This window comes from Bos mutus, chromosome 16 (genome assembly GCF_027580195.1).
Source record: "Bos mutus isolate GX-2022 chromosome 16, NWIPB_WYAK_1.1, whole genome shotgun sequence".
Taxonomy (NCBI): Eukaryota; Metazoa; Chordata; class Mammalia; order Artiodactyla; family Bovidae; genus Bos; species Bos mutus.
The window spans coordinates 39,123,773-39,691,147 of NC_091632.1; the positions used below are offsets into that span (position 1 = coordinate 39,123,773).

Below are 567,375 nucleotides of genomic sequence, written 5' to 3' on the forward strand. Positions count from 1 at the left end.
TGAGTCTGTCCAGCGCCCCTGGTCCCACGCAGTCAGCAAGGTCCGTAGAACGGCCCTGGGGGCTACCAGGGCCTCCAGAGACCCGAGTTCCGGGGAGGTTCGGGTGGTGAGGGCGAGGGGGCGGGCTGCGGGGAGGGCGCTGGCGGGCCGCAAGGGTCCCCAGAGCGCCCGCCGTCGGAGGTGGCACTGGCCGCCCTCCGGCGCAGGTGTTCCAGCAGGCGAGCGCTCACCGCAGGCTCCAGAACGCGGCAGGTGGGTAGCACGCGAGCCAGGCGCGCCAGGCAGGCTCGGTAGCCCTCGCGGTAGCTGTCGGAGGGTGCTGCGGACGGAGAGCGGCGTCAGGCGAGGGCTGGAGCGCTGGCCGCGGGGCCGGGCAGGGGCGGGGTGGGGTCACTCACTGGGCGCCGCCGTCGGGCCGGAGGACGCAGGCAACTCCTGCAGGAAGCGCACGGTCATTTCCAGGATGTCCGCTTTCTCCAGCTTAGAATAGCGGGAGCTCTGCGCCGGGCCACGAAGGAAAGGGACAGAGAAACGTACAAACAAGACAGACCTCCCGCAGGCTGCCGTGAGCACCGCGCTACCAGGAGCTGGGTGCTCCGCGCGCCGTGGCCCGCGGTGGGTGGCCTCCCCGAGCCTTGGGCGCCGCACGTTGGCCCCTTATCGGCTCCTGGGGCAAGAGGATCTCTGCCCGCCTGGCCTCCTCGCCCCGCGCCCAGGGACCCCTACCCCCAGCCCCAGTGCGCCCGGCGGAGCCCCGAGGCCCCAGCACTCACCTCCCTGCCCAGCAGCGGCAGAATAAGCCCCTTGAGCTGGCTCAGGCTCTCGTTGATGCGTGCGCGGCGCCGCTTCTCCAGCAGCGGCTTCAGGCTCTGCAGGCGGGCGTGTAGGCCGAGGTTACATCCAGGCCCCAGCCCTCGCCGCTCTGCCCCCAGACGCCAGTCCCCTGGCTCCTACCTTGCGCAGCTCCGCCGGGTCCCCTGCCCTCCGAGGCAGCCCCATTCTCGGCGGGAAAGCGGCGCCGCTGTGGGGCCGGCCGGTGGAGACCTGCGCGCGAGCGCGCGGACACCGAAAGAAGACCGAGGCCCGCAGGGAGGTCCGGTGCACGACCAGAGCGGGAGCCAGTGGTGCGCGCGCCACGCCTGCAGCCCGGCTTTAAGGAGGCAGCCGGCCCGCCCCGCCCCGCCCCGCGGAGTCAGGCCGCCTGTGGGTCCCACCTCCGCCTTTGTTCCTGCTCGGGGTGGGGGCGGGAGGGGGGACGGCGGGGCCCCCGGGATCCCGCTCCAGGCCTTGGCGTCCCATCTGCGGCGGGGTCGCGGGCCTGGGGCGCCTTCCTCCCAGAGAACCTGCGGGGGTGTGTGTGGGCTGGAGGGAAGAGGTTGGGGCCAGGCCCTTGCCCTTCCTTGTCCAGCGACGCCTTTCTTCTCTCGTTCGAGATCAGCGGCTCCTCTGAGCCCCGCCCTGGGCCTGGGCAGGGGACCCAGGGGCGGCGGGACCCCCAAGTCCCCGGCGTCAGGGAGTTACTACTCAGCTCAGGTTTCTACTACGGGGAGGGACTCCTCGCCCCATCAGTTGGCTTGCGGGGCTGGAAGGGGAGACTGAGGCCCGGAAAGAGATCTCAACTTGCCCCGGCTCCAACGGCTGGAAATTGGCCAGGCAGGACTAAGCCCCCTGCGGCTCCATAGAGTCCTCCAGCCTTCACCGACTTAGGGACCACCTGCCCCCACACCCTCGTCCTCGGTTTTGCACAGGGAAACTGAGGCCCAAAGAAGACGAGGCAACCCAGGAGCACTCGGAGCTCATTTTCATTTCACTGGCTCCACCTCCGGGCTCCCACCCGCGGGACAGTCGGAGCTCACGTGACGGGCGGGGCGGGGCGGGGCGGTCCTGGGCGCAGTCTCTCCCTGCCCGCCCGGGCCCCAGCGGCCCCCGGGCCCGCCTCCGCGCCGCGTGGCCGTTGCTGCCGCAAACTGGCTGGGCGTCCCCCGCCCATCTGCTCGAGCCTGCCCGCCCTCAACCGGCTGGCCGCGCAACGGCCAGCACGGCGGACCGCCAGGCCGACCCACGGGAGGAGGGCGGGCTGGACCCACGGACCCCGGCCGGCCGAGAGGAGGAACCACAGGGTGGATCCGACCGGCGCTGTCCCGAGTGCTGGAGGGGGCCCATCCCCTCCACCAACCCATCTCCGAGCCCCACCTTCGACGTTTGGCCGAAGTCCCCAGGCCGCGTGCTCCCCCCGCAGGGCTTGAGAGGGCAGCGCGCCATGCAGGAAAAGGACGAGCAACCTGGCGAGTCGGGGAGTTCGTGCTGCCCAGACCTGACTGACTACCTTGTGTGGAATACATGCTGTACCCTAAGGGCCGTTTGGCTCTCACCCCTTTTACACTCCATGACTGTGCTGCTGTTGCTGCTGCTTCTAAGTCGCTTCAATAGTGTCCGACTCTCTGCGACCCCATAGACGGCAGCCCATCAGGCTCCACCGCCCCTGGGATTCTCCAGGCAAGAACACTGGAGCGGGTTGCCGTTTCCTTCTCCAATGCATGAAAGTGAAAGGTGAGAGTGAAGTCGCTCAGTCGTGTCTGACTCTTAGCGACCCCATGGACTCCAGCCTACCAGGTTCTTCAGTCCATGGGATTTTCCAGGCAAGAGTACTGGAGTGGAGTGCCATTGCCTTCTCCGATGACTGTGCTAGCTATTAGAATAAATCGGCATATTTAGCGGAGTAGGGCCTGGGGATGCCTAAGCCACTGTCTCCTCCAGTCGTTGAGCTCAGAGCTCCTATGAGCTGGTCTCCTCGGAGGTCATTAATGATTCTTTAGGGGCTCAAAGAAAAGGACCTCATGGATCCCTCACTGATCCCCACCTACCACACCTGGGCCACATACACTGGCTCATTTGTCTTTGTACCAACAGCCCCCCTCCCTGCACCAACATCTGCATCCTGGCTGAGAGACCCTGAACCTGACTCCTGGGGAAGAAGGTTCTTCCTAGAACAGCCCTGTCCATGTCTGTGGACCACCATTTTGAAGCCTAAAGGGTGGGGGAGAAAACTCCCTTTTCAGTTACCCCAAATTTTATTTATTTGGGCTTCCCTTTGGCTCAGCTGGTGAAGAATCCACCTGCAATGCTGGAGACCTGGTTTCAATCCCTGGGTTGAGACGATCCCTTGGAGAAGGGAAAGGCTACCCACTCCAGTATTCTGGCCTGGAGAATTCCATGGACTGTATAGTCCATGGGATCATAAACAGTCGTACACGACTGAGTGACTTTCACTTTAACTATTTATTTATGTCCTGCAGCATATGCGGAATCTTAGATTCCCAACCTAGGATCGAATCAATGCTTCCTGAAGTGGAAGCACAGAGCCCTAATCACTGGACTGCGAGGAAATTCCAGTTACCCTAGTTCTGTTTTGTTTGTTTTTTAACCTTTCCTTTTTAATTGTGTTTATTTACTTTTGGCTGCACTGGATCTTCATAGCTGTGTGGGCTTTCTCTGGTTGTGGCAAGTGGAGGCTACTCTGTAGGTGGGGTACATGGGCTTCTCATTACCATGGCTTCTGTAAGAGCGGAGCACAGGCTCTAGACTCTGCAGGCTTCGGTATTGTGGTGCGTGGGCTCTGCCGTTTCAACTCCTGGGCTCTAGACCACAGGCTCAGTAATTGTGGCACATGGCTTCGTTGCTCTGCAGCATGTGGGATCTTACCGGACTAGGGATCAAACCTGTGCCCCTACATTGGCAGGGAGATTCTTAACCACTGGACCACCAGGGGAATCCCTACCCCAGATTTTAAAGTCCCTCCTCTAGTCCGCCATGGCTGTTGCCTTCGTCAGAAGAGTTCTGGGGGTTTTGCTGGTTTATCTGGAGAAAGGAGTCATTTATAAGCAAGGGAACTTAGGTAAGACAACCCAGTGGACAGAATTCAGGGATCCAGGCTTTAAGGAAGCTGAGACCACTTAGGGTTCAGCGGGGACACATTTCACCTGGCTCCTTGCCCTTGAGTGGGGAGATGGGTCTGAACAGCTGTTTTCCACGTAACTGGGATGGGCAGATGCCTGACCCCAGCAGAAGAATCTCCAGGTGGAGGAGGGAGCCCCTAAACTGATATCTGGAGGGCGGGGGACACTGGAGGTGCTCTGGGCAGAGGGAACTTCAGGGGCAGAGGGAAGAAGGAAAGGCACAGGAGCATCTGCCTCTGAGCTTTGCCCCTTACTATTTGTGTCATCTCGGGCAAGATAAAATAAAAAGCAAAACCAGGACTTCCCTGGTGGTCCAGTGGAAAGAATCCATCCGCCAACACAGGGGATATGGGTTCAGTCCCTGGTCCTGGAAGATCCTGCATGCCATGGAGCAGGTAAGCCCGTGTGTCACATCTACTGAAGCCCATGCTCCTAGTGCCTGTGTTCTGCAACAAGAGAAGCCATGGCAATGAGAAGTCAGTGCACCACAACTGGAGAAAGTCTGTGTGCCACAACAAAGACCCACTGCAGCCAAATATAAATTAAAAAATTACAATTAAGTTAAAAACCAAAGCAATAAGCAAAACAAAAAGAACCTCCATGTGCCTGCTTTCTCAGCTGTGAAATGGGGGTAGTGTTGTGCCTCTCTCATAGCATCCCTGTGGGATTAAATATGCAGATGAAGCTTGGCATGATGCCTGGTAAGTGTTAGGTCTTCCAAAACTGTGTTCTTGCTGGTTATGGGCTCTCTAGAGATGCTTGGGAGGATCCAGTGGACACAGTGCAGCCCAAAAAGGACAGAGAAGGCCTGTATCTCAGCCTGACTTTGAGTGGCATCCTCAGAAAGGAGTCTGAGAAGACGGTCAGCAAGGATGGGTGCTCACAGGTGACTCCTATGGAGGTGTCCTTATGGGCAGTGGGAGGGACAGCTCTTCTGCCTTGATCAGTGTCATAACAGGAGCACATCACTGTGATCTGATCCCCAGAATGATAAAACCATGTGATACATGAGAGTGTCCAGGAATGAGGGGCCCCTTGGAAGAAAGGATAAGAATTGCAGGGATTTTTTTTTTAATGGAGAAAGCACAGGGAGGGGCCTTCAAGATAAGCTATTTTACAGGCTTCACTGGTGATCTAGTGGTTAATACTCTGTGTTCTCAATGCAGGGGGCATGAGTTCGTTCCCTGGTTGGGGAAGATCCTACATGCCGTGTGGTGTACCACCCCCCAGAAAAGAGAAGCCACTTTAGTTCTTTGTCCTCAAAGTACCCCTAACACTCAGGGTACACTTGCCACTATGTAGGCTGTAGGAGGGCTGCTCTAGCAGGCACCAAGTGTCAGCTGAATCGCTGACGCTGCCAGGCTAAGACTCTTCCCTCCCCTGGTCTGAAAACCACTGGGTAAGGGTCCTAGACCCCAGCAGTCACAGGTCCCATGGGGGAGTGAGATGGGTTGGTGTGGTGGTAGTGGCTAGAAACCCATATAGCCACTGAGGCCCAGAAGATCCAGTTTAGGAGGGTACCTTGTGGCTCAGATGGAAAAGAATCCTCCTGCAAGGCAGGAGACCTGGGTTTGATCCCTGGGTTGGGAATATGCCCCGGAAGAGGGCATGGAAACCCACTCCAGTATTCTTGCCTGGAGAATCCCCACGGACAGAGGAGCCTGCTGGGCTACAGTCCATAGGATTGCGAAGAGTTGGACAGGACTGAGCGACTAATCTCATGACACTCCAAGTCCACTGCATGTGGCGCCACTTAGTGGTGGCCCCAGGTAATTGGACACCCACTGTTCTATTAAAAAGCAGACTTGACTTTGTCCACAAAGGTCTGTCTAGTCAAAGCTATGGCTTTTCCAGTAGTCATGTACAGATGTGAGAGTTGGACCATAAAGAAAACTGAGCACCGAAGAACTGATGCTTTTGAACTGTGGTATTGGAGAAGACTCTTGAGAATCCCTTGGACTGCAAAGAGATCCAACCAGTCCATTCTGAAGGAAATCAGTCCTGAATATTCATTAGGACTGATGCTGAAGCTGAAGCTCCAATACTTTGGCCACCTGATGAGAAGAACTGACTCACTGGAAAAGACCCTGATGCTGGGAAAGATTGAAGGCAGTAGGAGAAAGGGACGACAGAGGATGAGATGGTTGGATGGCATCATCAACGCAATGGACATGAGCTTGAGCAAGCTTTGGGGGTTGGTGATAGACAGGGAAGCCTGGCGTGGTGCAGTCCATGGGGTCACAAAGAGTTGGACACAATTGAGCAACTAAAACACACACATACACACACACTTCACTCTAGGCATTTCCAGAACCATCCTGTGCCTGTCCCACTAGCCATTGGGTAAAGCAGCCCCTGGCAGAGCACTCGCAGGGCTCCAGTGGGGAGGTGGTGAGGAAGAGCCACTCCCATCGGGAGGAAGGACACCGGATGTTTCAAGGTCACTGGGTGTGCTGACTGAGTTCTTACAGCTACACAGCCCGTCTTCCAGCAGTTCTTTCTCCTGTCCAGCCCACGGGGCCTCCCTCCAGCTCCCACGAAGGGCTTCTGGCCAGGCAGTCAGGCAGATTGGTGCAAGTGTGCTCTTCTGGCCCACTGCCCTCCCAGGGCCATCCTGCACCCTTGCGGAGGGGTCCCAGGCCTGCTCCCCAGATGACTGCTCTGGAGTGCCTCCCCTGTGCCCGCCCCCTCCCGCTCCCCAGCCCTTGCAGCCTGCTTCTCTGTCTCTCTTTATTTGGCAGCCTCAGGGCCCCAAGCTCACAGTTGACTCCCCCACCCCGGAGGGTACCTCTGGGCGCTCTCTGAGCCCAGGGTCTCTAGGACCAGAAACCAGAGTACACCAGGCCTTCCTGTCTTTTTCCCCTTCTTTCTCACCCTTCCTCGGGAAATATGAAATCTGAGGACAGTTATTGGGGTCTAGGGGACCCAGAAAGGCTGAGGGCCCAGCACCCGTCCCACCCTCCAAGGCATAGACCCAGAACCCCTTAAGGACTTGTTAGGCCGGTTCCTGGTGCGTGGCCCTTGCTCCCCAAGTCTCTCAGGCCTGGGGCTTTCTTCTGTGCGCCTTCGAATAAAGCCCAGCCCACCGCCCTTCCCAGAGGGCCCTTCCCCGGCTGCCCACGTAGCCTCCACAACTCACTCCCTAGCTCCCCGTTTTCCTGTTCTGATCACACGGTCACTGTTTGCTGGCTTGCGTCCCCAGCGCCTCCAACTGGCACGGGATTGATGAATGGGTTCGTCTGGACGCTCTGGACTGCTCTCGAATTCGAACCCAGTCTGATCACCCTCTGGGGTCTCCGTTCTGACCGGAGTATAATAAATTAGGAGAGAAGTCCCTGGGCGCACCGCCCCTGTGGCTGCAGTCCAGCGCTCGGAGCGGAGGCGGAGTCGGGGGCGGGGCGGGGGCGGGGCGGGGGAGGGGGCAGGCCCGAGCCTTAAGCCGGGCGCCGCGGGTGCCCCCTGCCCCAGAGCGCGGCGGAGGCCGAGCTGAGCCGGCTGGGCAACGCGGGACAGAGGCCGGGCCGGCAGCCGCTCCGCCTCCCGACTCGCAGGCCCCGACGGCCCGGCCGCCGGCTCTCCCTGTGCCCGAGGAAGGGCGTATGGCGCCTCGGGGGACGCGCTGAGCCCGGGTCGCGGCGCCGCAGGCGGCACCATGGCCCTGGAGCAGGCGATGCAGGCGGCGCGCCAGGGCGACCTGGACGTGCTGAGGTCCCTGCACGCCGCCCGCCTGCTGGGGCCCTCGCTGCGCGACCCGCTGGACGCGCTGCCAGTGCACCACGCTGCCCGCGCCGGCAAGTTGCACTGTCTGCGCTTCCTGGTGGAGGAGGCCGGTCTGCCCGCTGCGGCCCGCGCGCGCAACGGCGCCACGCCGGCCCACGACGCCGCCGCCACCGGCCACCTCGCCTGCCTGCAGTTGCTGCTCTCACAGGGAGGCTGCGGAGTGCATGTGAGTTTGCGCCGCTCACTGGGCCCCCGAGGGGGCTTCCTCCCCAGGAAGGAGTTCTGGCCTGGAGCCCTCGTGGCTCAAGGGTGGATGGTTTGGGGCACCGCGGAGCCAAGCCTGATTTGGAGTTCCCTCCAAAGGACTCGGGACAGGGTGGGCTCCTGGGTTGAGAGTACCCGAGCAGATGCTCTGGCAAGCCCTCGCCACCACCTAGATTACCAGGTGAGAAACCGGAATGGAGTTGGGCTCGACCAGGATAGCATTTAAGGTGAGGGTGTGGGAAACTCACTGATCCAGGGAGAGAGTGGGCGGGGGGAACGGAGGGCCTGGAGTCAGAAGCCCATGTCCTTCAGGATCAGGTCTGGGAAGGGTGGTGCACAAAATCTTGCAGCCCACCCCAGGCTGAGTTGCATGTGTCCCTAAGGAGGGGGGGAGTTGGTAAATGGGGTCCTTCCCAGGATTTGAGCTGATCCCAGGACATCAGCACCTTCCCACCTCCCAGCTTCTTCAGCTTAGCCTGAGTCTTCCTGCCTGAGACCCCACCTGGTCTCACTCAGCGGCCACCGGGCTGGTATCAGCCAGTCTGGCCTCTCCTGAGTGGGATGAAAAGAGGCAGCTCAGGTCTGGTGCGTAGCTTTCCTGCTCAGTCCTGCCAGAAACAGAGCATCCAGCAGGGTCTAGACCTGGGGTCCAGGTGTGCTCCGGATCCCCTGGAACTGCCAGTCCATCAGGACACTGAACAGCAAACACACAGGCCAGAGAGTAAGCCAGGTACCACCAGGTACTGCTAGGCCATATGGGGGGAGCATCAGGCAGCTGCTTGGGCAAGGTGGCCAGAGAAGGCCCCCCCGAGGAGTGACCTCTGAAGGAAGTTTTGGCTGATGGGTAAGAAGTGGCCAGGTGATGACCAGAGAATTCTGAGCACAAGGAGCAGGAAGTACGAAGCCCTGAGGGGGACACATTCTGTCCTGTGACGGGGACAGCAAAGAGGTGAGCATGTCTGAAGTGGGATGAGGCAGGGAGAAGCCAGCAGGGCCAGGTCCTGTAGGATCGTAGGCTGGGTTCAGAACTTGCAGGATCCTATGGTTGTAGGAGAAAGCCAAGGATGGAGGGACAGAACTCATTTTCCTCTTAGCAAGAGACCACTGTATTAACTGGATGTAGTAGAGGAGGCAGGGGCAACTCTGAGCTAACTGGCTGGGCCGTAGGGATAGCCAGGTCCCATTCCCCCCGCCTTTTAGCCTCAGGATGGCAAGGCCCCCCATCCCACCCTTCCTGGAAGATGGCCAGGTCCCTTATCTCTGGGCCAGCTCCGTTATCAGGAGTTCCTGGCATGTGGTGCCTCCCCATCCTTTTGGGAGGTGGCATGCCTCCCCGATTTGGGTGTCCAGCTTTGACCGGAAGCCTCCCCAGCCGCTAGAGAGGAGGTAGAGGAGCAGGTGGCCTTGTGCCCAGCTTATCAAGTCCCCCGCCCTCTAGCCCCAGCCAGCTTGGGTGCTGGGGGCGGAAGTGTGTATGTAGGGGAGGATGACCTCGATCCCAGGCCCTGCTCAGCCTGGGGAGATAAGCAGCTTTAGGGTGCAGGCCACAGCACGTGAGGCTTCTGGGGCCTCTGGAGCTGTTGAGACCTTGGGGACAGGTCACAGGCCTGTGATCCTCTCCTTCCTGGGGCCTCCCTCTCCACCCCCACCCAGGGGCCCAGAGCCATCAGGATCCCCTGGAGCCTCAGGCCCACTGTCCCCAGGCCCAATGGGAAGGAGGGTTTTTCTCAAGAGCTGGAGTGCAGGGCATATTTCACTGTGGGCCTGTCCAGGTCACTTCTAGCCAGTTTTGTCAGCTGGGCTCAGGAAGTATGTTAGTCATTCAGTTGTGTATGACTCTTTGCAATCCCATGGTCGCATGCACTGTAGCCTCCAGGCTCCTCTGTCCAGGGGATTCTCCAGACAAGAATACTTGAGTGGGTTGCTATTTCCTTCTCGAGGGGATCTTCCACTCCCAGGGATCAAACCCGGGTCTCCTGCATTGCAGGCAGAGTCTTAGTACTATTTGAGCCATGAGGGAAGCTGCTGGGCTCAGGAGGACAGACTAAACCAGTCTTCTGGTCCTCCGCGGGCATTCCGCACACAGAGGCCTCTCAGCATCATCCTCTGCCTCCTGTGGGCTGTTTCTCTGCCTCCCCTTCCTCTCTGCCTGTGTTCTAGCCCATCAGCCAGTCTGTTTGTCCTCCACCCCAGTCTGACTGTGACCTCCCCACCGTGCCCCTGGGCCCTGTTCCCTTGCCCCCTCACTTCCCACATTTCTTAGAGGCTTCCCTGGTGGCTCAGATAGTAAAAAATTCTGCCTGCAGTACAGGAGACCTGGGTTCGATCCCTGGTTCAGGAAGATCCCCTGGAGACAGGACTAACAACCCACTCCAGTATTCTTGCCTGGAGAATCCCATGAACAGAGAGACCTGGCGGGCTACAGTCCATGGGATTGCAAAGAGTTGGACACGACTGAAGCAACCAACACTTCTTCACTTAGAGGAGCCTCAGCAGTTCTCCTGTGACTGAGATGCACCTTCTTTAAGCTCAGGGTCTCTCCAGTTCCCGCAGCCTCAGCCACACCTGTTCCCACAGTGCCCGCCTCCACCACTGCCCCACCCCCCTCCCCATGACCCTGCCAGGCTCCCTGCCTACCTCTCCCGCATCCCACGTGCTTGGTGCTGGGAGCTCGTTCTGTTCCAGATCCGATGCCCACTGTCCCAAACTCCGAGCCTCTGAGTCCAGACATCTGGGTTCTCAGTGTCTCCCCACCTTGGCCTGCAGGTCACATACCCTCTCCCATGACAGACACACACACCTGGATGTTCACAGAAGATGCTATCGGCACTCCAGGGCCCAAAGCATTGGCCTGTCTCCTTTGGAGTGCCTGAGAGGGGATCTTGCTCAAGCCCTTCCCCGGGGCTGCCTCTAGCCCACACCTACCACCACTGGCTAACTGCCTGGGTCCTGCCCACCAGTAGCCAGAGGCTTCCTCCTCCACAGGGACACAGCCTGTTCCCTGGGGGCTGGGAGCAGGGAGTCTGCTGGGGTGGGCGGCTCTCTGCACTGAGGTTGGGGTGTTGGAGGTACATCAACCTGGAGGCCTCTTTTTATGGGATACTTGGGGAGGGGGAGGGGGGGCGAGGGAGGGGGCAGGGTTAGGTGCAGGGAGTACCTCCTCACCCTGAGAGCAGGCCCAGTAGCCACCCTTCCTGACCCAGTGACTCCTTTGGGTATTCCCTGAGCATCTGGGTGACAGACAGGCACTCCTGCTGGGACAATGACAGGCGCCATGTCCTGAGAGCCCAGCATGCAAGGCATGGTGCTGCACTGAGGACTGAGATTCAGAGGGGGCCAGTCAGGCGCCGGAGGACAGAGTGGCCCTGGTGGCTGGTGGGGTGCAGGAAGTGGTCTGAGCGAGGCAGGACCAGGCTCAGGACTAACAAGGTCTCCTCCCACAGGACAGAGACAATTCTGGTGCCACAGTCCTGCATCTGGCTGCCCGCTTTGGCCACCCCGAGGTGGTGAACTGGCTGCTGCGTCACGGCGGTGGGAACCCCACCATGGCCACAGACACAGGCGCCCTGCCTGTTCACTATGCCGCCGCCAAAGGAGACTTCCCCTCCCTGAGGCTTCTCGTCAGGTCCCACCCTGAGTAAGGACCCTCTTCTCCAGGGGGCTCTGGGTGGGCTGGCGGGGGCTCTGGGGGATACCTGAGGTTGTCTCCCTCTCCAGCATGCCAGGGGAATGACTGCTTCTGGGCCATCCCATGGCCAGGGGCCTGGCCAGAGACCGTGCCTATACAAGCTGACAATTCTCCCCTCCTGGTGGGCTGCCCACAGCCACAAGCCTCGAGCCCTGCAGGCAGATCTTCCCCAGCCCACCCCAGCTCTGGAGATGGCCACACAGACCACTTCCCCTCCCCAGGATCCTTACCAGCCTGCAGCAGGCAGCCCTCTAGCTCTGGCCTGGGTTAATTTGCAAGACGGATCTAAATGGGGCATAGAGATGACGCCTAGCAGCTCCTAGACTCTAGTCAATAAGGAGGAGCCACGGCTGCTATCCAGAGTGAAGGGAAGTAGCCCCTTGCCCAGACCCTCGCCCTGTCTCCTGGCCTGTCACAGAGCAGCTTGTCCTCCCCTGTGGCCAGCAGCTCATTCCCACTAACCGGGGGGTAGGGCTCCCAAACCCCCTGGGGCCCTGGGCAAGTGGCTGGTCGGAGAAAGCAGCTGAGCCATAGGCTGGGTGCACCCCAGGGTGGGGTGGGGGTGCAGAAGAATGGGGTTCAGTGTAGATCCTGGGAGTCATGGAGTTCCTGGGGAGGAGGGAGCCAGGTCTTAGATGTACCTGGAGGGAAACAGGGGTTCCAGGGAGGATACCACCCAGACCCAGAGGGAGTGGGACACCAGTGACCCTGGGACCTGAGGTGGGAACTCTGACTGGTGACCTTAGTCAGTTCAAGGGGACACCTGGGAAATAAGTGGAGACAAAGAACCCAGCCTCAGGTTGAGAGCTATAAGGTGGGACGGCCTGTCCTCACCCCTGAATGAGAGGGGGTGGGGTGGCCACTGGCCGCTAGGGAGCAGGCAGGAGGCCAGGCTGGCCCCACAGCCGGGTGGCAGGATGGCTCCAATGGGCAGCCCCTCGGGCAGAGGCACATGGTGTGCAGGTGGAGCAGCTGAAAGCCCCCAGGCTCGGCCCAGAATGGCTGGGCCTGGCTTGTTCTTGCTAAGCAAGGGCCCCTGGTTTGGTTAATGGGAGACCAGCAAGTGCACCTTGCGGGGCAAAGGTCTCACAGCCGTCCCCACCAGAAGCCACTGGGTACCACTTTGGAGTGAACCCTCCGCCTCCAGACAAGCCAGGGTCTGGGCCACATCAAAATCAGTGGGATTTCAAGGAGGAGTGCCCCAGGCACCCTTGGGTGTCGGCTCCCACCCTGCAACCGTCAGCACCCGTGGGGGCTGGTCCCAGACTCCCTGATAGACTCCCAGGTAAGGACTGGGGCACTGCGCCTGTGTGTGTCCCCACCTCGGTGGTTCTCACCCCACCCCCTCACCCAACACGGAGGTCCCGAGAGGGGAGAGACAGGCTGTGCTCATCCTCTCACACCTGCCAGCCTCCCCCATCGCACACGGTGGGTCCCAGGAAGCCAGTTTGATGGCAATGCCAACTTAGCTCCAGTGGTGTGAACTGAGGACCTCTGGCCCCCACCCCGGAAGTGCTGATGGGGGTGGGGGTGAAGCCCTAGGCTGGCCCCCAGGCCCATCCTCATGGAGAAGTCTGGGGCTTAGGACAAGCCTCCACGGGCTGGGGTTGCAGCCTTAGGAAGGCTCAGGCTGTGCTGGGGGAACCCTGGCACTCAGGGCCTGGGGGACCCTGAGCCCTCCCAGGCCATGCAGTGGGGCTGGCTGTGATTGGGCCCTGGCACCCTCTCTCTGGCCAGATGGCCTGCACCGATGAGCCACCAGCCCCCCATGAATCTCAGGGAAGTGGACAGAGGCCTGGGGCTCTGTTCCCACAGAGATGTGTGGCTTGGCTGATAAGGAGGTACTTTTGTGTGACTGTCAGGCTGGGCTCAGGTAGGGGGAGGGGGCTGGGAATTGAGGTGGGGCCTGCTGGCTGGAGGACTTGGGGCCTGGCGCCCACTCCCTACCTCAGAGGTAGAGACTCCTGCTCCCCAAGGCCGGGGACCCCAGGGTGGGAGTGAGAGGCTGGGGAGGGGCAGAGGCCCAGGCTGCGGCAGGCTGCAGGGTGCAGTCAGGGGACCCAGGGAGCCTGGCTCTGGGGGAGGCCACCTGGGCTCTGCTCTCATAAGCCTGCTGTGAAACTCTATGAATTATTCACAAGGGCTCAGCTCTCCTTGGCGGCAGGTGAGGGAGGAAGAGCTGCTACTGAGTGGGAAACTTGATCCTGTGCAGGAGGCTGTGGGCAGCCATGAGCCATGGCTGCTCTGACAAGCTGCAGAGGAGCAAGAGGGCTGGCAGGCCTCAGGGGAGGGCCTGGCCAAAGATGGGCTGCACCTGGGGGCACTGGGAAAGACTGGAGAGTGCAGGAACGGCCCATACCCACCACCCCTCCTCCAATCTATCCCGGTCCACTGGGCAAGTCCTCCCAGAGGCAGAGGAATTGCCACCGCGACCTCAGCGGCTGCTGCCCCGTGGGACCTTCCCTCTGAGCCCCCTGGGGAAAGAGTTCTTAAGCTGCTGGCATGGGGGCTGGCTGGAACTGGGCCGGAGCTGTCCCAGGCCCTGGGTCTGAGGGAGATGGAGTCAGGAGGGTCAGCCCTCCTGGCCAAGGGCACTAGTGTCTGATGGAGGGGGACCACAGAGGGGATGGGGAGCAGGTAGCCCTCAGAGCTCTTGACCATCCTGGCGGCAGCATCTTGGGGCCCAGGAACTGTCTCATGCTCCCTCTGCCTCAGCCGTGTGCTTGCCAGGGGCTTGAGTAACAAGAAGAGAGCCCTGGGCTCTGCTGGGATGCTTAGGCCTGAGAATCGAAGCTGGGGAGAGTGGCGGGGGTTAGGTAGGGCTCCAGGCCTTGTCTTCCCCCCTGGGGCCCTGCCCTGGTCTACCAGTCATGGAGAGCCAGAAAACCAGTCTGCCCAAAGATTTCTGACCAGCTCCCTCCTGCTGAGTGCCTGCAGGGGTCTGACACCAAGCAGCCGTCTGAGCCTCACCCTGGGCAGTAACTCTATAATCAGCCCATTTTACAGACAGACTTGTGTAACTAGTGGCTTATATTTTTTATTTAATTTTAATTTTTTTAAACACCAAAAACATTTTGTACTGGAGTATAGCCGATTAACAATGTTGTGGTAGCTTCAGGTGAACAGCGAAAGGAGTCAGCCATGCATATACATGTATCCATTCTCCCCCAAACCCCACTGCTCCTATCCAGGCTGGCACGTAACATTGAGCAGAGTTCCATGTGCTGTACAATAGGTCTTTGCTGGTTATCCATTTTAAATATAGCAGTGTGTACATGACCTTCCCGAAGTCCTTAAGTATTCCCTTTAAAAAATATTTATTTATTTTTACTTATGTGTGTATTTGGCTGCGCCGGGTCTTAGTTGCCGTACACACAATGTTTTAGTTGTGGCTTGTGAACCCTTAGTTGTGGCACGTGGGATCTAGTTCCCCTATCAGGGCTCGAACCCAGCCCACCTGCATTAGGACTGCGTTCAGTCCTAGCTACTGAACCACCAAGGGAGTCCCCTCATCCAACTCATATTTATTGAGCATCTGCTCTGGGCCAAGTACCCAGGGCACATCAGTGAACCAAACAAACAAATGCCCTTGCCTCATGGGGCTGTAGAATCAGAAATGGTGTCTCCGAGGGGCTAGCTGACTGGCCGGGGTCCCGTTGGCTCCCTGTGTGGCCTTGACCAAGCTGCACCTCCTCTCGGTCTGTCTCCCACTCCTGTTGTTCAGTCGTTCAGTCATGTCTGACTCTTTGCAACCCCATGAACTGCAGCATGCCAGGCTTCCTTGTCCTTCACTATCTCCTTGCTCAAACTCATGTCCGCTGAGTTGGTGATGCCATCCAACTAGCTCATCCTCTGCCACCCCCTTCTCCTTTTGCTTTCAATCTTTCCCAGCATCAGGGAAATGAGTCGGCTCTTCACATAAGGTGGCCAGAGTATTGGAGCTTGAGTTTCCCACTCCTGGCCCGGGCGTTAATCTCTCAGGGCCTTTCATGTTCATCTGGGATGCCTGTTTTCCTTCCATAGTGCTGAGTTTCGTGGAAGCTGGCTGCTCCTGGAGCCCTGTCCAGCTGGAAGGTTCAGGCAGCCCTGGCCTCAAGCAAGAAGCCTCAGCTGCTCACATACTAGGGAGCCCCAGACCTATGGCTCAGCTCCCCCTTAGAAGGCTGAGCGCCTTTGCCTGGGACTGGGGCTGCTGTTCCCTGACAGGCTTCTGTTTCTACCACAGGCAGTGGGGTGCGTTCACTCTCAATTACCACTCCCTGGTCTGCCCTTGTGTTTGCTGAGATTCCCTGGGCAACGGAGCCTGGGGGAGCCCACACTGGCACACTGGGGACACTGACCCAGGTGGGGAGGCTCTGAGAAAAGAGGGACCTGATGGAATCATGGCCCATAGGCAACTCCTGATCTAAGCCTGTCATGGCACCCAGGCGCAAGTTGGCCTCTCTGCCCTCTTCCTGTCTACCTGTACCCACCTTTGAGACCACAGATCAGATCCCTGGTCAGGCCACAGGCTTCTCCATCACTGATAGAGAAAGCCACTTCCTGTAGCAGCCCAGAAGCCCTCCTCACTCTGGACCCCCCCACACCTCACCTGCAGCTGCTCCCTAATCACCAACTCTGCTCTGTTTCTCGGGTTTCCTTACTGCTTCTGCAGCAGGCCTGTGCCCTCTGACCTCTGGCCTTTGCTCAGGTCAACCCACTTCAAGAATACTGAAGTGGTTGCCATTTCTTTCTCCAGTGGATCACATTTTGCTCAATGGACACAAATTTGAGCAGACTCCGGGAGATAGTGAAGGACAGAGGAGCCTGGTGGGCTATAGTCCATGGGGACACAAAGAGTCGGACATGACTTAGTGACTGAACAACAGCAATGGGTCATTCCCCTTCTCTTCCCCAGAGAGCCCAGGGTTGCTCCCTTCCCCCTCCAAGTCTTTGCTCCCTGCGCCTTCCTCAGACTGTCGTGCCCCCAGGACATAGACATACACCCTCCCTACCAGTCTTCCTCACTCTCCCCACTACTTGGCATTACTCTCTGTGTACCTTAGCGCGTCCTCTTATCATCTGGCTCCCCCTGTAATGAGAGCATCTCTTCCTCTCCATCCTGCATCCCAAGGGCCTGACACTTCATTAATACTCACCGAAGGAGGGAGGAGTCTGGAATCCACCAGGTCTTGTCCGGCCCTGCCTGCAGCTCACTGCCTGTGACCTCAGACGAAACTCCCTCCAGGCCTCCCGGGGTCCATGGGCAAATGGACCAGCTGAGGCCACACACGAGGAGGCATCACAGAATTCCAGACCCGGCTGCTCATCTCACTCACCCCCATGTCTACTCACTCAACAACTAGCACCCAAATGTAGCCTAAGTGCCTACCCTGCTAATGCTGGGGATGTAGTGAGTCCTCATGGCTTCATGGAGCCGACTTGGGGCACTCCCAGGGTCAAAGAAGGGGCCAGACCAAGAGCATGTGTACACACAGAGATGCTCCTGCTCGTGCACCAGTGCGTTGGGTGCCCTGGTGGCCCTGGTGGACCCAGGTTTAAGAGGGCAGAGCTCTGCTGTCTTCACTGTTTGCCCCGTCCTGGCCTGTGGAAGCCTCCTAATGGGTGTCCCTGAGATGAATGAAAAATGTGCCAAGACAATTCAAGAGTCACAAGTGCTGTGAAGTGGACCATGGTAGTTTGAAGGCACTGGTTGAGAGATTTCTTTAAAATGAGGGAGTCCAGGAAGGCTTTTCTCTCTTTCTTTTTTAAATTATTTATTTGGCTGTGTTGGGTCTTAAGTCACAACACACAAGATCTTTAGTTGCAGCAGGCAAACTCTTAGTTGTAGCATGCGGGATCCAGAGTCTTAGCTACTGGACTTCCAGGGGAGTCCCAGGAAGGCCTCTGTGGGGAGGTGAGAGCTGAGTGGGAGAGGGCCTGCCCTGCCAAGACCTGGCGTGGGAGCATAGCAGGTAGAACTGGCCAGGGCAGTGGCCCTGGGGGGTCACACTTGTCCTCATGGTGAGCCAGGAGGGCCTGGAAGTCTGGGAGAATTACAGACCAGTGAAGGCTTATTCCAGGCTTGCTGATGGGTTGGGTGTAAAGATGTTTGTTCTAGAATCTTCCTTAAATCAGGGCTGCGTTTCTTCCCCAGGCCAGTCCTGATTGTGGATCATTTCAAATAAGTGCAGAGGTGTGATCAGAGAATAAGAGACCTAGCCCCGCCAAAGGCTCCAAGACTTTCCGTTCCAGTGACCTTACCCCACACCCAGATCTAAAACGGGTGGAGATCAGCCCCTGCCAGACCTCCCTGGGGGCAGAAATTATTGCCAGTGGGGAGGATACTGAAGACACTGTTCTGTGACTGGGGTCTGCCTCCATGGGCAGCTCGGTCCTTGTTCCTCATGGCAACAGTTGCAGGAAGCTGCCACCAGTCCTGGATGGAGATTTTCAGCAAACCCTTCCAAGCATCCCATGATTCATTTGTGTCATCCAGGATGACTTAATAGTTACAGTCTGTCCATATCATCTTTGTTCCCAAGAGGAAGAAAAGTATACCTCTTGATTTATGTGATGGTTGCTAGGGAAACTCAGACTTATAAAAGAAGTCAAGGGTTTCCAAAGACTCCTAGAGCTTGGACTAAAGGGAGGGTGGCCTGGTGTCCTTTACCGAAATGGGGACCAAAAGGGTGGGGTGAGGGAGTCTGGAGAGATTTGCTCCATGGGAGAGCATGTAAAGGGTGAATTCCCAGTGGTCAGGACTCTGTGCTTTCATGGCCAAGGGGGTGGGTTTGATCCCTTCTTGGAGAACTAAGATCCCACAATACATGGGGAATGGCCAAAAAAAATTTTTTTAATTAAAAAGAAGAAAAAAGCATGTGAATTTCAAGAAACTGCTCAGTGCCCGGATGGTTGAATGGACTGAGGTGGGTGCCGCATGTACTCCAGGTCCAAGCTGGAGAGATGAGTGGCACTAGGTACAGGTGGCCTTTGACCCCAGGAAATAGATGACCTCACCAGGAGCAGAGTGTGTTTAGAAAGGAGGTTTTGGAGCACCCCAACATTTGGAGGTCAGGTGGCCATCCAGGGCCTACCCAGCCAAGGAGGCTGAGAAGACCTGGCCTGGTACCAAGAGGAGCAGGTGTTCAGGAGCGGGAGGGGACAGCAGATGAGGCTGGTAGTGTGGAGGTGATGGTGTTGAAGCCTCGGGGGGCCTGAGGGGGTTGTTAGGTCAGACTGGGGCAGCGGTACCAGGAAGCCAAGACCTGCCTCCCTGGGAGAAAACTTGCTATTTTCCAAGGCTTTCCCCTTTGTCTCTCACAAGAGGCATGAAGAGACCACAACTGTGATACCGATTTGTCCTATGTGGAAACTGAGGCCCGGGAAGGTAAAGAACACGTCCGGCCCTGCAAACTGCAAAGTCAGGGTGGAAGCCAGGGCAAAGGGCAGGGGCTTGGACTGGACCGGTCACCCATGGCGCCATTATGGCCAGAACTCGATGGGCTGGAGCCACGTGGGGTCCCCCGAGGCCCCACCCCTATGCTCCAGTGACTCCCCACGGTCAAAATACTGCCTGGCCTGACCCATGCTTGGTGGAGCCTGGATACCCCAGGCCCACAGTGCCCCCCCACCAGAGGCAAAGGGAAGAGGGATCCTAAAACACATGGAAGGTGCTAGGCCTTGCTGAGGGCTTTCCAAGAATGTCTCAGTGTCGATTATTATCCTTACTTCATGGACGGCTTTGTGAACGGAGAGCGCGTGCAAGACGCTGCTTGAGAGCAGCCCGCAGGCCAGGCCCTTCTTGCACTGAGGCCCCCTCTGCCTCTTGAGTGAGCCTCTCTCTTAGTCTCCTCTGTAAAAGGGAAGCAATACCAACACTTCCCCTATAAGGGCATTAGGCGGACTAGATGGGGGACACGTGTACTGTGCTCCCTTCCACGCTTAGCACAGAGCAATTGTTCAGTGGATGGTACTTGCTATCCCTGTTATGTGTTAATCCTTATACATAACTTATACTACATAACATAAACTAGTTATGTATATGTATACTACCATATACATACACATAAGCTTATATGTATACTACTAGATAAATTCACTTCTCTCTCCATCTAAACTCATTATTTCATTCCTTGTGCTCATCCATATTTTAAAAAGTATTTATTTATATATTTATTTGGGTGCTCTGGGTCTTAGTGGTGGCATGCCGGCTCTAGTTTCCTGACCAGGGTGACCAGGGATCGAACCTGAGCCCCCTGCATTGGGAGCTTGGAGTCTCAGCCCCAGGACCACCAAGGAAGTCTTTCATCCATATTTTTGTAGTTTTCTTCAGTGAGAGTGAGGGTGCCCATTCTTCTTGCCTCCAAGCTGATGTAGAAGAGGGGAATAAGGCTGGGACCCCCTTTCCCACCCCAGCCCCATGTTCTGGGGTCTCCCAGGCTGGGGGCTGTGACTCTAGAATGGGTTACTGAGCATTTACTTTGTAGCAGAGCCTCCAGATGGGTGTCAACCAGTGGCCGGGTGGGAGGCTATGGGCTGGACTGTCCCTTCTTGCTCAAGTCCTGCTCTGTGCCAGCTTCTGAGACCTTCTGAGATCTCAGGCTGGCTGGACACCTGTGGGTCATGAGTTACCTGCTGAGCAGGAAGGACTGGGAGAACAAGGCTCCAGGCAGATCTAGTGCCCTGAGCTGTGTGCGTTGTCTCAGCCCTCCCTCGAGAGCCCAGTGGGCCCTGGGCAGTGGCCCCTCCAGTCCCCAGTCCCCAGGACCCCAACACTTGCTGTGCCTTGGTGGTTGTTGTTGTTCAGTCCCTACTAAGTCATTTCTGACTCTTTGCAATCCCATGGACTGTAGGATCACCAGGCTCTTCTATCCTTCACTATCTCCCGGAGTTTGCTCAGACTCATGTCCATCAAGTCAGTGATGCCATCCAGCCATCTCATCCTCTGTCATCCCCTTCTTCTCCTGCCTTCAATCTTTCCCAGCATCAGGGTCTTTTCTAGTGAGTCAAGTCTGCACATCAGGTGGCCAAAGGATTGGAACTTCAGCTTCAGCATCAGTCCTTCTAATGAATATACAGGGTTGATTTCTTTTAGGATTGACTGATTTGATCTCCTTGCAGTCCACGGGACTCTCAAGAGTCTTCTCCAGCACCACAATTCGTGCCTTGGTTACACAGTGAATAATTCAGGCCATGCAGTGTTAGTCATGAAATATTAAACAGGCTCCTCCTGAAGCACCAGCATGTGAATGGCAAGGGGGAGGGGTGGGGGACGCTGGCACCAGGGTGTGGAGGCTGGTGGCCGAGAGCCAGCATCTTCTCCAGGTACGGTGTATGGGTGGGACTCATGACCTCACTCCACCGTGACACGGGTTGGGTAATGGAGGGCAGCCAGGCAGGGTCCCAGGCTGAGTGTCAGCCCTGGCCAGTGGCAGTTCTGTGTCTGAGGAGGAGGTTCCCACATTAGGAAGATGGAGAGATCTGGGGCTGGGTGCCCAGTGGGGGCTGCGGGCAGCCTGGGCAGCGGGCAGAGGTCAGGAAGGTGGACGGAGATGGGGTCTTAGGGACAGGAGAAGTCAGCTGAGGGTCCGAGGGGTATGTGAGAGGGAGGGGCCAAGTCATGGGTGGGTGACAAGAGTGTGGATGATGGAGGAGGGGCCCAGGTTGAGGAGGACTGGGTGGCCTGGTGCCCTCACTAATGGACACATGGCTGGCAGTTGGATGAGGGAGGCAGGGCGTAGATGGTGGGGGTGGAGTGTGTGATTGTCGTGAACAAATAGATGGGGGAGGCATATGGGTGGGAAGGTATGATGTCCGATGAAAATTGCAGTTCCTGGGGCCCAGAGTCCTGATCCAGCCCAGAGGGACTTAGCTCCTACTCTCCCCTACCCTCCGTCCTGGACCCACTGGGAGCTCCTGGGTCTGGGCCTAGACTGTGGCTCCACCTTGTGCTCATATCTGGTAACTGTACCCTGGTGTCCACACCCATTGTGAAGTCAGAAAAACTGAGGCTCAGCCAGCAGCCAGCCCAGTGTCCCTATTCCCCAGCAGCACTCCATTTCTTGAGAGTGGCTCTCCAGTTAAGACCCTTCTGTGGGAGTTGGGAGCAGGGATGAGGGGCAGTGACAGCTGCAAGCTAGGCCCCAAGGAAGCCTGAGGGATGAAGACAGGAAACGGCCCCTCCTCCACTCCCTTGGTTCTTGCTGTGCACCTGGCCCTCCATCACACAGATGTGTGCTCACCACTTACCAGCTGTGTGACTTTTGGCAAGTCACAGCCCCTGGGCTTCAGGTGCCCCTCTGCAAAATGGGAATGACAGTAAGACTTAAGGAGGGTGTTCACTGAGAATCTGCCTGCTAGCGTCACGGCACATGGGACATGCTCAGTGGATGGCATTCACCTGCAGGGTAGCCAGACTGACAACAATCACAGGACAATTTTAATTTTGGATAAACAACAATTAACAGTTTAGAATATGTACGTCCACATGCCCAGTGGGCATATACTTATACTAGAAAATTATTTGTTGTCTCTGGTGGCTCAGTGGTAAAGAATCCACCTGCCGATGCAGGAGACACAGGTTCAATCCCTGGGTCAGAAAGATCCCCTGGAGAAGGAAATAGTGACCCACTCCAGTATTATGGCCTGGAAAATTCCATGGACAGAGGAGCCCGGCAAGATACAGTTCATGGTGTAGCAAAGCATTGCACACAACTGAGCGACTAAGCACATCCAAAGTTCAGATTTTTTGTGTGTTTTACCTGGTGACATTACCACTCTGCCCTCTGGGAGTTCAGTCTTCTGGGGGCTGTTGCTGCTGCTGCTGCTGCTAAGTCGCTTCAGTCGTGTCTGACTCTGTGCAACCCCATAGACGGTAGCCCATCTGGCTCCACCGTCCCTGGGATTCTCCAGGCAAGAACACTGGAATGGGTTGCCATTTCCTTCTCCAATGCATGAAAGTGAAAAGTGAAAGTGAAGTCGCTCAGTCGGGGATGGCAGAGGCCAAAACAAGTTTTGATCCACTGGGCATGACAGGTGGCCCATGGAGTGAACCCAGGGCAGTATGGGGCACAGAGGCTGGAAAAGCCTGTTCTTGTAGTGGAACAAGCCTCGTGAAGGAGGGATCTGTACTGAGTCTTTTTAAAAATATTTATTTATTTATTTATTTGGCTGCACCAGGTCTTAGCTGCAGTATAAGGGAACTAGTTCCCTGACCAAGGATGGAACCCCGGGCCCCCTGCCTTGGGAGTGTGTAGTCTTAGTCACTGGACTACCAGGGAAGTCCCTGTACTTAGTCTTCAAGAGAGATGGGAAGAGCATCCCCAGTCAGAGGGGGGACGTAATCAAAGACACAGAGGTCAGACAGCGAGGACTCACAGTGACAATGGATCCATGGCTGAAAAGGTAGGGGGAGGCCAGATCACAGCATCCTTGTAGACCTCGGTAAAAAGGTGAGATGTTTACTGAGGGCAGAGACTAGCTCAGTCACTAGACGTGCACTGTAGAAAGGAGGCTGCGAGGGGTAGGTGGGGAGCAAGCCAGAGGGCCCCCACCCAGGAAGGCTGGCACAGGACTGTGTCCAGAGGGAGCTGGGGGGCCGGGCCCAGCGACTAGGTCTTCTCCAGTTACCCTCCAGGGCTCCCTGGAAGCGGTCAAGGGGCGAAGGAGGCTTTGGAGGGGGGTGGGTGCTAAGAGCCCACGGTGGGTGCTGCGTCTTCCGCAGGGGAGTGAATGCCCAAACCAAGAACGGTGCCACGCCCCTGTACCTGGCGTGCCAGGAGGGCCACCTAGAGGTGACGCAGTATCTGGTTCAGGAGTGCGACGCGGACCCACACCTGAGCGCCCACGATGGCATGACCCCGCTGCACGCCGCAGCGCAGATGGGCCACATCTCGGTCATCGTGTGGCTGGTGAGCTCGGGGACACGTCGGGGTGGGGCCCTGGGGGCGGGGCCTGTACGGGACGGGGGCGGGGATAGGAGGGGGGCTGGAGCCCAGTCCCCGCCCCTCTCCGCCCCGCCCCCTCTCTCCCAGGTGAGCTGCACCGACGTGAGTCTGTCGGAGAAGGACAAGGACGGCGCCACGGCCATGCATTTCGCGGCCAGCCGCGGCCATGCCAAAGTGCTCAGCTGGCTCCTGTTGCACGGCGGCGAGATCGTGGCCGACCTGTGGGGCGGGACCCCGCTGCATGACGCCGCCGAGAACGGGGAGCTGGAGGTGAGGGCGGGGCGCGGGCGTGCCCGGAGGCCAGGCGAGAGCGGGAGGGGCGGGCGCCCTCTGCTGGCGCCACGCTCGCAGCACAGCTCTGCCCCCGTGCCGAGGTCCCGGCTACCGGCCAGGGGTCCTCACTGCGCGCCCCTGCAGTGCTGCCAGATCCTGGTAGTGAACGGCGCGGAGTTGGACGTCCGCGACCGCGACGGGTACACGGCCGCCGACCTCGCGGACTACAACGGCCACAGCCACTGCACCCGTTACCTGCGCACCGTGGAGAACCTGGTACGCCCAGGGCGCTGCTCCCCACTCACCGTGTCATTGCACCCCTCCTACCCTGCCCCCACCTTCCCTAAGGGGTACGTGTTGTTACCCCTTTTGCCACAGAAGAAGCTGAGGTTCAGGAAAGTGAAGCCCCTTGCCCGAGGTCACAGGAATAAGTGCCCTGGACCACTACCCCACATGACCTCTCAGCCCAGGACCACTGACCACTGGGGAGTGAGGGGATGCAGGCAAAAATATCGAGGGAAAGAGGACCAGCCTCATCCTGATGAGACCCAAGGCTCGGATAAACGACGCTTACACACAGTGGGAATAGTAAAGTGCATTCACCTGCCCCCAGGTATTAATTAGCTCATTTAACTCTCAGGCTTTCCGGGTGATGCTAGTCGTAAAGAACCCGTCTGCCAATGCAGAAGTAATAGTTGCGGGTTCGATCCCGGGGTCAGGAAGATCCCCTGGAGAAGGGCATGGCAACCCACTCCAATATTCTTTCCTGGAGAATCCTACGGACAGAGGAGCCTGGGGGGCTACAGCCCATGGGGTCGCAGAATCAGACATGACTGAAGCGACGTAGCATGCACATACATCCATTTAACTCTCACCACCCCACCCCCCAGGGACTTCCCTGGTGGCTCAGAGGTAAAGAATCCACCTGCCAATTGCAGGAGGCATGGGTTTGATCCCTGAGTGGCGAAGATCCCTTGGAGAAGGAAATGGCAACCCACTCCAGTATCCTTGCCTGGGAAATCTCATGAACAGAGGAGCCTGGTGGGCTACAGTCCACCGGGGGTTGCAGTGGACTCTTTGCAGTCCATGGGATTGCAAAGAGTTGGACACAACTGAGTGTGTACACACATACGTACCATCCTCTGAGGTAGGAAGTGCTAATGTCCCCATTTCACAGATGGGTAAATTGAGTTTTGGGGAGACCCAGTGGCCTAACCTGGAGATCCCGCTCTTCATCACTACTCCCATGTTTTCTCACTACATGGCTACTTCATAATTGCAAAGTTGTGTTACTCTTTCTAAATTATTTTATTATGATTAAAAAGCCATTAAGTAACCCACTGGGCTTTGAGCTCAGGTGTGGGTGGCTCCCAGTCCAGGGCTCTGCCTCATCTGGTGCAGGAGGGGAGGAAAGAGGGCTGATTTCTCAGGCATCTTCAGAAGGGGCAGCTTGGCCATGAGAGGAGTTGTGAAATGAGGCTGGGGGAAAGAGGGTCGATGGCCTCTTGCCCAGAGCATTGCATGCCCTGTCTTTGAGCACATGGGGACACCCTGGTTCTGGGGACCTCAGAGCACAGCAAGGCCCAGGGGTCAGAGACTGCTCTGGCCCCGAGGAAGAACTCACCCCACACCAAGAAAGGGCCACCCAGAGAAAGTAGTATGCTTCAGGTAGTGAGCAGCCTGTCACTGGGGTATACAAGCAGAAGTGGACATTGTGAAGGGCATTTCTGCACTGGGGTGGGCTCCTTTCCACTGAGAACATCTGAAATTGTTTGGGGGTGGGGGGAACAGTGCCTCCTAATGGAAGCTGTGGCTGCAGGCAATGAGCAAACAAGAACCACTCCTTGAATTCTGACTGCAGTAGGTACCCTGCCTAGTGCTTTACAGGGTCATCGCAGTTAATATGCACTGTATATTAATATTGTCAGCTGACACATATGGTATTTACTGGCTACCATGCACTGGCACTTCACTAACTTTTAAAATATTTGTTGCAATATAATGAGGCAGGAAGTACTGTTATTCCCACTTACAGATGAAGAGTTTTAGGTGCAGACAGAAAGGACAAGGGACAGAAAGGTCATGCATGGAGCTAGTAAGTGGGGGAGATGAAATTTGAAACCATCACCCCCAGGCTGCAAAACCTTTGCCCCTAACCGCTGTTATCTGCAGGTCAGGGCTGGGCACCCCTGGTGAGCACTGCTGCCAGCCAAGGAAGGCTTGGCAGCTTTAGGCTGCTGCCCCAGCCCAGCTCCTATGGTTCCCCATGGCTCATGGCTTAGGCAACAGGGCCTGGCCTCGCTGAACTGGGTGGGGTGGGGAGGCGCTGGTCCCCTCACTAGGCGGGACCAGCTGCAGTGTGACAGATCCAAGCCATGGAGGATACTGGCCCAGAAAAGGCAAACACTCCTGCAGAGCCCCTAATTACGGGGCCAATGAGCGTGGCCGCTGAGCTGTTACCTGGTGCCAGGCCTGCCTACCATTCCCGGGGGGCCTGTGACACTTCTCAGGCAGGGAGGGGGCTCAGGGCAGGGAGGAGCAGGCCTGTGCAGGAGGCAGCATCGAACAAGCAGCAGTCTTGCCGGCAGCAGGGCCAGCATGGGCAACGTAAGCAGAGCCCCCACCCTAGCCTGCTCCCAGGTGGGAGGGTCAGGCCATGGGCAGGGGCAGAGGCAGTGGTGGGGGATGGCTGAGCTCAGGCTGATCTCCCCCACCTCAGCTGGGCCACCCCAGGCCCCACCCTTTCCCCAAAGTCTCCATGAGGAGACTGGGGCTGGGCTGGTGATAGAGTTTGCTCCAGGCCAGCAGGGAGAGATGGGGGTTGCTGGCCCATCCTGGAGGATCAGTCTTTCCTGCAAGTTGTGGGTGCTGTGCACCTATCCCCTATCCCCAGCTGCTCAGATGTTCTTACCCACTCAGTGCCTATGCCCCCTTGCTGCACTGGAGCCTGGGTCCTCTGCCGCTGATGAGAAAGGGGAAGGCTGGTGCCATGGGTGCCCTCGCTTGGGGTCCAGCCCAGCACCCTCTCTTCTGGCAGTCCCCAACCCCTGAGCTGAGACCAACCAGGGCTGGGATTTTCTCAGGAACCCATGGTCCTGCTGTTGGGGGGCTGGGTTTGAATCTCAGCCTGGGAAGAACCTGAGAAGCGACCTTCTCATGACGGGGAAGGGAGCCAAGAAAGGCAAGTGGCTTGACCGAAGTCACACGGCAGGACCCTGGCCCAGAGTGTGCTGGTCTTTGGGGCGGGATTGCTCTTACGGCCTCCTCTCCCACTCAGAGTGTGGAGCACCGCGTGCTGTCCCGGGATCCATCCACTGACCTGGAGACCAAGCAGCCTGACTCGGGCATGTCCTCGCCCAATACCACCATGTCAGTCCAGCGGCCGAACTTTGACCTCAGCTCGCCCACCAGTACCCTCTCCAACTACGACTCCTGCTCCTCTGGCCACTCCAGTGTCAAGGGCCAGCGCTCTGTGCGTGGTGAGTGGGCCTGGAGGAGGTGGGAGGGGAGCAGATGAGAGCCAGCCCAGTGGGCCCTCAGGGCCATCCCTGGACCTACTGTGCCTGTGGCTGACACTGGAGACTGCCCAGGTCACCAGGAGGGGACGCTGCTTCTGGTGAGGACAGGGGACACTCATGCTTGTGTGTGTCCATCACAAACATGCCTGTACATCCACAGGTACCCTCCCACCCACAGAAGCTACATGCACCCCACTTATAATTCATCCTTGTTCACCCAAGTTCCCCAGACATTACACACGCCTACCCACACTCGAGTGCACACTTACACAGGTGTACACACAATCTATAAATATGAATACACAGACATGTGCACACACCTATAATACCTGCACACACTCATAGACCCCACGTCTAATGCAAACATATTCATAAGTACAAAGAAGCATGCACACACTTTCATGAACACACATGAATGCACACTCAGGCAGAAGCCAGCCATGTGTGTCCACACATGCTGACCAAGCCCTAGCTTAGGTGTGATGCCGGATTCAGGCCACCAGGTGGTAGCCTGCAGAGCTGACAGGCACCCTGCAAAGCTGGGGTGTGGCCATCCAGACTCCTGCCACCTGCCCTGACAGATCTGCCCTGAGGAGCCACCCCTCTGCCCTCCAGGTAGCTCTGCCCTGTAAGCCCATCCTGGAGCCCAGACCCTCTGCCAGCTCCCCTCCAACCTGAGCACAGTGCAGGGCTATGGGTGGGCAGGGCCAGGGTGATGGTGGACCCACAGTGGAGCCATGCATGCCAAGCTCCACTGAAGCCAGCCTCCCCCAGTGGCAGGTCATTTCCAGGCAGAAGAGGGGTCTCCAGCCGGGGGTCAGCCTTTCTGAAAACTCCCCAACCCATCTTTCCCTCCCTCTCAGGGGTTCCCAGCCCAAGAGCAGCAGACATACAGAGCTACATGGACATGCTGAGCCCAGAGCCGGACCTGCCCCGTGGCAAGATGGAGAAAACCAAAGCACCACCGCCACCACCCGACTTCCCTCCACCACCCCCGCCCCCAGGCACCCAGCTGCCCCCACCCCCACCAGGCTTCCCAGCTCCCAAGCCCCCTGAAGGGCTACAAGCAGCTGACATCTACCTGCAGACGAAGAACAAACTCCGACATGTGGAGACCGAGGCCTTCAAGAAGGAGGTAGTGAAATTCCCCCACACACAGCCTGCCTCCCTCCAGATCCGGGAGTGGGCTGATGGGGGATGGTGGAGGCCAACGGCTAGCCCGGCTCGTGGGTACAGGGCGAGGGATGGGGGTCCCCGGTCCAATGGCCTGTTCAGGAGTCAAAACTTCTGCTCAGTTCCATGGTGACCCAGGGCTGGATGCTGGAGACAGGGAGACAAGGAAGACATAGCTACCACCCTTTGGGGAGATGGGGAGCAGGAGAGGCATGAAGGAACATATACCCTGATAGCCATGCCTCTCAGGAGCTGGATCCTCACCCCATCTTGCCCAGAGGAGCAGGGTGTCTTGGAGATGGCAGAGAATACGTGTAAACTGCCTCCCCACAGACTTACATGTACCCAGCTCTGGGCACAGGGGGAGAATGGCTCCCAAGGGAGTGTCTTCCAGGTGGGAGATGCAGGCAGTAGTGAAAGTGAGGGTCAGAGGAGGGTGGAAGGGAGCACCAGAGGGAGCACTAGTAGGGCTCAGCACTCTCAGCAGTGGGGGCTGGAGGCAGGGGGTAATAAGGAGGCTGGGTCCCCAGTTTGGGGCTTCAGCTCCCAGGTGAATAGACAAGCCGGTCCTAAGATGGGGTCTCTCCCTGGGGAGAAGCAAGCTAGTGAGAAGGTCCTGAGTTCAGGGGGCACTCTGAGTGTGAGGGACCCATGATGCAGGGCCTGGAGGATCGTGGCCGAGGCTTTGGAGCAGGGACGATACAGAGGGCTGGCGTGCACAGCTCTGAGAGTCCTGGGTGGCACGGAGGCCCGGAGGGAGCCCTGGAGTTCTGGCCAAGAGGAGAAAACCAGGCTGGTCTGAGAAGGGAGGGCCCCTGAGACCCCAGGTGACTGAGTCTGGGGTAAAGAATGCTGCTGCTGCTGCTGCTAAGTCGCTTCATTCGTGTCTGACTCTGCGACCCCATAGACAGCAGCCTACCAGGCTCCACCGTCCCTGGGATTCTCCAGGCAAGAACACTGGAGTGGGTTGCCATTTCCTCCTCCAATGCATGAAAGTGAAAAGTGAAAGTGAAGTCGCTTTAGTCATGTCCGACTCTTAACGACCCCATGGACTGCAGCCCAACAGGCTCCTCCGTCCATGGGATTTTCCAGGCAAGAGTACTGGAGTGGGGTGCCATTGCCTTCTCCAGGGGTAAAGAATAGAGCTCCTCTAAGGTCCTGTGGGAGCCTTGACCTTGTAGTTCTCTCTCAAGCCCAAGGCAAGCTCTCCAGAGCCAAGCTCAGTGACCAGTTCCCACAGGTGACCCAGGTCACACAACCACCGGGTGGGGGAAGGGAAGGATACAGTCCCTGCAAGGCCACCCGTCTACCCCCTTCTTGCCACCTCAGACCAGGCCTTCAGTGCCTTCCCTTTTCATTTCCGGAAGGTGGAGGGGGCCCAGGAGAGGCCTGCAGGGTGCCTTGGGCCAGTGGACTTTCTCGGCCGAGCTGGTGGGCTCTGCTCTCAGCCTCCAGCCGCAGGACTGGTGGCCCGGCCTGCGCTCCCTCCCCTCCGCTCCCCTGAGCCAGAGCATCAGGACTGCGCGGTTCCGTGCCCCTCCCGGGTGTGTGCGTGCTCAGAGGCAGGCTCTGGGGCCGCTCCACAAAGGGCTCTTTGTGTGCTCCGCGCCCCCCGCCACGGCTTTTTCCCGACCGAGGGCAGGAGCAGGGTCGCGGCGTCCGCGCCTCGGGGCTGCAGGGGGCGCCTAGGGGGCAGGCCGGCCCAGAAAACGAATCCTGCGGTGTCGCGTTTCCTTGCAACGTGAGCCCGGCCGGCTGGGGCTCGGAGGGTCCGGGGCCACCAGAGGGACGCTCGGACTGAGGGTGGGGCAGAGGACAGCCCCTGCTAGGTGACTTGGCCTTTGGCCCCTCCGCCTCTTGTCTTTCTTCCCGGGCTAGGCTTTGTGGGGGTCGGCTGCGACGGGGCGGGCCGCCCGCGCTGTCACCCGAACCCGCCCTGCCGCCCCTGAAATCCGAGTCTTGGGCGCGAGTGTCGGTGTCCCTTACGCAGACCGCGATGGGTTCCAGATGCGGGAGGGGAAGAGCGGGGGCGTGACCCGGAACTCCGGGGGGCCAAACATGGAAGTGCCCACAGTGAGGTCCGAGTTGTCTCTGGCGGATGGAGGCTGGGGTGCTCAGCGCGGAGCGGAGGGAGAGAGACGCAGCCGGGGCGAGACCACATCTGGCCCGCGGGGTAGGCGCGGCGGCCAGGTTTGGCCCAGCAGTTGGCCACCCCCCTTCCCCGTGATATTACCGGCTGTTTGGGGGGTTCGGCCAGGGATTGGTAGGCTCTGGGTGATGTCAGGCCGACAGAGCTGTTCGGCGCTCGAGGGCGCGGTCGGGCGGGCTGGGTTGTAACCTGAGAGCAGAGATCAGGTAGCGCAGGTGTCGGGTCCACGCTGCCCCCGCCGCCAGGTGCACAGCGGGGGGCCACCGGCGCGGTCGCAGGTAGGAGCAGACGCGGCCGCGGGCCGGCCCGCCGAGGGCCCTGGGCAAACAGGAGCACACAGGACGCGGGCTCTCGAGTGGGCTTCCTCGGCGTGGGATCCCCGCAAGAGAGGCGCGCGGGGCCGTCTGGGGGCCGCTGTGCTGCGGAGGCCGGGAGCTACCCCTGCTTCGGCCCCCGCTGGCGTTCGGGCTGGGTCACCCCGCCCCAGGGCCCGCCCCTTCTAGCCTCGGTAGGGGCTCCTGCGCCCCTTGGCCCGCGCCCAGAACCCCTCCCAGTCTGGCCAACCAGGCCTGCCCTTTCACCGAGGCCCCCCCCTCCCCGTACCTTCGCCCCAATCCTCGCTCTGAGAACAGAAGGGTCGGGGACCGTGAGCCCCCAGAAGGTGAAGCGCCGGGAGGCGTAAGGGACAAGTGCCCAGGGCTCACTCCGCCCGCTGTCTTCCCGCAGCCCAGCTCCCGCGACGGTCGCAACGGGCTGCGGAGGCAGGACTCCGGCCGCAAGCCCCGCGCCTTCAGCAAGCAGCCCAGCACGGGGGACTACTACCGCCAGCTGGGCCGCCATCCCGGGGAGCCGCTGGTCGCACGCCCGGGCATGGCGCACAGCGAGGAGGTGCGTGCCCGCCAGCCCGCGCCCGCCGGCCGCCCGGGACCCGGCTGGGCCGCCCGCATCTCACTCGCTGGCCCCTCGGCTCCCCCGCAGGCGGTGCTGCTCCCGGGAAACCACGTGCACAACGGCTGTGGCGCCGACCCCAAGGCGTCCAGGGAGCTGCCCCCACCGCCCCCGCCGCCTCCCCTGCCCGAGGCCCTGAGCTCGCCCCCGCCTGCTCCGCCTCTGCCCTTCGAGGGCTCGGGCCCCGGCGGGCAGCGTCGCTCCTCTTCCTCCACTGGCAGTGAGTAGGGGCTGGTTGAGGGGTGGAGGGCGGCGCTGGTCCTGAACGGGGAGGGAAACCTAGACCACCCCCTCCCCCAGCTGCCACTGTCCTGGTGCTTCCTCTTTACCTACTTGATCTTTCTGCAGCCCCTACCCCAATGAGGACTTGACCCTAAGGGAAGGCTTGGAATTGCTTTAGGTCTTGTCAGAGCAGGACTGCTGTGTGATCCGGGGCAAGTCCCCTGCCCTCTTTGGTCCCTCCTGCTGCCTCTGGCCCAGTAGGGAAGGCCTCCCAGCTCCAGTGGCAGGCTGGTGCTAGAGGGAAGCTCAGAGAAGTAGAATTAGCTTCACGGAGGCAGGGTTGCTGGACAGACTTCTTCCTGCCCCATATTTCTCCGGAGTGTTTCTTCCATTCCTGGCCACTTTCTCTTGTTCTCCCAAGCTAGCCATTATACATCCCAGGCCTAGCTATGGGGGACAAGGCCAGCTGTCCATCATACCCTGCCCTCCCCCTCCTGGTGACACCCCCGAGCATCATACTTTTTAAAGAGTTAGACCAATGACCAGGATTCCCGGGCTTCTTTTCTGAAATGTGGGGCTCCCTGCATGTCAGGGCCCCCAGCAGGCCCAGGAGGTGGTATCTGGGTGCTGATGCTTCCATTCCAGCCTCAGTGGGTGGCGGAGATGCCTTCCTCACCCAGCCACTCGGCACCAGGATCATGGTTAAAACCACCATCCAAAGCTTCATCTCCCTGACTAGGGCATGAGGCTGCAGCAGGATTCCAGGTAGGGCCACCCTTGGGTACCTGTGGAGCCACAGCCCCTTCAGACTGGAGCCATGGTAGCATGTTCACCATCAGTTGCACCTCCAGCTTTGGGGTCAGTGTCTTCCCTTGGCAGTGTGGAGCAAGGCTGAAGCTAAGAACAGAAGAAAAATGGACTCTGGGCTTCTCCACACACCCCTTCGCAGCAGAGCCTGGGCTGGGTGCCCTATCCCAACCAATGCCAAGATTGAGGCCCTGGTGAGGGGGGCCAGGGCCCATGGCAGCCCAGCCCAGCTCTCAGGGCACCAACAAAGCTGAGAACTGAGCAGACCACCTTGTGGAGCCCCAGCGCAGCCTGAGCCAGGGGCAGATGGACCGCAAAGTTCCTCCTCTCCCTGGCTTCTCTGGGCATCTCCTTCCCTCCCCTCCTCCCGCTTTCCCTGCTGTCCTGGCTTCACCCCAGCCCCCTCCCTCCCCTAACTTCGCTGTCGCTTCTCTCCTCTCCGTCCCTAGAAGTGAGAGTCCTGAGACACAGGAAGAGTGAGTAGCTGCGTGCGCGGCTCCTGGCTGAGGCGCGGGGGCGGGGCACAGGGCAGGCTCAGAAAAAGTCCGGCTGGTGGGGCTGGGGGCTTGAGGAAAGGACAGGAGGAGGGGCCGGCAGGTGAGGGGTGCCGGACACCACCGGCTGGACCGCCACTACTCCCACCTGCGCATGCGCATTCTGTGCCCGGCTGACAGTGTAGCCTAAAGAAATGAGCCGGCAGCGGGCACCCATCAGCACTTTTGTCTTTTTTCCTCCTCCCACTACTGTGCTCGGGGATCCCCAGCCCCGGGGACCTAGAAGCTGTTGGTTCCCGCTTTTTTCCCCTCACCGAGTCCTGACCCCTCCTCCGGCTCGAAAGACAACCCTCTTCAAACCCCGGTCGCCACCGCCGGCCTCGTCGGAAAATGCAAACTCCGCGCCACGCATTTGCATGTCATCCGCTTGGCCCTTCTTCCTAAGTGCCCCCATCCCATATCCTTAGTTAGGGCTCGGCTCTCCTGGAGCCGCCAGAAGTGAGCTGCGCTTTGCCATAACTGTGCTCCGGGCTTGCAACCAGTGTGTCTGTCTGCGCGGGTGTCTGTCTGTGGGCGTGTGTGGGGAAGGTGGGAGGGGACCGGCCAGGTTGTGGGATCCAGGGTCCGGTGTCTAGAGCCAGGGAAGCCCCAGGTGACTCAGTCCAAGGGTCACTGGGCTTTGCTGATGCAGAGAGGGTCAGATGGGAGACTCCACCCTGGTAGGGCTGCGCCAGGGAACCTGGGACAAAGGTCAGGTGGCTGGCCCCAGGTAGTGTTTTGGAGCTGGGCAGTCAGTACGCTGGGCGGAGACATTCACTAGAGTCCCCAGGGCCGGCCCAGGAGCCATCATGAACTCCCAGGGGCCTCCAGGTGGGGCCCCACACCCCGTGAGTAGGGCCGGGAGGATGGTGGGGCCGCACAGGCTGCCAGCCAAGGAGGACCCGCCTCTGGGGTCCCTGAGAGCTGCTGGGGTGGAGGGGCAGGACCTGGAGAGCTGCCCTCTGAGCCCAAGGGAAGGCCGGGGCCCGAGCTGACTTGGGGAGGCGGCAGCAGAGGGCAGGTAGGGGGCGGTGGGAGTGCGGGCCCCACACCGGGCCAGCGTCTCCTCTCCTGCCTCCGCCCAGGCACCAAGTCTTTCAACATGATGTCTCCGACGGGCGACAATTCGGAGCTGCTGGCTGAGATCAAGGCGGGCAAGAGTCTGAAGCCCACGCCGCAGAGCAAAGGGCTGACCACGGTGTTCTCCGGCAGTGGGCAGCCGGCCTCCCAGGTAGGAGACGCGACAGGCGGCCCCGCCCCGGTCCCCTTCACTCCTGTTTGCCCAGCACTCAGCCCCGCCGCTTCTCCCCGCAGCCGGAATCGCCGCTGCCGCCGGTGTCGCCGGCACCATCACGGGCCCGGAGCCCCACCCCGCCGGCCGTGGGGTCCCAGCCATTGCTCAATGGCAGCGTGGCGCCGGCGCCCCCCGCCACCCCTGCGCCGGGCGTGCAGCTGGACGTGGAGGCGCTCATCCCCACGTACGACGAGCAGGGCCGGCCCATCCCCGAGTGGAAGCGCCAGGTGATGGTGCGCAAGCTGCAGCTGAAGATGCAGGAGGAGGAGGAGCAGAGGCGGAAGGTGGGTGGGGAAGGGCTTCCCAGAGCACCCTGGGGTCTGTACCTGGGCCCGTCGCCCCTCCCCCACGCCATCCCCCAACCTGCTCGGGCCCTTTCAGCCTCAGACGGTTCCCACGACCTTTGGGAAAAAGCAGGGTTGGACCACCACCACCCCTCTTCTGGGAGTGTTCCCAGTCTCCACCGCCAGCACTACCCCCACCAGCTCCCAACTGCCTGTCCCTTGACAAGAAGGCAATGTTCATCAAGCTCTAAAGTGCCCTCAAATCGCTTGTGATCCTGTTACCATGACTATTGTGGTTCAGGTGCTCTGGGTGGGGCTGGGCTTATTCACTTCCGACAAGCTCTCAGGTGAGGCTGACTCATCCTAGGGATGGTAGGAGCAGCCAATAGGCTTTTGGTCATAGTCAGACTGCCCTGGGCTCCTTTCCTGAACTGCCTCATCCAGCCTCAGGCTTCTCATCTGTCACCATCACTGGCTGGCAGGATAGTTTGCCCTTCATCTGCTGAACAAATATCCCCTGGGCGCTGTCTTGTTTTTCGCACACTGTTGTATCCACTGGGGATTCACAGTGAATATGTCAGGGCCTGCTCTCAAGGTGGCTGTGGGGGTGGGGGTGGGGTGTCAACCAATAACCAAACACAGCACCTTAGTAGTGTAATAAATGCCCCCAGGGAGACAAAACAGGTCAAATGAGGAGGTGCTCTGATGGGGAGGGCAGAGGACTGGGCAACCTGAGACCCACCAGCCTATTAATATTTGGGTTTGGGGTGGGCTTAGGAGAAAGTGATGTCTAAGGTAGATGTGGAAGATTAGGAAGAAGGGGACAGAGAAAAGAGTGGAGCAAAGAGCAAGTAGGAAGGACAAGGGAGGTCTGGGAATCAGAGCGGGTGTGGTGGCTCCAAGGGGTGGAGCTGGAGATGTCAGTCCTGGTCAGGTCACCGAGGCCTGGCTTTGAAGAAAATGGACTTTCTCCTAGAGCAGTGGGGAGCCTGGGAGTGGGACTGAGTGGTCAAGTGGCATCATCATTTTTTTTTAAACTTCTATTCAATAAGTATCTATTGAGTGCCAAGCGAAAGCCAAGTAGTGGAGCGCACATGTACAAGTCACAGTATCTACCTTTAAAGCACTCACCTTCTGGCAAGCGAAGCAGGTATATAGAATTCAGGGAAATAAACTTAATAATAGAAACCAGCCAAAACACAGATTTATGTATAGATGCTTCTTTGAAAGTTGAGGCATCATCATACTTGTATGTGGGAAACATGTTCCTAAGTGGGACTGTACTGGCCAGGATGGATTGGTACGCCTGTGAAGTGATGGCAGCCCCTCCCTCCACCCCGCTGGAAAAGTGTAGAATGAGGAACAGATGAGACTCTAAGAAAGTGCCTGGCGAGCCTAGCTCTATCAGTTGCGTTATTCTAGGAGTCAGAGTGGGTGGGAATAGGAGTGGAAGCCACAGGTTCTTTAGCAGCCTCTCATTCAGCACTAAAACCGATGGCATAGACAGGGAGGGCTTGGCTGCAGGGGACTTTGATTAGGGGGGGTCATCTGTCTGGAGTGAGGAGCGGCCTCGCTGGGATCTGGCCTCAAATCGCAGACCTTGGATGGGGAGGGAGAGGACTGCCGTCTGTCGCAGCTTCAACGCCTTTTGCATGTTCCTTCGGTGGTGTAATGAGCGACCAAACCAGGTGTGGAGACCCCATCCGCCGGCCCTGCCTCTGCAACAGCGCCCAACGCCCGGCTGTGTGTCTCTGCCAGCGACCAAAGCGGACACTGCCCAGCGCCTGGAGCGGCGGCCTGGGCCGAAGCTTCGCCCCAGCGTAATCTTCCGCCGGCCAGGCGCGGCCCGCCCCTGCAAACCCAGCCCCGCGGAGCCATTACACCACCCAGGACATGCAAATAGCGCCCCCCGGCGACCGTCGCGGGAGCCGGGCCGGAGGGAGACGCGCCCCCCTCCCCTCTCTTGTCTTCCCCGCCTTAGCTGACGGCCACCAGCTCCTGCTGCTACCCCCGCGAGGGCTGGAGGTACTCCCGCGAGCACAACGCCATCCTCGGGCCCTTCGGGGAACTCATGACCGAGGCCGACATCCTTCGCATCGAGCAGCAAATTGAGAACCTGCAGGTGCTGCACAAGGCGCAGAAGCTGGAGGCGCGCCTGGAGCAGCTGGAGCTGGAGCTGGAGCAACTGCTGCCCATCTCGGCCGCCCTGTCGGCGCCGCGCTTCACCGTCGACCCACGCCGCATGCACGGCCGCGCCGCCAGCCTGCCCGCCTGGTGCAGCAAGATCTCCGTGCTGCTCAAGAGCATGGCCTCGCTGCTGGCCGCGCTGGGCGGACGGCCAGCACACCCGGCCGAGCTCCTGGCTGCCGACACGGGCCAGCCGCTGCCGCCGCTGATTGACGCCCCCTGGCGGCCAGGCCCGCTCTGCCTGGGCCGCTCGCATTCGCTCAGCTGGTGCCGCGAGGCCGTGGCGCGCGAGATCCTCGAGTGCGGCGTCTCCGTGCGGCACCTCCGCACCATGTACGAGCGACGCGCCCTGGGCTCGGAGCCCCCGCGAGGCCCGCGCCGGAAGCTCTCGCTGCCTGCCAGCGCGCCGGACCGCGAGCCCATCCTCGAGGAGGACTACGCGGTGGCCAGCCCCAGCGAGCCGAGCGCCGCCGTCGCCGCCACCACCAACGGCCTGCCGGCCGCTGGCGAGTACGTGGGCGTCCTGGATGCGCCCGTGGCGCCGGGCCGCCAGGCGGCGCTGCCAGGGCCCGAGCAGCTGGCGCGCAGGCCGCCGTCCTCCACCGAGCTGCGCGGCGTCCAGGACTACATTGACATGCGCAAGGAGCGCATTGTCTACCTCTTCCTAGAGCACTGGCGCAAGTCGACCTTCCGCGGCCCCGGGCACCACGCCCAGGTGCGCCTGCGCAGACTCCTGCCGCGCGTGGTGGCTGCGGGCGCCGGTGCCGACCCCGGCCCAGAGGCCGCTGCTGTCTCCCGGCCGCCGGCAGGCGATGGCCCGGACGAGCGGCTGCTGCGCCTGCTGAAGCAGCGGCAGGTGGTGGGCAAGCTGCTGGGCCACTGGCGGAGCCTGCTGCGGCAGGTGCCGGCCCGCCAGCCCCCCGGCCGGGCCCTGGCGCACGGCTTGTACTGGCCAGAGCACTTCTTGCCGCCCCTCGACGGCGGCGCGCCCCGGCGCTACGACAGCCTCACGCTGGACCTCTTCATGCTCGGCTACTTCCAGCTGCTCGAAATGGGCCTGAGCCGCGAGGAGCGCAAGTTCCGCCACCTGCTGTGCTACGAGATGTTCGACCGGCTGGGCAGCCACCCGTGGGAACTCATCCGTCTCTTCCACCGCGTGGTGATCGAGGAGGTGGAGGCCGGCCGGCGCAGCTGGAGCGACGGCTTCGAGGACCTCAGACGACAGTTCTTCGAAGACAGCCCGGAGGCTGAACCGGCTCGGGGAGAAGAGACAGAGAAGGAGCAAAAGGAAGGGACAGATAAGGATGAGAGGGAACCAATGGAAGAGGCCAGTACAGCTCAGGCAGGGAACTGGCCAGAGGGGCAGCCCCAGGCGCCTACCCCTGCGCGGCTGCCCCCGCCTTCACCCCCGCCCGCGCCTCCCCCGACGTCGGTCCCTCCTAGTTCCGAAGACCCTCTGGAGCTGGTGTCTGAGATGGGCGAGTTCAGCAATGAGGACATCTGCCGGTACATCGACCGGAGCTTCTCCTTCTGGAAGGAGAAGGAGGCAGAACTCTTTGATATCTGAGCCAGAGGATCCGGAATTTACCCTCAAGTGTCTTAACCTGGGCCTGGATGCTTGTCTAATCCCCTCCAGAAGGGCAGGAAGAAACCAGGACAGGACGAATGGCCTTGGAAAAGCCAGAGTGTCCAGGACCAGGCTGTCTCAGCCTTTAGTGGCCGATTGTGGGGTGTTGGCAGGAATCGGCAGGGCAGAGCACAGGGTCAACCTGGTGTCCCCCTTTGGCTCTGCAGCAATGCCTGGCTCCGTGTGGAGCCAGGTGGAAACAGCAGCCCCTGTGAGTGGGGGACTGTGGGTCCCCCTTGGGGCCCTGTGGCTTTCATTTTTCACTGGAGTTCAGAGCGACCTCTTTGGCTGAGGTCAGGGGAGCCACATGTGCAGTTTTCATTTGATGTGTCCAGACTCTTTCTCCTCTGTAACATGCAAGTAATAAAAGTCTTTGCTGTAAGCTGCCTGTGTGGATCCTCCCCGCATGGTGTCACTGCAGCCGCACAATTGTTGAGCTGGTGTCTCCCACCTTTCAGAATAGGATAGGCATGGGCCAGAAGTTCCTTCTCAGTGGCACCAGGGACCAGTCTGAGCCTCTCTGAGCTGGCAGGAACTATGGGGGCCCAAGTATGAGTCTTCCCAGAGATTCTGGGTCATGGGCCTGGAGCCATCTATCCATCCAACCCTGTGGGGAATCTCCTCTGAGGCTCTTCTACTTCTGCACTCAGCTCTTGACTCTCTGGCGCCCCCTCTAGGACACTGGGGCCTGAGTCTTCATCCATTTGCCCTACAGAAAGGTCTCTTCCTGCAACTCCTTGTCCCTGACTCAAAAAGGTTCCCTGGGTGGGGGTGCTGGCCCCCATCTCCCAGCCCATGCTATGCTGTGTTGCAGGAGGAGCAGGAGGAGGCCTGGCTGGCCAGCATGCCTGCCTGGAGGCGGGACATCCTGCGGAAGAAGCTAGAAGATGAGAGGTGAGCTCGGGTAGACTTGGGGTTCAGCAAGGTGTCTTGATTGTGTCCCTGAGGTGGTGGTACCAACCAACACTATCTCTTTTTTCTTCCAGGGAGCAGAAGCGGTGAGTGTGGGGCTGGGCCCAACCTGTGTCCCTTCCCCCCACCCAGTCCCAGTCCTTTGGCCTCTTCATCTAGGACCATCGTGAGCATTTCCCCTTGTCACTCAGCCCTGTTTGCACAGCATCTTTGCTCCCAATAATGCTACCAGACACTAGTAACGTATCCACTGCCCCCCAAAGTCTAGCTCTTATCCTGTAATAACCTGTACTCCCAATTACCCAGCCCTCTCCCATTAACCTAGCCTCTCTGCCCTGCAGTTAACCCAGCCTCGGTATCAATAACCTAGAGAATCTGTCCCTCAAATTTTTAACAAAATGTATGTCCCTTAATTCTTTAGTTTTTACCCCTAGTCATCTAGCCAAGTGCTGTGTGATAGAGGTATCATTTGAGCCACAAATTTTCTAGCAGCCACAGTGAAAAAAATAAAGATATGAGTGAACTTAATAGTATATTTTATGTAACCCAGTGATAGTAATTATAAAAATTGAGATGTCTTACACTCTTTTTAAAAACTAAGTCTGGAAGATGGAATGAACATTTTGAGCCCACAGTGCATCTCAGTCCCAGCATTTCAAATGCTCAACAGCCACACGTGCTTAGTCTTAACGGGAACAAAGATGCTGATGAAGCTTAGCCTCATCACCTGTGCAGATCTAGCCATGTTCTAATAACCTGTTCCCAGTTACCCAGCACCTGTCTCCCAAAAATGTGGTCCTTCTGCCCAGCAGCCCTACCCCAGTCCCAGGAACTCAGGTCCTAGCCCCAATAATTTCATGCCCTTCCCCCACACCACCCCCTCCTCATCCTCTGCCACACTGTGTCTCAGCACTTTCTAGAAACACCCGGTCAGCAATAACCCAGCCACAGTCTCACTCACCCAACTCCTATGTATTCAACATCCCCCCGCGGTGACCCCAGTCTGCCCCTAGTCAAGCCCCTCTGTCCCCAGCAATCCCACCCACATGCCTCCTAACCCAACCCCTGTCCCCAATCCCCTTCTGCCCCTACAACCCATGAAACGAGTGCCTCTGTCCTCAGCAACCCAGCCCCTGCCCTTAGTAACCCACTCCTTGACACCGCTGACCCCGCGCGGGGCCTGGCCCACCCTCTCACCTTTGCCCGGGCTTCTGCCCCCACGCCATGCCTAGGAAACAGGAGGAGAGACAGAAGCAAGAGGAGATGCAGCGGGAGAAAGAGCAGTCGGAGAAGCTGCGGACGCTGGGCTACGACGAGAGCAAGCTGGCGCCCTGGCAGCGACAGATCATTTTGAAGAAGGGGGACATCGCTAAGTACTAGACGCAGCCTCGCGAGCTCGGGGGTGCCCCCAGACCCGCCCCGGCCTGCCGGGCCCAGGCGGAAGGGCTGGGAGCCGCGCCGCCCTCCCCTCCCGCGCTGAAACCCTTCCTTGACCCCGACCCCGCCCCCGCATCCCCAGTCCTGGGCGATGCTGGAGCGCGGCCGCTGCCGCCGCCGCCGCCGCCCAGAAAAAGTGCCCAAGCTGTTGACGCAAAAAAAGATGCTGCTTATTTGCATGCCTACTTACATATATTTGCATGTTCGTTGAATGTCAAAGTGTGCAGAGCTCTTCCCGAGCTCCGTGGGTGATGACTTTGTTTTCCTGCGGGGCGCGCGCCCGGCTGCCGCCCCCTCCCCCGCACCCCGGAACCCACGTCGCTGGCGCATCCTGGGCGGAGGCAGGCCCAGCGCTCGGGGAAGGGGTTTTCCTCCCTTCCTGACCCAGATCGACGCCCGGCCCAGCCCCGGCCGCATTTCCCATCCCCGCCGAGGGTTTCCTCTCAGTCATGTTTACCAGAAACGGTGAAAACTGCAAACTGCCCGTCGTAGGAACGGAGTTGCCGCTCCGGGCGCCCCACCACCCTCAAGTCTGCGCGCCGTCCCCAGCCAGGCCCCGCACCTCCCCGGACCCTTTCACTGCCCTGGTGGAGTGAGCAGAGGACGAGGGACCCTAAAGCTGTGTCTCCCAACTGCTGCCTCCCCGATCCCCGCTATCTCGCACCCCCATTAAAGCTCTCTCAGCCGCCCGGGGCCTATGCTCACTCTCACTCGCCGACACCGCGACTTCCTCTCCTCGGGGTAACTGGGCCAACGGCTGAGCGGGAGGGGGAGGCTTGGGATGAGGGTCACACTGGCCTTCGCCATGAATGGCAAGACTTCTGGCCCTTCGGAAACCAAGTCTGGGCCATTTAACACCCCTAGCCCCGCGGAAACACCAAGCTGTAGCTTTTCTTCATAGATTTAATACCGAGGCCTCAACCAAATACAAGCCGAGAAACAGCTGAGCAGCCTCGACGCCCGCCTGATCCTCGTTGGCGCTGCCTCGCCTTAACTGGACCCCTGGGGGCGCTCAAGTGTGAGGCTGGCTGGCGCTGCTACGCAGAGCCGTGCCAGGGGCTTAATAAGTGACATTAAATGTCTACACGCATTAAGTAACCGTACTTAGGGCTTCTGCAAGGGCCACCAAGAGCCCCGAAGTGGTGGGTGGACCCCGGCGTCACGGGCCGCGCTGTAGGCGGCTCCGCAGGTCCTCTGCGCAGCCGTCCAGCCCCATGCGCTCCAGGGCCGCGTAGACGGCGCCCAAGCCCGCGTGCTGCTGCTGGCGCCAGCGCTTGAGCATCTCGTACTGCTGGTCGCGGAAGCGGCCGACCTCCACCTCCACCGCCTCGATCTCCGCCTCGCGCAACCCTAGCGTGCGCATGAACTCCTTCCAACGCCGCGCGGGCACGGCGTCCATCACATCGTAGAGCTGCGGGCCAGGCTGGAGCGTGGCGGCAGCCGAGCCTGCAGGGGGCGCTGGCGAGGGCGGGGGCGGCAGGCCTGCGGGCAGGCCAGAGAAAGTCAATGGAGGGTGCTGGTAGGGGCAAGGGACAGGGGCCAAACAGGGCAGGAAGGTCCACCTGGCCCATTAGGGGATGTGGGCAAGTGTCCACAGGAAATCACAGCTTATCACCCCAGATTCAGGAGAAGGGGTCAATCTCTCAGGTCACTGAAATCCCTTACCAGGAGCTCTGCTGGGCAGCTGGTCCCAGGACCATGTGGCCTCCAGGCAGGGTGCCTCCTGGGTCTGGGGAGAGCCAGAAGTACAGCTGTGGCCTACCAAATGGACAGGGCACACCTTCTCACTGCTGCTGGGTGTCACCAGAAGGGCAGGGCCGCTGTCCGGGGGTGAGAGATGGGTGGTCTGGAAGCCAAGAGAGACCCCCCCGGCTCAGCCTTGCTTGCTTAGCAAGGCTCTTGCCCGTGCCGGGGTCTCTCAGCAGGAGTGGGCACCCCGACTCAGTCAGTAGACACATCTCCCATTCCACCTCCTCTGTGCAACTGTACCCTCTTCACTGTGACCCAGGAGAGGAGCCCTGTCCTCTGTCCGGAATGCCCTGCCCCTGCTGCCCTCTCCTTATTCCCCCAACCCTGGCATAGGCCTCCTGTTCATCCTACTGAACTGAGCACTCCTGTTTACCTATCTGGACCCTGTAGGCTCAGAGCTTCTCAGAGATGCCTTCATTCACTGATAACTTGGCATATGTGTTTGTTAGGTCTCTTCAGTGCCTGGGATCTGAGTTATAATAAGGCCCAACCTCTCAGCTCCAGGAGACTTGCTCACGGCTCCTCCCAGAATACTAGCTACTGAGAATCTCACCTGTAGGGGGGTCCAGACCTCCACACCAGTGTCATCTGCTGAGAGACACAGAGAGTCTAATGAACAATCAGGCAAGGCACTTGAACCTGGGTGCTAGCCCAGCTCCTTCTTGGGTTCCTCTGTACCCCACTCCCATCACTCTCTGCCTCAGTTTACCCACCAAAGCCAGGCCCAATGGGCTGTGGGCTACCCATCCTGACCCCAGGCCTCTCAGAGTGTGTGTGTGTTCGTACGTGCACTTACCAGGACCTATGGCCTTGCAAGGATGGCAGCGGTGGTATGTGTAGGTCAGGGTGGCACCAAGCAGGAGTGGGACCACCAGGCCTGCCACGAGCATCTGCACCCAGAACACTGAAAGAGCAGCTGGTGGGTGGCGGGTGGTAGCCATCCCCCGGCCTCCCTGTGGCCCATCCCAGCTCTCCCACTGGCATTTCCAGTTCACCACATACTCTGCCTCCAGCCACAGACAGCCACGCAGGGCTCAGGACAGCTCCCAAGGGTGCTCCTGCAAGGGGAGGGGGAAATGTGTGGAGGGTGAGGTACACACCAGGAAGACTGCTCATGACCACCCAACATCTTCTCCACCCTGGAGGCCCTACCCTCCTGAGAGTCTCCCTCTACCCAAGAATGTTCCCAAAGTACTGCTGAAATGTCACCAGTGTTCATACAATAGCAACAAATACCACTTACTGAGCATCTAGACTAGACAGAGGGGCACTAAAATGTCAACTCTGGGATTTGCCTGTTTTGTTCCCTGCTGTTTCCCTAGTACCTGGAACAGTGTCTGGAAATAGTAGATACTCAAGAAACTTGGTGAGCAAATGAGTGACTAATCACCCCTTAACCATAGCCCTGGGGGAGCCTACTAACACCCCCCTGTTCAGATGGGGAGCCAACAGATTGAAGTAACTTGCTCAAGATGCCTCAAGGAAACAGGGGCAGATCTTGAGCCTCAGGCCAAGTTTTGAAACTACATTAACGTGACTCTCTAAGTGACACATCCTATCCTTAATATAGGGCCGGAAGGACTACTAGAGGAAAGTATGACATAAAGTAGAGACATGCCCCCTTACTTATCTGACGTAAGGTAAATTCAGATTTCTCTTTACCATTCAAAGTTTGTCTGAAGTGGGGCCCATCTACCATAGAACTGAGTTCCCTCTTCCCTGCCCCTCGACCCCCACTCTGCTCCCAGCCTCCCTTCCCCCGGCCCCGGGCAGCCAGGAAGTTACGTGGGACAGGACACGCAGCTCTTGTCATATTCATAGAAGCCAGGCAGGCAGGTCCCACAGTGGGTGTCTCTGCTAGAACCTATGGTCCAGGAGATGCTATGGGTCAGGATGGGAGAGGAGGAGGTGGGATGGGGTGGGGTGTGGGAGCCCAGAATGAGGGTACTCACAAGGTGTCTGCGTGTGCCGGTGCAGGGCCCCACAATCTGTGCATGGGCGGCAGCGAAAGGGGGAACCATGCCGGCACTGGCTGACCATGCAGTCCATGAACCAGCCTGGCCTGCAGCCACAGTGGGTGTCTGCCACTGCTGAGCAGTTCCTCAGGGCCATCTGGGGGGCTGGTGGGAACAGGGGATTGGGGAGACCAGGGAGAGCAGAGGCTGTCAGAGCCAGAGACCCCCATAGAGAGGTGGGACAGGTCCCCTGGAGAATGGAGATGCAGAGACCAGAGACAGGACTGCCCCCAAAGTGAGAGAAGTGTGGGGATCATCACAGACCAGAGGATGGGGCACAGAGACAGGAAGGTCACAGGATGAGAGGGCAGAAAGACATCCTGAGGCAGGACCAGGGTGGAGGCCTCAGCATGGCGTGGCATGTGGTGGCATGGGGTGGGCACGGGGGCTTCCTACCCAAAGGCTGGGCTTGAGCCAGCCGCTTCCTTCAGAAAGACCCTGGCCAGACGAGTCCTCAAGCACCCCCCACCCCCAGCACTAGGCAGCCCCTCACCCAGCTCATCACAGGCCTGGCAGCGGGCACAGCGGGTTTCGTAGTGGTTTTCCCGGGCCAGAAAGGTGCCCTGCGGACAGGGGAGGCAGGTGGCCGCGCCACAAGGCTTTGTGCAGGGGGCCTTCAGGTAGTGCCCTGTGGAACCCAGTGCGGTCAGTCAAAGGGGGCTTCCACCTGCCCCTCCCCCCATCTCTGGCTCCACTTTCAGCCTCCCCTCCCTTCATCCCTAGCCTGCCTACCTCCACTCCCCAGCCCCACCTAACCCTCACCTGTCTGTGGTCAGCCCTCACTTCCTCCCATGTCCCTCCCACCCCTTCAGCCCCTCACCTGCTGGACAGCCCTTGCAGCAGCCCAGAACACTCCGCTTTGGGAAGCTGTGGCCGCAGTCACACCGGGGGCTGGGGGTGCTGGCCCGGGCACCCAGCAGCAGCAGGAAGAGGAGGGCCTGGGGACAGGGGCTGCTGACTCCCAGCCTGGCTGCCCAGGCGGGGGCCTCTCTCTGCCCGGTCTCTCCCACCCTAGCGCTTGCCCTCAGAGCAGCCCATTTCCCAGGTTCTTGAGCAGAGGAGGTGCCCATGGGTGGGGGGTGAGACTGACTTCCTTCCCCTGGGTACAGATGGGGCTTGGGAGGAGCAGATTACAGGCTTCCTGCCAGCCCCGCATGTTGCCCTCCACCGGGCAGGAACCAGGCAGCCCCACCCCGACCCGTGCTTGCGGTAAGGTGGGGGATCCTGATTTTTCTCTGCCGGGGTCCCCAGAAGCCTCTGGCCCCTGACATGGTGCTTCCTCTCGGGGGAAGGGCCCCGTCCCCGCTGAACCTCTAACTCGGTGGGAAGAGGGACCCAGTCCCCAGGGAAGCCCGATCGAAGACATGCATTCCCCTACCCTCCCATCCTCTGTCCCCTTCCTCTGCCGACCCGCTCTCCCCTCCCCGCCGCGTCCCCTTCCCAGGCAGGCCCCGGCACGGCTCGAGGTCATGCCCCTGCGACCCTACTCACCACCGCCGCCGCCGCCGCACAGGTCCCGGGCCGCGGGCGCGGCTCCATGGCCCTGGGCGCCACGCTGGGCCCTCGACCAGACCGGGCTTCCCCCGCTCCGCCCGCAGCGGGTGGGGCCCAGCGCGGCGCCCTCAGGACCGCCCCGCCTGAAGAGCCCGCCTCGGGGGTGGGGGCTAGGGCGGGGCTGCCGGGAAAGGAGCCCCCAGCCCTCACCTGAGCTCACCTGAGGCACCTGGTGGGCAACGTGCCCATAACGAGGGGCCGCATCAGGGTCCCAAGCCTGGGTTCTAGCTCAACCCAGAGACTACCTCTTCCTAGAGAGGCAATCTCTCCTCTCCGGGTCTCAGAGGCACCCTCAGCCATGAGGGCTTGGGCCAGAAGAACCCAGGTGGGAGGCCCACCCTCCCCACACAGGGCATGACCCTGCCCTGGAAGGCAGTCCAAGGGGGCCTGCTCAGTAGCCTGAGCCCGTGGCCCACCCTGGTGCCAGCTCAGAGGGGTGGCTTGGGGTAGGGCCCTCCAGGGCCCCATGTGGGGAGGGCACCTGGTGGGGGGCCCTAGTGGTGGACTTCATGGCTGTGGCGGGGGACAGGGCTGACCTTGGGAGTACTGGTCAGGCGATTTCTGCCCCCACGAAGTCCCTTGTGCTCCCAGTCTTGCCCAGCGGTGGCCCACCACAGATGGAGGGGACAGGAGCCCAGAGGAGCACTGAGTGTACCTGAGTCCAGAAAGGGGGCATTCCAAAGCAAAGGACTCTTTCCAGTGAAGTATATACAAGTCTTTATAAAAGAATCAAAAGCTCAATAAATATGCAACTTTACACAGAGCCCATCCCAAGGACTAGGAAGAGGGGGAGGGGGCTAAAGGCAGGGGAACCGTCGTCCCATTTGGCGCCAGATGGTGGAGGAGGGAAGGGCTGCCTGGGACCCCAGCCCTGGAGTCCAGCCCAGAGGACTGGAGGTCCTGAATTCAGAGAGCATTGGGCAAAAGACTCTGCCTAGGCTGGGGGTTGGGGGGTGGGGAAACAGGCAGGTTAGTGACAGTGGTGACTGTCGGGGGGTCCTGCAGCCTGGGCCTCTGCTGAGCCCTCCTCCACTTCCATCCGGTCTGGCAAAGTGCAAATTGGGCCCTTGGGGGCGGTGGTGGTGTCCGGCTGGGCACTCAGGCCCGTGTGCACATTAAGGCAGCAGCTGGAGCAGGGGCTGGCACACCCCAGGAGGCATGTTGTCTGCTGTCCCTTGGTCAGTGGCACCCTTGGGGGCCTCCCTCTGCTCAGACCTCCCTGCAGTGGAGAGGAGGGGAGAGACAGTTCTTCCTTGGCTGACGGTATTCGGAGGGGCTCTGGCCACCCTCTCAGGCTTCTTCACCGCTGCCCACTGTGCACATCCTCGCCAGATGCTGGGGCAGGTCCCAGGCTCCCTCTCCCATCCCTGTGCCCAAGTGCCATCTGTTCCCAGCCATGACAATGCCCCCAGCACACTGGGCCACCTGTCCTCCACCCCAGGCCAGGCCACTCACGAGGCAGTGAGGGTGGAGTTAAGCAGCAGGGTAGTCCTGATTCGGTAGAGCTGGGCCAGCGTCAGCTTCCTGTGCTGGGCCGAGATCCCCGGGGGAGGCTCAGGCTGGACCCTGGTCGAGGCCCCCGAGGACAGCTCTCTGCTCCTCCTAGTGGGTCCTTCGGGCTCCCCACCTGGGCAGTGGGCTCTACCCTCTAGCTCTGCCAGCTGGGGGCCAGGGCCAGGTGCCCCCTGGCAATACCAGCTGGGCCCAGCTTCCTGACAGGAGCCCCGAGTCCTTGTGCCAGGGACAGTAGCAGCCAAGCAGACTTCCGACAGGCTGCGGCTCGGGGCTGGGGGCACTCTGCGGGTAGTGGCCCCTGACAGCAGCTGGAGGAGGCTGGCCTCGGATTTGGACTTAAGCAGGTGGGGCAGGCAGGGCAGCAGCTGGACAGGAGTGCGGCGGCGAAGGCGGGGTGAGGGTGGGGGTGACGGGGCTGGTGGTAACTCTGGGGGTCGGGGTGCTGACTCCACCGTGGGGGCTGGGGCCATAAAGTCTTGCAGGGATGTGGGGGAAAGGGTGCCGTAGGCGGAGTCCATGGAGCAGGAGCGGCCATCCACAGGGCCCAGGGGCAGAAGCTCGCTGGTAGGAGTGACAGATGAGGCGGTGGTGCTGAGAGAGGTCTCGTCTGACTGGGAGCTGAAGGGGTTGCCCCTGAATTCAGGAGAGGACAGCAACTCCCCAGGCTCTACCACCACCATGGCCAGGGTTTCCGTAGAGCCGTCCGAGGCACTGTGGGGGCCGAGAGGGGAGTCAGTCCAGCTAAAGGAAGCCTAGACGGCTGGACACAGAAGTTGAGAGCCTCTGCCCTCCTGAGTCTGAGGCTCAAAGACTGCAAGCAGGCAGCACGTGAGCCCGAAACACAGGTATCAGGAATGGCGTCTGTCATCACCACAGTATCTGCTGTCAGATATAGTCTAAGAATCTTCAGCTCAGCTCTGGGCAGCTACCACTAATAGATCAGAGTGGGCACTCAAGTTGAAATCCATTTGCCATCCCCGCTAGTGGGGGGCAGAGCCCCCCTCCCCATGCCCACTGGGTTCATATCATAAAGCCACGCACAGGGAAAGGGGTCCCACTCAGTGTCGGTCGCCTTGGGGTCAGGAGTCCTGGGGCAGAGCACCTGCTCTGCTCCAGCTTGCTGGGTGCTCCTGGGCAAACATACCAGTGCTGGGAGTCAAGGCTGTGGCTGCTTTTGCGCAGAATGGTAGGGGAGCTGGCAGCCGAAGTGCTACTCCCCCCACCTTCCTCCTCCTCCTCCTCCTCCTCCCGCTCATCCTCCTCCTCTTCCAGGCTCTGCAGGTGCTGCTGGTCGCCTGGGTGCTCCTGCACACGCAGCTGCTGCAGCTGGTTCTGGAGATGGGCATGCACAGGGGCCCCACAGCTGGTGAGCAGCAGACCCCACCAGGCTGCCCTGCCAGGCTGCCCACCACTCTGCTCTCACCTGGGCATTGTAGATGGCATCCACCCAGCCACGGCATAAAGCCTGGCCACTGGCCTGGAACGTGTAGGCCCCCACAGCACTGTGGAACTCGTTCAGGTAGATGAGGAGGAAGGAGCCTGGTTAGGAAGGGCTCGAATCAGTGCTAGCTGGGACCAAGACCCCAGCCCACTGTAGGTCCTGCCCATCACAGCACCCCTCGCCCCCATCATAGGTCCCACCCAGGAGCTGGGAGCCGGCCAACTCACCTGGGTCCCGAAGCTCCCGGCACACGATCTTGTCCACCAGCAGCGGTGGCCTGATGACCTTGGTCCTCTCAGCCTTCTTCACTGGCTTGGTCACCAAGAGCAGGTCAGTGAAGAGAAAGCAGTACACGTCCATCTGGAGATGGCGGGGGGTGGAGGGTAATGCAGGAAGAGCAGGAGAGGCCAGAGGTCAGGGCCAAGGCAGGCACCCTCCCCTGGGAGCACTGGTGTCAAGTACCTGTCTCCTTCCACCCCCACTGAACTGAGAGTAACATTCAAATGAAGAACAAGATGACTTTCTCTCATCCAGCTACTTACTTGTGACTTATGCCAGTTAAAAGTTTACATTAAAGAGGGAAAGGAAGGTGGTTTTAAAATCATGATTGGCAGGACTTCCTTGATTAAGAATCCGTCTTACAATGCAGAGGACACTGGTACAATCCCTGGTCGGGGAAGATCCCACATGCCACAGAGCAACTAAGCTTGTTCGACTAGGGCCTGTGCTCTGCAACTAAGAGAAGCCACCACAAAGAGAAGCCTATGCACCAAAACTAGAGAGTCATCCTGGCTCGCTGCAACTAGAGAAAGCTCTCATGCAGCAACGAAGACCCAGTGCAGCCAAATATAAATAAATTTTTAAAAAAATCATGATTTGCAGACTCTGGGTTACACAGTGCTTGAAAAATTCATAGCTTTGTAGCAAGACTCTAGGCTATTCCCAGCCTGCTCACAGAATGGGCCCCTCCCTCCCAACAGGAACACACTGTGGCATTGACAGGTGGGCTAGAATGGCACCTGATGGCCGGGATCCAGCTGCTGTATTTGTAAAAAGTAAACTGCAGGCAGAAAGTCATCCCTCAACACAATATTGTTAAGCGATTATCCTTCAATTACAAATAATTTTAAAACAAGAAAAAAAAACCAGTCATTCCTCACATAAAGGCACTAGTTTTGAATTGCCACCCAAGGGACAGAGCAGCTAAGAATCACTGACTAGGGCCCGGGAGGTCCCGAGGAAGGGGTGGTTCAAACCCCACAGGGTAAGGGGGAGGCAAGGGCCCTGAGTGTGGAGAGGTTCCTGGAGTCACCTTGCTGTCCTTCCCCTCCTTCATCCTCAGGCTCCCTTCCAGCAGCAGCTGACGTGTCTCCTCAGGGGAGGCACCAGGGATGGGAGCTGTCAGGTCCAGATGTAGAAATTCCTTCAGGAGCTGGGGGGTGGGGTTGGGGGGGGGCAAGAGAGATCAAGGTCTGACCCCTCATCTCAGCTGGGAGACCTCAGATGAGATTCCCAGTATAGCTCCCATCTGCCAGTGTGGCCCTTCCCCGCCCCCAGCAGGGCCAAGGACCCCCACACAGACGGAGGCACCCACCTTGTCCACCTCGTCGTTGCTGCCCTCCACCACCTCGTAGGCGTCGATGCGACTCACCACGGCCGCCAGCCGCTGCCGCTCCTGGCGCTGCCGCATGCACGCGTTCACGTGGTGGATGAAGCGCTCCACCGAGCCGATCTAGGGCGGGCGGGCCAGGGCAGCTCAAGGACCGGGTGAGGAGGGGCCGCCAGCCAGAGGGAGGGACCCTGCCCGCGACCCAGTTACCCTGCCCGCGACCCAGTTACCATAGTGACAACGGCCTCCTTGGCGCGCGGTTCGTCGGTCTTTCTTAGCACCGACTTGAGCAGCAGCGGGTACTTGGTGAGTCGCTGATGGGGCTTGGCCAGCATGTCGCTCAGCTTGAGCCGCTGGCACTGCTGGTGCTTCTCGGCCCACTGCAGCGGGGAGGCGGAGCGGGACTCAGGGTGGGCCCCGCCCCGGGCCCCCAGGCCCCGCCCACCGCCATGCCCTCCGGCACCTGCCGCCCGAGGGAGCCCTTTGCGCAGTGCCCTGGCCCCCCGGCGAGCCCCACCCGCCCTCACCGTGATGTAAGTTCGGAAGAGGTCATTGTCGCGCAGCAGGCCGCGCATGTACTCCATGCAGCCCTCCTCCTCCATGCAGTATCGGACGTAGGGCTTGAAGAGGGAGCCGAACTGGCGCGGGGCGGAACAGGCACAGCACCGGTTACCGCGCGCCCGCACCGCGGGAGGGGGCCCCCGCTCTCGCTCCTCCCTTATTGCCTCTCCCCGACCACCAGGGGGCAAGCTTATTATCCCCGTTTTCCACACGAGGAAACAAACGGAGCCTCAGCGAAAGCGATCGGCCTCGGCCAGGTGGTAGCAAGGGCACACGGTCAGGTGGAGTTTCACACCACTGCGACCGACTCTGAATTCTACGCCTCTTGACCACCAGGGGTCATTCGGGCCACCAGTTGGGAGGGCGCTGGGGTGTTGGGCAGACGGGATTGGCGCCCCAGCCCTGCCTCTGTGTCCCTGAGTGTGTCCGATCTGATCCGTACCATCTTAAAGCCTTTGAGGAAATCCCCGGGCTGCAGAAGCGCCCGCGTGCGCCGCGCCTTCTCCAGCACCGGCGCCATCACGCTGCCCCACAGCCCGCGGTGCAGCCGCGCGATCTCAGGGATGTTGCTGAACAGGCGGTCCGCCTCCACCTGGGGGCGGGATTGGTGGTGGAGGTGCGCTCGGCCCCGCCCCAACCCATCTCTCTCCCGCCCTGTCAGCCCGGACCCCAGCCTTCTTCAGCACCATCCCATGCCGTTAGGGGGGTCCATCCCGTTTGGGGCCGGGCCCCGCCCCTGCCCATCCTCTTCCCCGCCTCTCACTCTACCCATTAGCCCCGCCCGGAGCTTTCTTCATCATCATCCCACGTCCACAATTAGATGCCAGGCCCGGTCCCTTACCCACTCCACCAGTCAGCCCCGCCCCTGTCCCGCCCCTCCCTGGCTTTAGCCCCTCCCCATTCCCCGTTACTTCCTGGGACCGCCCCCGCCCCGGCCCCGCGCGGCACCTCACACAGCAGTCCCGACTCTTGCAGGTTCAGGAGGCAGCACAGGAACAGCTGTGGGGGCAAGGAGCACTGCGTCTGGAGTCGGGGTGGGGGGCTCCCTGTCCCGATGCCCCACCCAGACTCTAAGGCTCCCTTCGCCCCTTCCCCATCCTGGAGGCCGGAGGCAGCCTGAGACAGAAAGGGTTCACCCTTTGAGAAAAGACCCAGTTCCATGGCCCAGCTGGGGGTCCCCCTACCCAGGCCCCACCTGGAGGGCCGCTCTGGCACACTGCCCTGGCGGCCACATCTGGAACTCTCTCCTCCAGCTCTGCCCTGGCTCTCTCTGGTTTCTGCCCAGAGGGTGTCTTCTTTGAGCCCACAAGCCCAGGACAGATGCTTCCCAGATCAAAGTCCCTATACCACCCCCCCCACTCCCAATGCCTACCCATCCTGTCTCCACATCTAGGGTGTGGGCTGCTGGACACCTGGCATACAGCAGGTGTTTGGAAACAGCTGTTGAGTGGATGAGTAAAAGGATGAGGTCTGTGTTACTCAGCTCAAGCCAGCAGACTTGCCCCAAGCCCCCTCCCAATTCCCAGGGGCCCAGGGGAATCACCTCCACTCTGGGGTGTGGCCTGCCCCTACTCTCCTCCCACTTTGTTGCTTGGCACCTGCTCCTTCTGCAAAGGTCCAAACTCTGCTCAGGGACACCCAGAGGAGGCCACGGTGGGGGTGGGGGTGGGCAGGGAGGCAGGGTGGCTCTGGGCCCCACACTCACGTTGGTGATCACCCGCAGCTTCTTAATGTATGAGGCCTCCGTGTGCAGGAGCTCCCAGACCGCCTCCTGCTGGTGGCACTGCCGCCGGGTCAGCTTCTGTGGGGAGGGCAGGGTGTCTCCAGGAGCCCCCGGGTGGCCAGATCAGGGGAGCAGGTGGAGTGGTCCTGCACGCAACCTTTTTTCCCATTTGAGACACAGAGGCCCCCCAAGTTCTGGGCCAGCCAAGTGGTACACCACACTTTCACCTTGCCTGAGTTCCTCCAAAGCTGGTTAATGATGACAGCAGCCTGGCAGGGCTGTCCATGGACCATCCTGCCACCCTAGGAAGGGCCCCGTGGAGTGGGGCAGGGGCGATAATGCCCCCCTTTCCCTGAGAAGGGGGGAGCTGTAGGGCAGGCGGGCGGCACCCACCTCGTGCCCATCAATGAGCTCCCGCCAGCTGTCCTCCAGCCGAAGTCCGGCGTCATCCTCATCCTCCTCTTCGTCACCTTCTTCCTCCCAGGAGTCATGGTCAAAGCGCAGCCTCCGGGGCAGCCTGGGCAGCCCGAAGAGGCCATAGGCGTGCAGCTTGCCCTCCAGCTGCTCCATCTTGTCTATCTCCTGAGAAGAGACGTGGTCAGGGTCAGGGGTCAGGGGTCAGCCAGCCGCCCTGCCCCAGGGCACCCGGACCCACATACCCGGCCATAGGTGCTGGTGCTGGGGCCTGAGCTGAAGAAGCCGCTGAAGCGACTGGCCGCCCGGTTCTTCCAGCTGTCACTGCCACTGCTGCTGCTGCTGCTGCCACTGCTGCTACTGCTGGGCAGAGAGCAGCTGGAGGGTGTGGGGGGCTCCTGCCCAGGGATGCTTGCCTCCCCTAGGAACTCTGACATGTTCTTGCGTCGGCGACCAGGGGCCTGGCCAGGGAGCAACAGTCAAGAGGCGGGTCCACTCTGACCCCCATGGCCCCACCCCATCACGCATTTCCAGGACCTCAAACCTGCCTGGGATGCAGGAGGGTCTCTGCATTCCCCCACCCTGTGAGGCCACCTCTCCTGAGACCTAAACATGCCCTGGGGGCTGGAAGGTCCAGAGAGGCGCCCCTGGGCCACGCCTCCCACCACCGCCAACCCCAACCAGGAGCATAAAGCACTTGGGAGAACACAGAGTCACACACACTCGGGTGCACTGAGAAGCCCACGTCCAAGTGGATCCCTGATGAATGCTCACGGACACAGCCAGTGACATACAGCTTCGCTCCCCACACAGTGTCTGCTTGGACACACATGCTCAGACTCCTCGTGCACGAACACTCAGAATTCCCAGGCCCATCCCCCTGCAGTGGGTTAGATCCACCCGGTACGCCCGGAGCCAGCCCCATTTCACAGAAGGGGTAGGAAAGCCCCCAGCAGGAGCAGCAAGGGGCCCAGGTGACCTCCCCTCTGGCCCCTCCCCACCCCTAGCCCTGACACAGCCCCTCCTCACCAGGATATCCAGGCTCTCCCGGCGGCTCTGGAGGTCCACGCGCTCTTGGGCCGGGGGCCCAGCCCCGGCTTGCCGCAGGATCGGCAGACTCAGGGACTTGGAGTCCTTCACCCCCTGCTCCACCTTCCCCTCGTCCCCTGGCTTGGCTGGGGAGGCATGTGGGGACAAGTAGAGGTCCTCAAAATCCAGGCCAGTGGAGGACGAGACCCCGGTCCTCTCTCTCCCTGGAGGAGCCAAACCAAGGCCTGGCTGCCCTCCCTCAAAGCCCCACCTGCCAGCACCCTGGTTACCCTCCCCCAAACCACCCCCCTGCCAGCACCCAGCACTGCTGCCCAGCAGAGACACCTGTATGGTAATGAGCCTGCTCAAGGCCATGGCCAACGGGAACCTGAGCTGGGAAACAACACCCTCCCCAGAGGACCCAGTTGCGCCCCAGCTCCCCTGCTCACCTTTGACCCGCAGGTAGTGTCCCCCAAACCTGTAGGCCTCAAAGGTGAGGGACAGGGGCGTGTTGGACTGGTCCAGATAGATGTCCACTTTGCCCAGTGCAATGCCCTTCCTTTCAAATACTGGCAGCAGCACCTCCCTGCCCCAGGACAGGAGGTGTGTGTGTTGGGGGCCATCATATGAACCCCTCACCCTGCCCAGAGACATCACATGAACCCCTACCCCATCCCCCCAAAAGAAAAGGGAGACCCCAGGGGGATCACACCCAGGTTCATACATGCACACATGAATAGGAGGTTCACACGTGTATACACAATGCCCTCGCCCTCACACGTTCGTGTTGACACACCAGGGCAGACCCTGTCACATGCCAGTCCATGCCCCAGGGGTGGGTCACGTCCACTCAAGCATGGCTCCCAGGCCCTCACTGCACATGAGTGGGGTGCCCATGAGGGAGGACACACTTGTTTACGGGCCACGACACAGACACACAGTCATACCTGCTGAGGCCACAACTGCCCCCAGCTCCCTTCTCCCCTCAGCCCCATCAAGCCCTACCCCAGAGACTTCTTTTTCATGGCTGGTACAATCTCCGTCTCAATGTCCACGTTCAGGTCAAATTTCAGGGTGAAGCACTCCTTGCTTGGGTCCTGAGCGGACATGCATCTCAGCGTCTGCACCCCTAGGGCCCTCCCCTCCCCACCCCAGGGTCCAAGTGAGCACAGGGATCTCCCTGTCCTTTTCTATCCCAGGGAGGGCCCCGGCAGCCCTCCTGCCAGAGGCAGGAGCTCCTGGAGCATCCCCCACCTGGGCTAAGGTGAGCAGGGCTGGGCTGCAGGGCTGGGCAGTGACAGAGAGACATGCTCACTCCACGCCCCATCCCCGGGTTCTTGGAATTCAGAGCAGAGAGGCCCAGCCTCGGGAATGGAAAGGGCCCAGGAGGGGCAGAGGCTGGTGGGGAGGGGCCTGCTCTGCCAGCCTGGGGGCTTCTCACATCTGTATGTCTTCTCCTGGCTTTCTTCTTGGAGAGTTTCAGGCCTGTGCTCTTTCGGTCCCTGCAAGGAAGCCAGTCAGGGCAGAGGTTGGAGGCGTGGGTGGGCTCTCATCAGGGTGGGATGTGGGTAGGCCCCAGTTGGTGACCCACCCCTTTCTGACTGTAGGTGGCCAGGTAACTCAGGTTGGCTCAGGCAAGCAGGGGTGGAGGTGGGGAGTGGCTCACAAGGAGCTGTGCGCCCCCCTGTGGCCAATCCAGGAGTCATACCCAGGGTCCCTAGACAGGTGGAAGTCTGCCCGCAGAAGCCCTAGAGGCTCACCCTCCAGGAATCTGGGTGGCAGCAGGGGCTAGGAGGGGTCTCTGGTCCCTAGATCTGTGACCTGACACCCAGCCTTGGGAGCTCCCAGGTGTCTTCTCTGCCCACCAACCCCTCACCTACCCCTTGCCATCCATACAACTCTCCTCCTCCTCCTCCAAGTCCACAGCAGGGCTGGTGCGCGGGGGGCATGACCGGGTGGACACGTTCCGAGCCAGGACAGAGCCTGTGGAGTAGAGCGGGAGCGGGGTTGTGCCTGTCTCCCTGTCCCTGGTCCCTTCCTTAGTCTTCCAACATGGCAGTCTCCAGAGGAACCAAAGCCATCTATGGACCCTGGGACCCCGCCTCCCTAACAAGCCAGGGCCCCTCAGTTCTGTGAGGAGGGGTCAGTCACTGCTTATCATTTACCCATCCCCAGACTCAAAAAGATGCAAGGGCCCTGGAATGACATCCTGGGTGATGCCCTGCGCCCAGTACAAATCCACCTCAGTTTACCCATCTATGAAACAGGCATAAAGAAGCGCTGCCTCTAGGACTGTTGCAGGGAGGGAACAAAGTCCATGGCTCTTTCTTGCAGGTGTCCCCCTCTCCCCTCCCCTTTCTTGCAGGTCACCACTGTGACCACACCCAAAGTCCCAGGGGGCCCTGGGGAACAGTCCTTTTGTCCCTCTGACCAGCTGGGGAAGGAGACAAAGCCACCTCAGCACAGTCAGCTGGCAGTGGGACTGGGCCAGGTGCCTGTTCAGCAGGAGGGGTTTCTTGTTTCCTGCTGCAAGTTCCTTCTGACCTGCCCATCCCACCTCCCACTGCCTCTGCCCGTTGGCTGCCTGGCTAGAGGATCTGCCCAGAAATCCCCTGCCTGGAGGAGAAGACAGAAGGGCTTTCTCCACGCTGGCCTGGGCAGGGGCAGAGGCAGGTCCATTGAGAAGGACCCGGCCCCTAGAGAAGACAGGCTGGCCCTCGAGCAGGGCCGGTCCCCAACTTTTCCTCTTATTAAAAAACTGGCAGGGCAGAGGATGGCAGGAAGGGATAGTTAGGGAGTTTGGGGTGGACATGTACACATGGCTGTATTTAAAATGCATAACCAACAAGGATCTACTATATAGCACATGGAACTCTGCTCAGTGTTACGTAGCAGCCTGGAAGGGAGGAGGGTTTGGGGGAGAATGGATACATGTATATGTATGACTGAGTCCCTTCCCTCTTCATCTGAAACTATCCCAACATTGTTAATGGGCTATGCATGCATGCTAAGTTGCTTCAGTCATGTCCGACTCTTTGCAACCCCATGGACTGTAGCCTGCCAGGCTCCTCTGTCCATGGGATTCTCCAGGCAAGAATACTGAAGTGGGTTGCCATGGCCTCCTCCAGGGGATCTTCCTGACCCAGGAATTGAATCTGTGTCTGTCTCCACCTGGGAATCCCTGTTAATCAGTTATACCTCAATACAAAATAAATGTTAAAAAAAAGAAAAACATTTGTGGAACAAAAGGGGCAGCAGATTTGGGTTTCATTGTTCACAGTTGACTTGTGTCCTTTCTCACGGCCTTGTCATGATGCCTACAGTTACCAGGATCCTGTGCCCCCAGGCAAGGGCTCTAGGGACTGGTCCCTCCCTGTGCTCACCTTGGGGGGGCAGGTCGAAGCGGACGTGCCCATCATAATGCATGGCGCTGTGGAACTTGCTGTCACAGGCCTCACAGAGGTTGAGGGGGCCCCGGTGGTGTAGCTGCTGGCAGTCGGCGTGGTGGCATACCTGTGTGGGAAAGGATGGGGGCAGGGTGGACCCAGACCCCTGTGGTACACGGGGCCCCTGGCCCTACAGGGGCTGCTCTTCATGTCCAAACATCCACGTTCCACAGGGGCCCGTGCTTATTAATTTATCCATCAAGTGTTTCCCAAGCACCTACAAGGTGTCCATTCTGGGGGATGCAGAGAAAGCAAAGCCCTGCCCACAAGAAACACAGTGCAGAGTAAGTAACCACGAAGCAGGTGCTCCCAGGGCCTCTTCTGGAACACAGGCAGAAAGGGCCCCCAAAAGTGAGGCTGGGGCTGCCCGTCAGTTTGCCCAACTCAGTGTCGTCAAACAGAATGCCTCCCCGTCCTCCGTGCCCAGGGCCTCTGCCCTCAATTCTATGACCTGTGCAGCCCCCGAACAGCTGACCACCCTGGATTTCTAAGTCAAGGTATGGAGGGGCTTATGGAGGAGTCAGGGAATGATGCTGGCATCTGGGTGCCTACGTGGGACCCATGGGCCGTTGCTTAGTGACGTGATCTCAGATTTACCCATTCGCTCCAGTCTGCTCTCATCCCCACCCCCATGGATGACCTTCCTATCTCCTCCATCCCCTAAGCATCCCAAACTCACGCCCCACTGACCCACTGCCTACTTTTCCAGGGAAACAAGCCACCAGAAGGCACTCCGTGAGCCCCAACCACCACAGCCACCCACCCATCCTGGGCTGTGGAGGCTTCACCTTGCCCCAATCCCAGACCAGCCTTCCACCGAGACCCACCTCTCACCAGATCATTCCCATGGGCAAACCAACCTGATTCTCCAGCTCCAGCTCCCCCTCCACTTATAACTAAACTCTGTAAAACCAGGCATCCATAACCACCAGTTCCTGTTCTCTCCTCCCATTACCCTTTATTTTCTTTTCCCTCAACTTTTTGTTTTAAAATAATTCAAACCTTCAGAAAGTGGTAAGAATAGTACAATGACATCTTCACACCATTCTAGCTCCGCCAGTCATTCACATTCGCCACACTGCTCATGACACCCCTCCCCTGGTGAGGAAATCGACACCACCTGGGAGCACAGATGTTCTCGTGCAAAACCCCACACAGCTCTATGTGTGTCACACTCGCGGAAACTCAGTGATGATACTTTGTCCAACTTTAGTCTCCCTTGGCATTTCCACAAGTGTCTAAATAACGTCCTTCACAGATTTTTTTCCCCACATGGTATTCAATCAAGGTTCATATGTATGTACGTTTGGCTGTGTTTGTTTATCCCTTTAAGAATAAATGCCCTGGGACTTCCCTAGTGGTTCAGTGGCTAAGACTCCAAGCTCCCAATGCAGGGGGCCTGGGTTTGATCCCTGGTCAGGAAAGTAGATACCACATGCCGCAACTAAGAGTTCACATGCCAAAACTAAAGAGTCTGCATGCCTCAGTGAAGATTAGAGATCCTGAGGGATGCAAATAAGAGCCAGTACAGCTAAATCAACAAATAAAATATACATATATATACTTAAAAAAAAAAAAAAAGATTGAATGAATATCCCACATTTTCCACCCTGTCTTTCAGGACATTGAAGCAGCCAGGCCAGCAGTTTTGCAGAAAGCCCCTCCTTCTGGATTTGTCTGGGGGTCTCGCACAGTTTGCTGTCGTTCAGTTGCTCAGTTGTGTCTGACTGTAGCACAGACACCACGGACTGTAGCACACCAGGCTTCCCTGTCCTTCACCATCTTCCGGGGCTTGCTCAAACTCATGTCCTTTGAGTTAGTGATGCCATCCAACCATCTCATACTCTGTCATCCCCTTCTCTTCCTGCCTTCAATCTTTCCGAGCTTCAGGGTCTTTTCCAATGAGTCAGCTCTTCGCATCAAGCAGCCAAAATATTGGAGCTTCAGCTTTAGCATCAGTCCTTCTAAAGAATATTCGGGATTGATTTTCTTTAGGATTGACTGGTTGGATCTCCTTGCAGTCCAAGGGACTCTCAAGAGTCTTCTCCAACACCATAGCTCAAAAGCATCAATTCTTCCTGCATAGTTTAAAGATGAGCATATGTGCAGGGACAACAGAGAGTGGACCGTGTCTTCCTCAGTGTGCCCGAGTGACAGATCATCTGGGGATCTCACTGTATCGTGTTTGTTTGCTTTAATATATACTTATTTGGCTGTGCCAGGTCTTAGTTGCAGTTGACAGGCTTAGTTGCCCTGCTACATGTGGGGTCTTAGTTCCCTGTCCCCTGTATTGGAAAGTGGATTCTTAACCACTGGACTACCAAGGAAGTCCCCTCGCTGTACTCTGTAAAGGCGTGTTCTCTCTCTGTAATGAGTGGATACAGGGCTTCCCTGGTGGCTCAGTGGTAAAGAATCCGCCTGCAATGCAGGTGACCCAGGTTCAATTCCTGGGTCAGGAGATCCCCTGGAGAAGGAAATGGCAAACCACTCCAGTATTCTTGCCTGGCAAAGCCCATGCATGGACTGGGGAGCCTGGCAGGCTATGGTCCATGGGGTCGCAAAGAGTTGGACACGACTTAGCCACTAAACCACCAATGAGTAGGTAGTCCTGGGGTGACACTTTGAGATAGCCTGCTCCCCAGTGATTGCACACTCCAGGACTTTAGTCCTCACTGACGGCTTTTGCCTAAATCAAACTATTACTACGATGGTTGCAACCGGAGATTTTCTAATTCTTCCATTTTCTCTCAGACCCTCTCCCATCAATTCTGCTCCCTCCCCAGTTTGCTCTTCTAAGGTCTCTGCTGACATCCACACTTCGAAGTCCTCTTGCTTGTTCGCCCAGGACCCAGCATTTGACATGGTCTCTTGGAAACCGTTTCTGCCTCGGCCCCCAGGACCCATGCCTTGCCTATTCCCTCCCCTCTCAGGCCCCTTGCCTGCTTCCTGCTCTCTCCCCATCTGTGGACCCCTCCTCATTTTACCCACACCCACTGTCCTAGAGAGGGCTCCCAGGTGATCTGTCCAGTGGGGACCAGGCCCAAGACTCTGGACCCACCTTCTCCATCCTCCTCCTGTATCCCAACAAGCATCTCAAACTTAAAAGGTCCTCACATGAGCTCCTGAAATTTTCCACATGGCTCAACCCATCTCGATTACTGGCAACACCTTCTGGCTATGCTGATGTTATGTGCTGAATTATATCCCTCAAAAAGATAGGTTCAGGGTATTCCCTGGTGGTCCAGTGGTTAGGACTTGGTGCTTTCACAGCCATGGGCCTGGATTCAATCCCTGGTTGGGGAAGTGCTGTTGTTGTTTACTTGCTAAGTCATGTCTGACTCTTTGTGACCCCATGGACTGTATGTAGCCCATCAGGCTCCTCTGTCCATGGGATTCTCCAGGCAAGAATATGGAGTGGGCTGCCAATTCCTTCTCCAGGGGATCTTCCTGGCCCAGGAATCGAACTTGCATCTCCTAAACTGGCAGGCAGATTCTTTACCACTGAGCTACCTGGGAAGGCCTGGTTGGGGATCTAGAATCTCACAAGCCAGGTGGCACAGCAAACAGTTTTTTTTTTTTTTTTTTTTTTAAAAGATAGGTTCATTCCTAACCCCCAGCACGATAGAATGTGCCCTTGATGGAAAGAGGATCATTACAGATGGCATTAGTTAAGCTGAGGTCATAATGGTGTCTGTAATCACACAGGATAGAGTATGGACTAACCATATGACCGGTATCCTTATAAGAAGAGAAGAGACATAGAGAGGGGACACATAGTGAGAAGCCATGTAGCAACAGAGGTGGCGACTGGAGTCAGGCATCTACAAGCCAAGGGATACTGAGGAACAGCAGGAGGCGCCAGAAGCTGGAGGAAGCGAGGGAGAGTCCTCCCCTGCTAACTTCCAAGGGAGAACGATCTGACCACATCTTAATTTCAGATTTTTGGCCTCAGAACCGAGAGAATAAACTTCTGTTGTTCTAAAGCCACCCTGACTTGTTATGACAGCCCCAAGAAAATATAATAGGCCAAAAACCTTGGGGTCACCTGTGATCCTTCTGTTACCCATCATCCAGGCAGTCTAACACATCTTCAGGCGCCATCCTTAATATCCATAGTTTCAAACCGGCCACACTCTCCAGGCCAGCTTAGCTCCCATAGCCTCTTAGCAGGATGACAGGGCCCCAGAGCTGGTCACCCTACACCCATCCTTGACCCCAGTCTGTTCTCCATGTGCAGCCGCAGTGGACCCAGTTCAAAGAGGAGTCACACTGCTGTTGCTGCTGCTAAGTCGCTTCAGTCGTGTCCGACTCTGTGCAACCCCATAGACAGCAGCCCACCAGGCTCCTCTGTCCCTGGGATTCTCCAGGCAAGAATACTGGAGTGGGCTGCCATTGCCTTCTCCAATGCATGAAAGTGAAAAGTGAAAGTGAAGTCGCTCAGTCGTGTCCGACTCTTAGCGACCCCATGGACTGGAGCCTACCAGGCTCCTCCGTCCATGGGATTTTCCAGGCAAGAGTACTGGAGTGGGGTGCCACTGCCTTCTCCGAGGAGTCACACGGACCTCCTCAAAACCCTGCAAGGGCTTCCCATCTCCCGCCAAGGCAGGTGACCTCAGGGCCTCTTGTCCTTTTCTCCTAGCTCCTTACACTGCCCCCACCCACCGGCCTCCTGCCTTCCCTTTTACTGGGCTTCCCAGGTGGCGCTAGTGGTAAAGAACTGACCTGCCAACGCAGGAGACGCAAGAAACACAGGTTTGATCCCTGGGTCGGGATGATCTCCTAGAATACGAAGTGGCAACCCACTCCAGTACTCTTGCCTGGAAAATCCCACAGATAGGGGAGCCTGGCAGACTACAGTCCATGGGGCCAGAAAGAGTCGGACACGACTGAGCCACTGAGCATGCATATATTTATTTATTTGGCTGTGCTGGGTCTTTAGTCGCAGCACTCAGGGTCTTTAGTTGTGGCACGCAGGATCTTAGTTCCCTGACTAGGGATTGAACCCATGTCCCCTGCATTGGGAGAGCAGAGTCTTGGCCACTGGACCACCAGGGAAGTCCCTCCTCCTGCCTTCTTGGACACGCTTCTTCAGATGTGCCCCACCTCTGAGCCTTGGCATCTGCTAATCCCTCAGCCTGAAACACTTTCCCAGACACTGAAATAACCAGCTACCTCCCTTCCTGCACACCTTCACTCAAAAGTCACCATCTTCCCCTTCTAAGGTTTCATTCCTCCACATCCACTCCCTGCCCCCGCCTTCTCTCCTTAACACCTCCCACTGGCAGGCAGTCTGCGTGTCTCACTTTGTTGCCTCCACACCCTATCAGCTCTACAAGGACAGCAGTTTCGGTCTTTCAGGTTCACTGACTGATCTCATCCTAGCCGTTCAATAAGTACTGGTTTGATTATTAAGTAGCATGATAGAGGACCACTGGAGATTTGGGCTGGAGAGAGCCTGATCAGGCATCTTCTTTAGTCTTTATTGAATTGGTTACAATATTGCTTCTGTTCTGTGTTTTGGTTTTTCAGCCCAAAGCATGTAGGATCTTAGCTCCCCGACCAGGGATCAAACCCACACCCCTGGGATGGAAGGCGAAGTCTTAACCACTGAACCACCAGGGAAGTCCCAGGGATTTTCCTTTTAATATTTGTTTATTTCTTTGGTTGTGCCAGGTCTTGGTTGCCACACATGGGATCTTTAGCTGTGGTATGCAAACTCCTAGTTGTAGCATGTGGGCTCTAATTCCCTGACCAGGAATTGAACCTGGACCCCCTGCGTTGGGAGCGCAGAGTCTCAGCTACCAGACCACCAGGGAAGTGCCCCAATTAGGAATTTTGAAGATGACAGACAGGGTAAGGATGGCCTAGACAGCAGAGAAAATGGCCAAAGATAGGAAAGAAGAGGAAGCTGAAAATGTCTGATCATTTATAACGTGATTGTCATGTGCCCGGGGCTGCACTGAGGGTTCCTCATCCCATGAGGTAGGGGCTAGGATTGTCTGTATTTTACAGAAGAGGAAAGTGAGGCTCAGAGAGGTTAAGCAACTTGTTTAAAGTCACACAGCTAGTGGAGTCAGGACTTGAACCTAGGGTATGTAGCTCCAGAGCCCACATTTTCACCACATTCACACCATTTCTTGGTAGCAGAGAAGGGAGAGAGGAGTGGGGCCCTCCTGACAGAGGGCCGGGCTTCACGGATACAGGAATCCCTGCAGTGAGCATCTTTTCCTGACAACAAATCCGAGGAAGCACTTGTCCTTTCTCCCCGGGAGGCTCACAGCCAGCCAGCTCAGCAGCCCTCTCGCCCTCTGTGTCCAGCCTGGCAGTCAGTCTGGCACAGGTGCCCCATGCCGACCCCTTCCAGGCCTCTAGCGATTTCCCTGACAGCTTCATTTTCCTGGCGCCAGGCTTGGCATTGGGCAGTGGGGCTGTGGACTGTCCAGCTGCCCAGGCCCTAGCTTCACAGTGGGTGGGGGGGTGACATGGAAGGAGCCATGCTAGGTTGTGGGTGTTCTGGGTTGAGGGGGGGGTGGTTCTCTGGGACTCTTCCAGTCCAAGTCCTTGGTTCTGTGCCACAATCTTGTTTTAAAACCTAACCAGTAAATGTGCTCCCACCAGGCTTCTCCATCCATGGAATTCTGCAGGCAAGAATACTGGAGTGAGTTGCCATTTCCTACTTATAATACCTATAATACCACTGCATAGCATACAGATTGCCACTAAGTAAATATTAACTGAATGTACTAACCAATAGGTGGGCTTCCCAGGTGGCACAGTGGTAAAGAATCCACCTGCCAATGCCGGAGACAAGAGTTCAATTCCTGGGTTGGGAGGATCCCTGGAGGAGGAACTTACTACTGATACTAATGCTAATTTTTTTTTTTTATGGTTTAGTTCTTTCTTTTTATTTATTTATTATTATTATTTTACTTTACAATATTGTATTGGTTTTGCCATACATCAACATGCATCCGCCACGGGTGTACACGTGTTCCCCATCCTGAACCCCCCCTCCCACCTCCCTCCCCATACCATCCCTCTGGGTCATCCCAGTGCACCAGCCCCAAGCTTCCTGTATCCTGCATTGAACCTGGACTGGCGATTCGTTTCTTATATGATATTATACATGTTTTAATGCCATTCTCCCAAATCATCCCCTCCTCCCTCTCCCAGAGTCCAAAAGAGTGTTCTATACATCTGTGTCTCTTTTGCTGTCTCACATACAGGGTTGTCACTAATGCTAATTTTAACAAGAGTCCAGCTGGTGGCTGACCTCCTTCCATCCTCCCAGCAGCCCCCAGGCTCAGGGACACCAGGATGATGTGAGAGTCAGGCTAGGATCTGAAGCAGGTGAGTATTCAGCGGGTTGAGGATGAAGTTCTGAGAACCCCCAGGGAGGGAGGCTGAGGCTGAGGTGGGCACAGCCCACACTGTCTGTTCTTACACCTCCATCTCCAAACCCCAGGGTCTCCGCAACTCCCTCCAGGATTGGGGGTCTCCCCATCACTAAAGCAGGGTAGCCCTTTCCCAAAGCCAGACTCTTGAGCCTCTTCTCTCAGACCCAGGGTCTACTCCCCACCTCCTTGCTGCCCCCTCACGCCCCGCTACAACCACTCTCTAAGGGCAGCAGCGATCCTGCCAGCCAGGGAGAGACAGCAGGGTCCGAGGCCAAAAGTTCTCAGGACTCAAGCCAAAGAGGCGAGAGCGGAGGCGTCACTGCATGTCCAAAGGCAGAGAATGAGCGGTAACTTTACAAATAATAGAGGGGCCTGGGCCTCTTGGGGAGCACGATCAAGGCCAACTCCCCCAGGGATAGGGCGTGGAGAAATCAGTCTTCCCAGTCCCACCAGGGTGGCCTCAGAAGCAGGAGTAGGAGGGGTGTGGGTAGGGCCTGGGCAAAGGAAGGAAAGGGGAGGGTGGCCAATGCAGGCCCTGGGACCCACAGGTGTGTCCGGAGTCAGCCCCAGACACAAAAGGCCAGGGTCTGGCTGTCCCCTCCGCTGCTTGGTCCCCTTGGTGCCAGGGTGGGGGATACATCTCAAGCCCCCAGCCCTTCATCGCCTCCCCAGCCCCTCCTCCCCCCTGCACCCCCGCGGTGCGCACCCCGGGGCAGGGGGCTGGGTCGCCGAGTACCGGATCCGCTTAGAGACGCGCGCGGAGGAGCGACAGAGCACCCGCCCCGGCCTCCCCGCCCGGCCCCCCGCGCCCGTACCTGGCCTTCCCCGTTGCGGCCACGACCCCCTGCCCAGCCGGGCTCGGAGTCTCGGGAGGGCAGCCCGGGGCTCGGCCTGGAGGCCGCGCGGCGCCCGGAGACGCCGGGTCCCGTCCCCATGGCGGCCGGAGGAAGCGGCGGTCTGCGCCGCCCGCCGGACAAAGCGCGGAGCCCCGCTTCCTGCCATTGTGCGGCCGCGCCCGCCCGCCGAGCGCGCCGGGGACCCCGGGGGGGGAAACACCCTCCCGCCGGCAGCCCCGCCCTGACCCCACCCCCGCTACACACAAAGGTCCCAGGCTCAGAGGGTTCCCCCCTCCCCGGGGACCTCCTTGGATGCTGGGGGCAGGGGGGCCCGCCGGTGACAACCCCCCTCACCTTGACTGCGGAACCCCGGCCCCGCCCAGTCCCGCGGGCGCCTCAATTTGCTGTGACCGCCACCCCCCCCCCCCTCCACAAAGCGAACTACTGGGCATAGGAGCTCCCCCTGGCCAAAGGGCATCTTATCCCCCTCCCTCCAGTCCTAGGGACCCCCGCACCAGAGCCTGAGCCCGCAGGACTTCTCCCTCCCGTGAGGGAGCTTCCTTAATGCTGGTGGCAGAAGAGGGGGGACCGGACCAAGGACACATCACATCTCCCTAGGGGTCCTCGGACCCCGCTCCCCGTCCAGACCCGAGGATATCTGACTCCACTTCCCAGTCCTAGCCACACAGCCGGCGCTCAGAGGCCTTCTTGAGGGTCATCTTAGTATAGGCCCGCAATCCAAGAGACCCCCGCTTCAGAGCCTGAGTCCGGGGGACCCCCGCTCCCACTGCCCATGCCAGGCAGAGAAGCAGATTGGGGCTGGTGACCACAGGTGGAGGCGGCGGGCAGAAGGCAGGTGCGCGGGGCGGAGAGGGTGGTCTCTGGGGTGCGCCCAGGAGTAGAGTGAGAGGAGGCGTCGGGACAACCCCGCAGCCCAACTCAGCTTTCCACGAAGCCCCTGCTGCTCCAGGCTGGCACCCACCGCCCCGCACCCCTCCCCGGCTCAAGGCCACGTGGGAGCTTCCGGTGCCCTACCGCCAGAGGGCGTTCATCAGAGCCCAAGACGCAGACCAGGAATGGGGTGTGGTGCCAGGATCCCCACTGTAGGTCGTCAAAGCCTTTCACACTCACTCCCAGGAGGTGGAGGCGGGCACTGTTATCCTCGCTCATCGAGTGGGGGGTAAAGTGACGAAGAAGTCCACAGGCAGGACTGACACCCAGGCTTCTGACTCTGGGGTTCTGGAATGGCCTCCCTGGGGCACTCCTCAGTACTCATGGGGGAGGGGACACGCTGTCATCAGCCCCATCCCCTAGACAGCTCCCCCCTCAGTCTGGTTCTGTGGGGGGAAGACGGTCTCTGCAGGTTTTGCAAGGAGCAGCAATTTATCCATCTATCCCGGCCAGGAGGTTTCCACGGCTGTGTCCCCTCCCACATCCTGAGTGGCCCTCTTTCCACACCACAGGCAAATCCTTTAAAACTGAAACCTGACCATGTCACTCCCCCACCCCCCACCCAACCCTCCTGTGACTTCCCATCTTGCTTAAAATAAAATCCCAATTGTGGCCTGGTTCCTACCTTGCCCCCCTGGCCGGTTACACACGGTGGGCCGCCATGCTGGCTTCCTTCATCCCCACAACTCACTGAGCTCAGAACCTGCTCCTCTGTGTTCTGGAACACCATGTGCCCTTTATCTTCCCAACAGCTGGCACTGAGCCCCAATTTAAATCCTACCTCTCCAAGGAGGCCATTACTCTTCTCTCCAAATAAACACCCCCTTACCCCGGAACTCTCAGTCCCCTTAAATTGAATCATTTCCTCCAAAGCATCTATTTATATTATGACCTGAAATTATTTCCTTTGTTCACTTCTTGATTATCACTTTTCCCTGCTAGAATATTCTCTCCAGAGGCTAGCAGTCTTGGCTGTCTGGCCCATGCTTCATCTTTGGCACTTAGAACAGTCCTAGCCACCACAGGTACTCAGTGTAGACTAAGATGATGAATGGACGAATGAAGACAGGAGGAGGGGCTTCATGCCAGAGAAGGCCATTAGGGCCAGGAAGGTCTTGGCCAGGATGCCCCCTCCTGTGGCCAACGGTTAACAAAGCTTTCTCTATTGCCTGTCCACGGCTTCTCTCCATCCCTTCCAGCATCCATGACCTTGGCTTGCTGGCCCCAGGCAGGTCAGTTTCTACCTCAAAACCTGGTGGTGTTGTCCAAGCCCCCTGCCCCTGCTGCTGCCCCCCAGGCCAACCTCTGAGCACACCTAAGTGCCAGGCCTATGCCAAATCCTGTTCACTCTTCTCAGAGACCATAAGGAGAAGATACTGTTACTATCTCAATTCAACAGACAAAGACACTGAGGTTTGGAAAGGTAAAAAAACTTGTTCTAACAGCGGATGCCCACTGGACCACCCCCTGTGAGCCTCAAGCACAGAGAAGGGTGACATGAAGACCAGCCAAGTGGTGGTTTGGGCAGCAGGGGACTTGAGGTCCACCCCCTTGAGGACAGGGCAGATCCCCAAGCCCACCAGTCTGGGGTAGCCAGACCATCAGGACTGGGCCAGGACAGGTCACCAGAGGTCACTGGAGTGACCAGGTTCTGGCCACCTTGAGTCACGCTCCTGCTTGGGTTCTCCATCCAGGGCTGGGGCTGCTCCTTGGAGGGCCAGGGCCCTGCTGTCCCAGGGCCAAGAGTGCAGGGTCAAGGAACCTGTGGAGCAGGGGAGGAAAGGAGCCCTGCACAGGGAAGGGAGGAGGCCTCGGCAGGCTTCGAGGTTCCCACCTCCTCGCTAAATAGGGAGCTGAAATAGCCCATGAGCAGGCCCAAAAGGTCCCAGCCCCTGAATCCCTGAGGAGGGGGCCCCTCCCTAGCCCAGCCCCAGCTCCAGGCTCATGAGTCAGGACTGGCTTGTTGAAACTGATACCCAGAAACCAGATGCCACGGCTGATGAATAATGGAGTCTCCAAGGCAGGAGCCCCCTGCCACTCCCGCCCTGCACCACCTCCCCAGCCCCAGAAAAGCAGAGGCCTGTGGGCTTCCCCTTCCCCACAGTGGGTTGGGGCCCCAGCCTGGTCTGCAGTGGGAGAGGGGAGGTCACAGGTCTGGGGCCAGCTCTGTGTTCTGTCCACAGGAGACTGGCCCGGAACCAGGAGTTGGGGCTCTCTGGCCAGGGGGACACCCCTGCCCAGGGGCTCCCTACCCAAGCTAAGCTCCCCTAAGAGGCTCCCAGCCCCGAGGCTCCATCTGGCACCTCAGAAATCTAGGGGTGGAGGCTGCATGTATGGGCACGTTAGCCAGGGAGGAGCCGGCTCTGCCAGGCTGCTCTCCTCTCCAAACGCCCCATCTGGCTCCTCCCTTCCCCTAGGCCTGGGCCTCACCGCTTGTTCTCAGGTTCTGGGGTCCCCCTGGAGGCAGAGCCTGCTCTAAGGACCTGCCCCGTGCTGGGCAGATGGTAAGGGTGTAGAGAACCTCTCCACAGGCCAGCTCCACGCCACCAAGTCCAGAAGCCAGTGAGCCCTCTTCCTCCCCAGGGAGCCAACCAGCTGGGACCAGTGGGTACTAGGCGGAAAAGGAGAGGCTGTGTGGTCCATGAATTTTGCCCTCTGCCCAGGTCCTGCAGAAATGTGGCCTGGAGCCCCAGACCCCAGCCTGGAAGCCTGCAACTTCTCCAGGCACCTCTTGTTTCAGAGCCACACAAAAGGCTCTTTGGGAGGGAATTGGGGAGAGGGCACAGGCCTGGGCTGCACACCTGGGCCCACCTACCCACCTCCTGCCCTTCCCTACTGTGCAAAGAGGGCACTGGCCAGTTTTCTAGAATTCTCTACCTAGGGATGGCTGCTGGGTTCAAATGTGTGTCTGGGCTCTGGCAAAGGAGCAGAAGAATAGTGAAACAAATCCTCCCAGAGCCCTCCAAGCCTGGGGAAGGAACTGGAGGAATCGGTAGGGTCCGAAGCCGCTGGGCCTCCACTTCCTCAGTCTTTCATCAGAGCGGCCCAGGGTCTCTCCTGGCCTCTGGGTCTCCAGGAGATCCATGGGTCCTCTGGCTCTCTCTCTACCCAGGCCAGACCCAGGCGGCCCGAGGTGCAGACTCTCGCGCCCCCTGCCGGCATCGAGAGGACTTTCCGCTCGGACCGTCAAGGACGCCCAGATGCGGCGAGGCAGCCGAAACGACGGAACCAAGCCCCGCCAAATCCCCTTTGGAACCCCTCGCCCCACCAGCAGCCCTCACACCAGGGCTGAGGCCCTACAGACTCCTCACGGCTATTTATCCCAGCCGACCCCACCCTAGAGTCATTGTGGGGGCGGGCGCTGGAGCCCATTCCACCCTCAAGTAAGTGGAAGCAGAGCCGGTGGCGCCCATCGACGGCCACCTGCAGGCCCAGGGCTGTGTGGGACCCTCGCCCTCCCCTACCCCCAATATCCCCCCTGCTCCCCCCGCCCCAGGCTTCTGTCTATTAATTCAGGGGGAGTCTTGGCTCCCGCCCCCCCCCCCACCTCTGAACTTCCCCGTGAGACTCACCTAGGGACATGGGTCTCCTCCCCAGTGGCTAGGGCTCGGGTCAAGACTGCCAAAGCTCCGAGGGGCCTGTAGGGCGAGGGCCACAGGAACCGCGGGGCGGGCTCGGTCCGCTCTGCGCCGGCGGGGGCGCGGGTCGTAGGGGAATTACGGTAGGCCGCGCGGGCGCTACCACCTGGGCGGGCCGGGACGTACCATCGGCGCGCCCGGTTGGGCCGGGGAGGGGCTGCGCTCCCGGGAAGCTCCGGGCGCCCCACCCCGCGGCCCAGGGGGTGGCTGGAGGGCCGGCCGGCGTTTGGGGGTAACCTAGGGTCCGGGCTGCGGACAGAGGTAAGGAGGCCGTTGTCACTGTCCCCAAGGGGGCTGCCCTTACAGACCTGCAGAAAGTTCAAAACCTGCAATCTTTGACCTGGGCTTAAAGAAAAGAGCTCGCCCTCCCGCCCCCGGCCACGGCCAGCGGCAGGACGCTGCCCCCCGGGGTCCAGAAGGAGGCACCCGCAGGCCCTGCCCGCCCCGGGAATCGCCCCAAGCCAGGCTGGCTTCCGCTGGATTCTGAACTGCGCCCTCCGCGGCGCCTGAGAAACGGGCCCGCCTAGCTCCGTGCCTCCCTCTTTTTTCCTGGCCCACGCCTAGTAGGTCCTTAAAGAGGGGCCCATCCCGCCCTTCGGTGGTTCCTGGCAGACTGAGTTCAGAATAACTCAGCGTTCAGGACTTGAGGTAGGGGTAGTGTCGGGATTCCCCGCCCCAAGCACACCTACCCCCTTCCCTAGGGAGTCTGACATGATGGGGCTGCCACCCCGCACTCCCAGCCTCCTGGTTCAGACCTACTTGCATTTTCCCAACTCTAGATCATCTCCATCAGGCCCCCTCCAGACTACAAGAGCCCCCTCCTAATGGGAGTCACCGTCCTTGACAGCGATGACCTCCCTGGGGCTGGCCCACACCAGGGCAGCTCATCTTGGCCAGGTCGCATGTGGTGGGTCCCGGCCTCTGGGGCACCCTAGACCTTCACTTTCCCCCCTCCAAATTACTTAGCCAAAGCCCCAAAGTTCCACTTGCACTGCTTCCCTGGTCCTGCCCCATTCTCCAGTCACACACTGGACTGCCCCGGATCTACAGCTGACCAGCATCTCTAAGAGCCAGCTACCTCCAGAGATCCCAGAATCTGGCCATTCTCAAGGGCGCCTGGCCTTTACCTCTCACCCCCAAAGCATTCACTGCCCAGGAGAATAAGTGACTCCTTCTTCCATTATTCACCACATCCTGCCCACTCTTTCTCCACAAGGACCTCAAACCCACCCCTTCCTCTGCCCTGTGTCCACTGGTCTTCATCTGACAAGCCTTCCCCTAGACATAGACACCACCCCTACCGACTCATCCCTGCCACCTCACAGCCCAGTGTTAAGCTGGAAGGGAAGTCTGAGGTCATCAAATCCAGACTTCACTCTCTGCTTAAATTGCCTCTAGCAATGGGGTGCTCACTACCTATGTATCAGAGAACAGCTTCAGCTGTTGGAGACTCTTACCTATACTGAACCAAAGTCCACCTCCCTGCCAGGGCCCTTGGGAGCCCTGCAGAAAAACTCACCGGGTGCTCCTTTCCTCCTGACAGTTCGTTAGAAATGGTAGGCTCTGAGGACAGACAGATCTGGTTAAGACAGACCCAGGCAAATTATTTTCCCCTCTCTTTTTCTCAGTGTCCTGTCTCTGATGGAGATGGCGTGTCTTTGCTGCACAGGGTGGGGGTGAGGACTAGATGAGGTCCCCATGGAGAAGCACTGAGGCAAGGCCTGGCACGCAGTAGGTGCTAAGAACACAGTGGCTGCTAGAACTGATACCTTTAAGGATGATGCCCTGAGGGTTCCATCTCCAGGACAAACACCCCAAGTCTTCCATCCCCTCAAATGTGATTCCCTAGGCCAATGTCAGCCCTTCTCTGTGTCCCCTTGTGACCTGAGGTGCCCTGTACAGACTTCCATCAGAATGCCCAGATCAAGGGACTCTGCCCTGTGGTTAACTTGCAGGAGGGTGGGGACACCCACCAGGTCATCACCTGGCCCTTTGGGAGGGAGGGAGCAAACACTTCCTCTGGGCCCCCAACAGGACACCTGCCCTGGGGACAGGATAGCTGTGCAGTAAACATCCATCTGGCTGGGTGGGGTTGGTCAGGTCTAGGAGGGAACCTAAGGTGGTCTCAGATCTCAGGGAAAGAAAGGAGGGCATGCTGGGAGCCTAGGGGTTTCTGTCCCCCTGCGCACACGATTCACACATGATCACAGCTAGCATCTTCTTGAACACCACAGCAACCCAGGCTCTCTGCTAAGCACTCCACAGGTAAGCCCTCTTAATTCTTGTCACAATTCTAGAAGCCTCAGCTTCCAGATGAGGAAACTGAGGCTCAGAGGTAGACTGATTTTCCCAGGGTCCTGCAGTTGGAAAGGGGTAGGCTGCGACCCTGAAGTTCCCAGGTGTGGGTTACTCCATACATCTTTTACAAATATATTCATTTATTTATTTGGCTGTGACAGGTCTTGGTTGCGACACACAGGATCTTCAATCTTCACTGCAGTACATGGGGTCTTTAGCTGTGGCAAGCAAACTCTTAGTTACGGCATGTGGGATCCAGTTCCCTGACCAAGGATGGAACTCGGGATCCCTGCATTGGGAGCGCAGAATCTTAGCCACTGGACCACCAGGAAGGCCCCCTACTCTATACAGCTTCCTCTTGGGGAAGTGTAGGGACACCACCTCCCTCTGTGGTCCCCAAGACAGGTAGTTCAGACACCTCACCTGGACCTCAGGATGCTCCCTGTTCAGTTTTGCCTACCTTTCCCCATCCCCTGAGCCCTGTTCACTTTATCCATTCCCAATATCCGTCCCCATTCCCACTCAGCTTTCTTCCATCTTAATAAGCCCTCGTTTCTCTGGACACCTGCAGCCACCTCCAGGAAGCCCATCCTGGTTATCTCCATTCCCTCAGAGTGAACTCCAGAACAGGAGGGAGGCGTGGAGTGGCTGATGCATTTCAAGAGCCCAGCACCCAGGAGAGGCTCAAATAAAACCTCAGGGGTGGAGACGTCCGTGGCAGTCCAGTGGTTAAGGCTCCATGCTGCCAATGCAGGGTGAACCAGTTTAATCCCTGGTTGGGGAACTAAGATCCTGCGTGCCACACCCAAAAATAAATAAAAACAAAGATGTAACCAAACCAACCAAACAAACAAAAATCCTCAGACTTTCTGGTGGCGCATTGGCTAAGAATCCACCTGCCAATGTAGGGGACACGAGTTCAATCCCTGCTCTGGGACAAGTCCACATGTGGAGGAGCAACTAAGCCTGTGCAAATAACTACTGAGCCGGTGTGCCAGAACTACTGAAGCCCGTGAGCCCTAGAGCCTATGCTCTGCCACGAGAGAAGCCACTGCAATGAGAAGCCCATGCACCGCAACAAAGAGTAGCCCTCTGCTCTCTGCAACTAGAGAGAGCCTGTACAAAGCAATGAAGACCCAGTGCAGCCAAAGAACAAACACACACCAAAAAAACCCTTGAGGGTGGGCCCGGAAGCAGAAGGGTCCAGCCCAGTTGAAAGATGGCCCTTCCCCAGGGCAGCCTGGGGGGTGCCAGTCTGACAAACCCAAGTCCTCACTTCTCTCCTCCTCCCTGGGAGGCTGGGGTCAGCTCCAGGAGGGCAGGACCTTTGTTCCCCGGAGATCTCCAGGCCTAGAACAGGGCCTGGCATGCCAGGTGCTTCAGGCTGATTTGGTGAATGAATGAATGATGTCATCTCCTTCAAAACGCTAGTCACATCCTGCTAGCGGTTCCTAGAATGGCTGGGGAGGACAGTAAGAACGAGGCTCTCCATCTCATTCCAGGCTATGCTTGGCCAGTCATGCTGTGTGACGTGGGCTAGTTCTTCTTTCATCTCTCTGAGTCTCAGTTTCCTTATGTTTCACATAGGAATGATAATAACACTTTTCTTCTAAGGTTCTCACAAAAGTTCAGTGAAACAAGCATGAGGGCCTGACAACCTGCCTGGCACGTAAACATGTTTGGTCACTGGTGGTTCTTATTATCATCAACAATAGGATATTCTTTGCTCCTCTCTCTCACCAGCCTGGGTGTCATTCACCTCCTTTGACCCTCTGCTCCAGCCTGCTCCTACCCTTGCCAAGACCTGCCTCTTGCCCCTTGTTTTCTGCCTCTGCACTTCTGCCTGTGGCAGTTCCCCCTTCCTGGACTGCCCCTGGCTTCTGCTCTGCCTGTCCACGTTTTCGGACTTAGTGATAAAGAACTCGCCTGTCAGTGCTGGAGACATAACAGACATGGGTTTGATCCCTGGGTCAGGAAGATTCTCTGAGAGAGGAAATGGCAACCCACTCCAGTATTCTTGCCGGGAGAATCCCCATGGACTCCTGGGGACCAGGAGCCTGGCGGGCTACAGTCCATGGGGTCACAAAGAGTCAGACACGACTGAAGCAACTTAGCATGTATGCATGTCCACGTTTTCACTCCCATCAGAGGTCCCCTCCTCCAAGATGTCTTCCCTGACTAGACCTTCTGCCTCTGATCGCTCAGGCATCCTTGTGGCCCAAGTGTGTATCACCTGTCCCAAAGCGGGTGCCACCAGCGACAGAACTAGGGCTCTCCCCCTGCAGGCTGGGTGACGGTCTGCTGCTGATGCCAACGTCAGCCATGTTGAGTTGCAGGCAGCCCATGGCTGGGCTGGAGTTGAGACCTGGAGGCTGCAGAAAGCCTCAGGCACTCTGACACCAGCTCTCATCTCACAGGCCTCACCCTTGCCCCTTCCCATGGCAGCTTGTGGGCCTGCCTGAGGAGCGGCTGTCCACAGAAGAGGCTGGGTCATTGTGGCCTGCCTCCTTTGCCATCCCTCTGGGTCAGGCAGAGGCCCCAAGGCTTCACAGGCCCCTGGCAGGATGTAACTGAGGGTAACTGGGGCCAATTTGTTGCCAGGAGCCCCCATATGGGGGAGAGGCAGCCAGCCAACACCAGAGCCCTGATGCCAGGCACCATCCGTGCCAGCAGATTGCATCTGACATCACAGCCGCCCCCTTGCCGGTGACCACGGCAACTGGAAGCCTCCCCCACCTCTCCCCACCCCCAGAACAGCCCTCCATGTTCCTTCCAGCCATGGTCTTCCTGTACAGAATGTAAGCGGCTGTGTCCGGGTGGAAGGGTATAACGGGGTGGCATCTTTAATCTCCTGCAACTGCAGAGCTGAGCTGCACAGTGGCTAGGAACAGGGCTCTGGCACCACACAGATCAGGGTTCTGGGTTCAAATCTCAGCTCTCCCTTATCCTAGAGATGCGTTTTCAGGTGAGCCGCTACCTCTCTACTGTGAATGAGAATCATGACGGGACAGGTGTCAGAAGGCCAGAGGGAGGAGATAAAGAGTCCTCGGGGCTTGGGGTGACATGGTGAGTTGCGGCAGTTACCACTGCTGTCCCTCAAATGCATGTGGGGAGGGGCCCAACCTGGGTTCCAACCCTGGCTCAGTCTCTCCTGAGCTGTGGGGCCTCGGCCAGGTCACAGGATCTCTCTGAACCTTGGTATCTTCATCTGGAAAACAGGGCAACGACCCACACCTTCCCAGCAGAGCTACCACAAACAGCACACGAGGCACAGGGCCCAGCACAGGCCAGGCAGAAGGCCCCCATCATTTTTATCTGTATCCCTCTTGTTTTGTCCACTCCTAGCTCCCAAATCCTGACACTCCAGGACCAGTGGGCCCCCTCTTCCCTTCCTCATCCCCAGGCCTGCGGTCACTGTCACAAGGTCCCATAGTGTCCCTGACCCATGCCCAGACCTGAAGAGTGGCCTGGTGGCCCAGGAAGAGTGCCCATGGGGCACTGGAACGGAACCTTGGGGGGTGTCTCTGCTTGCTGATTCTCAGCTTCCTCATCAGTGATATTAAGCAGCAGTGCCTGTCACCTCAGGCCTCTAAGGACCGTAGGGCAAGAAAGGGCTTTGAGGCACCCCTGCTCTTGCTGCCCTCATAGAAGTCCCCCCCAACTCTGCTCTTTCTGAACCAAGGTCAGCCCCTCTGCCTCCTAAACCAGCCATCCTGCAGCTCTGCCCACCCCTGAACTCAGGCCACACTGTGGCCAGGCCAGCGCACCCTTGCCAGGGCCCCATGGATTCCCGGGCCTGGATAGAGGGGGTGGTTAGCACCCTGCCCCCTCTGCCCCAGCAGTCCCCAGGCCCGCCAGCCTCCCTACCTTAGCAGCCCGGCCCTTGTCCATGCAGTCAGGGTTCTGACAACGCAGTCCCTTCTCTTCTTCCAGGCTCCGGTCTTCTGCAAAGGAGAGGAAAGGAGGGTTACTAGTTGGGCGGGGCCCAGGGAGGGTGCGCCCCAGGCAGGAGGACCCTGGCTCCCCGGGGCCCAGGAGCCTCCTGACCAGAGGACGGGGTGGGGCGGTCTCCTCAATGCACCCTTCAAAGGAGGGCAGTGTCCCTTTCTCTTTTAAATGCCAACTTATCTGCACAGGAATCTGTGCAGAGCCCTTTTCTTGTTGCAGCTCCCTAGGGAAATTATCCAGATTCCAAGGGGAGAAAACATCTTTGGAAATGAACTGCTCCCTCTCTCTGTCCCACTGGTGGGGGGTGGGGAGGGGAAGGGGGGTGGCTCAGTGACCTTGGGGCCCCAGGGTTCCTGGGGGATTCCTATAAGACAGTGAGGGAAAGGGGGACTCCAGGGGTCCAAGATCCCTTCCTACTCCTGCCCTGCACATCGCAGCCTCTATGGATGGTCTCCCCCGCAAGAACCTAGGGTGGTCCCTTCACCCGCTGTCCATCTTTGACCCAGAACCTGGCCCCCTCCAAGCTGCCCCTCTTCCTGGGGTGCAGCAGCAGAGGGGACAGGGAAGTGGGGCAAAGAGGCTGCCCACCCCGGCCAGCTTGCAGGGCCAGGGGAAGGGGTGAAGAAGAGCGCCCCGACATGGGGACAGAGTTTGGACCCCCACAGCCCTGATTCTGAGACCGGCGTCTACCTCCCATCTCAAGCAGGCCTTCCCCAGAGGAGGGAGAGGGCTGAGCCCCCGCCTGCTGAGGGGAAGGAGCCGGTCCTGCCCTGCCCTTGATCTCCCCCCTACCCCCACCAACTCCCCGGCCGGCCCGCGATGCCCCTCGCCAACGCCCCTCCCCGAGCCGGCGCGGAGGCGGCCAGGCCAGTCGGCCTGCATGGCGGGGCCGGGCCGGGCCGGGGGCCCCGCACTCACCCATAGAGGAGGCGTGGGGCGGCCGGGAACGCGGGAGGGGCTGGGGGCGCTGCGGGTCGGCGCGGGGGGCGACCGCGATGGAGGCGGAGGGGCGGGCGCCGGCCGGGTGCCTGGGCAGAGGCCGGAGCGCTGCGCCCGAGGGACCCTCGGCGGTGAGAGGCGGGGCGGGGCAGGTGGGCGGTGGGAGGAGTGGAGTGGGGCCCCGCCTATGGGGTGGGACTCTGGGCCCCGCCCCCCGCGCCCCTCCTCCCGGCGCCCCGCTGGGCAGAGCCTGCACCCTGCAGCGCGGGGCATCAGCAGGGAGGACGCGGCGCACCCTCCCCCTCTCTCTGAAAAGTCGTGGGTGTGACTAAACGCCATCCCTCCGCACCCCGCCCCCCACTTGCTCAAGCCTCCCAGCCACCTCAAAAGAAAACACCTCTGTTTTTGGTGTGATTGGGAGACATTTTCTCAATCTCCTGGAAAGTGGGAATGAAGGCATTTTAGACAGCTCTGCTATTTCTCCTCGTCCGAAAGGTACCATCTCAGTGGAAATGATGCCTTCTTGTAGATAGGCACGCAGGTCAGGACAGCTCCCGGTTTCCTTTGCCACCCACCCCCAGCAGAGGCCTCTCTTCTCATTTAGAGATGCTATCAGGGATGGGGGTAAGGGTTCCATAAGTGGAGGGGACCTGGAGACTAATGTTTTATTACTATGATCTTGGTGCTGTTTAGCATTTTTAAAACTTTATGAAAGTGTAAAATAAATAGGTATAGAAAAGTGCAGCTCTCATGAGTACACAGCTTAGTAAAATTTTCACAAAAACGTATTCGTGCAAAATAACTAGCACCCAGGTTAAGAAGTAGAGCATCACCAGCCTCGATGTGGAGGTCTCCCTCATGGGGGCTGTCAGCTTCTCCCCTCTGAGGGGATGGTCCTGAACTCTCTTTTGATTAGTTTTGCCTGATCAGTTTTGCCTGATCTTGTAGTTTATGTAAATAGCATCATGAGATACTTGGACAGCATCTTAATGGTTACAAAACACTTTTAACTACAGAAATGGAGCCCTGGGGAGGTGGCAAAGACTCTCCCAAGGGACTCAGTGTGCTTCTAAGCCTGCCCAGACCCCATCGCACCTGGAGGTGGGTGCTGGGGGGCCCTGGGTAGATGAGCCCCAGGTATGGAAGTTTCCCCTGGGGCCCGGGTCTCTCTCCCAAAGGCTACCCTGGTCCCTTCCCCAACCAGAGTAGGGTACCTGCCCCCTTTCATGGACTGGCCCTTAGGGACTCACGGGTGACCAGGACCCTGTCCCTTCCCTCGAAGACTCTTGGTGGAGGGAACAGTGATGGGTCCCAGGTCTCCTGGGTTCTCTGGATTCACTCAGCAAACACACAGTAAGTCCTTGGAGGGCCTACCTTGTGTCTAGGCCTGAGCTGGGCCCTGGGAACTCATTGGTGACCCTGACAAGCCTTGAGGAGCTCATGTGGGGCCCAGTGGGCAGCAAGGCCCTTTGGAAAGCAGCACAGGGGGCTCTCGAGAGGAGGAGGCTGTGTGCAAGAACAGCTGCACAAGGGTCTCCATTAGTGTCCTGAAGCTTCCAGGGTGAGAGGGAAGCGACGGCACAGTCCCCCAGTCTGCTTTTGGTGAGTGTGAGCCTGGGGTTCTGAGAAGGGACCCCGCTAACTCTCAGAATTCTCAGGCCAGCCCCGCCTCACTCGGTTCACAGAATCACACAGTTCTGATATCCCTCTCGGAATCTCTGCTTCCTCAGCTGTCTGAAGGGTCAAGGACACCTGTCCTGACTCTAGCTTGGGGGCAAAGGTAGCTGAGGTGGGAGACAGCCCTAGGAGGACCCTGATGGCCCTGCCCCAGCCTGCCTGCCAGGACGCAGCTGGCTTGAGGGTGGGGTGGAAAGCATGGCCCTTCTCTACCACCCAGCAGCATCCCCTTTGTCACCTGGGCTTCCAGAGACCTGGAGACCTCAGCCAGCTCTGGGGGAGTTTCCCATGCACCCTCCTCAGTCTGGGGAACTCAGCCAGATGAGATCTGCTTGTGTATCTGAGTCCCTGGGTTGTCACAGCTCAGGGCTGGGGTTGGGTTCTAACATCCTTTGCCCCAAGACTTCTGGATTCTGGCCCTAAGCTCTGCAGGCTCTGGGCTACTTCCTCCCCCACAGGGACCTGGAGCTGCCTTGCCAGCTCTCTGGGTCCTGCCATGACGGCTCCAGGCACTATAGGGCCAGATTGCTCTCAACTGCCATGTGGGGCTTGTGGTTCTAGAGTTCTTTGTCCCGGTTCTTCCAGACACTGGGGTTCTACCTGGCTGACTTCTCTGGCCTACAATACCCGCCATCTGTTTTAAGCCCCCTCAAGGTACTCAATCTGCTTTCTAGACCCCCCCACCCCGCCGTGAACTGCTTGGTCCCAACCTTCTGGAATCTAATTTCCCTGAGCTTTGCATTAAAGCTACAACCTCCTAGGGTCCATGCATGCTTCTCTCCCCAGAAACTCCAACCACAGGAAAACCGCTGAGGACCCTGATAGCTCTCAAGGCCCAGATAGGGGCCCCTGGGAGCTGGGGAGGAATCAGGCACTGGGACAGGCTGTCCCCCACCTCCAGGACTGCCATGGGCTCCCCCTCAAGCACATTGCCTCAGTTACAACCCTGCAGAAAGAGAGCCCAGTAAGGGGGAGATGTTGTCCCACGTGGCACTTATCCTGGACATAGTTGACTGGGACAGAGAAGCCACCTGGTCCACCCTGTTCAATTCAATCTGTTCTCTTGAGAATTTGAATTGAGACGGGCAACTGCTAGTGGGCCTGGAGCTCTGAGATCATGGAGAGTCTGAGTGGGCAGACAGCCCCATAGTCAATGGGGAGTAAGACCAAGGGGACCCATAGGAGCAGCTAGTCAGTGGAGACAGCCCTGGAGGTGAGAGGCAGGGAGAAAGTGGTTCTGTGACCGTGGGGCAGCTCCTGGGGGCTGCCTCCACCTCCTGCTCTCGATCCCCTCAGGGTCCCCAGCTGGGAATACCACTCTGACTTGAGTCAGCCTGTGCAGGTGTCTGGCTGCGGGCCCTTAGCCATCTCCAGGCAGACCTGGAACTTAGAACTTGCCACCCATCCCAAGATGCCAGAATCTGTCTTTCTCAGTCTGAAACAGCCCAGCTGCCTTCTGGCCTCCATGGGCTCTGTGGCTCCCCAGCCTCCTCGGGAAAGTCAGGGCCCCTCGGCCAGGCAGACCAACCCACACGCCAGCATCCCCCACCCTCTATCTTAGTCACACGATGCCGTTCTCCCTTCTCCTCCAGCACGGGCTCCACCACAACTGGCCGACAAGGCGCCTGGGCAGAAGCCGGCCGGCAGACATGTTTTGTTTGGCTGAGCACAGTGCTTCAAAAGAATTTGACTTGGTTGCCAACTTTAAAAAGTCAGATTTCACATAAAAATCCAGATTTCTGGCTTCCATGGACAAACCAGAGGAGCCTGGCAGCTCCGGACCCATATTCCTGACGGCTCCAGTGCCCCGGTCGTGTCTGCCTGAGACGGGCACACACCCTTCCACCCTCCACAGTCCCCACCACTCCCTATCGCCTCACCTCAACCCCCTCCCTCTGTTACTCACTGGGGTTCCTGGGACGGAAATGAGCTTCTGACCCTGGCCCAGCCCTTCCTGGCTCTGTTCCTCTGCCCCTGCCATATCCTTCTCATCGCCGTCTGCTGTCTACTGACACCCTGCCCACTCTCGAAGGCCCAAGTCGAATACAGAGAACATCGGAAGGCCTCTGGATCTCAGAACATCCAAATTCCAAATGAATCACTCCCTCTTCAATCCCATTGTCCTGGGATGGGCCTTTGAATTGACTTTGGACCTGTCTTCCCCACTGGACCACTCCAGAAACACCTGCCGATAGCAATAGTTCTAACCTTCCGGGCACCCACAGGGCACTGTGTGCTTATCCCACACGGTCTTATTTCAGAGTCAAACCCTCTGCAGCATGGTCTAACTCTAAAAATCAGCCACTGGCCATTGCAGCTACTAAGCATGTGCAAAGGGGCTCGTCCACACAGATGTGCTGTGCATGTGAAATACACCGCAGAAACTGAAGCCTTAGTGCAAAAAAAAAGAATGTAAAATCTCATTGATGATTTTTTTATACTGATTATATGTTGAAATGGTAATGTTTTTGGAATTTATTAGGTTAAATAAAATGTATTATTAGAATTCATTTCACTTGCTTGTTTTTGTTTTGCCTTTTTATTTATATGTTTTATTTTATTTGTTTTTAGCTGTGCTGCACTGCTTGTGGGAACCCCAGCCCTCGGCAGTGAAAGTGTGGAGTCCTAACCGCTGGACCGCCAGGGAATTCCCTGTTTTATTTTTTTTAATATGACTAGAAAAAAAAATGTAAATGAAAGCAACTTCCCTGGTGGTTCGGTGGTTAAGAATCTGCCTGCCAATTCAGGAAATGGGTTCAATCCCTGGTCCAGGAAGATCTCACATGCCACGGGGCAGCTAAGCCCGTGCGCCATAACTACTGGCCCAGTGCTCTGCAGCTAGAGAAGCTAGCACACTGAAGCGAAGTGCACATGTGGCCCAAAAAGAGTAAATAAGGAAAGTTCTAGGGGCTAGCACTTTTCCAAACAGTTGAGAGAGGGAGGTTTGATGGTCATGCCCATTTTACAGGTGAGGAAACTGAAGCTCAGAGGGTTAGGCAACTTGCCCAAGGTCATGCAGCTTGTGAGATATGAGTCTGGGACTTGAGCCTAGAACCATAAGACTCCAAGTTTGTACTCCTAACTATTAGGCCACACAACCCCTATGGTGCCCCCATGGTTCCTGGCACACATATGTGCTTAGCACATGTGAAATGATCTCTTCATTGTCACATGAGTGCTCCCTTTCCCTGGGCTTTCCCTTTCCCTTTCTCTGGGCTGAGACAAGTATACAAGAAACCACCCTTGTCATTCCTCAGAGGAGCCCCTTACCTGTAAGTCTCCCTTGACACCATGAACTCTTCTGTCTCAAGGAGACAGAGCTTTCTTACCCACTAGCTCCCAATCCCAAGCCTGGCCATGCAAAGGCTGCCCCTCCCAGGAAGCAGCTGTGGCCTTGAATGCCCCCTCCCACGCAAACCCAACCCTCCTGGGAGCCTGTCTCTGGTTGGGCAGCTGCTGCGGGCTCAGCTAGAACTGAACCCCATCATCAGGGCAGCTTGCAGAAGGGCAAGATTTGACCCAAAGCTGCCCAAGAGCCAGAGGGGTGTGTCCTGAGCAAATGCGTGCTGATCTCAGGAACCACCCGCCTCTCCCAACTGAAGATACTGATCAGAGCATCATAGCGGCCTGGGAAAGAAATGTCCCCCTTCTAAAGCCCCATGTAGCATCGTGGGGTAGGGCAGTCAAGTAGGGAACAGCTGGAGGAAGGAACCTGGACCATGGCCTCTGATTCTGTTCCTCACTATAGCCCAGAACAAACAGTGGCATCGCCTCCTGAAAATAGAGACCCCCATTCTCTGCCCTGCCCACCTGCATGCCTGGACTCAGTAAGAAGACATGAGAGGACACACCAGAATTCCTTTCTGGGGCCACAGAAACTGTCCACACAGTTCCTGCACACCAGCCTGGGGCTGGCCAGCCACTTCCTATGGCCGAGGCTGCTGTGGGCACTTGCACATTTGTCCACCACCGCAGACTTCCTCCCCAAGGTCCTTGGAGGAACTGAGAGTGGCCGAGGGAGGAACAGGAGCAGGACTGCAGAAACTGGTGTGAGATTCCAGTTCAGGACAGTCACGCTCCGCACATAAGCTCCCTACCCCCACCCCCATTGCGGGGCTGAGCCAGAGCTGAGGCCCACCGCCCACCCCTGATGGGCCCAGGCCAGGCGCTGGCTGGATGCAGAGGACAGAGCCCACACAGACAGCTGTGTGCCCGGCTCTCCCACTCGCCTGCCTCAGCTCACCCGTGAGGCCTGCTCACACGCTGTGACCCACCCACCATGTGCTGGGGCCACAAGGCAGGGGGTTGTGACAGTGAACAGGGCCTGGTCCTGCAGCTCCAAGGCAGAGGACGGGAGTTGTGGCATTGTGGATCTGGACACCACCACTCAGCACGCCGCTGAGCGCTGACTACCCTTTCAGAGCAAAGGGGACTGCAGGAATCATCCCTGCCTCAAAGAGGGGGCATGGAGATGCTGGGAGCCAAGGGAAGCCTTGGCAGAGGACATGTCCCCTCTAAATGCTAGTCGTGGGACCGGGAGACGGCCCTGGGGCTGGGGGAAGGGGAGGAGGTTCACAGAAGTTGCTCCAGAGCCCTGGGGAGGGGTGAGGGCCCAACAGCAGCAAAGCTTGGTTGGCACTCCGCAGTGACTGGACCCAGAGACCCAGTAAGAAGCAGGGGATCTGGCCCCTGCTGGGCCTCCCCGGCTGGTGTCTGGGACTGGCTGTGTGGTCTCTAGCCAGACCTTGGCCACCTTGCCTGCCTCTGTGGATAGGAACCTGCCAGTTGAAGCAGGACAAGGGGACAGGACTCAGACTGCACCCCGTGCCACTGCCCTCAACCCACACTCTGGTTCCAGAACGGTGCCCGGCTGGGCTGGAAGAGACAGGGAACGGTGCCCAGCTGGCCCGAGCATTCCCCTGCAGTTCTCCCACCTCCCCCTGCTTCCCTCCCAGCCTCCTGCATAGGTGCCTATGGTAGGCACTCTGGCCACCCCACCCCTCCCAGCAGCCACATCCCCCTATCCATTTTGGCCAATGGGACAGCTGGCCGAACAGGGCTCCTCACAGACAGGACACCTGTCATTTACGCTCACCAGGCATCCAGTCTCCCCTCTGGGAGCAGCACCACCCTGCCTGCTGAACCCGCACCCTACATGATCTCTGTCCGTGGCGGATCCCAGGCCCACCCATCACATTCTGAGCCTTCTGGCTGCAGGGATGGGTCAGAGAAGGACCACCCCAGGCTGGGGAGTTGCTCCTAGGAAAGGTTCCCGCTCCTCTGGGTCTGCAACCTGGAGAGGGGGGAAGAGCCTGGGGCCTGAGACGAAGCCAACAGAGAAAAGGACCGAGGCCTGAGACGCCATGCCCTGCTGGCTTCTGCAGGCCAGACCTGGACTCCCTTTGTCCTGGGCACTGAATTGTCCCGACAGAATCGGAGGTGCCAGCCTGAGGCTGAATGCTCTGCCAGGCTGCAGTTAAATGACCATGATAACAGCTGTACAGGACCATGCCCTTGCTTTGCGGTGGGTAGCGTTTGAAGGGCTCCATGTGTCACTCCAGGTAGTCCCCTCAGCAACCCCACGATGCCACAGGTATCATTATCCCCATCAATTTGGCACCAAACAGGCTGTTGGGCTCAGCATCCCCCACCACCTGTGCTGCCTTTATCTTTTTTTCATGTGAAATCTTTCAGTTCCCTGACCAGGGATCGAACCCACGCCCCCTGCAGTGGAAGTGTGGAGTCTTAACCACTGGACTGCCAGGAAGGTCCCACTTGCTGCCTCTTGAGGGGCTTAATCTCTCTGTGCTTCTGTTTCCTCACCTACAGTGAGGAAAATAGGAGAAATGGCACATGTCCTGGCGTCTTGAACATGAATGTTCCAGAAAGACTCGTCCCACCACCCGGCCTGGATTGTGGAGGCAGAGTCTAGCCTGAAGCTCAGCACCAGCCATTGCTGCCCCTAGCCCCAGCCGCCCTGCTTCCAGCCTAGCTGTAGGGCCCACGATGCCCGCCCTGGCCTATTGTCTCTGCCCTGAAGCCCCCCTGGATCCTCCAGCTCAGGCACCTCTCCTCCATCAGCAGTGGCTCTCAGGAGGGGCCTGGTCCCCATACTGTTGCTCAGTAAGTGACTGGCAGCAGCACATATATGGTGAGTGTGCCATAGGCTCTGGCCAGAAGGAGGCGGCCAGGTAGACCAGGTGTCCAAGCCTCATGAGCACCCTCCCGGAAAATTGGGCCTGCACCTACCCCCAAGGTCCTCGATGATGTCCAGGGTGGAGCTCCAGGAGAAGCGCTCCACAGCCCCCAGCTCCAGCTCGGCCAGGGCCCTAGGCAGGGCCTCCAGCTCGTAGGCGCCCCGCTTCTTCCAGTAGAGAAACATCCTGAGGTCTGGGCAGGCCTCCCTGCCAGGCCTGTGCCCTCAGAGGCTGGGTAATCCCAGGGCCCCAGGTCCCCAAGGCCTGGACACAGTGGGTGTAGGGACTGCAGAGTGCCTGCAGAGACCCTAGGGCTGGCCTCAGGGCCAGCGAGTGCGGCCCTCCCCGGGGAGGGGAGCATGCTGGGAGTGGCCGGGGGCCTCAGAGCTGACCAATGGCCAGGGCCCCAGCCCCACACAAAGCGCCTTTCTTCCCCTCCTACAGACATTTTACAAATTTCAACTTCCCGGCCCCCTCGGAGCCCCCACCAAAGGGATGGGCTGGCCGTCTGTGGACCGCAGAGGCCCGGAAAAGAATCCGATTGTTCCGTGATCTCTTTGCTAAGATAAGTTTTCAGAAGAGAAAAATGTGCTGCCCCAGGAGCAATTCCAGCCCCCCACCCCTGACCTCTGACCCCAGCCCCCAGCCCCAGCTGGACCCCACAGGATTTCTTAATGAGGAGTGGAAGCACCCATGGGGTGCTATGGAATGAGCCCAAAGTTGTTTTCAGCAGCCTGACTGGGCCCCCTCCCCAGGAAGCACAAGGCGTTTCCCAGCTTCCCTGAGCAAAGACTGGGGGAGGCCTTCAAGGGTCAGAAGGCACGAGCTGTGGGCCAGGCCGAGGCCCAGAATCAGCCCTTCCGGCTCTCACCAAGGGCCCTTCCCTCGCTGGGCTGGCCAAGCTTCTCCAGCCTGCCCACCTGCCCCTGCCTGCCTTCTCAGACCGTGTCACCTACACTGATGGTAGCGCCATGCATGGAGCCTGGGCAGGCTGAATGGGTGCTTCAGGTATCACCACGGGGCTTCACAGCCCTCTGTCCAGTGGGCACAAGTTGTGGGGGGCAGGGAGGATGGAAGGGCTGGGGTGGAGGAGCTGGGTGGGGCAGAGCACAGATGAGGAAACTGGGACTCAGCTAGCAAGGAGCGGAACTTGAATTTGAACCTAGGACTATCTGGCTTCAAAGTCAACTCAAGGGGGACTTCCCTGGTGGCCCAGTGGCTAAGACTCCCCGCTCCCAATGCAGGAGCCCAGGTTCATTCCTGGTCAGGGAACTACATCCCACAGGCGGCAACTAAAAGTTCACATGCTGCAGCTAGGACCTGGTGCAGCCAAGTAAATATTTTATAAAAGCCAACTTGGGGGCCCAGACAGCCACCTGGGGGAGAAGCTCAGTGGTCAGAGAGCAAAGGAGTGGCACCATGGGGATCCAGGCTGGATGAGGAAAGAGCGCCGTGCTCAGCTGCCCAGCCAGCCTCCTCCACGTTGCTGAGCCCACTCTGTGTGACCCTGCCGTGGCTCCCCAACTTTCCAGGGTGCCAAAGAAGCTAGCCTGAGTGGGGGCAGAGATGTCTGCCCCTTGCCCAACCAGATACCTGGCAACGGAGAGGCACAAGGCCTAGGCATGGGGAGTTGACAGCAAAAGGCTCTACTTTCTGGGTGGTGGGGGGGTCACCTCAGGGCTGTGGCGGGTGGGAGGGTGGTGGGGTAGCCGTCCAGGAAGCCTGCATACCCCCAGCTGAGGGATAAGGTGCCAAGAGGCAGCTCAAGTAATTCAAACCATATGCCTGCCTGCCTGCCTGCCTGCCCACCCGCCTCCTCCTCCGGCCCAGGGCCAGGGCCAGACAAATGCAGCCGGGCCCTTTGGTCTGTAATCACTGGCTCCCACGAAGCCTGGGCCCACACGAGGTGGGGGGCACCCTGGCTCGTGTTTACAGGCAAGTGGCCAGCATGGGGGTGCCAGACCGAGCTCGGGGGAGTCAGATGATTCTTTCCTGGCAGCTGTGGCTGATCTCAGGGCCCACCCGGCAGAGGCCAGGGTTGCAGAGTGCAGAGTGGTCCCTGAGCTGTCACCCAGTCTAGACCTCCCTGCATCTAGGCCCAGAGGTGCTACTACACTTGGCTGTGTTTTCAAAACAGTGAGCTCCAAGGACATCACACCCAGGGGACTGGGGGAGATGTCTTCTGATCCTCAGCTTTGGGGTGAATCCAAGGAGCCCCCCATACATGCACCCACCTGTGGAGGCCTAGCTTGGGGGCTGCTGGTGCTCAGGCCCTGGGGCTGCAGAGATGAGGCCTGGTTGTGCCCCTCCCACTCCCTGGGGCACCTACAGCCTCCTCCCAGAGGTTCTCTCTGTCCTCAAATGTGCCTCCTGCTTCCCACCTCCCTGCCTTGGCTGTACAGTCCTGCTGCCTGATATCCGCCCCCGGTTCCCACGAGCATCACCCACACTCCTCTTGTCCAGGCTGGAGGCCCCTATCCCTGGCTTGGCCTCCATCCTCCTTGTGCAGGAGAGCAGGAGGCACCCAGGGACTCTGGAAAGACGTACCCAGGGGCTCTGGGAAGACCCACCCAGGCTGATAAATGGGCCCCCAGAGTGTCCCAGGGGGGCCCACCAGCCCCCACCACCACCATGAGGCAGGTGTCAAAGGCAAGCAGACACACCTGGGTCTTTTACTGGGTCTGGGGGAACTAGGAAGCTAGACAGCTAGTAACCCTGCTTACAAACGTGGGGAGGGGGCTCTTTACCACCTCTTAGAGAGCTGAGGTGTGCATGCCTGTCTGTTTTTTTTTTCCTTTCCTTTTCTTTTTGGCTGCGCTGGGTCTTCGTTGCTTCATTCTCTAGTTGTGGCGAGCGGGGGTTATTCCTTGTTGTGATACTTGGGCTTCTCATTGTGGTGGCTTCTCTTGTTATGGAGCACAGGCTCTAAGGGCACACGGGCTTCAGTAGTTGTGGCTCCCAGGCTCTAGAGTGCAGGTTCAGTAACTGTGGTTCACAGGCTTAGTGGCCCCGCACAAAGCATGCGGAATCTTCCTGGACCAGGGATCAAACCCATGTCCACTGCATTGCAAGGTGGATTCTTTTTTGGCTTGTTTATATATGTATGTGTGTGTATTGGCTGTATATATACATGTATATATGTGTATATATATATATATGCGTGTATTGGCTGTGTTGGGTCTTGGTTGCTATTCTGGCTTTTCTGTAGCTGTAGCAAGCAGGGCTACTCTCCAGTTGCAGTGCGAATGCTTCTCACAGTGGTTGCTTCTCTTATTTCCGAGTTCAGGCTGTAGGGTGCACGAGATTCCATAGTTGCAGCACGTGGGCTCAGTTAGTGCAGCTCCCAGGCTCCAGAGCACCGGCTCTATAGTTGTTATGCAAGGGATTATTTGCTCCACGAATTGTGGGATCTTCCTGGACCAGGGATCGAACCCGTGTCTCCTGCATTGGCATGCAGATTCTTTACCCCAGGGAAGCCCATGTCTGTCTTGTACTCTGCTCTGTCCCCAGATGGGCAGAGTGATGAGAGTTACCATGGGCCTGATGCCATGCTGAGCACAGTTCACACATTATCTCCTTTAATCCTCATGTCAGCCCCATGAGGCCTGTACTATTAGTCCATGTCAGAGGTCATGGTTGAGGCCAGGGGCCATCCAGAGCTGGCAGGGGACAAATGGGGGTGAACTCTAGAGCTGTGCTCTCACCACGAAGCTGCAGTGCCAGGCCCTCAATGATGCAGTCATAGGGTATAGAAGGGGCACCCTGTGGCCAGAGGGAGGCAAGATGGCCCTGAGCTGGAAGCCCACCATCCCACAGTCCCAGGTCCTCCTCTCTGCCTAGCTCTTCCTGGAAGCTCATGATCTCTGGACAAATGGCTCATACCCTCTACTTGGCTTGCCCCTTGGAGTGGGGAGTCTTGGTCCCAAGCAGGGAGACCCCAGAGATTTCTCCCTATTGCAAAGAGCTCTCACCAGCCAGGGACCAGGGCTGTGACAGGCAGAGGGTGGGGAGTTGGAAACCCGAGGCTGCTTCACCCAGTTCCTGGCAATGGCCTTGGACATGGGGAGGGGGGTCAAGGCCCTGGCAAACCGCAGCTGTTTCCTTGAGAGCGGAAGTGCCACGTGAGGGCCTGAGCAGGGGGCCTGGGAGGCCCGCTGAGTAAGGGGCTGAAAGAGGAAGAGGAGCAGGTGGCTCAAGCTGGCCGTCAACCCCCACACCCGCCACCTCCCAGCCAGCCACAGTCGACAGAGACCTTGGTCGGGGGTGGGCACCTTCCCTTCCTGAATTCACAGAGCAGGGGGTCCCTGGGTCCTCTAAATGCCCCTTCCTCTTCAGCCCTGGCTGGCCCCATCCCACCAGGATAGCTAAGGGCAACTCCCTGAGGAGTGGACAGGTCCAGGGGTCCTGCCTCTGCCTCACTGGCTGGGAAGCCCCAGGCATGACATTTGCTTAAGCCTCAGTTTCCACATCTGTGAAAAGGAGTGAGGTGACAAGCCACTCCCACACACTATTGTCTCTAAAAGATCCCGATCACGTGGGGCCAAGCAGAGAACAAGAGCTCGCCCCCTGGGGATGAAGACCTGGGGGGTGGTCCCTGCATCCTGCCATGAGGCCCTGCCCCTCCCCTCACCAGGCAAGGTCCTCCCTGACCCTCTGCCGTCCCTTGAGCCCCCCAGGAGCAAGTGACCACATCTTTCTTCCACCTTCCAGTGTGTGGCGAGGCCTGTCTGGACCCCCAGCGCAGTCTGGGAGCAGTAGTTGAGGGGGTGGGGTGGGGTTGGCCGCTAACAGAGCTGACATTGCCGGATGGTGCCCAGTGCCAGCTGTGCGGCTTGCGTGAGAAGTGGCCTCACGGACTGTGCTGTGCTTAAGTGCTCCCAGGTCGGACTGCAGAGCCTGTTAGGAATTATGTCTGGCCGGCCAGCCAGAGGCCTGTTATATAACACAGCACGGGGCTGGCACTAGTCACCCCCAGCACCCCCACCCCCCTCTCCCCAGCCTGAGAAGAGGTGTGTCCCCTCCCCCCACGTAACACAGCAGACCTTCAGCTCCAGGTGAAGAGAAGGGTCTGCTCCCATCTACCAGAGGCCCCTGCCAAGGACCCTCCAGGGCCAGAGCGGCCGGGTGGGTGGCTCCTCATGGGGCCGGGAGTGCATGGAGACCATCCCCCCAGGCAGCAGGCATGCACCTGCTGGAGGGATGAACAATAGGGGGTTGGCATGGGTGGCACAGACAAACAGTAAACCAATCTGAAGCCTGGATACATGGGCCTGAAGCCTCAGCCACCTCTGAGTCCCTCAGTTTGGAAGGTGCCGAGCCCCGGGGCACTTGGCTGAGGCCCAGCCTGACCCTTCAGCCCCCGCCAGGCCGGCCCAGGGCTGTCTCCCCAGACACCTCTTCACAGGGTAAGACTACTGTGTCCCACCCCCAGCAGAGCAGGCTGCGCACACCATACCAGGAGGAGTCTGGCCCAGTGTGGGTCCCTACTCCTGCTGGGCCCACACAGCCCTTTCTCAAACTCTCGGGGGCCCCAGGGGCTGGGACAGAGACTTGTGAGCCGTCAGGGCATGCTGGGTCCCAGGACGGGGTTTGCAGAGGGGACTGAGGCAGGAAGGACCCTGTGGTGGGCTTCTGCTCCATTCCCAGGCTGGGCACCGTGGGAATGGGCACCAGGCCAGCCCCCCCGGCAGCATACCCCATAGACGGGCTGTCCCAGCACTCAGTGCGTGGATGGTCAGCACTGCTGGGGGAGAGTCAGCAGGAAGCCCTGGGCCAGGCAGGGAAGAGGGCCCTGTGGCCCCGGCTGGTAGCCTGTGCATCTTTCTCCCAGGCACTCTGACACAAACCCCCAGAAGCAGAGGCTCCCACTCGGTCAGGGACCTTGGCTCAGTCCTTGTTCTCCAGCCAGCAGCTGGGCAGACAGCAGGGACACTGACACCAGCCAAACCCCTCTGTGCGCCAAGCCCTGGACCCAGAGCCCTGGAGATGGATCTCCTTTAAGCCGCTTAGCAATGCTGTCTTTGCGTTACTATCTCCCCATCATCCAGAGCCGGAAGGGAGGTTCAAGGGGGCCTAGAGACCTGCCCGGGTCAGCCGGGAAGTGGGCGGGGGCTGCTACCAGAGTCTCCTTGCCACCACCTCCACCCTGTGTCACTGCTTCCTTCAGGGTCAGAATAGTCAAGCTCCACGTGCTACCAGGGTGCAGTCAATTCATGCCGTCCCCACCCATCGCTGCCAGCACCCTGGACTGAGACACGGGGACTCTGGGGCCCCTTTCCAGGGTCCTTCCTCTCCCCAGATGCACCGTGCTTTGGGACTCTGGGACCCACTGATCACAGCCCTCCAAGAAAATGGGTCCCTTCCTGGGCTCTCTTGAGTGTGTGGGGGAGGGTGACAGCCAGACAACAGGCCCCTCAGACCCAGGCAACTCCCCAGAGGGAAGGAGTGGGAGGTCTAGCCACTGTCCAGCATCTGGCCTGACTGTCCTCATCCACCCGTCTGCTCACCACAGCCTGGGGACAAGCACACCCTCAGGCTAGCTGGCCATGGACCAGCTGCCCACATCATTCTCAGCTCTGCCTCTAGAATGCCCTGGCCCCCACTCAGGCCATCACCACTGTGTCTAGGCCCCCTGTCTCATTCTTGCCCCTCCAAGTTGGCCTCCAGAATGCAGCCTGGCACCTGGCTGAGATCCCAGCTCCTGCTGGCTGTGTGACCTTGGGCAACTTACTTAGCCTCTCTGGGCTTCCGTTCCCTCATCTATCCAGTGAAGATACTCACAGGGCAGCTGTGGGGATTAAAATGACTTAGTCCAGAAGAGCATCCTCCACAGTCGGTGGACAATGACCAAAAATCACAGCAAGAATACAAAGCAAATCTGAAAATGTCCCTGTTTTGATTAAAAATTCACTGCCTATCATCTGTGGGACAAGGTCACCCTCCCTGGCATGGCCACTCACACCTTGCTGGACCTGTCCCCACCCACTTCTCTCTGGTGGAGCCATCCCCCAACCTCAGCCAGGCAACTCTGATCCAACCTCTACTGCAGGTGACCATACAGAAAGGTACAGGCTGGATCCTTCTGCACTGAGAGCCCCTTGAAGCAGCTGTGTGTGTGTGTGTGAGTCCCTTAGTCATGTCTGACTCTTTGTGACCCCATGGGCTGTAGCCCACCAGGCTCCTCTGTCCATGGACTTCTCCAGGCAAGAATACTGGAGTGGATTGCCATTCCCTTCTCCAAGGGATCTTCCCAACCCAGGGATTGAACGTGGGTCTCCTGCACTGCAGGCGGATTCTTTTCTGTTTGAGCCACCTCCCCTGAACACAGGACTGAGGCCAGCCTGGAAAACAGCAGGTGCCAGGGATTGCTCACTGACTGAATGAGTTCATAACCAACCATTGCTCACAGGGTCAACTTCCGAATACCTCAAAACTTCGTCCAGTGAAGGTGGCCAGGAGGATCCCTGTGCAGTGGGCAGCCCACAGGCCTGAACACCCAGCCTGAGGTCAGACCTGGCCACCTCGTGGGAGGAGTAGAGACCCCAGCTAGACCCAGGCCCTGTCAGCTGGTGCGCCAGGGTTTTCCCAGCTGGGAGCGGGCGGGGGGGAAAGGAGGAAATGGAGGCCTGCCTGTATCCCCAGGGCTGTCTGTGGCTATGGCAGGGTGGCCACATTCCACTCTTGCTGCCAGCTGCTGGCCACTGCAGGCTTTCAAACCTGGCCAGACAGTCTGAAAGGCTGGGCCCTCTGGAGGGCCAAGTCTGTCCAAGGAACAAAGGCGTTTGAGCCAGGCTCCCAACCACAGAAAAGACTGGCCAGACTTCCAGGACAGCTGGGATTTCAAAATATCTATCCCATTGTTGGAACGCTGATCCCAATGGTTGGAAAGTATTGTTGCCATCCCCTTGGACATCCCTGCAGAGACCCAGGTTGCCTGGGATGGGCTTTGTTTCCTTCTTGGTCCATGGAGGCCAGAGACCTCTCCTTCCCCCCAAGGCAAGGATGCAGGCCCAGCCTACAAGACACAGTTTCTGGGCAGGGCAACTGCTGGCTGTAATAGCTTACAGTGAATGCTGGTGCTCGAAGAGCCTCCTATTGGGCCTGGAGAGGGGCTGCCTCGGTCCCGTTCATTTGTAGCGCAAGAAAAATATCTGCTAATGGACAGAGAGTGACCATGAGTGTGCAAGTGCATCTGTGTGTGTGAGTGCATATGCACACTATTGAAGATACTCCTCTCTGAGGAAGGTGAGTTGGAACAGAGACTGGAGTGATGTGAAGCAGCTAGTCGTGCAGACTAGCTGTAAAGGAGCTAGATGTGAAGGAGCAAGTGCAAGGGCCCTGGGGAAAGGACATATAATGTGCTGAAGTTAAGGTGACCAAGGTCTACTTCACCTTGCCCAGACTAAGAGGAGTCCCAGGACATAAGACTTTCAGGGGTTTTCTTTTTTAGTAATTTTTATTTATTTATTTGGCTGTGCTGGGTCTTAGTTGCAGCATGTGGGATCTAGTTCTCTGACCAGGGATGGAACCTGGGCCCCTTATATTGGGAGCACAGAACCTTAGCCACTGGACCGCCAGGCACGGAGGTCCCGGGGCTTCTAGTTTTGAAATCAGGATATGTTGGTCACCCAAAGTGAAAACAGAGGCAGGTTTTATTTTCTGCGGATCCAAAATCACTGTGGATTGTGACTGCAGCCATGAAATTAAAAGACACTTTCTCCTTGAAAGAAAAGCTATGACAAACCTAGACAGTGTATTAAAAAGCAGAGATATCACTTTGCCAACAAAGATCCAGATAGTCAAAGCTTTGGTTTTTCCAGTGGTCATGAATGGATGTGAGAATTAGACCATAAAGAAGGCTGAATGCCAAAGAACTGATGCTTTCAAACTGTGGTACTGGAGAAGACTTTGAGTCCCTTGGACAGCAAGGAGGTCAAACCAGTCCATCCTAAAGGAAATCAACCCTGTATATTCATTGGAAGGACTGATGCTGAAGCTGAACCTCCAATACTTTGGCTGCCTGATGCCAAGAGCCGACTCATTGGAAAAGACCTTGATGCTGGGAAAGATTGAAGGCAGGAGGAAAAGGTGGTGACAGAAGAGGAGATGGTTGGATGGCATCACTGACTCAATGGACATGAGTTTGAACAAACTCCGGGAGATAGTGAAGGACAGGGAAGCCTGGTATGCTGCAGTCCATGAGGTTCACGAACTCAACTTAGTGGCTAAACCACAGGAGGATCGTGGAGTGCCCTTGATGCCCCCCACCTGTGGAAGTTTCAGAGGCATGATGTCAGAGCCTGCAGCTGTCCTTGTCCCTCAGCCAAGAGCCACAGCATTTCAGTAATGGGAGTGGACAAAGAAGAGAAGTGCCTGAGGCCGTGTAAGGGGACCCCATCCAGCCACCCACACTCATGTGCCAGGGATAGGCTCCGGACAGATGATGACCAGACATAGAAAGCACACGAAGAGCTGAAATACTCTGCTCCTGGGGGACAAATGGCTTTCTGTAGCCCCTGACAACCTGGAGCTAGCCATTAAAAAGCAAAATGTCCAGCACGGCCAATAAATGAAACTATTTTTCAAAAATGTAAAATGCTAATCCTCTTCCACCCAGTAATTCCACATCCAGAAATGTATTCTATAGATACTCTTTTCACAAGTCCACAGGTATAAGGATGCTCACTACATCACCACTTACAGGAGTGAAAAACTGGAAATAACTCCAAATGTCCACTCACAGAGGGTCAGTTTAAAAATTAAGTATATCAATACATATCAATATCATGAAGCCGTTAAAAAGAACAAGGTGGACTTTTATATACTACAGTTTTTAATGTCCAAAATACAGTATTAATTGGAAAAAGCAACTGCATATTTCCCTCAATTTCATGTCAACACTTTTACATATATGTGCATATTTAGGTATGTGCGCTGTGTATATATTCAGAGAAAAAATCTGAAATACAATTGGAAATAACAGAAAATCAGAACTTATAGCTTCATTATTTATGTGCTGTTTGAGAATTTTATAATGAAAATATATTACTTGTATAAGCAGAACAGGGTTTCCCTGTTATACTCCCTTTACCATCTGGTGGCTCAGATGGTAAAGAGTCTGCCTGCAGTGCAGGAGAGCTGGGTTCAATCCCTGAGTCAGGAAGATCCCCTGGAGAAGGGAATGGCAACCCACTCCAGTATTCTCGCCTGGAGAAGTCCATGGACAGAGGAGCCTGGTGGGCTACACCCCGTGGAGTTGCAGAGAAATGGACACGACTGAGAGACTAACACACATGCCAGCAGAACAAAGTATATACACATACATATGCATGTGCATACGTGCATGTATATACTTTTTAAATTTATATGCTAACTTAAACGGTTTAAATGACCACCTTTCACTTGCATTATGGCAAAAGTGTTAGTTGCTCAGTTGTGTCCAACCCTTCATGACCTCGTGGACTGTATAGCCTGCCAGGCTCCTCTGTCCATGGAATTCTCCAGGCAAGACTACTGGAGTGGGTAACCATTTCCTTCTCCAGGGGATCTTCCCAACCTAGGGATCGAACCTGGGTCTCCTGCAGTGCAGGCAGATTCTTTACCATCTGAGCCACCATGAAGTTTCCTGATTCTTTGTCATATTCTCCTCCTCATACTCCTCCAAATCCACTCTCCAAACTGCTATCAAAAAGGATTTTCTAAAATGCAAGTCAGAAAATGCTACCTACTCTATTATAAAAATGCTTAAATGCTCATCGCCCCAAGGATGAAATCTGAATTCTGTAAGATGCTCGGCCATCCTCTCTCTGGATCAAGCACAATTTCTTTATACTCCCCCCTTCCCACAGCACCCACAAGAACCCACCCACCTCTCAGTCTTTCCAAAGTGTGTCCCAATCATGCTGCACAAAATGCCATTTCTAGCTCTTGCTTTTCTCTCTTCCTGAAATCAAACCTTTCTACCCATAGTCTTTACCTAACTGATATCACTGTATCCTTTTGGTGATGTGATTCCTTAAAAAGAATCCCCCAGATGGGTGTTATAAGAGGAACCTCTCTTATGTATGAACCCATTACCCTACAGTCGCATCGCTCTGTTTAATACACATCAAACTGCTTTTCAATTTCCTGTTTTCCTGTCCTTGGCACACAGTGGTAGGATTCTAAAAGGACGGGCATTTATCTTGCTCATCACCACCAGCCCAGCCCCTGGCACAATGCCCGACAATTAATATGACCTCAGTAAATATTCTGCCAAAGCTTGTTTAAAACTTGGAAACATGGCAAAAGCATAACTAGCGGTCCTGTGTTCTTTTCCCCCTTCTTTGGCCACACCACATGGCCTAGCAGGATCTTACTTCCCCAACCAGGGGTCAAACCCACACCCCCGGCAGTGAAAGTGAAGAATCTTAGTCACCGGACTGCCAGGGAATTTACACCACTTGTCCTTCAATATCAAAAACAAATCAGTAAAGGGCTTAAAGACATAATCAGGGACTTCCCTGGAGGTCCAGTGGTTATGACTCCAAGCTTCCACTGCTGGGGATCTGGTTCAACCCCTGGTTCGATCAGGAAACTAAGATCCCACTAACCTCATGGTGTGGCCAAAAAAATGATTAATTAATTTAAAAGACACAAACAAACTGAAGCAGCAGGGGTGGGCTCTTCTCTGATGTCCATGTGGCAGCCATGATTTGGGGCTGTAGCCCACATCTCACACAAGCCTGGAAACAATCTCCCCTGCAGTGAGTGAGCCGTGATGGACCTTGAGTGAACTGGACATGGGTCACTGGAGGCTCATATATTAGCGTGAGAGGCACCTGTCCATTTAACTCTCTGGCCACTCCCAGCAGAGACCCCAGCATGGTAGGTAAGTTTTGCATGGGGGTATGAGCTAGAGGAAGACTACATCAGCAGTGCAGACCCTTCCCGGGGAGGGGATGGCTCTGCAGGGAGGCCGAGTGAGTGCTCAGAGTCCTGTGTGATTCACTGTCTGCTTCCTAAATCTGTCTTGGTCCAGCCACGGGGGTGGAGGAGGGGGTGGTGGGCCGACAAAGGTCGGAATGAGGGCTCTTCTGTGAGTGCTGAGAGGTCAGCAGCTAACACACCTTCAAGCCATTTTCTCTTTGGCCAGGAACAGGGTGTTTCCCAGGCCAGGGTTCTGACGGTGGAGTGCTGGAAGCCTATTTGAGTCCACACACACCTTTCCTGATCCCCCATTGCCAAAATGCGTCACGGCGTGCATCAGAAGTGAACCTACAAATATCTATGGTTTCAGAGGAATGTCGTGGCCCTACAAAGCTACAGTTGGGAGCCTGCTCCTGGCCATCCTGCCAGTGGGGACCCAGCTTTAATGCACAAAACTGGTTTGCAAGTATGGGGGCTGCTTTCCCACCTACCTTCTAAATCCCAGAAGAGGAAGCTGGACAGCCTCCCCCACCGCAGGCCCTCCCAGCCCCATCCTCAGCAGCCGCCAGTGGAGCAGCTCTTCATATGGGACCCTGTTCTTTCTTCTTTCAGGGGTCGGATGGCTGAAACCGAAAGCCTCCTTTCCCTGCACCTAAGTCAGAGCTGATGGCCAACCCTGCATTCCAGGCTCTCAGTTCATTAAATCACCCCTTAGGACGGAATGTGCGCCCAGCCTGCAGGAAATGTTCTCAAATGGCCCAGGCGAATTCTGCAAGTGAGGGGTCATAACCAAGCCCCTCCAAGACCCACCAAATCCCCTTTTCTCCCTCCTCTTCAACCCTCTTTTCTGAACCAGAGGAAGAAAATATACTCACCGGTTCCTGAATGGAGGCTGAGCCAGCTGTGCGGTGGAGACCCGTGTTTTGTCAGGACAGAATTCATGTTTGACCTCAGGTGGTGGCACCTTGCCTGGCCCTTGAGCCACGTGCTAGACCCGCAGTCTCCGTCCCTCTCTGCCCGGCTGCAGTCCCAACCCTGGAGGGCTTCTCCTCAACTCAGCCCCGATCTTGATTTCTCCAGCTGAGTCGTCTGCACAGAAAACCACTGAACTCTCGGCCCTGCCAATCTGCCTCTCCTCCAACTCAGGCCCCCTGGGCGCTGTATGTTTTAACGTATGGACTCAGTGGCTGGGGTTTGCACCGTGTTTTCTTGCTGCCGGTTTCCTCTCCTTGGATTTTCCATCCCCAAGTACCCATGTGCTCCCTGGAACGCACTTCTCACACTGCTGGCTCCCTCGGCAGGGGCCTTCCCTTCTTTTCAGGAAAGCAGCACCACGAAGACCCTTCCCGGCTGGACTCCTCAGCGGGGAGGAAGGCCTGAAAGTTCGTGGCTTGTCCCTGCCGGGCTGACATTCACAGCCCGGAGACCAGCTCCGAAGCATTAGAAATATCCCAGGCACAGTCTGCTGAGCGCCACAGCAGCATCGGGGCCAGTCGCCATGGCAACCCTTGGCTTCCCAGCCCAACACATTGTCTGCCCAGCTCGACTCTGTTAGCTGATTCCCAAGACTGCTTACTCAGCTCCCGGGATCTCCAGATTGGACCCGCTGCCCCTCAACTCCAAGTGTGGCTCCTTTCAGACTGCTCCCTCACCCCGCGGCCCACCCTCTGTCCTCTTCTTTTCCTGGCAAAGCCTTGGAACTCTTTCACTCGGCCAAACCTTTCTGGAGGCCCTGCATCACGTGGCTCCTCTACTGCACAGATGGGCCCCATATTTATCTTAGCCACTGTTCAGGCTCAGCCTGGCAGCCAAGTCTCGTTGCCTCTGCCAGGTCCCACCCTGGGGCAGAGGGGCCAAGCGCTCGCTCAGGAAGAGGCAGTTACAGGCACAGACCCCCGGCCTGCTGGCTGGCTTCCTTTCTATTTGTACTCTTCTGGGAACAAAATTCTTTTTCCTACTAATAGAGTCTCAAAGATAGTCCAGGAGAGACATAACATACATCCTTGAGCCTGGTGGTTCAGATGGTAAAGAATTTGCCTGCAATGCGGGAGATCGGGTTTGATCCTGGGTTGGGATCCCCTGGAGAAAGGAATGGCAGAGGCATAACTGAGTGGCTAACACTTGGAGCCCAAAAAGAGAAACGAAGCTAACTCCCCTTGGAGCTTACTCCACTTGCTAGTGAAACAGGAAAAAGGTGCGGGCGCTTGCAGGGCCCTCCCCTCTTCCCTGCCATGACACCGGTTTCACTACCCCCTTCCAATGTTTCTGCCATTTCTTCTAAGCATTCAAACCATTTCCTGGAATAAAATGGTCTATCTATATATGGAACAAAATGACACAAATTTACATTCTCAAAAATATTTATTGATACAGAAGTTCACATGTAAGTGAAAAAAGCTGGATAGAAACCATACATACAATTGGACAAACAGGACAAACAGGTAAAACACACAAACGCACATGTGCAGTTTAGAAAAATACTGGGTGAGACAAGTCACGGCGTCAACAGTGATAACACGGCGGTGGACTTCAGGATCGTTTCCTACACAGGTGAGCTGACTGTAGGATTTTAAAAGCAATAGTGGGGCTTATGAAAAACTCCCAGGGGCAGGTGACGACGGGTGGGAGCCTGAGCAGGACCCACAGCAGGAAGAACGGTGCCACTGCCTGGGGGCTGTGGCAAGATGTTTTCAGATGTGAACACTGAGTTTCCGCTCCGACCCAAGGTGACTCTGAGGAACACAGTCTTCCTCCTGTCTGCTAGGATTTACAACCCAGCCAGAGACAGGCCACAGGCCAGGAGTTACAGCTAGGCCTGCTGTGGATGCGTTTCACGCCTTCCTCATGCGGGGACCCGAGAGAAGCGCCACCCACCCATCTTAAAGAAGGTCACAGGCTCAAGTGAAACACCCCTCAAAGCTACACTGCCAGCTGGTGGCCCAGTCAGGACATGGACTTGGAGCTTCAACATCACAGCCTGCCATGATAACAGCCACATGGCCTCACCCAAATCTAAGGGAAAGAATGAGCAGACAATCTAAAAATCACCATCCCGTGTCACTTGGTCCTCTTCATGCCATCTTCCAGGCAGAGACCTGAGTATCCGCGAGGGTGGGGACCTGCCCATCACAGGGGTCCTGATATCGGCAAGGGGGGCCCCTTGGCTCAGCTGGGGCCTCACCACGTCCTCTCCACCCCCGTATCCTCTCCAGGTGGCCAGTCTCAAGAGTTTGTTTTCTCAAAAGTCATAATCCCAAGGCCAGCTCACCTACTCCTCTCCCCTTTCTCAAACTTCAGTTCTACACTGGGGTCTCCAAGGACAACTGGTTCCTGTCCCCAAGACCTCCCTGGGGACCGATGGGAACAACAGAACTACCTTTCTTCACAAAATTAAATCAACCCTAAGATTGGAGGATTTTTTTCCATTTTTCATGTTTACCTGTCCTAAAAACAGGTCTGAAGAACTGATTTTAACAAACCACAAAATCAGTGATTGAGGGCTCCCATGTTCTAAGTCAGATATTAATTTGATTTTCTTAAAATAAGTTATGTACCGCTTTGACAATCACACAGAAATGACTAAGAGTTGTTTGGTTTTTCACATCCCACTCGGCATGCAGGATCTTAGTTCCTCGACCAGGGATTGAACCCTTGCCCCCTGCCATGGAAGCGCAGCGCTCTAACCAATGGACCACTAGGGAGGTCCCAGGAGTATTTGCCAAGCGTATCTCCAACACAGAGCCCTCACTGGCCATCCTGAAGCAACACATGCTGTGGAAGTGACAGAAGCCTGCACCATCAACACTGATTATCCAACGGGCCAACACCCAGGGTGTGTGCACCGCTGCCCGTCTGAACGGCACACCCAGGTGCTGACCACAGGGCCGTCTCCAGCATCTCTAGACGCTGAGAAAGGTCTCCAGGGGCTCCTCTGCCATCTCCAGCCCAGCATGGCCAGCTGACCAATGGCTGACAGCTCCCTCTAGTGGCAACGCTGTTTTCCTTACCAATGGGGACTGGGGGGGGGGCAACCTTAAAGGCCCGCAGGAAACAGCCTACCAGAACTTAATGAGTCAGGATTCAATGAAAATGCAAATGACAGATCACCACTTTCATTCTTCCCAAGACTTACTGCTAAAGACCTTAAGCATCACTGTAATGATACAGGAACTTGTGAAGAAGGCAAAAAAAGTTGATGGTGGACTGACTGCAAAAGTCACCGCAAGGCCAAGACAGAACATGTATGTACAAGTTAAACTTAAGATATAAATAAGATGCAACTAAGAAACTAGACTTTAAATGGTCTCTGAATATCAAAGCCGATCCTGGAGGGTGACAAGAGCTCTATGACATGAGGGATCGGCCCCCAGAACACTGAGGACAATGATGATCAACGCCTCAAATGGACGTAAGCCGTAACAACCCTCATCCTAACAGTGGTCCTTCGAGGCGTCCTGCTCGGAAGCCGGAATGCAGAGCACCAGGACGAAATGCTGCTTCTGCAGGCATCTCAGGGTCCTAAACGCAGACACGATGTGATGTGAACCGGCCCGCCTGTTTACCAAACCATTTCCAACCCTGGAGGTTAAAGAAGGCTGACTCCGGAGAGAAGATGAAGGGCCACCATTTCCTCCGAAGCCCCTGGGTCCAGCACCACCACTGGCATTTGTGTCCAGCCACCGAGACCAACAGCAGGAGCCGCTCCGCTGGGCCTTGGTCCAAACAGCCTGGTTTCCGGCCCTGCTCACTGTGCGTTTCCATCTCAGATGAGAAGTCAATCAGGACAAACTGAGTTTTAAAGAGGCTCCAGGACAAGCTTCCTGGGTTTGAGAGTATTTTTTCAGGGTAAAATTTTTCAGCATCAGATTTTTAAAAGATGAAGGGTTCTTGAGGCAAACTTTTATCTATGAAACCTTGAATAAATTTAACACCAAATATAAGCATAATCCTCAACCCATGTGTATGGCAGAGGCCAGGGAGCATCCAGTGAGCAGGGCTGGGAGCACCCCCCAAGCGAGGACCACAGGGTAACTCTGTACCTTTCTATGCTCTCCATTCCACCAGATGTCCTGCTTTCCCCTTTGAGACATTTCTGTGGTCTGGTTTCTCTATTTTTATCCAGATACCAGCAACCAGGTCCTTGAAAAACTTCATGAGGAATCGACCACGTTCTGTTTCAATGGTGCACGAACTCGTCCCTGCTTCTTGATTCCTTTAGAAAACCAAACAGAAGACTAGGGAAAACCTCTGTCATGTCAATTGAAGAGTGTACGTACGCTAAATGCATCCATGAGCTACGCAGGAAACTGCACTGTTTGCTACGTAAGCATGCTGTTCTGTTCACGGTCACAGACCCCATCGTCCAGTGATGCCAGGCTGGAGATGGTCAAGCTTTCTGGGAGGAAGGTCCTTCCTGTATTAAGAACATCAGTACGTTTTTCGATAGAACTTAGGTTTGGGATGTCCTTTCTCTTTATACGTTGCCCCACTTTCTCTTGCTCCAATTTTCTCTGATGCTCCAGGAAGCTTAAAATTATAATCTGTTGTGACATAAGGTATGGTCCCTTCGAGCCCACCCTGAAATGGAAACACAGAGAAAACATGTGGGAACACTTAGAATCTGGCCAAGATGGAAGAGAGTATTAGATCGCTCCTAAGATCCTCAGCTCCCCTTCCTTGGAAGGGCCCACTTACATTTCAACCCCCCAAACATGTCCAACAGCAAGAGATGGGGCTCTCTCTTGAATCAGCAGGTGACAAGGGGGATACCGGCTGCCTCCTCAGCTGCCTACAGGTCCTGCCGTTTGGTTTGGGGTTGGTTTGGGGCCACACGGATGCCCTTGGCCAACGTGACCTTCCGTGACCTTCCCACAGGAGCCTCTGAAGACTGTCTTCAGGAAGGGTCACCCTGGGGTCACCTCCTCTGCCCTTTTTCTCCCACACCCATGCCTGAGATGACGGCTCCACCCAGGGCTCCTGCCCAAGGTGATGGGGACTCACACTCCAGACCTTCAGGCCATGCGGACATGTCACCCGGCCTTGTCCATCTCTACAAAGGAGTGTAAGCTTCCCAAACAAGAACCTGCTCTGTGACTCCCGGCCCAACTTCAGGTCCGCACTTTGCCATGCGACCTGGAGGCCAGCGAGCTCCAGGGCTGCACACACCTGGCTCTTGAGAACACACTGTGGGATGTTCACAGCCCCAACCAGCAGACAGTTCACGTGTCTCAGCTCCTCTGGGGGCACGGGAGTGAGGATGTGGTAAAGCTTCTTCTCCATGTCGATCCCCCTGCAAATCCCTTGAAGACACACAACACACAAGATCATCCTCCCCACCACTCAGAACTGCAGAACGGCTTATGAGTTTTCTAACATCCTTGGTGCTACAGTGGAGAGGAATCCATCAGCCAATGCAGGGGACATGGGTTCCATCCCTGGTCCAGGAGGATTCCATGTGCCGCGGAGCAACTAAACCTGTGCCCCACAACTACCGAGCCCCTGAGCATGGTGAGAACAGATGAGATTGAGGAGTCTGACACTCTGAAACGAGAAGGCATCAGGCTGGTGTGTGGACTGTGATAAACGAAACGAAGGGGTGCCAAGCAGGACCCAGGGGCCTGACCCAAACACAGAGTGAATCTTTCAAGGATCATTCATGGCCAGTGCAGGGTAGGAGGAGGAGTTGCGGGCGGAATGTCAGGGAACGGCTGATGGATCTATCAGGACCTCAGTGTTGGAGTGAAGTCTTAGATGCCAGGGAGACAACTAAGCAGAACAGTGACTGGTAACACTGGCTTGGAGCTCTGATGCTGTGCCGGAGAGCGTGTACAGAGGTCAGCCTACAATGGACTGAGAGCCACAGAAAACATGTCAGATGAGAGGGAGGCCTGGCCAGGCCTTGAGGACTCCTGCGTTTAGAGGAGCTGGCAGGGCAAGCAAAGAAGAACCGCTTCCTTCCTGCCCCCTACCTCCCAGGGCCCACTTCACAGAGGACAGACAAGCTCTCTGACCACTCCAGGCAAGTGACAGCAACAAGGTCAAGCCCCGCCAATCTACAGCTGCTCAGGTGGGTCAATTTCAGTAGGTTTACACTCAGATTTTCCTCTCAGACTCACCAAACCCCACACAATCGCAGATGGGACTCTGGGCAAGCAGGATGGGCCCGCTGGCGTATCCCCTGACGTCATCCAGGATCTTGCAGAGCCCGACCCAGCTGGCATTCACGGCGTACAGGATGTGGGTGGGGGCCACATCAGCGTGGATGATCCGGAGCGCGACGGCATTGAAAGGGACCTGGAGGACACACACGCACCCCCTTCAGTGATCTGACTCCAAAGACTGCTTATGTCAGTAGTTTCTACAAGCTGACGAGTCAGCCATCTGAAGTTTTATCTGCCAAACTGCCCACCAAAACATATCTAGACGGAATGGAAATTGTTTAGTGTTTCACTGCTTTAGACTGAGAACTGAGGAAAATTACACAAAGCTCATGCACACCAACAACACTTGCTAGAAATCTAAATTGAATGCCTGCAACTCTGCCTAAAGAGACACATGAGATGCGAATTCGGAGATGTGGGCATGAGCTGAAGGTAGGAGGGAGACTGAAAACTCATCAGCAACAGGTCTCTGGGCGGAAGAAAGTAAACACCCACAGAGTGAGGAGAAGCCCCTAAGGGAATTACTGAATTAAGAAAATGGACCACCTTCCTGAGCACACAGTAAAGGACTACCTTTAACATGTAGCTCTCTGGGTAACTACACACTTTTAAAATAGCCAGATAAGTTTCAAGTCCAGTTACAGAGCATTGCCAGTGAGTATAAACAAGAGCAAATCACCCAAAAAAACTGCCTTGGGTTCTTCAGTGGAGGGGGCTTGGAAGCCTGGGGCCAATCTCTCCACTGGGCTTGGGCAACATGATGCTGCCCCCCTACCCCACACTCCCTGGTCACCGTCCCTGCCTGTGTGACCTCTGCCCAGCATCTCCACCTGCCTGCCTGCCCAGTCTTCTAGCTGTAAGTGGGGTGTGTACCAGCACCTTCCCCACAGGCTCAGCAGAGCACCTGGCCCACTGTGTGCTCAGCACTGCGCAGGCCATACAGTGGAGTGAGGGCTCTGGTCCAGAGTCAGGCCACCTGGGCGCCAGCCAGTCCCAGCCCAGACTTTTCCTATGTCCTGTGGGCAAGCTGAGTCTGCCCCTGGCCTCAGTTCCATCATCTGTAAAGTGGGGGTAATAACAGGGCCTCGGTGAGTAGAGGACAGCACAGCATAGGGTGAGCACTTAGAAATGATACCTGTCGCTATTTGATTCTTCCATCATCTGGGACCCTAATACTATGGTGGTTTCTTCCCAAAACAGTCCTTCAGAGATTGGAATCCAAGATGCACATACTTTAGAGCTAGAATCAACCTGTGACAACATCTGAAACGCATTACACGTGCTCTCTGGGCACACAAGCATCTACGAGGCCTGTCACCACCACTCACAGCCCGAGTCGCACACGGCCAGTCGGCAGAAGGGTGGAGCTGGGCTGCAGGGTGTGGTCCCAGGGCCACCTCTGGTATTAGGCAGAACATTCCTGGTCAGGATGGAAACCAGGGTCAGACCCTCTGGAGGTGGATCCACTCCCACCGGATCCTTCAGCTCCCGACTGTAAAATGGGCACAGTGGGCACATCAACACCTCAAGGCTGAGGATGACACTAGTGAAGGGGTATAAAGAGGTGAGACGGGCACACAGGAAGCCGGACAGTCCCCCTGAGAGCTCAGGTTACCTGGTAGGGGGTCAGACCGTGTAAGGCACGCAGTGGCTTCGGCACTGGGGGTTGCAACTGGCTCAGGTAACCCAGCACTGCCAGCTCACGGAGGATTCTGTTATGTGATTCTCTGAAAAGTAAATCAGAAGGTGAGAGGCCCACCTCCCGCTCCGAGACAGGGCCCACCTGTCCTGACACAGCCCACGTTCCAGCCGCGGGACCGTAGACCTTGCCTCTCCATAAACCCACTGGAGATCCTTCAGGTCAAAGCTCCGAGAGGGGCAAGCAGATCTGGAGGCCAATTCTGGGCATTTCCACTGGCAAAGGAACCGTTCGGAACAGACCTGACTCTTCTCTGTAAACAGGTAGCTCTGACAGAGATCTGAAAGATTTTAAGGGACTGACCCCTTTGAAGGAATCGAGGACAGAAGACCTTGTCAGACTGAAGAAAATGGAATTCTCCAGCCATGGTGGTTTGCTTACCTATTCCTGGACGTTTTCCCAGTCACAAACTCTGACTTCACGAACATCAGCTTGTATCCCGTAGACATAACTGGACCCTCTTTTTCTTCATCAGCAAACTCCAAACTCTCAGCAAATTCGGGCAGGTGGAACCCTCTGTTTCTGACTCTGGACCTGCGTCTTGTGTACAAGCCGTCCATGTCGTCCACGAAATCGGGGGTGAGGTCCGGCATGTATTTACTCCGGTCCGAGCTAAACTGGACGACGTGGCTGGGTGACAGCAGGCGGATCAGGTCAATGAGAAGCAAGAGACCCTGGTCTGCGAGGAAGTAAACGACAGAGCCCAGTCAGTGCACCTGGGTGGTGATGTGTGCCCATGAGAGGCTGAGACGAGGAGCCTCCTAAGGACCGGGCTTCAGCGCTAACGTCTAAAAGCCACGCACGCACCCGTTCCCATCACCCAACCCTTTCTGCCAGATGCGCCACCATGGACTTACCTGCCACCCAGCCCATGGTGTTGATGATAAGAGGGGACTCTCGCTTGTAGGAGCTGAAAACATACTTTATTACCTCAATATAGTTTTCAAAGTTGTTTTTACAAGAAGTTTTCCCATAATAGACCATTTTCTGGGGTGTCCTCTGGTGGGTGAAAGGTGGTCCTAAGAAGATAAAGGTGAGAGTCATTAATCCATGAGAACCTAAGAGGTGGCAAGGGTTATGGTCTAGCCATGATCCCTGACAAAGCTGCTCAGGAAATCTGAGCCCATCGGACCACTAGGAACAGCTGTGCTCTCACTTTTGGAAATCTAAGCTTTCAACTTCAAACACAGACACGCCTGCATTTATACACGGTTAATCCAAACTATGTCCTAATATGGCCATTCATTCAACAAACATCTACCGGACGCCTGCTGCATGCTGGGCATTGTTCTAGATACTTAGGACACATCTGTGAACAGAAAAAACACCCCCACAGGGCGTACACACAATAATTAATACAACAGTAATCACTTGCTGGAATACAGTACTTACCATGTCCTACATGTGCTACACAGAGTCTCTAGTTTTCATAAACCCCTATGACACAGGTAGTATTTACTTTCTCAATTTTTACAGACCTTGAGCAAGGTCACACAGCTAGTAGGGATCAGTGGGACTGGAACTCAAGCAGTCCAGCTTGAGAGGACACACCCTCATCACAACAGCAGTCTGTCCCATCCCCTCTGGTCAGGGCTGCGGCCAGGGCCAGTGCACATGGCAGGCAGGTGACCAGGACCACGGCACAACATAGTCACAAGGGCCTCGGTCAGTGCGGCTGGTGCGAGGCCACCTAGGGAAGAGCTGGCGAGGCGCCCCTCAAGCTTGGAGTCAGGAGACCTGGGGCAGCCCACAACTAAGAGAGGCCTGCGTGGTCTAGGGAATGAACAAATATGTAAGTACATTGAGAGTAAGTGCAGCCAGGGTTTGCACCACTGGAAAAGGGGCTGATAAATGTGGAAGGGGGAAGGTTAACTAGGAGGCACCCTGGGTGTGAGATTAGGATCTGAATGATCACAATTCCTTGCTGGTCCAGGGGACTGGGTTGGATCCCTGGTCAGGGAACAAGATCCCAAAAGCCATGGAGATTGGCCAAAAAAAGAAAAAGAAAAGAATGATCAGTGCAAATTCATGGTTCTTAATAAACAGAAACCTATACAAAGACATAAAAATATGTATTTACATATATGTGTACAGGTATGCACACATATTATGTATGTACATATATGACATGCATGGGTTTAAGTATATGTATATTCCCTAACTGTCATGTATGGATGTGAGAGTTGGGCTGTGAAGAAAGCTGAGAGCTGAAGAATTAATGCTTTTGAACTGTGGTGTTGGAGAAGACTCTTGAGAGTCCCTTGGACTGCAAGGAGATCCAACCAGTCCATTCTGAAGGAGATCAGCCCTGGGATTTCTTTGGAAGGAATGAGGCTGAAGCTGAAACTCCAGTACTTTGGCCACCTCATGCAAAGAGTTGACTCACTGGAAAAGAATCTGATGCTGGGAGGGATTGGGGGCAGGAGGAGAAGGGGACGACAGAGAATGAGATGGCTGGATGGCATCACTGACTCGATGGATATGAGTCTGAGTGAACTCCGGGAGTTGGTGCTGGACAGGGAGGCCTGGCGTGCTGCGATTCATAGGGTCGAAAAGAGTCGGACACGACTGAGCGACTGAACTGAACTAACTGTCCACCGAGGGGCTTTGGAAGCAATGACATCCAGAAGAAAATGAAAACACCACACCTAGTTAGATCAGAAAACGCTACCTTAAGCAACTGATCAAAGCTAACGTCTCTGGTAACAGGACAAACTGACAGTGTGTTGATACGACACAGAGAACACAGCGTCACTTCTAGATCTAAATATGGGAAAACCCATAAATGTACTCTTCAAACTGTCAAGGTCATAGAAGATTAGAAAAGCCAGGTAACAGTCTCCATATTAAAGAAGACTAAAGATTTTTAAGTACGCACTGGGCCTACACAGATGACTGAGACAAAAGGGACAAAACCGAGTTAACTACACTATAGCAATGTCACCATCCTGATTTTGGTGGTTGTATTTATGATGATGTATCAGTGTCCTTGTTTTTAAAAATATGGTAAAAGGGGGGAAAAATTAAATAGGACAGAGAAAATGTAAAAAGAGGAACAATGAAATCAGCTAAAAGGGAGGAATCCCCTGGCGGTGCAACAGTTAGGACTCTGTGCTTCCACTGCTGGCAGCCTGAGTTTGATCCCTGACTGGGGACTCTAAGATCCCACAAGCTGCACTGCATGGCCAAAAACAACAACAACAACAAATTGTTAAAAAAAAAAACCACATACACACTCAAAAAAACTTTTTAAATAAGAAAAAACAAACAACAAAATCCCACAAAAATCAGTATGTTCCTACAGACCAGCAATTAACAATCTGAAAAGGGAATTAGAATAGCAATTGCATTTACAATAACTAAAGAATTAAGTCCTTAGAAGTGAATCTAACCAAGGAGGTAAAATATTGCTTAAAGAAATTAAAGAAGACATAAAAAATCAGAAAGACATCCTGTGTTCATGGATAGGAAAATGTTAATACTATGTCATCTACAGATTGAATGCAATCCTTGGGCCTTCCCTGGTGGCCCAGTGATGAAGACTCTGCTTCCACTGCAGGGGTGTGGGTTCAATCCAAGGTCGGGGAACTAAGATCCCACATGCCTTGCCACCCAGCCAAGTGAAAAACAAGACTGAATACAATCCCAATCAAAATTCTAACAGCCCTTTCCCCAGAAATGAAAAAGCCTATTCTAATATTCATAAGAAATTGCAAAGGGTCTCAAAATGACCAGTCTTGAGAAAGAATAAAGCTGGAGGACTCACATTTCCCAATTTTGAACTTCTTACAAAGGTACGGTAATTAAAAGTGTGGTACTGGCCTAGGGGCTATGTGTAAACCAATGGAGTAAAGAGCACGAGAAAAAAATCCTTGCATGCACGTGCTTCCCAGGTGGCGCTAGTGGTAAAGCACCCACCTGCCAATGCAGGAGACACAGAACTGTAGGGTCCATCCCTGGGTTGGGAAGATCCCCTGGAGGAGGGCCTGGCAACCCACTCCAGTATTGTTGCCTGGAGAATCCCATGGACAGAGAAGCCTGGCAGGCTACAGACCATGGGGTCGCAAAGAGTCGGGCATGACTGAAGCAACTCAGCACGCACTGATGTATGGATGTGTGGTCAGATGATTTTCAACATGGGTGTCAAGACCATTCATTGTGGAAAGAACAAATAGATAGTGAAAACTGGACATCTGTGTACATAAGGACGAAGTGAGACCCTTCTCTTGTGTCAAACACAAAATGTAACTCAAAATCATCAAAGACCTAAGTGCTAGAGGTAAAACTAGCAGAATTCCTAGAAGAAAACATTACGGAAAATCTTTATGAGACTAGATTTAGTAACAACTTCATGGGTGATCCAAAAAGCATAGGCAGCAAAAACATAAAAATTACGAACTTTTGTGCATTTAAGGATATTGTCAAAAACAAATAAAATGACAAAGTATCTGCAAATTGCATATCTAGCAAAGAATTAACATCCAGAATATATACAGAACTCCTAAAACTCAACAAAAACAAAGAACCCAATTCAACAATGGGCAAAGGACTAAAACAGCCATTTCTCCAAAGCAGACGTACAAATGGCCAATAAACATATGGAAAGAGGCTTAACACCGTTAGTCATTAGGGAAATGCAAACCAAGACCAAAAAGAGATTACTTCCATCCACATGAAAGGCCCTGATCAAAATAACAAGTGTTGTTGAAGATGTAGAGAAATCAGAACCCTTGTGAATTACTGATGGGAACGTAAAACAGTGCAGATGCTGTAGAACAGTCTGGCAGTTTCTCAAAAAGTTACACATGACCACCCGTGGGTGTGCATGTATGTGTGTATATATATCCAAAGGAATTGAAAGCGGTGACTTGAAAAGATAGTTGTAACCAATATTCACGGCACCATTAGTCACAACAGGCAGAAAACCAGAACCAATACAGGGGCTTCCCTGGTAGTCCGCTGGTGGAATCTGCCTGCCAGTGCAGGGGACAGAGTTTGATCCGTGGTGATTCCACATGTCGTGGAGCAACTAAGCCCTGGCGCCCTAGAGCCCGTGTGCTGCAGCAAGGGAAGCCACCACAATAAGAAGCCTGCCCACCACAACAAAGAGTAGCCCCCACTTGCTGCAACTCGAGAAAGCCCATGTGTAGCAATGAAGACCCAGCACCATCAAAAATAAATAAATAAAAACACAGTTAAAAAGATAGACAAAATGTGATATACATACATTGGTATGATTTTCAACCACAAGAAGGAGTTAATTTTGATATATGCTACAACTCTATGGACATGAGTCTGAGCAAGTTCCGGGAGATGGTGAAGGACAGGGAAGCCAGGCGTGCTGCAGTCCATGGGGTTGCAAAGAGTTGGACATGACTGAAGTACCAAACAATATGAACAGACCTTGAACCCTTATACTTAGTGAAAACAGCCTGACTCTGGAGCACAAGTACTGCATGATTTCACTTGGATGAGGTGCCCAGAAGAGGCAGATTCACAGGGAGGGACAGGCAGCACACCAGAGGTCCTCAGAGGCTGGAAGGGGATGCACTGTTATTTAATGGACACAGCATTTCAGCCCAGGACAAGGAAAATGTTTTGGAGGTAGACAGTGATAATGATTATACAGCGCTTCGAATGTGTTTGATGGCATGGTACTGTACATGTATCAATAGTCAAAATGATAAATAACATGTTATGTACATTTTTGTATTAAAAAAAGCAGCATGGGACTCTGATTTGGATTCTGAAACATAAAAAGGGTATTAGTAGGGTAACTAATGGATTTTGAAAAAATCTATAGATTAGTTTATTAACTATATAATATATATAGTTATATATATAATATATAATATATATAATATATAATACTATTGTATTATATCAATGTCAATTTCTTGGTTGAAATCATTGTGTAGCATTATGTAAGATGCTCTTATTAGAGGAAAGTGTTTCTAATTTACATAAAATAAAATGGATGGTAGTTCCATTTATTAAAATAGAACTCTAGAAAGGTATCATTGGGTTTTTAGGGGTTTTTTTTTGAGACCAGAGGAATTCTTATGGGAAGACCATAAGTTTCATGGGGAGATGTGTTCATCTTTTTATATTTTATACTTTTGTACTCTTTGACTTTCTTGTATCATTACTTTTGTACTGTGTAAAACCAAGACATTTAAGAAATGTAGAATACATACCTAGAACTGGTTCTGTAATATTAAGCAAAGAAATGCAACCCGGAGGAGTAAATTCTGTCTGCCCCAGATCACATTCCAAATAATCAACGCAGGATACACTGAAAATTTAAAAGAAAGAAATCTTAACTCGTTTTATTTACCATGTCCAAGGTAAATCAGAACATAAAGATTTTATGTGACACACAGGCATACCCCACCCCGCACAGCCTTGCAGGCAGAATGCTCCGAAGATGACACCAGCATAGAGAAAATATCAGTGAAGAGAAAACGGGATGCAAGCCTGGCTACAGTGTCTATTCGCTATATGGATACAACTCTGCCTTTCCTCAAACTTTATTTTTTAAATACCACAGACTTTATCCCTGCTCCGACTCTCTGGGTTTGGACAAAAACAGATTCTGAGATCAACTGATGGCTCTCGTGAGCTCCCCGACCGGCAAGGTGGGCACACCTGAGAGGGCCATAGCTGCACCCCCAAACGGCACAACCAGGAGGCCTCCTCGGCTGAGCGGCTCTGTACAGACTTGTATGTCATCTCTATGGAGGAGCTGAGATGCAATCCCGTCTAGCTTCTCAAATCAAAAATCCTACTTCCTGCTGAAAGTCTGGCAATATGTCACAACAGGATTAAAACACTCTTACCTATTTAACAGCTGGTTAATGAGGTATCTATTAAACGTTGACTTTCCAATGTCCTGGCAGCCACAGACCAGAATGACGGGGCAGCTGTCTGCTTCTTCTGGAGGGGAAACAAACATTGACCCCTGACACGAGCTGTCGTCTTTAGGACTCTGATCATGAACAGTAATCCTCTGAGGCTCTGGCGGACGAACTCTAGACTACATCAGTTTGTATCACTCACCGCTAGAAATGCTCACTAACTCTTCCATAACTGCAAAGGCGCTCTCCGTTAAACGCAAGCCAGTTTTTTTTTTCTCTCTTCTAATACCCACAGATCTCAAGGCAAAATACTCAGAGTTAATCTGGAAAGTCCGGACCTGAAAATGATAACATAATGTGCTTCTTTTACTTTGGTTCGAAATTAATAAGCCTCAAATAGTTGTGAGCTACAAAAGATAACTTTGGGGACTTCCTTGGTGGTCCCATTGGCTAAGACTCCACACCCCTAATGCAGAGGGCCCGGGTTTGATGCCTGGTTAGGGAACTAGATCCCACAAGCCGCAAATGGGACTTCGCATGCCATAACTAAACATCCTGAGAGGTGCAACTAAGACCTGTTGAGGCTAGATAAATAAACATTAAAAAGGAGAAAAAAGATAACTCTGATCCCTCCTTTCGTCTCACCTCTCAGTTGATTCTCAACTATCAATCACTGAGGGCAAAATAAGAACATCTTATAAAATGAGATAATCTAAAGGTTACTCTCTGCCTTATATGAAAATACAATTCCAGAAGGTACTAACACATAGGCATGGGGGGAGGAGGAAGTTATCCAAGAAAGATCATAAGGAATCTAAATAGTGGTGCTTGAGTAGTTGCAGGAAAAAAAACGAACAAACCTGAAAGTAAGTGAAAAAGGAACAAGTTTGATCACAGCACCTGAAACACTCACTGCCAGGTGGGGTCTCCATGTCCACCGCTGTGGCCCTCCCAGGCTGCTAGATTCTGCACTGACTAAATTAACGTGACCGCAGAAGCCCGTGCATCATCCTGCCTGCATTTCTTAGCTTCTCCTTCCATGTCAAACCCCCAACCCCTGCCTACTCCCTATGCCTCCGCTCAGTGATCCCCCGAACCATTTCACAGAGTAAGAGGAAACAATCAGAAGAGAGCTTCGCTCCTCCATCCCTGTCCTGGGCATTTCCTCCAGCCACTCTCAAGGAAGCGCCTCTGCTCCCAAGGCCAACAGACCACACAGACACTGGAACCCCTCCCTCCATCCTCTCCCCACGGCACCATCAGCGTGCTCTTCTGTGGCTTTTTCCTACAAGCTGTGTTCAAGCATGCGGTTCTTTCCATCCATCTTAACAAAACCCAGAACTCTCTCGACCAGGCTTACTCTTCCAACCTGTTTCATCTCTTTCTTTCCTTTATAGCTAAACTCTCTAAAAGCAAAATCCCTAACCACTGAACCCTTGAGCTCCTCCTTCCCCAGCCCTTGATTCCATTCCAATCAGGCTGGTCTGCTCAGCAATGCCATAAAACCACCCTGTCCAGAAGGTGAGCCTGCACGCAATTCCTTTCTCAGGCTTCATCTCACCATCAGCAACGTCAGGCACCCCCACTTCCTTCAGAGGCTCCCTGATTACACTCACCTGCTCTCCTTTAACATGAGCACTACCACTCCTCAGTCTCTCTGTTGCTCCTCAGGCTCTAGACCTTGAACTTATCATTTCTACCTGCATCAACTTCTCAGTGTCATTATCCCATCTCATGGGCTTTGGAACCCTATTCTGATAAGAATAGATACTACACTTGATCTTAGTCCAAAGGCCAAGAAGCGATGGAACCCTATTCTACTGAAAGCACCCAAATTTACATTTGAAACCTCTTCTCTGGGCTTCCTGGGTGGCTCAGTAGTAAAAAACCCTCCTGCCAATGCAGGAGACATAAGAGACACAGGTTTGATCCCTGGGTCAGGAAGATCCCTTGGAGGAGGGCATGGCAACCCACTCCAGTATTCCTGCCTGGAGAATCCCATGGACACAGAAGCCTGGCTACAGTCCCTAGGGCCACAAAGACTCAGACACAACTGAAGCGACTCAACACACACCCATGCACACAACCTCTTCTCTGAATTTGACTCACACATTCAACTGCCCAGCAGGCATCTCCAATTGGATGTCTAAGAGGCATCTTTCAGCTACAGATCTAAGTCTCCTCCTACAGCCCCATGTCTTGGCGCACTCAGACAGTCCGGCCAAAAAACCTGCTGCTGCTCCCTGATTCCTCCTCACACCTCACATGAAGTCTGATGTTCCTATAGATTTGGCTCAATTTACTGGCTCATGGGAGACAATTTTAGGAACCAATCTGACTTCAGGAAATTAATAGTAAGGACAGCAAAAATTTGGAAATGAGCAAAGGAAGAGATGGGAGAAAGTGTAAGTACGCTGAAATTACTCAGAATTTATAAAGAATTCATACTGTCTCAAGTTGGAGAATCAAAATATAAAGATAACCATTTTAAAAATATCAAAAGGCATTTAATCAACTATAACAGAAAATGGTGACTTTATCTGGGGAATGAAGCTAAGTGGCGTAGAAGAGACAATTTTTCTGATATATCCTTCTATTGACTTTTTTACTGTACACGTGTGTTACATTCTGTATGACTTATAGCACAACATGACAGACAGATAAGACTAGGGGCATCCTACATAGTCATCTGACTGTTTTGGTGAAAGTAACGAACAAAACCCTGAATGAAAACTGGTTCTACCTCTTGTACGAAAATGTAAGATAAACCTGGATGGCTGATTATAAAGTTCACGGTGGAGGTTTTCAGACGTTCCAGCAACACGATGGAACACAGTGGAGAAAAACTGCTCATCAAACAATATCTGTCATCTGTAAAGAGAGACATAAGCTGCCTTAGAAACAGCACTCCATCAAACGCTATGCCCCGCGGGACTTTCCTCTCCTCTGCTAAAGTCCACACCTTTTGAGACTAGGAATTATGTATGACAGCCTTTTTCAGGAGGCCATACTGCATGACAGAAACACACCTGGATGGAGAAATCAATCCAGGTTTGCTACCTGAACACTGTGTGGCCTTGGTGACTTTCCTCATCTGTGAAATGGTAAAAAGAGCTTCACTCTCCAGACCTTGAGGGTTTAAATACATATAGTAAAGAGTGCAAGTTTGAGGCCACAGTAAACAACTAAAAATTATTCGCCTTGGGTCTTCCCTGGTGCTCCAGTGGTTAAGACTCCAAGCTTCCACTGTAGGGGACATGGGTTCTATCAAGGGAACTAAGACCCCACATGCTGCAGGGTGTGGACAAAAAAAAAAAAAAATGTTTTTGCCTTATTATGATACATCCTCAGTAAGTCACTCAGTTCTCTTCATTACCTTGGTTCAGATAAGGTCTGAGCAGAACTCGGGCTTCTCTCTTCATCTCCTTCTTGCTTTTCTCATGCACTGAATAATGAACAGCATTGATGGTCAGACGAGAGTGGGTGTAGGTGGAGAAGACATTTTGGGCAGGCTGGCCCTGGCTGATGGTAAAACCAAACACCTGCACCTGGCCGTAGAGGCAGGTCACACGACAGATCCCACTAAAAGTAAAGCCCTGGAGGGGACGAAAAAAGAAAGGAAAAATAAGCTTACAGATTCTGCTACCAATGACAGAAAACTTCTAAGATTTTAACTGGCTCTTCAGGTTATCAAAAGGAGATGAATTAAAAAAAAAGAGAGATTTATCGCTAAGTAACAGAATAACTTGTAGGTAATGATGTATTTTAAACTAATAGATTAAAATGTGAATACTTTTAATCTAAGATCATATCCGGAGCAGCCAAAGGGACAGTCTGACGCACACTGACCTAAGGGGGCCCCCTGAACTTAGTTCTGCTGTTCTCACGGCTCCCCGTCCTTACAAAGCTATAGTGCGGGGGACCTCCCAGACCAACGCCCAGGTGAAGGGTTTGACTGCTGGCTCTGCCTCCACTTATATCTTTCCGGCAGGTTACTTAAGCTATGTTCTGTTTTTCTTTAAACATTCTTAGTGGTAATGACTCCATAGAGCATGTAGCACTAAATGAGTTCAGATACCCATAACACTTAGAGCCTGACATTTCTGAGCACTCGATAAATGCAACCTATTATTACTATTAAAGTCCTTTCAGCCCCAAAGACGGAGAAAGCAATGGCACCCCACTCCAGTACTCTTGCCTGGAGAATGCCAGGGACGGGGGAGCCTGGTGGGCTGCAGTCCATGGGGTCGCTAAGAGACGGACACGACTGAGCGACTTCACTTTCACTTTTCACGTTCATGCATTGGAGAAGGAAATGGCAACCCACTCCAGTGTTCTTGCCTGGAAAATCCCAGGGACGGGGGAGCCTGGTGGGCTGCTGTCTATGGGGTCGCACAGAGTCGAACACGACTGAAGCGACTTAGCAGCAGCAGTAGCAGCAGCAGCCCCAAAGACCTAGAATTCCCTCAGGAGGATCCTTGTTACCCTCTGTCCAGCACCACAGCCCGAGGAATGCGACTGACCCGCGGACAGATACCCGCAGGGGGAAAAGGGCCTCTCCCAGCCTGCAGCTCCCGGGGCTGTATCCCCACCCTCCCGCGCTGCCCGCCCGGCTACCCCGGCGCGACCCACCTGCCCCAGCGGCAGCAGCAGGACAGCGCGGCCCGAGCCAGCCGGCCGCACCGGCGGGATGGGGAGGATCGCGGGACCACTCGGGACCGGATCTTCGGCCGGCTCGGGGCTGGAGGCCCGCCTGCGAGCCGAGGTCTTCAGCCTCTGGAGCGCCGCGTCGCCGGACACCAGACAGCCGCCCTGCAGCCAGTCCGCGCCGGCTGCCTGGGCCTGCAGCAGCCGTCGCCGAAGCCGCCTTCGGCTGCGCCAGCGCAGGTTCCGGAGCCGGCGGCGGGGCCGGCGGCTGAGGATGAGCTGGGGCCGGGCCTTGCGGGCCCGCAGCCACGTGTGGCGGGAGGGAACCCGCTTGAGCAGCAGTAAGGAGTCCGCCATGCTGGCTGCCAGGGCCGGTCGCTCGAGAATCTCGCGAGATCCCAACGCTCCGCCCTGCGGCCCGTCAAGGGTCTGGAAGGTGCGGGCGCCCTCTGCCGGCAGTCTAGGCGGCGCACCCTGGCCTCCGCAGGCGCAAGTGTGACTCTGGCCCGTTGGAGGTGGTGAAACCTAGGGAACGAGAGCCCCATTTACATTATGCAAAAGCCTCACCCCGGCTGCGTGGAGAGGGAAAGTCAGATACCCCAAGTCCAGGGCCACCTCTCCGGAAATCCAGCTAGGATTTTCCCGACCCCTCCCCGCTCCGCTCCCCGCGACTGAAAAAGCTCCAGGATTGACGTTTTAAACAAAACCTGTCTATTTGCATACCCTCTGTTTGCATGCATTTGTCTTTGAGCTGAAGGGACCGACTGTGTTTAAGGAGGCGAAATGGGGACGATTTACTCAGAATTTCAATTTCAGGAGACTGAGGATTGGGGTGGGTCACAAGTATAACTCAAAGCCTTGTCTCGTTCGGTAAACTGAGGCCCAGGTAAACGGTTCTAAAACCTGCAGCTCGCTGAGAGCAACCTTTCACACTCAGTTCCTCAAGCCCCTCCCCAAAGAAGCTGACCCCCCTCAAATCCCGTTCTGAACCAGGTGATGCCACAGGCACCAGAGCAAGGACAGAACCCACAACCGTCCAGAGGAAGGGTCAGTGGGTGCCACCTGCTTTGCACCTGTGCCTTTACCCTGCCCAGTTCCTGAGGAGGACCTCAGGCCCGGAAGGCAGAGGCAAAGAGCCCTACAACTGGGCTCTAAGCCCGCCCCCTTTCATAGGCATGAGACTGGGAAGCATCTGGGCAACTGCTGACCATTCTGTTTAAACGGCCCAACCTGGTCACAGGGCGTGGCGTGGCCATGCCAGGCGCGGGGCTGTCTGGCCAGCATGTCACTCTGGGGGGTGCGCCTGGTCGGCCTGCAGCTCTCCCTCTCCTGCTGTTGGGCTTTCAGCTGCCACAACACCCCGTCCTCCCCCGACTTCAGCCTCCCTGGGGATTACCTGCTTGCAGGCATGTTCCCTCTCCACAGTGCCCTTCCAGAGGCGAGAGGAAGACCCACGGTGACTTTCTGTGACAGGTGAGTGGGGGGGAGGTCAGTAGAACTGTCACGTGGGGGGAGCCTGTGCCTACAGGTCCTCTGCCAGCCTGCCTCTGCAAGACCTTGTGGGTTCTATCTCTGGAGTGACCATCTGGACTGCCTCCAATCCCTACCCAACCCACAGCCAAGCCACCACCTTTAAGGGCTGGCTAGCCTTTCCCTGGCACTTTTAACACATTCTTTTGTCCTGGCTGTTAAGCGTCCTTTGTATTATAATTCCAGGTCAGTTGTTTCCTGGCTTTGTAATGTAACTAGAGAGCAAAGGTTAAGCAAGGGCACCTTTCCCTCTTCCATCTCCTATCCTACCCCAATCCTCCCCAGTTCACACTCCTTAGTCTCTCAGATGGCAAGTATGGTTCTCCAGAGGGAGAGAAGTGGGGACATATAGCAGAAGATGCTTCAGTAGCCTGAATGACTTTGGTTGGTGCCTTCCTGAAGTGGACAGTCTAGGTAGAAAAAAAAAAAAAGCAACTGCTCTTCTTATAAAGGGAATAGTATTAGATTCGGTCAGCTCGAGGATGTCTCATGGCTCAGTGGCCCAAAATGTAGCATACCTGACAGCCAGCCTGGGAGGAAGATTCTAGAAAGCCTAGCGTGGGAGGACTGGCCCAAAGAGCTACAGTTGGGAGCCTGGGAAGAGGAAATTTGAGGGAGGAGGAGATACATGAAAAACCAGGTTCAGGTGACTGAAGGGCTGTCGCGGGCAGGAGGTACTACGCTTCCTTCCAGTGACTCAAGGACAGAAGTGGTAGGAATGATGGGGGAGCCTCCCAAGAGGCAGGGAGGCTGGGAAATGGAGCAGGCTGGCACACTGCTCAAGCAGAGCTGAGTCACGGCCCTAGTGTGCCCATGTCTGTGTTTCCCAGAGAGGCCATGAGGAACACAGGCCCCCACCACAATCACGAGTGTTCCAGTGAAAGGTACTAGTTAACCGGGTATAAGCGTGTACTGTGGTTAATTTCATGTGTTAACTTGGCTAGGCCCTGCGGTCCAGGTGCTGATTAAACACCAGTCTAGATGTTGCTGTGATGTGGTTAACGTTTTAGCCGTGGTTAACATTTAAATCAATAAAGCAGATGCTCTCCATAGTGTAGTGGGGCCTCACCTAATCAGTTGAAGGTCTTAAGAGAAAAGATGGAGATCCCGAGGAAAAGATAGTCCTCTCTTTTGTTTGCGCTCCCTCTCTCTCTGTGTATATATAGCTGGCTAGCTAGCTAACTAGATGTATACATATGTGTCTCATCTTGGTTCTGTTTCTTTGGAGAACCCTAATATAGCAGATATCTCTGCTACAGGACTTGGGAGCCCTTTGATCCTAATATGCTTTGGGGGGGGCATGGTATGTATACTTTGCCAGTTTGCCCCCTACCTCTCCCAAGGCCTGTCAGCAGAACTGTGTGTGTGGTCCAGGACCCATGTTGAGGTCATGGTTGTAGGGGCTGCACAGATGACCTCAGAGGTTCCTTTCTACCCCCAAGCCTAGGGTTCCAGGAGACCAGAGGTTCTTAGCTCTCAGCCTGGCTTTCCCTACAGGTCCAACAGCTTCAACGGCCATGGCTATCACCTCTTCCAGGCCATGCGGTTCAGCATCGAGGAGATAAACAACTCCACTGCCCTGCTACCCAATGTCACCCTGGGTTACGAGCTGTACGATGTGTGCTCAGACTCAGCGAACATGTACGCCACGCTAAGCATACTGAGCACATTGGGGAGGCACTATGTGGAGATCCAGGGAGACCCTGCCCACTTTTCCCCTGCGATGGTGGCGGTGATCGGGCCTGACATCACCAAGCACGCTCTTACCACTGCAGCCCTGCTGAGCCCCTTCCTGGTGCCCCTGGTAAGCTGGAGCCCTAACAGTTCACTCATCTCCCCTCCTGGTGAGTCCAGCGTGGGCTGGGGTGGGTGTGCAGGAGCTGCTGTGCCCAAGGTGAGTCTGGACTTCAGGACCTCCTGGGCAGTCACTGCTCTTGAGTCACTCATCTGGAGTTCCTTCTTCTCCAAGTGCTGCTTCCGAGATCTCCCTGCTTCTGTGCTCACCGGAAAGTCCTTTCTCCTTGGAAACCTCTGCTCGTCTCTCTCCTCCTGCTGTCCCATCACCCCACAGGCTTCACATCTACCCCATCCTCCTCCTCCCGTCCGTTCCTCCAGGCTCAGGCTCAGCTGTGTGGTGCCCTCCCCTCCTCTGCTCATCAGCCTCTCCAGGGCCTCCTCCTCTGCTGACACACTTGCCCTGTCCCCCTCCATCCTCCGGGCACTTCTCCTCAGCCTGGCTGACCTCCCCTTCCAAGGAGACTTCTCTGCAGCCTCTCCATTCCTGCTTGCTTCTCTCTTTGCATTTACTCCTTCCTCCATGGCCTTGGGCTCTGTCCTTTGAGCAGTGCTTGAAGGTGATGACTGCGGGTTGGGTAGGGGTTGGAGATGGGTCAAGTGACCACCCCAAGGCAGAACCAGCAAGGTCTTGCTGAGAAGGACTGGTGGAGGGCCACTAGGTCTCCAACCCATCTGACCATTTTGACACTTTCCCCCAGCATTTATGACCTCCCCCTTTTCCCTTGTGCCACTTCCTTCTTGGTTTCCTTTAGGGAATTCTGTGCCCCCCTCCATCCCCCCCAAGAAGGAGGTGACTGTCTAGGACACACCCCTCCCCTTCTCAGGAAAGCAAAAGGCCCTGGCTGAATTCCCATCTCCACCTTCCATCTCCACTCCTGAGAACCAGCTTTGTCTCCAGAGCCTCACCCAGTGCCTCCACTTAATGGAGCCACCAGGGCCCCAAATGAACTTACCTACCTCATAACAAAAGCCTCTTGTCTTCCTACATCCCCTCCCCAGCCTGTCTGGCAGAGTGACTGTCTCCAAGGAAGCCAGTACCCGCTGCATTCCCTTCTCTGCTTCCACGTCTAGCCCATCACCACGGCTTCTGCCATGCGGCCCTCTAACCACTGCCAGGTCCATCCCTTCCCTATGGCCACTGCCCCAGCTTTAACTGACTGCAATCCTCTCCCATCTAGATGATTCCATCAGTTCCTTGGGGTTCTGACTCTGGCCTTGAGCCTTTTCTAAACAGGTTCTTCATTGATCAGAGATACACTCCTACAAGTTTGATGTCACTTCGCTGCCTAAACCCCGAGGGGCTCCCTGTGGCCTTGGGGTAAAGCCCTAGCACCTCAGCTAGGCCGAGTAGGGGCTAAGTAGGGGCTAAGGCTTCCTGCCCTGACAGAATACACAGGCTCATGCTCTCCTTCCTGGATCTGCCCTCCAGCTTTCCAGCTGAGTGGAAGTCCCTGGAGGGCCCCACACATATACTATTTCACTCCCTGCTTGCAGGTTGCATTCACTTTGTCCACAGGCCAGAGTCTCCTTCCTCTCCCAGAATTCTCTCTGGGGACCTGCCCCCTTATCCATGGGTAACTTAGCAGTGCTCTGCTTGAGACCCCAGGCCAGGACCTCATCTCCATTCCCCCTTCTCCCTCCCTTCCCGCTCCTATGTCCCTGCACCAATAACAGGGCTGGCCCTGGGGGGCCCTCAGTCGAGGCTGATGCCACTGAACTTGAACTCCACAGGTCAGCTACGGAGCCAGCAGCATGGTGCTCAACGCAAGGCGGCTCTACCCCTCTTTTCTGCGCACCATCTCTAGTGATAAGCACCAGGTGGACATCTTGGTGCTGCTGCTGCAGAGGTTCGGGTGGGTCTGGATCTCCATCGTGGGTGGCGAAGGTGACTACGGGGAAGTAGGGATACAGGAGCTGGAGTACCAGGTCACCCGGCAGGGCATCTGTATTGCCTTTAGGGACATTGTGCCTTTTTCTGCCCGACCGGGCGATGAGCGGATGCAGAGCATGATACGCTGCCTGGTCCAAGCCAGGACCACCGTTGTAGTGGTTTACTCCGGCAAACAGCTGGCCAGGGTGTTCTTTGAATCCGTGGTGCTGGCCAAACTGACTGCCAAGGTGTGGATCGCCACAGAAGACTGGGCCATCTCTAGTCACATCAACAGTGTGCCTGGGATCCAGGGCATCGGCACAGTGCTGGGCGTGGCCATCCCGCACAGGCATGTCCCTGGCCTGAAGGAGTTTGAAGAGGCCTATGTCCAGGCCGACAAAGGAGTTCTTAGGCCTTGCCCCCAGGGCTCCTGGTGCAACAGCAACCAGCTGTGTACAGAATGCTGGGCTTTCACGGCACAGGCAATGCCCACGCTAGCAGAGTTCTCCATGAGCTCTGCCTACAACGCATACCAGGCTGTCTACGCTGTGGCCCATGGCCTCCACCAGCTCCTGGGCTGCTCCTCTGGAGCTTGTTTGAGGGGCCGGGTCTATCCCTGGCAGGTAAGGCACTTACCGGCCACTGGCACCCACTGTCTGCCTTCCTAAGGCAGGCAGTGTGGTTACTCTTCAGCCACCCTAAATGCTGGGGGTGGGGGGCAAAGGGTAACCGCTAGAGGCTGATCCCTTCTCTGAGGCTCCCCTTGGTCTTCTCTGAGCTGTGGCTCTACCCACCCACCAGGCCTGGGATCCAGGGCTTGAAAGCTCTGGAAAGGGCTGCCTTCTTAGAGACTTCTCTCACTCAGGAGGCTGGTTAGGAGGGTCAAGGGGCCTTCTAGGAGGGGAGGTGGGCTGAGGAAGGGACCAGAACTTCCAGGCAGGCTGAAATGCCCCAGGTAGAAGCTCAGCAAGGCCCCATGCACTTGCTTCCTGGGCCATCTGGGTCTGGAAGGACGCAGGAGGAGCAGCCAGTGTCATTGGCACCAGCTCCGTTATCCCCGTTTGTTTCAGCTTCTGGAGCAGATCCGCAAGGTGAAGTTCCTTTTACACAAAGACGCTGTGACATTTAATGACGATGGCAATACCCTCAGCAACTATGACATAATCGCCTGGGACTGGAGCGGCCCCAACTGGACCTTCAGGGTCATCGGCTCCTCCTCTCCATTTTCAGTGTTGCTGGACATAAATACGACCAAAATCCGGTGGCATGGAAACGACAACCAGGTAATAGGGACGTGGTCACTCACCAAGTGACTGCCTGATGGGCAGCCTGGGGGCAGTGCTGACAGCTCACACAGAACATGAGGTTGGATCCCAGGTACCAGGCTGCCCTGCCAGGGAAGCTCCCAGGGCTCAGAAAGACAGATGCCCAGTAGCTGCTGGTTCACATGACCAAGCCGTCTGCTCTGGGAGTGAGCTGTGAGGGCAGATGCCCAGAGACCCCGTTTTCCATCCCATGTGTGACGGTCCCTTGACATGAGCATCTCCACGTGGCTGCAGAACACCATGGCTTCTTGCAGGTGCCTACGTCTGTGTGTTCCAGGGACTGTCCTGAAGGCCACCAGAGAGTGATCACAGGTTTCCACCATTGCTGCTTTGAGTGTGTGCCCTGTGAGGCCGGGACTTTCCTCAATAAGAGTGGTGAGTGACCAGTGATGAGTGGGTGAACCACCAGCACTCCTAGGGTCTGTAGAACAAATGGAAGTGCCTCCCTTGGGCCACATGTGTGCAGAGCCAGGGTCCTGGTCACTTTCCTGCCAGTTAGGGACAGTTTGGAGGACACCTTCCACCAGACGTAAGTTCTCATCAAGCAGAAAGAAACAAGCAGTTGAAGGCCTCATATCTAGCTGTGTTCTTTTTAAGAGAGCTCCAAACCAGCACCTAGAGAGACAACTTTATCCTAAACTCAGCATCTTTATCCAAACAGATGTGAGTTTCATTCCCTTTGTACCCTCCCATATTGTCCTTTTTTTTCTTTTTTCTTCCCATTTTATCTGTATGAAATCCCATTTATTGACCATATCAGTGACACCCACTGCCTTGAACAGCTTGGCTTGAATGCAGACACTAGCATGTGTGTGGCAGGACAAAAAGTTCTTCCATCCTGCGATGCAAGGTCAAGGGCAGAGGGCAGACAGAGGTAGCTAAGGGGCTCAGCCCAGAGCTGGACTCCAGGGGCCACATGCCTTCTTTTTACCATCTTGGTGGCAGTGGGAATGCATCTCTTCCATACTGAGGGAATCAACTCAACTCAGAGAAACCACAGAGTGCAGCTCAAGAAGGTGGATTTGGCTAGGGAGAGAGCCCTGGGAGAGATGAAAATGCCCTTCCTTTGGGGCTGGCTGCTTGCCCTGGATCACAGCCTCAGGGTGGTGCGGGCGGAGCTATAGGGTAAGGCCCTCTCTATGACCTCTTGGCTTGCCAACTTCTTCTGGGATCAGGAGTCACAGAACTGACCCAAATGTCTCCATGATCTGTAGTTCACACAGGCATATTAAGGAAACACATGGCCTGGGGGCTCTCACTCAGGGCTACCCTCATCTTGCTGGGCCTGGCAGAGCCCAGCTGCTGTGCTACAGCCCCACCAGCACCTTGCAGGGTTGTTGTTGTTGTTGTGCAGTCACTAAGTTGTGTCTGACTCTTCATGACCCTGTGGACTGTAGCACGCCAAGCTTCCCTGTCCTTACCTTCCTCTGTCTTTCGGAGTTGGTCAAACTCATGGATTCGAGGAGCCTGGCAGGCTGCAGTCCAAGAGGTTGCAACAGCTGGACGTGACTTAGCAACTAATCCACCACCACCATGTCCATTGAGTCGACGATGCCATCCAATATCTCACCTTCTGTTGCCCCCTTTTCCTCCTGACCTCAATCCTTCCCAGCATCAGGGGCTTTTCCAATACAAGGGTTGTACAGCCTCCCTTTCCTGCTGTCCTCACCTGGCTCTCAGGAATCCTCTCCACCTTCTCTTCCAGATCCCTATAGATGCCGGCCTTGTGGGAAAGAAGAGTGGGCACCTGAGAGAAGCCAGACTTGTTTCCCACGCACTGTGGTGTTTTTGACGTGGCACGAGCCAGTCTCTTTGGTACTGCTGGCAGCTAATACGCTGCTGCTGCTGGTGGTGGCTGGGACTGCTGGCCTGTTTGCCTGGCACCTAGACACCCCCGTGGTGAGGTCAGCTGGAGGCCGACTGTGCTTCTTCATGCTGGGCTCCTTGGCAGGGGGGACTTGGGGCCTCTATGGCTTCTTTGGGGAGCCCACACTGCCCACGTGCTTACTGCGCCAAGGCCTCTTTTCCCTCGGTTTTGCCATCTTCCTGTCCTGCCTGACGGTCCGCTCCTTCCAACTTGTCTTCATCTTCAAGTTTTCTGCCAGGTTACCCACCTTCTTCCGTGCATGGGTCCAAAACCGTGGTGCTGGCCTGTTTGTGATGATCAGCTCAACAATCCAGCTGCTTATCTGCCTAATTTGGCTTGCAGTGTGGACCCCACTGCCGACCAGGGAATACAAGCACTTCCCTCAACTGGTGGTGCTTGGCTGCACAGAGGCTAACTCACTGGGCTTCATGCTGGCTGTTACCTACAATGGCCTCCTCTCGATCAGCGCCTTTGCCTGCAGCTACCTGGGCAAGGACCTGCCAGAGAACTACAATGAGGCCAAATGTGTCACCTTCAGCCTGCTCCTCAACTTCGTGTCCTGGATCGCCTTCTTCACCATGGCCATTGTCTATCAGGGCAAGTATCTGCCCGCGGTCAACGCGCTGGCCATGCTGAGCAGCTTGAGTGGAGGCTTCAGCGGTTATTTCCTTCCCAAGTGCTACGTGATTCTGTACCGCCCGGACCTCAACAGCACCGAGCACTTCCAGGCCTCCATCCAGGACTACACCAGGCGCTGTGGTTCCACCTGACCACTGGATCGGGCGTGGTCAAGCCTGGCGGGGCGGACTCAGGGGCGAAGGTGGAACGGGGGCGTCCAGGACCTGGGTGTCTGGGGAGGCTCCTCAGCCTTGGCGTGCGAAGTGTAAGCCACGGGAGGGCTCAGTCCGGGCTGCGCCGGCTGCCAATAAAAAGATGAAATGTGTGTCTTCGTTGCGCTTCCTCTCTAGGGCGACGGTAGAGCGCTGCCTCTTCAAGCCTCAGGGCGCTGTGCGGCCCGGCTAACCGCAGGCGAAACCTCGGGACTCCCAGCAGGGCAAGACCGAATGGCCCGCTTGGCGTTGCTAGGCAACCCAGGGAGGCGGTCCCAATGCCGGGGGGCGGGGGGAACTGGACTGGTTCCGCCTCTCTCTCCATCCCATTGGCTGCTATCTATGTGGTACCGCCTCCAGGGGCCGGATTCGGAGGTAAAGGCCTGCGCCCCCGAGGCGTCCCGCCCAGGCCGGCGCGCCCTGACGTCACGTCCGGCGGCGGCGACGGCGGCGTCTCTGCACTTTCGCCGGGCACGTACGGCCGGGGGAGTTGGTCAGTGGGGTTGTGGGGGCTATCTGGCTCGGGGCTGGAGGGGTAGGCGTAGGGAGCATGGGCCAGGGTGAGGAGGTCGAGGGGCAAGGGACGAGGGAGGGGGCTCTGTGGGCCGCCGTGACTGCTGATGGAGTGTGACCGCAGCCGCCTTCCGCCAGGCTGCTCGAGACGTGTGGGCGCGGCGTGGGTTCCTCTCACCTGTCTGCAGCCGCTGTCCTCCCCTGCCTCCGGTCCTCTCGCTGTGCCAGGCTGATAGGTTCGCGCTGATTTAGCGCCTCTTTTCCCAAACTTTTGATTTCCTCCCACCAGCACCCTTTCCCGACTGTGTCCCCACCTAGTCCTCCCGCACCCCCGTCACCCACACTCTCTGCCCACCCCCGATATGGCCTGTTTGCTTGGACCCCGCCCCCAGGGAGGCTCTCAGTCTCTTCCCGCCTCAGCTTGCACCTTCTAACCTTGAACTAAGTCCTGGTTGTAATAAACGTGAAAGAATAGAGTCTGTCTCCCTCTACCCTGGTCTCAGCTCCAGGGGCTTTCTCTTGCTGCCTCTGGGTTGGACTGGTCAGTGTCACTGCCGTGTTTCTTCCCTTCAGAGGGACCATGGACGGCTCCTTCGTCCAGCACAGCGTGAGGGTTCTGCAGGAACTCAACAAGCAGCGGGAGAGGGGCCAGTACTGCGATGCCACCCTGGATGTGGGGGGCCTGGTGTTCAAGGCACACTGGAGTGTTCTTGCCTGCTGCAGCCACTTCTTCCAGAGCCTCTACGGGGATGGCTCAGGCGGCAGTGTTGTCCTCCCTGCGGGCTTTGCCGAGATCTTTGGCCTCCTGCTGGATTTTTTCTACACCGGCCACCTCGCCCTCACCTCCGGGAACCGGGATCAGGTGCTCCTGGCAGCCAGGGAGTTGCGAGTGCCAGAGGCTGTGGAGTTGTGCCAGAGCTTCAAGCCCAAAGCCTCGGTGGGACAGCCACCAAGTGGCCAGAGTGGGCTTGGGAAATCTGCCCCCCGGGATGTGAACAGCCACCTCAAGGAGTCTGCGGGTGTGGAGAAGGAGGAAGTTTCAAGGACTCTGGGTCAAATCCCCAGGGATCCGGAGCTAAGCGGTAGTCTCAGCCCCCAGAGGCCCCGGCTTGGCCTCCCTGCTCAGAGTGAGAGCCCGTCCTTTCTCCGTGGGAAACTCAAGCAGGCCCTGAAGCTCTGTCCCCCTGGGGACAAGGAGCCTGAGGATTGCAAAGTGCCCCCAAGGCCCTTCGAAGCTGAAGGTGTCCAGCTGCAGGGCGGGACTAATGAGGTACTGGGCTCAGGGTGTTGGAGAAGGGGAGATGGGGAGAAGGGACTGATACTTTTCAGGGGTAATCTGGACCCAAAGGTACAGTCTGTTTTGTGGGTTTAGAACAGGGTTTTTCCAAATATAGGGCTTCCCAGGTGGCGCAGTGGTAAAGAATCTGCCTGTCAAGGCAGGAGATGCGGGTTCAATCCCTGGATCAGAAAGATCCCCTGGAGAAGGAAATGGTAACCCACTCCAGTATTCTTGCCTGGGAAATCCCATGAACAGAGGAGCCTGACGAGGTACAGTCCATGGGGTTGCAGAGTCGGACGTGATGTCTCCTAATGCAGGAAGCCAGCTCCATCCCACAGCCTCAGGCTGACCTTCCTGCCAGTTGTGTCTGTGGTTGGCAGCTTCTTGGGGCCGACGTGGGCGGCATTAGGTGTTTCCCCAGGGAAGTGAAATCCAGGTGGACCTCCAGTTACCCACATACAGAGCTCCTGCTCTCAAACCTGGGATTGGGATGTTGCTGCTGCCCTGGGACTTTGAAGGGAACAGGCACTGATGAAGGAACGGATGCTTCCGGTGGCAGGCCTGGGTTGGGACTTGAGATGAAACCAGATGGAGCTAGCCACCCTGTAGACCCATCCCCAGAACCACTGCTGATTCAGTTTGGTGACCTTGCCCCCTCCTGCTGCCTCTTCTGCTCTAGTGGGAGGTGGTGGTTCAAGTTGAGGACGACGGGGATGGCGATTATGATTCTGAAACTGAGACTGTGCCAACCAAGAGGAAAGCAAACGTAATCAGAAAGCCTTGTGCTGCTGAGCCGGCCCGGAGCGTAGGTTCCCTGGCAGCCGAGCCTGCTGAGAACAGAAAAGGTACAGCGGTGCCAGTTGAATGCCCCACATGTCATAAAAAGTTCCTCAGCAAATATTACCTAAAAGTCCACAACAGGTAAACGTTCTGTTTTTCTACTTTGTTTTCCCATCTGCTGTTCCTGTGTTGGGGGAGGGGGCCCGCGCTCCCCACTTGCGGCCCACGTAGGGGGGCTGGGGTGCCATCTCAGACCCACACGGTGCCTGGCATTGATATCCTCTGACCATTGGGGAGTGAGACTCTGACATTGGATGGCTTCCTTCTTCCTCCCCCTCCTGTGAGCTCTCTGCTGGGAGCGGGTTTGGGGACACCCAGGTGGCGTTAGTGGTAAAGAACCCGCCTGCCAATGTAGGAGACATAAGAGACAGAAGATTGCCTGGAGAAGGGCATGGCAACCCACTCCAGTATTATTGCCTGGAGAATTCCATGGACAGAGGAACCTGGCTGGCCACAGTCCATGGGGTCGCAGAGTCTAGCAGGATTGAAGCGGCCTGAAGCAGCTGTTACATCAGGCTCCACCCACTGTGGACCTTGACCTCCAGCAGGCTTCTCCCAAGGAGGTGAGAGCAGCCTGAGGGCCCATGCTGTGGCTGAGGCCTGACCGCAGGTATTACTGAAGCCTGGCAGCGTGGGCCTGGGGCCAGGATGTCCATCTGTAGGGTGGGTGCTACCTGCGTTTCTGCAGACAGGTTAAGTCTCAGGTGTCAGCGGAGCACTAGGGACCCTTTGTCGAAAGCTGCTGTGTCCGGTAAGGTGTTGACTTAAAAAATAATCACAACCTAAAAGTTGAGAGTTATGTTTTATTCAGTGGGAATTTTTAGGACTTCAAGCCCAGGAGGCAGCAGCATCTCAAGTAACCCTGAGAGAACTGCTCTGAGGAAGCGAAGGGAGGAGACAGGTTATATAGAAATTTTTGCAACCAAGGGTATATAGTCTGAACATCAAAAGATTATTGTTAAAGAAAACCAGATATCCCAAGTTAAGGAATTTTGCACTTTTCTGTGTATGGGAAGATGTAAGCTTCTGGGCTCACTGAACTCCTTGGATATGCACCTCAGCTATCTGGGACAAGTATCCTGTGTTTTTCCACATCTTGAGTGTCCTTGGGGCTCACCTCAGGAAGTGGCTGCATTTTGGTGGCCGCAGGTAACAGGTATCCTTCTCCTGAGTTCCCTTAGGGCTCACTGGCTCTCCTTGGAGGGCTACAATGACTGGTGCCTGTGACATCCAGATTCCACAGGAAGCTATTTTAACTTAAAAGTAATTAAAATTAAATAAGTTTAGTTCCTAAGTCATGCTAGCTTCATTTCAAGTGCTCAGTAGCTACTTGCAGCCCTAGCAGCTGAACGAAGGCCACAGCATGGACGTGGAGTATTGGAGTATTTCTGTCATCCCTACATCCTTGTGGAAGGCACTGCTCCCGAGGCCTTGCTTTTCCTAGGGCTTGCAGGGAGGGCAGCTAGGTGATGCGCCTTCCCTCCCTGCCCCTCTTCAGCCCCAGACAGCACTTGGTGCAATGTCTTGCCAAGCCAGGCGGGGCCATGCACGTTTTCTCACTACGACACTCTCAGAGGCCCTTGTGACTGAATGGAGTTGGAACTGAGGACAGAGGCCCCTTGCTCTCCCTGCTTTGGGGGCAGCTGCTGCCAGTGGAGCCTTTGGGCCAGTCACCCTGGGGTGACCTGTATATGCCTGCACACTCCCTAGTGTGAAACTTGGGTGCAGGTACCAGCCCTGTCCTCCTCTTATGCTGCAGGCCACTAGACTGACCGAAGTAGTTCTTAGGGGTGCCAGCTGAGGTGCCAACTGAGGCCTTGTGGGTGCGGGACAGTCAGTGTATCAGCAGGGATGAGAGAAGAGTGCCTGTGGCAGGCTGTCAGTGCTCTTCCCACACTATTCCGGGCTCTGAGGTCAGGGTTCACTTAGTTCATTCAGTGAGTTGTCTGCCAGGTGGCTGGGCGCTTCAGATACCTTCATGAAGAGAACAAAGGGACCTTGTGGAGCTTGCCTTCCAGCAGGGCGGTGAGACCCTGAACGACCAGATAAGAGACTCTGCAGTGTGCTGAAGGGCTAGAAGTGCCATGGGAAAAAAGAAAAGGGTAGGAGGGCTGGGGAGGGGGACCTGGGGAGTTCAGGGTCGGGTCAGGTTGCAATTGTAGACAGGAAACTACCCAGCAGGTTCAGAAGAAGTGAGGAAGCTTGCAGATGGCTGGGGAGCAGCTCTGGGCTGGAGGGGAGCTGGAACAGAGGCTCAGGTGGGAGGGAGGCAGCAAGGTAAGGGGCAGCAACAGGCCTTTCTCGGGGCCAGATGCCAAGTGTTAGAGGGTTGAGTAAGGTGATGAGATCTGGTTATCCTCGAGGGTCCATCCGACTCCTAAAGTGAAAACTTGTTGGGAGGCCTGCATGGAGCACAGGACCAGGTAGGAGGCCCAGCAGTGGCCTGGAGGTGGCGCGGCTGCACTGGGTGGTAGCCCGGAGGCCAGGCCGAGGTGGTCAGATTGTGGCCATGGTTTTGAAGGCCAAGCTCACAGAAGCCCCAGGCAGGCTGAGAGGTTTCTCCAGGGAGTTGGGGCCCAGAGGTTATTTCTGCCTTGGGAGAGACACTGCAGCTGGCCCTCCCAGTGGCCTGTGGTTCGGGGGTGTCCCCTACAGCGGGAAGCTGTCCCCTCCTTTGCGGAGTCTCCTGGAGGGAGGAGGGTTTCTGGACGCACCCCACAGCTTCACCAGCCATGTGGAGAGCCTCAGGCGTCAGCGCGGGCAGCTCAGCACTGTCAGCAGAGGTGCCAGAGCGGGCCCTGTGTGAGGGAGGGCGGCGAGTCTACTCAGTCTCCACACCCCTTGGCTTCTCCCAGCAGGAAACACACTGGGGAGAAACCCTTTGAGTGTCCCAAATGTGGGAAGTGTTACTTCCGGAAGGAGAACCTCCTGGAGCATGAAGCCCGGAACTGCATGAACCGCTCAGAACAGGTACCTGAGGGCCAGCCAGGGTCCTGCTGGGCAGGCACATGCTGGCTTCTGTCTCTCTTCCACCTGGGAGGGGCCCCCAGGGGACTGGCCTGACAGGACTGTAGACTCGAGAGCCGCAGGGTCCTTGGATGTCATCGGGTCCCCTCCCTGGTATGACAGTGGGGACATAGGCCCCAAGGGCAGAAGGGACAAGCCCAGGAGGGACACTGCAGGAGGTATCTTGGGTTTGCCTGCCTGGGTTCCTGGCTTTGGAGAAGGGGGCTAACTGCTGAGAAAGGCCACCTGGCCACCTCCCCCACCCCCCGGTGGCCTAAACCCCGCTTCCTAGAGGCTGGTCACCAGTCAGGGTGGGGGTCACAGGTGAGGCCATTCGGCCTTTGTCCCTGGTCTGACTCTCAGCCTGGCGTGGTGGGCTTGCAACACTCCGCGATGTCACAGTCAGGGCAAGCAGATTATGTGTTGCCCTCTCCCACCCTAGCGCCCCCACCCCTTTGGGCAGACTCTTGCCAGCTGTGAGTGGAAGCCCGAGCAGAGGCCCTCCCCACACTGATGCCAGCCCCGCCTGCCCCTCATGCTGCCAGGTCTTCACGTGCTCTGTGTGCCAGGAGACGTTCCGCCGGAGGATGGAGCTGCGGGTGCACATGGTGTCCCACACGGGGGAGATGCCCTACAAGGTCAGGCTCGGCCTGTCCCCGAGGCTGGAGGCCGAGGGGCGGCCCCAGGATCTCCACCCCACCCGCCTCGCCCAGCCCTTCACGTGGGAATGGTGTCCGGGCCTCCCCTCCCTACCCGCCCAGTGCTCTGTGTCTCTGGGCGGGATTCCATCACTGGAGGACAACCTCAGCCTCTGCCTGGGTGTTACCGTCACACTTGGTCAAGGAGCCTCTGAGCATCTCAGGCTGGGCCCTGCCTCCGATTCCCCCCCAATAGCCCTGGGGTGACCCGGCTTCCAGTGGTGTTGGCGGCTTCAGGGGTGACCGTGACCTGTCTTGCAGTGCTCCTCCTGCTCCCAGCAGTTCATGCAGAAGAAGGACCTGCAGAGCCACATGATCAAGCTGCACGGAGCCCCCAAGCCCCATGCGGTAAGTGCCAGGCCACGCCAAGGGTGGGGGCTGGGCCCGCTGCGATGCCGGGAGCCAGCCCAGGGAGGCGGTGTGGCTGGTCTAGAGCGGGCAGGCTGTGCGGTTTCCCAGGGCAGGGACTCCAAGGCGGCCCTGCTCCTCACTCTGGCCCTGCCTGCCTCTGTCCCCTAGTGTCCCACCTGTGCCAAGTGCTTCCTGTCCCGGACGGAGCTGCAGCTGCACGAGGCGTTCAAGCACCGTGGGGAGAAGCTGTTTGTGTGCGAGGAGTGCGGGCACCGGGCATCGAGCCGGAATGGCTTGCAGATGCACATCAAGGCCAAGCACAGGTGGGACTGTCCTCCCTGGACTGCCCTCCCCAGGCCCGGCCCTGCTGCCACTCACAGGGGCCAGAATGCCCCCACCTGTGTCCAAAGCCTGCAGCCTTTCTGGAGGGGAGGACCTGAGGGATCAGGCAGCTTGCCAAGCAGGGAGGCTGTGGGTGGGGATTCATGCAGGATGAGGCTCTGGGCCTCCCTGGGCAGAGTCCTGGTGTCCCGTGGCTCCTGGGATGGAGCTCATGCCCTCTTTTCCCCAGGCAGCCAGAGTCTGTTCTCACAGCTCAGGCAGGCTGGCCTCAGCCTAGCCTGTTTCCTTGGCTCTGGGATCAGGCGTGTTCCCAGCTGCAGGGGCACTAAGGGGACTGCTTCTTTTGGTGACGCCTGTGTCCCTGCCTGGACAGGAACGAGCGGCCATACGTCTGTGAGTTCTGCAGCCACGCCTTCACCCAGAAGGCCAATCTCAACATGCACCTGCGCACGCACACGGGCGAGAAGCCCTTCCAGTGCCACCTTTGTGGCAAGACCTTCCGCACCCAAGGTGAGGCAGGCCAGCCCCTCCCTGGCTCAGGGCTGAGGCCCGGCGGCTGAGCCCCCCTCCTTGTCCCCACAGCCAGCCTGGACAAGCACAACCGCACCCACACCGGCGAGAGGCCCTTCAGCTGTGAGTTCTGTGAGCAGCGCTTCACAGAGAAGGGGCCCCTGCTCAGGCATGTGGCCAGCCGCCACCAGGAGGGCCGGCCCCACTTCTGCCAGATCTGCGGGAAGACCTTCAAAGGTACCTGGGCCTGTGGAAGGCCATCGCCCTGCCCTACCCTGGGCGGAGGGAGGGCCAGGACCTTTCCCCTTTCCCCGGGAGAGGCTGGGCGCAACAGTGGCTGTCACACGCTCCTTGGCAGCAGAACCCTCTTGCCAGCAGGGAGTGGGTGGAGGCTCCTGAGGGCCCCAGGCAGTAGAGACTTCAGGGTGCCACCCAAGAACCTGGCAGGGCCGAGCCTGCCCACTTCCTGCGTCCCCTAACCCCGGCCCTTCCCTCCTGCAGCTGTGGAGCAGCTGCGCGTGCACGTGAGGAGACACAAGGGGGTCAGGAAGTTCGAGTGCACTGAATGTGGCTACAAGTTCACCCGGCAGGTAGGTCTGGCTGCCTTGCCTCCTCCCGCCCCTTCGGGCCCCTGAACCCTCCTCCCTCTGCACCCAGCCTGAGACCCCCTAACCCCTAGGCCCACCTGCGGAGGCACATGGAGATCCATGACCGGGTGGAGAACTACAACCCCAGGCAGCGCAAGCTCCGGAACTTGGTCATCGAGGACGAGAAGATGGTGGTGGTGGCACTCCAGCCGCCCCCCGACTTGGAGGTGGGCTCAGCCGAGGTCATCGTGGAGTCACTGGCCCATGGCAGCCTGGCCTCCCAGCTCCCTGGCCAGAGACTGTGTGCGGAGGAGAGCTTCACGGGTGCGGGCGTCATGGAGCCCTCGCTCATCATCACGGCCGCCATCCCCGAAGACTGTGACACATAGCCCCTGACCCGTGCACGGTCCCCTTGGTCCCAGCCCCCAATAAACCACAGGGCTTTGGACTTGACCATTCCAGCCCATCCAGTGGTCTGTTCCCATGGAACCTGGGCTCCGGGAGGAGCTGCTTTCCTGCCATGTCCTCTAAAAGAAATGGGGCACTGCCTGATCTGTGCACCCCAGATCTTGGCCAGCAGCTTCCCCAGGTTGTTGGGAAACCTCAAGGGTGAAACATGGGTTGTTAGCTTTGGGGGCCATGCCTCTGGCTCGGGGCACTTTAATTTTTCTCCCGTCTGGGTTTTAGAACTGCACCAGGTGGAGCAGTAGTGTTCCTATAGCACAGCTTCAGCGATGCCAGCTAGAGAGGGCGGAATTCATCACTCAGCCTCTGGAGTCAAAACAGGGTGGCTGGGGTCCTGATGATGGTGGCTGGCCAAGACGGGGGCCCAGTGAGCGTGGAGCCGAGTGGATCTGGGGCTGGAGGACGGGCTTGCGGCTAAGCATACTCTGGATCCTAGCTGGTGGAGAGACTACGGGCAGGTCCCTGGGGAGAACCTTGTCCAGGAGGCTGGCTTGAGGAACAGGCAAGGCCAGGCCTAGAAGGCCAGAGGCCCGGGTAGCACCCAGGTTCCGCAGCCGTGGGAAGAAGTGCGTGGGCTCAGGAGGCCACTTGCCTGCACCTATTCCTCCCCAGCTCCTTCGTGATGTCTGTGACCTGGGGCAAGTGACTAAGCGTTTCATTTCCTTATTTTTAATGGAATTAGTGATAGTGCATGCTTCGTGAAGTGAAGTCGCTCAGTCGTGTCCAACTCTTTGCTTCATAGAGAAGGATTAAATGAGGGAGCCTGCTCTTCCAGTCCCAGGACTCGATAACAGACCACCCAGAACTGCCCACGGGCTGGGGGGCAGGTCTGCTCTCAAGATGGCTCACTTGTGTGTTCCTGAGAAGGTGGCCCTGGCTGTGGGCCGGGTGCCCCTCCAGGGCTTGCCTGGGCTCCACCAGAGCATGGTAGCTGAGTGCCGAGAGCACACGTCCCAACAGGCCAAAGCTGCCTGTCTGTGATCCAGCCCTGCAAGTCCACAGTGTCACCCCGCCACATTGCGTCGGTCCAGGCAGTCACCACACATCATTCCTCAGGTTCAAGGCTAGGGAACGTGGACCCCACCACTCACTGGGGGTGTTGGAACCTACACACTTCACAGCTGCCTCACCCGGAGTGTGCCCTTCTGCTCACTGCTTAGCTTGGCAGTGTGCGCACAGTCAGCGGCAGTGACAATCACGACCCACCACTCACCTCCTCACTGGAGGATTCCCGAGGCACCTGCCCCATCCTGTGCTGAACACCTCGGACTTGAGGAAGGAAACTCCGTTTTAGAAGCAGAACCCATCCAGCAGTCTTTCCTGTTACTCCTTGACCACCAGGTAAAGAGGTAAAGATAATATTCAAGTGCAGTGACTGCCAGCCAGGTCATGAGCCACTGGAGATGGCCTGGGGACTGAGGCGGACCTGGCCTCAAGATTCCCCCTTCCTGGCTGGGCAATGACTGCTTCCTTGGGTTCAGTGGGCTCTGCAGACACGAGGAATGTTCCAAGCTTCTCAGCCTCTTCTAGGGGGATCTTCTATTTTAAGGGCCCGCAGTTTACCTGCTGCAGAGATGGGGATCTCACCACCACTTGGGACCCCGCTTTCAGGAAGGGGGCGCAAGGCAGTGGGCAGAGTGCCCTGAAGTGGAGTCAGGAGGCTGAAACAGCTCTTGGCCTCCACCACCCACCTTCTTCCCACCTCCAGGGCTCAGCCTCCTCTTTCCACTACTTCCTGCCTTGTAATGACAGAGATGAGAAAGGGCTTGAAAGGCTATGCCCCCAAAACTACCAGCACAAGTCCTGGGCGCTTCAACCTCGCCCCCATTGCCTGTGGGTACAGGGGCAGCTGCATTAATGAGTATTACACACGCTCCTCAAGTGCGCCTTTGTTCCCCTGCCCCATGTGCCTGGCCTCAGCCCGTAAGGTGCCAAGACCCGGCAGCAGCAGGATGGAGGCGATGACACCAGACATAGGAAACGTTTTTATTTCAAAAAGTTAATGTATTGAAGGCATCCTAAAACCTTAACAAGATCCCAGACACAGAAGCCTAACGAACAGACAAATAAATATGCAAACCTGCCCCACGCTCGGGGGGCTGGCACTGGGTGTCGGACCCTGGAGGGAGGGTGTGCTAGTCCAGAAGAGTCTCTGAAGTATAAATATAGAATACTTTATAACAGTAGGTCAGCATTAAATACTAGTCACCAAACTCTCATATAACTTAACTTGCCTCACAGACTCAAAGTCATGTACATCTAACACATAGAGACAGTCCCTCGCGGGGTGGCCCCGCCTGTCAGTGTGCAGTGATGCAGCGGAGCACGGAGGGCAGGCAGGGAGGGGACACTTCTCAAGGGTCGGCCCTGCTCCTGCACCCCCAGCAGGAGCCTGCTGTTGCTGAGGCTGGTGCCTCCCCTTCCCAAGGTGGGGTCTGGGGGTGGGGACCTGGGGAGTTTCTAGGAAGTGAACATCACTGCCCCCCCCCCCAAACCATCATCTGAGTCACCACCGGCGAGTGGGGTGGCTGGTCACACAGTAAAGTACCAAAAACACAGCAAAGACCAGACCAAGGCCCAGGCTCCGGCCCTCAGCACTGACCAGAACGCCGTGGCAGGTGACAAACGCTGATTTAGGAGGAAATCATGTGTCTGCAGCCCCAGCGAAAGGCCTCCCCATAAGCCACTGCCTGTGGAGATTCCTGCCCTTGACACAGAGGAACAGCCCTGCCTGCCTGGGGGGTGGTAGGAGGAGTTCCAGTGACCATGGCACACGCTGCCTTCCACCCCCATCCTGCCTTCATGGGCTGCCCAGGCCCTCCACAGAGACAGCCCTGGAAAGGGTGTCTGGAATCTTTCCCATGAAACTGAGTCCCTGCTCCACCCCCATGACCTGTCACGTGTCACCACATCTCTCTGCGTGACGCCACACCCCCTGGGAGGGCACAGACTGGCACTGAACTGGTGACTGGGACAGAATCAGGGCTCCATGGATCCCAAGCACTCCGGCCTTGCTGTCCCCCTGCCACGCACAGGAGACGAGCCATCACATTGGGCAGCCTTGTCTGCCTGGGAACCCACGTTGGCCACTCCATGGAGCCAGACCACCTCTGGGTGGGCTTGGCCCACCAGGCAGGCACCTGGGCTGGAAGAAAGGTCACAATAAGCCCTGGGGAGTGAAGTGAGGGCAGTGGGGGGGGAGCGTCTAGGGCTGTATCCACCCTGGGGGGAGTGGGGCAAGCCAGCCCCAATTCACAAGGGAGGACACTCAGACCAGGAGGGGTGATCTGGCGGGGGAGGTCCCCAAGGAAGCAGAGGGAAAGCACTTATCTTGGCCAAGGCCCAAGGCAGGAAACGCCGACTACCTCCCCCCTGTCCCCCCACCGCCTTCTCACTGTGCCAGCTACACCGGGTGGGTGGGGGCTGGGAGTGGTCCCTGAGCCAGGGCCCAAGGGGACCTGAAGGGCCGGCTCTGGGCTGTGGCTGCTCCAGTGGGGTTTCCAGAGCAAGACGGTCGACCTGACAGCTATGGCTCCCCAAGGGCTCCTCATAGCGGGGAGGCAGGGCCCCCCCCCCCCACAGCTTCTGCCCAATAAAAGGATTGTTAAGAGCCACTTGGGAAGTGATGAGAAAACTTTTCTTGGTGAGAACATGGATGAATATCCACCCAACGAGGAAAACAAACACCCTCCCCTTTGGAAGGGAAGGAGGACAAATTCAAGCAAAGGGTACTTTGGGGACCTGGAGGGGCCAGGACCAGCATCCACTGAACACTCACACTCCTCAGAACCAGCGACACCAGCTCCGGGGTTCCCAGGGGCTCTTCCAGGCACCCACCTAGAGAAGCCCTGGCTTCTGCAGGGCTCAAAGCACATGCCAGCCCCCTAACCTCCCTGCGGAAAACTTCAGCAGTGGCCCTGGAAGAGTAAAGATCAAACCACCTGGACCTTGCTTCTAGCTGCCCTGTCTTCGTTTAAGGAAAGGCCAACTGCGTTTGAAACCTTGTGACCAACCACCGAATCCGCCCCGCCCCGGGTTCCTTGAGAAACAACCCGTTCCTCTGCTCAGGCTGCCAGGGCAAGGGCATCCACAGCTGTTTGCCTGGCGGGGCTTCAGCGACAAAGTCCCAGGGCCTCCTGGAGAGAAGCTACGACCTTGCACTTGCAGCCTTTAGTCCTCTCCTGCACTAGCCTGGGACGAAGGTCCTAGAGGCCCCCAAGTCATATGGGGCCACATTGGCAGGTGGGCTGGACAGGAACTCCAGCCCCTGCCCCGGCCCAGGTCCACTGGAGACAGACAACCCCTAGCAGGTCCCGCTGGGCCCTCTTCAAGGCCATGCTCTTGTCCACTCCCTGCCCTGTGTCGCCAGGTCTGAGCTTACTTCCAGGAGGCCCACCCATAGCAGATATCTCGGTGCGAGGCCCCAGCAGGGTTGAGGAGCTGAGCAGGCGGACCCCTTTACTGTGGAGCTGGCCTGCCGGCTGTCCAGCCCTGACCATGGAGTGTGGAACCTCCCTGGGGCCATCGTCGGCCTGATTCTCCATGTTCTGGATAGCAGGATCTGCGAAGAGGCTGTTCTCAGACTCCTGTCTGCTTGCACCCAGAAGTGCTGGCGTTCTGCTCTCCTGGGGCAGGGGCAGGCAGGGGGGCAAGGAGGCACAGGTGGTGACTGCAGGAGGGGTGTGCCTGCATCTGTGAGGTGGGGGCCTGGGGCAGGGGGGATTCACTGGAGCCTGAGACGTGCTGACAGGGAGGCAGCTCTTCCTGGACGAAGGAGCGGGGGCACGCACACCAGCCTTGGTCCCAGCAAGCCTGCTGACAGGGAGGCAGCTCTTTCTGGACCAAGGAGCAGGAGCGTGCACATTAGCCTGGCCCCAGGAGGCCCTGAACGCACAGCAGCTCCCCAGGTATCACATCCTGAGCCTTGCTCGCTCAGCTGCCCCCGAGCCCACGCTCTGCCCGGTGGGCCCCACCTGTCCTGTGCACAAGGAAGGGGGTGCTACCCCCTGAGGTGCCAGGTTACCTGCACTGAGGCCCTCCCCGGGCCGGGCCGGGGCTAGTGCAGCTCAGCGGGGTTCTGTGGCGGCCGGGGCTGGCCCACATCCATGTCACTGCTGCCACCGTCTAGCTCAAAGCCACGCCCGCCCAGGGGTGTCTGGGGCATGAACTGGCGGAAGATGCTGACGCTGCCGTGCCAGAAGGTGGGCTCTGGGAGCCGACCCACCACGCTCCACGCCCGAGTCTCTGGGTCGTAGGCCTCCACCACGTCGGAGAGTTCGAAGGTGTTATCGTAGCCCCCAGAGACGTAGAGCTTACCTCCGAGGACGGCCAGGCTGCCCCCAACGTGCACCTGTGGGCCAAGGTGGGCAGTGAGGGGAGGCTGGCAGCCAGGACAGGGGAGAGCCCCCACAGCTCCCCCTCTGCGGGGAAGGTGCCCGGGGCCCCTGGCAGGGGTGGCCTTGGCTCTTCCTATACCCCGGCTAGGAAACAGGGGCTCCGTGCCCAGGGGTCACATGCCATGGCTGGTCCCAATGGTGGTCAAGGGCCTCCAAGCAGCATCACCCCTGTAAGACAGGCACAATCGTTCTCCCCATCTTACAGATGGGAAAACTGAGCCACACTTGGCTGACAGTGGCAGAGCTGGGCCTTGATCCAGAGTCTGGGCTCTGAACCACAAGACTGGACTATCCCACCTTTCCCAAAATCGCTATAATGAGTACGTGTAGCTCATTATGGGCTTCCCAGGTGGCGCAATGGTAAAGAACCCGCCTGGTAGTGCAGGAGATACAAGAGATGTGAGTTCAATCCCTGGGTCAGGAAGATTCCCCTGGAGAAGGAAATGGCAACACACTTCAGTATTCTTGCCTGAAGAATCCCATGGACAAGGAGCCTGGTGGCCTATAGTCCACAGAGTTGCAAAGAGTTGGACACAATTGAGCACGCATGTGCGGCAGCTCATTATGGGGACAACCAAAGTTAGATCTGGCAACAGTAAAGATGTCAAATAAACTCTGACATTGTAAATTATGACACTGGCCACACAGCGTTATCAAGAGAGAAGGTTTGGAAAATTCTTCTTTTGCTGTGGGGAGGTTGTGCCATGCAGCATGTGGGATCTTAGTTCCCCGACCAGGAATTGAACTCGTGCCCCTCGCAGTGGAAGCACAGAGTTCTAACCACTGGACCACCAGGGAAGTCCCAGGTTGAGAAGTATTAAGAAAGACAGAAAATAGAGATAGAGGTGGGTATAGATGTGTGTCTGGGAATAAGGAAAGTGTCCATGTGGCCAAATGCTACCAAACCTTCTTGGTTCCATCTTATTGTGAAACTCAACAAGCAGAGTCACACCCCATTAGGCAGAAGTGTGGGTACACAGCAGGTGCTCAATAAATGTACTCCCAAGGTCAATCCCCAGAGACCTCCTTGTCTGACCTCATCCCTCTGTTGCCCCTGTGTTCACTCTGCTCCAGCCATGCCAGGCTGAGGGCTTGTTCCATGAATGTATCAGGCATGGCCTGCCCCAGGCCCTTTGCACTTGCAGGCCCTCTGTGGAACACATTTCAAGCCTGCTCTCTGGCTCACAGCAGGCACTCGGTGAACTCTGGTCTGAACGGATGAACTAAGCTGTGTGACTCTAGCATCTTATTTAAGGTCTCTGTTTCGGTGACCCCCAAACACAAGTTGAAGATAGCAGCAGCCCACTGAGCAGTGAGACAACACTGGGGAAGTGCCCAGGACAGACCCCTGCCAGCTGGGACTGAACCCCCAAACACCTATGCTGACACTGGTTGGAAACCAGGACCAGCCAGAGCTCCCAATGCTGGCGAGTCTGCAAACTCACCTGATTCATTGACGGGATCTTATCCCATTCGTTCTTGGTGGGGTTATACACATCCACTTCGGCTGAGTCGTCCCTGGGGAGGGGGTGAGGAGGAAGAGCAGGTCAGAGTGAGTAGGAAGCCCCTGGGTGTGAGTGCTGGAGAGAGGGTCCTCCAGGCCCACCTGCTTTGGGGACCTCTGTGATGCTGTTTGGCTGCCCACTGGCCAGTGGGACCCCGCCCCTGGCTCAGGGGGCAGACTTCAGGTCCCCACACCTTGGGCTCTGAGCCTGGAACCCACCCTTGTTCCACACACCCAACAATCACACTTAAACCCTTTCCTGCAGCCCAGCACCAATGCAGCCGACCCTGACCCCCTACCATGGTCACATGGTAGCCTCAGCTCCAAAACTGACCATGGCCCTTCCGTCCAATCTCCACTTATTCTTCTGATTTGGACTTCTGCCTCCTCTTCAGGACAGCCTTTCAGGGCTGACCAGGCTAGGCCAGGCCTCCCGCCCACTGCCCACCCCCCTGTGCCCTGGACTGCTCCTCGGCCACTGCCCTCCCACCGCCGCCAGCCCCCATCACACCCTGTTCACTGCTACATCCTAGGTGCCCAGCAGGGTGACCAGAATCGCAGGAGCAAGGACACCAGCACTGCCCCCCACTCTGGGCTCAGGCTCCTTCAATCCTGTTTGACTCACTCGTGATGACTTCACTCAAATGTGAAGGCACAGCCTCAAAAAACACTATCTCCCAAATAGTAGCGCTGATGATGATGATGGTCACAGGTCAGGGGTTAGCAGAAGGGCCAGAGAGTAAACACTTCAGGCCTTGTGGAACAGACGGCCTCTGCGGCAGGTCCCCAGCGCTGCCGCCGAGAACAAATGCAGCCATAGACGTATAAACAAAGGGGCTGGTTGCCTTCCCATAAAACCTTATTTACGGACGCAGCTTTGAATTTCACATAACTTTCTGCACGTCAGGAAGTATGACTCTCGCTTTGATTTTTTTTTTTTCCCTCCAACCACTTCAGAATGTAAAAACCAACCTTAGGTTGTGGCCCATGAGATGACGATAATTGATATGGGAACCCACTGGGCTGCCCGCCCCAGCTGCAGGAACACAGAAGCTGCAGTCAGAAGGTGCCAGGCTGGACAAGGCTCTTGCCTCCTGCCTCTGTGGGGTTGGGACACCCCAGCCCAGGAGCCATGTGAAACTGGGACCAAAGTGGAGCATGGCTAAGGGGAGGGGGCTGCTGGTTGCTGCTCACAGCCAATGGCAGCTGCAGCGGACAGTGTGGGACACCTTGTCACAGCCTCTTCTAGACGGGAGCTACCCCCACAGGGGGCCTTGTGAGCAGGGGTGATGTGGCCGAGGTGCCCAATGGAGTGGACAGGGTGCATGAACGCTCACGTGCATGAGACCCAGGCCCCTGGGCTCACCCACATGCTCAGGTGAGGCCAGGTCCCCACTCTTCACTTACAGGACAAACAGGCTGCCTTTCCAGACTGCTCACACTCTTGCCAGGTTTGGTGGGAACTCTGGTGGGGGGGTGGGTGTGATGAGTAAAGTCAAGCCCGCCTACCCGGCCCTCCATAGGCTAGGTGACCATGTATGAAGGCTAACAGTGGGTCTGGGGGGGCATCCTAAGGTTCGCATGTGGGGCGGTTTAGCAGCTGACCAGCAACCCCAACCAGGAGGACCAAGGTGCTGGGGCCTTCCGCCCACACGCTGGTCCTTGGGCATATCTTGTTCTAGGACCGTGGGGTGGGGGTAGGAGGGCGTTCTCAAAGGCACACAGCCTGGAACTGCCATGAGGGGCTGAGGTCAAGTTCCTGGCACTCTGAGGAAGGTTCTGGCACACTCGTAAGGTATATTTATAGCCATCCCCACCCCCACTTTGAAGAGGTTTTCACGACTCGGGGAGGAGAGCTGGACGAAGGATCAGACGATGTGATGTTTTACAAGAGGGCCGGGAGCCGGCTGGGTCTCTGGGGCTTCCTCGGAGCCGACCTGACCTTTCTGGGAATCAGGGAGGCCTGGCCACCAGGAGACAAGCAACACCACTGGGTTCTAGCTGTGTTCTCCCAGGAAGCCTGGGAACGAGCCTCAGGTCTGGGGGAGGGCAGGCTCAGCCAGTGAGAGGTGAGTGGCCCAAGAAGCACACAGTCCCTGTCCTCGGCTCCCTATTCAAAGTCCCAGATGGAATGGGGAGGGAGGGATGATCATTCACACCTTCCCCTCCCCTCTGGGTCTGAAGCTTCAGGCAGGCTCTAGGCCAGGGTGGGGAGAGGCAGATACACAGGCCTAGGAGCACGTAGGGCTCCCTGATGGCTCAGATGGCAAAGAACCTGCCTCCCAATGCAGGAGAACCAGGTTTGGTCCCTGGGTTGGGAAGATCCCCTAGAGGAGGGCATGGCTACCTACTCCAGTATTCTTGCTTCAAGAATCTCAGGGACAGAGAAGCCTGGCGGGCTATAGTCCATAAGGTCACAAAGAGTCAGATACAACTGAGCGACTAACACACACAAGCACGTATGTGTGTGCATACGTGACACACACGCAGAAGCTGTGAGCTGCAGGTGTGGAGCTCCCAGCTCCTCGGATGTCCACTGGCCGATGAGGAAGGGGCATTTGGCTGTGACAAATCGTCAAGACCCACGGATGCATGCTGACCCACTGGGTGCCCAGCTCCACGGCTCCGCAGCTGGGCCCAGGGAGGCTGGGATGTGGTGACAGCACATGGGACCTGGGTTGGAAGTTCTTGGTTCTAACCCAGTGCCACCATTTAAAGCCTGAGGGGGCCTTTCCTGGTGCTCCAGTGGCTAAGATGCCGTGCTTCTAATGCAGGGGGCCCAGGTTCGGTCCCTGGTCAGGGAACTAGATCCCACATGCCTGCATGCCACAACTGAAGATCTGAGTGCAGCAACTAAGACCTGATGCATTCGCATAAATATACATAAAAGCCTGCAGTTGTGAGCAAGTTCCTTGTTTTTTTTGCCACCTGTGAAAGGGGGACAACAGTGGTGTCATCTTATTAGACAGCCACGGGGGACTAGCCTTGAAAATGCCCATAAAGCAGGTAACCCAGAGCTCGACCCAACTGGGGATTCCAACGGGCAAACTATGGTCATTGTTCCTGCAGGCAGCTCCAGGTCGGCTTCATACCAGGCCCCTCCCTGGTCCAGGGTGGTGGCAGGATCCTGGGAGAACCGCATTCTTTCAGCAAGACTCATGAGCCCTCCTGGGCCAGGCCGGGCAGGAAGGGAAGAGACAGAACCTGCAGAGACGCACTGAACCCGGAAGTTCTGCTTTCTGCAGAGGGGGCAAGGTCAATCCATCCACCTGGTCCCTCACACCTGGCACCAGTCGGCTGATGAGCAAACTGTCTGTCAAGGCCATGCTCCCCCTCTCAAAGACTCAAGTGTCCAGAAAGCTCTCCTCTTATTAAGATTCAAAGTTCCTCTAAGGTAGGATAGGTGGCTCCTTTTGGTAAAGGTCACATGAGACCAACTTGGGTTTTTAGAGGGACCCAGCTTCCCAGGTTGAGAAGGCAATGGCAACCCACTCCAGTACTCTTGCCTGGAAAATCCCATGGACGGAGGAGCCTGGTAGGCTGCAGTCCATGGGGTCGCTAGGAGTTGGGCATGACTGAGCGAATTCACTTTAACTTCTCACTTTCATGCACTGGAGAAGGAAATGGCAACCCACTCCAGTGTTCTTGCCTGGAGAATCCCAGGGATGGGGGAGCCTGGTGGGCTGCCGTCTATGGGGTCGCACAGAGTCGGACACGACTGAAGCGACTTAGCAGCAGCAGCTTCCCAGGTGGCACTAATGGTAAAGAACCCGCCTGCCAATGCAGGAGACAAGGGTCTGATCCCTGGGTCAGGAAGATCCCCTGGAGGATGAAATGGCAACCTATTCGAGTATTTTTGCCTGGAGAATCCCACAGACAGAGAAGCCTGGTGGGCTATAGCCCACAGGGTCGCAAAAAGTCAGACACAACTGAAGCAACTTAGCGTGCATACACAGGCGAAGTCTAGCCAAAAGACATAGTTAATTTAGCATCTTTGAATCTCAAAAAGTTCTCTGCAAAGACCTAGCTCCATCCATCACACTTGGGTCTCAAGAGGCCACAGAAACCACTCTAAGGAATGAGGGGCAGAACCATGGCTCCATGTCAGAAAGATCCAACCTCAGGGCCCAGTGTGGCCTCAGTCTCCTCATCTGTGAAATGGGAGAACACTGAAGCTGTGCTTAGCTAGTAAAAAAGAGCACCCAGTGGCCTTGGCCCCTGGGGACTCACCTGATGAAGTACATGAGTCCGTTCAGAGTCACTGTCTTGGGGGCAAAGGACCAGGGTGGAAGCTGGCCACAGTCCACCAGTGACCACAGGTCCATGTCTGGGTGGTAGCACTGCATGACCATGGTCTCCTTGCCGGCCAGGGAGCCGATGGCATAGAGCCGGCCCCGGCAGGCCGTGGTAGAACAGTTGTCCATGGGATAGGTCATGGGCTGCAAGGCCTCCCAGGAGTCGGTGGTGTGGTCGTAGCGCTCCGTGCTGTCTGCAGCCACCACGTACAGCAGCCCGTCCAGCACGGAGGAGCTGTGGTACTCCCGGGCCTTCAGCATGGGCGCCACCTCTGTCCACTCATTCACGCTTGAGTTGTACCTCCACACGCAGTCGTAGAGCCGGGAGCCATCAGATCCGCCTGCCAGGGAGGACAATGGGCAGATAGATGATTAGCCCACACCAACTCAGGGTGAGTCACCCACCTGTGACTCCCTGAACTTCCTAGAGAGTAAGGATGAAACACACATCCTCTCTTACCAAGGCCCGAGCCAGGGGCTCAAGCCAGGTATAGGCTGACCATTGCCCAGGAGGATGGTCCAGCTTCATGCCATAAAAACACCACCGCACCTCTGTGGGCCAACCGGAGGCCCAGAGGCCACAATTCTGAGTACACAGTAACCTCAGTTTGGATCCCTGCACTCAGAGTCAGACACCTCAACTGGACGGGAGCACCAGGTCTTGGAGTTCATTTTCCCAGGGAGCCACAAGTCATGTGGGTAGGAGGGACTTCCCTGGTGGTCCAGTGGCTAAGACTCTGAGCTCACAATGCAGGGGGCACAGGTTCGATCCCTTGTTGGGGAACTAAGATCCTGCATGCTGTGCTTGGCCAAAAAAAAAAAAGAAAAAACAAAGACAGCATATGTGGGTGGGGTGCCTGGGGACTTGTTCATTAAATTCTAGGCATCCCCTAACCAAGGCTGGGCCAGGATGAGTTAAGAGGAAACCTAAGCGCTCAGCCAGGAAGAAACCTAACACAGAAGGTGATGCTATGAGTGAACTTCTGGGGTTGTATTTCTTGATTTACGTGCAAGCTACTGACTTGTTTTGTTTGGAAAAAGTCATCAAGCTGCAAGTATGATGTCTACTTTTCCATCTATATGTCCAAAAAAAGGGCTAAAAAGCAAACAAACAAAGCCCAGTGGTACTGGCTATTGCCAAAAATTAAACCAGGCTCACCTAGGACATTAGGATTCTCACAGGGTGAAGGGACCCTAAGAACCCTGGGGGTTGGATTCCCCTCCTTGCCCGAGCCTGGGGGCACAGGGCAGAGCAGAGCCGCCATGACATTCTATCCGGCTCACAGCCCAGAGCTTTTAGAGGGAGAAGACAGCCTCCTTGTAAAGTCCTCCCAGCCTCCCTTCTTTCTTCTAAAGAAGAACTGTGTCAAAGGCAGCTGAAGCCACCTCCTTGCCCCTGTGAGATTCCCTAGAGGCAGCTGTAGGGAATGACCCAGCCACCTGTCTAAACCCAAAGGATTAGCTGAGACATTTATGGAAGGGTGTGCAAATTGGGGCGAGTCTGACCAGTTGTGGGAGTTCACTGACCAGACTTCAGTGGTGGGGGGAGGGGTGGGGTTGAAGGGGGTTGGTTCCCCAACAACACAGGGCCAACCTCAGACTGGGAACTGGCCCATTCTGGCAGATTCCCGTGGAGGCAGGACCTGGAATGGCAGCCATCCTCAGGCAGGACCTGGAGTGGCAGCCTGTCCTCAGGCTGGGTTGAGCCCAACTTCTCAGCTCAGAGCCCCCAGGACACTGGAGGGAGGCGAGGGTACCTCAGAGCTGGCTTTCTCCCGAACTAACGTGCCAGGTTGGACACAGCGCTGCGCTGGCCCAGCTGAGGCCTCCCTGCCTGATCCAGCCCCCTGCAGGCCCTGAGCGTATGCTTGGTCGGGTTCTTTCCTTATATAGCCCTCGCACAGACCGCCCCTCCTTAACCTACGCATGGAGGGAGCCTCATGTTTGAACTGGGATTCATCTTTAATAAAAAATGTGGGAGATGCCCAGGACTGGGGCGGGCTGGGACCCGCCCAGCATGACTCGGCAGTGTTTTGGGGTTTGGGCCAAGTAATTGGAAGAAAACCTCTTAGCATGTGACTCTGTTTACAGTTGCTGGGCTGGGAGCAGCCTAAACACCACGTGACCCACAGCACAGGGCCTAGGTACAAGCCTCAGGGAATGCTGTCACTGGTGACCAAGTGAGTGAGTCAGGGGACTGTGCTGCTCAGCTGGGAGGGAGAAATACCCCCTACTGGGGTAGAAAGGATGTACCACAGGGTGTCAGTCCTTGGGCTGTCCCCAGATTCCTTAGGGAGAAAAGGGAAGCACTCATAGTGCAGGGTTGGAGAAGGAAATGGCAATCCACTCCAGTGTTCTTGCCTGGGGAATCCCAGGGACGGGGGAGTCTGGTGGGCTGCCGTCTATGGGGTCGCACAGAGCCGGACACGATTGAAGCGACTTAGCAGCAGCATGCAGGGAGGCTACCCCAGTGTCTTGCCACCAAATGGGGATACCACCTGGGCAAGGAGGGGGCTGCTCAGACAGGCCCTGTGAGAGCCACAGACGGCTACTTGTCCCACTAACACAAAGGGGTTCTTCTAGATCTTAAGTATCAACCCTAGAAACTTCTGTGCCTGCAAGTCGGGGGTAGGGGGCGTGTCCACCTGCACCCAGGTGCCGCCTGCGTCTCCAGGCACTTCGGGTTCTCTTGCAGGTGAAAGTGCCTGCTTCCCCTTGGGGTCTGGGCGGGCCAGGGTCCTCCTGACCAGCCCTCATGCCCACTCACCCGTCACGTAGATGTCGTTGCCCAGCGCCACGATGCTGTAGCCTCCGCCCAGGTGGTCGGGGAACTCGGCCAGGTAGCGCCACTGGCCCGTCTGCGGGTTGTAGCAGTCGACGGTGACCAGTTCGTCGCAGTCCTGGTCGCATCCGCCCACGAGCACGAGGATCTCGGCGAGGCCGGTGGAGGGGCGCGGCCGCATCCGAGGGCAGGGCCCGCGGTCGTGGCGGTCGTAGCGCGCCGCCTGGAAGTCGCGCGCCTCGCGCAGCAGGCGCAGGCAGGGCGGGCAGCGGGCCACCAGCGGCTCGGCCTCGACGTGCGCCAGCAGGTAGAAGCGGCGCACGAAGGGCAGGCGCACGGCCTCCAGCAGCTGCGGCCAGTGCGCCGCGCGGCGCGGCGGGTCGGCGCGTACCCAGCGCAGTGCCAGCTGGTAGGCGGCCTCCTCCTTGGGCACGCAGAGCCCGTCGTCACGCAGGTAGCGCAGCAGCCGCGCCAGGGGCAGACGCTCCAGCTGCTCGGCGCCCAGCTCGCCCACGTGGCGCAGGATGAAGCGCTGAGCCGCGCTCGCCAGCCCCGCGCAGCTGAAGGCCTCGGCGAAGTCCTGCATGTCCAGGCAGTTGGTCAGGTCGAGCTGCTGCTGCAGGAAGGCGCCGCACGCCTCCTTCACCGCCGGGAACTGCAGCAGGTCGGCGGCGCGCAGCAGCGGCTCGGCGTTGTCGCCGCTCACCGCCACGCGGCCCGTGTAGCTGAAGTCGAGAAGCAGCTGCAGCATGTCGGGCGGCACGCCGTGCAGGCGCACCCGCTCGGCGCGGCTCTCGCGCAACTGCCCAGCGAACATGGCGCGGAAGTAGGGGCTGGCAGCCGCCAGCACGGCGCGGTGCGCCGGGAAGTCGCGTCCGCCCGCCGCCTCCAGGGTCACGTCCAGGAACTTGCGCTCGGCGCGGAGCTGGCTCAGGCCACGCAGCAGGCTCAGCGCGTGCGCGGGGTCCGAGAAGGGCAGTACGGCCAGGGGCGCCGGCCGCTCCATGGCGCCTTGACTGGGGGCGCGGGGCCGCTGCTCGCGGTACTCAGGAAAGCCGCGGCCGGGGCCAGCGGAGAGACACTCGGCGCTGGGAGCCGCCGCAATAAATACGACCGGGCGCGGCGGCCTCAGGGGGGCCGGGCCGGGGGGGCGGGCGTCACCGACACCGCCTACTTAACTCCTTTGGGTTCGGCGCCGCCGCCAGGCTGAGCGCGCCGACTCGCCTCCTCTCGCGCGCTCCCGCCCCCGCGCTCCAGGCTGAGTCACCGCCGCCTGCGCCCGTTCCCTCTCCCCGCCCTTCCGGAGCTTTCTGCGGCCTCCCGCCGACGCCGGAGCCTGGGACACCGGGTGACAAGTGTCCTTTCAGAGGGGGCGGCCCTGCCGTGCGCTGGAATCAGGCCTCCAGAGCCTGCCCATCACCCACTCGGCCCGGCTGCCGAACAAAACCCGGTGGGGGCGAACGAAGCCATCTCTTTCGCGCCAGACTTCCCAAACTGCTCCAGGGCGACTCGGTACAATGGCTTTTTTTTTTTTTTTGGAATTCCACTAGTTCCAAGGGTTGCTTGTTAACCCTATCTCGGGACAGATTTCTAACGACGAAATATGTTTTTACAATTCAGGATTAAAGCAAGAACAAGTATAAAGTCTTTAGGTGACGTTTTCTTCTTGGCGCATCCGTGAGGGACACGGGGCCAGATGCCAGCAATCTGCTCCGCTGCGTTCCTGCAGGAGTTTCTAACTTGACTAACTCGGTCAGTAACTTTCGTCAGCACACAAGGCGCAGTTTTAGTTTCTGAGTCATGGAGACCCTTTCAGGCTCCGAGCTCGCCTCTGAAGGGGAGGGGCCTGCCCTGGCTGTGTTTGGTCACCCTGGCCCTCTAGCCCCTCCTCTCCTGGTAATAGAAATAGGAAAGGCAGAAATCAGGGTAGGAAAGATCCATGAGAATTCGTTAGAATATACTATTAAACTGAACAAAACGCTGAAGCACCAGAATATAATTCCTAGGAAAAACAGCAGTTTTTCCTCTTCCATTTGAGGGGCGCCAGGTACCCAGAGGGAACCGGGCTCTCAGCTCAAGATCAGACGGGACTGCCTTAAAAACCAGAGATGTGCCTCTTCAATGTCACCACCACATGTGGGGTGACCACGAAGAAAGAAATCTTCCTTACTTTGGTTCCAGTAGATACAATACCAGGACTTTGCTTTCAAAGAAACCAGACGAAAAAATTCCCTCACTTGGAAGCCATTTTTTTCTTCAGTTTAATGGACGCATTTGCTCATTTTTAGAAAAGACCCTTATTGGGCTTCTTGTGTTGCAGATGAAACCTGGGTTTCTGTTACTGGGTAGCCCCCATCCCGCCCTGAAAGCTTGGCAAACACACCGGATGGAAGCCTCACTCCACTCGCGTGTGTCCTGGGGCAGGCGGGCCACACCAGGAGCTACTGTCATTTCTTGGTTCCAGCTCACTCGACTCAGCCTTTGGAGAAGACATCTTGATTTTATTCCATCTCGGAGAAGTGAACTGTAGGCCCTCTTTTCTCTTCGGGAATCTCTCACCATCTTGCCGTGAGAAGGTATCTGATCTGAATGCCAGCATGGGAAGCACAGCCCTAAGTCAGAAAACATTCAGGTACCCAGGCCGGCTGCCTGTTGCCCATAGATGGACTGTTCACACAGCTATTAACGGCAGCATTCCTGGGTCCAGGAGCCGGGCCAATAAGCTTACTTGCTCAGGCTTTGTGACAAGAAAGTCTGAGTAGCCAGGAAGTGGGATGTTTTCAGGGAAAAGTACTATAGTCCCTCTAGGTCAAAACCCACCCACCTGGTATAAATCAAATCTTTACATCAATAATGTTTCTGTAGTTAAGAACTGAGCCTACTTTTGTGTATCCCCAACAACAGGGATTAACTGTTTCAGGTTTACTTTGAAGAATAGATGTTGCTATCTATTAAAATAGAGCGATGTTCATGTAATAATGTCAAGCAAACAATCTGATTACCTGTGTGTCCCCCAATTGTTATATGTGTTTATATGCCTACCAAGAAACTGTGAAGGTAATATTTTTCTCGAGGTGGCTAGGTTTATTTTGTTTTTTGCTTACCTGCATTTTTTGTTTTCCTATATTAAACATATGTAACCTGGATATTCAAGGAATATTGAAAGTTCAAAATAAAAAGTTCAGTTCTTGAGGAAAAAAAGTATATTATTAATATCCTAGACCTAACAGGAGAGCACTTGAAGCACTTGAAGATGTGTATAAATCTAAGGCAATGAAGGAATGTAGTTAGAAAAGAAAGGAACAGATTTAGACTTATCAGCTGTGTTTGGAATTTTGAATAACCTGCTAACCCAAGCATGCTACTTGGTTCCTTTTTTTTGCTCATTAATCTCATGAGTTCAAAACGGGAATGTGAAAAATTCATTCACTGCAGTATGATAGTGTGATGCATACAGTCAGCAAACTGTATTAATATAGGGGTTTAAAAGTCTCAAATATCATCCAACACCCTGCTGCTGCTGCTAAGTCGCTTCAGTCGTGTCCGGCTCTGTGCGACCCCATAGACGGCAGCCCACCAGGCTCCCTCGTCCCTGGGATTCTCCAGGCAAGAACACTGGAGTGGGTTGCCATTTCTTTCTCCAATGCATGAAAGTGAAAAGTGAAACTGAAGTCCTTCACCCGACTCCTAGCGACCCCATGGACTGCAGCCTACCAGGCTCCTCCATCCATGGGATTTTCCAGGCAAGAGTACTGGAGTGGGGTGCCATTGCCTTCTCCAACACCCTAGGTGTGGTGCAAACACCACTTTCTGGTGAGGAGGGTGTTAACTGTAACCAACAAGCAATAGTTTGTGGGAAAATATATTTAAAGACTAAACTTCAGTCATGAATGTTTTAAAATTGTACCTCTTCTAAAATCATGAAACTGGTCTAAGTAAATTTATGATCATGTAATTCAAAGTGATTTAACAAATAATGGTACATATTTCATTAAATACCAAATTAAATAAAAACAAATTTCATTTAAAAAATGAAAACTACTTGATATTTGAATTCTGATTTTAGGCAGTCAGGACAACAGGTAACTGAGATAATTTTAAAAGCTGCTGTGACCTCCTTTTTATTTTCTTTGAGAACATACAGGAAGGCTCATAGCCTCATTGAGTTACACAAGCCTGTTTGCCATGACAAGGCTGTGATCCATGAAGGGGACAGGAACAGTATAAATACTGTAGCATTTATAAAGTCAGAAAGAGATTGTACCTTTTCCCAATTAGACATTCTGAATTTTTTCTGATTCTGGGCTGCCTAAGGTGTGGTTTGTAATGTACTTATTACATATAATTTTTTCCTTTAAGGAATATTACAGTATTCTGTTAATTATTAAGTGTAGTATTATATGAAAATGACATGCTACAAATAAAAACATTTACATTGTTTGGGACATAGTGTTACCTATTAATCTTTATATTTTACCTGTATAAACCAAAACATGAGAAATCCATTTGATTCATCTATGCACATCTAATTTTCATCATTATATGAAAAGTTGACAAGACCAGTTTAGAAATTATTAACAATTTAAAATTATTCACACTGAGACTTCCTTGGTGGTTAGGGGCTGAACCTCTGTGCTCCTAATGCTGGAGGCCTGGGTTCCATCCCTGGTTGGGAAACTAGGGTCCACATGCTGCAACAGAAGATCCTGCATGCGACAACTAAGATCTGGTAGAACAGCTATGACGAACCTAGACAGCGTATTAAAAAGCAGAGATGTTACTTTGCCAACAAAGGTCCATCTAGTCAAAGTTATGGTTTTTCCTGTAGTCATGTATGGATGTGAGAGTTGAATCATAAAGAAGGCTGAATGCTGAAGACTTGATGCTTTTGAGCTGTGGTGTTGGAGAAGACTCCTGAGAGTCCCTTGAACTGCAAGATCAAACCAGTTAATCCTAAAGGAAATCAATCCTGAATATTCATTAGAAGGACTGATGCAGAAGCTCTCCAGTACTTTGGACACCTGATGGAAGAACCGACTCATTAGAAAAGGCCCTGATGCTGGGAAAGATTGACAGCAGGAGAAGGGGACAACAGATGATGAGATGGGTGGATGGCATCACTGACTCAATGGATAAGAGTTTGAGCAAGCTCCAGGAGATGGTGAAGGACAAGGAAGCCTGGTGTGCTACGGTCTATAGGGTCGAAAAGTGGGACACAACTGAGTGACTGAGTAACTGAACAACAACAAAAGCCAAATAAATAAAAATAAGTATGAAAAAATTATTTACACATTCATACAGTAGGCAAGGTACTAAAAGTTCAAAATACAATTTTGAGGAATTTTCACTTATTTTCCTCTCCTGGAATTGGAAGTGAGAAAGGCAGAAAACTATGGGTAGGAAAACCCATTAAGAACCCATAAGAATATCCTATTAAACTGTGAAAAGATGAAACACCAAAAAATAATTCCTGGAAAAATATATCTTTTGTGTATAACCACATTCAGGCTGAGTTAAAACAGAAGCAGAAAAGCATTCCTGAGTTTCCCCCAAGTGAATGCAGTGTAGAGTGAGATTTAGGAAGGTGAAGCTATATTTGGTAACTCAATTAAAATAACTACATTCTCAAGTTACTTACTGGGAAACCATGGTATTCTTAGTATTTTAAAACTTGTCACAACCTGTGCTAATGTTGGCTTTTTTCTTCCTCTTCCCTGAGTAACTATAATCATCTGAGAATTAGTATTCAGTAGCAGTTTTTTTTTTTTTTTAAGCAGAAAACAAAGATATGGCTACTGTGGCTAATGCTCTTGCATGAATCATGGAATTCTAGATTTGCTCCCTGGAACCCAAGAATAGTAGAGAATACCTGAGAAATAAACTGAGTATGTTGAAGAAACCTAAGCCTGTCATACAGAGGAAACCACCTTTATTATCCCTGCAGCTACATGTATTATGCTATTGAATTGGGTCAGTTATTGGTGTTATAGTCCTTTTTTGAGGCAAGGGATGGTAGGTATTAACATCTATATCTTCTTCAAAAGCTAAGTTTCTAACAGGAATCAAAGGAAGGAGGGATAAAGAATGTCTTCCTCCATTAAGTTTTCTATTTCACTGGAGTGACAGGTAGGGAGAGAATCAGAGTACACCAGGTGTACTGGTCACCTTTATGGTGGTATTGTTGCTTAGCTGCTAAATCGTGTCCAGCTCTTTTTCCACCTCATGGACTATATAGCCTGCTAGGCACCTCTGTCCATGGGATTTCCCAGGCAAGAATAGTGGAGTGGATTGCCATTTCCTCTTCAGGGGATCTTCCCGGACCAGGGATGGATACATCTTCTGAGTTGGCAGGTGGATTCATTAGTGCTGAGCCACCAGGGAAAGCCCATCTTTGTATACTAAGAACTTAGTCACAAAATAACTATTGGATACCTACTCTAAGCAAGTTATCACTGTCACATGATATTTTCTGGGATTTTCTTAGTGTGACTGAGTGGTCCAGTATAGATCCCTGAATTCTAGGTACTTCAAGTACGTTATTATTGTAAGTTCTTTATATCAGTTTCTTAATGGGGGGGGGGGTTAATGTTTATTATGTGAAAAGTTATACTATTAGGGAATAATGATCTTTTAAAAAAAATTCCTCTATTCATTTGGACTTTGCCTCTCATAATTATTCTTTTCTTGGTATTTACACCTTTAAACTAGCAGTAGGATAATGTTCTTCTTGGCCCTTTCATATTTAGGCAAAACAAGTTGCTCTGGTGAATATGACCCTTGGCGAAACTGGCAAATCTCAGGACATTTGCTCTGGCAACAGAGATCAGATAACATCCAAATCTGGCTAAGTCACCTAAACGTGAGGACTCTGTGAGGTGTTAATGTTTTCACAGGCTAAATCTGATGTCTGTTTTTATCTTACTAGCTTTGTAAAGCACCTCAATTTACTATCACTTCTGGGGAGCTCTCCAATCTTTGAAGATCTTGCTGAAATATTTTTAAAAGTAGCAACAATGATAAAAGTAAACTACTATTTATTGAGGCAAGTAAAACATTTTATAGCTAAGGTATTAAAGGCTTAGAGAAGTAGTTCTAAGATAAATCAGCCTCTTAACCACTAAGTGTTTCCATCAGAATTATCTTAACCATCCAAACAGCAATAGACAACCAATGCAGCGTTTACTACCACGGAAATAGTCTAATTTTTTAGGGGTTCTTCCGATCATCTTTCTGATGTAGTATGTAGATAAGTTAGTTTTCTGATCTGAATTTAAATTTTATGTCATTCCTGTTTAACAGTTTGTCTTCGAAGCCACCTAATACGTTATTGAATTATTTACATTTCATATATAGACTTTTCTTTTTCAAATGGTTATTAAAAATATTAAAGTACTTGAGGCCTCTTCATGGTAAGTTTATCAGAGCAGTTAATTTTCAACTAAGTGTTCAGAGTCAATCAACCTTCAACATATAAAGTTGTAAAATACTCGGCAGTCCAGTATTTAAGTACAGCCAACTCAGTTAAATATCAGTAAACAAAGTCAATGTCAATGCCAAGTATCTCTATATCTCTATCGGGTTTTCGCCTCACCCACTGTTGTAATCCTGCGAAGAATACATTCAGGAACTAAGTCAATGCAAGTAAAAAAAAACAGGACTGATGTCAAGGTTAGGCGAATGGGAGGGAAAAAAAAAAAATAGCGCATTTAAAACACTTTCTAAAACACCGGCAACACTGGTGTAGTTTTTTAAAATGCGCTGGTAACCCGACACTTCGAAGTGTTTGCTACGGGGGAGACTCGGGCGGTCCCATCCTTCTCGGCCTCGGTCCGCTGTCCCGGAGCCCCGGAGCCGGCCAGAAAAAGGCACAGCCGTGAAAACAAGTTCGCTTCGGCCGGTCCGAGGCGCGGGGAGTCAGCCGTGGGGCGGCTGCGACGTCAAAGCCCGCCGTCCCCGCCCGGCTGTGGAGACCCCAGCCCCACAAGGGGTACAGACCCCAAGTCCCAAAGGCATAAGAGGAGGCGCAGCCACCGCCCACCACGACCAAGGCCGTCAGCCCCGCCCCCACCCGCGGGGGCGACCCCTGACACCCCGCCCCCGCGGAGACCGAGGCGCTCTGGGTTGCGCCGCCCCTCCCCCATCGCCGTGCCGGCGCGAGTCCCCGCACCTCCCCCGCTCCGGCGGTCTCAGGTCCCCGAGCCACTGCCTCCATAGACCAAGCAGCCGCCGCGGAGCTCTCTGGGGGTTGGAGTCCTCGAGGGGGCCTTTGTGCGCCTCAGCGGCGGAGCCGAGGACTATGACTCCCACAATGCCTCGCGCCCGCCCCCTCGCCGTCCGCTTTCCGTCGCTCCCAGACTACATTTCCCGGCAGCCCTCGCGGCTCTCCCGCCCTCCCTCCCGAGACACGAGCCGAACTGGGCGTCAGGTCGGGGAGCCGGTCGGGTTCCCGCTCGCCGCCGCCGCCGCCGCCGCCCCCCGCAGCGACTCTCCCGCCTCTCCAGTCGCGCTGGTCGCAGGACCTGCATCGACAACTCTGCTCGGCTGTGGAGCCGCCGGCCCGAGAGTATAGTGTCCAGGACGCGACACACCGACCCCCCCATCATCTCCAGTCGGGGCGACCCCTCCCGGGTCCGCCTTCGCCCTGCGCGGCCGCCAGAGCCCCCGGCTCCGAGCGGCCCCGTGGCCCGGCGTCCGCATCCCGGCCCCTGCAGTCCGCGGTCGCCGCCCCCCACCCTGAACATGGACTCCGACTCCTGCGCCGCCGCTTTCCACCCGGAGGTGAGTGAGAGCTGCGCCCCGACAGCCCCTGACCACCCTCAGGCCGATCCGGTGCTCCCGAAGGCGGACCCCCGCCGGCCGAGCGCCGTTCTCCCCTCCCCCAGCTATCTCTCGTCGCCCCCCAGGCGCCCAACCCCGCCCCCCACTCGGGCCCGCGCCCGGTCTTCCCCGCCCCCCGTATCCTCCGCGTCCCTTCCGCGGGCGTCCGCGTCCTCCCGGCGCCCCTTCCCCGTGGTCGCCGCGCCCACCCTCCCCGGCTTTGCGTAGCCGGGGGACCTGTCTGCGCCCCCGGCCCCTCCTCGCCGGCCTGGCTTCCCCCTTCCCCGCCCCCGGGGACTCAGTCCGAGCCGCCTCCGCCCTGCGCTCCCGCTTTCCGGAGGAATCACCCACCCCCTCCCAGAGGGGCTCGCGGCCCCCCTCGGAAGGGGACCCCGCTCCGCGCGCCCCCCGCCTCCTCCTCTAATTCCCCCGAGCCCGGTGGCCCGCGCCCCGCCCCCTGACTCCAGCTCGGCCCCCGCCCCCTCTGGCTAGGGTGGGGGAGGCTCGTCCTTCAGGGTCCCCACCCCTGCGGGGGCCTGAGCTGTGCTCCCACCCCCAGCGCGTTTGCCTCCCCCTCCAGGGCCGCCTCCCCTTCCAGGGCCCCCTCCCCCGAGCTCGGCTCGCCCCGCCTCGGCTCCCCCTCCTTCCGGGGATCGGCCCTCGGTTCTCCCGGCCGCCCCCCAACCCCCGGGGCCCCCGCCGCGGTCCCCTCCCTCTCCCGAAGCTCGCCGAGTCTGGGGTGCGGGTCCGGCCGCCGGCGGGTGGGGGAGGGGAGGCGGCGCCGGGCGGGCTAGTCCGCCGCTCTGCCGCCTCGGGGGCTCGCGGGGCCTGTGAGTCCCGGACCCCGAATCCTGCCCGGCTACTCGCGCCCCCTCCCCCGCGGGATGGGCCCCGCACCTTCCGGGGCCGCTTGTCGGCGAGGAGCGGCTTCCGCGGGAGGGCGGGGAGGGGGCCGCACCGCCATCTGCTTTTCTTACGGGCGGCGTTGGCGGGGCCGGGGCGGCCGGCGCGGTAGGAGCGGCGCGGGTCCCCCGCCCCGGGCCCGAGGGCACCGCCGCCATCCACTGAGTCCCGGCCACTGACCCACTTAAGCACATTCCCCGCCGAAATAAAAGTTCTCCCCGCGAGTTTGAGGGCCGCAGCCCTCCCACCCAGCCGGAGGGAGGGCGGTCAGTTCTCCCTACGGGTGGGGGCAGGGTCTCCCCGGCGCTGGAAGCGCTGGGTACCGCGCGGACTCTGCCTCGCCACTGTTCTGCGCGCCTCTCCGGGTCTGGGCGGCCGAGGGCTGAGGGCAGAGGCGGTTTGCTAGCACCGAGTTGAGAAAATAAAAAGAAGTGGAGCCCTTGGAAGGAGACCTGCGGGTAGCAGGCCGCCCGCGCTGTTTTCTGGGCGCGCTGGACTGAGGGGGCGGGGGTGGTTGGACTAGGGCAGAAGCCGGAGCCCACCCCGTCGTCTCCTCTCCCTACTTTCATCCGAGTGGGGAGTGGGCCCCTCGGCTCTGGAAATGTTAGCTGAACTCCTAAGGATGGGATTGAGGTGGGTGATAAAGTGCTTAAAAAAAACCTAAGTAAAATACGCTAGTCAAATGAACCGAAGGAAAGCACAGTTGTTTTGCTTAGTAGCAAATAATCTTTTTCTTCCCAGCTCCTCTTTCTCAGCAGAGAATCAATTCTTGTTGAGGGCGATTCTTAATTGAATGGGGATGGGACACACAAGCCAAAATTCCTAGTATTTCATCTTCAGTATGCAAATGGTTTGTTGTTCAGTCCTTAAGTCATGTCCAAGTCCTTAAGCCTGCGGGACTGTAGCCCTCCAGGCTCCTCTTGAGCAGGGGATTTTCCAGGCAAGGATACTGGAATGGGTTGCCTTCTTCTCCTCCAGGGCATCTTCCCCACCCAGGGATTGAACCTGCATTGCAGGCGGCCTTTAGTGACTGTAATTATATACAGAGTTAGGTTTCCTAAATGGTAGTAGCAGGATTGTTTCTGGTTTGTTCTCTAGGTTGGGGGGTGTTGGAGGAGCCAGAGGGACCAGCAGGAAGTGTCTCCTCTGGAGGAGAGAGCTGGGTAGGAGGAGGGGGTCCTCCTGCAACCCTGCCTGGGGAGGGGTCAGGCGAGATTCAGGTCCAGGATTCCAGGTCTGAGCTCTGCAGGTTGAAAAGTAGTTCACTTCTAAAGTCACTTAAAATACTTCAGCTGCAGCAGTTTATCTTCAAAGTGGAAAATTTGTGGCAAAAAAGTTAATTATTAGGGCTCTCAATAGGCCTGTAGAAACTTAATAGATAATGTCAGAAAATGCCACATGAGCGCTAATAAATAGACTTTTGTACAGTCTTTTATCTCCTAACCAGTTTCCCAGTATTCTTGGCATAGCATCGCATACCTCCTCTTTCAACCTTCTGAAAACTGTTAATTCTTGACCCAAACTTACCTTATCTTGTTTCTAGAGCGTTTGTAAATCTAGCAGTGTGTTTTTGAGTGGCAGACTATGAAAGCTCCAGCCTGTTTAGTATTGTTTCTTTGATGTCACCTGTAAGTGTCTACTTCCAAACATGCTCCCTTTTCTCGCTGTTAACAGGAGTACTCCCCCAGTTACAAGCGGCGCAGGACCGTGGAGGATTTCAACAAATTCTGCACCTTTGTCTTGGCCTATGCAGGCTACATCCCTTATCCAAAGGAGGTAATTCAGCACTTCAGAGACCTTGCTGGCAGCAAAACCAGAGTTTTTGACAAGGTGGTGGGTCTGGAAGGGGTTGAATGGGAGGACTTGAGCCGTAATAGTCAGGCAGAAATCTTTCTTACAGACTTAGACGAGCCTGGGAAGTGGTTCCTAAGACGGATGGAAAATGTAGACTTGCCTAGAAATGGTTCGATAAACTTTAAAAGTTTGCTTACAGATAATCTAACTGATATCTTCCTAATGTTCAATGTTTATTGAGAGGTTACTGTCACTTAGTCATGTCCGACTCTTTGCGATCCTATGGACTATACAGTCCATGGAATTCTTCAGGCCAGAATACTGGAGTGGGTAGCCGACCTCTTCTCCATTGGATCTTCCCAACCCAGGAATCAAACTGGGGTCTCCTGCATTGCAGGCAGATTCTTTACCTACTGAACCACAAGGGAATCCCCGAGAGCTTACTGTGGCTAGGCACTATTTTTGGCCATTATAATGATATGAAGTAGGAGCTTTTACTTATATCCTTTTCATTAGTAGTTTATTTATTTTGGCTGTGCAACATGCCTTGTAGGATCTTAGTTCCACGACCAGGAATCCAACCCAGGGCCAGCAGTGAAAGTGCTGAATTCTAATCATTGGACTTCCTGGGGATTCCCTATTTGTTTTTTGTATTTATTTTTTCTCTTCCATTTTGAAGATGAGGACACTGGAGATGACACAGAGAGGGAACTCCTTACTCTGCGTACAGGCTCATTGGTGGTGGAGCCTGGGGTTCAAGCAGATCAAAGGGTCAGGCCCAGTCCACCCTGCCCTACCTGGTGGGTGGCCTCCTGGTTGGTGTCATTACAGAATCTTCAGGGACTCGTGGCCAGAATCCCATGTAAATTAAGGCATTTTTTCCTTGCTGAGAAATGGGCAGGTGGACCAGCGCTGCCAGGGTGCTCAAACTTCAGGGGCCTGGTTCATACTGTGCAAGACTCAAGAGAAAGGAATCCAGTATTTTTAGGAGGCCAGATCCCAGCACTGGGTTATTGTTTCCACTGCCAGCTAGGTGGATAACGCCTACATGAATGCTGCTACTGTTTGCACATCAACAAACAGTAGCAGTTTGCTTGATTGACCTGAAGGAATCAGAGAGGAACTCACTGCTTTGGGGCAGTAATTACATACTTGGATTTTGCAGTATTTTGAGATGCCTCCAAGTTTTTAAAGCAAAGTGTCAGAACATTCTCACCATTAATTTACATGCACTTAATTAAAATGTACATCCTTTGGGAGGACAGTTGTGGGGGAGATTGTAAAATCAGGAAAGATTAGAGCTTGAGGGTGGTGTGTCTTTGGCACTCCTGTCACAGAAGTGGATTGAGTATCAACTAAGTTCTTGGTGAGGGTTCACCCAGGGCTGGAGGTCCCCCTTGTGGGTTCATGTTGTAGTTGGAAGGACACACTAAATCCTAGTGATGGTGTTCCTAAAGAAGAGCACTGGTGAGAGCTGAGGAGCTCTGGGTTCTTTGTTTCCCACATCTGCAGACCTGACCTGGTAGGGAGTGGGGAGGGCGGGGTCCTGGGGAAGCTCTGCTCAGGGCCAGCTCTTGGTGTTGGAGGCTAGTTGAAATAACCAGAAGCCGCCGTGTTTTCTCTGTCCTTTCAGGAAGTCCCTCTGAGGAGCAGTCCCAGCCCTGCCAACAGCACCGCTGGTACCATCGACAGTGACGGTTGGGATGCCAGTTTTGCTGACATCTCGTCCACCGTGCCCTTGCCGGTCTCTGACCGCTGCTTTGGCCACCTGCAGCCCACCCTCCTGCAGCGAGCCAAGCCTAGTAACTTCCTGCTAGACAGAAAGAAGACCGACAAGCTGAAGAAGAAGAAGAAGAGGAAGCGAAGGGACAGTGATGTGCCTGGGAAGGAGGGCTACGTGGGGGGCTTGCTGCAGCTGGAAGCCGCCGACCCATATGCAGAGACCCCCACGAGCCCCACTCTGCAGGATATCCCCCAGGCCGCTGGAGACCCCTGTTCGGGCTGGGACTCTGATACTCCTTCCAGTGGGTCTTGCACCACGGTGTCACCGGATCAGGTCAAAGAAATAAAAACTGAAGGCAAACGGACTATCGTCCGGCAGGGCAAGCAGGTGGTGTTCCGGGACGAAGACAGCACAGGCAACGACGAAGACATCATGGTGGATTCCGGTGAGTGGCCCAGAGGTGGGATGCTAAGAGCAGGGTTTCAGGGCCCTAACCTTCCCCTTCCACTGCAGGGGTTGTGGGTTCGATCCCTGGTCGAGGAGCTGAGATCCCATGTGCCTGCCATGAGGTGCGGGGTCTCAGGGCGGTGGTTCCTTCCTTGGAAGGGGACAGGGGAGCATAACCCACCACCTTCAGGGGAAAGGGTGTGAGAAGGCGGATGCCGAGATGTTTAGGAAGCGATGATCACAGCTGAAGACAGTGAACATTCCAGAGTAGGCCTCAAAATGTGAAAATAACATAGCTTATGAGTAACCACCTTGTGGGGATTCCTCGTACCACACATTTCAGTGCTTTTTGTGCACGCGTGCATTTTCAGAGCGGGAAGTATCACCCTGAAACTTGAAATTGGTTTCACTGCAGCTCAGCTGCCCTGTCCCTTTGGAGAGTGGCTTTCCTGATGGGAGGGGTTCTGATTGGGGGTGTTGTGAGAGATTTTTCCACTCTTACATGGTTCTCTGCTTTCAGATGACGACTCCTGGGACCTGGTCACATGCTTCTGCATGAAGCCGTTTGCTGGCCGCCCCATGATAGAGTGCAACGAGTGCCACACTTGGATTCACCTGTCCTGTGCAAAGATCCGGAAGTCCAACGTTCCGGAAGTGTTTGTCTGCCAAAAGTGCCGGGACTCCAAGTTTGACATCCGCCGTTCCAACCGGTCCCGAATGGGCTCCCGGAAGCTGTTTCTGGACTGACTGCTGGAGGGCGAGGAGTCGAAAGGGACTGTGGGCCTGCTGGCCCTGGTCTTAGTTGAGCACAGGACTCTTAGCTCCAGCGCGGGCAGACCCCTGCCGTTCAGGTGCCTACATGAAAGGACCAGCTGTCCAAGGTATAAACTGTACATAGCCAGTGACTGAATAAAATCCTTGTTGGCCAGAGCTGCTGCTGGAGCCATGGTCTCTGCAGTGGAGGTGGACTGCACACCCAAGCGCAGCGGGTTTGGTCCAGCCGAACATGAGGGGGTGTGGTCGTTGTGCATTTTTGCTCTCATTGTTGACAAACCCCCGCCAATCGGAACAAGTGCTGTCTGTTACTCCTGCTTCCGCTGTGTTGGCGCGAGGAGATGATGTTTCCCCGGCCTGTTTATGAACCGCCATACGTGTGAACTTCTCCAGTCCGTCTTTTACCATAAGTGTCTGTATAGCAACCATCAAAGCCGCTCCTCCCTTAGTGGTCCCCCTCTCCCCTGCCTTAGGGGATGCCTGTTCTCCTGGGGCTGGAGTCCCTGGCCTCACCCAGGGGTGGTGAGCTGGCAAGTGAGCCCCAGGTTTCCTTCAGTTCGTCAAAGGGGACACTATGCAGCTGCTTCTCTGTGGAAAGGGGGTTGGTTCGGGGGTGGGGTCATGGTGGCCCATGTTCATAACTCAGTTTCCTGTTTTGCACGATGTAAAAAAATCTGTCTCTTTGCACGAAATAGCCAAAAGTATTGGCAGACTTCTGCCTGGGTTCCCTTCCTCTCCAGTTGGCTTTGGAGGTCCTGGGGGTGCCCAGCAAGCTGTTTTCAAGTGAGGGGGCGCCTGGATCCTCTCCTTGTCTCTCCCCCCTCACTTTGTTCTAGCAGCGACATTAAAGGTTAGGCAGTCTCTGGGGGAGGATTTTCTCCACATAGTGGGCGGGGGGAGGGAAAATGGGAGGAAGGCCTCCCTCATGGGTATAGTATGCCCCTCATACAGGCTGGCCTGCTGGTTCCACGGGGCAAGGTTAGGACTTTTGAAGCATTTTTTTGGTTTGAGTTGGTGGGTGAGTGAGATGGTAACGCTGGCCTCCAGGAAGGTACCACTGAACTTTGCAAAGTTCCTTAGATCTAAAAGGGCCCTGGACCGAGGCGACCCCTGTGCAGGCCAGCTCGGGAGAGGCCAGGGAGTTTGAAGCCCGGCGGGCCTCTACCGGAGGGCCATGTGGCGGGACACTGATGGCTCTCAGGCTTGAGGGAGAGGGAGGACGTCAGTGTTCCTCGAAACTGATGTTACTCTAGCAGTTTAAATACTCATTCTCAAAAATTTTTTTTTTGTACATTGATGAGTGTGTCTTCATAAACATTATTTCTCACGAAGCATGAAGAGGGAAGAGTGCCCAAGTCAGGCATATTTGTTGACATCAAGGTGGAGCCTCAGTCTTCCCACGGGGAGACTTCTCTACGTGGTCCCCATGTGTAGGGCCATCAGGCGGACTTGTGTCCACATTCTCTCAGTGAAGCACCGGGGGGTTGAAGTGTAATTGGCTGATCGGAGCCTATATTTTGTCCTAGTATCTTTCATGCTTGACCAGCCAACTGCCTTTTTTGTTTTATTTTTAATTCTGTTGTTTCTGTTAACACAAAAAGAGAGAGAAATAGTTTTTGAAATCCATTTTATTGTGAAGAGCCCCAAGGGAGATGTTCTACTCTAGAGAAAAATAGTAAGGAGCTGGCTTAGAAACAACCTTCTCCCCAGACAACCGTCTGGCTCTGACTAGGGCAAAAGTCCAGGAAAAGTTGGAGAGAAATTTGCCAAAGATCTGCACCGTGACATTGCCTGTCCTTTGTCTTCACCATGACAGTAGCCAAAGTTTCCAAGTGTTTCTCTCTTAAAAAAAAAAAAAAACCTCCACAGTTTTACAAGTGTGTTTAAGAATAGGTGTGATTTTAGGGTGGAGCTGCCAGTCTTGGCAATTACCATATTGCTCTTAGAAGACTCAGTTCCTGGTGACGCCTCTGGAAGGCATTTGATACTCATCTCGATTTCTGTTTCCTTCATTTGCTTTTGTTCTTTTAACAGAGTTATCCCTGTGGGTGGTGTCTTAAGAAGTCAGGACACCACGGTTTTTCTGTTAGATTGAGCTGGGCAGCTGCAATCAGCTTTATGCAAATTAGGTATGGCCCATCTCTGGGTTCCTGGTTGGTGGCTGATGGAGAAGGGAGGGAAAGTTGTCATCCCCAAAGCAAGTCCCTCTCGTCGGCTTTGGCCAGGCCAGACACTTAACATCGTTTACATTGTTCTGTGTAATTATAAAGTTTATGTGTATAAAGCGAAGCTGTTTCTGTGAAACTGTATATTTTGTAAATAAATATATTGCTACTTTGAGGTTCATGTCTAGGTGTTTGTGTTCTGTGCTGAAGGACTGACCCTCATCACCAACTCCCAAAATCATGGTTACATGAAGACTTGGGAAGTTTAGAGTGAGTTTGGTTTAGCAGGATGAAACATTCTCACATCCCTTAATACACTTTTCTAGTAAATTCTCCAGAAACAAACCACAGCATGAAGAGACGTGAATAGCTTTCACAATTTCTTCACATTGTACATTAGCTTAAATCCCAGTGAGTGGTTAACCTGCATTGTAAAAGCTGCAGCCATCTCTAAGCTTATGCAGGTGGGATTAGAATCTGCCCCGTACTCATTCTGCCCTTCCACTTGGGGGTCCCAAGGGGCTGAGCCTGTTCTGTCAGTCAGCTGTGTCTGCCTAGCCAATCTGGGACCAGCTAATGGTCAACTAGTACTTTCTAATGTGACGTTGGAGCAGCCGAAATCTATGAATCAACACCTACTGAAATCTTGAAAATACTGGCCTCGGTGGCCGGTGAGCCTGCCTTTGGTTTCCAGTTGTCCAGAGCTGGGTTGTGTGTGTGTGAATTTTGGAGGCTCAGAGCAAGGAGGTGAGGGTGACGCTTCAGCATAACTAGGGTAAAACCTGCATCGGGGATGTCCGGTCTGAGCCGGGCGTTGAAGCACCCCTTGACGGGGTCGCGGGCACTGTGCACGGGATGCTGGCTAAGGAACATAACCCGACCCGCCTTTATTCACCAGCCTCCCTGCAAGCCCCGCCCCTCACGGAGGCCCCGCCCCTCTCTCTCCAGGGCCTGTCGCCGGCAGGCCCCGCCCCAATCGCTCGCCCCGCCTCCACCGGTCAGCCCCGTCCCGTCCCGTGACCCCGCCCCTCCCGGAGTCGCTGCCGCGCCCCGCAGGCCCCGCCGCCGCCATCTTTGTTTGGGGCAGCCGGGCCTGGCGTCTGGAGATGCCGAAGTCGTGCGCGGCCCGGCAGTGCTGCAACCGCTACAGCAATCGCAGGAAGCAGCTCACCTTCCACCGGTGAGGGGCGGGGGCACCGGGGTGCGCGGGGGCCCGCTTCGCCCAGGCCGATGACCGCGGCCCCCGCGGAAGCGCCAGGCCTGGCGCGACAGGCTTGGGGACACTCGGACCGCTGCCCGACCGCCGGGAGGCCAGAGGACGTGCGGCCGAGCCCTTTGCGGAGGGGCGGCGGCCCCCCGGGGAGTGGCGAGGTCCTGGTCCAAGAAGCCCGGCACCACCTCGGCCGCCTGGGCGTGCAGGGAGACGGTCGGAGAGGCTGAGTAACGCCCGCGGGCGCACAGCCTCTCTTGGGTCGGGGGAGGCGGTGGCGGGCCTGGTGCGCGCTCAGCGCTGCGCCCTTGCGGTGACTTGGCATGCGTCCCCTCCGCGGCCCAGGGACTGTGCAGCCTGGGACGTAGTTAAGTGTGCAGTATTTGCTGCAAGATGCGTTGCTAACCTCCCTTAGGTGTGTGGTGCGCTGCGCGCTCTGCTCACCTCTCCGGTGGTGGAGGAATGAGAACGTTCAGGCGGGTGGGGCGCGGGGCCGGGACGCGCGACCTTTGCTGGAGCCGCAGGAGGATGGTAGGACTTCTGGAGTCTGTCCCTGCGCGCCCCGCGCCCCTCAGGTGTGGGACCCGGCCGAGTGCACGGCCGCTTGCGCATCGATGGGTAGAGTGTTGCACACTTTATTGCTGGTTCCAGCCACAGCGCCTTCCTCCATCCTGCTCAGAGTGTGACTCCAAAGGGCTGCGCTCTGTTCATCTACACTTCGTCTCCTCTAAGCGTTTTCTTTTTTAACGTGAGTATGTCTATTGATATGTAACACGCCTACGGAAAAGTGCACAATTTATAAGCACACAATTTAACCAAGTGAACACCCGGTGTGACTGCCAAGAGTTTAGAACATAGAAGCCCCCAGGAGACCCGGAAACGCACCCCCTTCCAGCCCCTCACTCAGTCCCCAAGGGTAAGGCCTCTGTCAGAGGGGACTGCCTTGGCCTGTTTGGAGCCTCACTGAATGGAGCCACACGCTGTCCTTTTTCCTGTCCTTTGCTCATCACTGTGCTTGTGAGTCCTTCATGTGGCCTGAAGCAGCCGCAGCAGTTCATCCTTTTCATTGCTGTGTAGTGATCCAGGAGTATATTTACTCCAACCAACTTGTTCTGCAATTGAAGGGCATTTGGGCCCCTCTGTGTTTTGGCCATCACGGGTACGAGACTTGGGGCGTCTTTGCTGGGTCTTGTCTTCCAGCGCCTGTACCCCACCACTCCCAAAATTTGCTCGGTCAAGTCCCATTGGCCCTTCTCTGCAGCCTATGACACAACAGACTGCTGACCCCTTGAGGCCATCTACCACCTGGCTTCTGGGACACCTCTTGTTCTCTTCCTTTGTCACAGTGTCCCTTCTCAGTCTTCTTGGGTAGATTCTGCTTATTTCCAACTCCAGACAGATATTGGAGCACTTAAGGGTGCCGGCCGTGCCGCTGTCCCATCGCTGTCCACGCTGGCTCCCCAGGGCAGCCATCTCACCCAGGCTTATGGCTCTGCCACCTTTTACATGGGGATACCCGCATGGTGACAACTCCAGACAACTCTTGTCCCCCTGCCACTCAGCTTCAGCACGTGGACATCTAAAAGGCACCTGAAATTTAACATCTCATGTATATTAATAAAACCAAACTGCTGATCCCCCCCAAGCTGCCCCTCCCCCATAATCTCAGCACTTGAAAGTCCTTCCTCTGCTGCTTAGCCCACAGGCAAACTTCTCTGCCTGGCTTTCATGATGCACCCCAGATCTGCCACTCACCACCTTCTCCAGCTCCACCTCTGCCTGAGCCTCCAGGAACCCCCTTCTGACAGTGGCCTGCATCCTCTTCTTGCTCTGTGTCAGCCAGACCTGCCTCGTTGGCTCCTCACACCCTCGGGCCTTTGGACTTGCTCTTCCTTCTGTTCCCGTGTTGCTGTTCTGTGTCCCACTTTCTGCAGCCTCTGCTCCAGTGTCACCTCCTAGGTGGCCTTCCCCAACCACTTCCTATTCTATTCTTGCATGGTCCGTGACTGTCTAGTGTACTGGCTGTCTCCTTGCTCTAGAATGTAGGTTCCAAGAGGGTGGGCTCACTTCCCCTCCTGCTTCCCCACACAGGAGCAGGAATGGAGGCCTGCCTGGCAGATGTGGCTCTGGGAGCACCTCACTGAGGCTCTGGCCATATTCATGGTCTCAGATATCCTACTAAGGATGCTGTCAGCAGCCATGATGGAAGCTTCCCAACATGGAAGGATGTGGTTTAACAGGACAAGGCTATTGAGTTTTCCAGGCTGTCCAGTAAAATGCAGGGCAGGGATGCAGAAGGTCCCTGGGACCCTGAAGGTGTGTGTTTAGCCCCGCAAGTCCCTCGTGCTTCCTTGCTGTGCCCCCAGGTTCCCGTTCAGCCGCCCGGAGCTGCTGAAGGAATGGGTGCTGAACATCGGCCGGGGCGACTTCGAGCCCAAGCAGCACACGGTCATCTGCTCCGAGCACTTCCGGCCCGAGTGCTTCAGTGCCTTTGGGAACCGCAAGAACCTGAAGCACAACGCAGTGCCCACAGTGTTCGCCTTCCAGGGCCCCCCACAGGTGCACGGCCGTGGGGGTCCCCCACCTGGCAGTGGGGTGGGCAACGGTGTCATTTGTGGGGACAGCAGAGGCTGAAAACTGACAGGCCCCTAGGTCCAAAGCCCAGGGTCCCCACCTGGCCCTGAGCTTTAGGAAATCTGCAGTTCAAAGCTGCCTTAAAAACAAGTCACTTCATGATGGGTGCTACGGAAGCAGCTGATGGGGAGGGGGCCACGAGCTTGCTTCTTTCTGCACTTCACTTTGTGGGGCCTCACTTGGGCTCGAGGGAGGTGAGGACTTTCCTGTCCAGGGCACAGGAGGACGATGGTGGTGGAGTGCTGGAGGGGGACAGGGACAGCGGAGCGAGGCTGGGTGGGGGCAGGATCTGAGCATGCTCAGGAGCAGCAGCAGCTCAGGCCCTGTGGAGGGCGCAGGGCCAGGTGGTGACAGCCTTGGACAGGCGGTGGTTTTCTTCAAAGGGGCGGAAGGCTTGACATACAGGGATCTGAGTTTCCCAACCAGGGATTGAACCCTTGTCCCCTGCAGTGGAAGTGCAGAGCCCTAACCCCTGGACCGCCAGGGAAGTCCTGGACAGGAGGTGGGTTTCTGGGGGGAGGCTGGTGGGGAGGGACGTGACTTCCGAAGGTCCCTCTGGAGGCTGGTTCAGAGGCCTCTGTGGCATCGCAGGTAAGGATGGTCACAGTGGCCTGAGCCAAAAGTGGGTGTCATGATGAGAAGATGGAACAGGCCAACTCTGGAGACCTGTTGGGTTGAAAAGGAGGTGGTCTAGGGGCTAGGGGGGTCCCTGAGGGCTGGGCTTTGCTCCATGGCTTTTATTCCCATGTCCAGGAACATTGCTTGGCACAAAGTAGACGCTTAATGGGGGAGCTCTTCTTTCTTTTAAACGTAGAAGGCCTTTTGTTTTATATATATATATATATACTTATTTTATCATGGTAAGAACACTTACCCTGAGATCTGCCGTTTTAACACACATAAAGTGCACAGCACAGTATTGTGGACTGCAGGGATGTGGTACCGGGGACTCTGGAAATTACAGTTTGCTGATCTGAAACTCCCATCGTGGATCAGGAACCTGTTCAGTCAGGGTGATGACTTCCATGGCATTTGTAGGAAACTGCTCCACGGCCAGTGATGACAGGTTAACCCTAAGGAGACGTTTGTGGTCCTGCCTCTAGTGCTTTTGGTGCCTGGGGGCAGAGTGGGGGTGCAGGGAGTTGAAATTGTGGTCCCCATGGTTTCTGCTCAGTTCTTTGGAGGCCTGGGGACTGCAGGCTTTGAGTTGGGTGTTTTCCCTTGAAGAATGCCAGGTCTCTGGCTTCAGTGGGTCTCTGACCCAAGGTTTGGGGACTGTGGAGGAGGGGCACTGGTGGATGGTGAGAGGAGAGCTGGGCTGGGCTGAGCATGGGGACAGAGACAGGTGAGGCCTGATGGACCCTCTGGTGCAGATCTCCTGTGCCCACCCCGGGGCCTGTCCACAGCAGCTCTGCATCTCTTGCAGCTGGTGAGGGAGAACACGGACCCTACCGGCCGGAGTGGAGACGCCACCTCTGGGGAGAGAAAGGTGAGTTTGCCCTGCTGGTCACAAGTGTTCCAACTGAGCTCCTGCGCCTTCCCGCCAGGCCAGCCCACTGGAGCTCATCATGCTTTCCTTACAAGTCGGGGTTTGGATTCCGTTTTCCTAGAGAAGGAGAAGCTGAAGCTGTCCATGCCTCCTCCTCCCTGTTCAGTATCAAGCAGTGGCAGCCAGTCGCAAGTCTGGCTCCTGCTCATCTCTAAAGGTTTGGCCCCAGGCTGTGGAGGAGGCTAGCTGTCCTGCTGGTGCCCTGGCAGCCCCCATGTGGTGTGAAGGGACTCCTGGCAGGATAAGTAGCAGCTGGGGAGGACCCACGAACGGCTGGCTCCGCCCTGTCTTTACAGGTCCTCCCTGAGACGGGCTCCGGGGAGTGTGGCCTGGGGAGGAAGATGGATACGACAGTTGAAGTGCTGCAGCTGCCCCCCGAGGTTGGAGGCCCAGGACCACAGGTGAGGCCGGGCTTGGCGTGAAGGCAGCACAGGACTGGTCTCAGTCTGAGGGGATTTGCTTCAAACAGAATGAAGAAAACTGGTGCTCGAACCAGAGCACCAGCCTGGACCTCAGACTTTACCCGCAACAGCTGCGGCCCAGCAGTTCTGGGTGTCAGGGGAGCCCCCTTGGCCTCAGGTCCCTGGCTGCTGCTCTGGTCCCTCACTGACCTCTGTCCTCAGGTCCCGCCACACACACCAGAAGCTTCTGGGGTCCCTGGTCAGCCAGCTAGCCCCCCAGAGCTGAAGAGGCGCCTCCCCACACAGCCGTCCGATCACAGCTATGCCCTTTTGGACTTAGACACCCTGAAAAAAAAACTCTTCCTGACTCTGAAGGAGAACGAAAAGCTCCGCAGGCGCCTGAAGGCCCAGAGGCTGGTGATGCGGAGGATGTGCAGCCGGCTGCGTGCCCGCCTCGCAGGGCGGCCGGGACTCCAGGCCAGGCCTCGGCTGGGGCAGCAGAGCTGAGCTGCCTACTGGGCCGTTTGAGCCTCTGAGAGGAGGGGCCGTGGTCTCCAGACTCTCTGGCTGTGGACCTTTTGGTCCCACTTTGACCCTTAGGCCAGCGCCGCCTCAAGTGGGTGTGGTGGCCCCGGCTGGGAGGAGGCTGGGGCCCTGAACAGGACACCTTGGCTCTCCCTTCAGAAGGTGACAGCCCAGCTGCCTCTCTAGCAGAAGCTGGGTGAGCGTCCTTGGAACCACCCTGGGCCAGTGTGGCCGACCATGTCCCTGAGGGGTAGGTAGGCCCCGGCTGGGGTGGGGGATGTGGGGCGCTAGCTGACCCTAAGGCAGCGAGGCGTCCCCTCCATCACCTGGACGGCTGGCTCTGTCCCAGGAGTACCTCTGCGCGGCCGGTGTGAGTGAGCAACGTAATAAAGTGTCTTCCTACCCCGTGTGCTGCCTCCTTTATTTAAGAGTGAGCACTGGTTTGAGTTCTCCTGAGCATGGTCACAGCTGAGGAGACTGACTTCTTGTTTCCTGCTGAAGGACCAGCAGGGCGTGACCATATTTGACTTCCCAAAAAAGTTGCCTTTAATTAAAAACAAAACGAAACAAAACAAAAACCACCTAGCCTGTGATTTCAACTCTGGACTCTTAAAATTCTCAGGCAGATGTCTGGCAGAGAAAATACCCCAGCCTCAAGTCAGGTCTCACAGTTTGAACCCTGAGAACAGAGGGTGGGGCAAGGCCTGTGAGGAGGAGGCAAGTCCCTCTACCTGGTGGCTCCTAAAATGAACACACAGACGCATACAGACACTGCCCCCGGCTTTCAGGAAAGGTTTATTGTGGTAAGAGCGTGTCCTCTGTTCAGTCCCTGTTCAACAACAGGAGGGACGGCCTGCCAGGAGGGGCACAGGCTGTGGCCAAGGTCGGACTCCACTAACTCGACACTTATTGCACGATTTACATTCAGAGCAGCTGCTCTTGCAGGGAACTTTTAAGTGGAGATAAATATTACAGAATTGGACAACCTGAACTACCTTTAAACACTGGAGGAAGGGGGTTGTGAGTGACTTCTCCGGTACCGACATCAGGGGCAAGACCTGATTGAACAGGAGCCGCACAGAGGCTGCCTGAACCCCAACCAGCCAGGCGTCTGCTCCTCCAGTGACTGTTCACCAGCCAGGCTGGTTAGGAGGGGCCTGGTCGTGAAATACTCTGCATCCTCAAAAGAGGCGTGTGAAGGAAGGTGTTCCTGGGAGCAGACACCCAAATGGGTACGGGCAGCCCAGAGGAGACTGACTGAGCCGGTGTGGGAGCAGCAGTGCCACCTGCTGGCAGCGAGCAGGGAGGGGCCCCTGGAACCCCTTGAGCCTCTTGGCTCCCACTCGGACCTCTCTGGGCCGCATGGACTGAGCTGTGTGGGGGAGGGCAGAGGCAACGCTGCTTCGCATGAGGACACAGGTGGCTCCTGGGACCGGAGTGACATCCTCTGTCCCAAGCCAGGTGCCAGTGGAATGACTTGAGAAGTTCTGGGAGGGGACGGAGGAGACTTAATTCCCAAAGCCACTCGTTCTCAGGTAAAAAGCAGATTTATAAACCCACACCATCCTGTCCAGATTCACGCAGTCACATTTCAGCAGGAAGGTGACTCAACAGGCGTTCCCTTGATCCAGAGACTCTGCTCCTGGGAACGGCTTCCCTCCTTCCGTTTTGTTTTCTGTGTTCAGTGTGGATTTTAGGAAAGGTAGCTCACGGTCACGGGCATGAGGGCGAGGTGTTCATAAATACCTCACGGCAGACAGAGCTACTGGGTGGCTCAGCCAGCGAGGGACCCTGAGGCCCTGGGGGCCGGGCCTTCCCTGCGGGGACATGATCCTTGGGAACAGACTCGGGCCCAGCTGCGGTTCCGGTCCTGGTGGGGTTGCCTCGGGGCATCTGTGTGTCCCTTCACATAATTGAGCCAGTACCACTTTCTATGCAAATACAAAATAAACATCTGATTCTGGGTTTTTTTCCCTGCTTCTTTCCAAAATTTGTTGACTCCTGGGGAAATTCTTTCGCAGCCCCTTTTGAATCTGGCTTCTCAAGTAGTTTATCCATCAGTATCAATTCTGTGAGCTGTAAAAGAAAAGACAAAATCAGCGCATCTAAAGGCAACTGTTTCCACGCACTCTTTCCACGTAGCGGGGATCAACCAGGCCCTGGCCAGAGGCTGCCTGGCCTGAAGCTGGGCAGAGGATGAGCTGCCAAAAATCACTGTGTTCTTGAACACAGAGGAGCCACTGGGTCTGCCTCATACCTAGTCACCCCGGCTGCAGTTTCCAAGAGCTCACTACCACCTGGGAAAGGGCTGACCCCTCCCTCAGGGCATCATTTCCCAGGTCTGTGTAGGTCACGATGCCCAAGCCTATGGCTCCCCGGCCAAGGATAGAAGGAAGGCTTTTGTTGCCCCCGCCACTGAGGTCCCTGGGCCTGTCTCTGGGCAAGGACAGGTGACAGCCAGGGGCAGCTACTCACACTGCTTTGGTATCCTGAGTGCCTCGCTGTCGAGCGCCATGACCTGATGAAGGACCCCGCGGAACTGGTAAAGCACTTTCAGGTTCTTCTCTTCACCCACACACGGGTCGTAGAAGCCCGGCAGCCCGGCCTGCAACAGACAGATTCTCACTGGAGACAGGCGTTTGAAGCCCAGTGGCGCTGTAGTCAGTACCTGCCCGGAGGGGCAGCGTGGACACTGCCCACGAAGGATGCAATCCTGGGAGCCTGAGTACAGGAAAGAGGATTTTAACAAGCTGCCTACTTAGTCCTAGACTTGCCCCACTGCCACACTAAAACACCCTCCATCTTCAAGGAAGCCCTGCAGAGGACGCAAGACCAGGAACCCACTCAGGGACCAGGGCACTCTGCCTGAGCTCCTCTGTGCTTTAACTCACCTCTGGCACACACCCCACTCCCCCTGAGCCTCTGGTGTACTACAGGCGGACCCCCCTTCTGGAACCAGGCAAGGCACAGAGTGTGAGCGCCCAAAGGCAGGAGGTATATTTTGTTTGCTGCTGTAACTGGCACACAGTAGGGGCTCAAAAAACAGTTGGCAATGGATGGACAGATGAGTGGCTGGATGGATGGATGACGTCAACCGCTCCAGTGTGGCTGTAACCTTGGTCCTGGGCTGCATCCCGCACAGGGAATGCGGCAGCATGACGGGTTCCACTGCAGTGACATGGCCCCTTAGAGGGTCCCTCTTCCCCAGGTGCCCCTCCCATCTACCTCGAGTGCCCACCTTGGAGGCCTCGGTGAGGATGAGCTTGGAGTCCTTCACCAGACACTGCAGGGGCACGGTCACATCAATCACCTTCACCTTCTCGCTCTTCTTGCTCTTGTCATTGACAAATTTTCCATACCAGGCGTTGACAATGATGAGCCCTGAGGACAGGGCTGGTCAGGGCAGGGCAGCCTTGGCAGGCAACCCCCGTGCAGCCTGGCTGCAGGAGCCATGTGCTCCTGCGGAAACCCAGCACCCACCCTGTCCTCAGAGAGGCCAGGCCTGCTCACCCATTCTGGACTCTTCGGCCTCAATTATTCTTCGGACAGATTCCTGCATCAACCGAACCTGCAGAGGACAAGGACGCTACTATCAGGGCCTCCGGAGGCTCCCTCAGAGCCAGGGCCACATGCCTGGTGCCTGTCTGTCCTGCCTGTCCATTTCTCTGGACGTGGCTGCTACTGCAGTCTTGGAAAAACAATTCACTCACAGGGAAGAAAAAGGACAACACCCACCACTTTTAAAAAACCTGGTTATGTCTTTGCAGGGTAACAGGGTTGACTGTTCAGGGCACAGACGCGCCCAGCACTGCATCCCACAGGCAATAACGTAAAGACTAGATGACCAGGGAGGCTGTCGGGGAAGAAAAGCCCAAGACCCAAGGCTCCTGAGACCACTGTGCAGGGTGTGAAGCATGCCCCCCACAGGTTTAAGAAACGTGGACGAGAAAGGATGGGAGCATGGTGCGGCCTGGTCCACGCTCAGATCCTCACAGGGCAGAGGCCTGGAAGGGAGCCGGTGACGCAGCACTTACGGCAGCTTCTGCCTCTTGTTTCTTCTGCAGGATGTCGGTGGCTGTGCTTTCCCTTTGCTTCTCCAGTTCCCTGAGGCGAGGAAAACACAAGCCATGTGTGAGGAACATGGGTTACCAGCACGGGAGGCCACAGTGCCCCAGGCTGGACCTGCACCCTGCCAACAGCCTGTAAATCTTACTGCGTTCCCAGTTCTAGAACTTTAAACACTATTTCCAAGGCAAGTTCAAGCAAATCTGTTTGTCCCAGGCCTGTGCAGCTGTCCTGTGGTCCCCAGATGGCTCTCCCCAACCTCAGTGGGAGGAGGACTCCTCGCAGCAGTAATCTCAGGAAAGCGGGAGAGGGTGAGACTCTCAGGAGATGCCCCCAATCAGGCATTACCACAGGACACCCTTGGCAGGGACAAGGCGCGCTTCATGCGATAAAATACAGCAGAGCACGGGGACCTGGGCAGCACACACGTGTCCTACCAGCCTTGCCCAGCACACCCTCTGCTCCAAGCCTTCAGTCTGCTGGGGAATTAGGATCCCGAACTCAAATGAATCAGAGGCTGGAGGGGCCCCCCAAGAGCCTTCCTTGGGCTCCTCGCTCCCTGACTAAGTTCAGTGATCTATTAAATGAGATCATTGTAAAGTAATGAAGTTAAACCTCCTCTTGGGTTTAATGCTGGGCTAATGGATTATCTCTAAGAAGCGGCAAAATAAATTACATCTAGATGACTTCCAAGACTGTAGTTAACATGGGCCTTGTTTGTAGGAACTCAGAGCCCGATCTCTTTGAATTCAGTGCCAGGCAAAGAAATGGTTAGAATGAGAAAAAGGAAGACTTCTCATTTCTGTGGTCATGGCTGATAGTCCCAACAGTTTGGTAAACTAACTCTAATTCTTTCTGAAAGTAGGAATGTGGACAGACAGAAGTTAACCCAAGTGTTGCCAACAGCAGTACCGCTACTACTGATAACAACTAGCTAATACTCACTGAGGTCTTGACGTGCCCAGACTCCGCAGTGAGCACTGTACACCTATCAGCTTAGGGGGTTTCCCTCACGCCCTGTGGGGCGGCTGCTACCCTCTCCACGTCACAGACAGGGGAGCTGGGCACAGGGCAGTTCGGCCCCGTCCCCAGCAGTGCTGAGAACTCACTTCTCCTTCTGAGCCCTGAGGTAGGGTCTGATGACCAGGCGGTGCAGAGCGAAGTACAGCACGAGCGGCCCCGCGGTGGCATAGAACACGGCGCTGGGCAGCAGCTGGTCTGTCAGGTGGATGGGGAAGAAGTAGGTCTGACTGGCCCTATTTAACCTGAGAACAGAACAGAGCCGAGTGCCCATGTGAGTCAGGTTCCCAGGGAAGGGGGGCTCGGCGAGGGTGTCCCAGCCTAGGAAGAACCTCTTGACCCACAGGACCTGGGGAGGCGGAACCCAGTCTGCACGCCTCACGGTCCACTCCCCTGAGCAGGCCCCTAGGTCTGGCAGAAGAAAGGGCTCGATACCTGCTGACCGCAAGCAGCAGACTCACACCCAAGCAGAGCACACATGGCCCCGGAGGCAGGGGAGGCCACGCCTCCAGATGGCCTGTCAAGCCTCAGTGACGGCCGGGTGGCTCCCACAGGTCCAGTTAGCCCACAGACATCAACTGCGAACTCTCGACCAATGTGACCCACACCCTCGGGGACCAGACAACAACAGAGGGCAGAAGCGCCAACTGGCACTGGTGAGCTGCTGGACTTTTTAAAAAAACAGCCTTTAGCCTGAAGGCAGTTCTCAGTCTATACCACAATGGATGATTACAACTGCAAAGGAATCTGTAGTCCTATTGAAGAATTAGAGTTCAGAGTCTGGGGCAACCACTGTGTCTGGGAAGAGGGGGGCCCCCCAAAGGGAAATCACAGGTGGGGAGCCCCAAGTTCTCAGTGTGCCAGAGATCTCCAAAGGATGCATGGTGCTGTGTTTTGACTGTGGCTACATGGGTAAGTCCAAGTTTGCAGCCAGACTTCACCCAAGTTCTAAAAGGAAACAAAAATTAACACTTACTACAATACCAACTATGCTACATCAGATCAGATCAGATCAGATCAGTCGCTTAGTCATGTCCGACTCTTTGCGACCCCATGAATCGCAGCACGCCAGGCCTCCCTGTCCATCACCAACTGCTGGAGTTCACTGAGACTCATGTCCATCGAGTCAGTGATGCCATCCACCCATCTCATCCTCTGTCGTCCCCTTCTCCTCCTGCCCCCAATCCCTCCCAGCATCAGAGTCTTTTCCAATGAGTCAACTCTTTGCATGAGGTGGCCAAAGTACTGGAGTTTCAGCTTTAGCATCAGTCCTTCCAAAGAAATCCCAGGGCTGATCTCCTTCAGAATGGACTGGTTGGATCTCCTTGCAGTCCAAGGGACTCTCAAGAGTCTTCTCCAACACCACAGTTCAAAAGCATCAATTCTTCAGCGCTCAGCCTTCTTCACAGTCCAACTCTCACATCCATACATGACCACAGGAAAAACCATAGCCTTGACTAGACGAACCTTTGTTGGCAAAGTAATGTCTCTGCTTTTGAATATGCTATCTAGGTTCGTCATAACTTTCTTTCCAAGGAGTAAGAGTCTTTTAATTTCATAGCTGCAGTCACCATCTGTAGTGATTTTGGAGCCCAGAAAAATAGTCTGACACTGTTTCCACTGTTTCCCCATCTATTTCCCATGAAGTGATGGGACCTTTGCTACATACCCAGATACAATGAGAAAAAGATAATAAAGAGCGATCTCAGATGCTAGAGCCAGCAGATAAGGATTTTAAAGCAACTGTTTAAACTCTGCTCAAAGACATAACATATTAATTGATGGTTTAACATCAGATTGGAGATGAGAGAAGAGTAAGAGAATTTAGTAGAAATGATCCAACGTGAAGAACAAAGAGAAAAAGGATTGAAGACAAATGCGCAGAGCCTCAGAAACCAGAGGTTTAGCACAGAAGTAATTAGGGCCCCAGAGAGGAGAGGATGATTAAAACTGCAAAAAAATATGCACTCCTACTGGACTGAAGAATCAGAGCTCAGAGTCTGGGGCAACATTGCAGCTGGGAAGAAGTATATTAAATATTTAACATTTAATGAATTAATGTCCTAAAATTTGCAAATTTAATAATTCTACATAAATAAATACATCAATTTATAGAAGCAAGAAGTTTAGCAAACCCCAAGCAGCAGACATAGAACAAAATCGCGTGTAGCTACACTCAAGTGCTGAGAAACAAGAGTAAAAAAAGTTGAGTAACCAGGGGGGAAATAAACAAAAGAGACATCAGAGTATAAAGGTTCAAAAGACCAATGACTTGTCAGGAACAGAGGAGTCAGAAGAGAGCAGAACACCATGACGGCACTGAGAGAAAACTCCATTAACCCTGAAGTCTATACCCAGTGACAAGACCCTTCAGTAACAAAAGCAACTCCAGAGATGAAGAATGCTCAACACTAAAAGGAGAACTCCAAAAACCCAATAATGAAACAGACAAAAGATATGGATAGAGACTTCACTTAAAAAAAACAAACAAAAAGGATGTCAAATCAGCACTTGAAAAGCCAGTCAACATCTCAGACAGGAGGTAAATGAGAACCAAGAGGACCAAAATGGGACACACCTACATCATCTGCTAAACAGGTGAAATTAAAAAAAAAAAGGCCCTCCCCAGGGCTGGGAAGGATGTGGAACAACTGCAACTCTCAGAGCTGCTGGTGGGAAAGGAAGATGAGACGCTGCTTTGGAAAATGGCTTGGGACTCTTATGAAGTTAAACACAGCCTCCCACATGACTCAGATCACCAGGGTACTTACCCATGAGAAATGAGACCACTTGTGTTCACACAAAACTTGAATATGAATGTTTGTACTGGCTTAATTTGTAACTTCCTGAAGCTGGAAGCAAGTGAAGTATTTACACAACAGATAAACCGTGGCACATCTACGCCATGCAGCACCCAACAGCAACAAGGAGGACCACACTGCTGATGCCTGCAACAGTGTGGATTATCTCAAATGCATGATGCTCCTGAAAGAAGCAAAGGCCTTCACCTTGGATGACTCCAATTATGTGGCATCCTGGAAAAAGGCAAAGATATAGGGAGCAAAGGCACACCAGGGCTGCTGAGGCCTGGGAGACCACACAGGGGCCTGTGGGCCTTTGAGGAACGATGGAGACGTTCTCTATACCTATCTGTGATGGCGTTTACATGTAAAACACAAGATCAAACACAGCGGGTAAATCCTGAGAGGTCTCGTCACAAGGGAAAACCATTTTTTTTTCTATTTCTTTAATTTTGTATCTACATGAGATGGTGGATATTCACTAAATGTGCTGTGATGTATGTAAGTCAAATCATTATGCCATATACCTTAAACTTATAAAGCACTGTTTGGTCAATTATATCTCAATAAAACTGGAAGTGAGAGTTGGACTCTAAAGAAAGCTGAGCACCGAAGAATTGATGCTTTTGAACTGTGGTGTTGGAGAAGACTCTTGAGAGTCCCTTGGACTGCAAGGAGATCCAATCAGTCCATTTTAAAGGAGATCAGCCCTGGGTGTTCATTGGAAGGACTGATGTTGAAGTGGAAACTCTGCTACTTTGGCCACCTGATGCAAAGAGCTGACTCATTTGAAAAGACCCTGATGTTGGGAAAGATTGAGGGCAGAAGGAGAAGGGGACGACAAAGGATGAGATGGTTGGATGGCATCACCGACTCGATGGACATGGGTTTGGGTGGACTCTGGGAGTTGGTGATGGCAGGGAGGCCTGGTGTGCTGCAGTTCATGGGGTCACAAACAGTCAGACACGACTGAGCGACTGAACTGAACTGAAAACTGGAAGGGAGGAAAAAAAGGGATGAACCAGAAAATTGGAGAAGCCCTGTATTTATGAAAGAAATTGAATTCACTATCAGAAACCTTCCTATAAATGAAAACTCAGGCTTGGTTGATTTTACTGCTAAACTCTATGAAACGGGGAAAAAAAAAACAACCAAGACCATTCTCATACAAATTCTTTCATAAAACAGAGGAAGGCATAATTCCTAACTCTTTTTATCAGGCTGGCATAACGTGGTCCAAAACCTGATAAATACATAATAAAAAGACAATTATAACTGGCATCCCTTAAAAACAAAGATTCAAAAATTCTTAGTAAGACATAAGCAAATCAAGCAATATATATAAAGTATCACATGTCATGATCCACTGGAATTTGCCTCAGGAAATATAAGGTTGGTTTAACATTCAAAGATTAGTGTGATTTGTCAAATAAATACAATATAAGTTAGCAAAGAGCAGCTGCTATTGCTGGACTGAAGTGCCTTTCAGTTATATTTACCAATATAACTCGGACAATGCAGCCTATGGACAAAGAAGCAGGCTGGCATCCTTGGGACAGGAATTCAGTTCAGACTGTGTAACGTGAGTTCTGCCGGGGAGGAGCATTTACAACAGAGAACGGTGCCTCATTGGAGGTCCCGATGTGGGAGGTAGGGGAGGAGAAGGGACTGGAATGCAGAAATCTGCCGGCTCTGTGTTCTTTATTAAATCCCGGGCATCTTCACATTTCAGGTTAGAGAAGTGCCTGACACCAACTGTGGCTATGGGGACCTGCAGACCACAGCTCCATAGCCGAGCTGTGGTCTGCTTTTTCTCACTCATGCGCTCACAGAGTCCCTCTTCAGTGCTAGGCTGTGTCCTTGGTGGCAGGAGCACAGAGAACAGAGAAAATGGACTGAGTTACGGCACTCTGAATGACGGGTGGCGAGGGATGGTGGCTTGTCAGATGGAGAAGGTACAACGGAGAATAAGAAATGGGCAAAGGGGAAGTGGACAGCTCAGGGCAAGGTGAGGGCCACCAGTTTTAACAAGGTGACGAGAGATGGTTTTGGCAATCAGATGACACTTGAGCAGAGAGACCTGAGGGAACTGAAGGAATCAGCCATGTGGCTCCCTGGGGACTGGGGAGCAGCAGGCGCCAGCCAAGCCTAGAAGCAGGAGTGGGCTTGGTGTGCTCCCGGAGCAACCTGGAGGCCAGAGTGAATAGGATCGGTGGGGGGCAGAGAAGAGACTGAGGGGCTAGATCCTGTGGGCTCTGAGGGGGCCGATTTGCCCCGAATTGAGGGAGTCCCTGAGGGCCTTAAGCACAAAGCCAAGAGGACCCCATGCCCGAAGGGCGGCGGCCAAGAGGAGTTACCCCACGTCCGAGGTCAGGGGCAGTGGCCGAGAGTACCAGACTGCGGCGGCGCAGGAACTGCCGAGAGGAGCTATCCCCGCGTCCGAGGTCAGGGGTCGGCCGAGAGGAGCTACCCCACGCCCCCACGCCCGAGGCCAGGGGCGGCGGCCGGGAGGAGCAACCCCACGTACAAGGAGCCATGGCTGCGCGGGCGCAGGAGGGCCTAGAGGAGCTATCCCACGTTGAAGGTCAGGAAGGGCAGCAGTGAGGAGATACCCCTCGTCCAAGGTAAGGAGCAATGGCTGCACTTTGCTGGAGCAGCCGTGAAGAGATACCCTACACCCACGGTAAGAAAAACCCAAGTAAGACGGTAGGTGTTGTAAGAGGGCATCAGAGGGCAAACACACTGAAACCATACTCACAGAAAACTAGTCAATCTAATCACACTAGGACCACAGCCTTGTCTAACTCAATGAAACTAAGCCATGCCCGTGGGGCAACCCAAGATGGGCAGGTCATGGTGGAGAGATCTGACAGAAATGTGGTCCACTGGAGAAGGGAATGGCAAACCACTTCAGTATTCTTGCCTTGAGAACCCCATGAACAGTATGAAAAGGCAAAATGATAGGATACTGAAAGAGAACCTCCCCAGGTCAGTAGGTGCCCAATATGCTACTGGAAACCAGTGGAGAAATAACTCCAGAAAGAATGAAGGGATGGAGCCAAAGCAAAAACAATATCTAGCTGTGGATGTGACTGGTGATAGAAGCAAGGTCCGATGCTGTAAAGAGCAATATTGCATAGGAACCTGGAATGTCAGGTCCATGAATCAAGGCAAATTGGAAGTGGTCAAACAAGAGACGGCAAGAGTGAATGTCGACATTGTATGAATCAGTGAACTGAAATGGACTGGAATGGGTGAATTTAACTCAGATGACCATTATATCTACTACTGCGGGCAGGAATCCCTCAGAAGAAATGGAGTGGCCATCATGGTCAACAAAAGAGTCCGAAATGCACTACTTGGATGCAATCTCAAAAACAACGGAATGATCTCTGTTTGTTTCCAAGGCAAACCATTCAGTATCACAGTAATCCAAGTCTATGCCCCAACCAGTAATGCTGAAGAAGCTGAAGTTGAACGGTTCTATGAAGACCTACAAGACCTTTTAGAACTAACACCCAAAAAAGACGTCCTTTTCATTACAGGGGACTGGAATGCGAAAGTAGGAAGTCAAGAAACACCTGGAGTAACAGGTAAATTTGGCCTTGGAATACGGAATGAAGCAGGGCAAAGACTAATAGAGTTTTGCCAAGAAAATGCACTGCTCATAACAAACACCCTCTTCCAACAACACAAGAGAAGACTCTACACATGGGCATCACCAGATGGTCAACACCGAAATCAGATTGATTATATTCTTTGCAGCCAAAGATGGAGAAGCTCTATACAGTCAGCAAAAACAAGACCAGGAGCTGACTGTGGCTCAGACCATGAACTCCTTATTGCCAAATTCAGACTTAAATTGAAGAAAGTAGGGAAAACCACTAGACCATTCAGGTATGACCTAAATCAAATCCCTTATGATTATACAGTGGAAGTGAGAAATAGATTTAAGGGCCTAGATCTGATAGATAGAGTGCCTGATGAACTATGGAATGAGGTTCGTGACATTGTACAGGAGACAGGGATCAAGACCATCCCCATGGAAAAGAAATGCAAAAAAGCAAAATGGCTTTCTGGGGAGGCCTTACAAATAGTTGTGAAAAGAAGACAAGCGAAAAGCAAAGGAGAAAAGGAAAGATATAAACATCTGAATGCAGAGTTCCAAAGAATAGCAAGAAGAGATAAGAAAGCCTTCTTCAGCGATCAATGCAAAGAAACAGAGGAAAACAACAGAACGGGAAAGACTAGAGATCTCTTCAAGAAAATCAGAGATATCAAAGGAACATTTCATGCAAAGATGGGCTCGATAAAGAACAGAAATGGTATGGACCTAACAGAAGCAGAAGATATTAAGAAGAGATGGCAAGAATACACAGAAGAACTGTACAAAAAAGATCTTCATGACCCAGATAATCACAATGGTGTGATCACTGACCTAGAGCCAGACATCCTGGAATGTGAAGTCAAGTGGGCCTTAGAAAGCATCACTACGAACAAAGCTAGTGGAGGTGATGGCATTCCAGTTGAGCTATTCCAAATCCTGAAAGATGATGCTGTGAAAGTGCTGCACTCAATATGCCAGCAAATGTGGAAAACTCAGCAGTGGCCACAGGACTGGAAATGGTCAGTTTTCATTCCAATCCCAAAGAAAGGCAATGCCAAAGAATGCTCAAACTACCACACAATTGCACTCCTCTCACACGCTAGTAAAGTAATGCTCAAAATTCTCCAAGCCAGGCTTCAGCAATATGTGAACCATGAACTTCCTGATGTTCAAGCTTGTTTTAGAAAAGGCAGAGGAACCAGAGATCAAATTGCCAACATCCGCTGGATCATGGAAAAAGCAAGAGAGTTCCAGAAAAACATCTATTTCTGCTTTATTGACTATGCCAAAGCCTTTGACTGCGTGGCTCACAATAGACTGTGGGAAATTCTGAGAGATGGGAATATCAGACCACCTGATCTGCCTCTTGAGAAATCTGTATGCAGGTCAGGAAGCAACAGTTAGAACTGGACATGGAACAACAGACTGGTTCCAAATAGGAAAAGGAGTACGTCAAGGCTGTATATAGTCATCCTGTTTATTTAACTTATATGCAGAGTACATCATGAGAAACGCTGGACTGGAAGAAACACAAGCTGGAATCAAGATTGCCGGGAGAAATATCAATCACCTCAGATATGCAGATGACACCACCCTTATGGCAGAAAGTGAAGAGGAACTAAAAAGCCTCTTGATGAAGGTGAAAGAGGAGAGTGAAAAAGTTGGCTTAAAGCTCGACATTCAGAAAACAAAGATCATGGCATCCGGTCCCATCACTTCATGGGAAATAGATGGGGAAACAGTGGAAACAGTGTCATACTATTTTTCTGGGCTCCAAAATCACTACAGATGATGACTGCAGCCATGAAATTAAAAGACGCTTACTCCTTGGAAGCAAAGTTATAACCAACCTAGATGGCATATTCAAAAGCAGAGACATTACTTTGCCAACAAAGGTTCGTCTAGTCAAGGCTATGGTTTTTCCTGTGGTCATGTATGGATGTGAAAGTTGGACTGTGAAGAAGGCTGAGCGCTGAAGAATTGATGCTTTTGAACTGTGGTGTTGGAGAAGACTCTTGAGAGTCCCTTGGACTGCAAGGAGATCCAACCAGTCCATTCTGAAGGAGATCAGCCCTGGGATTTCTTTGGAAGGACTGATGCTAAAGCTGAAACTCCAGTACTTTGACCACCTCATGCAAAGAGTTGACTCATTGGAAAAGACTCTGATGCTGGGAGGGATTGGGGGCAGGAGGAGAAGGGGACGACAGAGGATGAGATGGGTGGATGGCATCACTGACTCGATGGACGTGAGTCTCAGTGAACTCCGGGAGTTGGTGATGGACAGGGAGGCCTGGCGTGCTGCGATCCATGGGATCACAAAGAATCGGACACGACTGAGCGACTGATCTGATCTGATCTATAAGACACTGGCTTAGATTTTAAAAGACTATGGAGAGCAGCATCCCGAGGGAGAAGACTGGTCAGGAGGACACGAGCAGTAATTCAGACCGGAGATGGCGGCCACAGACATTCTGAGAAATGGTCATATGAGGATGTGCTTTCTGAGGAGAGAGGATGCTAAGCTGGGAGACTGGGAAAGGGTGACTGGGAGATTCGCTGGGAGACTGGCTCCCGGCTTTCTGGCCAGAACTGGTGAAAAAACAGAGCTTGAGGTGCCGAGAGGGGGCGGACTCCAGGCCCAGCAGGCTGTGAAGGGCGCATATGACCGAGGGCGGGGGAGCATGGGAGTGGAGGTGTGACATTTGTGACGCTGTGAGGTCCCCCAGGAGAGGTGTGGGGAGGGATGAGGGATGCACAGGCTGGAGCTGGAACCCTTAGCGCTGTGTGAGCATCACGGAGCCCAACAGTGGTGAAGCCAGGAGGCTGGAGCAGACCACTGTGGGGTGAGTCTCAGCAGCCAAGGGTCTGACAGTGAGGCCTCCATTTAGAGGCAACCAGCTGGGCCACCGAGGTGGGAGGATCTGGCGCAGAGAGCCCAACGCTGACTGCCCTGCGGACCATGAGGTACATGCCACACTGTGAGCTGTGTGGCGTGTGGGTGAGCGGATGTGCGGGGCCACCCCAGGGCCTTTCAGGAGAGGGGCGGCAAGTAGGGGCAGGTGGGCACAGGAAGTTCTCTGAAGCAGAGACTTGGTCTTACTGACCGAATGTCGGGCTTCTGGACTCTACAATTGCTGACACACCCCAGACAGAAGCGAGCGCATCTCTAATGGAATTCTAAGCAAAGGCTCTTTTTTTCTTAATGCAGGTGAAGCTCAGATGAGTTACCAAGTGTGAGACAACCCTTGGCCAGAAGGACCCGAGTCCAACCTACTTGATTTTGAGGGAAACGCCCTGTGGGACTCCAATGCTGACAGCCGCCCCGAGGACACTGTGCCTGGAGATCTTCCTCTCTGCTCCGTACTCCACCACCGTCCCGAAGAAGCCAGCCCTGCAAGGAGCGGACCAGTGAGCCAGCCAGGCCCCCTGCTCCTGCTCCCCCAACAACCCTAACACCACTGGCAGCCGTCACCCAGGACGGAGGCCAGGCTCTCATCCCCAACTCTCTCGCCCTCCCACCACCCACGGGGAGGATTTTCAGGACGGACACCCCTGGTCAATGACCGGAGAGGAATCCGACATTAGACGCCGAGCTCCTCAGGGTGGGATGGCAGGGTAGCAAGTCCCACGGCCTCACAAGGGAGATGTGCATTAACCCTAGCAGGTGCCCGATGGCACAGACCGGGTGGACTCCCACGTCGGCCTGGCCAGCACTCACTTCAGGGACCCCTTCACTCGGGTCTGGTCGTCATCCTGGAATTTGTGCTGATAGCTGATGAGTGCGAAGGAGTGAGGGATTCCAAGCTGGGGAGGTGGAGGGAGAAAAGGCAGCTGAGACCGAGCTGAGGGGGTCGCCCCACCCGGCGGCCAAGCACTGTCGGGGGCAGGGGGCTTGTCCCACAGGGTGTGTAAAAATCCACCTGGAGCTGATCTTTACAAACTGGGAGATTTCACTTAAAAACCCAGTCTTCTGACTTCTCAGGAAAAATAAAAACTCCTGCACCCGAGCAAGCGTTCTCACAGGGCAGCAGCTGCCTCGAGCTCCTGCCCAGCCACCACGGCACCCCGACCCCGATCCTGTGGCCTTCGGCAGAAAAGACCTCTCACTTTATGAGGGGTGGAACACAGCTCCCCTGGAGCCTGAGCACAACCCTGTTTCAGCTCCTGAGGGTGGATGGATAGAACCTGCCTTTGGCCCTGCAGGCAGTGGACTTGGGGGTGGGGGGCAAGGGACTGGAGGATCCCCCGAGCTGTCCTCACCTGCAGGGCCACAGTGAAGTGGCTGGTCTTGGTGTCCCGGACGATGCTGGTGTTCATGGCTGACTGGACGCCCCAGCGCCACTGCAGGTAGCCCACCGTATTCTTGTCCAGGTTCCGGGCCAGGACAGTGGTGAGGCCCGGCCGGATGCCGCGGGACGAAAACTGCAGGGCACAGTGTGTCGTCACAAAGCTGGGGGGATACACAGAGAAAGTCCCTAGATGATATCGGGCTTGTTGCCAGGCTTGGCTGCGTCCTCTCCGCCAGTCCCCACCCTGCTCACCATCACTCCCGTGGTTTCCCAGGTGGCTCCCCACAAGGGGGCAGGAGGGTAATCTGGGGACTGTTCACTTATCCCCCTACCCCATCCTATTCCAACTGCAGCCACAACCACAGAGGCACCCGTGTATCTGCGTTCCTAAACCAGGAGGTCAAATCCTGCTGCAAGTTAGAACCACCTGCAGGCTCCCACCCCAGGTGTGCTGACTTATTGACTTGGCATGGAAAAGCTGGCCAAGCGGTGCTAACGTGAGGCCATGTCTAAGTGCCCCTCACCCAGAGCCCGGCCCAGACCAATGGAGTCATTTTTCTGGGGCGCAATGGGCAGGCATCAGCGTAGTTTTCAAAGCTGCAGTGTGAGGCTGATGTGCACCCACAGCCACACAGTACGACTGAAGCTGCTTGAAAAGCTAGGAAACTGTCCCTCTGCAAGGCCTGTGAAGTTCTGTTTCCAAGGGAGTCAGCCCCACCTTCTGGCTAAATAAGGGTATTTCATTTCAGTAACAAAGGGATTCACAGAACTTTACTAAAGATGAGCAAACAGCTGGTCTGCAGTGAGCAGCCCTCACTAGATGGATGCCTGTTTAGTTTTTCTCCTTCCTAAGCTCTTCCCCGCTGGCTCAGACAGTCGAGTCTGCCTGCAATGCAGGAGACATGGGTTCGATCTCTGAGTCAGAAAGATCCCCTGGAGAAGGAAATAGCAACCTACTCTAGTATTCTTGCCTGGAGAATCGCATGGATGGAGAAGCCTGGCAGGTTATAGTCTATGGGGTTGCAAAGAGTTGGACACAACTGAGTGACTAAGACTTTCACTTTCCTTTGGGTGTCTGTGTCTCGCTTTTGCCACTAAAATAATAATACAAGTGGTAACTGATGACATTTGCTCCTGTGCATGCAAAACTCTTCTCAAGACCAGATGAATGAGGAACCAACCCCTTGCTCTCCACAGGGCCCCCAACCCAAGCCTGCCCTCATTTATCTGACACTCCAGCCACACCAGACAGAGACCCCATTATTCCGCTCTGGCCACAGTGGGATCCGGAGTCAGGGGGAAAGCAGACAGAGGACAGATAAAAGTCACCCTGAGATGTCACGAAGCAACATTTAAAAAAATCAAAACATAAAGAATGAGATCTCTGCTTAATCAAAGTAATATGATTTCGTGTTCTTATGGAGTGTGTCCTAGAGAGAGACGAACTCTGGGGAGAGAGCAGTAAGGCAGGCACTGCCCAGGGAGACTGAGAACATCCCACAGGCTGCCTGCCAGGCTCTGGGCTGATTCCACACCCACCAACAGTCACCAGTTTGGACTTGCAAATAATTTGACCCTGAGACTCAGGCACCCATAAGATGAGATAAGAGTATTAATTAGCTAGTATTCTTTCTATAAATCTTCATGATCCCAAGTCTGATAAACCAGGCACCATGATGAAATTCAATTCCAGACCCGCAAAAGCGGCAGCATGGGTGGTGACAATCCTAAGCAGACAAGGCTAGGACAACGGTGATGTGGATACATACAACCCACCGGAAGTTCTGGTTAAAAGCCTAAAGCCCTGTGTCCATCCCAGACCCAGTGGGTCTGAGTCCCAGAGGAGAGGCCAGAGAAACCATGGGGGGGTCCCCGTGCCACGGCATCCGGTTCACCCCACGCCCTCTGCCTGGAAGTCCCGCTCATCTCTGCAAGGGGCTCTGCTCATCTCCATCAGCTTCCAGCTCCATCTGTCAAGAAGCCACGCCCTCTCTCACGACACCACTCACTCTGTGTGTCACATGGCTCTGCACACTTGCCTTTACCAGGAACTGAAGGCAGGCTCGTAGATGAACATCTGACTGGGGATGAAATACTATTTTTTCTTTTTTTAAAAAGATGCTACAATCCCTGGGTTGGGAAGATCCCCTGGAGGAGGGCATGGTAACCCACTCCAGTATTCTTGCCTGGGGAATCCCATGGACAGAAGAGCCTGGTGGGCTACAGTCCATAGGGTTGCAAAGAGTGGGACACGACTGAAGCAATTTAGCACACTCTCTAGTTGTGGTATGTGGGCTTCTCACTGCGGTGGCTTCTCTTGTCATGGAGCACAGGCTCTACAGCATGGACTTCAGTAGCTGTGGCCTGTGAGCTCAGTTGCTCCGTGGCATGTGGGATCTTCTTGGATCAGGGATTGAACCCGTCCCCTGCACTGGTGGTCAGATTCCCAAACTCTGGGCCACCAGGGAAGCCCTGCTTTTCTTTTCAGACATGTGCTCCTTTCCAGGACTCCTTCAGCTGCGTTTCAATCGCCAGATGAACGAGCTGTTTATCCTCCACCCAGTTCTTCTACCTGAGCTCACACAGGTACCCCTAATGGGGAATAAGGACACGTGTGTCCTATAAGGGACAGTCCTAGGGGTGCAACATCACTGCAAAAGCAAAGATGAAGCTGGGGTGGGGGCAGTTTAATATTCCGGCCTAACACAAAGCTACCAGAGAGACAGGTTGACAGGCCGCCTCACTCACTGCCTCACTGCTTGGTAAAGCCCCATTCCAGACCCGAAACTGTTCTCTGCAACAAAGAAATGACCCACTAGTGCATAAAGACTCAGACCAGGACCCACTTCCCTGTGAGCATGCATTCCCTCCAGGGCCTCACATCATGGTCCTCACAGCCCACGTGACCAGCAGGGGCCTTTCCCCACAGAGCAGGAACCTGAGGACCATGGAGGGCCTGGTCCCTGGCTGGGACAAGGGCAGGCCCCTCCCACCCCACTGCCCAATCCAGTGCTCTCTGCACCAAGCACACTGCCTGGACCCCGTGCCAGCGTGGCAGGGTCTGCCCGCAGTGACCGTGCAGGTCAGAGATGGTAACTCCAGATGACCTGACAAGAAAAATACACAGGCTCTGGTCTAAATACACAAAGACCACCAAAGGGCATTTATTTCGATATACTTACCATCTTGGTGTGAGATTACGGAACAGCTTCAGGCCAAATAAAGGCCCCTGCAGATCCCCAGCTCCAAATTCTAACTGTTCAAAAAAGAAAAAAAGAATTAATGGTGTTTTACCTCACAGCAGTAACCAAGGTGTCAGTAAGCACTTCTGGTTCTAATTTCTTAATTTAATTCAAAGCCACCAGCCCTTGCCAGGCCTCTAAAAGTAGGGGCAGGAAGATTCTTAGTATCTCATTCTAACCTTTGACAAAGGGAGATGACGCTGTGCACAGACCCAAAGAAGCCATGTTTCAGTGAGGTAAGTCTCCTCAAGGAGCCCCTCCCCAGACAGCGCTGCGGGCCGCTGGTCCCTGTTGCCCTAGCTGGAGCCATCCGCACACCGCCTTCTGCCGGCGGGATTGGCCCTGCCCACGCAGTGCTGGCTACTGTGCAGGTCCATCTGCTCTGCCTCACCGTCTGCAGGTCTCACAGGTGACTGGAGATGGCTCTCAGGGGTCTGACGTGAAACCCACCAGCAGCTCTGCTCTCACAGCGATGAAGTCCAGCCGATCCTGGCTGCCTCATTACTAGTCTGGGTGACTTTCAAGGCAACTCCTCTATATTAATTTGATGCGGCTCAACTTGCTTGGCAGAACTGGCTGCTTAACGACTGCTGAGCAGCGAACCAGTGCACTAAGACAGAGGTGACCCGCCTTCCGAATTGTGCAGGAGACGGGAAGGGCCTGCAGGCTTGTTTAAGGAATAGAGATGCTGAGTTTCCAGATTTCTGGAAGCTCCAGGGGAATCCTGTTGCTCTGTCCTGACTGTGAGCTGATGGCAGGCTCAGCGCGCCCCTCAGATGTGAGACACAGGTTTCTAGTGGGGACCATCAGTTGATACAAGTTTGACAGCTGCATTCTGTTATACCTGATGTGGCCACTGAGGTCATTCTGAGGGTGGGCTCGGCGGCTGACAACCCGATCTCCCGCTGGCGTGCTTACCTCTCCCCAGCCCTTCGCAGAAGTGACTCGTCTGAGCGCAAAGTTAATGGAACCCCCTCCATTCCCATTCTGGGTTGAGAGGCTTCCAGAGAGGATGGCTGTGTCTGAAGCTGTCAGGGGTGCCTAGGAAATGATATCAGCCAGTAATATAGTAATCGAAGTAACTGGAAGTGCTGAGGACAGCAGTCTGCCCAATGCGCCCTGAGTGTGAGGCCAGAAGCACAGCTGTGTCTGCAGCTCGAGTGGGCAGGATGTGGGCCTGCCGCACCCCTCTCCCACTGTGCCATTGAATGGCACCTGGCCACCACGGTCAGGTTTTGCAAAAGCTTGAACGTGCAAATTCCAAAAAACTAGGACTAATGTAGGGCTAGATGCTGGTTTCCAGCGTCCCCTCAGCATCAGGCTCCATGGTGACATCACCCATGGGGACGTCCAGGACTCCCCAGTCCTGCCTGTGGCAGCACTGACTGACTGGAAGCCCCAGGAGGGGGAAAGTTTCCCTGAGTTGGGACTTCACATTCCAGGCTGATGCACTTGAGCAGAAGTGGATAAGCTGAAGGGGCAGAGACCTGCCGTAACCATCAGCAGATGGCCCAATGCTGCCATGTCCCAACGTCGGCCAGACAGATGACACTTCAGTGACCCCAGGGCTCAGCACACAGGAGCATGTGCCTTCAAATTAAGACCCATTCCTGGAATTTCCCAGAGATCTGGTTTTGCTCCTAAAATCATCATGACTTTGGCTCCCACTTCTCCTAGACCATAAGCATGGTGGTGGCCCTCCACCACCTGCTGGAAAGCCCCGGGACCCTGAAGCTAAGTGTCACCCTACCCCTTAACCCTGCACTCATGCTGCTAACATGTGGGTCAGGAAAGCAGGATAAACAAGGTTGTGACTGGAGCTATTCTTTTTTCAAGTGGCTAACTGCACCCTTTCATGAACACAGATGAGAAAACCCTGAGCAGACTGTCATTCCAGCTGTGTGTGGTGCTGCACCTCATTAACCCAAGCACCCCCCCCGAGCCCCCCTGCACTGGGGGACGTGTCTGTGGCTTTACCTCAATGGACTGTGATATGTGCATCTTGTTAATTTCAATCTGTGGAAAGCCACTTCCGGACACATCCTCGTACTCCTCCTCATAGCGATCAAAAAGGTCAGTGGCATCGATGCCAACACTGATGGTCCCCTGTGGCAGAAAAACAAGCCGTCAGCATCAGGCCTGGGATTTGTGGGAAGAAACACAATACTACACACGCCAGAAGCCGCGGGATTCATTGGGCACGCACGACTCCACTGGCCCACAGAACATGAATGTCACAGCTCACACCAAGCAGCGGCCGAGCACCAACGTCTTCTAGAGTCAGAAAACCAGGCGTGAAGTGGGCGAGTGACTTACCGAGGACAAATGGTGGGAAATGAAATGAAACTGCCCTGCTCATGGTTTGCTATTGCTTACCTATGGATTTAACCCACAAATGCAGAAAACCACCAGAAACTAGCTACATGGGAGAAACACTCTTAATATTCAATTCCAAACACTGATATGTCACAAAGTACCTTAAATTTCTTTAAAACATAAAAAAATACCTTCAAAGACAGAAGTGCAAACCAAATTATATACAAATGGGAGATTTAGAAATTGTTCTGCCTCAAGTTATGAGAAACAGAACCCCCTATTCTCTCAGGAAACAAGCCAAAATTTTGCTGACTGATAAAAATGCTCTTTACTCAGGAAATCAGTATTTACTATTTTCTTTTACTGTCATAAGACTTTTCAAATTAGACACTTAAAAAAAAAAGTACTTTATGTGGCTCTGTCAGGTCTTAGCTGTGGCACAAAGCATCTTTGTTGCAGTGTGCAGGCTCTCTAGTCGTGGTGTGTGGGCTTACTTGCCCTATAGCATGTGGGTCTTAGTTCCCCGACCAGAGCTCGAACCCATGTCCCCGGCACTGCAGGGTGGATTCTTAACTACTGGACCACCAGGGAAGTCCCTCAAATGGGCGGCTACCTTAGTCCAACATATAAAGACATGACTCCACACACATTTTCATTAAATTCTCTGCAGTGCATGAACAAAACTTTATTGAGGTTTAATTTACATATAATATAAACTGCTCCTGTTTGAAGTGTGCAATTTCATGAGTTTTGACAGGTGTGTACGCTTGTGAAACCACCTCCAAAATCACTATACAGAACACTTCTACCACCCCAAAAGAAGCTTAGGAGAATGTGTTTTTCTCCTGGGGAAGGGGACTTGTGAACGAAAATGTGTGAGGGAAACGCAGGAGGAGACAGTGAGTATCCATCTGCCTGTGAGGAGTGCAGTGGGAGGGAGGTGGCAGAGGAGGGGCTGGAGGCTGCCAGGCCTGGGTGGTCATGGGAGACGTCACAGGTGGGATTTATCTGGGATAACACAGTTTAACCCCGATGTTTTGGTTGGCTCAGCAATCACCCTAGATGTTTTTTAAAAAGTGATATCATCACCAACAGTATTTTCATCACCATCACTATACAGTCCATGGAATTCTCCAGGCCAGAATACTGGAGTGGGTAGCCTCTCCCTTCTCCAGGGGATCTTCCCAACCCAGAGATTGAACCCAGGTCTCTTGCACTGCAGGTGGATTCTTTACCAGCTGAGCTACCAGGGAAGCCCATTTTCATCACCAACAGGAATCAAACCTGTGTCCCCTACACTGGTTGGCAGATTCTTATCCACTGTGTCACCAGGGAAGTCCCTATAAACTGTTTTCTCAACACTGACCATCCACAGTGCTAATTCCAGCCATATGAAAATTAAAAGCCTCAGATCTGCCTTAGAAACACCAGCATCTTCAATAGTGAGTGTTCTTTAAAGAGTACGGCCAAAAGTGAGGCTGCCAGCAGCAGGGGTATTTACATACAGCTGTGGAAAAATGACTTTACATTTAGATCAAAAGGTAGTTCCTCTATGTTAATTTCACTCTCTTTTCCATGCTAAGGTTCATAAAGCACACATGAAAGATACAGCAATAGCTGTTTGTAAGTTGGTATCAGCAGAAGCTCACAACTGCTAATGCGCCAGTTTTACATCAGTGTCAACCAGACGTTTCAAACGAGAAATGACTGATTCTCTGAAGGTGAAACACCTGCTTACTGTAATCCTGTAAGCTCAAAAAGTTCCACACTGAATGTAAAATGGTGTGCTTTTGTGGTGATACTCAAATACCAATTTTGGTGAAGGTACAGCCTCCTGGTAAAAGTGCTTTAATTAAATCAAGAAACCCATGGAGCAGAAATAGTCTTAGAATTATAGTGTACACAATGCACAATTTTGTTAAAATGAGCTGTGATATTCTGCCTACGGAAAATAAAGCTAAAGTTGTCAAAATACACAAACACTTTTGTGTATTCAGAGTAACAAGATCATTTCTTGTGAAGCCTATTCTGAAGAGAAGAACTGCAGCATGTGTTAAATCTGTGTATTAGGAAAGTGTGAACCTTTGTAGAACTGCTTTTAAAAACCCTTAAATCATGCAACTTTAAAATATTTAAGAAACTGCAATCATTGAAAACTGTGTAACTAAGAATACTGTGAAATTGATCTCTTGAGGAAGGAAAAACTAAACAAATAAAATAAGAGCTCTGTTTATTGCATTTTGAAATTACAGAATGGCATTTTGGAATATCTCAATTTTGGGTAGGAATTGTCTGGTGGAGCTGTCATTTTCAATTAAATTTATATTCTTTCCTGGAATGGGATGAAATTAACAAGGTTTGTCTACAGTTTTATGGCATCTCAACTTGAAGCATTCAAAAAATCATAAACAATTTATTTCAGAAATTTTGTCAAAGAAAAAAAAGTATTCTGAATGGAGGCAAAAAGACAATACCTGTGAACAATATTTACATGTTCTGAAACAAAGAAATTTAAAATTGAGAGTATTTTCGCAATTAAAAATACTATGGTTTACAGACCACAGTAACAAATTATGGTGAGGATGCAGAGAAAAGGGAACCCTACCACACTGTTGGTGGGAATGTAAACCAGTACAGCCACTGTGGAAAGGTTCCTTAAAAAACTGAAACAGAGCTACCATATGGTCCAGCAATCCCATTCCTGGGTATAGAGCCAAAGAAAATGAAAACACTGATTTGAAAGATGTAAAAGGAGATCAGCCCTGGGTGTTCTTTGCAAGGAATGATGCTAAAGCTGAAACTCCAGTACTTTGGCCACCTCATGTGAAGAGCTGACTCACTGGAAAAGACTCTGATGCTGGGAGGGATTGGGGACAGGAGGAAAAGGGGACGACAGAGGATGAGATGGCTGGATTGCATCACTGACTCGACGGACGTGAGTTTGAGTGAACTCCGGGAGCTGGTGATGGACAGGGAGGCCTGGCGTGCTGTGATGCATGGGGTCGCAAAGAGTCGGACACGACTGAGCAACTGAACTGAACTGAACTGATGTACCCCTAAGTTATATCACAGCAGCATTATTTACAAAAGACAAGGAAGCAACCTAAAGTGTCCACTGACAGAGGAACAGATGGAGAGGATGTGGTATATACATACAATGGAATACTACTCAGTCGTAAAAAAAGGACAAAGGCTTGTCACTTGCAGTATGTATGAACCTAGAGGGTATTATTTTTGAATATAAATGGAGCACAATCTATAAAGATTTTGAGTCATTATGTTGTACACTTGAAACTAAAATAATACTGTAAATCGATTATACAAAGATGCTAAGTGAAGTAAGTAAAAAAAAGAAAATATTACAGTATACAGAGAAGAATCAAATATGCCAGAAATGTCAAAATCTACTAAATAAATATGCTCCTTGTATGAACATGGTCAGCAATGTTATGAAGGGAAAAAAAAAAAAAGACACTGAGAAGACATTCTTCAGAAAAACAGCAGTGACACAGTGCGGCCTTGAGAATCCCGCGTGCGGGAGCCCCAGGCTTCAGAGTCCCTCCTTGACCTCCATGGACCCAGGACTTGCCTTCGTCCAAGAGGATGCTGTGGACGGGATGGCGCAGACTCCAAGGCCAGGTCGCAAGGGACCCTGCAGCTTCATCTGGGGATATGCTTTTGAGGGGCAGTTAGCTACCCTGTAACAATGCAAGTACCCTGCAACTGCTGGGCTGCTGGGATGGGAGGAAGCCCGACCTAGAGCAGGGAGAGGCTGTATGTGAGAAATGGCAGGCCACCATCAGTCACCCCAGCTGTAGTTATGAGGGGCACCCGTGTGCCTCTTTTTCAACAGGACACAGCTGCCATCAGCTGTGAGCACACTCCAAGCAAGCACCATCGGGCTGAGTCTCATTAACCCACGGGTGTGTGAGAGGAGATCAAATCATTCTCACAAGCCACTGAGTTCTGGAGTGGTTTGTCATGCAGCAATATGTAACCAGAACACAAAATACCAGAGAGAGAACTTATTAAAGTATATGAGTGTGTGCCAAGAATAATGAGTCTGCTTCTGCTACTTTCTTGTAAACATCCCTTTCACTCTCAAAAATGTCCTAGTCTGGATGATGAATGGCACAGTTGCCCCGCCTACAGGTCACTGTGAGGACGCTGGCTGACCATGAAGGACATGAGCCATCAGAGCGCAGAGCAGAGCCACCTGGCCTGACCCGCTGGCTCCTCTGGCTCTGTGCTGGGGCCAGGAGGAAAGCAGGATCATGAACCACTGATTCACAAGCCACTGATTTACATATGTGGGTTTCGTCACTGGCCAACTCATTCAACTCTTGAGTTTTCAGTTTGTTCTCTCATTCTAAGTGAAAGTGGAAAGTGTTAGTCGTTCAGTCGTGTCCAACTCTTTGCAACCCCATAGACTGTAGCCTCTCAGGTTCCTCTGTCCATGGGATTCTCTGGGCAAGAACACTGCAGTGGGTAGCCATTCCCTTCTCCAGGGGATCTTCCTGACCCAGGGATCTAACCTGGGTCTCCCACATTACAGGCAGATTTTTCTTTTTTTACCATCTGAGCCACCAGGGAAGCCTCTCTTTCTTTCTAAAAGTTATTTACTTGGCTGCACCAGGTCTTAGTTGTGGCACACAAACCCTTAGCTCCAGCATGTGGGATCTTAGTTCCCTGACCAGGTATCAAACCTGGGCGCCTTGCATTGGGAACTTGGGAGTCTTAAGCACTGGACTACCAGGGCAGTCCCTCACTTGGTTCTTTAAAGAAAGGCAGTCAGGGACTTCCTGGGGGTCCACTGATTAAGACTCTGTACTCCCAATGCAGGGGGCATGGGTTTAATCCTGCTTGGGGAACTAAGATCCCATATGTCACATGATGCGGCCAAATAAATAAATAAAGACAGGCAATCACACCACATGCAAATGATGAAAATCCTTCCAATATTTATGTCTTTTACTATTTGTCTAGTTGTATTGGCTAAAACTTCCAGAATAACATCAAAGACAGTTTTCTTTCCTTTCCCAAAGAAAACCTCTGAAATGATAAACATCTGTGTTAACTCCACATTGTGTTAACTGACTCACCAGAGGGTAGAGCAGACTCTGCTGCTGCTGCTGCTAAGTCACTTCAGTCGTGTCCGACTCTGTGCGACCCCATAGATGGCAGCCCACCAGGCTCCACCATCCCTGGGATTCTCCAGGCAAGAACACTGGAGTGGGTTGCCATTTCCTTCTCCAATGCATGAAAGTGAAAAGTGAAAGTGAGGTTGCTCGGTCGTGTCCGACCCTCAGCGACCCCATGGAGTGCAGCCTACCAGGCTCCTCCGTTCATGGGATTTTCCAGGCAAGAGTACTGGAGTGTGGTGCCATTGCCTTCTCCAAGAGCAGACTCTAGAAGTTTAAAAACAGTGCTCAAGGCATCACTTTCTCTCAACTATTTTGTTGTTTCTTTAAATAAGGCCCCAATAGTCAAAAACTCCAATGAGCCAGTCACTTTTGTGATTCGACAGCCTTTGGTGCTGACAAGTTTATGGAAAATGACCGCCCCTTCCCCTCCAAAAAAGAAAAAAATGACCCAGAGGAGTGGAGAAGTGAGGAGAACCTGAGGCTCAGGTGCCAGCCATGTCTGAGGAGCCGCCCCAGACAGGGACTGATCAGGTCACTGTGCGGCTGCAAGGACACATCCTCCTCACTTCAGAGAGTGGTCCTGATGCTTGCTTTCTGCTCTTCTTCTGTTTCCAGGAAAACGACCTTCTAAAAATTGACTGGTCACAGCACCAGAATTAGACTTCCCTATGAGTCAAACAGGGTTTCGCTGCAACTTACAATTCATTTTCACTTCCAACATAATATGCTTTTCATACAGTGGGAAGACATGACTTAGGAATGAGAGGCCGATTTGGGTTAGACTTCTTCCAACCACTAATTCAATATATGCAAGTTTATATCCTTTTATTATTAAATTGGTACTAAATCAGATTTTATCAAATGAAAAGTTTACAAAGGAAAATACTTTCAAAGAATCTTTGCTATTAAGTATGAAACACAAAACTTTTAAAGAATTTTGTTTTCTCCCTGCTACGAGCACATTTCACCTTATTTTCCTACAATAGGGTAGTCACACACTTTTCCATAAATAGCCCGGTATCAGTGCTTAAGGTTTTGTGGGCAGATGGTCTGCTCTGATGCTATAGTGCAAAACAGCCAAAGGGAATCTGTAAATGAACAAGCTTTGCTATATAACAATAAAACTGTATTTATGGACACTGAAGCCTGAGTTCCATATTATTTTTATGTATGACAAAATATTATTCTTTTGATTTCCTAAAAGCCATTGAAACAAGTAACACTTATTAGCTCCTGAGCTGGACAAAAAGAGGTAGCAGGCCACCACTGTGTGCTGACCTTTGTCCAAGGGCACCTACCTCTGCTGTCAGAGCATCAAGGACAATGACAGTGACAAGTCTCGTACAGTCTTTTCCACGCAATGATAACACTACTGAAAAACTGCCGAGAGACACCCAGCAGCTGCAGATGTTCAACTGAGAACTCTGTGACTTTTCTGAGGCTGAAAGTTTCAATCTAGAGCATGGGACAGTCACACCATGCCCCCCACCCCGGCCTCAACCAGAGCTAACAGACTCCACGGGAGCACACCCCATGGTTCCATACTATTTTCAATCAGGTCACAGTCATAAGAGTATAACACAGGTTGTCAAAAGAATCTGATTTACTTAGTTTCTCAAGTTTTGAGCTACTGAATAAAAATCACAAACTGCTAAGATTCAAAGATTTAATGAGCTAAACACAAGGGGAAGTAGCTGACTGCTACTTGTAAATACTTATTCCAATCTGTAAATTACAAACCCACTGGATCACTATCCTCCTGAATGACCAAATATCCATCCTTAAGTCAATCCCCGCCCTTTGTTCTTTAACCATTAATGAAACACTGTAAAAAATATATCTTTTTATTCTTTCATCTGTAGACTACTGCATTCTTCTATATTCTTCTCATATTCAGTTACCCATCTGAATTTCTGGGGTGGGGACGTGTAAAAACACAGATTCCCAGGTAGAAGCCTGATAATCTGAATTTTTAATAGGCAAACACATTGTGATGTACATCAGTTAACTGACTAGTTTCGCTGACGTTATTCAGTTGCTCAGTTGTGTCCTGCTCTTTGCAACCTCATGGACTACAGCATTCCAGGCTTCTCTGTCCTTCACCATCTCTTAGAGTTTGCTAAAACTCATGTCCATTAAATTGATGATGCCATCTAACCACTTCATCCTCTATGTCATCCCCTTCTCCTCTTGCCCTCAACCTTTCCCATCATCAGGGTCTTTTCCACTGAGTTGGCTCTTCGCATCAGGTGGCCAAACTATTGGAGTTTCAGCATCAGCATCAGTTCTTTCAATGAATATTCAGGGTTGATGTGCTTTAGGACAGACTGGTTTGATCTTCTTGCAGTCCAAAGGACTCTCAAGAGTCTTCTCCAGCACCACAGTTCAAAAGCATCGGTGCTTAGCCTTCCTTATGGTCCAACTCTCACATCTGTACATAACTACTGGAAAAACCACAGCTTTGACTAGGTGGACCTTTGTCGGCAAAGTGATATCTCTGTTTTTCAATATGCTGTCTATGTTTGTCATAGCTTTTCTTCCAAGGAGCAAACATCTTTTAATTTAATGGCTGCAGTCCCTGTCCACAGTGATTTTGGAGCCCAAGAAAATAAACTCTGCCACTGTTTCCATTTTTTTCCCCATCTATTTTTCATGACTGGGCCACCTTATCTGCCTCCTGAGAAATGTGTATGTAGGTCAAGAAGCAACAGTAAGAACCGGACATGGAACAATGGACTGGTTCCAAATTGGGAAAGGAGTATGTCAAGGCTGTATATTGCCATTCTGCTTATTTAACTTCTATGCAGAGTACATCATGCAAAATGCTGGGCTGGATGAAGCATAAGCTAGAATCAAGATTGCCAGAAGAAATACCAATAACTTCAGATATGCAGATTACACCACCCTTATGGCAGAAAGTGAAGAACTAAAGAACCTCTTGATCAAGGTGAAAGAGGAGAGTGAAAAAGTTGGCTTAAATCTCAACATTCAAAAAACAAAGATCACGGCATCCAGTCCCATCATTTCATGGTAAATACATGGGGAAACAATGGAAATAGTGACAGACTTTATTTTCTTGGGCTCCAAAATCACGGCAGATGGTAACTGCAGCCATGAAAATAAAAGACATTTGCTCCTTGGAAGAAAAGCTATGACCATCCTAGACAGCATATCAATAAGCAAAAACATTACTTTTCTGACAAAGGTCCATCTAGTCAAAGTTATGGTTTTTCCAGTAGTCATGTGTGGATGTGAGAGTTGGACCATAAAGAAAGCTGAGCACTGAAATGGTTTTGAACTGTGGTGCTGGAGAAGACTCTTAAGAGTCCCTTGGACTGCAAGGAGATCCAACCAGTCCATCCTAAAGGAAATCAGTCCTGAATATTCATTGGAAGGACTGATGCTGAAGCTGAAACTCCAATACTTGGGCCACCTGATGTGAAGAACTCACTCACTGTAAAAGACCCTGATGCTGGGAAAGATTGAAGGCAGGAAGAGAAGGGGGACGACAGAAGATGAGATGGTTGGATGGCATCACTGAGTCGATGGACATGAATTTGAGCAAGCTCCAGGAGTTGGTGATGGACAGGGAAGCCGTGTGTGCTGTAGTCCATGGGGTCGCAAAGAGTTGGACATGACTCAGTAACTGAACTGACTGATTTTCCATGAAGTGATGGGACCGGATTCGGTGATCATTGTTTTCTGAATGCTGAGTTTTAAGCTGGCTTTTTAGGTTTTCAACTCAACTTACCAGGGCTTCTAAGGAAACTCGGTCCCAACTGCAATGCTGCCCTACTACCCCACCCTGTAGCCTTTAACCCTGACACTTAGTTTATCAGCCGGTCTCTCTGGCAGGATGCAGATGCAGCAGCTACGACCCAGGTAAAAGAGCTTTCTACACATCCCTCCAGTTGGCCACCTTGCCTCTCCCCCAAAGATCCACTTAATATCAAAGCACTTTTTCGACCTGGTCCCTTCTCCTTTGGTGACACCATCCTGGTTTGTTCACTTTCAACAGCAGCCCATTTCTGCATATGGTAAATTGCCCCTTTCTGCCACTGAGCACAACAAACATATGGGTTCAAACAGCTTTTCTTCTGCATGATTATCCTGTCAGCCAAGTCGATTCGGTTTACGACATTAGAGTCACTTCCATGGAACAGACTGAAGCTATAACCATGGACTCATTCCAAGGGCTATAATCATTAGGCATGGCAACCAAAACTAATCTTAAAAAAAAACAAAAACTTTATGAAACTACTTTGGGCTTACATGTCTTCCTTGACACATTATTTTATATTTTTTCTTCCTGATAAAGTTGAATTGTGATTTTCGGCTATTATAGAAAACCACACCGATAAGATGGCCCTTCTAAAATCAGGAAGACAAACTTACCAGGGAGTTTATGTCTACCTCTGTAACAGTGAAAGGAGAACAAATGGTCCAGGGAACCCAGAAACAATCTTCATGAAACTCTTATGTAACAGGGTCCAAAAGAAAGGAAATGATACTCTCAAAGTCAGACAATGAAGCCCATTAAACAATCTTTGACTTAACGTCCTGCTTCTTATGGGGTCTGGACAAGTTCATTAACAAGGCAGTGAAAAGTCTGACTCCCAGAACTGGCTCCTGTCCAGAGAGAGAAGATTTATGGGTATTAGCAAAAGAAAGGGATGACAGTAATCAATAAGACGTGAACACGGCAGAGAACAAGCCTATTGTATGATCTTAAGGATGGAAAGAGGAAGGCCAGGGTAGTCCCCTCAGACCCGTCACACTCAGCCCTCAAGGATGCAGATGAACCTCACCGTCTGTCTGATTATAAATCCCCTCCCCAATATCGGCTCAACGTGGAGTGCCCTGGAGACCCTGGGACCCAACAACCTAAGCTTGGCATTTTCCAGCAGGAAATGCAGATAGAGGAATTTGATCACACATAGCCGGAAAGACAGGAAACAGGTGATGAAGCTAAGGATTCTGGGGTCTGAGGATATGACCTTATGCTCTGGGCCTCACGGCAAACCTCTCATTTCACACAGGGAGAAACCGAGCTAAAGCTGGAGAAGTGACTGGGTCCAGGGCCCAGAGCTGGGGGTGGAGTCCAAATCCAGAGCCCCAGTGCCAAGTGCGAGGCTCCCCAGGCTGCCCTGGCATATGTGGAGCCTGTGCGCTCGATTGGGTCCCGCCGGCGACAGGGCCAGAGGGAAGGAGGCACCTGTTGGAGCTGGCACCACTCCCTTCTTCCCACCCCGCAGCACTGCCCACAGCACCCTCACGCAAGGCAGGACTCACAGGTGGCTAGCCACATGGAAGGCACTGCACTTCGGCCAAGGGAGCAGGGGGGTAGTATCTGTAGAGGGCCATTTCCAGAACCCAACTGACAGATTTCCTTCCAACAAACCCAGCTACTGGGGGCAATGGACCACCCGAGTGAGGCGAATGCTTTCCACATGGTGCTGATCGAGATACTGAAGCAAGTTCTTCACCCAACCTCGGTATGCATACCACTTTGCACTTACAGAGCAGCCTTGTCTGTCTCTAAGAAATTAACATCGATGTCATATTTCTTCAATCATTTAACAACTTGGCATGGTGGTTAGGATAAGCATCCTTATTTTACAAACTAGAAACCTGCACAGAGGTCAAAGTGTGAGCTCTGCATCCCACATCACTGCGTCAGAGGCAGTATTTCCAAACTATGGGTTTCTCCCACTTGATCTTTTTGCCTGTTCTTGGTACATACTCCAACTGGAAAATTCCTCCCCAGTGAACTCTTGTAAAAATGGAGAAACACCCACACCAGTTTCAGAGGCAGTATAACGAACATTATCCAGTCTGCCGCTCCCCTCCCCTACAAAGCCATGGTCCCCTGTGGGGTCTGGGTGACAGACCAGTGCAAGCCCCCCGGTCATCAGAAGGGTCCTCCTCCTTCTGGTCATCTCAAAAGAGATCACCCCTCTCATTTTAGGATGAGAACATGCTAAACCTCACTGCTCATCTTGCAAAGCAAAACACTTGGAAATGAAATAAGAGATCCAGCTCGAAACCTCTCTTCAAAATGCCGCAGAGCCAACATCTGGTTATCACTCAGTACTTCTGGTTAGGAAATATCCTTATTTATCCGGCAGCACTTTATAGAAGTAGTGAAGTATTGGGAATCGTACAATATCCCGCATACCCGTGTGGAATGGTCACAGCTGTGCTTCCTCATTCCACATAAACATGGCCTGGAGACACATCTCCATAGAAGCACAATAAATGATCACCACACACCCCCAGATGGACCATCTCATCCCAGGACACAGAGGCGTGGGTTGCTGTGACACTCTTTCCCCCTCACTGCTCTGAAAGCAGCAGAACTTTAGCCAGCAAAGCAAAGACACCACAGGAACGGCCCGCTCCTGCCAGGCACCCCTCCCCACTCCCTGACACTGACCTCCACCTGCCAACACTGACATTTACCCAGACCCCCTCTGGTGCGCTGGCTGGACCCTCGAGAAGGGAACCTGTCAGCATGGATCAGAGCACCTTGGAGATTTTCAACTGTCTGAACATCTCACAGCCCCTGACCTGGTGCAGCCCGTGTCTCAAGTCTCTGTCTTGGTTGACCCAAAGGAACTGTTCCACTGAAGCTGTCACTCACTGAAGGGTTGGGGAGAGGCCCTGGCATTTACGAATACACCCTGCAATGTAACAGGATTCGAAGAGATGGGAGTTTTCTGAATATGTGGGCCTTTAAATGATGTAGGGTCTTAGAAAAGTTCATTTTGTACAGTGCATGTGATCAGAAACTCTGAACATCAAGCTTCCCTCATGTAAGCCAGCATCTGTTCTTCTCCTTTAGAAGATCTTCAGGCTGCCTGCCGGGCTGTCCTGGCCACACTGACAGAGCCCGCCTGCCGAGTTCTCTTATTATTAAACACTGTGGAGCAGGAACCCTGAGCCAAGTGCAGTCAGTCATTCAATACCACTGGCATCGTGAACTGACCAAGTTATCCTGTGTGTCATGGGACCGAGGTGCACACGCAGAACAATCTGCCTCTCTAACGAATCACAGGAAAGAGAGACCATAACTGGACTGAAAAGTAACTCTCAGACTCAGGCGTGTCCCTGGGTTATATGACTCGGCCTCCATTGGGGACCTGACTGACGGGTAGAAGAGGTCACTCTATGGCTGCAGAAACAGTCTGTTACCCGGTGTTCACGGCGCTGCTGTCCTGGGTGATGCACACATGGCCCCCACTTAATGCGGTTTGGAAATGGCCCATGGTCTGGGCTCTCTGGCCCTCCATATCCTAACTGGTTTGCAAGGAACCCTGGGCCTCAGTGTGCGGGCAGGAGGCTGTCCTCTCTTGACACGGGCCTCTGGCTGATTCTTACAGTCAAGAGCTCGGGCAGCGTGATTATAAGGATGGGTCTTCACCAGCTGGCCTGTGCCCGTACTCGGGATGTCCCCCGTTTTGCCTTCTCCCCAGGCATCACCAGCAGGCCTGCCAGTGGCCCTCCAGGCAGGTGGCACTCTGAGACCTGATAAGCGACACTCGGTTCCTCCCAATTCTCACGGCCTCACTGTAAGAGCCCGCAGCACTGACCACATCAGACCGCTGCTCCCCCCAGAACCAGCCACTGACCTTGGGGTTGGTGCGCTGCTGCAGTCTCCTCTCCTCCCTCTCGCGCTGCAGCCGCTCAAACTCTTCTCTGATCTCAGCTGGCGTTCTCCTCCTTTCCACAACCTGTGGGCAGAAGTGAGAGAAGTCAGCTGAGGACCCAGATGGTGAGGAAGACACAACAGACCCGAGTGTTAACCGTGTCCCGGTGCTCCTCTCCCCCGGGACCGTGAGAGCCCCCAGTGAGACCAGGGGACGTTCCTGTCCAACCGTGTGGGCCCCGGTAAAGCCAGGTTCACCTTCACATCTGCTCAGTCCCCAGTCCGTGCTCTCCCTCAGCACTCCAGAGACTGAAGTGATTTTTTTTGGTCACTTGTCTCCAAGGCTGCAGGATTCTTACTGAGAAAATGTCACCTCAAGTATCACAGTTTAAATTTTCCAGTGAGGCCACCACAATGCAGGCTAAAAACAACGTCCAGAGAGGGGCGAGGCCTCCACAACAGCCCTGGCACATTTCCCTTGTGCACTGGGCCTCCACCGGGGGCACCCTTTGAGCTTCCTAGACCAACAACCTTAAGCCATGAGGTCTCAGTGTTTTAGCAGTAGGGCTCTTCCTCCTACAACCTGAAATGAACCTTAGGATGTACGATGTCGGCTATATATTGTCAGAGTATAAACAATACTCAGGTACCAATCAGCAGCCCTTGAGGACACACAAGGATGTCAGGCCTGCGAGCAGGCAAGGCCTTTCTTGCCCACCTCAGCCTTTCTTCAGTTCAGTTCAGCTCAGTTGCTTGAAGTGAAGTGAAGTGAAGTCGCTCAGTCGTGTCCGACTCTTTGCGACCCCACCAGATTCTCCAGGCAAGAATACTGGAGTGGGTTGCCATTTCCTTCTCCAGGGGATCTTCCTGACCCAGGGACTGAACCCCAGTCTCCCGCATTGCAGGCAGACGCTTTAACCTCTGAGCCACCAGGGAAGCCACCTCAGCCTTTCTTCAGTTCAGTTCAGCTCAGTTGCTTAGTCCTGTTCAACTCTTTGCGACCCCATGGACTGCAGCACGCCAGGCTTCCCTGTCCATCACCAACTCCCGGAGTTTACTCAAACTCATGTCCATTGAGTTGGTGGTGATGACATCCAACCATCTCATCCTCTGTTGTCCCCTTCTCCTCCTGCCTTCAATCTTTCCTAGCTTCAGGGTCTTTTCCAATGAGTCAGTTCTTTGCATCCGGTGGCCAAAGTACTGGAGTTTCAGCTTCAGCATCAGTCTTTCCAATGAATATTCAGGACTGATTTCCTTTAGGATGGATCTCCTTGCTGTCCATGACCCTCAAGAGTCTTCTCCAACACCACAGTTCAAAAGCATCAATTCTTTGGTGCTCAGCTTTATTTATAGTCCAACTCTCACATCCACACATGACTACTGAAAAACCATAGCCTTGACAAGATGGGCCTTTGTTGGCAAAGTAATGTCTCTGGTTTTTAATATGCTGTCTAGGTTGGTGATAACTTTTCTTCCAAGGAGCAAGCGTCTTTGAATTTTATGGCTCCAGTCACCATCTGCCGTGATTTTGGAGCCCCCCAAAATCACTGTTTCTATTGCTTCCCCATCTATTTGCCACGAAGTGATGGAACCAGATGCCATGATCTTAATTTTCTGAATGTTGAGTTTTAAGCCAACTTTTTCACTCTCCTCTCTCACGTTCATCAAGAGGCTCTTTAGTTCTTCTTCACTTTCTGCCATAAGGGCGGTGTCATCTGCATATCTGTGGTTATTGATATTTCTCCTGGCAATCTTGATTCCAGCTTGTGCTTCTTCCAGCCCAGCATTTCTCATGATGTACGCTGCATATAAGTTAAATAAGCAGGGTGACAACATATAGCCTTGACGTACTCCTTTCCCAATCTGGACCAGTCTGTTGTTTCACGTCCAGTTCCAACTGTTGCTTCCTGAGCTCCATACAGATTTCTCAGGAGGCAGGTCAGGTGGTCTAGTATTCCCATCTCTTTCAGAATTTTCCAGTTTGTTGTGATCCATGCAGTCAAAGGCTTTGGCATAGTCAATAAAGCAGATGTTTTTCTGGAACTCTCTTGCTTTTTCGATGATCCAACAGGTGTTGGCAATTTGATCTCTGCTTCCTCTGCCTTTTCTAAATCCAGCTTGAACATCTGGAAGTTCATGGTTTACATACTGTTGAAGCCTAGCTTGGAGAATTTTGAGCATTACTTTGCTAGCCTGTGAGATGGGTGCAATTATGCAGTAGTTTGAACATTCTTTGGCATTGCCTTTCTTTGGGATTGGAATGAAAACTGACCTTTTCCAGTCCTGTGGCCACTGCTGAGTTTTCCACATTTGCTGGCATAACGAGTGCAGCACTTTCATAACATCATCTTTTAGGATTTGGAATAGCTCAACAGGAATTCCATCACCTCCACTAGCTTTGTTTGTAGTGATGCTTACTAAGGCCCACTTGACTTCACAGGATGTCTGGCTCTAGGTGAGTGATCACACCATCATGATTAACTGGGTCATGAAGATCATTTTTGTGTAGTTCTGTGTATTCTTGCTACCTCTTCTTAATACCTTCTGCTTCTGTTAGGTCCATACTGTTTCTGTCCTTTATTGTGCTCATCTTTGCATGAAATGTTCCCTTGGTATCTCTAATTTTCTTGAAGAGATCTTTAGTCTTTCCCATTCTGTTGTTTTCCTCTATTTCTTTGCATTGACTGAAGAAGGCTTTCTTATCTCTCCTTGCTATTCTTTGGAACTCTGCATTCAAATGGGTATATCTTTCCTTTTCTCTTTTGCCTTTCACTTCTCTTCTTTTCACAGCTATTTGTAAGGCGTCCTCAGACAACCATTTTGCCTTTTTGCATTTCTTATTCTTGGCGATGGTCTTGATCCCTGCCTCCTGTACAATGTCATGAACCTCCATCTATAGTTCTTCAGGCACTGTCTATCAGATCTAATCCCTTGAATCTATTTCACTGTATAATCGTAAGGGATTTGATTTAGGTCAAATATACCCGAATGGTCTAGTGGTTTTTCCTACTGTATAGCTCATCCAAAAGCAAGATAGTCTCTGAGATTTCAAACAGGATGGGAAGGGCCACATGGGTCTTGGGTACCACACCTGTGAGAGAGGAACCCCCACCAGGTGATTCCCAAGGGCCCCAAAAGGTACAAGTCCATGAGGGACACTGAAAGTGGGAGCAGCAGAGACACCGCCAAGGTCATTGGAGGAAAAGATCAAACAGTCCTGACCCTGTGGTAGTGGGAGAAACACAGGGGAGACTGGAGGCGCTGCTCAAAGAACACCTACAAAGGCAGGTGATGTGAAAGAAAGCTATCCTGGAAATCACAAGTTTTAAAAATTATTCAAAAAATGCATGCTTATAGCAAAAAATCAAAATGGTACAGAAAAATATGAAGTAAAAAGGTATAGTCCCTCCCCATACTCCTCCTTCTCACAGGTTAACAATTTTTTATGTATCTTCCTAAAAACCTACGCATATGTATGAATATATACATTAAAATTACACACGTATGTACACATATATGTATATATGTGTGTACACATATAATACATGTACACATATAACATATATAATATATACATTAAATTAATGTATAATTTTAATTATACATTAAAATTAATGTATAATTTTAATTATACATTAAAAACAGCCTTTGTGCAACCTGATTTCATTATTTGGCAATCCAGAAAATTAAATACAGGAGCTGGCCTACCCCCCTAAATTGAGAAATGTGTTCACTGTCGCTTTCAGCAAGTAAACAGAAAAAAATAATGAAAACATTTTCTCCTCTCCCATATAAATTGTTCATTACCAAAAAGGGGCAACTGTTTCTTTTAAACAGGGTTTTAAAATAAAAACACTGTTAAAATAATCTAGGAACTGAAAGTCCAAATGGTACAGCAACAATCCCTTTGTGACCTCACAAAAACGTCCTCGGTGATATTGAACTGATGCGGCCTGCTCACAACGCTAGTGCTTATAAACACTCAGCCTTGTCCATCTTTTCTATTTTTGTCTAAGCCCCTCGGCTTATGTAATCTTAGTTCCTGGACCACAGATCGAACCTGGGCCCCGGGTAAAGTATGGAGTCTTAGCCACTGAACTGCCAGGAAGTGCCCATGCACATCTATTTACGGCGCTTTCACTTCCCCGTCACCCCATCTTGGACTGATAGGGTGCTCCCTCCATGGGGCCCAGAGCAGAACAAGATTTATTTTCAACAATTCCAGCTGTGTGACTTTTGCAAATGACTCTCTGCCACACTATGTGACAGAATGAAGAGGCAAATATCCCAAAGGTGTTAAGTCACTCTGTTTCTAGTCTATTTGACAGAAGTTTTGCAAACAGTTGGTACGTATCAGAGCTAACTGCAGAGTCAAGCTGGCCGGCCACTCTAGAGCTATAAATACCTTGGCTGGGCATCTCATTCTAACTCCCATGGGGCCCTTTACTATTTATTTTTTCAAAAAATCCATTTGTTTACTTATTTTATTTTTGGCTGGGTCTTTGTGTCGCAGAGAGCGGGGGTTACTCTGCAGCTGTGGTGCATGGGTGCTTCTCATTGAAGTGGCTTGTTTTGGAGCACATGGGCTCTAGAACAGTCTCAGCAGTTGTGGCACACAGCATTAGTGGCTCTGTGGCATGTGGGACCTTCCCGGACCAGGGATCCAATCTGTGTCTTCTGCACTGGCAGGGAAATTCTTTACCACTGAGCCACTAGGGACACCCCCAGCCCTTTACTGTTTACATCCTTCTCTACACAGAGAACATCATGGTGGAGAGTGGAAGATGCCTAAGCCAGCTGCAAGTCACTTTTTCTTCCCTTGGGTAACCCCTTAGATACACGAGCCCGGAACACAGCATCCCAAAGTGCATTAAATTGGAAAGTACAGTTGGAAAGATATTTTCAATGTTTTTCATCAGTGAAGTGTATCACATGCAGCCCATGAGTCTGTACACCTGCACGGTCCACCCTGATCACCTATCAGCTAGGTCTATTCTGTGCTAGTCGGATGACTTATCCTGCAGACGAGGGGGTGCAGAGACCAGTAGAAGCAGGTGGCGCAGTGGGAGGAGGACAGGGACCCAGGCTTTCCGACACCACCTGAACCTCCTGGAGAACTCAGGCGAGTCACTTCACTAAGCTTCAGCTTCCTCCTATAAATGCTTCTACACTACAGTGTGTACGTGCTAGGTCACTTCAGTTATGTTCGACTCTTTGCCACCCCATGGACTGTAGTCCACCAGGCTCCTCTCTCCATGGGATTTTCCTGACAAGAATACTGGAATAGGTTGCCATTCCCTTCTCCAGGGGATCTTCCTGATCCAGGGATAGAACCCAGGTCTTTTACATCTCTTGCATTGGCAGGTGGGTTCTTTACCAATAGTGCCACCTGGGGCATTAAAATCACACAAGATGCTGTCTGTTCTATGATTCTGGTTAGACAACTTTTCACTTGAATAATTTTAGAAAATTATTTAGAACTTTATTTTTTTTTTTTTTTTTTTTTTTTTTTTGTTAAAACACATGTCAGATGTGTTCACTGCATACCAGATCAGCATTTGTGCTTGTTCTTAGTCAAAGGTTCAGTGAAAGAGAAGACAAAACACAGGGCAAAAAAAAAAAAAAGCCATCTGCTGTGGACTAAGTGTTTATGTCTCAAAATTCATATGTTAAGGCTTAATTCCCCAGTTCCCAAAGTGATAGAATTTGAAAGTGTGGCCTTTGAGAGGTAATTAGGTTTCAATGAGGTCATGGGGGTGGAGGCCCCAAGATGAGATTTATGGCATGATAGCGCTTCATTGGGAGAAGGAAACAGCAACCCACTACAGCATTCTTGTCTGGAAAATCCCCATGGACAGAGGAGTCTGGCAGGCTACAGTCCATGGGGTCACAAAGAGTCAGACACGACTCAGCAACTAAGCAGGGGCTTCCTGGTGGCTCAGACAATAAAGAATCTGCCTGCAATGTGGAAGGCCAGGGTTCCATCCTGGATCAGGAAGATTCCTGGAAAAGGAATGGCTACCCACCCAGTATTCTTGCCTGGAGAATTTCATGGACAGAGGAGCCTGGCAGGCTGTAGTCCATGGGGTCACAAAGAGTAAGATATGACTGAGCATGCACACACACACACACGCACGCACACGTGCGCGTGCATGCACTCACACTGGAATATTAAGAAGCCATAAAAAAGACTGAGCTACTAACTTTCACTTTCAGGAGGATGAAGAGCCCAGAAGTCTCCCAAGTTTGTAAAAACACAGTGAGAAGGTTGTCTATGAACCAGGAAGTAGACTCTCACCAGACACTGGTATTTGCTGGTACCTTGATCTTGGACTTTCAGCCTCCAGAATTGTGAGAAATAAACATTTACTATTTTAGCCACCTAATTGATGGTATCTTTATTATAGCAGCCTGAGCTGCTATAGACTCCATCATGTAAGCAGAGTAGTGAGTAGTACAGAATATAGAATTTCAGAGTCAGTGTGGTCAGGTTTCAGTCTCTGCCCACCTCCCTTTCTGAAGACCCACCATTAAGAATGTTATTTAACTTTAGAAGAGTAAAAATGAATACTAATCAAACTTCTATGACACACCAAATGTTCTTCCTTTTTTTTTTTTTTTTTTTTTGTCTTGCTTCATTCATTTCATTCATCCATTCAGCAAATCATTATTGTCCAAAAAAGATTACTTCAGTTTGCTCAAACCACAACTATGGTTATTGTTTGACCGTAACCACAGAAACATTTTGTGACTAGCTTTATATTAGAACCTAATGTACTGCTTATCCTAAATTGTTGACATTATGAAGCTAAGAAAAGCAGACTATTTTAGGATTGACCATGGATGGTATCTACATATTTTAGGCACAAATATTATAAATCATATATCTAATAAGGGATTTTTTTTTTTTAGATGAGCTCACACTTTATTGGTTGCATCAACAATAAATCCAATAGTATGTCTAGAAGTGGAAAACCATGCTTATTTCCATTCTCAGAAAATGCACAACATGTCTAAGGATTTAAGGGTTCTTTGCAACAATTCCATGCCCTATTCCTCCCACACTGGGTCCTCAAGCTGAAAGTACAAGTTCGGGAAATGGTACCCATAGAGTTTCTCCTCTCTTATTTTCATTTTTTTTTATGTCTATCACAGGGCTACCATTAGGATTAAATAAGACAAAGTATGTGAAATTGCCCTGCATATCACCTGCTCAATATGGGATTTCAGTGGTGATTTTTTTTTTTTTTTTTATTGCCGTACCTCATTTTACTGTGCTTTGCTTTAGTGAGCTTTATAGATACATGTTGTTTTTTTTTTTCCTTGTTAATTTTCTGTTTAGTTGATCTATCCATAAGTGTGAGTGGGGTATTAAAGTCTCCCACTATTATTGTGTTATTGTTAATTTCTCCTTTCATACTTGTTAGGATTTGTCTTACATACTGCGGTGCTCCCATGTTGGGTGGATATATATTTATAATTGTTATATCTTCTACTTGGATTGATCCTTTGATCATTATGTAGTGACCTTCTTTGTCTCTTTTCACAGCCTTTGTTTTAAAGTCTAATTTATCTGATACAGTATTGTGACTCCTGCTTTCTTTTGGTCCCAATTTGCATGGAAAATCTTTTTCCAGCCCTTCACTTTCAGTCTGTATGTGTCCCCTGTTTTGAGGTGGGTCTCCTGTAGACAACATATGTAGGGTCTTGTTTTTGTATCCATTCAGCCAGTCTTTGTCTTTTGGTTGGGGCATTCAACCCATTTACGTTTAAGGTAATTACTAATAAGTATGATCCCGTTGCCATTTACTTTATTGTTCTGGATTGAGTTTATACACCATTTTTGTGTTTCCTGTCTAGAGAATATCCTTTAGTATTTGTTGGAGAGCTGGTTTGGTGGTGCAAAATTCTCTCAGCTTTTGCTTGTCTGAAAAGCTTTTGATTTCTCCTTCATACTTGAATGAAATCCTTGCTGGGTACAATAATCTGGGCTGTAGGTTATTTTCTTTCATCATTTTAAGTATGTCTTGCCATTCCCTCCTGGCTTGAAGAGTTTCTATTGAAAGATCAGCTGTTATCCTTATGGGAATTCCCTTGTGTGTTATTTGTTGTTTTTTCCTTGCTGCTTTTAATATTTGTTCTTTGTGTTTGATCTTTGTTAATTTGATTAATATGTGTCTTGGGGTGTTTCTCCTTGGGTTTATCCTGTTTGGGACTCTCTGGGTTTCTTGGACTTGGGTGATTATTTCCTTCCCCATTTTAGGAAGTTTTCAACTATTATCTCCTCAAGTATTTTCTCATGGTCTTTCTTTTTGTCTTCTTCTTCTGGAACCCCTATGATTCGAATGTTGTAGCGTTTAATATTGTCCTGGAGGTCTCTGAGATTGTCCTCATTTCTTTTAATTCGTTTTTTCTTTTATCCTCTCTGATTCATTTATTTCTACCATTCTATCTTCTAATTCACTAATCCTATCTTCTGCCTCTGTTATTCTACTATTTGTTGGCTCCAGAGTGTTTTTAATTTCATTTATTGCATTATTCATTATATATTGACTCTTTTTATTTCTTCTAGGTCCTTGTTAAACTTTTCCTGCATCTTCTCAATCCTTGTCTCCAGGCTATTTATCTGTGATTCCATTTTAATTTCAAGATTTTGGATCAATTTCACTATCATTATTTGGAATTCTTTATCAGGTAGATTCCTATCTCTTCCTCTTTTGTTTGGTTTGGTGGGCATTTATCCTGTTCCTTTATCTGCTGGGTATTCCTCTGTCTCTTCATCTTGTTTAAATTGCTGAGTTTGGGAGTCCTTTCTGTATTCTGGCAGTTTGTGGAGTTCTCTTTATTGTGGCGTTTCCTCGCTGTGTGTGGGTATGTAGAGGTGGCTTGTCAAGGTTTCCTGGTTAGGGAAGCTTGTGTCGGTGTTCTGGTGGGTGGAGCTGTATTTCTTCTCTTTGTTCAGTCGCTATGGGGAGGGAGGGAGGGATGCTGCAAACAAATGACACTGGCGCGCCGCAGTGCCTCAGCCACACTGGGTCTGCCCGCACACGCGCGTGTAGCCTCCCTGCCCACACTGCTCAGGCTCTAGGTTGTTCCGCCGGGAACAATCCGAGGCTGGCCCTGGGTTGCATGCACCTCCCAGGTCCAAGCCGCTCAGGTTCAGGCACTCAGGTAGTCCTCAGAGGCGCAGACTCAGTTGGGGCTGCGTTTGTGCTCTTCCCAGGTCCGAGCAGCTCAGGTGATGAGGTGTTTGGCGGCGCCAATGCTGCGACTTATCGCCTCCCTGCCACTTGGTTATCTGGGTGTAAACCGGCGCGCACCTTCTCAGGCAGATGTTAACCGTCCAGACCCCCAATAAGTTTTAGTTAGCAAAAAGCCAGTTTTATAGATAATGTCTCTCTGGGGCTGCGATTGCCCACTTCCGGCTCTGGCTGCCTGTCACCGGAGGAAGGTTTGCAGCCGGCTACCTCTGTTTAGTCCTGCGCGGGCTGGCGGTGTCTTAGGTTAGGGCTGGGATGGTAGATATCCCACAGTCTGGTTTGCTAGCCCAAATTATTTCGCTCAGATAGTGCTCAAGGTATTCAGGCCAGATTCTTACTCTCAGCGATGCAGTGGGTTCCCTGCCCAGCCCCAGCTTGCTAATGGCGGATGCAGGCGTCTCGCCTTCTCCGCTGGAGGAGTTACGTAGGGCTCGCAATCTGCGAGTTTTAATTGTTTATTTATTTTTTTCTCCCTGTTATGTTGTCCTCTGTGCTTCCAAATGCACGGATTCGGCAGTGAGAAAGTTTCCTGGTGTTTGAAACTTCTCTCTTTTAAGACTCCCTTCCCGGACGGAACTGATCCCTCCCTCTTTGTCTCTTTTATTGTCTTTTATTTTTTCCTACCTCCTTTCGACTTTTCTGGGTGCCTGATGTCCTCTGCCGGCATTCAATGGAATTTTCGACGTTTAAATGCTCTTTTGATGAATTTGTGGGGAGAAAGTGTTTTCCCCATCCTACTCCTCTCCGCCATCTTGGCGCCTTTCCTCTATTTAGAACTTTAGAGAAGCTACGAAGACGACACAGAAAGTTCTCATCTACCCAGCCTCCTCCAAATGTGAACGTCTTACATAACCAAGAACAAACACCTGTCAAGTCCAGGACGCCAACATTAGTACAAAGCTATTAACTGAACCCAGACTTCTGGGATTTCACCAGTCTTTCCAGTAACATCAGAGTTACGTCCTAGGATCCAATTCAGGGTCCAGGACTGCATTTAATCACGTCTCATTAGTCTCCTTTGATCTGTGGGAGTTTCTGTCTTCTTTTCCATGATCTTGACCATATTATACCTCTTAATACAGGCTGATTGTCTCTTTGGCTGTGCTGGGTCTTTGCTGTGACACGCGAGATCTTTGATCTTCATTGAGGCATGTGGGATCTAGTTCCCTGACCAAGGATTGAACTGGGCCCCTGAATGGGGAGCTCGAAGTCTCAGCTGGACCACGAGGCAATTCCCCAGGCAAATCTTCTTAGACACTGTAAGGATGATGTCAAATAGGTAGGGAAAAGTGAGATATGGATGAATGTAAAGGACTGCAGACAGAAACCAAAGCATGGATGATCCAGGCCCAAGGCTGCTCCTCTAAATGTACATCAGCTGGTCTGTAAGCGCCCTCCGGGTTGTATGGTTTCCACTCCACTTCCACAGCTCAGAGCTGGATTTCTGCCATTTAAGAGAAGAAGTGGCCAAGTTCATTTTCAACATGGGTATCTGCACAAACACTGCAACTTTGGGGACTCAGGTGGCTGGTGTTATGAGCTGTGAATGGCGGCGTCTTACTCCTTTGGAATGCTGCCAGAGGATGATCCACTTTCTTAAAGGTTAAAGACAAAAGAAGAGACAGAGACAAACAGAAAAGACCAAAACCTATCTAATGCCTGAAAACAGAACCAATATTTGATGCAACCTATAAAAGCTCAATTTCACCCCCGGCCTCCGCTGGCAGAAAGGCTGGTGGTATCATCCAGCCACCAGCATGTTGGTGGCTACTCTGACATCTTTGGATTAAAGGAGCCCCAGACACTAGGGACTTTAGCAGTGCCCTCCACCCTCCTGACCACCTGTGTGTTTAGACTAACAGATGTGTGGCAAATGGATACCAGTCGGCAAGTAAAAAGTTCAATAGTCTAAAAACACCAACAACACCCTGAGGGGAACACAGCTTCCTCTGTGGGGTGGAAGCTGTGACTGAAAAGAGAGAACCCTTGCACTGAACAAACCACCACCTGGAGAACTCCTCGAGGGAGTGGTGACGCCAGCTCTGTGAACTGCTCTTGAGTTCAGTGAGACTTTTTCTTCACAGTATGAAGAGTGGGGTCAATCTTCCTATTACATTAAGCATCGATATATCTCTTGTAAATATGTATCAGGGGAGGTAACTTCTATCTTTTCCTTCTACTGTCAGGGAAGGCTTAGTATTTATTTTTATTTTTGGCCATGCCACATGGCATGAGGGACCTTAGTTCCCTGACCAGGGACTGAACCCGGGCCCCCTGCATTGGAAGTGAAAAATCCTAACCACTGGATCACCAGGGAAGTCCCAGGGAAGGCTTAGTATTAATATCAGTGCAAAAAAAGCCAATTCTGGTGGATGAGAACTTGATTCCCTTAAAGTAGTCTACTGAAAAATGTGAACATAAAAGCTTATCCAGTTACCACCTACGACTGCTTACATACTTTTATATTTTTATTATTATTTTTAAAATTGTTTATTTATTTGGCTGCACCAGGTCTTAGTTGCAGCATTTGAACTCTTAATTGCAGCATGTGGGATCTAGTTCCCTGAGCAGGTATTGAACCTGGGCCCCGTGCACTGGGAGTGTGAAGTCTTAACCACTGGACCCCTGGGAAGGTCTCAGCCTACACGCTCTTATAATCACTGCAGTGTGTGGTGCTTCTGTTTCTAACGGGGAGACGGTTTGGTCTTATAATAGGAAACCATGATGTTTTGCTGGGAAGAAGTCACCCTGCTGTCCCACTGAGTGGGGACAATGAAAAGCCTAGACTCAGGAGGGGATGCGTACCCGAGGCCTGAGGCTTTTCAGTGGCCCCAACTGCTGCCATGAAAAACTGTAACCAACCCACATCTTCAAAACACAAGGGAGCTTTAAACTGGGGCATGAAGTGTGAGGAGAAATTCAGTAAATACAACAGGATTCTATTTTCCTTTTTTGATGAAAAAAATTGTAAGCTATTAGATCTAACACTTTGCTACCATGAACTAATGTGACACGATGCACTGTTACTTCCACCGAGCCAAAAGCCAGAAACCAAATGCTCACTGGGAGCTCACTGGGACTGTGGATGGGTCAAGGGCCAGACACGATAGGGAGTGGTGGGGACTGGGGCAAACTGGATGGTACAGTCCAGTCCAAACAGCAGGGGCTCCTCATATCTGGATCGACTGTTGCCTCAGAGGGGAATTTAGATACAGTGTTGTCAGATCTTCTAATTTTTCCAGAGAAGATAAGATACTTCTATGTAAAGCTTCCCAAATTTTAAAGTCAGCAACTACAATTCATTGTGTGGACAACCAAAACACAGCTGCATGTAGAAAATGGCCTGTAGGCTACCAGTGTTAAGCACTGGAGAAACCCCGTTTCGCTTCTCTTCCCGTCTGTACCCAAAGGTCTTTAGAAGGTTTTCATATTAGAATTAGAAGAGACAGGCATACAGGTTTGAGATCAAAGGAACTTCAAGGGAGAGTTTACACATCAATGAAGAAGTAACTCAACGACAGTTAACGTTAACATCTACCAGAATTTCTTGGGCATCAGAACCAAGTTTCTATAATGAAATTAAGTAATAACACCTGCATGTTCTTATAGCCAATACAGAGTTTTACAGTTTTCAGATTAATTTCTCTACTTGATTTGCAAATCATTATTTTTCAGATAATAACTTGGAAGCGTGAAGCAATCAAACGGCCTGCCCAAGGTTCTAAGACTGCTCAGGGGCAGAGTGAAAGAAAATGGAACCTTCTTTTTTTCACGGCTCTGGGTCTTCACTGCGGTGCACAGGCTTTCTCTAGTTGTGGTGAGTGGGGGCTACTCTCCAGTTGCAGTGCACGGGCTTCTCACTGGAGCACGGGCTTCAGGTGCGCGGGCTTGGTAGTTGTGGCCCACGGGCTTAGGTGCCCAGCAGCATGTGGGATCTTCCTGGAGTAGGGATTGAACTTGTGTCCCCACACAGAAACTTCTGGACTTCAGTGATTGTTCTCACAAGGCACGGTGGCCCAGGTTATCTACTACATAGACACTGCTATCTATTTCGTTTACTCTCTATAACATCCTAACAGTACAGCTCATTAAAGCTGGAAGGATCATTACAGAGAATGTAATCCAGTAGCTCTAAACTTTTCTCTGTTTCCATCTGGTTCACATGTACAACTCTTAATATCACCAAACAATTCCTACGTGCAGTTATGACCTCGGTTGGAGAGAGGCACTCAGGACCCTGGAGGGTGGAAGGAAGTGTGTGTGTGGAAGGACGTGTACATGTAGACAGAACTGTACCCTTGCAGACACCCTCTGACCATCACCCCGACCAGCCTGTTCCCTCCCCGGGGTTAAAACTTACTGGTCTAGTTCATCCCTCCATTCCCCTGACGGGTTAGGAAACACAGGACGAGTTCAATGACTGACGGTCCCAAGTTCTATAAAGTGGCAAAGCCAAGTGTAAAATTCAGTCTCTTAAACCAAAATATAAGGTGAGAAAGGGACTCTGACATCGTCAGACATCCTCACAGGCCCCACAGCAGGTTGCGGGGTTTTGGGGGTGTTATTCTGTAGCTGTTGAGGTGTCCCTTCCTGGGATACCAGGCGCAGAGCTTCTCTTACCTCCCAGCCTTCCATCTCCAGTCCTCTCTTGCCATAGATGTCGTAGATGGCCCTGGTCTGGGGGTCACTGAGCACTGCAAATGAAAAACCCAATGTGTTTACAAAGCACTGAATCCTCCACTTAGTTCTGACCACACCAGCAGCAGGCAAGCCCACCTCTCTTTGTCCTTCTTCCAACCACAATTTTCCCAGAGACTCTGCCATTCCTGATGTGTCTTTCCTTCTACTTGCCTTCCAGATCCAACTAAGAACATGTTTAAAGGTGGCTCCAGGTGGAAAATGTTGCATTTTTCATGTCCGAGCTACCTTGTGAGGGGTGCTGACTCTGTATCACTAAAGGATAGTTGTTTTTAAAAGACTGTCCTAAGTTTCTGTCACCGTCTATAGAGTACCTTGGCTTGAGACAGCAAATTCCAGTTTCTAATAAAGCCTAATGTAAACCTAAGGACAGGCTCCGACGGGAAAAATCTGTCTTATTTACCCTATAGAATCTCACTAACTCCTACAGCCAACTATGTAAGAAATGTTTTTTGCGCCTCTCTTCTTTATTTACACATCAGTTAAAAAGGCGCAAACACCTGTCACTACGGTGTCAGCCATGTCACCTAAAGTGCATCAGGAAAAGACTGTTCAATAAGAATGAGAGGGACTTTACTGGCAGTCCAGTGGTTAGGACTCCACACTTCTACTGCAGGGGGCCCAAGTTTGATACCTGGTTGGAGAACTAAGATCCTGCATGCTGCATGGTGTGGCGAAAAAATTAAATAAACATTTAAAATCACTACATTAAAAAAACTAAAAGGGCGGTAGCTAACTGATTCTGAACATCTGTACAGCTATTTCTATTGGGCCAACTTCTGTTCAAGACCTTTGAATCTCCCCACTCTTCCCTACCCTGGCCCCTGAGAATTCCCATGTATTTCTAGGTCTAATTAAAAAATGATGTAAATGACACCGTGCTGTGCTATGCTTAGTCACTCAGTAGTGTCCAACTCTTTGTGACCCTATGGACTGTAGCCTGCCAGGCTCCTCTGTCCTTAGGGATTCACCGGGCAAGAATACTGAAATAGGTTGCCATGCCCTCCCCCAGGGAATCTTCCCAACCCAGGGATTGAAGCCAGGTCTCCTGCATTGCAGGTGAATTCTTTACCATCTGAGCCACCAGGGAAGCCCCAAAATACTAGAGTGGGTACCCTATCCCTTCTCCAGGGGAACTTCCCAACCCAGGAATCGAACTGGGGTCTCCTACACTGCAGGTAGATTCTTTACCAGCTGGGCTATCAGGGAAGACCTGTAAATGACTCTTGGTTTAATCGTTGGTTAAGTTGCGAAGTCATGTCCGACTCATGTGATCCCATGGACTGTAGCATGCCAGGCTCCTCTGTCCGTGGGATTCTCCAGGCAAGAATACTGGAGTGGGTTGCCCTTTCCTTCTTCAGGGGATCTTCCTGACCCAGGAATCAAACCTGGGTCTCCTGCATTGCAGGCAGATGATTTACCAGCTGAGCTATGAGGGAAGCCCATGTAAAGACTCTATCCATATTCAAATCTAACAGGGAAGAAAGAAATGCTGACCATTGTAAAACCTGGGAGCTAAACTTCTTGAGCTGATCTCTAGGAGTTAAGAAGGAATTATTTATTCACCACCTCAGTCTCCCTTCAGGCCAAATACTTGGGCCAGGCCTGCTGCTACAACATGTTCACAAGCATTGGCAGGCTTTTCTGCTAACTCTTCCCCAAATCTCCAAAACAACACAGTCCAGCTATGAGGGTAATTCAAACAACCAAATACAAGAAAAGGAACAAGCTATATTCAGACCAGACAAATAGCCCGAACAGTTACATCTGGTGAAGACACAGGCTGATTATACACACCTGTGTGCCACAGTCTCAGTTTTACTGGTCATTAAAATCTAACTTTTTGGTAAAACCATAGTGAAATACAGCAAAGTGCTTTTATGTCCACAATGAGAAATCTTTATTTCATAAAGAAAATCTAATTTTTGGTCTGTTTAATTAAGGAGCAAATCACCAAGTGGCTCTGGAATGAATAACTGACTTTACTTGGCATATATCCTAAGAGTAAGTTCACATTGTTTTAACTTTAATTTTAAAAATTGTGGTTATAATATACACAACATAAAACTGATCATTTAAACCATGTGTAAGTGCACAATTCACTGGTGTTAAATATATCACTATGTTGTATAACCATTGCCACAATCTACTAGAACTGTCTCATCCTCTCAAACTGAAACTGTACCTACGAGTGATTTTACTATTTCATAAGCAAATATATTATACACTTTTCTTTCTGAAATGTATGAGGTAAGTATAAAAATCTGAATTATTTGATTCTATTTCCTATTATGCTTTTTAACATCATTTTCTTCCTTTTGTTAGAACCTTTCCTTAACTGAATGCTACAGAACCAAGAAAATCACTTTCAGATGGAAAAAATGTTCTTTGTATCTTCTCAAAAGAAAAGTGAGAACAAAGTAAGCTTGTCTGTAGCGATCAGCCTTTCACGTTTAAGAGTTCCCTTTAGAAGAAAACGAGGAAACGATTTAAAACTGGAGTATTCCCCTAGAATTCAGATCCGGGACTATTACTTCACCTGCGGTCTCATTTTCTATTTACTGGACACATATTGATTTCCAAAGCAAAACACTACTCTTTCAAAGGACCCCGTCAGTAAAAAGCACTAAACTAACTGCCTCTTTTATGTACCTCGAAGGACTCTCTTTTTCTATCCTCTACAAATCAAACCTCTTAAAAATTGAGTGTCTGCTACAAGACACTGCTGTTTCTACACTGGTGCTCCTACAGAGCCAAGCGCCACACTGACCTTCATAAGCCTGGTGAACGAGGTTAAACAGCCGCTCGGCCTGCGATTTGAGCTCTGGGTCTCTGTGCTTGTCCGGGTGGTAAAGCATGCACAGCCGCCGGTAGGCCGCTTTTAGCTCTTCGCAAGAGGCCTGCAGGAAGAAAAATCCAATTAGAAGACAGTCGATGTGACTTAAATATTATCATGATCAGAATCAGCCTTGAAATGGGAAGCTATCAGCCACGTTCCAACACGTCTGCTGTCTACATGCAGGATATAATGAAGTTATGCTTTATTACTTCAATAAGGCCTCTTTTTTCCAGTTAATAAAGTGATCAATTATGTACATCGAAAGCAACTGTGTTTTGCTGGGAACTGCTGCTATCAGAGAGAATGAAAGCATGTGTCCCCACCCTGGTTCTCTGCGCTCTGAGTGGAAATGAGAATCGTCACAGAGACCTGCTTGCTATTTAACCCAAGTCATTCAAAGTCGATCGTGCCAAGGTATTCTCAACAGAGACTGTTCAGAAGGGGGAGAAGAGCTATAAACCATTAGAAAGAAATGCCATGCATGTACTCAGTCTTCAGACAAAGGAAACTCAGTGAATATTCATCCTTTAAAAAATCGAAGACATCAAATTGTCAAATCAACACCTTTCTATTCAACCTCTAATTCTAAAAGCAAGCACACAAGGCAGGCAGAAATGCTTCCCTATCTGTAGTAAAAACAAGCCTCCCCACCCAGAGCACCCAAAGGCTCAACACACACAACCCTGCAACTCCTTCTCATTTATTTATTGGCTGCCCCAGGTCTTAGTTGTAGCACTGGGAACTTTGATCTTTGTGGCGGCATGTGGGATCTAGTTCCCTGACCAGGAATTGAACCTGGGCCCCCTGCCCTGTGACCCGGGTTCAATTCCTGGGTCAGGAAGATCCCCTGGAGAAGGGAATGGCTCCCACTCCAGTAGTCTTGCCTGGAGAATTCCATGGACAGAGGAGCCTGGAGGGCTACAGTGCATGGGATCACAAAGAGTTGGACATGACTGAGTGACTAATACTTTCCCTTTCCTCTGCACTGGGAGCACAGAGTCTTAGCCACTGGACCACCAGGGAAGTCCCTCTCCAATCTTATAAGTAATCAGTTTGAGGGGAGAAGGTGCCATTAGAAGAGCACAGATGACACAGAGTACAGGCGGGCTCTGGGTGTGTTTTAACAACGCAGAAGGGAGGGAGGAGGAGGGCTGACAGAAATCCACTTTGTACTTTGCCTGCCTCACAGCCACCAAGAACTTCTCAGAAAGAGGCTTCACTGGAGGCTCTACAAACACCATGCCATCTCTTGCGCCACCTCGCTGGCTGGGCCCTCAGGTGTACTCTGGGAAAGTACAATGTCTGATTTTATATCAACCTCCAGGACCTTTTTAGTCTATCATAGGTGATACCAAATGTGTAGCTTTGTCAAATGATTTGTTTTTAATTGGAATATAATTGCATTACAACACTGTGTCAGTTTCTGCTATACAGCAACATGAATCAGCTATGTTGTTCTTTAGCTGCTACGTCTTGCTGGACTATTTTCGACCCCATGTACTGCAGCATGCCAGGCTTCCCTATCCTTCTCTGTCTCCCGAAGTTTGCTCATATTCATAACCATTGAGTTGGTGATGCTATCTAACCATCTCATCCTCTGCTCCCCCCCTTCTCCTCCTGCCCTTAATCTTTCCCAGCATCAGCGTCTTTTCCAGTGAGATGGCTCTTCGCATCAGATGGCCAAAATATTGGAGGTTCAGTTTCAGCACCAGTCCTTACAATGAATATTCAGGGTTGATTTCCTTTAGGATTGACTGGTCTGATCTTGCAGTCCAAGGGACTCTCCAGAATTTTCTCCAGCACCACAATTTGAAAGCATCAATTCTTTATCGCTCAGCCTTCTTTATGGTCCAACTCCCATATCCATACGTATATACATATGTCCCCTCCCTCTTGAGCCTCCCTCCCACCTACACCCCATCCCACCCCTCTCAGCCATCATCGAGCTAAGCTCCCAGTGCTATACAGCAGCTTCTTGCTAGTTATCTATTTAACACACGGTAATGTATATACACGTCAGTGCTTCTCTCCCCATCTGTACCATCCCCTCCTCCCCTCCTCCCTTTCCACAAGTCTGTTCTCCGTCTGCGTCTCTGTTCCTGCTCTGCAAATAGGTTCATCAGTACCATTTCTCCTAGATTCCATATATATGCAGTAATATATGATTTTTTTCCCTCTTTCTGACTTAGTTTGCTCTGTATGAGTCCCTAAATTCATCCATATCTCTACAAATGACTTCATTTTGTTCCTTTTCACAGCTGAGTAATATTCCATTGCATATATCTATCACATCTTCTTTATCCATTCATCTGTTGATGGACATCTAGGTTGTCCAGGTGATTTGTCAAGAACATATTTTTTTGGGAGGCAACTCCACCATTTTGACAACAGAAGCAAATTCTGGGTCACTGACAACATGCCAGAGGGGCCTGAAAAGCCAGCCCTCCAGGTGGAGGATGGGACCAGGTCCACAGTGAGGATGCTGAGGAAGGACGGGAGGTCTGGGCCCCGGAACACAGGGAAGCAGTCACAGGGGTGTGACGAATCAAGGCATCAGGGTTACAAGGGAAGACGTCAAACTGAGTTTTTCTGTAATTTCCACCGTTTTTCAATATCTTCCAATTCCAGGAGTAATGAGTGCTTCCGTTGTTGTTGTTGAGTCACTAAGTCAAGTCCGACTCTTGGAATCCCATGGACTGTAGCTCGCCAGGCTCCTTTGCCCATGGGATTCTTCAGGCAAGAATACTGGAGTGAGCAGCCATTTCCCTCTCCAGGGGATCTTCCCAACCCAGAAACTGAACTTGTGTCTCCTACATTAGCAGGTAGATTCTTTACCACCGAGCCACCAGGGAAGCCCTTAAGAACAGAGGCTTCAGGCAAATGAACTTTCTGACTCTTGGCTTTCTCACCTGCTAGAGCAGATGACAACCGTGCTCAGGGGTGGTGTGGGAATAAAATGAGACAGTGATCACAGTGCTTCTTATGGTACATGGCAACAACCTATTCTCTATAGCTCTTCTAAAATCTTTTCTTCACACTGTAGACAACAGTACCTCTCTCACACCTATTTTGAGGAGTAAATAGTATGTGTACAAGCTCTTAACAGTGCCTTGCACGTGAGAGGAATTTAATCATTACAGCTGTCATTAATGCCACAATTCAGCTTTGATACCCTTTCGGCAGCAGGAATAGGGAAACTGGGATAATTACAGCCCTTGTGGGAAGATGACAGGAGCATTCATTCATGAAGTGGCCCATGTCTGTGAAAATTTACTGAGCTGCATGCCCATGATGCAGACTCTTCTATGCAAATATTCTATTTCAATAAGAACACAAGACTCCAGGGACTTCCCTGGTGGTCCAGTAGATAAGACTCTGGGCTTCTACTGCAGGGGGCTTGGGTTTGATCCCTGGTCAAGGAACTAAGATCCTGCATGCCCTGCCTGCAGTGTGGCCCAAAACAAAACAAGACTCCACGGAAGACAGGGGCCTCAATGCTCCCATCTCTGCGGCTCCCCTTTTTCCCACCGTAAGCCTCTTTCTATACTTATGTCAACTAATTATACAACACATTCCTTGCCACATTTACCAAGATGCCACTTGCACCAAGCTTCAATGTTTTAAGCAAATAAAGAACAGCTAACCAGTGGCAAATTCAATGTCTTTTCCAGATAGGTTTACTTATGTGATGATGTAAAAGGAGCTTGTTCCTTCCTGAGGAACCAAAATGAATTAGTCCCTTTCTGCAAATTTTAATTGTTCTTTCCAGCATCTCATAAAAATTACAAGTGCAGGATTAGACAGATTTGACTGACTTTAGGTTACACTGCTATTTCCTGGTTGTAAAAAGTAAACTAGAAGACAAGGGAATAGAGTACCTAGTTCGCAATACCTTCTTTAGTCATATTAATAAATGGCTTAACGTGCTATTGATTAAGTAATAGAAACAAGAAGTTTCATTTTTAATAAATATCACATTCAATAAAAGGTTAGATTGAGCCTTTTATCATAACTGAATAGCTAAGGTCACTGGTTCGATATTTCATAAATGATAAACTCTTTCACTATCATAAAAATACAGATATCAGGACTTCCCTGGTGGTCCAGTGGTTAAGACTCTGTGTTTCCAACGCAGGGGGCATGGGTTCAACCTCTAATTGGAGAACTAAGATCACACATGCCACTTGGCATGACCAAAAAATGAATAAAATAAAAATGCTGATATCATTTCAAAATATGTGATAACATTAAAAATGATACCTCAAATTATGTACTTATTCCTAAAATTGTATATAAAATTAAGTGATGTATCATGCTGTAAGTCTGAAAAGTTTCATCATCTCAATTATCTAGTTATAATTTTAATGGAAAGTAAATCTAATATAAATTCAATCTTTATATATCATAAAATTCATAGTGAAAAGATCCCTAGAGACCTGTAGAGTTTAGTGGTCTTTTAAAACTGTTGGATTAGATGCTGTATGATACAAAAACGCAATAAAGCACAAAAAAGAAATTCAAGACAAACATAGTAAAAAGTTAAAATGTCTCTATTTATGCAGATGTCGTCTATGTAGAAAATCATAAAGAGTCTATCAGAAAACCTACTAAGTGATTTTAGCAAGGTCATGGGATACAGGATCAATAAACATCAATTTATTTCTATATATTAAAAACTGAGACTTGGTATCACTGACCAACATGAACTACTTAGGGATACACTTATGACCCGTACAGTGAAAGCTACAATGCACTGCGACAGAAACGACACAAGGCCGAAAATAACGGCACAATAAGCTACCTTCATGTACCAGAAGATTCAGTATCATTCAGACGTCAAATTTCCCCCTACAGATTCAATGCAATCCAATCAGAATTCCAGTACGCAATCCAATCAGAATTCCAGTAGGCTTTTTTTTTGGGTAGAAACTGACAAGATAATTCTAAAATTTATATGGAAAAACAATATGGAGCAAGAAGAAATTTTACTTTCCAGTTATTTTACTAACCAAAATAACTTTGAGGAAGAACTGGAGGACTCACAATACTGGACTTTAACACTGCTCTGGTAATCAAGACAGCGTGCTACCAGTAAAAGAACAGACATACACAAACCAGTGGACCAGAAGTGAGTCCACAAACAGACCCCCATGTATGTGGTCAGGCGTGCAATATGAGGTAATGCAAAGCGGAAAAGACAGTTCTTCAATAAATGACGATAGAAGAAAGGAATATTCACATGTGGAAAAACGAACCTTGACCTTTACTGTGAAACACTGGACCTGCCTGGTGAAATGAAAGGATACCAGACAGTAACTCAAAGCCACATGAAGAAATTAAGATCTCAGAAAAGGAAATACACGGGCAATTATAAAAGCTAGTATTATTATAAAAATGATTTGTAACTCCGTATCTTGTCTTCTCAATGATTTCAGACATTAAAAAAAAAGATTAATCTAAAAGGTAGTCTTATTGTAGCTCCAGCTTATAACTTCATGTTTTGTTTCTACATAATTTAAGAGACTAATGCATTCTAAAAAAAATAATCCCTAGTTTATTTTTTAGACACACAATATGTAAAAATGTAATTTTATGACATCAATAACTGAAAGAGGTAGCATACAGTTGCAAAATAAAAGTTTTGGTACATTATTCAAGTTAAACTGGAATAAGTTCAAATTAGAGTATTACAACTTTAGGATGTTAAATGTAATCTAAGGAGTTAAATGTGACCACAAAGGAAACCGTTATAGCATATACATGAAAGGATACGAGAGGTGAATTAAAATCCAGCAAACCCACTGCTGGGCATACACACTGAGGAAACCAGAAGGGAAACAGACACGTGTACCCCAATGTTCATCACAGCACTGTTTATAATAGCCAGGACATGGAAGCAACCTAGATGTCCATCAGCAGATGAATGGATAAGAAAGCTGTGGTACATATACACAATGGAGTATTACCCAGCCATTAAAAAGAATACATTTGAATCAGTTCTAATGAGATGGATGAAACTGGAGCCTATTATACAGAGTGAAGTAAGCCAGAAAGAAAAACACCAATACAGTATACTAACCCATATATATGGAATTTAGAAAGATGGTAACAATAACCCTGTGTACGAGACAGCAAAAGAGACACTGATGTACAGATCAGTCTTATGGACTCTGTGGGAGAGGGAGAGGGTGGGGAGATTTGGGAGAATGGCATTGAAACATGTATAATATCATGTATGAAACGAGTCACCAGTCCAGGTTCGATGCACGATACTGGATGCTTGGGGCTGGTGCACTGGGACGACCCAGAGGGAGGGTATGGGGAGGGAGGAGGGAGGAGGGTTCGGGATGGGGAACACAGGTATACCTGTGGTGGATTCATTTCGATATTTGGCAAAACTAATACAATATTGTAAAGTTTAAAAATAAAATAAAAAAAAAAAATTTCACTACAAAAAATCAGCTTAACACAAAAGATAATAATGTGGGACATGAGACAAAAAAAACAAAACCACCAAAACAGTGCACAGAAAACAAGTAGCAAAAATATTCCTTCTTATAAGTAATTACTTTAAACATCAATAGATTAAACTCTCTAATCAAAGACAAAGACCAGCAGAACAGATAAAAACACATGACCACCTGTATACTACCAATGAGAGACTCAACTGAGATCCAAAACAAACAGGTAGAGAGTTGAAGGATGGAAACAGACATTCCTTGCAACCACTGTAGTAACCATAAGAGAGCAAAGCTATTAATACCAGATAATACAGACATGAAATCAGAAAAGGTTACAAGACACAAAGAAAGACATCCAATAATAATAAAAGGTTCAGTGCAGCAAGAAGACAGAATAACTATAAACTTCAGTTTCAGCATCAGTCCTTCCAGTGAATATTCAGAGTTGGTTTTCTTTAGGATTGAAAGTTTGATCTCCCTGCTGTCCAAGGGAGTCTTCTCCAACACCACAGTTTGACGGCATCAATTCTTCAGCACCCAGCCTTCTTCATGGTCAAACTTTCACATCCATACATGACTACTGGAAAAACCATAGGTTTAATATATGGACCTTCGTAGGCAAAGTGATGTTCTGCTTTTTAACACGCTGTCTAGGTTTGTCATCATTTTCCTTCCAAGGAACAAGTTTTGTTTAATTTCATGACTGCAGTTGGCGTTCACAGTGATTTTGGAGCCCGAGAAAATAAAATTTGTCATTGCTTCCACTTTTCCCCCTTCTATTTGTCATGAAATCAGACACCATGATCTTAGTTTTTTGAATGTGGAATTTCAAGTCAGCTTTTTCACTCTCCTCTTTCACCCTCATCAAGAGGCTCTTTAGTTCCTCTTCACTTTCTACAATACACACTTCTATATGTAAAATAGATAGCTAAAAAGAACCTATTGTATAGCACAGGGAACTCTATTCAATACTCTATAATGACCTATATGGGAATAGAATCTAAAAAGACGGGTGAATATGTGCGTATGTATGACTGATCCACTTTGCCGTACAGCAGAAACGAATACAGCACTGTAAATCAACTATGAGCTTCCCTGGTGGCTTAGCGGTAAAGAATCTGCCTGCAGTGCAGGAGACTTGCAGCAGATGTGGGTTCTATCCCCGGGTAAGGAGGATCCCTGGAGAAGGAATGTTAACCCACTCCAATATTCTTGCCTGGAAAATCCATTGATAGAGGAGCCTGGCAGGCTACGGTCCGTGGGGTTGCAAAGGAGTCAGACACAACTCAACAACTAAACAACAAACAACAAAATCAACTATACTCTAATAAAAATAAATTTAAACAATAAAAGGAAAAAACGAGAGAAAAAGAAAAGCTAAAATCAAAAATGGCAGAAGGAAATCATAAAGATTAGAGCAGGGATAAATGAAATAAAGAATGGATATGCAATAGAAATAAAATGAAAGTTGGTTATTCAGAAACATTACAAAAATCAACAAATCTTTGGCTAGACTGAAGGCAAAAAAGAGAGAAGATTCCAATGACTATGAAATGAAAGTGGAGCTATTACTATTCATTCTATAGAAATAGAAAATAGTTCATAAGAGAGCACTATGAATAACTGTACACCAAAAAAAATGAAAACAGATGAAATGGACAAATTACTAGAAATACAAAACCTACCGATCAAATCATGATGAAGTAGAAAATCTGCATAGACCCATGACTAATAAAGAGATTGAAAGTGAAAGTCGCTCAGTCATATTCATGGAATTCTCCAGGCCAGAATACTGAAGTAGGTAGCCTTTCCCTTCTCCAGGGGATCTTCCCAACAAAGGGATCGAACCCAGATCCCCCACATTGCAGGCAGATTCTTTACCAGCTGAGCCACAAGGGAAGCCAAGGAGACTGAATTAACAATCAAAACCTCGACAAAGAAATGCCCTGGACCTGATGGATTCACTGGTGAATTCTTCCAGACATTTAAAGAACTAATAGCAATCTTCAACTATTCCAAAATATTGAAGAGGAGGGGACACTTCCAAACTCATGCTATGAGGCCACTATTACCCTGATGCCAAAGGCAAACAAAGACTCCACAAAAAAGAAAAAAACCTACAGACCAGAATCCTTTATGAACAGTGATGTAAAAATCCTCAACAGTATACCAGGAGCGTTCAGCAGCATATTAAAAGGATAAACATTACAACCAAGCAGTATTAATTCTTAGAATGAAATGACAGTTCCATGTATGAAAACTGATCAATACAATACACCATATTCAAAGAAACCCCATACGATCATCTCAATAGATGCAGAAAAAGCGCTGACAAAACTCAATACTCTCTTGTGATAAAAACACTCAGCAAACTAGAAACAGAAGGAAACTAAAAGAAACAAAAACCATTAAGAGGCTTTTACAAACTGAGGAAGAAAACTCAAAGCTAACATCATATTCAATGGTAAAAGACTGAAAGTTTTCCCCCTAAGATCAGGAAAAAGGGAAAAACGTCTGTTCTTACCACTTCTATTCAACATAGTACTACTGCAGGTCCTAGCCAGAGCAATTAGGTAAGAAAAAGAAATAAAAAATATCCAAATTGGAAAGGAAGAAGTAAACTTATCTGTTTACAGATGATACAATCATATATAGAAAACTCTATAAAAATTCCACATACACAAAAACCTTGTTAGAACTAACAAATGAGTTCAGCAAAATTGCAAGCTACAAAGGCAACACACAAAAATTAGCTGCATTTCTATACATGAACAATAAACCATCTGAAAAGGAAATGAAGAAAACAGGTCCATCTACAATAGCATAAAAAACAAACAAACAAAACTTAAGAATTAGCCAGGGAGGTAAAAAAGGCTTACAAGAAATAAAGATGACATAAATAAATGAAAAAGATATTTTATGTCAAGTGTCTTTGGAAAACTTTGGATTGGAAAACAATATTACTAAAATGTCAATAATATGCAAAGCAACTAACAAAATCAATGTAATCTCTATTAAAATACCAATGACATTTTTTACAGAAATAGAAAAGTCCACTCTAAAATTCACATGAATCTCGAGGGATCCCAAAAGCCAAAGCATCTTTGTCTTGGAAAAAGACAAAGATGGAGGACTCATACTTCCCTATTTCAAAATTTACAACAAAGCTACAGTTACCAAAACGATACTGGCATAAAGACAGACATATAGACCAACAGAATAGAACAGAGAGCCCAGAAGTAAATCCTCAAACAAACGATCAAATTATTTTTGACAACTGTGCCAAGACTACTCAACAGGGAAGGGGTAGACTTGTCAACAAATGGTACCAGGATAACAGAATATCCACATGAAGAGTGAAGACCATTACCTAACACCATATAAAAAAATTAATGCAACCGATTTTTGTATGTTGACTTTGTATCCTACAATTTTGGCTAATCCACCCAAACTTGATTAAAGATTTAAATGTAAGAGCTGAAACTTTAAAACTCTTAGAAGAAAACAGACCAAAAGCTTCAAGACATTGGATTTGGTGACAATTTCTCAGATGTAACATCAAAGATTTTGGAGCCCAAAAAAATAAAGTCTGACACTGTTTCCCCATCTATTTGCCATGAAGTGATGGGACTAGATGCCATGATCTTCGTTTTCTGAATGTTGAGCTTTAAGCCAACTTCTTCACTCTCCTCTTTCACTTTCATCAAGAGGCTTTTTAGTTCCTCTTCACTTTCTGCCACAAGGGTGGTGTCATCTGCATATCTGAGGTTATTGATATTTCTCCTGGCAATCTTGATTCCAGCTTGTGCTTCTTCCAGCCCAGTGTTTCTCATGATGTACTCTGCATATAAGTTCAATAAGCAGGGTGACAATATACAAACTTGATGTACTCCTTTTCCTATTTGGAACCAGTCTGTTGTTCCATGTCCAGTTCTAACTGTTGCTTCCTGACCTGCATATCACTGTAGATGGTGACTGCAACCATGAAATTAAAAGACGCTTACTCCTTGGAAGGAAAGTTATGACCAACCTAGATAGCATATTGAAAAGCAGAGACATTACTTTGCCAACAAAGGTCCATCTAGTCAAGGCTATGGTTTTTCCAGTGGTCATGTATGGATGTGAGAGTTGGACTGTGAAGAAAGCTGGAGCACCGAAGAATTGATGCTTTTGAACTGTGCTGTTGGAGAAGACTCCTGAGCGTCCCTTGGACTGCAAGGAGATCCAACCAGTCCATTCTAAAGGAGATCAGTCCTGGGTGTTCTTTGGAAGGAATGATGCTAAAGCTGAAAGTCCAGTACTTTGGCCACCTCATGCGAAGAGTTGACTCATTGGAAAAGACCCTGATGCTGGGAGGGATTGGGGACAGGAGGAGAAAGGGACGACAGAGGATGAGATGGCTGGATGGCATCACCGACTCGATGGACGTGAGTTTGAGTGAACTTCAGGAGTTGGTGATGGACAGGGAGGCCTGGCGTGCTGAGATTTATGGGGTCGCAAAGAGTCGGACACGACTGAGCGACTGAACTGAACTGGACATCTGAGATACAGGCAACAAAAGAAAGGAAAGAGAGAGAAACTGGACTTCATCAAAATTAAGAACTTTCGTGAATCAAAGAATACTATCAAGAAAGTAGAAAAACAATCTGAAGAATGGGAGAAAATAGTTGCAGATGGTATATATGATGAGAGATTAATAACTAGCATATATAAAGAATTCCTAAAACTCAAAAAAAAAAATCTGATTCAAATATGACTAAGGACTTAATACATCAAAGAAGATATATTAATGGCTAAAAGCATACGAAAAGATGCTCAATATCACTAACCACTAGGGAAAAACAAGTCAAACCCACAATGAGACATCACTCCATACCCATCAGGCTGGCTACCATTCAAAACAAAACAAAAACAGGAAAAAAATAAGTGTTGGCAAAGATGCAGAGAAACTGGAACCCATGTGCACTGCTAGGGGGAATGTAAGATGGTAGAGCTTTTATGGGAAATACATGGCAGTTCCTCAAAAACATTAAAAACAGATTTACCATACAATCCAGAAATTCCACTTCTGGGTAAATACTCAAAAGAACTGAAAGCAGGTTTTGAACAGATATTTGTACACTTATATTCAGAGCAGCATTATTCACAACAGCTAAAACATGGAAGCAGCCCAATGCCCATCAACAGATAAATCGATAAGCAAAATGTGGCATATACAGACAATGGATATTATTCAGTCTTAAAAAGGCAGGAAATCCTGACATGTGCTGCAATAAGGATGAACCCTGAGAACATTATGCTAAGTGAAATAAACGAGTCACAGAAAGAGAAATACTGTACACGTTTACTTATGTAAGGTACCTAGAAGTAGTCAAAATCATAGACATAAAGTAGAACGGTGGCAGTCAGAGGCTGGTGGAAAGGGAGGTCAGGAGTTACTGTTTAATAGGGATAGAGTTTGAGTTCTGCAAAATGAAGAGTGTATGAGATGTAAACGGTGGCAGGTGCATAACAATATGTAAACATTTAACATTGCAGAACTGTATACTTAAAAATGACTAAGAAAAAAATTGCACAGAATTTTATGTGTATCTTACAAGTTAAAAAGCTGGAAACAATCCAATCCTTTGCAACCTGGTTTGGAAACTTTCAGGACCCTCTTTAACCTATGATTTCCTTTAGTACGGGGGTCTTTTACTCCTCAATCCACTGTTAGTTATCTGATTGGCCCTTTTTACCTGTATTCTCACATCTTTTGAGAAAATTTTCTCATATTAATTGTTTAATAATGTCTTCTCCTTCATTTTACTTTATTTAACGCCTAAAAAACTTGATCTTCCAATTTTTAAAATTTACTTTTGTGGGTATTTCCTCATCTTTAACTTCCAGTTATTTGTTATCTTCTTTTTAAGTTCCAAGAACTCCTTCTTTTTTTATGTAGTATTTCTTTTCGATGAATCACCTTGCTGTTATTTCTTACATGCAGGATCTTATCTATCTGAAGGCAATCTAGTTCCCAAACTCCTTGCATTGTCTGTTTCTTCTAGTTTCTCCTTGCTGTCAGCATGATCTCTCAGAATTCCTCTGGAGGCTTCCCTCAAACACCTGATGTTCTTTGACAGCTGATTTACACTTCATAGTAAGACACTAATAGGCTATTTGGAAGCTCTGTATGTGTGAACAGGCCTTGTCATCTGATGAGGTTCTTTCTGAAATGGCTGGAAGGGAACCTAGAAGTTTCATTTGGCAGTCTTTTCTCTTTATAGGCTAGTTCCTTCAGGGAAGAGCCCAGGAATAAGGGGAAAAAAGCTAGAAGCCTCACCACGCAGGGTGCAAACACTTATGTTTCCCTGCTTTTGTTAGGGAGCCACTCTCACCCTCTACGCTCTATGTCTAAGCTCCAGAGTCTTTCTGGCTCAATTTCTCCAGGGAATAATCCTCCTGTCTTCTGGCAGGGTGGGCTAACAGATTTTCATCTGTCAGAGCTGAATACTATCATTAAAAAGGAAAAAAAAAAAAAAAACTTTGCCAATCTGGTAGAGAAAAAGCAAAACAACAAACAAACAAAAAACAGCCTTGTTTCAACCTGCATTTGTTAATTTACAAGTGAGGGTGAACATTTTTCCAATCCTTTATTTGCATTTCAGATTTCTTCTACTTGTTTCCTTTGTATTGTTTCCCTATTGGGGTATTCATTTTTTTTCCCCCCCTTTTAAAGCCAAGAGTTCCTTATATATGTTGGAAATGTGATTCTGTACCAAATATAGACTCCTTTTAAGTCTTTAAAAAAGGTTTTAGAGATGTTTCTCATTTTTGTAAAATCAAACATATCCATGCTCCTTTCTGATTTCTGCTATGGTATCCTGCTTAGAAAAGTCTCCTGATAACAATTTCATTGTATTTGCTTCCCTTAGATAATTAAGGCACAGAAGACACTGCTCCATTTTCACTTTAATTTCTAGTGACAGACACCATCTCTGCATTCAAAGTGACAGCACAGAGTCAGAGAGTATACGGTCACTCTGCTTTTATTTCCTATCTTCAATTAGCAAAGTCAGCTACAGCATGTGGGAACATTGGTATGGCTATCCATTGGACAGGCTACATCAATGGTTCTTAAGTGTGGTGTGGGGCCCCTAGGAGTTCCTGAGACCCTTTCAGGGGGTCCACAGGTCAAAACTATTTTCATAATAATACTTAGGTGTTATCTGCCTTTTCCTCATCCTTTCATAAGCATTGTTATGCAGTCGCCAAGTCGTATCTCCATGGACTGCAGCGCACCAGGCTCCCCTGTCCCTCACCATCTCCCGGAGTTTGCTCAAGTTCATGTCCATTGAATCAGTGATGCCATCCAACCGTCTCATCCTCTGTTGCCCCCTTCTCCTTCTCTCTCAATAAGCACACAGTGAGATTTTCCTGAGGTAACATGAGGTGTGATGATACCACTGCTCTGATGGTTAGTGAAGTGTGTACTTGTACACTTTCTTGCTTTCTAGAAGCTTGTAAGGTGGTAGCTTTATGCTATAAACACAAGTTTTCAGAGATCACCTCAATTGATTCTCAGTGTACTATCTTTCGTTCTGCCTGCAAACTCATTATTGTCCAATACATAGTTATTTTGAAATCCATAAGTTTTTCTCATGCTTATACTGAAATATAAGAAGTACATTTTGTGTCTTATTGTTAAATATTGATAGCTATAACCCACATAAACAAAAGCTCTTTGGGGCCCTCAATAATTTAAGAATGTAAACAGGCCCTGACATTAAAAAGTTTGAGAACTGCTGGGTTGGTGATACTGCGGTGACAAACAACCCCCAGATTCCAGTTTTTTTCTCCCTCACACTACATGTCCATCTTGGGCCAGCTAGTTCTCTGCTTGGCAATGTCCTCAGGTCCCAGGTGGACAAAACAGACCCTTTGGAACCACCGCCAATCACGGAGGCAGAGGGAAGAGCATAAGACTCCGGCTCACCTGCCCTTTAAGTGCCCCAGCCTGAGCAGCACACACATCCCTTCCACTCACGCCATTGGCTAGAGCTGGTCATGTGACCGCACTTAACCACCAGGGGACTAGGAAGTGCAGCCCCTCCCTAGTTAAGAGCCAATAATGTTTGGTGTACAGCACATCTAACTAGTACAATGATATTTCATTCAATACTTTGAAGACCCGTTAGAGTATACAAGCAACAACTTAAGCGATACCTCAGACCTTCACTTTAAGAAAAGTAAAGCTGGACTTCCCTGGTGGTCCAGTGGTTAAGAATATACCTGCTAATGCAGGGGACACAGGTTCAATCCCTGGTCCAGGAAGGTTGCACATGCCTCAGAGTAACCAAGCCTGTGAGCCACAACTACTGAGCCTGTGCATTCTAGAGCCCATGCTCAACAAGAGAAACCACTGCAATGAGAAGCCTGTACACCACAACTAGAGAGTAACCTCCCGCTTGTAACAACTAGAGAAAGCCTGCACAGCAACGAAGATCCATAAATAAATAAGTACAAATTTAAAAAAGTAAAGCTACCAGGCTTTTTATTGCCGAAGCCTATAAATTTCAAGCTCAAACTTCCAGGCTATATCTATATTACTGTATCTCAGCAACAAAACCTCCACAAACTATGTTCTTTTGGATTGTGGGAAGTCTGCCTAATTACTGCAATTGGAGATTCATGACTGCCCATATGCTCCACGACAATCTGATCGAAATAAACTGCATCAGCTAATAAAAGGCTGTAATTTTTTATGATACTTGGTGCTCACAGAATTTAAAGGAAAAGGCAGATTTCAGAGCTAATTAACAGCAAGACAGCATGGGTACTTTGTGCTGAGCGAGAGCCGCTTCACGAAGAGAAAGGGCGCTAGAGTATGTGGTGTCGTTGAGCAGATTCTGATCACACTGAGAGACTAGCTTGTGTGAAGGTTCCCACACAGTCTGCAGCTTCAGAAGACCAGAAAACTGCCCTCCGCATGGCCCTACCCTCTTCTGATGCCACTTTCCCTGCTCAGCACAGTCTTCTACTCTTTTTACTTATGGGGACATCTTTGGAGGCTCTGGAAATAAGTTCCTGCACATGGGGGTTCATCCACAAATAAAAGACCCTGACAATGTATATGGGACTTCCCAGGTGGCTCAATGGTAAAGAACCCACCTGTCAATGCAGGAGACACAGGAGACGTGGGTTTGATCCCTGGGTCGGGAAGATCCCCTGGAGGAGAGCATGGCAGCCCACTCCGGAAGAACCCTATGGACAGAGGAGCCTTGAGGGTAAAGTTGAACACAACTGACTGACAGAATGCTACTAAGTAGGTGGACTCACCCTCAAGTGTGATACAGACTGTCCTAGCATTTCAAATAGAACAGGATTTCAAGAGAAACTAACCAATGCCTATGGTAAAAATTCAGCTCTATTTAACTGACAAAAGGAAAAAGAACTGTTAAAAAATAAATCTAATCCATCTGAAGCTTTGTAGAAATACCATTACTGGTGCTAGTACAAAAGATGATAAATATGTAACCTTTTCTCATCGCAATAAAGAAACGTAAGAGAAAGATGATCAATATCTGCCGGATGAAAAAGGACAAGCCCTGCGGGGAAAGGCGTTCCTTCCTCTTCTCTCACGGCATCCAGTCTTGAACTGAGTCTCCACAGGTCTTGGCTTAAACCGGGGCCCCAGCTATGAATTTGCACTCATCCTCTGCTCCCTGACTTTAAGCAATTTTCCTAAGGGAAAGTTGAGATTTACCAAGCTGAAAATTATCAAAGTGCTTCCAATACATTCCTCTAGGATGACCTGCCACCAAAACTGCAACATGTTCCTCAATACAGGTGTCCCACAAAGTAAAATGCACCTGGACAAGGTGAGTATGGCATTAGCAAATATTTCGTCATTTCAAACCACCACGTTAACTGAATGTCAACTCTGCTCTAAGTACCACAAGAGATACAGAAGAAGTACATCATCCCTGCCCTCAAAGAGATTATAAACTAAGTGCATGTGTCCATTCCCTAAAACTTCCCACACATGGATTTAACTAAACAATAACGAAGACACGGGACTTCCCTGGTTGTGTCCAGTGGTTAAGACTTCGCCTTCCAACACAGGGGGTGCACATTTGACCTCCAGTCAGGGAGCTAAGATCCCACATGCTTCACCCCAAAACACATTAAAACAGAAACGATATTGTAACAAATTCAATAAAGACTTTAAAAATGGTCCACATTAAAAAAAAAAAAGACCTAAGTTCAGCGCTGTCAGAATGGAAAGAAAACTTCATGGAGCCAGTAGTGTTGAAATAATGCAAAAGGCAGACTGAATTTGTTTCAGTATCGACAACAGGCTGGGGCATTTCAGGGGAAAAGAGTGCCCCGAGGAAACAGGTGAGACAGAACACTGACAAACTGGCCTTATTAAAGGCAAAGAAGAAGGCAGGAAGTAGGCAAGAAATTAACGCGGATATCCACCCGCCTACTCATTCACTTGGCAAACATCTGACAGGTATGTGTCATGTGCCCACAGTGCTAGGAACCCAGTGGCGAGCCAGGCAACCACGGTGCCTGACCCCACATGGAGCCTGCTTTGCAGTGGAAGAAAACAGAACGTCAGCACAAAGTGGGCAGAAAATATAGAAAACATCTAATTTGTAAGGGGCTTTAAAAACAGAGCCAAGAATTTGACCTTTATCCAATAAAAAATAGGACGTGACAAAAGACTTCTGGCTACAGAAACGTGATCAGTACTGCGTTAATATTAACTGGTACAGCTTGACTGAAACTGACAAAAGGTGAAAACACAGAGACCTGAAGAAAATAGAAATGAGGGGGTCAAAGTCAGCTGGAGTGGAGAGGATTCATGGACTGAGTACCTGTGGGGAACCTGAGAAGGGACTCAATACTACTTGGAGAAGAAAAATCAAAGAGCATCCGAGGCTTTTCACTGGGATGCACAGGTGAGCATGAAACTGGGAGGCAGCCAGGCACAGGAGGCAAGTGATCCGAGCATGTAATCGTAACGGCCAGAAGGCAGAGATGCAGGGTCAGAGCAAAGCTAACAAAGTGCTATCACCAGTATTTCCTCCATTTGAATACTCATAAAATGCCTGGAGACTGGCGTTAGAACCCCCGTATTTCAGAGAAAAACAGTGAATATCTAAAAGGTTAACTAAGTGGCTTGTCTGAGATGGAGAAATTTACCTGATTATGTATCCCTGACCCAAAAGCTGGCTAGAAATTGGAACTCGTGTAGCCTGGCTCAAACCAAACTTTGGTTGGCAGACATTTACAAGGAGGAGAGGCAAACTACAGAAAGGGGACATTTATACTAACCTGTCAAAGGACTCATCCGAATTCTGTGAAGAACTCCTACAAATCAGTGAGAGCACTCCTTATTAACTTTTATGCTCATGATACTAATAAAAATATACTGGCATTTACTTTACATAATAATGTGCCCATTACTATGCTAAGCACTTACATGCATTCTCGATTAATTCTCCCAACAGCACTACAACAGTAAAATTATCCTCTGGATTTTATGGATGAAGAAACAGGTTCAGAGAGGTTAAGGAACTTAGCCCAGGTGGCTAGAAAGTCAAACTTGGACTAGACTTCAAAGGCTTTGCTCTTTAAGCCACTGACCTCTTCTCAAACTCCATCTTCACCTTTGGCCTTTTCAAATAATCATCAACACACTCACAGGTGCCTCACATGCCAGGTACAAGGTGAGCGATCCTAGCTGTCCCTCCCTAACGCCCACCTTTGCTGCGTATGGAGGTCAGACGCACACATTCTATTTCTCATGATTTTGGAAGTCAGCTTCCTACCACCACTTTATTTAGGACCTTTCATTTTGAGAAGGTGGGCTCTAGAGAGAAAAAATCAAATCATGAATGCATCAGAAAGGCTAAACAGGAGGTTGAGCAAACAATTCCAAGATTCTACAATTAGGAATAACCTTAGAAAACTTACATAGGTTCTCCTTAACACAGAAGGAAAAAACTTACAATTTACCCTCAAGACGGCATTGTAACTTCAAAAACAGGACTAGGGAATTGGTAAGAACAGGAACTCTAAATACTGGGGGAAAAAAAAAGGCAGGGCCTTTTTTCACCTTTAAGGTTTGTGGGGCTGACAGGGCTCCCATCCTTCAGGACAAATCCCTTCCTGACAACAACACGTGAGAACCGGGCCAAAAGAGCAGAAATTCTGATTCTTGATTAAAGGTCATTCCAAGGGCTCAGGAGAGACTTTCCTACCACTGTACAACTCTGTCTTCATTTCTCTTCCTGGTTATGTCCGTATGTTTATTTGGTGCCTTTGAGACATAAGAGTGAATAAAAAGGCCAGCATCTGAGGGCCATGAGCTTAAGTTCCTTCTTGGGTCAAAACTCACGCTTCAGATCCTCTCTTGCATCAAGGGTTCGGCTTCTTTCCCCTACATACCTGACCTTATACTGTCTGTGATCCGTGCCCATCTGCTACATCCTGCCCACTCGATGCCCACATGATTCTTGTGGTTTGATGTCTGTTGGCATTTTACTACTGAGGAATGTTCTGGCCGCAGCAAACCCGGGTGGGAACACAGTGCACTCACTGCAGGCAGAAGTGGTTCCAAAAGCCCAAGAGCCAAGCAGCCCGCAGCCGTCAGACCACAAGAGCTTCCACAAAGGAGCGTGACCCATACAATGCAGGGGCCACGGAAGCAGTAACATTCCCAGTGGTCTTCTTTTTTTCTTTTGGATGGTGCCCCCTTTTAAACATTTCTTCTATTTTGTCTTCTCATCTCTGTTAGCTGTCTTAAATCCTCTCTTTGAACATGGTAGGGTGTAAATAAAATACACGAGTGAAATTAAAATGAAAGTTTAATGAAAGTAAACTCTTAAAATTCCGTAGCCAAGCAAAACATGTGGCTTGTGTGTCCCATGGTTTCCTCTCCATTGTTTTACTGAACTCACAGCAAATAGAAAAGCTTACAACTGAATTCCCTTTAAGAAAAAAACAAAGAAAAAAGAGAGGTAGTTTGGTCAATAATGTAGAACTAGAGCATTAAAATTTCAAGACCCAATTGTTTGAAATGCCCAAAGCAGAAAGGTAGTAACTAGCTTAAGGTTCATTAAAGAAAACAATTTCAAAATTCAGCCTTGCGGTGTTTGCTAATCACAGTATGAGGTGACACTGGAACTTGAGGGGTACCCTAATGGCCCCCTCCTCACCTCAGGAAGACCCTCAAAAGCTCCACCGGTCACCGTCCTGACCGCCAGTGCTGTCATGCTGTCGCTGGAGCAGAACCTCTGCCAGGCCCTGCCCTCTCTGCCTGGTCCCTTCAAAGATGACCGCTCACAACAACTTGACCTGTGGGTCCCACTCTGCTTCCAACCCAGACGCCGTCTCTTTAAATCACCCCATGGCTCTGCACCCCACTCCCAAGCTTAGCCCAGCTGCTGGGGACCACTCCTCCCGCCACCCAAGTCAAATGCATGACCTTGCGGGAAGAGTTCAGATAACTGTCTTCTGAAGAGAATAAACTTAGTAATTTGAACAGAAAGAAGAAAGCTTTGGGAATTTAGAACCTAATACTTAGCATAAAATCTTAAATTATGCTTAGCACTATTTTTTTTTTTATTACTACCACAGTAAACTGAGCCTGGATGGGACAGACCAAAGTCTTCTATGTACATGGATGTCTTTTTCAAACAAGCAAAACCTCATGTTTATCAAAATCCAAGAAGTAGTAACAATAAACATCATTAATCAAATACCTACTTATGCGTCAGGTACTTTATACATAGCCTCATGCTCCAATATACAACACCCTGGCTCAGAGCGAGTACTTCATATTAATACATTTTTATCTGTTACCTACATTTCAAGAAAAGCTCCCAAAAAAACAGAGAGCAAAAAGGTTCAACGACTAGCTACCTAGAGGCACACACCTTCCGGGGGTAAAACTAGGATTCGAACACAGGATGGTCTGGCTGCATATCAGTAAAGGAGACTCTGAGGTTGAATGACGTGTTCAAGGTCACCCTTGGGGGCCTGAGTGGCCTGAAAGCCCTGCTCTTAAGGACTATGCTCCTCTTCACTGACAGGCAGCCTTAGGAATGTGACCATTGGGCTAAGTCAGGTTTCTGGACAACCAAGGCTCACACTACTTGCTCAGCACAAGCGGGTTCACTGTTGTAACTATCAGACTTTGAACCTAAGGCAGCAAATGGAAAACTCGATAAAGGAAACCTTTGTAGACTCACCTTCACATCCCTCATTAAGACTAATCACCTGCCCATCAGGTTAGATAAGTACCTCAGGGCTTTAGGTACCTACATGTGCCCTGGCTTACCACCCTTTTACATTCAATTTCTGTGGATGGCCCTGCCACCTTGGTTGGGGGTTGGGTGACTGTCCCCCAAGGTCAGTCTTGGCTGTGACGGGTAGACCTTCCTCATTTGCTCTAGCCTTTTCGTCTGCAGTCCAAACTCAGATTTTTCAGCCCCAACTCTGTGACTGTAACCTGCAGCCAGAGTAATCCAGACAACCAAAAACTGTGGAGAGGATGAGATGCCCTACACCAGGGAAGGAATGAAAATGCAGGGACTTTGGGAAAACTTTCCATTTAGGTGATGATTTTGCACTTCCAGTTTCATGGCTACTTTGGAAGGAAGGATGAAGATTCCAGAACACTGACCTCCATATGTGGGCTACAAGAAAAGACATTTCTACTTGAGTTTGTTTTTTATTTAATGACTGTTTTTTTTTCTTAACAAAAGTATCTACAACTTGGAAAGGAGATTGGCTCCTTTAAGGCTAAAATTGATTGGGACCAGAGATCTTACAACAGGTTATAAACGTTGCTGACTGACATACATAAAAATGAAACTCTTTCAACTACAACACTGGTTAAAGTTAAACTCAATTATTTAGGAATAAATTAGGTTTAAAATGTGTCAATTATAATGTCGATAAAAAGTATGTACATCAAGAAAATTTCACTAATTCTTCAGGAATCCTTTCTCCAAATAAATTTTGGAAAATCATCTCAGAAATCTCAGATCAGAGTTTGGGCCTCTGATGGTGCATCTGGCTACGTAAACCAGAGATGCCAATCCAGTTTCAATATGCCTAGTTAATGATAAATTATTCCCTCCCCTCAACGTGTGGCAGGCAGATAACTGCTCCACTCTGCAGACAGACAATGTAGGAACACTAGAGAAAGGGAATTAGTAAAGATCATCCAAGTTTTATCTAGCTGCCTGCTTCACTCTCTGGGATACAATTTAAAGGGGATATTTTAAAGTTTAAAACATGGCAAGGGAGATTCTTACGCAGATTTCAGACATTTCTGTATTACTCCATTTGTTATCATCATGTATCATGCTTATAAATTTAAAACTTTATTAATTAGAGTTCCCTGGTTTGGGTTCAGCTTGCTTCCATCTGAGATTCTTGGCAGAAAGTCACGAACCTCCTGAACATGAGACTTCTGAAAGCGCTCTGGGGTGCTGGTGGGAAGAGGACCTTGCCTCCTAGTTACACTTCAATGCCATCAAGCTGTAGACCTGACACATCAACAGGGTTATTACCTTCTTTTGACCACACGTGTAAGATAAAGATTACTTCTATTTTCTTCTCTAATCTTCAGCTAAATCATGGTCTTTCAACTTCAGGTTGATTTCTAATTTCACCAAAAAATCTTAGTTAAAATCAAGTCCAGAGATCACTTTCTGAGCTTCTTTTCTAATGGAACCCTGGAAAATCACACCACAGAGGATGGTGTTCTATACTGAGTTTGTTAGCAGCAGCAACACAAAATGATTTAAGCCAGAGGACTTGTTTCACAGGACTTTCACCTACAGCCAGAAATGTGGGAGGTGACTTCACTGTTCCGGAGAAGTGAAATTTCTAAAGAAATACTTCTTTGACTTTCACCCATCAGCCTAATAACAATGACAAGTCCCAACACTCTGGCAATTTCAAGGTATACCTCTGACAAATATTTACCTAGGACTTCAGCCAAGCTTACTACTCTAGACCTTTTTGATCATTTGCAGCCACTTAAGATTCCAGGCAATGGCACCCTACTCCAGTACTCTTGTCTGGCAAATCCCATGGACAGAGGAGCCTGGTAGGCTGCAGTCTATGGGGTCGCTAGGAGTCGGACACGACTGAACAACTTCCCTTTCACTTTTCACTTTCATGCATTGGAGAAGGAAATGGCAACCCACTCCAGTGTTCTTGTCTGGAGAATCCCAGGGACGGGGGAGCCTGGTGGGCTGCCGTCTATGGGGTCGCACAGAGTAGGACACGACTGAAGCGACTTAGCAGCAGCAGCAGCAGCAAGATTCTAGGGGCTTTCTAGGTGGCACTAGCGGTAAAGAACCCAACTGCCAAAGCAGATGTAGGAGAAGTGGGTTTGATCTCTGGGTGGGGAAGATCCCCTGGAGGAGGGTATGGCAACCTACTCCAGTATTCTTGCCTGGAGAATCCCATGGATAGAGGAGTCTGGTGGGCTATGGCCCACAGGGTTGCAAAGAGTCGGACACGACTGAAGTGACTTGCATGCAAGATTCAGTGAACAGGTATTAGTATCTTTCCCCAGGCAAACTATAAATGAGTGGTAAGAAAGGCTGATTTCAGAAAAGCTGGTTTCATTTACCACTTTACTTCTAAGAACTGGAGAAAAAGAATAATGAGCCAGACAGCTCCATTCAAAGGGAAAGAAACAGAGGCCAAAGAAGCCTCACCAATGACTCGTTTCAAGAATCTCTAGGTGACCCTACTGCAACCTAACAAGATCTGAAATTCACTAAAATATTTCACTGGATGTTTCCACGGTAAACAGTGACTAACACATTTAAGGAATTCCCACGTGGAGTGCCCAAAGAGTCCAGCAGCTCTGGAGTCTGAGGAGTGGTAAACCAGGCAGTACAGCACAGAGGTCAAGAACTGCGGCTTCAGAGTCAGACTGCCCAGGGGTGAATCTAGGCTCTTGCAATTCCTAGTGGTGTGGCTTTGGGCAAGTTACTTAATCTCTCTATGGTTCAGTTTCCTCAGATATCAATCAAGAACTCTCTGAATGCCTACCTTAAAGGCTAATACGGTAATTAACTGCAATAACATAAAACAAAGTGTCCATTCAGCACTGTGGCCCTGCACAAAGTGAGCACTCACAGAACATTAGCTATTATTAACATCACGCAGACCTGAGCTCACTGACATAACAGCGTGATCAGTTTTGCCAAGGACAGCCAAATGAGGCTACTTCTGATCAATGGAAAATCTGAGCCAGAATCAGAGATCCTATGGCCGGGCTGGGAAGACCCTACCTAGCAGTTTAGAGAGAAAGAGTTCACTTCATGAACATGACCTGACCTTGGAAGCCTCTCTGCCCTTCACGCTGACCTCAAATGTACTTGTCAACAAGAAAGGAAATTTAATTGGAACCCCACTATGTCCAGGACACCATGTGAGGCTCTCTAGTGTTATCTTTCAATCTGTGAGGAAACGAGGGATAAGCACTTGGCGTCTGGAAACGCGGGTGCAAGTGGTGGCGTCAACTCTTCTTCGCTTATTCCTGAGTTTATTCCTAACCTGGGCCTCCGAATGGAGGCTATTTGTCCAAGAGACTCTTTCTTCCATTTCTGGAAGCCGCTCAGGAAGAAGGAAGACACAAGACACGTGCCTCTGAGCCTGGACTCACTTCAGAGGCGGGATGTCCCCGTGGAAGACTTGGGGACCGGACAGACCCCTGGGGAGGTTCCCTGGTGGCTTTGACCTTGGCGCCTGGGACTCCGTTTCCCATCCTGCCGGCTGCGGTACGATGACACAGCCCCTCGGCCTAGGCGGGTGTGTGAGCCGAGTGTGGCAACTGGTCCTGGAGGACTTGGATTCCCCATTCCACCTTCACCTCGGGACCCTGTTTCCCCCAGGGGGCGCGGGGCCCTCTGGCTTTGCCGGGACACAGTGCACACGGCAAACCGGCCGCGGAGAGCTGGGGGAGAGGCCAGATAAGATACCCCCGGCGCAAGGGTCAGGGCGGTGGGGACAGTCTGGCCGGCCAGCGATCGCGCACGTCAGCCGGGGTCACGCGGCCTCCCCGCCAGGGTCCGGCCGCCCGAGGAGGGAACGGGGCGGTCGCTGCCAGCCCGGCCCCGCCTGAACGACCTGGCCCGGCCTCGGTCCGGACGGCGGCCCGCCGCAGGCCTCACCTCCCTGCGCACGTTCAGCAACGAGTAATAGTCTTCATTGTCCAGCTCCTCCTCGCTCAAGGCCGTCGCCATCTTCGCAACCTTTCACCCCGCCAAACCTGCAAGGCCGTGCTCAAGAGGGACTGACGGTCCGCGGCTCAGATAGCGCGGGCCGGCGAGGCTGCCCCACAGCGGCCCCTGGCGGCCTGGAGTCGCGCCGCCTCCGCGCAGCCCGGAAGGAGCGCGCCTGCGCCCTGCTCCCCGGCGCGGCCGAGGGCGGGCCCCGTCCCTCCACGTGTTGCCCGGGGACCTAAAGCCGAGCCCGGGGACCCTGGGGCTGTGCCTTGGCTAGAGACAGCGAGTTTGCGGTCACTTCCGGGGGTCGTCACGTCTGGACGCCGGGGAGACACACCTTTGCGACACCCTCTGTCTCCCCCGCCGGCGTCCAGTGCGGGGCACATCCGAATCCCAAATATAGCCTCAACTGGGCTATGTGGCCATCTCCCCACCTCCACCCTTACCCCGGTACCCCTCCGACGGGAGGCTACTGGAGGCCCCACATACTGATTTGTCTTTGCACAGGAAGCTTCCAGAATGGCATGTGTTCCTCCAGTGGTCTTTCACTTTCATCTTGACAACCCTGCCCAGGGGACAGGCCCCCTCATTTTCATTTATTATTGTCGTATATTTGGAGCATCTGGCAGTTTTTCTGCTGCTTAAACGACGAGGCTATAGCCATTGTGAAAATGAAAGTCGCTCAGTCGTGTCTGACTCTTTGCCACCCCAGGGACTATATAGTCCATCGAGTTCTCCAGGCCAGAATGCTGGAGTGGGTAGCCTTTCCCTTCTCCAGGGTATCTTCCCAACCCAGGGATCGAACCCAGGTCCCCCGCATAGCCGTTGGGTTTCCACTCTAATTGTTTCTGGCAGGCGTGTATATCTACTGACCCCACCCTGGAGCTGTTCTCTTGTAAATTTCTACCTTATGATTTAGCATTGGAGTCGAATTGATTTCAACCTTGTGCCTGTGACGTGGTGCGTTGTTGAAGATGTCTCTGCAATCATTTAAATAATTTAAATGTCTTTTAAATGATCCAATTATCAAGATAAAGTGGACAAGAGAGTGCCCCTGGTCTTGTCACCTGTTTGGTTCATGCCGACTTGTACCAATTCTTCGCTAATTCTCAGTAATGTTTGCTCTGTAACTAACCACTGACTTAGAATCATCCTTGCTGCCCTTCCTAAGCCAGTCTCCTGGGAAGCCCCAAACACCTGTCTGTGGATTTGAGAAGTTGATTTCTTTCTCTTCCTAATTTTTGACCAGATGTGCATCATCTGGGCTTGTGTACAGTCCCTTGCAAGTTGCCCAGCCCTCTTAAGGCTCTCTTGGCATGAGTCACTTAGGTGTGCTGAGACTGGTTATTCTGGAGTGTTGAGTCAGTCTGGAACAAACTGTCAGCCACAGTTGTAAATTAAGACCTATTTCTTTATCTGTGTGAGATTTCCTCACAATAGCTTTCTTTCACACACACTCATATTCCATCAGCTAGTCCAGAAATTTTTTTGTTATGATCTTTCCTTTTTTCTCCGTTGCAGAGCAGTGATTAGGGCTAAACTGCACACTGACATTTGCTGGGTTTTAAGAATGTCTTATCGAGAGGCTGGGGGGAAAACTAGAATGTTGTGATATTCCTTTTTTCCTCCCGTTTGTAGACATTAATTGGGCTATAATGCTCAGTTGGGTAGAGGAGCTCTTTGCCGTCTTTCCTCTGCTTTGGAAAGCACTGCCTCTCGGAATTACACAAACGGAGCACAGCGTATGTCTCAGAACGCCCAGGTCGGCGTTGGTGTGATTGAGAATGACCTGGTTTTCATCACCACTCAAACAAAATAAATAGTGACTCAGGGACGCTCTGTGCTTTTGTCCTCTCTTGGGCCCACGGTATTTTGTGTTACTTGGTTACTTGGAAAGTGATTGTGACAAATAAGAAATAAACTTAGATACACTACAGGCTCAAGCATATATTGACTTCGGAGATTGGCTCTCTTGTTTCTCTCCTCCAAAAACCATAATCTCTGATGGGCAAAATAATGAAAACTGAAAGATGTACAAATTTATAAGTTAACACACACATCCAACAAACTACTCATGCCAGAGCAAGTGACAAAACTCAGTCACATTAACTCACTGCCTTGCACTTTAGTTTTCCTTTGATTGGGTAAAGTCACAAAGCAATTTGTCACTTAGTTGCAAAGCCTAATATACCAATACTTATGTAATATGCTCTTATAAGTATATGACTATGTGTGTGTGTTATTATATATGTATATAAAATTGAAATGGGGGAAGGGTAGAGGACATAACCTTTATATTTTTTTAAAAGTCTTTCTTGAATTTGTTAGAATATTGCTTCTGTTTGTTTTATGTTCGGTTTCCTGGCCCCAAGGCATATGGGATCTTAGTGCCCCCATCAGAGATTGAACCCTCAACCCCTGAACTGGAAGGTGAAGTCTTAACCACTGAACCACCAGGGAAGGTCACACAACCTTTAAAAGAATGATTGCTGTTGGGGATATACCAAGATCTGGTCGGAACTGATTATATCCAAAATGGTGGAAGAGTCAACTTCCAGTGGAACTTGAGCCTCATTACATGCTCGTTGTAATTCATTAGCTAAGTGACACACCCACAGGTGCCATGACAGATCGAACAGTGTTGGTTGCTCAGTCGTGTCAGACTTTTTGTGACCGCATGCACTGTAGCTCACCAGGCTCCCATCCATGGACTTTTCCAGTTGAGAATACTGGAATGGGTAGCCATTCCCTTCTGTAGAGGATCTTCCTGACCCAGGTGGTGGCTCAATTCCTAGAAATCCCTGCCCCTTCCCCCAAATAGTTGGAATAATCCTCTCACTCATCAGTGACTAAGTCGTGTCTGACTCTGTGCAACCCCGTGGACAGTAGCCTGCCAGGCTCCTCTGTCCATGGGACTCTCCAGGCAAGAATACTGGAGTGAGTTGCTGTGCCCTCCCCAGGGATCTTCCTGACCCAGGAATTGAACCACATCCACCTGCATTGGCAGGCGGATTCTTTACCACTGAGCCACCTGGGAAGCCAGCCCATTAAAAACTAACTGCCGCATATTTGGGGGTCTCCCACCTTCTGAGAGCGGCCCACACTCTGTCTGTACAGTGTGTTTCTCCCAGGCTCACTCTTGCCTTTTGAGACAGACTGCATTCTGTCTCTGGAACATGTCTCTCTCTAGATAAATCCACTTCTTACCTATCACTTTGCCTCTTGTTGAATTCCTTTTGCATGGAGACATAAAGACTTAAAGAGCTTCATTAAGTCCTTATAGCAGGTATGTGATTTTAATAAAAAGACAGTGGGTTCCAGTCCCAAATCTGAGTCTTGACTGGATTCAAATCCCAACCTGAGTTGTGAGTTTTCATAACTGTTATTGAATTCTCTCATCTTAACAGTAACCATAAGGATAATTACCTCTACCATCATCATGTTCAGAGTGACCCCAGATCATCTGGCTTCTCTGAGCCATCCAGGAAGTTTCTTTTATTTAAAGACTCGACCCCAGGCCTTGCATCTAGCATGTAGGATTAGGGTTGTGAGGTGAAGTATAGGATGCTCATTAAATCTGAATTTCAGGTAAACAATGAATACTTGTCAGTAGTATTGCACCGGGCACACACATATACTAAACAAATTGAGACCCTGAGGACTGAAGAATAGCAAGAAGAGATAAGAAAGCCTTCCTCAGCGATCAATGCAAAGAAATAGAGGAAAACAACAGAATGGGAAAGACTAGAGATCGCTTCAAGAAAATTAGAGATACCAAGGGAACATTTCATGCAAAGATGGGCTTGATAAAGGACAGAAATGGTATGGACCTAACAGAAGCAGAAGGTATTAAGAAGAGGTGGCAAGAATACACAGAACTGTACAAAAAAGATCTTCACAACCCAGATAATCACGATGGTGTGATCACTGACCTAGAGCCAGACATCCTGGAATGTGAAGTCAAGTGGGCCTTAGAAAGCATCACTATGAACAAAGCTAGTGGAGGTGATGGAATTCCAGTTGAGCTATTTCAAATCCTGAAAGATGATGCTCTGAAAGTGCTGCACTCAAATTTGGAAAACTCAGCAGTGGCCACAGGACTGGAAAAGGTCAGTTTTCATTCCAATCCCAAAGAAAGGCAATGCCAAAGAATGCTCAAACTACCATACAATTGCACTCATCTCACATGCTAGTAAAGTAATGCTCAAAATTCTCCAAGCCAGGCTTCAGCAATACGTGAACCGTGAATTTCCAGATGTTCAAGCTGGTTTTAGAAAAGGCAGAGGAACCAGAGACCAAATTGCCAACATCCGCTGGATCATGGAAAAAGCAAGAGAGTTCCAGAAAAACATCTATTTCTGCTTTCTTGACTATGCCAAAGCCTTTGACTGTGTGGATCACAATAAACTGTGGAAAATTCTGAAAGAGATGAAATACCAGACCACCTGACCTGCCTCTTGAGAAACCTATATGCAGGTCAGGAAGCAACAGTTAGAACTGGACATGGAACAACACACTGGTTCCAAATAGGAAAAGGAGTACATCAAGTTTGTATATTGTCACCCTGCTTATTTAACTTCTATGAAGAGTACATCATGAGAAACACTGGGCTGGAAGAAGCACAAGCTGGAATCAAGATCGCCAGGAGAAATATCAATAACCTCAGATATGCAGATGACACCACCCTTATGGCAGAAAGTGAAGAGGAACTAAAGAGCCTCTTGATGAAAGTGAAAGAGGAGAGTGAAAAAGTTGGCTTAAAGCTCAACATTCAGAAAACGAAGATCATGGCATCTGGTCCCATCACTTCATGGGAAATAGATGGGGAAACAGTGGAAACAGTGTCAGTTTAAATAAAGTGGAAACTTTATTTTATGGGGGCTCCAAAATCACTGCAGATGGTGACTGCAGCCATGAAATTAAAAGACGCTTACTCCTTGAAAGGAAAATTAGGACCAACCTAGATAGCATATTCAAAAGCAGAGACATTACTTTGCCAACAAAGGTTCGTCTAGTCAAGGCTATGGTTTTTCCAGTGGTCAGGTATGGATGTGAGAGTTGGACTGTGAAGAAAGCTGAGTGCCGAAGAATTGATGCTTTTGAACTGTGGTGTTGGAGAAGACTCTTGAGAGTCCCTTGGACTGCAAAGAGATCCAACCAGTCCATTCTGAAGGAGATCAGCCCTGGGATTTCTTTGGAAGGAATGATGCTAAAGCTGAAACTCCAGTACTTTGGCCACCTCATGCGAAGAGTTGACTCATTGGAAAAGACCCTGATGCTGGGAGGGATTGGGGACAGGAGGAGAAAGGGACGACAGAGGATGAGATGGCTGGATGGCATCACCGACTCGATGGGCGTGAGTTTGAGTGAACTTCAGGAGTTGGTGATGGACAGGGAGGCCTGGCATGCTGCGATTCATGGGGTTGCAAAGAGTCGGACACGACTGAGCGACTGAACTGAACTGAACTGAGGACTGTAGCCTGCCAGGTTCTTCTGTCCGTGGGATTTTCCTGGCAAGAATACTGAAGTGGGTTGCCATACTCTACTCCAGGGGATCTTTCTGACCCAGGGATTGAACCCATGACTCCTGAGTCTCCTGCAGTACAGGTGGATTTTTACTGTTGAGCCACCAGGAAAGCCTATATACTAAACACAATTTATTGTTTATCTGAAATTCAAATTTAACTTACTCTGGCAACCTCAACTAGAAACACTATAATCCTTCCCCTTGATACTAAAAGCTCAGCCTCCCTGTATACTGGGGCCAAATCAAATCTCAGAGTTTTGAATGAAGTGGAAAAGAATAGATTTATCACTTTGCCAGGCAAAGAGAGACACAGCAGGTTCTTGCTCTGGAAAATGATGTGTCTCAACCCAGGAGAGTTTGGTGAGGAGTTTAGGAGGAGATTGCTGACAGGATCAGGATGTGTGCAGGGTCTCAGGTGGTGGGTGTCCTAATCTTGATGAGCTTCTCTGGTCCCTTTCATCTTGCCTCCAGTGATTTCTTGGCTGCTCCTCTCCCTATTGGGCTTCCTAGATGGCACTAGTGGTAAAGAACCCGAGTGCCCATGTTGTTGTTCAGTCGGTAAGTTGTGACTCTTTGAGACCCCACGGACCGCAGCACTCCAGGCTTCTCTGTCCTTCACCATCTCTCAGAGTTTGCTCAGATTCATGTCAATTGAGTTGATGATGCCATCCAGCCATCTCATCCTCTGTCACTGCCTTCTCCTCCTGCCTTCAATCTTTCCCAGCATCAGGGGCTTTTCCAGTGAGTTGGCTCTTCACAGCAGGTGGCCAAACTAGGAGGCACAATTGAAGATCTTCCTGGGTCAGGAAGATCCCCTGGAGATGGAAATGGTAACCGACTCCAGTATTCTTGCCCAGAGAATCCCATGGGCAGAGGAGCCTGGCAGGTTACAGTCCATGGGGTGGCAAAGAGTCAGACATGACTGAATGACTTAGCATGTACACCTCTCTTGATTAGCAGCTGTTTGAATCTGCCCTTTGGGATTCAAGGAAGGTCATGGCAGCTGGAATCTTGCCTACAAGAAACAGGGGACCTAAAAGGCCTCCAAGCCCAGAGGCCCCAGAGGGCCCCACTCGGTTTCACCCTTTTCCTGAGAGATGCTCTGGAGAGATGAGGTGAACAGTCTGAATCTACACCCCTATCTCTATAATTCAGAAGGAAAAGTCACCTGTACTTTTTCGGTTATTCTCTTGTCACTGAGCCTGGATGGGGATGTTGTTGCTTGCTTGCCAGCTATTCATAGTCAGCTTTCCGTTTCCTCTCATGAGCTCTGATAACCTCGTTAAGCAGAGTTAAGGAGGAAAAAAAATCCTTAGCTGGGGAAAAGAAGGGAGAATCTGCGGGCACTCAAGAATTAAATTTTCTTGATGTTATCTTTTCCCTTAGCATTTAAGTGACTTGTCCTTTTCCTCTTTATCCAAGATGATAATTGTAGGAGGGTTGAGTCAGGCAGAGGAAGAGCCATACCTGCTTGAATGAGATAGTGGCTGAGTGGCTTGCAGAGCCTGACCCCAGAGGCAGCCTTGGTAGGGGTGGCAGGCGGTGCAAACAGATGGGACGCCTTGGGACTCTGCAGTTTTAGACCTCACCATCCCATCAAAGTATGCACCTCCAGGGACTTCACTGGTGGTCCAGGGGCTAAGACTCCACCCTTCCACTTCAGGGACTGGGGGTTCGATCCCTGGTCAGGGAACTAGGATCCACATGCCACAAACAAAATGTTCACATGCGGCAACTAAATATGCTGCATGCTGCAGCTAAGATCCGGTGCAGCCAAGTAAGTAATGAAATTTAAAAATATATATATATATATATATTTTAAAAGTATGCATCTTCAGGGCTTCCCAGGTGGCCTTAGTGGTAAAGAACCCACCTGCCAGTGCAGGTAGACATAAGAGATGAAGGTTCAGTCCCTGGGCTGGGAAGATCCCCTGGAGGAGGGCGTGGCAGCACACTCCAGTATTCTTGCCCAGAGAATCCTGTGGACAGAGGAGCCTGGGAGGCTACAGTCCATAGGGTCTCAAAGAGTCAGACACGACTAAAACAACTTAGCACGCATGCACAGGCATCTTCAAAGTCTCTGGTTCAGAGCTTCTGTCTTGGGAACTCGGTGTTCTGTCTACAGTGTTATCCATTTGTTGTGCCTAGGGGAACTTCGGAGAAGGCAATGGCAACCCACTCCAGTGTTCTTGCCTGGAGAATCCCAGGGACGGGGGAGCCTGGTGGGCTGCCGTCTATGGGACTGCACAGAGTCGGACATGACTGAAGTGACTTAGCAGTAGCAGGGGAACTTACTGGTGTTTCTTGCTGTTTGCATCTTCAGGTCCTCAGTGCCTATGTGTTCATCTGTCCTAATCCATAAGTTCCCAGCTAGGGTTCCATTCCAATCTGTTTTCTCAGCTGCTTAGTGATATCATGGCTTCCCTGAGAACTCAGTTGGTAAAGAATCCTCCTGCAATGCGGGAGACCCTGATTCGACTCTTGGGTAGGGAAGATCTCCTGGAGAAGGGATAGGCTACCCACTCCAATATTCTTGGGCTTCCCTTGTGGCTCAGCTGGTAAAGAATCTGCCTGCAATGCAGGAGACCTGAGTTTGATCCTTGGGTTGGGAAGATCCCCTAGAGAAGGGAAAGGCTACCCACTGCAGTATTCTAGCCTGGAGAATTCCATGGACTGTACAGTCCGTGGGGGTCACAAAGAGTTGGACATGACTGAGCAACTTTCACTTTCACTTAGTGATATCATAATCTTTTGGCCTTTGACCCTGTCCACCACATCCATTCCCAATTCTGTTTGTCTCTCTTATCTACCTCTCCACCCACCTCCCAGGTTATTGAGGGTGGTCCAGGAAAGTCCTGGAAGATATAAAGTTGGTGCTTACTGATGCTAAAATTTTGGCCTTTGTGCACTGGTGCCAAATCAAATCTCGGAGATAGTTTTGGGTGAAGTGAAAAAGTAGGGGAAAAAATAGTAGGAAAGCCAACAAAGGTCTGTATAGTCAAAGCTGTGATTTTTCTAGTAATCATGTACCAATGTGAGATCTGGACCATAGAGAAGGCTGAGCACAAAAGAATTGGTGTTTTCAAACTGGAGTACTGGAGAAGACTCTTGAGAGTCCCTTAGACTGCAAGGAGATCAAACCAGTCATTCCTAAAGGAAATAAACTCTGTATATTCATTGGAAGGACTGATGCTAAAGCTGAAGCTCCAGTACTTTGCCACCTGATGGGAAGAACTGACTCACTGGAAAAGACCCTGATGCTCGGAAAGATTGAAGGCAGGAGAAGGGGCCAACAGAGGGCGAGATGGTTGGATGGCATCACTGACTCAATGGACATAAGTTTGAGCAAACTCTGGAAGATGGTGAAAGGAAAGGAAGCTTGGCATGCTGCAGTCCATGGGGTCACAAAGAGTCGGACACAACTTAGCGACTGAACACCAACAAGAAGGAAATAGTAGCTTTATTGCTTTGCCAGGCAAATGGAGACAGAGCAGGCTTCTGCCCTGAAAACTTGTGTGTCCTGACCCAGGGGGGTTTGGTGAGGAGTTTCATAGCAATGATTCAAGGGTAAGGTTGCTGATAAGATTAGGGTATGTGCAGAGCCTGCACTCTCTTAATTTGGTTAGAGGTGGTCTCTTGATGAGTTTCTCTGGTTCTGTTAATCTGGTGTTCTCTGAAATGCCGAGTTTTAGTTCTGTAAAGAGCTTAAAGATATTGTTAAGTGTATCCCTTGAGGTGGAACCAGGACCCCACCCCCAGGCTGTATAGACTACCATTTCTTGGCTATTCCTCCCTTGACTGTGCATCCCTTCTCTGATTAGCAACTGTTGGAATCAGCCCTTTGGAACTCAGGGAAGGTCCTGGAGGCTGAACAGAAAGGCTCTCCATGCCCACGAGCCCCACAGGGTCCTGTTTGGTGTCATTATTTGACTTTAACTGGCCACCAGTGTCACTTGGCAGTCCTACTGTTGATGCTGTTCAGTTGCTGTCATGTCTGACTCTCTGTGACCCCATGGACTGCACCATGCCAGACTTCCCTGTCCTTCACGGTCTCCTGGAGTTTGCTCAGATTCATGTCCATTGAGTCGGTGGTGCTGTCCAACAATCTCATCTTCAGGTACTCTTTTCTCCTCCTGCCTTCAATCTTTCCCAGCATCAGGGTCTTTTTCAGTGAGTTGGGCCTTCACATCAGGTGGCCAAAGTATTGGAGCTTCAGCTTTAGCATAAGTCCTTCCAAAAAAAAAAAAAAAAAGGGTTGGTTCTCTTCAGGATTGGCTGGTTTGATCTCCTTGCTGTCCAAAGGACTCTCAAGAGTCTTCTCCAGCACTACAATTCAAAGCATCAATTCTTCAGCCTTCTTTATGGTCCAACTCTCACATCCATACATGACTACTGGAAAAAGCATAGCTTTGACTATATGGACTTTTGTCAGCAAAATGACATCTTTGCTTTTGAATATGCTGTCTATGTCTATGAGAGTCTGTTGGACAGCAAGGGACAGCAAGTAAATCCTAAAGGAAATCAACCCTGAATATTCATTGGAAGGATTGATGCTGAAGTTGAAACTTCAATACTTTGGCCACCTGATGCAAAGAGCTGACTCATTGGAAAAAACCCTGATGTTGGGAAAGATTGAGAGCAAGAGGAGAAAGGGGCAACAGAGCATGAGACAGTTGGATGGCATCGTCAACTCAATGGACATGAGTTTGAACAAATTCCAGGGATAGTGAAGGACAGGGAAGCCTGGCATGTTGCAGTGTTGGACATGACTGAGTGACTGAACAATAGCAACAATGTTTGTCATAGGTTTCTTTCCAAGGAACAACTGTCTTTTAATTTCCTGGCTGCAGTCACCATCCACAGTGATTTTGGAGCCCAAGAAAATTAAATCTGTCCTATTAAACTCACCTCTTATAACACCCTACACATTACCCCACAGTTCTATTCAGCTTATCTTTAAATTTGAGACAATATCCGGAAATGGGCATTGATCTTTCAGCAATTGGCAAGAGGAAAATGATTTGTTCTAGTGGAATTAACACTCCAATGAGTGGGGAAGGAGAGATGACAATAAACAAGATAACTTCAGATGCTAAGTAGTATGAGTAAAATAAAACACTGATGTGATAATGTAATATCTCACATGTTGGTCACGTGAGCTGGGTTGGTTATGAAAGATCTATCTGGGAATGTAAATTTGAACTGAATGACAGGGAAGATCCTGCTTTGCAAAGCCTAAAGGAAGAACCTTCTAGTGCAAAGTCTTGGAGACAAAAACAAGTCTGGTGTGCTCCAGGGACAGAGAGAGAGCCAGCAAGCATGCAGCTGGTGCAGGTAGGGGAGGGCAGTTGGAAGAGATGGAGAGGTTGTTAGTGGAGGAGGGGCTCATGGAGGGGAGGATGGTGATCAAGAAATTAATTTTTATTCTGACCACAATGGCAAGCACTGAAAAGTTTTAAGCAGGAAGGAATGTGTGTATTGTGTGCGTGCTCAGTTGCTTCAGTCATGTCCAACTCTTTGCGACCCCATGGACTATAGCCCGCCAGCTTCCTCTGTCCAGGGGATTCTCCAGGCAAGAATACTGGAGTGGTTTGCCATTTCCTTCTCCAGGGGAACTTCCCAAACCCAGGATCGAACCTGCGACTCTTGCATGTCATGCATTGGCAGGCAGATAGATTCTTTACCACTTGTGCTACCTGGGAAGCCCAGAAGAAACATGGTCTGGCTTTCCTCCCGCTAAAGATCAGGAGAGTTAGACTAGGTGAGAGGTTCCTGGAATGGAACATCCCCTCACCCCTACTCTGTTAAAATTTCTTGCGGTGTTCCTGGGAGGAAAGGATGGTGGCCTTGCAGTTGGACTAAGTAATGGGATGGCCAGGCATAGAATGCACCTTGGGCTGCTTTCAGCAGGAACTGCTGATAGGTTGGGTCTGGGGTATGAAGGGGAAAGAGAGGAATAGGTGTTATGCCTGCATTTTTAAAATTTGGGGTATAATTGTTTTATGATGTGTTATTTTCTGCTGTGCAAGAAAGTGAATCAGCTATATGTATACATATATCCCTTCCCTCCTTAAGCCTCCCTCCCACCCACTCTCATTCAACCCCTCTAGGTTTTCACAAAGCTCCCAGCTGAGCTTCCTGTTATGCCTCCATTTTGGCTTGAGCTATTGGGTAGTAAAGCCATGTATGGAGCTGAGGAAGATTAGGGAAGAGGCAGGCTTGGAAGGGGAGTGACCAAGTTCTATTTTGGGGATGGAGGTCTTTGTTAGGTCTTCCTGTGGAGAGGACACCTTCTACTTCCTTTTCTGCTCTCTCTTTCATTTATGCAAGCAGGCTCTCACCCCCATCATTTCCTTAAGATTCTCGTCTCAGAGATTCCTGTGGCTTCTTGAACCCAAATCCAAATGGACTATGTTGAATTGCCTACTCTTTGGACTCTAGCCAGTATTTCAGTGTTGTTCACCTTCTTTATTGCAACGTTTCTGTCCTTGAATGTTTGATTTTTCCTCTCCCTTAGCTTCCATATTTCTCTGTCTTGATCTCCCTTTCCTCTTGCCCCCACCTGGAATTCAAGATCTTTGTGTTCTGGATTCACAGATCTTTCAGCCTTATACCTCCTAATCTTCCTTCATGGATCTTTGGTTCTAGCCAGAAAACAAATATTATTCAAGTTCAAAAAATATTGAACTTCTTTGCTTTTTGTCTTTTGCTTCATCTCTGAGCTTCCACTGGGGGGTCAATGACCCTCAGTCTAAAAAACGCTCTGTGAAATTGCTTTGAATGTGGGTCTGCTGTTGAGAACTCCCTCAACATTTGTCTCTATCTGCATCATTAATATTAAACCATGTTTTCTCAGGGTAGAGAAGTGTAGTTAGACATTTATTTTGTTTTCCAGCACTTTCAGTTCAGTTCAGCTGCTCAGTCATGTCCAACTCATTGCGACCCCATGGACTGTAGCACACCAGGCTTCCCTGTCCATCACCAACACTTTGACGATATTGATTCACTTCTTTTAGGTTTCTGCTAATGCTGTTGTGAAGTGTTAATTTTTTCTCTTTGGGGGACTTCGATTAGACCTTCTCAGTGTAGTATCTCTTTTCTGCATTTTTTTTTAAGTTAAAAAAATTATTTATTTATTTGTCTGTGCTGGATCTTGGTTGTGGTATGCAAGATCCTTGATCTTCATTGCTGTATTCAGGATCTTTATTGTGGCATGCGAGCTCTTAGCTGTGGCATGCAGGATCTTAGTTCCCTGACCAGCGATCGAACCTCAGGACCCTGCATTGGAAGCATGGAGTCATAGCCACTGGACCACCAGGAAAGTCCCTGTCTTATTTTCTTTTTTTTATCTCTATGACTTCTTTGTGGACCCTCTGACCAATCTTCCACTTCACTAATTCTTTCATTTCCTTAAAAAAACTTTATTGAATATAGTTTATGTCCACTATAATGCATGTATTTTTAAAAATTTACAGTTGATTTATAATGTGTTAATGTCAGGTGTACACCAAAGTGATTCAGTTATATTACCTATTCTTTTTCAGATTCTTTTCCCTTATAGATTATTACAAAATATTGAGTATAGTTCCCTGTGCTATACAGTAGATCCTTGTTGGCTATCTATTTTGTATATAGTAGTGTTTATAAGGAGAAGGCAATGGCACCCCACTCCAGTACTCTTGCCTGGAAAATCCCATGGACAGAGGAACCTGGTGGGCTGCTGTCTATGGGGTCACACAGAATTGGACATGACTGAAGCGACTTAGCAGCAGCAGCAGCAATGTTTATAAGTTAGTCCCAAACTCATAATTTATCCCCTCCCCTCTTTTCTCCTTTAGTAACTATAAGTTTGTTTTCTATGTCTATGGTCTATTTTTGTTTTATGTATAAGTTCATATGTATCATGTTTTTTTAGGTTCTGCATATAAGTGATGTTGTATGATATTTGTCTTTCTTTGGCTTACTTCGCTTAGATATTCTTTCAATTCAGTTCAGTTCAGTTCAGTTGCTCAGTTGTGTCCGACTCTTTGCGACCCCATGAATCGCAGCACGCCAGGCCTCCCTGTCCATCACCAACTCCTGGAGTTCACTCAGACTCACGTCTATCGAGTCGGTGATGCCATCCAGCCATCTCATCCTCTGTCGTCCCCTTCTCCTCCTGCCCCCAATCCCTCCCAGCATCAGAGTCTTTTCCAATGAGCCAACTCTTCGCATGATATTCTTTAGGTCTACCCGTGTTCCTGCAAATGTAATGTATATATTTAAAGTGAACAATTTTATGAGTTTTAATCCATGTAAACACCCATGAATCCATGACTATAATTAAAATAATGACCATTTTCGTCACCTCCCAAAGCTTCCTCGTGCCCTTTTATAAGCTACCTCTCTCTTTGCTCCTATCCCCAGACAACCACAAATCTACTATCTGTCAATATAGGTTAGTTTGTGTTTTCTCAAATTTTATATATGAAATCATATAGTTTGCTCCAAAGTTATCATCCTGTATCTTCCCTATATTATCACTGCAAGAAGACCCTTTTCCTCTCTTCACTGTTGACACTCTTGTTTCTTGAATCCTGTTTCCTATTTCTTGTTTTATTCTATTCTTTTCATGGAAAAATATTCCTCCCAGTTTTGTATTTTTTGAAAACTTGGATGCTCTTATCTTACCTTTATATTTGATGGCAGTTTGATAGTAGATAGTTTGGTGGAGGATAAAAGTCTGGTTGTAAAATTTTTTTCCTCAGAATTTTGAAAGCATTGTTTTAGTATCTTTTGTTTCCAGTATTGCTGACTATAAGACTGATTCTATTCTAATTCCTGAGACTTTGTAAATCTCTTTTTTTCCCCCATTTGGAAACACTTTTTATTTCTGGTGTTCTGAAATTCTGTGATGATGTACCTTGTCTGGGACCTTAAAAAATTACTGTGCTATGCACTCAGTGGGCTCTTTTAACCAGGAAACTTTTTTTTCAGCCACATGTTGTATCATGCAGGATCTTAGTTCCCTGACTAGGGATCAAACCCATAGCCCCTTCAGTGGGAACATGGAGTCTTAACTATTGGATCACAAGTGAAGTCCCTAACCAGGTAACATCTGTCCATCATTTCTGGAAATTTTTATCTGATTATTTGATAACAATTCCATTGATTTTCTTGGTTTGTTCTTCCTGGAACTTAGTGTTTTGTGAGGTTGGACCTCTTGGACTGATTCCCTCATTTTTTTTTTCCATTTTCAATCTTCATTTTCCTTTTAAGTCTTTATTGGAGATATCAACAATATCTACCATCCTTTTTGTTGATTTTTAAAAAATGTCTGTAACAGTATTTTCAGACGACAATTATATATATTACTGTCGGCAAGAATCCTTTAGAAGAAGTGGAGCAGCCCTCATAGTCAACAAAAGAGTCTGAAATGCAGTACTTGGGTGCAATCTCAAAAATGACAGAATGATCTCTGTTTATTTCCAAGGCAAACTCTTCAATATCACAGTAATCCAAGTCTATGCCCCAACCACTAATGCCGAAGAAGCTGAAGTTGAACACTTCTATGAAGATCTACAAGACCTTCTAGAACTAACACCAAAAAATATATATATATCCTTGTCATCATAGGGGACTGGAATGCAAAGGTAGGAAGTCAGGAGATATCTGGAGTAACAGGCAAGCTTGGCCTTAAAGCAGGGAAAAGGCTAACAGACTTTCACCGAGAGAATGCACTGGTAATAGTAAACACCCACTTCCAACAACGCAAGAGACCACGCTACACATGGACATCACCAACATCAGACTGATTCTGTTCTTTGCAGCTGAAGACGGAGTTCTATACAGTCAGCAAAAACAAGACCGGGAGCTGACTGTGGCTCAGATCATGAACGCCTTATTGCAAAATTCAGACTTAAGCTGAAGAAAGTAGGGAAAACCACTAGACCATTCAGGTATGACCTAAATCAAATCCCTAACGATTATACAGTGGAAATGACAAATAGATTTAAGGGATTAGATCTGATAGATGGAGTGCCTAAAGAACTATGGATGGAGATTCGAAACATTGTACAGGAAGTGGTGATCAAAACCATCCCCAAGAAGAAGAAATGCAAAAAAGACAAAACGGTTGTCTGAGGAGGTCTTAAAAATAGCTGTGAAAAGAAGACAAGCGAAAGGCAAAGGAGAAAAGAAAAGATATATTCATGCAGAGTTCCAAAGAATAGCAAGGAGAGATAAGAAAAGTCTTCTTCAGTGATCAATGCAAAGAAATAGAGGAAAACAATAGAATGGGAAAGACTAGAGATCTCTTCAAGAAAATTAGAGATACCAAAGGAAAATTTCATGCAAAATAGGCACAATAAAGGACAGAAACAGTATGGACCTAACAGAAGCAGAAGATATTAAGAAGCGGTGGCAAGACTACACAGAAGAACTATACAAAAAAGATCTTCATAACCCAGATAATCACGATGGTGTGATCACTCACCTAGAGCCAGACATCATGCAAAGTCAAGTGGGCCTTAGGAGGCATCACTACAAACAAAGCTAGTGGAAGTGTTGGAATTCCAGCTGAGCTATTTCAAATGTTAAGAGATGCTGCTGTTAAAGAGCTGCACTCATTATGCCAGCAAATCTGGAAAACTCAGCAGTGGCCACAGGACTGGAAAAGGTCAGTTTTCATTCCAGTTCCAAAGAAAGACAATGCTACCGCACAATTGCACTCATCTCACACGCTAGCAAAGTAATGCTCAAAATTCTCCAAGTGAGGATTCACAGTATGTGAACCGTGAACTTCCAGATGTTCAAGCTAGATTTTGAAAAGGCAGAGGAAGCAGAGATCAAATTGCCAACATCTGTTGGATCATCGAAAAAGCAACAGAATTCCAGAAAAACATCTGCTTCATTGACTACTCTAAAGCCTTTGACTCTGTGGATCACAACAAACTGTGGAAAATTCTTAAAGAGATGGGATTACCAGAGCACCTGACTTGCCTCCTGAGAAATCTGTTTGCAGGTAAAGAGCAACAATTAGAACCAGACATGGAACAACAGACTGGTTCCAAATTGGAAAAGGAATACGTCAAGGCTGTATATTGTCACCCTGCTTATTTAACTTATATGCAGAGTGTATCATGTGAAATGCCGGACTGAATGAATCACAAGCTGAAATCAAGGTTGCAGGGAGAAATATCAATAACCTCAGATATGCAGATGACACCACCCTTATGGCAGAAAGCGAAGAGGAACTGAAGAGCCTATTGATAAAAATGAAAGAGGAGAGTGAGAAAGCTGGCCTAAAACTCAACATTCAAAAAACTCAGATCATGGCATCTTCCCACCACTTCATGGTAAATAGATGGGGAAGCAATGGAAACAGTGACAGACATTATTTTCTTGGGCTCCAAAATCACTGCAGATGGTGACTGCAGCCATGAACTTCAAAGAAGTTTGCTCTTTGGAAGAAAAGTTATGACCAACCTAGACAGCTTATTAAAAAGCAGAGACATTACTTTGCCAACAAAGGTCCGTCTAGTCAAAGCTGTGGTTTTTCCAGTAGTCATGTATGAATGTGAGAATTGGACTATAAAGGAAGCTGAACACCAAAGAATTGATGCTTTTGAACTGTGGTGTTGGAGAAGACTCTTGAGAGTCCCTTGGACTACAAGGAGATCAAACCAGTCAATCTTAAAGGAAATTAGTCCTGAATATTCATTGGAAGGACTGATGCTGAAATTCCAATACTTTGGCCACTTGATAAGAAGAACTGACTCATTTGAAAGGACCCTGATGCTGGGAAAAATTGAAGGCAGGAGGAGAAGGGGACGACAGAGGATGAGATGGTTGGATGGCATCACCGACTCGATGGACACGAGTTTGAGCAAACTCCAGGAGATGGTGATGGACAAGGAAGCCTGGCGTACTGCAGTCCATGGGGTCACAAACAGCTGGACACAACTGAGTGACTAAATGGACTCAACAGTATTTTTTTTATTTTTCCACATTTCTTTCTTGTTCTCTGATATTTTCCTTTACAATAACTTTGTGGATGCAATTAGTTCTCTCCTCATACACCTAGTTTTATTCCACTCCCTTACTGTTTCTAGTCCTCCTAGTTATTTCTTTCCTGTATTTTTTTTTGGGGGGGGGAGGGTGGAGGGGAGAGTGCTTTTATTATAGCTCTGATGATCCTTGGCTGTCTATTGATGAGAGTTCCACATATATGTTCAAGGCTTGCCTTCTGGTGGGCCTGTTGAAGAGCTGTCAGATAAAGTCCCCCAGATGTTGATTCTGTAGGTCTTTTCTCTTAGGTGGATTGGTTTTCCCAGAGAGGAGTCTTCCTTTCTTCGGCCTGGGGTAGGTAAAAGCCATGCAGAGGAAGGGGCCAGGAATAGTATTTTAGTACCTAGACATTTACAAAATTCCCATTTTTTTTTTTAGTACAACATTTGGTATCTAGCTGTGCTCTGGTATCTAGACTTTAGAGCCTTTTCTTACCAGATAATAAATCTCCAATAGGGGTGGAGATGGAATCATTGCCTGGCTGAGTACACTGGTGAGGAAATCTGGCATATTTAACTATTTTTAATGTAAACTATCACCACCCCTGCCAGCCTGCAGTTCCTGAACCACTTGTGGATCCTGCAGCACAAACCAGCACACTTTCCAGTAGTCTTCCCATACCCCATGGGCATTTAGCAGAGTGGAGAAAGCTGTAGCCTAAGTCATTTCCAACGGCCCTTCCAGGTTGCATTTTCCAAAATTTTGTTGACAATCATTCATTTTGTCCATGTGCGTTTGTACCCGTTTAATTCTTTTATCATCATTTTATTGGGATTTCTGGAGGGAGCAAAGACAGACTTCGTGTTCTGTCAGTTTTCAATCTAAGTCCCTTTGTTCCAAACAATGTTCTGATACTTCCCCATTTGGGGAAGGGCTTCCCTGATAGCTCAGTTGGTAAAGAATCTGCCTGCCATGCAGGAGACCCCAGATCCGCTGGAGAAGGGATAGGCTACCCACTCCAGTATTCTTGGGCTTCCCTTGTGGCCCAGCTGGTAAAGAATCCACACGCAATGTGGGAGACCTGGGTCCAATCCTTGGGTTTGGGAAGATCCCCTGGAGAAAGGAAAGGCCACCCACTCCAGTATTCTGACCCGGGGAATTCCACGGAGTATTAGTCCATGGGGTCACAAAGAATTGGACACTGAGTGACTTTCACCTTCACTTTCAGGCTCTTCATTGCGGCATGAGTGCTTCTGCAGTTGTGGCCCTCAGGCTTTTCTCTAGTTGTTGCTGCAGGCTCTAGAACAGGAAGGCTCAGTACTTGCAGTGCCCAGGCTCTCTATTGTGGTACACGAGCTGTGGAGTGTGGGCTCAGGAGTTGTGGTGTGTCAGCTTAGTTGCCCTGGGTCATGTGGGATTGAACCTCTGTCCCTTGAATTGTAAGGTGGATTCTTTTTTAGCTACTGGGCCGCTAGGGAAGTCTCTGTAATTTCCTTGAAGCAAGTGTATTTTGTGTCTACATTTCCAACAGCATTGTGTGCTTGGCGTATAAGAAGTGCTTAAGACACAAGCATGTATTTAACTTGTGCTAAAACTAGGAGAAGAGGAGGAGCTGGAAACAAAAGATGATGGAGATGGAGAAGCATAGACAAGTTTTTACCCACTGAGAGAGTGACAGAGTTCAGATGGGAGTGCCAAGGACCCCCAGGGGCAGGACAATGCCAAGGAAAGCCCTCAATCCCTCTGAATTGGGGCAGACCAGCCCTCTCCCCAGCATCCCTGATCTCAGGAAGTTCATGCCTCTGCAATTTGGTTGCTGTCCATCTCCCTTTCCATCCAGTGGGAATCCCAAGAAGAGACAGGCCAGGGAGTAGTTGTCACTGAGGGTGGTTGAGTTGAGTGGGCACCAGCCTTGACAACAGAGTCAGGCTAGGCTTGGAGAAATGGCTCCTTTTAAATGTAATGCCAATTTCAAATAAAAACCTCTGGGGTTGTTTTTTTTTTTTTGGCTTGTTTTTTGGTTTCTTTTGTTTTAATTTGTTTTTACATTCCCCCCCAAATGGTAAGAAGTTTATTATCCAACAGTACCAGCAGCCCAAAGTCAAGCAATGTAATGTAATGTAATGTAATGTAATGTAATGTAATGTAATGTAATGTAATGTAATGAAAGTGGATGGTCCACCACTCCATTACATCAGCAAGGAGGGAAGCTCTTTCCATGTTGCCTCCTTCTGTTCTTGGGAATTGTGACTGCTTAGACTGGATGCCCTTATGGTACCTAGATGGCTGCTGAAGGTCAGTTTAGAAAAATTAGTATTGTTATGGTTATTCAGACAATCGTGTTTGACTCTTTGCGATCCCATGGACTGCAGCACACCAGGCTTCCCTGTCCTTTGCCATCTCCTGAAGCGTGCTCAAAATCATGTCCATTGAGTCGGTGATGCTATCCAACCATCTCGTCCTCTGTCGACCCCTTCTCCTCCTGCCTTCAATCTTTCTCAGCATCAGAGTCTTTTCCAATGGCTCTTCACATCAAGTGGCCAAAGTATTGGAGTATCTTCTCTTACAAAATTACCAGAAGTTCTTGAAGGGAGGGGACTGGGGAGTTGTTTTTTGGGTACAGAAGTTCAGTGTAGATAGATGGAAAGTGTTCTGGAGATGGGCTGCATAACAATGTGAATGTACTTAATACTACAAAAGGATACACTTATACCTGGTTAAGGTGGTAAATTGTATGTTATGTATATATTACCACAATTTTTAAATCTTTATGGAATCTTGACCTCTTAACTTTGGGTGGCTTTTGAATCCAGACGCCTTACTTCTTTATTTTTTAAATAACTTTATTTATTTCTTTATTTGGCTGTGCTGAGTCTTTGTTGCTGCACAAGCTTTTCTTTAGTTGCAGTGAGCAGGGGCTACTGTTTCGTTGCGATGCGCGGGCTTCTTATCGCAGTGGCTTCCCTCGTTGCAGAGCACAGGCTCTAGAGCACAGGCTCTAGAGCACAGGCTCGGCAGTTGTGGCCTACACGTTTAGTTGCCCCACGCTATGTGAGATCTTCCTGGACCAGGGATCAAACCTGTGTCTCCTGCATTGGCAGATAGATTCTTTACCACTGAACTACCAGGGAAGCCCCAGAGGCCTTACTTCTAATCTCACTGTCACCTAGAAAGCGGAGCGGAAATGCAGAAATGCTACCCATCTGTCAGGTACTGAAAGTTCTGGAACCCAGCAGAGAGTCCCCACTGCTTAAAGCCACACCTGACACGTGGTGAGGGCTTGTAGCCTGCATCTCTGAATGGGTTTTCAAGTTGAGGGAAGCATAGCTTCATCTGTAGGTAGCTGGTGGCTGAGGCCTTAGTTCCTCGGTGTTAAAGCTAAAGACGCTTCTAGAAAGGCTGGAGCAGTTTTCCACCTTGGTGCTAAGAACATTTAGTGCCGTGGGTCTATCCTGTGCACCATGGCATGCTAAGTAGCATTCCAGCCTCCACCCGCTAGATGTTGGTGGTACCGTTCCCCAGCTGGGACAACCCAAAACGTCTCCAGACATTGCCAAAATCCCCCTGGGGGACACAGGTTGAGAACTGTTCGGCCAGAGGTGATGATGTTATTTACAAACTATAGAATCTCAGGGCCCATTTTTCATTGCTGAGATTGGCTTCTCCTACTGCAGCCAGTAGCAAAGAAAAATACTTACTCTTTTATGTCATGTATGGAATACTGACCATGTGCCAGACATTGTGGCAACGAATTCACTATCTCATTGAGTCTTTTGGAAAACTTGCTGATGTACTGGGTTGGCTAAAAAGTTCATTTGGGCTTTTCCATAAAATGTTACAGAAAAATCCGAATGACCTTTTTGCCAGCTTCGTAAGTATTGTTGCTGTTGTTTAGTCGCTAAGTGGTGTCTGACTCTTTGCTACCCTATGAACTGCAGCATGCCAGGCTTCCCTGTCCTTCACTGTCTCCAGGAGTTTGCTCAAACTTGTGTCCATTGAGTCAGTATTGGTGGCTCAGACGGTAAAGAATTTGCCTGCAATGCAGGAGACGCAGGTTCGATCACTGGGTCAGGAAGATCTCCCAGAGAAGAGAATGGCAACCCACTCCAGTATTCTTGTCTGGAGAATTCCATGGACAGAGGAACTTGGTGGGCTGCAGTCCATGGGGTCGCCAAGAGTCGGACACAAGTAATCCTTTCAGTAAGTATTAGCAGCCTCATTTTCAGATGAGGAAACTAGGTTGAGATCTGCTTTTTCCAGCTTGTGCAACTAGCACATTGTGAAACCAGGGTTCCACTGAAGGTCTGTCTCCTTTTATGACGGCCTTTACTTTTTGTTTTTCTTTTTCAGTTTAATTTATATAGTGATGTTTCAGATATGTGTGTGGGAAGTTGCCCACTCAAGAGCTCTGACTCTGAGATAAAGTCTCCATGAAATAGAGGGGGAGGGGTAAATTAGGAAATTGGGATTGACATATACATGCTACTATATATAAAATAGGCAAACGACAAGGACCTATGGTATAGCACAGGGAAGACTACTCAGTATTCTGTAAGGGCCTATATGGGAAAAATCTAAAGAAGAGTGGGCCAAGGCTTCCCTGGTGGCCAAGTTGTTAAGAATCTACCTTGCAATGCAGGGGACTCAGGTTCCATCCCTGGTTGGGGAAGCTAGGATCACGCACGCCTTGGAGCAACTAAGCCTACGTCCTGCAGCTCCTGAGCCCACACACTCGGGAGCCCATGTGCCACAGCTAGAGAGTCTACACGCTGCCACAAAAACTCCTATGGACCGCAACGAAGATCCCTCACCGTCTAATAAATAAATATTTAAAAAAAGAGGACTTCCCATGATGGTCCAGTGGTTAGGAATTTCCTTGCAATGCAAAGGGAGCTGGTTCAATCCCAGGTCCAGAAAGATTCCACATGCCACAGGGTGCTACAGGGCAACTAAGCCTGTGTGCCACAACCACTGAAGCCTGCTCACCTGGGCCCGTGCTCCACAACAAGAGAAGCCGCCACAGAGAGAAGCCTGTGCATGTCAACTAGAGAGCACCCCCCCTTGCTGCAACTAGAGAAAGCCGCTGCACTGCAACAAAGACCCAGTGTACCCAAAAGCAAATACATAAATACATTTTAAAAACAAAAAACAAACCAAAGTTAAAAAAAAGAGAATGGATATATGTCGATGTGTAACTGATGCTGGGAAAGACTGAAGCAAAAGAAAAAGGGGACGGCAGAAGATGAGATGGTTGGATGGTATCACTGACTCAATGGATATGAATTTGAACAAACTCTGGGAGATTACAGAGGAGAGGAGCCTGGGGGGCTTCAATCCATGGGATCACGAAGAGTCAGACACATGATAATTATTTTTTAAAAGTCTCTGAATTAGGAGATTCAGCACATTTCTGCATCTCTGGCAAGGCAGCTGGGAAATTGGCCCGACAGCCATCCCCTTTCCAGTTGTAATGATGCTGAACTGTCCCTTCACCAGCAGAGGGCAGACCTGTGGTCCTGATCAACAGAAGTGGGCAAAGCAAACTGTTCTTGAAGGTTTAGAACAGAGAGGGTAACGATTTCAGGAAAATGTTACTGTCATCACTTCCTTGTCCAGAGGTGGGGCCTTTTAAATAATTTTGTGGACAATATGTTTAATTATCCTATTCTTTTAAAAACGCACAACCTCCTTCTGTAAAGAGAACTTGAAAATTTTTTTCTTGAGAACCCTAAGTTTGAAGACCATCTTAACTTTGTTGTCCTATTTCTGACATTTCATTTTTGAAAGCAAATTTATTTTTGGCTGCACTGGGTCTTCGTTGCTGCTTGCAGGCTTTCTCTAGTTTCGGAGAGTGGCAGCTACTCTCTCATTGAAATGCGTGGGCTTCTCATTGCAGTGGCTTCTCTTGTGGAGCATGGGCTTTAGGGCATGTGGGCTCCGTAGACGTAGCACAAGGGCTCAGTTGCTCCATGGCATGTGGGATCTTCCCAGACCAGGATCAAACCCATGTCCCCTGCACTGGCAGGCATAATCAATGGATCACCAGGCAGGTCCTGATGTTTCATTTTTAAGCTGATCACAGTCTGTAACTGTGATAGGAGCAAAAACTGTATCTATTGTGAAATATTATTGAGAAGGAGAGGGTTTCCTCTGCATTTTCCTTTCTCTGGAGCTCCATGCCATGACTGCCGCGTGGGGCCACGTGTTCACATCCCCGCATGCTACCAAGGCAAGGTGCTGAATTCTTGCCTTGGTGATGGATGAAGTGAAGAGGGTAGTCACAGCTGTCTTTATTCACAGAGCAGAGAATCATCCACAGAACCTTCAGCCAAAATTCTGTCTAGGATGAAACTCTGATGCGTTTACTAAAATCATTCCTCTTACATGCCTACCTGCATGAAAATCCCAGGAAGGGTGAACAAAAAAGACAGGGTGTCTCCAAGAAATAGGCTTTCACCTGCTGCCTGGCCCTTCTGCCAGCTCCTTGTAACGTGTTCTGCGCCTGGCAGAGCGTATCCATCATGATAAACTATTGATACTGAGGCTTTTCCTCTTCTGTCCGTGTTACCCCTGGCCTTTTCTTTCTCTTTCTCTCTCTCTCTTTTTGGCTATGCCCCACATCGTGTGGGATTTTAGTTCCCCGACCAGGGATTGAATTGGGGATTGAACCTGCAGCCCCTGCATTGGAAGCATGGAGTCTTTTTTTTCTTTTTTTTTGGAAGTATGGAGTCTTAATCACTGGACAACCAGGGAAGTCCAAAGACCAGCATTTTCAAAGTCTCTTCTGAGCTGGAGTGGTGGAGGGCACTAAGTATGGGTGGTACTTCTCTCCGCTCTTACCAAATGTGTCTGATTGTGAGTTTAAGGTTACTGCTAAGGCTAGGACAATGGTCATTTGGGGAAATCCAAAGGATGTCACAGATTCTGTTTGCTTGATGAGAGGGAAGTTCCCACTCTGAGCAACAGTTTTCCTCCAGAAACAGCCCATCTATTTGATTCATGAGTTTCATGTGATGGTAGAGCAATTAGTTCCTTGCAAACAATACAAAAGGACAAAAGTTTCAAGGTTTGGAATTGCCATGGCAACGCCTCAGCTTTCCTGTGTTGGCAGGTCTCAGTGTGATGGAAACTGGTCTTGCCGTGCCTCTGAAATTGGCCAAAGCCTCAGGACTCATGGCATCACCTTGTTGGTGCACAGAGTGAATTTTTGCAGCTCCCAGGGCAGAGTCTCCTGTGATGTGGGGATAGTGGTCCCCCCAGATACATGTTCAGGTCTTAATCTTTGGAATCTGTGAATGCAAGCTCATTTGAGGAAAGGGTCTTTGCATATTTAAAAATCTCAAGTTGACATTCTCCTGGATTTTGATTGGGCCCTAAATCCAAAGACAGGCGTCCTTATAAGAAGAAGGCAGAGGAGATTTGAGACATAGACGCAGGGAAGGCATTCACGTCAACACAGGGGCAGGGGTTGGAGCGATGCTGCCAGAAGCCAGAGGGTGCCAGGAGACACCAGAAGTCGGCAGGATCCAAGAAGGATCCTGCCCTAGGATCCTTCAGAGGAAGTGTGGTTCTGCTGACACTCTGATTTCAGGCTTCTGGCTTTCAGAACTGTGAAAGAATAGATGTCTGCTTTTTTTTTGTTTGTTTATTTTTGGCTGTGCTGGGTCTTCATTGCTGCGTGGGCTTTTCTCTAGTTGTGGCATCTGGGGGCTACTCTCTAAATGCGGTGCCCGGGCTTCTCATTGTGGAGGCTTCTCTTGTCATGGAGCGTGGGCTCTAGAGCATGTGGACTTCCGCAGCTGTGGCTTCTGGACTCTGGTGCCATAGGCTTGGTAGTTGTGGCACATGGCCTTAGTTGCCCTGTGCCATGTGGGATCTTCCCAGATCAGCGATTGAACTAGTGTCGCCTGCGTTGTCAGGTGGGTTCTGTACCACTGGGCCCCCAGGGTAGCCCCACATGTCTGCTTTTTAAGTCCTCCAGTTTGTGGCACTTTATATGGCAGTCACAGGAAACTGACACCACGGGTCCCTTCTACTCTCCCATCCCATGCCTCTCCTTATAGAGGAGAGCCATTGACTGAAGAACGTGTGGTTTTTCTTAAGAAAACAAAAATAAGGCAGTCTTGGACTTCCCCAATGGTACAGGGGATGGGAGTCCACCTGCCACTGCAGGGGCCAGGGGTTCGATCCATGGTCCAGGATGATGCCACATGCGGAGGAGCAACCTAAGCCTGTGCGCCACAACTCCCGAGCCGTCAAGCCCTGGAGCACGTGCTCTGCAACAAGAGAAGCCACAGCAGTGAGAAGCCCGTGCACAGCAGCTAGAGAAAGCCTGTGCATAGCCACAAAGACCTAGTGTAGCCAAAAGTAAATAAATCAATTAAAAAATAAAAGCCGTTTTGGATGAACCACCCAGCCACCTAGATGATCAGAATCAGCTCAGGGGTCAGCAGGCTCTGCTTGGGCGGCGAGTTCTCATTCTGCGTGTCTTGAGAGCATCACTCTCCCTAACAATAGCTTTAGGTACCTGGAGCTCCTCTTGGTTTTCTCCTGTCCTTCCTTTTACCAGAAGCTTATCTGAAAGCAAGTTTCATCACTTCTACTCCTTTCTCACTCTGGTCAGAATCCTCTTTTTGTAGCCTCATACATGGTTTCCATGGAAATGAGAGGTTGAGCTAGAACCATGCCAACGTGCATATAAACTTCAGAATTAAACAAGGGCTATTGTTTTTGCCTACCACGGGGTTTCACTCACTGTGAAGGTGTCAGAGGGGATTTTGGAATGCATGCCCTTAACTTCCTGCTTGTCTACCATATTCCAGCCCACCTAGTGAAGGAAGCATGGAGTGGCCTGGGAACACCCCAGATCTTCTCATCCCTCATTCTTCGGGCTTTCTTTTAGTTTTGGCATGTGCATGTAAATGTCAACAGGTGAAGTGAGATTTGCTGTAAATAAGCAGATGGTGGCCCCAGGGTAGGCTGTGGGAGAGAGGCGCGTTCTAGCAGGAGATGTCAGAGGCAGAGTCTTTACGAGTCGAAACTCATCCTTTGTCAGGGCATCAGAACCAGTGAGTGAAAGAAACAAGGGGACACAAGGCTATGTGCTTGTCCTTGTGACCCTTAGCACAGGGGCCTGGAGTTCACACCTGCTTCCAGCCGGTCCCAAAGGCACAGCCTTGAACATGCACAGATTTCTCCAGGATGGTTTAGTCATAGAGAGAAGCAGACTGTAACCAATCCTCTAAATGGCTCCCAGTAATGAGCTGAGTGTCTGGTGGGGCAGCCCGGGTGAGGATTCTGAGTCACTGCAGCTCTGCATATTCCCTTCATGGGAGATGCCACCTGGTAACTCTTACTTCAGTGTAGATGAGATGTAGGTGGGGTGTAGGTGGGGTGACCATATTATCACCCACACTGGAGCACTTTTCAGAGTGGAAGGAGCCACTATTAATTATCCTAGGGCCATAAGCACAGTTGGAACTGTCCCTGGCAAAGAGGGTAACAGCTCTAGGAGGACTGTACTCAGCTCTGCCATAGATCTCAGTGTTAAAGTGCCCTCTGACTCCGGGCGTGGACCTCTGCCTCTTCTGTTTGTTTTTATTTATATGTCTGTGCTGGGCCTTAGTCGTGGCATGCAGGATCTTTAGTTGTGGCATTTGAACTCTTAGTTGTGGCCTGTGGAATCTAGCTCCCCAACCAGGGCTTGAATCCTGGGACCCTGCATTGGGAACACAGAGTCTTAGCCACTGGGCCACCAGGGAAGTCGAAGCTTCTTTTTTATATTTTCTGTATTCCTAACCAGTGCTGTCCAGTGGAGTTTTATGTGATGATGGGGATGTTCTGGATCTGTGCTGTCCAATGCAATAGCCGCTAGTCACATGTGTTTAGAGAGTACCTGAAATGTTGCTAAGGAATTAAAGTTTTAGTTAATTTCAATTAATAGAAAGGTAAATGACCATATGTGGCTTGAGGCTACTCTGTTGAATGACACAGACCTAGATGGTTTCAGCCAGTGTGATGACTTTAAATATCATCTGTAGGGGACTTCCCTGGTGGTCCGGTGGCTAAGACTCTGAACTCCCAATGCAGGGGGCGCGGGTTTGATCCCTTGACAGGGAGTTAGATCCCATATGCCACAACTAAGACCTGGCACAGCCAAATAAATGAATAAATATTAATAAACAAATAAACTCCATTGGTAAGCTCTGATTCGCAAATTGGTGTAGCTGGTCTGACCTTTCCGCTAAAATCCATACTGAAGATGTGGAGAAATTGGAACTCTTGTGCATTGCATATAGGGATGTAAAATGGTGCGGCTGCAGTGGGAAATGGCAGGACAGTTCTTTGAAAACTTAGGCAGAATTACCGTATGATTCAGTAACTCTACTCCTAAATATATGTCCAGAACTGAAAACAGGAACTCACACTGATACTTGTCCACTCAAGTTCATAGCAGTGTTACTTGCAGTAACCAATGAGTGGAGGCAACCCGAGTGTCCGTCAATGGATGAATGGAGAATTCAAATGTGATACCTACTCACGCTGGAATATTATTCAGCTTTAAAAAGGAAGGGAATGTTGACATGCCTCAATTTGACGGAGGCTTGATGACATTATGCTAGGTGAAATGAGCCAGCCACAAAAGGACAAATACTGTATGATTCCTCTTACATGAGATTCTAGACTAGTCCAATTCATAGAGACAAAGTATCAATAGAATGGTGATTGCTGGGGAGAAGGGGTGGGGTAATAGGTACACAGTCTCAGCTGGAGAAGCTATAACAGTACCAGAGATGGAGGGTGGTGGTGGTTGTACAACAATGAATGAATTAAATGACACAGAACTGTATACTTCAAAATGGTTAGAGTGGTAAATTTTGTTATTTATATTTACTACATTAAAAAACCTTAATCCTCTGATAATGCCTCCAAACACACTCCTTCTTCAGACTTCCCATCTCAATTTTTTAAAAAATAAAGAAACTTCAGATTAGCACATTAAAAAATTTTTTTTGGAAAATTTTATTTATTTATTATTTCTGGCTGTGCTGGGTCTTTGTTGCTGGACAGGCTTTTCTCTAGTTGTGGCAAGCGGGGCCTACTCTCTAGTTGAGGCGCACGGGCTTCTCACTGCAGTGACTTGTCTTATTGTGGAGCACATGGGCTCTAGAGCGCAGGCTCAGTAGTCGTGGCACATGGGCTTAGTTTCTCTGAGGCATGCGGAATCTTCCTGGACCAGGGATGGAACCCGTGTCTCCTGCATTGGCTGGCAAATTCTTTACCACTGAGCCACCAGGGAAGCCCACCCTCGCCCATCTCAATTAATACTGACTGTTTTTCCATTAGTCAAAGCCAAAGACTGATTCTCCGTTCAGCACATCAGTAAGTCTTCTTGACGGTACCTTCAAATACGTGCATTTAGAATCTCACCACGTCTCACACCACCCAACACACTGGTCCACGTTCATCCCTCCGCACATATCTCCACTGGCTTTTCACATCATTTGGAGTGACGGCATGCCTTTACTCGGACCACAAACCCTGTATTGTCTGTACCCTGAGGTTACCTCCCTGACTTCCCCTCCTACCGTCCCCTCTTATCGCTTTCTCTGTTCCACAGGCCTCCTGATGTTCAGACACCTTGGGAATATCTCTGCCTCAGGGCCTTGGCCCCTGCCCTCCCCTCTGCCTACATGACCTCTGCCCAAATTTCCCTGGCTTGCCTCCATTTCTAAGACTTGCATCCACATTTCAGTGAGCTCTTCCTAGGCCACTCTGGAAAAATTTCAGCATCCTCCCAACACTTCCTACCTTCCTTGCCAGCTTTAGTTTTTTTTGCATTCACAGGTAGCATTATTTACCATACTATGCTTGACCCTTGAAGAACGTGAGGTTTCAGGGTGCCAATCCTCCTCACAGTCAAAATCCAAGTGTGACTTACGGTTGGCCTTCTAATACACACGGTCTCTCTGTATCCCCACTTGGGAATCCGCAGATTTAGCCTACTGGGACGCCTGTGGGACTGTACTATTAAAAAAATCTGCATGTAAGGGGACCCATGCAGTTTGAAACTGTGTTGCTGGAGGGCCAACTGTATATATTTTATTTACCTCATACTTTTGGTCTTTCTCGCTGAAATAGATGATGTGTTTTGTTTGTTTGCTTGCTTATTTTTGGTCAAGCTATGTGGCTTGCGGAGACTTATTTCCTGACCAGGGATCAAACCCATGTGCCCTGCAGTAGAAGCATGGAGTCCTAACCACTGGACTGCCAGGGAATCCCCTGAAACACATGATGTTTAAGGCAGAGGTTTCAAATCAATGCGGTTGTCTATTTTTCTCCCGGTGCTCAGATCAGTCCCGTACCTGATATATAGTTGGCACTCAGTAAATAATCGCTGAATAAATGAAAGAAAATCCAGATGTTTAGGGAGCTGCTTAGGATTCATATCTTCTAGGAAACCTTTGATTGATGCATATCTAACCTAACCTCTTTGTATGCATTCAACCTACTGTGATGCTCAGTTGCTTAGTCATGTCTGACTCTTTGCAACCCCGTGGACTATTGCTCACCAGGCTCCTCTGTGGGGATTTTCCAGGCAGGAATACTGGAGCGAGTTGCAATTTCCTCCTCCAGAGGAATCTTCCTGACCCAGGGATCCAACACGTGGCACCTTTATAAGCTTGGTTTTCATTTCATTTAAGCCAGTGATTCTCAACCAGGGGTAATTGTGCCCAGTCAGGGGTCTTTTTGGCAATATCTAGAGACAGCCTGTCACAAGGGTGGAGGAGTGTTCTGGCATCTCTAATTGGCAGAAGCAAGAGATTTTGCTAAACCTCCTCCAGTGCCCAGGACGACTCCCCACAGTGAAGAATTGCCTGGACAATATGTCCTATATGCCAAGGTTGAGAAACCCTGATGTAACCTAACCATGTTAGGAGTTATCTAGTCAGTACTTAGTAAGAGGTCAGTTCCTTGAGGGCTGTTACAGCTTAAATCGTGTCTTCTAAAAAAAAGACATGTTAAAGTCCTAAACCCTAGTATCTTACAATATGCTTTTCTCTGGAAATGTGGAACGCCAGTGATTGCTGGAAGCCTCCAAAGCTGGATGAAGCCAGGAAGGATTCTCCTTGGGAGCCCTTAGGGAAGGCACAGCCCTGCCGACACCTTGATTTCAGAGTTCTAGCCTCCACCCAAATTTCTGTTGTTTTGTTATTACTGTTGGTTTCTTTGGCTGTATTGACTCTTCCTTGTGAAATAGGCTTCTCTAGCTGTGGCATGAAAGTTTAGATGCTCTGGGTGTGTGGGATCCTAGTTCCCTGACCGGGGATCAAACTCGAGTCCCCGCATTGGAAGGCAGATTCTTAACCACTGGGCCACTGGGGAAGTCCCTTGTTGTTTTGAGACATCCAGTGTTTGGTATTGTGTTAAGGCAGCCCTAGGAAACTACAACCAGGGCAGACCCAGTGCTAAACCCAAACCTGATCTGAGTGGGACAATCAAATTAGTTTCTTGGAAAAATGAGAGACTTCCAGGATGGAGTTGACATCCTACTGAGGAAGGAGAGACAAGATGTCCAGTCTCTTGCATACTTATGGGTCACCTGACCAAGGGCACATGTATAAAAGCGTTCAAATCCACCAGCCACCAAAGCCTTTCTCGGGAAAATTACCCCAGCACAAACTTTTTTTTTTTTTTGGCTAATATTAACTTTGGTTCTCTGTCAGACCCGTGGGTGTTAAAAACAAGATCCCATAAATCCCACTGAGCTTGTCGTAGCTGGCACATTGCTATTCCATTGCTCAGTTGTGTCTGACTCTTTGCGACCCCATGTACTGTAGCCTGACAGGCTCCTCTCTGTCCATGGGATTCTCCAGGCAAGGATACTGGAAAGAAAGTGAAAGTGAAAGTCGCTCAGTCATGTCCGAGTCTTTGCGACCCCATGAACTATATAGTTCATGGAATTCTCCAGGCCACAAAACCTTTCCCTTCTCCAGGGGATCTTCCCAACCCAGGGATTGAACCCAGGTCTCAGATTCTTTACCAGCTGAGCTACTAGGGAAGCTCAAGAATTTTTGAGTGGGTAGTCTATCCCTTCTCCAGCAGATCTTCCTAACCCAGACATCAAATGGGGTCTCCTGCATTGCAGGTGGATTCTTTACCAGCTGAGCTATGAGGGAAGCCCTAAGGCTACTGGAGTGGGTTGCTATTTCCTTCTCCAGGAGATCTTCTGGACCCAGGGATCAAATCTACTTCTTCTGCACTGGAGGCAGATTCTTTACCACTGAACCACCAGAGAAGCCCAGCTGCCACATTATGCCTTGATGAAACTTCTGGTGGCTAAAGTTATGGCTCTTTACCCATGGGTGGGAGGGACTTTCTGAAGGGCACTGGCCCACCGTGGAGACACTTGTCATGGGGTGTTTTCTGAAGGCTTGTTGGTGCTAATGAAGGGTGAAGCTTTATATATGATTATTTCTTTAAAAAAAAAGGGGGAATAATTTTTAAATAAACAAAGGCCTGGATTTAAGAGCTACTTACTGTCCCAGGACCAAGATGAATGGTGAATGGTAAGTTTTCATGAAGATCTTCTGTAGCCTGATTAGCCATGCTGGGATTCCAGAGAGATAATGTCTTTTCACATAGAAAACATCCTATTGATTTCCTGTTAGTATTATCCCGAAAATGTGCAGTGTAGCTATGGAGCAGAGACAATCTTCCATCAGTTGCTTTATGGGAAGAGAATGGTTATTGTATCTCTTCCCATAAAATATAATCTCTTTTTCTCTTCCAGAATCTACCCGTCCCTCTGGGAATTACCAGTTGTAATCTGTGGAAGTGAATTGATTTTTCTTTTCTTTTCTTCTGCATGTGCCAGTATTTTTATATTTGGCTTTTCTACATTTTCTCATTGTTCTCTGGAGTCTGGCTTTTTGAGATTGTTATTTGAGCTTGTCTAAAAATTCTTTCTGAAAAATCAGTCCCATTGAAACACATGCAGGGTGGGGGTGCTAGCAACTGTGTGACTTGCTCAGATGGGAGACGCCCCCCGCCCCATCCTCCACTGGGGGCTGCTGTTTGCCTTGTTGGGATTCAGGGATGCTGAGAGGTTGTCTAGTGTATTCCAACAGGATAAAAATGCAAAACCCCAAGTCATCGAAGGAAGCAAGTGCTCTTTCAGCATCGAATCTGGGCATCTCTTCAGGATCAGTTAAGATGCGAGGGCAAAGTCCTTCATATTTAATTTATTATTATTTTTTTTTACTTCCTCGGCTGTGCTGGGTCTTAGGTGCAGCACGCAGGATCTTTTAGTTGCAGCATGTGGGATCTAGTTCCCTGAGCAGGGATCAAACCTGGGCCCCCTGCGTTTTGAATGCGAGTCTTAGCCATTGGACCACCAGGGAAGTCCCCAGCCCTTCAAATTTAAATATCATGCTCTGAGCAGCACATCCTAACCTAGTGAATTTGGGCCAGAAGCCCCCAGTAGTGCAGTCTTGTCCAGACTTTACAGATGGAGGTCTGCAAACACTGGTTCCAGCGGCAAAGCCTGTACTTGGGTTCTTTCTTCACCTCTTTTTAAATGTAGCTGCTGCTACTGCTGCTAAGTCACTTCAATCGTGTCCGACTCTGTGTGACCCCATAGATGGCAGCCCACCAGGCTCCCCCGTCCCTGGGACTCTCCAGGCAAGAACACTGGAGTGAGTTGCCATTTCCTTCTCCAATGCATGAAAGTGAAAAGTGAAAGTGAAGTCGCTCAGTCGAGTCCGACCCTTAGCGACCCCATGGACTGCAGCCTACCAGGCTCCTCCATCCATGGGATTTTCCAGGCAAGAGTACTGGAGTGGGGTGCCATTGCTTTCTCCGTTTTAAAATGTAGACCCTCCCTCAACTCAGATTGTAAAGAATCTGCCTGCATTTTAGGAGACCCGGGTTCATCCCTGGGTTGGGAAGATCCCCTGGCGAAGGGAATGGCAACGCATTCCAGTGTTCTTGCCTGGAGAATCCCATGGACAGAGCAGCCTAGTGGGCTACAGTCCATGGGGTTGCAAGGAGTCGGACATGATTGAGCTACTAACACTTTTGCTTTTTCACTCCCTCAGCTCTCCTATCTGAAATCCACCCCTTGAGATGTGAGCCCTCCACAAGCCCCTGGCCACACACGGAACTCCCATGGTATGCATGGACTGGACTGCACCTTCCGAGCCAGCAAGTAATTACAGTTGTTGTTTATTCCTTGCTTATTGTATGTGCACTATTTTACAGCTCTGCAGTGGGCTGTGTCTTCAGGCTTTTCTCTTTTCTAACTCTCTCCACTTTTGCACTATGCCTGGAGCCAATCAATTTTTTTTTGCCCTATTGCCAGATGAATTTTTTTTAAAGCCTAAAAATATGTATTTATCTATGTATGATATAAATATAAATCTCATTGTTATGGGCTGAAAGGTGTGCCTTCCAAATTTGTTTGGTGAAGTCTTAACTCCTGGTACCTAAGAATATGACTGCATTTAAACTGGGTCTTCAAAGAAGTAATCTAAAAAGAGGTCACTTGGGTGGGCCCTAATCCGATATGATTTGTGTCCCTAAGATGAGGAGATTAGGACACACACACAGAGGGAAGACCGTGTGAAGACCCAGAGAGAAGATGGCTGTCTGTTAGCCAGGGAGAGAGGCTTCAGAAGAAAGCAACCTGACTACATCCTGATCTTGAACTTCTAGCTTCTAGAAATATGATTTAGAGATTTTCTTGGTGGTCCAGTGGTTAATTAAGACCACCTTCCAATGCAGGGGGTGCAGGTTCGATACCTGGTCAGAAAGCTAAGACCCTACATGCCTCATGGCCCACAACCCCAAACCATAAAACAGAAGCAATATTGTAACAAATTCAATGACATCTTTAAAAATGGTCCACATAGGACTTCCCTGGTGGTACAGTGGATAAGAGTCCACCTGCCAATACAGGGGACATGGGTTTGACCCCTGGTCAGGAAAGATCCTTCAAGCCTCGGAGCAACTAAGCCCCTGCTTGACAACTGCTGAAGCCCATGTGCCTAGAGCCTGTGCTCCACAGTAAGAGAAGGCAGTGCAATGACAAGCCCATGCACCGCAATGAAGAGTAACCCCAGCTTGCCGCAACCAGGGAAAGTCCATGTGCAGCAACGAAGACCCAGTACAATCAAAGATAAAATAACCACAGTCCACATAAAAAGAAAATCTTAAAAAAAAATGTCTGTCTTACAGGCCCCCTAGTCTGTGACTCTTTGTCATGGCAGCCCTGGCAAAGTGATACAATCAGTCACAAGACAAAGGTCAAATTTCTTAACTTGATGTTCAAGACCCGCTGTGTCCTTGTCCCACCCCACTTTCCAGTCTCTCTTCTTCCTGTCCCGTCTTGGTCCTCCTGTTCCCCATTGCCTCCTAGGCTCCTGCCATCCCAGACTCCCTCCCACCCCTCTCCCTTTGCCTAAGCACATTGTCTTCCCAGGCAGTGCTCACCTCCCTCTCTAGTTGTACAGACCCACACCAGGGCCAAGCCAAGTCCAGCCCTTCCCCAAGGCTTCAGTGACACTCTATTAACTAGGAAAGAGGCGTGGAGGTTTACTGTGGATCGTGCAGTGGTTTTCAAACTGTGCCCCCAGGACCCTCTCTCGGGGGCTTCGGTGTGTAATGGGGGATGACAACAAAGCCATAGAGGTCAGGCTCCCCTTAGCATCCACTAACCAGAGCTTTGGACTTTGTCCTGTGTGATTCGCTTGTCCTCCCATACATTATTCAAAAACTGTTCTGTGGGGGTGAAAATGATGCCTGAGATCTCTGCTGAAAACCCTACCCAGGATGGAATGACAACAAAATGTCCAAAAAAGTCGTAGGAAGCTAATGGTCCTGCTCAGGAAACACTTAAGCAAACAAAGCCCGTAACGCTTTTTATCTAGATTTCCTAGAACTGTACTCATTGTGTGAGATAAACTCAATTATCAAAACTCATTGACTCTGAAAATGTAGCTTCCATATACACTTCTGCCCGTTGCAATTCATCAGACAGGCAGCTGTGACACCGTTAATGCAATCATCGCTTGCTGTGTTATTAATCTGTTTTCTAAGTATGAGAGGAGGGCAGTTTGGATTCTCTGATACAGATGTGGACACTGGCCAGGTCACCTCTGGCCAGGGGTTTGCAGCACGATGACTTCATGAAGAAATCAATTTCTGTTCCCCTTGGCTGACCTTAGGGCCTTCTTCTCAGGCTTGCTTGTCTCCATTGTAATATAAAAATTAAATTTCAGTCTTTATGATTTATGCAGTGCTATTTGTTTCAGAAGTTTAATGGCACATCTTGCATGTTAGTGAGGTCCCAATGAGGCAGGGAGGGGTGGGCTGTAATTATTTCTCTCTAAGCATTAAGCTAAGGTCCTTCTCCAAAGTTTAGACCAAATTTCCTTGAGGGCGGTTTTTTTTTTTTAAAATTTTTTTATTGAAGTATAGTTGATTTATAATGTGTTAATTTCCACTCAGCAAAGTGATTATATATATATATATATATATGTGCATTGTTTTTCATATTCTTTTCCACTCTGGTGTATCACAGGATATTGAATATAATTCCCTGTGCTATGCAGTAGGATGGGCCTCCCTGGTGGCTCAGTGGTAAAGAATCCACCTGCAATCCCAGAGACTCAGGTCTGAGGGTTCAATCCCTGGGTCAAGAAGATTCCCTGGAAAAGGAAACGGCAACTCACTCACTCCAGTACTCTTGCCTGGGAAATCCCACGGACAGAGGAGCTTGGCAGGCTACTGTCCATGGGGTCATAAGAGTCAAACACGACTTAGCGACTGAATCATCACCACTTACAGTAGCGCCTTGTTGGGAGCTTGGGATAAGCAGATGCAAACTAGTATATATAGGATGCTTAAACAACAGGGTCCTTGGGCCCTTTTGCTCCGGAGACCTGGCAAGATTTCCCACCTGTAGGACTTAGTGCTTTCTTAAAGTAGCCTTTCAGTATGAAGCGTCAAGCTGTGAATTTGCAGTGGATTTATTGAATGACCATGAGATGAGTCATGAAAGAGTGGTTAGATACTCCCCAGAGAAATATACAAGTTTTCCCTCATTCTCTGCTCCCCTGAAACCCCACCCCACCAATAAACACACGGCTTTTGAGTCTCAAATCCCTGGACTTCTTCAGAGAAATGGACAATTCCTTTGGAATCTAGGTGAGGTTATTTACTCTGATGCAGATGGATGTTTGTTGATATGTGAACCCCTTCTTTTCTCTGAAGGTATAATTCCTTTTCTAATAAAATTTCATAACTGGATTCATAAGTCAGTATCATCTACTCAGATTACTCTGTTTCATCAGTGATTCCTAGGCCATAGATTTCCTATGTTTCTGATCAGTTACCATGGATATGCTTTGGTTATCACAGTTCTTAGTAACCAGGAGCTGCACTTTTGTGGACTTCAGTCCATCGTCAGAACCAACCTGCGCAGAGCTCTCAGGATCAACCGTGTTTGTTTGTTTTTAATTCTTTTGTCGTGCGACTGGAAGAATTACAGATACAGGGAAACAGTGGGGAGGAGGAGGGAAACTAATCCGCCATATGCTTGTTTATTATCAAACATTTGCCTCTCGTCTTCCCTCGGAGCAAACATTTCGAATGAGGTTTAAGCTTCGGAGGCACTTCCCTCTGAGGTGGCTGAGTTTGGGAGACCATTTCCATCACTGCCTTCCTCTCTTGATCATGCTCATCACAGCACAGCCTAATTACTTGTTTACCTGTCTGTCTTCTCCCTTCCCCCAATCTGGCTGTGATGTTCCTGAATGTGTGTGTGTGTTACTCACTCGGTCGTGTCCGACTCTTTGTGACCCCATGACTGAAGTCCTCCAGGCTACTCTGTCCTTGGAATTCTCCAGGTAAGAATAGTGGAATGGGTAGCCATTTCCTTCTCCAGGGAATCTTTCTAACTCAGGGATCGAACCCCAGTCTTCTGCATTGCAGGCAGAGTCTTTACTTTCTGAGCCACCAAGGAAGCCTATTGCTAATATCCCCAAAGGAGTATGGGGACAAGGTTTTCAGTATGAATGAATGAATGGATGAATAAATGAATGGCTATTTTCTTGTATTCCTTGTCTCTCACTCAGCTGACAAGTGCAGTTAGAAATCTAAGATCCCTTGCTTGAGACAGGGCTCCTCTGGTTGTAAAGAAACACAAAAACAGTCAAAGAACGGTGGTGGGAGAGGAAGGGGAGGGCTAGGCACAGGTAAGGAGTCCAGGAAATGCTGGATATGCAGACTCAGAAATTCCAGCAGCTAGAGGGCTGTTCTGATTCAGGGCTGCCCTGGTGATCAAACTGCTCACAGGAGCAGTTTGTACGTTTTACTCTGGCTACTGCCATTAACACAAGTCAGCTTCTCCAAGCTCCTCTGCTCCCCTCGCCTGCTTCTCACTCTTTAGTCAACATGTTTTCTGTCCTCTAGAGCTTAAGCTTGTCCAGGCTTTCTTCTTCCTCATGACTTCAGGTGCTCAAGACCCCCTGTAGCCTCTCTGACTTCTTTCTACATTGCTATGTTTAAACTTCAAATTTGCATACTGACTGCCTTCTTCTCTCAGCCCTGTAGTTTCTCTTTTTTTTTTAATATTAAAATGTAGTTGATTCACAATGCTGTGTTAATTTCTGCTGTAAAGGAAAGTGATTCACTTATATATACACATATATAATATATATGTATAATATAATATATACGTATATTATAATATGTATAATATAATGTATAATGTATATACACATATAATCTATATTCTTGTTCACATTCTCTTCCATTATGGTTTGTCACAGCGTACTGCACATCGTTCCCTGTGCTATGCAGTAGGACCTTGTTGTCTATCCATTCTATATATACTAGTTTGCATCTGCTAATCCCAAACTCCCCATCCATCTCTCCCCCACCTGCCTCCTCCTTGGCAACAAGTCTGTTCTCTATGTCTGTGAATGTGTTTCTGCTTTGTAGATAAGTTCATTTGTGTCGTATTTTAGATTCCACATGTCAACCATATCATGCAGCATTGGTCTTTCTCTTTCTGACTTACTTCACTTGGTATGATGATCTCTAGTTCCATCCACGTTGCTGCAAATGGTATTATTTTGTTCTGTTTTATTACTGAGTAGTATTCCATTGTCTATATGTACCACACCATCTTTATCGATTCATCTGTTGGTGGACCAGTCTTATAATTTCTTCTTCAAATGCTCAGAGCAACAATCCGGCCCAGTTCATCTTTCTCTGCATTGTACGGCCAACGGATTGGAGGTCCCCAGATCAGAATACTCATGGTCCAATCAGACGTAGCTGGAGGTCAATGCAATGTGCTAGAAAACATGGCTGCCCATGGCAGCTGTCACCAAGGGGTGCGGGCGCAGTCTCTGTAACACCCTGTACTGTGGAGTAGCCATGTGTGCAGGGACTGGACCTCAGTTGGACCAGGAAAGGGCTGCTGAAGTCAACTGAGGTAATTTCACTTCTCTGACCCTTGCCAGGTCTTGGTCAGAGGACCCCAGGTTGGGCCAGCACACAACATTCCTCTGTGCAGGGTTTGGTCCGGGGATGTGGGTTTATCAGTCAGACTGATATTTCACAGGGGAGATAAGCAGAGCACTGCTGGGAGGTTTCTCTTCTTTGGGACATTGTGTTGCACAGTGGGAAGGTCCAGAGCTTATGCAGCCATCCTTGCTTCTGGCTGGAGGATGATATCACCGCCCAAGTGAACAAACCCAGGGCAGGCCAGGAAAACATCCAGAGACCATGGCCCATGTAGGTCCTGAAGCCCACCCTCTCTCTTGACTGCTAATCATGTGATCCAATACATTTCCTTATTGTGTAAGCCAGTTTGGGCTGTGTGTTTGTAATTTGCAGCTGCTTTACAGAGATGGAGGGGTAAGAGGGGAGAGGCCTTGGGTATGGAAGGCAGTGGGTTGCTGATGTTTCAAACGGTCAGTTCTGAATGTCAGCAGGAGGAAGGCTGGTTTTACAGGTGGCCACCTAGGTCATCACACAGTGCTCTGAGCTTGGCTTGATGCTCCATGTTGCCATCTGAGATTCCTAAAAATTTTTAAACAGGGGTTTGCATTTTCATCTTGCACAGATTTTATAGCTTGCCCCAGGCAGGTGATATGATGTATGGTAAAGGACTTCTAAATCATAAACCACTGTACATGGGACTTCCCTGGTGGTCCAGTGTGGTTAAGACTCTGCACTTCCACTGCAGGAGGCACGGATTCAACCCCTGGTCAGGGAACTAAGATCCCGTATGCCACATCGTGGACAAAATGATGTAATTTTGAAAAAAATTAAACTGTAAAGCACTATTCAAAGCATTAATTGTTATTTAAAGCCTCTCATCTCCTCAGGGATAAAAAAGACTGTGTGGACCCACCCACCCACACCCCCCCGTCTGGGGTTTTCCTGCCGGGAAATCTTCCATTCCCACAGTCCGACCATCTGACCTGACCCAGGGAACCTGCACAGATGGGAACCTGCAGGTGAGTTTAGACCTTCTGAGAGACAGGTGGAGAATCCGCTGCTCATAGAAGTATACTATCTGTCTCTAGAAGTTTAGGGAAGTATGTGGCCAAAGGTAAACTTCTTGTTTAATTGTTACATAAGCAAGCAAAGCAAACACATGCACGCATGCACAAATACACACACACACACATACAGATTACCTTGTTTTTTATTTAATTTTTATTTTATATTGGACTATTGTGTTAATTTCAGGTGTACAGCAAAGTGATTCAGTTATACATATATACATATTTTTCTTTTTCAGATACTTTCCCCATGTATATTATTACAGAATTATTACAGAGCAGAGTTCCCTGTGCTGTGCAGTTGTCGTTTAGTTGCTAAGTCGTGTCCAACTCTTTTGCAGACCCCTGGACTGTAGCCCTCCAGGCTCTTCTGTCCATGGGGTTTCCCAGGCAAGAATACTGGAGTGGATTGTCATTTCCTTTTCTAGGCTGTCTTCCCAATCCAGGGATCGAACTTGCGTCTCCCACATTGGTAGGCTAGTTCTTTCCCACTAAGCCACTAGGGAAGCCCGTGCCATACAGTAGGTCCTTGCTTTTTGAAATATTTTATTTATTTTTGGTTGTCCTGGGTCTTCATTGCTGCTTGTGGGCTTTCTCAAGTTGCAGAGAGTGGGGGCTCCTCTCTAATTGCCATGCCCTGGGGCTTCTCATTGCGGTGGCTTCTCTTGTTGCAAAGCACGAGCTCTAGAGCTTGGGCTCAGTAGCTGCAGGGCCCCAGTGCAGTCGTCCCATGTCATGTGGGACCAGGGATGGAGTCTGTGTCCCCTGCGCTGGCAGCTGGATTCTTAACCACTGGACCACCAGGGAAGTCCAGTAGGTCCTTGTTGATTATCAGTCTTGTGTGTGTGTTCATCCTCAAACTCCTAATATATCCCACTTCACATGGATTACTTCATTCGCCTGAATTAAATCCACTACCCTGTTTGCAGTCTTCCTCTGCTCTTCAGGGACCTGTCTTCAACCCGTGGGCCAAACTATCCCACCTTTATCCCGCACATGTGTGTGTGTGTGTGTGTGTGTCTCAGGTGGAAAGAACGACTGTCTGGTTCAGCCTGTCCTTTCATCTTGCTAACGTTGTTACTGAGTGAGTGTTACTTTGGAGATAATTAATGTGTCCCATTTTGGTGCAAAAATATACCTTGTCCTGGGTCACATGACAAATGTAACCATAAAAAGTTTAAAATGCTATTATTTAAAATTTATTTTCTCATAAAAAAGGTTCCTGAAATGATCATAATTTGAATAACTTACTATATAGTTATAATACATTATGCCTTGGCCTGGGGCCAGGTCTGGAAATCCTGGAGCCTCGCGAGATCGCTGTCAGAGCGAGAACTCTGCGGCCCAGAAGCCGTCGTCTCTGTTAGCAAGTCCGTTCCAGTTTGCATTAACCTGAAACTCCAGCTGCACAATGTCCGTTTTATATTCTTGCCTCTTTGCTCCTAAAACAGCATATCTTTGGGATGTTACTGTGGAGATATAGAGGTTCTTAAAAAGTGGGTTTATCTCTCAGCTAAAGGAAATGCCTGATGTGGCTGGAATCCTCTGTCTAGCATCCCCTTTGTGCTTCACCAGTGATTCCAAATCTTTGCTTTGGGGACCCTCTTCCCCCAAGCTTGTCTGACCTCAGAATCATCTGGAGTGCTTGGGAGTGGGAAGTCTTGGTCATCATTTAGTGATGAACAGGGGTCTGAGAAACCTTCAGTGTTCCTAGCACAGGGTGAGGGTGGCAGCCATCACCTGGCAAGGCTGCACCCCTGCTAATGACGGCAGGGAAGCCTGGGGGTCCTTGCTGTGTACCCGCTAACAGGTGCAGCTCACCTGGTGCCAGGCACTGTATGTTGTTCATGCATCTTTGCAACCATCCTGTGGGAAAGTGTATTTGTTTCCTGTAACTGCTGGAACTGGTTACCACAGATTTAGTGACCCACACCCCCCAAGCAACACAAAGGCGGCGCTACTGGTAAAGATCCTGCTTGCCAATGAAGGGGAGGCAGATTTGATCCCTGGGTCAGGAAGATCCCCTGGAGGAGGGCATAGCAACCCACTCCAATATTCTTGCCTGGAGAATCCCATGGACAGAGGAGCCTGGAGGGCCATGGTCCATAAGATCTCAGAGAGTTGGACACGACTGAAGTGACTTAGCATGCAAACAACACAAATTTATTTATCTTACAATTCTGGAGGAAATGGGTCATCTGGAGTTAAAACCAAGGTGTGGAAAGACTTGTTTCCTTCTGTTCCTTCCAAGGCTCTAGGGGAGAATCCGGTTCCTCACCTTTTCCGGCTTCTAGAGACACCCATAGTCCTTGGTCTGTAATCCCTTCCTCCCATAGCACCTTCAAATCTCTCTGTCTAACCTTTGCTTCATCCTCACATCCTCTTGCCTTGTTCTGATCTTCCTATCTCCCATTTTTAAAAAAAAATTAATTCTTCTGGCCACACTGCGTGACATGTGGGGATCTTAGTTCCCTGAAGAAGAGTCGAATCTGTGCTTCCTGCAGTAAAAGCATGGGATCTCAACCACTGGACCACCATGAAAGCCCCCCTATCTCCCTCTTATAAACACTCTTGTGATTAATTGGGCCCACCCTATGCCCGTAATCTAGGAGAATCTCTAACCCAAGATGTTTAATTTAATCACACCTGCAAAGACCCTTTGGCTACATAAAGGTACACAGTCTCAGGTTCTGGGGATAATGATATATACTTCTTTGGGGGTCATTATTCTGTCTACCATGGAAAGTACCATTATTCGTCCCACTTTACAAATAAGGAAATTGAGGATCAGAATGACTTACCCAAGGTCACACAGCTGGTGTGGAACATCTGGGACTTGGACCCCATCTGTCAATGTTTAGTGTGTCTGACTCCCTGGCTTACACGTTTGGGTCAACGTGTACCCTTTCTGCCATGACTCACAGTCCACTAGTGGTGAGTGGGTCCCTGTAGCCCCCAAACTCACAAGGGGTCCTGGGCAGTGCCTATGCTGAGTCAAATTTACCCACGTGGTGGATTCAAAATCATGGGCTGTTGGCTTCCATGCTGAGCTGCATGGCAAAGCTGAGCTGCATGGCAAGCCAAGCTGAGAAATTGTCATATTGAGTGAAGTATGGTTTCAGAGGGCTCAAGCAAAACCTTGTGCACAGCAGGACCCAGAGACCCCACAGTGACTAAGCTAGACCTGCCTTGAGTGTTTGAGTGTCTCCTGTGGAGGCACAGGTCAACAGTGGCCTGCTGCAGGGCCAGGGGCTCTGGCTGCAACAGACCTGGGACATGCAGCATGTGGCATAAATCCTCTTGGAGGAGGTTGCCATTAGTGCCACCATAGAACCACTGAGCAGAAGACCCACAAACTGCAGAATAATTATACCAAAGAAATTCTTGCACTGTTAAGAAAGTTCTAGGACCCACAACAGATTTCCCAACCTGGGGATCTGGCAAAGAGACTGAGAACTGCCAGTGTATTTGACTTTGGAGGCCAGTGGGATTTGATTACAGAACTTACACAGGACTGGGGAAACAGACTCTTGGAGGGCACAAACAAACTTTGTGTGCACCAGGAGCCAGGAGAAAGGAGCAGTGTCCCCATAAGAGACTGAGCCAGACTTGCCTGTGAGTGTCCAGGAGTCTCTGGCAGAGGCATGGGTCAACACTAGCCTGCTGTGGGGTCAGGAGCACTGAATACAACGGGGCATGCACAAGTCCTTTTGAAGGAGGTTGCCATTACCGCCATTGCCCCTACCATAGTTTGGCCTCAGGCTAGACAACAGGGAGGGAACACAGCCCCGCCCATCAACAGGAAATTGGATTAAAAATTTACTGAGCATGGCCCTGCCCATAAGAACAAGACCCGGATTCCCCCTGTCAGTCTCTCCCATCAGGAAGCTTCCACACTCCTCTTATACTCATCCATCAGAGGACAGACAGAATGAAAACCAGAATCACAGAAAACTAACCAAACTGATCACATGGATCACAGCCTTGTCTAACTCAATGAAACTATGAGCCATGCTCTGTAGGGCCACCCAAGATGGACAGGTCATGGTGGAGAGTTCTGACAAAACATGGTCCCCTGGAGAAGGGAATGGCAAACCACTTCAGTTTTCTTGCTTTGAGAACTCCATGAACAGTCTGAAGAAGCAAAAAGATATGACACTGAAAGATGGACTCCCCAGGTCAGCAGGTGCCCAATATTGCTACTGGAGAAGAGTGGAGAAATAACTCCAGAAAGAGTGAGGAAGAATGGATACATGTATATGTATGGCTGAGCCCCTTTGCGGTACACCTGAAACTAACACGACACTGTTAATCATCTATATCCCAACACAAAGTAAGGAGTTAAAAAAAGAAAATGCTCTCCATCCTCCAAACCAGGAGCTTTCCACATCTGAGCTGCCTTTAGCCTCACCCACATCCCCATCCTTCTTTGCTCTGTGTGTCTGATGGGTTTCTGTCTCACTCCTGGCCCATGGACCAGCAGCATCTGCCTACCAGGGCACTTGTTCGAGATGCAGAATCTCTGGCCCTACCCAGACCTGCTGAACCTGAAACTGCACTTGAACCAGATGTCAGGTGATGCATTTGCACCTATGGTGTGAGAAGCAGGGTCTGGAGGACTGAGCTCCATCTGGGCGGTTTGCCTTCTCTCCCGCCCCCTCTGCAGGTGTCTGGGGCTCTGGCTCCAGCAGTTTGGAAGAAAGCATCGGGGAAATGTCTATGTTGCTCTTTCTGTCTTGGCTTCTGTGAGTTGGCACAAGAAGAGTCATTGTCTGGCAGGACTCGGTGAGCCCTGCAGCTGGTGGGGGCAGTGAGTCTGTGGCTGGCATGGCCAGGGGCCTCGCCAGTTCCTCCTGCTCCCGCCTCTCTCCTGGGTGGTGGCTGGACAGCTGGCCAGTGCAGTGCTGGGCACCTGGTCCCTCCTCTGTGCACCAGCCTGGGGAGAGGCGAGGGCTGTGAAATGGCTTTGACCTTGGTGTTTGGTCCGGTTCCGCTTGCTCTGAGAGTGCTTCAACGTGTTGGCCTGGTACGTTCTGAGTGCTGTGGAGTTTTGGCAGAGTGGCCGATAAGTATTTTTAGTTCCTTCCTTCTTAATGTTTGCCAGAAAACCACAGTCATTACTCACAAGCAGGGCAAGCTTCCTCCCTCCTGGTCTCTAGGAGAGTTGGATTTGCCCTCAGATGCCCACTTAGGGCCTCTGCCTTGTCTCTGAAACAGTATAACACTTACACCTACAACAAAGCACAATGTGGGATTTTTAAACAGCATAAGTTCTAAAGCTTTCAACAATCAAATTATTTTCTGAATTGTGGATGGGACTGTATACTCAAGAGCTGCAGGATCCTTGCATGTCATTGGGTTCCCCACCCCCCCCCACCCCGGTATGTCAGTGGGTTCACAGGTCCCAAAGGTGGAAGGGACAGGCCCAAGAGGGACGATGCAGGCGGCATCTTGGGTTTGCCTGTCTGGGCCCCTGGGGTTTGGAGAAGTTGGCCTTTGGTGGGGAGTGACCGCTGAGAAAGTCCACCTGGCCACCTCCCTCCACCCCCTTGCTTTCTGGGTGATGCCGTGATAAAGAACCCGCCTGCCAATGCAGGAGGTGCAAGAGACACAGGTTTGATCCCTGGGTTGGGAAGATCTCCTGGAGAAGGGAAAGGCTACCCACTCCAGTATTCTTGCCTGGAGAATTCCATGGACAGAGGAGTCTGGCGGGTTACAGTCCATGAGGTTGTGAAGAGTCAGACACGAGTGAGCACACACACTTCATGTAAAAGGTAAAATTGGCCATCTTAACAATTTTATGAGGATAGTTCACATTGTTGTGCAACCATCCCCACTGTCTTTCTCCAGAACTTTACCAACTTCCCAAACTCAACCCTGTTCCCTTAAACACTAACTCCGCATCCCTACCCCCACCCGTCTTTGGTAAACACCATCCTTTTACTGTCTCTATGGATTTGACTCCTCTAGGCACCAGCAGGGCAAAGGCTAACAGAGTTTTGCCAAGAGAACACACTGGTCATAGCAAACACCCTTTTCCAGCAACACAAGAGACAACTCTACACATGGACATCCCTAGTTGGTCAATACCGAAATCAGATTGATTATATTCTTTGCAGCCAAAGAGAGAGAAGCTCTATACAGTTAGTAAAAACAAGACTGGGAGCTGACTATGGCTCAGATTATCAGCTCCTTATTGCAAAATTCAGGCTTAAATTGAAGGAAGTAGGAAAGATCTAAATCAAATCCCTTATGATTATACAATGGAGGTGATGATTAGATTCAAGGAATTAGATCTGGTGAACAGAGTGCCTGAAGAACTATGAACGGAGATTTGTAACATTGTATAGGAAGTGGTGACTAAAACCACCAAAGAAAAAGAAATGCAAGAAGGCAAAGTATGAGGAGGCCTTACAAATAACTGAGAAAAGAAGAGAAGCAAAAGGCAAAGGAGAAAGGGAAAGATATTTCCATCTGAAAGCAGAGTTCCAGAGATTAGCAAGGAGAGAAAAGAAAGCTTTCTTAAGTGCACAATGTAAAGGAGCAGAGGAAAACTATAGCATGGGAAAGACTAGAGACCTCTTCAAGAGAACTGGAGATACCAAGGGAACAGTCATGAAGGATGAGCACAATAAAAGACAAAAATGGTATGGACTTAACAAAAGCAGAAGGGATTAGGAAGAAGTGGCAAGAATACACAGAACTATACAAAAAAAAGTCTTAATCACCTGGTTAACCACAATGGTGTGGTCACTTACCTAGAGCCAGACATCCTGAAGTGTGAAGTCAAGTGGGCCTTAAGAAGCTTTACTATAAACAAAGCTAGTGGAGGTGATGGAATTCCAGCTGAGCTACTTAAAATCCTAATGATGCTGTTAAATTGGTGCACTCACTATGTCAGCAAATTTGGAAAACTCAGTAATGGCCATAGGACTGGAAAAGATTAGTTTTCATTCCAGTGTCAAAGAAAGACAACGCCAAAGAGTGTTCAAACTACCACACAATTATGCTCTTTTCACACGCTATCAAGGTAATGCTCAAAATCCTTCAAGTTAGGATTCAGCAGTATGTGAACCTAGAACTTCCAGATGTACAAGCTGGATTTAGAAAAGGCAGAGGAACCAGAGATCAAATTGCCAACATCTGTTGGATCATAGACAGCAAGAGAGTTCCAGAAAAACATCTGCTTCATTGACTACACTAAAACCTTTGCCTGTGTGGCTCACAACAAACTGTGGAAAATTCTTCAAGAAAATTCTTCTACTAGATCACCTTACCAGTCTCCTGAGAAAGCTGTATGTAGGTCAAGAAGCAACAGTTAGAACTGAACATGGAACAATGGACTGGTTCCATTGGATTTGGGAAAGGAGTACGTCAAGGCTGTATGTTGTCATGCCGCTTATTTAACTTATATGTAGAGTATATCATGCGAAATGCTGGGCTGTATGAAGCACAAGCTAGAGTCTAGATTGCTGGGAGAAAAATCAACAACCTCAGATATGAAGATGATACCACTCACGTGGCAGAAAGTGAAGAGGAGCTAAAGAGCCTCTTGATGAGGGTGAAAGAAGAGGGTAAAAAAGCTGGTTTGAAACTCAACATTTAAAAACTAAGATCACGGCATCTGTCCCTTCACTTCATGGCAAATAGATGGGGAAAAAGCGACAGGTTTAATTTTCTTGGGCTCCAGAATCACTGCAGATGAAGACTGCAGTCATGAAATTCAAAGAAGTTTTCTCTTTGGAAGAAAAGCTATGACAACCTTGTGTGAAAGTGTTAGTCTCACTCAGTCGTGTCTGACTCTTTGTGACCCCATGGACTGGAGCTCTCCAGGCTTCTCTGTCCATGGAATTCTCTAGGCAAGAATACTGGAGTGGGTTGCCATGACAAACTTAGACAGTGTATTAAAAAGCAGAGACATCACTTTGCAGACAAAGGTCTTTATAGCCAAAGCTATGGTTTTTCTAGTAGTCATGTATGAATGTGAGAGTTGGACCATAAAAAAAGCTGAGCATCAAAGAATTGATGGTTTCGAACAGTTGTGCTGGAAAAGACTCTTGAGAATCCCCTGGAGTTTACATTTAAAGCAAGGTGATCGAACCAGTCAATCCTAAAGAAAATCAGCCTTTGATATTCATTGAAAGGAGTGATGCTGAAGCTCCAATACTTGGGCCACTTGATATGTAGAGCTATCTCATTGGAAAAATCCTGATGCTGGGAAAGATCGAGGGCAGGAGGAGAAGGGGAGACAGAAGATGAAATGGTTGGATGGTATCACTGACTCAGTGGACATGAGTTTGAGCAAACTCCGGGAGATGGTAAAGGACAGGGAATCTTGGCATGCTGCAGTCCATAGGGTCGCAAATGAGTCAGATAAGATTAGTGATTGAACAATAACAACAACAGGGACCTCATATGAATGGAATCCTGCAATATTTATCCTTTTGTGACTGGCATATTTCACTGGGAATAAGGTTTTTCAGGTTTATCCATGTTGCAACATCCTAAGCTTAAAAAAAAAATCACTCATGAACAAAGAAAATTAAGAAAGAAAAGACGGAACTTCCCTGGTGGTCTAGTGGTTAAGTCTCTGGGTTTCTGCTGCACGGGTATGAGTTTGATCCCTCTTTGGGGAACTACAATCCCACATGCCATGTGGCTTGTCCAAGTAATAGAAATTAAAAAAAAAATCATTCACCTAATTGATAAAAGTAGTGCTAAATTGAAGCACAACTACATTTTTGTTTGTTTGTTTGTTTTAGGCAAGCAGTTTCTGATTACTCCTAGCCCCCGTATCTGCTAAGGGCAGCATGTGCTTTCAAAACAGCAATGGCAAACTAGGAGCTTGCCAAATGCAGACCACCCTTCATCTGCCTTGTAGGAATGGTCTGGGGAAAGCTGGCTTGACACTGTCAGCCCAGGAAAGTGAAGTCTGCAAGATTAGGGCTTGCACATCCTCCCACAAATGCCAGGATGCCAATTACCTCTGCCAAGGGGAAAGTGCCTGCTTTGTCAGCATCTTCAGTTCTGGTTCCCTGTGTGGATCTTACATTTAATGGCAGTACCTTCCAGACCACAAGGGATGAGACTCCCTCCGAAAAACCTCACCATTGGTGGAAGGATAATGGCCCTAAGGATCTAGTTCAGTAAACACAGGGTTCTTTTGTGATGTTCTTTCCAAATGAAGCGCACACTTTGGGATTAATTAAACTCTTTTCTAGCTGCCTGCCAGTGTAACCTTTCCTTTATGCTTCTTAGGGGGGCACACGATGTAAAAAGTCAAATCTATTATGTTCATGACTTGGAGGGAAAGATCTGGGACAAAATTGCCTTACATACTGTGTTTTATTTATTTATTTTTAAAATTTCCAAATATTGGATCAAACGTAGAGCTTTCTGAGCTGTATGTTAGCTAAAAAACAGATTCAACCCAGAAGAGTGATTAGAAATTAAAGACATAAAGACCACTGAGGACAGAGTGAACCCCCGATTTCTCAGCACACTTCGGAACATTAGAGACTTATTTGAAAGTTAGGTGCTGACTGTTTAAACCAGAGCCCCCATTCTTCTTCCAATCTTGCTGCGATTTTGAGTGCATGACATTTAATTAATTTTACAGTTAATTCTTTCCAGCGTTCCTTTTTTGACAGCATCACACGAAGATCTCTCAGCTGGTTAGGAAAAATCTGTATCAGTCATTACTCTTGCTGGAGCCTAGACAGGGTCATCTGGCCGCAGCAGGAGACTGTAAGGAGGAGCAGCAGGCGTGGAGCTGAGACAAGATTTCAGTACGAGGACGGTTTCCTGGAAGAAGCTCTGGTCCAGAAGCTCCACCTCAGTGTCTCATGAGTACCTGTTAAAACTCCCCTTTCCCTGGCCTCAAGCTCCAGGAGCATAAAAAAAAATGCTTGCATTTTCAAGATTTTTAAGAAATTTTGTATCAATGTAACACACACGTATACACCCACACACTCACCTGGAGGTACACACACATAGAGTAACAAATTAAAAAGTAGAGAAGAGATAACTGTTGTAAAGCTTCATTCTTATTCAGCCCTCTCTCCAAAGCGACTTTGTTCCTTCCTTTAATTCTTCTGGAGCTTTCTCTGCTGTTTTATGATTATACCTCTATTGTTTGATTTTTTTCCAATTTTGGGCACTATCTTTTGACTCCCAAGGAGAAAGATAAGGATTCATTTCACCTACCCCATCCTTTCCTTCTTGTCTCTCTCTCTCTTTTATTTTTATAACTGCTTTATTGAGCTAGAATTCACATACCATAAAACTCTCTCTATTAAAGTGTATCATTCAGCGGGGTTTTGTATGTTCACAAAGTTGTGCAATCGTTTCTAAGCCCAGGGTGCACCCAGGGCATTTTGTCTCCTACAGGGAAGCCCCCCACCCTCCTCATCTACCCTCCTCCCAACTTTTAGCAACTATTAATTTTTCCACATCCCCAGCAGGACTTCTTTTTTTTCTATGTGCTCTTTTGAAGTTAAAATTTTTTTTTTAATTATGAAAATACGATAACACATTTATAGGAGACTTGGAAAGTACAGAACAAGGTTACATATACTTCCACTATATGTTACATTTATTTTCTTAGGTAAATAAATTAAGATTTTTCGTTGGAGTTTCAATATCAAACTCTCAAAAATTAGTAGAATGAATATACAGAGATGTAGAAGGATATAGTAGATCTGAAAAGCACTATGAACCAATTCAACATAATTAAGATTTATACAATTTTCACACAACAGTAGGATGCAAATTCTATTCAAGTTCCCATAGACTATAAATTAGGAGACACTGCAACATATCCAGGGATGTAAAGCAAAGTGCAAAAATTTCATAATCTAAAGGTATGGAAATCATGCAGAGTCTGTTCTCTTATCATTGCCCACCAGCACTTCTTATCTGTCTTTCTTTCTCACAATCATTCTAGTGGATGTGAAGTAGTTTCTGACTGTGGTTTTGATTTGGCTGTCCCTACATTACTTTGCCAACAAAGGTCCGTCTAGTCAAGGCTATGGTTTTTCCAGTGTTCATGTATGGATGTGAGAGTTGGACTGTGAAGAAAGCTGAGCGCAAAAAAGAATTGATGCTTTTGAACTGTGGTGTTGAAGACTCTTGAGAGTCCCTTGGACTGCAAGGAGATCCAACCAGTCCATTCTGAAGGAGATCAGCCCTGGGATTTCTTTGGAAGGAATGATGCTAAAGCTGAAACTCCAGTACTTTGGCCACCTCATGCGAAGACTTGACTCATTGGAAAAGATTCTGATGCTGGGAAGGATTGGGGGCAGGAGGAGAAGGGGATGACAGAGGATGAGATGGCTGGATGGCATTACCAACTTGATGGATGTGAGTTTGAGTGAACTTCAGGAGTTGGTGATGGACAGGGAGGCCTGGCGTGCTGCAATTCATGGGGTCTCAAAGAGTCAGACACGACTGAGTGACTTAACTGAACTGAACTGAACACGCCAGTACTCTTGCCTGGAAAATGCCATGGACGGAGGAGCCTGGTAGGCTGCAGTCCATGGGGTGGCTAAGAGTCGGATATGACTGAGCGACTTCACTTTTCATTTTTCACTTTCATGCATTGGAGAAGGAAATGGCAACCCACTCCAGTGTTCTTGCCTGGAAAATCCCAGGAACAGGGGAGCCTGCTGGGCTGCCGTCTGTGGGGTTGCACAGAGTCGGACACGATTGAAGCGACTTAGCAGCAGCAGCAGCAGCAGCAACTACTAATGAGTTTGAGGAACTTTTCATGAACTGAATGGTCATTTATAGATCTTCTTTGCAGAAATGTCTTTTCACATCCTTTGTCTTTTTAAGTTGGATTTCTTGTTTATTGTTGATGTGTAAGAATTCCTTGTATATTCTGGTTACTAGATCCTCATTGGCTATATGATTCACAACTGTTTTCTCCCTTTCTCTGGCTTGACCTTTCTTGATGGTGTCCTTCGAATTACAAAAATTTTAAATTTTGACGAAATCTAATTAATCTGTTTTTTCTTTGGTCACTTATATTTTGGTATTATATCTAAGAAACCATTGCCTAATCCAAGGCTATGAAGGTTTTTTCTAAGACTTGTATAGTCTTGGCTCTTACATTTAGGTCTCTGATAGGGACTATGTTGCTGTGGATAAGTTTGGGGAGTTGCCATTTTAACAATATTAAGTCTTCCAGTCCATGAACATGGATTTCATTTATTTGTCTTCTTTAATTTTATTTTCAGTAATTTTCCCCCCATTTTTAGTCTTTGATGTTGTTTTAAATAGAATTGTTTGCTTAATTTCATTTTCAGATTGTTCATAGCTAGCATGTAGAAATACAATTGATTTTTGTATATTGATTTTGTATCCTGCAGCCTTGCTGGACTTGTTTATTAGTTCTAATAGTTTGTGTGTATGTGTATGTGTGTGTATTTCTTAGGATTTCCTTTTTATCGTCTGTGATTAGATAGTTTTACTTCTTCTCTTCCAATATAGATTTTTTTTTTCACCTAATTGCCCTGGGTAGAACTTTCAGTACAATGTTCAGTAGAAGTGCTAAGAGTGGCTATCCTTGTCTCAGTTGTAGGGGGAAAATGTTTCCTCTTTCACCATTAAGTATGGTGTTAACTGTGGACTCTCTATAGGTGTCCTTTACCAAGTTGAGGAAGTTTCCTTCTGTGCCTAGTTAGTCAAGTGCTTTTAATGTGAAAGAGTGTTGTGTGTGTGTGTGAAAGTCTCTCAGTCATGTCCGACTCTTTGCCACCCCATGGACTATATAGTCCATGGTATTCTCTGCGCCAGAATACTGGAGAGGTGTTGGATTTTGTTAAATGCTTTTTTTGTGTGTCTATGAGAGGATTGTGTACTTTTGGTCCTTTATTCTATTAACACAGTGTATTACATTGATTTATTCTATATGTGAAACCAACATTGCATTCCTGGAATAAATCCCGTTTGGTCATATAATCCTTGTTTTAAAAAACTCCTAAGTTTTTTTATCAGTAGTGATTTGGCTGTGGTGGGTCTTAGTTGTGGCATGTGGGACCTAGTTCCCTGAGCGGGGACTGATCCCAGCTCCCTGCACTGAAAGTGCAAAGTCTTAGCCAGTCTTAGCCACTGGACTACCAGGAAAATTGCTGGATTTGATTTGCTGGCATTTTGTTGAGGATTTTTGCATCTTTTTTTGTTGTTGTTGTTGTTGTTGAGTTGCTTAGTCCTGTTAGACTCTTTCGACCCCGTGGACTGCAGCACACTAGCCTCCTCTGTCCTCCACCGTCTCCTGGAGATTGCTCAAATTCATGTTCATTGAGTCGGTGATGCCATCCAACCATCTCGTCCTCTGTCTTCCCCTTTTCCTCCTGTCCTCAGTCTTTCCCAGTGTCAGGGTTTTTTCCAATGAGTTGGCTCTTTACATCAGGTTGCCAAAATTTTGGAGCTTCAACTTCAGCATCAGTCCTTCCAATGAATATTCAGAATTGATTTCCTTTAGGATTGATGATTTTGATTTCCTTGCAGTCCCAAGAACTCTCAAGAGTCTTGTCCAGCACCACAATTTGAAAACATCAATTCAAAACATCCATACATGAATGCTGGAAAAACCATAGCTTTGATTACAGAGACTTTAGTCTGCAAAGTGATGTCTCTGTTTTTTAATACACTGTCTAGGTTTGTCATAACTTTTCTTCCCAGAAACAAGCATCTTTGAATTTCATGGCTGCAGTCCACCAACTGCAGTGATTTGGAGCCCAAGAGAAGAAAATCTGTCACTGCTTCTAGTTTTTCTCCTTCTATTTGCCATGACATGATGGGACTAGATGCCATCATTTTAGTTTTTGGAATGTTGACTTTTAAGCCAGCTTTTCCACCCTCCTCTTTCACTCTCACTAAGAGGCCCTTTAGTTCCTCTTTGCTTTCTGCCATTAGAGTGGTATCTTCTACATATCTGAGGTTGTTGACATTTTTCCTGGCAATCTTGATTCCAGCTTGTGATTCATATAACCCGGCATTTCACATGATGTGCTCTGCATGTAAGCTAAATAAGCAGGGTGACAATATACAGCCTTGACATATTCCTTTCCCAGTTTTGAACAGGTCAGTTGTTTCATGTCTGGTTTCAACTGTTGCTTCTTAAAGTGCATCCAGGTTTCTCAGGAGACAGGTAAGGTGGTCTGGTGGTCAGAGAACACTGGTTTCATAGAATGAGTTGGGACGTGTTGTTACCTGCTTTATTTTTATGGATGAGTTTGTGAGGGATTGGTATCAATTCTTCTTTGAATATTTGGCAGGACTCATCAGTGAAGAAACTAAACTTAGGCTTTTGTGCGTGTGTTCAGGGGCAGGAGGGCAAGTTTGTAATTACTAATTCAGTCTTTTTACTTATTATCAGTCTGTTGATATTTCCTATTTCTTCTTCATTCCTTTGTTGAGTTTTCTTTCTTCTCCTAAAGTTTGGAATTTATGTTATTATTTAAAGTTCTTCTATCAGTCTCTTTTTCTAACTTTTTTTTTTTAATTTAAAAATTTTTAATTATTTTTGGTTGCTCTGGGACTTCATTGCTGTGCACAAGGTTTCTCTAGTTGGGGCAAGTAGGGGCTACTCTTCAATGTGGTCCTCAGACTTCTCACTGTGGTGGCTTCTCTTGGGAGCCTCTAGGGCATGTGGGGTCAGGAGTGGCAGCTCTAGAGTGCAGACTTAGAAGTTGTGGCACATGGGCTTAGTTGCTCCACGGCATGAGGGATCTTCCTGGACCAGGGATCAAACCTGTGTCCCTTGCATTGGCAGCCAGATTCTTATCCACCAGGGAAGTCTACTTTTTCTAATTTTAAATAATGGACTTGTCTCTTGTTTCTTTGTGCATCAGCTCTCCACAATTTCATTTCAACATCTCTTTTGTCAGATACGGATTTTTACTTCCTGCCTTCCTTCCCCTTTTCCTTGTTAATATATTTTAGCTATACTTTCAGAACATCAAAGTTGGTGATGTTTGTATTCTGTCCTGAGGACACAACAAACTTTTGTGTGCTGTCTGCTGTTTGAATGAAAAATTAAAAAACAATGAACGGAGACTTCCCTGGTGGTTCAGTGGTTAAGAATCTGCCTGCCAATGCAGGGAACACAGGTTCAACCCCTTGTCCAGGAAGATTCCGAATGCCTTGGGGCAACTCAGCCTGTGCACCACAACTACAGAAGCCTGTAGGTCCTAGAGCCCGTCTTCCACAATGAGAGGAGTCACTGCAATGAGAAGAATATGCAGCGTGACTACAGAGTAGCCCCCACGTGGGGCAACGAGATAAAGCCTGAGCACAGCAACAAAGACCAACAAAACAAAACAAAAAACCAACGAATGCCTTTACACTCCAATAATGTATTTAGGAGGGTTGATGCAGGTCCTAAGAGTGAACTCTGTGCCATTTTTCTGAATACAAAAATATTATTATTATCATATTCCATGGTTGCTTAAAATGATGACATTTTATTTGCTTCATTCTTCAACCTTAATTTCTTATGTACTTTTTATTGTTTTTTCTGGAAGGCCTGATCACCATTCCCCCCCACCCCCCCACCCCCGCTTTTTTTTTTTCAGCATGGCTTGTCTTCATCCTATTCTCAAATATTTTTCAAGCTCTATTACACCATCTATTCTCACCAGAGACCATTCCTCTGGAGCTCTCTGCTTTCCTGCTCCAAACTGGACAGTTGCTTGCTTGATTCCCAGCTGCTTTTTTTAAAATTCCCTGCTTCATTTTTTTATTGAGATATAATTAATATATAACATTGTATGCAAAGTGTTGTGGTATACAAAGTATTAAGGTGTACAATCCTAATCAGGAAATCAGTCCTGAATATTCATTGGAAAGACTGAGGCTAAAGCTGAAACTCCAATACTTTGGCTACCTGATGTGAAGAACTGACTCATTAGAAAAGACCCTGATGCTGGGAAAGATTGAAAGCAGGAGGAGAAGGGGATGACAGAGGATGAGATGGTTGGATGGCATCAATGGACAAAGTTTGAGCAAGCTCTGGAAGATGGTGAAGGACAGGGAAGCCTGGCATGCTGCAGTCTATGGGGCCGCAAAGAGCCAGACACAACTGAGAGACTGACACTGTTTCCACTGTTTCCCCATCTATTTCCCATGAAGTGATGGGACCAGATGCCATGATCTTCGTTTTCTGAATGTTGAGCTTTAAGCCAACTTTTTCACTCTCCTCTTTCACTTTCATCAAGAGGCTCTTTAGTTCCTCTTCACTTTCTGCCATAAGGGTGGTGTCATCTGCATATCTGAGGTTATTGATATTTCTCCTGGCAATCTTGATTCCAGCTTGTGCTTCTTCCAGCCCAACGTTTCTCATGATGTACTCTGGATAGAAGTTCAATAAGCAGGGTGACAATATACAGCCTTGACGTACTCCTTTCCCAATTTGGAACCAGTGTGTTGTTCCATGTCCAGTTCTAACTGTTGCTTCCTGACCTGCATATAGGTTTCTCAAGAGGCAGGTCAGATGGTCTGGTATTCCCATCTCTTTCAGAATTTTCCACAGTTTATTGTGATCCACACAGTCAAAGGCTTTGGCATAGTCAATAAAGCAGAAATAGATGTTTTTCTGGAACTCTCTTGCTTTTTCCATGATCCAGCGGATGTTGGCAGTTTGATCTCTGGTTCCTCTGCCTTTCCTAAAATCAGCTTGAACATCTGGAAGTTCACGGTTTATGTATTGCGGAAGCCTGGCTTGGAGAATTTTGAGCATTACTTTACTAGCATGTGAGATGAGTGCAATTGTGCAGTAGTTTGAGCATTCTTTGGCATTGCCTTTCTTTGGGATTGGAATGAAAACTGACCTTTTCCAGTCCTGTGGCCACTGCTGAGTTTTCCAAATTTGCTGGCATATTGAGTGCAGCACTTTCACAGCATCATCTTTCAGGATTTGAAATAGCTCAACTGGAATTCTATCACCTCCACTAGCTTTGTTCGTAGTGATGCTTTCTAAGGCCCACTTGACTTCACATTCCAGGATATCTGGCTCTAGGTGAATGATCATACCATCGTGATTATCTTGGTCATGAAGATCTTTTTTGTACAGTTCTTCTGTGTATTCTTGCCACCTCTTCTTAAAATCTTCTGCTCCTGTTAGGTCCATACCATTTCTGTCCTTTATCGAGCCCATCTTTGCATGAAATGTTCCTTTGGTATCTCTAGTTTTCTTGAAGAGATCTCTAGTCTTTCCCATTATGTTGTTTTATTTTATTGGGCTCCAAAATCACTGCAGATGGTGACTGCAGCCATGAAATTAAAAGACGCCTACTCCTTGGAAGAAAAGTTATGACCAACCTAGATAGCATATTGAAAAGCAGAGACATTACTTTGCCAACAAAGGTCCATCTAGTCAAGACTATGGTTTTTCCTGTGGTCATGTATGGATGTGAGAGTTGGACTGTGAAGAAAGCTGAGTGCCGAAGAATTGATGCTTTTGAACTGTGGTGTTGGAGAAGACCCCTCAGAGTCCCTTGGACTGCAAGGAGATCCAACCAGTCCATTCTAAAGAGATCAGCCCTGGGATTTCTTTGGAAGGAATGATGCTAAAGCTGAAACTCCAGTACTTTGGCCACCTCATGTGAAGAGTTGACTCATTGGAAAAGACTCTGATACTGGGAGGGATTGGGGGCAGGAGGAGAAGGGGACAACAGAGGATGAGATGGCTGGATGGCATCACTGACTCGATGGACATGAGTTTGAGTGAACTCCGGGAGTTGGTGATGGACAGGGAGGCCTGGCGTGCTGCGATTCATGGGGTCGCAAAGAGTCGGACATGACTGAGCGACTGAACTGAACTGAACTGAGCGACAACTGAATTGAAGGTGTACAAAATGTTGATTTGATACAATTGTATACATATGTACATAATTTTGTATACATATAATTTCCAAAACATTGATTACAGAAAAGAAAATCTGTAATGATTAAGTGATAACTCCCCATTTCCCCAACCCCTGGAACTCACCACTCTGCTTTCTATGATTTTGATAACTCCATTTACCTCGTGTAGATGGAATCACACAGAGTGTGTCTTTTTGTGACTGACTTATTTTACTTGGCAAGATGTCTTCAAGGTTCATCCATATTGTACCACATGTCAGAGTTTCCTCCCATTTATGCTGAATTCCATTGTATATTTGGAGCTTACCTTGTGGCTCAGATGGTAAAGAATCAGCCTGCAGTGCAGGAGACTTGGGATCGTTCCCTGTGTTGGGAAGATCCCCTGGAGAAGGGAATGACTACCCACTCCAGTATATTCTTGCCTGGAGAATTCCAAGGACAGAGGAGCCTGGTGGGCTACAGTCTATGAGGTCAAATAAGGGTCGGACACAGCTGAGTGAATAACACACTCCATTATATGTATATAACACATTAAAAAAAATCTTTTGTTTTCACTTTGGGGTGCAAAGAACATTGGCATGCAAGGATTTGTTTCAGTCCCTGCTTTTTTTTTAAATTGAAGTGTAATTGACTTACAAAGTGTTAGTTTCAGGTATACAGCAAAGTGATTCAGTTGTACATGTACATGTATCTACTCTGTTTTTGTTTTGTATTTTTTGATCAGTCCCTGCTTTAAATTCCTGTGAGTATATGACCAGGTAATTTCTCCCCTCCATTGCCATTCTCTTGGCATTCACTCTCTTCTTGTTTGGGTCACCTCAGCCACTCTGAACACTGGCTCTTTCCTATTCCCCAGTGTCTTTCTGAATCATTTCTTCTCTCTTTCCTTTCTGTCATCCGAGAACTTTGCCTTACCTCAGTTTTCCCATCTCGAAAAAGAACAGTCTAGATCTTTCTGTAATATAGCTTCAGCAGAATTAGAAGAAGGCAATGAGCTCACATTGGAGATCTGCCTGAAAACGCCCAGGAGAAAGAGATGTGACACACAATCAAGGAATTGATTTCATTGTTAATTTCTTGTGACTTTTCCCTGGTTTTGACTAATTATCCATCCTGCAGGCTAGATTAATTTTTGAATTTAATATCGTTGTATAGCGTTCAATCAGAAAAAGGGATAATCAAGGTTAAATTGTTATACAATTAAGTCATAGGTTTCCTTTCCTCCTAAAACGGATCTGTTAAGGATTTACTTCTTTAACATTACAATCAATCTAAATATTGATGTCTATCAGCAAGTTTTTGAGGACGATAATTTATTGCATAATCCCTGCTGAGCACTTAAGTAAACATAAGACAGTCTATTTTAATGGACAGAATTAGGTGCTTCGCTAGAAATTCTTTGGCTAAATTCAACACATTTTTTTCAAAAGGAAAAGCAAACTGGATGTGCAACTCTTCTTTGTAAGAAGGAAAATCATTTTATTATGAGCAGTAAATTAAAGAATCAAGTTTTTACACCTGTGAGCTGTAGGGGCACGCTGAGTGGGTTGCTCAGACCCTGACCGATCTCATGGTATTCTACTTTGTATTATGGAACAAATGGCAGTGATTCAAATTTTTTAATTTGCATGAAAAATTCAGGCCAGAAATACATTAGGGTAAATTGAAAGATGTCAAAATCATATAAGAATTAAGATGTTTGGCCTCACATGTAATTTTTAAGATTTTTAAGAAGTATCTTTGCCTTTATTAACACAAACCTTTGGGCAAATATTAGATCAGATGTGCAAGTAATTCCAAGAAAAATTGCCAGCTCATAAAATGTTTTATTTGTCTGTTATTCCCTTGTGTGGTAAATAAGGAAGAAAACCTTATCTTTGACCTCCTTTCTGGCCAGAATAATTAATAGTTGAAGCAAGGGGGCTTAGTAGCTATTTGTGAAGCAGAGTCAAACGAATACCATCCCAAAGATAATGCATATCACTTAGAACTTGAAATTGACACATCATAGGTTTCCCTTCCTTAATTTATAGTGCAATAAAAGCGGTCATAAATGCAGGTGCACTCCACCCTTACAAAGAGTTACCATTTTTACGATTTTGACAAGTTCACACTCTTGGTTTTACCCTTATGCTGTCCTGGGCTCCAGTATTTAATATTTAACCATCTGTATTCTATAAATAATAGATGTGCCTGTCTTCACAACTGAAGATCAGCAACAGATTTTATTGTTGACAAGAGTGATAATGTTCTCTCACCTTCTTAACTTTTTATGTTACTGTTAATTTTCCCTTTGTGGCTAAGACTGGAGGGAGGGGTGTGGGTCATTCCAGAGAGAAATGGGCTGTAATAACCCAATTGGAACCAAGCATTAGGAGAAGCTTGGATAACTCCAGGCCATTTCAGCAGTTTGAGGTCACAGACTCATGCATGCGCTGGAGCTAAGAAGCACCTTAGTCATTGTCCACTGACTTCCTGTTATCATGAGCTGACCCCAAATCTTCATCTAGCAAATATGGGGCTCATGCCTACTAAGAGCAAAGATGACCCTGTGGGAGATTTGTTGGTGGAGAGGTTTGGCTAAGGTCATATGGCTGGTGTTGGCAGAATGGACAAAGTCTGTTCAGTTCAGCAACTGGAGGACTTCCTTGGTGGTCCAGTGGTTAAGAATCCACCTGCCAATGCAGGGGACATGGGTTCAATCCCTGGTCTGAGAAGATTCCACATGCTGCGAAGCAATTAAGCCCATGTGCCACAACTGCTGAGCCAGTGCTAGAGCCTATGCTCCGCAACGAGAAGCCACAGCAGTGAGAAGCTCCCACACCACATTTAGAGAGTAGCTGTGGCTTATCACAACTAGAGAAGGCCTGCATGCAGTGACAAAGACTCAGCACTCTCAAAAATAAATTAATTAATTTAAAAAATATATGGTTGGAAACCATTAAGAAATAGTCTTGGGGAACCCATTGAGAAACAGAGTCTTGGCTCTCCCCAAAGTTGAAATCATGTGATTTCCCCTTGCTGAAAACCCTATAAATAGACTTCTACTACATTTGCAATAAAATCCAAACTTCTCATCTGGGCCAACAAGTCCCCTTGAGTTCTGGCTCCTTTCTTCCTGGTTTGGTGGTCATATTTTCTCCTTACACTGAGCTGATTGCATTCCTTGGGTCATTGTTCAGGCCTTTTCTGTCCCTAACATGCATTTCCTCAGATATTCCCATGAAAGTGAAGTGTTAGTCACTCAGTCATGTCTGACTTTTTGTGAACCCATGGACTGTAGCCCACCAGTCTTCTCTGTCCAAGGGATTCTCCAGGCAAGAATACTGTAGTGGGTAGCCATTCCTTTTTCCAGGGGATGTTCCCAACCCAGGGCTCGAACTCGAGTCTCCTGTGTTGCAGGTGGATTCTTTACCATCTGAGCCACCAGGGAAGCCAGATATTCCCATAGTTCCAGCTAAAACAGCATCCCATGTGCCCAGCAAGGAAATCGTTATCCTCTTTCTCTGCTTTGTTGACTTCAGAACCATGGTATGTCCAGATGAAACATTATTTCTGGGTGTGCCTGTGAGGGTGTTTCTAAGTGAGATTGGCAATTCAATCGGTGGACTCGGCAAAGGAGATGGCCCTCTCCTATGCAGGTGGGTATCACCTCATCCATGGAGGCCTGAATAGAACAAAAAGGAGAGGGAGGAGGATTCACCCCATTTTGTTCTCTGCCTGCCTGCTTCATCTGGGATCTCTTATATCATCTTTTCCAGCTCTCAGATTGGAAGTTAAACCATTGGGTCCCTGGTTCTCAGCCTTCGGTCTCCGTTCGAATTATATCACCCACCAGTTTAGTTTTCTTGGGGAGAAGGCAATGGCACCCCACTCCAGTACTCTTGCCTGTAGAATCCCAGGGACGGGGGAGCCTGGTGGGCTGCCGTCTATGGGGTCTCACAGAGTCAGACACGAGGGAAGCGACTTAGCAGCAGCAGCAGTTTTCCTGGGTCTCCACCTTGCAGCTGGTGGATGGTGGGACTTCTCAGTCTCCATAACCATGTGAGCCAATTCCTGTAATGAATCACTCTCTCAGTCTCCCTATCTCCTTATATAAATCTAAATCTATATCTGCAGTAAGCCCCCTACATTCAAACAAGTTCCATTATGAGAGCACATTCAGAAGTCCAATTTGTTCATAAGCCCATCAGAGTTAACCTAGGTACCTAACTAACACAACTGGCTACTTTTATGCTTGCTTCTTGACTTCCTGGGCTTGAAATAAAGATCCCCTACTGCTGTACTCTGTATAGTACTATACAGTAAAGAACACAAAAGTACAACCAATTGTGGGGGATGCACGCACGTGACAATGCCTGCCAAACATACGAACTAATTGATGTGATCAGACTTGCGAATAAACATTCTTATCTTTGAAAGTTCACAGCTTGAAGGTTCATATGTAGGGGACTTACTGTATATCTATATGTGTGTGCTCAGTCACTCAGTCGTGTCTGACTCTTTGAGACCCCGTGGACTGTATGTAGCATGCCAAGCTTCTCTGTCCATGGAATTTTCCAGGCAAGCATATTGGAGTGGATAGCCATTTCCTACTCCAAGGGATCTTCCTGACCCAGGGATAGAACCCACGTCTCTTGCATTAGTAGGCAGATTCTTTATCACTAGCACCAGCTTGGAAGCCTATATCAATATCTACATCTCTCCTAATAGTTCTGTTTCTCTGGAGAACCCTCACCAACACTGTTACCCTTAGGTCTTCCTTGGAGGGCAGCTTAGAGTTCCTTCTTTAAGCCTAATGCTGCTGCTGCTGCTAAGTTGCTTCAGTCGTGTCTGACTCTGTGCGACCCCATGGACGGTAGCCCACTGGGCTCCTCCATCCCTGGGATTCTCCAGGCAAGAATACTGGAGTGGGTTGCCATTTCCTTCTTCGATAATGACCAGCAAAATCCTTAGAGCTTCTGGAAGGTTAGTGAATGAGAAAAGGTAGTTGAATGAATAGAACTGAGTGTTGGGACTTTGTATAAGGCACTTCTCATAAATCTTGAGCATATTATTTGCTCTAGTTTGAGCTCCCCTTTACCCTAAAGTTAATATGGATGAAGCCTGCATTTCCTCCTTGTTTTCTGGTCCCATGATGAAGGCGGTCAAGTTCTATTACTTCAACACAATGGATTAAATAAGCTTGGTAAATACAAACAGGAAATAACACAGAAAAAACAAACACAATGTGGGTTGAAAGTCTCCATTGAAGTCTCCAGGGCTTGCTTTCTTATTTCCTACAACCTCAAACAAGGGTACTGCAGTTTAAAGTGGGAACAAAAGGACTTCCCTGGTGGCCCAGTGGTTAAGAATCTGACCTGTGGGCTTCCCTGGTAGCTCAGTGATAAAGAATTCGCCTATCAGAGCAGTGGACATGGGTTCCATCCCTGATCTGGGCAGATCCCACAAGCCCTGCAGCAGCTAAGCCCATGCACCACAGCTATTAAGCCTGTGCCCTAGAGCCTGGGAGCCACAATACTGAGTCCACATGCCTTAGAGCCTGTGCTCCATGACAAGAGAAGACACTGTAATGAGAGGCCTGTGCACCACAGCTAGAAAAGAGCCTGCACAGCAACAAACACCCAGCACAGTCAAAAATAAATAAAAAATTTTAAATAGAGAATCTGTCTTGTAATGCAGGGGATGCAGTGGTTGGGGAACTAAGATCCCTTGTGCTTTGGGAGTCTTCCCAATCTAGAGCCTGTGTGCCACAATGAAGACCTGATGCAGTCAAATAAGTCAATATTTTTTAAAAAATAATGGAAAAAAAAACTATGGAAATGACTGGCTAGATAAGCAGAGGGCTGCTGCCGAACTGTAAGTGATTAACAGCAAATAGCAATTGTTATCCCTTCTATTTTAGTATATTTTGCATTTTCAAGAGAATACTTTATCAGGTGTTCTGACATTCATAATAACTTGTGCTGTGTACCTGTAGGACTATGCACATTTTCAGATGAGTTGGGCAGAGCTCACAGAAGGATGACTTGCCCCATGCTGGCGGGCTGGTGACTCGGCAGGGGCAGGTGGTAGAATGCAGGCCTGCCTATCGGTCCAGCTCCGATGCTCCCAAATTGCAAAGTAACAGTGGGAACCACAGTGAAGGAAGCAGAGGAGTTTCTGCTGATACCATGAGACCAGCGGCCAGATCGATGAGTTGGGATGCAGACGCCCTCAGATTCATTTCCTCTCCATTTCCTTTGCCATCTTTTGTGATGGTTTGGAGAATTAGGCTTGAGAGCAACTTCACCTTGTCTATCATCTTCATGGCACGTGGATGCCCTGGTCTTGTTAACTAATCCTCTACTGGACTTTCCTGGTGGCCCAGTGGTTAAGAATCTGCCTGCCAATGCAGGGGACACAGGTACGATCCCTGATCTGGGAAGATCCCACATGCTTCAGGGCAACTAAGCCCATGTGCCATTGAGCCCCTGAACTCTAGAGCCCACACTCCACAACGAGAGAAGCACCACAGTGAGAGGCTTGCCCACTGCAATGAAGAGTAGCCCACGCTTGCTGCAACTAGAGAAAGCCCACACATAGCAATGAAGACCTAGGGCAGGCCAAAAATAAACAAATATTTAGAAAAATAAATAATCCTCTGCAGCATTTTGTTATGTCTCTGGGGAGGCTGGAGTATCACCTGTAAGGAGGTACTAGGGGTCGTACACACACAGGGCGGTTCCTCGGGAAATGCTGCACCCCAGGGCCCTGTCTTGCCCACCCCATATCCTGGCTCTGGCATGGAGTGCCCACAAAGCCTGCTGTTGAGGGGAATGCTGAGGGTGGGGAGAGAGTTGCATCAGTTAAGCATTGTCCTGTTAGGATCTGGCTGGCTCATGGACATTGCCCTGAAGTGTAGACAGAACTTCTTTTCTATTTATGTTCTTCCCACACCCTATGTCTAGGAGCAGACTTGGTTTATTCCCTAATGAAGGACAGCTCTGCCAGGCATTCCCTTCCCACTCCCAGAGCCTCTCGTTCTTTTCTATTTTTTTGAAATATTTATTTTTATTTACTTATTTGGCTGTGCCGGGTCTTAGTGGTGGCAGGATCTTTAATTCCAGCATGTGATCTCTTAGTTGTGGCATGTGGGATCTAGTTCCCTGAGCAGGGATCGAACCTGGGCCCCCTGCACTGGGAGCACGGGGTCTTAGCCACTGGACCACCAGGAAAGTCCCGAGCCCATCATTCTAACTTGGGACTATTCATATCCAGAGAAAGTGGTCTCTGAGGAATGGTATCGAAAATGAGGGAATTTTCTCACCACCCTCGACAGAGTCCCTGTGTGCATGCGTGCTGTGTGCTAAGTCGCTTCACTTGTGTCTGACTCTGTGATCCCATGGACTGTAACCCGCCAGGCTCCTCTGTCTGTGAGATTCTTCAGGCAAGAATACTGGAGTGGGTTGCCATTTCCTTCTCTAGGGGATCTTCCCCATCCAGGGATCGAACCTGTGTCTCTTGCATCTCTTGCATTGACAGGTGGGTTCTTTACTACTAGTGCTATCTGAGACTTCCCGCATATGCACGGGGGCAGGCAGCTTCTCCTCCTGATGCAGCATTTGCAGCTCTGGACGGTAGCTAACAGTCTGGTGACCTGTCTCATCGGACCCATAAGAAAATCTGATATGACAAATCAATGCTGACTCAGCATCTACTGCTCATATGAAATTCCAGGCAGAGCTGTTTTCCTGCAAGTCCCACGAACGTATCAATGAATGAGAGACAGTCAGATTAGATGGATGCCCCCAGACTGTGGGGCTGTAAGAAGGGATAGATAACTCCAAGTGGTTCTGAACCCGTATTTGGGAAGCTCGGTCGTGTCTCATTAAGCCTACCTCTGCTCCTGCTGCTGCTAAGTTGCTTCAGTCGTGTCCGACTGACTCTATGCGACTCCATAGACGGCAGCCCACCAGGCTCCCCCGTCCCTGGGATTCTCCAGGCAAGAACACTGGAGTAGGTTGCCATTTCCTTCTTCAATGCATGAAAGTGAAAAGTCAAAGTGAAGTCGCTCAGTCATGTCCAACTCTTCGCAACCCCATGGACTGCAGCCTACCAGGCTCCTCCATCCATGGGATTTTCCAGGCAAGAGTACTGGAGTGGGGTGCCATCGCCTTCTCCAAGCCTACCTCTAGACTACTGTAAAGACTCAAACTTTTAGAACAGAAAAGAAAAAGGACTGAGTTTTCATGCATTTCAAGCTGTAAGGCAGGCTAGCTTAGAAGGGTTTCCCCTACACCCTATTTAGAAAGAGTGATACACGAAAAAGACGCCACGCCAAAAGAACAGTTGGTTTTATCTCAATCGCACAAACATTGAAAAAGGGAGCCTCATGTTTGACTAGTGTTTAAAAAAACAACAACACTTGGCATTTTTTACCACTGTTTTCCTCTGTAGAGAAACTTTGTGACTGGCACAAGATGAAAAAGCTTTCCACGTTGCCATTCTTACCATTAGAAATTGTGGAAATCATCTGGTTGTGTCATGCTTTGCCAAGCAACTGGACATGTGTGAGTGTTGTTGGTTGGGTGCCCATGACAAAAGGCTTGGATGTGGTCCCTGGGGCTTACATGGGTGCATCTTTTTTGGATGGTTTTTATTTTTTGAAACATAGTTGATTTGCAGTGTTGTATTAATTTCTGCTGTACAGAAAAATGATTCAGTTATACATATATGTACAATCTCTTTCTATTTAATCATAAATAGACATAATTTCACCAGACTGTTAGCTACCGTCCAGAGCTGCAAATGCTGCATCAGGAGGAGAAGCTGCCTGCCCCCGTGCATACGCGGGAAGTCTCAGATAGCACTAGTAGTAAAGAACCCACCTGTCAATGCAAGAGATGCAAGAGACACAGGTTCGATCCCTGTCAGTTTTTTTTTTTAATGTGGACCATTTTAATAGTCTTTATTGAATTTGTTACAATATTGCTTTGGGGCTTCCCGGGTGGCACAGTGGTAAAGAATCCGCCTGCCAATGCAGGAGACACAAGAGATGAGGTTTCAGTCCTGAGCCCCTGGAGTAGGATATGGCAACCCACTCCAGTATTCTTGCCTGGAAAATTCTATGGACAGAGGAGCTTGGTGGGCGAGAGTCCATGAGGTAGCAAAGAGTTGGACACAATTGATCGGCTGAGCACAAGCACAGTATTGCTTCTGTTTGATGTTTTGTTATTTTGGCAATGAGGGATGTGGGATCCTAGCTCCCCAACCAGAGATTAAACTTGCACCCCCTGCATTGTAAGGTGAAGTCTTTACTTAAGGAAAAGTCACTTCCCCCTCCACCTTCTGGCTTCCTGGACCTCCAGGGAAGTCCCTATACAGTCTTTTTTAAAAAATACTCTTTTCCATTATGTTTATCATAGGATATTGAATATAGTTCTCTGTGCTGTTCAATATGGCACCCCACTCCAGTACTCTTGCCTGGAAAACCCCATGGATGGAGGAGCCTGGTGGGCTGCAGTCCATGGGGTCGCGAAGAGTCGGACACGACTGAGTGACTTCACTTTCACTTTTCATTTTCCTGCATTGGAGAAGGAAATGGCAACCCACTCCAGTGTTCTTGCCTGGAGAATCCCAGGGACGGGGGAGCCTGGTGGGCTGCCGTCTATGGGGTCGCACAGAGTCGGACACGACTGAAGCGACTTAGCAGCAGCAGCAGCTGTCCAATAAGTCCCCATGTATGAACCTTCAAGTCGTGAACTTTCAAAGATGCGTGCATGTTTGCCAGCCCCTCTACGCCAGCTGTTGTACTGTGCTACTATGCTTTTCAAGTACTGTACTGTCAGATTAAAAATGTTTATTTTTTGCATTTGTTTTTTATATGTGTTATTTATGTGAAAAGTATTAGAAACCTATTATAGTACAGATAGCATCACCAACTCAATGAACATGAGTTTGAGCAAACTCTGGGAGACAGTGAAGGCCAGAGGAGCCTGGAGTGCTGCATTCCATGGGGTCACAAAGAGTCAGATATGACTTAGCGATTGAACAACAGCAAAATTACAGTACAGTACTATATAGCTGATTTTGCTAGTTGGGGACTGAGGCTAACTTTGTTGGACTTACGAACAAATAGGATTTATGCACGTGCTCTTGGAATGGAACTCATTCACGTGTAGGGGACTTACTGTACAATATGTGTGCTTCTTAAATAAAGAAACTTCCAGACAGGGCACTTAGACGGTAAAGGCATAAAGAAAAGTTGCTTCCCCCTCCATCTTCCAACTTCTTAGTGTTTCCTCCTCCCAGAGGTAAGCACTAAAGGGCGTGGCAGCCGGTCATCCAGGGCAGTGCTTCTCAAACTTCAGCTTTGGTCCAGGTGTCCAGAATCACTTGGATGATTTGTTAAGACACAGAGCTCGGGGCTCTGTCCTCCAGGAGATGCTGATCCAGTAGGTGGACTGGGTCCCCGGTATCTGCCTTTCTCATAGATCTCTGGAAAATGATGATGCAGCTAATCTAGGGACTCCACTTTGAGAACCACCAATCCTGAGCCACATCTCACAAGAAAAGGGTGTGGACACCCCTACTTCTGACACATCCGATTCCTCTGAAGGTGGACGGGTATTTACAGAACTGTCCGTGCTTAACAAAGAAAACCTGAAATCCACCTTTCATTCTCTCCTGGCACCTAAGTCATACTGACATTGACTCATCAAGAAACGATGGGGCTGTGTTCTGGCTGCGTTCCATTTCACTAAGAAAAGGCTACAAAAATATTCACATTTTATTCCTAACTATTGCTGATGATTAACATTTTATTCTTAAATGATTAACGTTGACTAGAGGTTATTCTTTTTATAAAATTTAATTTACTTATTTATATATTTAAATTTATTGGTTTTTTTGGCTGCGCTGGCCTTCATCGCTGCGGGTGGGCTTGTTTCTGTTGTGGCAAGCAGGGTCTGCCCTCTAGTTGCAGTTCGTGGGCCTCTCATTGCAGTGGCTTCTCTTGTGGAGCACTGGCTCTAGGGCCTGCGGGCTTCAGTAGCTGTGGGACATGGGCTTAGTTGCCCTGCAGCTTGTGGGATCTTCCTGAACCAGGGATAGAATCCATGTTCCCTACACTTGCAGGTACGTTCTTAACCTCTGGACCACCAGCGAAGTCCAAGAGGTTGGTTTATTTTTGATTTACCAATGGCAGAATAAGTGGAAAGTAAACTCTTGATTATGAACTTTGTGACCTGAAGTTCACATCTCCTGAGTGAAGCTGGAGGAAGGATGCTAGGAAGTAGTGAGCTTGCCAGGGGCAATAACTGGTCCAGAGAACAGTGCAGCCATTTGGTGATGAGCTTAATCCTCTCCACAAACACACATCCCCTTCTTGGAATCATCCTTTTTTCAAAAGTATAGTTGATTTACAATACTGTGTTAGTTTCAGGTGTATAGCAAAGTGAATAATACATTTTTAGATTCTTTCCTATTATGTTATTACAAGTTATTGAATTTAGTTCCCAGAGCTCTACAGTAGGACCTTGCTGTTTATTTGATATCTTATGTATAATAGTGTGTATCTCTTAATCCCAAACTCTTAATTTATCCCTCCCCCATTTCCCCTTTGGGAACTGTTGTAAGACTGTGTGAGTCTGTTTCTGGTTTGTAAATAAGTTCATTCATATCACTTTTTTAGGTCTCCTCTTGCTTGACTCTTACCTTTCTCTTGCACTCCACGTGTGGTCTGCCAACAGATCCTGACAGCTCTGCCTTCAACATCGATCCAGAGCCTGACTCCTTCTCACCAGCCCCATTGCTCTCACGCCAGAGTCCCCGACCTTCACCTCCTACCAGATGAGCTGTTACTTCGTAACTGGTCTCCCTGCTTTTCCCGCTGCCCCTCCTCCTGGCCCTCAAGTGTCTGTTCTCCACACTGAGTCCAGATTGACGGTTCCTGGGTCAGATCCGGGTGCCCCCATCCCCTCTGATGGCTACCCTCTGCACCCAGAATGAGAGCCACAGTCCTCCCCCAGCTAGCAGAGCCACAGCCCATCAGATCTGCTCACTGGCTCCTTTGAACTCTGAGCACATCTCTCACTGAGCCCTGTGCTCACTCTGTTAGGGTGGTTTAGCTTCCCTGCTCCCCCTCCAATCCTCAAGGGAAGCACTGGCCTCAGGGCCTTTGCAGTGGCCCCCTCCCCTGCCGGGTTTGTTTTCCCTTCCAGAGACCCACCAGGATCTTTCTCACCTGCTTCCATCTCTGGCCAAATATCACCTGAAGGCTACCCTTCCTGACAGATCTTTAGGAAACTGCAATTCCATCCTTCACTTTTGTTCCCCTCATCTCCCTTTCCAGTCTTATTCTTCCCCCATAGTGCTTGCCACTATCTGATATGTGTACTTAACTTTTGAACTGTACCGTCTAGTTCCCATTATAAGAATGCTGAAATCCACAAGGGTGGTTTTGCTATAGGTGCTGCCCTAGAGTCGGTACTAGCGAATATTTGCTGAATGAACTCTGATGTCAAGCGTAAGAGGAGGTGTGCTAAAGAATGAGAGGAGGAGGGAAGGGAAGGTCTGCAAAGGCAGGAATTGGGGCGGTACATGCTGAGCAATCGAAATGTCTTCAACTTGTTGGTCTCAAACAGCAAGAAGCTGCACAGAACCCAAAAAGCACATGCGGAAGATACCGTCCTCTGAGAGCACCTGTGCATGCGATTTCTCTTCTCCCTTCCCCTCCTCCTGGTGGGTAGCTGGCTCTACCTTCCATTGCTTCCAACAAGCTCTGGGGCCAGCAGATTGCAGGGGGAGCTGCAAGACTCTACTTTGACCCTGAAAGCCCAAACCCATGAGAAAACAGAAGAATGTTCACAAGAGAGATGAAAGGGTGGCCCAAAGTGGCTTGGAAGAGAAAAGAGGGTCCTCTGGTGGGGGGTTCTGAGGTGCTTCCTCCATGCTTTGGCAGGATTTGGGACCCAGGCATGACTAGGGGAGTGGGAGGGACCAGGGATGACTGAGACTGTGTTCCCCACCCTTTAGCTGTCACCTGCCTTTCCCTTGCCTTCTGGGGCACCTGGGTCAGTCTTAACTTCCTTCCTTCATGCCCCTTCTTTCAGCTGATCTGTTTAACTCACTGTAGTTTGACTTCTGCCCTTTTGCCTCCACAGAAATCATGCTCATCAAAACCTCTGGTAAATTTTGAGCTTGATTTACACCCATCTTCTAACTTAATGTTTGTTTTATAGTGGTAAAATATATTCATATATAACATAAAATGTGTCATTAAAATTTTTATTGAAGTATATAGTTTATTTACAATGCTGTGTTAGTTTTTGGTGTACAACAAAGTGATTCAGTCATATATATATATATATAAAAATATTCTTTTTCAGATTCTTTTCCCTTATGGTTTATTACAGGATATTGACTATAGTTGCCTGTGCTATACAGTAGGACTTGTAGTTTATCCATTTTATATATAGTAGTGTGCATCTACCAGTCCCAAACTCCTAATCTATCCCTTCTCCCTCCCTAACTTTCCCCTTTGGTAGCCATAAGTTTGTTTTCTATGTCTGTGAATCTGTTTTGTAAATAAGTTCATTTGTATCTATTTATTTTTATTTTTTAAACTTCATGATTCCACTTATTTCTTTTTAAAAATTAATTAATTACTTTAAAATTTTTCGGTTGAGCTTGGCCTTCCTTGCCGTGTGCAGCCTTTGTCTAGCTTCGGAGAGCAGGGGCTACTCTTTGTTGCGGTGTGCGGGCTTCTCATTGTGGTGGCTTCTCTTGCTGGGGAGCACAGGCTCTAGGCGCGAGGATTTCAGGAGTTGCAGCAACTAGCTCAGTAGTTGTGGCTCCCTGGCCCTAGAGTGTGTAGGCTTCGGTAGCTGTGCTGCATGGGCTTCGTTGCTCTATGGTATGTGGGATCTTCCTGGACCAGGGATTGAACTCATCCCCTGCAATGGCAGGAAGATTCTTGTGCACTGTACCACCAGGGACATCCTGTACCATATTTTAGATTCCACATATAAGTGGTATCACATGGTACTTGTCTTTCTTTTTCTGACTTACTCACTTAGTATGATAATCTCTAGGTCCATCCATGTTGCAGCAAATGGCATTATTTCATTCTTTTATATGGCTGAGTAGTATTCCATTGTATATATACATACACCACATCTTCTTTATCCGTTCACCTGTCAGTGGACTTTCAGGTTATTTCCTTTTGGTGGGGATATATTGTGGCAGCCACTATGGAAAGCAGTATGGAGGTTCCTTGAAAAACTAAAAATACTGTTACTGCATGATCCAGCAATCTCACTCCTGGGCGTATATCCAGAGAAGACTCTAATTCGAAAACACATGCACTCCAGTGTTCATGGCAGTACTGTTCATAGTTCACCATTTTAAGTGTATAGCTCAGTGATATTAAGTATGATTGCTGTGCAACCATCCCCACCATTCATCCACAGAAACTCTTGTTTTCCCCAGTAAAAAGTCTGCACCCATTAGACACTCAGTCCCCATGTTCCCCTCCCCCCAACCCCAGCAAACACTGTTCTATTCTCTGTCTATGCATTTGATTACCCTAGGGACCTCATATAAGTAGAATTCTAGAATATTTGTCCTTTTGTGATTGTCTTGCTTGTGACTTACCATAATGTCCTCAAGATTCATCCATTAAGCGTTGTCAGAATGTCATTCCTTTTTACAGCTGGATAGTATTCAACCGTATAAATACCACATTTTGTTTATCCATTCATCCACTGATGGACACTCAGGTTGCTTTTACTTTCTGTCTCTCGCGAATTAGTTCAGTAGCTCAGTTGTGTCTGACCCTTTGTGACTCCATGGACTGCAGGATGCCAGGCTTCCCTGCCCATCACCAGCTCCTGGAGCTTGCTTAAACTCATGTCCATCGAGTCAGTGGTGCCATCCAACCATCTCATCCTCTGTCGTCCCCTCCTCCTCCTGCCTTCAATCTTACATGTACACTATAAACATGGATGTAAAAATATCTGTTTATACATCCTCCTTCATCTCTGTACACCCTGTACATCCTTGCTTTCAAGTCTCTGGGGTACATGCCCAGGAGCGGAATTGCTGAATCACATGATCATGTAGGGTTTGGTGCTTGATTTTTTGAGGAAACTCCACACTATTTTCCAGAGCAGCTGTGCCATTTTGTATTCCCACCAGCAACGTACAAGGTTCCAATTCCTCCACATTCTTGCCGATGCTTGTTGTTCAGTTTTTCTTTTCTCTCTCATTTGATAATAGGCAATATATTGGATGTGAAGTGGTTTTAGCTTGACTTTTCTGTGGCATTTTTCTCTGAGGAGACTTCCTTCTCAAAACCATCTACCCCCTTTTCCTCCACATTTTCTGTGTTTTCTACTTTTCTGGTTGCTTTTCCCCCTTCAGTTTCCAGTCACCTCATTAATGCTAACATTGTCCAGGGCTACATTCAGGGTTTCTCATCCTATATACTCGTATATTCCCAATAATTCATAACCTCCATATACTCATAACCTCTATATACTCATTGTATATTCATTATAACTTCTTTGACATCGTGACTTCAACTCCTGCTTGAATGGTGTGGACTGTTGAATCTGTATCTCTAATCCAGATTTTCCAGAGCTCTGGACTTGTCTGTCCAACCATCTACTAAAAACAAGAGTTAAAAAGCATTTGAAAAAGCTGATATTTGTGTCAGGCACAGGAGTCTGTGGTTTATAAGCACTTTGTCCTTTAAAATTTGTCTTTAATCCTTTGACACTCTCACCAACCTGTTATTAACTCTGTATTGCTATTTGGGAAACGGAGGCTTAGAGAGGCACGTGTTTTTCATCCTGGCCTCCAGGTGACCATTCCTGGCTATTCCATACTCCTTAGAGAAAGTATTTCTCACCCTGAGATGCAATCATGTATTTTCTTCTGTCTCTATCACCGGACTAGAATATGTGAGGATAGGGACAAAACTTCTTATTTAAACTTTTTATTTACTTCTGGGACTTCCCTGGTGGCTCAGTGGTAAAGAATCTGCCTGCCAATGCAGGAGACATGAGTTCAATCCCTGGTCCGGGAAGATTGCACATGTGTTGAAGCAACTAAGCCCACATGCCACGACTAACTGAGCCTGTGCTCTGGAGCTCGGGAGCCACAGCTACTGAGTGCATGTGTCACAACTACTGAAGCCCTGGCACTCTAGAGCCCATGCTCCATAACAATAGCAGCCACCACAATGAGAAGCCCGCAACCTGCAGCTAGAAAGTAACCTCTCTAGCTGTAGCTTGCCACAACTAGAGAAAAGCCCACACAGCAATGAAAACCCAGCACAGCCATAAAAAAATAAAATTATTTAAAAAAATTTCTTCTGGATTCCCAGGTTCATAGTGCTTGGTGTCAGAGTATGTGCCCAGCTAGTGGTTCCTTGGCACATGAATGAATGAGTGGACGACTTGCATCTCATACCATCATTATTCATGATGACTGGACACCGATGTCCTTGTTATGTATACATGTCACGTATGCTTGTACTAAAGGAATTAATATGACTCAATTTTTGTTGTATTAGAGCTAAACTTTCATAATTAAATGTTACTTGTAGATAGAATCTCACAGGATGTGAAATCGGATGCACTTTTCTCCTGGATAAGGAAAGAAACAGTAGAGAAATAATTCACAGATGCTAAAGAGAGAGAGAGTGTAAATGTTTAAGTTCACTATTAAATCACTCAATGATATTTAAGAATTATCTAATTATATGGATTAATAGTAATAATTATTTAATCATTTCCAATCACTGTTGTTCAGTAATTGGTTTTTCTTCAGAAGATAGCTATCATTTGAATGATGATAGTGAATTCATTTTAAAAAAAGAATTTCTGCTTTAAAAAACAATGTGTTTTTTTTTTTAAACAATGTGTTTTTATTTGTAGCTTTACTGGAAATATACTTCCACTGCCTTCCTGAGTTTTACTTAATTGTTGCTGTTGTTCCGTTGCTAAGTCGTGTCTGACTCTTTGCGACCCCAGGGACTGCAGCACACAAGGTCCCCTTGTCCTTCACTATCTCCTGGAGTTCACTCAAATTCATGTCCGTTGAGTCAGTGATGCTATTTAACCACTTCATCTTCTGCCACCCCCTTCTCCTTTTGCCTTCAATCTTTCCCAGCATCAGGGCCTTTTCCAATGAGTCAGCCCTTTGCATCATAAAATAATTTATTTTCAAAAAAAAGAAAAACAATGTGTTTTTAAAATAGGTAATGTGTATATGTTGGGGAAAAAAACAGATAGTGTGGAAGGGTTTACGATGAGATGTCTCCTCCTCACTCATGTCTCTGGATCCCAGGCCTTTATCTCAGAGGTAAGCCCCTGTCAGAAGCTTCCTGGGTATCACTGAGTTGCCATTTGCCCCTCCAGGAGATTTTCTTGACCCAGGGATTGAATCGTCTCTCTTTTGTGTCTCCTGCGTTGGCTGGCGGATTCTTTACCACTGAGCCATCATGGAAGCCCATGCTTGGCATTCACAAGCATTTATAAATGTCAATCTCCTCCCCCAACCACACATCTTTCTTTCTTAAACAAAGGGAATCACCTTGTTTTGCACCTGGATTGTTCTCTCTTTAATACATCTTGACAATTGTTCCGTATCCATGCATGGAGAGCACCCTCATACGTCTTCACCATCTTAACCAGCATTGCTTAAATTTTTCTTACCCAAGTACCCAGGGTGGCAGAAATACCTAGGTGGTGGCAAGACGTGAGTTATCTGAAATCTTCAGTTTTATTTGCCTTTCGCGCCAATTTGCCATTCTGCTTTCTAGTGCATCTGTGCTTATTTTAACATAAGGATCATCTTTTAAAACAGGTGCTCTAGGAAGATGGGTTTGTGTGTCAGGATATGTATAGACGTCTGGAGGCACGTGCACCCAATTTAACATGGAAACATGACCTCACCGGACCATCACAGGAAGGCTATGAGGCAGGCAGGATAGAAATTATTAAGCCCTTTCTGAGGATGAGGTCCAGCAACGGTAGGTGACCTGCCCCAGGTCATCTTGTCTCTGAGAACACAGGCTGGAGGACACCAGCACCTGAGAACATGGCCCACCACCTCTTAAAACAGATAAAAGAAGATAGAAAACCAGGATCTTGAAAGACAAAGTGCAGCTGGGTTTACATTGAAGGGATATTTATATAATATGGTTTGCTGAGTGAGTGATGAAAGACTCGGGAAACGCAGCCGTAGTTAACATGGCAGGAAATGGGACCAGTGCTCTTTTTATTTTTACATTTTGGCTACATGTGTGGTATGGAGAATCTTCGTTTCCTGAGCTCAAATCGCCAACTTCCATTGGATCTTAGAAAAAGCAAGAGAATTCCAGAAAAACATCTACTTCTGCTTCATTGACTACACCAAAGCCTTTGACTCTGTGGATCACAACAAACTGTGGAAAATTCTTCAAGAGATGGAAATACCAGACCACCTTACCTTGCTCCTGAGAAATCTGTATGCAGGTCAAGAAGCAATACTTAGAACCGGACTTGGAACAACAGACTGGTTCCAAATTGGGAAAGGAGTACGTCAAGGCTGTATATTGTCACCCTGCTTATTTAACTTACATGCAGAGTACATCATGCAAAATGCCAGGCTGGATGAAGCACAAGCTGGAATCAGGGTTGCAGGGAGAAATATCAATAACCTCAGATATGCAGATAACACCACCCTTATAGCAGAAAGTGAAGAGGAACTAAAGAGCCTCTTGATAAAAGTGAAAGAGGAGAGTGAAAAAGCTGGCTTAAAACTCAACATTCAGAAAACAAAGATCATGACATCTGGTCCCATCACTTCATGGCAAATAGATGCGGGAACAATGGAAACAGTGAAAGACTTTATTTTTTTGGGCTCCAGAATCACTGCAGATGGTGACTACAGCCATGAAATTCAAAGAAGCTTGCTCCTTGGAAGAAAAGCTATGACCAACCTAGACAGCATATTAAAAAGCAGAGACATTACTGACAAAGGTCTGTCTAGTCAAAGCTATGGTTTTTCCAGTAGTCATGTATGGATGTGAAAATTGGACCATAAAGAAAGCTGAGCACTGAAGAATTGATGCTTTTGAACTGTGGTGTTGCAGAAGACTCTTGAGAGTCCCTTGGACAGCAAGGAGATCCAACCAGTCAATCCTAAGGAAATCAGTCCTGAATATTCATCGGAAGGACTGATGCTGAAGCTGAAGCTCCAATAATTTTGTCACATGATGTGAAGAGCTAACTCATTTGAAAAGACCCTGATGCTGGGAAAGATTGAAGGCAGGAGAAGGGGACGACCGAGGATGTGATGTTTGGATGACATCACCGACTCAATGGGCATGAGTTTGAGCCAGATGATGAAGGACAGGGAAGCCTGGCGTGCTGCAGTCCATGGGGTCACAAAGAGTTGGACATGACTGAACGATTGAACTGAACTGAGTTCCCGGAGTGGGGATCGAACCTGCACCCTCTCCACCAGAAGCTCAGAGTCCTAACCACGAAACTACCATGGAAATCTCACCAGTGCTTTTTTTTTTTTTTTAAATTGGACGATAATTGCTTTACAATATTGTGCTGGCTTCTGCCATATGGCAACATGAATCAACCATTGTGTTACGTGTTAGTGGCTCAGTCATGTCTGACTCTTTGGGACCCCATGGACTGTAGCCTGCCAGGCTCCTCTGTCCCTAGAATTCTCCAGGCAAGAATACTGGAGTCGGTAGCCATTTCTTTTTCCAGGGGATCTTCAGTATACATATGTCCTCTACATCTTGAACCTCTCCCAACTCCCCACCCCATCCGACCACTGGGAGGTTGTCACAGAGCACCTCACCCGTGCTCTTTTAAGAAGCACCAAAGTTTGAATGTTAGTGTGACCACAGTCCCTGTAAGTTATGGGTTGAACTGTATTCCCCCTAGGTTGTTTCTTGAAACCTTAACCTCAGGTACCTCAGAATGTGACTCTATAAATTTGGAGATGGGGCCCTGAAAGTAGGTGATGATATACAGGTGAGGTTATTAGGGTGCACCCTGACCCAGTATAACTGGTGTCCTCATAAGGAGAGGAAATCTGGACATGCAGAGAGACACCATGAATGCTTAGGTGCAGAGGAAAGACCCTTCAAAGACACAGAGAGAAGATGGCCATCTACAAACCCAGAGGAAAGGTCTTCGGAGAAACCGAATCTGCTGAGAGACCTTAATTTGATCTTGGACGTCTTGCCTCCAGAACGGTGAGAAAATACAGTCCTGTTGGTCATGCCACCCTAGTCTTGGTACTGTAATTGTGGCTCAAGTTGATGAATACAGCATCCATTCAAGGGCTATCTTTAATTCTTCTCTCTGTGAATTTCCTGCCCTACAGTTGGTTCCTTTGGATAGGGCTGGGCTGAATGTTCACTCATTCATTCAGTATTTACTGCACAGTGTCCTGTGTATGGTCCAATCTACATGCCGGGCACATAGCAGTACCCGTGGCAAAGTCCTTGTTATCCTGAACCTATCATCTGATACCCCACGTCCAAAATGAGCTGTTCTCCACTGTCCTCCTTGGGAGAAACACTGCAAACATTTACCAGGGGAAACGGGGGAAAGTGAAAATGTTAGTCGCTCAGTCCTGTCCAACACTTTGTGACCTCATGGAAGGTAGCCCACCAGGCTCCTCCGTGCATGGGATTTCCCAGGCAAGAATACTGGAGTGGGTTGCCATTTCCTCTTTCAGGGGCTTTTCCCAACCTAGGAATCAAATCCAGGTCTCCCACATTGCAGGCGTGTTCTTTACCAGCTGAGCCACCAGGGAACCGCCCCCCTCCCCCGCCGTTATCCTGAACCTACCATCTGATACCCCACATCCAAAGTGACCCATTCTTCACTGTCTTCCCTGAGTGAGACACTGCAAACATTTACCGGAAAAAAAGGGAAAGAAAGTAAATTAAATGATCCAAATCAGCAGTTCTAAATCAGCAGTTCCAAATGTTTGTTAGTGTGTTTTTGCTTTTATATGTAAGCTTTGCTTATGGGTTGCCTTGCTGACATGGACATGCAAGAAAAAGTAATGGAGGTGGATTATAATTATGCCTCTCCTCATTATGGAAGTGGTTCAAAGTGCCCAGCACAGCCAATTTGGAGCCCGGCGGCTCTGACAGTGCTCAGAGCTATTGATTTCTTTGCCTGTGTTTGTGTGTTTCCAGCGAGCGACCACCCAGGCTCAGCGAAGAGTCTGGATGCTACGGGCGCTGTTGAAGTTCGGTTCCTCCTCTTGGCAGGAAAGATGAGGGGTGAGACGGAATGACCGGCATGTGGATCGGCTTCTCTCTCCATCAGCAGCCCTGCCTGCTTCCCCTCCTCTTTGTGCTGCTGGGTGCCAGAAAGAGCTGGAGAATCTGGCTATGGTTCATCTGCCTCCCCAACTTTGCCCTCAAAATGTGCTCTCTGGACTTTTTCAGGTGAGCCTGAGTGGCTCATGGCAGGTGCCTGGCATTAATGTGCCTTTCACGCTTCGTAATTCCCTCCAGAACTTTCACAGTCATCACAGACATGGGCAGGTTATTCTTCCCAGAGCAAGGCATCTATCATGATGGTACCCGGCCTCCAGTGCAGGAATCACTCCCATTGCCAGTGGGAAGAGGGAGCCAACAGGTATTTTTAAAGAGGCTCTATCCACTGGAGAATCGAAAAGAAAATATCCCCTTTGTGCATTTAGTCACACACATCAAAGGAAACAACAGTTTCAATCTTCATTTGCATCGTACAGGCATTAGATGTGGTCCAGTTACACTGAGCTTCGCTTGAAAAGGCAGGAGTGCCAGTAGTTTTCAAGCCTTGACGGAGACAGAGAGAAAATGCAGCCAGGCAAATAATATATCACCCTGCCAAGGCATTTTCCATTTTTAAAAGGACAGAACAATTTTACATTATTTCTGGAGCCTCTTTGCAGCATATATCCCTTGACATTTGTTTCAGCACCCTGGCCAGCCGGCCTAAAAGCACCGGCTGGTCCCAGCCTACTGCCCCTGTGTGCTGGGGACCACATTCTGCCTTTGGATCTTAAGGCACCAGACGTAAGAAGGACAAGTGGGCACTTTTTTTTTTTTTTTTTGTGAGCGCAGGCAGACGGGAGGCTGGCTCTGCAGAAGGGGCCAATTAAGACACCACCCTAGTGGAAAGAACACAGCGTTTCAGGTCACTTGAAGATGCCCAGTGGAAAATCAACACTCAGGGCTTCTAGCCACAGGGGTGAAAATACAAGGAGGGTTTGGGATTTTTCAGTGAACTCCCTAGAAGGCCCAAGGGGATTCAGAGATAAAAACAATGAAGTGTGCCTGCGTTCCCAAGATGGTGCGGCCTCTTGGGAAAGCAGAAAACGGCCACTAGTTCTGGAATAATTAGCACAAATGACTTCTAGTTAGGGTGACAAATGAACACATTTTCCTAGATATGGAGAATCAAGATCAGGCTATTTGGTTAAAATGTCCCAGACTGTCCTTTCTCAGGTGGTCTCATGTCAACACCTGGACAAGCGTGAGGTCTTCCTTTAGAGGGCAAACCCTGGTTTTATTGTTTCTAATCCCTAGCCCTGGCTGGCCTGAGCAACCTCAGGATGCAAAATGATTAATTCCAACCTGCCCTAGAAAAACGTTAGTCAGCTGGCAAAAGGAAATAGCCTAACAGGAAGGCAAAAAAGAGCAAATTGACTTTATCTGGGAGTGATTATGTTTGACAAGATGAAAAAGAAAGAAATCTTTTGTCACTGAAGAAAATTGTACTTTAAGAAATCTTTGCATAAGTCTTAAGGTTTTGCTTTGTGTGCGTGCTAACTCGCTTGATGTGTCCAATTCTTTGTGACTCCATGGACTGTAGCCTGCAAGGCTCCTCTGTCCATGGGATTCTCTAGGCAAGAATACTGGAGAGGGTTGCCATGCCCTCCTCCAGGGGATCTTGCAGATCCAGGGATCGAAACCATATCTCTTATATCCTCTGAGTTGGCAAGCTGGTTCTTTGCCTCTAGTGCCATCTGGGAAGCCCAGGGCTCTGCTTTACCCAGTTCGAATTAAAATGGAAACAATCCTGACCCCCTCCCCCTCCAAATAAAGAGCAGGGAAACAAAACTGAAATTCCCCACATTGACTACAGCAGAGTTTTGGAAATCAGATCAGGAGTTCCAGATCTACTCCAGAGCAGCACTTTCATTAACTAGCAAACAGTCTCTTTCAAGAGACCTATTTTTGAGTTGCTATTTACTACTAAGATTTTCATTTTCCCTTAAGTATTGTCACACACACAGTCTGATTCTTTGTGGGCGGGACTGTGAGGTACTTGGATCTCTCCTCCAATGAAAATGAAGAGCCAATTTTCCTTCTGAAAGGGGAAAAGATCAGGACTGTTAAAATTATTCTTCTGATTTCACATTTATCTCATACTCACAGCATCCGTCTGCTAAGAATTTGAAAGAATGAGTCGTAGGCAGGAAAACAAACTGTTTTGACTCAATCTAGGATTTCAATTTTGCTGCTTTTTTCCCTTCACTAATTAAAAATAAAACAAACCTTCTTTTAAAGAAATTCTGAACTCTTTTTATATTTTCAGCATTTTTTTCTGCAATAGTCACAAGGCTAACTCCCTTACCTCTTTTGAGTCTTGGTCCAAATGTCAATTTCTTTGTGCTTTAAAGGTTTTTTTTCACTGTGGATAATTTTTAAAGTCTTTACTGAGCTTGTTACAATATTGCTTCTGTTTATGTTTTTTTTTTTTTTTTTTTGTCACCTGGCATGTGGGATCTTAGCTCCCCACCCAGGGATCAAACTCCCTTGTGCTGAAAGGTAAAGTCTTAACCACTGGACCACCAGGGAAGTCCTCAAATATCAATTTCTTAATGATCTACACTGATCAAAAAACTGTTTCCAAACACGGGTACTCCTGATCCCCTTCAAACTGCTCCACTTTCTATTTTTTCCATACCATTGACAACCTTCTCCCGTATTACAGAATTTCTTTGTTATGTTTATTGTCCCCTGCTAGAAGAAAAGTACCAAGAGACCAGGAATCTGGGTTTTGTTCAGTGATGTACTCTAATTTTGCAGAATGGTGTGTGTCCTTTAGTAGATGTTCAATACATGCCAAATGATGCAGCCACTATGGAGAACAGTATGGAGGTTCCTCAGAAACTAAAGACAGAGTTGCCACATGATTCAGCAACCCGACTCCCAGGCATATATCTGGACAAAATCATAATTCAAAGAGATACATGCACCCCTATGTTCAGAGCAGTACTATTTACAATAGCCAAGACATGGAAACCACCTAAATGTCTATTGATAGATGAATGCATAAAGAAGATGTGGTGTATATGTACAATAGAATACTAATCCATTCATAAAGAAGAATGAAATAATGTCATTTTCAGCGACATGGACGGACCTAGAGGGGACCATGCTAAGTGAAATAAGTCAGAAAGAGAAAGATCAACATCATATTGTGTTATTTATATGTAGAATCTAAAATATGACACAGATGAACTTATCTACAAAACAGAAACATACCTACTGATACAGAGAATAGACGTGCATTGCCAAGGGGCTCGTGTGCTGAGGGAGGAATGGGATGAGAGTTTGAGATCAGCAGATGCAAACTATTACATATAGAATAGATGAACAGCAAGGTCCTACTGTGTAACACAGGGAACTGTATTCAACATTCAGTGATAAACCGTAATGGGAGAGAATATGAAAAAGAGTATATATATATGTATAAGTGAATCACTTTGCTGTACAGCAGAAATTAACACAACATTGTAAATCAACTACACTTCAATAATATAAATTTTAAAAATGCCGAACGACAACGTCAGGAAAAATTTGCCTGTGATTTGGAAATGAGCAGGAGCATTCTTTCAGCCAAGGCTTGGGCATTGCCCAGTGGACCCTCTGGGGAGGAGTCGATTCTTCAGGAGTGAGCATCTTTCTCCTGGCTTTCTATGGACTCAGCACAAGTAGAAAACTGGGAGTATTGCAAATGATTCTTGCCCGTGGATGTAAGTGATTCTTGTTCTGTAGAAAAGATAACCCCAAATATGACACTTTTCCTTCTGGTTGCACTCAGTGTTCGTTGCTTTGCCCAGGCTTTCTCTAGTGGTGGCAGGTGGAGACTACTCTCTAGTTGCGGTGCTTCTCATTGCAGTGGTTTCTCTTGTTGCAGAACACAGGCTCTAGGTGCTTGGGCTTCAGTAGTTGTGGCACACAGACCAGTAGTTGCCGCTTGCAGGCTCTAGAGTGTGGGCTCAGTAGTTGTGGCACATGGGCTTACTCACTCCCTAGCATGTGGGATCTGCCTGGACCAGGGATCAAACCTGTGTCCCCTGCATTGGCAGGCATATTCTTATCCACTGGGCCCCCAGGGAAGTCCCACATGACACTATTGCCCTATAGGATATGAATGCATTTTGCATCTTTTAGCAAGCATTCTTCCTTGTCTATACTTATATCTCTGTTCTTCAGATTTTCTTTTGGACTGGTTTCAACACCTTACTTGTTCCCTCACTAATTAAAGAAAATTTTCGATACATATGCACTATATTTTTATGACAGTCATGATTCTAAAAATTTTTTGAAAATTATGATTGAGTAAAGAGTGAACTACACTCTCCTCTCCCCCAGGAAGCCTTATCAGGTCCCATAGTTGTAGAAACCACTGAATACTGGTTACTTCCCAATTTCTATCTGTAGCCACACCTCTCTGTGCCTCACATGCATATACTTACTTGCCTTCTTGATATCTCCACTTGAGTATCTGATAGACATTTCAGAATGAACAAGTCCTAAATGGAAGTGTTATCTTTAACTTGCTCTGCCCCTGACTTTAAATGACAACACCATTTACTCAGTTGTTCAGGCAAAATTCTTAAGAGTCAAATCTTGGCCCAGAGCATTTCTTTCCTATATACTTCACATCTAATTCATCAGCAAAACTTGGGCAATGGCCTACCTTCAATACATATTCCAAATCCACGTATCTCCAAGACTTCCACTTTGATCTAAGACCTGAGGACGGTTTTTTTTTTAGTTCTTTTTGGAATGTAGGCATGCCCACTGGTTTCCATATTGTCTATGGTTGCTTATTTAAAAAAAAAAAAACACATTCATTTATTAATTTTTGGCTGTGCTGGGTCTTTGCTGTTGAGCAGACTTTTGTCTAGTTGAGGGATTGGGGCTATTATCTAGTTGAGGGAGCAGGGACAACTCTCTAGTTGCAGCTCCTTATTGTGGTGGCTTCTCTTATTGCAGAGCATGGGCTTTAGAGTGTTTGGGCTTCAGTAATTATGGCATTTGGGCTCATTAGTTTCAGCTCCCGGGCTCTTGAGCACAGGCTCAATAATTGTGGCAGACCAGTTTTGTTGCTCTTAGAAATGTGGGATCTTCCCAGACCAGGGATTGAACCTGTGTCTTGAATCTATCCACTGAGACAGCAGGGAAGCCCTGTCCACTGTTGCGTTTGCCTGTTCTATGACAGTTGTGACAGTTGAGTAGTTGTGACAGAGACCACAGGGTATGCAAAGCTTAAATATTTACTGTCTGGTCCTTTGCTAAAACAGTTTGCCACCCCTTGGTATGCTGGACTGATTGATGGCCCCAAAGATATGAGGTCATAATCCTTGGAACTTGTCACTTTCACCTCATTTGGAAAAAGGATCTTTGTAGATGTGACCAAGTTAAGGACCTTGAGATGAGGGAGATTATCCAGGATTGTCTGGGTGGTCTCTAAATGCTGTCACAAGTGTCCTTATAAGAGAGACACAGAGGGGTATTTGAAACACATACACGGGAAAGGGCAACGTGAAGATGGGACAGAGAAAGATCTGAAGGTCTGCCTCAGAGATAGGCATGGTGACCACAAGCCAAGGATGCCGACAGCCACTGGAAGCTGGAAGAGGCCAGCAACGGATATTCCCTGGAGCCTCTGGAGAGAGTACAGCCCTTCCGGCACCTTGATTTGGGCTCAATGAAACTGTTTTCTGACTTTAAGCCTCCAGAACAGTAAGAGAGTAAACTTAGCTTGTGTTAAGCCGCTAAGGTAATTAGTTACAGCAGCCACAGGAAAGGGAAAGTGCCTTAAACCACTGTCAAGTCTTGGTGATTGCAAGAGTCTCCCAGCCAGTCTCTCTGCTACCTCACTTGCTCCCTTGCAGTCTGTTTTCCACATCACGGCAGACAGATCCTTTTATGACACCACTGAGATTACACTCCCAGCTCAGTGTCCTCCACCAGCTTTCTACAACCTCCAGAATAAAACCCAGAGATTTCACCATGGAACTCAGTCCTGTGTGATAAAGCTTTAGCTTCCTCTTTGGATTCCTGTCCCAGAGCCCTTTGCGAATGATGTATCCCAGTTCCTGCTGCACACCAAGTGTGCCCCTGCCCCAGGGCTTTTGCACTTGCTGTTTCCTCTGTCCAGAATGTTCCTCCGCCTGCTGTAACTGCCTGGCTCCCTCCAGCTTCCTTCAGGTCCGAGATCTTGCTTACCTAAGGCAGCACCCTCCTTCTTCCTCCCTCTCACACTACTTTATTTTTCTTCTAGCATTTTTCTTCTCTAACCTGTGATGATACATATGCTTGTTTATCGTGTCTCTCCCACTTCCACATCAGCTCCTTGAGGCCAGGATTTTTGTCTGTTTTGTTCACTGTTGTATCCCCAGCGCCTTGAACCAGGGTCTGGCACATCAGAGGCACCCAGTAAATACTGCTTGGCTGAATGTACCTGACGAACAATTTAAACAATATAAAACTAAGAGTGAGCTTTCTATTTTTTTTTATCTCATCCTGAAAGCTAACTACAGGCAATAGACTTCTTGCTATTCTTCCAGAAACTTTTTTTCTGTATATACAAGAATATCTATATAGACAATGAACATTGTATCTGTACGCACACAAGAATCCTATGTACTATGCCCTGTGCCTTCCTTCTTATCAGTGACACATTTAAGCTGAAGAACCTTCCATAGCAGGACATATGGATTTACCCTGACCTTTGGGCTTCCCCCGTGGCTCAGCTGGTAAAGAATCCACATGCAGAGCGGGAGACCTGAGTTTGATCCCTGCATTGGGAAGATCCCCTGGAGAAGGGAATGGCTACCACTCCAATATTACGGCCTGGAGATTTCTACGGACTACAGTCCATGGGGTCACAAAGAGTCAGACATGACTGAGTGACTTTCACTTTCACTTTAAATGGCTGTGTAATATGCCACAGCTTAAGACACAAAGAAAATTACCGGGCTGGCCAAAAAATTCATTCAAGTTTTTCTATAACATGTTACATTACTTACTTCATTTGAAAAATGGAAAAGATGACAACGAAATGCCTCTGAGTCTACACTTTTTTTTTCTTCAAATTTTCTTTGGTAGATAGCATTGGTATAATTCTTCTCCAGCCCTGGCTTCTTAGCGACCATCAAAGACAATAGTGCTGATGGAACGGCAGCTTTTTCCTTCAGGTGTTTTGACAGATCATTTTGCTTTCGACAACTAAACAAAGTTTCCCTGGGAGATGGAGAGTCAACATAAATGATGTTGGAAAGTGTTGAGGCAAATAAATGAGGAAACAGACAAAACAGAGCCCTCCACATGGTCTCACCAGGCTTCAGTGGTGGCTGGGCAGGGGGGACCTTGAGAAACCTTACCATCCCCATCAGCCTCCTGGAAGCACTCCGAATAAACAAGACAATGCATGTGAAAACTGGGCCTTGCTGTGCAGACACTAAAGTCCCCTCTCTCCAGTCATACTGCTGCCCCAAGTCCTTGTTCGGTAGGGATTTTGGGGGGCTCCACAGATGTCTTGCTGGGTTCCAGGAAGCAGAGGTGGCATCCTGGTCTTATAAATCTATTGACTTTGGAAGTCATTACACACCCATCTGAACCAGCCAAGCCCCATCTCTTTAATCTTTTTCCTTTTTAGAAAAAAAAAAAGCATTTCTTTGGTCCTGAGTTTGGATTGAATAAAAGAAACTATACAGTTGTCATACCAGAAAGCTCAAGAGGGAGAGGAAAGGCTCTAGTTTAAAAGGGAAAGTCTAGAAAAAGCTGGGTTGACTTTTTAAGTAGGGTATGGAGGTGAGATACACTCAGTCAAAGGCATTGAGCTGTAACTCCAAGGGGGGTCTCTAGACAGCAGGTGCACTCAGGTATGTTTTATGCAATAGCTGGGTGATAGGGAGAGATTTTATGATTATAGCTATTGTAAACAACATCTCTTTTTTAATTGAAGGATAGTTGATTTACAATGTTGTGCCAATTTCTGATGCACAGGAAGGTGATTCAGTTATATTCAATACATATACAGACATTCTTTTTTAAAATATTATTTTCCATTGTGGTTTGTTGTTTAGTTGCTCAGTTGTGTCGCTTCTTTGCGACCCTGTTTACTGCAGCATGCCAGGCTTCCCTGTCCATTGTGGTTTATCATAGGATATTGAGTATAGTACCCTGTGCTATACCATCGGACCTTGTTGTCTATCCACCCTATATATAGTATTTTGCATCTGCTAATTGCAAGCTTCCACGCCATCTCTCCCCCACCCTACTGTCTGTCCCCCTTGGCAACTGCAAGTCTGTTCTCTAGGTCTGTGAGTCTGTTTCTGTTCTGCAGATAAATCCATTTGTGTTACATTTTAGACTCAACATATAGATAATATCATATGATATTTGTCTTTCTCTTTCCGACTTATTTCACTTAGTATGATCATCTCCAGGTCCATCCTGTTGCTGCAAATGGCATTACTTCATTCTTTTATATGACTGAGTAGTATTCCATTAAACAACATCTCTTGAAACCCCTATTGTGATGGATAAGGTTCTTGGTTTTGATACTAAAAGGAAAATAAAATCAACCGAAGTGGTGTGGTTGGTCCTTAGACCTACTGTCCATTCTTACTACACTTACGGAATATTGAACAAGGGAAACCGCATATTCATTTCAAAATTTCAACAGATTCCTGGTCCACAAATCAGAACTTTTATGTTCAAATCACATTTCAAATGACCTGAAATTAAGGCCTACTAGGCCCAGATAGCTCCTTATATTGCAGGTATCTGACAAATCTTTACTCTTGTATGCTAATGTTAGATATTCTGGGATAGCAATAGCTGACAGATTTCCTGAACAGATGTGGGGAGGCCGCAAGATGAGGGTTTGCAGGGTAGGAAAACAAGGAATATTAGTGAAAGGTTACTTTTAAGAAGCTCACAAGGGGATTTCCCTGGCAATCCAGTGGTTAAAAGTCTGCCCTTCTACTGTAGGGAGTGTCATTTTGATCCCTGGTTAGGGAATCCTATGTGTTGTTCAGTGTGGTAGAAAAAAAAAAACAAGCCCACAAGTTTTTATTATGTTTTATCTTGAAAAGGCAGTGGGACAAGGGATATCTCTGTAGTATTTCCTAAAATTGCATGCAAATCTACAATTACCTCCAAATTAAAAGAATTAATTAAAGGAAAGGCAAGGGGAGAAAGTTTTTGAAATTAGGACTGTAAAATGTTATTGCTTTTCACAATGCAGCCCCTTCAAATCTAAGGAAGGCATAGACAGAATAATTATTTCTTCCTCATCCTGTGTTGGTGAGTTGCCCTTATAGGAGTCATTAAGCTCTCAGATGGGTTCAGTTCAGCCCTAGCTTTCCTCTTCCATCCCAGTAACATGGAGCTTCACTAATGAGTTGAAGGAAGCAAGTCCAAGCATTTCTACTATTTTATTTTTTTAACTTTTTATTTTGTATTGAAGTATAGTTGTGGTTCAGTTGCTCCGTCGTGTCTCACTCTTTGAGACCCCATTGACTGCAGCACACCAGGCTTCCCTGTCCTTCACTATCTCCCTGAGTTTGCTCAAACTCATGTCCATTGAGTCGGTGATGCCATCCAACCATCTCATCCTCTGCCACCCCCTTCTCCTGCCTTCAATCTTCCCCAGCATCAGGGTCTTTTCCAACGAGTCAGTTCTTGGCATCAGGTGGCCAAATTATTGGAGCTTCAGCTTCAGCATCTGTCCTTCCGATGAATATTCAGGACTGACTTCCTTTAGGATTGACCTCCGTGCTGTCCAAGGGACTCTCAAGAGTTTTCTCCAGCACCACAGTTTGAAAGAATCAATTCTCTAGCATTCAGCCTTTGTTATGGTCCAAGTCTTACATCCATACAAGACTACTGGAAAAACAGTAGCTTTGACTATATGGTCCTTTGTCAGCAAAGTGATATCTCTGCCTTTTGATACGCTGTCTAGGTTTGTCATAGCTTTTCTTCCAAGGAGCAAGTGGCTTCCAGTTTTATGGCTGCAGTCACTGTCCACAATGATTGCAGTATAGCTGATTAACAATGTTGTGATAGTTTCAGGTGGACAGCAAAGGGACTCAGCCATACATATACTATATCCATTCTCCCTTAAACTCCCCTCCCGTACAGGCTGCCACATAACACTGAGCGGAATTCCTCCAAGCACTTTTATTATTATCATCAGCAGTAATAACAAACAGTCACTTTTAAGTACTTCAGCATGCTGACCAGGAAAGGACACTCTTTTACAAGTATTTTTGAGGTAGAAAAGTAACTTCTTAATATTCCCATTATTCATGTATGTCCATCTGGTCCTGGACAGTAACATCCTTTCTGGGAAGAACATTAAGGCCAAAATGGGCAAGGATTCAGATGGTGGGGTGTCCAGCGTGTGTTCTGACTGCTCTCCTTTCTAACTGGGTTCTTAAAAAAATTTTTTTTAAATTATTTTTAAAAATTTTTGGTTGCACTGGGTCTTCGCTGCTGCTCGTGGGCTTTCTCTAGTTGGGGCAGTCGGGGTTACTCTCTAGTTGCTGGTGTGCAGGTTTCTCATTGTGGTGGTTTCTCTTGGGGAGCCTGGGCTCTAGGCACGCAGGCTCAGAAGCTGTGTTACGTGGGCTCAGCTGTTGCAGCTCTTGGGCTCTAGAGCACAGGCTCAGTAGTTGTGGCACATGGGCTTCATTGCCTTGGTGGGATCTTCCTGGACCAGGGATCGAACCCATATCTTCCACATTGGCATGTGGAGTCTCAACCACCGAATTACCAGGAAGCCCTTCTAACTGAGCTTTTTAAAATTTTTTTAGCAACACAGGCCACTTTCCCTACTGAAAATACCCATCTCTTGGTTACCCTCCTAGGCAAAGACAAACACCAGCTATTATGGACTGAATGCTTGTGTCCCCCTCCCCGCCCCCCCCCCCCAAATCCATGTGCTGAAATTCTACCTTCCACATGACGGTATTAAGAAATGGGGCCTTGGGGGGGTGATTAGGATTAGATGAGACGATGGTAGGGGGGTGCCATGATGGGGTTAGCGCCCTTTTAAGAGTCATGAGAGGGTTCACTTCCTCTTTCTGCCATGTGAGGAGCTCCCTGACTTCAACTTCCAGCCTTCAGAACTGCGGGAAGTAAATTTCTGTTGCTATAAGCCACCCAGTCTTTGAAGCTTTGTTATAGCAATTGGAATGGTCTAGGAGACCAGCCAACCAGTCCCCCTCCCCACAAAACATCTCATTCTCCAGTGCAGAGGCTTTCAAACTTGTTGGTCTCAGGATATCTTTCCATTCTTAAAAATAATTGAGGACTCTGAAGAACTTTTTTTTTTTTTTTTTGTAAATATTCATTTACTTGGTTGCATCAGATCTTAGTTTCAGCACATGGGATCTTCTTTGGGTCATTCGGGATCTTTTGTTGTGGCATGCAGGATCCATAGTTGTGGCTCACTGACTTAGTTACCCGGTGGCATGTGGGATCCTAGTTGCCCCCACCAGGAATTGAACCTACATCCCGTGCATTGCAAAGTGTATTCTTAACCACCGGACTACCAGGGAAGTCCTGAGCTTCTGTTTTGTGATTTACCTGTAGTGTATGTGCTGTGTAGACATACAAAATTTTTTATTAGTTCATTAAAAATAGAAACCCATTACACATTCAGTTTTCAGTCACTCAGTCGTATCCGACTCTTTTCCACATCTCAGACTGCAGCACGCCAGGACTCCCTGTCCATCACCAACTCCTGGAGCTTGCTCAAACTCATTTCCATCGAGTCGGTGATGCCATCCAACCATCTCATCCTCTGTCATCTCCTTCTCCTCCTGCCTTCAGTCTTACCCAGCATCAGGGTCTTTTCAAATGAGTCAGTTCTTTGTATCAGGTGGCCAAAGTATTGGAGTTTCAGCTTCAGCATCAGTCCTTCCATGAATATTCAGGACTGATTTCCTTTAGGATTGACTGGTTTGATCTCCTTGCTATTCAAGGGACTCTCAAGAGTCTTCTCCAACACCGCAGTTCAAAAGCATCAATTCTTCAGTGCTCAGCTTTCTTTATGGTCCAGCTCTTACATCCGTACATAACTACTGGAAAAGCCATAGTGTTGACTAGACGGACCTTTGTCAGCAAAGTAATGTCTCTGCTTTTTAATATGCTGTCTAGGTTTGTCATAGCTTTTCTTCCAAGGAGCAAGCATCTTTGAACTTCATGACTGCAGTCACCATTACACATTAACATCCATCATATTTTTTATAACTACATTTTCCTAAACAAAAAATTAGCGATCAGAGTGGTATTGTTTTATAGTTTTACAGGCTGGACTTGAGGCCCAGGTGATAGTATCTTCTCCTGTTTCCCCATTGCACTTGACCTGCTGTTTTTCACATATGTCAACCCCACTAGGCTTTACCCCTTGGAGGGAGACCATCTTATTCAACTTCACATCCTCAGCATCTAACAGTGTCTAGTCTCTAGTGAACATTTGAAAGAATTATTTTAAATTTAAATATATATATTTATTTATAGTTTTTAAATTAAAAAAATTTTTTTTTAGGCCACACCATGAAGCAAGTGAGATCTAATTCCCTGACCAGGGATGGAACTGGCACCCCCTGCATTGAAAGCATGGAGTCTTAACCACTGGACTGCCAAAGAAGTCTAGGTTTAAACATATATCTTAATTATAAAAGCAGAGACATTACTTTGCCAACAAAGGTTCATCTAGTCCAGGCTATGGTTTTTCCTGTGGTCATGTATGGATGTGAGAGTTGGACTGTGAAGAAGGCTAAGCACTGAAGAATTGACGCTTTTCAACTGTGGTGTTGGAGAAGACTCTTGAGAGTTCCTTGGACTGCAAGGAGATCCAACCAGTCCATTCTGAAGGAGATCAGCCCTGGGAGTTCTTTGGAAGGACTGATGCTAAAGCTGAAACTCCAGTACTTTGGCCACCTCATGCGAAGACTTGACTCATTGGAAAAGACTCTGATGCTGGGAGGGGTTGGGGGCAAGAGGAGAAGGGGACGACAGAGGATGAGATGGCTGGATGGCACCACCGACTGGATGGATGTGGGTGTGGGTGAACTCCGGGAGTTGGTGCTGGACAGGGAGGCCTGGCGTGCTGCGATTCATGGGGTCGCAAAGAGTTGGACACGACTGAGCGACTGATCTGATCTGATCTGATAGTTATATTACAGAAAATAGAGACAATAAGAAAAACCACTCACAATCTCCCAAATTTCATTTTTTGGGTGTTTATCAAGTCTTTTTTCAAAATGCAGTTTTTTCCTACCTAGAATTACATCACATGTAACAGAATGCCATTTTTCGGAAAACTATCTCTCCCCCCAGCCCCCGCAACTAGCAATGAGTAAATTTTCCTTTCTGTTTCTAATGTCTGTGACTACCATGATGTTCTCTTGTATAGATACAACATGATTTACTTATTAAACATCCAACATTAGCACATTTTCCTTGTTGTAATAAATACGGTGATCCTGTGAAGAATACCTTCACACATATAGTTTTTTTGGCATTTAGTGTTATTTCCTTAGAATAGATTCCCAGAAGTAAGATTACTGGGTCAAAAGATGCAGACGTTTTTTATGGCTTTTAATACATACTGTAAAATTGCTTTTCAAAAGGGTTACATTAATTTTCAAGGCCACCGGCACTTCTAAGAATATGCTTCACCACACAAATCGTCAACACAGGTGCTATTAAGAATGCTAATCGATAAAATGTTATGCCCTCGTTGTTAAAATGTTGCATTTTTTGACCCTCATAAAATGAAAGTTTGTTGAAGAATTAGTCTCTAAAGCAAAACTTTTTTGGGGGGAACATTTTTATTTCCGGGAAATAAGAAATTTTCACTTGAGAAAACAAGAAAAAGAACACATGTTGTTACAACTGGAGCAAAATTCACTCTGACAGTCAACTTGGTGTCAAAATACTCAAACGAGGACCCTGCGCAGCTCCTGCTAGTTGTCACCTACGGGTAGAAAAGGACAAAATAAAATGTAGAGGATTGAAAGGTTCTCACTGCAAACTGTACAAGATCCACACAGAGGGGTTGGAGCTCTGCTTTTCATTCAACTTTTCTTCTTTTTTTTTTTTTCAAACTTGGAGCTTTCAGCCCTCTCCTTTGTTTCCGGTACTACCTGTCCACGTGCACAATTCCTGAATTTTTCTGCGACGGGGCATTTTCATCTTTGCCATTTCCTCTGGCTTTAGGCTTCTCTGTGCAGTGTGTGTTGGTTTTCTAGGTGTGGATGGATTTGCAGAGAAGCTGCAGCGGTGTGTCTGTCCCTCCCTTCTCCCTCCCAGGATGGCCCGTAACCCGCTTCTGGGTTCTCTCTCCGCGACTGAAACCTCGCTGGTCTCCTCGTCTTGCACCGGGCGTGAGTGCGGTGGACGCTGGAATATTCGCTCGGGAAAGCCACGAATGTGAGCCCAGGATGGAAGCAAACTTGGCTCGCCTCGCCCTCCGAGCAGGCTCGCCGAGGATCAACGTTTCTCTAAGATTTTGCTCGGCAGCCTCATCCTGGGACAGGCATCTATGAGTCATCGGCTCTGCGGGTCACATGGCCAACGTGACCAAAATAAAGTTTCAGTATTTTAAGCCGCTAGAAAAGGGGACAACGGAGCACACCGGGGGCGGGCGACAGCGGTCACAGGCTGGCCGGGCACCCGCGCGAGGGGCCGCGGCGGCGCGGGCCGAGGGGGCGGGGAGGGGAAGGGGCGGGGCCTGGCTGAGACGCGCCCCACCCCCCACGGCCCGCAGCGACGCCCGGACTCCCGGGCCGGCGGGCCGGCCGGCTCCCGAGCGCTGCGACCGGCGGAAGCCAGCCCCGAGCCCCCACGGCTCCCGCTGCTCCCCGGAAGCGGGAGGCTGAGGGATCCCGGAGATCCCGCTGCATTCTCCACTGCCACCGGGACCCCACGCGCCGGCAGCGGCTTCCCCGGGAACGTCCTTCAGCCCCGGGAGCACGCGGGAAAAGCCCCAGCGCGCCAATGAACGAGCGCCTTCCTCATGACGGTCACGCTCGGGGGCGGGGCTTCCCTTCGCCGCTCCCGAGTTCCGGGAACCCCCTTTGATTGGTCTGGACGGTCTGGGAAACACTGTAGGAAGGCCCAATCAAAATGCCACGTCTCGGCCTCGAGGAAATATTCCGTGTCGGCCCCTTTCTGATTGGGCAGTTGTTTCGGGCTCTGGCCACTGGAAAGCTTTGTTTAGGTCTGGAAGGCGGGCTTTCCTGGGAGTGGGTGGGGAGGGGGCGTTGAGTCTTGACCAATCCTTTCATTCCGTTGGGTGGTGACCAGCCAATGGGCCGGATGGATAGGACGCTCCTCCCGGAGAGTAGTGAGACCCCTGGTGCGGGGCGATTGGTGGTGGGAGCGATGAATGGCAGCCGCGCGGCCCAACGGGTGCAGTGCGTGGGCCGCGGGGCGGGGCCAGGGCGGGTGCGCGGCGGCGGCGGGGTGGCTGGGCCGGCGGCGGCGGCGGTACGAGGCGCGCGCTCGGGGTCCCGGTCGCGAGGAGGAGGAGGATGTGGCGCGCGGAGGGGAAATGGCTGCCGAAAACAAGCCGGAAGGTAAGAGCTGGAGCGTGAGGGGCTGGGGGTGGCGCGGCGGGCAGCGGGACCCGGCCCCGCCGGACATCCCGGGCATCGGCGGCGCCGGGCGGGAGCGCGGGGGCGCGGCGGCGGCGGCGGCGGCGGGCGGGCGCCCCGGGCCGGGGAGGGGGCGGCGGGTGGGGGGGCGGAGCGCGGCCGGGTCCTGAGGTGACTCGCGGGGCGGCGGAGCGCGGCGCCGCACACCCCCACCCGGGGGCGGGCTGGGGCCGGAGGGGCGGGGGGCCGGCGGGCGGGGGCCGGGCCCAGCGAAGAGGAGGAGCCGCGGAGGGAGGGCCGGCGCCTCCCCCACCCGGACCGGGCATCCCCGCCGCTCCCGGGCCCGGCGCGGCCCCCGCCCCCCGCGCCGGTGGGGGCCGCGGGGCGGAAAGTTTATCCTCCTCAGGCCCCCTCCGGCCTCGCGCCCCGCTGCCCCGGGCCGGTTCCCGTCGGGGCACGGCCGGCGCTCAGCCTCGCCGCCTCTGGCTCTCGGCGGCGGGGCCGGGCGGACTCTGTCCAGCCTCACCCTGGAGCCCCGTGGGCGCCTCCCAGAGCCGGCGGGGTCCCCGCGCTTCTCCCCACCAGGGGGACCCTCTCCTGCTGAGCGTCCCCGGACAGAAGGGCCTCGTGTGACCCCTCCCCCTTTCCTTCCGGGGAGGGGGCCTGCGCAGCCCCTAGCAGTCGCTCCCATCCCACTCTTGCCCTTGCGCCCCTCGCAGCCAGGAGGGTGGGGTCTCCGATGCTATGGCGAGTGAGGCTCTCCATACTCCCTTGCCCTTTACCTTCTGTGACCCTGATCCTTCTCTGGCAGAGGGGTCCGCCTCATCCTCTCATCTTCTGTGGAATCTTTGGGGCCTCTGCACACCATCTGTTGACCCTTTTGCCAGGACAAGGGGACTCGGGCTCCCCTTGTTCTTCTCCCTCTCCCAGTGGGTCATAGGGGCCTGGGCAGCTCTGAAGTCATTTCTAAATAGGAAAGCAGACACTTCTTACAGAGGAGGCATCCTCTCCGCACACTTTCCTGGGTTGGGGTGAGCTCATTTCCTGAATACCCTTTGAGTTGCCCTCTCTCTCTCTTTTGGGAGGAACTGGACATTCCAGGGCTCCTTTCCCCCTTTCTCTGTCTCCCCTGTCGTGTCCCTCTCCTTGGAGTTCCTCCTCTGGGTGAGGGTTGTTGCCCCATCAGATGTAGGGCAGGGCTTCCAGTACCTGTGCCTGGTACTGGAGTGAGAAGGGGTCCCAGCAGCAAGCCTGTGTCTGAGGGAAACGGGTCTGCTCTTGCTTCCAGTTTACTCTTGCTCTTAGGTGGGGGAAGCATTCATCTATTGACACTGCCCCACCCCCCACCTCCCCCAGGAAGAGGTTCCTGTGCCCTTGGCTTTGGGTGTTCATGATTACTGTCTTCTGTGCACTGAGAACCAGACTTCGTACATCTTTCATTCAAGAGACTTTGAACCTTCCCTGGAAATAAACTTCCCATTTCTTTTTTAAGAGAACTCATATCCTCCTTATGGCTTCTGTTTCCCAGTCAGCCATATTTAGTGAGCCTGTTACCTTGACTTTTTCTAATTTTCTTAAATTGTATTCATGTTGGCTGGGTAAGAAGAAGCCATATGCCTTTCCATCCAGAAAAGGGAGTGGAGACACCCATGTCGCCCACATGCCATTCAGGAAGAGGTTGCTAGTGGGCTCCTTGTTGTACTAGAACCTTCCTTGGGTCCTGGTGTTGTCTCTTGTGGGATCCAAACATTTCTTTCGAGCTTACAGGTTTCAGGGAAGGGGAAATGGAGAGGCTTTCTATTTTTTTGTGGCTTTGGTTCTCTTTTGGCAAAAGAAAAAGGATACTATGCATTTGTTTATATTTACACACATACAGGCAAATATTTATAGGTGGAATTACATCCATTACGTTTATACAGGAAGTTGAAAGGGTTAGATGACTATCTCTACATCTTGGGTGTATATGGAGACTTTAATGTGTAAGGACATAGATATGCATCACGGTTGTTGGGAACTCTTCAGCTTAGAGGAATCTGAAGACTCATTGATAAATGGCCACTTCTTGCCGCTCTTTCCTCTGTCATTTGTACTGGACAGAATAAGCAGAATGACATCCTGAATGTTCACCAGGTCCCTGAACAGGCAAAGTGTAGAGGGCTCGCCCCTGCCCGCCGTGACTTAGGCGTTCTGAATTTAAGTGATCATCCCTGCTTGATCCTTCACAGGGTGAAAAGTTCTCATCTCTACTTCTTTACTGCGGTGTAGGAGAGAGAGATTTCCTGTATTTTGGGGCAAAGGATAGGAGCGGGGGAGAGGAATATGTGTTTCTGTGACAGAACTAGGAATGAATAGCCGTAAATATGTCACTGTTTTATTTTGGCCATTTAAATAATTGAGAGAGGTTGAGCATGCTAGGAAAAGGTACCTTTGGGAGGGCCTGTGACACTTTGTGAGAGGGTGGGAGGGATGATCCTCCAGGTTTTCTGTGAGCCGCACAGTTTGTGTATTTGGCTGGTTCCCCTTGGCTCAGGGTCCCTCCCTTCTGTAGCTCCAGTGGTTGCTTCTGCCTCGTTCATCAGCTGAGTCTTACTTTGGGACAGGCTGAGTATGGAGCCTCATCACCGCCATCCCCCTGCCCCAGCTCTGTCAGGGTTCTGCACTGGGGGTCCTTGAAGAGCTCTTCTAGTGAGGAGCCCTTCCACCTGGGTTACTGAGTCTGGAGGCAGTTACCTGGAGGATGGCTCAGCATCAGTCGTTGACTTCACAGCCTTGCCCCTCAGTCTGTATTGAGCTCTCCAGTGGGCATCATACTCAACGTCTGACAGTTGTGCTTTTGACCTCAATTTCCTTTTTTTTTTTTTTTATTAATTTGGTTTTTAAAAGTTTTTGTACTATTTCTATTCTGCCTGCCTCTATATTCAGTTGATGGAATTGTGTATTTTTAGGATATAGTATTAAGGACCGTGGGAAAACAGGAGTTGACTACCTGCTGTCTGTGTTGGCGTGTTCCCAGCAGATTCCTCTCCCTTCCAGTGCTGGATCTTCTCCTGCCCTGCCCAGTAACGCTGCCTGCCTTTTGGAATTTTCCCTGCCCTCTGGGGTGCTCCATCTGTGGGCAGTAGGAGGAAATTGCTAAAGTTAGAGGAACACGCTCGAGGTTAGTGTGCGAAGTTAGGTTCCTTTCTGTGAGTTTAATGCGCTGGTGCTTTCTGTGAGACCTGTCCTCACAGATTATTAGAGCTCAGCTTCTCTGTCTTCCCCTTCCAGTGCACCGTCAGGCTAGACGGGTTCTGTCCTCTTATGGACCTTTCTTATGTCTTTCTGTTAGAGCATCCCTCGCCCCTCCCCTGCACCCCTTACCCCTCTGCCCAGCTGTCTGGACAAAGGTGGGTGACCCATGGGACATGTCTTCCCTTGCCTTTTGGACAATCTGACTTATCCTGCTTCTGGGAAATGTTGAGTTTCTCCATCCATGTTCAGTGGCTTCAGAAGGTTGACATGTGCGCAGCAACCTCTACTCAAGGTCAGAGTGGGTCAGGTTTTTCTTTTCAAACAGGTAGGGTTGCTCTTGCCTCCTCTCTGAGACATCTTTATACATCCTGCTCATCCACGTTTTCTGTTTCTTTAGTTTTTAGGCTTTCCTCTTAAAATAACCTGTTTGTTAGAGGCATGTGGCGTTATTTAGCTCTGTTTATGCTGGGTGTGGCCCCCGTACCTGGGGGATTGTATTTCTTCCGGCCTGCTTCTCAGTGCGCGTCTTCTGGCTGGATGTTGCCTCCATTCCTCCTTCCTCTGGGCCAGTCTCCGTTTCCTTTCTCCTGAGTTTTGGGGAAGCACATCTTTGTGTGCAGATGTACGTCTTTCCAATTTCCTCATGGAAAAAACAACAGAAGGTGACTCTCACGCGTCCTCTTCCTTTCACTTCCTGATTGTGCCTCTTGCCTCCTTTGTGGGACCTTTGCATTTGGCCTTTTGGACAGAAGTTGTCTTTACATCCATGTTCCCATCATTGAGTGTGTTCATCCTAGAGACCTTCAGTGAGCTGGTATTTCATGCAGGAGTGTGTGTCTGTGTGTGTGTCTGTCTCTGTGTGTGTGTGTGTCTGTGTTGGGGGGGTGAGGGTTTATGTGACTCTATTTGAGACCATAGGGGTTTCCTTTACGTTTTAGTGAGCGTGACATTTCAGTTTGTCTTACACTTGTCTTTTTATATATTCGTGCAGGGAATTCTCTTGTGAACTTTAATTTTTTGGATTGTAATCTTACAAAGACATACTCTAGCAGTGTACTATCCCATTGAGCTCTTCCCCACCCCTGCAGGAGTGGGGGTGGTGGAGAGGGTGGAGGGCAGACTGGGAGAAGCACTTAACAGCTTTCCTTCAGACAGTGTGTGGGGTGTATGTGTGTGGGTGTGGGTGTGTGTGTAGAAAAAAGTAGTCAATCTTCGTTCTGTCTCGGTGTAACTTCCAGGTCATTTAGATATATGTTGATGCTTGTGTAGCATTTGAAGAGCAGCATAGTAAGTATTGTAGAGAATATGAGATCATAGATGTCCTTTATAGAAAACAGTGATAGAATAAGAGAGAGAATATTCTCTTAAGGTTAACATTTCATATCATCAGATAGTAAGGAGTGTATGAACTGTCACATTTTCACTACCAGAAAGTGTTGTATCTAAATTTTGTGCCTAATTCTAGTGACTGTTCTTAGGCCAGGTATCTGGTATACTTATTACAGTTTTTATTTATTATGTGATTTAATTCTTTACACTTTTTAAAGGTACTGTTATTTGTACCTTTTCTTTATTTTGGTCAATAGCTTCAGTGTTTTGGGGTATAGGTTTGGTGTATATAGTGGTGACAGTAATAATAAAGAATTAACCTGAAATGTACTTCTTCTTTCCCTCCTATGTTAAACCAGATTTCCCCTCTCCAGTGTCTGTAGAAACCAATTCTGCTAGTATTTCATTCTTAGGAAGAGCTTTTGTGTAAGACTCTTGTAGTATGGGGTCCTTTATCCATGTGAAGATGTGACTGAATATTTTTTGTGGTGGCAGGTGATGTGTGTTTCTTTTGAATTTCCATTATCACAGACCATTTTCTAAAATGTTCTGTATCTTCTAGAATCACTTACCATGACCTTTTTTTTTTTCTTTTGATGTTCTGGATGACTTAAATCCTACCTCCCTTTTTTCCCATAAGGTTTCTTTATTGCCCTTCTCATCATTATTTTTAAAAAAATATTTGTAGATCTGCTGTATTTATAGCCTTTCTGTCATTAAAGAGGGATGCCCACAATTCTTTTTGTCCTGTAGTGAGAGGCAGTGCTACTTCTTGGTAGGGAGATTGGGATTTAAGCCACAACGTAAGGGGTGATGGTTGCATCTGTGACTGGACAGCATCCTTGGTGAAACACTGTGTCCTTCCAGCGCCTGGGCCTCCCCATGTGGGATTTTGGAAATTTTTCTTTTTGCTACATTTAGCCAACTTCCTTCAGTTTCTTTGGCTTGATAATGATACATTTCTTTGGGTAGAGCCAGCAAGTCTAGACTTCATCTGGGGCCTTCATCCAGGAGGTGGTGTGGGGTCTTGAAATGTCACTCTGCCTTTTACAGTACTGTTTCTGTGGTCTTTGGTGTCTCTGAGGGTGAGGGTAAGGAGTGTCCTGGCTCCACTTCTCTGTCCATAGAACATGAGTTAGAGTGCATGGTCACTCACGCCCTGTTCTGCATTACAGCATGTGATGGCTCTGTCTTGTCTTTTTGTTTATTTTCAGAAAATCTAATCAAGTTCAGGATTTAGTTGATCAGATGTCGTCAGATCTCTATTTTGTGCTATCCATGGATGTCGTGGCCATCAGTCCTGTGATTAACATGTATTGCTGTTCTGTCATTAGAAAGGGAAACTTGTAGACATGTGGATGGTCTTCCATCCCATAATATTTGTCATGTGTTTGTAAGGAAAGTGTTTCTCTGTATATATTGACAGTAGACAGCAATCCTCGATTTTTTTATGTGATGGGACAAAGTAAAGGGTGTTTTTTTCCTCTCCCCTATCAGTATGCTGGCTGTGTATTTCTAAGGTTCTGTTGCGTCTTTCTGCTTTGAATGGCATTGCTTGTAGAAGGTCATGGGCCTCCTTGTGTAAAGATTGGTAATGCTTCCTGAGCATTTTTTAGTTCATTACCTTGGACTAAAAAAGAAATATTATGTACCCCGCTGCAAAGAGAGGCCAAGTGTCAGCCACATTACTTCCCTTTTTTTTTTTTTTTTAATTAAAGAGGGTTCATTTAGTTTCAGCCAATTGACATCTTGTAAGATGTATTTTTGAAATGGTTCTTGTGTGTTTACCCCAGTGTTCTGCTCACTCTTGATGGAATTGCATGTTCTGTCATACATGAGTCCCTTGCTTATTTGGAAAAGTGCAGTCACATTTTATTTACTCCTAAGATTTAGCAAGGCCCTTCGACAGGTAACCAACACATGCCTTTCTGAGACTGTTAGCAGAGGTGGCTGCGAGGAGAAAGATGTGCTGGGTTGGGGCTGATTCCCTGCTCAGTTCTCTGCCATGTGGTTTTGTAGTTACAAGTGCACATAGTGATGTGCCTTGAAATAAATGTTCAAGGCTGAGTTCGGAACAGTTTCAAACATGCTATCACCTGGACGCTAATTAAGTGGCATTAATCTCACCCCCGATCTCACTTCTTAATATCATCCAAATACCCCCTTTCCCTTTCTCTCCCACTGAAATCTAAAACCAGCAGTCATAACGAATCCCTGAAAAGGAAGCCACAAAGGCTAGCTCTGACCCCCTTCCCTCTGGCTCAGCTGCTGGCTTTGGGCACTTTGTCAGTTGCTTCTTTTTGCATAGACAGGCTCTGTTGGGGTGAGCAGGTGATGTGGAGCGTTCAGTCATTTAACAGACCAGGCCTGTCTCTCCAGTCTTTCCTTATCAGTTACCACAAGGTAAGATCATGTATTGAGTCACTTAAAAACACTTGCTAAGTGGATGATCCTTCCTCCTTTATTTCTGCCTAGCCGTTAGAATGAATACTGGAGTTAGTCTTCTCATGGGACTAGTGAATCGCTGGTCCCTGCTTTTGTGTCTAAGATCCGTGAGAAAAGGGGGCGCTGACTCCCCAAAACTGGAGTCTGACCCTTCAGGACTCGGACCTTCTCTCCGGAGCCTGCACGTTACTGCGGAGGTGATTTATACTTCCAGCTAAATCTAGTATCTCTACCAAGTGGTAAACCAGTTATTTAAGTTTACATTTAGCAGTATGTGTCTGTGTTACATTAGAATGGTATGCAGCTACAGCCAAAGACATTCCTGCAACTAGAAAACAAAAAATGAAAAGAAAGAAAGCCCTTTTCTCTAGTTTTGAAAGCCAGGTTCTGTTTTTTTTTTTTCCTTCATCAGAGTTGATTTAGATGGTCAGAAAGCATTTCTGAGGGTACAGCAGTACAGTCAAGAATTAGTCTTTTTAAGACTTAAGATTTGGCTTTTAATGCTTATCTGAAAAGTTCTTGAGGATGTATGTGCCCCACTGGTTTTCTGGGGCACATGGATATCAAACCATTTGGAAGCAATAAAAAGAAATTGTTATAAAGTGGGAAATTATCAAAGAGAAAAAATGTGATAGTGAAGAAATTACCAATTACATTAAAAAAAAATAATCTTAAAATGATGACTGTAAGTATAAATTCAGGTATCCTAAGGAAAAAATGGATTGTTGGTATGATTACCATGTTGAAATCTGCAAATATACTTATTGTATGAGAGAAACTCCCTGAAATTGGGATGCTTAGAAGATAAAGAAGTTGATTGGATTGGTGATTTTTAAATTGTTAAGTGTTTTTTCTCTTTTAAAAAGTAATTGAAATAAAATAACCCCTTAGTGAAGAGAATGTAAACTTTAATGGAAGTTCAGGAGAATTAAACATTTAAAAAGTGAAGATTGAAGATAAGGATTTTTTATTGTGAATCCACAAGGGGGTAGTGATGCTCTATCAAAGATATTTGTGGTAAAAATGTGAGATGATCTCTTTTAACACTTTGGATTTACAGATAAAACCAGTAGGCTTGCATTTTAACTTAAGATCTTCTTTTCAAAATGTTTATTGGCAAAATTGTTTACTGCTTAAATTTTAAAAAAGTCCATTTTGGGTGAGTGGCTATTTTAAGCCACGTGAATGGTAAAGAAGAGAGAATGTCCTTCTCGTTCTGTGCTCTGGAGAGGTTACTGAGGCTCTGAGGGTCACTTATTTTCTAAGAATGTAATAATCTTAAATTTCCTAGGAAACATTAGGACTCTAGGAATCACTTACTTAAGTGTCCTGAATAAAAGGATCTTAGTAAATTATGTTTAAGCTTTATAGAAGTTTGTATTGCTAGTTGTATTTTAAATTCTGTCAGGAGATGAAAAATGTAGACCGTCTGCACACTAGCTGTTTTTAATAGTTCTAAGTAAATCCAATTTTTATAATCTCTCTTTTTTATTAGTTTATATTCCATCATTAGATAAAAGCATTCCTCTCCCCCTGTCCCCTGACATAAAAATTCCAGTATCTTGCCTGAGATCACTGAGTCCCTCCCTGTTATATTCAGAATTGCTCAAAATTAGGCATGGTTTGGCAGTGCCAGGTAGTTTTTAGTGAAGAACTAATCTATACGGTGTGCTCTTTTTTGAATGTGGTGGTGCATGGTGGGAGGAAGATTTAAGATGGGAATGAGACTATGTTCTTATTTAGAGACATAGCTAACCATATTTTTTTTTTTAAATAGTGCTTTTAACAATAATATGAAATATTTCCATGGTTTAGAAGTGATGATTGTTTGTAGCATGTACACCGTGTATTTTTCATGTTTGGTCGAGGGAAAAGCTTGTTCGTTTGGCTTTCTCTCTCTTTCTCCCTGTCCCTCCCCCCCCCCGCCTCCCCTCTTCTTTTCCTTTCCTTATCTTGGGCAAGGGCTTTTTCTCTCTTGTATGTGTTTCAGTCATCAGTCCTGTCTGACTCTTTGTGACCCCATGGACTGTAGCCCACTAGGCTTCTCTGTCCATGGAATTTTCCAGGCAAGAATACTGGAGCTGGTTGTCATTTACTTCTTCAGGGGATCTTTCTGACCCAGGGACTGAACCCGCGTCTTTTGCATTGGCAGGCGAATTCTTTACCACTGAGCCACCTGGGAAGTCCTTTTCTATCTTGTACCCTTTAGTAAATAACTAGTGATTTAACACCCCCAAAGACGCACTGTTTCTTTGTGGACTACCCGAAGCTCCGCTGGAAGCTGAACTATGACGTCAGCGTTTTCATTCATGAATTCGGTTCTTCCAAATCTCTTGTTCTGTGCTCCTGAGCTGACTTCTGGCACATATACAAATCAGTTCACCATCAGTCAGCTGATAAGTCAGCGATAAAAGGTAAAACAAAAGATGCTGGAGTTGTTTTGATGGAGCCATGGTTGCTCATGCTGATTTGCATCAGTGTAGTTTGGACAAGGTTTCTGGCGAAACAGATTGAAACCTAAAAACAGTCAGTTTAATTATCTCATGATTCTGTGGATTGAGTTGTGTTGTGAACATATTGACACTACATTTTTGTTCTCCCATGAAGTTCAGGGTGCTGTGCTGTAGCTCCTTTGTTATGAAGTAGCATTCCTGTTGTAATTTGACTGAATTGGAGGACTGTGCTTTATTTCAGAGAGGCCTGCAGATTAAATTACGTTCTACACAGATTACTTTTGGAATGCACTTGGGTTTTTTTTTGTTGGGGGGGGGTGGTGTTCCATTGCTCTGGAAATATTTTAAATAACTGTTTGATGCCTAGAGTTTCACTGTGTTGTGACCATAGTTATGTAACTGGCATGGCCGTCCTTGTGTTGGAGTTGGGTTTCCTTTTCCTCAATCCCGCACTTCTGTAGCTGTCGACGCCAGCTTCTCCTCCAGGGAGGTCGCTGCTTGTAATTTAGTGCTGCCTGAGAGCAGTTCTTGAAGAAATCTTGTTTGGAGTTGGCCTTTGCAGGGCCAGGCTGGGGGCTGAGCCTCTAGCGGCTGGCATCTTTCGGGCCTCCTGTAGTTGATGAATGGTGAGCTTGAAAAAAGTTCATTTTCTCTGGTTTCTTGGGGGTTTGTTGACTTTCCAGTTATTTAATTGCCAAGAAACATGTAGAAGTAAAGTGTGTTATATTTAGAAATCATTTTAGCTCAGTTACAATTTATGGTTAGAGATGATTCGAACTGCAACCATTTTGATTGATATCCAGTGTTACTCCTGAGATGACTTCTTAAACCTCCTGACAACTCAGAGATACTGTCTTCTCCCAGCCCTAAATGAAACTAGAGCTTTGTGTTCTTTTCGGATGACCCGAGTTTTCTGATGGGGAACAGAGATTTGTGGTCTGTTGTCTGGCGTTCTCCTTTAAGTAGATGCTCCGAGAAAAAAAAACTTGAGAGCAAGTAGACATGAATAAGCATTTGAAGCTGACTCAAAGACGTTTATTATTTTCTCTAAGAACTAAATCGTTTTAAAATTATTTAAATACAATTTCCAGGAAGGAATCTGATTGTAAATACTATTGAAGAAAGGAATATTTAATGGTATAGAGTTTCCGTAAACACTGCCTCATTTTCAAAACCATGCTTTCCTGTGGACTGCTGTAGGATTTATGAAAAGTTATGGGTTTAGAGCTCAGATTTCAAAATGTTGGGCAGTCTAGCTGTGGTGTCAGCATTATCATTTTTGTCTTACCCTGAACCAAACAGTGCTAGATGAGTCCTCTGGCCACGGAGGCTTAGGTTTCCTGTGTGGCTTTGAGAACAAGTCCACAGTGGTTCCCAGCTCATCCCTTCTCTTTCTGTAGCCAGAAACACTGGGGAACGAGAGCAGGGACTCTGGCCAGAGGTGTGTGTTTTCTGCTGTCCTGGCTGCCTCTTCTTCAGGCCAGGTGTGAGGAGCCTGTCTCCCTGGCCTCTGCCGCCTGCTCCTCCTCACCCCCTCCTACTTCATTGCTCTCCATTTTGGCTCAGCATCTTCTCTTGGTTTTCTGAGGCTTCAGCTCTCACATAATGAGTTAGTCGGTCCTAATTTTAAGGGGAGTCACGTGTTGAGTAGAGGGTAGTCCTGGTGACGACCTCTAAGTTCCTTCCCATTCTGACTTGCAATGATAAGAAAATGAAGCTGGATGTGTGGGATTTCACTTCATGGCTTGCTGTGCTGGTACGCAGCTGTCTTTTCCTGTGTAACTCTATCTTTTCTTTTTGAGGTACTTGCTCCAGGTCAAGAATTAATGTGTTGGCTCAGGCCGTCAGTGTGGGAGGAATTTGAACCGTAGTCGCTCAGGCGCCTCCTTTCTGGTGTACCGAGAGGGCTTAACTCTTTAGGTCTAACATGCTGTGAGTTAAAAATTGTAAAAAGATTGTTCAAGTTGTTAAGGATGCACAGCACAAAAATGTTCATTCTGCTTAGTTATTCCCCGTGACACATTTCAGGTCTTTATTCTGATATGGATGAGAGTTTATAGTTTTGGAAAAATAGACTTAAATAATACATGAGTACAGATGCAAAAGTGTCTGCTAACCTCAGACATTTTCTGTGTAAGGTAGTATTATTTATATTCATTTAGCTTTATTTCCCAGAGTTGATTAATATAACTGCTACGAAGATGTATTGATTGCTAGACTCTTCCTACTAAGAAACTCGGGTAGACTGGGGAGTTGCGGCGGGGCCACTGTAATTGATCATATTGCATCTTCACTTGGGCACATTCCCTGGGCTGCTCAAGGCCTGGCATCAGGGTTGGCACATTTCTTTCCTGTTTAAAGATACTGAGGGGCAAGTGAAAGTTCCCGGTGTTCTTGGCAATACACTGCCTTATCCTTTCTGTCTCTACCATGTTGAAATGTGCTGGCTGAACCATTTTCTTTGATGAAGCTTCTGATGGAGGTCTCTTCCTCATTTACTTTTATTGATATAGGCTGTTGTGCTTACAAAGAAAGCCATAACAAGTGGAAGGTAGGGAGTGGGTACTCAACATTTTTGAAGTACTTGTTTTTCATCCTAGGGGTCCTCCAGAAATTGATTATGGATTACTTGACCAAATTCAAGGCCCAGAGATTTATTCCAGGCACTCTGGGAGGTGAGGCCCATCAGTCTTTCTCTACTGAATCTGATTATTCTCCAAATGACCCATTGCTGCCTGGCTGTCTTCTGATGCAAATCTGGTGATAGTGGCAACCTTTCTAACCGAGCTGAGTCTCCTTGACAGCTGTTATCTGTCCTCTCCAGGTATTTTTAGTCTCCGGCCTCTGTGGCCACGTCTAGAGGATCCGAGCATGAATTTAGCAGCTCTGGGGCTGCTCCAAGTGGTTGCGGGTGTTCTCTGCTCCCTCCTCTCCAGCCTCCCGCAGCGCCACCTCTCTGGAGGCTCAGTGCCCTTGTCGCTCGATGACCGAGCAGAGACAGGAATCATTTGTTTAATAAGAATGAAAAAGTCAGGATTTTTCAGGATGCTTTTCAAGATAAACAGCGGGGAGCAGGGATGGTGCACAGCAGTAGCGTGAGTGGACTTCACGCCACTGAATTGTACATTCAAAAAGGGCTAAAGTGGTTAGTTTTACATTATGTATGTTTTTTCATGATTAAAACCACCCTCCAAATGGATATAAAACCCAGTGAGAAAAGTATCTATAAGGAGCTGAGAGTAACTATGTGGCAGTATTTTCATTATTCTAAGTTGGCAGGTGGTGCCTTAAATGGAGGTTCAGAATCCACCTCATGCCACATGTGTGTGTAGACACACACACACACACACACCCCCACAGTGAACGCACAGTGGTCATCAGCTCTGTGGTTCATTTGTTCAGAAGAGGGTGGGCGCTGGACGCTGGTGTCACAGGGGAAGCAGTTGGAGCAGTTTCCTGCAGGGAACGTGGGCGCTCGTGCTAGGTGCAGTGAAGGCTGCTTTTGTGTAAGGATAGTGGAGCCACCTCAGCCTCGCGGGAAGGAGACCAAAGGGAGCCGCAAGTCTGCAGTGGACTCGAGCCTGGGGCTGAGCCTGGCCCTGCCAGCTCCCCTCTGTGCTGGTCCCTCTGCCTGTCCTCGCTGACACGATGCCTCGCTCATACCTTCCATGCCGTGTGGCTTCCCGGGGCTCTCTGTCCTCTGACTCCAGTCTCTGTGGCGTGTGTTTAAAGGGCTCAGGACGGAGGGTCGGACTGACTTCTCTCAGTTGGTGGTTTTGTTTCCAGAGGCCGGGGGTTCACCTGGTCTGGTCCACGCTGAAGGAGGGTGGGCTCGGATCTGCTGGTCGTCTGATCACTTTGAGGGGCTCACGGCCAAGGACTGTGGGAGGAGGGGACCGTAGCATGGGGTCCTGATGCCTTAACCTCTCTCTGTCAAACCATGTAAAAGGAAGAATACTGACCCCAAAATGGATTTCTTGCATTCACTTGCTATAGTGAGTAAACTTTAAAAAAAAATTCCTTTCTAAAAATCATTTATTTATCTGGCTGGGTCGGATCTTAGTTGCAGCATGCAGGATCTTCCTTGTGTCCTGTGGAATCTTTTATTTTTGCTGTGATGCACGGCTTAGTTACCTTGTGGCTTGTGGGATCCTAATTCCTCAACCAGGGATTGAACCTGTGTCCCCTGCATTGCAAGGTGGATTCTTTTTCTTTTTTTAATTGGGGTGGAAAATTGCTTCACAATTTTGTGTTGGTTTCTGCTGTACAACAACACGAATCAGTCATAATTATATACATATGTGTGTATATGTTGTTTCCCTCCTGAGCCTCCCTTCCGTTCTCCATCCCACTCCTCTAGGTCATCACAGAGCACCAGGCTGGGCTCCCTGCAGCTTCCCACTAACTATTTTACATATGATAGTGTATATATGCAAGGCGGATTCTTAACCGCCAGATACCAGGGAGTAAACTTTTTACTGAGAAAATGTTCACTGTGGCTCCAGTCACGAGGCCCAGCACCCTCAGCCTGCCTGGGCGTGTGTACGGGTAAATCAGGGGTGACGATGCAGGCAATGCACGCGGGAGCCTCGTGGTCCGGCAGCCTCTGCCCTGTGGTTCTCAGGGAGAACTAGCAGTTGGCGGGGGGTGTGTGCCTGTGTCTTTTGAGGTGTCCCCCGGTTCACATACTTGGGTGGGCTTCCTTGCCTTTCCCCTCGTCGTGGGCCACAAAACCTGGGAGGCTGGAGGTGTTGTCTCTGAAGAGGGCGGAGGTCTTTAGGAGGAAACAGGGAGCAGCGATGTCTTAAGGACGTATGGCCACTGAATGCACACTTGTTTGCTTTTCCTTCTCATCCTTCCTGCATCTACTCTCAGGTTTTTCTTGATTTCTCATGGGAGAAGAGGAAGGAAAAGGAGAGCAAACAGGTGGAAGGCTGAGAGAGCAGGTTTGGAGGTCTGTGTAAGAGGCTAGTAGCCAGCACACCATTGAGGTCTGTGAGCTGCTCAGTGACTGATGCTTCATAGTGATGACCTTGAGTGTATTCACAAAAGCAACACCACATATGCTCTGCTTAACAAACGAGGCAAGTATATAATGTTTAAAAGAAACATTGTCATCAGGTGGTTTTAGTAGTCAAAGGGATTTGACACTTTTTTCACTATAACAGTTTTGGGTGGGAGGTGGGAAGAAGGTTCAAGAGGAAGGTGACATCAACCTATGGCTGATTCATGTTGATGTATGGCAGAAACCATCACAATATTGTAAAGTAATTATCCTCCAATTAAAAATAAATAACTTTTAAAAATGTAAAATGATAGCTTTACTGAGGTATAACTCTTTTACCATAAAATTCACCCTTTTAAAACATACCATTAAGTGGTTTTTGGTGTGTTTAAACACAGCTGTGTAACTGTCATCACTGTCTGATTCCAGAACATCTTCATCACTCCTGAAAGAAACCTCTGCCTGTTAGCAGCCGCTCTGCTTTCCTCCCTCCCCTCTGCTCCAGGCAATTAATAGTCCACTCTCTCTTCCTGGACTTGGCTGTTCTGGACATTTCATACAAATGGAATCCTACACCATGTGGCCTTTGGTGGCTGTCTTCTTTCCCTTAGCATAATGTTTTCATCCACATTATCAGTTCAGTCGCTCAGTCGTGTCTGACTCTTTACGACCCCATGAAGCGCAGCACGCCAGGCCTCCCTGTCCATCACCAACTCCCGGAGTTCACTCAGACTCATGTCCATCGAGTTGGTGATGCCATCCAGCCATCTCATCCTCTGTCGTCCCCTTCTCCTCCTGCCCCCAGTCCCTCCCAGCATCAGGGTCTTTTCTAGTGAGTCAACTCTTCGCATGAGGTGGCATTGGAGTTTCAGCTTTAGCATCAGTCCTTCCAATGAACATCCAGGACTGATCTTTAGGATGGACTGGTTGGATCTCCTTGCAGTCCAAGGGACTCTCAAGAGTCTTCTCCAACACCACAGTTCAAAAGCATCAATTCTTCGGTGCTCAGCTTTCTTCACAGTCCAACTCTCACATCCGTACATGACCACTGGAAAAACCATAGCCTTGACTAGACAGACCTTTGTTGGCAAAGTAATGTCTCTGCTTTTCAATATGCTATCTAGGTTGGTCATAACTTTCCTTCCAAGGAGTAAGCATCTTTTAATTTCATGGCTGCAATCACCATCTGCAGTGATTTTGGAGCCCAGAAAAATAAAGTCTGACACTGTTTCCACTGTTTCTCCCTCTATATCCCATGAAGTGATGGGACCAGATACCATGATCTTAGTTTTCTGAATATTGAGCTTTAAGCCAACTTTTTCACTCTCCTCTTTCACTTTCATCAAGAGGCTTTTTAGTTCCTCTTCACTTTGTGCCATAAGGGTGGTGTCATCTGCATATCTGAGGTTATTGATATTTCTCCTGGCAATCTTGATTCCAGCTTGTGCTTCTTCCAGCCCAGCATTATAGTTTATATCAAAACTTCATTCCTTTTATTGTGGCATAGTACTCTATTGATTAGACACACTGCATTTTATTTATCTGTTAACCAGTTGATGGACATTTATTTCCCCTTTTTAGCTCCTATGAATAATGCTGCTGTGAACATTTATGTACATGCTTTTGTGTGGACAGTGTTTTCGGTTCTCTTGTACAGCTAGGCGTAGAATCGCTAGGTCATATGGTAACTCTGTGTTTAACTTTTGGAGGACCTGCCAAACTGTTTTCCAAAATGGCTGCATCATATTACATTCCTGCCAACAATGTTTGAAAGTTCCAGTTTCTCCACATCCTTGTTGGCACTTGCTGTTGTCTGTCTTTTTGATTGTAGTCATTCTTATGGACACAGCTGAGCGGCTGAACAGGAGCAGCATCTTGGGGATGTGAAGTGGTGTCCTACTGTAGTTTTCGTTTGCATTTCCTGAAGGCCACTGATGGGGAGCATCTTTTCTTGTGCTCATTGGCCATTTGCATGTCTGCTTTGAAGGATGTCTGTTCAAGGCTGCGGCCCATTTTTGAATGGAGTTAGTTTTTTGCTTTTGAGTTGTAGGCATTTTTTGATATATTCTGGATAACAGTGCCTTATCAGATGTAGGATTTGCAAATATTTTCTCTCATTCTGTGGATTCATTTTCTTGTGGGTTTCCTTTGAAGCACAAAAGTTCTCAATTTTGAGTTCCATTTACCTGCTGTTTGTTGCTTTTGCTTTCATAATTAAACTATTGCTTAGTCCAAGGTTATGAAAATTAACACCTGTGTTTTCTTGTCAGAGTTGAATAATTTTAGCTTTCACATTTAGGTCTCTGGTTCACCTTCAGTTAATTTTTGTATGTTGTGAGATAGATAGGCTTCCAGCTTCATCGTTTTGTGTGAGGATATCCAGTTGTCCTGGAACATTTTTTGAAAAGACCATTCTTTTCCCAATGAAGTATTTAGCACCCTTGTAAGAAACCAGCTGCCCATAAGGGTGTGGGCTTCATTTTGGAGTTTCATTTCTAATCCAGTGACCTATGTCTGTCCTTACGCCAGTACCACGCTGTCTTGATTACTGTAGCTTTGTAGTTAAGTTTTGATATCAGAAAATGTCTGTCCCTGAACTGTTCTTTTTAAAGATTGTTTTGACTATTCTGGGTGCCTTGAATTGTCATGTGAATATTAGGATCAGTTTGTCAATTTCTACGAAAAAGGCAGTTTTTATATTGATACGGCTTCTATATTGAATGTAGGGATCAATTTGGGCAGTTTAAATCCATTTTATGGATCCACCGTTTGGGAACTAGTATTGGCTAACTCGGGATTCCTAGATGGCACACTGGTAAAGAATCCACCTGCCGGTGCAGGAGATGCAAGTTCGATCCCTGGGTTGGGAAGGTCCCTTGGAGTAGGAAGTGGCATCCCACTCCAGTATTCTTGCCTGGAAGATCTGATGAACAGAGGAGCCTGGCAGGCTGCAGTCCATGGAGTCACAAAGAGTCAAACACGGCTGAGCTACTGAGCACACACATTCGCACTGGCTAACTCAAGCAGCCAAGCATCTAGCCCTAAAAAAATGTTTTGATTCATTACTACAGTAGGCTTTGTTGTTGAAAAACTCTAATTCCCTGTTAGGCTAGAATTGGACTGTTCGGATTCCAGGAGAGCAAATAGTTATTCATGTAGCCTGTGTGTGTAGGCTTCTTGTGCTGTGTGTTTTTACGATGTGAAAGTTTGCTGATGCCTTGCATGTTTAGAAAAGATGTGGTAGTCTGGTTAGCATTCATTCTGATTAATAGAGAATTAGCAGGTTCCATGTATGAACATTTAATTTCAAAGTGTTGGAATATGTTACAATAATATTGTGACCTTAAAATTTATATTATTATTATTGGAGGTGTCAGAAAATATTTTAGAATCTTGTAGTCCTGTGGGGGCTGTGTGACTCTCAGTTACTGTTACAGTCTTAAGGCAGTTTATTTACTCAACAAGTAATAATAAAGTGCCAGCCCAGAGAAGGACAGACATGGTCCCTGTCCTCATGCAGCTGATGGGGAGACCAGTGTTAATTAAAGTGTGTGTTTAGTTGCTCAGTCGTATCTGACTCTCTTACGACCCCATGGACTGTAGCCCGCCAGGCTCCTCTGTCCATAGGATTCTCCAGGCAAGAATACTGGAGTGGGTTGCCATTTCCTTCTCTATGGGATCTCCCCAACCTAGAGATTGAACCTGCGTCTCCTGCATTGGCAGGTGGATTCTTTACCACTGAGACAGTTAACGAAGGTGTCATGTGTAATTATGTAAGGCTGATACACTGCAGGCGTCTTCCTAGTGCTGTGTCTGGTCCATACTATGCTGGTGAGCATAGGGCATCAGAAAGGGATCTGTTCATGTGGGAGCTTCGGAGATCCTTCCTGAGCTGCACCTGAAGGAAACCAGGCATTAAGTGAGGGAAGAATGGGGGAAGCCTTAGGTAATCAGAGGGCTGGCTAGTGAGATATGTGGGGATATCCTGGGTATATCTGGCTGCTTGTAGCTTTTGAGGGGTCCCTGAAGACAGAGGATGAGATGGCTGGATGGCCTCACTGACTTGATGGACATGAGTCTGAGTGAACTCTGGGAGTTGGTGATGGACAGGGAGGCCTGGCGTGCTGTGATTCATGGAGTCGCAAAGAGTCGGACACGACTGAGCGACTGATCTGATCTGAAGACTTGTCTCTGGTCTTTAACCCTTAGGTGCCTTGTGACTTTGTTCTGAGCAAGTAACTTAGCCTTTCTGGGCTTTTTTACTCACTGTTTTTTTAATCTTATCAGGCAGTGTGTCGCCATCTTTATTTAGAGATACTTTCTGAAAACATACAGAAATCTAGGCTTTTGGTTGATTGTATTTATACAATTCAAAAATATTTGTTTTTTTCATGACCTTCTTTGGTTGTTTACTTAGGAGTGTAATACTGGTAAATCGAATATTTTTCTGAACATTTTCCCTAGTCTTGGAATTTAGGATTCACTTCTGTTCATAATATTCCAGAAGCTTCCGGTATGCAGGGGAGCAGATGCGGATGCAAATGAGGAATGCTGTCATCAGGCTCTGGGAGGACCCGGGAGGACTTCTGGAAAGTGGTAGAATTCGGCCGCATCCTTGACAGGCACACATGGTGGTTTGAGGAGAGTTTCCTAGTGGAGGAGATGAGGCAGAGGCTCACAGCCAGGAGTCCTGGGGCTGGGATTCCTGGTGTGTGTGGGTAGATGAGCCTGGAGAACTGGTAGGGGGCAGGTGTAGAGGCTGGGAAGGCACACTGAGGAGTCTGGCCTCTGTTCTCTCTGCTTTGGGAGCAGCTTCTAGAGTTGCTTCTTTAGCATAGGAGTGGGGTTGATTGGCTAATCCCTTTTCCTTGAAGGTGCTAATAAGGGCCACCTGCTTACTGCTCCAGTTTCCTTTCTGTTTTCCAGCTGTGGTCAGTTCTTTTAGATTCTGGTTGTCCCAGGGCACCACGCTTTCTCTTGGTTTTACGTCTTGAGTGTTGTCATCGCCTTGGCTTAGAAGGTGCGCTTTCCTCTAAAACATATACATGTGTACTCACGCATTTGTTCTGTCCACTGCCTCCGCTTGTCCTCTGGGTCCCTCCTTAAATCACACTTGTTGAGAAGCCCTCTGGGCCTTGCCTTTCTTTTCAGATTGGATTGTACGCCCTTCCTGGCGCACTTGTAGCACTTCATGGTGTTCCTGCTCATGGCACATTATGGTTGTGTTGACGCCGCTGGCTTACTGCTCTTTCTCCTTCAGTTAGAGCTACATCTTCAGTGGCCAGAGGCTCGAGCACCTGCCACCTGTAAATGTTGTTTGAATGAATGACTGCGCAAAGAGGAAGGACTGGAGTTGGCAGGAAACAGCTCCTGACGAGAATGTCGGTAGCAGTCAATTGGAAAAAGAAGCTGGTGTGACTGAGTTGTATGTGGATGTGCGAGAGAAACACACTTTTGTGACTGACTGACCATGGGCTCTGAGGGATGAGAAGAGGTGAAGGTGACTTCTAGCTTTTGCACCTCAACTGGTGTCAGGTGAGGCCATTAACTGAGTGAGGGGTGAGGAGGGGTATTGTTTGGGGTGAAAGTGAAAGTTGCTGTCACGTCCAACTCTTCGCGACTCTATGGACTGCATAGTTAGTCCTTGGGATTGTGCAGGCCAGAATACTGGAGTGGGTGGCCTTTCCTTTCTTCAGGGGATCTTCCCAACCCAGGGATTGAACCCAGGTCTCCTGCATTGCAAGTGGATTCTTTACCAGTTGAGCCACAAGGGAAGCCCATGTTTTGGGGTTCAGTTCAGTTGCTCAGTCGTGTCTGACTCTTTGCGACCCCATGAATTGCAGCACGCCAGGCCTCCCTGTCTATCACCAACTCCCGGAGTTCACCCAAACTCATGTCCATCGAGTCAGTGAGGCCATCCGGCCATCTCATCCTCTGTCGTCCCCTTCTCCTCCTGCCACCAATCCCTCCCAGCATCAGGGTCTTTTCCAATGAGTCAACTCTTCGCATGAGGTGGCCAAAGTACTGGAGTTTCAGCTTTAACATCATTCCTTCCAAAGAACACCCAGGACTGATGTCCTTCAGAATGCACTGGTTGGATCTCCTTGCAGTCCAAGGGACTCTCAAGAGTCTTCTCCAACACCACAGTTCAAAAGCATCGATTCTTTGGTGCTTAGCTTTCTTCACAGTCCAACTCTCACATCCATACATGACCACAGGAAAAACCATAGCCTTGACTATCAGATGGACCTTTGTTGGCAAAGTAATGTCTCTGCTTTTCAATATGCTATCTAGGTTGGTCATAACTTTTCTTCCAAGGAGTAAGCGTCTTTTGGGGTGACTGGATGCAAACGTGTCATTTCTATTTCAGGTGTAATTGGGGTTGTTGTAGCATGTCAATGCACAGTATGACCTTTGGGAGTGCAGATCAGAGATTAGGGAGTCATTCCTGTCACCCTGTTTTCCTTCTTCATTGAACTTTCAGACGGCAAAGGAGCCTGGTGATGGCGTCCGTAGAGGTCAGCCTTCCTGGCACAGGACAGGGTGGAAAAGGGTGGTGAGTAGACTTGGAGGGGCCTCTGGTGAAGAAAGTAAGTTTCATGAATGTAGAGACCTCATTTGTCTTTTCTTGTGGCTCCATCTCTGCCCAGTGCCTGTTGGTTGAAGGAATGAATCAGTTCAGATGAATTAGTAGAAGTCATAGTAGTGGGTGAAATTGTCATGAGAGAAAAGAGGGGCTTTGTGGGCAGAAATGTGGTGAATGCCTCCATTTAAGTGTCAGACGGGGGGAGAGGACCAGGAAGAATGGCCAGAGAGGTGGGAGAATGAGAACACAAAATCAGACATGCTTCAGTACACAGGGTTGTAAGGAGTTATCCATTGTAATGCCAAGAGTTTAAGTAGAATAAAGACTAAGAAAAAAGTACTGATTTTGTTGGTTTGATAGTGAGTTGAGAGGATGAGAAAAAGGTAGCAAGAGAGAGTAGATAATTCTTTCAAGAGTTTTGGTGGTAAATGGAGAATGTTGATCAAATGATAGTGAAATGACTAAGTTGAGAAAAACTCAACTTAGTGAAACAACTTAGTTAAATAGTGAAGTTGAGAAAAGAGATTACTAGGCCCTGATGGGTGTATTAGTTATCTTTGCTGCTGTAACAAATTACTACAAACTTAGTGGTTTATAGAAAGGACACACTTGTTACCTGGCCCTGTGGGTCAGGAGTTCAGGGAGGGCTTTGCTTGATCTGCTGCTTCAGGACCTCACAGCCTGAAGTCAAGCTGTCAGCCAGGGTTGGGGTCACATTTGAAGGCCCAGCTGGGGATGGACACTCTTCTGAGTCCCATAGTTCTCATGGGCCTCCCCAGCATGGCAGCTGCTTCATCAGAGCCAGCAGAGGAGTGTCCGCCAGCCGGATGGAGGCACTGTACACGCTGCCTCATCATGGAGGTGTTGTCTCAGTGACACGTTCTGTTGTGAGAAGCAAATCTGTCAGTCCATTGCACACTCAAGGTGGGGAGTTTATACAGGAGTGTGTGCTCACTAAGGGGGTGGGGTCACGGGTAGTCCCCCATGGCGTTACAAGGGGAGGGTGATGGCGTGAGAGAGCAAAGGACGGTTCTTTAGAAAGAGGGCTGTGGGGCACAGAGGCAGGATGGGGTTTTGAAGGTGAAGTTCCAGGTTCAGCTGTGTCACACTGATGACCCTTTTCAGGAAGCTCCCTGCCTTCTCTCTTCATCCCCTATCGAGGGGCATAGGTGCTCTGGAAGTGCGCTCTCCTGTGAGATGAATTCACAGAGGAATACAACAGGATTATCATGGCCATTGATAAACCCTCTGCCTTGGCTAAGATTGAATTATATATCTGCAAATTCTTGGCCAGTGGAGGTATCTGCTCTGCTTGCTGTAGGATGTTGTTGAGGATCAAATGAGGTCATTCATGTGGAAGTATCTTTTGGAATGTAAGATTTGCAGACAGAAGGCATTAACTGTACTACTTTCCCCCCGTGTTTAGTAGAACACACAGACTGTACCATACATGTAGCTTGTTAACTGGGTTCATTATGTTGTACCTAAGTTATGGAACTGGGCTTTATTTTAATGCTATGATTATTTTTAGGACTTTTGGAGTAGACTGTTTGCTTTTATGATAAATGACCCCAAACTGTGGTGCCTTTCAAGTCCTTGTGTGTAGTTTTTCAAAAATCTGTCCTTGCTGTCTCTTGTCACTCTTGCTTCCACTTGTCTGTCCATCTCTTGCTGTCCTTTGCCTTCTGACTTGTTGCTTCTGACCTCCTCTGGGCTTGGCAACCTGATGATCAAGCTCAGTAGAACTGAGTGGTTTAACAGTAATTCAGCTTGGGTTTGGGCTTGGGCGTCCTTCTCACAGAGAAGTGTGTGAGCTTTTGGGCGTGGACCAATCTCTTTTGGCCTCCGAGTGTGTCTTGTATCCTTTCTAGTTCTGGTTGCGTTTGAATTAGGTGAGTCCCCACGCCACTGGGTTCCATTTAGGAGGCATGTCACTTACTGCTCTGTTAGGCAAAATGGTGTCCTCCTCTCCTTTGGTTTTGGTGAGATTTTAGTTAGGGGGCTACAGGAAGTGATAGGTGATCTGTGATTCGTGGACTGAAAATGTTAGAGAATCAGGAAAAGCTTCTTAGCAGGTTGGCATCAGGCTTGTGTGTAGCTGGTCTTTCCTTTAGGGTGTCAGACTCCCTGTATGGATTCCTGGGTGTTCTTCCATGTTGATCGTATGCTGGAGCTTTTCTGTCACGGCAGCTTGTGAACTTTTTCTGCCCTAGCTTTTGCGTTGAGTCCCTGCATTATTAGGGGGGGAGCCTGTGTTGTGTGGAGAGAGCCCAGGAGTCCTGCAGGGAGACCTCCTCCGGGTTCTGCCAAGGGCCCGCCTGTGGCCCTCGACCAGTGTCTGTGCCTGGGCCTTGGTGTCTGGAATAGACATAATGTCTGCGCTGCTGCCTGTTGGGCCAAAGTAAGATTTTATATGTGAAAGTGCTTGTTAAATGTTGTTGTTTAATCGTTGTGTCCAACTCTTTGTGACTCCATGGATTGTAGCCCGCCTGTCCATGGGAATTTCCCAGGCAAGAATACTGGGGTGGGTTGTCATTTCCTTATCCAGGATATCTTCCTGACCCAGGGATGGAACCTGCATCTCCTGCATTGGTAGGTGAATTCTTTACCACTGAGCCACCTGGGAAGCCTTTGTTAAATGCACATAATACCAAATAAAATAAAATGCCTAGCCTGTTGGGTTGATAGCTCTCTCTCTTTGAGGAGTTAAAAAAGTTATCAGTATTAGTAATGATAAGTGCTCCTAAAAAAGTGTAATTTTAAATTTCATGTAGCTTTTTTTTTTCCTGAATATGTCCTGCTGGAATCTATTTATACAAATGAGGATGTTTAATAAATGCTCTTTGATTATTTTCAGAGTATTGAGTATACTGGCTTCCTAGCCAAATTAAATTTATAAAAATTCTAATGATATTGTGATTCATAGCTAGGAAGAATTTTTTTTTTTTCATTCTTAAATCACTTTACGCTTTACATGAATCTCTGGTAATAGTGAATCAATTAATGTGATTTCTTAGGTCATAAATCAGGCTTGATAGATTGTAGTATTAGTTCCTGTGTAAGCATCTCAGACCTACAACCGTTTTGTGGTCTGTTTTAGCAACTTGTTTGCTTTTGAACTCAATTCTAGGTGTTGAACTCAATTTGAGAGCCTAAAATGGTTTGTGCCCCACTTACCTTAGAGGTTACTGCCTCACTTTCTTGTTGCGCCGGCCCTAGTAGTGGGAAGTCAGCCACCACTCCTTTTAACTTGAGTACACGCTTTAATTTTGTCTTTATCCCATAGGAGTGTTGGAAAGATTATTATAGTCACACTTACAGTATATTTTAAACTTCTTGAAAAGAGGGTAATATGTGAGCATGAAATATTTTTGTAGTATGCCATGTAATTTTTCCCCCTGCTGACCCTTTGTGGTTTGTGTTTAGGGTGCATGGTGTTTCTCTAGTCGTTGAGGTCATCAGCTGGAGGGTTTTCTGGAGGCCTCCGGAGGCTGGTCTTTGACAGGCCCTGTGTTGTTGCCCTCTGTTAAACAGGCCTGTGCTATCACCACAAATGGTAGCCTTGATTCTGTTGGTGTCCGTGAACATGGCAGAGTATTTTCACCCCTTCATTCTTCTTAGTGGGTCAGAAGGAACTTTTGTCTTATTGCTTGATTGTTCACGGACCAGAGGATGGGTGGCTACTCGGGGTGGCCTTAGAAGAGGGAGACAGAGATTCTTGAAAAGACTGATGGTCATTATTCAGTGAACCCTGCCAATCACCAGGGCAAGAGACGGGACCACTCTTTTTCCTTTCCATGAACTTCTGGGAATGTTGTTTATCCATGAATTCAACAAATATTTGAGCTTGTATTATGTGCCAGACATTAAGTACTGGAAAAGCCAGACATCCCTTCAAGGATGCCCTAGGTACAGTCTTATTTTGAATATGATAGAAAAATATTTATCAGTATAGAAAAACTACTAGATTGGGTTTAGATGCTGGATGGCTTTAGGGATTAAAGGTGGAGGTTATAGGTTCAGAACGCATTTTTGAGAGGACTGACTCTTCTGTAATTAAAAAAAATAATTACAAATGGCATTGTGGCAGAGTCTGTGAGCTGATCACAAAACCAGTCTCCTCTTCCCGGGCAGGTAGCCAGACCGCATCTACCAGCCTCCCCGATGGTTAGGCGTGGCTTAGTGGCCGTATTCTAGCCAATGGCATGAGATCCAAGAAGGGAGCCACTTCCAGGCCTGGCCCCAGGGCCCTCCCTCTGCAGGATTTCCGTGCCCTTTCCTGTCTGCTGGCTACTGCAGAAGAGCCCAGTGAACTAGGAAGGCTCGTGCCTAGGATGGAAGGAGATCTGGGGCCAGAGCCACGGCTGGGGGGAGAGCTGCCTTCTGACTTACTGTTGTGGACTCTACATGAGCAAGAAGTAAATATTTATGGTATTTGAGCCATGATAAAGTTCATTCTAAGGGTTAGCCTGCCTAACAATGCTAGGCAAAACTGGTGAGTCTAGTAAAGGTGCTGAGAATTTTGGACTCTGCCTTCATTTTGATTATTTATATGTCACGTCATATGTAATGAGCAGTGAATTTCAAGAATCAGTTTAAAACTCCATGGCAAAAATCTTCTTGACGTGTCACTTTTAATTGATACAACTGGTTTACTGCATTCAGTGTGGCCTTTCTGTGGGTCCTCAGTTGGCTTTAAAGGGACTCTGTGGAGTCTTAAACATTGCCAGTGCTTATTTCAAAGAAGTGTAAATACAGTTTTCATCATGCTGCTTCTCTGTCCAAAAGCCACTTATCATTTCTTGTTATACAGCATTTTGTTTCATTTATTCTGTCATCCAGAATTCTATATAGTGTGTGTGTGTGTATATATATATATGTAAATTCATGGAATTGTGCCATCCGAAGTGTTGGGACTGGAAGGATCTTTATTAGATTAATTCCTGATCTTTCCGATCGTCTAGTTCCTGATAGCCCAGGTGTGGCCATGAGTCATGGGGCCTTCCTAGAGGCACAGTCTCGGGCACACTCAGACCCGTGAGTCAGAAGCTGAGAGATCCTCAGATGACCCACATGTGCATTGCAGTGGAGATGCCCTGCTCAAGGTCACCCTCCCACTTCTCTCTGGAGAAAACTCACACAGCTGTTGATCTCAGTGGTTCCGATCCCTGGATACATCTTGGGATCACTTGGAAACCTTTAAAAAATACTGCTGCCTGGGTTCCATCCCTGTGTGCATTACATGGTCAGAATTGCAGCCTGGGCACCAGAACTTTAAAAATCTTTCTCGATGACTGAAGTGCAGCCACACTAAGAGCCGCTCAGCCTAGTGAGTGCTCAAGTCAAGGTTTCCTGATGCTCTAATCGGGTAGTTCCCTCGACCCACATGTGGATATGCTTTCAGAGTAGAGCTTTCCCTACCTGGTTCCTTGTCGGGGTGCGTCCCCTACCCGGCTCCTTGTTGTTCCCACCTGGTTTCTCGTCGTGGAGTGTCCCCACCTGGTTCCTCGTCGTGGCGCGTCCCCTACCTGGTTCCTCGTCGTGGCGCGTTCCCTGCCCGGTTCCTCGTCGTGGCGCGTCCCCTACCCGGTTCCTTGTTGTGGCGCGTCCCCTACCTGGTTCCTCGTCGTGGCGCGTCCCCTGCCCGGTTCCTCGTCGTGGCGCATCACCCTGTTTTATTCCTTCACAGCTCTTATCCCACTCTCCACCTGCCTCTCCCACTGGCGGATACTCCATGAGACAGACCTTCATCCCTTTTGTTCACTGCTGGGTCCCAGCTCCCAGGACGGTGTCTGGTGCATGTGAAGTGCTCCCTTAATAGGTGTGGGGTGCCTGGAAGGAGATAAAGAGGGGTGCATCTGGAGAGAAGCGCAGCCTGTTCAGGCGGCACCAGTCTGGCCGCTCACCTGTGTCAGAGGTCAGGGTGGGAGAGGCTCCCGAGAAACAGGGGGCGGGGTGTGTGCGTGACTGAGTCAGGCTTCAGAGCCAGCCAGCGAGGGCAGCGTGAGGGCAGCACGGAGACTGGACCCAGAGCTGGCTTGTTTCCCCACTCTGCTGTGTCCTGTGCACTGAGAGCTTGACTGTCTTCCCCAGGCCTGTCTGTGGGGGGTGGTGGTCCTGGGCTCAGAACTACAGACCCACAGACCCTCCTCCCTCCCTTCCAGAGCCAGGTCTAGAAATAGACCTCGGGTCCCTTGACAGGACCTAGCTCAGATCTGGCCCTTGGGTGCTCACTGCAAGGCAGCCATTGCTTATGTGAGTTAGCTTGTTTTGCCTTGTTTGCTTTGAGAACATTGTGTTTCTGAGGTTAGGATGACATTCAGTTTCACTCTCAGGTTGAGTAAGTTTCTTTCCTGGTCAAATTAACTATTAAGACTTCATTTGTTATGGTAGCATGTTGGGAAATCATGGTTGGTTGCTCTTGATATTTCTGTTCCGCATGTTGTTTGTTGTTTTTTTGTGTTCATTTCTTTCAGTTTGTTATTCAGTATATCTTGCCACACATTTGCCTGTCATCAGACTCTGAAGTCAGGTGGAAAGGTGTTCTTATGAAGCCATTCATTCATGTGTTCCTCTGTCCATTAGTGGTTTTGAAAACTTATATCTTGCCACACATTTGCCTGTCATCAGACTCTGAAGTCAGGTGGAAAGGTGTTCTTATGAAGCCATTCATTCATGTGTTCCTCTGTCCATTAGTGGTTTTGAAAACTTGTGTGAGACGTCATGATTGGTGGCAAACCTGAGCTGTCTGTTTTTTTTCTTGGTAATAGAAAGCCAGAAAACGTTGTCTTGAATGTAAAACATTCTTTTTAACATTATAAAATTTCCAGCTTCTATTTGGAAACCACATTAAGATGAGATGTTGTGTTACTGTGATGAGAAGGCTGCTGCTGGTGACGCCCACGGATGTTGCCGGAAGCCTAGAATTCTACACTGGGGGGGGGTCGGGGGAGAGACTAATTTTGAATTTTCCAAAGGAATGTGAATTCTGAAGTTAGTCCATGGTTCATAGGGACAGCAATCCTCAGGCCTAGATTGGTGATCGGTAATTATCACTATTGATTAAATCAGGCAGAAGGAAGACAGTAAAGTCCTGGAACAATTTTTCAGAAACAAGAAATAAATAATTGGGAACTGATGGTTGTCCTGGTAGCTAGGGGTTACAGGGTGGAGAAAGACTTGCTCTGTGATGAAGCACTTGCTCACTGTCAATGGAGAGGAAAATTGGAAATTCACAGAAGTAAGTTCAGTCAGATTTCAACCCTTACTGTGGCACAAAAAATCCAGGCAGTTATGAACTTATTCTCAGAAAATGCTTGCATTTTGTGGATTATACTTGTGAGCCATAGTAACAATGGCGTTTTATATTTGAGTGGTACTTTTGAATCTAAAGCACAACCATATGCATTACCCCATCCAATTCTTGCAGCTACCCTCAGCTGGGGGATAGAGTTATCTTCTGTACTTTTTTTTTTGATGAAGTAACACAGGTTAAATTACTTCCCTAGGGACAGCTAGTAAGTGAGAGAACAGCTTTTTATTTTTTAAACATAAAATGTTGAGGGTGATTGTTGAACTAGCTTTGGTTTTCTAGGTATATAAATCTGTGGTTTATAGTGCTGGAGGAATAGTCTAGAAATTTATTTAATACTGCAACTGAACAGACAAGGACCCCAAATCATTGGCTGGCGAGACTCAAAAGAAATCCCCCACCCCTTTTTTTAAATTACCATGGGGTAGGTTTTTATATGAAAGCTTTTAATTTTATCTACCTGCGGCATCCTGAGGGCAGAGACCTGGTCCTCTAGCTTCTTCCTGACTCATCCCCTGCCGTGCTGCTGGTGGGCATGCATAGATCCATCCTTTTGAATGGGTTGGGTTTGGGCCTTACTGTTGGGAAGTGGTAATAATGTCGTTGAATGTTGACTGAGCTGCAGAATGAAATGGCATTGGTTCTTTTTCCTAACAAGTTACTTATAGCCCATGTTTGCTCCCTCTTAAAAGATTACGCAGGTAATACAGGTTCACCAGTATGTGTCTTTTTCCATGTACATGTTTTGTATTTTGAAATACTCTTAAGCTGACAGAAAAATCACAGATATAGTGTGCAAAGGACACTTTTTCCCTCTTGAACTATGTGAGAGTAAGCTGCTGATATGTGCTGTCAGCATCAGATCTTTTATTATGTGTTTCCTACAAGCAAGAACATTCTCTTCCATCACCACAATACAGGAATCTAAATCAGGAGTGAACACCCAGGCATCTGTACCGTCGAATCCTCTGAGCTCTTCCAGTGGTGCTGGTCGACCCAGTGCTGACCTGGTAGGGAGAGGCCCAGTGGGACCCTAGGTTGCACTTTATTGTCTCTCCAGCCTCCTTTAATCCAGAACGGTTCTCAGTCCTTTTTTGACTTTCATGACCTTGCCGCTCTTAGTTTCCAGGCCAGTCATTCTGTGGAATGCTCCTCAATTTGGATTTGTCCGATGTTTCCTCATGATTAGATTCAGGTTTTGCATCTTTGGCAGGAATATCACAGAAGAGCCAGTGTTTATCTTTTTCAAAGATTAGTTTTACATTTTATTTTCTGTTTCCTTAGAGCGTTTCCCAAAGTGTATTCTGCGGAACTAGCACCTACTGTGTTCTCAACACCGTGCCACCTCTAGAAGGTAGGATTCGAAAGCTTTTGACTTACAGGAAGGGGTGGGCTTGGCAGTGACAGTGGCTCCATCGCTGTAGTGCAGGAAGGCCTGGGATCAGCAGTGAGAAGACCTGGGTTCTGCCTTAAACTTGCTGTGTGATCTTCGATGAGTTACTTAATCCTTCTGAGGGTAGCAAAACAAAACTCCCCTCGTAAAGTTTCTGTGAAGATTAAAAAAAGAAGAGAGTTTAATCACATGGGAAACTCAGAGCATTCTGCAAATGTTAGCTATCCTAAAATACCACAACTTCGGAATTCTAGTGTCAAATTCCATAGAGTTGGAGCCTGTGGTATCGTGGAAAAGCCAGAGGTCACGTCTGAATCCTATGTGAGCCACTTACTAGCTGTAGATCTTGGGCAAATTAATCTGAACCTCAGATTCTTCATCTGTAAAATGGGGATAATTATGCCCAGGTGGGTTATTGCGAAAATTCAACGAGAGAGTCTAATGTAAAATCCTTTCTGGATGCCTGATATAGAGTCTCACAAATGTCTGCTCCCTCATAAACAGTAGAAGATAAATGTACTTGATCACGTGTGGCTCAAATGAAAATTGAATGGAATGAAGCAGGAGAGGATGCCCCAAACCCAAATTGATGGTAGTTGGTCTCAAGGCTACTGGGCCTCCCCCACTTTATCTGCCCCCGCCTAGATGTTTTTAGGTCGAAAATGTAAATTCAGATAGAGGAGTTTATTAAACCTGAGTCTGAGCTGACCTGAACCTGGGTCAGAGGTTTGGTAGTGTGATTGTCAGGGAGAGGGTGTCTGGGCCACCTGAAAACAGAAAGGGTAAAATCAGATGATCACACCCACTCTAAGAAGAGGACAGGGGTTGTGAAATAGCAAAACGAGTTACTTATTTCTGTTAAAAAAATTTTTTTTAGCCTTTTAAATATCCTTTGGATAATGACAACTGAGTTTTAATTCATTTTGGAGAATTTCTCTGGAAGGAATAAGAGGAAATCATACCCATGCTTGGCACATAGTTGGTGCTTAATTAATATTTACTTTGGATGAATAGTGATTTGCAGGTCTTAGGTCAGTAATGGCAGTGTTTGCTGCTGTGAGCTCTGTGCTGAGTTGAATTTAACAATACGCGCTTATGTTTTCCTGAATCAGTTCCTATCCTACTAATTAAATCTAAGCACATAATAATTAGAGCTAAACAGAAAATTGTAGAGCTTCCATTTAATTTTACCACTTCAAGTTGTTGATCAAATATATTTCCAGTAAGATTTAGCAATTTGATACACCATTAGACCAACTTATTTTGAACAGTTTGTTCTAGAGGTTGAGAGGTTAATCATCAACTTGATTGGAATACAGTTTATAATTATTCATAAAACCAAAAATGGATGCATTATTTCCAGGTTAGAGTTAATACAGTTATGACTTACCTTGTAGCCGTCAACAGTGTGTTCCAAAGAAAAGGTCAAATATATTTCTTTGGATTTAAATGAAGGATTTGATGATGTGAAATCTCAAATTTAGAAATAAACCATGAAAATAAGTTTTGGCTAATTAACTAAGTGAATGAGTTCTCTTGTACATTTTAGAAAGTTCCAGTTGAGTTATACTATGCCTCTAAAATTATTATATGGAAAATATTTGAAGGTTGACTGGAAAGAATGGTTCATTCTCTAGAATTATAGCTGTCAGCCAAACAAATCATCTGTCAATTTCAGGAGCTTCACTAGTTATTTTTATTGTGAAGTAGGTTAGAAAATGATTTTGTAAAGTCATATATCATACACGCAGATTTTGCAAGATAATGATAATGAAATGTTCTACTGTATTTGGTTGACACTTCCATTTTGCAGTGTCAGAGCTTTACTCTTTGGGTTTAAATACTGAGATGCAGTTGAAACCCCCGTATAGCTTATTTTCAGTGTTAACTCAAGATCTGTTAGAATCCTTGAACTGAGACAAGAATTTAATATCTGGTACATGTTTTGTCTAATTATTATATCAATTATAGTTACTCCAAAAACATTAAAAAGCAACATTTAATTAAAAAACACAATATAGCCATGTGAGCAGTTCTTGTCTGATGTGAAAGCAGAGTTACTTTTTATCCCACTTTAACTAGAAAAACTGAAAACACGAGTTTTAATGCTTTGGCTCTTGGAGTTGCTGATATTCTTTTCCCAGTATTAAAATTGCCATCTTCATAATGCACTGTGGGAAAATACACCCATTGTTATGTTTCTTAAAGACATCTAATTTATATTTAGCGTGAACCTGAAATTCTGGAAATAGCACAGTTTAAAAACTGATTAAGGGGAACCCATTGGCCTGTCATACTTCTCTTCCTTTTGAACCCATGGCTGCACAGCTCCATAAAGTGCTAAATTTAGAACCTCGGCTGAGACAGTGCTTACCCAGCCACTTTCCTTTTCCTCTTTAAAAGCCTGTGGGCCCATTCACCACTGCCTGATTTTGTATAGAGTAGAAGATGGAAGCCTTTTCTCTAGCAGTTAGGTGTGCTGTTGAAAAGAGTGCTTCCTCTGTCTCTGTTTACACACACACACACACACACACACACACACTCACTCACTCACTCACTCACTCACTCACTCACTCGCTTTCTGTGCCCCAGGGCAGTGGGGTTCTTCAAGGAGACTTAAAAGGACAGATAATTAACATCAGGTTATGATCACAAACATAGAACTAGAAGCTTGGGTTTAATGTTCTGTTCATTGTCAGAATTACACTTGAACAGGTTTTTCAGAGCTATGGCTAGTCATATACAATTCAAAGTAAGCCTACAGTAGCATAGTACCGTTTTCATAAAAGGTACCCTGTAATTGGTAAATATCAGAATTGAGTATAGATGTTAGAATATCACCTTTATTTTCAGGATTGTACACATCATGGGAGATTTTTAAAAAGCAGAGTAAAACCACTTTAGGAGAAGAGAGAAGGGAGGTGAAGGCTCATGTGATTTGGAATTCTGCGCTTTCAAGTTTTATGGCCCATGGCACCTCCCTTGGGAGGATGAAGTGCAGGGAGCATGCATAAGCACATAAAATTGCGAAGGTTTTATAGTGCGTAATTCATACAGAACTTTCTATGAACTTTTAGTTAAACACTTTCTTTTTTAGTTTCATAGCAAGATTTTTTAAAAAAGTTTAATTTTATTCTGCTGTTAAATTAAAATTTTGGATTCTTCAAAGCAGTCAGTTTTTAAGTTTTTCAATTTTTTTATACTGCTTTTAGAAATAGAGGATATGCATTATAATTCAATTGGTTGTGTAGTTCATGGACCAAAAAAGATTTAGTACGCTAAAACTCTTAAGTTCCTTCCTATAAAATATCTCCATATGATGTAGTAAATTTTTTTAGACTTTATGACTATGCCCAATATTTTCCTGTTAAGATCTTTTCCTTGAGAAGGAATGTGTTAATCAGATGAAAAATGTTTGGAGAAGATTTTATTAGGACTGTAAAATTATTTTTTATTCTTTTATGTTTTTCACATGTTCAAAAAGTAGTCTGTGCTAAACAAAATTGTAGTAAATGATTGGAAAAATGTATTACTTACTGTATTTCACTTTCAGCATTCTTAACTGATAAACCTCTGTGCCTATATAAGGTTGTTTAACTCTAAGGCATTTAAAGTTACTGAATGTGACAGTAAATTCTGTAGGGATCTGTGCCTGGAGGAGAATTAGAGATTATCTCATTTTCCTTGATTTGGGAAAAAGGAAAATATTAAGTAACTTACCCAAGGTCACACAATTAGAAAGCAGCAGAACTAGGCCAGAATCTTGGGCTCCTGACTGGGAGCCCTTTTTCACCCAATATCAGAGTGAGTTATGTCAACCATGACTTTCGGGGGCTAAGTCAGTCTTCAGTATTTTAATGTGTTGCTCCTTAGTACCCAGTTATGCTTTGTACCCTTTAGATATTGGAGCTTCCATTTGGCATTAAAAAACAATTGGAGTGGGTAATTTGAAACTTTGACCTAAATGTGTCAAACCTGGCAAGAAGTTTGTAGCCAGGCAAAGGGACTTTGTTACAGGAATAAAACAAGAAATGATACTCAGAGAAGTAAGTGAATGAAATAACACATAAAGGAAAGGTAGTCAGTCAGACACACCATCTAGTCTGAGAGTCTTGAACTTGTCCCTCATTAATTTAGAAGAGTTACATTTTGATGAAATGCATCAAGTGTATAGATATGTATATATAACTCAAATTAATTAAAATATGCTTTTAGATTTAGGCTAGAAAGTCCAGCCTCTGTATTACTGAGGTAGCTACCTGCAGGTTGAAATTCCTTAGATTTATCAGATTTGTGCTTTTCTTTGGAAAGGAGAAGTCTCATTTGTATTTTAGAGGATGAAGTAGTAGTAGTAGTTTATCAAGAAAGTAAGTAGTTATATTTTAATTCCTCTTTCCTAAAAAATGTAACAACCTTTTCCACCTGGTTAACAGAAGATTTCTAGGTTTTGTGAGGTTAACTCATTTTGTGATTTTGATGTACTTCATGGAAACCTCGTGAAAGAACCTTTAAAAGCAGTGCTTAGGTTCTGGGCAGCTGCTGGGCTATTCCCTGTTCACTTGCTCGCCATGGAGCCAAGAGCTCCATCTTACTGTAGAGCCTCTTGACCACAGTCTTGCTGCCATCTACCTGAAAAGTGTGTCAATGAGTTCTGTTAACTAAGAGGGATGATGCTCTTGGTCTCCCAGTGACTAAACTGAGCTGCTGTTTCTGACCTTGCCAGTGTACTTAAAAGGAGCTTTTCTCTATTATCTTCTCTGAATTTACTGTTTTCTTCTTTATAGATGATCATGGGAACAGCAATAGTAGTCATGTAAAAATCTTTTTACCGAAAAAGCTGCTTGAATGTCTGCCGAAATGTTCAAGTTTACCCAAAGAGAGGCACCGATGGAACACTAATGAGGTAGATAAATTTCTATTTCTAGGGGTATTAATTTTTTTAAGGGCAAACTTGCTAGGTCATCTTGCGCAGTACTACTATATGTTAGCTTAAAATTCAAAATACTGAACTAGGAAATTGTGAATGAGAAGAATACTGAATCTGGATTTGACAAAGACCAACATGTTGTTTTGAACAATCTCTGATCTGCCTGGCCTGCATTGAAAAATCTCAAATGTGCACGCTGACTTACTAAGATAGCATGAGTTTCTGTCTTTGTGTTTTCCTGCATTATGGTGTCTTGCATTTGGTGGTTGACTCTTATCTGCATCTCAGTTAAAGCTTAGTTCCTATCATAAATAGAGGAACAGCCCCAGTGTTCATAGACCATGCAGTGTCTTGACAATGTGAAGTTTCTGTAGAATTGAGAAGGGCAGGCTTCTTTTTAACAAAATGGCTCTGGTCCTCTCTAATGAAGAAAGTTTGCATGGAGAATTAACTGGTTTACCTTAATGAAAGGCATTTGTATGAAGAATGAAGGCTGTGTAGTAGGTTGTTTATTTGATATCCAGTTAGAAGGTTGATGAAGTAGAGTGAGTCAGAGTTTTATCTTCTTGGATGATTTTTTTTTTAAATTTTTTGTAAATCTTAATCTGGAAGTCTTAATATTAAGGGTGGATTGCTTTGTCATCTTTTTTTTTTGAAATCTGTTTCAATTCAGGGTGATACCCATTTCACGTGGTGATGAGACTTGGGTCTGTGTCCATCAGGCTGGGAATTCTGTTTCTTTAGTTCACATGGCTGGGGTCATTGGTTTTGCGAGGTTGGTCTAAATCAGTTCGTATTGCTGGTTCAGCATTTACTTCCAAGTTATAAATACAAAACTCTACCCTATATTGGTCATTAAAATACAAGAAGAAAATAGTGCTGCCTATTTACCTTTATTTTTTAAAAATTGTTCTGCTCAAATTCTTGACCTAAAATGCTTTTGTTTTGTTACAAGAGGTTATGTGAGAGTCTCTTCACTTATCCTAGTTTATATATTTAAATACTCACTAGAACCTCATAGTTTTGTCTCAACTGATTTTAAACGTCTTTAAAGGTATGTATGTATTGATTATTTGCATAAACTATATTTCCCCCCTTAGACAAGATACCTTTGACAAACAACTGGTTTAGAGTCCTGTTGTTTTAATCAGTCATCTAGTAATTGTTTCAGACATTTTGAACGTGAAAACAAAGTAAATGTGCTGAAAATTAATCGTAGATCGTTACTCTGTCAGCAAAATAATACAATTTGGGAGCCATTCACTAAATCAAAACTAGGTCATGAAATATTAAAAAACTCAGTATGTTCCTTAGTAATCCCTGAAAGAGGATTTGATGCTATGTTATTATACATCAGTTTCGGTTTATTTATACATGTAACAAAGCATATAATTTTTTCAATATTACATTTTTATGTAATTGGCAATTTATTTTACCTTTGACTTGAAATTACAGTTGAAACCAGTAATTGCTTAGTGAATTAAAATTAGTGATCTTAAGAGTTATAAAGCTGGAGGTAACAGTGTCAGAAATTTAGTTGGTAGATTATTTAGATCAGTGGTTTCAAAACATTTTTGGAACTTTTGAATGCAGCCTTCAACTTTCACATATTTGTTTACCTCTAAATTATTGATTTGTTCCACCTTACGATTATTTTAGATACATTATAAAATATCCAATAAGGAATTTTTAGAGAGGACCAGATTAAAAGGCAGATAAGAAGTTGTTCTGCATTTTCTTCTAGAACCTCAGCTCACGTAGCTCCTTGGAGACTGTGGTTTAGGTCCCAGTGTGACTGAAGTGTGTTCCCCTCTGACCCGTGCAGTGTGAGACTGGGATCTGAGAGCTGTGGGCTGTTTGCAGGAGTGGTCACTGCTGCTGAGAACATGGGGTTGGAGACATGAGGGGGTGGGCCTTGGCTGGTGGGGGCCAGGGCACCGCCCTCCTCCCCTGTGATCCGAGGCGCCTTCAGTGATCTATCAGCTCAACCCTGATGAAAAATCCTACGAGAGAACTGAAGTCAAAGGTTGGCCCGTATTTCTGGGTAGAGGACTTTGGCTTTGTTACCTGTTGAGTTTTGGCTTCAGGAAAAATAGAGGCGTCTTAGAGTGACAGCAGTTGTTAATTCTGTAGGGTGTTATGTGGTGATCGTTACCTGCCTTTTTTCTTTTTTTACTGGCTAGGGTAATAGAAACAAAACAATTCGTTTGTCCTTCAGCCTGCTGTCCTTTATGTCACCACTGAGACCTGAAGGGGACAGATTCCCGGGAAAGGTGGGTTCATGGTCAGGCAGCCTTAAGGACCGGTGGAATCTCTCCAGGGGCTCAGGGCGTGGAGGCCCTCTGCGGTTGGAGGGGACAACCGTGTCTCAGTGGAGGACGCGTGAGGGAGTTGGCTGGTATTTAGGAGCTGTGTTGGACACACATGACACTCCTGTCGCTTCCACTTGCCAGGACCAGGCGCTCACGTAGGGAGGGGCATGTTGCACGAGCGCAGTTGTGAGCACAGCCGACGCGTGTTTCCATCTCACGCTCTGAGCAGCATCTGCTTGCTAAGGAGACTGGCGGCCGGGGTTGCTTGGATTAGACGTCAGCTGTCGCCTTTCTCTGTCACCCGTGGTGCTCTCTCTCTGCTAGGTGTGCACAATTGAATTCCTGGGTAGAATCTGACTCCTCTGTACTTTTGAGAAGCGCCCTTCCTCACACCTGTGTGGTCACACTTGTGGTTGGTTACTGGAGAAAACCCACCTTGTGACCGGTGTGTGTACATCTCTTGAGAGAGGGGGAGCAAGATTGTGCCCGTTCACATGCAGCGTGTTTCCTTTTACAGATGAGGGACTGTTGGTAAAAAGGGTGAAATAACTTGGTCAAGATAGCACACTTGACAGGGCCTGGCTCTGTCTGAGCTTCATTTCTTCTACGTTGTTGATTGATTCACAGGAACTTTCTTTCTGCGGTGTGTCTTTCAGGCTTTTAATCTAAAGACCCATAACCCTTAACCACATTAGGGTACTTGACAGATCCACTGTGTAATTTAGTTTTTGGTTAAAAAGAGTTGATGTAAAATTAGTATTGTGGGTTCACATGCAAATTTTGGTAAAGCTGAAAGTCACTGAAAAGGAAGACTGTTAGCAATAAAAGAGATTATAGGGCCTGCTTCAGCACTTCTAACCTTTTCTAACTCATTGGGATAGGTGAACTCTCCTGCCCTTCTTGAATATTGTTTGCAATTGCAAAATAAATGTTGTATCTAAAAACAAATCAATTTTAGCTTATGCTTTCTCAGCCATAAACACTCTTTTCCCAGGAGATGATAATGATGATGATAATTACGGCAGCTACCATTTATTGAACGTCTACTGCATGCTAGGCACTGTTGAGTTCTTTCTGTGAATCTTCACGTTTATTCCTTGACCTAGTCCTGTGAGGTAGGTTTTGTGATTACTCTTACATGGTATGTGAGGAGACTTGAACTGCAGAGTTGTTAAATAAAGCACCTGAAAGTGGTGGCCTTGGGAGTCCAAGCCCATCCCCTGATCTTGGAGCACATACTTTCTGCAGTTCTGTTCCAAGAACAGTTTCAGATAAGACTTCCCCAAGGTCTTGCCCTCCTTAGTGACTTCTGATCATTTTGTTTTATTCATTTGCTTCATTTTTCATTTTCTAGTATTATACCTAAACTTAATGTATTTTTGTCTGAGAATTATTTTGAAAAAGTAGTAGATTGTGTTAGAGAAGGAGTTTCAACTCTTAGTAATGAATATTAATGTGTGGGCTCTAGGTAAGGAAGAAAGTACATTAAAAACAGAAATTCTGTACCTGTGCGTAACTGGCAGGTTGATAGGCTTGATTTTTTTATCCTGGGCAGGAAAAAATGTATTCAACACAGAGCATATTTGTTAGAGAACCAACTGTTATTTCATGATCACTTAGGTATTCACATAATTAGGTGAACTATTACGAGATTTCTGCATTTTAAGTTAATATTGATATTTTTAAAGCCCAGAGCCAGAAATAATTATGCTAATGCAACTTTCTGATTGCTCAAACGACTACTTCATAATTACACATATTAGTACTCCATATATGTTGTCCAGACTGAAATTTCTTTTGTTTAGTCATTAATTAGCTCTTTGACTTAAGTTATAACTACTGCATTCCCCCCTTGCTGGATCTGGGTTTCCAGTGGCGTTCTTCCAAAGTGAAGTTAATGCAGCACCATGAACCTTTTATAATGAAAATGTTCTCCTTCAGTATGTTCAGATCATTTTTGTGTGCTGCTATTTTTGAACTATTAATGCTCTTTCTTTTGTTTGTTTTTCCTCTAACACAAAGTTTCTCCAGAGTAAGCAAACAAAAAAGAATTCCAGTTTGTATTGATCTTAAAGGAAGTGCTGCAAAGGTTTGTGGTGGTAGCTTCAGAGATTTTCATATTAAATGCATTTTTTTTAATGGTAAAAATGTTTGTGTAGGGAGCAGTACACATACAGGCTGATACAATCATACCACAGAAGCTGAAGAAGAAAAAACCCTCGGGTATAATGCCTTTTATAGGGAGAGAATTAGCATTTTAAATCCTGAATACTGCTCCCCCCAACTTTTTATATTCAGGTAAGAAAAATGGACTTTATGACTATGAAAATTATTAAATTATATTTCATTTCAATTATTTTAACAAGAACCCACCTTTACGATTTTTTAAAATCATTTTTTTGGAAAGGTATAAATTCTTGAGTATTTTTGTATTTAAAATTTTTGTTTGTATAACTTATAAAGTTGTAGATTAAGGGGTGCAATTTTTGCAGTTATTGGCCTTACTCATGTACTTGTTCAGTCACTAAGTCTTTGTGACCCCATGGACTGCAGCACACCAGGCTTCCCTGTCCTTCACTATCTCCTCGAATTTGCTTAAATTCATGTCCAGTAAGTCGGTGATGCTATCTAACCATCTCATCCCTCTGCCACCCCCTTCTCTTGCTCTCAATCTTTCCCAGCATCAGGTTCTTTTCCAGTGAATTGGCTCTTCATATCAGATAAGTAGTATACTTACATATTATCTTTTTGAAACATAGACACACATTTTTTGGAGACCATTTAAGACTCTTTATATTTCCCACATTTAAGCTAAACTGAAAAGCATTTTTGATTATAAGGGTGAGTGAGAGATTTTGTCAGTGTTAAGGGTTTGACTGGTCCCAGATCATTCTTTGGAGAAGGCAGTGGCAACCCACTCCAGTACTCTTGCCTGGGAAGTCCCATGGATGGAGGAGCCTGGTAGGCTGCAGTCCATGGGGTCGAAAAGACTTGGACGTGACTGAGTGACTTCCCTTTCACTTTTTACTTTCATGCATTGGAGAAGGAAATGGCAACCCACTCCAGTGTTCTTGCCTGGAGAATCCCAGGGACGGGGGAGCCTGGTGGGCTGCCATCTTTGGGGTTGCAGAGTCGGACACGACTGAAGCGACTTAGCAGCAGCTGATCATTCTTTGAGGTCAAGCAGGGCTTTTGTGGTTGACAGAGGAGTCTCGTGGGCTACAGTCCATAGGGTTGCAAAGAGTTGCATGCAGCCGAGCATGCGCGTGCACACACACACACACACACACACACACGCACACACACGGAGGAAAATGCATGTATGACCCACAGTACATACAGAGAGCCAGATTTTCAGAGTGACCACCTTTGTCTTTTGAGTACAGTGTGTGGTACCAAATTTTAAATGTGATCATTTTGTAGCAGTTAAGCATAATTCCTCTGTTTAACTTAGTGGTGTGAAGTGAATGGATGGATACTGCGATCCATGTGAGCACAGACCTATTCATCAGGCAGTCTGTGTCAGTCACTCTGGTGTTGCAATAGCAGAGGGGAGCGAGCACACTGAAATGCTGGGGGCGGGACATCCCCCCACATCCATGACGGCAGGCAGGTGAAGAGAGCAATACCGGTGGGTTTGGCCTCAGGGAGCAAGCAGTAAAAGAAGCACATCTTACCTGCAGAGAGTCCAGAGAGTCCAGTAATGTTTATAAAATCTAAGGTGGTAAAGCAGTTTTTCTTTAAAGGGAGAAAATTTCTGTAGACCCAGTGCTGTTTGACCTAAACTATTTTTATTATATTCTTTCAGAATGTAGCACTTAAAAGAATATTTGGCCCATACTCTGTGTTCAATAAATATTTGTTGAATGAATGAAATGTGGAAAAACACAAAAAACTCAGCATAATTTTTATTAATTGTTAGAGTTCTTCTTTGAATATAAAGCTCAAATAGTATATACATTACATAAAAAGAGACCACAAAACTAATAAAATTTATATTAACAGCATTAGTTAAATGCAGTGGATGATGTTTTTGCCAAATCTATATTGTTCCTTGCAATGTGAATATAGTCCTGACTGTTCTCAGGCAGGTTCTTTTTTTTTTTTTTTTTAATTGATTTTTATTTAAAAATTTTTACTTTGTGTTGGGATATAGCCAATTAACAGTATTGTGGTAGTTTTAGTTGAACAGCAAAGGGACTCCACCATACACACACATGTGTCCATTCTCTCCCAACCCCTGTCCCATCCAGGCTCAGGCAGGTTCATTTGAATTTGGTACATGGCACTACTTTGTGCCCTGCAGTTATCCTGTCCCTCCCGCACTGAACTATTTATAAACTGTTTTTTTGCTCAGCAAGCATTTCTCTAAGCCTGTCGTTAGGCCTTGGCACAAATATATCAGTCAGTCTTAGGTTCACTTCTGGTTTTTCTCATTAGTCTAAGAACAACTTAAATGACACTACTGGGTACCCCTGCAATTGTAATTACAAATCACAGACTTGAACAATGAGTTTGTGTGCTAGAATATAATTGCTGTAGGTTTTACTTTTTCAGATTATGAGTTAATGTTTGAGATGAAAACTTCCTTACTGAATGCAAGGATCACCGATGTCTGGGAAAGGATACAGAACTGGCCAGCTGGAAACAGGTTATATAGTCTTGGCTCTGCCACCATTCAGCTGAGTGTTAGGTAAGACGCCTTCTAGGCCTCTTTTGTGTCTTTGGTGGTGGTGTGAGGTTGTGCTTTGAGAGCTTTAAAGATTTGTCTGAAGCCCAGTTCTCCAGTTGTGGAGGCTCGAGCACTGTTGCCAGCTTGGGAGTTTGCTTATTGTTTTAATTCTTAATCATCTTTTCATTTATTTTTATGTTTAAAGTGTACCATTCAGTGGTCTGTAGTGTGTACACACATGGAATCAGTTCAGTTCAGTTCAGTCTTGTCCGACTCTTCGCGACCCCATGAATCGCAGCACGCCAGGCCCCCCTGTCCATCATCAACTCCTGGAGTTCACTCAGACTCACGTCCATCGAGTCAGTGATGCCATCCAGCCATGTCATCCTCTGTCGTCCCCTTCTCCTCCTGCCCCCAATCCCTCCCAGCATCAGGGTCTTTTCCAGTGAGTCAACTCTTCACATGAGGTGGCCAAAGTACTGGACTTTCAGCTTTAGCATCATTCCTTCCAAAGAAATCCCAGGGCTGATCTCCTTCAGAATGGACTGGTTGGATCTCCTTGCAGTCCAAGGGACTCTCAAGAGTCTTCTCCAACACCACAGTTCAAAAGCATCGATTCTTTGGCGCTCAGCTTTCTTCACAGTCCAACTCTCACATCCATACATGACCACAGGAAAAACCATAGCCTTGACTAGACGGACCTTTGTTGGCAAAGTAATGTCTCTGCTTTTGAATGTGCTATCTAGGTTGGTCATAACTTTCCTTCCAAGGAGTAAGCGTCTTTTAATTTCATGGCTGCAGTCACCATCTGCAGTGATTTTGGAGCCCAGAAAAATAAAGTCTGACACTGTTTCCACTGTTTCCCTATCTATTTCCCATGAAGTGATGGAACCAGATGCCATGATCTTCGTTTTCTGAATGTTGAGCTTTAAGCCAACTTTTTCACTCTCCACTTTCACTTTCATCAAGAGGCTTTTTAGTTCCTCTTCACTTTGTGCCATAAGGGTGGTGTCATCTGCATATCTGAGGTTATTGATATTTCTGCCAGCAATCTTGATTCCAGCTTGTGTTTCTTCCAGTCCAGCATTTCTCATGATGTACTCTGCATAGAAGTTAAATAAGCAGGGTGACAATATACAGCCTTGTCCTTTCCTATTTGGAAACCAGTCTGTTGTTCCATGTCCAGTTCTAACTGTTGCTTCCTGACCTGCATACAGATTTCTCAAGAGGCAGGTCAGGTGGTCTGGTATTCCCATCTCTTTCAGAATTTTCCACAGTTTGTTGTGATCCACACAGTCAAAGTCATAGTCAATTTATTTGGCATAGTCAAGAAAGCAGAAATAGATGTTTTTCTGGAACTCTCTTGCTTTTTCGATGATCCAGCAGATGTTGGCAATTTGATCTCTGGTTCCTCTGCCTTTTCTAAAACCAGCTTGAATATCAGGAAGTTCACGGTTCACGTATTGCGGAAGCCTGGCTTGGAGAATTTTGAGCATTACTTTACTAGCATGTGAGATGAGTGCAGTTGTGTGGTAGTTTGAGCATTCTTTGGCATTGCGTTTCTTTGGGATTGGAATGAAAACTGACCTTTTCCAGTCCTGTGTCCACACATGGTATACCTCCATCTAATTCCACATTTTCATCACCCAGCAGGTTGGGGGTTGGGGGTTTTCTGTCCCTCTGGCCTTGGTGGAGCTGGCCCCCTTCTGGGCAGGCGGCCTCTGTTCATACTCCAGTTTTTGTTACGTTTTCTTTTGGAAGAGGAAGCATGAAGGATGGTCTCTACCCCATTCCCTGTCCATCTCTGTTTGGCCTGGAGAGCTGAAAGCAGCAGGACCCTAAAGCTGACAGCATCTACTTACTTACCTCTCTACCTGTCTCCCACCTTCCAGTCCTTTTAATATTACCTATCAGATGTTGCTAATGATAAGTTCTATTATCTCGATTATGAAATTCTGGTGGAAATTTGAAAAGACGTTCCTAAAAAATAACCTGTTTTCTGGTTTTAAGGCTTTTGTTTATTTTTATTTTTGACTGGGCTGAGTGTTCATTGCTGCACAGGTGTTTCTCTAGTTGCAGCAAGCGGGGCTCCTCTCTAGTATTGGCATGCAGGCTGCTCGTGGTGGTAGCTTCTCTTGTTGCACAGGCTCTAGGTGTGTGGGCATCAGTAGTCGCAGCTCCCGTGCTCTAGAGCCACGGGCTCAGTAGTTGTGATGCCCAGGCTTAGTTGCTGTGCGGCATGTGGGTCTTCCCAGGTCAGGGATCAAACCCGTGTCTCCTGCATTAGCAGGTGGGTTCTTTATCACTGAGCCACCAGGGAAGCCCCGAATTTTAATGCTTTTGAAAGCCGGGGGGGGGGAAGAAAAGACGCAAAAAGAAACTCCTTTCTAGATGGATGAGAAAGCACAGATGGGCTGGAGTGACTGTGATGAAAGATAACTATGTGTCTGGGAGAGTATTTCTCTGTTAGGGAGAATTCTGTGGGCATGCTGTGTGGGTTTCCTGAAGCTTTCTCAGTGGCTTTGCGTGTTCTCTGGTCTGGTGAAGAATGCAGAGCTGAAGTAAATGTAATGGTTAAAGACCGTGCAGTTTCCATGCAGTTTCCATTTACAGAGAAGTGGGGAAAGTGGGAGGAGCTCCAGCCCTGGGAATTAACAAAGTGGAGCAGGTGTGTGTGCCTCCGTGGCGCAGCCGAAGTACCACCAGGGTGCAGTTCCAAGGCAGCTTCATTCAGCACTGAATTCATTTTACTGGGATTCCAACGGAGTTTCTGGGGATAAAAAGGTTTCCCATGTCCAGGAAACCAGAAAGCTGAGAAGTAGCTTGACCTAGGCTGGGAAGCCACCTGAGCCTCAGTCAGTGGGAGCAGGTCTGAGGGGCGGGGCTCCAGGTGTGTGTATATCTGCTAAGTCACTTCAGTCGTGTCCGACTCTTTGCAACCCCATGGACTGTAGCCTGCCAGGCTCCTCTGTCCATGGGATTCTCCAGGCAAGAATACTGGAAGGGGTTGCCATGCCCTCCTCCAGGGGGTCTTCCCAGGATCCAACCCACATCTTTTATGTCTCCTGCATTGGCAAGTGAGTTCTTTACCAACTTTAGTGCCACCTGGGAGGCCACACCTAGAATTTCTATTTACTTTTTATTATGATTTAAGTTTTAGAGCTGTTTAAGGTTCACAGCAAAATTGAGTGGAAGGTGCGGAGAGTTCCCATAGGTGCCCTGCCCCCTCCCATCCACAGCCTCTCCTGCTGTCAGCATCCCCTACTGGTGGTTCTTATTGTTTAGTCCCCCAGTCGTGTCTGACTCTTTTTGACCCCGTGGACTGCAGCACTCCAGGCTTCCCTGTCCCTCACCATCTCCCCAAATTTCCCCAAGTTCATGTCCATTACATTGGTGATGCCATTCAGCCATCTCATCCTGTGACGCCTTCTTCTCTCTGCCCTCAGTCTTCCCCAGCGTCAGGGACTTTTCCAGGGAGTCGGCTGTTCACATCAGGTGACCAGAATACTGGAGTTTCAGCTTTAGCATTAGTCCTACTAGAAGAGTGCCTTTTGATAAGCAGTGAATCTGTGTTGACACATCAGTATCTCCCAGAGTCCATAGTTCATATGTGGTTCACTGTTGGTGTTGCATTTTCTCTGGGTTTGGACGAGCAGTTGTGACGTGCATCCATCATTGTTGTTTCATACAGGTTAGTTTTGCCACCCTAACGGTCATCTGTGCCCCGCCTTTTTACCTCCCCGCCCCTGGCAACTGCTCATCTCTTTATTATCTCCACAGTTTTGCCTTTTCCAGAATGTCATGTAGTAGTTGGAGTCATAAAACATGTAGCTTTTTCAGATTGGCTTCTTTCACTTGGTAATAGGCACTTAAGATTCCTCTGTGTCTTTTTATGGCTTGGTAGCTCATTTCTTTTTAGTGCTAAGTAATACTCCATTGTCCAGATGCACTGCCGATCATTTACCCATTCACCTCCTGAAGGACATTTTGGCTACTTCCAGTTTTTGGCAGTTTTGAATAAAGCTGATGTAAACATTCATGTGCAGGATTTTGCATAGACATAAGTTTTCAACTCCTTTGGGCAAATACCAGGGAGTGCAGTTGCTGGATCGTGTGGTAAGACCATGTTTAGTTTTGTAAGAAGCTGCCAAACTGTCTTCCAGCGTGGCTGCACTGTTTCGTGTCCCTGCCAGCACTCAAAGAAAGTTGGTTTTGCTCTGAATCCTGACCAACATTTGGTGTTGTCTGTGTTCTGGATTTTGACCATTCTCATAGATGCACAGTGGTAGCTCACTGTTGTCTTAATCTGTGTTTTCCTTGGTAACATGTTATGTGGAGTATCCTCTCATATACAGTCTTGCCATCTGTATGTCTCCTGTGATGAGGTGTCTGCTAGGGTCTGATTGTTGAGTTTTAACAGTGTTTTTTTTTTTTTTTTTTTACCTTAGCTAACAGTCCTTTATCAGAGGTGTTTCTTCCAAGGATTTTTTCCCAGTTTCTTTTTATCATTCTCTTGATATTGTCCTTCATAGGACAGAGCTTTTTAGTTAAGTCTGGCTTATCAATTATTTCTTCCATGGATAATGCTTTGGCATTGTAGTGCTATACTCAAGATCTTCTGGTTCTTGTGTTATCTAATAGGAGTTTTATAGTTTTGCATTTTATGCTGAGGTCTGTGATTCATTATGAGTTGGGTTTCTGTGAAGGATGTAAGGCCTGTATCTGAGTCCTTCTTTTTGGTACCTGGTGGCCCAGTTCCAGCACTATCTGAAAGTGTTGGAAAGACTCTACTCCACTGTATTGCCTTTGCTCCTTTGTCAAAGATCAGTTGATTATGTTTATGTGGGTCTCTGTCTGGGCTTTCAATTCAGTTCTGTTTCATTGAACATTTGTCCATTTCTTTGGACAGTACCACACTGTTTTTTTCTTTTCCCCCTGAATAATATTATTTGTTTATGGCTGTGCTGGATCTTCATCGCTCTGAGTGGGCTTTCTCTAGTTGTGACAGAAAGAGGCTACTCTTGGTTGCAGTGCGAGGGCTTCTCACTGAGGTGGCTTCTCCTGTTGTGGCGCATGGGCTCTAGGCCTCGCAGGCTCCCGTAGTGGCAGCACTTGGGCTCAGGAGTTGCAGCTCCCTGGCTCTAGAGCACAGGCTCAGAAGTTGTGGCACACGGGCTTAGTTGTTCTGCAGCATATGGGATCCTCCTGGACCAGGGATTGAACCTGTGTCTCCTGCATTGGCAGGTGGATTCTTTATCACTGAGCCACCAGGGAAGCCCAACACACTTCCTTGGTTATGTAGCTTTGTAGTAAGTTTTGAGGTCAGATAGTGTCGGTCCTCTGATTTTGTTCTCATTCAGTATTGAGTTGGTTGCTCTAGGTCTCTTGTCTCTCCTTGTAAACTTTATAATTATTCTGTTGCTGGGATTTTGATTAGGATTGTGTTGAACTTAGAGATCAAGTTGAGAAGAACTGACATCTAGTTCTGACAACTAGTGAGTCTTCCCATCTGTGAACGTGGACTGCTTTTCCATTTATTTAGTTTTTTATTTAATTCATCAGAGTTTTGGAATTTTCTTCCTACAGCTGTTGTAAATATTTTGTTAGATTTATACTTAATTCCATTTTTGGGGGGAGAAAGTGAAAAATGAAGTTGCTCAATCGTTTCTGACTCTTTGTGACCCCGTGGACTGCAGCCTACTAGTCTCCTCAGTCTGTGGAATTTTCCAGGCAAGAGTACTGGAGTGGGTTGCCATTTTGGGTGGGGAGGGGTATGCTAATGTAAATAATACTGTGTTTTAAATTTCAAATTTCGCTTGGTCGTTTCTGATGTATAGGAAAGTGATAGACCTTGTATATCAATCTTGCGTAATCGCTCATTAAATACAGGAGTTTTTCAAGAAGCCAAGTCCACAAAGAGAGACCGCCGTTCTGTGTGTAGCTCATGCTGAAATAGTTTTTTTTTTTTTAAAGACGTCAGGGAGTATCCCTCTGGTGGGGGGGATGTCGACACAGAAGGTCAAGTCAGAGTGTCGTGAGGTCACACCCTTTTAGTGCTCTGCGTAGGAGACTGGAGCTGTCAGAGCAGCTGCCAGGAGGAATGCTTTCCCATTGGACCCGGGGTTCTTATTTAGGAAAGGCTGCTTTTCCAGAAGGAGGAGGAGGGGAAACACTGAAATACACATGCCTTTTAAAAAGTTTAGAACGAATTGAAAGAAAGGGAAAAATGCCATCTGCTTCCCATTTCTGAGAAAGGATACACTAAAACTAGAAATTAAACACGATCTGTACAATTGAGGTCAGAGAGTAGTCATTTCCCATTTTTCCTGACATGTCTTTAAACTGTGTGGTGACAGGCTCCCCTTTCCCGGCATTAGAGGACAGTTGTTACTGTGCATGTTAAAATTTTATTTTATTTTTGTGCTGTTGAGCAAAATTTAGACTTCCTAACACTCGTTTTATTTAAGAATCATTTTTGTTAAATGCTTTAATTATTATCAATCAAAACTTTATATATTTAAGCATTTTCCAGTAATTTTTAACAATCCATTCCTCAAGCAATTCAGAGAACCTGCTGTGTGGTGATTATATATTTTTTATTTCATAAATGAGGGTAGTGAGACATGAGTGTTCTGAAATTAGCTTTTATTGTCATCTAATATAGTGTATAATTTACTTCTTTTTATTGTGTATTGTCTGACTGCCCCTGCTAGGTCCTGGTCGACAGCAGTCTTCACCCATTCTGTTCATGGATGGATCTTGGGAGTGTAGAGTTATCTTAGGGCACGATATCAGGTGTTCAGTGACTGTTTCTTGAATGAATGAGTACATGAAAAGCCCATCAGCAGACACTGTTTAGGTCTCCTACTCAAGTGTGCTGCTGACACATTGTCCCTGAGTTGGACATCCCACTTAGAGATGGTCATTGGTGTTGCCAAACAGATCTACGGGAGCTGCCCCTGAAGGCTGTTCCCTGAGTCATGGGAGGCCATACTGAAGCACCCAGTATCAGATAAACCACTCCTTGTGCAGTGGGAGTGGGAGTGAGGCTGGAAGCAGGACTGTGCTCCATGGAGGAGCTCTTCCCGTGGAGCCAGGAAGCCTGGGGGAGGGTGGACTCCTCCCCTCACCCTCCACGCCACATAGTTCAGCAGGGGAAGCAAGAAGGCCAGGTCACCCCAAAGCCTGCCATCAGAAAGAAACTGTGGACTCTCTGATGTACGTCTCTGTAGACATATTCCTTACTGATGTGGCCGTATATTTTATTGTTTGTTAACTCACAGGGGGTTACTGTACAGGTGGTTTTGTGGTCTGGCTTTTCTCCTAACATGTTGTGTGCATCTTAGGCCTTTTGGACAGTAATTCACAGCATCACGTTTGTTGACTGTGTGTTAGTATTCCATTGTGTTTCATATCTTCATTCATGAGTTCAGCAAGGTTTCTGAGGCCCAATATGTGCCAGGCACTGGTTGAGGATGCTGAGGTTCCCAGACAGACAAGTTTCCTGTTGTCATGGAGCTTATAGTTTAGAAGGGAAGACGATACCTGAGCACTAAGTATGTAAAAATTTCAGAGAGTTGTTGGGGAAAATAGAACAGAATACTCAGCTGTGAGCACTTGAAGTGGGTTGATTATGAAGGCCTTCCTTAGAGCATTTGAGCTATCTGAATGATGAAGGACAACTGCTTGAGGATATGGGGGAATATTTTAGGCAGAAGGAATAGCAAGTGCAAGTGCCCCGAGGCAGGAATGCATTTGGTTTGAGAAACAAAATAGACAACAACGTGGCTGGAACAGAGTAGACCTGGGAAAATTGGGATAGGCAGGGGCTAGATCTTGAGGTCCTTTGTCGGCACCAACACTTGGGATTTTTCGAGTAACCGGAAGTCCCTGGCGGGTGGACTTTGAGGAAGTGATAGGTGTAATGTGGGTTTTTTATTTGCAGAGCCGTCCTGTGGCCGCTGTGTGACTGACAGGGAGACCAGTCCGAGGCTGTTGCAGTGATTGGCAATCTTGGTGAGAGACAATGGAAGCAGTGAAGAGGAGAAAAGTGGGGTCACTTTTGGAGGTGGAGGTGTCAGGACTCTTGGGATTGGATGTGGGGGTGGGGCATGCATCACAAAGGAGTCCTCCTTTGCAGCCTCAGCTGCTGCATTGCTGTTGGTGCTCATAATTGAGACTAAGGAGACTGAAGGCAGGGTGTCAGGAGTTCTCTTTGGCTGTATCGATTTGGGATGTTTCTCAGACACTGCAGTGGCTGTGCCGAGTAGGCCACTGTCTAGAAGGCTGAGCGAGGTCTTGTGTGGAGACATAAATTGGAGAGCTGTTAGACGCGGTGAGATCACGCGGGGGCGAGAGATGGATGGAGAAAGGGTGAGATAAGCCCTGGGTGGAGCAGGAGGAGCCAGCCAGGAGGAGGGTGGAGAGCCAGGGAGCAGTGGTGGACCGGGTAAGGTGGGCCTCGAGGAGGACTGCATCAGTTCTCGGTTTGCTGCTGTAACAAATCACCACAAACATAGTGGCTTAAAACAGCACAGATATATCATCTTCGAGTTCTGCGGGTCACACGTCTGACAGGGGTCCCCCTGGGCCGAAACCGAGGTGTGGGCAGGCTGCGTTCCTTTCTGGGGGCTCCAGGGGAGACTTCCTGGCCTGTTCCACCTGCAGAGGCTGCTCACACGCCGTGGCTTGTGGCCCCCGTCTCCCGTATGGAGCCGACACTGGAGACTCTGTGACCCTACTTGTGTCGTCACATCTCTTTCCCCGTCTCCAACCTCTCTTGCCTTTCTCTTCCAGTTGTAAGGACTCTAGTGGTTCCATGGAGTCCACCCTGACAGTCCAGAGTCCCTTCCCTATTTTAAGGTCAACTGATGGGCAGCTTAATTTTTCTGTATTTACAGGAGCTGGTGATTTGAATGTGGCTCTTTTGGGGAGGGGTGACACTGTTCTTTCTGCCTCAGAGGACGTAGTCAGGAGGTGACTGAGAAGTCCAATTGGGTGGGGAATGGAGCTGTGACCCCTGGATTTGGGCACCAGAAAGCTCCAAGTCACCCTGGCGAATGATGCCAGTGGAATGTGGGTTGCAAGCAAATGCGGCAAGGACTTGGGGATGGCAGGTGTTAAGGATCCTCCCGGGAATTTTGCTGCGAATGAGAGAATGTTGTGGCATGAATTCAAGAGTAGATGCGCAGAATGGGAGCCCTGATGTAGCGTTGAGGTGTGGAGACGCCTTTCTCAGGAAGGCGTTGAGTGGGGGTCACCTGAACGAAGAACCCAGAGTCAGACCAGGAAGTGGTTTGCAGAGATGGAGGTATCTGAAGAAAGAAATAATGCGGTTATTTTGAAATAAGCAGCAGAACTCTCTGATGACTGTTGCCTGCCCTGCGTCGGCGGACAGAACCCTTGTCAGTGGCTGTGGCACGGCCCTTTTCCCACCATGTCAGATGCTCTGTCACCCCACGAGTGGTCGCCCTTGTTTCTGAAGTCAGTGTGGCAGGTCTGCCCTTCCTCCCTTGCGGACCAGCTGTGGTCAGGCCACGACGCAGTGCCTCGGGGGAGAGTGTGTCCTGCATGCAGGGAAGCCGCAGTCCTTTTCTGTCCTTCCTTTACTTCATTAGGTTTTAATGATATTCATATTCAACAGTGTTTATTGAACACTAGGCTCTGGGGAAAATGGGGGTGAATAAGACAGATCCCTGCCCTGTGGAGCTTGCCTTCTGGAGGCCCCGTCTCAAAGCTGACCTCTTCCCGGAGGCAAGGCACTGAGCTTGTGTGGTCCACACTCACCTGCACATCTCGGTCTCTGACTGCTGCGGACCCTCAGTTTACCTTGGAGCTGTGACTGCCTGCTGCTCCTTACCCACAGCTGCCCATTGTATCGCAGCACTTATGAGCTAATCCCTGGTTACCATGGGTGCCTTTGCTCAGAGAGCCCCTCTCTGCCTCTTCCAGCTTAAATTCTAGCGTTCATAGTACATCATCACTTTCCCTTTTTTAATTAGTCGATTAATTTTTGTGTGTGTGTGTGGCTGTGCTAGGTCTTCATTGCTGTGGTCCAGCTTTGTGTAGTTGTGGCATGGGGGCTTCTCGTTGCAGTGACTTCTCTTGTTGCGGAGCACGGGCTCTAGGGTGCACGGGCTTCAGTAGTTGAGGCTAGTGGGCTCAGTAGTTGTGACTCACTGGCTTAGTTGCTCCAAGGCATATGGAATCTTCCCAGACCAGGGATCGAACCTGCGTCTCCACATTGGTAGACGGATTCTTCACCACTGGACCACTAGGGAAGCCCCATCATCACGCTCTTAACGGATACCTGCCACTTTCCTGCCCATCTCCTCTGTCACACCCAGCTGGACAGATCTCCATCCTGAGTGGACCCCGTCCCCTGGCTTCTCTATACCTTCCCCCAGCAGTGCAGTGTTGCTGGAGAAAAATAAGGTGAAGGATCGGGCTTCTCTCTCAGTGTAAATTCTTGATCCCCAGCTTCAAGTGGGTGGTGTCGCCTACCTACAGTGTTCTAGGATCCTCCTCCAGCTCCTTGTACTCACACTCTTCACCACCGCATCATACTGTCTGCTTTCTTCACGCTAAACCACCCCTTCACCATCACCACCCCGCTGCCTCTCAGCCCCTGAATCTACTCGTGGTTAGCAAACACAAGGCAGTGGGGGGCCAGAGCACCCCACACAGGCCAGGGCTGTGTCTTCCTTCCTCCTGTCGGAGGCTGGTCTGTTCCCATGAGCTCTGGACTGGTCCTCTCTTGTCTCAGGGACTTCAGTCCAGTGGTGGTTTCGCCTCCTGCATCATTGGTCCCTCCATTTCTAGCAGATCATTCAGATTTGTGTGCTGAGGTCTTCTGGGTATGCTCCGTCTGCAGCAGAAAATAAATAGCCTCCCTCTCCATCAGTTTGTTTTTCAGTCGCTCAGTCATGTCTGACTCTTTGCGACCTCATGGACAGCAGCACGCCAGGCTTCCCTGTCCTTCACCGTCTCCTGGAGCTTGCTCAAACTCATGTCCATTGAGTCAGTGATGCCATCCAACCATCTCATCCTCTCTTTTGTCCCCTTCTCCTCCTGCCTTCAGTCTTTCCCAGCATCAGGGTCTTTTCCAGTGAGTCGGCTCTTTGCATCAGGTGGCCAAAGGATTGGAGCTTTAGCCTCTGCATCAGTCACTCCAGTGAATATTTAAGGTTGATTTCCCTTAGGGTTGATGGATTTGATCTCATTGCAGTCCAAGGAACTCCCAAGAGTCTTCTCCAGCACCATAGTTTGAAGGTATCAGTTCAGTGCTCAGCCTTCTTTATGGTCTAACTTTCAAATCCATACATGACTACTGGAAAAACCATTAGTAGCCCCATTTAAAAGCTTCAACATCAAAGCTTCTCAAGAAAGTAATCCACGTATTTTCTCTACTTTATTGGTTTCCAGTTACTTTTCACCTGTTCTTGTCCAGCCTTTCTCTATCCCCCTCGCCCCAACTGTCCATGTGTTCCAGCCTCAGACAAATTGCCAAACCCAGTGGACATGGTTGTCATCTTGTGCAACCTCTTAACAGCTTTCAACATAGTTGCCCCCCAAGATGCTTCTCTATGATGACACCCTGTTCTATGTGTTCCTCTGGCCACCTCCTCTCAGCCCTGAGGTCAGGTCTTCATTCTCAGCCAGCCTTTCAGGGCTGACGTTCTTTAGGCTTCTTCCCTCAACGTCTCTTTTCACACGGCATTCTCTTTCTGAGTAGTGTTGTCTCCTGACATAGTTCAAATGCTGTCTGTATGTTGTCAGATTAAGCCTGGCTTTTCCTCAACCGTTGACTCTGATGCCTTACTTGCACCTCAAACATCGTCATCCGAAACGGAACTCTGGATCATTCCCCTGATCTCCGGCCTCGACAGTGCTCCTTGTCCTTCATTTCTGTCTCATCTCAAGAGCAAGTGTAGCCCCAAACCCTGTAGGGCAGCTCTTCTCCTGCCCCTTCCCAACCCCCCGCCATCTCAGGGTTGCTCAGGCCCTTTTGCATTTAAATGAGAAAGCGTGGATACCTTTTCATAGGCGGTCTTAAAGCAAACCAGTTGTACTGAAATAGTTACAAAAGTCTTAATGAAACAAAAGTTCTTGACACAGTGCTATGTGTGTGTCTTAAATGTTCTTAAATAACAGATCTAGTAGTGGGTCTGTATTTGAAGTAATGATACACACAAATGATATTTCACATAATGACAGTGTAATTGGGATTAAAAAAAGTCTTGAGGTTGAAGTAACAGGTTCAGCCTGTATTGCTGAGTTGTCCTGTACTCACAGTTAAACAAAATACTGTACTGCAGTTGGAGGTTACTGATGTAAGGGTGTAGTTCTTTCTCATCCAAGTTCATGGACTCCCCACCTTCGCTGTTTGATCTGCCCATTTCCCATTGTCACTGCCTGCCTGGGCCTCTGCCCTCCTCCAGAGGCAGTTGCCACAGCCAGCCCTTGGATCTTGGCTGTTAGGAGGCAAGGTTAGACTGTGACTGTGTTCACACAAGGACTGGAGCTCAGGAAGCTGCTGCCTGAGGAGGAGACCGAGTTAGTACAGATCAGCTCCATGCGTTCTCTGAACCAGCGGCTCACACATGGGCTGGTGCTGACCCTTTACAGGGTGTTGACAAATAAGTGACAGTGCTTCTGGCGTGTCACAGTGAGTGTGTGGGGGGTGTGTTCTGTGATCCTGTGCAAAATGGTAAAAGTTCCCTCCCTGAGAAGCTTGGAGAGCCCAATGCCTGCTCCCACCCCCAGTCTTGTCTTGTCTTGTGTCTGTGATTCTTTCCCCTGGCTGCCTCTTAGTGTCACTTGGGCAGCTTTCTGAACATACCAGGGCCTGGGCCCCACCTCTGAGCAATTACACTGAGGCCTCTGGGGGTGGGGCCTAGGCTTGGGGTTTTAAAAGCTCCCTGGGAGATTCTAAAGTGCAGCCAGGTTGGGAATCACTGCCTTAAATCTTCTGTTGACTGCTTTCAGAAGACGTCTTCACTGTAATTAAACAAATTGTGGTTAAAAGTAAGCAAAAGGAAATCTGGAGGGAGCATTTGTAATAGACAAGTGGGCTTTATTAAATGTACAATTACGTTATTAGACCACAGATCACTGGAACTGACACCTTGGAATTTGGATTAAAACTCTGAAGCCATGGATAGCATTCAGAGTCTGGTGGGGGCAGAGGTGGTCTGTTTCTGTTTTGTTTTTTTTCCCCTGTAGCTTTCTTTATTCTTTTTTCCTTTCTGACTGTTTAAGCCTCATGCGATGAGACACCCATTTGTAACACAGATCACTTTTTCTTTCCTTCTCATAGACCATCTCCACCAGGTAGATGCTGTCTTTTCTCTTCATACCTTAAGGTTCTTTGATGTCAGTTGCATTCCCCGCCCAATCCCAAGACACTGTGACAGTGAGCATTTCTGATACAGTGGCCATCCACTTTGTAAAACACTGTACTTTACAAGAGGATCAGTTTCTGAGAAGCTTTAGTTGTTAGAAAACCTTATATTGTTGCCTTAGTCAGGGAAAGATTTGCGAAAAGGACCAAGAGGTTAGCTCAGACCTCATGGAGGGAGCTAGCTGTCTGGGTAGGTACTGGTTACTGATGGTCTCTCATAACTTTTCCTTGACGATACTTTTACTGATCTGAGGGCAGTTATGAGCATCCTCATTGCACATTCCTGTATTTCTTTTACTGTTTCTGTCTGACACTGACATAATCTCACTCTCACTATGACAACACATTCTGTTTGATTTTTAAAATATTTTACAAATATATAGTGAAGATTGATCTTACTTTGCTTTCTAACTTTTACCAGAATAGTCATTTTCCTCCATGCCCACTCATTTATTTTCTTAAATTTTTTTTTTTGCATTATTCATCTGTACCACTGAATTATCTGCTTGAGATTTTCTGTAAATTGATGCCAAGTCTTAATGGTTTAGCCTGTATCTTTTCACTCTTTTATGAGATTGCATTAGAATTACAATTTAATCTTTAATCAGGTTGACTTCTTTAATTTTTGAAATGTGGGCTGGAACTGTTCTGGGTATGTGAGTAAATGTTACATGCATGTTATGTATGTGTGTGTGTCCTGTGTATGTGGATAAGGACGAGGTGTGATTGTAAGAGCCCTTGGTACACGTGTACCCAACTTCTTGAGTCATAGATACTAAAATGGTAAGAGCTGACTTGCTGGGTCTGGCAGCCTCTCCTTCTCTTGGTCAGGGTACTGCCAGCACTAAGCGTTTTGTTTAGGGAAACGGAAGTAGTTGGTGTCCCATAAGTGTTCAGTCAGGGAAGCAGAACTGCTGTGTTACGGAATAAGGGATTTATTTATTACAGAAGTAGTCTGTATAATCCTTGGAAAAGTTGAAAAACATAGGGCGCAGAGGAGGAATTAGAAGGTGAGAGAAGGATCGTGAACCACCTGCTGAAACACCGGGGTGGGTGGCTCCGGCAGTGGGGTAGAGGAGCCCTCTGGGGCTGGGCTCTCCTTTCATAGGTCTCTTCCCAGCTGCAGGTGCTGGGGAAATGAAGCTGGTCTCCAAGGAGGAAACAGGGGAAGCAGGTAGACAGACTGAAACAGTCTGGCACCTCTTGTAACCACACAGACCTTCAGAGAGTGGAGTTTGTTCGATTCTTGCTTTGAAATCTTGGGCAGACTCAGGGAACGGGATCCTGGGAAATTCCAGCTGATCCACAGCGATGGAGATAAACACTGGCACAGTGAGGGTTGCACAGCTCTTTGACTATCTGGAAAGTACTCTTGATGGCATGTGAACTGTGTCTCAATAAAGCTGTTATTTAAACAGTACTGCCACAGGTGGAAAACTCTAAAGAAAAGCCAGGAAATAATTGGTGCAAGGGTCAGGATAGTGGTTACCTTTGGGAGAGAGGAGAGGTTGTGAAAAGGAGTTTTGGATGTTAAAAAAAATTTCCCCCTTGTTATGGGTGGGAGTGAGGGGTTCCTACCAGTGTTTTCTTAGGTATCATATAGCCTGTAAATACATATTCTGCAAAACACATGGAAGACATGAATTCACAATCCACTGTGGTAGGCAGTGAAATCAGTGCCCTTTGTAAGGTATGGGGGCACAGTATGCTGTAGTCTACATTTTCTAGTTTTTTAATGATTGGAAGATGTTAACAAGGCTGATGTAAATGCTCATTCTGGAAATCTGGAAGCTTCAGTAGTCACTGCTTCCTGTCAGTTTGTATCCATGTCACTCTGAACTGGAGGGCAGTCCCTGTGTTTTGGTTTCTAACAAGGTCTTCAGGTCACCTGACAGGTCTGTGAGTTTTGAAAATAGGTTAATGGGGTATTTCTGTCACTTTTCACTGTATACATTTGATTTTAACATTTGAACTAAGATTTCTTTGTGCTTAAAAGTACATTTTACAGATATAGTAAAACTTTCTTATCAAATCCTTTTTGATAATCTGAGAAATCAAAACATTCTCATCATCTCACTTAGTGGAAGATGCCTTTATCTACTCTCCATTTACATGGAGCCACTTTTCATTTGAATGTTTGTTATGGCTCTTTTATTCTCTTTGTAATGAGGAAGCAATTGCCCAAATAAAGATATGTAGCTTTCCTGCCTGGGGCTGTAGTTGTACCACAGTTAGGAAATGGATGTAAAGGTTTTTGCAAAAGTTCAAAAACAAAGTATCTTAAACTATTTGCATGCAAAGACTAGAAAAATGTTTGCTGTAGTTATATAGACTTTGAGCTTCTTCTCTTGGTGTAGAACTGCTACTGCTGAGTCACGTCAGTCGTGTCCGACTCTGTGCGACCCCACAGATGGGCGCTCACCAGGGTCCCCCATCCCTGGGATTCTCCAGGCAAGAACACTGGAGTGGGTTGCCATTTCCTTCTCCAATGCATGAAAGTGAAAAGTGAAAGTGAAGTCGCTCAGTCGTGTCTGACTCTTAGCGACTCCATAGTTTTTTTTTTTTTTTTTTTTAATGAGATAATTTAACTCCTTAACTAACAGGAGCCCTTGAACAGGTGATTTCTACATGAGTTGAATTTTTATAACACAAGAGCTTGTTAGAATTACTTAAAGTCCTTCTCAACTATTTGTCTTTGCCATTCTATTGTTTTCCTCTATTTCTTTGCATTGATCACTGAGGAAGGCTTTCTTATCTCTCCTTGCTACTCTTTGGAACTCTGCATTCAAATGGGTATGTCTTGTCTTTTCTCCTTTGCCTTTCACTTCCCTTTTTTTAACAGCTATTTTTAAGGCCTCCTCAGACAACCATTTTGCCTTTTTGCATTTCTTTTTCTTGGGGATGGTCTTGATCCCTGCCTCCTGTACAATGTCATGCACAAAGATGGGCACAATAAAGGACAGAAACAGTAGGGACCTAACGGAAGCAGAAGATATTAAGAAGAGGTGGCAGGAATACACAGAACTATACAAAAAAGATCTTCACAACCCAGATAATCACGATGGTTTGATCACTCACCTAGACCCAGACATCCTGGAATGTGAAGTGGGCCTTAAGAAGCATCACTATGAACAAAGCTAGTGGAGGTGATGGAATTCCAGTTGAGCTATTTCAAATCCTGAAAGATGATGCTGTGAAAGTGCTGCACTCAGTATGCCAGCAAATTTGGAAAACCCAGCTGTGGCCACAGGACTGGAAAAGGTCAGTTTTCACTCCAATCCCAAAGAAAGACAATGCTAAAGAATGCTCAAACTACTGCACAATTGTACTCATCTCACATGCTAGGAAAGTAATGCTCAAAATTTTCCAAGCCAGGCTTCAACAGTACGTGAACCGTGAACTTCCAGATGTTCAAGCTGGACTTAGAAAAGGCAGGGGAACCAGAGATCAAATTGTCAACATCCATTGGATCATCGAAAAAGCAAGAGAGTTCCAGAAAAACATCTACTTCTGCTTTATTGACTATGCCAAATAAATTGACTATGACTTTGACTGTGTGGATCACAACAAACTGTGGAAAATTCTGAAAGAGATGGGAATACCAGACCACCTGACCTGCCTCTTGAGAAATCTGTATGCAGGTTAGGAAGCAACAGTTAGAACCAGACATGGAACAACAGACTGGTTCCAAATCGGGAAAGGAGTACGTGAAAGCGGTCACCCTGCTTATTTAACTTATATGTAGAATACATCATGAGAAACGCTGGGCTGGATGAAGCACAAGCTGAAATCAAGATTGCCAGGAGAAATATCAATAACCTCAGATATACAGATGACACCACCCTTATGGCAGAAAGCAAAGAAGAACTAAAGAGCTTCTTGATGAAAGTTAAAGAGGAGAGTGAAAAAGTTGGCTTAAAGCTCAACATTCAGAAAAGGAAGATCATGGCATGTGGTCCCATCACTTCATGGCAAATAGATGGGGAAGCAGTGGAAACAGTGACAGACTTTATTTTTGGGGGCTCCAAAATCACTGCAGATGGTGACTACAGCCATGAAATTCAAAGACACTTGCTCTTTGGAAGACAAGTTATGACCAGCCTAGACAGCTAATATGGAGAAGGCACTGGCACCCCACTCCAGTACTCTTGGCTGGAAAATCCCGTGGATGGAGGAGCCTAGTAGGCTGCAGTCCATGGGGTCGCTAAGAGTTGGACACGACTGAGCGACTTCACTTTGACTTTTCACTTTCATGCATTGGAGAAGGAAATGGCAACCCACTCCAGTATTCTTGCCTAGAGAATCCCAGGGATGGGGGAGCCTGGCGGGCTGCTGTCTATGGGGTCGCACAGAGTCAGACACAACTGAAGCGACTTAGCAGTAGCAGCAGCAGACAGCTAATAAAAAGCAGAGACATTATTCTGCCAACAAAGGTCCATCTAGTCAAAACTATGATTTTTCTAGTAGGCATGTTTGGATGTGAGAGTTGGACCATAAAGAAAGCTGAGCACCAAAGAACTGATGCTTTTGAGAAGATTCTTGAGGGTCCCTTGGACTGCAAGGATATCAGCCAGTCCATCCTAAAGGAAAGCAGTCCTGAATGTTCATGGAAGGAGTGATGCTGAAGCTGAAACTCCAATACTTTGGCCACCTGATGCGAAGAACTGACTCATTGGAAAAGACCCTGATGCTGGGAAAGATTGAAGGCGGAAGGAGAAGGGGACAAGAGAGGATGAGATGGTTGGATGGCATTACCGACTCAATGGACATGAGTTTGAGTAAACTCCAGGAGTTGGTGATGGACAGGGAGGCCTGGCATGCTGCAGTCCATGGGGTCACAAAGAGTCGGACACAACTGAGCGACTTCACTTTCACTTTAGATGAATTAAGGTTAGTGAAGTAGGCAACAGCCAGCTCACAGAAAGCCCTGTTTGGCACTCTGGGTTTACATTTTTACCTTGTAAGTAATCAGGATCACTTGAAAGGTTTTAATCAGAAAAGTCGGATGATCAGATTTTCATTTTCCACAGTCATTTTGTAGATAGGTAGTTTAGAGAATGGTTTGGGGGGAAGTTGGGAATTGGGGAGGAATCCATCCCAGAGCTAATTAAGGCCTGTTTTAATGCAGTGGCAGTAGGGAAGGATCTGACCAGAGAGCTAGAATCAGTAGGGTTCATCATGACCTCAAAGATGTGATGGAGAAAGAGAATTACTGAGAATCTGGTTTGAATGATAATGGTATGTAGATAAGGAAAGGCAGAAAGAAAAATAGGTTTGAGGAGGTATTGAAATTATATTTGTATAGTTGAGCTTAGAGAGTGCCTGTAGAACATTTAGGAAGAGATCTTAGAAGGTGATTAAGATCTGGGAACTCAAGAGAGAGCTGGAAGAAGCTGACAGAACAGGTGAAATCTCCCAAGGAGAGCAGGGAGAATGAGAGGCAAGAGGTCCTAGAAATGAGCTGTTTCCCTCATTTTCTCTGGAGCGTGAGACTGAATAAGGGAAGTGGGAAGGAAATTCAGCTTGTAAAAGAGACTCAGAAGGGCTTGTTGAAGAGGAATAGAACTTAGAAGGGTTAAAGAAACCAGAGGAAGTCAGAATAGCAAGGAGAATGCCAGATTGCAAAATTATATGCATGCCAAGAAAGTATTTTTTGATGTATAAGAGATTAAGATACTCTTTAGAGGAGGAAATAGAGGGTTGTTTATTTAAATGAACTTGGGACAGTTGGCTTACCAGTTCAAAAATAAGTCTGTCTCATGTTGTTCAGTCACTGTGTCTGAACCTTATATTGGATACTTTATATCAAAATAAGTGAAAAGTAAATGTAAAAAGTGGAAATGATAACACACTAGAAGAAAATATGAGTCTGTTTACACAGTGTTCAGTGTTCTTATCATGACATCAGAATTAGAAAAGAGAAGACTGATAAATTGTACTACATATAAATTCACCATTTCTATGTGCTAAAGATGCTGAAGCTGAATCTCCCATACTTTGGCCACCTGATATGAAGAGCCAGCTCATTGGAAAAGACCCTGATGCTGGGAAACATTGAGGACAGGAGGAGAAGGAAGCGACAGAGGATGAGATGGTTGGAGGGCATCACCAACGCAATGAATATGAGTTTGAGCAAACTCTAGGAGATAGGAAAGGACAAGGAATCCTGGCGTGCTGTAGTCCATGGGGTGGCAAAAGAGTTGGACACAACTGAGTGACTAAACAACAAAGAGATGATGAAATTAAAATGTAAATGGGAAACTAGGAGAAATATTTGTCACATATTTGACAGGTTTAATATCCTTGATATATAAAAGATCTATCAATAAAATGAGTGGAGATTTCTGGTTAAGCAGTGATGAGTAATTGGTTAAGCAGTTACTTATTGAAGATGTATTTCTCTTCCTTCCAAAATTCTGGTGAAATGACAGAAAAGAATCACAAAATATAAACCCACAACAATAGAAAATATGGGAGTGGGGAAATTTTTTGTTAATGGTAGAATAAGCAGTTGCTCCCTCTTTCCTGCAGTTAGGAAAGCTGAACACAATTTAAAACAAAATTTGTTTGAAGGTGATAGAGGTAACAAGAACAGTGAAGATTTGTGGGACTGAGATCTGGGGAGTGAGGAAGCTCATAGATGTGAGACCAGATTTGCATCTACTTCTGCCCTGGAAGAGTCTTCCAATTCAAGACAGGGCCAGCAAATCAGAAGTTGGGAAGCAGAAGAGATTGTAATAGACTCATGGAGCTGAAGGGTGGGGGGCAAAAACTAGAATTTGGTATAAGTCAGGGAGGAAGGGGCCCTGGAAAACTCCTTATGCTTTGAGTCCCAAAGGCCTATGTCCTGGAATAGTGATTTTCCAGAAGTACTGATGTTGAACTTCAAATCTTCTGAGTCCTTGATTCGATCAAGGTGATCTTGACAGAACCAAATGCGATTTTTTTCTAGAAGAAGATAACATCACTTGGAGCCTCAAATGATTTCTACATTTATTTACAATGTCTGAAACTTACCCACCAAATGAGAATTTAGGACAGTTTGACTGAAAATCAAGACTATTTAAATGGATTCTCAGGGACTCAGTTAATGGAGTAATTATACACCATCAGTTCAGTTCAGTTCAGTCGCTCAGTCGTGTCCGACTGTTTGTGACCCCATGAATTGCAGCATGCCAGGCCTCCCTGTCCATCACCAACTCCCAGAGTTCACCCAAACTCATGTCCATCGAGTCGGTGATGCCATCCAGCCATCTCATCCTCTGTCGTCCCCTTCTCCTCTTGCCCCCAATCCCAGCAACAAAGTCTTTTCCAGTGAGTCAAGTCTTCCCAGAGGTGGCCAAAGTATTGGAGTTTCAGCTTTACTATCAGTCCTTCCAAAGAACACCCAGGGCTGATCTTTAGGATGGACTGGTTGGGTCTCCTTGCAGTCCAAGGGACTCTCAAGAGTCTTCTCCAACACCACAGTTCAAAAGCATCAATTCTTCGGCGCTCAGCTTTCTTCACAGTCCAACTCTCACATCCATACATGACCACTGGAAAAACCATAGCCTTGACTAGATGGACCTTTGTTGGCAAAGTAATGTCTCTGCTTTTGAATATGCTATCTAGGTTGGTCATAACTTTCCTTCCAAGGAGTAAGTGTCTTTTAATTTCATGGCTGCAGTCACCATCTGCAGTGATTTTGGAGCCCCCAAAATAAAGTCTGACACTGTTTCCACTGTTCCCCGTCTATTTCCCATGAAGTGATGGGACCAGATGCCATGATCTTCGTTTTCTGAATGTTGAGCTTTAAGCCAACTTTTTCACTCTCCACTTTCACTTTCATGAAGAGGCTTTTTAGTTCCTCTTCACTTTGTGCCATAAGGGTGGTGTCATCTGCATATCTGAGGTTATTGATATTTCTCCTGGCAATCTTGATTCCAGCTTGTGCTTCTTCTAGCCCAGCGTTTCTCATGATGTACTCTGCATAGAAGTTCAATAAGCAGGGTGACAGTATACAGCTTTGACGTACCCCTTTTCCTATTTAGAACCAGTCTGTTGTTCCATGTCCAGTTCTAACTGTTGCTTCCTGACCAGCATACAGATTTCTCAAGAGGCAGGTCAGGTGGTCTGGTATTCCCATCTCTTTCAGAATTTTCCACAGTTTATTGTGATCCACAGAGTCAAAGGCTTTGGCATAGTCAATAAAGCAGAAAAAGAAGTTTTTCTGGAACTCTCTTGCTTTTTCCATGATCCAGCAGATGTTGGCAATTTGATCTCTGGTTCCTCTGCCTTTTCTAAAATCAGCTTGAACATCTGGAAGTTCATGGTTCACGTATTGCTGAAGCCTGGCCTGGAGAATTTTGAGCATTACTTTACTAGCATGTGAGATGAGTGCAATTGTGTGGTAGTTTGAGCATTCTTTGGCATTGCCTTTCTTTGGGATTGGAATGAAAACTGACCTTTTCCAGTCCTGTGGCCACTGCTGAGTTTTCCAAATTTGCTGGGATATCTAGTGCAGCACTTTCAGAGCATCATCTTTTAGGATTTGAAATAGCTCAACTGGAATTCCATCACCTCCACTAGCTTTGTTCGTAGTGATGCTTTCTAAGGCCCACTTGACTTCACATTCCAGGATGTCTGGCTCTAGGTGAGTGATAGATCATACCATAGTGATTATCTGGGTCATGAAGATCTTTTTTGTACAATTCTTCTGTGTATTCTTGCCACCTCTTCTTAATATCTTCTGCTTCTGTCAGGTCCATACCATTTCTGTCCTTTATTGAGCCCATCTTTGCATGAAATGTTCCCTTGGTATCTCTGATTTTCTTGAAGAGATCTCTAGTCTTTCCCATTCTGTTGTTTTCTTCTATTTTTTTTGCATTGTTTGCTGAGGAAGGCTTTCTCATCTCTCTTGGCTATTCTTTGGAACTGCATTCAGATGCTTATATCTTTCCTTTTCTTCTTTGCTTTTCTCTTCTCTTCTTTTCACAGCTATTTGTAAGGCCTCCCCAGATAGCCATTTTGCTTTTTTGCATTTCTTTTCCATGGGGATGGTCTTGATCCCTGTCTCCTGTACAGTGTCACGAACCTCAGTCCATAGTTCATCAGGCACTCTATCTATCAGATCTAGTCCCTTAAATCTATTTCTCACTTCCACTGTATAATCATAAGGAATTTGATTTAGGTCATACCTGAATGGTCTAGTGGTTTTCCCTACTTTCTTCAATTTAAGTCTGAATTTGGCATAAGGAGTTCATGATCTGAGCCACAGTCAGCTTCTGGTCTTGTTTTTGCTGACTGTATAGAGCTTCTCCATCTTTGGCTGCAAAAAATATAATCAGTCTGATTTTGGTGTTGACCATCTGGTGATGCCCATGTGTAGAGTCTTCTCTTGTGTTGTTGGAAGAGGGTGTTTGCTATGACCAGTGTGTTCTCTTGGCAAAACTCTGTTAGCCTTTGCCTTGCTTCATTCCATTCCAAGGCCAAATTTGCCTATTACCCCAGGTGTTTCCTGACTTCCTACTTTTGCATTCCAGTCCCTTATAATGAAAAGGACATCTTTTTTGAGTGTTAGTTCTAAAAGGTCTTGTAGGTCTTCATAGAACTGTTCAACTTCAGCTTCTTCAGCGTTACTGGTTGGGGCATAGACTTGGATTACTGTGATATTGAATGGTTTGCCTTGGAAACGAACAGAGATCATTCTGTCGTTTTTGAGATTGCATCCAAGTACTGCATTTCGGACTCTTTTGTTGACCATGATGGCTACTCCATTTCTTCTAAGGGATTCCTGCCCACAGTAGTAGATATAATGGTCATCTGAGTTAAATTCACCCATTCCAGTCCATTTTAGTTTGCTGATTTCTAGAATGTTGACATTCACTCTTGCCATCTCCTGTTTGACCACTTCCAGTTTGCCTTGATTCATGGACCTGACATTCCAGGTTCCTATGCAATATTGCTCTTTATAGCATCGGACCTTGCTTCTATTACCCTTACATCCACAGCTGGGTATTGTTTTTGCTTTGGCTCCATCCCTTCATTCTTTCTGGAGTTATTTCTCCACTGATCTCCAGTAGCATATTGGGCACCTACCGACCTGATGAGTTCCTCTTTCAGTATCCTATCATTTTGCACTTTCATACTGTTCATGGTGTTCTCAAGGCAAGAATACTGAAGTGGTTTGCCATTGCCTTCTCCAGTGGACCACATTCTCTCAGACCTCTTCACCATGACCTGCCCATCTTGGGTTGCCCCACGGACATGGCTTAATTTCATTGAGTTAGACAAGGCTGTGGTCCATGTGATTAGATTGACTAGTTTTCTGTGATTATGGTTTGTGTGTCTGCTCTCTCGTGCCTCTTGCAACACCTACTGTCTCCACTTGGGTTTCTCTTATTTTGGACGGGGTATGTCTTCACAGCTGCTCCAGCAAAGCACAGCCGCTGCTCCTTACCTTGGATGAGGGGTATCTCCTCACAGCCTCCCCTTCTGACCTTGAACGTGGAGTAGCTCCTCTCGGCCCTCCTGCGCCCATCACATAGTATATATTTAAAGAAATCAAAGACAAGATTAAGAATCGGGGAATTGGAACTTAAATGTAAATTCTAGGTTACCAGGGGATGTGGGAGGGAGGGAGGGATAAATTGGGAGATTGGGATTGACCTATACACATTACTCTGTATGAAATAGATAATTAATAAGAGGCTCCTATATAGCACAGGGAACTCTACTTAATACTCTGTAATGGCCTGTATGGGAAAAGAATCTAAAAAAAGAGTGGATATATTGATTCACTTTGTTCTACACCAGAAACTAACATAACATTATAAATCAACTATACTCCAATAAAAATTTTAAAAAAAGTAAGTTCTAGAATTGAAGGACTATAACTAAATTAATTGAGATTAAGATCTTGATAGATGGGTTTAACAGTAGATTAGTAGTAGTAATAAATTGAAAGAAAATATTTAGAATGATAAAATATATAGAGAAAAATGGATTGGAAATATGTAAAAGAGTCTAAGAGACATAAGGATTCAGTGAGAATATTTAACAAGTGTGTAATTGAAATCCCAGTAGGAAGGAAAGGAGGAATAGTGTAGAATCTGTATTTGGAGAGATAATGACTGAAAATTCTCTGCAACATCCAAACTCAAATCACAGATTTAAGAAATACTATAGACCCCCCACACTGGATAAAGTCAAATAAAATCTCAGTAAAATTTAAGATTGCTGAAAACCAAAAATAATGAGAAAATCTTAAAAAATACTTAGAGAAGAATTATATGTTACATTCAAAAGGGCAATAAGACTGACAGCTGATTTTTCAACACAAGCAGTAGAAGTCAAAAGGCAATGGATCAGTATTTTTGAAATGTAAACAAGAATGTAAACTGCCAGACTGAAATTTTATACCCAGCAAAACATCCTCCAAAAGGGAAGGCAAAAATGTCTTTTTGGACCAACAAAATGGAGAGAATTAATGCACACCAGATGTGCACTAAAGGGGAGTAATAATAAAGATTCTTCTTTGGGCAGAAGGGAAATTGATCCTGCATGGCAGCTTTAAGATGTAGGAAAAAGTGGAGACCAAAGACAGGGTAAATGCAAATAAATGTTGATGTATAAAACAGCAATGATAATTTAATGTCTTGTGTGGTTTAATATATATATATGTGGTTTGAAACTATAATAGTAGCATATAAGTTGTGGGGATGTAAATAGAGTTAGTATCCTGTTGTCTTTGCATTGTCCCAGAGGTGGTAAAATTATTAATTTAGTGCAGACTTTGATAAGTTAAGGATGCATGCTGTAATCGCTAGGATATTCATTAAAAGAACAGTAAAAGAATATATATCTACTAAACTAATAGAAGGGAATAAAGAGGAGAAGGAGGGGTAATTAGTAGTACTAACTTGATTAATCCTAAAGAAGACAGGTAGACAGAAGAGGAACAGAGTATATGAGGATAATAGGAAGCAAACAGTAAGATGATAGATTTATACCCAGGATATCAATAATTATATTAAATAAAGTGAACTAAAAATTTGAGTTAAAAACAAAGATTGAGAAATTAAATTTTGAAAACGTGGATTTCACAACTTTGTACTACTTCTAAGGATGTATACAAGTGGAAAGTAAAATGGAAAAGGACATATCACTCCAACACTAGCCAGTAGAAGACTGGTGTACCTATATTAGTAAAATAGAAGTTAGGGCAGGAAAAGCATTATTCGAGGTAGAGACATTTCAAAATGATGACATACTCAATTCAGTAGTTCTACATCTGAATGTGCCTAAAAACATGGTGTCAAAATACACAAGGGAAAAATTGGCAAAACTAGCAAAGGATAGACAAATCTACAATCATAGTGGGGGTTTTTAGTACAGTTTACTAGCTAATGGAGTAAACAGAGAATCACTGAGGATGTTGTTGTTCAGTCGCTCAGCTCTGTTTGTCTTTTTGCAGCCTCATAGACTGCAGCACGCCAGGCTTCTCTGTCTTTCACCATCTCCCAAAGCTTGCTCAAACTCAATGTCCATTGAGTCGGTGATGCCTTTCAACCATCTCACCCTCTGTCATCCCCTTCTCTTCCTGCCTTTACTTTCCCAGCATCAGGATCTTTTCCAAGGAGTCAGTTCTTTGCATTGCCAAAGTATTGGAGTTTCAGCTTCAGCATCAGTCTGTCTAATGAATATTCAGGATTGATTTTCTTTAGGATTGACTGGTTTGAGGATATAGAAAATCTCAATAACATACTTAACAAGCTTGACCTAATTGAGATCACAGTGGGTTTGCCAGTAGATTAGATATAGAAGGAGAGAACTAGGAGATTGAAAACAACAAACATTGAAAATGAAACATGAAATATGAAGGACTCTGCACCCATAACTGTTAGATTATACATGCTTTTATATACACATGGAACATTTATCAAAATTGCTTATCTATAGCAAGTGTTGACAGATTTCAAAAGATTTAAATCAGTATCAGACTTATTACAAAGCTAGGTCTACTATTTGAAAAATCAGTCAGACATCACTGAGTTAATAGTGTAAAACAGAAAAGACTGTGATACTGTCAATTGAGGTAAAAATTGCCATTGGTAAAATTCAGCATCCATTCAAAGTGAAATCCCATAACACAGTATGAGGAAAAAGTAGCTTCTTTAATTTGATAGAGTTACTTAAAAGAATCCTTTAGCAAAAATCATGTTTAATGGTAAAGTGTTGAAAGTTTTCCTTCTGAGACTGGGAGTAGAAAGAAGTTATCTTTACCATTACTGTTAATGACTTTCTTTAGAGACTCTACCTGGTTCAATACAACAAGAAAAGTATAAGGTACAAGAATCAGCAAGAAAAGAATAAAACTGGTTTTGTAGATGGCATGTGTATGTAGGAAAAAACCTCATAACTTACTGTAATTAATAAGCAAGGCTGCAAGATTCAGAGTAACTCTGGACACAATTGCAATTTTGTATATCAACAACAAAAAGTGAAGTAGAAATATCATTTGTGGTGGCATGCACAGTCCGATTTTACAGAATAAGTTTAAAAAAATGTAAGGCATCTGTACAGGGAAAGATAAACACTGAGAGAAGTTAAAGGTCTAAATAAATAGATGGGTATACCATCTTAATGGATTAGGAGAATGAATGCTGTAAGATGTTGATTCTTCTGAAATTCAAAAGTTCCTTCATGTAGTATCAATAAAAATGTCTGCAGTTGTTTCCTTGGTGAACTTGACAAACTCATATTAACATGTGCTTGGAAATGTAGACAGCAAAGGATGCCCGGAAGAGTTTTGAAGAATGGCAATCTGAGCAGACTTACTCTACAGGATAGCAGGACTTGTTTAACCCTATGGTAATTAAAATAATATAACTTTAGTGAAAGGCTAGACAAGTTGACCAGTCAAGCAAAATAGTCCAGACACAGCTGCATTCGTATTTGTACACTTGATTTACCACGTAGGAGGCTCTGCAGAATAACAGAGAAAGGACAGTCTTCTCAGTAACTGTATTCAGGTAAATATTCATGTGGGGAAAGAAAAGAAATGTGACTCTTTCACTGCATACAAATTAATTCCAAATCTGTATCCATGGAATTCTCCAGGCCAGAATACTGAAGTGGGTAGCCTTTCCCTTCTCCAGGGGATCTTCCCAACCCAGGGATCAAACCCAGGTCTCCTGCATTGCAGGTGGATTCTTTACCAGCTGAGCCACAAGGGAAGTCCAAGAACACTGGAGTGGGTAGCCTCTCTCTTCTCCAGCGGATCTTCCTGACCCAGGAATTGAACCGGGGTCTTCTGCATTGCAGACGGATTCTTTACTAACTGAGCTATCAGGGAAGCCTGATAAATTTGACCCTGATAAATCTGGGTCAAATCAGAAGGGAAAAAAAGAGAGAAAGAAAAAATTTACTATGAATATTTTAAATCAGATTTTTTTTTGATGAGTTGTATGAGCTGCTTATATATTTTGGATATTAATCCCTTATCAGTCATATCATTTGCAGAATTTTTTCCCATTCAGGTTTTTTCATTTTCCTATATAAAAAAATAATTTAAAAAAATGACCATTTTTCACTGTATGAGGGAATGGAAGTAATGCGGGATTGGGTTCATAAAAAGTCAAGAGAACTGTAAAGAATGTAAGAATAACACACATAGAGGGGAGCTGCATCCTCTAGGATGAGGCAGAGCCCTTGAGGAAGAGTCCCCGTGGTGCCCAGGGCTGAGACCCATGCCTGGTCTCCAGGGTAGGCTGTGGCGTCCTGCAGGGCGGAGACGTCTCTGTTCTGTCACGCTGGTGGAACTTGATGCAAGCTGGTGGTGGTTTAGTCGCTATGTCATGTCTGACTCTTGTGACTCCACTGATTGTAGTCTGGCAGGCTGCTCTGTCCATGGGATTCTTCAGGCAAGAATACTGAAGTGGGTTACCATTGCCTCCTCCGGGGGATCTTCCTGACCCAGAGATAGAGCCTGCGTCTCCTGCATTGCAGGTAGATTCTTTACAACTGAGCCTAGGAATAGAATTATGGAGCCCACCCCATCCCTCACATTCATTCAGCATTTATTTAATAAATGCTGTTAAACATTCTCTCTCTAGCAGATATCGTGTTTGTTACCAGATACGTAAGAGAGGACCAAATAGATATTGGACTCGCCTTTGTGGAGTCTGTAGTCTATGAACGCCTTTTTTCAGGTACTGTCCAGTCGCTGGGGACATAGAGAGTGGTGAGTATCTGTCCTGTGGAGTTGGGGGTGTGTCGCTTTCCCAATGTGGAGGTGTTCACAGCCTCAATCTGGGAGCTTTCTGAATCTGGTACTGTTGGGATTTTTGGGAAGTTCCCTCTTGATCAATTATTAATTCCATTTCCAGCCTCTCTCTGAAGAATTGGGAATGGGGGCAGAAAATTCCAAGCTGCCACTCGTGCCTTGGTTGTTTTGGTTACTAGCCCCATTCGTAGCCATCTTGGAGCCCATCTCCCCGCCCACCCCCCGCCCCAACCCCCACCTAGAGTAGCCCCAGTAGCTCCTTAGTGCTTTTATCACTTAGAGTTTGCCAGGGTTTCAGGAACCCTGGGTCAGGGACGAAGTCAAAGACCAGATATTGGAACCAAAGATGTTCTAATTGTCACTTAAGAAATTACGGGGTTTTAGGAGCTCTCTGCCAGGACTTGGGGCCAGAGACCCAGGTTATTTTCTGTTATCTCACACTGAAGGACCCAAATGAGATTAGTGGTAGATGAAGATTTATTGTAGGGAATGTCTGCATATGGTACGGATATTAGTATTGATATCCCCAACTCAAGTTACAATTACATTTGCTTTGAAAGGATTGAATTATTCAATTATGTGTTGAATTCTTTGAGTTAGCTTAGTTTCATGACATTAGTTTTGTCCATTATATGTTTCTCAGTTGTATTAATATAATTTACACATCTACTTATCCTTCTATGTATTATTACCAATTGAGAGGTGAATGTTTTTAGTAATTTAAAAATCAAGTTGGAATTATGTATTGGTTAATATATTGAGGTTCTTTTCCAGCCTGTCTTGCTTTAATAAGAGTTATTCTGCCTCAAAGTGGGGCATGTGTGTGTGTATGTGTGTGTTACACTCTTCCCCCGCCCCTCCCCACAAGGAATCATGGATACCTCTTCTCTGGTTTTCTCCACATGCCAAAAATCTGTTGTGGTCACCTTGCATGCCAGTGCATGTGTGTGGATGTGGCTGTACATAACTGAAAAGTATAGTTCTTCAGTTGCTATGTGATTTCCTACTCTCTGCAATCCCATGGACTGGAGTACCCCAGGCTCCCCTGTCCATCACTATCTCCTGGAGTTTGCTCAAACTCATGTCCATTGAGTCACTGATGCTATCTAACCATCTCATCCTCTGCTGCCCTCTTCTCCTTTTGCCTTCAATCTTTCCTAGCATCAGGGTCTTTTCCAATGAGTTGGCTCTTCGCATCAGGTGGCCAGAGTATAGGAGCTTAACTTTTCTATAAAAATTGTAAACCAGTCCCTTATTGCTTATCTCAGTATTTTGCACACTTCTCTAGTTATTGTCTTAGGAAAGGAGGTCTGCCAACATAGTTGCTCACCAGAGAGTGTAAACGTTTGCCATATTCCCTCTAGAAAGGTGCCACTACACTCTCTATAGCTGAATAGGAAAATGTTCAGTTCCCTAAACTGACTGACACAGGTATTACAGTTTTTCAATCTTAGTCTAATGGGTGAAAAAATGGTTTCTTTTTAATTTGCTTTTCTTCATGTTGTTTTGTGTAACATTTTGTGTTACTTTTTTGATCGTTCTTTTGTTTTTTTCTAGTACATTCTTTACCCTTTCTGATTTCTGTGTTTTTCTTTAAAAAAAAAAAAAGTTTAATTTTTTCCTGCCTAGTATGCTGTATTTCAGTCTTAATTTTCTTCATTACATCCTCATGTCAGTTCTGTGGGTCATGCACTCAAACTTTGAGTCTCTTTGGCCTTGAAAGCACACCCAGGAAAGGCTTCTTTATCTCAGTTCCTAAGTGTTCTCCCTGGATTTTCTTCTTTGTGTTGAATTTTTCCCTTAGATGTTTAATACACAGAGACATTTTGGGTAATATGGACAGAGTGAGGTAAAGCTTTTTTCCCTCCATATATTAATAGATGCTTATTATTGAGTCATTGATCCTTTCCTGCTGATTTGAAATGTTGCCTTTACCTTGTGCTAAATTTCAACAGATACTTATGTGTGGCTTTGTATCTAAATGCTTTCTGTTTGTTGATCTGTTTATCATAGGCCTGCATCAGTGCCATGTTGTTCTTTGATTTTTCCTTTTTTTCCTTACATACTGATTTAGTTCTTGTCAATCTGACAATTCATGAAGAGAAAATTGTTGCCCCTAGTCCATCCATCCTTAAAGTTATCTGTCAAAAATGGGGTGTGACTTTATAGTAGAGGTTCCTTTGTTTCTCTAAATGACCTGTTACTAGTTTCTGTAAGTTGGGGTCACGTTCTTTTCCTTTTCCTTTTGGTAGCAGAAGTTGTGGGTTGATGAAGAAAACCAATTTAAAGCAACTTTTTTTCCTGAATGTTACCATAAATTGTTTACTCACTCACTTATTAATGGAAATTTATGGAAGTCTCTTACAGGGATTTCCCCCTTGTAAAGCAAGTTTTTTTGCCACTGAAAATAGAATTGAAATGATCTCTAACCCTCATTTCTGTAGCCATCACTTCCCGGCTCTTCTCACATCTTAGAACACGTCAAATATAAAAGTATTTATAAGGCATACAGGGTTAATAGATGAGTACTCTTGGGATCAGAGACCACTGACCTGGGGTCTGTGGGGTCCAGGCCCCCTTGCAGAGCATGAGGGGACCAACATCTGTGATGTGTGTGTGTGAGACATGCGTCTTCAGGGACATGTCTAGAAAGTGCTGATCTAGGTTAAAGTGTCCAGCTCTAAATATTTTTCATTGTAAATCATTATGGCTTGATACAAATTTAACATTTTGAGAGCCAGACTTCTTTTTAAAAAATTTTGATTGTAGTAGGATGTACATAACATAAAATTTCCCATCTTAGTCATTTTAAAGTATACAGTTCTTCGGCATTAAGTAAATTCACACAGTTGTGTAACTCCCTCCCCGTTGCCATCTCCCTCCAGCCCCAGCAAACATCTTTCTGTTTCCTATCTCTGAATTTGACAACGCTAATTATCTCAGATCAGGGGAGTCTATAACATTTGTCTTTCTGTGACTGACTTATTTCTCTTAGCATAATATCCTCATGGTTCAGCCACACGTCATTTCCTTCTTTTTTAAAGGATGAATAATATTTCATTATGTACATACAACACTGTGTATCCATTTATTCATCGATAGACACCTGGGTTGCCTCCACCTTTGGGTGTTGTGAGTAATGTTGCCTTGAATAAGGGTGTACAAGTCTGAGAGCCAGACTTCTTGTGAGAGTTGGTTTTTCTTTTTTTCACTTTTATTCAGATACTCCAATCTGAATTTAATTCCCATTATTCTGCTGAAACCTCTTTCAGAGAGAGATCACTTGTGACCTCAGAATTGGTAAAGATGAGGGGCATTTTTCAGTATTTTATTTGGTTTCTCAGACGTATTCACAGAAGTTGACTGTGCCTTCCCCTTGGCCTCTGGGATGACGTGTGGCCTTGGATTTTCTCCTAGTGTTGGATGTTCCACTGTCTTCTGCCTGACGTCTGAAGGTAGGCTTTTCTCAGGGCTTGACTCGACCTTCTTCGTGCGTGACTGGTAAATGTGGATATTTCTCAGGAATCAACTGAAGTCCTCACCTCTAAGATACTCATTTTCACTCTCAGTGACCCTGCTGCTCCCTCAGCCTGCTGAGAGGGCTCCTGATTTTTTTTTTTTAACTTGTGCTACAAAAAACTGTATCTATTTTTTTCCCATTTACAGTTATTACAAAACATTGGCTATATTCTCTTGTGTTGTATTAATAATCCTTGAGCCTGCCTTATATGCAATAAGTCTGTACCTGTTTTTATTTTTGTGGTAGTTTTTTCAGCAAGTTCAGACTCACCTGCTGCTTTTTGTTTCTGTTGTCTTACTGGACTTTAGAAAACCAGAGTTTTGCTAGGGGACTTCCTGATGGTCCAGTGGTTAAGAATCCTCCTGCCAGTGCAGGGGCCACAGGTTCGATCCCTGGTCCGGGAAGCATCCACATGCCACAGGGCAGCTAAGCCCATGCACCGCAACTATTGACGCCCACCCGCCTCGAGCCCGTGAGCTGCAACGAAGAGTAGTCCCGGCTTGCTGCAGCTAGAGAAGCCCTGTGCCCGGCAGTGAAGACCCAGCACAGCCAAAAATAAGATCAGATAATAAATATTTAAAAAAATGTTTTGCCAGAACTGAACTTTGGTGCCCGCATTCTGTCCTGTTTACTTTCTAGGTCTCTCCAAGGGTAATGCTTTTTCTTCTCTCTGTTCCAAGGTCTCTCTCTCTCTCAGTGAGCCTTCTTCCTCTCCTGCTGCCTCCACATTCACCTCCACGGGTGTGCTAGCATCTTGAATTTGTTTTGAGCTCAACTCCCTCTGCCGAGGGCCCCACCAGAGCTGCCCACCCACTCTATGGCAGAGTCTGACAGGCTGATCCTGTGTAGTGTGTCTGAAATGAGCTCATGGTGTTCCTCTCTGTCTTTCCTGTCTCAAAAAAGGACACCTCCCACGTGTCCAAGGCAGACCTGGGGGCCAGTTTTAAGATAAACGTTTGCATTAAAAGTAGTTTTAGCTTTCTAGAAAAGTTGCAAAAATATCAGACAGTTCATGTGTCCCCCACTCCCACTGATCCTAATAACGTGAAAGTGGTACGTTCACCCTGACCAGTAACCAGTACTGCTAGAGGACTGTAAACTCCACACGTTCTTCAGCTTTCCTTAGTTTTCCCCTAGTGTCCTTTTCTGTTCAGGACCCCATCCAGGAGGCCACATGACATTTAGTTGTCCTTTCCCCTCAGGCCCCTCTGGACTGTGACAATTGCGCAGACTTTGGTTGTTTCTGTTGACCTTGACGGATCAGGCATTTGTACAATGTCCTTCAGTTTGGGTTGGTCTGCTGTTTGGTCTGTGATTAGGCTGGGATTACGCGTTTTGGGAAGGAAGACTAGGGAGATGCAGAGCCCTTCTCATCTCATCAGATCAGGGGTGCCTGCTATCAACAAGACTTCTCACTGTGATACTCTTAACCTTCACCACCTGGCTGAGGCAGTGATTATCAGGTATCTCCAATCTAGAGTTGCTACTTTTTTTCCTCTCAGAGGTCATTTTTGACACCTCCTTCATCTTTTACGTATTGAATCTAAGCCTACCAGTTCTATTTCCACATAAATTTCCATTCTGTCTAAATCACTCCTTACAGCCACCTCTCCAGGCCAGTTGACAATTACTTGTGCCCAAACGGTTTCTAGAGAGCTCCTGGACCCCTGTCCCTGCCTGAAGTCTTGCCTGCTCCCACCCAGATGTCGGAGTGGTTTTTTAAAAATGCCAGTTGGATTATGGTACCCCATTTCTCAGTTGTTTGAATACTTTTCCATTGTCCTTAAGATCTAGTTTCTCAGCCTCGTGCATAGGCCTGTGAAATCTTGTGCGTCACCCGCCCAGCCTCCCACCTGGCCCCTCTCCCCTTCTCTCTTCCAACCATTGGTTTCTTCCCCTGAATTCCTTGTCTACTCTCAGGTCCTTCCTCCCATATTGCCTGTGACATATCATTTTTTCTTCTTCTTAGGATATGGTCCACCTCCACCTTGTCATCCTTCTGATCTCAGCTAAACATTATTTCCCCCAGGAAAATTGCCTCTTTCCCCCTCGCCCTCCACAGCAGAATTCATGAGGTACCCTTGCTGTGCATTTCCATAGCATTCTGCACTTCTTAATTCTGCTCATGGTGCTTGAAATGACTTGTTCCATTTCTGAATCCTTGCCTCAGCGTCAAGATAGACAAAGCTGGAACCTCTTCTCTGCTCTTCATTGTACATCCCGGGACGGAGTGACTGAGCCTTCCCTATAGTTAGGCTCTCCATATATATTTGTTGAATGAATTTGTCTTTTAATTAGTGAGTAGAATTGCAGAATGGAAAATAATTGCTCCTCCTCCTATTGTATCCAAATAAGTCCTTGCGTTTATTTCTGTGATTCCCTTGAGTGAAGTGTCCTGAGTGCCCTGTGTAAGATGCTGTGGTCGGTATGTAATGAATCTAGAAGGGTGCAGTCCCCTCTGCTGCCCCGCACGACCTTCCTGTCCTTTCATTGTCTCACTCCCCAAACATGACTGGGAACCTTAGTGTGCAGAGCCCCACGTGGAGCACCTTCCTGTCAGGACCAGAGCCGTGGAGCAGGACAGGCTGGACAGATGTAATTTCAGTTCCAGCTCTGCCATTTTTAAGATTTACGTCTTGAATGTTAACCTTTGCTCATCTGAATAAATGGAGAGAGCAGTAGCCCTCTTGTAAACCTTGTAAAGAATCAGATCAGAGAAAGAATGGAAGATAATCAGCACCATCATCATAGTAACCACAGAGCTGGCATTATTGCTTTTTAAGACCTAAGCACCATGCTGCTCAGTTTGTATTACTTATTTTCTTTAATATTCACAGCAGCCCTATAGGGTAGGGATGTCATTATCTTCATGTTTTAAGTGAAGAAAGTGTGACTTTGTTAAAAATTAGTTTATCCAAGGTCATAGAGTAGTAAGCAGTAGAGCTATTACGGAAACCTAGAATTGGTTCTAATTGGAAAAGGATTCTCTGTATCTTGTATAGCTACCCTGTCTTTCAGTATAGCTTTATTCTTGGGGTTTTAGAGACTTTTAAAGCATCTATTGGCATTTAAAAACTTAAGGGCCACCTTAAGCTGTTATCAGCTGGAATTTGTTTCTATATCCTTTTGCAGGTCTGACATCGCTGCTTGGTGCCTGCAGGAGGCGGGTGTATGTGGAGACTGGAGGATGGGGTTGAACCCACCTAGGCAATTTTTCTTAAAGTGAGGACTGTGGACTGTTCTAGTCAGCTTCATCTGGGGGTTTTACTAAAAATGCAGATTGTTTAGCTCCTCTTTTGATGTACTAAATTGTAATCTCTTAAGGGAGAGACTTGGGAACTATTCTTTGCAAATGACTTGGTTTAAATAGGGGCTTCTTATTTGTCTGAAACTTGAGAATCAGTGACAAGAGGAAGTGGGCAATGTTGGAGTCCTGACTCCTGACTGTCGTGTACTCCTGGTCCCGAGTGTCATGTAGGAAGCCAGTAGAGCAATTAAAATAAGCGCTGGTGTGCAGGTTAGTAACCTTATACAGGTCATACAGACGTAAAGTCAAAGTAGGTGAATGTTTCCCTTTTATTTTTTATAAATTTTTATTTGAGGGAATTTGGCATATATCATATTGTTTTTTTTCTCTAGTGGGGATAGTAACCTGGGAGGACTGGGTCTTGACTGTAGTGGAGTTAGCATCATATAAATATGAAATCTGAGGGGGAAATTTAAGAGTATTTGGCAAATTTGTATATAATTTGTAAAGCTAGGAGTATATCTAAAGCTGGTTTTTCAAGTCTTTTGGAGAAACTGTCATATTGTACCCTGATTTTCCATTTAGAAACTATGGTAATTTCAGATTTGTGGCTAATATGAAAGCTGGTAATCAATAGGACATGTTTTAAATATATAGTATTTATTTTAAACAAGGAGGTTACTTTCATTATTTCACCCAAGAGAAGCAGAACCAGGTGGTTCCAGAATTGGTTAGTTCAGTGGTTCCTGCTGGCTCCCCATGACTCTTGGCTCTCCCTGCATGATGGCTGCAGCTGGGCTTTGTGGGTTAAAGTGCACAGGAAGAGGGCACAGCCCTGCCTTTTGCCCACCCCCCATTCTTAAAAAGTTTTTTTTTTTTTTAAACTAAAAATACTTGATTCATCCAGAAGAAGGCAGAAAGGAAGAACAAAGAAACAAAGAACACAGGAAATAAGTAGAAAACAAATCACAGGATGGTTAACTAAAACCCAACCACATTTATTATATTAACCGTATATGGACTAAATTATATTATACTAACTGCATATGGACTAAATATCTTGATTAGAAGGTGGACACTGACAGACTCAATTTAAGGAAGCAGGACCCTTGAATTCTCCTTGAACTTTGCTCTGGGATGCAGCTAAGCTGCTTGTAAACGGTTTGATCCTTTGAGGTCTTGCTTTGTTCGGTGAGTGTGCAGCAGTGCTCAACCTCAGGCCGATTTCCCCGACTCCTGAGGCCTTCTCCACAGCGTTTGAGTACTCCTCAGTGCCTGGTGATTTTAGAGTTTTTCAGTCTCTGCCCCAGTTCTTAAATAGTTTTTTTGAGATGTAATTGGCATATACTGAGTTGCACCTACCTTTGAGACATGTGCTCTGCTCGCGCACACCCCATGGCCATCCCCCCTCCACCAGAAGGAGGGGTCTGATCACTCTTAAAAGTTGCTCGTGCTCATGGCACGTGAGCCCCTTCCTCCTCCTCGCTTTCTCCTTTCATGAAATCTTTGAAGCTGTTAGGGAGAAAATTATATTGTTGAGGATAAAGTTCCAGGTAGACAGGTATTTAAAGTTTTCGCTTTTGTTTTCTTTTCGAGGATTGTAGCGGAAATAATACGATGATTGCAGGTGTAGGTTGCTGTATCACTTATAGAAAGTTTTAAGAAACAGGCGTATATTTTAGAACAGACTGAGAAGCTTGGCAGAGAAATATATTTTCAGAAAGGCTGAAAAAAAAACGGCAGAGAGGGTGGCCGTAGTGGGAAGGGGGTGGGGGAGGGAACACTTCCTGCTGGCAGTGCCCCCCCACAGGGTGCACTTGGAGGAACCACATTCGTGGAGACCAAGTGCTTTTCTTGTCTTGGTTTTTCAAACAACCAGTATTTCTAATATGCTGGAAAAAAACTAACAAATTCTAAGATGAAAGGGTAATAGAAGTATAATCCCCACTTAACTGAAGGATATACTTAGCTCAAGTGCATTTTATTCTAGTGAATTGTCTGTTTTATTGAGTGACATTTTGGTGATTTATTTATTTATATTTATAGATTCAAGTTTTTTTTTTTAAATGTCCCATCACTGTAATAAACTTTTGGCTGGACATTCTCATTTTGCTCTCAGAGTACACTTGCTGAGATTAGTTTCTGTTGCAGAAAGCATTATATTGTTGCGTTAATAGCCATTTTGTAAAGAATTAGTAAAATATATAGAACTCTGTTTTAATGGGTTTCTTCAACTGTCTCCTAGCTTCTCTGACTCTCTGAATTTTCTTGGCTCTTTATTTTTTATTTCTTTCTGGTTCTTGTGTGTATTTTGAAAGTATATGCCTGAGGTGAAAATGGCAGCGTTTCTGTCATGATTTAACCTTATTGGAAACGACGTCCTTTGTTCTGTGTCTCTTTAGTTGAGGAATGAGCCAGTTCTTTGTGTTTATAAATGCTGGCTGGTCCTTGGCAAATAAACAGACAAAACCCCCAAAACACTGAAACAGCAACAACAAAAAACAACCGCCCAAAACTCAGAGTACAGATTGAGCATGTTGAAAAATGTGTTCTTTAAAAAGTTGTCCAGACAGTGAGAACTTAATATGGGTGAGAATTTCTTTGGAAAAGTCTTCTTTGCTAGGACTCCAGTGACTTGTTGGTCTTGTGACAGTGAAACCTTGTGTGTTTCTTATTGTAATAATGTAAGTCACCCGTGTGGGCATACAGTTTTCTTTCCAATTTCAGATTGAGGGTAGGGTGTGTGCTAGTTGTGCTTCTAAAATTTGGGTAGTATAGGACTTTTGAACATTGCCTGTTTATTTACTGCTCGTCATTTGGAAGAGGACTCTCTTTCTCTGCCCCTTGCTGTGAAAGTGCTAGTTCTACCACTGATGGATTTATTTGGGGTCAAAGACCGCCCTTCCCCCACCCCTCAATTTTCGCTTTTATTGGTATCTACGAATCCAGTCCATTTGTAGTCCTTGAAGGACTCTCTTTGGGGCCCAGGAAGGGGGCTAGGAGAGTGTTTTGTTTCTCAAATTTCAGCTTAAGCCAGTCTTTTGGGAAAAAATAAAAAGCTACTCACGTCCCATGGCCTCTAGAATCTGGAGCAGAACTGTTGCGTCAACAGACCTCCGGTTAAGTAGGCAGGCATCAGATTGTGTCTCTGGGAAAAAGGAAGTGTGTCCCAGATAGCAGCTTCCGGGGCAGCTCCTGGTTGTCGCAGCGGAATCTGTGCTTCCCAGATGTTCTGGCCCCAGTGGTCTCTGTTCAGTCTCGGTCATGTCTGACTTTTTGCCACCCCATGGACTGCAGCACGCCAGGCTTCAGGAATTTGCTCAAACTCGAGTCCTTTGAGTCGGTGATGTCATCCAACCTTCTCATCCTCCGTCGCCCCCTTCTCCTCTTATCCTCAGTCTTTCCCAGCATCAGCGTCTTTTCCAGTGAGTCGGCTCTTGGCATCTTGTGGCCAGATTATTGGAGCTTCAGCTTCAGTATCAGTCCTTCCAATGACTATTTAAGGTTGATTTCCTTGAGAATTGATTGGTTTGATCTCCTTGCAGTCCAAGGGACTCTCAAGAGTCTTCTCCAGCACCACAGTTTGGAAACATCAATTCTTTGGTGCTCAACCTTCTTTATGGTCCAACTCTCACAACCGTACATGACTACTGGAAAAATCCTGGCTTTGACTGGATGGAGCTTTGTCGGCAAAGTAATGTTTCTGCTTTTTAATATACTGTCTAGGTTGGTCATAGCTTTTCTTCCAAGGAGCAAGGGTCTTTGAATTTCATGGCTGCAGTCACCATCCACAGTGGTTTTGGAGCCCAAGAAAATAAAGTCTGTCATTGTTTCCATTGTTTTCCCATCTATGTACCATGAATTGGTGGGACTGGATGCCATCCATGGTCTTTGTTTTTTAAATGTTGAGTTTTAAGCCAGCTTTTTTACTCTCCTTTTCACCTTCATCAAGAGGATCTTTAGTTCCTCTTTGCTTCTGCCATTAGGGTGGTGGTGTTATCTGCATATCTGAGATTATTGTTATTTCTCCCAGTAGTCTTGCCCTCTTTTTACTTATTAAATTACATTCTAGGGGATCCTCTTGACCTAGGGATCGAACCCGGGTCTCCTGCATTGCAGGCAGATTCTTTACTGCCTGAGTCACCAGGGAAGCCCTAATTAGGTGCTAGGGTCCTTGAATATTAGAGGTGTGGTAAACTCCTTCCTGATAGCCCTCCCTTTCTCAAATAGCAAACACATGTGAAAAACATCGGCTAAAATCCTTCATGGATTTTCTTTAAGTCACCTAAAATGTCATTACTGGCACAAATTTATTCAAATTGTCAGAACTTGTAAGTGCTTGGGTGGAGAGGGTTCTTGTTTGTGCTTTTACTTAGGTTATATTCAGTTTCGTGGATTTATTTGTGGAAACGTGGATTTATTTGTGGAAACGTGATTGGTTGTAGTGCTTACAGGACCTCAGAGAGCAATTCCTTACCACTTGGAGAATCAAACCACGTTGGCCTAGACTGGTGTCTGCAGCTTGCAGTGGGGGTTAAACTGGTAGAAAGTTTGGGCTAACACGTTTTTCCTGAGTCTGTGAATTTTAGAAATGATTTAGAAGACTTTTGAAAAGCATCTATAAGTACTGTCTCCTCTTGTTGTCAAGAAGTTTTAAAATAAATGCTTGTGTTTTGGTAATGAAGGGGTACATATATTGGATCTGAATGTACCTTTTCTCATTTTTAATGGGAAATATTTTGATAAAACAAAACTTGGCTAATGGTAAACTTGCTGACTTCTTGCCTTTTCTTATAAACATGCTTAAAGTGGTCTGAATAACAGTGCTACTAAAACAGCATCTGCATTGTTTTGATGGGGTATTGATTCCTTCTGTAGTGTTCAAAATTGCTTGCATGCCTCCCAGCAACAAATTCATATATGACAGACTTTACTGGAGAGGAGCATCCCAGATAAATGAAAGGCTAGTTTACTTTTCAGTAGCTCTGAAACTTTAAAATAAAAGTCGTGTTTTTAGAAATGTGGCCTTGAGGCACTAACACACTTGTATTTAGTGCATGAAGCTCTGCCAGTTATTTCTTAACAAAACCTAATCAGGGGGAACAAAAATCCTTATAGAGTTTATTTATTGATAGCTCTAAGCCACCAGAAAGAATATCCTGTTCCTCTTAATAAAATCCTGTAGGGCAGTTGTCTTTATTTTAATAGGAAAGTATTCGGGAAATTTGATTTTATCAAGGTAAACTCAAATGTTAGATATTGTAAGATTGAAGCTAACCTTGGAGGCTGGAAGAGGGAATGGTACTTAAAGTTCTTGCTAGTGATGCTCCCTTTTCCCCTCTTAGATAGAGAGGCATTATTTCTATTGCCTGTTACAACTCACTGTACAGCAAGAAGCGAAGAAATTTGATTGGATCCTTAAATCAGGAAATGTAGCCTGCTCAAGTTTAGTTGCAGAGACAAGACTGAAGATCATTAGTAAATAAAATAGTAGTCATTTTATTTACTAGTGAAAGGAATATGGAAATTATTTACTGTAACTCCTAATTGTTATGCTTGCTATTGCCGCAAAGTTAAGTGTGTTTGTCATGATTTCTGTGGTGGCTACATGATGCAAAACAAAACCTTGGCTCTTTCTGTCCTTTTAAGGTTTGTTAATGTCCTTTTTTGTTTGTTAATGAGGGAAATGAGTAAATAATAACAAAATTGAGGCCTCAACTGTCATACACTTTTTTCCATTGTTAAGATATTCCTTATGTCAAGCTTCTATTAATTCTGTGTAAATCCAGTAGAGATAGCAAGTTATTTTGCTTAAAATGTCTTTTCCCCCCTGTGCAGTGAGAGTTGAATGTGAGAACAGATCTTAATAGATATAGTTACACAGTTTATTTTATCATGTATCACTTTATTGCTGTCTTCTAGAACATTGTTATACTAAATGTTCCAATAATGGAAATTTTATGCAGCTACTTCAAATGAAACAAATTTGCAAAAACTCAATTTTGGAATTCATTCCTTGAGGAGAGGGAAAAAAAAAAACTCACCATGCTGTGACCAAATTAGATTTCTGATATGTTGGCAACTTAACAAACAGTGTCATTTCCCGAAAACGGGGCATGGGGTCCAGTGGAAATGTCAGTACTTCAGTCACTTGTAATGGGGGATATTTGTGGTTTAATATGATTGAATGGTTAAATTTTTATTTAAAAATGGTAATTAAAATTTGGTTTTGTACCTAATTAAAAATGGCTCGACATGGACTCAGCAGTGACTGTGTTCAGTTACAGGGGGCATCTTCTTTTCAAGAACTTGAATTTGATTCTGGGAGGTGCGAGTTTTACTTACTGGAGCTCCTTTGTTTTGCAGAGATCATGATGCAGCCGTCCTTTTGGATTTCTTTTTAATAATGTGTGACCCTTCACCTTTGATCCCCTGACCTGCATTACCTTGGTAACCATTTCATTTTTAATTTAATTTCATTTTTTGATTTTGGTGTACAAGCTGTAACATTTCATCTCTCAGAGTGTAACACGCTGATTTCCTCAAATAGAGATACCCCTTTGAGCGATAAACTTGCAAAATGCTGTCTTCGTTTTCTGTATTAAAATTCATTTCAGTTTTAAAAATAAAGTGTAATCTGTGTTTTCATCCTTTTAAAATTTTAAGTTTAATGAGTGCATTTCCCCACACAGTATATTTCCTCTTCTATTCATGTTTTGCAGTAGCCAGATGAACTTGGTGTTCACATGTAACTTGAACACACCTCAGACACCCACATCTCCTCCCCACACCACTCCCATCCCTACCCCTGTGCCCCCGCCCCCCTCCCTTCCTCATGGTTACCACACACACCTCCCCACCATCACCACGGTCACCACACACCCCTTCCTTTGCAGATTCACTCTCCTTCTTTCAGAAATGGTGGCAGCTTGAACTTAACTGGTCTCCGCTGCCACGTTCTACCACCTCACATGACATTTTATATTCTCAAGTGTTGGTAGAAGAAAAAGTTTAGCCCTTGAATTCCACGTATGGGCTGGAAGATAAGAAAGTTGTCTCACTCCCAAAATTCACCTTTCCCCCTTCTTCAGTATTTTATCCTTTATTTGAGATGTAAGTTAAGAGTGAATGACATTTCTAATGTGATCAGATGTGTCCTTTGCTGAAACCTGGTTAGTCGGCTCTGATGGTCCATACACCAGACTGACTGCTTTATGCCGCATGCTATTTCGTGACTGCTTTTCAGACAATGCATTTGCAACTGTATTCCACTTTTCAGAAAACTCTTAATTCAAAAGCAAACGAAAAACCCTGAAATTTAAAAATAAAAGTCAAACTTAAGTTAATTCTTTCAACTGGCAAGATATTCCTGAGAAATCATGTTCCTTAAAAAAAAGAAAAGAAATCATGTGACATCTCGTAGCATGGCCTGCTGAAGCACAGATTATTTTCTAAGTGTCTCATTATTTTATTCTCCAACATTTAATGCTGATGCTTTAATTGCACACAGCTGAAGCTGCTAAATGAGCACTGAAATGGATTTAAGTCCTCTCTGAGCTTTGTTGATACCTATAAAAGTTTATGTCATTCATTAGAACCACAAATTAAAATTAGTTGTAGTGAGCTGCTCATTGGAGATCGGAACGCTCACGAACACTTTTTCAGGCCTCCTTGCTCGTCTTTGTCTGTTATACTGAACGTACCTGGGAAACTGCCCTTGGCTTGTCGGGTGTCTTTTCACAGAATTGCAGAATGTCAGATCTGTGAAGTATGAGTAGGTAAAACATCCCATGATTACAGAGCCAGAAAGGGCATGAATGTTCCAGGAGTGGGAGCAGCTTACTTATCCAACCTTGCATTTTAAGGTGATTTTTTTTAAAATAATAATGCTTTCAGAGTTGTGTGGGAATGTTTTCCAGGCTGCATCCTTTTATTTGTTCCTCTCTAGCATGAGAAGAAGGATAACGTGTGGCTCAGAGTTTACTGAACAGACATGGCAGGGCTGGAGGGGCTGTGAGCGGTGGGCTGATCCACTCTCCTTGCTAAAGCAGTCCTATGCCTGCCCGACTCCCTAGGGGGAGCTGGCTGCTGGAGCCCAGAGAGTCCCAGCTCCCTGTTGACAGAATCAGGGCCTCTTGACATCTCTCCGAAGGCTGCCAGGTCCTCTGGAGACAGTCAGACACTTTAAGTCCAGTAGGAGCTGAGGAGGCAGTTAATAGGCACCCAGGAGAAATGTCTTTATTGTGATAATTTTTATTTTGCAATATAGTCAGAGAGAGCTGGTATACATACGGTCACATTTGTTACCTATTGTCAGTGAGCAGCGCTTACTTGGTTAGTATTTAGGAATTCTAGTGAGTTGTAAGTCACCTGGATGTCGTTTTTGTGAGCATGAGTCGGTGAGAAAACCCTAGGCTGAGAGTCAGAAGACCTGCTTTGGACCGGCAGGGTCTCTGGATGTGCCAGGGGTCTCTTGTGAGGTAGCGACGCACAAGACTCAAAAACTCAAATAGAAAGACTTCAAAAGGCTTTCATGTTGTGGTTGAAATCAGTGAAATCATTTGTTCCACTTAATGTACAGGGGTTTGTAGAACATTTCATTGATTCGACTTCAGTTTTATCCTGTGTGAAACATGGGGACTGTATGTCTCCTACTAGCTTTTTAGGGTTGTTGGCAGGATAAATGAAAATGCATGATGGACACCCTGGGAGCCCAGAATAAAGGTGTCTTTGAAATCGAACCTCATGCGAGGGCTGTGCTCTTGGCAGCCGCAGTCTTTATGCTGCGAAGACATGGTAGTGAGAGCTCTGGTGATCGGTCGGGAGCTCGGCCGCCTTTCGTGGAATCCTGCCTCCCGCCTTGGCCCTTCGCAGGTGGCGTGGCGGAGACCATCATCTAACCTTTCTGTGCCTCAGTTTCCTCCTCTTTAAAATAGAGTTGATGGGGCTTCCCTGGTGGCCTAGCAGTAAAGAATCCGCTTGTAATGCAGTAGACATGAGTTCGATCCCTGGGTTGGGAAGATCCTCATGGAAAATCTGCCTTGCACAAAACTGGTCCCCGGTCGCAAAAAGGTTGGGGACCACTGGTTTATGGGAATAACCAGTGCTAGTTCAGATGCTTCAAGTTAAATCTGGGTTCTTAACCAGTTAACAAGACAAGTTTAGATAATTAAGAGCCTGTTGGCCCTTTAATGATAGGTTCTTTGGTTTTGGCTAATTTAGGCTAAATTAGGAGACACACGAAAGACCCATGGGCGAGACCCCCATCTTTTGCTTAGTCAGCACTTGCTCGTTCTCTCTTAGCTTCAGTCAGCTGTCTAGTGAGCTGGAGAGTCAGAAAGCGTTGAGAGGCTTTTGCTTTGCGGTGAGAGGCTTCAGTGCTCCATCCTCAGGAGAATAAGGAAGAAGGAAGTCACTGCTGTGTGTCAGGTTTCCCCAAGTGTTTCCACATAATTACCTGCATTTATCTATGAGGTCCATGGTGTTTGTTAACTCCGCCTGGCCCCTGAGAACACCGATGCACAGGCAGGTTAAATGAGCTCCTTTGGGGTCACCCCTAGTGGGTCGCAAAAAGAGTCCAGGACTTCAGTCCAGGTACTGCCCTTCCAGGACCCGCTGCCTTGCGTTTGCTGGCAAACCTGGCGGCTCCCCTGGCAGGAAATTCTGCCCTCCTCTGCACACATTCCTGTCCCTCAGCTACCAGCACCCCTGCCTTGGTCAGGCCTTCAGTGCCCTGGGCAGGAAGGCCCTGCCTTCACATGGCGCCTGGAGGGGCTCTGGGCAGTGGCTTCCTTGCTCTTGCTCTGTACCACACATCCAGCTTTAAATCGTGGAGCCCTGACCCCATCCCAGTCTTGGGGCTGCCAGTTCAGAGAAACCGTTGATCAGCAGCGTGGAGAGACACGGGATGTTTATGGTATTTACAGCAAGGCATACCTGGAACTGATGTGTGCACATGTGGATCTTCCTGTTGTTGAGTTGCAGTGTAAACTACAGTGGCCTTTATGGGTAGTTTGGTGGTTTACCCACCAGCCGCCTTCCTGTGGGAGGAGAGAGTCCATCTGACCTCAGTAGGAGGTAGTCTTCTGAGAGCGGGCATCTTACCATCACAGAAACTAGGTTGGAGATTGCTTGTGGGGCAAAATGAAGCAGTGGGTGGTCTCTCCTTTGCCTTTTCACTCTCTTTTCTGTCCCTGTCTTGTGTGCATTTATTCTTCAGTCCCTCCTTTCCTCTCCTCCCCACCCCTTCTCTTTCTTATCCTCACCCTGTTTCACTTTTTCTCCATCATGTACCAGATACTTCTGAATGTATCTGTCATCAGGCTTTAAACACTTGAAATCCTGCAAGGGGCCTGGTGTTTCTCGTAGTTGATTCGATGTGTCCTGGGACTTCATCTTTCAGAGGTGAAGGTGCTCCCTGAGTCACTCCAGAAGTTGTCAGATTTTGTTTGTGATCGTCAGCCTTGAGTTGGGTGGTATATCTTGGGTAGGTAATTTGGCATGGCTGTCTGAGAAGCGCCATCACTAACTGGGACCGAGTGCGGGGCAGTGATGGACTGGCCCCTCTAGAGGCACCTGCGTCCAGCTTGCAGTGTGTTTGCTGCTGGAAGGTCTGAGGCCAGGTGTCAGGGCCCCCGTTTGGTGCTGAGGAGCTGCTCCTGGGGAGGACAGGCCCTCCCCAGAGGCCTTTAGCCCGCTCAGTTGTGCTGCCCGGGGTGTGTGGGTGTCCTGTGGCCATGCCTGTGGCCTGTGTGCCTTGGGAGGTGACAGGAAGTGCCCAACCCTGGTGGGTAGGGTGGTGGAGGAGGGGCTGAGGAGACCACTTAGGGGCAGTTCTGATGGCATTTAACCCCTCAGGAGGCAGTGAGGAGGATAAGAAACATGGTCCAACTGTGGAAGATACTTTTGCCATTCTTCAGTGAACATCTGCCCTCGTCAGCAGGGGGGTGACCACTGGCTGAGGCGGCGGTGGGGTTGCTGCACAGTCAGAGCACGTGGAATGCAGCTCCTGTCTGTTCTCATTGGCGGTTGTCCTCTCCCGGGAAACGGGGGCCCTGGTTGCCATGGCAACCAGGTGACACGCCTCAGAATCACAGGCTTTAGACCACGGGACAGATGTGAGTGCCCGCACAGCACGTGGATGGTCAGCCTGTGATGCCCCAGTCTTCCCCTCTCTCCTTACAGATCCTTTGGAGTGTTTTTTCCCCTCTCAGCCCCTTGTTTCTCCCCCTGGGAGAAGCCAGAGGACTTTTCTCCTCCTTCTGTAGTGGTGGGAGAAGGACTGACAGCGAGGGGGGCAAGTTGGTGGCAGCATTTGACTCTGGGTTTCTCTTACCTGCCCTGGCATGTATTCCACCGTCTGACACGAGTGCTGGCATGTAAGAGACACCCAGCCAACGTTCACTCTCCTTTCAGCTCTCATTAGCACAGGTAATTAAGAACAGGAGCTGATAGACAGCACATATCTGTGCAGAGATATATCTGTAATTAAAGTTTTAATTAAAGAAACACCAGACCAGGCAGATGGTTCTGATGCCCGCATCCTGTAAACCAAACAACCACGGCTTTTCGATCTTGCAAACAAGCAGAGCAGAGTAGTGACAGCGCTCCCAGAAGTAGACCAGAAGGCAGAGGTCGTCTTATTAACTAGCCACAGTTGAATCTTGGTAGCACTCTCTGCTACACCAAACCCAGAGATAATCATCACAGTTTGAAATGGAAATTCAGTACATCGAAGTTATGTCCCAACCAAAGCCTTTAAGCCTCCAGTCAAGGGCATTACCAGAGCCCAGCTGGTATATCACAAGGCATGTGGTTTTGTGCTAGATCACAAAAGCTGACAAAGTGTTATTTGGGATCATCAGCTAAATACAGTATTAAATTAGAGAGCTACCATCCTGACTGTTCAGGTTTGGCTCCCTGTGTAGCAGGGCAGGACAGAGCTGGGACGGATGCCGCCTGCCTCCTGTGTGTCCTCTGTTCCGGGTCATGGTGACCTCAGTGGCCAGCCAGCTGCAGAATGAAAAAAATGAAACCATTCCTGGGTTAACAGGAAAAGATGAATTTCAGGTCTTGTCACTTCTGAGAAAAACCCGCCCCCAGGCTGTGTCCCTGTCATCAGGAAGCAGGAGCCACCTAGGAGGTGGGCAGGCAGTTCACTCTGACCTCTGGGGTTCTTCCCCCACCGACCCCCCTAGTTTCTTACCCCTCCTCATAGTCACTTACGTATCCAGGCACATGGTTTTCTGACATTCATTGCAGGGAGGCACTTCTACACCTGGATTCTCTGCTAATGGACATAGATGTGTTTTTTACCACCAACATCTCACTCACTCGTTCCCACTTGGTAGAACCAACACTAAAGGTGTTCATTTCTTATTTCATGGAGAAGCATTTTAAAGGGTCAGGAGAGTAGTTGTCTACTCTGGCGGGTGACCGTGTTGTCCTGTGTCTTTAAAGGAAGTAGGATTCTCACTGGAAGAAGAGCCATGTTACACCAGAACATGTATGAGTGTTAATATCTTCCCATTAAAGGCCCGTCCCCAGGATGTTGGGACTCGTAGTACTTTAGCTCATGTTAGTACTGTTTATCAGTCAGAACTCAGTCATCTTAGGAGAGCTGCCGTATCCGTGGTACTGTGGTGGTTGTGAGTGTTGGGGATGTGTGATGGGTGGATGGAAGTTTTTTTTTTAACCACCGTTTTGCTCAGGAAAGACTTTCATTTGATGAGATGTTCTTTTTTTTTTTTTTTTTTTAGAAGTCAGTTAAGTGTCAGCTGCTTTGACTAAATAGTCTTTTGTGCTTGTGCCCAGGAAGTGTTGTTAGATCTGTACAGAGCTGTGCTGCTAGGCATTAAGTTGGTGTTTTACTTGTGGAATTGGAATCCGACTATGGGGTCTGTTTCTTCTGTAACTTGGTTAGAGACCCAAACACGTGAGCCCTGAGTATACAGCACAGTTTGTGATTATAAGAGACTTTCTATGAGTGACACTGCTGCCCCTCAGAGCCTGGCTTTGAGGGCTCACGTCCAGGTTTCACCCTGAAGAAAAACACCAGCAGCCCACCTGGAATAGTCAGGGTTTTTTTCTCTTGCTGCGGTGGGTTTTTAAGGGAGTTTTGCTGTCCCCGATACCTGTTTGACGTTGGGGGCTAGGGGAGTGTTCTCCACTCCTCGAGAGAGACTTAAATTCAAAACATTTATCCACTCGTCCCATAAATACTTACCCAGTGCCTAGTAGCAGGCACTGTCCTAGGTACAGGAGTAAAGCAGTAAACAAAGCGAGGCCTGCTTTCAAAGAGCCTCTTTTCTGGTTGGCCAGGAGGAGTTACAAACAAACAAACAAAAAGGTGACAGTGAGTGACTACATACCCCACACTGATGGCCCCATCAGCGCTCAGAACACTGAGGAGACAGGCGCTGTTACTGTCCCTGTTTCACACAGAGGGAAACTGAGGCATGGAGAGGGTAAAAGTAACTCACCCAGGGTCACAGTACCAGTGCTGTTGGCAGTCCAGCCCAGGTTGTCTGCCTCCAGGTTTCATGGACACTGTGCCATCTTGTTTGCCTGTTAAAAAATGGCCTAATCTGTTTATTTCTACCTGAATAAAGAAATAAATACTGTATGATAATAAGTGCGACAAAGAACAGTGAATGTTCTAGATGTTGACGTAGGTGTGTGTGCACATGGGTGCTGCCTTGGCTGGTGTGGCGGGAGCAGGTGTCTCTCCTACGGCGATTTGAAGGAAGTGGCACTGTGATTCATGTAGATATCCGGGCGGAGGGTACTCCAAGCAGTGGGAATAATAACAAAAGCAAAGGTCCCTGGGTAGTTGTGGGCTCAGCAATAGCAAAGGAGAAGCAAAAAGGCCTCTGTGGTGGCACTGGGTAAGGACAGTGGAGGGGCGCAGATGAGGTGGTTGGGCCTTGTAGGGCGTGGGCAGTTCTTTGGTTTTACTGAATCAGAAGAGGAGCCAGCCAAGAATTTTTTTTTTTTTTTTTTTTTCAGCCAAGAATTTTTGAGCAGGAAAATGACATGATTAAAACGATCACTTTGGGAGTTTCCCTGGTAATCCACTGGCTAAGACTCTGAGTTTCCACTGTAGGGCGCACGGGTTCGGTCTGCTCGTCAGGGAACTAAGATTCCAAATGCTGCATGGCTTGGCCAAAACTATATATATATATATATAAGGGGATCACTTTCTATGCAGTGCAGAAAGTAGTTTAGGGCAAAGGTTGGCTTACCTTGGCCCCAGGGCCAAATCCAGCTGCTGCCTGTTTCTGGGCAGCCAGCAAACCGAGGATGTTCTTTACATTGCTAGAGGGTTGGGAAAGAAGTAAGATGACTAAGAATATTCTGTGGCACATGAAACTTATATGGAATTCAGGTTTCCGTGTCCGTTCAAGCTCCAGTTTTATTGGCACAGAGCCACGCTCACTTGTCTGCGTAGTGTGTGAGGCTGCTTTCAAGCCGCGACAGCCAAGTTGAGTAGTTGCAACAGAGACCATCTGGCCCACAGAGCCTGAGATATTTACTCTCTGGCTCTTTAAGAAAAAGTTTGTTGATCCCTGGTTTAGGGGGGCCAGGGATGGAGGCAGGGAGACTCGTGAAGAGACTGTTGCAGAGGCCTGTGGTGGCTCGTCTGGACCAGGGCAGTGAGAAGCGGTCAGATGCTGGATGCATTTCAGGGGAAGAGCTGAGTGGTTGTCTGCAAACATGAGGAGTTGGGGATGATGCCAATGTTTTTGCACCGAGCAACTGGAAATGCAGTTCCCATTCACTGAGATGGGGAAGACTGTGGGAGCAGCAGGTGAGGGAGATGGGCGAGGAGACACCCCTGTGCTGTGTTACGGTCACGATGCCATGTGGATAGGTGCAGTAGGCGGGCAGTTTGGAGGAGGGGTTTCGACTTGAGCCAGGCTCCTCACTGTTGTCAGTGGATCGAAGGGTTGTAAAACTCTGGAGTAAATGGAATCTGGTAGGGGGTGTGTATGGATGGAGCACAGGGGTACTCAGTGATGAGAGGAAGGGGAGAAGGGAGTGAAGGAGGTGAGAAGGAACTCCACGGAGGGAAACCAGGAAAGTAGAGTGTCCTGGAGGAGCGTGTGTCAAAGCAGAGAACAAGGTCGTCTGTGTCAAACCTTCTAAAGTCAGATGAGATGCAGGCTGAGAGCTGACCCTGGGCCTGGCAGCGTGGGTCACTGGTGACTTTGATAAGAGCCAGATGAATGAAATGGCAAGGGTGTCACTGACTCCAGCTGGTTCAAGCACAAACGGCAGGAGAGGAAGCAGAGCAGGTGCTTTGGAAGCTGTGTTTTCTGCTGCCCCAGTGTGGGCTGGGAGGATGCGGAGAGCTGGATTTGACCTAGGTTTGGAAGTCTGCCTGGGGAGTGCTGATGGGGGAGGGGCAAGGAAGCCAAGCACCCGTGTGATGGTGGGTAGTGGCCTCTGGACCAAACAGAGGGCAAAAGTGAAGCGTGAGTAAGAGGAGGGGCAGCAGGAGGCCCTGGGTCACTGCATTCAAGGAATTGTTGTTTAGTTGCTCAATCATGTCTAACTCTATGCAACCCCATGGACTGTAGCCCACCAGGCTTTTCTGTCCATGGGATTACCCAGGCAAGCATACTGGAGTGGGTTGCCATTTCCTACTCCAGGGGATCTTCCTGGACCAGGGATCGAACCCACCTCTATTGCATTGGCAGGTGGGTTTTTTTTTTTTTTACCGCTGAGCCACAAGGGAAGCCCATGCATTCAAGGAAGTAGGGCCATGGAATTGTTGGAGTAGGGATAGTCAGAGTGGGATGCTTGAACTTGATGTTGTGAAGGGGTGCAGTTGTGGTTACCATCAAGGTCTAGAGCAGTGCCGTCCAATAGAAATATAGTGTGACCGATGTGTAATTTGTGATGATCTAGGAGCCATATTTTAAAACAGTATAAAGAAGTGAAGTTAATGTTAATAATATTTTTATGTAGCCCCATGTATCTAGAGTATTATGTGAATTGAGGGCAGGAGGAGAAGGGGATGACAGAGGATGAGATGGTTGGATGGCATCACTGACTCAATGGACATAGGTTTGGGTAGACTCTGGCAGTTGGTGATGGACAGGGAGGCCTGGCGTGCTGCGGTTCATGGGGTCGCAAAGAGTCGGACATGACTGAACGACTGAACTGAACTGAACTGATGGTCAATATAAAAATTGTTGAGGTGTTTTGTCTTTATTTTGTACTTAGTTCAGTCTCAGCACACCTCAAAAGCCACATGTGACTTGTAGCTACCATACTGGATAGCCTAGGTCTCGGAAATGACGATGGAAGTGCAGTCTAAGGGTGTCAGAGGGAGTGGGTCAGGAACAGGGAGGCCAGGGCTTGTGACCGATTGTGTTTGTGGATTTGAAACCGCTTATGGCCCGATGAGATGAACAGGGTTGGAGAGGGAGGCTGGGATCCTTGTTAGGGTTGCTGCACCAGTGGCCTCTACTCTTCGCCTTCTGCCCACTGTGGAGTGTTTCCTGCCCAATCCTATCATTTCTCAAAGCACCTGTGATGTTTTGGGCGCTTGCTCTTGCTTCCAGGCAGATCAGAGTGGTAATTCCTTGGAATTGGGAATTCACGGCAAGATTTCTGAGTCACAATAATAGCAGAACACAGGGCCATAGTTTTTCCAGGATCTCCCTAGTAGGGCAACTTTTCACATGAGTTTTTACTTTTATCCTTTAGAGTCTGTTTTGTCACATCTTTAGATTCCTAGATTTTGGCATAATCCTCGAATTCTATGGGCTTCCCTGATAGCCCAGCTGGTAAAGAATCTACCTGCAGTGCGGAAGATCCTGAGTAGGGAAGATCCTCTGGAGAAGGGATAGGCTACCCACTCTAGTATTCTTAGGCTTCCCTGGTGGCTCAGTTGGTAAAGAATCCGCCTGCAATGCAGGAGACCTACTTGGGTACAATTCCTGGGTTGGGAAGATCCCCTGGAGAAGGGAATGGCTACCCACTCCAGTACTCTGGCCTGGAGAATTCCGTGGCCTGTATAGTCCACGGGGTTGCAAAGAGTCAGATATGACTAAGCAGCTTTCACCTTTCAAATTCTATTAGTTATACTTAACAATTCTAAATGTGTTTGAATCCCTGAAGAAGCTCACGTTTAGTAGCTTTTTGAGACAGTCTCGTGATACAGAACCTGCCTGCCCTCTGATGCTTTTAAAAGGCAGGCATGGCCCAGCCATTTATTATGCAAAGAATTTAAATATACACCACACAAACACACACACACACACACACACACACACCATTTATTATGCAAATAATTTAAATACACACACACACAGACACACACACACAGGCATACCTCGGAGATATTGCGGGTTTGATTCCAGACCGCTGCAATAAATTAAATAATGCAATAAAGCAAATCACATGGATTTTTTTGGTTTCCCAGTGCATTTAGAAGTTATGTTTACACTGCACTATAGTCCGTTAAGTGTAGAATACTAGCATCATGTCTAAAAATAATGTATTCAGTTCAGTTGCTCAGTCGTGTCTGACTCCTTGCAACCCCATGAATTGCAGCACGCCAGGCCTCCCTGTCCATCACCAACTCCTGGAGTTCACTCAAACTCATGGCCATCGAGTCGGTGATGCCATCCAGCCATCTCATCTTCTGTCGTCCCCTTCTCCTCCTGCCCCCAATCCCTCCAAGCATCAGAGTCTTGTGAATGTATGTACTTTAATTAAAAACATACTCTTTCCCAAAAAATGTTAACTGTCATTGAGCCTTCTAGCTAGTCATAATCTTTTTGCAAGAGTAACATCAAAGATCTCTGATCAGAGATCATCATAACAAATAGAATAATCATGAAAAAGTGAAATATTTTAAGAATTACCAAAACATGACACACAGATGTGAAGTATGCAAATCCTGTTGGAAAAATGGTGCCAATAGACTTGCTTGATCCAGGGCTGCCACCAGCCCTCAGTTTGTTAAAAACCAGATTATGGGGAAGTGCAGTAAAATGAGGTGTGCCCGTGGGTATGTGTGTGTGTGTAGGTGTCAGCTTTGATCCGCAGTATGTATTTAAAATTAATAAACATTTATGGGTGGTCAGAAGGCTATTTTTTTTAACCCTTTATGGGCAGTGCATGTGTGCATGCATGTTCATTTCCCAGGTGGCTCAGTGGTAAAGAATCCGCCTTCTAATGCAGGAGCCACAGGAGATGTGGGTTTGATCCCTGGGTTGGGAAGATCCCCTGAAAGAGGAACTAGCAACCTACTCCAGTATTCTTGCCTGAGAAATCCCATGAACAGAGGGGCCTAGTAGGCTACAGTCCATGGGGTTGCAAAGAGTCGGACAAGACCGAAGCGACTGAGCATGCATGCACAAACATCGATGGTAGGTCAGAAAGCTGTTCTTCCTTTTTAACATACTGTAACCCAGGGAAAGTGAACTTTTTTGAAAGGGTGAACAGAACACGTCAGCTACACACATGTTCTTACTCCTTCCCATACCAGTAATGAACCCCAGGGAAAAAGGTGAATGGATACCCTGATTCTGTCCCTTGTTGTTGTTTTCTGTATTAAGCCCAAATCCTCAAAAGTTCTGCTGCTGCTGCTGCTGCTAAGTTGTTTCAGTCGTGTCCGACTCTGTGCGACCCCATAGACGGCAGCCCACCAGGCTCCCCCGTCCCTGGGATTCTCCAGGCAAGAACACTGGAGTGGGTTGCCATTTCCTTCTCCAATGCGTGAAAGTGAAAAGTGAAAGTGAAGTCACTCAGTCGTGTCTGACCCTCAGCGACCCCATGGACTTCAGCCTTCCAGGCTCCTCCGCCCATGGGATTTTCCAGGCAAGAGTACTGGAGTGGGGTGCCATTGCCTTTGGAGCCCACCTTGAGCCTTGTGGCTCAGCTGGTTAAAAATCTGCCTGTAATGCAGGAGACCTGGGTTCCATCCCTGGGTTGGGAAGATCCCCTGGAGAAGGGAAAGGCTACCCATTCCAGTATTCTGGCCTGGAGAATTCCATGGACTTGTAGAGTCCATGGGATCGCAGAGTCGGACATGACTGAGTGACTTTCACCTAGAGCCTCGTGTCTGAAACTTTGTCCTTGGATGACTTCGTGTTGAAGGAGTCATTGGTGGTTGATTTCTTGTGAGATGATGTCGTGAGAAAGCAGGGTCTACCCCAATAGTCTCTGTCCCAACTTCAGGAACCCCTTGAGCATCACAGAGAATCCACCTGGTCCCTCACTGTGCACCTTTATATAAATATCATGGCCTTCTCGCCCACTGCGTTCATACAAAAGACTCAATAGACATAATTTAGTAATAATGAAAGCTTACTCATTGCATAAGTTTTCTTAAACTGTCTTTATTCTAATTAAAATATTTTCCATCTGATCGGGAAATGAATACCAAGAGCTGGAAATTAAGCAAGAAATTAAAATAACATTAATGGCTTAATTACAGTTTGTCTTGAGGTTTTTCCTGCTCAGTAAGTGGTGTTTTGCTTAGAAAGTCACTCCTTTACACACTAGAATGTATCCCAGCAAAGGAAGAAGTATTTTATGATGGAATTTGTAAATTATAACACAGTTATGTAAGAGAACCACAGGACTAGCTTTTTAAAAGCATCATTAGTGTAATTACTTAATTTGGTACACACACAATTCTAGATTCTTTGAAAGTAAAGGTCAGTGTGTCTAGGAGACCATGAAGATGAGCTTTTGGACTTTTGTTCATTTTTAAAATTTATACCCGGTCACCTTTCATGCTCTTCCTGTAATTCTTGCCTCAGAAAATCCAAAATGTAACATTTGAATTTGTAATTTATTCCTTCAGAAATGTACGCTTTAACCAGTGAAGCCAGTGGAACCTTAACCAGGGCAGATATTTGGGCTGATGTGGGCAAGCACTTGTCCCTCCCTTATACAGGGACAGGGAACCCACATGCAGGCCGGCTCTCTGGATGGTTCTTTGCATTGTCATCTGGGTTTGCCTTTACCAATGAAGTATCCGTTTATGAGACACTCCCGTCTCTGGCTGTAGATGTGGGTGGTGGTGGTGGTTTAGTTGCTCAGTCGGGTCTGACTCTCTGTGACCCCATGGAGTATATAGCCTGCCAGGCTCCTCCGTCCATGGAATTCTCCAGGCAAGATACTGGAGTGGGTTGCCATTTCCTCCCCCAGGGGATCTTCCTGACCCAGTGATGGAGCCCACATCTCCTGCATTGATAAGCAGGTTCTTTACTGCTGAGATACCTGGGAAGCCCTGTAGCTGTAGGTTCAGGTAGAGAAATACCAGACCCCACAGCCCTTCATGATCAAGTGCAACGTGCCTCCACCAACCACATCTCACCCCCCCATCCTCACCTTCCCCACACACTTGTCCTTTCACACACTCAGTCTCTTTCTCTACCCTTCCTCCCCACTTTGGCTTTATCTGACAGGCACTCCGATAGGCCAGCCCAGTGGTCACTTCTCCACACCCTTTCTGCACAGCCTGTCAATTCACTCCTGGGCATTGCCTTCCACATCCCTCTGAGGGTCCTTGCCACCTTTGAAAAACAAATTAGGCAGCATCTCCTCCTTCCCCTGGGGCTCAGACAGTAAAGAATCCACCTACAACACGGGAGACCTGGGTTCAATCCCTGGGTTGGGAAGATCCCCTGGAGAAGGGAATGGCTACCTACTCCAGTGTTCTTTTCTGGAGAATTCCATGGAAGAGGAGCCTGAGCGATTAACTTTTTCACTTCTCTCCCCAACACTGTGTGTTCCCAACTTGCCCTATTAAGACTCATAAGCACAGTGTTCAGTGTTTGACCCCAGATCACTGACTTTATGGCTCTTCCCCCCGAAGGTACTTGAGCAAGGGGAGGTAAAGAAGAGGTAGATTTCCGGAGAACAGATTTTCAAGGCTTGCTTTCTGCATCCATGTGCATTTGGGTAGTTTTGAGGACACTGCAGGAACCACCTATGTAGCTTATCACTAGGATCTTTCATGATTTGAAACTGCTAGTTCTTTGCCTCATTCAATATCCTTTGAAATTAAAGAACTTTTTCTAACTTGTGAATCTGGCCAAGGAAGTGACGATTGGAAGTGCTGGGAATTCAGTTTAAGAAGTTCACCTTTTTAGTCCTGTGCTTCAACTAATAGTCGCTAGCAGGGGAGCCTCTTGAAGCATTGTGTTGTGCTGTATCAATATGTACTTAGACACGTTCATCTGAATTAGAGAGTTGATTATACATAATGACTCCCCCGGGACGCTCTGTTAGGAAAAAACAAACCGAAGTAGTTTACTGAATATGCCAAGTCAGTAAAAAATTCTCCTGAAATTAGTGTAAATTGAATCTGAACCTTGATCATCTCTGAAACCTTAAATTTTTAATTTGACCCTTTAAAAAAATTTTGTGGCCTCTTAAAAATACAACCTACAAGCCAGTTAAAGTTACACTGTCATGATTATGGAAAGAACCAATTTTGAGTTACCACAGGGAAATAAGTCAGGTGTGTGGGAATATCTGTGTATATAGTAGTGTGTGTTACTTATATGTGTACACGTATGTATATATGTAAGTGTTTAGTATAGACTTCAGTTTACTTTTACCCATCTCTCTCCTCTCTGCCTCAGGAAATGGGGCACATTTTCTTCAGTTGAAAACAGAAATAGAAGCGACGGTCTTGACCCACTTTACACTTATTTATTTCAGGCTCTCACCACACACTTGTTCATGGGCGCGGCGAGAAGAGGGAGCCACAGAGCCGGAGCCGGGAGGGCTGCCGCTGGAGTGAGAGCTGGCAGAACTCGTAGGGAGAGCACGGCCATGCTGCCAGCGCCATGTCTGGCTTCAAGACAATTCTATTAGTGAATTAATTGTACTCAAAACCCGACATTAATTTGATTTGAATGTTACTAAAAATGAAATAGATTAAAGTGACCAGTCTTGCTTCATTCAGAGTTATGAAAGAGATCTCCGGCCTGACCTAGCTCAGGGAGAGGGAGTCTCTGTCCACGTGTCATCTGGTCACAGAGACCTGTGTGACCACCTGTACACCCACATCCCACTGTCGGTCCCCTTAGGGCGCTGCCCTTTATGTAAGAGTGATGATCTGTTTGTTGGCCCCTGTCTGACTTCCGGGAGATTGGAGGCTCCATGAGAGCAGGGCAAGGCCTCTGATGTGCACCCAGTGTCCCCAGAGCCCAGGACAGAACCTACAGTGGGTCTGAGTACATGCTGCCCAGCAGGGGAGTGGGCATCTCATCCTTCTGGAACGTTTTCCTTTAATATACCTCTTTTACATGACTTCTCAGAATGACAAAGCAGTGAAGTTTGGGGGGAGGAATAGAAAAACTTTGTTGTAATTGAAATGACTGTCGGACTGGTAGAGGGTACATATCAGGCCTCAGAGTCAAGATTATAATAAAACTTTCTACGTGTTACAATGTCCATGCCTCCTGATGAAGATGTAGAAGACATAGATGTAGGAAATACGTAAGTCATGTCTCTGGGATATTTTACCATCAAGACATCTGATGAGAGGCTGGAAAGAAGCATCAAAAAACAAAAGTAGGGAGGTTGAAAATAGAAATGAAAAATTTTTCTTGATATTTAATAACTTAATAAAACTTGGCATCAAATAAACAAGATAAACCAAAATATTTTATAAATCAAATGGACATTAACAGAGATGCAGAGGGAACTGGGAGGCATTTGTTTAGGTGATAGTAACAGGGCACTTTTGTTCCAGATTACCTTCATAAGTGTGACACGTGCTCCGTCTTTATTCTTTGAATGTTGGCATAGACCAGAATACTGATACTGTTCCTGAAGATGTTGTTCTTTGAGGAGGTTGTGTGTTTTTTCTCTTTTTCTTTCTTTTCTTTTTTTTTTAATACAAAGAACAAAAACAAAACCAAGGAGACAGTACCCTGTGATGTGGGCCTTTATCTCAAGGTGAGTTTATTTGTGTCTCCCAAGTTGTGACAAGTTATTTAAAGAGCTGAAACTTCTTTTCAGGGGTAGCGTACTTTATTGGTCCAGTTTTGTTTATTTCAGTTTAAACTCCGGTTATTTATTGAACACTGAAGAAATCAACTAAAAGCAGGGAAAGCAGGCCCAATTGAACTTGAATTTTGTGTCACATGGAGAAGTAGCCAGCATTTCTAATAGAACTAAATATGTTTCAGTTTCTCTTAAATTAAGTGTGAAAAGCCAAGGCTAGATTTTTTTTTTTTAAATGTACCACAAAGCAAAAAAAAAAAAAAATCTGTTTCAGGGCATAAATGCATTTTTCATTAAACTTTTTGCTGAACCCTTTTGATTATGAAATGTTACCGTCCCATGGAAGCATAAGAAGTACGAATTCTGGGGTGAAGAAATAATTACAGAAGGGAGTTAATGAGGCAGAACTCACAGATCTGCATTTACAGTCTTGTGGACAAATAAATCATTGATGGTAGACACAGATGTAAAGAAAAATTCCTGATTGCTTTCAAGAAATGCAAGGTTGAACTTTTTACTAAAATAGAATTTTACAGCCTCTCAGAGGGACGTTGTGAGTATTAAATAAGTGTAATGTGCTCAGAATAGCAACCTAGGGCATAATGAGCGCCGGTAAATGTTCGCTATTTATTCTTACAGGGGTTTTAGTACAAAAGATTAAATCATGTTTTAATCATGCATAATAAACTGTACTATAATTTTATTATGGTAAATGTCCATTTGTAATTCAGTGAAGAGTGGCTTTTTAAAGTAACGAAGTAGCTGAAAGTGTTCTTCTTTGTGCTGCTTTGTATACACATGTTGGAGCTGCTGGGGTGTGTTTTCCAAATGACAACCCCAGTGACAAAAGATGCAGAAGCAAATGTGTATTTCTTAGCGTTGTTTTGAAATCCTTTATTTTCATAAATCTGAAGCGTCAATTAGCTTTCTGTTTTTTAGCATACTCTGCACATCATCTGTGCACTTCTAAGTTTTATGGAATTAAATTGAAATTTATGGCCACCAAGTACTTAAAGACCCTGTCAGATTTATCCTTTCATTGATTTGAAGTCTAGCTTTCATTCAACCTTCCTGCAGTTCAGTGTGTGACCTGAGGATTTCCAGAGCGATGACATGAGTTAGTGCCCTCTGGTGGCACGCAGAATGCCAGGCAGAGAGGGCTGACCCATCAGCCTTCAGATGGCTTTTCTCAAGAGGAGCCACCTTATCACTGTTTTTCTCTGAGCTTTTCTTTTCGGTGTGTTTCGAAAAGTTGCACGGTGGTTGGTTTATGCCTACCTGTCACTCTGTACTTTTTACGTGCTGGTCAGTATCCTACTCCATGGAGCTGTGGCCCTGAGTTCGCTAGAAACAGTCTTCCAGGGAGCCTTCTTTAGAAGCTTATTAGCTTGTGGGATGATTCTGGGGGAAAGCATTGTCAAGTGAACTTATTGTAAGAAAGTATACCAGGATTAAGATTTTCCACAGGGCACCAGGACATCAGTTTTTAGACACATCTCTTAACTTGCTTGTTCAAAGAGGGGCCCAGATCTCCTCCTAGAGTGATGGTCTCTGGGTGACTCACTGTACAGCTGACGACACAGTGGACATGAGTTTGAGCAAACTCTGGGAGATGGTGAAGGCCAGGGAATCCTGGTGCACTGCAGTCCATAGTGTCGCAGATTGGACAAGACTAACAACTGAGCAACAGCTAGGGCATTGGTATCAGGTGGATGTCCGTGTCCCATCATCTTCCCTAGAGGGCAGCCCCACCTTTCCCACTTACATCCCTTGGCCAGACTAGGTTATGCTTTGGGCTTTGCGATCAGGCAGGCCAGGAACTGGGTCCCACCTCCACCTCTGAAAAGCTGTGGGATCTCCTGGGGAAATCATTTTTTTATGAGTTTCTTTCACTGTGAGGTGGGGCTACTGCTGTTGATTCTGAGTTGTGTCAAGGTACGGTTGTGAGGTTGAAGTGAGTTGATATCTGAAAAAGCCTTGAACTGAACTGCACAGAGTGCTATTAAATATGTAAGTTTCCTTTTCTTCCTCAAAAGCAAGTTTTTCTCTCCCTTTTTAAATTTAAAAGGTCACTTTGACAATAGAACTTTTCATTTTGGAATAATTTTATATTCTAGCAAAATTGCAAAAATGGTACCGAGTTGTCATATACTCCTTCCCTAGTTTTTGCTTCAGGCCTCACTTGTATACTGTGGGGTTTCCTGGTGACTTTTCATGTATAATCCCTGGGGACTTTGATCAGATTTGGCTTTACATGCCAACTTAGTGCTTTCCTAAAGCCAAAATGATTGCCTTTAATACCTCAAGTTTCACTGTAGATGGGGTATTTGCTTCCAAACCCACCTTTCTGTTTTTACCTTGGTCCGTGTCTGTGGCCATTTGACATTAGAATAACCTTCTTTGATTTTCCAGGATCTTAACACCTAAATAGTTTCTCTGTTTATGCAGTTAATGAGCTATGCAACCAAAGGAAAGACAGACTAGGCAGTTTATGTCATTGTTTCAACTGGGCATTTTTGCCAATCTCAGAGCTGCTGCTCATGCCATCACAATTTAAGTCAAGGTAGAAGCATATGCATTTTCTTTTTTTTGAGGTTCTTTTTTTTAAATTGGAATATAATTGCTTTACAATGTTGTGTTAGTTTCTGCTGTACAATGAAGTGAATCAGCTGTATGTATCAACTACCGACCTCCCACTGCTGATCCCTAAATATTTCTAATATTCAGAAATAGAGAAAGAAACTTGCAGGGTTTCCCAGTTAAAAGTTCACTGACTAGTTTTAATATATCAATAATCTATAAGTAGCATTATGATATAAATAAAAAAATAGTAGCAACTCAAATTTTACGTGCCTTTACAGTTTTAAGAAAATGATTCCACAGGCACATTATTTGGTTTCTTAGCAATCCTGAGAGAGGCAGGGAGAGCTTTGTCACCCCCTGATTGAGGTCACATAGCAGGAGTTGGAGTCCAAGTTTAGTAGATAGGCCCTGCAGACATAGACTGGGCCCTCCACCCGTGTCTGCCCAGCACTCCTGCAGGGACGTGGCTGTGGAAATGCTTCTTTCCTCCCATTTGAGTTGGCTAACTTCCTAAGTGAGAAAGAGAAAAACAAATATCATATATTACTGCATATATGTGGGATCTAGAAAAATGGTATAGATGATCTTATTTGCAGAGCAGAAATAGAGACACAGACTCCGAGAACAAAGGCATGGACACCAAGAGAGGAAAGTGGGGGCAGTGGGATGAATGGGAGATTGGGATTGATGTATATACACCACTATGTATAAAATAGATAACTAATGAGGGCCTTCTGTATAACTCAGAGAACTCCACTCAGTGCTCTGTGGTGACCTGAATGGGAAGGAAATCCAAAATAGAGGGGATGTATGTATACGTATAGCTGACTCACTTTGTTGTACATCAGAAACTAACACAACGTTGTAGAGCAATTATCCTCCAATAAAAATTAATTGAAAAAAATAATTTGGCCAACTTCACCCCAGTGATCACTTTTATACTTTTAATATGGACAGCAAGTTTTTCAGTACGTAATCGACAGCTTATGTATTTTGTTTTAGCTTGGACCCTTCCTGAGTGTTATGAAACATTAGGCTCAATTTAACAGAATCTCCCCATTTCTGCCCCCGGGGGTCCCTGGTATGTGCGGTGCTGAGCCTCCACAGGCCCCAGTGAATCAGCAACCTCTGCCGAGGGGCGTCCTGTGCTGCAGAAACACCGCAACTCTGCATCTTTTCTGCAGGAGCCGCTGAGATGTTAGAACGAGAAGATGCTGTAGTTTGAAAAAGTGATAAATGGGCCAGGTTCTTGAAAAGCTAGCAGAACGTCTTATTTAAACATTTATTAGGTCTGAACAGAAAACAAAAATGAGTCTCAAAGAAATCTTTTGTAGATAAGTTGAGGTAGATGCTTTACATTCGAATACCTGTTTCTGTGGCATGAAAGTTTAATTTTGTGTCACATTTGTTTGTTTGGTTTGAGTTTTGGCTCCCTCTCCATTTTCTGCAGCTCACTTAACTCTTGTGGAGCCACGAGTTCAGAGGAACCCATCGGTGGCTGTAGTGACAGCTTTTCTCAGGGTGTTAAGTTCTCACCAACCACTTGGCTGAGTTTGGTGCGTGGTTGTTTTTAAAATCAATGACATAGGGAATTTCCTGCTGGTCCAGTGGCTAAGACTCTGCATTCCCGGTGCAGGGGCCCAGATTCAGTTCCTGGTCAGGGAACTAGATCCCACATGCCATGCTGAGAGTTCGCATACTGCATGACACAGCTAAGACCTGGTGCAGCCAAAAAAATAAAATCAGTATTATAGATGAACCCATAAAGCCAAAGTCAAGTATAAGAATTAAGATATATTTTATTTTTTAATTTAAAAAATTTAAGATATATTTTAATATTTTAAAGTTCTAACAGTCTCATTAAAGAATGATCTTTTTTTTTTTTTTTTTAATGCTGACAAAGCATCTGAGTATTTGCTTGGTTCTAGCCCGGCAGCTCTGAACTGGAACAGCATCTGGGGTACGTCCTTAGTGGTTTTTCTGATGGTCCCTAGCACCAGCTGGGCAAGGTGCTGCCTTACAGCAACATCAGATGTCACTTAATAAAAAAATCTTTGTTGTCGTTGTTTTGGTTGCCCTCTTCAGGTTTGGTGCCTTTTAGGGAGTTATAAAACAAATGGGACCGTCTGGCTGGAGGAGGTTGAGTCACCGTTGATCTGAGACGCTCCCTATTGATACGAGTGCAGAATGGAAAGTGAGCATTTCCATTTCCCATGCACATTTGTAGGGGAGACGCATGTTATAACAGGGTTCTGTTCATCAGAGGGCCTCCCATGGGACTGATGCCAGGGAGGTCAGACAAGATGGGGTCCTTGGCTTCCTGGGGCTGGTGAAGTTGGCTGTGAATCACTCAAGAAATGTATTACCACTTCTCTTTTTTTTGAGTTCTGTGATCTGGGTCACCAGTTTGAGAGAGAGGTGTTCTGTGTTCACATGTAGCTTACTGACACTGATTGGAAAAGCGATTAAGATTTTGGTTAAGCTAATAAGAATAATATGCAAAAACATCAAGCTGACTCCCCACAAATGGTGTAGTTACCCAAATATTAATTCAGATTATACATGGCTTTCAGCCATGGATGGGTACTTCTTTCCCTTTTTCCTTTCTGCTTTCTTTATCTACCAGATAGATTCACATGAAAAATTAAACTAGGCCCCAGTATTTACATGTTGAAAAAACAAGATCTATGTTCAGAGGTACCTTGTGGCAAGTACAGTTTAGTGAGTGGAGGAGAGGAGGGGCCACTACTTTCTTTGCAGGTTGAATGTGACAACCCACCCATCTGTGCTGGACTGAAATATGCCTTTGGAGTGGAATTTGCATTTTAAGTTCAGTTTTGAGAACCGACCATTCCCTGCGAAAGTGAAGTTGCTAGCAAGTTTGTTTTAAAGATGCTACCACCCTCTATTTCTGTGAACCCAACAAAAATAGCATGGAATAAAATTTAATTATGCTAGACTGAATATTTCATGTGGAATTAAGGGGCAAGACTTGCCTTTAAAAAGCATTAGGTTTGGAAAGAATAAAGGCTTTGTAAGTTCTTTGGAAGATACTATAATTAAAGGTTTGCTCAGATGTATTTTTCCCTTTTTGAAGAGTTTAAAGAAACCCAGCCCTCCCTTCCAAAATTGATTACCTCTCAGACCACAGCCGTGCTCGGCAGGAAGTACTATGAGACTGTTGCTGTGCTGATTTGATGGCTTCTTTCTGTTAAATGTAAAATAAGTTTTTAATCTTCTGATTTAGATGTTTAATAGAAAGCAAACGTGTGACTCTCTTTGGTTGCCACTGAACCTGTATTTAAGTCCACACAAACAGTTTGAATAAAGTGAAAACATCGCTGGACTAGCTATTTTAAACATTTTAGGATGTAAGAATGCAAAATGGGGTTCCCCTTTAAAAATAGACATGGCTGCTTGCATTTACATAATTACCGCTAACCAGCACAGCATTTTAAGTGGTGACAAACTTAAGGGAGAAGAAGTATCTGATTTTATAAAGCCTGGTTAGGGGACTTCCCTGGCAGTCCAGTGGTTAAGACTGTGCTTCCAATACAGAGAGTCCAGGTTTGATCACTGGTTGGGGAACTAAAATTCCACATGCCACGCAGCTCAGATAAAAAATTGAGATAAAATAAGAATATGTGAACCAAATGAGAAAAAAAAAAGCCTGGTTAAAGGAAGCTGAAAACCCTCTGAGAGCTGCTCCTTGTGTGGAGGGCCTGGGCAGAGCCAGGAAATAGTTCAGTCGAGAGGGCAATGTTGTGGGTGGAGGAGGGTGTGTAGCTCAGGTACCTTCTCTGGACTCTGTTGACTCTCCTTTAAGCTGGAACTTCCTTACCTTTCATCTTGGAGCAGAGTGTGAGTATTAGTTCCTGAGGCTGCCTTTCAGTTTTGGAGCAAGTGCAGTGACCTCTGTAAACTGTCAAAAGGTGGCTGGTGCGGGTTGAAGTTCACTGTCGGTGGAAAGAGCCTGGAGATTCTTGTGACAGTGAAGATGAGGGCCAACACTCAAGTTCAGCAGCGCTTCAAGTCAGAAGCTCAGAAGTGTCCTTGATTCTGCCCTTTCCCCCAACCCTAGATGTGGACTCTGTCTGGAAGTCCTTCAGTTCCCCTTCCAGGACCTCTTCCATGTTCCACATCTCCATGGTGCCTCCTGAGTCCACTGCCCTCATTTTCTTTGCCTGGATGTCCGCCACCTGGATGTTCCCAGGTGGCCTCCTGGTCTCCCTGGGCGGGGCCAGGGTCAGTTATTCAGAATATAATTAATAGAAGGTCACTAGCTTGCTTGAACGCTGAGCTGACTTTCCATCAATTTGGCATGAGGTTGGCCTGCGAGGTCTGGTCCTACCAGGCTTACACTTACTGACATTGGCCCTCCTGGGCCAGCTGATGCTTCCTGCACCCAGAACGCATCAAGCATGCTTCTCTCTTCTTGGCTGTTTCTACTGCGTGGGTGCCCTTCCCTCCTTCCCCTGCCATGCTGGCTTCTTGATGTCATTCAAATGTTATCTCCCAGAGAGGCCCTCCCTGGACAACCCAGTCTAGCACAGCCCCCCTCATTCTGTCATCCTGCAGGTTTTTTTTGTGTGTGTGTGTGTGTGTGTGTGTGTATTTTTAATAGCATTTGTTAATGTCCGAAATGTTTTCTCCTCCCCTCCCTACCCCACTAGAATGCAGGCTCTTAGGACAGGGCCCTTGTCTGCTCAGTTGGAAGTGCCCGTAAGTTCACAGATCATCAGTGATAAAGTTGGATGCAAGCGAGGAACCCTGGAAATCGCCACTGTTACTAGGGGACTCTGACCTGGTATAACTGGGCACCTGGAAGGACAGTCCTAAAGTTCTTGTCCCCAGGTAGCTTGAAGTACCATTGAAGAGATACTGCTGTAAATCTTGTCTTTAGACATTGGAAGTTGACATCTTGGGCTTCACAGAGTAGCTATACTTAAACATCAGCTTGTGTCCTGAGAAGGATGTGAGTGAGCATGGTCCCCTCCCCACCCCCCCACAAAAAGTTAACGATGCCAGTGTTCTTGGCTCACAGTGAGAGCCCATCAGGGATGCTTGGCCTCCTCGCTGGCCATGGGACAGGACAGCACTGCCTCCCTGACTCACTCATGCGCAGCTTGAGAGACAGGTTCATTTTTTGTGATTTCTCCTATAGCATCTTCCTCATGAGCGTGAGGGAAGTTTGCAGTGTTCAGTGTTCATTCTGGGATGAGGGGACAAGTCTGCTAAGATACTGTATTTGCAGAAATCTGAACTTTGGTGGGTACTTTCTTTTTGGTTCCTGGGGTTTTTTCCTGTTGACATCTCAGAAATTTAGGAGGAAAATGTGGAAAGTCTGCTGATACCTAGAAAGTTGGTGATGGTTCCTGGAATTAGTTCATTGAACCTTTCATGTTCAGCTTCCTTAGGGAGAAAATATTCATATTTCCAACTCACCCCATCTCAAGCATATGATGCCACTTCCCGCTGTCAGTTGAAGCATTTACTTTGGTCTCCAACGTGCTAGTCGGGGACTGGTTGTAGAACCCGGGAGACCTGTCTGCTAATTAGGCAGAAGCATCCCCGTGCAGTTTCCCATGAGCGTTGCTGTCTTTATCGGCACATTGTTAACGGTGGTTGGGTTGTATGAGTAAAAACAGTAACTTGTCAGTTCGTATATGGCGACATGGGCCTTTCGGATCAAAACCAATGGATAAAGCCCCGGAGCAGGAGGGGTTGAGTTGTTTTTGTGCATCGGCTCATCAGAATTGACTGAAGACAGCCTCTCCTGTCTCTATGTGAAGGAGCCTAATACCACCCAAGTCCAGGTACTGGATGCCTGGTCTCCCTTGCCTGGATGAAGAACAGGTTCAAGCAGGATGCAGGCAGGCAGAGCTGAGGAACTGCCCACCTATGAGGATTGAGGGATGTGAGATGAAGCTGGGTAGGTTGGGCTGGAAGACGGGTTTTGACCAGTTTATGGAGGGTCTCCTTTGTAAGAAGTGTGTGACACAGCAGGCAGTGTTCCCATGATGAGTTGCTGGTGGGCTGGCGTGTGTTTGGGGTCTGCTAGTAGCAGGGAGAAACATTGGGAGTGCCTGTCCATCATTGGTTTCCTAGTTACTGAACACTTAGTAAGGCTGTCTCTACTGGAGCCACTCTTCTCTGATAACAAATGTTAGAAACCATCCACTGCATCCCCCTGAACTGTCTCACTCTCCTAATTTGACCCTTTGGTTGATTGCTTTTGAAATTAACTTGCTGGTTTAGTCAACTGAATATGCTAAACGTGTTGCCATACATACTTCCCATTAGTGGTCAGTAATCTCATTAAGTATGTGAAGGGCCGTGACTTTCCCTTGTGGATTATTAAAAAATAAGTGTTTACGGTACACTTGACAATGTGCTTGACACACATTTAGTGTCTATGGACGTTGTTATTTAATTGCTTGAAAATGAAACGGGGCCCCTTAATCCAGCTTGAAAAAGTGAGGTTGGCCCCCGGACAGACACACTGGTTGCATTTCACTGGCCTTGGATATTAGCAAGGGAAAGCCACTCATTTATTTACGATTGTTCATTTTTCCTTTCTTACCCTTAAAAGATCCTAAATGATTTCCAGCTCACAAGCTGCATGGTTGTCCTTTTCTAGTAAGTCCTGTCTTAGATATTTGCAGAAATTCCTGGCTGTCCCATCAGTACATAACTCTCCTCCTCATTGCAGATGCTGTGTTTGCTGGTATCAGAAAAACCCCATAGATTTGAAGTCATTGCCTTAGGGGAGTTGAGATTCCAGTGGTTAAGCTAATAAAATGCAGTTTTGTATTCCTTGTCTTGGTGCTGGGGTTGGCTTATTAAACACTTCCTTAAGTTGGTTGAGAAACTTAGGTATTTGTTAAATTTTAGTGTGTCCTGATTTAGAGAAAACTAGTTGTTACCCAGGTGGTGCTAGTGGTAAAGAATCCGCCCGCCAATACAGGAGACAAAAGAGACACAGTTTTGATCCCTGGGTCAGGAAGATTCCCTGGAGTAGGGAATGGCAACCCATTCCAATATTCTTGCCTGGAGAATTCCATGGACAGAGGAGCCTGGCAGGCTGTAGTCCATGGGGTCACAAAGAGTTGGACATGTGAGCACGCGCGCATACACACACACACGCACACACACAATTATTTATACTTTACAAGATTCACTCCAACACACTGTTGGAGTGATGGAAGGAGAAGATACAAATTCTTTCTGGCAGATAAGTTAAAGCTCATAGATGGTGAGAGAACAGGCTGGTCTTGGGAACAGTTATCCTGGATGGAATTGGCTTGTCAGTTGACCTCTCAGGCGGTACAAGTTTCCAGTGGGTGTTGAGGAAAGACACTGGAATGAGATTTTCTTGAGTCTCATCTCAGACAGAATCTCTTGTTTCAGTTGTCCAAGCTTAATGGCCCAGCTAGCCTGATCCCTAGAAGGACATTGTTGTTGTTCAGTCATTAAGTTGTGTCCCACTCTTTGCGACCCCATGGACTGCAGCATGCCAGGCTTCCCTGTCCTTTGCCAACTCCTGGAGTTCGCTCAAACTCATGTCCATTGAATCGGTGATGCCATCCAACCATCTCATCCTCTGTCGTCCCCTTCTCCTCCTGCCCTCAGTCTTTCCCAGCATTAGGGTCTTTTCCAGTGAGTTGGCTCTTTGCATTAGGTGGCCAAAGTATTGGAACTTCAGCATCTGTCCTTCCGGTGGATATTCAGGGTTGATTTCCTTCAGGATTGACTGGTTTGATCTCCTTGCAGTCCAAGGGACTCTCAAGAGTCTTCTCCAGCACTGCAGTTCAAAATCATCAATTATTTGGTGCTCTGCCTTCCTTATAGTCCAACTCTCACATCCATATGTGACTACTGGAAAAATCATAGCTTTGACTAGATGGACATTATTAACCTTTTATCATGTAGCAGACTGCCTGGTTGATAACAGGTATGGTTGCCGTGGAGCCCCTGGTTTGTTTTGTTTGAAGTATTATTTTTCAATGAAGTAGTTCATGGATCCCATGAGGATCCATAGGGAAAATCAGGTAGGTTTCCAGGGTCCATGGGGTCATCTGTGCCTGGGGTGCTTCTCCAGGGTAGGGGAGGGTTTGCCATCCTTGACAGCTCGGCCGCCATCATGGAAGTGTGGCCAGCCGCTTATCCACCTTGGATGCGCCATGGATGATGGATCATAATCACGGCCGTGTGGCGGCTGAGAGACAGGCTCCAGCCAGCATGTGCTGGCTCATAGTGTTCTCCTGATGGATGGAGCCTATTCTGGGAAGCAGCTTATTGTCTCACGTGAACAGCCTTTCTAAAATAAATGACTGCTTTCTTAATATTTTGAATCATTTTCTTCAGCGCATGTTTTGTAGCCGTGGTTTGAAAGCTTGCCAAATATATGCCTTTGCACAGCTCCCTGTAGGGCTGGATATACAACCAGACCAAACAGTGTGATTTAAGGTTGAACATAATTGGGAACTCGGCAATCACTTGCCTTGCATTTGATAGAATGGCAGTGGAGTGCTCTAGAGTTATTCCTGCGTTAAAAATTATATGCGTAACACAGAAGTGCACACACATACATAGTCTCACCACCTCATAATAAAGACATCATGCCTGAGACGATTGGGCAAAGACAGTAGCTTGATAAATAATTACTTGACTTTTGTGATGGAGACAACAATTAACTTCAGACAGATCCTAGTGTTGACACCACAGATCTATCTGAGGACTTTAGTCAAATTATATAAGGATGCAGGATGGAAAAAAATCAGACGGTGGCAGAAATACATTTAAAATACAATCCTTTGTCAAGTTTTTCATTAGTTGATCTGTTCCTTGTTTCTGTGGATTTGAGCAGTTGAGCCATAAACTTGGTGAACTTGATGCTGCCTCTTTGTTCAAGGTATTACATTTCTTTTTTTTTTTATTTTAATTTTTGGTCCCACTGAGCAGCATGTGAGATCTTCGTTCCTTGACCAGGGATTGAATCTGTGCCCCTGCAGTGAAAGCGTGGAGTCTTAACCACTGGTCCAGCAGGGGAGTCCCGGTTTTTCCATTTCAAGCTCTGCTATGTGTTTGTTATCATTGGATTGCTGGTTACTTGTCATCGAGACCTTATTACGTGCCTCATGTGCTGGTGGAAAAAGGCCATTAACAGCCCCACTCCCCAGAGCTCTTTGAAAAATCACATGTGAAATCCAACATTTAATAGAGCGTAATAGAGGGTGGAGATGCACTGAGACCTCTGCTTTATTCCCGGGCTGCAGGTGTTCTCCAGGCTTGTTGCTGGCATTGATACCACACTGGGGAATGAGGTGATGTCTGGAAGGAATGCCTAAACTCCCCAATGATGGCATCCCCCTGCCACATAGCCACACAGCCTCCCCACCTCACTTGTAAGAGGACGTTAATCTAGCAAGAGAAGGAAATAAAGCTCAGAGATAAAAATTTGCCATCACAAATTAAGTGAAATTTCTCCAAGGCTTTTTTTTTTTTTTAAATGAAATTTTGAACACTTTCCAATCATTGAAAAGCACCTATCCTTTGTAGTTTCAGACAAAGTAATCTAACTCCAGAATGTAACCTGTATTTGCAAACAACATGACTATGAAAAATCCTGGGGAATATATCTATTTGTGCCACAAGAAAGAATGAGTGGATTCAACAAGGCTGCAGGATACAAAGTCAATTGTATTTTTATATATTAAGGGGAGAAGGAAGAAATTTAATCAGTACCATTTACAGTAGTTTCAAAAACATCAAACACCTTAGAATAAAACTAAGTAAATGAGTGTAAGACTTCTCCACTGGAAACTACAAAACATTGCTGAGAGAAATGAGAGATTTACGTAAATGGTGGGCTCTACTGTGGATTGAGAGATTCAGTTTTGTTAAGATTCGTTTTTTTCCTTAAATTGATTTATGAATTCTGTGCCATCCCAGTCAAAATTCAGACAAGCTGATTATAAAGTTTATATGGAAATACAAAGGAGCTAGAAAAATCAAGTTTGAAAAGAACAAAGTTAGAAGATTGTATTGCCTGATTTTCAAGACTTCCTGTAAAGCGCCTGTAATCAAGACAGTGTAGTATTGTAGAGGGATAGACACACAGATCAGTGGGACAGAGTAGACAGTCCAGAAATAGACCCACACATACGTGGTCAATCGATCTCGACAAAGGTGCGAAGGCGATTCAATGGAGAAAGGACGGTGTTTTCAACAAATTATAATGGAACAATGAGACACTGTATGCAAAAAACATGAACCTCAGCCCTTATCTTGGACCATATATAAAAATGAACTCAAAACGGATTGTAGGCCTAAGTTTAGATTCTAAAACTTGAAAGCTTCCAGAGGAAAAAAAAATTTTTTTTGTGACTTTGGAACAAGCAAAGATTTCTTAGCACAATCTGCAAGAGAAAGAAAATGGATTTCAGACTTCATCAAAATTTTACAATTCTGTTCTTCCAAAGATACTGTTAAGACAGTGGAAAGACAAGCCACAGACTGGGAGAAAACTTTTGCAAAGCATATGTCTAATAAAGGACTTGTATCCAGGACGTGTGAAGAACTCTTACAACTCAATAAAATGAAAACAACCCAGTTTAAAAATGGGCAAGAGATTTGGATAGACGCTTTAAGATGTTTAAGAAAATCTTAAATCTGCACTCATGGTATGACCCAGCAGTCCCACCGCTAGGCATTCACCCAAGAGAGTGAGAAGTTACGTCAACAGTGGCTTTATTCGCGATTTCTAGTAGCTGAAATCCCAAATGTCATTCATTCAAGTGGTGAATGAATCACCATCTTCCTTGGAATACTGTCAGCAGTAAAAAGAAACTGATACAACATGGCCAGATCTCACAAGCATTCTTTGTAGTGAGAAGAAGCCAGACTCAACAGGAAATCTTTTATTTCCACATAGTTCTACCTGATATTCTGGAAAAAGTAGAACTATGTGGAAATAAAACAGATCAGTGGTTGCTGGGGGTTGGAGATGGAGGGGTGCTGGCTGAGAAAAGCACATGGGAACTTTGGGGGATGACAGAAATCTACAATTTTGATTATGGTTGTGGTTCTACAACTCTGTCAGAATGTATACACCTATGCACTTTGTGTAGGCACTTCACAAGATCCCCAAATGGGCAATAGAGTAGACGTGTGAAAAGGTGCTCGACATGTCACTCATCAGGGAATACAGATTAAAATCACCGTGAGATACCACCTATTAGAATGGCTCAGATGAGAAAGACCGCCAACATCAAATCTCGGTGAGATTGTGGACTATTACAAGCATTCAGTGGTACAGCAACCTCTTTGGAGACTTGTTTGGCACTTTTTATGAAACTGAACATCTGCACTGTGATCCAGCAATTCCACTACTTAGAAGAAAATACACGTTCATGAAAGGACTTGCAGAGGAATGTTTATATAAAGCCCCAGGATGGAAACAGCCCACATGTCCATCATCTGAAAATGGGGTAAATAAATTATTATCACAACGGTATACCACTGAGCTATAAGAAGAGTGAACTGCTGATACAACCATATGGATGGATCTAGAAAACAAAAGAAGTACAAACCAGTCTGTGGTGGTTAAGTGGGCAGGGAGGGGAAGTGACTGGGAAGAGCTGGGAAGCTTCCTGGGTAATGGAGAAGAAAGAACTAAATGCAGATTGGGGCTGTGATCACCTGAGCACAGGTAGTTGTTAAAACTTGTGGAACAGATTAAGATCTGTACATTGTATTGTATGTTAATTATATGTTAGTGAAAGTATTTTATGAGCTCACTCAACATTTTATTGAGTCCTGATTTTTTTTTAGCCATTCTGTTTGGTTATCATGATGTGCCTTTCGCATAACCCACGTGTTTCTATTTGGTACATGTTGTTGATGTTATCCAGTATTCTACTGGAGTTACGAGGGAAGGCTCAACTTCTGATTGATTGATTTCACATGGCTGAAGGCTTCAGATTGTCAAGAGGAGAGGTAAGTAACCTGTGGTTTTGACCCTGGGTCCTATAGGATCTGCCTTCATTTACCCGTTTACCATTTATAGAGCCTCAGTGTTGCAAAGAACAAAAAACATGAAGATTTCCCATGTGCCTTAACCATCGGGGAACCCCTTCTAGAAGCAAATGTGGCTGGAATTCCAGCCTTATGGATTGAGCTGGGTGTGGGGGTTGGGAATTGGAATAGAAGCTCTTGCCCAGCTCCTCTTAAGCATCAGGGTCCTTGCTTTTGTCTTTCCTTTCGTTCTCCATGAGGCATGTCGTCCGTGGGTGTGGCTTCAGCCATCACCACTCTGGGACAATTCCCGAGTTACCTGCAGTTCACGCTTCTCTTCTGAGCAGAGGCTAGTAAGATATCTCGGTACCTACTCTGAACGCTCTGTCCCCACTACTCACAAATGTGCTGTCATTCTCACTCTGTGTAAGGATTCTCTCAAACCTTTCCTGCTGCAGTTCTGTCTTTCCACTTCTCCTCCCATCTTCTTGACCGTAGAAGTCGGGCTCTGCCTCCCCACCCACGCCCTGGAACCTTCTCATTTTAGGATTCACTGAGAACACTTCGTGACCAAATGCCACAGCCAGTTTCCAGCCCTCATCCTTCCTGGCTTCTCTGCAGCAATTGTTGATGTTAATTATCCTTTTTTGTCTCAAAGGAAGACCTCCTCTTCCTTGGTCTGGGGCACCGTTCTCTCTGCTGCTCACTGTGCAGACCCTGCCTTTCTCCTGCCTCCCCTTGGAGATTCCAGGGCCTCTGTGTGTGTCCTTGGCCCTATTTTCTCTTGTGAGAGGACTCTGGCTTGAAAGAAACTTTTTTTCCAATGGCTTCAGTTTCCATGTGTACGTTCATGACGCCACATCTGTATCTTCAAGCCCTGCCTTTCCTGAGTTTCAAGTCTGTATTTCATGTTGTGTACTGAACTCTTCACACTCTCCATCCAAACCAAGCTCCTCACCCCAAGCTGTGGTGTCCTCTGGTTCTACTTCTGGTTACGAGACCAGTGGTCCAGGCCTGTTGCTCCTCGGTGCCTTGGGTGCCCCCTGGAGTCAGTGGATGAAAACCTGGAGCTTCTGCCGGTCTTTCCATGTCCCTCCCCCATTTCCGTCTTCTCCATCCCTCCCACCATTGCCCCAGAGTGGGCCCCCATGACCCCTTGACCTGTTCCTGGGTCTCTCTGCTTTGCACCCACTTTCTCTACAACCCACTTCTGCCTTCAGTCACCCCCCAGTCTGCAGGGTAAAGCCCCAGTTCCTTAGAATGACCTTGAAGCCCTTGGTCTGCGTATTGCCCACCCTGTCTGCACCTGGGTGATGGGAGAACCTGTAAGTTTCAGTTCCAGTTTTCCTCCCGTGTTGTCCTCATCCCTTGGTGGAATGGATTGTTCCCAGCTTCAGGTTTGTTTGGGGCTTGATGTGTTTTTTATTAGTAATCTGTGAGTGTGTCTGTCTGCACATGTTGAGGATGGCACCTGAATTTCTCACTCGTGTGTTCTGGGCCCAGACACAGGGTCTCGTACACAGAGACGCTCATGCAGGGTTATGGAACTGCATCGTTGCCTGGTGGAAGCACCCACCTTCCCCTTCAGGAAGGGCTCTATGCTTCCACATTCCCTGCTCCTCCAGGCACCCCAAGGGATGCAGATGGACCTGGTGTTGCAAGTCCCACCCGAGTGTCTGCGCTCTGGCCGCGGGAGCCCTTCACCTGCTCTGGGGCGTGAGCCCTTGGACTCATCCACCATCTCTTCGGATGACCAGGAAGGACCACTCTGGGATCTGGATGCCTTCCAGCGTCGATGCTAAGAAGAGGGATTTCCTGTTTATGTCATGTCCAAGTGGTCCTGGCAATCCAACTCTCCCAGGCTTTTCCAGAGAAGGGGTGGGAAGGAGACTGGGGAGAAACCCATGCCCTGCCTGGAGTCTTCCTGCAGGAGATGGGAAGTCTGGTCTCCTTACAGAGGAATTGTCTTCCACGCCAAGAACAGTCATGTCTGCTCCTTCCTCGCTCCTGGCAGGGCTTTGGGTGGGCTGTGGTCCCTCTTCTGGCCTTAAATGAAGTGGAACTTGGAGCCAGAGAAGGGACTGTATTGTAGCTAGCTTCTACTCCACTGACACGGCAAGGAAGGACGGTCAGGGATGCTGGAGCGGGCATTTTTCACTGATGCCTTTAATAATTAACTATTTAAGCAACAGAAGGCAGAGTGAGATTGTCTCAAAGGCACACCAGAGCCACAGGAGTTTGGAAGTTGGCTCAGAAATCTGCTTCCCCTCCCCACTTAGTGGCCATTACTTCGATGTATTTTTTATTTCATTTTCCCTCCCCCTGGTTTTTAAGCACGGCAGTCTTCTCCCTAAAGGGGGTTGGGGAGGAAGGTGTTCTGTGAAATATTCTCACACAGTTATTATTTGCCTGGGGCCAGCGCAGGTTTCTTCAGTAAATCAAAATATGCATTTTAGCGAAGTTGAAAACCTCCCTGGCTGAGCCGCTGCAGGTGACAGAGGCGGAGCGGAGGTGACCCACGAGGAGGTGGGGGCTGGCGCTGTCTGTACGCTGGCAGGGTCCCTGGGGCAGGGGGAAGAGGAAATAGAGATGTCAATTTTAGGCCTCAATATTTAAATATTTTTGATTTGTCTGCTCTATTGCTTTGCTGTTTGTTTGCTTTTTACAAATTCGGCCTGTGGTTTCCAGTGTGTCCTTGAGTTGGTGAAACAGTAAGAGTTATGGGCCATCCTGGCCTGAGCAGCAGCAGCAGCAACTATTTGCTGAATCGCCAGACATCTGGGCTCTGGGATGGATGAGGGAACAGTCCCTGACCTCTGGGGATGCTTGCTGGGAGGAGTTAAGACAAGCCAACGTCCGGCCTCAGCTGCTGCTCCAGCCCCTGCCCCCAGGTTCCAGGGAGGGGTCCAGAGGTTTTGAAGGGTGAGAGAGAGTTACTGCAGCTTGATTCAGGAACTCTCCCTGGGCATGGCATGCTTGTGGAGTGAGCATTAGATGAAGGCCAGGGAAGGAATCCTGGATGTTGTCCAAACTGGCGCTTCATGACCTTTAGTAGCTGGAGTGTCTCCCGGGCTCAGGCGACTCTTGACAGGAGGCGAGCTTGCATGGTTCCCTGGGTTAATGGTCCCTTCCCAGTGAGACTCTGGAGAGGGAACAGTGGGAACTGGGCCACCCCGACGAGGGGAACGGGCAGCCACCCTGGTGACCAGAGCCCTGAGTGCTCAGAGGAGAGCCAAGCCAGCCTGCCCTCTGCTCTCGCCCCCAGCCAGGAGCTGGTGTGGTCCTTTCACACTGGCAGAGCGATCCAGAACCCTCCTGTGACCTCCGGGCCTCGGGTGGTCTGGCTCCCAGGCCCCTCCAGGCCTATGTACTTGTGTTCCTTCTGCTTGGAACCCCAGGCAGTTCTCACCTCTTCCCTCAGACTCCCCTTTCACACGGCTCCCCTCACCACCCCATCTGAAGAGCACCCTTTACCCTGTCAGCAGGTTTTCCTCCAGGTGTTTCAGCTGCCTGACAGGCATCCTCTCCTTGTATCTTATCTGTGTCTCTGGAGATGAGGCGTGGGAAGAAGGGGCTGTCACTGTCCCACTGCCACTGTGGCTCCTGGCTTCTGAGCCTGGCCTCCGGGGGCACTCCCCACCACTGTGTCGTGCAGGCGGGTGGCTGGGGCTTCTGTCTTGCACCCACCATGCAGTCTGTCTACCCACAGCTTGTCTGTTTCCTGGCACACAGAATGCTGTTCACTGCTCACTGCAGATGCTAAGCTAGAATAGTCAAGAAACAGGTTGAAAGTTTCGTGCACTTTTCTCCAGAAAAGGGTTTTGTGTGTCAGTGCATTGACAACTCGCTCACCTCCTCATTCTCCCCATAAACTCAAGCCTCCTAGGACAGTGGTCCTGTCACCCTTCTCCAGGTTTCATAGTCATGAACCACTGCCTGCCTCCATTTTATTTTCTTGGAGTGGAGTTGGGAAGGCAGACATAAAATTAAAAAAAAATGCCTTGATTCAACTTGGATACAATAGGATTCATGAGGCAGTGCATGCGGTATTGTGAGACCCCGGAGTCCACGGATAGCTGGGGTCTGTCCTGAGGTGCTCCCAGCTTCATCCTTCCAGCACCGCTTAGTGGGACAGGCTTTGCAAGGCTCCAGAATGTGCAGTTTTTCACCAGGAGTTGTTATTGGCAGGTGAGCGTGCAGTATTAATTTAGCCAGATTCCAGCATCTTAGAATCACACATGAGTATTGAGAAGTCATTGCTGAAACTGCTTGATCAATTTGAATTTAATTAAAAGGCATCGAATCAAAGAATAACATGGAGAAGTACAATAATAACCACCAGCATCTTGGTCATTTTACATCATAATCCTTTTCTATTTTTTCAGTGGAAGCAAGGAGGATTAAGCAGGCTAACTCGCCCCATTCTCTTTTATTCTCCAGGAAAATGAGGATTTCCTTGCCATAAGAGAAAACTTGTGTTTGTCTGCTTTGGTCATCCCTTGTTGTTATATGTGGACTTGTAATAATTTAGATGAAAGGGCACATAAGTCACCTAATACTCTATTTGGATAGAGTATTTCTGAATTAATGCAAAATTCACGTGAAAGGTCAGTTTTGCCTCCCTGTTCCACCTGCATTTGGAATAAAAAACAAAACACTGTTCTTCCTAAGCAGAATCTAAGTAGAAACGCTGCTGGCCGCTTGGGGCGGGTTGGAATACGCATCTGAAAATTCACAGCCAGGAAGGATTGCTGCGCCCCAGGGCCTCTCCAGAAGGGGGCGCAGTTCCTGGGGGAACGGTGTCTCCACCTGACCTGGGCCCTAGAGCAGACCTTTGGACCAGTTGCACAGCTGAGGAACGAGCTTGTACCTGGCAGAGGCACAGTTGTGTGCGAGAGGGAGAGAACCCAGTGGGTAGAGAAGGTTCTAGTTGTCTCAGGAGCTGGTGAGGCTGTGGGGCTCTCAGTGTGCAATGTGGATCTGAGTGCATCAGGTGGGCGTTCCCTCAGGAGGCTGTCCTCTGACAGGTGAGGCCCAGGTGTCCTACCTGCCTCTGGTCATGAGTGTGACCAGGTGACACTGATCTGTGTGCATGGAAAGGACTTGTGAAAACCTCCCCTCAGGGAGCTCTCTGGGCTTCCCTGGCAGCTCAGACAGTAAAGAGTCCTGCAATGCAGGAGACCTGGGTTCGATCCCCCGGTCGAGAAGATCGGAAGATTCCCCTGGAGAAGGGAGTGGCTCCCCACTCCAGTATTCTTGCCTGAAGAATCCCATGGACAGAGGAGCCTGATGGGCTACAGTCCATGGGGTTGCAAAGAGTCGGACACGACTGAGTGACTAAACAACACACACACACAAAGTGAACTCTCCAGGTCTCTTTCAGGCTCAGCCCGCAGGGAGAATGGCGACTTTTAAGTCCCCCCATCCCCACCCTGGTGTGACCCTAACACCAAGGAAGATCTCCCCCATCTTCTTTAGCTGCTCACCCTGAGCACGGCCCAGCTTGCATGGATCTCTCATCAGCCAACTTTGTCCCACTCTCCGATCCCCAAATTGATGTGCCCATATGGAGGCTGCAGCGCCCCTTTTTGGCTCTTGGCTTTATCTGTACATGGACAATGTTGTGGGGTCTGGACACAGCCCCTCACTGTCCTTGTGGAGCAGATGTGCTAAGGCTGTGGGACCTGTTTTGGGCCCAGGTGGCTGCTGAGCAATCCAAGGAGCACTTTTGTGCATCTCCTTTCTTCTGGGTCACCATCCAAGTTCATGATCCAGAGGGTTCCAGAACTGCCAGGGGCTTTTCCTAGGTGACGTCCTGGGAAAGGAAAGAAGGGCTGTTGTCTTAAAGCACCAAGATAGCAACTTGCTTTCTTCTTTTCCCCCAGTTATCTTCCAGCTCCTGTGTGATGGAGTCAACCAGGCTGGCCCTACACCTTGGTGTGTCCCTTCAGAGCCAGGCTGGAGCATAGCTTTACAGGGTTAACCCTCTCTACTGAGAGATTTCTGCAACCTTTGAGGCAGATGAAGCCAGTGCCAGATTATTTTTGTTGGTGGGGTGGGGGAGGGGTGAGGTGGAGAGAAATGCTGGTTTTGTTTCTTTTCTTTTTTTCATTATCCAGGCCACAGTTTCTTGTTTATTTATTGAAGTGTAGTCGGTTTACAGTGTTGTGTCAGTTTCAGATGTACAGCACAGTGGTTCAGTTGTCCATCTATATTTCTGTTTGTCTACGTTTCTATATTTCTTTGTCTGTATTTCTATTTTTATGTTTGTCTATCTTTCTATATTTCCATCTCTGTATTTTTATCTATATTTCTATCTACCTGTATTTCTACTGTATTTCTATCTATTTGTCTCTCTCTCCATCTGTCTACCCATCTATCCTTTTTCATATTCTTTCTCCTTTACCGGTTAGCTGGTCTTGTGTCTTGAAGGGAAGATGCTGAGATGACTCGGTGTGAGCTCACTCTGTTGGGAGATAGCTCTCTGCTCCCTGGTGTCCCTGCAGCAGGCCACAGCTGGGGAAGTCGCTGCATCCTCATGGTTCACCTTCTTCGGTGTTTACAGAGCACAGTGAATGAGGTCAGGAGCCCTTGCCGAATCTTTAATGGGGATGAAATTTAAAAGACTGAGCTGTGCCCTCCTGTCACCTAACAGTTCTCTGTGTGGGACCCTGTGGTTGCTGGATCTGGGGTGCTCTGTGCCTGTCCCCCCAGGATGCCAGCCTTTCTGGTCCCAGCATCTCCTTGGTCTTCTGGCAGCCAAGAACCTTCTGCTGGAAGAGCTGTGTTTGTCATTGCTCGACAGTGAGGAGACTGAAGCTCTGGGTGAGGCGCGGACCTGAAAGGGGGCTGCACGTCCCCACTGCCCTCCTCCGGGCCGTCATCCTGAATCGCTGCACACCTGCTAATGAGACGAGGCGTCACCTTGTGTTCAGAGCAGCCTCGTTAATTACATGCTCGCAGCCATCCCCTGTGTCCACCACTTGGGCAGCTTCCTCTGCCTTAAATTAACAACAGACCGAGTTAGAGGGAGTTGGGGAGGGTGTCCCTGGAGGCCAGATGCCCCCTACTCCTCGGATGTAGGTGATGACCTCTGCTCAGGATCAGGAAGTGCGGTCCCAGGAGGCCTCTTGTATGAAGGTGGCTCATTTGAGCCACAGGGGCCCAGCCTGGGGTCATTTCCTTTGGCACCTCGTGCCCTTCTGAGGGACGGGGAGGAGGGGGCTGAGCAATCCTCCCACCTGCCAGCAGTTATTGTCCATCCAGAAAGTGAGACAGTAGCAACATGTCTGAGACCCAGAGACAGAGCTCACCTGCACTTTCTTGCGTGTGTCATCTCTAAATACTCCATAAGGTAGGTCACGGGGCAGAGCAGGTCTAGGACCCAGAGCCCCCCGCTCCCCGCCCAGGCCCCCCCTCCCTTTACCACGATCCGCCTCTAGCTGCAAGGACAGCAGAGGGCAGTTACCTTCCCTGAGCTGTTTTCATCATTTGAAAAATGGGAACACGGAGACTGCTTCTTGGGTCTGCTGTGAAACAAACCTACAGCTTCATTGTTTCTCTGCTTCCATGTCTGCTGTCTGCATGCTTCCTGCCCTGTGCCCAGCCTCAAGCCTGTTCCTGGCACATGCTCATATTTGCTAAGCAAATGAAAGTGACGATGATTTGCACATTGGTGGCTAAGGACACCCCACCCTTGTCTTCCTGAATCCCTGCCCCCTTGCCACTCTGCCCCGCCCTCCACCGGAGCTGTCACGGAAGGGCTGTTTGGGTCCCCTCATTGATGGGTGGCCTGGAGGGGTGAGCCCTGTGAGCCTGGCTTGAGAAGCAAAAGAAAGGCTTCACCTCCTCACTTTTTCAGCTCAGTAGCCTGGCTCTTGTCCAGATTAACAGGTTTTGTGGGAGCCTTCCAGGAAGTTGCATACTCTTGAGTTCATTGGCTTGAGTAGTTGTAACCCTGAAGGTCAAGTCCTTTCTGATTGGCTGCTTCAGGACGCATAGTGGGCCAGCGGGGGTAAGCTGCGGTGGCATTCCCGTTTGTTTCTGAATGAGATATTCCCAAGAAGTCACCAAGTGTGAAAATGTGTGTTACCTTGCTAATGGGACACTAATGAAATATTAAAGTGCATCTCTCTTCCTGTCAGTCTCCTGGGGGCCACTGATTCTAGTCTCTCTTTACATAAAGAGCCCCAGGGAATTCACATTTCTTAGTACTTTTCAAAATAACCTTGGTATTTCTGCTGCTACAGTAGAGAAGTTCGTAATTTACATTTGGTGACTGGCTGGGTTGAGGCGCTCTGCCTCTGCGGGGTTGGGGGGTGTGTGTGTGGATTATGATCAGTTCTCCCAGCACCACACTCCAGGCTGACCCCTTCTCCCAGCTCCCCCAGGTCCCCTTTGCCACCCTCTCAGCAGAGACTTGACCCCAGTTTGTAGGGGATGTGGTATCGTAGCCGCTCTGGACTGAGCCAGGCCACCGCCAATCACTGTGCGTGTGTCAGAACATTACCCGCGCCCCCAACCCTCCCCTGCAATCCTGTCGACTGGGCAGCTGGGGAGGTGTTTCTGTTCCCACTTTGCAGGGAAGGCAGCTTGGGCTCTGTGATGTTAAGTGTCCTGCCCGAGCTGCCATCCATGTGCTGTGACCTTGGGTGCATCACATTACCTATGCTTCAGTTCCCCCTGCCGGAAAGGGCCCAAGTGCCATCCCTCCCTCTACATGTGGACATCCCTGGGGACAGAGGCCATACAGGGGCAGTCGGATTTCTGGGTCCAGTTTCTCCCCTGGTCCCTAGCTCTGAGCCTTCATCTTTGGTCTGGCCCCCCACTGCTTGGCACCACATCCTCTGGCTCAGATGCTTGGGGAGGTTGAGTCCCCTCACCCCTACCTGTGAGCCCCACACTGCTGGACACCAGCTCCATCAGGTTGCTGAGTGCTCTGCTGGGGAGTCCGTTGGGACCTCCCAGAGCCTCTTGCCTTTGGGGTTCCCCATTCCTCCAGCTTATTGGGGTGCCCTCCCAAGCGCTGTGCCGTCACAGCCAGGGAGGCATTCTGCCCCTGGTGGCCGGCACCTGCTTGATCCGAGGAGTCCCTGGCCCCTACCCAGAAAACCCTGCTTCTCCCTCACCCACGTAGCTTCCCGCAGCCAAGACTCAGGTCAGCTTCTTCCCAGAAGTTTCTACGAGCCATTTCCTACGCTCAGTGCTCTGCTGCTCTTCCTGATGGTTTTCAAGTTGCTTTACGTGTGGACGTTTCTGTGTGAGGCCCAGAGACTGCTGGGCCAGGCTCTGTGCTCCATGCTGGAGACCATGCTGAGGAACATGCCGGGGTGGTGGTGCAGGGCATGGAGGGGAGAGGACCAGGCTCTGTGCTCCATGCTGGAGACCATGCTGAGGAATGTGCTGGGGTGGTGGTGGGGGGCATGGAGGGGAGAGGACCAGGCTCTGTGCTCCATGCTGGAGACCATGCTAAGGAACGTGCTGGGGTGCCGGGTATGGATGGAGGGGAGAGGACAGGGGAGGCCCCTGGAGGAGGCAGCATGGATCTGGGTTCTGAAGGCAGAAGAGGATGTCTGAGAGTAAAGAGGGGCCCTCCTGCTGGAACAGCATGAATGCAGGCAGGGGACTGGCAAGGATGGGTTAGTCCATTTTATCTGGAGCACAGGGTTCGTGTCAGCATCTTGAGAGGGGGCAAGGGCTCTGCACTACGGCAAAGACCTCCGCTCACGTGGTCTCAAACTGCCTCAGGTGCTGAGCATAATCACAACTGATCATTTCTGAGGGCTCTGGTCGCTTGCCTACCTGCCTCCCCCTGTTGAATGTAGGTTGTGAAAAGACAAGGCTTTTTCATTCCGACTTTTTCACTGTTGTATCTCTGGTGTTAGGGGCAGCACCTGATAGATTTAACAGGTACTGAATAAGTTCTCGAGTGAGTGAACGTGCACTTGAGTTAAGGCAGAGCAAATCCACAGGCGCACACAGCCACAGAGCGCCTAGCTAGTGGCCACTTATTGTGCCTCTGACCAGTGGTACCACATGTAGGGTTGTCCATCCCTTTTCTGCACCTGGTCCAGGCAGACCCTTGGGGAGGGTGGCATGTGTGCACGGTTGAGATGCAGCCAGCTTAGGCTTGGCCGGTGGAAGTTGAGGCTTTCAGTTTAGCAGGTCCGAGAAAACAGGGAGACCTTAGCCAGGGAGGTGCCCAGAGCTGCAGACACTGGGCCAATGTTCTGCTGATTTCTCTTCCCTCCCCAGGAACACATGCTTGTCTCCATCTCACCACCTTTTTATCTTAATTTACGAGCCTGCTGTAGCACCAATGAAGACATACTGTACTGCCTGAAAAAAAAAAAAAGAAAAAAACCCAGCAGAATTCTAATTCTGTACAATTCAGAGGCATGCCTTTGGTTGGAGCTGCTTCAGAAATAAGAAAAGCAGGAGACACAGCTCTGCTTGGGCTTCCTGGACTTGTCAGGGAGTCTCGTTCTGGCTGTCTCCTATTGGCCTTGGGTTTAATTAAGCCTTCTCATTTATTTTTCAATTCTTTTTTTTTTGGGGGGGAAAAAAAAAGCTGCTTTTAATGGAAGCTTTTAAAATCCAGGAGCTTTGGGTTTCTCCACTTTGTCAGGCAAAAGTGGATTCATTTAAGTAGTTTTATAAAAAAAAAAATGCATATATTTATGAAGGTTTCAAAAATTAGATTTTTCACTCCTTTTCCTCCAGGAACCTAAAAACCAAATTTGGAAAATAATTTGTTATTGTGGGGTACATGCATTCACTCAACCAAGAAATACAGCAGTTTTAGAACGTCTCTGAATTTCTGCATTTCATAAAAATTCCTTTGTCTTGTCCTCGTGGGAACTTGGGCTTGAATTCTTCTGCCCGGCCTCCTGGTTTGGAGGTGGTGGTGTGGTGGTGTGGCTTCAGTTTGACAAGCTTCCCAGGAAGGTGAGGAGTGGCCAGGGCTGGCAGGGGTGGGGCAAGAGTAGTTGCCTGAAACTTGCTTCTTACATGGGGGAGCCCAGGGCAGCCTGGCAGGAGAGGGAGGGCTGGAGGAGGTGGTCTGCCAGGAGAGGCTTGCTGGAGGGAGGTCCGTGGGGTAGGGGGCAGAACCTGGGGGTGGGCGGAGGGGGTGTGCAGTGGTGGGCCTGAGGGCCCAGGTCGGGAAGGAGAGAGGCAGCCGTGATCCTCTGGCTTCCAGCTCCAGTGAGTCTAGGGAGGAGGAGTCAGCGGTGTTCAAGCATCCCTACAATCAGTAGTGTGGTCCCACCATCAGGCCACTCCCAGTCTCCAGTGTGGTACCGATCCTCCCACCGCCCAGTCTAGATGTTTGGAGAGCCCCCAAGTTTCCAGGGCATGCCCTGTGAACGCCCTCCTGTTCCCAGGCCCAGATGCCTCAGAGGTGATCACACTGCTGCCTCCGGAGGGGCCCAGGCCATGGGGTATCCCTGTGTTATTCCTCTGTGCTTTCTCCTGCCACCAGGTGGGAATCCCCAGGACAGCAGAGATCCCCGGGTGTCCCCTGGATGGGGCTCCCCCACCCATCAGCACAGAGCCAGGCCTTTCCCAGGATCACAGAGCAGAAAGCGCATCTGTTTTCCAAGAAAGGATGCTGAGAGAGAGATGGCCAAATTGAGTTAGGAGTGCCAGGAATCCAGACCCGTGAGTTCCTGTAAGGCGCCCCACCCCCTCTGAATTACAGCTGCTTTCTGCGTTTCTGCAGAGAAAGACGGTGCTCTCCCGCTCTCCCATGGCATTTACAACAGCTTGATTTACAGGCCGGCATGTTCCCCGCACACTTCACATCCATTCTCTCTCCTCCTTTAAACTTTTAAGCCTCTGCCTTATGAATGAGGCCACTGATTTTCTAGGTTCCCTGTGCTTCAATATGAGTCTTTTCTCTCATCTCTGCCGGTTTCTCCAGAAACATGTTCTGAACACCTGCTCTGCACAAGACCCATGACGGGCTCCCCTGGGGGCCAGAGATGGACCCATCACAGTTCTGAGCTTCAGGGAGTTTGCATTCTGGTGGTGGGAGGGTGGGAAGAAGCCCCAAGTGCAGAGAAGTTCCCTACTCGGCGACCCCACTGACGGCTCCTGCAATGGACATGTGCTCTGTGCTGATGCCGTGTGACGTGCCAGGGCCATGCTGACGGCCAAGCCCCTAGTGAACTCTGAGCCCACCCCGGGGAGGAGGAGGTGTGACAGGGAGGGCAGGATCACAGGCATTCCCAGAGCCCTCAGCAAAGCCCCTGTGGTCTGGTGCGGGTTGGGGCATTTTCTCTGAGCAAGTGATGTTTGAGACCTGTGGGCTGAACGGGAGGCAACCAGGTGAAGGGGGCTGGGAGGGGACATTGTTCCAGGGAAGAGGATTTGCCCGGTGAAGATGCAACCTCCAGAGAGAGCGTGGTGTGTCTGAGAAGCCGCAGGAAGTACAGAGTGTGGAACGTAGAATGAGGAGGAGGCTGGGCTGGAGCCGTCTCAGGGTCCAGGTGGAGCAGAGGCCAGATGACAGCCGTGGCCTGTTTCGTTACCTGCCTAGGGAGGCACTGGAGGGCCCAGGAACCGGGAGGCTGATGAGATTTCTGTTGCTCAGAGGAAAGCCAAGGGTGGTAAGACCGTGCATAAGGAAAACTGTTTCGAGACCCTGTTCTTGCTGTCATTAATCCAGGTGACAACTGGGCCAGAGTGAGAGAAAAGTGACAGATTCAAGATGCTGTAAAGGAGAGGAATCAAACGGGCCTGGAGGGTGAGGGCCAGAGAGGAGCCAACTGGGCTGGAGGAGGGTGCATTCACTGCCCGTGGGACCAGAGGGTGGGGGGTCAGCGTACAGAAGTCTGCAGGTGGAGGCCCTCAGAGACACTCACAGGCAGTGGGATCGGGGAGCATCAAGCTTCACAATCCAGGAGGGCCTGGGAAATGCAGGTTCGGGAGTCAGCAGCAGCTACAGCTGGGGGAGCAAATAGAAACCCCCAAGGGGTGCAGTGGGGTGAGAGGGAAGGAGAGTCTCAGACACTGCGTGTGCCCCCACCCCCACCAAAGGCACAAGGGGAGGACAGAGACAGGACTGAAAAGCAGAGCCCGTGAGGCCTCCTCCAGGGGAATGTCTGCAAGCCTTTTAGCTTCAGGAGAGAGGCAGGACCTCAGAGACCCTGGGGCCCTGGGAAAAGATGCAGGCCCCTGACCGGCAGGCGTGGCAGGGAAGGAGGGAAAGTCTGCCTGGGACCTAGGCTTGGGAAGGAGGGACTATGTCAGACCCAGCACTGGGGCCCTGAAAGCCCGAGCCCTGCTTGGCCATCTCTTAACTTTCCTGCTGTAGCAAAGGCCTTCTTCCCAGCTCCTGTTTGTGAAGAATTGTGCACTATGCACTTATTCTTAACCAGAGGGCATGTTAGCAGCTCTACCGCCCCAGGCCCCCCACCCCGCCCCCTGCGAGAGAAAGCAGGTTTAAGGGGGTGGAACCTTTCCCCTAGTCCTGAGCCAGCTGCTTCCAGAGGAGAAGACGAATTTTTTTTTAATCTAAAGGAACTTTACGTTTATGCTTGACCGAAGCACAGGCCTCATTGTCCTGGGAGCCAATGGGAAGCTGGGGCTTGGGTAATCTATGCCAGGCTCTCAGCCCCGCATCCATCATCCCAAGTGACAGAATTTCCATCATTAATCATGGGCGGTAATAGAAAAGACATTGGAATAGAATGTTGTCACAGGATAACTGTCTCCCAATCGCATATAAATGTCCCAGCTTCACTGTACTGTTTGTGCCCGAGAAATACTGTGGGGGCTTCAAAGTGGTATTTATCTGGGGTCAGGAAGCCACCAGCGCCAGCCCATCCTGCTCACGGCCTCTCCTGAGGAAGCCCGGATCCCCTCCCCACCAGGGGCCGCAGCGCGGGGACCACTGCACCCCTGGAGTTGGGTAAAGGGAGGGATGTGTTTTGGGCTTCCCAGGTGGCACTGGTGGTAAAGAACCTGCCTGCCAATGTCAGACATAAGAGATGCAGGTTCGATCCCTGGGTTGGGAAGATCCCCTGGAGAAGGAAATGGCAACCCACTCCAGTATTCTTGCCAGGTGAATCCCATGGACAGAGGAGCCCAGCGGGCTACAGTCCACGGGGCCGCAAAGAGTCTGACACGACTGAACGACTTAGCACACATGCACAGGGATGTGTTTTAGGATGACTGATGCCCTGAGGGTTAGAAAATACTCTAGCCCAGTAATCCTGCCGTGGTACCCTGGTCATCATCCTGTGGCTGGAGGGATTTGCACCTCCCCTCTCCATGGCCACAGACCCTTTGATGCAGAGGAGAAAAGGATGTGAACCTGGCCGGGCTGCAAGGCGCAGCATCTCTGGAGGCCACAGAGAAGCCAGGCCAGGGAGTCAGACGCTTCGAGGCTGCTTCACTGAGAAGTCAAGCCCACAGCGTTTTCTGGTTGGCATCTCTCTGTTCTGTGACCTGAAAACACTCTGTTTTTGGAAAGTGCAGGATCTGCTGACACTCTTTTCTGGAGGTTTGTGTTTCTCTCCGGGGTGAGCCGTCCTGCCTCAAGACGGACCAGATGCTGCTGGAGGAGGCACAGGCATAGGAGACAAGGCCTTTTATGCTGGGCTTTGAAGGGATTCTCTCTGAGCTTCCAGCTCTCCTTCCACACACAGTTCCTGGAGCCTTCCAGGGCCCGGCTGGGAGTGGGCACACTGGAAGCCGGCAGGTGGGGAGGGGGCATGCCAGGGGCCTGAGGCAGGGGACTGCCTAGGGCGAAAGGGCTTACAGGCCTGTTAAGGACTGACTCTGTGTGACCAATGAGCTATATTAAACCGGAGCCAGGTGTCTGAGCTGATAAGCTGGGACTGGGCTTTGCAGAGTCTACTTGGCGGGAGAAGAGGCAGCTCCCCTTTTCTGTAGGGAATTTCATAAAAAAGGGCCTATCAGATGTGGAAGCGATCTGAGGCCAGGGGGGTCCCTGACTTTGAATGTCACAAGCTGGTTAAATTTTAAAAATTTAAATTTGACCAAGTGAGGCCATTTAAAAGCCAGGGGCTAGCTACTGTATCATTTCATAAGTGGAAGAATATTCCAGCACGAACAATCTAAGAGGAACATAATTTCAAGATAAAGAGTATTTCTTCAAACAATAAATTTAGCTTTATGAAGAATTGTTTCATTGCACCTTTTTTTTTTTTTTTTCTCATCTTAATTTTAAAGGGGTGGCAAAAATCTGTTGTTCCTGATCCCCAGTCCCCACATTTCAGATGAGCAGAAGGAGGAAAGGTGTCTGACCAGGGTCCTACAGCCAGCAAGGCTTGTGTACCGTTCCAGCTGTTTCTGGCTTCATACGAGTCACCCCAATCTTAGCAGAATCGTTTATCATGGTCACCTGTCCTGGTTGTGGGGTTTGGTGGACTGGGCTTGGGGTTCTCACCTGGGGTCCCAGAGCCACTGAGTCAGACAGTAGCTGGGCCGAGTTGTCTGGGGGGCCCTTTACTCCTTATCTGGAAAGACAGATCTGGGGCAGAGCAGCGGCAGCTCCTTGGGCCTCCCGTGGCATCTGCAGGCTGGCCAGCGTTTTCATGGGGGCCCCAGAGGTGGGGGTCCTGATGGAGAACCTCATGACGTCACACAGCGTCACTTTTATGTCTTCAAGGAGGGGGGAGTTTCACCCTCTTCTTGTTGGGAGACACTCCAGTATTCTTGCCTGGAAATTCCTGTAGACAGAGGAGTCTGGCCAGCTGTAGCCCACAGGGTTCCGTGTCGCATATGACTGAGCATGCGTGCATGCACGCTTGTTGGGAGAAATGCTGAAGGGTTTGCCCACATGCTCTAAAGCTACCACGTGGGTCCCCAACTCCCCTGAGAGCCAGGTTTCAGTCTGGGGTGCTGGGATCTTAGACCTCCCTGCCTCCCCATCCCCTTGTCTGTTCCAGGAATGAGTCTGGTGGAGGGTGGAGCCGGTGGCTCTCAGGTGGCAAGTTCTGCTTGCTGGTCGCTGCTTGCACTTCTCTGAAGTCATAAATTTCTTGGATAAGGTAGATTCCATCAAATAAGTATCAATTAAGCTCTTTTATGATCATAAGCAAGATGATGAATTCCAAAGTCAATCTAGAGAAATAACTGATAAAGAATAAGAGACTCCAGAAATACGGCCTAAACTCCCAGGATTCCAGGCACTCACTCTTTATAAGAAGGAGGCCTGCATTCCTGGTTGAGAGCCTGCTGTGTGCAGGGCACTGGGTGAATACCGTGGGGTCCAGTGCTGTGGCGGGGTGAGGGGGGTGCGATCCTGAGCTCTGAATATCCATGATCAGACTGGGGGTGTCCCAGAGTGTGGGAGGTGGGGACAGCAGACCCATATTAAGTCCCTCTGCTTGGGTGGGGTAGTGGGCTGCTAGCTTTTGGTTCTTGGCAGGGAGGGGAGGTTTGTTTCCCATTCAGGGAGGTTTGTTAGGGTTCTTGGGAGAGTGGGGAGGAATAACAAGCCACCCCCACAGTCACGCAGCCAGGCCCTGTGGGGACGCCCACAGCCCAGCACATAGCATGGGGTTGGCCACCTGGTCAAGCCCCATTGTGTGAAGTAGAGGTGGGTGGGTGGGATTGGGGAGCCTGGGAAGGGTCTCACGTGGTTCTTACAGTGGGGATGAGTTGGCCATATGGGGTGTGTTTAGGGTCAGCTGGGGCAGGAAGTCTACTTCCATCGTCGTTTAGTGGTTACTGGAAACTGGGTGCCCTCCCCGTCTGGCCCAGGGTCCTGGCTCCATGGGGACCCCAGCTCCAGTGAAAGCCTCCCAGGGCATCCCTGGCCTCCGCCCCACGGGCTGTCTGCTCACTTGTCTCTCTGCTTGGCTGGCAGGCACCCCAGAGACTTCAGTCCTTTGAGACCCCGGAGAGGTGTCCGTCCTCAGGGTGGCAGGCACAGCCCTGGGCAGTCTTGCAGAGCTGGTTCCACCGCATACCTGCCCTTCCTCTGCATCCCCTGCAACTCTTGGGAAAACAGCACAGGAGGCTTTTAGTTTCTGCCCTGCCTCCAGCCCCCTGAGACTGCTCTTCCAGAGAGGGGTCTGCTGCCAGTGCCAGATGAAGCACTGGGGCGGTGAGCGGGGTCCTGGGGAAGCTCACAGAGGTGCCAGCTCCACAGATAGAGCACTGGACAGACAGACACACCTACCTTCCTCAGGGACTGCCCAGAGGTCACGTTGCTTCTCTGAATGACTGAGCCCTGCTGGGTTGGTGCATAAGTGTTTTGTACCATCACCTCTGCCAAAAGGAAGGGAAGAAGCAATACTCATCAAAAACAAGGGCCCCTCCCAGGTCATCAGGCAGGCTGGCCTGCAGCTTCCCAAATGGAGGGGTGACCAGGGTACATCCCACACAGAACGGAAATGGCAGCTGACGGGGATTAGAAATAGCGCTGTGAGCACAGGCCAATAGACCCGGCCGTCACCTCCTTGCTCAGTTCATAGTGCTGACCTACCACACGCCAGGTTCCAGGAATGGGTGTCAGTAGTGAACCCAGGGGTCAACATCCCCATTCTTGAGCTTTCCTACTAGTTGGGGATACAGACAGTGGGAACACAAAAGCTGCTGGAAAGGGGGCAGTCGGGGAAAGCCTGGCTGAGCTATGTGGCCTTGAGGATGGCTGCAGGAGCCCAGAGTTGAGCCTGGGACTTGGGCTCCCTGGAGGCTGCCCGCTCCCACCCTGGCCATCAAGAGTGCGGGGTGGTAACCAGGGGCTTGGCCTCTCCCTCCCTCACCTCCTGGGTGTTGACATTGCTTTTCTGATCTGGGTGCCTGCGAGGAGGAAATATATATTTAGACTCTTCTGTACTTTCCGTGGTAACACTCGCTTTATTCCTGGTGAAGAATGAGGAAAATGGGTCAGCTGTATTTACTAAGAAGCATGTTCCAGCTCCTTTTCTGAGGCTATTTATAAACTTTAAAAAATGTGAGCTAAGTTTTTGCATCTTCTTGGAAGCCGGAGTGCCTATGAATACCCTTTCTATTACTATACCGGGGAATGTGGCACTTCGGATTTGAAACGAGTCAACTAGGGCAGATAGAAATCTTGCAAATAGTGATTTTGATGAACTCTGGCAGCCTGACTTTGCCTCGTGGTCTGATTTCTCTGGGTGTTTTCTTGTGAGACCTAGTCCAGCTTTCCTGGGTGCGGTGGGATTACCGAACATGTCCGACCCTGGCCCCACTAGGCCCTCTGGACTGTGGGTCCCCTGAATGGTGGCTCCTGGAGCCTGGGGTCTTAGGGAATTTCAGAATCACTCATCCATCCCTTGAATAACAAGATCAAACCAGTCAATCCTAAAGGCAATCAACCCTGAATATTCATTTGACGGACTGATGGCTGAAGCTGAAGCTCCAGTACTTTGGCCACCTGATGCAAAGAGCTGACTCATTGGAAAAGACCCTGATGCTGGGAAAGATTGAAGGCAGGAGGAAAAGGGGTGACAGGATGAGATGGCTGGATGGCATCATCGACTCAATGGACGTGAGTTTGAGTAAGCTCTGGGAGATAGTGAAGGACAGGGAAGCCTGGCATGCTGCAGTCCATGGGTCATAAAGAGTCGGACACGACTCAGTGACTGAACAACATCATCCATCCCTCGGTGGACTGGGGCCTCAGGCCACTCCACGGCAGGCCCTGCTGGCCTGGCCCAGGGCTCCCCTCCTCCCAAGTCCTCTGTCTCTCATGCCTCAGCCTGTGTGCCATGGGCTCCTCCGCTTGCTCACGGCCACCTAGTGTGTGCAGAAAATATGTAGTGCTCCTCACTCACCCTAGTGGCTGGCCTTGCTTTCGAGAGAGGAGGGCTGAGCTCCTGGATTTTGGGTCTGTGCCAAGGGTTTAGTCTAGTGGCTTGCAGCTGCCCCTGAGGGAATGTGCCTCTGCCTGGCTGTTTTGGGTTCCTGTCCAATCTTTCCAAGTGCCCCTCTCCCGTTCCCTCCTGTTGCGTGGGGTTTGGGGAGGGATGTGTCCTCCCAACCTGGTGGTGGCTGAGGGAGGGGGTCCCTGAGCTTGGCGGGCAAGTCCTGGGGTGCTGCTTGCAGAGAGGCTGGATGGGTGGGCCCCAGGAGCCACTGCCCACCTTCCTCAGAGGAAGCAGCCCTATAGGTTCCGCCCATCCACTTTGACCTTGGCATTTCATGGCAACTGCTCCATCCTGGTGGTCAGAGGTCTCAGCCTGTCCTCCTCCTTCGGCCGAAGCCTGGGGCCTGCAGGTCTCAGGGCGCTAAGCAGGCCTTAGGGGTTCTATCCACCAGGGGCAGTGGGTGTGTGGGGGGTAAGAGGCAGGTCATGGGTGGCTCCTCCCCTCATCAGCTGAACAGTGTGGGGGGCTGGCGCTTACTTCCTCTCTGTGCCCACACCTCCTAGGTGTATCATACGTCAGTAATAAAGGTAATAATAATAATAACAGTGACAATAGTCATCACCCACAGAGTCACTTACTCTGCCAAGCCTGCACCCTCTGTGTAGAAGCTGTGTGCGTGCTCAGTCACGTTTGACTCTTTGTGACCCCATCGACTGTAGCCTGCCAGGCTCCTCTGTCTATGGGATTTCCCTGGGAAGAGTACTGGAGTGGGTTGCCATTTCTTCCTCCAGAGGATCTTCCAGACCCAGGGACTGAACCCTCATCTTCTGTCTCTCCTGTACTGGCAGGCGGATTCTTTACCACTGGCGCCACCCGGGAAGCTCAGGAGCTGTTTCCTCTTCAAGGCAAAAGGGCTTTTAGAGAAGGAAAGAGTTGATCCAAGTCAGCTGCTCTGAACAGCGCCCGCCAGCCTGAGTGTGAGCTCCGAGCGGGTCAGTCAGTCACCATGGCTCTTCTTATTGGCCCTCTAAGGTAGAGGTAGAGGTAGAGGCCCTCTGCCTCTACCAGAGCAGACATGCCTAAACTTTCCTGGGTCTTGGCACCCTGGGTGCCCCAGTGATTTTTTTATCATGGCATTCTTAGGCCCAAAGGATACTTAACAGTTCTGTTTATGAAGCAGTTAGATCAAATGCCTTAAGTATTTGTGTCCTAATAACAGCCGCTTGAAAATATCCTACTGATAATTTATTTTATTCTTAAGTTACCAAATCATTTATTAATGGGGTACGTGCTCCCATAAGAGGTTGGACAACTTTTCAAATTCCAGAGTCAGATGGGGTGCTGCTACCTCCACCTCCTGTTCCATCCAGATTTTTTCCAGGTCCTTCCTTCCTGTCTCAGCAACCACTGAAAGCCCAGCTTCACAGTGACATGACAGCCTCAAAGGCACGTAGGCTCCCCTCACGGTGAAACTGTCACCTCCCCAAGCCAGTGGTTCCAGTGGAGTCTGGCAGGCCTGACAGATACTTAGCATTGCTTGTTTCCCTCAATAACTTGAAATACCCTGTCACCTCATGGGTTTACAGGGGCTCTCCGGGGTGCCTGGGTACACAGTTTGGGAACCACGTTCCTAGGACCTTGGCTTCTCCTTGTCACCCAGGAAGCAGGTCGTGGGCCCTCAGGCTCTCAGACTACCGGTACCCATCTGGGGGGCGCCGTGGGCAGCAGGGGTGACGAGGATCTCATGCCCACTTGCATCCTCTCTCTCGGCCCCTCCCCGTCTCTGGGGACAGGAAGGGCTGTTTCCTGCCCCTCTTCCCTCTGTGTTTCATTCTCTGCCCCCCGTTGGGGCATCAGTCCAGGGGTGGGGGCGTAGAGGGCCATCTTCTCCACGCTCGTGGGAGAACCCAGGATCCAGCTTCAGAAAGCCCTCCCTCTGGACAAGATGCTCTCCAGTCGCGGTCATGCTGCTGACACTAACAAAGATCACGCGTGCCATTCCGAGCTGAGAGTGTTGTTTCAGTGGGTACAGTGTCCTCTCCTCTGCCCGAACTACGGAAATCTCTTGCTTCAACTGGCAGGGAGCTCCCCGAACCACTCGGTTTCTGAGACAGGGAATCTGAAAAGATTTCTAAAATGCTGTGCCCACGTTGCAAGTGTCAGAGGGGAAGCAGGTGTCTACACCTTCCTGTTCAGCAGGTGCCTGTGTCTTAGTGGATTGTATACCAGGTGGGCTGGGCTGTGTCTTCCTTAACAGGTTCTTTGCCTCCGGGCCTTTGCTTATGTAGTTCCTGCTCTCACAAGCCCCTCCTCTTCACCTTTACTCCCGCCTGCCTTTCCCATCTTGACCTTCGTCTCCTCCTGGGGAAAATGCCCCTGGCTGCCTTGTTTCCAGACAGACCCATCCCTGCAGTCCCAGCTGCGGCTGCTACACCCTGCCTCCTTCCCCTGCATCAGCTCCAGGATCTCACTGGCTCCTTCTCACTCGGGAACTTTGCTTGTGCTGTATCCCCACCCCACCTCTCTGACCTCTCTGTCTTCAGCCTCTCCCATGCCGCTCCAGCTCATTTTCCAGGTCTCATTTTAAATGTCGCTTCCCAAAGAGGCCCCTGTCTAAAGAAGTCCCCTCGCTCCTCTGCCCACTCCCCATGACTTGGTCCAGGCAGGAGCAGTGTCTGTGCTGTGCTGTGTTCTCTGCACCAGCCCTGAGGCTGGCCCCCATGGGCACCACGAGTGATCACTTTCTTAGATCAGGAGATTTTTTTTAATGGAAGGGATTTCCAGGGTCGCCACCTTTTAATTTTGCCAAGTGAGACTTCGAAAAATTCCAGTCACCGTGTATCATCAGCATTTCGTAAAAGAAAAGTTGGAAGGACATACTCTCAGGATAAAGGACAGTTCTTTAGATGGAGTCAATTTGGCTTTGTTTGGCTGTGCCAGCTCTGAGTTGTGGCAGGTGGGACCTAGTTTCCTGACCAGGGATCTATCCCAGGCCCCCTGCTTTGGGATCATAGAGTTTTAGCCACTGGACCACCAGGGAAATCCCCAGTTTGGCTTTATTGAGCAAGCGCTGCCTTATCTGCTTCCTCATCTCGAGAAGGATGGAGGGACATCCTCACGACACGACAGTGTCCAACAGTGAGCACTTGGGAGATTCCCCACTTGCCCTCCCAACACTGTCCTTGTTTCCTTCTCCTTCGTTTGTCCCCTTCACTTGACTGTGAACTTCTGGTGGAGGGGACATATTTTATTCTTATTTATTTTTATTGGAGTATAGTTGCTTTGGGGCTTCCCAGGTGGCGCTCGTAGTAAAGAACCCACCTGCCAATGCAGGAGATGTAAGAGACACAGGTTCGATCCCTGGGTCGGGAAGATCCCCTGGAGGAGAGCATGGTAACCCACTCCAGTATTCTAGCCTGGAGAATCTCATGGACAGAGGAGCCAGGTGGGCTACAGTTCATGGGGTTGCAAAGAGTCAGACACAACTGAAACGACTTAGCATGCATGCGTGCATAGTTGCTTTACAAATGTTGTGTTACTTTCTGCTGCACAGCAAAGTGGACCAACTATACGTACACATATATCCCCTCTTTTCTGGATTTCCTTCCCATTTAGGTCACCACAGAGCACTGAGTAGAGTTCTGTCCACAGAGTAGGTTCTCATTAGTATCTATTTTATATGTAGTAGTGTATATATGTCAGTCCCAATCTCCCCATTCATCCCACCCCATCCCCCTCGGGGACCACATTGTAGACTGAAGTTGGCTTTTCTGTGCATCACATGCCTGTGTTGTCCTCTAGAAGCTTCCAGATCCACCCAGATGACCTTTCCTGAAGCTGTGAGCCAGCCTCGCTTCCCTCTGCTCCCTGGTGACTTGTCCTCATTCCTCCACTCGCCTGTCCCCCTGAAGGACGGCCAGTGCCCAGGCAGGGTCCAGGGCTGTCTCTGCTCGGTGCCGGGGCAGGCACACACATTCCTATCTGTGCCGAGTGCTGCTTCAGTCCATCGAAGGTGACCCCTCTGCTGATGGTGGCCACAGACAAGTCTGTGGCAGGGACCAACTTCTGCCACAGCTCAGGGTAGGCGACATGGAGCTCTTTCCCTTTTGATAACTGAATTTAGATTCTATTTCAATCCCTCCTTCCACCAGCTGTGGAAACATAATCTCATTTAATTCTGGGATTTCTCAGCCAATTTAAATCTTCCTGTAACTCACCGCTGGGTTTGTGGGTGTGTGAGGAGCAGGTGGAGGGAGGGGTCTGGCTGGCTGGCTGTCACCCGGAATGGGTCACTGCTCTGCCCTTTCATCCCCACACTAGGCCTCTCCAGGGCCAGGTTTTTCTCAGATGCTTCTACACCCCTCTGGGGGGCTGAGGGACCCTTGGACTGTCCTCGCCCTCCCCCCACCCCCAGCAGCCATCTCTGTTCTCTGGGGTTTATTGTACGTGCTGTCGGGGCCCTGTGAGGAACAAGGCTCCACAGGGGAGCCGGGACCCCATGGCCTCACCCTTCACTAGGGCGGGAGTGGGTGGGCCAAGCCCCACATGGCTTTGATTCTTCTGTTCCACGCAACAACCCTTGCCCAGAGTCCAGATGCCCTCACTCTGATTAGAAGAAAAGCCTACAGGACTTCCTTGGTGGTCCAGTGGCTAAGAAGCTGCCTTGCAATGCAGGGGACATGAATTGGATCCTCGGAGGGGGCACTAGGATTCCACAGGCCACAGAGCTCAAGCAGGCCCATGTGCTGCAAGTGCTGAGACTGTGAGCTCTGGAGCCTGTGTGCCAGGCCTGGAGAGTCTGTGCACAGCAATGAAAGATCCTGCAAGGTGGAATGAGGATCCTGCATGCACCAACTGAGGCCTGATGCAGCCAGATACATAAATTAAAGCAAAGCCACAAGGAAGGGGGCCAAGAGAAACCCCTATTAACACTTCCTACATGTGAACCTATCTGGGCCTCTGGGGGGAGACGTCTAGGATGTCTGAGGAGGGAGGGAGGGAGTGTGCAGGCTGAGCACCCACAGGGAGCTTGTTCAGAATTGCCCGGGGAAGTGGGCTGGTACCTCCTGGAGCTGTCTAGCGTTCTCGGTTATTTGTTCATTTGTGTATTTGTGTTTGCTTAAAACTTTCAGTTTAAAAGCAATACATGTTTAATGAGGAAAAGCAAGAAAAGACAGAAAAACAAATAGAATCAGAGTCATTTGTCTGAGCACCTGGATTTATCGCTGCATCTTGGTGGGTGTCTCTAAGAAGGTTTAGTCATAAAAGCGGTGACAATTACAGCACCAAATGTGGCTCTCGCGTTGAGAGCTTACGATGCATCCTTCTGAGGATCACACAGATACTAGTTTATTGAATCCTAACAACCCCGTGGGGTGGACACACTGTTGTCCTCCTTTCACAGAGGAGGGCGCCAAGGCAGAGTGCTGGTGTGATTTGCTGGAAGTCAGTCCACTGGGCAGCCAGGCTGTGTACTCACACTGCACACCTGCACACACGGTGCGATTTTATGGTGAAGGTACACAACGATGCAGCCACCAATCAGGGTTCTTGTCCTGATCTTGCTCAGGAGAGGGACCATATCCTGTTTTCCTCTGTGTCCTCAGGGAACACCAATTTACTGAATGAATTCCGATGCAAGCTTTCCCTCCTCTTGGCATGGGTCAATTACTGTTCCTTCTGTTGATTCCTTTTCTTTCCTTTCCCTGCTCACAGTACCTGCACATCCTGAAGCCCTTCCCACGGTTCCAGCGGCCCCTTCACATTGAAGTTAGTCTTTATCTAAATACAGCATCATTGATGTATGATACATGACATGTATTTAAAACATACACCGTAGACTTCCCTGGCAGTCCGGTGGTTAAGACCCTGTGCCCCCACCGCAAGGGGTACAGGTTCACTCTCTGGTTGGAGAACTAAGATCCCTCATGCCATGTGGCACAGCCAAAAAATTAAAAAACATTAAACAAAAAATCCCCATACACCTTGGTGGGTTCTGACATCACTGGCTCAAGAGAATGAAACATCCAGCCCCTAGAAGTGTCCCAGATGCCTATGTAATCCCTCCCTCCAGGCTCTCCCTGCCTCCGTCCCAGCACCATTGTGCTTTCCATGCCATAGTTAGTTTGGATTTTCTGGAGTTTTATGGTAATGGGATCATACAGTCTGCACTCTTTACTCGGGCTGCCTTTCACTCCACACAGTTACTTGGTGGCTCATCCATCTTGTGTGTATCAGTTCATTTCTTTCTATCAATGAGCAGTGTTACATGTGTGTGGATGCGAGTTGATTGGTCCACTCACCTGTTGATGGACCTCTGTTTCCAGTTTTTGACTATTACAAATAAAGTTGCTGTGGACATTTGCACGCAAGTCTGTGTATGGTCATATGCCTTCTCCTCTCGGGTAAACACCTAGGAGTGGAAAGGCCAGATCATATGGAAACTGCCAGACCGCTTTCCGGAGTGGCCCCACTGTTTTACATGCCAGCAGCAGGGCATGAGAATCCCTGTTCCCCCACATCCTTGCCACCCCTTTGTATGGTCATTCGCTTTGTTTTTATGTTTCAAAACTGCGTGTTACTGACATACAGTTGAATTGCAATGTTGTGTTAGTTTCTGTTGTAAAGTGATAGTTGCTCAGTTGTCTCTGACTCTTTGTGACTCCATGGACTGTAGCCTACCAGGCTCCTCTGTGCATGGAATTCTCCAGGCAAGAATACTGGAGTGGGTAGCCATTTTCTCCTCGAGGGAATCTTCCCAACCTAGGGAAGAAACCAGGTCTCCTACATCGCAGGCAGATTCTTTACTATCTGAGCCACCAGGGAAGCCCTAGGTTTACATATGCATGTTCTTTTTCATATTCTTTTCCACTACTGCTTATCACAGGATATTGAATCTAGTTCCCTGTGCTCTACAGTAGGACCTTGTTGTTTATCCATCCTACATGTAATAGTTTGCATCTGCTAGTCCCAAACTCCCACCCTACCCCTCTCCCCTCCTCCTTCCCGCTTTGCAACTCTAAGTCTGTTCTCCATGTCTGTGAGTCTATTTCTGCTTTGGATTCAATTTACTGTAATTGTAGCCACTGAAACAGGTCATAGGTGGTGTCTGGTTGTGGTTTTAATTGCATTTCTCTAATAACTGATGATATTCAAGCACTTAATTGCCACCCCTGTATCTTCTTGGTGCAATATCTGTTCAAATCTTTCATCCATTTCAAAAAACATTGGGTTATCTGTATTCTTATTATCGAGTTTCAAGAGTTCTTTATATATAGTCTAGGTACAGCCAGTTGGCAGACACAGGCTTTACAAATAGTTTCTTCCAGTTCGTGACTTATCTTCATTTTCTTAACAGTATCTTTTGAAGAACAGAAATTTTGATTAAGTCCAGTTTATGGATCATTTTGTTTTCATAGCTCATGCTTTTTTGTGCCGTATCAAAGCAGTCTTTGCCTAACCCAAAGTCACAAGTATTTTCTCCTGAGTTTTCTTCCTCAGCTTTATTGACGTAAACTTAAGTCTATAAGCCATGTCGAGTTCATTTTTGTATATGGTGTGAGATACGGGGTCGGTTCATTCTGTCTTTTTTGGCGTGTGGATGTCTAGTTATTCCAGTGCTATTTGTTGGAAAACCTCCCATTCTCCACTGAGTTGCCCTTCACTACTTTATGGAAAAGCATTCATCTACAGGTTTGAGGGCTTCCCAGGTGGCTCAGTGATAAAGAATCCACCTGCCACTGCAGGAGACATGGTTCAATCCCTGGGCCAAGAGGATCCCCTGGAGGAAGGCATGGTAACCCACTTCAGTATTCTTGCCTGGAGAATCCCATGGACAGAGGATCCTGGCCAGCTACAGTCCATAGGGTTGCAAGGAGTTGGACACGACTGAAGTGACTTAGCATATACTCACAGGCATGAGGGTCTGTATTTGGACCCTGTTCTGTTTCAGCAGTCGGTTGTCTATTTTTGCTCCAGTCCCACTGCCCTGACTGCTGTGGCTTTATAATGGGTCTTGAGATCCTTAGACTCAGAGCCATGTTAGCTCTCCAACTTCATTCTCCTCTTTCAGAGCATTTTGGCAGCCCTGGTCCTTTGCGCTTCCATATGGATTTTAGAATTGGCTCCCATTTCTAAAACAAAGCCTGCTGAGATTGTGATTGGGATCCTGGCCCACACTGTATTCTCTGTGGGTTCTCTCCTCTGGAATTGTCACCTGGTCCCCCCTACACAGGGCAGCTCCAGGGTCAAATGAGGGACTGAGTGGGAAGGCACTGCAGTCAGTTGAAGGAGAGGGTGTTAGTATTTATAAAGCGCTTTTGAAGATACTTTGCATTGAGCTTATGTGTCAAGATGTGATTTTTTTTTTTTTTCTGCTGTGTTGGGATCCCTGCTGAGGAGTGCAGACCTGACAGATTCCACCATGCTCGCGGAAGCTTCCATTGCTCTTGGTCCAGGGTCAGGCCTTGAAATGCGTACACATGGAATTTTAATCCACCTGGGCTGCCTGTCCGAGGTTCTACAAGTGTGAATGCCCGCTGACCTAGGTGGAGCCACAGGTGACCCTGTGAGAGGGCACCAGGCAAGGGTTTCCTTCTAGAACAATCCTTTGAGGGGGAAGGAGGAGGCTTGGTCATTGCAGTCCTGCTCGGTTGGCCACGTGCCTCTGTGTTCCCAGCCTTAAGGTGTGCGTGGAGCTCCTCACCTCCTTCCAGGAGTGGCACGTGGCCAAGGCCTTGCAGCAGGTGCCCTGTTCCCTCCGCTTTCCTGGATCAGCTTTTCAGGGAAGATGTTCTGCAGGGGCTGTGTGATCAGCAAGGAAAGAAAGGCTCCAGGAAAGCTCTGATGGGCCATTTCAGTGGGCTTTTCCAAGGACTGCACACTAGAGGCTGCCCCTGGGGAGAAGGAGCTGTTAAACTGTCAAAATAGAAAGTAAACCAAATTCCTTCAGCCAATCGAGAGCACTTAACTCAGACCTCAGGCAGCGAAGGCAACAGATTACCCCACAATGCGTTTCTTTTGGTGGGGGAGAAAGGCTGTTGGGGAATTTAACAAATGGAGGGAAAGTTTTACAATACTGGAATCTACCTAGTCAATAATACATGAAATTTGGGATTCATAAAAGGAAATAGTGGTGAAAATCTCCCCAAATAAGTTTTTATTCTAGAATGGGATGACAGACGTCCCAGAGCACTGGGTATCCCATAGGTGTGGTATTCTGAAATACAACCCGGGGCATATATATTGTCAAATAATAAAGTATTATGAAACCAATCAGCTGTGAGCTCCCCACTTGGCAGTTTGGAAGTAAAACCCTTTCTCCTTTACAAGGCCAAGTGACTCTTAATTCCTCCCAGGAGATTTCACGTTAAAATGTGTTCACTGCCAGCTGACAAAAGAGGCGAGTCCAGATTTATTACTCTGGCACCTGCAGCAAAAAAAAAAAAATAATGACGGATGATGAAAATATATTTAATTATCATTCCATGCCACATCTCTGCCTGCTCCAGTCACAGGGCTGCAGCTGTTGGTGCCCACTTTATTTTAAAGTCAATGTGCTTATCTGGAGCGAAGGCTGCTTGCTCTGAGTAAATTGACTTGTGGGAGGAAGGGGTGGCCATCTCCTCCAGACCCAGCTGAACAAATGCAGATTTGTATTCCATGTGCCTGTTTTAATTGTCTTGTCCGCACCCCCCACCCCATATCATATCAGCTCTTGGAAAGAAAACATTTGCAGGAAGTAAACTTTTCCGTGGCCTTTCTCAGCTGAAATGTATGGTTTTCCTTCCTGGACAGTGGAGCTGATGGTGGATGCTCACATTTCTGGGAAAACATCTCAGATGCAGGGTCGGGGGAGTCCTAAAGAGGCCCTGGCTGGACCCAACCCTCTTCTTCACCAGATGGGGACAGAATCCAGAGGGCAGGCGTCAGGGTTTGGAGGGTGGAGGTCTGGGACTGGAGGTCTGGCCTCTGGCTCCTGGGTAGCCCCTGTGTTCTTGTGACTTGTGTCTGTGAGTGGTCCAGCTGTCCAGGGGAACAAGCCGGGCTCAGAGGACAGTTCACAGAACTGCCCTCCGGTTTGTCTTCTGTTGGAGCCTTCTGGATGATGGAACCCTGGGCAGGGTAGCAGCGCTCTGGCTTGGATGGGACGTGTCAGATTTCACGGAGCGCAGGCCAGGGGGACTCTGGCGTGGCTGTCGGGAGCCTGTGCCGTTAGACAATGCTGAAGATGAGGCAATTTTCAACAAAAATAGCCCAGATGATAGGCAGTGCATAAATGTGGCAATATTCCGGCTGTATCTCTCCTTATCAGGAGAAGCCACTCGATGTTTTGTATGTGGTGGGATTTAGTACAGAGCGATAGAGTTTCCACTGAAAGTAAAATACAATAACCGGATTAGCCTTCGTGATTCAGGGGGAGATGACGCCGAGTGTTTCTGATGGTGCCCGGTGTTGCCGTGGCCGGAGGCGGATGCCTGTGGGTGGGGCAGGAGGGGATGAGGTTTCTGTGAACGTGGGCTGTCAAAGGGAGGGGCTCACTTCCTCTGACCTTCTCTTTGATGAACAAGGATGCAAGGTTGCATCTGCTGAGCCTGCCGGACCTGAGGTTTGGGGGAGGACAGAGAGTTCTGCCTTAGGGATTTGGGCTGCGAGCAGAGTTCTTAGCCACCAAGCTTTCAATGTATGGATCAGATCTTGCTTGTAAATTAGAATCCATCCTCTTTGCCACCATCTTTTCCACCACCATCATCACCATCATTATCACCATCACCACTCTTATGTACCAGGCCCGTGGCTGAGTCTTTTAAATTTGTCATCTCCTGTAATCCCATGTTCATTTTACAGATGAGAAAACTGAAGTTTAGGTAAGTGACAGAGCCAGGACTTAAGCTAGGCCCTAGAACCCACTCTCTCAATTATACTTTTTCATTTAGGAAATATATATGTGTGTGTGTGTGTGTGTGTGTGTGTGTGTATGAAATTTAAATATGTGTGTACCCATACACACACATACATTATATATGTATTTCATTTTCTAGGTTAAAAGAAAGAAAGAGAAAGCCAGCTCTGCCCTTTTCAAGAAAAAACTTTGAGGACATCACAGTTTTGAGTTTGAAGACATGCTTGGGGGTTTCTGTTCCCATGTGGCTGACACCCCCTCATCTGTGGACTAGGACCCCTAGGAGAAGGCTGACTGGGGGTGCTGTGGAGTCCCGCCCCTAGGACTCCCCAGGAGAGTCGCAGCCAGTAGGGGTGAGCCTCAGCTGGAGGGCAGCCTCTGCTCGGTCCGAGCAGTGCTGGGGCCATTGCCGCTGGAGTAGGATGAGGCGGGGCCTGGGAGCTGGCCTGGCAGGCCCGGGCACCTCTGCTCGGTCCGAGCAGTGCTGGGGCCACTGCCGCTGGAGTAGGATGAGGCGGGGCCTGGGAGCTGGCCTGGCAGGCCCGGGCACAGGCGTTCCACCTTGCTGTCCTCCCAGGTTCCCTAAGTGGGCTCCACCATCCATCACAAGCTGCACAGCCCTGTCCCTGCTGTGTGTTGGTCTTGGTGGTGCTGCTTGTTTTCCTGTGAGAAGTCTGAGCAGGTGGGGTCATGCTGAGTGGCCTGCACCCTGATCTCCCCCCACCTACTCCACCCTGGCCACTTGGCCTCCAGGAGGCCCAACCTTTGTGTTTCTCATGACTCTTTGGTGCCCAGCGGCTAGCCCATTGGGGGCCCTTGACTGCAGTGTAGGCTGAGCGGGATTGTGACTCCGTGTTCCTGACTGAGCTGCCTGGACTCATGACAGGTGGCAGCCCCAGAGCAGAGGGGGCACCCTGCAGTCTCTGCTGCCTGCTGCCGCACACTCACAGCAGGGCCTCGGGTTTGCACCAACTCCCCATGACCACAGGGCCTGACCGCACTGTGTCTCAGGGGCCAGCTCTTGGCAGATACAAGTCACCTGTCTGCTGGAGGCCAGGAAACTTGGGGGGTTCTGCTGACTCACAGGGTTGCCCCCACATTTACAATGGCATCATCAGGCCCTGGGGCCAGTGGGACTTGTGGCCGTGGCCAGAGGAGCAGGCATCTCCCTTATGGTTTGTATCAGAGGCCGAGGAGACAGGCCATGTCAGGACTAACTCATCAGGATAAGCTGATACACAAGAAATTAATACTGATTTTATTTCCAAGTGGGGCTGATGACTCCTTTCCACATTAATTTTTATTAAGCATTTTATGTATTATTCCATAACCACCGAATATGCAGAGACAGTTTAGAACACATTATGAGTTGTGAGTTTTGTAATTATCATATGGCCTCGGTCCAGGAGGTTGAAAAGAAAATAAACATGATTGTTTTCCAATAGAAGGGAATCACCATGGTGATGTGTGGAGAGGCTGTGGAGCCACCAGCTCTGCCCAAGGTCTGGACTCTGCAGCCAGTGCTGCCCTGGGTGCAGGACAGTGGCATCGCCCGGCCCCTCGTCTCTGGCTGCAGGGCCTCTGCTGCCCACACCCTTTTCTACTTCATCACTGGACACATCACACAGGTCCTTCTGGCCGCTCAGGTGTCTGCTGAGGGAAGCCTTCCTTCCTGCCCAAACCAAGTAACCTTCATCCCAGGGCGAGGTCTGTTTTCCTCATGGCGCTAGTTTACTCCTGGAGGGTTTTTGCTCAGCGTTTGTCTCCTCACTGCCATCGAGCGCCATGAGATCAGGGACCTCCATGAGATCTGTCCATCCCAGCATCTCTAGCAACTAGCGCAGTGCGCAGCGCCTGGCAGGCAAGCAGCAGATATTTACCAGATGAATGAATGAATGAACGAATGTCTGCTCCCCAGGACTATGTGCTCCTGGAGGGCAGTGCCAAGCAGTGCCTCCACCTGCATCTGCATGGAGCCTTAAACAGTCCAACCAGTAGGCCATGACGGAGCCCCTGTTGGGCAACCAGTACTGGGCTAGAAGCTGCAGATTATCTGGCATAGAGAAGAGATTTCTGAGCTTTTTGGGGAGCCAAGAGTCCAAAACAAGTAACAATCCAGGGACTCTAGGGGGTAGAATCAGGGATGCAATGGTATGATGAGAGTCACTGTAGGGAGGACATGGAAGACCAGTGTCCACTCTGCAGGTGTCATCATTGCCTTTGTCTCCTTCTGAGTCACCATCATCACTTACTTCTCATACTCCACCAGCTTGTAGCATCTTCAGTGTCTCCTGAAAAGTGAATGTAGTTAGTCCTCCTGCAGGGGAGCCTACCTGGCAGTAAGTGCAAGGCAGGGAGGGGCTTGGGACCCTCTCCTTCCTCCCTCTGCTGTTGCCTCTCCGAGAACACCCCAGGGGCATCTCACAACCGTAAGGGGCTCCCAGCAGCGATGACTCAGTCAACTTCAGTGTTGTCCACGGGCGCTGGGCACCGACACGCTCAAAGCTGCAGGACACCATCGGGAGACCCTGCCACCTGGGATATCTGGGTCCCCAGCCCTCCAGCAGCCCTTACTTGATCCTGGTCCCTCTGGGACCAGATGCCAGTGTGTCCACCCAACACGAAGGAGGCTGTGATCTGGCGAGTACAGGGCCTTGATGCCATCACGTGTCCCTGGACCTGGAGGCACCGATTTGTCTTTTTTGTTGGCGGTGACCCCTCCAGAGTTACTGAGCAGTTAGCACTTAGGCTCAGAGATAGCTGGAGCACACCGCAGAGTGGTCCCAGTGCAGGGTGATGAAACTGGGGCAGTGATCCCCCAGCTTCTGCCCCCATGGGCCCAGGGGCACTTCCGGGAAGCCCTGAAGACCAACTGAGCCTGTCCTGAGAGCAGTGATCACATGCTTGGAGTGGTCTGTAGTTGACCTCCGGACAGGTGGAGGCAGGACAGAAGGACTTGGCTGCCCTGTAGCTTTGCCTGGCCAGGCAGTGCCTGGGGGGGTGGGGTGGGCAGAAGTCAGGTGCAGCCTTTGGGGCTCTTTCCCAGGACCCCAGAAGGAGAGGTGGGAGGCTGAGTCATGAGAAATTCAGCCACCAAAGTCTGAAAGTGGGAGTGAGCTGGCCTTACTGGAGCCACAGGACTGGGGTGTGTTGAGGGGCTGTGCTGCTGTCCCTGGGAGAAGCCTTGTTCCCAGGCTTAGCATGGGGCTTTGTGCCCCAGCAACTCCACGGGCTACACACAGGCCTGTCTCCATGGCCTCATTCTCTTCTCACCATTAAAAAAAAAATCTCATTTTACAAATGGTTTCCTGCACATTACAAGTGCCGTTCGCAGCGTTTACACCCTATTTCATAATTGGCCCATACAATACACCCTGTTCAGAATTTTTAATCAACGATGGCAAGTTGCCCCAGCAATTTAAATAAAAAGTATATAAATGAATTTAGTATTTTAATATTACAATGACATTAGCCTTATATATGTACTTAGCAATTTCATGCAGTATTATAATTCCATAAAATATTCCTCTTCATTTGGCTGGTGGATAAACCCCAGAGTTTAAACTGTGGGCTCTTTGTGCAACAAGCAGAGAAAGGAGAGCTCAGGAGGAGGAGGGTAACCTGCAGGCCAGGCAGGCCCCCGGGCCCTGAGAACGGCCCAGTGATTCCACTGCGCATGTGCTGGGAGGCGGGAATTCAGGCAGTGGTCTCGGGCAACGTGGACTCTGGGATGCTGCGGCCAGTGCATACCTGGACAGCCTGCGCAGTGTTGGGGTGGGGCACGAAATGGCGCCTCGGGGCAGAATGAGAACATCAGTGCAGGGAGGCCCAGCCCTTCCAGCTTCCAGCAATTTTCAAGGGCTTCATCAGATCGTGCTGGGAGTTGTGCAGACCATTCTTAGGGTGTTACTCCTCCTCAAGGTCGCAGTGATCTGGCCATGGCTGATGCAAGTGATGGTCCTTACATCGTTTGACTGCCAGCAGCATTTAACAAGGCTGATCCCTCCTCCTCTCTGTGGTGGTTCACCTGGCTTCCAGGACACCACGGTTCCTGGTTTCGTCCCACTTGGGTGGGTGGCCACTGCCTCTCTGTCTCCACTTGAGGCCTCAGGGCTTGGCTGTGGTCCCCTTCACTCCACTAACTCCCTTGGGGCTGCTCTACTCTGGAATGTTACTGCTTCCAGGAACATGCCAGAAACAGGTGGTGGACACCACTGACCGCCAATCTCCCAACTCATTTCCCACCCCTGCTTTCGCCTCCCTTCAGTCCCTTCCTGACTAGGCAGCCAGAGTGATTCTTTTCTTTCTTTTAAATTACGTATAAGTGTGGTAATTACAATACGCATACCATGAAACTGACCATTTTAACCATTTTAAGTGTGCAGTTCAGTGGCATTAACTGCCTTCCCACTGTAGTGCAGCCACTGCCAACATCCATCTCCAGAACTCTTTCCATCTTGCAAAACGGAAACTCTGTCCCATTAAACACTGACCCTCTGTTTCTCCCTCCCCCAGCTCCTGGCCCTGACCATCTACTTTCTTTGTCTACGATTCTGACCTCTCTAAGCACCTCGTGTGAGTGTAGTCATGTAGTACTTGTCATTCTGTGACTGGCTAATTTCACGGATCATGATGTCTTCAAGGTTCATCCACATTGTAGCTTGTGTCAAAACTTCCTTCTTTTTAAGGATGAATAACATTCCATCGTGTGGTTGGACCACATTTGGTTTGTCCATTCATCTGTCCATGGACACTTGGGTTGTGTTTACCCGTTGCCTTTTATGAACAATGGTCTATGAATGTGGGTGCCCAGATACAGAATGATTGTTTAAAACACAAGTGGGGGACTTCCCTGGGAGTCCAGTGGTTAAGACTCTGTGCTTCCACTTCAGGGGACTCAGACTTCATCCCTGATTGGAAAATTAAGATCCCACATGCCACAAGACATGGCCAAAAATTAAATAAACAAATGCATGCACGCATGCGTGCTCAGTCATGTCCAATGCTTTGCAACCCTATGGACTGTAGCCCACTAGGTTTCTCTGTCTACGGCATTCTCCAGGCAAGAACACTGGAGTAGGTTGCCATGCCCTCCTCCAGGGGATCTTTCCAGCCCAGGGATTGAACCCACATCTCCTGAGTCTCTTGCATTGCAGGCGAATTCTTTACCCACTGAGTTACCGTATAAGTCATACTATCATATGAGTCAGCAATCCCACTCCTGCATATATATTTGGAAAAAGCAAAAATTTTGAGAAGATACATGCACCCCAATGTTCATAGCAGCACTATTTACAACAGCCAAGATATGGAAGCAACCTAGGTGTTCATCAGCAGATGAATGGATAAAGAAGATGTGGTACATACATATAATGAAATACTACTCAGCCATAAAAAAGAATGAAACTTTGCCATTTGCAACAACATGAATGTACGTGGAGGATATTATGCTAAGTGAAATAATTCAGACAGAGAAAGGCAAACATATGTTATCATTTGTATGTGGAATATAAAAACAACAAATTAGTGAATATGACCAAAAAAAAAAAACAGACTCACAGATACAGAGCACAAACTAGTAGTTACCAGTGGGAAGAGGGAAGGGAGGAGGGGCAAGGTAGAGATAGGTAGGTAGGGGAATGGGAAGTACAAACTGTTTTGTATAAAATGAGCTACAAGGATATGTTGTAGAACATGGAATATACCCCATAATTTATAATAACTATAAATGGAGTATAGCAACAACAATATGCATGGAGTATAACCTTTAAAAATGTTGAAATATTATACATCAACTATACTTAAAAAAAAAAAAAAGATTAAAAAGGCGTATCAGTCCATGTGGCCTTCCAAAATAGCACTGATCACTTTGTAGCATATTATGAGATTTACTTTATATATTTTGTGGGTTATCTATCTCCTACTTTTAGAGGGCAAGGGTCTTTTCTGTTTTGTTCACTGATGTTTCCCGAGTACCTACAACAGTGCTTGGTATATAATAGGTACTCAATAAATACTTGTCGAATGAATACATGGTTCTTTTTTTCTGTAACAGCTTTATTATGATATAATTCATAAAATATATGATTCACCCCCTAAAGCACAGAATTCAGTGGGTTTAGTATATTCCAAGAGCTGTGCTGCCATCAGCATAACCTGTTCTGGACAGGTTCATAACCCTCTAAAGAAACATTGTAGTTGTCACTCCCCAATCTCTCTAGTGCTATGAAACCTCTAATCTATTTTCTGTCTTTATAGATTATTCTATTCTGGACATTTTATATAAGTGGAATTATATAATAAGTGGTCTTTTTGTGTCTGGCTTCTTTCCCTTAGCACAATTTTCCAAGGTTCATCCATGTCATAACATGTATCAGTACTTCATTCTTTTCTATATTTCTGGATAATATTCCAGTGGACAGATACCTTCTGTTTATCTATTCATTAACTGATGGACATTTGGGTTATTTCCACTTTTGGCCATTATGAATAATGCTTCTATGACCATTCATGCACAGTCCCTTTTGTGTAGACATATGTTTTCATTTCTCTTGGGTATATACCTAGGAGTGGAATTGCTGGGTCATATGGAAATTTTACTTTTAAGCTTTTGAGGAACTGCTGGATTGTTTTCCAACATGGCTGCACTATTTTACATTCTTACCAGTTATATATGAGAATTCTAATTTCTCTACATCTTCACCAGTATTATCTTTCTTTTTGGTTATAGCCATCCAGCTGGGTGTGAGGTGGTGCCCACTGTGGCTTTGATTTGCATTTCCCTGGTGACTAATGGTTTTGAGACTCTTGCATTTGTATATTTGTATGTCTTCCATTTGCTTATCTTTTTTTAAGGAATGTCAATTCACATCCTTCACCCCTTTAAAAATTATCTTTTTTTAAAACACATGACTAAACTTTCTTTTTTTTTTTAACTTTACAATATTGTATTGGTTTTGCCATATATCAACATGAATCCGCCACAGGTATACACATGTTCCCCATCCTGAACCCTCCTCCCTCCTCCCTCCCCGTACCATCCCTCTGGGTTGTCCCAGTGCACCAGCCCCAAGCAAAAGCTGTGGTACGTACACACAATGGAGTATTACTCAGCCATTAAAAAGAATACATTTGAACCAGTTCTAATGAGGTGGATGAAACTGGAGCCTATTATACAGAGTGAAGTAAGCCAGAAAGAAAATCACCAATACAGTATACTAACGCATATATATGGAATTTAGAAAGATGGTAACAATAACCCTGTATACGAGACAGCAAAAGAGACACTGATGTATAGAACAGTCTTTTGGACTCTGTGGGAGAGGGAGAGGGTGGGATGATTTGGGACAATGGCATTGAAACATGTATAATATCATATATGAAACGAGTCGCCAGTACAGGTTCGATGCACGATAAAAATTATCTTTTTATTATTGTAAGAGTTTCTAAGTATACTCTAGACAAGAGTTCCTTACGACTTGAAACGTTTCATCCTATTCTGTGCATCATCTTTTCATTTTCTTGATGCTGTTCCTTGAAGCATAAAAGTTTTAGATTTTGACGAAGTCTAATTTATTTTTCTTTGATTGCTTGTGCTTTGATGTCACATATAAGAAAGCATTGCCAAATACAAACACATGAAAATTTATTCCTATGTTTTAAGAGTTTTATAGTTTTAGCTCTTACATTCTTTGGCCCATTTTGAGTTATTTTTGTATATGGTGTGAAGTAGCGGTCCAGCTTCATTCTTTTGTGGGTTTCCAGTTGTCCCAGCACCATTCATTAAAAGGACGATTCTTTCCCACATTGAACAGTCTTGGTATCCTTGTTGAAAACCAGCTGACCATAAATGCAAGGGTTTGTTTCTGAACTCTGTTCTATTCCACTGATCTGTGTCAGTACCACACTGTTTTGATTATTATAGCTTTGTAGTAAATTTTGAAATTGGGAAATGTGAGACCTCCAACTTTGTTCTACTAAAGACTGTTTGGCTATTCTGGGTCATTTGGATTTCCCTATGAATTTCAGAATCAGCTTGTCAATTTCTGCAAAGAAGCCAGTTTCTTCAAAGAGATTGTGTTGAATTTGTAGATCGGTATAGGGGAATATTGTCATCTTAACACTGTTAAGCCTTCTGTTCCATGAGCATGGGATGTCTTTCCATTTTTTAGATCTTAAATTTCTCTTAACAGTGTTTTGTAGTTTCCAGAGTGTAGGTTTTGCACTACTTTTGTTAAATTTATTCCTAAATATTTTACCCTTTTGATGCTAATACAAATGGAATTGTTTTCTTAATTTCATTTTTGGACTTGTTCATTGCAGGTGTCTACAAGTTGATTTTTGTATTTTGATCTTGTATCCTGCAACCTCACTAAATTTATTTATGAGTTCTAGCAGATTTGTTTGTGAGGATTCCTTAGGCTTTTCCATATATGAGATCATCTCATCTGCAAATAGAGGTAGTCTTATTTCTTCCTTCTCAGTCTGGATACCTTTATTTTCTTGCCCAATTTCCCTGGCTAGAACCTTAAGTACAATGTTGGATGGAAGGAATAAGTGAATTTTTAATTAATCCTTGGCCTCAGAATTATTCTTGGGCTTCCCTTGTGGCTCAGCTGGTAAAGAATCCACCTGTGATGCGGGAGACCTGGGTTTGATCCCTGCATTGGGAAGATCACTTGGAGAAGGGAAAGGCTACCTACTCCAGTATTCTGGCCTGGAGAATTCCATGGACTGTGTCTCCCATGGGGTCACAAAGAGTTGGACACGACTGAATGACTCACTTTCACTTTCAGAATTATTTGGGATTGATTAATTTTTTTTAAAAGAGGTTACATGATAATCTCTGAAACCCAAGTCAAGATGTCTCTTCTATGAGTCAGATTTACATTTATAAAGGAAATCTCCCTGGGTCTGTGTTGAGAAGATCCCCTAGATGAGGAAATGGTGACCCATTCCACTATTCTTGCCTGGAGAATTCCATGGACAAAGGAGGCTGGCGGACTACAGTCTGTGGGGTCACAAAGAGTTGGACATGACTGAGTGACTGAGAACATGCACGCCTTCTCTATACCAGGAATAGAAAGAGGGCAATCTTGTGAAACTCTTATCCATAGGGCAGGTTAAGACATAAACCTGCACAATGATACCCTTCCTTTATTCTGTTTTTATTTTTTAATGTTTATTTATTTGATGGTGCCAGGACTTAGTTGTGGTGTGTAGAATATTTAGCTGTGGCATGTGAAGAACTCAGTTGTGGCATGTGGAATCTAGTTTCCCGACCATAGATATAACCCAGAGGGTGGAGACTTAGCCACAGGGCCACCAGGCAAGTCCCAGTAGAGCAACTATAACTTTTATTTCCATTTGACAGGTAGCCACACTAAGGCTTAGAGAGGTTGAGTAGGTTGTCTGAGGATACAGAGCTGGCAGGTGGTAGGCTGTGGGGCCAGCCCAGATCTGCTGCCCTCAGTTTATCTGTAGGAATGCCTTCTCCTCCTGCAGCGCCATCTCTATAAATGGTGGGGACTTGGACAAGACCAAGGCCAAGCTGGCTGATGACATCCAGAGAGTTTAATGACAAAGTCTGGAAGTCTCACTAGCAGCACTAAGCCCCTCTCTGTAGGCCTGGATGACCCCCTCCCACCCCCCCCCATAGAGACATGTGTAGGCAAGAGAGCAGAAGGAAGACTGAAACACTGCAAGGATTTCCTCTTCCCTATTTCCTTTCCTTCTCCAGCAACCCTGTCACATAAGAGGGCTGATTCTCATTGTCCCCTTTTTACTGATAGAGAGCTGATGCTCAGAAAGGGAGAATGGCTGGCCTGGCTGCTGGGAAGTGCTGGCCTGGTAGGGAGGGATGGGAGTTTGATGTGGACTGAATATCTTCCAGGTGCCAGACACTCCGCCAGACACTTTACATACCGTTTGTACTTAATCCTCAGGCAACATCACCATCCCCTTGATACTGCTCAGAAAATTGATGGGTAAAGGGGCCAACTGAGCGACTCCATAAATGCCTGAGGCCTGAGATGATTAAGGAAATTCATTAAAGGGGAAACAAACATGGAAAAAGAACAACCCCCAGAAGGCCAGCCTTGCCAGGGTCCATCCCTCCCTGAGATGCGTCCCCTCCCTGTGTCACCCCTCCTCCCACCACTGCAGATCAGCTGCTGTCAAGAGAGGCTGGATAATCTTTCAGAGAAAAGCAGAGACCTGTTCACACGAACTCCTGCCTTTTCTGACAGAAGTCTGACTAATCCAGTCCCTGTGACTAATCCACTCCCCGACTTTATCTTTAGAACTGATGATTAATTGAAATGGGCTAAGTCGGTCCCATTTTGGCCCCCACACCTGACTGTTCCCTAGGGGCAAGCGGGGTTAAGGGAGGAGGGCAGTATAGGCCTGCTGCCTGGTAGGCATGTGGGTCTTTGAACTGCTGGGATCTCAAAGTTTCCAGCAGACGGGCCTGGGGCCGGATCCAGATCCTGTGTGGGAATTGCAACCTCTTCTGCTGACTGCAAGGTGATTCCCTTAGGATGCTCAGGCCAGCACTCGTTGCCATAGTGACAGACATACGCAGGGTGGGCCCCTTTTTACAGACCTTGCTGGTGAAGATGTGGATGAGGATTCTGGGAAGATGACTCTGGCCTCTGTGACTTTCCTTTCACATTGTATTCCAAGAGCCAGGATTCTGCTCCAAGATTATGGAACTCCCTGCAGGGTGGGGGAGGGATGGCCTGGGAGTTTGGGATTAATGTTGTTATTCAGTTGCTAAGTCCTCTCTGACTCTTTGCAACCCCATGGACTATCGTCTGCCAGGCGCCTTCATCCATGGGATTTCCCAGGCAAGAATACTGGAGTGGGTTGCCATTTCTTTCTCCAGGGGATCGTCCCAATCCAGGGATTGAACCTGCATCTCCTGCTTGGCAGGTGGATTCTTTGCCACTAAGCCACCTGGGAAGCCCAACTGGGGTTAATAGATGCAAACTATTACATGTAGAATGGATGGACAACAGGGTCCTACTGTATAGCACAAGGAACGATATGCAATATCCTGGGATAAAACATGATGGAAAAAATATAAGAAAGAATACATATGTGTGTATAACTGAATCAATTTGCTGTAGAACAGAAATTACAAATACATTGCAAATTAACTATCTTGTTGTTCAGTCATTAAATTGTGTCCGACTCTTTGCAACCCCATTGACTGCAGCATACCAGGCTTCCCTATCCTTTACCATCTCCCAGACTTTGCTCTAACTCATGTCCATTGAGTTGGCGATTCCATCCAACTATCTCATCCTCTGTCACCCCTTTCTCCTTCTGCTCTCAATCGTTCCCAGCATCAGGGTCTTTTCTAATGAGTTGGTTCTTCGCATCATGTCCAAAGTATTGGAGCTTCAGCGTAAATAAATTTTAAAAATTACCGCTATCCTCCCACCCCCGCCGAAACTCCTTCTAGGTAGGGACAGAGTTGACAAAGCTGAAAAATGCTTGGAGAGGCTGTTGGCCAGGAATCCACCCCTCCAGCCCACCCTTCCAACCCCTCACAGTCTGGAGACCCAGGTTGGAGTATGTAGAACCTGGACGCTGGACTCAGAGCCCCGGGTAACTCACTCTGTGTATCACCTTCAGCAATGATTTTATATTTTTGATCCTCAGTTTTCTCATCTTAGAGCTCACTTTGTCCAAATTCATTTTTCAAAAGAAGGTACTGAAATGGGGGAATATCGCTGAAGCCACATGACACACTAGTGACAGGAGGGCAGAGTAGTGAGTTGATAGCTTGCCCATGATATGCTGGGCTCTTCTGGGTCCACCCTCTCCTCCATTCCTCACCATCAGCCTGAGATCTGGTGTTACTGCATTTGACAGGAAAGGAGAGACTCGGGTGGGTGGGTTCCTCTGCCAAGGCCACAAGCAAAACCTGGAATTCATATGTGCCTGACTCCAGGCCCAGTGGGTCCCACGATGGATGTGTGAGTCCTTGGCCCGTCCTCTCTGCTGGTAGCTCTCTGCTCAACCACCACTGCCTCCTGGGTGCTGAGCAGGGGCCTCCTCTGCCTGGGGCAGGGCCCAGGGTGGGCTGAGGGAGCCTGGAGGGGAGGCGGTGAGGAAGGGGGTGGCCATCTCCTGCTCCCAGACCACCCCGCTCGCTTTCCATTTGCACCCACGCCTCATTGCTAAGAGGAGCGTGGGGCTGTGGAGGCTGTCAGCTCCTGAGACATCTTGGCAGTCTCCTAACTTGATGGGTGTTGTATGTTACATGTTTAGATTATAGATGTGGGGTGTTCCCTTGGCATCCAGGGCTGAGAATCTGGGGACTTGCCATGGTGGAAAAGGACCCAGAGGGCCTTCTGTGCCAGATTGGAGGACATACAGGAGAGACTGGGAGGAGTAGCAGGTGAATGCTCACACCTGCCTCAGGTCAGGTAACAGGGCTTGTGTGGCCCCTCTGGGACCTGGTTGATGGAGCAGCCCCACCTCAGGTGTGCTGGTCACTACTTTGGTGGACAAGTGAGAGCCCTGGTGTCCTGACCTGGGTATGAAATGTGCCAGCCAGAAGGGATGGGCTACTTCATAGCTTATTGGCCAGAACTAGTCCCACCCCAACCTCCATCCCTAACCGGGGTGGGACCAAGGGGCAATCCTGCCACATGTTGTGAGGGGAGATTGGGTCACGGAGTGATGACCACCACAGGGGGGCGGAGCATGGGAGGGCTCTGAGAGGTGGGGACATGGTCCGTCACAGGCTGCCCAGCCAGCAAGGTGCCCAGCAGGTGTCCCTGAGGCCTGTGCTGGCCTCCAGCGGGGGTCTGTGTTGTCTCTGCTCAGGGAGGGATGGCAAACAGGGCCCAGCCTTTGTCCTGGAGCAGAACAAAGAGGCTGCAGGATGAACTCTGCTGTGTTTTTCTTTGGAGCATGAGGCTGGGAGCTGCAGATGAGTTTTCTGTAGCTGTTCTGGGGTCAGGAGTCTCCATGGGACCTGAGGACAAGGGCCCAGAGGAGGAACCGGCGTGGTTCCCACTTCTCTGCTGACCAACCACATCCCCGACAAACATAGGGCGTTAATGGGCCAATGCGGAGCCTTCTCCACCCAGAGGACACAAATTGACTTTGTGGTTGACTTCTTTCCTGCCCCTTTCTATTTAGGCTGTGTTTGCTTTATTTTCTTTCATAAAATTGGGGTCATGTTGTCCATAGCTTACTTTTTCATTTAGCAACCTACTGTGAGCACTTCCCTGGTCATTAAGTATTCTTGCAAACCTTGTTTTTAATGTTTGCCTAATAGCCCATCCTGCGGCTGTCCGGTCACTTTCTATGCAGGTCGCTGTTCTAGCTTTGAGGAATTCAATATAGACTCCCTTTGTGGAGTGAATCTAGCCCAATATGAGAGAGAGGAAGATTCTAGAAACTAAAGAGACCATGAACAGCCCTGGCCAGTGTGAGCTGGGCAGAGATGGGAAGAAGGTGGAGGGGCCAGGGTCTCACCCTGGGGACTTGGCCGAGACCAGAGCCCTCTGTGTTCCTTTCCTCCGTGTCCTTGGTCCCCTGCTTTGTGGACCCTCTCCCAGGGCATGCTCCTCTCAGCCCTGGTAGGGGGAGCAGGGTACCCTCACCATCACAGTTGCATGCCTAGAGAAGCAGAGATCACCCAGTGACCTGCCTTCCTGGTTCCGGGCTGACTTCCTTGTGGATCTAAGCTCGCACCCTGGGGAGCCAGGCTGCTTGGAATTTCCCATCTCCCCGACCTTGGAATTCACTCTCCTCACCTCCTTGTTACCTTCTTCCACCCAGAGTCAGCTTTGATGGAGGAACTCTCTCCTACAAGATGGAAAAAACCCAAGGGTATGAAAGTCACTGCACTTTATAGCCTTTTAAGGGCCTTTTAAAAACAATGTTCATTCAATTTTTTTCTTTTTTTTTATGAGCTTTTTGGTACACACAGCACATAATCCCACATGAAACGGCTGAACGTTACACTGGCGTAACAACAGGCTGGTGTGAACAGCCCTGGAGTTATGGATCTGCTTCCGTGGGAGAAGCTGCAGCTCTCCAGTCCTGAGGGGAATCTGGGTTCAAGGGCAAGGCGTGCCCTTGCTGACCCCAAGTCCCGGGGGTGGGAGGCTCAGGCCCTGTTCCCGGGGGGTGACTCTGATGCGGCTTGAACCCGACCTCCAGTCAGCTGCACATGCTGCTTTGTACTTGTCCATTTTCTCATCGTTCGTGCACGGTCTGCTTGCTTCTGTGAGCCAGGCTGGGAAAGCTGGTCCCACGGCGTGCTTTTTCAGTGTCACCCTGCTTGGCCACAGAGCCCACACCGTGGTGGGGTTTGAGGGCACACACACCTGGGAGGTCCCCAGTAGAGTGCTGAGGTGCTCAGGGTGGGTGAGCACACATCTGTGGCTCAAGCCCATGTTGGATGGGCGTGGGGAAGCTCCAGTTCTTAGTACCCTCATAACTATGACTCCACATACCACAGTGCTGTCCCTCTAGTCCTGCAGGTTCCGATATCTCATTATCCAAAGTGGGTCTCCCAGATCACCTCCCAAACCCCCCAAACTGCACACAATTGGTTTGTCAGATCTTGAGGTCTGAGTCTTGCTTTGCAGAATAGGAATAAGCATTCCTGTTTATGGCGTGATTGCTCTGTGCCAAGCTTGTATCTGGTGTGGAGCAGCTCAGGTGATGGGGACTCTATCAATGAGACCGTGAGAGATTCAGAGAGGTTAAGTCACTTGACCAAGGCCACACAGGAGACAGGCCCTGAGCTCAGAGCAGACTGGTTCCAAGACCAAGGATGAGCCCCTTGGAAAGCCCAGTAGGACCCCTGGGCAGCTGGGAGTTGGACCAATGCCAGCGAGCATGTGTTTCTGAGTGATGAGGCTGGCTGTGACTTGGCCACCTCCCAGTACATCCGCCTCCCTCTCCTCGCCCAGGGCAGAGTGGTTCCTTGGCAGGGTGGGCAGGGCGGGAAGCAGGGTGGGCAGACCTCTCTCAGCCTGTTGGCCGGACTCTAGCTGCCCCCTCTCAGGACTACCCTGACCTTCCTCTGTTGTGTGCTCCTGTTTCTAGGTCACTGTTTTGACTCCTCTTCATGTCCCAGTCTTTATTCTCCTCTGTTAGAAGGGCTTGGTGTTTATTGATTGTTGTCTCCGGACCTTTCATTTTTCTCTGCAGCTCCTGCAGTCTGAAAATGAGTCTTCCAGCCTCGTTAGCCACTGTATTCTGAAGAGCATCCGACCTTTCCCTAATCAGCCCCAGCTAGTCATGGCCGGTGGCTCAGAGTGAGCGGGGGCGGGGAGCAGGGGCTGTAGTGCTGGGGGCTGCCCGGAGGGATGGATGACACCAGGCTCCAGGCACCACGCCTGCTGCCTGTCCCACCACCTCTCCAGTCACCTCCGCTCCTCTTCTGCCCAGGGTCAAAGGGACCACAGGCACCTGTCCCCTATCACGTCCAGGGGCTGCGGAGGTTCAGAGTCAGCTGTGGGATTGGGGAGGGGCTGCTGCTGGTTGAGAGCCCTATGCCCAGGCCCACAGATGGCACAGGGGTCAGTTAGATCTGGGGGAAGGGACCCCGCCTTATCTCTCTATGCCTGGGTTGGGGGAGGGTAATAGCACCGGTGCTGATGCTGCCGTGGCTGATGGCACTCGGAGTTACGTCACTGTCATTGTGGTGGAGGAGTGGGACCACACCTGCGGCCCCAGCCCCTGGCTTTGCAGGTGGCTTGTGGTTCACTGAACCCAGCTGTGTTCTAGCTGGGTCTGGGGCTCCCAATTTAGTGGCCTGTGGAGAGGGGAGTGGTTAGGATGGGGTGGGTTGAGGCTGCCAGGATGTGGGGTCTGACTCCTTCCTGCCCCTTGGCCAGTGGGACAGGACTCAGAGCTCTCAGGGAGATTTCTTCCACTGGGTCTTTCTGTGCATACAAACAATCCTCCAGGCAGCGCTGGGAGGCACCAGAGGAAGTGAGGTTCAGGACTGCTCCGGGCTGCCCTTGGCTCCTTTGCGGCAGTACTTTCCAGTATTTTCAGATTGAGAAGGTGCTTCAGTTGGATCTCATTTAGGAGCCAGAGCTCATCTTTTTTTCAACTGGACGTATACGACTTGGGCGTCCACTCTGTTCTGGGCACCCTGCTTGGGGCTCCCTACTCCCAGAGTCCAGAACCACTGGAGTCCTGTCCCTTTCCGGCCTCAGCAGCCCTGTGGGTGCCCCAGCTCCTCATAGGAGTTCGGGAGGCAGACAGCACTCTGCCCCTCCCTCGGCCAGGTGCGTGCTCAGGTGCACACCACGTGCTTAAAGTTCACGGCCCACTCGAGGGTCTGCCGGGCAGAGTGGGCTTCCGGGAGAGCTGCTCAGGGTCCCAGGTGCCCTCCCTCCCTCTGCCCCGCTTGATCCATGATTTGTTAGTGCTCTCTTGGCTGGTCTGCCTCACTCTCTTGTTTACCATTCGCTGTTAACAACAGTAATTACAGTATAGTTGTGAGATGAAAACATGACTAAATTATGACACTGCTTGTGTAACAATCTCTTAAAATTGACTCAGAAGGCAACAGCTGCACAATTAGGCTATAAATTCTCTTAAATGAACTTGTCGGTGGCGACGGTACCTGTGTGGCAAGGCTGGGAGGGGATAACTGGGCGTAACAGGCTTGGAGAGGGAGCACCCAGGATGGTCTCGTAAAGAAGGAAACTTTGTTCTTTGCCATAAACCACTTGTTCTCTTATAAAAACAAAGGGCTCAGTGTTGGCCCATTAACTCCCTCTGTCTGTCAGGGATGGGGCGGCAGAGTGTCGTCTGACTAGCTGACACTAGGGATCCATTCCTGCCTTGAGGGGTGGCCTTCTCCGAGCCTCACGTGGAGGCAGTGGCAGCATGAGGCCTGGGTGTGATTTAGTGAGTAGTGGGTGGCTGGCATGGAGACTGCTGGGTCCAGGTGAGCTTCTGCAGCCTACAGATGGGCAAGGATGCCAATGGTGGAATCCTGCCACTCTGAAACTTGACAACCCATTAAAGACAGTATTCCTGGGGCAGGGCACCGTAGATGAGGATCTTGGAGCTGTAACACTGTGGGGTTCAATGGAGGATGAAGAAGGCCTGCTTCCAATTGGTTATCTGGAAGCGAACATCGTATCTGTTGTTGTTGTTTAGTCGCTCAGCTGTGTTCGGTTCTTTGAGACCCCATGGACTGCAGCACGCCAGGGTTCACTTCTGTCCTTCGCTCTCTCCCAGAGCTTGCTCAAACTCATGTCCATTGAGTTGGTGATGCCACCTCACCATCTCATCCTCTGTCACCCCCTTCTCCTCATGCCTGCGATCTTTCCTAGTATCAGGATCTTTTTCAATGAGTCAGCTCTCTGCATCAGGTGGCCAAAGTACTGAAGCTTAATACAAATCTAAGGAGGATGGAGACTGGTAGGTGGTAACAGATGTTTGCCTTCCTCCCAACCCACCTGCTGACTTCAGTTGGCATCTGACTCAGTGACGCTGTCATAGGAGGCCCAAATCTCTTTCTCCATATACCTATTGGACATGCATTCACTTCCTGTTGCTGCCCTAACAAATTACCCTGGACTCAGTGGCTTAAAGCAACACAGATTTATTACCTTAGGGCTCCAGAGTCAGAAGCCTGACTTAGGCCGCACCCAGCTAAAATCAACAAGATATGGGTGGGGCAGCTTTAGGGGTACTTGTGTCCCTTGGCTCGTAAACCCTTCCTCCATTTTCCAGGCCAGCAGTGGTGGAATCCTTCTCTCATCATTTCTCTCTGACCCTGTCTCCTGCCTCATTCTTCTTTTCCATTCTCAAGGAGGCATGTGATTACCTTGTACCTCAGATAATCTTGCCATGTCAGGGTCAGCTGATTAACAGCCTTAACTGCATCTGCAGTCTGAATTTCCTTTTGCAGTGTAACATGACTTATTCACAGGTTCTGAGCATGGTGAAGTATGGGGTGGTTTTCTCCTGACCAGAGGCCAGCAGGGTCATGGGCCAGTTTGATCTCTCTGAACTCAGCACGGGCGGGCTTGCACTTGAGCAAGGTAGAGCCGGGCTGGTCTTACCTGAAATCAGAAAGAAGAAAGTGCAGCTGGACCTGTGGCATGGCCCAACCGTGCACAGGACTGTCTAGTCTGTCTAGACTGACTGCAAGTCACTGCACATGTGACTTGCCTGTTCTCAAAACCCCGGGTCAGAGACAGACTGTGAACCTGCGTGAACAGAACCAGGAGCAGATTACCAACACCCCCTCCCCCACCCTTACATGTCAAGGACTGTGCTGGAAGCTTCCTGAATGAAAATCACAGGTGGGGAGGGGCCGTGGTCACCTTTTCCTCCTGGACCACTTGCCTGGAAAAGGTGCAGATGAGGAAGCTGGCTTTCCAAGACTGAGTTCTGTTTTTTTGTCCGGTCACTAAGTCATGTCTGACTCCTTGTGACCTCATAGACTGCAGCACGCCAGGCTTCCCTGTCCTTCACTCTCTCCTGGAGTTTGCTCAAACTCATGTCCATTGAGTCAGTGATACCATCCATCTCATCCTCTGTTGCCCCCTTCTCCTCCTGCCCTCAGTCTTTCCCAGCATCTGGGTCTTTTCCAAGGAATTGGCTCTTCACCATTAACAATTTTCAAAATAAATGAACCTGCAGCAAACCCCAGACGTGCCATAGACCCTTGATGGGAGCCCTGACCGTGGGCTTGAAAACTCCCCATCTGGGGACTGCAGAGTTTTCCCATGCATTGCCGTGGACCAATGGGCTGCTGTCCCTGTCTCCCGACCCAGCTGGGATAAGAGGCAGCTGGACCCTCGTCTCAGACAGACAGCTCTCGCGATGATTTGCAGGCGTCTCCCTGAACCCCGTCCACATGACAGATTTCTGGAGCATGTCCTCAGGGACCGCCAGCTCTAGGCCTATTACTGAAGTCCGTCACCCAGAAAATCTGTTGACGGAACTGTTCTCTCTGAACTGCAAGCAGATTGGGAGATTTGAATGTGATGCAATAAGCTTGCAATAAAACAGCCTCCACGAAGTGTGGGAGGCGCAGCTTCTCCCAGCCCCCGTCCACTACACCGCCACAGCCTCCTGAGCTGTCATCTTTGAGGGTGGCTACATACAGTATTTATTTTTTTTAATTAAGCTGCGTTGCTGTGTGGCCCACCCTCCACAGATGCCTTATAAAGCCCAGCCTTATAAGTTACTGAAAGTTTTTTTCTTAATTTTTTTAAGCAGATAGTAAAATTAAGCAGTTATTAGTATTCACGAAAAATGCTCGTGGCAGTCTTCGCACACATAATGAGAAGCCACCTGCAGTTCAAAGCAGTACTTGATAATGCTGTAATTAGATTTGAGATGCAAAAAAGCTCATTAAAATTAAATAACATATTTGTCACTGTTTTAAGAGGTACAGATTGCCTAGAACCATGCTGGTCTCTTGACCTTGAGTATTTTGGCGGAGTCCTTGCTGCCAACAATTGGAAAATAACATCAGCAATTCTGCAGAGAGTCCTGAAAACATGTTCATCCTTGGTTCAGTTTGTGTTGAGAAAAAATGATCTAGATATCCAGGGGAAATCACAGATTTGTACACAGTGTGTTCTGGGAGGAAAGGGGAGCCAGAATTGTCTCCAAACAGGCAATTCACGTAAGACCAGGGGAAGATGAGCCTGTGTAGGCAGGAAGGGTCCCCATAGGACGTGGGGACACCCTGACGGGGTCTGCAGGAAGCCCATGTCACCACTGCTTCCCCTCTGACCCTGACCTGGACCACTTGCTCAGAGCAGGTCCAGGGCTCCTGAGAATCAGACCATCAACAGTGCAACTGCTGGTTACAACATGTCCCAGACTTCCAGAAGGTCGCCGTTTCGCTGGGGAGAAAAGGCACAGAAGTCAGGTGCCCAGGAAGCATGAACTGTTCATAAAAATAGCTCATGTTTTTGAGTGTGTATGCAAGTGTGTTTGCATACCAGGTGTGAAGTGTGTGGCCTGCGTTCTCCTAGTCCCTTCCCATCATCTGGGGGTGGCCCCTGATGTCCCATCTTCCTTGGGGACATTAGGCACTTGCCTGAGGTCACATAGTGCAGAGCTGAGCCAGGGTATCAATCCAGGTAGGGCTCCTGCAGACCCCTGCACTAGATCATGAAGTAACCAGGGAGCCACAGTAGGACGGAGACTGGGGGTGGCAGAAAGCACACAGGAGCCTACCAGAAACCCCTTCATGGCCACTGTCGGCCTGATACTGTTCTGGAAACTTCGTGTCTCTGAATTGTTTCATCCCCACAGCAACCTTTTACCCCATTTTACACATGTGGAAACTGAGGTGGGCATGTGGGCTAAGTCGCTTCAGTTGTGTCCGACATTTTGCCACCCTATGGACTGTAGCCCACCAGGCTCCTCTTCATGGGATTCTCCAGGCAAAGAGGTTGGAGTGGGTTGCCATGCCCTCCTCCAGAGGATCTTCCTGACCCAGGGATCAAACTCGTGCCTCTTATGTCTCTTTACTGCAGGCAGGTTCTTTACTGCTAACACCACCTGAGGAGTAAGAGGTCACCAGGTCACTGACCACAGAGCTGGGATTAAGCTCTGCCATTGGGACTCCCCTCGCAGTCCAGTGGTTAAGATTCTGTGCTTCCACTGCAGAGGGTGCGGGTTTGATCCTCAGTTGGGGAACTAAGATCCCACATGCTGTGCATCACAGTCAAAAAAGGAAAAAAAAATAAGTATAAGCTGTACCCTTGACCAATATCCTGTCATTTCTTCTCTCTTGAAATCTATAAAGCATTCTACAAAGGAAGGATGTAATTTAGATGCAATCATGATTATTTTTTATTTTTGGAGGAAGAAAATGCCAGTTGCCTTCAAGGGGCAGAGACCAGGGGAGGTTGCCTGGGACAGGGAAATCTCAGCTGGAGATGAGTGGACTCCTGGATTGTTGGAAGAGACGGCAGGTGTCAACAGAGACCTGGCTGGGCCTCCAGGGAGGGCTGGGCTCAGCGGTCCTCAGGGCAGGGAGCCCAGCCGGCCCGCAGCCCATGGCCCCTCCCCCCGGGTGGCTGGATTGATTTTCCAGGATGACTCTCTTGGCACTGGGTCCAGATTTAGTTCAGCGGAGAGCTCGTCTTTCAAAGTCCAGCTCAAATGTCACCTCCTCTGCAAAGACTCCCCCAGCCCCCGAAGCAAAATTAATCACCCTCCTCTCTGCTTCTACAGCTCCGGTGGTACCTCCAGAATAGTCTCATCACAGCGGACTCGGATTTATGTGTTTACAAGTCTCTCTCCAGCTCACAGGGACTTCTCGGGTGCAAGTCCCCTGCCACCCTGCCTTCGTGTCCTTGTGCCCTAGGCAGCGCTGTGTATGCAGTGGGTACTAAATAAATGATAAGGGTAGAAATGACAGACTGAGAGGAGATTGAATTTGATTTAAGTCAACAGACACAGGTAGTGCTAGTGGTAAAGACTCCACCTGCCAATGCAGGAGACGTGGGTTTGATCCCTGGGTTGGGAAGATCCCCTGGAGGAGGAAATGGCAACCCACTCCAGTACTCTTGCCTGAAAAATGCCATGGACGAGGAGCCTGGAGGGCTACAGTCTATGGGGTTGCAAAGAGTTGGACACGACTGACACATTACAGTAGTTATAGTACTTGCCCAGAGTCCTTCACATGGATGAACTTATTAATCTTTGTGCCAACCGTGTGGGATCAGTTCTCTTATCGTCTCCATTTTATAGGCGAAGAAACTGAGGCCCAGCGAGGTTATGCACCTTCTCCATATCACACAGCTAGTAAATGGTGGCTCTGGGATTAGATCCCAAACCGTCTGGGGGGACACATCTGCTTAAAGCAGCCTTGCAGATCACCCCATTCTGATAGCGAGTGGTGACTCTTAACAAGGGAATTTCTGCAATTAATTCTTATTTCATTTACAAAAATACCTGAATTTAGGTAGGTTTGGGCTGTGATGCAGTTAAGGTTCCTTTGTTGTAAGTCAACTCCAGCTAGATTATGGAAAAGTGGATTCTATGTGAGGATCTGGGTAGCATGCAGAGTGGACATGCTGGAAGCAAGGGCTTTGGGAAGGCCAGGCGGAACTCCTAGCAGGAGCCAAAGACAGACTTGCCAGGTGCACTCGCCCTGTTCTGTCTTCATGTCACCACTCCCCCACCCCCATGTGGGTTCCTTGGCTGGGGGGCTCTTCACCACTGTGCTCATGTGGTGACATGGGAAAGACCCAAGCTGTTCAGGGCACTGTTAGGACTGTGACCATGGTTGGGTGCTTCTTCATCACCCTTCTGTCCACCCCTTTCCATTCCTACCTTGTGGTCATGGGGCCAGAGATAAGGGGCACGAGGGCCCAAGGCTCACTATCATATTTCCTTGAGATGTAGTTGTGGAGTTGGGGGTGGGCAGGGTGATTCTCCCTGAAAGGAATATTCACTGGCAGTAACCTTTCGTAGGTTTTTAACATTTTCAGGGGATTGATTGAATTGATCCAAGCCCATTCATTCTCAGCCTCCAAAGGACAGGAATACTGCAGGTCCAGCCCAGCTTGGAGGTTTGGAGACGGGGGTAAACCAGGGCTAGATGGATTCTTTCTCACTAAGATGGTACCAGCCTCTAAAACTGGGGAAGTGGGGTCAGGCTGGGTGTCCCAGGGGCCATGGGCAGACAGAGCAGACCTTTCTCAGAGGTTGCTGCAGGTTGTTGCCCTGGTCTAGAGAGGATTGGGGCAGGGGAACCCATTTCCCAGAGTGATAGAGGTGGCGACTGAATTGTTCCCTGGGACCCAGTCCAGGGTCTTCCGGGAGGGAATCATCTTTCCCTGTGTCGTCAAACCCATGCCCCCAGACTCTGCTGCTCCTGCACGCTGTCCCACTAACACGCTTCCCCTGGCCCTGCCCAGGCCCGGGCTGTGTCTCCCGGGTGTCTGTTGTACCAGAGCATCAGCACCTGCTGTTCCGATGGCCTTCCTGCCTCTCCAAGGCGCCGTTATCTATTCATTACATGGATAGGCAAGGAGCGTCTGCTCTGTTTTCAGCACAGAGGTTCAGTGGGAATAGGGGCGGACAGGGTCTATGCTTACAGACAGATAGGTAGCCCAGGTCCCCACTGTCTTCCCCGGGTGAGATGCCCGCCCCTCCTCTAACCTCTCCTCTAATCCCGCTTCACTTCCGGCCAAAGTCAGCTCGGCCTTGCCGGGAGGTGGGCGTAGGTGTGAGAGCCCTGAGTTCCGGGCCAAAGAGTCGGGGGCCAGGGTTCCCGGCCTCTCCCTGACTGTATGGTCTCACCCTTCTCCCGCTTTATCCCCTCCGTGTCAGGACCCTCCCATTTGGCTTCGCCCCTCATGCCCCACCTTTCTTTTCCTTTATGGTCCTGACTCTGGTCCCTCCCTCCCTCTGGCCTCTTGCCTCCCCTCCCAGCCCCGCCCTCTTATCTGATACCCCCCCAGCTCCACATGGAAGAAAAGTTATGACAAACCTAGATAGCATATTGAAAAGCAGAGACATTACTTTGCCAACAAAGGTCCGTCTAGTCAAGGCTATGGTATTTCCAGTGGTCATGTATGGATGTGAGAGTTGGACTGTGAAGAAAGCTGAGCGACGAAGAATTGATGCTTCTGAACTGTGGTGTTGGAGAAGACTCTTGAGAGTCCCTTGGACTGCAAGGAGATCCAACCAGTCCATTCTAAAGGACATCAGTCCTGCGATTTCTTTGGAAGGAATGATGCTAAAGCTGAAGCTCCAGTACTTTGGCCACCGTGCAAAGAGTTGACTCATTGGAAAAGACTCTGATGCTGGGAGGGATTGGGGGCAAGAGGAGAAGGGGACGACAGAGGATGAGATGGCTGGATGGCATCACTGACTCGATGGACATGAATCTGAGTGGACTCCGGGAGTTGGTGATGGACAGGGAGGCCTGGTGTGCTGCGATTCATGGGGTCGCAAAGAGTCGGACACGACTGAGCGACTGAACTGAACTGAACTAACTCCACATGGCCCCGCCCCAAGGCCTTTGCCCCGCCCCTTTATGGCCCCTCCCTCTGGCCTTTTGCCTCCCCTCCCTGCCCCGCCCTCCTAGCCCCGCCCTCTCTCCTGACCCCCGCCCTCCTGGCTCCACCTGGCTCCACCAACTCCCCCCACCCGCCGCCCGCCCCGACCTCCCCTCTTTCTGGCCCTTCCTTCCATGGCCCCGCCCCACCCTCTGGCCCCACCCTTTCTGCCCCGCCTCCTCCCCGCAGCCCACGGGAGCCGGAGTGATTTATAAGGCAGTCTGGGCGGTGACCTATAAACCCTGTTCTTCAGAGGGTGCCCGCTCTTGGATTAAATGCCTCTGAAAGGAGCCTCTGCCTCAGAAGTGTCATGTAGAATGTTTCCGCTGACGGAGAACATGACCTTTAAAACCCCAAGTAAAGGAATCAAAGCTGCCAGAAGGAGAAGAATGGGGCGGGCGGCGCCTGAACTGGGCTGCACCTACCAGCGGGTTTTATGACCACCCCTCCCAACCCGCTCAGGGCTATGGGGATGCGGTTCTCAGCGGGGTGGAGGGGCTGGGGACACTGGTGGCCTCTGCTGGGGACGAGAGGTAGTGACCTGTACCCTGATACCTATTCCTGCAGGTGGTCACCAATCCTGGGCGAAAAGCCAGTGAGCGGGACATGATCCTCACCACATCCAGGTCCCTGATGGCATTAGTGGGGAAAGATGGTCCTCTGGGGGACTGTGGAGGGCTCCGTGTGAAGCCTGGGGGTCCTGCTTCATCCTGTTGTCACCAAACTAAGCCTGAGACTGCCCTGGAAAGGGTGCCCTGTCCTGGGTGCCTGGTGGGGGCCCAGTGTTCTAGGAGCTTGGGTGGGGGTTTTGAGAGTTTTGAGAACTCTTGGTGTCCTGTATGCAGGGACCTGGGGACTGGCATAGAGCCTGGGAGGATTACTGTGCCTGAGTCCCACATAACCTGAGGCCAGGGGTCTTTGTTGCTTGGGTGGCAGTCGTGTAGGCTCCCCCCTCCCCGGCCCACGAAGGAGAGCAGTGTCTGCTCAGTGGTCCACGGGCACTGGACACTAAGGGGCTACGTGTCCTCTCTATCCTGCACCCATAGGCGCTGGTGACGGACTCACTGGTTCTTGTCTGCATTTCCGTAAGCATCCTTTGCAGATGCCATTTAGTCCCTGTGCAGAGCCTGGCGGGAGTCCACATTCTCTTCTCCACGGGGCAGCTTGGTGAGAGTAGGGAGTGTATCTTGCTCGTGGGCTGCCACCAGGAATTCTCTGGAAGGACCATGAGCTGTCTCTGCAAAGATGAGTCAGGCGTGAGCCTGTGGGCTTTTGTGGCTGAAAGCAGGGGACCATCTTCCATCATGTCATCTTCTGGAACGGTTCAGAGAGGGGAGGCTGGGTCAGCCAGGGAAAGAGCCATTCTGTGTTGGGGAGTTCAAGGCCTTTCTGCAAGGATCTCAGAGCAGCTGGTGGAGGTCTAGTTATGTTCTCATTCAGAGGATGGGCCTTGTCTTGGAAAGGCACCTGTCCTCTTTTACCTGGGTGCATAGTGCCTGGGTGGATGGGAGCAGGGGGGAGAGGCAGGTTTCTCCACCAAGGCAGAGAGGCAGGGTCCAGCTGGGAGTATGTGATGTGTGATGCTTTGGGGAAAGCAGCGTGATATGTGTGTGTGAATGTGCATATGTGCACATGTGTGCACTTGCCTGTGTGTGCTTCTGTTTGTGTGTTGTGTGCATGTGCAAGTGTGTGCTGTGTGTGCATGTATGCGTGTGTGTGTGGCTGGGCCAGTCTCACTGGGGAAATGGAACACTGTATTGTTATAAATAAGACTGATTTTTCTATTCCCAGTCGACCAGGAAGGGCAGCTAGCAGACCAAAGGTAATGCATTTCAGCTGCCCGTGGGGGAAGGTAAATGTGGTTTATAAGCCCCTCTGGCTCAGGGGGGGCTGGGCAGTGGTGGCAGCTGAAACCAGCCGTGCTCCAGATGGAGGGAGGGAACAGGTCGGCGACTTCCAGCCCCTATTTCTCTAAAGGAGAAAAGAACGGCGTGCCGCCTGTTAGCTAATCAACAGTGAGGAGAAAGTCCTGACAACAAGTAAAGAAAACTTAGCTGGCAATAAAATAAGGGACTTTTATAGTGGTTTTTATGGGAACATTTTCACTTTGGGAGTTATTAGAGTTAGTGCCGGTTGTGACAAAAGCCGCATTTGCATACCGCCCGTGATGGAGGCTGGATGGAGCCTGAATGCGGCATTAACTGCATATCAGAGACCCTTTCAGAAGCCAAACAGGATGACATTTATTGCAAGCTCGATGCCGCGTGTCTGGCATTAGTTACTGCTTGTTGTGTCCTGTGGAATGTAGATTTTCAGTCTGGGGATCTTTCTGGGACTGTCGCATCGGCTTCCGGTGTAGAGAGCAAGCTAGGGCTTTGGGAATGGGGGCGGGGGATGGGGGGCGGCGTTGGGGCGCGGGGCCGCCTCGGACAGGAAAGGGGGCATTACGCTTTGCCTCGGTGCCTGTCGGAGGCTGACCTGAGGGACATCGCCACAGTAAGAATCAGGGCCCATGCAGGAGAAACAGGAATTTCTTCGAAGTTCTTTTTTTTTTTTTTAATTGATATCATTCATATACCCCCAAATAATCCATGTATTTAAAGTGTACAATGCAATGACTTTTAGTGTATTCCCAGAACTGTGTCACCATCACCACAATTATAGAAGATTTTTATCACCTCCAAAGACACCCCTTACCGTAACCCCCAATCCCCTAATCCCTTAATCCCTTCCAGCCCTCAAAGACCACTAATCCAGGTTCTGTCTCTGTGGATTTGCCTACTCCAGACACTACATATCTATGGAATTACACAGTCTTTGACCTTTTGTGTCTGGTTTCTTTCACTTAGCATCATGCTTTCAAGGTTCTCCTACCTGGTAGTTTATATCCGTGCTTTATTCCTTTATGTGGCTAAATAATATTCTACTGTATGGATAGGCCACATTTTATTTTCATTTTATCAGTTGATTTCCTTCATTTAAGATTTTTTATTGAAGTACAGTTGATTTAAAATGTGTTCATTTTTTCTGTACAGCAAGACTCAGTTATGTGTACATGTATGAATTCTTTTTCACATTCTTTTCCATTATGGTTTGCCGCAGGATATTGAATATAGGTCTCTGTGCTATACAGTAGGACCTTGTTGTTTGCCTCTGCTAATCCCACACTCCCAATCCTTCCCTCCCCTACCCCCTTCCCCTTGGCACCTGCAAGTCTGTTCTCTATATCTGTGAGTCTGTTTTTGTTTCATAGATATGTTGATTTGTATCATATTTTAGGTTCCACATGTAAGTGATGTTGTATGATATTTGTCTTTCTCTCATTCTGACTTACTTCACTTGGTATGATAATCTCTAGGTCCTTCTATGTTGCTACAAATGGCATTATTTCATTCTTTTCTATGATTGAGTGGTTCCATTGTGTATATAAATATAAATATATGTGTGTGTGTGTGTGTGTGTATATATATATGCACACATACATGTCTTGTATTGTCTCCATGCCTTGGCTATTATGAATAGTTTTGTTTTGCTGTGAACATTGTGGTGCATGTATCTCTTTGGATCTTGTTTTTCACCGGATGTATGCCACATATGGGATCACTGGATCATATGGCAACTCTATTTTTAGTTTTCTAAGGCACATCCATACTATTTTCTATAGTGGCTGCACCAATTTACATTCCAACAGTGTAAGAGGGTTTCCCTCGCTTTAAAAACCCATTTCCTTTTTTGTTTTAGAAGATGCTGGTGGAAAAATCATGGTTTAGCTCCCTGGGACAAAGCTGAGTTTTGCCATTGGAGAGTGGAATTCTGGCTCTGGGAAGAAGCAGAGAATGGGGGGAGGGGCTGGGTGATGGGTCTTGCAATGACGTTTCCTCTTGAGAAGATAGAGCTGATTCTTTGCCATCATACCTAGCTAAGGGGCTCACTCAGGGAGTGACCCCATAGTTGATGGGAGGGTTCCCAGGGGGCTTTATGCTTGTCATTCAGAGAGCTTTCTGTATTGAAGGGGCCCCTCAGCTGCTGTGTTCAAGCATTCCCTGGGGGGTGTCAGCGTGGAGAGGGTCCTTGGGTCGGGGGCCTCATGTTCCTGTCCTGGGCCCCTCCTCTCCACAAGCTGTAGCCATGCTGCACATGTGGGGCATCCTCCTTTTGAAGGTCTGGGCTAAGTCTGCTGAGGGGGTGCTGTATGTGTGCGTTTCACGGAGGGTCTGTCTTCTGCTGACGTCAGTGGGTGCTCCGGAGGGGCCGCAGGGGGCTCTACGTGACGCAGATTTACGGGGTGTCTTAGGGCAGCATGTGAAGTCAGAATGTCCCATTTTTTCCTCTCCCAGGAAAATCAGTAGGATCCCTGGGTGACTCAGCTTTTAGTCTTAATTATGCTGCTATGTAAATATTTCTGAGGTCTCTTGGTTTTCTCAGTTAGCATTATATCACCGTTAATAACTAGAGGGCACATTATAAATATGCAAACTAATAATAATGCATTAACTCCAAGAACATCGATAAATGGCCAAACTGCAGCATTCGGCAGCTTGTTCCCTTTGCTGCCGAAACCACTCCCTGCCCTGAGCCACAGATCCCCAGAATTCCCTCGGTCAACCTGCCCCAGATGGCACCCTCAGAAGCAGCTGTCTGCCCCCTTCCTGAGTCCCTGGAGCCCTTGTAATGAGGCTCTGGCTGACTTCCTCAGACCCCTGGTCTCTCCCGAGGGCAGAGGGCTGTGCCGTGGCCTGGCCTGCCCCCTGCTTCTGTCTATGCTGGGCAAGACCAGAAATCGAGGCTGACAGGATTGACCTTGATCCTTTTCTTTCTTGGTGAAGTTGGAAAGGTCACAGCCAGCACGGTGGACACGACCTGAGTTCCTGTCCCAGCTCTGCACCCGTGAATGTCGCCTTGGGAAGTCGTGTCAGCTTATTTGTCTGAAATGTATGAACTTGACAGTTATTTACTCCATCCCTCCTGTGTGCCAGGTGCTGTGCTGGGCAGTGCATGGAGTCCTTGCCATCTTGGAGCTGACAGTCTGCTGGGGGTGGCAGACTAGCAAGCAGGCAGAATAAAGCATGTGATCAAAGTGTGCATCAGAAGCCTGAGGGGAGGGGGTGGTGGGCAGTTCCTGAAGCACTTGTTCAGGGCATATAATCCAGTGCTGGTGGGTCAGGAAAGAGTCCCCTAAGAAGTGCTGAGAATGAACTGGGGACACTCTGGCAGAAGGAGGTGGATGGATGGATGGTGGAGGTGGTGGGTGCGGTACAGGGAAGAACATGCTGGGCAGAGGGAATAGAATGTGCGTGGCTTGGAGGGGTGAATGCACGGTGCAGCACGGAGTGAGGGGAGGTGCGAGGTAGTGAGGGGGGCTGCAGGGGTCTGTCTCCAAGGGTTGGGGGACATTTAAGAAGTCGGGGAGCTACTGAGGGGGACCCTTGTCTATCCTTAGAAAGCTCCTGGCTGCATCTTGGTGAGTGGGTCAAAGAGGCAAGGCTGGTGGCTGAGATGCACTGGTGCTGGGGCAGTGGGGCTGGTGGGAGGGTCCTTACTTGGCATCTGTGAGCATTTGCAGCATGAGCTAAACCAGCTGCCTCATCCACCACCAAGTGCGCTCTCCCACCAGCCCGTGCCAGGCTAAATCAGGCCGTTTATGAACAGGATACAGGTTGTAGGCCTGAACGTGGAGTTTAGGCAGGAAGGAGGTGGTGTTCAAGGCCTGAGGAGGTACAGAAGGATGCTTGTGACCTGAGTGGAGCTGGGCTGGGGTGGGAGTGCCCCACAAGCAGAGTTGTTGTGCTATTTCTTACTCAGTGACCTGATGGGGCTCCATACCCTAAGACTGTACTGAGGCTCAGTGATGTGCTGGATGGAAGTGGTACCCAGGAGATGAGCTTTGGATGCAGACCATGGACAGATGGGCTTATTCGAGCTCTGTGAACATTTTCTGCCTCAGTGTCATCATCTGTAACATGGGGTCCTACCTTTTGGGTTTCTTGGAGGCTAAATACAACAGGACAGTGTGCCATCTTGGTCTTTCTGCCTTTATCAGATGCAGGTCAAATGGGTGTTTACTGGCCTTAAAAGCTAGTGTAGACCCACACTTCAGGCTTCACCTGTCTTTCTCTGCATGAGATATATACCAGTTAGATCTATTTCAAACTTTTATCTTGAAATCATTAGAAAATTACAGGGGATTGTCAAGATGTTATGGAGAGTCTTCACCCAGTCCCACCCCCCAGGGACCTCTCTCACCTAACTGTAGTACTGTGTCACAAGCAGGAACCAGGAGTCAACACAGCTTGCATACATGTGTCTAGTCACTTCATGCCATATGTGTGGATTATGTAGTCTCCACCACAATGAAGATCTGGAACCACAAAGTTTTCCCTTCATCCTTCATGGTCAACCTGCTTTTGCCTCCAAATGTTTCTTTTTTAAAATTAATCTTGTTGGAGTGTAGTTACTTTACAATATTGTGTTAGTTTCTACTGTACAGCAAAATGAATTAGCTATATGTACTCAGTATGTCAGCAAATTGGAAGGACTCAGCAATGGCCACAGGACAGGAAAAGTCAGTTTTCATTCCAATCCCAAAGAAGGGCAATGCCAAAGAATGTTAAAGCTACTGCACAACTGCACTTATTTAGCATGCTAGTAAGGTTATGCTCAAAATTCTTCAAGCTAGGGTTCAGCAGTACATGAACCAAGAACTTCCAGATGTATAAGTTAAGAAAAGGCAGAGGAACTAGAGATCAAATTTCCAACCTTCACTGGATCATGGAGAAAGCAAGGGAATTCCAAAATAACATCTACTTCTGCTTCATTGACTATGCTATGGCCTTGGACTATGTGGATCACGACAAACTGTGGAAAATTAAAGAGATGGAAATACCAAACCACTTTACCTGTCTCCTGAGTAACCTGTACACAGGTCAAGAAGCAACAGTTAGAGCCAGACATGTAACAACTGACTGGTTCAAAATTGAGAAAGGAGTATGTCAAGGCTGTATATCGTCACCCTGCTTATTTAACTTCTATGCAAAATACATCATATGAAATTCCAGACTGGATTAGTCACAAGCTGGAATCAAGATTGCTGGGAGAAATACCAAAAACCTCAGATATGCAGATGATACCACTCTAATGGCAGAAAGCAAAAGGAACTAAAGAGCCTCTTGATGAAGGTGAAAGAGGAGAGTGAAAATGCTGGCTTAAAACTCAACATTCAGAAAACTAAGATCATGGCATCCTGTCCCATCACTTCATGGCAAATAAATGGGAAAAAAGTGGAAGCACTGGCAGATTTTATTTTCTTGGGCTCCAAAATCACTGCAGATGGTGACTGCAGCCACGAAATTTTAAAAAATGCTTGCTTCTTGGAAGGAAAGTTATAACAAACTTAGATAGCATATTAAAAAGCAAAGACCTCACTTTGCTGACAGAAAGTGGGTATAGTCAAAGCTATGGTTTTTCCAGTAGCCATGTATGGATGTGAGAGTTAGACCATAAAGAAGACTGACCACTGAAGGATTGGTGCTTTTGAGCTGTGGTGCTGGAGAAGACTCTTGAGAGTCCCTTGGACCGCAAGGAGAAGGACTGATGCTGAAGTTGAAGTTGTAATACTTTGGCCATCTGATGCGAAGAGCCGATTCACTGGAGAAGAAGAGCATCTTTCCCTGATGCTGGGAAAGATAGAGAGAAGGAGGAGAAGGGGACGACAGAAGATGAGATGGTTGGATGGCATCACCAACTTGATAGACATGAGCTTGAGCAAGCTCCAGGAGTTGATGATGGACAGAGAAGCCTGGCGTGCTGCAGTTCATGGGGTTGCAAAGAGTCGGAAATGACTGAGTGGCTGAACTGAACTGATGGGACACTTCGAAGTATCTGAAGGTATTTTCGGTTGTCACAATTTGGAAAGGAAGAGAGTACTATTGGCATCTGGGGTAGAGGCCAAAGATGCTGCTAATCAGCCTACAGAGGTCAGCCTCCCCACCTTCCTGCTGTTTCTAACCCTAATCAACCACTAGTTGTTCTCCATCTCCATAAGATCATTTTAAATTATGGTTTTATTTTAATTATAATAATATAGAGTGATAATCTTCCAGAAATTTATGAATGTGAAAATATACCTGTTACTTTGCCACACACAGCCACCATTGTCATTTTTTTAAAGTTTATATCATCTACTATTAAATTTTCTCTTTTTAACTGAAGTAGAGTTGATTTACAATGTTGTATTAGCTTCAGATGTACAGAAAAGTGATTCAGATATATATGAGCTTCCCTGGTTGCTCAGAAAGTAAATGATCTGCCTGCAACACAGAAGACCCAGGCTCGATCCCTGGGTTGGGAAGATCCTCTGGAGAAGGGAATGACTACCCACTCCAGTATTCTTGCCTGGAGAATTACATGGACAGAGGAGCCTGATGGGCTACAATCCATGTGGTTGCAAAGAGTCAGACATGACTGAGCAACTAACACTTTTCATGATGTTGTTGTTCAGTCGCTCAGTCATGTCTGACTCTTTGCAACCCCCATGGACTACAGCACGCCAGGTTTCCTTGTCCACCATTTCCTGGAGCTTGCTCAAACTCATGTCTGTCGAGTTGGTGATGCCATCCAAGCGTCTCATCCTCTGTTGTTCCCTTCTTCTCCTGCCTTCAGTCTTTCCTAGCATCAGGGTCTTTTCCAGTGAGTCAGTTCTTTGCATCAGGTGGCCAAAGTGTTGGAGCTTCAGCTTCAGCATCAGTCCTTCCAGTAAATATTCAGGGTTGACTTCCTTTAGGATTGACTGCTTTGATCTCCTTTCAGTCTAAGGGAATCTCAAGAGTCTTCTCCAGCACCACAGTTCAAAAACATCAGTTCTTTGGTGCTCAGCCTTGTGTTTGGTCCAACTCTCATAGCAGTGGAAAACCCATAGCTTTGACTAGACAGACCTTTGTCAGAAAAACAATGTCTCTGTTTTTTAATATGCTGTCTAGGTTTGTCATAGCTTTTCTTCCAAGGAGCAAGTGGCTTTGAATTTCATGGCTGCAGTCACCATCTGAGTGATCTTGGAGCCCAAGAAAATAAAGTCTCTCACTTTCTATTATTTTCCCATCTATTTTTCATGAAGTGATGGGACCAGATGCCATGATTTTAGTTTTTCGAATGTGGAGTTTTAAGCCACCTTTCACTCTTCTCTTTCATTTTCATCAAGAGGCTCTTTAGTTCCTCTTCACTTTCTGCCATGAGGGTGGTGTCATCTGCATATCTGAGGTTACTGATATTTCTCCCAGCAATCTTGATTCCAGCTTGTGCTTCATCCAGCCCAGCATTTCTCATGATGTACTCTGCATATAAGTTAAATAAGTAGAGTGACAATATACAGCCTTGATGTACTCCTTTCTCAATTTGGAACCAGTTTGTTGTTCCATGTCTGGTTTTAACTGTTGCTTCTTGAGCTTCATACAGGTTTCTCAGGAGGCAGGTAAGGTAGAATTTTCCATAGTTTGTTGTGATTCACACAGTCAAAGGCTTTAGCGTAGTCAATGAAGCAGAAGTAGATTTGTTTTTTTTTTGACCTCTCTTACTTTTTTTGATGATCCAGCAGATGTTGGCAATTTCATCTCTGGTTCCTTTGCCTTTTCTAAATCCAGCTATACATATGGAAGTTCTTGTTTCACATACTGTTGAACCCTAGCTTGGAAGATTTTGAGCATTACTTTGCTAAGCATGTGAGATGAGTGCAATTGTGTGGTAGTTTGAACATCCTTTGGCATTGCCTTTCTTTGGGATTAGAATGAAAACTGACGTTTTCCAGTCCTGTGGTCACTGCTGAGTTTTCCATTTTCTGGCATATTGAGTGCAGCACTTTGACAGCATCATCTTTTAGGATTTGAAATAGCTCAGCTGGAATTCGATCGCCTCCACTAGCTTCGTTTGTTGTGATGCTTCCTAAGGCTCCCTTGACTTCACACTCCAAAATGTCTGGCTCTAGGTGAGGATCACACCATCGTGGTTATCCAGGTCATTAAGATCTTTTTTGTATAGTTCTTCTGTGTATTCTTTCCACCTCTTCTTAATGTCTTCTACTTCTGTTCATTTCAGTTCAGTTGCTCAGTCATGTATGATTCTTTGCAACCCCACGGACTGCAGCACGCCAGACTTCCCTGTCCATCATCAACTCCCGGAGCTTACTCCAACTCATGTCAATTGAGTCGGTGATGCCATCCAACCATCTTATCCTCTGTCCTCCTCTTCTCCTCTCCTTCTCCTCTTTCTGCTTCTGTTAGGTCCAGACTTTTTCTGTCCTTTACTGTGCCCATCTTTGCATGAAATGTTCCTTTGGTATCTCTAATTTTCTTGAAGAGCTCTCCAATCTTTCCCATTCTATTTTTCCCCTCTATTTCTTTGCATTGATCACTGAGGAAGGCTTTCATTTCTCTCCTTGCTATTCTCTGGAACTTTGTATTCAAATGGGCATATCTTTCCTTTTCTCCTTTGCCTTTCACTTCTCTTCTTTTCTCAGCTATTTGTAAGGACGCCTCAGACATTTGGTGTTTTTGCATTTCTTTTTCTTGGGAATGGTTTTGATCACTGCCTCCTGTACAAAGTTACGAACCTCTGTCCATAGTTCTTCAGGCACTCTGTCTATCAGATCTAATCCTTTGAATCTATTCATCACTTCCACTGTATAGTCATAAGGGATTTAATTTAGTTCATACCTGAACGGCCTATTGGTTTTCCCTACTTTCTTCAATTTAAGTCTGAATTTTTCAATAAGGAGTTCATGATCTGAGCCACAGTCAGCTTCTGGTCTTGTTTTTGCTGACTGTATGGAGCTCCTCCATCTTCAGCTGCAAAGAATATAATCAATCTGATTTTGGTATTGACCATCTGGTGATGTCCATGTGTAGAAAATTCTCTTGTGTTGTTGGAAGAGGGTGTTTGCTATGACCATTGTTTTCTCTTGGCAAAACTCTAATTAGCCTTTGCCCTGCTTCATTTTGTACTCTTAGGTCAAACTTGCCTGTTACTCCAGGTACCTCTTGACTTCCTACTTTTGCATTCCAATCCTCTGTAATGAAAAGGACATCTTTTTTTGTTTTAGTTCTAGAAGGTCTTGTAAATCTTCATGGAATCATTCAACTTCAGTTTCTTTGGCATTAGTGGTTGGGGCATAGACTTGATTACTGTGATATTGAATAGTTTGCCTTGGAAATGAACTGAGATCATGCTTTCATTTTTGATATTGCATCCAAGTACTGCATTTTGGACTCTTTTGTTGACTATGAGGGCTATTCCATTTCTTCTAAGGGATTCTTGCCCACAATAGTAGATATAATGGTCATCTGAATTAAATTCTCCCATTCTGGTCCATTTTAGTTCACTTTTCACATATATATATATATTTCAGATTCTTTTCCATTACAAGTTATTGGAAGATGTTGAATATAGTTTCTGTACTATATAGTAGGTCCTTATAGTCTATCTATTTTATTCTGGTTATTTATTTATTTATTTGTTCTTACTGCGTAGCTTGTGGGGTCTTAGTTCCCTGACCAGGGATGAACCTGCACTATCAGCAGTGCCAGCATGGAATCCTAACCACCAGAGCACCAGGGAATGCCCTTGTCTATCAGTTTTATATATAGTACTGTATATTTGCAAATCCCCAAGTCCTAGTTTATCTGTCCCCCCACCTTTCTCTCTTGGTAACCATAAGATTGTTTTCTACGTGAGTTTGTTACTGTTTTGTAAGTTCATTTCTATCATTTTCTAAGATTCCACATATAAATAATAGCATATGATATTTTTCTTTCTCTAACTTTCTTCACTTAATATATCATTTCTAAGGCCCTCCATATTGCTGCAGATGGCATTATTTCATTCTTTTCTTTGGCTATAATATTTGTAATATTGCTACCCATATATATATATACACACACACACACACCCATATATATGTCCCACATATATATATTGTTGTTGTTGTCCAGTTGTTAAGTCGTGTTCAACTCTTTGTGATCCCATGAGCTGCAGCACACTAGGCTTCCCTGTCCTTCAGTATCTCTCAGAGTTTGCTCAAACTCATGTCCATTGAGTCAGTGATGCCATCCAACCATCTCATCCTCTGTCACCCGCTTCTCCTGCCTTTAATCTTTCCCAGCATCAGCGTCTTTTCCAGTGAGTCGGCTCTTCACATCAGGTGGTCTGTGTGCATGCATGCTAAGTCACTTAGGTCGTGTCCGGCTCTTTGTGACCCTATATACTGTAGCCTGCCAGGCTCCTCTGTCCGTGGAATTCTTCAGGCAAGAATACTGGAATGGGTTGCCATGCCCTCTTCCAGAGGATCTTCCTGACCCAAAAACTGAACCCACGTCTCTTACATCTCCTGCTTTGGCAGCTGTGTTCTCCACCATTAGCGCCACCTGGGAAGCCCCAGGTGTCTATACAGTCAGCAAAAACAAGACCTGGAGCTGACTGTGGCTCAGACCACGAGTTCCTTATTGCCAAATTCAGGCTTAAGTTGGAGAAAGTAGGGAAAACCACTAAGCCATACAGGTATGACCTGAATCAAATCCCTTTTGATTATACAGTGGCATTGATGAATAGATTCAAGGGATTAAATCTGGTAGACAGAGTGCCTGAAGAATTATGGACATATGTTCATAACATTTTACGGAGGTGGTGACCAAAATCATTCTCAAGAAAAAGAAATGCAAGAAGGCAAAGTTGTTGAGGCTTTGCAAATAGCTGAGAAAAGAAGAGAAACGGAAGGCAAAGGAGAAACAGAAGGATATACCCAACTGAATGCAGAGTTTCAGAGAATAGCAAGGAGAGATAAGAAAGCTTTCTCACGTGAACCATGCAGAGAAATAGAGGAAATATATATATACATACACCATATACATGGGCTACATCCCACATATTTGTATGTATATACACAGGGATCACACCCACACCTTCTTTGTCTCCTGCATTGCAGGCAGATTCTTTACCACTGCACCACCTGGAAGCCCACATATATATATCACATAGATACGATGCATCTTCTTTATCATTCATCTCTCTATGGACACTTAGTGTTTTTACACCTTGACTATTGTGAATAGTACTGCTACTGGTGTACATGTATCTTTTTGAATTATAGTTTTCTCCAGATATATGCCTGGTATTGCTAGATCATATGGTAACTGTATTTTTAGTTTTTTGAGGAACCTCTATACTGTTCTCGGTAATGGTTGCACCAATTAACATACCCACCGATAGTGTAGGAGGGTTCCCTTTCCTTCACACCCTCTCCAGCATTTAGTATATGTAGGTTTTTGGTGATGGCCATTCTGACTGGTGTGATTTTGATTGTAGTTTTGATTTGCATTTCTCTAATAATTCGTGATGTGGAGCATCTTTTCATGTGCCCACCCACAACTGTCGTTCCGATGTACATCTTCTAGCCTCCTTTTGTGTGTGTGCATATATTGAATGTATTTGCAATCCTACTCTGTATAGAATTTCATATCCTGCTGTTTCTGCCTGACATCCCATATGCATTCTCCATACATGCTGGGGGAGCAGAGCAGTGAGACGCAAATAGCATCGTGGGATGTAGCATCGGGTGGCAGGGCTGGGGATACTGCAGGGGAATGGAGGCTGGGGCAGAGACCAGGCACTGGAGGGGAGGTGGTGGGTTCCGTTCTCCTGGGGCTCTGAGGCCTTCTGCTTTTCAGAGTGGCCTGCCTCTTCGATCACCCCACTGCTCATTCACCATCATCCTCGGACTGTCAAGGAGCAGAGAGCCGAGGCAGAACAAACCTTGAAAGTAATGAATAGAAGGAGAACAAAAAGTTTCTGAAGAAGGAAAGCATATAATGGGTCCTTGCTGTCTCCTCATCCTCCTCATTTGTTTGAATAATTACACGTAGATGTCTGGGAGTGGGTGTGTTTATAGCAACGCCTCTTTTGCTGGAGTGCCAAAATTTCTGCTTTGTAGCACTACACTCACGAGAAGGTAGGTAATCAAATAGCAGAATGGGCAGTTGTATTGTGTCATTCTGCTACAACTTCAGTTAGGATTACAAATAATAGAAAACAGAATTTGAAGTTGTAATTTCCTGAGGAGTTGGTAAGCACACCAGCATGGGGTTGGGTGGGGGGCAGTGTTCTTTCCTCTCCAACCTTACTACAAATTTTCGGTCGTCTCATGAGCTGAACAGTGGGAAAATCGCCTCCTGGGTAGATTTCTAACTGACGAATAGATCCACAGGCAGGCCTTTGATGAAAAGGCATTTAATAACTTTTAAATCTTTGTTGCATTAGAGTCGATTTGGTGCAGGATAACGGTGTCTGTGGCCAATGAAAACACCCATGACTGTTCTCCATCATTATCATGTAAATGATGGGAATGGAGTTCCTGGTCCCTGAAGGTGGAGGACAGGGCTGTGTTGGAGAAGCAGCCGGGCTTGTCTGTGTGGGGCTCCTAGGTGCTTTGACAGCATCGTTGCTCCACCCGGGTGTGACTTGGCACACCCTCTACCCTGCCCCTCAGCCTCCCGGTGGAGCTGCTGGCTGCTTTTTTGAGAGGAGATCATGTGTGTCTCTGACAGGCTGTGGGCAGGAGGCGGATGGTCTTGCCACCATGCCTAAGGGCAGGCACAGTGCCAGCCCAGCTTAGCACTTGTTGTTGGAGGGAACGAAAAGAGCAGGAGGTGATGCTGTGGGTTCTGGAAGGAGCATGTGCCTCCTCCCTACCTCCCTGTGAGGAGCATCCTCAAAGAGAAGGTTTGACAAGGCAGCATCTCATGGGGAGCAAAGAACTGTTCCCTTGCTCTGGAGGGAAGGGAACCTGGTTTCTAGAGTGTCCAGGGAGTGTAAGCTTCTATAAATCGCAGGGAAGCATAGGAAGCAACTTAAAGTCCCGTGTGTACTCTTAGTGACATACTTGGTCATTCATCTTTAATAAAGACAAAAAAGCCTCATTTAAGATATTTACTCATGCCTTTAAGTAAACTTAATATTGATCTGACACTCGACACGTGTCTGAATTTTTACTTTTTCTGCATTTGGAGCGAGGATCCGTGTTTAGGAAGCGCTTTCCGGTGCCAGTGTCTGTAGTGAAACTTTATTCATTCTGGTTGATTCCACTGAGTGCCTGCTGCGTGCCAGGCTGCTTTTCTCAGGCATTAGGGTGGCTAATGAGGCAAGCGTGGTCTCTGCCCTCATCAAGCTTGTATTCTGAGAAAAATGCTGCCTTTCCAGCTACCCAAGGGACTGGCAATTGGCTAGGGAAATCTTGGTTAAGGGAACTTAGCTTTTTGGGCTAGGGTAACAAAATACCATAGAAAAGATGTCTCATCAACAACAGACATTTATTTCTCATAATTCTGAAGGCTGGGGAGTCTTGCTCTCAGGTTCTTTTTATAAGGACACTACCACCTGATGTGAAGAGCCAATTCGTTGGAAAAGACCCTGATGCTAGCAAAGATTGAAGGCAGAAGGAGAAGGGTGTGGCAGAGGATGAGACGGTTGGATGGCATCATTGACTCAATGGACATGAATTTGAAAACTCCAGGAGACAGTAAAGGACAAGGAAGCCTGACGTGCTGCAGTCCCTGGGGTTGCAAAGAGTCGGATATGACTTAACGTCTGAACAACAACCACCACAACAGAGCCCATTCACCCTCATGACCTCGGGACCTTCTCGAGGCCCCATCACCTAACGCGTCACCTTAGGGGTTATGATTTCACTGTGTGAGTTTATAGCTGGGGCTGAGAGTAGAGGGAAGCCCAGTCAGGTGTACTTTATTTCCTGTGTCCAGACACAGCCTGAACTGTGACTGTGGCCATGGCTTGTGGGCATTGGCTGTTCCTGGGGCTGTTTTCGGGAATAAAGGCTCCTCTCTTCTGACTTCTGCTGTGGCTGGCGGGGAGCCTGGCCTGGAGAGGCTGCCACACCCAGGACGTCTGGCCCTGGAAGGAACTTTCTCACCAAATCTCAGAGTCCAGATGGACTTCCCCTGTCAAGACCAGCTTGCCTGGGAGGCCTGTGATGAAGTGTGATTCACGAATCCAGCTTGAAGGTGTGGCTGATATATATATATATATATATTTTAAATGATTTTATTTATTTCTTTTTGGCTGTGCTGGTCTACCTTGCTGTGAGGGCTTTTCTCTAGTTGCGGCGAGTGGGGGCTCCTCTCTAGTTGTGATGAGTGGGCCCCTCATTGCAGCGGCTTCTTTTGTTGTGGAGCTCGGGCTCTAGGCTTGTGGGCTTCAGTACTTTCAGCACATGGGCTCAGTAGTTGCAGCTCCCGGGCTTAGTTGCTCCGTGACATGTGGGATCCTCCTGGACCAGGGACCAAAACTGTGTCTCCTGCATTGGCAGGCAGATTCTTTACCACTGAGCCACCAGGGACGCCCTGTGACTGATTTTTTTGTGGGCTCACCATTAGTTGAAATTTGAGCTGGAATGGCATTCTGGAGCTTATTGGCCCCCCTTTTATGGGGCACAGGGGAGCTTGGTCCCCTGCAGTGTGCTCTGGACTGTTCTGATGGGGAGCTGGTTTGTAATATTTACTGTTTTTGGTGCCAGGAGCTGCACTCTCAGGTGAGGATCCAGAAGAGGGAGGAGCAGGAGGGGAACAGAGGAGCTGAGAACTCAATTTTTCATAGAGTAACACAATAATACAGTTGTGTATTCCCATAATATCCCTTCAGTTTCTTGGGGTCTGGAGTTGCATCTATTTTTAAAAACACTTGGACCAATAACTCCGCTTTATGCAGACCGACTGGAGGGTCTCTGGCTTGGAGATTTAATGTAAGATAAACTCTAAACAGGGTGGCCCACAGCAAGACAGCTTGCAGTCTTAGGCAAGCAGGTTTTCTTAAATAGGCTGGGAGGACGATGGAAGCACTGCTTTGTTGGGCTCTGCCCCAGTGCAATGGCTCTCTGTGAACTGAGCAGTTGGGTGCTGGCTGGGAGCTGGCAGGGGAAGCTGCCCACCAGCCTCCTGTCGGCCCCATGGTCCATGCCAGCAGTGTCCCGCTGGGGCCCCAGAGGGCAGGGAGGCTCCTGAGAAGGAGGCTTCGGGGCAGCTGGGCGCCTTTCACCTGGCGGTGTCCTGGAGGGTCATCCTGGCATCAGGACTGTGGTCCCTTGGCCTTTGGAATGGGGCGCTGCAGGCTCACATTTGGTGCTAGGGCACTGTGTTCGGCAGACTGTTTTGAAGCAGGACTCAGGGCAAGCTCTGAGCCACATTGAATTGGGATATTTGTCTTGGTCCATCTCCCATGAGTGTAGATCCCTACCTTCGCTGTCTAGAACCCATTTTATAAGACTTTTTATTTTATATCTAAATAGAGCTGATTAACAATGTTGTGATAGGTTCAGGTGGACAGCCAAGGAACTCAGCCATACACAGAGATGAATCCATTCTCCCCCAGACTGTCCTCCCGTCCAGGCTGCCATGTAACATTGAGCAGAGTTCCCTGTGCAATACAGTAGATCCTTGTTGGTTATCCATTTTAAATATAGCAGTGTATACATGTTCATCCCAAACTCCCTAAATATCCCTTCCCCCCATCCTTGCTCCTTGGCAACCATAATAAAACCTATTTGTTTTTGGAAAAGATTCTCCCACTGAGATTCACAGCCACCTGCCTAAGCTCTGGCAACAGCAATGATGTGTTCCTGGGACCCCTGCCAGCAGGACCCCCAGCTACAGACTGTCCTCAGGATTGTCCTAATCTTCCAAGATTTCAGTAGTATTAACCAATAAATCATAGTCAAGTGACTCACCTCTTATTCCAGTATTTGGAATCATAGGGCTCTGTTTCTTTCCTTTTTAATACGATCCCCACTCTCTTCTATTCCTGCCTTTTCCCCTGAACATTCTGTTGCCTCTTTGTCTGCCTGTCCCAGGATTTTGAAACATTCTTCAATCCTTTTCATCTTGTTTCTTTCCTTTCTTCGCTGGGATCCCCACAACCAGCCAGAACATTTGAGAGGCCACTTTTCTCTCTGCTCCAGTTCTCTGAATGGTTCTTTGGTCATCGTTTAAAAAAAAAATTAAAACCCCCATTGTTTCCCAGTCTAGTGTGCTTAACTGGTGAGGTTGTTATGAATTAATCATCTTTGAGGATCCCCCTAAATGTCAGGTTGGAGCTGTTCCAAGCTGCTAAGAGCAGGGCAAGGTTACATTTTCTTTGTTGTTTAAATCCAGCTCCAGGATCCACCTGCCACAAGCAGAGGTGAGCCCTGCATCCAGGGTTCTCAGGACTCCCCCCAGAGTTGTAGGAGAGTCCAGAAGAGCCCCTCCATGTGAGGCTACTGTGGCTCACCCAGCTCCGCCCAGGCCAGCAGAGGACTGTGGGGTTGAGCGGTCCCACTCCTTGCCAAGCAGGGTCACCGTGAGCCTGGCTTACGCACTTGATCCTCACAGGCCCCCACCCGACTTCTGAGGTCCTGCTACCTCGGCATTGCCGTGTCTGGTCAAATTCAGGTCCCCATACCCTGAGACCCTCCACTTGCGTCCTCTCCAGACTGTGAACAAGCTGATGCCCAGGTCCAGGCCCTCCCCGGGAGGGAGCCTCAGCCCTCTCCCATCTCAGGAGTCAGCTCAGAGATCTTGGAAGTACAGACACCTCTGTCCAGGGATATTCCTTCAGGGCAGACAAACAACTTCTTCCAGCCCTGAAACTTTTCCCATAGGGGTAAATAATCAGAAAAAAGAATCATCCACTCATCCAATAAGTATCAAGAATTTGTCAGAATGACTAAAAGGCTTACCATCCTCCTGGGAGGAGGGAAAACCATCTTCCTTTCATTTCTGATGAGTCTACAAGATACAGGTAACTTTTCAACAGATTATCTCACCAAATTAAATTCCCAGTAGATCACCCTGCTACACGCAGCTTTTCTTGTGAATGAAATGCCATCGCTGTATTCTAGGGGGACACTTGGGCAGAGATGAAGCGAGTGTACAGAGTTGCAGAGTCGATGGAGCAGGAAGCCAGTCTTGGGTCTTCTGAAGCCAATTCCAGTGCTTTCTCCACTCACCACAAGCAGTGGAACTTGGGTGGGGGTGGGAGGAGGACCTGCAGAAAATTGTTCTTGTCTCAGGATCTTCTCAAGAGGAACAAGAGAAACCTGGAAAATTCACTTAGAATGTTAAAGACCAAGGGAACGGCATGCTTAGCACCACCGCACTTTAACTCTCCTTGGACTTGCTTTTCTGTTTCTTGTTATTGTTTGTCATTAGACTGCAGGTGCTCTTGTAGTCTCAGTATGTCCACAGTCATCACTTGTTGGAAGCATGCCTGAGTGAATGAGCGAATGAATGAAGGCCATAGGAATTTGGGGGGTGGGCCTTGAAGGATGGTTGTTCTTTGGATGGACTGAATGGAATGACCAATCACAGTTCAGGCAGGTAGGGGAGGATGGTGGGGAAAAAAGGGAGATAGAGCCTGATTGGAGCATAAAACAGCTTTACTGAGATAGAATTCACCCCTTTAAGATGCATAATTCAATGGTTTTTAGTATATTCACAGAGTTGTTCACCCATCACTACAATCAATTTTAGAATGTTTTCATCACCCCAAGAAGAAACCCCTACAGTCGTAAACACCATCTCCCAAGCCCACCATTTCCCCAAAGCCCCTGGCAATCACCAATCTACTTTCTGTCTTTTTCTATTCTGAGCACTTAATGTCTATGGAATCCTACAATACGCGATGGTTTGTGCCTGTCTTCTTTCACTCAGTGTACGGTTTTCAGGGTTCTCCTGTGCTGTGGGGTCTGCCAGGGCTCGCTTCTTTTCTGTTGACAGTGTGGATGTGGACTGGGCATCTGGAATGTACCCAAGTTAGGCACAGGGACCCCTACCTTGAAGCTCATGGGGCAGGAGCCTGACTGAATCATATGGGTATTATGGGAATCTCAGTGGGCTTCTCAGGTGATCCAGTGGTAAAGAACACTTCTGTCAAGGCCGTACACACAAGAGATGTGGGTTCGATCCCTGGATCAGGAAGATCTCCTGGAGTTGGAAATGGCAACCCATTCCAGTATTCGTGCCTGGAAAATTCAATGGACAGAGAGGCCTGGCGGGCTACAGTTTGTGGGGTCGAATAAGAGTCAGATACGACTGAGTGCACGTGTACACACACGCACAGAGTGGACAGCAGCATCAGATGAAACGGGGGGTGTCTGGAGACAGATCAACACGGAAGCTTACCTGGGTTTCTTGGTAGGAAGTGAGGAAAGTCAGAACCAGGGAAAAGAAAGAGAAGCATGAACAGGCAAAATACTGAGGAAGACACTTCAGTAGGACCTTCTACAATGTGTTTAAGGGACCTGGGATATACAGCTGGCATTTTGACCTGGGACACGGGGACCTGGAACAAGAAGAGACAAGTTTTCATTTGTGCCTTGGCTGTTGGAGTGATGGCAGGTACAGAGTTCAGTTGGCTAGAGGGCTCTGGAGGGAGGACCTGGGAGACAAGGGCTCTTTCCTTGAGGAAATTGCCTTTGAGAGAGAAAGGATCTGCCTGAAAGTCAGACCCTTGGAACAGCTGGCAGTCTGTGATGGGTGCTGAGTTGCCCACGGGGAGGTGAGCACAGACCAGGATAGTCCAGGGGGCTTCCTGGGAGGCAGGAGCCAAACTTCCTCTGAAGGATGGAATGAGCCATGAATAGGCAGAGAGGAGGGGAAGGAATATTCTGGATCCTAGCCAGGCAAATAGCAGGAACAGGATGGGAGAGAGGGAATGTGGGTCCAGCCCTAGGCTGGAACCTGCACCGTGCAGAGCTCAGAAAACCAACAGGGCAGGTGGGGTGGTGTCAACACAACAGAGAAACACTGACAGAGGAGATTTTATCATTATTACTATTCTTTAGATGTGGAAACTGAGATTTAGAGGAATTAAGTGCTTATCCTAAGTCATACATCTAAAAATTGCTGAACCTGGGTTCTTAAAAAGCTTTCATTTGGATGTAAAGGAAAGGCAGTGATAATGGCAGGATGTTTTAGACTGGACAGACTTAGTAGATAGAGTCTAGGAAGCTTCTAGATTGGCAACCCACTCCAGTGTTCTTGCCTGGAGAATCCCATGGACAGAGGAGCCTGGCAGACTACAGTCTCTAAGGTCACAAAGAATTGGACATGACCGAGCAACTTAGCACCAGGAAGCTTCTTGAGTTAAGATCTGAGTTCAAGGAACACAAATTGGGGGCTAGGCATTTGGGATTTAAAGCTGAGAAAGACACCCTCCTGACCTGGGGTCTCCTGGATGAGCAGAGAAAGGACAACCTCATATACACAGCCTGCCTGCTTCTCTCCACCTTCATGCTGTGCAGGAGACGATTGTTGAACTGATGCATGAATTCTTAAACAGCAGTTGGCCTGAGGAGCTCCTTCTCTCTTCCACCTGGCATGTGGGCATCTGAGCAAAGACATAGAGCAGAGAAAGTGCAGTGAGATCCCGGGTGAGGGGTTCGGTGTGGGTGGAGGAGGGTGCGTGGTGGGGGCAGCGTGGGGAGCAAGCAGGGAGGTGAGCGAGGATGCTACTGGAAGAAGCAGGTGAGGGATGCACCATGTGGACCAGTGATGGCAGAGCAGCATCTGTCTCCTCTGAGGGAGTTTCTTGAACCTTGCTTGCCCCTTGTGTAACCAGTCCCAGCACAGTGGGGCTCCCCAGATCACCCCTTACCTGTTCTACCACCTACCCCAGCATCCTGCTTTGCTCGGTCAGGGCCCTTCCATTCTGTATGGAGGCACTAAATGGGTCTCCAGCAGCTCCAGAGAAAGAGATCCATTTAAACTGCGGGTCCTGGGGAGGAGGCTTGGGTAGAGGCGTCCTCACTGAGTTCCTGCATTTTGCAGCCTTCTGGAACTGAGCAGCTTTTAGAATTTCAAGCCACAATTTGTATTCAAATGAAGGTCATTTGAAAGGTGTAACATAGTAAACAGCCATTATTTCATTTTGATGGTGGCACTAAAATTATAGTGTTGGTTGAATTATTTTAGTGTAGGACCATTTACCGCTCCCTGAAACACTTAGAGGGGTTCTCAGAATGCTGTGATGATCCTAAAATTAGAAGAAAATTAAAAATCACAAAGCTGTGGGGGTGTTGGTGTCATTTGGGAAGAGGACCCCTGGTGTTTGGGGTACTTTCTTCATCCTGTTCAAGTTCATCATGCTTTCTTTGCATACCACAGGTGTGGGGAGCGTCTACCACCTGCACGTGGAGAGGGGGCATCTTAGTGCTTTGAACTGTGGGACCTAAAGGAATGTCCCCCCAGCTCCGCCTGTACTTCATTCAAGTCCCTAGAACCCTACCGCTGGGACTTGTCTCCCTTGGGCTTTCTTCCAGGGAGAAGCACTCTGGGAGGAAGCCCCTGGGAGAGGCAGCTGGCTAGCTCCTCCCACTGCCCCTTACTGATGGTCTGGCAGGAGCATTCGCTGAAGACGCAGGCCACTTGCAGTCAGGCTTAGGGCTTGCCCATTGGGGGGCCTATGAATTCAGGGTGGGGTCAAGGGCAGGCACATGCGTTTCCTGATGGGCAATTACCCTTCTGCAGCCACCAGACGTCTGGAAGCCTTCCTCTCCTCCTGTGGGCCTGGGACTCCTCTGTCTGGACAGGCAGGGATGGATGAGCCTTTGGATAGGCTGAGGAGATGGGTCCCCTTTGAGGACTCTTGCTGTCATGGCAGCACCAGGAATCAGGAGCTCATGGAAAGGCAGACTCAGGAGAGACTTAGGCCCTTCCTCTTTTGTGGTGCAAATCCAGAAATTGAGGCCAGAGGGACGTGACTCCTGTAAGACGGCATAGCAAGTCAGGCACAGACCCAAGGCTTGGTGAAAACGCTGGGGCTTCCTTTCTGTGACTTGATGTGTGTTTTTCATTTCTGTTTCTCATCAGGAACGCTTGGGTCAGTTGTTTGCTGAGTTCAGAATCCTCTGGATTTGGGAAGAGTCATGGGTGTGTGTGCTGGCTCAACTCCAGTGGCTTCAATTGTTGTTGTTGTTCAGTTGCTCAGTCGTGTCCGACTCTTTGCGACCCCATGGACTGCAGTGCGCCAGGCTTCTCTGTCCTTCGCCATCTCCCGGAGCTTGCTCAAACTCATGTCCATTGAGTCAGTGATGCCATCCAACCATCTCATCCTCTGTTGCCCCCTTCTCCTCCTGCAATCTTTCCCAGCATCAAGGTCTTTTCCAATAAGCAAACTCATTGATATTTCCACAGCGAAACAAACGAATATTCACACCAAGTGGGGTAAATAAGGGCAGGACTTGTGTCAGTTCAGGTTAAGTGTCACCAGCACATGCTGCCAAATTTAAGAAGAAAACTGGCTTTCTTGAGCTTTTCAGCTTTCACAATTTCCAATAAAGGATGTGTCCATCCGGGTCTAGTAGTGACATGTACTCCTGGAGAAAAAATTGAAAGGTTAAAAAATACATCTTTAGAAGAACATCGCAGTTGCCCCCAATTTTACCAATTTCTAGACTTTGCCTCTGTATTTATACATAGTTGGATTCTACTGTGTACAATTTTGTACCCTACTTTTTCCACTTTGTTTTACAAAATAAACACTTTTCTGTTTTTGAATTCTCAAGCCCTTTTGAAGTGCATAGTTCTGGGATCTGGGTGTCTTGACTCTCAGCTTTTCTGCCTACAGCAGCTGCTGCTTCTCCACCGGTCAGACCATTGCCTCACTTCCGTCCCCTCCCTCTCCCCCTGCAGCGGATCCTCCTAGCTCCCGGAATGTTCTCCAGGGTCTGGGAGGCCCTATGAGAATGGGCCTGCCTGAGGCCTCCAGGATCTGTGTTGGGAGAGCCATCTCTGGGGCAGAGCTCAGGGGTTGTTTCCAGAATGTTCCCTCTCTATGCGGGCCACAGGGAACTGAGAATCGCATCAGCTTGGATAGCGAGGGCAGGTTTTGGAGAGGTGGCTGTGTGTTTGCACGTGTGGTTGCTGGAAGGAAGGGCAGAGGAGCGTCTTTGCCAGGCTTCCCACGAGTGGGTGCAACAGCCCTTGAAGCAATTGTTTCCTGCCTGTAGTACCTGGATTTCACACACAAGAGCCCCTTGTTAGTTTGTTGGGGTGTCAAGTACATCTCCCGGGACCCAGGGCCCCTGCTCAGAGTTGCCACCAGTATTGTCCAGGCACCGGCTCCCTGTCCCTAGGGAGGTAGCAGAGAGTGGCTGCAGGACATGGGGCCTTGAGAGAACCCCCTGGCCACCTCCCCTCCACCTGCAGGGGTCCTTCTGCAGCTCCCTGAAGTGGCCTCAGGTGAGTACGCTCACTTGGGAGGGTCTGAGAAGGGGAGGCAGGCCTGTCTCAGTAGCTCTGCCCACCCGACCTTGGCTTTGATGGGGAGCAGGTCACTGGAGATGACTGGTCCAGGCCGGCAGACTTCCTAGAGATGGGGATTTCAGCCTACTGAGTCTGACGTCCTTTCTGGGTGGGGGAGCCTCTGAACTGTCCTTATACTTTTCTAGATGGTCATCCTCCAAAACTCTGCATGAGGTTTGGGAAGAGCCACTAGAGCTTATGGAAGGTGCTGGGTGCTTGAGTCCTGTTTGCTGTCTTTATTCTGTGTTACTCTCCCCCGAGGTGGGTCGTCCAATGTGAATTCCAGAAAGAAACCTAGAGTGTGTGTTGGGAAACCCACAGTCCTGGAAATCTTTCCTATCTCAGTGTCTTTAGAAAATATATAGTTGCTTTCAGAAGGAGCTAGTTTTTAAGCCCTGTGTGACTCCCTCTGCTTGTCCCTCCCAACCCCCACCCCAGTCCTTCCATCACATTCTGGCTCTGCTGGCCACCTTCAGGTACCCTCTTCCTCCCTTACCTCATTTGTTAACTCTTAACTAAGTCTCAGCTTAAATCTCAACCCCCCAAACTTACCAGGTATCCCGACAGAATCTGCCATCATGCTGTGTGCAGTGCCTTCATATACCATCACATCATGTCTTTATGTGTTCATTTTAGTGTTTTATTTCATATTTATTTTCTCTACAAAACTGTATACATAATTTGTGCACCTCTCGAGCCCAGGGCCTGGCATATGGTAGTCAATCAATAACTAGATCTGTTGAATGGATGGATGGATGATTGGGTGAATGGACAGATAGATCAATGGATGGATGGATGAATGGAAGGATGGGAAGGTGGATGGATGGATAGCTTGATAAGTAGATGGATGGGTGGATAGATGGCAAAATACCAAATAATTCTGGGGTATTCCATAAAAATTAACCTAAGCATCTCACAATGTCTCTAAATCCATCCTACATTAGCCAACTGTATTCTGACTGTTTTGGTCATGCATTATAGAAGAAAACTTGAGCCATCTTGAGAAAAAAAGAACTTCTCTTGTGAGGGTATAGGAATATCTCACAGAGGGAAGTAAGCTTAGGTAGAAACTGGAGCAGGAGACTGGAAGGCCAGCCAGGTTCTCTCTGCCCTTCATGTCTCTCTGCACATTGCTTTGTTTCGTCTCTCGGCAGACGGGCTTGGTTCTGTTCTCAGTCCCACGCCTGGACACTGATCCCTTAGTCCTGTATTCATACCTTATCAAGCCAGCCACATAAAGAGGCAACTGGCAGGCCCTCAAATTCAGTCCCAGATGCCTGGGGCAGAGAGTTGAGGGTCGGGGGTGGGGCAGGATCACAGGTGTGGACTGTGGGGGCACCTCCTGTGGTGTGGGGGTCACCTCCCAGAGAAAGGGATCAAATGCTGGCTGTGGATCTTATTCCCAGTTCTGGCTGAAGTTCTTAGCTCCCATTTGATGACCGTCTGGCCGGACGCCTGTGAGGTCCCAGGCCTGGAAGCCTGCACTAATTGTGAGGCTCCCAGCTCAGCTGCGAGCCCGGGAAACCTGCCCGTTTGGAGCAAAGGAACAGTGGGGCTGACCTGCAGAGCTGAGATGAGCCCGGCCTGGTTTTGGGAAGAGGATGGCGGCTGTACCTACAGTGCCCCCCACCCCTTGGTCAAGACTTCATAGTTTTGCCCTGGGGTGCGTCAGACACCCACCATGGAACAGGAAGCAGCCAGAGTCCAGCTTCTTCAGACCAGCCTGGCTGTTCCCCACCCCAACTGAGTTTTGCATCAGGCAATGTGCTGCCATTTCAGAATAGGAATTTTCTCCACGAAAAGAAAGAAACCTCTTTATGCGCTTTTACAATGCAGAATCTAATTTCGGTTTCAATAAGGGAAGGCACCATTATATCACCCTCCTTCAGTGCCTCTTGTCATTACGTTGTATTTTTAAAAATACTTTCATCGGGGGCCCGATATACACTTACAATCTCTCTGCATTTATTTTCTTTTAAGAACACATATAATAAAACTCAAAGTTAATAGCATGAAAATAATTTCTACAATAACAGTTGTAGCAAATCTTAGAATTGCCAGGGTGAAGGTGGCTAGACAGAGTGAGGCAATTACGTCTATTATTAGCAGCACCCAGGAAGGATTGATGTACAGTGGGCTGCGTGTAAGCAGAAGCCTTCGGACGTGAACTACATTTTAATAGTGAAATTCTCATAGATTATAACTCCCTTCATTAACATTTTCACACATCGCTGGCTAACAAATGAGGAGAGAGGCCTCTGGACTCTCAGATTTATCGTGTGCCGGGTGCTCTCTGCACCTCTGTGTGGGCAAGAGCTTCGTCTTTTCACCTCTGACGACTGGCAGATTAACTCTTCCTGGGCTGACCTGCTTCCTTCTGGGATAGGAGAACATTCTGGAAACACAGGCTTTGCACTGGTGAACTGGTAAGGGGTTGCTCCTGGATCCAGCCATCCTGGGATGCATTTCCCTGTTGGCCCCCCAAGGGTGGATGTGAGAGGATGGAGGGTCCAAGGGAGCAGGTCAGAACAGGCCTGGGCTCTGCTGCCTCACAGCACCCCTCAGGGCAGCCTCCTCCCAAGACCATCCCTTTTCAGGTGCTCCAGTTTCCAGGTGGGGTGGGGGTCCTTTCAGCATCAGGGGATGGTTGTTTGATGGAGGTGGTGCTAGTGGTGAAGAAACCATCTGCTAAGCGGGAGACACAAGAGACCTGATTTCGATCCCTGGGTAGGGAAGATCCCCTGGAGGGGGAAAATGACAACCCACCCCAGTATTCTTACCTGGAGAATCCCATGGACAGAGGAGCCTGGTGGGCTACAGTCCATAGGGTCACAAAGAGTTGGACATGACTGAACTCATATACAAAGGCTACCAAAAGACTAGATTTCCTTTTAGCAAAAGTCAAGCAGCCTTCTGTCCCCCAGCCAAGGAAGGAGACAACCCACATGGGACAGAGGGAGTTTGGGTCAGGGCTTGCTGGGCAGAGCAGATCCTAGACAGAGGGAAATGGGCTCTGATCAGGGTCAGGGTAGACTGACTGCCCATGGGGACAGTCTTGTCCTGAGAGGGCCCTAGCGTTTTACAAATGACTTAAATACCACAGTGCTTGCCCCAGAGGGATTTATAATCTAATGACTGAGGATGTGGATGAAAGGGTAGCATTCTTGGGTCATTTACTAACAATTGTCTGTGGTTGCATACAAACCGTAATAGTGAGCACTGGACATGTGGAGAAATGCCATCCAAGGTCACCTCATCAATCAGGGAAGTCTTCCTGGAAGAGTCTGCAAGTCTTCTAGTCTCTAGGAAGGTGGTTCCTGGTGTATTGTCTACACTTGGCACCAAGTGGGTTACAAAAACACTGAGGATAGGAGTTAATGCTGGGAGAACGTTCCCTCACCCTGCACCTTTGCAGCAATGGGGTGAATTTTTCAGCCCAGCCTCCCTTGGCTGTTTGCTTTCAGGACACAAACCCTTGGTGACTTAGGAGCCAAGATCTTATATATTCTGATGCAGACTTTGCAATTTGTTTGGGCCCCCAGTAGCATAAGAGACCCCTGGGGTCATTTCACCCCAGTGCTCCTTTGGATCTCTAACTTCAGATGAGCATTTTAGCAAACTTCTCAAAGATCATCTGATCCAGGCCTTCTCATCCCTGTCTGCCCATTATCATCGCCTGGGGGGACTTTTAAAAGCACTGGTGCCAGGGGACCTCAGAGATTTTACTTTAAATGGTCTGAGCTGGGGCTCAGGTGCCCTAAAGAATCTAATGTCCAACCCAGGTGGAGAACCCTTGTGATCACTCAGGCAGGTGAACTGCCCTTCAGGTGCATTAGCTGGAGGAAGGTAGGTCTGATCAGAACAACAGTTCAGCTATGGACAAGTGGGGGTGTTTATAGTGCCCCTTGCTCTTCCTTGCTCTCCTTGGACATCTTGAAGATAGCCTTTGCAATTTGATACAATGAAGGATTTGTTTGTTGTTGTTCAGTCACTAAGTCATGTCTGACTCTTTGCGACCCCATGAACTGCATCATTCTAGGCTTCTCTGTCCTTCACTATCTCCTGGAGTTTGCTCAAATTCATGTCTGTTGAGTCAGTGATGTCATCGAACCATCTCATCCTCTGTCACCCCTTTTTCCTCTTGGCCTCAATGGACCAGATCCCATAGGATGAAAAGGGGCTGCCTTGCCCTTGGTCCCAGGAATCCAGGTTTCCCTTCCTTCCCATCACGCCTTCCTTCCCTCCTCCATTCCCAGCCTGTGCCATGTGGTACCCACCGCAGCCTCGTGGTCCCTTGGTGAGCATCATCTGCAGTGAGAGCTGGCTTCTGTAATCTTTGATCTCCTCCTGTAACTCTGTGGGGCTCATCTCTGTTTGACTCTGGTGCTGAACCATCAGCAGAGGCTTCTTGGCCTCCCCTCCCTCCTCCTTGGGAACATTATCCTTTAACTAAAATCAATAGACCCAGGACATGCCTGGAATCTAGAAGTTCGTCTTTCCCAAGTTCTCTTTTCCTATTAGAGTTCTCCTAGTGGTCATCACTGGGCCATGCAGGGCTGGGAGAACAGGAGCATGTGCAGGGGTAGGGGCTCAGATGGGCTCCCCTGCTGTGGAGGGGTGGCATGGGTATGCCGGGCTGGAGGGTGGGAACAGGACTGGGATGCTCTGAGTGCTGGTTCTGGGCTTCCTTTCCTGTACAGGGCTCCCTCCTGCGTCCTGGCACCCCATCAAGTGTTAAGGAGCTCAGGAGCCAAACCTAATGAAAACCCAGTCTCATTTTGCATAATCAGGCACTATTGAAATGATCCTTCCAGTGCTGCATGCTGCAAATTAGCAATCTGACTTATATACAATAAAAACCCGAGTATTGTACCAAGCAATACTTCTTAGGTGGTGGAGACACAGATGGAAATTCATTTAATGAACTACAAGTCCCGAATGGATCCTAAACTTCTTGTAATTACCCTGGAAAAAAACCCCAGTAGAAACCAAAAAAGAAGCTTTTTGTATTCCCTCCCCCCGCCCCCCCAAACCCTCCCTGCTTCACACCAGCCAGCTTTCTCCATCTCTAAGATTGCCCTGTCGGAAATGAGCATCTTTATGTGAAGAGTTCTTCGGGGCCTGGCCAGCGGGTAGGGCTGGGCCACATGTAGATTAGCCAAGTCCTTCCTTCCGCCCCAGATTCTGACAGTAGTGTGATTTGCAAAGACTTTCGTGCTGAACAGAATGTGACTGAAGTGGTACTGTGGAGAGTTTTGCCCAGGACCCCGTTGTCAGCCTGGGCATGATCTGGCTGGCTGCCCAGGCGGTCAGGGAGACCTGGTCTGTGAAGCCCCAGGCAGACAAGAGTCTAGATGGAGATCCTCCTCAGCAGGTGATTCAAGCTTCCTCCTGGTAGTTTTCCTTGAAAAATACCGTTCCAGTGTGGGAGGCCATCAGAAGTGGTCCGCTCGGCCTGGAGCCTCTTCTGTTGAGGCTGGAGAAGCAGGGGGACAAGAGGGCTGGAGGTGCCTCAGGCACACTAGAGCAGAGCCGAGGACCACTCCTTGGGGGCACCACTTCCCACCTCCCACCATCAGGGACCCATCCGGGACCATCCTTCTCCCAGGGGACAGGTCCACCGGACGAATGTGGCAGCCACCAAGTTGCCACACTTGATAAGTATCACAACCTGTTCCATATTTATTATGGGCAACAATTTGACTAACAGAGAATTTAGATTAATAACATTCAGGCCGGAGAAGTAATTTCCTTTGAGAAAGCGATTTACATGCACTCTGCCAGAAAGAGCCGTCACTGCTCCCTCGTTGTGTCAGCCCACATAATGAAGTTGAAAATAGCATGGAAGGTTAATAGGTCCGACTTATCTCCTTAGAACTGAAAAGGAAGATTTACAGTGTGGAGGCTGTTTTGCATATTTCGACTGGGAATTGAAAGGTTTTTTTTTTCTCTGCCAAACAACCCATGGTTCAGGGTATCTGCTTTGTTATTGCTCCGAAGTGAGGCAGTAAACCTCTTCATTTGGGTGGTGCCTGCATCCTTTACGAAGAGCCATTGCCCGGGCCAAGAGCCCGGTGGGGATGCTGGTGCTGCTGCAAGAAGAGTCTACTTTGAAAGGAGAGCCTTTTGACTCTGGAAGGTCACATTGTTGATATGCTGATGACTAAAAGAGGTTTAAATATTTCCACAACCTGGATGTATTTTGTGAAGAATTTCAGTTTATTTTGTCATTGACTGAAATATTTCAGTTTATTTTATCATTGTTGACTGCTCCTAGAGCAGGGGGCTGAGACGGGTGGTCTATTACTCAGCAGTTTTCTGCTAGTGATAAAGTTGGGGTGTGTTGTTTAGGAAGAAGAAGAGAATGGATACTGGTAGCACAAATGCTTAGTGCATTTAATTTTTCTTGTTTTCTGTTAAGTTCATTTAAACAATAAAATTCTCCATAAGTAGTGCTTAAGCTGTGTTCCACATTTTTTTTTCTCCCAATGTTAATATTATGAAAAATTTCAAACACAAAGTGGAGAGAATTGTAGCCAATGTCCTTATACCCATCTCTAACATTTTACTCTATTTGCCTGATTACATATCCATTCATGTATCTATTCATCAGTTCATCTTCCTTTTGCATGCATTTCATAGTGAACTGCAGACAACAGTACATGTCACTGCTAAATGTTTCAGAATGCATATTATGAACTGTTTATTTACTTTTTAAGGTAAAATTTACATACAGTGAAATGCACGATCTGAAGTGTGCCTTTTGATGAGCTTTGACAAATGTGTACACTCACATGACATGTCTGTTAAGACATAGACATTTCTATTAACCCAAAAGGACCCCCCTTTTTTTTCTCTCCAGTCAATACACACCTCCCACAGGCAGCCATTGTTCCAATCATTTTTTTCACCAGACTGTTTTTGCCTGTTCTAGAACTTCGTATAAGGGAATTCATTATCACATGTACTTTTTTTGGATAAGATTTCCTTCACTCAGCATGTTTTTGAGATTCATCTATGTTTTTGCATGTATCAGTAGTTTTTTTTCCCCTTTTTATTGACGAGTAGTAATCTATTGTATGAATGTACCAGAGTCTGTTTATCCATTTGTTAATGGACATCTGGTGTGTTTCCAGTTTTTGGCTATTATGAATAAAACTGCTGTGAATATTTTGTACAAATCTTTTTTTGAGATTTGTGTTTTTATATCACTAGAATAAATGCTCAAGAGAACATTGTTGGGTGCTATTTTTTCTTTTAAAAGAAACTGGCAGACTTTGCCCCTGAAGTGATTGGACTGTTTCACATTTCCACCAACAATGTATGACGGTTCCAGTTGCTCCACATGCTTGCCAACATTTAATGTTGTCAGTCTTTTTAATTTTAGCCATTCTGGTGGGTGTAGAGTGTATCTCATTATAGTTTCAATTTACATTTCCCTGATGACTAACAATATTTTTTGATGTGCTTATTGCCCATTCATATATCTTCCTTTATGAAGTGTCTGTTCCACTTTTTTGTCCATTAAATTTTTGGATTTTCATTTTATTATTGGCTCATAGGAGTTCTTTATCTATTCTGGATACAGGTCCTTAGTCAGCTGTATGTTTTGCAAGTATTTTTCCCTAGGGTGTGGCCTGCTTATTCATTTTTATAATGATGTCTCTTCAGGAGCAGTTTTAAATTTTGCTGAAGTCTAAATTATTACTCTTTTCCTTTTATGGTTATTGCTTTCCATGTCCTCTCTAAGGAATCATTGCTTGTTACCTCATTCTGGAGATATTCTCCTACGTTTTTTTCTGGAAGCTTTATCACTTGAGCTTTTACTTGTGGGTCTATTATCCATCTTAAATTAATTTCATGTATGGTGTAAGATAGTAGGCATTTGTTAATTTCCATGCTGATGTCCCGTTGTGTCAGCATCGTTTGTTGAAAAGACTTTCTTTTCCCTGTTGGATCGCTCCAGTACCTGAAATTAAGTAACCAGATAAGCATGGGTCTCGTTTCCATTCCACCAGTCTATCTGCCTCGCCTGTGTCGGTGTGCTGCCATCTTGACTGCTGTAGCTTCATAGCAAATCTTAAAAGACAGGCTTCTGACTCTGTTCTTTTTAAAAATGTTATTGGCTATTCTACTTCCTTTTCATTTTCCTTTTAAATGTTAGAATCAGTTTGTCAATTTATTTAAAAAAATATCCTGCAGGTGGTTTCAGTGGGATGATGTTAAAGATATAGGTCAATTTGGAGGCAATTGTCATCTTTAAAATACAGAGTCTTCCAATCTATAAATATGGTCTATCCATTTATTTAGGTCTTCTTTAATCTTCCTCCTAATGTTCTGTAGTTTTCAGTGTAGAGGTTTTGCTTATTGTTTGTTACTTTATTTCCAGACATTTTGTGTTTTTTGGACACTTTGTTGCTATTTTTCAGTCACTAAGTTGTGCCCGTTCTGCGACCGTGGGCTGCAGCACACCAGGCTTCCCTGTCCTTCACTATCTCCTGGAGTTTGCTCAGATTCGTGTTCATTGAGTCAGTGATACTAACTATCATCCTTCGCCACCCTCTTCTCTTTTAGCCTTCAATCTTTCCCAGGATCAGGGTCTTTTCCAATGAGTTGACTCTTCACATCAGATGGCCAAAGTATTGGGGCTTCAGCTTTAGCATCACTTCTTCCAATGAATATTCAGGGTTTATTTCCTTTAGGATAGACTGGTTTGATCTCCTTGCAGTCCAAGGGACTCTCAAGAAGTCTTCTCTAGCACTACAATTCGAAGGTATCACTTCTTTGGTGCTCAGCCTTCTTTATGGTCTAATTCTTACATCCATACTTGACTACAGGAAAAACCGTAGCTTTGACTATACAAACCTTTGTTGGCAAAGTGATGTCTCTGCTTTTTAGTATGCTGTCTAGATTTGTTATAGCTTTCCTTTCAAGGAGCACTAGTGTGTCCCAATTAATACAATAGATTCGTCTATTAACTGTACAAAAAAGATCTTCACAACCAAGATAATCACAATGGTTTGATTACTCACCTAGAGCCAGACATCCTGGAATGTGAAGTCAAGTGGGCCTTAGAAAGCATCACTATGAACAAAGCTAGTGGAGGTGATGGAATTCCAGTTGAACTATTTCAAATCCTGAAAGATGATGCTGTGAAAGTGCTGCACTCAATATACCAGCAAATTTGGAAAACTCAGCAGTGGCCACAGGACTGGAAAAGGTCAGTTTTCATTCCAATCCCAAAGAAAGGCAATGCCAAAGAATGCTCAAACTACCGCACAATTGCATTCATCACACACGCTAGTAAAGTAATGCTCAAAATTCTCCAAGCCAGGCTTCAGCAATACGTGAACTGTGAACTTCCAGATGTTCAAGCTGGTTTTAGAAAAGACAGAGGAACCAGAGATCAAATTGCCAACATCCGTTGGATCATTGAAAAAGCAAGAGAGTTCCAGAAAAACATCTATTTCTGCTTTATTGACTATGCCAAAGCCTTTGACTGTGTGGATCACAATAAACTGTGGAAAATTCTGAAAGAGATGGGAATACCAGAGCACCTGACCTACCTCTTGAGAAACCTGTATGCAGGTCAGAACTGGACATGGAACAACACACTGGTTGGAAAAGGAGTACGTCAAGGCTATATATTGTCACCCTGCTTATTTAACTTATATGCAGAGTACATCATGAGAAACGCTGGGCTGGAAGAAGCATAAGCTGGAATCAAGATTGCCAGGAGAAATGTCAGTAACCTCAGATATGCAGATGACACCACCCTTATGGCAGAAAGTGAAGAGGAACTCAAAAGCCTCTTGATGAAAGTGAAAGAGGAGAGTGAAAAAGTTGGCTTAAAGCTCAACATTCAGAAAACGAAGATCATGGCATCTGGTCCCATCACTTCATGGGAAGTAGATGGGGAAACAGTGGAAACAGTGTCAGACTTTATTTTTGGGGGCTCCAAAATCACTGCAGATGGTGACTGCAGCTATGAAATTAAAAGACGCTTACTCCTTGGAAGGAAAGTTATGACCAAGCGAGATAGCATATTCAAAAGCAGAGACATTACTTTGCCAACAAAGGTCCATCTAGTCAAGGCTATGGTTTTTCCAGTCATCATGTATGGATGTGAGAGTTAGACTGTGAAGAAAGCTGAGCGCTGAAGAATTGATGTTTTTGAACTGTGGTGTTGGAGAAGACTCTTGAGAGTCCCTTGGACTGCAAGGAGATCCAACCAGTCCATTCTAGGGGAGATCAGTCCTGGGTGTTCTTTGGAAGGAATGATGCTAAAGCTGAAACTCCAGTACTTTGGCCACCTCATGTGAAGAGTTGACTCATTGGAAAAGACTCTGATGCTGGGAGGGATTGGGGGCAGGAGGAGAAGGGAATGACAGAGGATGAGATGGCTGGATAGCATCACTGACTCAATGGACGTGGGTTTGGGTGAACTCCAGGAGTTGGTGATGGACAGGGAGGCCTGACTTGCTGTGATTCATGGGGTTGCAAAGAGTCGGACATGACTGAGTGACTGAACTGAACTGAACAGATTTCTTTCTTAATATCTGTCAGTTTTTGCTTCTTGCTTTTAGGCCTTATTATGGGGCACATTCAAATTTATGATGGAGTGTCTCCCTGATTTAATTACCCCATTTATCATTGTGGAACATTTGTATTTCTGATAATTCTGTTTATCTTAGCATTTTTATAGCCACTCTAACCTTCTTATAGCTTACATGATTTATCTGTTTTCACATACTACTTTCTTTGTTTCTTTATTTAAAGTATTTTTCTTGTAGATAGCATATGGTTGGGTCTTGTTATTTTCATCTGTTCTGACAATCTTTGCTTTTTAATTGGAGTGTTTAGTCTGTTTACATATAATGTAATTATTGATATGGTTGGAAATATGTCTACAGTGTTGATAATGGTTTTGTATTTATCTCACCTGTTTTTTATTTCTCTTTGGGTTAATTAAATATTTTAAAATGAGTTTCATTTTAATTTCTCATTTTAGCTGTGTTCTTCTCATGTTTTAAATTTTTGGGGATGGTTACACCAAGGAATAGAATATATATTCTCAACTTTTCACAGTCTACTTATAGTTTGTATTTATACTACTTCATTGTAAGAATTGTTCATTGTAAGAATCTTGCAAAAGTATAGTTTAATGTATCTCTACTCCTTCATGCTATACTTGTTATATATATGCTATAAAACTGATACAGTGTTTTTCTTTTCTTTCTTATATAAATAGTCATATACATTTTAGGAAAATAAGAAGCAGGAAACAATATCTTTATAATTGCTCACATTTATGAGGCTCTTGGAGAAGGCAATGGCACCCCACTCCAGTACTTTTGCCTAGAAAATCCCATGGATGGAGGAGCCTGGTAGGCTGCAGTCCATGGGGTTGCTAAGAGTCGGACACGACTGAACGACTTCACTTTCATTTTTCACTTTGATGCATTGGAGAAGGAAATGGCAACCCACTCCAGTGTTCTTGCCTGGAGAATCCCAGGGATGGGGAAGCCTGGTGGGCTGCCGTCTATGCGGTCGCACAGAGTCGGACACGACTGAAGTGCCTTAGCAGCAGCAGCAGCAGCAGCATGAGGCTCTTTGTTCCTTCCTGAAATCACTTCTCTTCATCCTGAAGATTTCATATAAATTTTTTCATAGGAAAATTTTATGGTGGTAATTTTAATATTTTTGTTGGATTTTTTAAAATTTATTTTATTTTTTAACTTTACAATATTGTATTGGTTTTGCCATATATCAACATGAATCCGCCACAGGTATACACATGTTCCCCATCCTGAACCCTCCTCCCTCCTCCCTCCCTATAATATCCCTCTGGGTCGTCCCAGTGCACCAGCCCCAAGCATCCAGTATCGTGCATCGAACCTGGACTGGAGACTCATTTCATATATGATATTATACCTGTTTCAATGCCATTCTCCCAAATCATCCCACCCTCTCCCTCTCCCACAGAGTCCAAAAGACTGTTCTATACATCAATGTCTCTTTTGCTGTCTCGCATACAGGGTTATTGTTACCCTCTTTCTAAATTCCATATATATGCGTTAGTATACTGTATTGGTGTTTTTCTTTCTGGCTTACTTCACTCTGTATAATAGTCTCCAGTTTCATCCACCTCATTAGAACTGATTCAAATGTATTCTTTTTAATGGCTGAGTAATACTCCATTGTGTATATGTACCACAGCTTTCTTATCCGTTCATCTGCTGATGGACATCTAGGTTGCTTCCATGTCCTGGCTATTATAAACAGTGCTGCAATGAACATTGGGGTACACGTGTCTCTTTCCCTTCTGGTTTCCTCAGTGTGTATGCCCAGCAGTGGGATTGCTGGGTCATAAGGCAGTTCTATTTCCGGTTTTTTAAGGAATCTCCACACTGTTCTCATAGTGGCTGTACTAGTTTGCATTCCCACCATCAGTGTAAGAGGGTTCCCTTTTCTCCACACCCTCTCCAGCATTTATTGCTTGTAGGCTTTTGGATCGCAGCCATTCTGACTGGCGTGAGATGGTAACTCACAGTGGTTTTGATTTGCATTTCTCTGATAATGAGTGATGTTGAGCATCTTTTCATGTGTTTGTTAGCCATCCGTATGTCTTCTTTGGAGAAATATCTATTTAGTTCTTTGGCCCATTTTTTGATTGGGTCATTTATTTTTCTGGAATTGAGCTGTAGGAGTTGCTTGTATATTTTTGAGATTAGTTGTTTGTCAGTTGCTTCATTTGCTATTATTTTCTCCCATTCTGAAGGCTGTCTTTTCACCTTGTTTATAGTTTCCTTTGTTGTGCAGAAGCTTTTAAGTTTAATTAGGTCCCATTTGTTTATTTTTGCTTTTATTTCCAATATTCTGGGAGGTGGGTCAATGAATATGTCTTTATTTGTGTTCATTATTGGGAGATGTTTTCATTGTGTACGGAATTCTTGGCTGATGTTTTTTACTTTCAGCACATGAAAGGTGATGTTCTCCTCTCTTCTGTCCTCTTGTTCTTAATAAAAAGTTATTCAGCATTTATTGATTTATTTCTTTTATGTAATGTGTTATGTCTGGGTGCCTTCAGGATTTTCTGTTTATCTTTGAATGTTATTCACTTTGACCTTGGTATCCTGAGGTGTTTTTTACTTTGTTTATTTTGTTTGGGGTTTACTGAACTTTTTGAATCTGAAAATCTATGTCTTTCAACACAGTTGGGAACATTCAGTTCATTATTTCCTCAAATATTTTTTTCTGCTTCTGCTGCTGCTAAGTGGCTTCAGTCGTGTCTGACTCTGTGAGATCCCATAGACGGCAGCCCACCAGGCTTCCCCGTCCCTGGGATTCTCCAGGCAAGAACACTGGAGTGGGTTGCCATTTCCTTCTCCAATGCATCAAAGTGAAAAGTGAAAGTGAAGTCACTTGGTCGTGTCCGACTCTTAGCGACCCCATGGACTGGAGCCTACCAGGCTCCTCCGTCCATGGGATTTTCCAGGCAAGAGTACTGGAGTGGGGTGCCGTCGCCTTCTCTGATTTTTTTCTGACCTATTCTCATTCTTCCCTTCTGGGACTCCAAAGATATGTATATTTGACCTTGCGTTTTTTTTTTTCCACCAATAACCAAAACTTGTTCACTTTTAAAAAACATTTTTGTTTTCCCAATAGGTCAGGATTTCTCTATCCCAGGACGATTGACATTTTGGGCCAGATCATTAGTTGTCCGGTGTGGGAAGGGCTTCCTGTGTGTTGTCAGATGTTTAGCAGCATCCCTGACCTCTACCACTAGATGCCAATAGCCTAGCCTCCCAGTTGTGACAACCAAAATGTCTCCAAACATTCCCAAATATGTCGTTGTTATTCATTCACTAAGTTGTGTCTGAATCTTTGTGAGCCCATGGGCTGCAGCGCATCAGACTTCCCTGTCCTTCACTGTCTCCCAGAATTTGCTCAGATTCATGGACATTAAGTTAGTGATGCTATTTAACCATTTCATCCTCTGCCACCCTCTTCTCCTCTTGCTTTCAGTCTTTCCCAGCATTAGGGTCTTTTCCAAGATATTTTCCCAAATATCTTATGGGGGACAAAAATCACCTCCAGTTGAAATTCACTGAGATAAATCAACAGAAATTGTCCACTCTTCAAGTTCACTAACTCTTCCTCTGTTATTGTCAATCCAGTGAATACATTTCAGGCATTTTATTTTTCAGTTGTAGAATTTTCATTTAGTTCCTTTTTGTTGTTTCTTCTCTAATGAGGTGACCTATCTGTACAATTATTACAAACATATTTTCCTTTACTCACTTGAGTATAGTTATAGTTCCTTTAAAATCTTTGTCTTCTAATTTCAACATTGTTCTAAAATGTAGGCCTTATTATTATTCAGATATGGTGAGACTAACCCATCAGGAGATGATTGTGATTGAAAATATAAATCTTTTTTTTTACACTTAGGGATTGAACCTGCTCCCCTTGCAGTGGGGGGTGTGGAGTCATAACCACTAGATTGCCAGGGAAGTCACTGAAAATATAACTTGTTTTTCATAGTTCCCCAATAGGAAGAGGTACAGCGTGTCACATTGGGCCACATGCATAAGCATCAGGGCTGGTCCAGAGGCAGAGGGAGTAAGGAAAACAGTGTGGACAAGAGTCTTTATTATGGTTCTTGAGGGAAGGGCAAAACAAGACAGGGTAAGAAGGGATAGGATTGGCTAGTTTGAATAATTCCTTGGGCTCTGGGGTATAAGGACTGTCCCTCCTCGTCTGGTACTGGCCCTGAGGTCTGTATGTGAGAGCCCTGGGAGGGCCAAGAGCCCAGTAAAAGATGAATGGGGTGTGGGCTTCAGATTGCTTGGTTTGTATATGAAAGGTACACTCCTAGGCAAGTTGTTTGCTGTCTCTGGGAATTAGCCAACCCTAAGGAACAGTCTCTTCCAGTGTCAGCAAGGCCCCGAGATGTCGTAACACCAGAATAAAAAGTCTAGTTTAGGGACTTAACCGGTGGTCCAGTGATTAAGACTTCACCTTCAAATGCAGGGGATGCAGGTTCGATCCCTGGTTGGAGAGCTAAGATGCCACATGCCTCTTGGCCCTAAAAAGTGTAACATAAAATGAAAGCAATATTGTAGCAAATTCAATAAAGACTTTAAAAAATGGTCCACACACACACACACACACACACACACACAAATCTTAAAAAAAAAAAAAAGACTAGCTTCATACAGACATTTGTGGCATCTCAGGGTCAGTCTTTACTTTTCCCTTTGGTGGGAGTCACATTTTCCTGCTTGTATATTTGGTAATTTGAGACTGTGGTCTGGATCTTGTGAATGATAATGTGCAAGGACGTGGGATTCTGTTTTGTTATTCTGAATAATAGTGAGTTTTTGTTTTAGCAGACACTCAGTTTTGCCAAATTCAAACCCTAAACTGTTCCATCCAAACTGGGTAGCAGCAGAAATCTCTGTCCAAGTCTGCAGCCTCAGCTGGGTTGCTCAGAGCCTGCTCCAAGCATATGTAATTCCGGGATTAACTGGAGATTTGGGCCAAGTTTACACACAGAATTGAGACTCTAGCTCTTGGCTTTCTTCTTTTGGGGGTTTCCGCCTTCATTTTGTAGATGGTGTGGTCACCCACACTCTGTCCTCTGATTCTATAACCAGCAAACTACAGATTTCTATCTGAGTACTAATTGCTCTCTGATTCTGACTGGGTTTGAAAAAAACCATAAAAAAAAAAAAAAAAAAAACCAACTCAGAAACTCGCCCAGTGCTTTGACCTTCTAAGTCTCTGAATCTCTCCAGTTTCTGCCTGCTTTTGGTCTCTCCTAGGTGTCTTCAGATGAAAGGTATATATTTTAAATTTGGAGGGTTGGTCCGATACTAGCTACTCCTCCATTACTGGAAGAGGAATGTTTCGTGCCCCATAAATTTTGACAGGTAGTGATTTTACTATGTCCTCTGAACATTGAAAAGTCCCCCTTATGATTTTTTCTTTAACAAGGATCAATAGAATGTTTTTAAGTTCCCAGATATATTGGATGTACAAGCGATCCTCTTGTTAATATTTTAAAAATTTATTATGTCATGGTCTCAACATGGTCTGTAGGATGTTGACTCTCTGGTGTTTACTGAGTCTTTCTTTATGGCCTGGTGCATGTTTAATTTTTGAGAACGATCTATGTGCACTCAAAAAGGATGTGTGTTCTCTGTTGGGTGAATTCTCCATGTGTTTATTAGTTTACCCTTAATAAACCTCTTTATCTTTGTGTTTTTGCTTTTTGTGTGCTTAAGCCATTGGTTTCCAAGAGGAGTGTGTAAAAGTCTCCAACCAAATCTCTTGATTTATTCATTTCTTTTCACAGTTCTGTCCGTTATTACTCTACTTTTTTCTTTTCTTGAGCTGTCTCTCCTTTCAGAAGCATCTAGTGTCTGTCCATCTCTCTTCCCATCCTCTGGCACTCTGTGCATCCTCGAGTGTGAGGTTTTACATTTCTCTCTTTAATTCTGGAAAATTCTTAGTTATTAGTTCTTCATTTGTTTCCCCCACCATTGACGTCTCTGACCTCCTGAGGCTCCTAGGATATGGATGTTGACAGGTCAACTTCTGTTTGTCAAATTTCCTTTTATTTATTTACTTAAAAAAGTACTTCCCATCTCTTTATCCTTTCCTGATGCTTTCTGGGAAAGTTCCCTGATGTCACCTTCTAGCTCACTAAATCATTCTTTGGTTGTTATGGAGTGCTTGATTTTAGGAATAAAATATGAATCTGCACCTCTGGGAGCCTTCATTCCCTCGCGTGAGTCTGAGGGATGCCTGGAGCTCTGCACGCTCCTGGCTGTGTCCCCACATTCCCATATGTCACTCGTCCCCTCACCCACTCCTTGCCCCTCGTCATCAGCCACCACAAGGGGCCTGGAGTCCTAAGACCCCTCCTCCCCAGGGGAACCATTCCTCACTGCTTCACTGGGAATCCACTCCCCTTCTTCTTAACCTTCTTCATCACATCTATCACCATCTAGTATTTGCTGCATTTTATTTCTTAACATTATTTATTTTCTGTCTCTCCTGACAGAATGTGAGGGCCAGGAAGGCAGCACTTCTTGTCTGTTTCATTCTGTAATATTGTCTGGAATCTGGCATGTAGTGGATACTCAAATATTTGCTAAACGAATCAGTGATTGTATTGGGTTGGCCAAAGAGGTTGTTTGTAACGTCTGTCCATGGGATTTCCCAGGCAAGAATACTGGAGTGGATTGCCATTTCCTCCTCCAGGGTGTCTTCTCTACCCAGGGGTCAAACCGAGTCTCCTGTGGTTCCTGCATTGCCCGTGGCTTTTTTACCGCTGAGCTCCCAGGGAAGCCCCAAAAAGTGAATCAGTGTTGGTATTGGGTTGGCCAGAAAGTGTTGTTTGGGTTGTTTGTAACGTCTTACAGAAAAACCTGAATGATTTTTTGGCCAACCCAATGCTGTATTCTTTATTCGTTTCACCTGTTATTATTATTATTCATTTTTCTAAAGCTACCTTTTATCAGATAGCTTCATTGTGGCAGAAAGAGTGCTAGGGTCTTTATATTCATGGCATTATTTACATATTAATTTGTTAATTTCTATCTATTCTTATTGTGGAAAAATATGTGGTATGTAATATAAAACTCAGCACTTTATTTTATTTTTGTTTATTTTATTTATTTATTTATTTTTGTTTATCTATTTTAAACTCACCACTTGATGTGGACAGTTCGTTGGCACTGACTACGTTCACGTTGTTGTCCAACCATCACCACCATCCACCTCCAGACCCTTTTCATCTTCCTAAACTGAAACGCTGTCCCCATGAAACAAGCTTTTTTATGTGTTTCACACCCAGTGTTTCCAGCTGGTTCTTTACGACCGCCTGTTCTGACTTTCTATTCCTGACATCCCCCCTTTTCTCTTTGAGTATATGTCTTTCTTAGCTTGAATTCTGGTTGTGTTTTGTCTATTAATCCTGTTTCATGGATGGCGGTATCTCCCATCTTTCTCTTTGGAGGGCTACTCTCCCTGGAGGTCTTGTGCTTCCCCTGGGAGCCCCAGCCCCCTTGGATGGCAGTACGGACTGGGGAGAAGTGGTGTCAGACCCCCACTGGAGTTTTTCCCAGTGAGTTTTGGAAAACAAGTGGGTTCAGGGATGCCCCTCCCTGTGGAGACTTGGGTGTTAAACTTGGGCTTGCTCGCTCCCTGATGTCAGGTGCCCCCTGCCCACCCCCCTGGCCAACTTGACCCTTTAAAAATTTTTTTTAATATACCCTTTTATTTGATTAGATAATGTCTTAATTTGCATGGATAGATAAAGTGGACCTGTAATTGTCATTTTTCATAACATTTTTTGTGGCTCAGCTGGTTAAGAATCTGCCTGCAATGTGGGAGACCTGGGTTCAATCCCTGGGTTAGGAAGATCCCCTGGAGAAGGGAAAGGCTACCCACACCAGTATTCTGGCCTGAAGAATCCCATGGACTTTATAGTCCAAGGGGTTGCAAAGAGTCGGACACGACTGAGTGACTTTCGCTTTCATCTATATAACATTCTTTTTTTATTTTGTATCCGAGAGCAGCTGAGGGACAGCTCGAAGCCTCCCCACACTCCTTGGAGCAGGCCAGGGCTCGGGGGCCACTGTCCCGTCGGCAGGTGCCTTCCCTTGGCATCTCTTCCCCTGGAGCTCCGAGGTTCGGGTTCTCTGGCTTCTCTGGGCTCTGACCTCCGTGCTTTTGACTCAGTTACTTTCAGACTCAGTTTCTCCACTTTCCCGTGTTACTTGTTAACCTCCCCCTACACCTGCTTCTCCTTTTGCCCGATGGGCCACCAGGGAGTCCCATTCTCAGCTCAGTTTTGTCACGTGGTTCGGCTTGTTTCAAAAAGAGACTTTGTGGGAAGCCGCAGATGTGCTTTTAGAATTCCAGTGTCTTTGGGCAGGAAGGGACCTTGGAGGTGATGGGCCTTTTTGGTCTCAGCTGATCTTATATTTGACTCACTGATGACTCATTTGAGGAACCCAGATCCCACGCTACTGGGAAAACCCTCACACTTTCTTGTAGCTGCACTCTTAAATATTTATAGTTATTTGTTGTTACATTCCTAATTTCTTAAGGACCTGAAGGTTGATAATATTGATAATATAAGGACCTGAATAGTGATAATCTGGTGGGAAGCTCTTGATTATCACCAAAGCCCCAAGTCTTCATAGCACTTCCCACCACCTCATCACCATTGACCTCTAAGCTTCAGGAGAGCAGATTTTGTCTTGCGTTCACTGCTCTCCCCTCCAGCTCCTAGGACCACATTCTCAATGTGTATTTGATGAATGAACCAGTGACATGGTTTAGAACCTTACCTCTGAAGCCCTTCTCTTAGCTCCACCCTGAGCTTGCACACTTTCAGGGCTGGGGGCTTACCACCTGGGATAGTGACCTGCCTGCCATTTAAAAAATTTTTTTATTTATTCTTTTATTTATTATTAATTTATTTGGCTGTGCTTGGTTCTTAGTTGTGGCATGTGGGATCTAGTTTCTTGACCAGGGAACAAACCTGGGCCCCCTGCATTGACAGACAGCACAGGGTCTTAGCCATTGGATCACCAGGGAAGTCCCCTGCCTGCCATTTCTGATGGTATAATAAATGGTCAGGAAGTTCTGTCTGCTGAGCTTAAATAACTCCCCCCTGAATATACACCAGCCTTGCGTCTGTCCTCTGGAACCACAGGGAATACCTTGAATCTATCTTGTCCAGGACAGCACCTCTGTCTTTGAGGACAGCATCATGGGCGTCCTTGAGTGTCTCTAATGAGCAGATGTCTCCTGCTGCTTCCATCTCCTTCATAGGACTTGCTGTTGTTCTTTTCCTCCATCGTGATCATCCTCCTCTGGGTAAGGTCTTGTTTTCAGTTCTGCTTTGAAATGTGCTGGCCAAAACAAGACCAAACCACACATGTGGCTGCTGATCAGAGCAGAGCAAAGGCATTGCTACCTTCTTTTTCTTGACATTATTCTCGAGTTAACCCAGCCAGATGAACGCCTTTCAAGCTGGTGCTCAAACCAAAACTCTTTTCCAAAGGACTCTCTCCCCAGTCCTGGATTCCAGCCAGGAGAGGTACAGACTCTTGACCCGTAAGCAAGGCGGGATACAGAATGGATGCTGGGCTGGGGGTCAGGAGACCCACGTATATTATGGGCTGATGATGATGATCAAATGAAATAGCCTAGTGAAAAATGCTTTGAAAGCCATAAAGACATCCAAGGCCTACCTATTACTGCCATGGAGCTGGTTTATTCTGTCATAAATCCCTTGAGGTCTGCTTGAATTCTATCTCAGCCTACCAGAATATCAGCATCCTTCTCAATGATGCTATTCATGGGATCTCAGAAGAATACTGTGAACCTATTCAGGCTGTTGATAGAGATGTCCCGCATGATGGGGTGAAGGGCAAATCCTGTGATGTGTCCTTAGAGGCCTTCCTCCGGGTGACTGGGATCTATTATTCTCTGCTTTGCAAGTTTGGTCATTCAACCAAGGATGAATCTCCTCACCAGTACCACCATCTAATTTCCAAGTATAACAGGAGGGACTTTGCTGGCTGCCTGGCTGAAATTTAGAGTCATTGAGACGTGCAGAATTTGAGTCCTATCAATAAGGGGATGAGATGGTTGGTCATGACTCACTTTGATGATGCAGATCAGCTTCTCTCTAAGTGCTCCTCCCCAAACTTGTAATCCCCAGCATTTCATCACAGAGGACAAAACAAGCAAGTCTCAACAACTCTCTGAAGGCACATGGTAAAGGCCGTGGCGAATTGCTGCTCATCTAACTCAGGGTCTCAGTCTCGGCACTGCTGACATTTTGGGCTGGATAACTCTTTGCTGGGTTGGGGGATTGTCCTGTGCCTTGTAGGATGTCTAGCAGCATCCTGGCCTTTGCCTATTACTAGGTACCAGGCGTGTTCACCTCCAGCTGGGACAGTCCAAAATGTCTCATGACATTGTCAAATGTCTTTTGGGTGAGGGGGTGAGGGTGGAATTGCCCCTGTTGAGAACCATGGGACTAACTAAAGGAGAAGTGAAGTGAAAGTCACTTAATCATGTCCGACTCTTTGTGACTCCATGAACTATACAGTCCATGGAATTCTCCAGGTCAGAATACTGGATCGGGTAGCCTTTCCCTTCTCCAGGGGATCTTTCCGCCCCAGGGGTCGAACCCAGGTCTCCTGCATTGCAGGCGGATTCTTTACCAGCTGAGTTGCAAGGGAAGCCCAACTAAAGGAGAGAGGGCAGAAATATTTAGAATGATATCAATGGTACCAACCATCACCATCGTGTTGCCTGAACCTGGCTTCTGAATCACACAGGTTTGCTGTCCTAATTATGTTTTGCAAAGGTAACTGATTTTTAAAAAATGTTCATTTATTTAGTTTGTTTTTGGTGGTGCTGGGTCTTCGTTGCTGTGCGGACTTTTCTGTAGCTGCGGTGAGCAGGGGCTACTGTCTGTTGCGGTGCATGGGCGCTTCTTGCCCTGGCTGCTCTTGTTGTGGAGCACGGGCTGTAGGGCACGTGGGCTTCAGTTGTTGCCGCACATGGGCTTAGTTGCCGGGCAGCATATGGGATCTTCCCCGATTAGGGATCGAACCCGTGTCTCCCTCATCATCAGGCAGATTCTTTACTACTGAGCCACCAGGTAAAGGTCAGTACTGAAACAAGTTCGTATGCTTTGATTTTGCTCTGTCAGCACTGAGGAATGTGGTCCAGAAGCATGTTTGGTGAGGGGGCAGGGATGGGGGGTGGGGAGCAAGACTGAGATGAATGCCTGGGGCCCAGACAACTGGTTAAGTGGGTGGTCCACGTGAGAGCAGCCGGAGTCGGACTTGGAGGAGATGTTGATGGAGTTCCAGGTCTCATTGGTGCATGAGTCCTGTGAAGGAGCTTCGGGACTTTATTACTGTGGTTTGAGGCAACAAAAGCAAATAAAGGGGGAGCTCTTAAGCTCCTTTGGTTTTAAGTAATCACTCATGCAGGTAGGTTGGTGGTCAGGGAGGCCACACAGGTGCTTTGTGTGGAAGTTATTGTTTCCATTAGAAAGAGTAATGATTTTCATATACCAGCAAGAACAAACCCATGTTATCCCAGGCTGAGAAGGAGAAGAGTGGGAAATCTCCAATTTTCCTCAAGTATCTGGTTTATGCACTGGGAGGCAATAGCAATTGTGTGAGGTGAGTCGAAGCCTGTCGTTGCCTGTCAAACAAGAGATTATTCATCATTATTATCTTTATTTTGAAAACGCACTCCCCAAAGGGTCCAGGCTGTGCTATGCTTCTCGAAGGTACACTTCCGCTTTAAAGTGTAAGCTGTTTTGAGATTATCTGAGCACAGGAATGCGTCCAGTTACAGAAAATAATTTCCCTCACTTTTCTTGAAATAAAAAATAGCCCAACATGCTTAGGAAATGGGAATTATGGTGGACACTACATTATTTTCTAGATGGATCATCTTACCCACTAAAGTCCTGTCATCCTGTTAATGGTGAAAAATTGTCTATTTGAAGAGAGAATAATTACTGAGGAACAAAGAGGCCAATTCTGTTTTTTTTTTTTTTTTTTTTCAAAAATAGGGGTTTGGCATCAATTTCACTTAGACTTTTCAAATGAGGCAACTGGCACCTCAGCTGGAGAACTTGGTATTGTTGTTTAGTCGCTCAACTGTGTCTGACTTTTTGTGACCTCATGGACTGCAGCACACCAGGCTTTCCTGTCCTTCACTATCTCCTGGAATTTGCTCAAACTCACGTCCATTGAGTCAGTGATGCCATCCAATCTCTGTCACCCCCTTCTCCTTCTGCCCTCAATCTTTTCCAGCATCAGGGTCTTTTCTAATGAGTTGGCTCTTCATATCAGGTGGTCGAAGTATTGGAGCTTCAGCTTCAGCATCAGTCCTTCCAATGAATATTCAGGACTGATTTCCTTTAGGATTGACTGGTTTGATCTCCTTGCAGTCCAAGGGACTCTCAAGAGTCTTCTCCAACACCACAGTTCAAAAGCATCAATTCTTTGGTGCTCAGCTTTCTTTATGGTCCAACTCTCACATCTGTACTTGACTACTGGAAAAACCATAGCTTTGACTATGAGAACTTGGGTGGGAACCCAAAACTGTGTCTAGAAGAGGAGGCAGCTTCCCTGGACTGGCTTCTGGAATCCACCGTGGGGCCTTGCCCATCATCTGGGCAGAGCTCACGTGGTCCTGTCCACATGCTAGAATGTCCTTATGATCCCATGGGCCTTTCAGAAACATGTGTATTCTGTTTGCTTTTTTTTTTTTTAAAGTAAGTCTTCTTATTGTGATATTAAGCATGTACACCAAAAAGGGTGCCAGACAGAACTGTGCAGGTCAGTGAGAGTGTGAAAAGCATCTATTTCAGGAATATATGTGGCAGCACCTCAGAAGCCCGCTCCTCACGTCACCTCCTCCTTAAAGGCAACTACTACTCGGATTTCTAACCCTATAATTTAGTTTTGTCTGTTTTCTCAGTTTTTTGAGCTTAAAACAGTTTAAACCTACACAGAAGTTGCAAAAGGGATGTAATGAGTACCTGTCCACTCTTCACCTCGAAGGATCGATTGTAGTCATTTTGCCTCGTCTGCTTTCTCTCACCCGAGAAATTCTTATATGCCAGCCTTGGAGCCAGGCTTCCGTGTTGTCAGGTTACCCCCGGATCAGTTTCCCACACAGGAACCTGACGGAGCTCAGTGCCCATTTGAGGCTCCTGGTGGCATGAAGAGGGTGGGGCCTCTTTGGAGCCTCCAGGAGTCCAGGCTCAGTTATCTGGGAAAAATGACCAGTCAACCCATCAATGAATTAATTCATTAAGCTCTCCCTCCCTCTCTCTTCCTTTCTCTTCTCCTTTCTTCCTTTCAGCAGATACTTTCTGACCACAGTATGTGTTCAGGAGCTAGGGTACAAGGTAGGCGAGAGGGGTCTGATCTTTGCTTCAGTAGCTCTTACCTGCTGTGTAGGGTGTGAGGCGGAAGCCTGATCAATGTACAGAAGGTGACAGAAAGTGTCTTACAGGGAGTTCTGGTTACTTAGGGAGAGGGCCAGCCCAGTCTATCAGGGTCAGGGCGGCTTCCTGCAGGCAGGGACCTTGAGACAGAAGGATGAAACTTCTTTGGAATGAGTTGTGTCCCCCAGATTCATATGTTGAACCCCTGACTTGCAGTGTATTTGGAGATCAGGCTTTTGGGAGGCGGTAATTGGTTGTTTGGTTCAATCCCAGGCACAGACGGTAAAGAATCTGCTTTCAAACCTGGGTTTGATCCCTGGGTTGAGAAGATCCTCTGGAGAAGGGAATGACAACCCACTCCAGTATTCTTGCCTGTGAAATCCCATGGACAGAGGAGCCTCGAAGGTTGCAGTCCATGGGATTGCCAAGAGTTGGACATGACTGAGCGACTAATTAGGGTTAGATGAGGTCCTGAGGGTGGGGTCTTCAAGATGGGACTAGTGCCTTTATCTTTTAATTTAAGAAAATATTTGTATTTATTTATTTGGGTGCTCTGGGTCTTAGCTGCGATGAGCAGGATCTTTTAGTTGTGTCGTGTGGGATCTAGGTCCCTGATCAGGGTTTGTGCCTGAGTCCCATGTATTGGGAGCATAGAATCTTAGCCATTGGACCACGAGGGAAGTGTAAAAAGAGGAAAAGACCAGAGTACACTCTCTCTACCACATGAGGACTCGGTGAGAAGGTGGCAGGTCAGGAAGGGGGCTTCACCAGACACCAAACCCGGCCACACTCCAATCTTGAACTTCTCAGGCTTCAGAACTGTGATAAAATTAATTTATGTTGTTTAAGCCACTCAATCTAGGATATTTTGTTATGGCAGGCAGAGCAGTCTAAGACTGACAGCATGAGGAGATGTTTCCATCCAGGCTAGTTTGAGCCCTGTGTACTCAGAGTGTTGTAAGCTATTCCAACAAGTGCTCTGAGCACTCAACACACACTGCCATTCACAGAATCCATGCAACTGGACACCTGGTCAGGATGAGGGTGCATCCTTGGTGGAGTGGCAGCTGTCAGAACTGTCTGAGTAGGGGATGGAGTAGACCAGACAGGGCGGGGAGGGTGATGAAGGAGGAAAAAGCATTCACAGAGGAGAAGGCTTTCTTGGGAGGCCAAGGAAAGTTAGAGGAATCGTGACTGAGGCTGGCTGAAGCATTTGGAGGATGGAGAAGGGAAGATGGCATGCCAGCGTGTGTTCAGGGCTTAGCTAGACTTGGAGAAAAACTGGGAATTGCTTCTTAGACCCACCCACAGTATTTGGGCTTGGAAACTTTCCAGATTTAAATCCAGTCTTGCTGTGGACAATGGGATGTTTTCAGATTCTCCTAACTCTGTTCTTAACACCCTGGATAGTAAGATCGGTAAGCAAAGAGATTTTTAAGAATCGACTTTACTTTCCCCTGTTATAGACTAATATGTGCTTGTTACAGAAAATTTAGAATGTATACAAAGTAGAAAGAAAAAAAAAGTGGTTGTGTTTTACTGAAGTGTGGCATTAGTTTCTAGAACTTTTAAGTGGAAGATGGCAGGTTTTCTTCCTTTTATTGCTTATTTGATGAATTCCGACACACCGCCCCCGCCCCCCGCAAATAACAAGCCTGTTAGTCCTTTCAGAATTACCCTGAGACCCTGGCATAGAAAATTAGCTTAGTAATTACAAGAAAAATGATACAGCTGAGAAGAAGCTCGCTCATCCCTATGGCAAGCTTAGGAACACAGCTGAGAGTGAAAATGATGACCTTCTGCAAAACACTGAGCTGGGTGAGTCCTCTCTGGGCCACGTCTGGCCCTGGGCAGTGATCGTGACTAAGCTCAGATCACCCGCCTTGGAGGACCGTCAGCACCTGACACACCCGAGCTCAGCTCCAGTGTGGAGGGCAGAAGTCTGGCTCCATCTAAGCTGCATGACTTCTCTTTCCTTCCCCTCCACATCCACATTCTATGATTTCTCCTCCAACTTCTCTATGAAATCAAACATTGGAAATGTATAATTTTTAGTCCCCGGTTGGAGGATGTACTTATTTACTTTGGTTTCATTCCGTTTTGCCTAGAGAAGGATTTGCAATGGCTTGTAATAAAATTTACTTTTCAACAGAGCTGCCAGATGAAAGTAAAAACTGAAAAAAACCAGTATTTCTAGCATTATTGTAATTGGCTTTTCATTTAGCTACGAGTAGGAGGGAGCGGGAGTAGCTGGGAGCTACGAGGAGTAGCTACGAGTGCCCTGGGAGCAGGAGGGAAAGATGACAGGTGTATGATTATTTATCTGGATGGATATAGACCAGCTCTGAGCAGAGGGCAATTGTGTCATCACTACGTCCTTCCATGGGTGGTCACACCAGCTCTTACTTGAGGGACGTTAACCAAGAGAAGGGCCGTGCTGGGCCTCACATGGCTTAGAGCACGTGCAGATTTCTTAATGTTGTTGTTCAGTTGCTCAGTTGTGTCCACCTCTTTGCAACCCCGTGGACTGCAGCATGCAGGCTTCCCTGTCTTTCACTGTCTTCCAGAGTTTGTTCAAATTCATGTCCATTGAGTCGGTGATGCTATTTAACCAGCTCATCCTCTGCCGCTCTCTTCTCCTGTCCTCAATCTTTCCCAGCATCAGAGTCTGTTCCGATGAGTTGGCTCTTTGCATTAGGTGGCCAAAGTATTGGAACTTCAGCATCAGCATCAGTCCTTCCAATGAATATAGGGTTAATTTTCTTAAGGATTGACTGGTTTGATCTCCTTGCAGTCCAAGGGACTCTCAAGAGTCTTCTCTAACACCACAATTCAAAAGCATTAATTCTTTGGTGCTCAGCCTTCTTTATGGTTGAACTCTCACATCCATACATGACTACTGGAAAAACCATAGCTTTGTCTGTATGGATCTTTGTCAGCAAAATGAGGTCTCTACTTTTTAATACATTGTCTTGGTTTGTCATAAAGTTCAGTGCTGTAAAGAACAATATTGCTTAGGAACCTGGAATGTTAGGTGTTTCCTGTAACCATCTCTTAATGAGCTGCAGCCTAAGAGAGCAGGACTTGGGAAATGAGGGGTGTGAAAACAGGCACTCCTGCTAAGGACCAGTGTGTTGAGTGCTCATGGCGAGAGCCATGCGCTGGATGTGCTGATGAAGCTTCCAGTCCAATTGGAGAGATGGACATCACTCCTAGGTCCTTCACTTGTTCAAGACGAGGGTATTCCCAATTCCCACTAGAGGAACTAGTTCAAACTCCTTAGGACTCCTTTCATGGTCCTGATGTTTGGGACTCAGTTTAGCTTCCTGCTTTTAGCTCTAATCTGCCTCCTTCTTGCCCCATCCTTCACCTGTCGGGCAAAATAATCTTGGCAACTGCTTGGGATTGTGCCACAAATTGCTGTTCTAGCATTGGGTGGCAGCGAGCAGCTGACAGGTACCCTTGGGTCTCAGTGATCATCCTGCTGTGGGAAGCTCCTGGCAGGAAATAAGAGGAGCCTTTCGGGTGCAAGTCTCCTGCCTGGCTCGCCAGAATTTATTACCAGCCAGAGCTAGAACCAAACTCAGGTTTGGTTGCTAGTCACCCAGAAGTCAATGATCAAGAGATAACAGTTGGTGGAAAAGGAAAGATGCATTAGGTGGGAAGCCAGAAACCTGGGGAGATGCTTTCTGGAACACTAATCCCCAGATTGCTGGCTTCCTGAATAAAGCATCTTTCTTTTCTCCACCAACCCTTATCTCTTGAACACTGACTTTTTGGTAACTAGCAACCAAACCTGAGTTCAATTCTGGCTCTGGCTGGTGACACTTGAGGCCTCCTGCTGCTTCTGTCCTTCTGCCCTGGGATGCCCAGCCCTGCATCCTTCTTGAAGTCCCCTTGGTGGGCTCCCAGATTCCTGGTGCTGCCCTTACAGCACCAGCGCCTGCAGTGGCTCTGTGCTTGTCCACTGCCCCTACCAGGTTGTAAACTCCACAGTGAGGGAGGCTGTGGCTCTTTGTACTTGTTTTCCTTCCCCGAGGCCTTTGCACTTAAAAGGCACTTAGTGATTATTAACTGAGTTGACCCCCAAAGCAACTAGAATTTGCAAGACCTGAAAAACAGCATCCCACACAATTAGTGCACAAAGTTCTGAGTGCAGACAGACACTCAGAGTGGACAATAGGGGCGGGGGGCTTCTCATTCAAGAGGAGGAAAGGAGGGCTTTGAAAGGGAAGACGCGGAGCCCCACTTCTGTCTGTGCCTTTCGCTGGCACAGTGATGAAGGGTCAACCTTGTGGTCAGTGCCATCTGGGGCACCCTGGGGGGAGGATGAAGGTGCAAAGGGAGCCAGCCTCTTAAGGAACTTTTAATTCCTCTCTGGGGCCTCAGATTTATTCCAGTGAGATCCTTCTAGAGCCCAGCATGGGGGAACAAGATAAGCGTCAGGTGAGTCATGCAGAGAAACAGCACAGAAATGAGGGGAGGTGAAGGGAGCTCTGAGCTGGAGCTGTCAGCAGAGGTGGGAGGGGGCCTGATGGTGATGGGAGGCTGGTGGTGGGGACAGGCAGACACAGCCCTTGCACAGAACACCTGCTGAATAAAACTTCAGTGGCTTGTTGGTTTCTAGTTTTGGTTTCTTGTTGACATGAACAGGATCTTAGGGAGGATCCAGACAGGCCAGGGATGAACTTGGCTCTGTGTGCGGCAGGAGACCCGCCCTCCTCAGCTGGAAGTTCCCTGGAAAAGTGAGGAGCTGGGCCTGGCCAGGAGGGCATGTTCTAACCCTGCATCAACACCAAATGGGTAGAATCTTTACAAGATGATGGCTTCATCTGGACTGTTTAAATTTCCTAAGGCATTGGGACCCCTTACAAGTGGCTCTGAAAGGAATTGCATTGCTAATAAATGCAAACTGTAAAATATTCATTTAAGATGATTATTTCATATTACTGAGTAAGTGTAGAGAGAATTAACTTCCTGCTCACTTAGGGTAGAATCCATGACTATCTGAGCTATTTAGTGAATGAAATATTTAACCTAATTTATATGCTTTCAGTGACCTAAAGATAAACGTTATGGTTTAGTGCTGAAGACGAGACCAAGGGAAATAAACAGATGCTTCAGGCCTCCTGCCAACTTTCCTGGAAGAGGAGCCCTTGGGAGGCTGGGTACCTGTCTACCCCTCACCAGGGGTTGGCAGGGGCCGCTTATCCCCTGGCCCTGGCAAGGGAGCCGGGGTCCCCGCCCCTTCACTGTGAATCTGCCTTTTCTCCAGTGGTGGCCATGCACAGGTGGGGGGAGCAAGGAAGCTGGCAGGTCACTTTGGGCTGTGTAACCTTGGTCAAGGTCACATCCCTTACTGAGTCTCAACCTCCCCATCTTCAACCTGGAGTGACAATTCTTATTCCTCAGGGAGGTATGGGGCTTCAGCGGCATAACCTGGGTCCAATCCCCAGCCTGCAGACAGCAGCGCAGGTGGCAGAGGCCCTCGGAGCTCTCGGGGTAGGGACAGGCGATGCTAGTGGAAGTAAGAGTCCCGGGAACTTCTGCTGCGTCTCTCCTGGCTGGCTTTGTCTTTTTCCTCTTGCTCCCTTTTCTTTCTGCTTTTCTCTCCCCCAGTTCAGCACTGATCCTGCTGGTGGAGAGAGGCAGGGCTTGGCCAGGACTGGGGAGGGAATCTTCCCATTTTCCCTGTCGCCTTGGAGCTGCTCAGGAGCCCGGGCAGCTCTGGGGTTGGGCCAGGCCTGCTTCCCCAGGGCCCGGTGGGATAGGAGATGTGGGGGCTGGAGGGGGCTTGCATGGGAGGAAGCTGGAAGCTCTGGTGGCCTCCTTGGGGCAGCCTGGTTAGTCTGCAGAAAGAGCCAGAGCTTGCACTTTGGCCCAGGTGTAGATGCCCGCAGAGGGCGGCTTCTGCTGGCCAGTCCTTAATTTGGGGGGAAAGTTCTAGCCCCAAACACCCCAACTGCTGTCCTATAGCATTCATACACACCCTCCTGGTTTGGCGCCTGCTGTCACGTGTGGACACGCTAGCTACTAACTTCTATCTTGCCATGTCGCTGCAGAAGGAATCCATCACAGGTTTCGTGGGTTCTTGGTAATGTTGGGCTTGAATTGGCAGTTAGACATTCCAGTGTGGATTGTGTTATTTTGCCGTGAAAGCTCTTCAGGTGCTCCAGCAGCCCTCAAACTCAGCCTCTGGACTTCTTCCTGTTTCTCGCACTGTCTCCAGCCCCTTCCGCATGCTTTCCATTCTGCAGATACCAGGGTCCTTCCTCAATATGACACTCAGGTCTCAGCTCCAGTCTCCTCAAGGGGCAACCCCTGATCACTCTGTTTAAATAAGCCCCTCCCCAACCCCTGTCTCCAGGCTGGTTTGTTTCTTTCAGAGCATTTATTATGGTCTGTAGCTATTTTAGGGCTTCCCAGGTGGCTCAGTGATAAAGAACCCACCTGACAATGGAGGAGACCCAGGAGATGCAGGTTCAATCCCTGGGTCACAAGATCCCTTAAAGAAGGAAATGGCAATCCACTCCAATATTCTTGCCTGGAGCATCCCATGAACCCAGGAGCCTGGTGGGCTCCAGCTCATGGGGGTCGCAAAGAGTGGGACATGACTGAGCACACACTCATCTAGTTATTTTATTGTTTCATTCCTTTCCTTTTTGGTCCATTCAACCTTGGAATGTAAGCTCCACCCATCTAAAAATATGTGTTATCCGAGACCTCCTTCCCAACAGTTACCCCTGCTCCCAGTTCCCTGAGGTCCTTGGGGCTAAGACCTGTTGATGTCTGGGGCCTCCTCCAGCTTCACCCCTCTCTTGTTTCTCTCTTCACCATTCCCACTCTTTCTGACTCTGCCCCTTTCTCACCGCATTGTTCTTACTTGGCAAATCCAGAGCCCGGTGTAAATCAGTTCCCTCCTGCTCCTCTCCAGGCTGGCCGGGCAGTCCCAAGACGCTGCCCAGGGGCGTCCATGGTCCCCCGCCTGCACTCCAAGGTGACACTTACGCACCTGCTCCCTCTCCTCCTTCCTCAGCACATCTCCTGCCCTCTCCTGGCTGAAGACCTTGCTCATCAGACACCATCAGCAAGAACGTCCTCAGGCTCCTCCTGCCAAACCCGAGCTCCTGCACCTGTGCACCCCGCGGCCTTCTCCTCGTCGCCGGGAGGCCCTGGCTCGGTCC

The 567,375-nt window shown here is 48.8% G+C and overlaps 14 protein-coding genes and 1 long non-coding RNA gene across 41 annotated transcripts in view; 9 read left to right on the forward strand and 6 right to left on the reverse strand.

The window, feature by feature from the left end:
• Nucleotides 1–1,791, reverse strand: part of HES2 (hes family bHLH transcription factor 2) — a 3,177-nt gene extending 1,386 nt beyond the window's left edge. The window contains exons 1-4 of one of the 2 annotated variants that reach the window (XM_070385130.1): nucleotides 955–1,791; nucleotides 774–869; nucleotides 399–435; nucleotides 1–319 (exon numbers count right to left, since the gene is read on the reverse strand). The exon at nucleotides 1–319 is cut by the window's left edge and continues 1,386 nt beyond it. In XM_070385130.1, coding sequence (XP_070241231.1) covers nucleotides 63–319; nucleotides 399–435; nucleotides 774–869; nucleotides 955–999 — 435 coding nt within the window. In that variant the 5' untranslated portion in view covers nucleotides 1,000–1,791 and the 3' untranslated portion in view covers nucleotides 1–62. Of the gene's footprint in view, nucleotides 320–398; nucleotides 499–773; nucleotides 870–954 lie in introns of both variants that reach the window. The other variant, XM_070385128.1, reaches the window with a different exon arrangement.
• A 5,600-nt stretch (nucleotides 1,792–7,391) lies between these two features.
• ESPN (espin) lies at nucleotides 7,392–40,970 on the forward strand. Of its 4 annotated transcripts, XM_070385139.1 has the most exons (15): nucleotides 7,394–7,902; nucleotides 11,384–11,577; nucleotides 23,333–23,519; nucleotides 23,643–23,825; nucleotides 23,973–24,104; nucleotides 27,106–27,307; nucleotides 28,210–28,481; nucleotides 31,395–31,556; nucleotides 31,647–31,836; nucleotides 33,095–33,121; nucleotides 34,264–34,409; nucleotides 34,493–34,756; nucleotides 39,385–39,464; nucleotides 39,557–39,568; nucleotides 40,715–40,970. In XM_070385139.1, exons 1-15 carry the CDS (start codon nucleotides 7,609–7,611, stop codon nucleotides 40,860–40,862), a joined length of 2,493 nt encoding a protein of 830 aa, XP_070241240.1. In that variant the 5' UTR covers nucleotides 7,394–7,608; the 3' UTR covers nucleotides 40,863–40,970. The 4 variants fall into 4 exon arrangements, with proteins under 4 accessions (XP_070241242.1, XP_070241239.1, XP_070241241.1 ...); XM_070385141.1 differs by lacking the exon at nucleotides 23,973–24,104 and having other exon boundaries at nucleotides 7,392–7,902; XM_070385140.1 differs by lacking the exon at nucleotides 33,095–33,121 and having other exon boundaries at nucleotides 7,393–7,902.
• Nucleotides 36,706–38,510, forward strand: LOC138991235 (espin-like protein). Its single transcript, XM_070384695.1, has one exon. It carries the CDS (start codon nucleotides 36,828–36,830, stop codon nucleotides 38,508–38,510), a length of 1,683 nt encoding a protein of 560 aa, XP_070240796.1. The 5' UTR covers nucleotides 36,706–36,827.
• A 448-nt stretch (nucleotides 40,971–41,418) lies between the features above and the next one.
• Nucleotides 41,419–46,424, reverse strand: TNFRSF25 (TNF receptor superfamily member 25). 7 transcript variants are annotated; one of them, XM_070385146.1, is made up of 10 exons: nucleotides 46,175–46,424; nucleotides 45,504–45,621; nucleotides 45,177–45,311; nucleotides 44,621–44,788; nucleotides 44,454–44,532; nucleotides 43,671–43,726; nucleotides 43,465–43,584; nucleotides 43,222–43,259; nucleotides 42,585–42,765; nucleotides 41,419–42,401 (listed from the first exon to the last, which is right to left on the reverse strand). In XM_070385146.1, exons 1-10 carry the CDS (start codon nucleotides 46,220–46,222, stop codon nucleotides 42,079–42,081), a joined length of 1,266 nt encoding a protein of 421 aa, XP_070241247.1. In that variant the 5' UTR covers nucleotides 46,223–46,424; the 3' UTR covers nucleotides 41,419–42,078. The 7 variants fall into 7 exon arrangements, with proteins under 7 accessions (XP_070241247.1, XP_070241249.1, XP_070241248.1 ...); XM_070385148.1 differs by lacking the exon at nucleotides 46,175–46,424 and having other exon boundaries at nucleotides 42,585–42,648; nucleotides 43,222–43,256; nucleotides 45,504–46,134; XM_070385147.1 differs by lacking the exon at nucleotides 46,175–46,424 and having other exon boundaries at nucleotides 42,585–42,648; nucleotides 45,504–46,108.
• A 201-nt stretch (nucleotides 46,425–46,625) lies between these two features.
• On the reverse strand, nucleotides 46,626–85,961 carry PLEKHG5 (pleckstrin homology and RhoGEF domain containing G5). 7 transcript variants are annotated; one of them, XM_070385131.1, is made up of 22 exons: nucleotides 85,909–85,928; nucleotides 76,963–77,039; nucleotides 57,913–58,042; nucleotides 56,410–56,512; nucleotides 55,971–56,031; nucleotides 55,535–55,626; nucleotides 54,979–55,115; nucleotides 54,530–54,675; nucleotides 53,746–53,961; nucleotides 53,480–53,668; nucleotides 53,069–53,164; nucleotides 52,312–52,362; nucleotides 51,806–51,955; nucleotides 51,330–51,440; nucleotides 51,033–51,182; nucleotides 50,788–50,925; nucleotides 50,506–50,625; nucleotides 49,421–49,553; nucleotides 49,176–49,291; nucleotides 48,897–49,084; nucleotides 47,693–48,463; nucleotides 46,626–47,456 (listed from the first exon to the last, which is right to left on the reverse strand). In XM_070385131.1, the coding sequence occupies exons 2-22, from the start codon at nucleotides 76,984–76,986 to the stop codon at nucleotides 47,447–47,449; spliced, it is 3,132 nt and encodes a 1,043-aa protein (XP_070241232.1). In that variant the 5' UTR covers nucleotides 76,987–77,039; nucleotides 85,909–85,928; the 3' UTR covers nucleotides 46,626–47,446. The 7 variants fall into 7 exon arrangements, with proteins under 7 accessions (XP_070241232.1, XP_070241236.1, XP_070241237.1 ...); XM_070385135.1 differs by lacking the exon at nucleotides 85,909–85,928 and adding an exon at nucleotides 77,962–78,098; XM_070385136.1 differs by lacking the exons at nucleotides 76,963–77,039; nucleotides 85,909–85,928 and adding an exon at nucleotides 70,732–71,230.
• Nucleotides 85,962–100,111: 14,150 nt separating this feature from the next.
• On the reverse strand, nucleotides 100,112–118,495 carry NOL9 (nucleolar protein 9). Its single transcript, XM_070385149.1, has 12 exons — nucleotides 118,112–118,495; nucleotides 116,856–117,075; nucleotides 116,223–116,350; nucleotides 113,682–113,817; nucleotides 113,462–113,558; nucleotides 112,820–112,917; nucleotides 107,480–107,641; nucleotides 107,004–107,301; nucleotides 106,539–106,650; nucleotides 104,879–105,056; nucleotides 103,929–104,062; nucleotides 100,112–103,340 (listed from the first exon to the last, which is right to left on the reverse strand). The coding sequence occupies exons 1-12, from the start codon at nucleotides 118,481–118,483 to the stop codon at nucleotides 103,191–103,193; spliced, it is 2,085 nt and encodes a 694-aa protein (XP_070241250.1). The 5' UTR covers nucleotides 118,484–118,495; the 3' UTR covers nucleotides 100,112–103,190.
• Nucleotides 118,496–119,386: 891 nt separating this feature from the next.
• TAS1R1 (taste 1 receptor member 1) lies at nucleotides 119,387–127,285 on the forward strand. The gene is made up of 6 exons (XM_070385158.1): nucleotides 119,387–119,599; nucleotides 121,154–121,460; nucleotides 123,185–123,946; nucleotides 124,394–124,606; nucleotides 124,903–125,023; nucleotides 126,354–127,285. The coding sequence occupies exons 1-6, from the start codon at nucleotides 119,409–119,411 to the stop codon at nucleotides 127,283–127,285; spliced, it is 2,526 nt and encodes an 841-aa protein (XP_070241259.1). The 5' UTR covers nucleotides 119,387–119,408.
• Nucleotides 127,286–127,762: 477 nt separating this feature from the next.
• ZBTB48 (zinc finger and BTB domain containing 48) lies at nucleotides 127,763–135,930 on the forward strand. 4 transcript variants are annotated; one of them, XM_070385150.1, is made up of 11 exons: nucleotides 127,763–127,838; nucleotides 128,432–129,128; nucleotides 129,817–130,058; nucleotides 132,833–132,947; nucleotides 133,529–133,621; nucleotides 133,943–134,029; nucleotides 134,201–134,355; nucleotides 134,748–134,884; nucleotides 134,957–135,121; nucleotides 135,386–135,474; nucleotides 135,564–135,930. In XM_070385150.1, exons 2-11 carry the CDS (start codon nucleotides 128,439–128,441, stop codon nucleotides 135,858–135,860), a joined length of 2,070 nt encoding a protein of 689 aa, XP_070241251.1. In that variant the 5' UTR covers nucleotides 127,763–127,838; nucleotides 128,432–128,438; the 3' UTR covers nucleotides 135,861–135,930. The 4 variants fall into 4 exon arrangements, with proteins under 4 accessions (XP_070241251.1, XP_070241255.1, XP_070241254.1 ...); XM_070385154.1 differs by having other exon boundaries at nucleotides 132,836–132,947; XM_070385153.1 differs by having other exon boundaries at nucleotides 127,803–127,820.
• Nucleotides 135,931–137,908: 1,978 nt separating this feature from the next.
• Nucleotides 137,909–151,124, reverse strand: KLHL21 (kelch like family member 21). Of its 3 annotated transcripts, none has more exons than XM_070385157.1 (5): nucleotides 149,899–151,124; nucleotides 147,067–147,472; nucleotides 142,778–142,850; nucleotides 140,960–141,286; nucleotides 137,909–139,076 (listed from the first exon to the last, which is right to left on the reverse strand). In XM_070385157.1, the coding sequence occupies exons 1-4, from the start codon at nucleotides 150,917–150,919 to the stop codon at nucleotides 140,993–140,995; spliced, it is 1,794 nt and encodes a 597-aa protein (XP_070241258.1). In that variant the 5' UTR covers nucleotides 150,920–151,124; the 3' UTR covers nucleotides 137,909–139,076; nucleotides 140,960–140,992. The 3 variants fall into 3 exon arrangements, with proteins under 3 accessions (XP_070241258.1, XP_070241257.1, XP_070241256.1); XM_070385156.1 differs by having other exon boundaries at nucleotides 137,909–139,081; XM_070385155.1 differs by having other exon boundaries at nucleotides 137,909–141,286.
• Nucleotides 151,125–151,287: 163 nt separating this feature from the next.
• On the forward strand, nucleotides 151,288–153,002 carry LOC138991265 (uncharacterized). Its single transcript, XR_011467265.1, has 2 exons — nucleotides 151,288–151,425; nucleotides 151,534–153,002. It is a non-coding gene; the product is annotated as an uncharacterized lncRNA (long non-coding RNA).
• Nucleotides 153,003–158,296: 5,294 nt separating this feature from the next.
• On the forward strand, nucleotides 158,297–166,711 carry PHF13 (PHD finger protein 13). The gene is made up of 4 exons (XM_070385159.1): nucleotides 158,297–158,691; nucleotides 161,308–161,409; nucleotides 163,061–163,595; nucleotides 164,118–166,711. The coding sequence occupies exons 1-4, from the start codon at nucleotides 158,653–158,655 to the stop codon at nucleotides 164,342–164,344; spliced, it is 903 nt and encodes a 300-aa protein (XP_070241260.1). The 5' UTR covers nucleotides 158,297–158,652; the 3' UTR covers nucleotides 164,345–166,711.
• Nucleotides 166,712–167,563: 852 nt separating this feature from the next.
• THAP3 (THAP domain containing 3) lies at nucleotides 167,564–173,262 on the forward strand. The gene is made up of 5 exons (XM_014477267.2): nucleotides 167,564–167,716; nucleotides 170,113–170,305; nucleotides 171,807–171,869; nucleotides 172,226–172,330; nucleotides 172,553–173,262. Exons 1-5 carry the CDS (start codon nucleotides 167,643–167,645, stop codon nucleotides 172,835–172,837), a joined length of 720 nt encoding a protein of 239 aa, XP_014332753.2. The 5' UTR covers nucleotides 167,564–167,642; the 3' UTR covers nucleotides 172,838–173,262.
• Nucleotides 173,263–173,622: 360 nt separating this feature from the next.
• DNAJC11 (DnaJ heat shock protein family (Hsp40) member C11) lies at nucleotides 173,623–248,601 on the reverse strand. Its single transcript, XM_070385161.1, has 16 exons — nucleotides 248,446–248,601; nucleotides 223,716–223,845; nucleotides 220,868–220,941; nucleotides 206,971–207,072; nucleotides 193,857–193,985; nucleotides 192,798–192,920; nucleotides 191,820–191,893; nucleotides 188,609–188,798; nucleotides 188,067–188,152; nucleotides 187,623–187,739; nucleotides 178,030–178,185; nucleotides 176,890–176,959; nucleotides 176,366–176,423; nucleotides 176,094–176,236; nucleotides 175,331–175,460; nucleotides 173,623–174,931 (listed from the first exon to the last, which is right to left on the reverse strand). The coding sequence occupies exons 1-16, from the start codon at nucleotides 248,515–248,517 to the stop codon at nucleotides 174,906–174,908; spliced, it is 1,680 nt and encodes a 559-aa protein (XP_070241262.1). The 5' UTR covers nucleotides 248,518–248,601; the 3' UTR covers nucleotides 173,623–174,905.
• A 94,487-nt stretch (nucleotides 248,602–343,088) lies between these two features.
• On the forward strand, nucleotides 343,089–427,152 carry LOC138991266 (calmodulin-binding transcription activator 1-like). Of its 6 annotated transcripts, none has more exons than XM_070385167.1 (4): nucleotides 343,220–343,377; nucleotides 373,041–373,110; nucleotides 377,934–378,052; nucleotides 393,006–393,044. In XM_070385167.1, exons 1-4 carry the CDS (start codon nucleotides 343,333–343,335, stop codon nucleotides 393,027–393,029), a joined length of 258 nt encoding a protein of 85 aa, XP_070241268.1. In that variant the 5' UTR covers nucleotides 343,220–343,332; the 3' UTR covers nucleotides 393,030–393,044. The 6 variants fall into 6 exon arrangements, with proteins under 6 accessions (XP_070241265.1, XP_070241266.1, XP_070241267.1 ...); XM_070385169.1 differs by lacking the exon at nucleotides 393,006–393,044 and adding an exon at nucleotides 426,861–427,146 and having other exon boundaries at nucleotides 343,221–343,377; XM_070385168.1 differs by lacking the exon at nucleotides 393,006–393,044 and adding an exon at nucleotides 384,946–385,068 and having other exon boundaries at nucleotides 343,221–343,377.
• Nucleotides 426,863–567,375, forward strand: part of LOC102287225 (calmodulin-binding transcription activator 1) — a 909,062-nt gene continuing 768,549 nt past the window's right edge. Inside the window, exon 1 of the mRNA XM_070385162.1 lies at nucleotides 426,863–426,944. The gene's annotated coding sequence lies outside the window, so the exon portion shown is untranslated. The remainder of the gene's footprint in view (nucleotides 426,945–567,375) is intronic.

What these genes read in the sequence shown, in the direction of transcription:
- LOC138991266 (XM_070385164.1), top strand. Translation starts at nt 343,188, where the DNA reads ATGGCAGCCGCGCGGCCCAACGGGTGCAGTGCGTGGGCCGCGGGGCGG. An exon ending in TGCCGAAAACAAGCCGGAAG is followed by an intron (nt 343,378 to 377,933) that starts GTAAGAGCTGGA and finishes TCTTCTTTATAG; the next exon opens with ATGATCATGGGAACAGCAAT. An exon ending in ACCGATGGAACACTAATGAG is followed by an intron (nt 378,053 to 393,005) that starts GTAGATAAATTT and finishes TTTTATTTGCAG; the next exon opens with AGCCGTCCTGTGGCCGCTGT.
- PLEKHG5 (XM_070385133.1), bottom strand. Translation starts at nt 66,307, where the DNA reads ATGGGGACGGGACCCGGCGTCTCCGGGCGCCGCGCGGCCTCCAGGCCG. An exon ending in AGTTGTATGGATGGCAAGGG is followed by an intron (nt 56,032 to 56,409) that starts GTAGGTGAGGGG and finishes GCTTCCTTGCAG; the next exon opens with GGACCGAAAGAGCACAGGCC. An exon ending in CCGGGAGCTTCGGGACCCAG is followed by an intron (nt 49,292 to 49,420) that starts GTGAGTTGGCCG and finishes CTTCCTAACCAG; the next exon opens with GCTCCTTCCTCCTCATCTAC.
- TAS1R1 (XM_070385158.1), top strand. Translation starts at nt 119,409, where the DNA reads ATGTCACTCTGGGGGGTGCGCCTGGTCGGCCTGCAGCTCTCCCTCTCC. An exon ending in ACGGTGACTTTCTGTGACAG is followed by an intron (nt 119,600 to 121,153) that starts GTGAGTGGGGGG and finishes CTTTCCCTACAG; the next exon opens with GTCCAACAGCTTCAACGGCC. An exon ending in GCCGGGTCTATCCCTGGCAG is followed by an intron (nt 123,947 to 124,393) that starts GTAAGGCACTTA and finishes CGTTTGTTTCAG; the next exon opens with CTTCTGGAGCAGATCCGCAA.
- THAP3 (XM_014477267.2), top strand. Translation starts at nt 167,643, where the DNA reads ATGCCGAAGTCGTGCGCGGCCCGGCAGTGCTGCAACCGCTACAGCAAT. An exon ending in AAGCAGCTCACCTTCCACCG is followed by an intron (nt 167,717 to 170,112) that starts GTGAGGGGCGGG and finishes CTGTGCCCCCAG; the next exon opens with GTTCCCGTTCAGCCGCCCGG. An exon ending in CCTTCCAGGGCCCCCCACAG is followed by an intron (nt 170,306 to 171,806) that starts GTGCACGGCCGT and finishes CATCTCTTGCAG; the next exon opens with CTGGTGAGGGAGAACACGGA.
- NOL9 (XM_070385149.1), bottom strand. Translation starts at nt 118,483, where the DNA reads ATGGCGGACTCCTTACTGCTGCTCAAGCGGGTTCCCTCCCGCCACACG. An exon ending in CACCATGGGCTGGGTGGCAG is followed by an intron (nt 107,302 to 107,479) that starts GTAAGTCCATGG and finishes ACTTCCTCGCAG; the next exon opens with ACCAGGGTCTCTTGCTTCTC. An exon ending in AGTGTGTTCTCAAGAGCCAG is followed by an intron (nt 103,341 to 103,928) that starts GTGTGTGCAGCC and finishes TTTCCATTTCAG; the next exon opens with GGTGGGCTCGAAGGGACCAT.
- TNFRSF25 (XM_070385142.1), bottom strand. Translation starts at nt 45,753, where the DNA reads ATGGGCACCTCCTCTGCTCAAGAACCTGGGAAATGGGCTGCTCTGAGG. An exon ending in CCGGCACACGCAGACACCTT is followed by an intron (nt 44,533 to 44,620) that starts GTGAGTACCCTC and finishes CCTGGACCATAG; the next exon opens with GTTCTAGCAGAGACACCCAC. An exon ending in AGGTCTGGACCCCCCTACAG is followed by an intron (nt 42,766 to 43,221) that starts GTGAGATTCTCA and finishes CTTGGCTTCCAG; the next exon opens with ACCACCCATCTCTCACCCCC.
- DNAJC11 (XM_070385161.1), bottom strand. Translation starts at nt 248,517, where the DNA reads ATGGCGACGGCCTTGAGCGAGGAGGAGCTGGACAATGAAGACTATTAC. An exon ending in CGAGTGAAGGGGTCCCTGAA is followed by an intron (nt 187,740 to 188,066) that starts GTGAGTGCTGGC and finishes CGCTCCTTGCAG; the next exon opens with GGCTGGCTTCTTCGGGACGG. An exon ending in ACTCAGGATACCAAAGCAGT is followed by an intron (nt 174,932 to 175,330) that starts GTGAGTAGCTGC and finishes TTTCTTTTACAG; the next exon opens with CTCACAGAATTGATACTGAT.
- PHF13 (XM_070385159.1), top strand. Translation starts at nt 158,653, where the DNA reads ATGGACTCCGACTCCTGCGCCGCCGCTTTCCACCCGGAG. An exon ending in CCGCCGCTTTCCACCCGGAG is followed by an intron (nt 158,692 to 161,307) that starts GTGAGTGAGAGC and finishes CGCTGTTAACAG; the next exon opens with GAGTACTCCCCCAGTTACAA. An exon ending in ACATCCCTTATCCAAAGGAG is followed by an intron (nt 161,410 to 163,060) that starts GTAATTCAGCAC and finishes CTGTCCTTTCAG; the next exon opens with GAAGTCCCTCTGAGGAGCAG.
- ZBTB48 (XM_070385150.1), top strand. Translation starts at nt 128,439, where the DNA reads ATGGACGGCTCCTTCGTCCAGCACAGCGTGAGGGTTCTGCAGGAACTC. An exon ending in CACATCAAGGCCAAGCACAG is followed by an intron (nt 134,356 to 134,747) that starts GTGGGACTGTCC and finishes CTGCCTGGACAG; the next exon opens with GAACGAGCGGCCATACGTCT. An exon ending in CAAGACCTTCCGCACCCAAG is followed by an intron (nt 134,885 to 134,956) that starts GTGAGGCAGGCC and finishes TTGTCCCCACAG; the next exon opens with CCAGCCTGGACAAGCACAAC.
- KLHL21 (XM_070385157.1), bottom strand. Translation starts at nt 150,919, where the DNA reads ATGGAGCGGCCGGCGCCCCTGGCCGTACTGCCCTTCTCGGACCCCGCG. An exon ending in CAACGACATCTACGTGACGG is followed by an intron (nt 147,473 to 149,898) that starts GTGAGTGGGCAT and finishes CCTCCCTGGCAG; the next exon opens with GCGGATCTGATGGCTCCCGG. An exon ending in GGACTCATGTACTTCATCAG is followed by an intron (nt 142,851 to 147,066) that starts GTGAGTCCCCAG and finishes CCCCCTCCCCAG; the next exon opens with GGACGACTCAGCCGAAGTGG.
- LOC138991235 (XM_070384695.1), top strand. Translation starts at nt 36,828, where the DNA reads ATGACCGAGGCCGACATCCTTCGCATCGAGCAGCAAATTGAGAACCTG.
- ESPN (XM_070385138.1), top strand. Translation starts at nt 7,609, where the DNA reads ATGGCCCTGGAGCAGGCGATGCAGGCGGCGCGCCAGGGCGACCTGGAC. An exon ending in CCGAGAACGGGGAGCTGGAG is followed by an intron (nt 23,826 to 23,972) that starts GTGAGGGCGGGG and finishes GCGCCCCTGCAG; the next exon opens with TGCTGCCAGATCCTGGTAGT. An exon ending in CCGAGGCCTTCAAGAAGGAG is followed by an intron (nt 28,482 to 31,394) that starts GTAGTGAAATTC and finishes GTCTTCCCGCAG; the next exon opens with CCCAGCTCCCGCGACGGTCG.